Source organism: Lemur catta, chromosome 6 (genome assembly GCF_020740605.2).
Source record: "Lemur catta isolate mLemCat1 chromosome 6, mLemCat1.pri, whole genome shotgun sequence".
Taxonomy (NCBI): Eukaryota; Metazoa; Chordata; class Mammalia; order Primates; family Lemuridae; genus Lemur; species Lemur catta.
In genome coordinates this window covers 86,706,504-87,283,219 of record NC_059133.1, presented here as the reverse complement: position 1 = coordinate 87,283,219, position 576,716 = coordinate 86,706,504, and the positions used below count along the sequence as shown (strand labels likewise).

The window sequence follows — 576,716 nt, the reverse complement described above, 5'->3', positions numbered from 1 at the left end:
TGAAATAAAAATAAATAAGTAAAGTGGTATCTTCCAGGAATAATAGACAATGTTATACACAGAGGTTTAGGAATTAGGAGAGGGGACTTTAGATTTAGGTTGTATGGAGAGGGAAGTACAACTTCAGTTTAGGTGCATAGAGTTCAAGGTAACAGAGGGGCTTCCATTTAGAAATGTGTAGAGGGCAAAGGCAAACCTGGGAAAAGCTCAGAGCAAAGTCCAGGAAGGTGAACAGAGATCTGAGAGCATTTAGTTAAAGTGAGTGAACCCAAAGGAGAAAGTATCAAGAGAGAAGAAACGGAAGCAGAGATCTGAACTGTAGGCTACAATCACATTTACAGTTGGCAAATTAGGTCTCAACTAAGATGGGATAAACACAATCAGAGCAGAGTTGGGACAATGTCTATCACTCAAAGGAAGGAGAGGCTCTAACTATTAAAAATTGAGGGGTTGCTTTGCAGAGGTCAAGGTGGGAAGAATTAAGAAAAGGCCACTGAGGGAGTGTGGTCAGGCAAAGAACCCTCTAGTCCTAGGATTTTTTGACCAAAGACTCGATGACCGTGTTATGGATATCACAGAAGTCTGCCAAACCTGGTGGGAAATTGGGTCAGATAAAGGGTTTTCAACTATGGTGTTTTCAAGAAAAGTATTGTTACTAGTGGTAATAAAGTATAGAAGTTTATAAATGATTTGCCTTTTTTATGCTAGTAAATCAAATAGCATTACATTTATCCAAACAATTTTGTATTTGCTGACTTGCATTTAGATATGGTTCCTTGGGTGAGAAAGGAAAGTAACTTACCTGAAAGGCAACTTACCTGGAAGTCGGACAGAACACCCAGCCCGTGGCGTGCCCACCAACATCTGGGGCTCATATGAATATCGGTAGCACTTGTGTGTATGGTTGAAAAATGCTGATGTGTTAAGCACATTCCAGGTACTTTTGTAACAATATTTCTATAACACTGTGATTTAACAATCAGAGGTCACAGGTTGGGAGCTTCTGGAGGGTAGGGAATGTGTATTGTACACCTGCATTTGTAACTGTCACAAGATCTGATACACTGGTAACTACTTAATAATTTTGTATATAAGTAAACTGATGAAGAACTTCAGGAGGGCAGTATGGTTTTGGTGGTGCAAAAAAAGTTTTTCAGTACCTAGTCATAAAGATGATTAAGAGATTGGAAAATAGAGGTAAAATCTAAGGGTGTGACTTTTGAAATAGCCTTCATATCTGTGGATGGTCATGGCGTTAGCACGTATATCTATCTGTGTTTTGATGAGGGTGACTTAGCCTGATATAAGAAAGTCCTTCTGGCAGTAAAGGCTGATAGATGCTGAACTAAGACTGACAAAAAGATGTGAAAGGTAGATCTCTGAAAATGCTAGAAAAATGAAAGCAATCTGTGTCTGAGATTTTGGTCCTTTTCCTTTCCCTTCACAAATACAGGGATCCAGCCCTCCGTATAAAATGTCTCTCCTTGTAACATGTACTCGAGTGAATCTTCCGTTTCTGGGAGTTTTGATACTGACCACCTATTGACCACTCTTAGGGCCCAGACTCAGTCTGTTGTCTCCTGAATTCCCCATGGCAATGACTCAGTGTATCTTCAGTGAACATTCAACTGTGAATGTCAGGGAGTAAGGTGCCACTAGCAATGAGCAATGGGTGTGAGCGAGAGGAGATGGGGTGCGTGTGTGTTTCCTGGGATTATGTCAGCCCTCTTTCCATTCATAGGGGAAATGTGTTTCCTCTCCCTTCCTTACAAAAGGACCAAGCATCATTGCTTATCGTGTATTGTGAGTTATCCTTTTCATCTAAATGCACCAGGAATGGAAAGCATGGACTTGAGTAATTTATATTTCACTTTGCCAACTCTCTCTTGCCTTACTCTCTACTATTAGTTTTCATCCATTTATAAATAACCTTGCACTGTGGTCAGACATTTACTATAAGCGTTTCCAGAGCCTTTGACAATGGCTGTCTTCACTTGACAGGTGACACTCTGCTGAGAAAATGCCAGAGGAACTTGAACACAAATTCTCTCCCTCCTCCCACTTGGCCTCAATCTGGACTTTCTCCCTCTTCCCTTCTGTCGGCTTCCTGTTCTCTCTTTTCCATTCCATTGCCTTTCCCAATTTCATATTCAAAGATGCTTTGAACACAACAAAAATACTGCCAGAGCTAATTATAATTGCACATGAATTTTGTTATATTACATAGATTTTCTTTTAGCCTGAATATTTCAAATTGACCTCTGAGAGGCAAAAAGAATTAACGTGATCATTTTTCCCTCCTTTCTCCCTCTCTCTTCAGTTTTTATTGAGGGGAACATTGTCCCCCCTCCCTGTGTGTGTGACTATTTTTATTCTCTGTCTCTTGCACCCTTATTTAAACCTAAAATATTGATGAACTCCACTTGAGCTCAGCATTTATTAGCAGGACTGCAGCTCAGTTTGGGTGGATGCAAATTCACAGGATTCCTTAGAGGCCAGAGGCAGTGAGGTGCAGAGGATAACATGGGGAGGACCAATGACACTAAGCACTGATTTAAATGCCCTGTGCACTTGGGGTGGAAGAGGGGATGAATTTTGAGAAATGACCCAGGAGCGTCTCCTAGTCAGCAGGATGCAGTGGTGGTGGGTGTACGGTGTGGGTTCCAAGGAAGGTAGAAGGTTGCAGTGGTCAGAAAGGGAACTTGCTAGCATACAGCTGCTAGCTCCACATCTTATTAACAGCTTGACATGGGCCCACATCCTTAACTGCTGTAAGCAGTTTTCTATAAAATAGGGGTGATAATGGTTCCTATCTCACAGGGCTTGGAGAGAAATTAGATCATGCATATAAGAGCATTTAGCACAGTGCCAGGCATACAGAAAGTAATCAATAAGCAGTAGTGATCATTATGTGTTGTCATTTTAAACTAATGTCTACCTGTAATCAGCAAATTGTAACCATTATTTCTTCAACTATCTCCGTGAGTTCTTAGTTCATGAAAATGATGTTTAAAACCAACCATTAGCCTTAGAAAAAGGAGTAAAGGCAAGGAAAATTTGTCCCATAGATAATGCCAATAATTCTGGGCTGATATCAACTTATTAAGTTTTCTACATCATCTAAGACATTAATTTTCTTGCTGTTGCTTTGTATCAGTGATACCTTAGCTGGGGGATATGCATGTATATGTGTATATATGTGTGTATGTACACACACACACACACACACACACACACACACAGAGGATGGTGAGTGAAATGTTTCCTATTGCTTTGGGATTGGTATCTTGGGCACAAAACCTACCAAGCATTAGGACCTCTGCAGCAGAGGCTGGGGAAGAGGGGGAAGTTCACAGGTCTGCAAACTGAAGGATGGAGGGGTGGGTGAGGTCAAGCTGGAGGTGGACTCTTTCTATCGTAGACAAGGGGTGTGCTGCGGGAGGCTCACAGGAACCCTGAAGAACTCAGGTGCATCCAGGGGGGATAGCCCACGACTGGAAGTCTGCCCCATGCAGGGCTTCCGTGACCAGGCCATAATCAGCTAAGAGAGGACCACGGAGGTGGCCAGCCAGGTGAAGAGACATGTGTCCCCTCCCTCTTCCTTTTCCCCTCCCCAACATCACTGGGGGAGTCAGGATTCACAGGGTCCAGGCATAGGAGTGGCTCAGAGTCAAATCACAGTTCCAGGCCCCAGCTTGTGAGAGGTTGAATACGTCTCTCGAAAAAGACAGATGGAAGTTCCAACCCCCAGGACCTCAGATGTGACCTCATTTGGAAGCAGAGCCTTACAGAAGCAATAAAGTTAAACTGAGCTCATTATGGGGAGCGCCAATCCAATGTGACTGGTGTCCTTATAAAAAGGGAAGTTAGACGGAGTCAAGCACAGAGGGAGGCCGTGTGAACAGGCACAGGGAGAGGGCCACGTGTAGATGGGAGCTTTGCTGCCACAAGCCAAGGGCTGCGTGGGGCCACCAGGAGCTGAAACAGGCAAGGAAGGATCCTTCCCTAGCACTTTCAGAGGGAGCACAGCCCTGCCGACACCTTGATTTTGGAGATTTTGGACTTCTAGCCTGCAGAACTCAGACGATGAATTTATGCTGTTTTAAGGGCTCCAGTTGGTTGCACTTCATTGCAGCAGCCCTGGGAAACCAGCACAGCTCAGAACTGTGCAGGAGGGATGGGGGGAGACGTGATTTAAGTCTACAAGAGATTGAACCTTTAACCTGGGCTTCACGTGAAGAGCCAAACATGACCTGAAAGTTATGGAACCTGTCCAAGATCTTGTCAAGGGATGTGCTATGCGTTAGGAAAGAGACCTTCTACATAGCAGAGAGGGAGGCTGTGACTGGAAAAATACAATGATTTTATGCATACACCTCGCTGAGTTCAGACTGTTCAATAAACTGGTTACATACAGATTCAAACATCCTCTGCCTGGCAGGTGCTTGGAAACTTGGCCAGGACAACTCTTAGGTTGGGTGCTGGTTACCATGACAATATAGGTAAGAAACAATCCTGGCATTTCCCCTGGCTTACAGACTAGGAGCCAATGGTAGTTCTAAATGCTCTAACCATGAATATTTTGTGATTAAATCTGATGTTTGATGAGGAGCCCCGGGGACCATCACTCACTGAAATCTGAGGGAACTCCAAGGGCAAGAAGGAAACCCCTCCAGGAAAGAGCTACTTCGCAGGCAGCTGAGAGAGGAGACCCCCTTGCACTTCTTGCCTTTGCACCTAGTGGCACCAGGAAGCTCCAAACCCAGAGGATCTCTGCCCTAGTCTAACTCCCAGTGGCCTCCTTCAGGTTCTTCTGGGGTAATGGGCTTTGTTCTTCAATCCCAGTACATCCCGCTGAGCTGCCGCATTAAGTTTCTGCACAGTCCCAAGAGGGGGTGGCTGTCAGCGGAGCTTCTGGGGTGGATGGGGAGGATTTCTACCCCGTCCCCCACAGAGATGAGGCCAGGAGAAGAGTCTTGCTCCGCAGGCTGGGAGGTCAGTCCTGTCACCCTGCTGGATCTCAGTGGGGGCTTATGGCTGCAATTAGCACTTCCTGTAGTGCAGGACAGGAGGGCAGCTGAGCCAGGGCTTCCTTGGCACAAACTTGCCTTTGCTTTGCCTTACAGGGGATGGGTTAGAGTATTTTCCTGATTCTTTGATGCGCTAGATGATTGTCATTGGTCTGCCCCGGCTTGCTCTGCATGGGTGATTTTGGAGGCAGTGGCGGCCCTGGAAGAGGAGGTGCTGAGGGGGGAGACTGCAGGGGATCGCAGGGTCCCTGGGGTGGCAGCGGACTCATCCGCCTGGGCTTGCCTTGGTGCCCTGCGTCCTGGGACAGAAAGAAGAGCAGGCACGAGGAGTCTGAGCAGGGGAAGACAGGGACTCTCCTGTTTCTAAATCTGCCTCTTTTTCATGGTTGTCTCCAGCACCCAGGTACTCCTGGTGGAAAGTCAAATATCTCTTCCCTGATACCTAACCTTCCTGCCCGTTGCCCCTGGGGCCTGGATGTTGCGCCTGTGTTGTTTATTCCTGTTCGTTAGTGGGCTCTGCTGGGGAGAAAGGGAAAGATGGGAGGCAGGTTAAGGAGGTCTGCGCCTTGCTGTAAAATAAGCTGCATGGGGACGTGGGGGGACGTTGTAAGCTGCTTATGCGTCTCTGTCACTTTCAGAAAATCCTCCTGGTCCCCCTTTCTTTTCAGCCATTCTCTCTCTCTCTCTCTCTCTCCCCTCCCTTTCCCTCCCCCACCCGCCTTTCTCTCCCCATCTACAAACTGAACCCTATTGAGAAGGGCCCTCTCCTAAAATCCTCTTCCAGTGACTTCTGGGACCTCACACTTGTGTGCTTTTAATCTCATCTCATCTCTCAAGCTGCTCCTTCTCCATTTCCGACTCTCGTTCCTCTCCCTCTACCTGTCCCTTAAATGCCGGTGTCTCTCAGGGCTCATTCTTAGCCCTCTGCCATTCTTTCTTTCTGAGCTCTTTCACTCATTTCCTTACTCGTGACTTTCAAACTTCTATTTCCAGCCCAGGAAGTATCTCTTGGTCGCCAAGCTCAGAAATCGCACTTGTTACTAGAGAGATCACTCCATCTGTATGTCATGTGGACACTTCAAATAGAAAACATCTAAAGTGTTCTATTCATTCCCACTCCCCAAAACAGCTCCCTCTCCTCTCCTTGCCCCATGGTCTACCAGCTGTTAAGAAAGATGCAGAAGTCTTTCTTAACTCCATCCTCCGCCTAACACCACGGCTAGCCAGTCACCGAGTCCTAATAATGCCACCATCTGAATAGACCTTAGCTCCGTCCACTCCTCTTCCCCACTGCCTCTGTCTAGAACACGGTCGCCTGTCATTCAAGGGGCGATGCAAGGTGTGTGGATTCTCCAGGCAGGCTAGTTTTTATCAGCATAGCTTCAAAACAACATTGTTTCAGTGCATATTCATCATTTATTTAGAGGAAAATTGCATTGCAGTAAAGGAAAACCCAGGGAGGAAGTGCTCAAATTATCCTTCTATTGCAGGGGTAGCAAATGAAGCTGACCACCTGGTTTGTAAATGAAGTTTTATTGACATGCAGCCACGCCCATTCGTTTTTGTGTTGTCCTCGGCTACTTTCAGGCAACAACGGCAGAGGTGAGTAGGTGTGACAAACAGGGTCTGGCCTGCAAAACCTATTTACTATCCGGCTCTTTACAGGAAAAGTTTGCCGACCTCTGTTTTATTGCCCTGAACGATTCAGCTCTGGCCTCACACTCGCATACTTCCTTATTAAATTATTCAGAAATCATCTGCTGTAGGTCTGCTATGTCCCTTGGTCGGGTGGGGAGGGGTGGTTGAGGCAGGGAGGTGTCCTCACAACGACAGTGGCTTATGAAAGCATTTTTCCCAATCACATACAATGTTTCTGCTTGGCAGGACATCTGGAACGTACAATTGTCTCCTTCTTGTTGCATTTCCATTGATGTTTTAGAAAGTGAGAATTCATTTCCTCTCGTAGATGGACGCCCGAGGCACCACCCAGCTGGCTGGCCTTAATTTAATTCTGATCGCATGGACCTCCTATCAGGTCTTCCTGCCTCAAGTCTTGCTCCTCTTCAAACCATTCTCTGCAATGCAGGTAGAATCATCTTTCCCAGATGCATATCTAGCCATGCCGCTCACCCGATAAGCCACATTGCTGAGTCTGAGACCTTACAGTGTGTTCTCAGCTCTGCCACGTGGCCTACCTGGCCTTTAGGGCCAGATCTACAGGGCAGCATGGCTCACCTAGTACTTGTCTGGATTCAGCCTTTGTCCCCATAGCCCACCCCTTGCCCTCTTTCTTCATATTCCAGCCGTATTTATCCTCTTTCAATTTCCAGATGTACCATGCTCTTTTCCTCGGGGTCCTCGTGAATTATTTTTCTCTATGCAGAACACTTTGTTCTCCACCCTTGCCTTTACCTGGCTAACTTCAGCCCTTCCTTCACGAATCTGTGCAAACAGCATTCTCTTTGCTTGGCTCTGTCTGTCCCCTAGACAAGATTGATCACCCCTAGTCTCTGTACTTCCCTTATCACAGCACCAATCATTCTTACTGGTATCATTTGTTTAATTACCTGTCAGTTTCATAAAGACAAGGATCATCACTGGCTTGTATTCCTCAAGCCTAACTAGCAATAAGCAAGTACTCACAATATTTATTGAACAGATGGATACATGAGTGACTGAATGTATGAATGAATGATTTAGGAGCCTTCCTCTGCTATTCATTAGCCTTCAGTCTCCACCCACATCAAGTTGGTAACGAAGCTGGGTCCATTCTAACTTTCACCATCTTTCACACGCTTTCCCTTTTCTATCTCACACCTGCACTATGATGATGGTGACCTCCTGTTTGCCTTCAGGGTGGTACTTCACTAGATCTCCATAGGGACATCGGGAATAAATATCGATGTCCTTTCCTTTCTAGCCCACACACAGTGTAAACATCAAACCCTTTTGTTTGTTTGATCAAATTCTGTAGCCCCACCCCTTCCCCTCTGTCTTCATGACCTAGAGATGCTGAACTACCTATAGTTCTTCAGAATGTACTAGGAAGTTTCCTGACTTCCAGCTTTCCCTCAACCTGTCTCCATCCTTAGCATTTCCTAGGCAGTGGTGTGCAGCTGGAGAATGCTGTTCTCTTCTCAAGACTCGGTCCAAGGGTAGGTAGCTCTTCTGTGGAAACAGTCTGAATCCTTTCTTTGTGCTTCAGCTGAATAAATGGATGTCACAGTACCAAGGCCACTTTTTGTGCATGTGCTTATTTGTCCTGGCCTTTCTACTCTTCTGGGCAAAGGCCATCTCTGATTCATATTTATACCCCTGCAATCAGTCCAAGGTTGGCACTTTGGGCTGAAAAGTGGAATGAGTGGAGGTGATCTCTGAAGTCCCTGCTAGCCACAGCATTCCATGCATGAAGGACCTGGTCTGAGATTTTCAGCACATTGAGCCAGCATCCTGGGAGACTTTTCTAGAAAAGTAGCTATGAACTCTCTTTTCCTGGGGATCCTAGGTCTGGGCTCAGCCTGTCATGTGTCATTGCTATTCCTACCACCTATTTGACGGGGCCTTCCTTCCTGGTGAGTCTTGCTGGAGCCTTATCTGGAAGGTAAATGTAATCTTAAGCCCATTTCTACCTTTTAATGATATATTTCTTTTCCTCCTTCCTAATGCCAACCCCCAGGAAGGAGGAAGCTAAGTAGTGGAGGGTTCTGAAAGGGGCCGAGCAGTGGTCTATGGAGAAGGAGCAGAATTCCTGACATTGGCAGTACTGGGTCAGCCATGGCAGAGATGAAGGGTGAGGGCTCGGTGGTGGGCTAGAGGGGGGTGGAAGGAAACAAGATATGGGGGCCAGTTCTAGAGAGAACTGGCCTTGCAAACAGTCAAATTATATCATAAGTACCAGCCCAGTCAAGATGCTGAGATGGCACTGTAAAAGGGTCAGTCCCCAAGGAGAGGGTGCAGGGGAGATTCTCAGAGCTCAGCAATGCAGCACCTTGGGAGCAGGGCCTTCCTCTCCTGCTTATGAAACCCAGGACTGTGGCTAGAAATATGGGGCTAAGATCCAGCAAGCCATCCTTCCAACTTGGAGCAAAATATCAAAACTCCAATCCCAATGGGACACTGGAGGGCAAAGTGGGAACTGTGGCTGGGACTGAGAGAGAATTGTCTTCCCAGAAGGACAGAGGACAGTAGGGCACCCAGGCACTCGCTAAGTGCAGTTAAGGCCTGAAGTCCAAACGCAGGGTCCCCTCAGCAGAGACAGGGCCCCGGTATTGCAATCTTTGCTTCTCGTGGTCAGGGATGCAGTAAATCAGCCTGAGGATTAGCATCCTTTAGGATGTTTATAATTAATGTTTAACTTTTAAGGTTTTGAAATCCTAAATGGCTACAAATGTGTAACAATAATCAAAGAAATAAAAATTTAAATCAGGATGCTATAGTGATAGTTATTTAGGCCTATCAAATCAGAATTGGATAATTAAAAAAATTTTTAAATAAAATAATCAGTGCCAGTGAGGACACAGTTAGACAGGCCTTCTAATACACTGCTGATTTTGCAATTGTATAACCCTTACAGGAAGAAATTTGAACATTCATAGCAAGCTTCCTAAAAAGTTCATTCTTGTAGTGAATAATTGTTGGTGTTTACTCAGCCCTCATTTCTGCCTTTCTCCTTCCCAGCGCTGTTCAGGTTTCTATGTGGACATCCCTCGTTCTCCAAGAGACCAAGGGGAAGCTGTCACCCTCCCTGCTTTTGTGGATGTCTCTGATTGGCTTAAGGCAATTAGAATGTTTGAACTCCCACTCCACAGTGTTTGAGGATGGGCGTAGGATCTATATTCCAATCAGAGTGAATCTTCAGACTCTTGCTTGGAAGGCAGAGACGGAAGTGTACACTGTCCCACTAGACATAACTTAGGACATCTATAGCCCTGACCCTGGCTGGTAGCCACCCTCGTTTGAGTTTGGTTTTCTGCTATTTGCCACTGAAGGCCTGCCAGCTTTCACCTGGGTATTTCACTTCTAGGAATCTACCCTCAGGAAATAATCATAAATTCATACAAAGAATGTAAAAGTATACCATTATTTATAAGAGAGAAAAATATGAAACAGCCTACATAAATGTCCTTAAATGGGTGAAGGTTAAATAAATTATATTGTACTCATAGGAGGAAATTTTATGAAACTATTACAAATCATGCTTCTGAAGAATATTTAATGACCTTGGAAAATGCCCACAGTATAGTATAAAGCATAAAAAGTAAGATGTAAAATTGGATTCACATAATATGATCCCATTATCTTATTTACATATAGAGAGACTGGAAGAAAATACACCAGAATACGAATAGTTATTTATGGGTCATTTTTATTATCTTCTTTATAGGTTTTGAACATTTAACTTTTATAAACATGCACATAGCACGTTCATAATCAGACAAAAATTTCATGAACATTACTGATATTTTTGTATTTTTGACCCTTTGCCCGAGACCCCCAAGGGCGACAATGTGCTCATTTTTTATTTTGCTGAGACGTGTGTTAGCGTCATGCCCAGGGAGGCTGGAGTGAGGAAACACATTTCTAAACTCTGCCACCCTTCCCACAGGCAGGGCCTTTTACGGAGCTCAGCGCTGGAGGGAAATTAGGCTTAGGAGGAGCTGGGTCACCCAACATAGAAGCAGAAACTTCTCACCCAAGGGAGAAAATTGGTGCCTTCCTTCTTCTTCTTGGAGTCAAGCTGCCAAATCTGAAGTTCTGTCTACTCTTCCCAGACTCTTCCTGCCCCTCCCCTCCCCAGGCTCAAGTTTGGGACTGTCACTGCATTTTGCAGATGGGAAAGTGAAATGCTCTGGGAAGTGACTCACCCACAGCCAGATTGTGATAGAGCCACAGAGAGACAGTTTGGAACTGGGGCCATCTGCCTCTCCAATTAGGGGCTTAATTCCCAAGGTCACTTGTCACTTGGAACTATTTTCCTACTGGCTGGTCTTGAGAGCAACATCCTCTATCTAAGAGGCCCAGCCACGGTTGTTCTTCCAGCACAATCCCAGCAGCAAAAGTTCTGGTACCTGAAACCCGAAACAACAGGCCTTATTTCTCTATTCTCATCCAGAAAAGGTCATATGAATAGGCAATATGTCCCCCCTAAGAAATCTGGATGCTGGGGCTGTGTGTAAGAAGCAAGATTTCCTCCTCCTCCTCCTCTTCTTCTTCTTCCCCCTGCCCATCCTCTCCCCCACCCCTCCCCCTTTCCTCCTCTCTCCCTCCCCCCACCAACCTGCTTTCTTCTGCCCCTCTTTATTCCCTTTTCAACCATTCCTTAATAGTTCACACTGCTTGCAACTTGACTAGTGGTTTTCAAGAGCGTTCAATCCCCGGATTGAAACGTCTGCCTTTTCCCTCATCCCCACGACTTAGGCATCTCACTGATGGAGTCCTTCCTCACTGTTGGACTTGTGGCCTGGGCATGGCTCCGTTTCCTTAGCTATCACCCCCTCATCAGGGTGCAGGGCGTTTGGATCCTCCCAGAGCCAGCTCTGTCCAGATGAGGCCAACTTCAGCTAACACCTCCAGTGGGGTTAGGCTGAGGGTGCCCCTCCATTCCGGGCCTTCTTGGGTCTGACTTCTTTGTGCCTTCCTGGTTTCTTTCCCTTTCAGAAATAGTATGTATGAAAATGACCTTCCTGGTTAGTCCATAGCCTGGTCACTGCCAGGGCTTAACCACGTGCTTCGATTTGTGCCGTGGGAGCATCTCACCAACTTCTCCTCCCTGCTCACCTGAAGTTCTCAGTGCTCCTTAATGAGGAGACACGTTAGCCAGGGTGAGATAATGGGGTATTTGCCTTATAGGTTCAGAGGGATTTTATCTCTGAGATTAGACTCTTTCAGGAGGGAGAGGGGCCCTCGGGGCACAAGGAGACCCAGGGCGCTCGCGTGGGGAGGAAACGGGCATGGAGTGATGCCACAGAGGCTGCGGGACAGAGCAGGAGCCAAGGTCCCCAGGAGCCAGGATCAGGTCTTGGTTATCTTGGACTCTGTGGCAGTCAGCACAGAGCTGGCTGTCCTGGAGTTAGCCTAATCCAGCCCCCATCCTTGCCCCACTTCTAAGAAGTTGTTGGCAGAGTAGACAGATAAAGCTGCCTGTGTGCATTTCTGAATCACAACTTAAGACGCTACCTTATAGGTTGAACTCTGCTTGCCCTGTGGACTTTGTAGGCATCTCTCTGACTTCAGCTAAAGCGAACGTCAATGACTTTATCTTTGGGCCCTTGCTGCTTTTTAATCCCTCCTCTCCAGATAAGGCACAACCACATCCATGGCTTTTCTCCTGTGTGTTTGAGGCTCTGGTCTCTTTGTATGGGAGTGATGGGACCCTAGGTTGGGACCAACGGCCAGTGGTATTCCACTCTCCTGCTCAGAGTTCCTGTGGCCACATATGCCATGTGACTTGGCCGCGCTTTGTCAGGATTCTGTGTGGGTAACTGCTGCCCTCAGCCTCGTGATAAACCCCGCTGGACCTGCTGACTAGGCTGCAACCCTTCCTGCTGTCATGTACACCCTGGTGCCTAGACTTCTTCAGGTCTCAAAAACTGAAGAGAACTGCTGAGGCTCTGAAGTCTCCTACTCCCCGGGACTCAACTTGCCAGCATTTCCTGAGTGTCTATTATGTGCCAGGCTCAGTGCAAGATGTTTCCATATCTCAACTGACTCTCAGGTTGTTCAGTAGGTATTATCATTATCCCATTTTATGGATGCAGAAATGAGGATTGGACAAGATAAAGGACTTGCTCAAAAATCACTTGGCTAGTGAGTGTGGATTCCATCGAGATGGACTGGACTTTAGAACAGTACCAGGTGCATCTTTGTAGGGCAGGATTCTGCTCCACTGCCCCATTTGCACAGAACAGCCTCATGCTTGTACTTTTCTTCTTACATGGTAAGAGTTTATACCTCATCTTCCAGCAGGTGGAGTTCCAAGGATGTGTGGGTGAGAAGGGCAGTGGTGGCGGGAGGGGCACACATCTGAGGCTCCTTTCTTCCCAGTCTCTCCTTCCTCTCCTGCGTCCTGCCTCATTTTCAAGGGGGGAAAGGGGAGTCAGTGTTGTGCAGTGATTAAGAACGTTTTCTCTGGATTCAGGCCGATGGATTCAAATGTTGACTCTGTCACTTACTTTGCTGCTTTGGGAAAGATATTTCTCCTAAGTTTCAGTTTTCTCATCTGTAAAATAGGGATAATAATCATACCTCACTCATAAGTTTGGGATAATGAAATACAATAACACGTGTTCAGAGGCCTGGTGCACAATGAATATGTAATGAGTTAGCCATTTATATTACTAATAAACAGCAGCTGGGATGGGTATATAAATTGGTGCAACTACTTTGGAGACCAATTTGGGGATATCTGGTAGAGTTGAAGACTTCTTATGCCATGACACTTTGACTCTTCTCCTAGGTATATGCATAAGAAACGTATATGCAAATGTTCATGTCAGCATCATTTGTATTCACGAGAAGTTGAAAACAGTCTACATATTCATTAACAGGAGAATGAATGAATAATTACATAGTCATGCAATAAAATACATTAGTGAAAATAAATGAACTAAAGCTGCACAGATCAACATAGATAAATCTGTGACTATAATGTTGAGGGGAAAATAGTGAAACAGTTGCAGAAGAACATATACAGGATGAGGGTTTGGAACATGCAAAACAATGACTCTGCATTGGTTAGGGGTACACACATATGTAAGAAAAGCATAAAGAAATGATAAATACCACACTCAGTATGATGGCAAAGGGAGGGTACCTAGGGACAGCAGTTTATTAGAATGTTCTCTATCTCAGGCTGGTGCGTGGAGCAGTAGGCAGAATTCTGAGCGGGTCCTCAGGATCCTCACCAGCTGGTGTGCACACACCACTTCGGCAATCAGTGCTGACGGTGCTCAGCTGGGAAGGGATTCTGCAGATGCAATTAACATCCCAAATCAGTTGACTTTAAGATAGGCCATAAGATTATCCTAGGTGGGTCTAACATAATCAGTTGAGCCCGTTTGAAAGGGAATGGGCTCTTCCTGGTGTGAGAGATTTGAAGCGTGGGAGGGATTTGGCATGAGAGACATTCTTTGTTGCCAGCTTGAGTGGAGGGGCCCATGTGGCCAGGGGCTGGGAGCAGCCTCGATGAGCTGAGGGCATTCCCAGCTGACAGTCAACAAGGAAGCCGGGACCTTGGTCCTACAACAGCAAGGAACTGAATTCTGTTCGCAACCGGAATGAGCTGGAAAATGACACTGGGCCGCCCATGAGATGCATGATGAGTGAGTCTGGCTACTACCTGGATCTCAGCGTTTCCACCGACAGAGAACCCGGCCACGCTGGGGCTGAACTTCTGAGCTGTAAAATCGTGAGCTAGAATCGGGTATTGTTCTAAACTGCTAAGTTTGTGGTACATTGTCAGGAACTAATATAAAACTAACACACAGGAACTCACAGTATCCTTATGATCTTTGCACATCTGAAATACTTCATTATTCATTTTAAAAGCACTAGAATGGGTTGGAACTGGGCTTGTATTGCAGAGTTCTGGGCTTGACCCCAAACTAGAAATCAGTTAGCTGAAAAATAGCCCGTGTGTCCGGCATAGAGTAAAAATCCTCTAAAATTTGAATCAGAGACAGTGTATTTCGGTGTGACACTGTGAAGTCTCATTCAGCAGCTAAGCAGGGCCCACGCTAAGTGAATTCGGTATACGTTGTGGAAGTAGAAGCCTTCATTGAAGTGATGAGTGAGCGGAGCTCTGGGAGGTTTTTTGAAGAACTTCGTGGCATCCAAGCAAATGTTCTATCCCTGTTCAGAATCTCTTGGTCTGACCGAAGGACTTTGTGCTCTTAGGTTAAGTTATTTCTCTGGGGTTGGGGTGGGGGCTCCCAGGAGTGGCTGTGCTGGGAGGAGGTGTATCGGCTCCCTCTGGGGAAAAGAGCCCCCCCCCATGCGTCTGTCCTAAGAACCAGCACCCGCTCCTGCCCCACCACCCATCAAGTCCTCATCTTCCTCAAACTCTTCCTGAGTTCAAAAAGCGATCCCCAGAGCTACAGACCCAGGGCCACAGGAGACTCCCAGGATTGTGGCCTGAATGAACACATCAGGCTTCAGCGAATGGAATAAAATGAGCGTGTGAACTGGGGCTTCTCTGTTCTTCCCACCTCCAGGGGTCACTGAGCAGGCAGAGGGTTACTGCATGGAAGAGCCCCAGGCCAGCCCATCCGCCTGCTGCATGCTCTACCCGGATGGTCCTCTAGCAAACTCAGTCGTGTCCCCGACGAGCTCTTTCTCACACTCCTTCCTCGTCCTCCCCCTGTGGTGGACCCTCTTCCGTTATTACCCCTCATCTAGTTTTCCCCTTAGAAACCTAGGAGTAACCCAATATTTCAGTTATTTTCCATGTTCCATCCACCCTTCTACCTCTCTAGCATTTGTCGTCTCCTTTTTCTTCTCAGTCTTGGATTAGACTTCTTTAGATATAAACTTTACAGAAAAGCTTACATTCAAATGAAAGGTGTAATAATTATATGATTCCCATATGTCCTGCACCCAAACTAACCCTTTATGTTTTACCTCTTTCTTCCCTTTCCAGCTCTCCCTCCTCATTATCTTCATTTCCCTGCGTGTGTGTGGCTTTTTCTCTGAACCATTTGAAAATAAGCGGAGGCATCATGCCCTGTTACAACGTAACACTTTGTATTTCCAAAGAACAAGAACGTTCTCTTACATAACCACAGTACACTAATCAAAATCAGGAAATTTGACACTGATGTAACAGTTGTATTTAATTCACAGACTCAGATCTGTCCCAATTGTTCTTTAGAACATTTTTTTTTCCATGGTTCGAGGTTGAACTCAGGATTACAGGTTGCATTTAGTTGTTATGACCCGTAAGTGTCTTAAATGTGAAATAGTTCTTCTGCTTTTCTTTGACTTTCTTGAGCTTGACATTTCTTCAGAGTGCAGGGTGGTTATTTTGAAGAAAGTCACACAATTTAGGCTTGTCTGATATCTAATATTTCTTTCCATTTTTTTTAATGGGGCAATACCATTTCTTTGAGTAGGGTTTTTGGAAGCCCAGACTGGCTAGGGGCAGAGAAAGGGGAAATCAGGGAAGCCTTCCTAGAAGAAATGAGGTGGGGTGGGAAAGACAAGTGGGAATCAGCCAGGGACAAGGGTCGGGGCCCTGGCACATGCAGTTGCTAGAGGGAGCAGCACAAGTTGGAAAGAGGTGAGTGTTCTTCTTGAGGGCAGAATCCTGGGTCCCTCAGATCTCAGAACAAACAGTGGGGCCTAGTAAATGCTGTTAATATTGAAACCTGAAATCAGGAGGGGTTGTCCTTTGTTCCTTGCCATTGTGCAAATGTACTATGTTTATTTAACCAGTCTGCTAAAATTAGGCATTTTGGTCCTTTTCGTATTTTTAAGAACATAAACCCTGCTGTGCTGTCCCAGTCTTTACTGAGCGCCTGCTGTGTGCCAGGCACCAAACTAGGAGTCTTCTTATCCTCCCAGCCCCCTTTTCGCTTTGCAATCGTTATGTCCTTGAATCTTCCCACCACCCCAGTGGGGAAAGTAGTGTTATTGCTATTTGGCAGATGAACAAAATGAAGTTTGGGGACTTTGCCAAGGTCACTCAGCTAGAAAGATGTCAATGCCAGGATTCTAGTCCTAAATCCTTATGGGTTCTACACAGGCCAGGTGCCATGGAGGACAGGAAAGGGGACCATACACCCAAGCCTACACATGTCCTTTCTAGGGTAGTGGTTGGCAAAGGCATTCCATGTCCTCATCTGTAAAATGGGCAGGAACCTAACAACAGCGGGTGGGAAATGCTGTAATGCCCGTAAGAGGTTCTCGTGCTACCTGGCACACAGAGCGGCTCAATTACCTGTAACTGTAATTAATGCTAATAAGGGAGTCTGCATCTCTCCCCAGGGCAGGTGGGAGCCACTAAAGAGTTTGGAGCAGGGGAGGGGGCAGGAAGACTGTGCTGACTCCCAGCTGTTTTCCTGTTCACAGCTGCCTGGGAGGGGCTGTTGGCTCTGCAGAGTCTGATATTTCCTCATGAATAAATTCAGACTAGGCATTTTTGGCAGAAACATCTTTTGGCAGGCCCAGAATGTCAGTTTGTCCCAATATTAGTGATGTTAACTTTGATTATTTGATTAAGGTAGCATCTGCCAATTTTCACTTCTGTTAAGTCATATTTTCTTCCTTTTTAATTAAAAAGTTACTTATGAAGAAGTAGTTTCAGACTATTTCTTGAATATATATGTAATAGTATCCTGTCTTTCATCAAAGCTTTACCCACTAGTTTTATCATCTATTGATGACTTTCTAACTCCTTTATTCTTTCTATATTTACTTGTTGGGACTCTTTTTAAGGAATATGTATTATATCTGTAAATATGGACTGTTCTTTAAATTTTATTGAGATCTAACCTCTTAAATTTTTAAGTGTGCAATGTATTGTTAACTATAGGTACGATGTTTCAAGCAGCTCTCTAGAGCTTATTCATCCTGGTCAACTGCAACTCTGTGTTCATTGATTAGTAACTCCCTGTTTCACGCCCCCCCCTTCAGCCACCATTCCACTCTTTGACTCCATAAATTAGACTATTTTAGATACCTCATGTAAGTGGAGTCATGCAATATTTGTCTTTCTGTGACTGGCTTATTTCACTTAGCATAATGCCCTCAAGTTTCATCCATATTGTCCATATTGTAGAATCTCTCTTTTTTTTAAGGTTGAGTAGTATTCCATTCACGTAGACAAGACATTTTCTTTATCCGTTCATCTGTGGATGGACATTTAGGTTGTCCCCACATTGTGGCTACTATGAATAGTGCTATAGTGAGGATAGGAGTGCTAATATCTCTTTGGGATCCTGATTTCAATTCTTTTGGATAAACACCCAGAAGTGGGATTGCTGGATCATATGGTAGTTTGATTTTAATTCTTTGAGAAACTGCCATACTGTTTTCCATTGTAACTGCACCATTTTCAATTCCCACCAATGGTGTGTAAGGGTTCTAATTTCTGTACATCCTCACAAACACTTAGTGTCTTTTTTTGGTAATAGCCATCTTGACATGTGTGAGGTGGTATCTCATTGTGGTTTTGATTTATATTTCCCTGATTAGTGATATTGAGCATTTTTTCATATACCTATTGGCCATTGGAGTGTCTTATTTGAAGAAATATCTATTGAAGTCTTTTGCCTATTTAATTGGCTAGTGAGTTTTTATTGAGTTTCTTATATATTTTGGAGATTAAGCCCTTATCAGATTTATGTTTTGCAAATATTTTCTCTCATTCCATAGGTTGCCTTCTCACTGTTAATTGTTTCCTTTGCTGTGCCAGAAGTGTTTTAATTTGTAGTCTCATTTATTTTTATTTTTGTTGTCTGTGCATTTGGGGTCACACCCATGAAATCACTGCCAAGACCCATGTTATGAAGCTTTTCCCCCGTGTTAGATTTTCTTCTAGAACTTTTACAGTTTCAGGTCACATTTAAGTCTAATTTCATTCTTTTGCACGTGGGATCAGTTTTCCTGGCACTACTTGTTGAAGAGACTATCTTTTCCCCATTGTATGTTCTTGCTGCCTTCTCAAAGATCAGTTGACCATATATGCATAGATCTATTTCTGGCCTCTATTCTGTTCTATGGGGCTTTACACAAGTATCATACCATTTTGATTACTGTAGTTTTGTGACGTATTTTGAAACCAAGAAGTATGATGCCTCCAGCTTTGTTCTTCTTTCTCAAGGTTGATTTGGCTACTTGTGGTTTTTTTTGGTTCCGTATAAATTTTAGAATTGTTTTTTCTATTTTTGTAAAAAGTTGAGATTTTGATAGGTTGAATTTGCAGATTGCTTTGGATAGTATGGACATTTTAACATTATTAAGTCTTCCAGTCCATGAATACAGAATGTCTTTCCATTTGCTTGTGTCTTGCTTAATTTCTTTCATTAATATTTTATAGTTTTCAGTAGAAATGTCCATCTAAGTATTTTACCTAAGTATTTTTATGCTTTTTGTTGCTACTGTAAAAGAGATTGCATTCCTAATTTCCTTTTTAAATAGTTCACCATTCGTGCATAAAAATGGAACTGATTTATGTGTGTGGATTTTTATATCCTGCAACTGTACTGAATTTGTTCTAATAGTTTTTTTTTTTTTTCGTAAATGTAGCCTTTAGGGCTTTCTATATATAAGATCATGTTATCTGCAAACAGAGACAATTTACTTCTTCCTTTATGGATGCCTTGGGTGCCTTTTATTTCTTTTTCTTGCCTGATTGCTCTGGCTAGGACTTCTGGTACAATATTGAATAGAAGTGATGAGAGTGAGTATCCTTGTCTTGATCCTTAGAAGAAAAACTTTCAGATTATTACCACTGGGTATGATGTTTTCTGTGGGATTTTCGTATATAGCCTTTATTACGTTGAGGTAATTTCCTTCTATTCCTAGTTTGTCCAGAGTTTTTTAATGGATTCTTATATTATTCAATGGGTTATAATAAATTAGTTATTATTTCTTTGATGTTCAAATTGCCCTGATTTGGTCAGTGGGTGTTCCTTCAAGCTGGCTTTTGTGTCCTTTTGATGTGTTCCTATTATTTTGGGGAAATTTTTACTTTCTTATGCAACAAGATGTTTCAGACTCATCTTATCCTTTCCTTGCCCAAAATTGGCCTTTCCCCAAGGAACCTGGGTTCCTTTTAATAGACAGTGGTATTTAGAAGCTAAGATCTGAGTTCTATGCACACTTAGTGCTACTGGTATATTATTGTTTCTAAGCCTTCTCGGGAGGGAGAGCTAGAATATATACATATATGATAGACTAATATATAAATATTTGGTAAAAATCTTGTGTACAAGAGGACACATTCTGTCCTCTTTTTGTATGTACAAATCTCCAACATTAAGAAACCTGATTCTGATTATCTTCAATATGTTTACTTATTTTCTTAAACCTTGAATTATACAGAAAATGGCTTCAAAATTCTTACTCATACCACTTCTAAAACTAAACCTAAAATTAACCATAGTTCAACATTTATTTATAATGTTTTTAGAGAAAATATAAATACAGTGCAAATACACAGATCTTAAGATATGATTTATTAAGTGTTGACAAATGCATGTATCTAGGTAACTCATATCCTTATTGAGATACAGATTCATCACCCCAGAAAATTCTTTCATGTTCTCTCCCAGTCAATATTGCCACCCTCCAGAGGAAGCCATTTTTATGATATATATATATATATATATAAACAGATTAGTTTTGCCTATTCTAACACTTCATATAAACGGAATATACAGCTAGCCTCTTTAATTCTTTAGCTTAGAATAATGTGAGAATAATCCATGTTATTGTGTCTCAGTAATCCATTTCTTTTTCTTGCTGAGTTTCATTCCATTGTGTGAATATGCCTCAATTTGTTTATCCACTTTCCTCCTGATGAACCTTTGAGTTGAATGCGAATGTTATGAATAATGACGATATGAACATTTGTGTACAAGTCTTTTTGTGGACATCCATTTACCTTCTCTTGGGTGAAAACCTTGGAGTGGGATTGTTAGATCATAAGGTAGGTGTAGCAGGTTGTATTTTCCAAATCTGGACACAAGAATATCTTCAGTCCTGCATGCTTTTTGTGAAACTTCCCTCTTTATCGAGAGATAGTCTGTGTTTTTACTACTTGGACCTGAGCAGACCTGTGTGGCAGCAAAACCAATAGACCAATGTGACTTGTGAGTCCAGATCATAAGACGTGTGTTGTTCCACGTGTATTTCCCTTTGCTCAAGGATCACAGTCCTGTATTTCCTACTTTTCTATGCTTCAAAAAAAGTTGTATTTTCTAGTTTTAAAGTTGTTTACAGTGAGAAGAAAAGTCGGGTACCAGTTACACTGTCATGAATGGAAATCTAAGTACAGCTGCTTAAAACTTATGTTTATTTCTCTGCATATCTGGAGGTGAGCAGGTTGGGAGGGTAGTCGTGCTCCACGTGGTCATTTCAGGAACCCAGTTCCTTCCATCCTGCTGCTCTGCCATCCCCAAGGATATTGTTTCCATTTGCGTGGCAGAAGCTAGACACAGTCTTGTCTGAGAGCCAGTTCACGGCAAGATAAACTCCCTGTCTTTTAACTTGGAGATGACCTAGAAGTGCCACATAACTTCTGTTCACTTCCATCCATTGACCTAACTAAGCCACACTTCACCAAGAGGGAGGCAGAGAACACACTTTCTAACTGGATGGCCATGTCAAGATGAAACTATTAATGTTACTTTGAAGAAGAGAAGAACAGAGTTTGGTGGATAACTAGCAGGCTTTCCACTATCCCTTATCCATTCTGTCTGAAAGATCTGATTATGTAACTCCCAGGCCTAAAAACCTTTTCGTGGCTCCCCACTGTAAAATCTTTAGCTTGGCACACAAGGCCCAACATGATCTGAGCAAAATCTATCCTCCTTTCCAGGCCCAGAACTTCCGTTACCCCTATATACTTCACTACTCTGTATCTCAAGAGTTTATACTTTTCCCATCTCTGTATTTGCACAAGCTGTTCTCTCCAATCATAAAGTCCTTCCTCCTTTTCTTTGCCATCAAATTCCTGCCCATTTATCAAGACCCTTCTTGTCCCCCAAGGAGTGGTATTTTCCCCCCATTACTCTGCCTTTTTATACACTTTGACTATACTCAACTTTTTGCTGGTAAATGTTTAATAGCCATCTGTCTGGGAGACAAAAAATAATGATTGGAATTTGCCAATTCCCATTGTGTAAATTCTTCCACCATGGCTGATTTCAAGCTACCAACATAATGTCATCGAATGCAGAGCTGGGTATAAGCTAGTTTGAGTCAGCTCCAATTCACCACTGACTTATATCTTTTACAGCATTTATCGTATTGCATCACAGCTATTTGTTTATACCTCTTTCCCCCACTAGACTTCAAGTTTTTCAAAGATAAACCCTATATTCTTATTATAGGTTTTCTTCGACATTTACAACCTTAGCACATTTTCTGATACATAGTAGGGATTAAAGAATAAATGCATGTGTGTGTGTTTTGGGAGAGAGGGCTACAGGGGTGGAAGGAATTAAGAAAGGGGGGTATGTATGACCTCAGTGGATATTAATGGATTTTGCAGGGCTAAGCAAGCACTAGCCACCTATAGTCACCTCTCTCAGTAGAACCCCACCTTTGTCCCTGTGTCTGTCTTTCCTTCTATTTTTTTTTTTTTTTTGAGACAGTGTCTCACTCTGTCTCCCTGCGCCCTGGCTAGAGTGCCGTGGTGTCAGCCTAGCTCATAGCAACCACAAACTCCTGGGCTTAAGCAATCCTCCTGCCTCAGTGTCCCCAGTACCTGGGACTAAAGGCATGCACTACCATGCCCAGCTATTTTTTTCTATTTTTAGTAGAGATGAGGTCTCGTTCTTGCTCAAGCTGGTCTTGAACTCTTGACCTAAAGCGATCCTCCTGCTTTGGCCTCCCAGAGTATCAGGACTATAGGTGTGAGCCACCGTTCCTGGCCTGTCTTTCCTTCTTACCCTAACATTTAGACAGTTTAGTCCAGAGACTTATAGTTTGTTTCTTCTTTGTAACACTTTTTCCTTACCCGGTTGCCATCTGGTTTCCTCCTGATCACAGCATACGGTAACAGTTCTGTCACTAGACTTCTTTGTAAGATTTGCATTTTCCCCCCACTCTCTTGATTCTCTCTCTTCCTTGGTGCTTGACTCAGTTTCCTGGTTCTCGGGAACTTACTGTTCTTTCCCAGGCTTCTTCCGTTTCTCCTTCCCATCTCTTTAGGCTATTTCCAGTTCTGTCCTTGAGCCTCTTCTCTTCCTTCTCTTCTTGTTTTTGCTGAGTATGAATCTTAGGAAACCCTGGCTTTTATCCCTGGGCTCTACTGGCTCCCACATGTCCGACAGACACATATCCAGGCACCTACTGGACACGACCCTTGTGTGGCTCCAAATGGGTGTAATTTAGCATTTCCGAATCTGCACTTAAAATCCTTTTTGTCCCAAACTGTTTTTGCTCCTGTATTTTCTTTCTCTCTAGATAGGAACATTGTCCAGGAAGCTAAGATTTTTCCTAGGCTCCTTTTTCTTTAATTAATCAACACGTCCAGTTGATTTTTATCTCCTCAAACCATCCGTTGTTGTTCCTACCTGTCTCCTCCCCCATTTACCATTCATCACCTGGGTGGTGGCACTGCTCCTAGCTGCCGTCCTGGCCCATCTCCCATCCCTCGAAGACATTCTCCACGCAGCCGCCAGGTGACCCACCTGGAGTGCAGATCTGCCTGCCTCATTGGAATCAAAGTCTGCGTCTCTCAGCAGTTGACATATATCACGGCCCTTCACAGTCTGGCCCCTAATTCTCTCTCCTGTTACTCTCCCTCTTTCCCCTCAAACTCACTATCATTGTGTTTGTTTGTTTGTTTTAAAAAAAAATCTCCTATCTTTGTTTAGAATGACCTCCCATCATTGTTCCAAAATCATTCTTCAAATCCCTTGTCAAGTGTCACCTCCTCTGAAGTCTTCCAGATCTCTTCTCCGAAGCTCGAATAAACAGCTCTCAAATCGGTACCATTTCTTATCTGATTACTTTTCTATTACAGTCACCGTGTATGTGTTTATTGTTTTACTTGTTTATCCCCTTGACTAGATTGTGGCCTCCTTGACGGTGGGAACTGTTCCTGTTTTTCCCCTTTCATCCCTATTTTTGCAGTGCCCGGTATGGGACCAGTCCATAGAGAGTGCTTATTTAACACTTTTTTTGGTTATTGTTGAAAGAGTGTCAAAACTATAGTCAAATACTGCTCTTATGTAATATTTAACCACTGGAAATTCTAGCTTTATAAAATGAAAGTGACTGACTGGTGAAGAAGATCTGAAGGATGCTTATGAGCCTTTTATGTGCTTTTTTATTAGGTTTGAGTATCACGTAATTCATTAATAATGAGAAAGAGGAAGAACGCTGCCAGGTTTTTATCTCAAGTCATTATTAAAACAGAACTTTTTTTTCCCAAAAAATATTCTCTGTGTCAAGCATGGTTCGAGTTTGTCTGTAAAATCAGCATTTAGGAAATGGCCTGGGTCTTGACCTAGTCCCTAAAAATGGAGCGGAGCCGCGCTTGGCCTGGGGAGTCCACCCACCTCTCTAATGGATCTTCCTGATAAAGAGGCGATTCATGTTCAGGTAGGAAAGAACACACCCCCACATCTCAGTGTGCAAAACAGACCTGGTGATCTCTCCTCTCAAGCCAGCGCCACCTCCTGTGTCGGTTATTTTTGTTAATGGTATCACCTTCCTCCCCACCGCCCTGGCTTAAAATCTCCCTGTTACCTTGGCTTCTCCCTCTCCCTCCCCCACAGCAACCGGGCTCTGTGTCCCCAACGTGGCCTTCCTGTTATCTCTCTCATCTGTCCCCTCCTCCGTTCCCATTGCTGCTGCCCTAATTCAGGGGCTTATTACCTCTTGCCTGGACTGTGGCAATAACCTCCCAAATGGTCTCTCTGCCTCACTCAAATCAGTCTCGCCAATCAGCCTAACCGGCCCGAAGCGCAGCTCTCGTCGTGTTCTAGCCCTGCTGAAAACCTTTCAGTGGCTCCTCCGTTCCCTGCAGAATAAAGTCCTCGTTCATTCAAGGCGTGGCCTTTGCAACATTATTTCTCATTATTCTTTTCCTGTTCCCTACGCTTCAGCTAAATCAAACTGCTTTTTCTCTATCACTCACTCATTGACTGGCTAGGTGTTTACTGGACCACCGGGCAAGGCATGGACGATGCTGAAATGACAGGCGGCATGTCTGAGCCCCGGCCTCCCCACCTCTGGGCTTTAACCTCTCTGTCCCCACTGCCTGCTCTTCTCACCAGCCTCACCTGCCCCAGTTCCACTGGTGTTTCCATGCCCCCCGTTCCCCCAATTCAAATATCACCTTCTTTCTGAAGCTTCCTTCTGCCCTGCCTCCTTCTCTCTCCAAGCCGGGGGCAATCGATTCCTCCTCTCACAGGTCACAGCGCTTCGCCTGCCTCCTCTAAGGCTGTGTCTCATTTGTATGGAAAACTGCGTCCCTGAGAGGAAGGTCTGTATCTGTTTCACCTCACATCTAAAATAACACTCAGTACTATGCTGTGCAAATATTAATTACTCAAATTTAGTTGAGTGAACAAATCTCCCAGAGATACCATGGAAATGAGGCCTCCCTGAAGCTTAGATTTTAGAAGAACTAAACAACTCTTTTTTTTTTTTTCCTGTTCTTTGCTCCTAATTGCCAAAAAGCCTCTGGCCTTTTTACCACTGCACTCTCTTTGTCCCAAGCCTGAGGCCTGGTGCCACATGGACTGGAGGAGTCAAAGCGAGGGCCAGCTGGGCTCCTTAAGAAGCCTCCTGACTCTACGCTGGTCCAGAGCCGCGGGGTGGTTGGGTCCTGGGTGACCTGGATTATGTAGGTTTATTTTGCCCTGTCGTAGAGGCATGACGGGCTCAGTCATCTGGAGTGCTCTGCTCCAATGCTGGGGTGGCAAAGGCGAGGCTGGGAGCCAGGGGAGGGACGCCCAGCAGAGCTCAGATGGGTGCTCCACGCTCCGGTGCACGGGCAAAGGGCTGTCTGTGTGGCCCCAGCCAGAGGCTGCAGCTGCTCCAAGACATGCTAAGGCCCCAGGAAGGTTCATAGTCTGAGGGCAAATCTGTGGGTAGCAAGGAGCTGGAGGTGAGTCCGAGCTAAGTCCAGGGCTTCCGAGGAGTAAGGAAACTTCATTGACCCTGTTCATAGCTCTCTGTGGATGGAAAGCTCAGTGCGTGTTCCTCGGCATCAAAGGATCCTGCCTGATCCAGCCCCACCCTTTCTTCTCGTCTCAGCATCCACCACGTGTCTGGGCGCTGCCTCTCTGTTCCCCTCTCGACAGAGCACTGGCGGTGACTCAGACACGCTGCTCACTCCCACGCCTGGGCCCCTGCCCAAGCGGGATGTCCTCCATATGGCCTGTCCCATTCTCAGCCCATGGGGATAGATCCTCTGCCTTCAAAGCCCTACTCGAATGCCACATCCACTCAGAATCCTCCCTTGAATGCCCCACTCAAAATGCGCCACACCTTCTCCAGCATCAGCACTGGTTTTATTCTGCACTCTCTTACACCGTAGATAGTTGCTGGTAAGTCTGTCTCCCTCAGTGGATTATAAGATCCTTCAAAACAGACATATTTTATTCAGAGGTGCAGCCCCAAAGCCTAGCACAGCTTGCAAAACACAGTAGCCCTGTAGATATCTAATAAATATTTGCTAAATGGATAGCCCAATGAAATATCATCATAGTGTTCAATGGGATTAATGTGAAGCATTTTCTACTTCCTGAAAGAGTAAGGCAAACATGAATGTCTGGGCCCCTCCGAAGCACCTTGCCTATGCCCTGGCCCCGAGGGAATTTTCTGTCCCGTTCCAAGTGGGCAGCTCCGTCAGGTGCACCTTGTCAGGCCCCTCCCCCAACCTCGGGAGCAAGAGGCACACCTAGGCCTGAGGCCCAGCTCTGTGAGTTGCCTCTGTCTCCTGAGCCCTCATCTCATTCTTCCTGCTGACAGTTTGGGGCTCACCTGTTCCCTGTCACTAATGTCTTTGGTCTTGGTCATCAGCATGTTCATGAAGTGCATTCTCGCCCTGAGAGACAGTGAGGACAGGTACCCCCCACCCCCAGGGAGGCATGATAGGTGACAAAGCAGAAACTGCTTTGTCCTCCATCTTCCAACCACCCCCTTTGACTTGCACATTGTTCAAAGTGCGCAGCGCCTTGGTGTCTGTCTGGAGTGAGGATGCCACACTGTGCTCTCTAGACAGCGTCCAGTGGTCTCATGTGCACTGACCTCATTCCCAGCAAAACCGTACATTTCTTGAAGGAAAGAATTGTCTTATAATATTCTAGTACTCGTAACATAATATTAAACATGTAGGAGCCATATAGTGAACATTGTTGCATTTTACAAGTCAAGCCCCCAATCTGGGCATCCTCATGAGTTGTGGGCACAAAATGAAACTGCTGTGGTCCACAGTTAAAATATCTTCTCTGGGGTGTTATAATAACAAATAACTGAAAATAACACCCAACAATGAGCTGTAAGTTTTGGTAAATGAGGTTGGGTCACTGTGATGGAATATTATGCAGTTATTAAAATGGTAATTATAATGTCTACAGGTCAATACGGAAAATATTTATGATGGATTGGTAACTGAAAGAAGACAAAAGTCTGAAACTATAATTGTAATTACCACCATGCACTATGGCAAGCCCGGGAAGGTGATATGCAAAAATGAGCCTGGTATGAATGCTGTAGGAGTTTGATTTTTTTCCTGTGTCTTTAAGGTTGTGACTATATCGTCTTTTGAATAAAAAAAAATTAGGTATACATATAAAAATACATAAGTCATTTTTGCTTGAAGTCTTAGGGCCGTGAGTAATGAGAAGCTTATCTGGTAAAAGAATGGAAGTGCAAAAAGGTGACTTTAATCAATGCAAATGTCTTGTGTAGCTCGTAGCCTTTCTAAATGAATTTTGACAATGGAGGTGATGATACTGACAATCAAAAGAAAATTTTTCTTTTACTGTTCTACTGAAATCTGCACATTGGTGTGGAGACGAAAATAACCACGGGGACCTATGAAAAATATGCCAACTCCAGTAAGGTTGGGAATTGCAGGGAAGCACACCAATCCCACCTTGTGGGTGGCTGATTCCTGACTCTGGTACATGAAGAGTGAGAACAGTGGGCAGAAACACCGAAAGGCTGCTGTTCCCAGTCTGGTGTTAAAGACCCTTGACATTCTGGGAACGCCACTAGCCTAAATAGGTAATTTCCTTCATCCTACCGGGTGGCAGCATTGAGCTCAGTGTTGGGCCACCCTTGGTTTGTGCCAGAGCTAGTTTGCAGGGATCGTGGGAGGATAAGATGAAATAATATATGGTGGAGGTTGTGGAAAAGCTGCACTAGATAAATACGAGCTATTAGTGAGAAACAGAGAAGCATAGCTGGTCTGGCTAGTTCCACAATGCTGACAGCTGATTCAGATATAACCAAAATTGAGACAATCAACTACTAACAAAGCCAGGGAGAAACAAAGCCCTGATTGAAATGGGCTGCAGCTGACTTTCCCAAGCCTCCCAGCTGGACTCATTCCGGTTTCCACAGAAAACTGTTTGTACCTCCATCAGAGCTCACCACCCTGCCTGGGACACGAATTCTTTGCCGACGCACCTGCCTGCTCTCCTAAGCAGTCACTTTGCCCTCGAGATCTGCTTGATGTTTGTTAAAGCTGAAGGCTTTATCTGTCTACAGTGTGTGCGTGTGCACACGGGAAAGGAAGGCAGGGAATGAGAGGGAAACAGTTTTCAATCTGGGTGACTCATTTCTGACCTAACACAAAGGACTGGCCGTACCCCCTCTCCAAGCTAGCTACGTACCACTTTCTTGAAAGATACAAGATACTTAAGTGATTTTAAATGGATGTTGGGTTATTCCTGAATATGATTCCCCTGCTTATTTGGGCAGAAATGAGATGAGTTAGTTTAAAACCTCACTGAGGGAATGCGGAGAGGATACATAGGGACAGCCAGTCAGTAGAGAAGAAAAAAACTGAAATTGACAAACAGCTGAAAGGCAATCCAGTCCAAGCCAATGCAGAGCCCTGCGTGGTGATGAAGCAGCTCCTCGTCCAGCTTCTGAGGAGTGCTGCCGTGGGGAGGTCAGGGTGTGCCGGGGTCAGATCTTCAGTGCCCCCTGGCCTGGGACAAAGGGCTTAGAAATATTAGTCACAGCTAATGAAGTTTGATTTAATGAATCGATAACAATTTCAGTCCTTTCCTTATTGCTGAGTTACTTATTGGCACGTTGGTCACTTATAAACGTGACGTCTTCGCTGGGAACCCACAGGTGCATTGTGTAGGGGCAGAACAGATGGCATCAAGGGTATTGACTGAGGAGGTACGGTAGTGTCTCCTCCGTTCACCCGCTGCTATGCTGGTGTTTAAAGTGGGCAAAGAGGTTCACGGCCTCTACGATTAGCCTGTTAGAGATGTTAGTTTATTTTTTAAGGAATTCCAAGTGAGGCTACTACCAATAATACTAAGCTCATTAACTGAAGGCTTATTATGTCCAGATACTGTCAAGATTTGTTGCAGTAAATTCTGTAGGCTCAGAGTTGATAAGTTGTAGAGTGAAGATTCAGTTCCTAAGCATGGAACTATGTGCTCCATAGGAAATGATCACATTGAATAATTATTTATCTAATTGACAGATATTGACTTAGCATCTGCTGTAGAAAAAGTCTTGAGCAAGGCGTTGGGAAGGACATAACGCTTCACAGCCAGGTTCCACTTCTCACCAAGCTTCAGGCTTGTGTGACATTTGCTAAGTGTCCACCATCACCATTGTCAACACCAAAAAAATCTGTGAAGCATCTGTTTACATGTGGCCCTGTGGCACTTCTCAGAATTGGCACCTGGGTCACAGCTTGGGCATGCTGAAAGATCAGGTGGTGCCTGAATGAAGATGAGATTGTGACAAACTCTACTCTTAGCCTTGAGCAGACTGCAGATGCCAGTCTCCTGGGAGCTGTCAATCCAGGACAGAACACAGTGCTTGCGGAATGGAAAATGAGCACGGTCTACATAATGATTTAGGAGGAGTTGATGGTCGAGGTGTCAGTCTTACTTTCTGAGAGCCCATCTGTGCTTGCTTCTCTCTTCCTGATCGAAGGTCCTACCAGCCTGTCACAAAAGGCACCCTGTCACATCAGGCAGTGTCTCACCTCTGTGAAACTGGAACGCACCAAGGCAGCATGGTTAAGTGAACTGTAACCTCCTGAAACGTAAAAATGGCAAATCCACAACCAGAGAGGCGGTGAGCCAGAGTCTACACTGGGAATTCATATATAAAAAAATTTCATGTACATGCGTATACTATTCAGATGTATCTACCTTTATTATATTACACTAATCAGAGCCAAGTGAGATCAATCACTTTCAAGCATACAAAGCCTATTCTTCCTGTCTCTATGCCTTAGCTTGTTTCCTACCTATAGCCTGAAGTGCCCTCCCTCTGAATCTGCAGATGTGCAAATATTAATTGTTAAAGGTTCAACTATGTGCCCCAAAAGATGATGATGTTCTAACCCCCAGTACCTGTGAATGTGACCTTATTTGGAAACTAAGTCTTTGCAAATGATTGCATTAAGATGAGGTCATCAGGGTGAACCCTAACACAATGCAACTGGTATCCTTGTTAAAAAAAAAAAGGGGGAATTTAGATGTAGAGACAGCCACGTGCAGAAGGAAGATGACAGGAAGACACAGGGACAATACCCTCTACAAGCCAAGGGGTTCTTGAGGCTACAGCAGCTGGGAGAGAGGCCTGGAACAGATTCTCTCTCACAGCCCTCAGAGGGAACCAACCTTGCTAACATCTTGATTTCTGACTTCTAACCTCCAGAACTGTGAAACCATCAATTTCTGTTGTTCTAAGCTACCTACTGTGTGTTACTTTGTTATGGAAGCCACAGAACACTAATACATGAATTAAATCTCAATATCAAGCTATCATACTTCCCACAGAACATCACCTTTGAGTGTAGCTGAGCATTTAAAAAACATTGAACCATAAGTATTTGCCAACTGATTTACTGTTGGACTCTTGGTTGATGAATGGCGCTGTACCAGACCCTGTGATGAAACAAATGTGACATGATCTCACTGTCAAGACTCTTCTAATCTTTGTGCATGACAACATGAACTATATGAGTAGCTATAAGGCAGGATGACATAGGTGTTAGACAGATTCAAAGTGACAAGTGACAAGAAAGGAGCTACTACAGGGAGGGCTTGGTGGAGCTGTTGGCAGGCTCACAAAGTGGCTCAGGTGGAGGTTGTCTCCTTGACAGCACAGGGGACCTCACTGATCTTGGCTGTACCTGCCTGTGTGGCCTTGGAGATGAGGGCAGGTGCTCACTCTGGGGTCCTGGGATGCTGTGGACAGGCAGGATGATATATTTGAGGGAATGTATCCTAGGCAGGCTCTATGTTTTACTTCTTCTGGAGATTTCTCTGGTGCTTACGTGGGCTTGTGGGAAAGTTGAGTGTCAGAGCAGGCCCAGAGGGTTCTTGCACACAGAATGTGGAAGCCACACAGCATACACACCCTTTTATTGCTTTCTTTGCTGTGGTGAAAACTCCCCCATCAGAGTGTGGGCTGGTAATGGAAAGCGATGTGGGCCACGGCTGGCCCTCACCTGCAGCTGAATCCTGGGGATGGCAGAGCAGCAGAATGGAAGTAACTGGGTTCCTGAAATGACCACGTGGAGCATGGCCACCCTCCCAAACTGCTCACCTCCAGATATGCAGAGAAATAAACATAAGTTTTAAGCAGCTGTACTTAGATTTCCATTCATGACAGTGTAACTGGTACCCGACTTTTCTTCTCACTGTAAACAACTTTAAAACTAGAAAATACAACTTTTTTTTCAGGCATCGAAAAGTAGAAAATACAGGACTATGATCCTTGAGCAAAGGGAAATACACATGGGAGAACACACATCTTATGATCTGCACTCACAAGTCACATCGATCTATTGGTTTTACTACTTGTTGCCTTGACCTCCAGTACTCACAGCTCATGAAGCACAGGTGCAGAATACTGGTGATGTCCCTGTGGCTGTCATTGTAATGAATATGTCCTCTAGTTGGTCTTCCCAACCTCCTCCATGACACCATCCTGATAATCTCAGGTTGAGCAAATAGCTCCATCTTAACTTCTGCTTAGTCCCTAGAGCATGTCTTATATTTTAGTTATGTGTTGATCTCCACCCCTAGATATAAGTGCCTTGAGGTTAGAAAATTTGTCCAATTCGTGTTTTGATTCTAAAGGCTGGCAAATTCCCAGGTGTTCAGTAAAAGTCAGTAGGTAAGTCAACAGCTATTTACTGAGTGCCTATTAAGTGTTAGGCATTGAGCTGTGCTCTGGAGATCGATATTTTGAACAGGAAAGTGTCAACAGTTGGAGTAAGATCTGCTTGTATTCCTGGCCCTTATTTCTCTTCAGCCTCCAGCTCTCTACCATGACCTACCTACCATAAGATGCTCCCTAACTGTGTTAGAGAGGTGCCTCGACTTACAGGTCTTCTGGTTGTGATGCTGCATATCTGTGATCAGGGCAACTTGCTGGGTCCTGTCTTGCCCAAATCCCTGGCTTCCAACTGCTCGCCTAAGATCTGGCTCTTTGCCTTGGCGAGGGCTTCCCTGACTTCTCTCTCTCTGTCCCTCTCTCTCCTGATGTTTGACCCCTGCCCTGCCTTGACCGTCGGCTCTCAGATATCCCCTAAATCTGCTCCATCGCTCCAAGCCACTGATGCTCACTGTAGAGCCTGTCTCACCATCTCTGCCCCATCTCCACTCTTTATGGCACACACCTGCTCACGGGCCAGAAGAAAGAAAGGACCAACCTGTAAATATATATACCAATATAGGTGGACCTGACTGTTGAAACAATGAGAATTATATCTTATCAGACTGAAAAAAAGACCATTCAATAAGAATAATGTAAGTTGATGAGGGAAAATGAAGTTAAGTGGTCTAAAGTCTTTATACCATCTGTAATGAACATAAAGATATTAAGTAGGTTTAAAATTTTAGAAATTATGTTTCAATATTTAGGGTAAATATTTAATAGAAACAGAGTATATAGCTCCCTAATAGAAGGAAAATAGAAATAATAAAAAAGACAAATCCAAAAGAAGTCAATTTAAAACCCGTAAGAGGCAGGAAAATAAAAAACACAAAATAAGATTTTTAATCCCTAAATATTAGAAGTTACAAAAATTTAAATGGATTAAGATCTCCAGAAAAAACAAAGCTTTTCAAGCTATATTAATAAATATGTATTTACATAGCCACAGTATATAAAAATGTGCAAATAACATGTAAGAGTGCTATATATTGTGTATATATATATGTATATATTCTTGTATATATTCTTGTATATATGCTTGTAAATACACATTCCTATATATAACATTTTTAAGAGATATGTATAAAACATAAGGATATAAAAAGGTGAAAGATAAAAGGATGGAAAAAATATAGCAGGCAAATATTAATCAACATATCTTAGAAGGATATGTTAATATGAAACAAAATACACTCGTGACATTATTAGAAATAATATAAATTCACAATGACAAATAATTAAGAAAAATATTACAATTTGATATGTAAGAACATAAACTAAGGCTTTGGGATATATAAAATAAAAATTGACAGAATTATGAGGAAAAAAATCAGAATGGGAGATTTTAATCTACCTCGCTGTCATAGATATATCTTGTAGGAAAAAAAAATCATAATGACATAGATTTAAATAAGATCAAAAATTGACCTAAGGCATGGATATAGGACATTGCATCAAACAATTGCAGAAAACACATTTCTTTCAGGGACATAAATAATATAAGACTCTATCATTCTGGACTTTGAGTCAATCTCAACAAATTTTCCTGGACTGAAATTATATCAAGCATGACCTCCAGTAGAAAGGGCAATTAAGCAAGCAAGAAAAAACAAAAGTAAATTAGGATATTTTCATATTAATATAATTAGAAACTTGGAAACATACTCAGTAAATAAGTATGGATGAAACAAAGTGTAGTGTTAATTAAAATATATCTTGAATTAATAGTGAAAATACTACTTAACATTTGAGAGATGCAGCCAGTGGGTGTGCTAGAGCTGCCTCATATCCACTTACAAGAGGTGACTGCTAACTATTCAGGACAATTTGTAACTGGTTGTTAAACCACTGGTAGCTTGAATTGGTCACAGTGGAGTATTTACGACACAGAAATGTGGAATCAGCATGCTATTTTTTTTTTCCTTTCCCTTTATTTTTTTCAAGCTGGTTACACAAAATCGTGGGATGTGGTTAGAACATTATACTGAGGGAAATTTATAGCCTCAAAAGCATGAACTAGAATAAAAGGCTGGAAGTTCCAACCTCAGGAATTAGGAAAAACAAAGAAATGTAAATCCAAAGAATGTAGATAAATTAATGAAATAGAAAATATTATATGAAATAGAAATAAGGAGATTAAACAAAACCAAAGTTGTTTCTTTAAAAATGTCAATAAAGTTGACAAACCTCTGGTGAAATTGATCAAGAAAATAAATATACAAATAATATCAGGAATGAAAAAGTGAATATTACTACAGAGACTGCACACATTAAAAAGATAATAGACTATATGAAAACTTTAATGCCAGCATGTTTGAGAATAAATATTAAATGTATATACTCCTGGAAAAATGTAACTTACCAAAACCCTTTTTATGAAGAAATAATCCTCAATTATCCTTTAACTATTAAAAAACCAAGTCTCTAGGTCCAGATGGTTTTACCAGTAAGTTCTATAAACATTGAAGGGAGAAATTTCCAATTTATACATATTCCTTCAGACAACAGAATAAAAGGGCACATTGTCCATTATGCTTTAGGAAGCTACCAGAAATTTTAAATTTAACATTCCACACAGGGGAAAATGAGAAAGGAAAATTAGAGCCCAATCTCATTTATGAATGTAAATGCAAAACATAAACTACAATTAGTAAACTGAAATCAGCAACATATAAAAGAATACATCATGACTAATTTGAGTTTTTTCTAGGAATGCAGGATTAGTGGAACTTTGGAAAAGCAATTCATGTAATTCACATTAACAAAAAAATGGGAAAAACAATATGATTATCACAGAGCTGCAGGGAAAATATCTGGTAAAAGTAAACATTCATTTGTGATAAAATTCTTAACAAAATAATAATAGAACAAAATGTTCTTAATATGAAAAAGAATATCTACTACAGTCTTATTGCAAATATTACATTTGATGATGAAACTTTGAGAATTCTTTTTTTGAAATTTGAAAGAAGACAGGAATTCCCGCTGTTGCTGCTTCTGTTCAACTTTGTCCTGGAATTCCTTGCCAGCTCAGTAAAACAATAAAAACAAATAAAAAGTCTATGAATTGAAAAGTAGGAAAAAATAACTGTGACTTTCACAGGTGATGTAATTATGTGTAGACATTCCAAAGGAATTCATAAATTAGAATTAATACAAGAGTTTGACACGGTTGAAGTATTCACATTTAATACTTAATAAATTTAATTCATATAATCAAGCACTAAATTGGAAATGTAAAAGAGCTACCATTTACAATAGCATAAAACAAGATGATATCCTTAGGAATAAAACTAACAAAATATCTTCATCCAAGACCTCTACCAAGAAAATTAAAAGTGTTATTTACAGACATTAAAGAAGAAAATAAAATAAGTGGATTTTATACCAAGTTTATGAATCAGAACAGTTGATTTTTGTAAAGATGTCACTTTTTGTTTTGCAAACCCAAACAAAACCTCATGAATGTGTTCTTTAACTCAACAGGCTGATTTTAAAATTTATATGAACATAAAAAGGGTTAGGAATATCCAAGCCACTCTTGAAGTAGAACTCACTGGCTCTATCTATCCAGACAAGTGGGAAAAGCAGAGGTTTTCAACAAATTACTGGGGCAATTAAGTATCCACATAGAAAAAATAAAGTTGGATCTTTACCTCGTGCTAAAGAGTCCATTTCAGTGGATTAAAGACTGTAAGTACAAGGAAAATCAATAAGAAAAGATACAACATCATAAAAAAGGTAAAAACATAAAGCACAGAGTGGGAGAAAATATTTGTAACACCTATAACAAACAGACTAGTATCCAAAATATGTAAAGAATTCTTCCAAATTCCTAAGAAAAAGACAGACAACTCAATGGAAAAAATGGGTAAAAGGCTTAAACAGATGATTCACAAAAAGGAAATACAAATGCCACTAAATATAAAATTAATAATCAGTCAATCAAATACAATCATAATGGGATTTCCTACATACTCCATGGGCACAATTTAGGAAGGTCTGATGGTGAAGAGGTGGTGAAACATTGGGAACTCTTCCCCGCTGCTGGTGAGAGTGTAAGTTGGTGCAACTACTTGGAAATCAGTTGGGTGTTATTTAGCGTATTATTCCTAAATATACAGACCCAGAAACAAAATCCCTGGGTAAATACTTTAGCAAATTTTGTGCATATGTGTGCCAAATAACATAAGAATGCTCGTGGTAGCACTCTTTGTAATAACTCCTACTTGGATACAACCTAGATACCCACAAACAGTAGAGTAGATGAATTACTTTGTAATACATTCACACGAGATGCTCTACAGCAGTAATAATGCTCCAACTCTAACTACAGTACATGCAAATCACAAACGCAATGTCCAATGGAAGAAATGAGACTCAAAAGAGTACAGACAGAATGATTCCATTTATGTAAACTTCAAAAATGGGAGACAAAACTTTAGAGTTGCATACATGAGTGGGAAAAACCATAAAGAAGCAGCAAAGGAATGATGATGACAAAGGTCAGCATGGCAGTGACCTCTAGGAGGAAAGGGCAAAGTAGTAATCAGGAAGGGACACGCAGTATCTCCTGCAGTGAAGATCCTTTCCTTGGTCTGGCTGGGGGACGTGTGTGGGTGTTCTCTTTATCTGATTAATTTGTTAAACTACGTATCTGTGTTTTATGTACTTTTTTGTGGTGTATTCCCATGCATCACAGTTTTCTTCTTCTTCTTCTTCTTCTTCTTCTTCTTCTTCTTCTCTTCTTCTTCTTCTTCTTCTTCTTTCTTCTTCTTCTTCTTCTTCTTCTTCTCTTCTTCTTCTTCTTCTTCTTCTTCTTCTTCTTCTTCTTCTTCTTCTTCTTCTTCTTCTTCTTCTTCTTCTTCTTCTTCTTCTTCTTCTTCTTCTTCTTCCTTCTTTCTTCTTCTTCTTCTTCTTCTTCTTCTCTTCCTCCTCTTCCTCTTCCTCTTCCTCTTTCTCTTCCTCCTCCTCCTCCTTCTCCTCCTCCTTCTTCTTCTTCTTCATTTCAGCATATTATGGGGGTACAAATGTTTAGGTTACATATATTGCCTTTGCCCCACCTGAGTCAGAGCTTCAAGCTTTTTTTTTTAAGTAAGGGGGGAAAAGATTGAATTATCATCATTAGATGGCAATTGCCATTTGTTGATGGCCATGGAAGATACATGATCCACAGAAGTTTCTGAATAGCCTGCATAAACTTCCTGCTAACAAATACATGGAAAATATCCCAGAGCAGTTCATATAGGAGCTGATGATACCGAGTTTGAGTAAGACTTTTGGAGAGAAGGTCTTGACAAGGACTTTTCTGTTCATTCCAGCTTCTTTTGCAACAGTTCCCAGCATTGTAGTCACTTAACATCAGCTGAGCACCATCAATGTGCCAGCAGCCTGTGCCAGGTGCTTGGGATGCAGAATCGGATAAGACTTAGGCCTTCAGAGAGTTTACTGCCCGTAGAGGAGATGAGGGAGGAAATCAGTGGTTACAGGAGGGTGCAGGCTAGTCTAACGGTGGGGACGTCTTCCTGGGAAAGATGACTCCTGAGCTCTGTTTTAGAGGACACTTGCAAGGCAACGTTGGCGGAGTAGTGAAGGATAGTCCAGGAGAAGGGAACAGCGTGAGCATAAGCAAGAAATGGTGGTGCATTCTAGAAACAGCAGACAGGAATGTCTGGAGTGCTCCTTTGTGCATATTATGCAGGGCTGATCTTTTATTCATGCTTTATTGAAGGTGTGTTGTGTGAAGCCCACCCATCTCCAGCACGCTGCAGTTATGGGTTAATTAGATGGAGTCTAGAAATCTTTTCAGCTTTGAGAGCCCCTGAAAGTATTCCCGGAAAGGATCTCCTTAAGGCGTTCGCATCAATATTAACACCAACACGCTTTTCCCCGAGTGCCCACCGCAGGTGAACGTAGAGGGTGGGTTGTGGGGGAGGCAGATAAAAGGCATTTCTGTAGAGCCCACAAAATACGAAGGTGATAATCGTTTACATTTATATGGCATTTTGCCTGTTTAACACTTTTTTCACAAATATTATCTCATTTCAGGAGAAAGAAGCCCTGAGGAGGAGCGTTGCCCAGGATTGACGCCAGGTCATACGCAGCACTAGCAGGATGTCTGCCCTGCGCTGTTGACCCCGAGTCTGGGATTTATCAGAGGACCACAGGGGAAGACGAGACACTCTGCTCTTCTTGTCGCATTACTACGCGGACTGGAATAAAGTGGTTTAGCCTCTCAGGGCCTGGATTTTCCCTCTGGTAGGGTTGCCTTGACATCCTTAGCAGAGAGGTATTCCTAAGGGCCTGCTCAATAGAGCTGTTACCAATAGAGCAAGAGCAATAATAATAATAATCCTGTAAGTGTAATCCAGGCTGAGACAGCAAGAAAATAAGGCCACACGAGATACTGTGCTGGGTTTACCTGGACACAGGATGAACAGAGCTACACGATGCCTTCTCCTTGTACTGCTTCATGGTGTCCTGAAAATAGCACCGAATTTGAAGTAAAAAGATGTGGTTTTAGCATTGGTTCAACTACTACTTTGCTGTGTGACCTTAGCTAAGCTATTGAACCTCTCTGAGACTCAATTTCCTCACTTGTAAAATGAGTATGATGACTCTGTCTGCCTCAGCAATTATGGGATGGCAATGAGATGAATGTCTGTGAAAGGTATTTCAAATGGAAAAGCTTGTCTCCAATGGTGGAGATTGTTGTTGTTTGTTGTGACTTAGCCCTTTACAAAAGGATCTGCTTGGTAGTTCTATTGTCAGAGAGTTTATTAGAGTTTATTTTTATTTTATTTTATTTTTGTCTCCTGCAAGGTAGCTCCCTATTCTGTCTACCAAATAGAAAATTGCTACATTGCGTTTTTTTTTTTTTAGTGGTTGTTTGACACTTAGGTTCTCAGACTAATAGTCTGTTTACTTAAATATTTCACAGCCTCTTAGCATTTCAAAAGAATGCTTTTAAAAATTAGCTACGAATAAACCAGATGAGTAAATAGAGGCACAATTGCTTAAGTTCCTAGGCTTGGCAGTTGTCTATTGAATTGCACACATACAGGCAGAGAGAACAAACAAAAAATAATAAAACGCATCAGCTTAGGAACAGAAATAGGAATTATCTATAAATTTGCTAATCAGTGCTGGGCCTTGGTGGTTAATTTTATCCCACCTGAAAGCCGAGTATGGAAAGGACAGTTCTGGGGAATGCTTCTGTTATCCTAAGCAGTGGTTCGGAAGACTTCTCGGCTTCAATCTGATAGTGTTGTCGTAAGACATAGAGTGACGCGGTTCCCTACAGCTTTGAAAACCAGAAACCAGGAGATTCTAACTGACTTGGAATTCTAGATCTTGACTTCCGTGTCTTTTCTTTTGTAATGTTACAGCCCCACCGAGGTTTGGTTCTAAAGGACATTTGATTAAAATGTTATTTTTAGCAAATACATAATTTCCTACATTAAAATTAAAAAACCCAAGAGGGCAGCTTAGGCTTGTAACTGTGCGATGCTATTGGCCACTGGTGTCCAACAAAATCCGAACAAGAAGGAAAGAAGAAAAGAATCCAGCCCGTGAAATGTGTCCCAGTCTTGAGAAAATGGTGTCAAAACCCTGATCTCCAAATATTCTACCTTCCCTGGTGCTCACAGGGTTCACGGCCCCTCTACTGGAAACCCATTGTCCAAGTGATGTGTCCTTTTGCAGACTGGGGAACCGCTCTGGAGATGGGCCGCTGCCCAGATGTCAGGCGACAGGCCGCAGAGAAGGAGGAGGTGCTGAGTTTCCTGCCTTGCTCAGCACAGGCCTGAATTTGCTGAGATATGATTCAGTGTGCTGCCCCAGACACCGAATATAGTCGCAGCTCTGAGTCAGCCTCCGGCCCCACCCTCATGGCTCCAGACGCTGTGTGGTGCCAGGTTGTAGACATGGGCACCAGAATCTAAGGAGGACTCGCTTGCCCCTCATGTCAGGTGGAGGTCCCCATGTCAGGTGGAGGTCCCCCTTAGGCCTCACCCCTTGTCACACTAGTGCATGCTTCCAAAGAGATGCTGGCCCAGTTGGCAGAAAACCAAAGTCTTTGTTGTCTGTTAAGTTTGAGTAATGGAGAGTTCTTTCTGGTTAATTTAGATTAATAGAAGTTCAGAGTCATCTGTTAATAGGTGTTTACCATATATAGCATTTGTGTATTTCCAGTTTTGAAGGGATTGAAATTTATTTACAATTTGCTTACTGTGTTTCTGGTGCTTAGGTCCTGTCTTAAGATGTTTAGAACACGAGAAACAATGAAGAAGCCTTGACCAAGAGGGAAGCTGGGATTCAGGGGAGGGAGCTGTGATCAGAGCTGGTTTTCTGGATGAGGTGAGGTGCTGGGGGCCTTGGGGGACCAGCAGGGTTTACCTGGGGACGAGTGAAAACAAACAGGAATGGCAGGGAGGTGAGGATGTGAGCACAGTTCATACCACAGCAAGAGAGGAAGTAAGTTAATTGTTGCCTGGTTGGAAAGCTCATGAGGACGTTACAGAACTCCAGGATCTTCTAGATCATGGCGGGCAATGTGTGCCAGCTGGTCGCCGAGCCTCTGGGAGAAGAGTGTGTCCACAGCCTTCATTTCAGTTCCTGCATCCCCTGTGGAGACATGAGAACTCATGTATTTTTTAAGTTATAAAAAAAAAAAAAAAAAAAAACCCTAGTGGGAAGATGGTGCTTTCTTGTCGGACTAGTGAAAGCCCCAGGGTATCTGCATCCAGGCAGGGCCACCAGCCTCTCCTCCCCACAGCCATCCCTCCCTCCCTTGTCACACAGGAAATAGCTTTATGCCTCGACCTGAAAAATGAAACTAATAATGGGTCCCCTTGTGTGTAAATAAAACCGCATCAGTGATAAGCCCTATGCATACCATCCCTTATGCTCTCTGGAAGAAAAGATTAAAATAGTTTCAAAGAATTATTATGACAATTACATATGCCTGGAGACAAGGGATTGATTTTTAATTCATTGAGAATTTCCTAAGTCATTTGTGTTGTCTTAGGGTTGGGAGGTTGACATTCCAGTTGGAATTAGAATTGGAAGAGGATAATCTACTGCAGAAATCTTGGGCTTTGGGATCAGAAAGGCTTGGCTTTGAATTCTGAATCAATCACTTATGATCCGTACCATCTTTCCTTCCTTCATTAAAGAAATATACATTAGCCTCCTGAGTTATAAATTATCTAAACTCTTGGAGCCTCAGTTTCCTCATCAATAAAATAAAGATTAAAGTATAAATCTCCCAAGGTTGTGATAATGTCTAGTAAGCTAGCAGTGATGTCTAATAGTAGACCTTCAATGAGTATTAGTTCTCCTCCTCCAGTTAATAGATGAGGGAATTAAATAAGCCTATTTAAGAAACTTACAGTGTGTGATAGGATAAAAGACGTGGCAGTGTCTAATTATGAGACAAGGCAGACTTCAGCTAGTGCTAGAGATGGGATATCCATGAGCTGAGGTTGTTTGGATGGGCAGGGGAGGCCTCGTTAAAGGATTAGGGCCATAGAGGTTGAATGGAGAGCATGGCTCCTGGTCTGTGCTGCAGTGGGTGGCCTGGAAGCAAACAGGACGGTACGAAGTGACACAAGGTGCCCCGAGTTAAACCTCACCTTCTTGACCACTTAGTGTAGCATTGGCTTTTGGGGGAAAGCGCATGTGTGCATACACCAATCCTTTCATTTATTCATTTATTAAAGAAATGTTTATTAACCTCCTTCCCTGTGTCAGGCATTTTCCTAGCACTGGGGATGCAATCAAAGAAGTCACAGAGAGTGGAGAAGAGAGACAACAGATCTCATGGATCAGTGTGATAAAAACAAATACAGTGTTCATACGTATGCCTGAGTGCCTCCTGAGGGTTGCAGGAAACTGGTGCCGGTCCCGGGTTTGCTGCTCGCTGGCTGGGGTATCTTGGGGAGGAGGATCCACTCTCTCAGCCTCCATGTCCCCTCTGCTTACTGGTTTGAGGATCAATTAAAATCATGTGCTGAGAAGCTCTTTGGATCTAGATTATGTTATATAAATGTACATTTTAACATAGTAATCATCAAGGAATACATCCTACTTGTATTATCACACCAGGTCTGACCCTCTTTTTAATTTTCCTGTAATCAATCGCATCTGATATTTTGTCATCAGTCTCATCTTTCTTGGTCCAGCTTCTTTTCAATGAGAGCTCTTTAACTCTTACCTTCTAGTTCTTTCTACCAACATGGTTGAATCCATGCCTGTGCATCCTGTGGAATTTTAGGGAAGACTAAGAAGGTTTGAAACTGCCTTTGGAAAGGGGTAAAAGAACTGATCACTAATGAGGAGAAGACTGAGGCATGCAGAGTTAGAGGGGAGGGTAGAAAGAAAGATCACAGCAGGAACATGGAGGGTGGGACAGAGACGGAAATGGAAATAAAACCTAGAAGAATAGAAGGGGCTGAGAGCAAAAGGCGGAGGAAGAGACAGATGCAGGCCTCCAGCTGGCAGAGGAGAGGAAAAGGTGCCTCCCATCTTAAACAGTTTATCTCCTCTATCTGCAATATTTCTGCTGATGTCTGAATAGAGAGAAAAATGTATGTGTGTGAGTGCGTGTGTTTGTTAATAACAGTCATCTATTTATAGGTCTTAAATTATACACCATGAAAGCCTCTCTGAGACAAGATGTGTTATTTGGCTGCCAGAAGGAAAAGTTAAAGAAAAAAAAAAAAGGCTTCTTGATTTCTTTCTTCCTTTTCCTCATCCTCTCTGTCCACCAGATTCTTATGGTTAATGACAACTGTCAACTCTGTGTTTTGAGAGATGAAAAAGAGATTGTTGAAGATGTTTCTCCAAGAGGAGGGGCCTCCATGGTTTTCCTAAAAATGATGTGATCCACAGATCACATCCTTTTCCAGCTGAATTGGAAGGGCGATGAGATGGCATCTCTTCCAACTCGTTGTATTTCAGGCGGAGAGACTGAAGCCTCGAGGCTTGTCCTGCCCAAGGTCACCCAGCACCCTGGCGACAGAACTGTCCACTGATTCAGTCCAGTGCTCTTCTTACCAGGGTGTCCACAAAGCCATTGTTCCTCCCTTCAATACCAGGGACTCCAGTTTTCTCACTCATTTATGAAACCAAGAAGACTCAGTTTACTTTTTTCCACTGATTCCATCTTTCCAGAGCACTACCTCAATCCCCTGATGACCTCAAGATGACCTTCAGGGAAAAGGAATTCCATATATGGTTCTAAGTTCAAGGTCAGGTAGGATAGAGTAGTTAAGAACAGGGGCTTTGGTGTCAGATTGGGGTCTTCCAATTACTAATTGTGACTTCAGGTAAGTTACTCAATCTTTTTTTTTTTTTTTTTGAGACAGAGTCTCGCTCTGTTGCCCAGCTAGAGTGAGTGCGGTGGCGTCATCCTAGCTCACAGCAACCTCAAACTCCTGGGCTTAAGGGATCCTACTGCCTCAGCCTCCCGAGTAGCTGGGACTACAGGCATGCGCCACCATGACCGACTAATTTTTTCTATATATATTTTTAGTTGTCCAGATAATTTCTTTCTATTTTTAGTAGAGACGGGGTCTCGCTCTTGCTCAGGCTGGTCTCAAACTCCTGACCTCAAGCGATCCACCTGCCTTGGCCTCCCAGAGTGCTAGGATTACAGGCATGAGCCACCGCGCCCGGCCAAGTTACTCAATCTTAATGCCTCAGTTTCCTCATCAGTAAAATGAGGGTAATAATAGAACCTCTCATAAAACTGTTGTGGAGAATGAATGAGGTAATATATACATAAAGCGCTTAGCAAAGGGCTGGAATATAGTAGATCCTTAATCATATTTTTTATTGTCACAACATTCTAATGGGTTAGAAAAGCCAGGACTCCAAGGATAAGACCTTGAATGTGAGCCTCAAATGAGTGGCTGCACCTTCTTAAAGGATCTTCATGTATAGGATGATGGGGGAGATGGAGACCAGCAAGTACCCTGCCAGGCCAGTGTACAGATAATCTGATCGAGGGTGTCAGTGTCCAGGGAGAAAGGCCAGGGCAGGGCAGGAGGACTGGGGAGAGGTGACCAGAGGCAGTCGGTGAGCACTGGAGGAGGGCTGGGCCTCTGAACTTGGCGGGAAAGAACCCATGTCTTCTGCCCTTCTCCTCTCTCTGTAAACCTTGGGTGTGTTGGTTTTGAGCTCCTACTTTATGCCGGGAGGAAGGACCACTTGCCAAACTCTGTAGCCTGAAATACCTTCCCTCATCTCACATACAAGTCCTCCAACCTCCATCCATGTGAAATTTGGCTTATGTTCAACTTCCCTAGCACCTTTGGCTAGAGATTTAACATTTCCTTTTATGAAATATTTATGACTATTATTTTATTTCGTTCAATGACTCTTCCGTGATTTGAGAGCAGATTATGATCACCATTTCAGAGAAGTCAAATGTCTTGCCCAAGATTCCGTGTTCAGTAATTGTCCTCTTATGTCCTAAGGAGAGGGTGCTCTTTCCACTCCATCACACGGGCCAATTCAGTAACTTTAACCTCTCCTTCTCTGTTGCATCTACATTCAGAGGCACAGCCACACATACTTTTAAAAATCACCAGAGCATTATGTATTAAGAATATCTGGCTTAGGGTTAAGCTGGACAATACATTCTATTCTTTTTTTTCTTTCTTCACAGGGGACCATAGGCTCTAAAATTCAAGTTCAAGCAGGTCTGTTATGGGAGATCTAAATGAAGCCTGCTATTAAAATCTAGCCTTGAAGCAAAACATCCCATTGTTCATCCTTTGTAAACAATCCAAGGACAGGGTTATTATCTTATATATTTTATCTCCTATAATATTTATGACAGTGCTTAGTTGGGTTTCAACAAGTATAATAGAGGAGGAAACTGATTAAAAACATCTTAGGGTGGGAGCTGGGGTAGGGAGTACTCTTGGGAGGCCCCAAATGTTGATATGGGCAGGAATGTAAATAGTATTAACAGTTATTTACTGACCACATAACTCTATGTAAGGCATATTACAAGCACTAATTCTAATTCTCAAAACAACCCCAAAAGGTAGACATTGTTCCTATTTTACAGTTGGGGAAACTGAGGCTTAAAGAGGCTAAGTAATCTGCCCAATTTGCTGAGTAAGTATGAGGCAGAGCGGGAATCTAGGATTCCCTAATTTTGTGTGATTTCGTGTGGCTCCAACGTCATTAGGCCACTACCTTTCATTACATGGGGTCCAGTGCAGTCCCCTGGCCTCTCGAAATATATTTCCCTCCACTGGCAAAGTCAAGGTCATTCTTGTGCATGTGCACAGCTGTTTGTGTGTGTGGGGGGGGGCGGTGCTCAAATGCCCCTCAGACCTAGCTGAGCGCCCCTTTCCCAGCCTCAGCAGGGCCTGCCACTGGCAGGTTGAGTTGGTGGGGCCTGCGTGGAAGCCATCGTGGGGAGAACTTGAGAAGTGGGAGGGGGGGATCTTCCGTTACTAAACGAGGCTCTCAGAGCTGTTGTCAGGGCAGGATCTGAAGCCTGCCTTTTATGGCAGGCCTACTGGCAGCAAGTGCCGTTGTGAGCAGTGAGCCTGACACTCACAGCCTCCCTAGCCCATTCGCACTTGGGCAGCTTTGGAAAGGAGGCCCCAGGGAGTGGGCCAGGAAGCAGTGACCTGGGACTTCGTAGGTGGAGCCTTCGCTGGAAGGCCCGGCAGAGACTTTATGGAGGCCGTGCACAGCAAAGCCCTGGAGCTGAGCTCACCAGCTGAGCCCTGGGATGGGTGTCCTGCCCTCCAGAGTAGTTTCCACCAATCCCTCCTCCAAGCTCCACCTGGGAGATGGTCCCATTTGCCACAATTCTGCCTAAATGTCCTTCAATGGCTCTGTGTCACCTATTGGATAAAATCCATCTGGTTTTGCCTGGCTGGAGAGGCCTTTGTCCTGATCTGATCTCTGCCTACGGTACCAGTCCTTTATCCCAGTCCCCCTCTGGCCATTCCCAAGTTCTTGTCCGCCCCAGAGCTGAGCAGACCCTGCTGGGCCTCTGTGCCTTTGCACATGCTATTTCCTCTGTCTAGAACACCGCTCTCTCGCAACACCACAAACACTATTGGCCTGGATGTGGCACGCAGAGTTTTAGTGCAAGCATTTCAAATCGAGACAAGGGCATCTCTCCCACCAGCCTGTCAGTCCGAACACCACCTGTGTCCTGTCTGAGCCCCCAGCCCGCCACAACCCCAGGGGAGCTAGACTTCGAAGAAAGAGGTGGAGTGGGTGTTTCCAGTGTAGACTGTGCTGATGAAAAATGCCAGGGCCCAGGGTAGCACCCCTTAATCTCCCTTATCACACCTTACCCTGAACCTCCTGGGGAGAGTGAGGGCTGTGATGTTAAAATCAAGTTTGAGATCTGAGTTTTAAGCTCAAGTGATTGTGAATGATGAAACCCAACCCAAAATGTTATGAAGGAAAGAGAAAAGGAGATTGGAAAGCAGTTTTTTTTTTAACTTTTAAATAAATATTTATTATGGAAACATTCAAACATAGACAAAAGTAGATAGAAAAGTCTAAAGAACCCCATGTACTTATCAACCAACTTCAACAATTATCAATTCATGCCCAATCCTATTTCTTTTTTTTTTTTTTTATTTTATGTGGCAAAATTGAGACTTCCCCCAAACTGGCTACATTTGAATCTCATTCCTGATGTTGACTGATAGTCAGTTTCCTTGTCCCTCTACTCTCTCAAGTATATGTGGAGAGACGTCTTTCAGGGGCTGCATGTACAACCCATACTTCCCCGGCTGACCATTCATTGTAAGCTTTTGAGTAGGTTTCACTTGGTATTACAAACAACTGGTGCATATCTGTGCTGACTGATGTATCTGCCTTGTCCGGTGCAGTTCTTTCAACCACACGAGGGCTGTTTGATTACACCCATTGTCACAGATGAGGCCCTGAGTTACTACCTGCCCAAGGTCAAAAAGCTGGCAAATGCTGAGACATCAGTCAAAGACACCCCTGACTCCCAAGTCCATACTCTTTCCACTAGATCACTGCTGAATTTAGTTTGAAAGAAGCATTTATTAAGTGCCCACTGTATACAAGGTGCTGTGCTCGAGCCAGGAAACCTAAAAGAGGATTCTCAGTTCTGGCCTCCGTGAAGCTCACGTTATACTGGGGGAGGCATATCCTAGGAAGTTAGTTCAGTGGGGTGCGGCAAAGATCCGGAGCGACGGGAGCACAGACCAGGGACACTGAAACCTACCAGCAAGGGGCAACACCTGAAATAGCTGAGTTTGAAGGATGAGTTTACTGAAGTGGGGGGCATGGGGTGGAAGGATGTGCTCCCAAGCAGAGACCACCGAGGAGCCTAGGCACTGTCCCTCCACTGGTGCAGATTAGGCTGCCTGGTTGAAATTTTACCTCCCTCCTTGCTGCTCTGATGAAATTACCATTTGTTCTCTAGCCTCAATCTGGGGCAATGTCATATTTCTCTGTGTGTTTTTATTAAGCTCTGTCTCAAAGTAAGGAACAGAACACATTGTCCAAAAGAAATTTTAAGTGCTCCCTGGGGAGCAAAGGAAGATGGGGGAAGATTATTTTAAGGGGCGGGAGGTCTATTTCCTGGATCCTAGAAATTGCACCACATAGACTGACACCTGTTGCACCTGCCCTAAGGCTGGTCCTGCAAAATGCTGTAGGAGAAACACAGGTGATCACAGTGACGAGGGTGTGTACGAAGCCTGTGCTAAGGCTCATGTGGCTGATGAGAGGAAAAGCAAGGGCATTTCCACTCACAAAAGCTCTGCATAATCAGAAGCTCGATTTTCTCAGTGATGTTTGGGTTTTATAGCTACCACTTATAGCTATAAAAAAGGTTTTACTTTTGAAAGTCCTGTAGGAAAATTAAATTTTTTATTAAGAGGCTGAATTTCTCTGGTCCTGAACTACTAAAACAATTATTACTGTGATGTGCTTTTTGAACTCGAGGTTTCTTCGACACACACAAAAATGTTATAACTGAAGTGATCTTAAATAATAGAGCCCAATCCTGGAATTGCTTGCAAATCCATTGAGAAGACAAAATATACATGAAATAATTAAAATAGTCCAATATTGCTCACTAAGCACTACAGCATGAAACCACTTTTACCCTCAAATCATCTAAGTGCTGGGTTCATACATGTAAATGTTGTATTTTATGAATGTGGGGCACACCTGTAGCCACAGTCTGTCCCCACTGCTGTTGGCCAGGATGCTGTCCCAACACAGCCTGCACAAGATCCTTCCTCTAAATGTTGCTGTAAAAATTGAATTGGAAGGCCAGTAGGCTGAGATGGCTGCAGCACCTTGGGTTCCTATGTAAGCAAACTGAAGCCCAGTGTAAACAGTAAAACAAAACTGTTAAGCTTAACCCATCAGACACCTGCAGCTAACCTCTAGCTAGGGACTTTCCATCAGATCATACCCAAATAAGGCAAACACCTGGCTTTAGCCAATCAAATGATTTCTTTACTTTGCTCCCGAATTCAGCCTACAAAAGCCCACTGCTCACTCTGCCAAAGCGGAACACACTGAACCTCTTCCGGTCTTGAGTGCTGCCTGAGAACACCTCCTTCCGATCCCTCTTCCCTTCCTGTCTTTCCGTCACTTTCCTCGTTCTCTGTATCTGTAAGACGTGTTCCTGGACCAGCTGCCCAAAACCAGTCCTACAGTCCAATCTTCCCCTGCTGAAGTCTCACATCTCCTGGTGACCCTTCCTCAGAAGCGTCAGCCTCACCCACAGAGGCAAAGCCCCTTTGCCTGCTGAAGGTTTTCCAAACATGCCTGATTGCAAGAATCATAGAATGCATGTCTGAAACCCAGGTTCCAAGGCTCTGCCCAGGCCTAAGGAATCCATTGATAATGCCAGAGTGAAACATTCTGGCCTGGCTTAAGGTCACCGGAATATTGGGGGGTGGCAGGATTGGGGAGAAGCATTAGGAGCTGGTCTGTGTGTACCACTTAGAAGTCACATCCTCCCATCTCTGTCCTTTGGGATACCAGGGTAGTGTTGATTCTGGACATAGGGGTGGAGGGGAGGGAGGCCAGAACCCAACCAAAGCCAGCAGAATGGATCATGAGATCTGAATCAGCCGGAAGCAACTGCTCTGAGCCCCAGAACCCATGTCTCAGTTCCACCTGGCATCACCAATTATCTGTGCTTCTGACATAGGGTTTTTTTTTTTATTCCCTCGAAATAGAGCTATAATTAAATCCAAAATTGTACTGGAGACGTTATCGTCATGGCAAAAGCAGAACACAATGTCTGCAGACAAAAAAAAACTCTTTCAATAAAAATTAATCATGTGCAGCTCACGTCCCAGTCCCGGTGGCAGTGTGAGGAATGCATGTGAGGGCGTGGGGAGGAGCCCCTGGCACTGCCCAGGCCAGCTCCCCCGCCATCCTGGGGCTCCCGCTGCACGGCCCCCGCCTCCACCATGCCGACCCCCCTGCACCTCCCTCCCTCGTCCCGGTAGCTGCTTGCTCTCTGCAGTCCCGTGGGTCCTGGCTCCTTTTCCCCCCTTCAGGGTCTGAGAAATTGAAAGCAGCCGTAGACAGGGCTGAGCGATGTAAGAGGAGACAAAGCACAAGGGAGAGGGTGAGCGTGTGATCTGTCGCTCCCATTAAATCTTTTTCTTTCAAGAGGAAAACTTCTCACTGATAGGGCTTGTTTAAGAATTCCGCTGGCAGAATGAGCCTCTGCTTCCCGCCACAGGGAGCGTGTGCAGGGTAACCGCTTCTGTTCTCTGTCTCTGCCGGGAGCCCATGCCACATGATATCCATGTGACAAAGCCCGTTACAGATGTTGCCTTCCTTGTCATCCAGAGCTTGAGCCCAAACGTGCAACAGAGCCAGATAAGGTTCTAACCGTGGACAAGCCTCCGGCGGGGGCAGAAAGTGCAGTAAGTGCAGTGAGACATCAGACAGGTTTTGAAAGGGAAGCCAGGGTGGCAGCCTCCCACCGCGTAAACTAGTCAGCAGATTTGACTGGGAAAAAGGAAAAGGACTTGTAAAGCCTGAAGGCTGTGCAGAGCAGGGTTGGAGACCTTCTGATTCATCTAAGGAAGTAGCAATAGAGGAGTGGAGCCCAGCGTAAGTGGCTCCCTCAGTATCCGGAGTTTCTCCCTGCAGTCAATGGGCTCTTCACCCTCCACCTGCCTGGGGCAGGGTCCCACCAGACCTCACTGAAAACCATGGTCGCGGCTCAGGCCCTCAGGCGCTGCTGTATGGCATGCTCACCTGGGCTCTTTGAGTGTCCCCAGAAGCGGCCAAGGTACCAACAGAGCGTGAGAGCCACCTCCAGCTTGGTAAAGGGTGGGGGGCAGGAAACTCTGCAGGGGCATAAACTGCAGGAAGGGGCCAGCAGGGGGATGTTACTAGAGAAGCTTTTGGGTGTCAGGTGACCAAAGTTGTCCTTCAACTCCAAATTCTTCAAGATATTCCCAGGGACTCATGGCATAGGTAGAAGACTGAATGAAATGCACCCAGAGTGTAAGGTTTGGTGATTCTGTTGAGTCAGCCAGCTTCTCCCCAGCTGGTCTTACGTGGACCAGCACATTTTAATTTTCTGATGGTGAGACTCCATCTCCTCTCCCAGCATCACAAACCTCAGCACACAGACACACAATTCATTCTAGCCTCACTAAGGGAGGCAAACACAGGCATAACTGTTCTGCCATTTATTCCATAATATTTTTTTCCCTCTTCATTTCTGCTGAGAGAGACTCTTCCCCACCCACCCCCAATTGCAAAGCATATGGAAAGCCCAGATTTCTTGGCCTCGGAAGAGTGGAGGCCTTGTTTTAACTCAGGTGATTAAAACTCCACCAAGGCTCCCTGACACTGAGAATTAAACAATGATAGCCACTATCCACACTTACGGTCAATGTTGTGTTGCAGGTCTCAGCCAGGGCAACAAGACAAAAAAAGAAAATATGAAGATTGAAAAGGAGAAGTAAAGCTATCATTATTTGCATATGGCATAACTGTTTATGTAGAAAATACCAGACTATACAGATAATCTATTTGAATTAGTAATTAAAACTAGCAAGAGTGCTGGATTCATGATCAAGATTTGTATTTTATATTTTTGCAACGATTTTTTTTTTACTGAAATCTTTTGAACAGTTGCAATTTAAAAAGAATCACAACCGTGCAATTCCCAGAAATAATTCCTACCAAATTGTGCAATTCCACTATCTGGTAGACTATGAAATGTTACTGAGGCAAATGAGGAGACCTAAACAAGTGAAGGGATATAAAAGGGCTGTCTGGAAAGTATCCAGCCACTGTTAATACAATGAGAAGGGTTATGTGGCTGGGTACTTTCTGGACAGCTCTCGTATACCAGGTTCATGAATCAAAACATTGTAAAGAGTTAAATTCTTCCAAGATTGAGCTATAGATGCAACATTGTCATAATCAAAATTCCATCAAAGGTGTGTGTGCATGTGTGCGTGTGTGCATGTGTGTGTGTGTGTGTGTGTGTGTGTGCGCATAAATGGGCAAACCGATTCTAAAGTTTACATGGCTATGAGAAAGGCAAGAGATTCTTGAAGAACAAAAAGCTGGAGCCCTTGAACCACTGAATGTTATGGCTTATGATAAAGTAATAGTAACTAAGACATGATGGTATTGACACAAGGATAAATAGACAAATAGAATAGAGTCCAGAAATTGATCGCACATATGATATCATTTGATTTATTACAAAAGTGACAACCCAGTGCCACGAGGAGAAGATAACCCTTTTAGTAAATGGTGCTGAGTTAACTGGATATCTAAATGGGAAAAAAAATTTTTACTCTATCTTATACCATACACACAAATCAATCCCATATAGACTATAGATCGAAATATGAAAAGTAAAACTACAAAGCATCTAGAAGAAGACTTAGGGAAATATCAGCATAATCTTGGTACAGGGAACAATTTATTAGATGAAAAAATGTATGATCATAAAATAAAAAATCAGAATTAGTAAAAAACTAAGAGCTTTCGTTTTTCAAAAATACTATTAAGAGAAAGAAAATATAAACCACAGTGTGGGAGAATATATTTATAATATATTTTTATATCTTTTACACTTTCAAGTTACATAAAAAACCCCACAAATCGATTATAATCACAAAATGATAGATAACTCTTTACCCAAAAAATGAGTCAAAGGCTGGAATAGGGACTTCACAAGGATGTTCAAATGGTTTACAATCATTTGAAAAGGTTAGCCCCAGTAGTCATTGGGGAAATGAAACTCAAAACCACAATGAGATTCCACTGTACACCACCAGGATGGCTAAAATTAAAACTTACATGGTATTAAATATCGTGAATATGTGGAACCACTGGATTCTCAAACATTGCAGATGGGAGTGTAAATTGATACAATCACTTGTAAAACTGTTGGGTAGTATCTACTAAGGTGAAACATAATATACTTCATAACCCAGAAACTCACTCCTAGAAATATACCCAACAAAATGCAAATATACGGGCACCAAGGGACACACTTAAAGAGTGTTTGTAGCATCATTATTTGCACTGTCCCCAAACTGGAAACAATCCAAATGTCCATCACCAATAGAATGGATGAATAAAGATTGTTCATACAATGGAATATTATATACACTTTTGCTATTCACAACAAATGGATAAATTTTAGACTTAATATTGGGCAAAAGAAATCACACACAAAAGCATATACACTATTGTGTTTCCATTTATACAGAGTACAAGAAAAGGAAACTTAAACTATGCTATTAGAAGTCAGGATAGTGGCTACTCTCAGAGGGGCAGTAACTAGCTGGGGTTACCACGGGCTTCTGGGGTGCAGGTAGTGTTCTATACATTGTTATAGGTGGTGTTTATTCAGGTGGGGATTCTGTGAAAATTTATTGAGTTAAACTCTTACAATGTATACACTTTTCTGTAAGTATGTTACACTTCAATAGGAAGTTTACTTAAAACAATTAAACTGTAGAGGGTACTCCTCACAAGAACATAATCCCCACATTTAGGGAAAAGAAAACGACTAAGAGACAGAGTCTCAGGTCACAGGTTCAGGTGAGCATTGTAGGAAGGCAGACTGGCGACTACCCCCATGGTGTGATGGATTGCAGGGTCTTACTCATATGGTGATCACGGTGTGGAAGTCCCAGCTCCATAAATATATCCATTCCTTTGACATTCAAGATTCTCCTAGAAGGCTTAGACTTTATGCCTTGTTATCAGTTAACATGTCAAGGAGATTTATGGACTTTCATTGGAGAGATGGCCCAAGCTTCTCAGTTGTAGAAGAGGCCCTGGGAGTTTTAGAGCCAGGAGAGGGGACTGGGTATGAATGGGAGGTGGTAGTGTCCAGGTCACGAGCTATCATCCACTCAGGGAAATCCCTTACTGTGGCCTTCTGGATCAGTCACTTCTTCATTTATTTGCATTCAATCAATATTCAGCAAACATTCATGGAGATGCTATGTGTCAGCCCTGTAGCAAGTTACACATATGAATGAGACAGGTGTTGTCCGTGTGCTCTTGCAGTGCGCAGTGTGGGGGATGGGTACACAAAGCTGGATTTCCAGCAGGCAGACTAGCCAGCTCCCCAGCAGGGCAAAGGCCAGGCTGGGCTTCAGGTTCCCAGTCCCCTGAGCCCGGCACCTGGCAGGGTGATCTTCAGTGGGACCGGCTAGAACTCCTCCCCAGCCATGTTGTTCAAGGGGAGCAGGCTTGATCTTAGGGTGCAACTCGGAACATTAAAGGTTACTTTGATGTGGTTGAGGGGACCGTGGGCATACCTGTGTCTGGAAATGGATTCTAGCCAATACTATGAAATGTTCGTAATCTCACTTTATGCCATAATTATAGTGTACTTGCTCTTTGCTGTCACCAGCCAAAAGGTTGGTGTATTTGTCATTTGACAGTGTATTTGTCATTATAAATGTTATGTGTATAATCATGGAAATTTGTCATAGAAGCAACAGAAGGAAGAGGAATCATACTCAGGAGAGACGTATTACCTATTATGAAACACAGGACTAATTCTGGAAAGAACAGACACAAACTCAGGGCTGGGAGTGCTTTCTCTCACCCAGGCTTTCATGGCCACATCGAGCCTAATTTGTCTTAGTCTTGGAAATTGAAGGAGAGATCAGTTATCAGAGAGAGCAGAGCTTAATCAGAAGAACCAAATACACTGTGCATATGTGGGATTCACGTTTAACCACTGATCAGTATGCGTTTGCTTCTATTTTATTTATAATATATGTTAAGCTCTGGTTTTAATCAATATAATAAAACATAATCATCCTTTTACTTATAAAAAAAATCTATGCCGTTTTCCCGTAAGAAGCCAAGTGGGAGTTTTTTGTCTCAACACATCATGCATGCCAGGACCCTCTACGAGTGGTGGAAGATACTAAGGGGGAAGGATCTTGTAAATTGATTTTGGTACAGCATGAATAAGTCTGCAGTGGCCACCTCATCCCCCAGTCTGACTCTGTCTACAACATCACAGGACAAAGCTGATCACTCGGTAGGCCTCAACACATTCTTTTATCTGAGTTTTAAGACATTTTGTCAACTCTCATTCCTTCAACAAATGCTGAATGAGTTCCTTCTTCCCTGTGTCAGGCATCATGCCTCTGACCACTCCCCTGGGGCCCCATCCTCTCATGCCACCCACCACTGCCATGAGGCTGAGCTGTATACAGTCCCTAACCTAAGTCTATGCTCCCAGACTTGTCCTCACTCCCAGAAAATCTTCTGTGAAATTTGAGATTCCTCCCTCTGATGTTCATTCTGGATTGTGTGAGCATCCAAGTCTAGAGGTAGGACCCTTGCATTTTCCCCCTCCACCTTCTCCTACGCAGTGTGCTGATTCTCACCAGCACGTTGCCCAGCCCGTAGCCCTTCTATTAATATATATGCTTCCCGGTTGGTTCTTTGCCGTAGCCAGATACAGACATAGTTTTGTTCACTGAGAATTCTCTGACCTTAAATAAAATGTGTTCTTGCCTTTTGCAGGCATACTGTCCACAGTGGAACTCCAACTCCTTGTAATTCATGACGAACCTAGCTGAGACCTTGCTTTGGGAGAGCCATACATATGTCACGCATAGTACTAATTAGTACCTTACCAAGTCGCATTGTGTCCTGATAACACACCTGCAGAAAGACTCCACAGTCTGTAATTCAAGGGTCACAGGGAGACCATTTCTATTAACACCACCTGAGAAGTTTAATTGCCAAGCCTCAGGAGGCAGCTGGGTCAGGTGAGGTGCCTGGAGGTTTCCTAAGGTAACTTGTCTTTCTTCTGAGACAAAGAATCCCAGGCTGACTTGCTGATTGGTGCAATGAGGAATGTGAAATGATAGAGCCATGTGCCCACTGATACATGAAAGCAGAAAAATCTCATGGAAGCAGAGGGAACCGTTCTCGGGTTTCTGAGAAGAGTCCTGATACATGGGCACAGAGGCAGCCTTAAATCCTAAGACAGACCTCCAGGGGCCCGGCAGGACTGTTGGGGTCTGGGCTGGATGCCATTCTCAGTCTCCACAAATGCATCTGCTGAAATGCCAGAGAAAAATAAGAATTGGGCTATAGATGGAAGAGATTAGAAAGCATTATATTTTAAATTTAACCAAATTTCCATTATCACTAGAAGCAAAAGCCCACACAAGTTCTCAGAATGGGTGATAGAAATAGCAGGGATAATTTTTTGGAAATGACCAAGGTCGTTCAGGATGCTGGAGTCCACTGCTGCACAGAACTTTTATAGTCATCTAAGACACATACTAGAGACTTAAGAGCTAATAATTTTAAGCTAAACTTACTGAATAGCTAAATAATCTCCAAAGATAAACATTTTCAGTTATGCATGCAGAGAAAAATGTTAGCCGAGAATCATATTGACAAGCAGTGATGAGGATGCTATGAAACAGAGGAGATCTGCTGCCAGCCTCAAGGAGAGAAGGGGAAAAAAGCTTCGCTACTGGACCAGATAGAATAACATTTACCCCCAGCTGTCCTCTAAGATTAAGGATAGGCTGGACGCCAGTTGCCTACCGCAGGGAAATCAAGTGAGCATTAAGAACCCAAAAGAAGATGCCCAAAGCAAGTATCTGGGAGAGGACTGAAAAAAAGACATGTAGCTAGCTGGCAAGATTAGAGCAGAATATACGAATATACTTGAACTCTGGAAGCAGCTCTCGGCAAAGCCCTGGATGGATTGCCAACACAGGAAGACCCCCTGCAGAAGCAGCAGCTCTACTTCTCTTGGCCCAAAGACTTGAATAAGGTTGATGGGAATTTAAAAGACTGAGAGTACCTGGAAGGGTTCTTAGTATGTGTGTGTGTAGATACACACACACACACACACATATACAAGCATATATATGTGTATATATATGATGTGATTTGAGATTGTGTGTATACACACACACACACGCACACATACAAGCATATATATGTGTATATATGATGTGATTTGAGATTGTGTATATACATATTATATACACACAGCATATATATAGCTATTTATGGTTCAAGGCTTTGCTTGGCATTGAGGCAAAACCCACCAGGGAATGGGTCAAATTATTATATTAATATCTGATCAGCCAAAAAGATCCTGCCCTGGGCCTTGTTCTGCATTTCACCATGTACACTCCACAAAACAAAAAAAAATATCACCCAACAAACACCAGAAGGATCCTTAGGGTGAAGTCTAATTCCTAAAATGTCTTCTTTTAACTAGATTATTATACATACATATGCACACATGCACAAATAAATTCATATTTCTTAGTCATGAGTACTTCAGACAAAACACATGCCACAGAAAGGAATCAGGGCACCATGGAAGTCACTGTGGTTGATTTCAGGTCTGGGACTTGAAAAGTTCAAGGCGATCATGGAATTTCTGTACCAGAAAGTAAGGAAGTGCTTAAAAACTGATAGAAATGCACTAAAAAAACAGAGGAGGCAACTTGAAGAGGGTCACAGTGGCCAAAATTTGGTAAAATTTGAGCAGCAAGAAGAATAATAATGGCATGGTTTATAATAATATGCTTAATAAAAAATAATCCCTAAGTATATAATATTACCACACAAAAGGCGTGGGCAGACTCTTCTTATTGGAAGAATGCCAGCTAACTGGTAGAGGAATGATAGAATTATGACGTAACCATTTTATAATCATCCAAATAATTTGGGCAAGTATCATCCCTGGATGCCAAAGCCACTAGGTGAATGTTATTGGAACAGGATAGATACACAGCCTCAGAGAAAATCACCCCATTGATTATATATTAATTACAAAAGAAAGCGTGTGACTCATTGCAGTGGAGAAATCCAGAAGTCACCTCCTTAACCAAGTGAACACACTCAGCGTCACCAATAGTGGGACAAACTGCCATTCTGTGTCTCCTGATTTGGCATATTAAATATCAATACTAGGAAGGTCACATCACCTGTGTAGTATTCTTGGCAAAAATGTTTAACCTGAATCTAATCATGAGCAAACAATCAGACACATCTAAATTATGGGATAATCTACAAAACAACTGGCCTGAGCTCTTTCAAATGTCTGTCTTATGAACGATTAAAAAAGGCAGGTGACTATTCTTGATTAAAAGAGATAATAGAGATCAACTAAATATGATATATGACCTTTGATTGGATTCTGGGTCAGATGAAGGAAAAAAGCCACATGAGACATTATTGGAAGAATTAAGATATGTGAAAATATTCTTGTCTCGATGACAACTTTCTTGACAATTATCATACTGCTCTTAGGAGACACCCGCTGAAGTATTTGAGGTAAATTGTCATCATGACATCTGTAATTTTCTTTCAAATGATTTGGTGGGAGTGAAGAGGGGGTTTGGGGGCTCAGAGAAAGGAAGCACATGTGGAAAGACATTAATTGGTGAATCTGAGTGAGGCGGAAATGAATCTGTATTGTAATATTCTCAATTATTTCAAAGGTTTGAAAATTTTCGAGATAAGAAGTTGGGGGAAATCTGCTTGTGAGGCTGTAGAGGAAATATTGTGACACACCATTTCAGTATACTTTATATTCTCGGGTATACTGAATGAAATATGTTAGCACAGGAGCCAAATATGAGTGTGTGGCCAAAAGGAAAATACTCCTGGTTACTATGGCTAAAACAATAACATCTCATGTTTGCATATTTGTACATGTGCCAGGCATTGTGCTTTAGCCTCATTTGATTCTCTCAAAATCTCACGAGGTAGGCAATATATGCTACAGATGAAGAAACTAAGACTCAGAGAGGTAAGTGACGTGCCAATGTCACACAGTAAGTGGATGAGCCAGAACGGAACCACTGCCTCATGCCAACGCTTGGCGTCCAACCTCTGCCTCACACTGACTCTGTGGCCAGTGCCGGCTGCCCCGACCCTGTGTAGAAATCAAGACTTGACTTTTATATTATGTCTGTGTGTGTGTATGTGTGTGTATATATATTCCCACAAATGTCCATGGATTCGTTAGAAATTGGAAAGACGTTCACATACTTTTACTCTGAACACTATCAATTTTGTAGTCATCAATTATGAAAGAAATTATCAAGTTGTTTAAAACTCTGTTATTCAGTATTATCACTTAACTTTATTATTGTAACTCGATATTCTGGTCAACAGAGTAACCACATAGACCACAGATGGCCAGTTTTGAAACAAAAAAAAAGATCATTTTGAAACTATTATACTTATTTGTAAAACTCTGCCAAATGCGATAAGCCCTTTGTAATAGTAGCAATATAGATAAAAAACCATCATTTACTAAAATGTCCCTTTTAGCTTTTCAAAATGCTCTCACAGTTACCCAACTTTTCATCAGCTTAGTAACATCATTATGAACACGGATGCAGGCAACTGTCAGTGCTGTAGGGATAGAGCTCTGTCTCGACTTATTTTATGATAGCTCTCAAATTTTTCTTTTAAAAATACATTGCTTGACTCGTGTCTTGTTTGCATAACTGTGGAGGGCAGAATGTGTGTCTCTGGCTGTCCTGGTGAGTAGAGAATTTGGTTGTTAGGAAACCAGATCAAATAATCTTGGTAGATCAGGAAGCTGTAACAAATGAAGGCAATGTGGCCTGGGGCTGAAGAACAGTAGGTAGAAAATAATTCCAGCAAAGTATTTCAGAGAGTGCTGGTGCAAATATTTCAGACTGTTAGATGACCTGGAACGATGGGCTTCGACACCAGCAAGGTCAGACCTGGCACGATGAGAGGCAGGGTTGCATGGTACTTAAGCACATCCATTCCAGAGTTAGTTTGCCCAAGTTCAAATTCTGGCTGGGCAGTCTTCTAGCTGCGTGACCTCAGGCAAGTTATTGGACCTCCCTGCTCCACTCTGTTTCCTCATCTGAAAAATGGGAAAAATACAAGTCCCCACCTAAATGCTACCTGACTTTGGTACTCTGGTAACAGAGAGCCCCAGTGATCAAGTAAGAGAAGTCCACCCCAAGAAACAAGAAGCTCAGAAATGTTTTCTTCCACTCAAGGTTAAGAGACACCCTGAGTCCCAACAGTGTAGTACACAATGGCTTGGCACGTCTGGGATTTCATGTGAGCAAGACTAGGAAAGTCTTTGGATGGTCATTTGAAGGCAGCAGACAAAACATTCTAGAGAAAGACTTGGGATATGTTGAGTGACTTCTACCAGAAATGCAGTCACTTAGTTACAGTTATTTGCAAAGTTATCATTCTTTGCTGAGATACGCTATAGCCAGCAGGGCATGGATACCTGAAACAAAAAAAGTGCCCTCTGTGAAGCTTGCGGGAAAAATTCCTATAATGCAAAACCTCTGGCAGCATTTTAAGGGGCAATAGGTACCTCTTCCTGGTAGACCAAACATTATTACCTTTAGGGATTGTAAAACAAACAAACAAATAAAATAAGGGACTATAATACAGAATAAACATTAGAATTTAAATTAGATGAAACTGAGTAGATAGAGTCTGCCTTTTAAGTCCCTTTTCTTCCCTCTGTAACCCAGCATGAGTACCCAGTGCTGTCTTGCTGCTTTGGACATCATAGGTTAATCTACCCAGGCCTGTCCTACTAGGCTAAGCCTGCCAACCCTAATTAAAACTCCTCTTAGCTAGGAGGAAAATAACTAAATTAAAGTTACAGATAAGGAGTTGCAAGTGGTTGACAGGTTTGAATTCAATAATTTGAATTTTAAAGAAGAAGTGTTCCTAATGAAGGAACTATTTAAAGAAATAGACCTCTGGCACTGCTGTAGGCCCCCACAGCTCATGCACACAGATTCTCAATGTAGGAGAATAGGCTTATCTTACTTCTTCAACTTGCCAACCTTAAGCTGGTTTGTGGAGCACAAAACCAGTGCCCAAACATCTGGCTGGTGTCTCCATGGGGACACAGCTCTTCTGCACAGACCCATTAGCAGCTAAGAGTGACTGTACTTACAAGCAAATGTCACCACAAAGAGTTGAAATGACTTGGAACTGGTGAGCCATGGAGCATTGTTTCAGTCCATTTCTTCCATGTCGCTAACTGGGAGGCTAATAAATGTGCAATTAAGATTCTTACTGGAGTGGAGCAAGACCCTGGACACATCACCCTGAATGCTTGTCCCTAGGGCCCAATATTTCCATGTTGATAACTGTAACGTACAAAGGAACACGAAGGATGGGCTGGAAGAGGCTCTGAGGTGACAAAATGGCAGATGAGGTAGAGAGTGGCTGGGAGCAGAGACAGTTCTACCTGCTTTATGTAGGTGACAGCGGGTGCATTTATAAGCTGATGACGTGGGTAGAGCCTTTCCCTTCTTTAATGTGTCCTTGTTCCTTCCCTGCTGCCTCCTTGAGTCCCTGCCCACCTTACTGCTGGGGTTGGAGGAGCTCTGTGCTTGGGTCAGCCTTGGTGACGAAGGCTGAGGGCACTCTGACAGCACTGCCATCTTTGTTGATGTTCTAGAAAGCAGGCTATGGGTTGCAATGAGCTTGGCATTTTCTCAGCTGTGGCACGATGCACTTGGACTTCCTTTGTGATAGGCCCCTCATTGAGCGTGAAAGCTGGTTACCTTTCCCCTGCCAGAAAACCTGGCTCTCTCATTCACCGTATTATCTGGGTCTGCTGGACCCTGCTCAAAAAACGCCTCAGCAGAGTCTGTCGCTAGGGAAAAAGCAGCCCCTGAGAAAAGGCAATTAAAGGTAGTGTTTGTCTCTGATGCTTATTGGCAGCTGTGTTTAGGTGAAGACACAGAAAAGGCCAAGGCCCAGGCCCCCACACAACCTGATTGTGCAGCCAAGCAACTTTCCAGAAGGCCTTCCACCTGGGATAGGAGCACTCAGGAGACTCCCTCGCGGCACGAGCTGGGGATGGAGGGTGTAGCCATTTACCTACACAAGGGGGCAAATCCCACCTGCTGAGCCTGGAGAGGAGGTAGCAGGAGTGGGGGCTCCCATTTTTCTAAGAACACAGTTTGCCTCTTGGGCTCCATTTCCCCCTAGTATCACCATAGATAAGGACATCTTGGAATTAAAGGTCACAACTAAAGCCGTGTGAGTCAGACAAGTGCTCTACGTAAGGTAACCAGTGACTCATTCAGTGAAGTTTTCTTAGAAAATGGTATCGTTGACTTCATCCTCTTTTGTGTAGTACAATGGTCTGAATGTTTGTGTCCCTCCATAGCCACATGTTGAAACCCAATCCCCAGTGTGATAGCATTAAGAGGTGGGGCCTTTGGGAGATGAGTGGGTCACAAGGGCAGGGCCCCTGTGATTGTGATTATTGCCCTCAGGAAAGAGACAGAGAGATGGCCAGCCCTGTCCACCATGTGAGGACGCAGTGAATGGGCCCTCACCAGGCACCAAAGCCACCCCATTAATGGTGTTTGAGTTATAGCAGCCTGAACTAACATACGTAGCCTGGAAATTTGGATTTAATTCTGAAATCCCAGGGAAGCAAAAGGAAGAGGGATCAATCTCATAATGTTATCTATACTTGACTGTTCACTGGGAGGTTACAGGAATTATCATGGAAAAATACTGCCTAGATGGGTTCTTAACTGAATAGGGGATGATATTTTTTCATTATTGCTTTTATTTATCAGACTCTATGTAAGAAAATGAAAATCTTGACTGCCACCACAATTTCACATTCAACTTAGAAAAGGTATATATATATATATATATATATATATATATATATATATATATATATGGAAAAAAAAAACCTCAACACACCAAAACATATGAGTCATTTATGCTAGGATGATACTTAGCATTGGTTGTAGGAGTGACATAATCTCTGGCATGAAAACTAAAGCCAAAGTAAGGATATCAATTAACTTTTTAGCACTTCTTGAGTTGGCCCCTCACAATTGCTTTTATTACTGGGTAGATAGTATGGTTATCCTGTCCCTAAAATATCAGATGCTCTTATTCAAATACAAGTTGAATAATATTAAATCCACATAGTATCTATTACATCCCTCCGTTATAAAGATAACCAGGGGCTGAAAGCGTGTGATTACAGATGGTCCCCACCTTGCGATGGTTCAGCTTGATGTTTGGACTTTATAGTGGTGCAAAAACTATGTGCATTCATTAGAAACTGTACTTTGGATTTTGAAGTTTGCTCTTTTCCTATATTCTCTCACAGTGCTGGGCAGGGGCAGCAAACCATAGCTCCAGTGAGCCTGGCAATCACAAGGGTGAACAGCTGACACTTAGCATTTTCCTGGAGGACACTGTGCCTGCTAACCACCAGCAAGCGCGATGCCCCAGCACCTTCGACCAGCTATTCTCGAACCTCATCAGCAGAGAGAGAAACAGATGACCCTGTCATTGTAGCATCCCCATCATCCAGCAATTAATTTTAGCTCAATGCTGCAAACATTCTTCATGCCCAGTGTGCTTTCAGCCGTGTCAGCTAATGGTGAGTACTCACACAGCCATTCTGTTTTTCACTTTCAGTACAGTATCCAATAAATTACATGAGATATTCAACACTCTATTATAAAATAGGCTTTGTGTCAGATTCTTTTGCCCAACTACAGGCTGATGTAAGTGTTCTGAGCATGTTTAAGGTAGGCGAGGCTAAGCTGTGATGTTCGGGGGGTTAGGGGTGTTAAATGCATTTTCAGTTTGCAATGGGTTTATCGGGACGTAGCCCCATTGTGAAGTCTAGAAGCATCTGTGTTTCCGGGAAGAGCATTCTTTTTTTCCATTTTGTAAACTTATTTGTGATTATGACCTTCAGCACCCCCAAATTAAATTGTTTAACCCCTAAGTGAAGTTGTTGAAAGTTCCATTGCTGTTTGCTGAATACATGAAATAAACACCTTTCCAATGGAAAGGGTCCCTATTCTCATTGGTGAGAAATACAGAGTTTCCTAGGGTGGTTCTGACCCTTCTGTGCTTAGTCTAGAACTCTGCAACCAACACACTGGAACGCTCAGCACCGCTCCAGTGCTCTTCCCCCTCCGCTCTGCACACCCATATCTGCTCAACCTTCTCTACTGTTTCACAAATCCTTCCCTTCCTGTTTGTGCCCTCTGTCACCATTCTAATCCAGGCTCCATTACTTCTGTCCTGGATAGTGGGGTCAGGCTGCTGACCTCCTTCGCCTCTGTGACCATGGAGACATCCATTCTACTCTTCACAGTTTCATGCTTCCCTGCACTCCCTGCCTCCTTGGAGTAAGGCACGGATACGTACGTTGCCCTGGTCAGTGAGATATGAACAGAAATGAACTGTGGACCGCTCTCTCTCTCTCTCTCTCTCTCTCTGTGGTGGAGTTTTATGTCATTCCAGAGAGTGCAGCCTATGCCAGCAGTGCCCCTGACGAGGGTGTGGGAGAGCAGAGCTCCTTGCCAATGTGATGTCACATATGGGGGTGAGAAGTAAACTCTTTGTTTAAGCCACCAAGATATTAATGTTAATTTTGTTTGTTTTGTTATTTAGCTCAACCTGACTAATATACCCAGTCTCTTCCTCCTTCAGTTCTCTTTGTACACTCTTGCCAGGGTAATCATCTTAAATCACAGGCCGGATTAACCCCTACTCAAAAGCCATCAGCGATTCATCATTACCCACAAACATGAAACTCAAATCTCTAGCTTTCAAGAAGGCATGAGCTCTGTTCTCTACCTCCTCTCCCCACTTTCTTGCCATACCTATGTTCCAGCCCTGTGTGCTCATGGTTACCTTCAAATGGTCATGTCTTGACTTGGGATATAACCTTTTCTAGAATGTTTTGCTCTGATTACATCATGCTGAAATTCAACCATCCTTTACAGCACAAGTTCAAGTGGCAAGACTTTTCTGATCCCATAAGTAGACAAGTGCTACCTCTCATCTGGGATCCCTGAGCAAATTGTATCTCATTTATGGTACTTATTACTTTCTATTGCACAATGCAGTTATTTGGGTGTATGTTTCACCTCTCCTATTAGACTATAAGCCATCTTAAGGCAAATAAGAGTATTGTTTATTTTTGCAATTCTCTGCAGCACCAAGCTGTACAGTTGCTCAATAAATAATTCATGAATTAAATATTAATCTTCAGGGGAGGACGATGGAGTTCTATTTTAAATTCCAAATGATCATAGTTCAGTAAATTGCTAGAAATGCCACCTGTAGAGTGGACATGCATTTTCCTGGTGAGCCTTCTCCTTTGGTGGGAGATTCTGCAAGACCACCCCTGGGTGAGGCATCAAAGAGAGCCTGGTTCCCAGGAAGGTCTGATAAGACTTTATGTTCATGGTTGGCTATGTGTCTCTACTCTGAAAATAAGGTAAAAACTAGAGGAAACCCTTATGAAATAAAAGATAAATGTATTTAAAGACCCAAAAATGGTCTTTGAAGCAGGAATGAAACTGGGTTCAGAGTGACCTGCTATACTGAAGGAATTTTCTCAAGGAAAGATAGCACTGGGCATTGATGCCTTGGAGCCAGTTATTGAAGGGGAGAGAAGAGACTCAATGGAAATGGCTGCTTTAGAGTAATCAGTGATGCAAAGGAGAACAGCCTAAGTGATTGGCTGGGGAAATTCTTCAGTCTAGTGGCACAAGTCAGGGAGATCATGTCACAAGCCAGGCTAGAGAGCTGTAGGTGGGAAAAGGCGGTGCTTGTGAGGAAGACATTTGTAAATTTGGTGCTGTTGGGTTGAATCTCGGTGGCTGTGAATTGGAAGGCACATGAGCTCAAGATCCAAGAGGAACAGACAGTGGTGGAGTATGAATGAAGCATGTTGCTGAGATGGTGCAGAGAGGCAGAGAAACGTGAGGGGTCCACCTGATCTGGAAGCTGTGCTGATCTAAATCTCCTTGGGTTGGATTGATTTTACTATCTGGTCCAAAGAAACCTTGTAAAACTGAGAAGCCCACAGGCTATGCCAAGCCAACTCATGTGCGTTTAGATATTAGTTGAAACAAAAAAATTCCATACAATTATAGAAATTAACAAATTTATATTAATTCACAAAGTACCATTTTCTGATTAATGTTCCTCTTAAGGTAGCCAGATCGTGTTCCTCCTGATTTTAGGAAAGAAGTTAAGAAATTTGTCCCTTCCACACACAACATGACAGGTATGTGCGAAGTGGAGTATTAAGACACACCTAGATTTCAGGTGTGGTCGAGGTAAACGTGTTGCACACACTCGATGCCCAGAGAAGACCCTAGAAATGGGAAAGCCACAGAGAACGAGACAGTCGTGAGTCAGAGCCCCTCTCCTGTGGTCTGTGCCTCTACACTGTCTTTCCATTTCCTAGAGCTGCTCATTCTCTCTCCTCTCTGGGGAAAAAATGAGTGCATTTCTTTCATGAAGAAAAAAATCTTTGGCTCTGATTATAAACTTTAAAGTGGCAGGAAGGAGGAGAAATGCAGATATGCTAAGGTACGTGTGAACAGTGATTATGTTGGGGGTCATATTGGACTCAGGGCTAAAAAGACATTGGTGATATGAACGCAGAACATGACTGCCTGAGTCTAATGGATTCAAACAGACTAAAAGACTAAAACACCAGGCCTAAAGTTCTTAGAGTCAACAACCAGGAAGGAAACAGAAATTAAAAAATCAAAAAGCACAGGAACTTCAACAAAGTATGGTATAATGTAGAGGATCAGCTTAACCTGGTCCCGGATTCCAGATCTTCTACCTACCTTGGGCGAGTTGCTTAACCTCTGGCATCCTTTACGGGGGACCTTACTCATGAGGACACAAAAGAAGGTCAGGAATTGATGAGTCTTCATTCAGACATCCACAAACATTTTGAGTTCCCCCCTACCTTAGGTGTTTTAGAAATAATGGTGGGAAAAAAAGTTGTGCACCCTAAAGAAACTCATAATCTGTGGAGAATGATAATTAAGTGCAATGAAATAAGTACCAAGAGAGGTACGTACAAAATAGATAGGATCCCTAAGAGAGTTTAATAGTAGAGATTCTGAGCTTGTTAGAGTGCATCCTGATAGAACAAAGTCACTTTTTAGAGACTATTTTCTAAAGCAATGATGCCCAATAGAAATTTCTGCGATGATGGAAATGTTTTCTAACTGCATTGTCCAATATGGTGGCCACTAGCCACATGTGATCACTAGTACTTGAAATGTGGCTAGTTTGCCTGAAGAATTGAATTTTAAATTTTAATTAATCTAAACTCTAATTTCAACAAGTACAAATTGCTAGTGGCCACCATATTGGATACTGCAGATTCTAAGGATTGTTCATACCCTTATTTAATAAGTATAGACAGTCACTGGGTATGTGACTGCCTTTTTCTAGCTGCCTTGTCTTTGAGCCCTGAAAGGTCACTCTTCTCAGTCCCTGAGGCAATGAGAAACAAACCAAGCTTAGCAATGTATAAAGACCGCCATTCTCACTGGCAGGTGGGTCTGGTCTTTGTGGCAATAAGTCCATTTTGCCTAGATTGTATTTCTAGAAGAGTACTTATCACAGCCTATCATAATAATAATGATATTTATCATTTGTTAGTACATTCTATATGCCCATCACTCATGGGCAGTGATCTACCAATATTACATCAATTAATCTTCCCACCAACTCAGTGAGTATGTTCTACTACTATTACAAGTAGCCAGAAAGCAAATCTGTCTTCTTCTAAAATCCATGTCCTTTTCAGTATCCTACAATGTCTCTCTAAGAACCAAGGGTTGGTGTATAATCCCCTGTAGCCTGAGTAGGGGTGATTTTCATTCATTTATTCAAAAATTATTTACTGACTGCCTGTTAAGTGCCAGGCACTGTGCCAGGCAAAGTACATAGTAAGGGATCAAATAGAATTAGTTACCTCAGCTGACATTGAGCATGTTTTCTAGTAAATGCTGGTTTTCTGAAGAAGAAATTTGGCAGGTTCTGTTAAGTATCAAGGAATTCAGTGCTTATATGCTGCAGACAGCATTTATACTGGAGTTAATTTCTCTGATGTTTCAAATGTGTGGCAATTCTCTCTTATGGCTAGTACATGTGGGTCTTTTTCTTTTTGCCATTAAAACATTATGTTTCATTCACTCAAGGGTTAAAATCCTAGAATTACATCATGAATTCCACATAGAAGCCAATTTCACAGCCATAGAAATGCCCAAGATTAGTACTGAGGTAGTTGACCAATGCTCAATGAAAATTTCACCAGACTATTAATTGTGTTTATAAAATTTAAATGCATGAGCAATCATTATGAATATTGCTTAAGAATCTAAACATTTTATTGAATAAATGAGACAAAATAAGTGTGATGAGAGTACAAAATATGATATACCATATTGCATCAAATTATAAATTTTAAGACATATATCATGATTTTATGTATCAGAAAAATGCTGCCAATTAAATTATGACAATGCATTGTCACGTTGAATTTTTACTGAAGACTTTTTAAAGGAGCTCTTTTAGCTTATTTAAACATAATGTTTTAAATATCACTCATCTGCCTACATTAAAAAGAAAATATAAGTCAATAATTCGGTTAGGGAATTCCTATAACTGCTACATGGGGAATTTGACTTTTTTGAATCGTTTTCAACTCAGAGTTATCAACATCTGTGTTTTTGCACACAATGTCAGCTTTTGTGCTGTCAGGAGCATTGGGATACAGAATTTCTTAAATGCTTTTCTTCTGGGATTTTCTCCTAAACTGTTGAAACCCTTCTGAAAATATTGAAGAGAATAGGCTTTCTTACTTATTGTATGTCATTTTTTGGTGTACATATCAATGAACTGACATAACAAAGCTTCATGTACTACTATTAATATTAGGCATCTTCCTTCCTTTTTGTCTTGTAAAGTTCTTCATTGTTGCTTTGCAAGCCAGTAACGGATTGCGGTCATTCCTCCCACAGATAACATTTGTTTCATTATTATCAATTTTCTGCCCCACTGTTCTGTTTATCTTTCTGTGTATACGCAATAACTTTTTCTTTAAATGCCAAATCACAAATGCTCTTTAAAATATCTTTGTGAAGATATTTTAAAGAATATTTAGACTCAACGGTGTAGCACAAAGAGTAACAAATAAACAATTGAAGTAGCAATGATACAGATAGTCAACAGGAACTTTGCACAAAACAGACAATGATAGCAACGTCATGGGTGCTGCCAGCCTCCCAAGCTTCTAAGATTCCATGTTGGTAAGATGCAACCTGGTTTTATATATTGTAAAATGTGAGCGGGAAAATTCATGTCTTTGAACCAATAAACTATGCATCATTGAATTCCAGAGATGCTGTTGATCAAGTTTATCTATCTGGTTTAACACAAAAAACTTCTCAGTTATGAATGCTGTGAAGCAGAGACAGTGATAGCAATTCCTCATGCTTCTAGAAGCCGTGCTTTGTGAAGTGAAATGACTTCAAATTTCAGAGTAAAGGGTGAATTTAGTACTTAACTTTGGGTACTGAGAAATGAAGTTATAATCTAGATTTCTGGATTCTCTCTCTCTTTTTTTTTAAACAGCTTTTACCCTCATCATTAGATACTAGTGAGTTTATAAAGCAATAAAAGGGTGTGCAGTCCTCCCTATGTTTTGCTAAAAAAAAACGACTTCTGGTGTTTCACAATTATAGACTTTTTTTTAAATTCATTTATGTAGTCATACATTCCAAACATATTTATTGCATATCCACTATGTGCCAGACCCTGGCACAAAATGGACCAAAAAACCTACCCCTGTGGAGTTTCCACTATGGTCAGGAGAGGGGCAGGAAGCTAACAAGCAAACCAGTAAAACACAGACTAGGCTGTATGTGCAGAGTCCATGGCAGAGCTGAGGGAGCGGGTGAGGCCCACAGCCTTCAGCCCGTCCCACCTGCAAGGCCAGCCAGCCTGGCTCATCCTAGCTGTCTGTGGACCCCTGGGCTATGGCTACTCAGGCTCGGGGTCAGAGAGGTTGCCAGCAAGTCTTCCTGAGGGGCAGGTTTGGACTCTGCCCCACTTCCAATTCCCTGTACTATAAAAGGCTTTGAGTCTCTCGTCAGTCCACGAACTGCTGAAGCCTTCGCCTGCCCCTCGGAGCCCACTCGGAGCCCTCAGAGCTGTGGGGAGCCGCCAGTGTCTTTCCTGGCCCCTCCCCGCCCCTTCTGAGCACCCCCAACCCCCCGTGATGGGACTTGCAGCTGGCACAGTCTCCCCAGGTCACACCGAGGGACTGAGGATGAATTTCTGCGACTCAGTCCCCTCTGGCGGAGCCCACTTCCCCCGCAAGTAACCGACTCGGCCTCCACACAGGCCTGCTCTTTCTCCTCTCAGAGGTTTCCTCTTCTTTTACAGAAGGTGAACAAAACTCCCTCCTTCTCGCCTTGCTAGAGAATCCCTTGCCACCTCCAGTTTGGACTGACGGTGCAGGCTGGAGGCGGGGCGCCACAGGCGCACCATCTGGGTGTGTCCCTTACTGAATGGCCTCGTCCCTTCTGCAGCCTGGCCTCAGCCCTTCAGCCTGTGCTGGCTGGAGATGCTCCATCCATGAGGAGGCACACCTTTAGCTTGGTGCTGTCCTCCCACCCTAGCTTTACCTGGAAGGACCAGAGAACAAAATCAAAACCAGAAATCCGGTGGTGCGTGGCCCTCCAGAGGCACGGGCAGCAGCTCTCCCTGCTTCCTTGAGGCTGGAGTTCGGTGCTCTGTTCACAGCTTGTTCTGATGCTCTAATGGCGGTTCGCTGTCAACTGCTTCTCGTGGAGGAGCGTGCTGAAGAAGGCTGCGGGCAAGGGAGTCTCAGCAGTGCGGCGACCACCCCACTCCCACCAGTGGCTGAGCTGAGATGAAGTCCCCTTGAGCCCACGCAGCCCGGGAGGCTCTGCTGGGGTGGACAGCTTTTGTGGGGATGGTGGCAGTGGGGGCTGCCGAGCAGGACAGCGAACAGCTAACAGGACCAGAGGGAGCCGGGAGCTCAGAGCCTGTCAGGAGGAAAGCAGAGGCGATGAGCCAGGGTGTGGAGGAATGGGGACACCTTTCCTGGTCGGATGCTCGCTCAGCACGGAGCGTGTGCCTTTCTAGGTGAGGCCAGACACGCGGGATCAGAGGCTTCACTGTCTCCACATGGAAGGTTGTGGTGGTTATGGGGTCACTGTTCTGCCAGGGACCTGTGCATGCTTACCAAGATCTGGCCAGCTGGAGGAAAGATGCGAAGGAAGGTCTAAGACAGACGCAGTAGATGGATAATACTAGTCTGTTGGCGGGAAGGAAGAGGCGAATACCGAATGACTACTCAGCCAGTTCCCCAATGATACGGTGGTGTTAGAGCTCCAGCGACCATGTGTGGCCAGTACACTGCTTAGTCATCACAGATGTGGCACGGATGGCTGGCCATCTTACAGACAGGAACACTGAAAACCCAGGAAGGTAAAACCCTACTATAGCAACAGAGCCCAGAGAGACACCCTTGGTCTCCCCCGTTCCAGCCCAGTGCTGTCAGCTGGCTGCTCTGCACCTCTGGCTGGGGGACGGAGGTGGGCAGAGGGGGTTTGGAAGCCAGGCTTGCAGAGCTCAAGTGAACGGAAGCGGAATCTGTGGAGGGCAGCCAGGAATCAGTGGGAAGGACACATATTTGGTAACTGAATCTCCCTAGTGTATTGGGTTGAACAGTCTTCCCCAAAATTTACATCCACCTAAAACCTGCAAATGTGACCTTACTTGGCAGTAAAGTCTTCGTAGATATTGTGAAGTTAAGATAAGGTGGACCCTAAATCCCTTATGACTGGTATCCTGTTATAATAAAAGGAGGCAATTTGGACAGAGACACCGACACAGAGATTTCAACACCCTGTGCAGACAGATGCAGGCGCTGGAGTGATGCAACCTGGAGCACAGGAAGGGCCAGGATTGCAGGCAGCTGCCAGAGGCTGGGAGAGGCAAGCGAGGATTCTTCCCTAGGATCTTTGGAGGGAGCACAGCCCTGCCAGCACCTAGATTTTGGATTTGTAGCCTCCAGAGCTGTGAGGGTATAAATTTCTGTTGTTTTAAGCCTTCCAGTTCACGATACTTTGTGATGGCTTCCCCAGAAAACGAATGCACCTGGGATCAGAGCTGCATTTCAGAATCCAGGTCAGTCAGTGGATTCTGACTCACTGCAAGGTGGGCACAGGTGTCAGTGCTTCCTACACGCTTCCTTTGCGGTGGGCTGAGCTCTGAGTGTTCTTCACATGACACTGATTTCTCTGGTGATGGCCCAGAGACTCTTCAGTGGCTCCACGACGTTCTGGAGCTTCTGTTTGGTTGAGCGATTGCAGAAGGCACCCTTCCCCCACGCATCACAAGGACGCCTCCCTGATCACAACTCGGCTGATTCCCGTGGCCTGCAGGGCTCCGTGCCTCAGTACCCAGCGTGGTGCCAATGAGGGAAAACTGAGAGGCACCTGCACACTCACCATGTGCCTTAGCTGCTTCCTTGCGGGGCTCCACACCTCGTCCCACGTGGCAGATTTTATCTCATCCTTTCTCATCAATGCCGATTTGCACAAAGCACCCAGCCCACCTTCATTCTCCATTGCAGTCTCACATAGATACAAACTGCTAAAGAGTGAGGCCAGCTTCTGCAATCAAGTGCCACCTTCTCACCCAGATCACGGTGGTCCTCCTTTCCCCTGGGGCCTGCCCACTGCCACCTGCCAGCCCCTGGAGCACGAGTTCTAATGGGTGCAGCTTCTCCTTCATACCTTATGTATTAGCTATCTACTGCTGAATAACAAAATTATCCCGGAATTTAGCAGCTTAAAACAACAAACATTTATTATCTCGTGGTCAGGAATCTGGGAGTGGCTTAGCTGAGCGCTTCTGGCTGAGCAAGTTGTCAGGCAGGCTGCATTCGCTTCCAGGCTTGACTGGGGCTGGAGAGTCCCTTCCAAGCTCCCTCGCTCGGCTGTTGGCAGGTTCCTTGCTAGCTATTGGCTGCAGACTGCAGTTCCTCCTCACAATGGTAACTCCACAGGCTGCCTGAATGTCCTTGTGACATGGCCACTGGCTCCCCCAGAGCCCATGATCTGAGAAAATGCTACAAGAAAATAACCCGGACAAGCTACAGTCCTTAATAATCTGCCTTGGAGGTGACACACCGTCACTTCTGCCATTTGCTGTTGGTCATGCAGTCCAACCCTGGCACAGAACGGGAGAGACTGCTCAGGAGTACGAATACCAGGAGGCAGGAGCTTGGGGGCCCGTCTTGGAGGCTAGCTACACACCCTAATGGAAAACTTCCTATATCTTCTGAGCATAGGGTGGCAGACAGATCACTTAGGACGCCCAGAATCTGGGAACCTGGCCAGTTCCACCATTCAGTCCTACCTGGAGGATCCAAATCTCTGCATTTTCCTTAGGCCAGCCATGGGAGGTAACACAATGGGGCCAGGAAAACATGGCACTGTTCATTTTCCTTTGGTCAGACTATCTGAATTCAAGTCGCCTCCTTCACTTATTAGCTGTGTGATCTTGGGCAAGTTGCTCAACTTCTTTGTGTCTCAGTTTGTCACATGTAAATGGGGCTAAAACAGTACAGGTGGTCCCTGGGTTACAGACGAGATAGATTCCTGAGAATGTGTTTAGGTCGCATTTGTATGTAACTTGGATCTCTGATGAACAGTGCATAGATGGTTATAATAATAACAATACTGTAATGGCTCATATGTGGTAATAATAACACAATGTAATACTGTGTAATAATAATATCCCTGTACTGTAATAATAAGGTACAGAAACTATTGTGCTCTTTCCTTTAATTAAAAAAAAAAAAAACAGAACATAAAAGCAAACTCATACAAAAAGTTTAGATAGGAGTTAGGAGAAATTTCAAAAAAGAATATTAAAGGTTAACACTCATATAATGTTGCATAGATGTCTTGCTTACTGGAAGTGGCATTTTTGAGGCAGGAAGGCAGCTGACATTAATCAGAAGGTGATGATGGAGCCGGTGCTGGAAAATCAGGATTTGGTTCTGTTGTGGAGGATGGAGCTGACCACTGAAGTCGGCTTTTTGAAAAAGGAGTCTAGGGTTGTTTGCACAGCCTTTTGCTTCTTTTCATCATGAATGGCCTTGCAGCAGCTGGTGTTCTCACTAACTGCATGATAAACCTTTGCAAACCGCTCAGTGTTAGGCTCTTGCTCCTCAACCTTAGCAAATCCCGCTTCAATGAGAAAGGCTGCAGCTCATTCTTTTGTCATCAACTTTCTTGGCTCTGGATCTTCTGATTCTTTGTGTTTCGATCCGCTGCTTCTCTACCCATCTATGAGACGAGCCGCCAGGGTAGAGATGCGCCAATGAACTGCTTATGCCATGTGCGTTTGTTTACATACACGGAAGAAACTAGTACCCGAACTATTAATTTAATTATTAGTTATCCCATGGGGAGCCTTGGGAGCCCGTTTGCAAGTACGGAATGCCGTTAAGTTGGGTCGTCCGTAGCCTGGGGACTGCCTGTATATACCCCGTGGGATTATTGTATATCTTTAAGAGGTTAATCCTTATAAAAATGAGTAGCACAGTACAAGTGCTCTATAAATTATAGCTATTATGATCATTGTTGAGAATACCCTGTTTTAGGATTCAGAAAGGAAAGAGAAGGATTATGGGGAGTGGTGAAACAGTGAAAAGTCACAGATTCTTCCTCGAATGTTCCACTGTGCCCTATGGAGCCTCAGACTTTTTGAAGTCGCTGTTATTCCAAACAAGTGTTCTTATCCTCTTATCCTGCTACTTTCTCTTGTGAATACAATGACCTCAATTCTTGTGCCTCTCATGGTTCAAGCAAGACAGCCTGCCCAATTGCAGCCTGACATGTGTGCCTGTGTTTCGGTCAGGGTGATCTGTCCCAATTCATAGAAAACTATAACTTGGGCCTTTCATGTCAATGGAATTAATTTTAAAACAAAAAAATAAAAAATAACCAATGGAATTAATAAAAAAAATTTGCATTAAGAAAGTAAAACTCCTTTATTGAATTCATTATTTTTTAATATCCCTTTGCTGAGTTTGGCACGGTCACAAATTTCAACTAGGTCAGCTCAAATGTTTTTATTTGTAAAATATTCATTAGTAAAAATAACTATACCCTACTGTTTAAAAACCCTGGCCCGTAGATTGGATGCTGCTGGTTTATGGCCCTTATCATTCACCTCTAGAGGCGCTAGATATTTGGGACAATGGCTCATAAACTAGCTAGTACCAGTTGGATATTTTCTCATTCCTGTGTGCAAACCTAGAATTACAAAGTGAGTGATCACAAACCAAAGTGTACCAGGACTCCAGGCTTGGCATTAGAGAACAAAACTAAGGTTAACTGCAGAGGGGCCAAAAAGAACAATGATCGAGAACCATCCATTCTTCCTTGTGTTGGCTGAGTCCGTGCACCAGGATTCAACTCATGGTTCTGCTGAAAGAGTGCTGGAGAGAGGCTTTGCTCTGAGGCTTAAGCAGGCTGCATGTCACACCTTGAGATGAGTTTTCATCAGCATTTGAAAGCCAGCCAGCACCCACAAACATGCCTCAGTAGCCTGTTAGAACAAAGAACCCAGAGCTTCTCTTGTATCTGATGCCTGTAGATCAAGGCAGTTCTTGCTGGGAAGAATCCTTTTGTGTGGTTACTTGTTCTGCCAACATCTGACAACCTAGTGACTGTTTCTCAGAAATGGACGGTGTGGGACAGGTGGCTCAGGCAACTAATGGCCGAAAGATTCAGCATTCAGGCCAAAGAAACTCTGACATTAAACAAGATTCTTTTCCAATCAGTTGTCTGTATCACTTATCCTTCTCCCAGAGGCCATGCTGCCTCGTATTAATATAAAGGAATTCATAATGCCAATGGAAAATGGCCAAACTCAGCAAATATCTCCAAGCAAATAATGATTCCAGTAAAGAGTGTTAATTTGCAAGAATAATAATGAAAATAATAATATTTTATACACCTAAAGCACTTCTCATCCCCAGCCTACTACTTAATATGTGAGGTTTATACATTTGCATATGCCTATAGGAGAATGTACACAGTGTATATTAAACATGTGAAATAATTCAGTGAAATCATGACATTTGATTAATTTTCAAAACTTATTCATCTTGCCTATTTGAAAAATTTAATCCTAGATATTACATTAGCCTCTACCCAATCTTAACATTTCTCCCATTCACATTTTTAGCATCAAAGTTGTCACCTATTAACACCATATAGATAGCTAAGAAGTTATGGGCTTCTTATTCTGAGCATGAAATTTTCTACCCAGAAAGCTAAAATGAGAAGAATCCAAGGGAAGGGAAGCAAAGGCAACATTTTGTCATTTGGGATTGTGCCTGAGTCAGTTATTCCTGCCCAGTCTCTCTGAGGTCAGAAGCTCACAAACCGGAACGTACCAGCCTAGCCGGGCTTCATTCAAGTTTGAAAATGAAACCCTAGAAATACAGAATTCTGCAGAGCTGAAGGTTCCTGCAGCCACAGTGACTCATAAATACAGCAAAAAAAATGTATTTGATTTGGGTTTTGGCCTTAAATGTGCCACCTTAATCTCTTTGTGGCCTCACCTCACCATGCACGGTTCCACTTAGGGTTTCAGAGCTCGAGCTGTAAAGCTCCCTAGGCTCTTTGAAGAGAAAGGCTGACTTTGTGCAAAGTAGGGCTGTTGTTTTATTAGGGGTACATGAGAGAATGTAACTAGGCTTCACAGAGTGACTAAGAGATGCCACTGATGGGTTGAATCTCAGCCACCACTGGCCCTTCTGAGATCTTTGATCTTCTCTGTGAAGATCAAGAGGGAAGTGGGTGTAGGGGAAGAGCAGGGCCTGGCTCAGTAAAAGGAGAAGGAGAGAAGGAACTTGGGGGAGGAAATTCAGTTTGGCAAGCATTCGTTGAGCTAGGTGCTGGAGATTAAACTCCAATTTTCTGTCACAAGAGGATATGCAAACAGAAAATCTCAATATGATGGGCTCAGAAATAGTGTTGAGATATGCTAGGGGACCCTGGGAGGAGAGCATGAGGTCACTGTGGGGGTCATAAAGGAAGGTTTCTGAACAATGGAAGCTGAGCTGAGAGTCAGGATGTCCAGGCAGGGGAAAAAAGGACAGCATCCAAGAGAACGAGAAACTGCATGATAAATGCTGGGGACTTCTAGCAGTTTGTTAGTATAAGGAGTGTTGGGCAAAGAGAATGGAGAGGTAGCTGGGGCCAGGTCACATGGGCCACACCAAAGAAGCAAAACATTATTCTGTTGGAGCCACTGCAGGGTTGTCACCAGGGATGAATGTGATCTGACCTGAGTTCTAGAGAGATCATTTCATGGCAGTAGACATTGAAGGGGCAAGATTGGAGATAGAGTGGTGTGGCTTGCAGGTGACTGTAACAGTTTAAGAAAGAATGGCAAAGGCTCAAACTAGGACATTGGTGTCAGGGAGAAAGACTCATTTAGAGACATAAATCAACAGAACCTGATTAGCTATTTGTGGTGTGGGAGGAAAGGGGAAAAGATGAGGTTTCTAGGACGGTGGCTTTCAGAGTGTGACAGCTACACCAACAGCAGCAGCACTGCCTGGGAACTGGTGAGAAAAGCAAGTTTGGGGGCCACCCCAGACCTTCTGAACCAGTTACTGAATCAGAAATACCAAGGCTAAAGCCCAGCAATCTGCGTGTTGACACTTGGTCCTGCGAGCTCCAGTTGGAGAACCTCTGGTCTCAGATTAACCTCCAGGGTCAATGATGCTGCCAGTGGCTAAGATGGGGAATGCTCTAAAAGGAGCAGAACATTGTGCTCTCTTTCGTTTGAGGGTGAGGAGAAGTCAGCAAGTTAAAGAACAGAAGAGAAACAGAGTGATACGCAGCCAGGAAAAAAATAAAAAGAAGAATTAGAAAGACAGGAAAAGAGTGAAGGAAGGAAGAGGTGACTCTCGGAGCCCCGCTTTAGGTTAGCAGTTGGCACAGGGAAAATTTGGAAAGCCAGATTGCTGCTCTTGGGCCAGTGGTTGAAGGGATGTTGCAGCCTGAATGGTGAGTCAGAATATTTTTTTCTGAGTCATTAAAACAATCTTGGTTTCCCAAACTATTGATTGGAACGTATCCTGATTTCTACACAATGCACAGTAACCATGAGTTGGCAGCCAGCCCTTGCCTGGCTGAGGAAGAATATGTGTAAACACAGGACCCAGGTTCACACGTACCCGGGCCTGGGTCTCTCCTGTGTGTGAGCATGGCTGACACCACGTTCGGGTAGCAGAGATGATGGAGCTTACAGACCACAGCAAAGCTTGGCCAAGGGGTCAGAAAAGCCCCTCTCACAGGAATAAGATCCCCTGATTTCTGTTACTTCTACACAGTCTCTCTGAGATTAGAAGCTCATGAACCAGAACATCCTAGCCTGGCTTTGTTCAAGTTTAGAAACAAAATATCAGAAATACAGAATTCTGCAGAACTGAAGATCCCTGCAACCACAGTGACTTATAATCACAGCAAAAGAAATGTTTTATTCTTTGATCCTGAAGTTATTTTCCCCTGAAGTCATCTGTCACCATGCCATAGTTGGAGCTCAAAGTACAGCCCAATGTCACTCTAGTGAATGCTAGAGTTGACATGAGAAGGTGTCAGCCATGAAGGAGGATGGGCAGAGAGCAAGAGCATGGTTTCTCCTGCTCTGTGGAGAGCCCTGGATCCGGGACAGAGACAGAGAGAGTGACTAAGGAGAGGGAACAGCCAAAGCATGGGGGAGGTGGCAAAGGAGGGGTCCTCCTGCAAAAGGTTCTGCAGGATCCAAACCTGCATACCATAAAGGGAGATGAAATAGCATCCCCATCCTGATGAAATGGAGTTACTTGCCCAGGACATTCAGGTCTGAAAATAGAAGATTTAATACACCGAGGAGGCCACTAACTCAGTAATGAGAGATGTGTGGAAGCTTTTTCCTAATATGGTATCTGAAGATAAAAGCAGCGCAGTGCAGACATATTTTAAGTGCTGTCCTCCTAATTCAAATCCATCATCAGTTAGATGTGCTCTTTGACCGGCTCTTTAGCAGCGAGAATGGTTTGTGCTGATGAATCCACATGTTCTGTGCCAGCATTTCCAAGCCCTTGGCTTCGCAGCACCATGTTCCAACCAACTGTTCCTTTCTCCGCTCCAATTCATTCTACATATCACTGCCAGATTGATTTTCTAAAGTAGGTCCCATGTCTCTCTTCTGCTCAAAAATGGCAATGGCTCCCTCTTGCCCGTGCAAGAGAATCCAAACTTTTCAACTGGGCCGAGGTACCTGAAATTCCCATCATTAATGTTCATCTTTCCTCTGAAGCCACTCTCATAATGAAACTATTATGACACCTGGGAAGAATAGCACATTCACTCATTAGCATCAGTTGAAAATGCAGCAGTGGGTGCATTTAACAGATGGATACAAAGCAGGCTCCTGGTGGACAGAGGATGGGCACTTTAAAATTAAACCTTCTCCATACATTTGAGCAGTTTTAGAATAGATATTTCAAGATGGTATATATTAATGGAGGGGGTGGGAAGGAGGATTCCAAGAGCTCTGGTGAGCATTATGAACAGCCTTTTCTAAAGTCATATAAGGACTCCGCATCCAGGATGGAGATGGACCAAGAAACCACAGGAGGGGACTTAGTAAGGGCCTGGAATCCTTGCCTGAAGCAAGTGCAGCCTGGCTTCCTGTAGAGAGATCGAGTTCAAAGTTCCCGGTTAGGCAAGTGCCTCTATAAAGGGCTGTGGGCCTCTGCTCCCACAATGCCACCATGTGTCCTTCCAGCCAGCTGTCTGCTGTGGGCTTCCCTCGTGAACAGGCTTTCAGGCTTTTAAACTTTTTTTTTTTAAACTAATAAATATAGTAATGCTGAGACATTGTCAAATATTTTCTTGAGAACAGGCAACCCGTAAATGCACATGCCTTCTCTCCGGAAGAACAGCTGAAACATGGAAGCCTAGGAAGGCAGCAAAGGATGTTCCAATTTCCCATTCCTGGTAGAGTGTTTAGTTGAGTCACTTAACCTGTTTGTGCTTCGATGTCCTCATCTGTAAGTTGGAGGTAACAGTCCACACAAGATTGTTGGGAAGATTAAATGAGATAATATGTGTGAAATACTTAGAACAGTGCCTTGTACTCAATAAGGCTGTTGCTGCCACAGGGATAGATAAAACTGGGTTCTGAAGTCAGATTCTCAGGGTTCAAATCCCAACTTCATCTTGCCCACCTTGGGCAATTACTTAAACTTCTCTCTATACCTCTGATAAAATGCAAAATTGGGATAAGCAATGGTAGTTTTCCCGTAGGGCTGCAGTGAAGGTAAGCTAGTGCACTGTGAGCAGTGGCTGGCATCACATATTAGCTCTCAAATGTTAGCTAGTGTTCCAATTATTTCAGTTCTTTCTCTCTCTATCCCCACTGCCCCCCCCCCCCACCATGTCATTTTTTAAACTTTGGTACTTGATGTCTTAGAAAGGGTTGGAACTCCCTGTGGTCTTCCTTCCTGCAAGTTCATTCTATTTCATGTCTTGATCAGCAGGTCATAGATTTAAAGTGGTTGTAAAACCCTGGTGCTTGGGTCCCAGCCTGGAGACACTGATTCACTTCGGCTGCAGTGAGGCTCCAGCATCAGCATTCTTTTCAAAGCTCCCTATTGTGTTTACCCACATTAATCCTAATGTGCCTTTAGGATTGAGAAACATTGGTCCAGACTGATTTGAATTAAAAGAACGTAAGGAGGAGAATAGACATCCTAGTAAACTCATCAAAAACTGCAGAAGCCTTTTACAAAGGAAGTGATCGTAGAGCTTTGATAAACACTCCAAATTGATTTGGGAAAAACCTTGTGTTTGGGGAACTCCTAAAATCATCTTGACGTGCGCTTGACTTCAGCTCAGATACCTGTTATGATACTTACTGTGGAGCCTTGTTCAGGTGTGCCAGGTTGGGGTCTGGGGACATTTGGCACTGAATTTTTAAGAAATCTTTTAAGAACTCACTTGAGTCACAAAGGAAAGGGAGAAATAACTCATCTCAGAGTGTCTGGCTGCTGCAGCAGAGACATTTAGTATTTCTTTCTGTATCCAGAGGCAGCTTTCATAGTCATTATAAACGGTCCTTTGGTTCAGGCTGAGGAGTCTGAACTTTATTCTGTAGGCTGTGGAAAACCTATGAAGATTTGGAGCAGGAAAGCAATATGATGAGAGCAGAATTTTAAGAGGGCTGATGGTGGAGTGTGGAATGCATTGGATCGGGGAAAGAAAGGGCAGCGAGTGTCCGTAGTAGGTGATTGAAATGTCTAGGTGAGAAGCACTGGAGTGAAGGGAGGCTGTGCCATGCGGACAAGGGGCTGGTGCTCTGTGCGTGCGGCATTTTGAGGGAGTGGGAGAATGACACCTTTCTACCACATCACTGGCCCCTCATGGTCTAAACGATGAAGTCCCAAAAGCCCTCTTAGCTCATCTGTCATTCAGCAGGAAATTTACCTAACCCTTGGAATGTGCCAGTTGTGGGCACAGGTGGTGTAGGGAGCCATAGATGGGCAGAAGAGTTTGCACAGAGCTCACGCTCTAGTGGGGAGGGGAGGATAATCACTGAAAAACGAATACATTAGCATTGAGTGCCATGCAGAGGATTAAAATAAAGTGAAATGATAGAATGACTAATGCCTACTTATATGGTGGCCACCAACTGCGTCACCAGGGACGTGACATTTAAGCTGAGATCTGAAGGAAAAGAAGAAACCAGCCCTGCAATGATTGCTGGAACATCATCCCAGGCAGAGGAGCAGGGAGGACAAAGGAGGCCATGAGCGTGGAGGGTCTGAGAAATGAAGGGAAAGCTGGTGCAGCCAGAGTATGCGAGTGGGGAAGGGTGGTCTCAGGCAAGTGTGGAGGGAAAGGCAGGGGCCAGATCACTTGGGGAATTGTGAGTCCTGCTAAGGACGTAGTATATATGTCATTTCAAGTGTGACAAAGGTGGGAGACAGTTGGAGGAGATTTAAAATGGCAAAAAGAGTAAGACTGACATTGATTTATATATTAGGGTGGGAGCAGTAGAGATGAAGGGGAATGAGTTGAGCTGAATGTATTTTGATGGTGAAACTCTCAGGATTTGATGATGATTTATATATTGTGGTGAAGGATAGACAGACATCAAGGCTATTCTATAAATTTTTGGCATGAGAAACTAGATGCTACTTATTGAGGAGGGAAATTTCAAAAGTAGCAGGATAACAGGGGTGGGTTATCTGCAGTTATCTTCTTACACTATTAGGCTTTAGATAATTATTACACTTCCAGATAGAGAGGTGAAATAAATAAATGTAAATATTTTAGCATAAGCCTCTAGATTTGGAAGAAGTTCAGGATAGCAATACAGATTAAGAATAAAGTAGATATGGAAGGTGGTCAATGCCATGAGGCTGGGTAAAGTCACCTGGGGAGAGTGTGTAGATGGAGCAGAGAAGGGAGCCTGGCACAAGGTCTTTGGTTTATCAGTATTTTGAATTGAACACTCTTGTGGCGTAGTTTTCTGTGCAGGAGTGACCAGTGAGGAAGGGGGAAGACCAGGACAGCGAGATATCACGGAAGCCAGGAAAATAAGTATTTTCAGATGGAGAAAGTGATCAACTGTGTGGAATGCTGAGAGAGGCAGTAGTATGAGAACAGACTATTGGATTCGGCAGCCTGGAAATCGTAAGGCCCACGTAGTGTCAATGGAGTGGTAGGACTGAAAGCCCAACATGGGTGGGTTGAAGAAAGAATGCAAGGACAAGAAATGGAGAAAGTGACCTTAGGAAACTCAAGAAGTTTTGCTGTAAAAGTGAGAATAAAAATTGGAACTAGTTAATGAGGCTTTGGTGGTCGAGAGGAAGTTTTATTTTATTTCAAAGTTAAGTAATACTAGAGCCTGTTTGTATACTGAACAGAATAATTCTGTAGACAGAAGAGGAGTCATTAATGCAGGAGAGGGGGAAAGAGTTGCAGGACTGAAGTCCTTGAAGGTGAGAGCAGAACAGTCTAGAGTACAAGGAAGAGCTGGCTCTGGATAAGAGCAGAGAGGGAGGGTGAAGGGCATGAGTACCAATACTAGAGGGGTGGTAGACGTGGTAGAAGAAAAATGAAGTTTCTGTCCAATTACTTTTTGAAAATTTTCTAAAATTATAGTAAAATACACGTAACATGAAGTTTACCATCTTACCAGTTTTAAAGTGTATATTTCAGTGGCATTAAATACATCTATAATGTTGTGCAACTGTCACCACAATCCATCTCCATAACTCTTTTTATCTTGTAAAACTGAAATTCTATACCCATTAAATAATAGCTCCCCAATCCCCCTTCCTCCAGCCCTGCCATTTTACTGGTAGCACTACTGCCATTCTGCTTTCTGTCCTGTGATTTTGACTACTCTAAGTACCTCATATAAGTGTAATCATAGGGTAGTTGTCTTTTTGTGACAGGCTTATTTGGTTTAGCATAAATGTCTTCAAGGTCCATCTATGTTGTAGCATATTGCAGAATTTCCTTTTAAAGGCTGAATAATATTCCATTGTATGCATAGACCACATCTTGTTTATCTATTCATTAACTGATAGACACTTGGGTTGCTTCTACATTTGTCTATTGTGAACGATGCTGCTGCGAACAGGGGCATGCAAATACCTCTTCAAGACCCTAATTTTAATTATTTTGAGTCTATACTCAGAAGTGGAATTGTTGAATCACATGGTAATTCTATTTTTAATATTTTGAGGAACTGCCATACTATTTCCACAGTGGCTGTACCATTTTACTTTTCCACCAACAGTACACAAGGGTTCAATTTATCCATCTTCATCCACACTTGCTATTGTCTGCTTTTTATTTTTTTGATAGTAGCTATCCAATGGGTGTGAGCTGGTATCTCATTATAGTTTTGCTTTGCATTTCCCTAATGATTAGTGATATTGAGCATCTTTTTCTGTGCTTATTGGCTATTTATATATCTTCTTTAACTAAGTGTCTATTCAAGTTCTTTGCCCATTTTTAAATTTTGCAATTTGGTTGGTTTTTTGTTGTTGTTGAGTTTTAAGAGTTCTTGGTATACTCTGGATATTAATCTCTTATCAGATATATGACTTACAAATATTTTCTCCCATTCTGTAGGTTGCCTTTTTACTCTGTTGACAGTCTTTTTTGTTTACTGTGATGGTTTTTTAGATACTTTCCAGAACAGATTTATGTTCATAGCAAAATCAATAGCAAGGTATAGAGATTTCTCACATGTTCACTGTCTCCACACATGCAAAATCTCCCCATTTTGATAGTGTCTTGATGCACAGATTTTAAAATTTTTCTTGAAGTTCAGTTTGTCTATTTTTTCTTTTGTTGCCTCTGCCTTTGGTTTTATATCCAAGAAATCACTGGTAAATCCAATGTGATGAAGCTTTTGCCTTGTATTTTCTTCTAAGAGTTTTATTGTTTTAGTTCTTACATTTAGGTTTTTGATCCAGTTTGAGTTAATCTTTACATATGGTGTTAGGTAAAGGTCCAGCTTCATTCCTTTGAATGTAATTATCATTTTTCCAATTCCATTTGTTGAAAAGACTATCTTTTCCCCATTGAGTAGTCTTGGTATACTTATCAAAAATTATTTAACCATATATGAGAGTTTATTTCTGGGCTTTCTATTCTGTTCCACTGGTTTATTTGCCTGTCTTCATGCCAGTACCACACTGTTTTCATTACTGTAGCTTTGTAGTAAGTTTAAAAATCAGGAAGTGTGAGTCTTCCAGCTTTGTTCTTTTTTTTTTTTCCCCCCCAAAATTGTTTTGGCTGTTTGGAGTCCCTTGAGATTCCATATGAATTTTAGCATGAGTTTTTCTATTTCTGTAAAAATCATCATTAGAATTTTGGTAGGAACTGAAGATTGCTTTGGGTAGTATTGATATTTTAACAATATTACACCTTCCAATCCATGAACATGGGATGTGTTCCTATTATTTATGTCTTCTTTAATTTCTTTCTGCAATGTTCTGTAGTTTATATTGTACAAGTCTTTTAGGTTCTTGGTTAAGTTACTTCCTAAGTATTTTATTCTTTTTGGTGCTATTGTAAATGGAATTGTTCTCGTGATTATCTTTTCAGATTGTTCATTGTCAGTATATAGAAATGTAGCTGATTTTTATGTTTTGACTTTATATCCTGCTACTTTGCTGAATTCATTCATTAGTTATAGGAGTTTTGTGGGGGAATCCTTTGAGTTTTCTATATAAGATCATATCATCTGCAAACAGAGATAATTTTACTTCTTTTTTGATAATTTGTATGTCTTTTACTCCCCCATTTTTTTTTTTTTGACTAATTGCTCTGGCTAGAACTTCCAGTATTGTGTTAAACAGAAATGTTGAAAGTGAGCATCCTTGCCTTGTTCCTGATCTTAAAAGAAAATCTTTCAGCCTTTTACTATTGAGTATGATATTTGCTGTGGGTTTTTAAATTATAGGGCTTTTACTATGTTGAGGTAGTTTTTTTATTCCTAGTTTGTTGAGTATTTTAATCATGAAAGGGTGTTAAATTTTGTCATATGCTTTTTCTGCACCAATTAAGATGATCATGTGTTTTTTTCCCCCTTTGTTTTGTTAGTGTGGTATATTACATTGATTTTCATATGTTGAACTGTCCTTGCATTTCAGAAATAAATCCCACTTGGTCACAGTGTATAATCCTATCCTTTTAATATGTTGCTGAATTTGCTTTGCACTGTCTAATGTCCTTTCATTTCACCCTGTAGGACTCCTTTAAGCACTTCTTACAAGGCAGGTTTAATGATAACAAACTCTCTCAGCTTTTGTTTATCTGTGGATGTCTTAATTTTTTTCTCACTTTCAAAGGACAGTTTTGCCAGATATGAAATTCTTGGTAACAGGTTTTTTTCTTTTAGCACTTTGAATATATTGGCCCACTGCCTTCTAGCTTCCAAAATTTCTGATGAGAAATCTGCAAATCATCTTATTGAGGATACCTTGTATGTAACAAGTTGCTCTTCTCTTGTTGGTTTTAATATTTTCTCTTTGTTTTTGGATTTTGACAGTTTGATTATAGCATGTATCAGTGTGAATCTCTTTAAATTCATCTTACTTGGAGTTCATTGAGCTTCTTGGATATTTATATTCATGCCTTTAATCAAATCTGGGCACTTTTCAGTCACTATTTCTTCAAATATTCTCTCTTTCCCTTTTTCCTCTCTTCTTCTTGGTCTTCTACAAGGTGTACATTGGTCCACTTGATGATGTTCCACAGGTCCTCTAGGCCCTGTTCAGTTTTCTTCAATCTTTTTTCTCTCTGACTCTCAGACTTGATAATTTCCATTATCCTATCTTCAAGTATGCTGATTCTTTATTCTGCCTGCTCAAATCTGTCTTTGGATCTCTCTAGAAAATTTTTAATTCAAGTTATTTTTCTTTTTGGTTCCAGAACTTTTTTGCAGTTTCTTTTTAGGTTGTCTATTTCTTTATTGATATTTTCATTTTGTTCATAAATTATTTTCTTGACTTTCTCCATGTTGTCTTTTAGTTCTTTTAGTACCCTTAAGATAGTTGTTTTAAATTTTTTGTCAAGTGGATTTGCCATTAGATCTTTTTCAGGCATAGTTTCTGTTGATTTATTTATTCTTTTCTTTGGGCTCTACTTTTCTGTTTCTTTGTATGCCTTGTGATATTTTTTATTGGAAACTGAACATTTAGACCTAATGATATGGTAACTTTGCAAACTAGATTCTCCCTAGTCCCCAGGGTTTTCTGGTTTTTGTTATTTTTCTTTTTATTTTGTTGTTGTAGGTTGTCTGCTGACGATCAGCCTGGGGTATAAACTTAAGATCTTCTCTGGTCTTTTCTGAGCCTGCACCTTTACTGGGTGTGTGTGGTCACTTTCTAATTTTCCCTGTAGTTGTAGTTGTTTTTGAATGTCTGAGAGTTTAACGTCTGGCTCCCAAAAGGAGGAAAAGAGAAAAATTAAGGGAGGATAAGGGTTCTGGCTCTTTAAATTCCCTAAAACTCATTTCAGCCAGATGGAAAAGGACTTGCAACAATAGGGAAAGGTGCAACAAAAATGACCACTTGCCTCTTTGTGTACCTTTGTGATCAGAAGCAGCAATCAATGGTCAGAACATAGATCCCTGATATTTAAAGAACAAGATCCTTTTTGCCCACCCTGGTTGCTGCAGACTGTGTTCAGCTGCTCTAGCAACACGCACAGTTGCTTGCCACGGAGCTGGGGTGGAGTATGGGTAGCTGCTGCTATGCTGAAAGTTGCAATTGACTGGAATTAACTGTAATTTACCATCCAAGCCTTCCCCTGGAAGTTGTAAGCCTTCAAGACTCCCTAGAGTTCCAAAGCAGTTACATCAGAAAGATTCTGCAAGTGAAATTGTTGTCTAGGTAGTAGAAAGACTCTTGGTGCTCCCTACTCTTCCATCTTCCCAGAGTCCTCTCCCAATTCTTTATTTTGTTTAATTAAAAAGAAATTTTTAAAGACAGTGTCTTGCTATGTTGCTGACATCAAACTCCTTGGCTCAAGCAATCTTCCCCCTTCAGCCTCCCAAGCAGCTGGGACTACAGGCATGTGCCACCACACCTAGCTCCAGTTGTTTTTATTTCCAGATGAAGTGTGAGATAAGGTCATTAATTAAGTGAAAAGGAAAGAGAAAAGGGCATAGGGGCTTTAGGGAAAGAGAACAATAATTACAGCAAATATTTCTATAAAGTTTACTATGTTCTAGGCAGCATATAAATGCTTTACATCTAATTAAATCATTTAATTATCATAACAATCCAATATGGTGGTTCCCCATTTTACACTATGTGAGACACCTTGAGATTAAATTCACATAGCTGGTGAGTAAGTGACAAAATAATTGTCTGAACTGACTCCAGGAACTAAGTGTGAAATGGTAATTTTGGAGATTGGGAGAGTAGAGATACTATGGAAGTGTTATAGGATTACCATTTATCAAAGTTGAGTGCCCTTTAATATTCATTCGTGCTCATGAAATTAAGGTGAAACACTGCAGTGTATACTTTTCTTCAGAGTTCACCAGTTAGGGAGCATGCACAGAATAGGCAAAACAATATGATTTAACCAGGCTCAGACTTTGCCTGGCAAGTTCTCTGGAGAGGGAAGAGGGCAAAGGAGTTAATGATGTCTGTGAGGGAAGGAGTACGGTGCTGCTGGCCAACCACAGGTAGGACGGTGAGGCTGTGGGGTGTCGGAGGGAGTGAGAAGAGGCAGGTTCAGTGGAGTGGAAGACGACTCCAAGCCAAAGCATGGTGCAGTGGTAGCAGAAGAAGGGAAAGTGAGCTAAAAGGATGGGAGATGGTGCTTAGATGCAGGAAAACAAAATTCTGGAGAAGATACAGTTATTATCCACAACAACAAAGTCAGCTCATTTTCTGTTTCCATTCTTACCTCCTACAGTACTCACGATAGACTGTGTGCTCCTTCTTTAAGTAAGCATTGCAGCCTCCCATATATCGTGTCCCTATCCCATATGTCCCTATATATCGTGTCCCTATCCCATATATCGTGCCCTTTTCTTGCCCAGGGTACTTTTTCCCTGTCTCCTCTCATTTAAGTAGCACCCATTCTTCAAGTCCTTTCTTTAACGGAACCGCCTCTGTTACCCCTCTTCCCACACTACGATGTCTTTGGCCAGAAGTTATTTTCTTTGTTCTCTAATGGGACTATTTATACCCTTCATATAGTATTTGTTATATGTTGCCTTTTAATGAGATAGCTGTTTTTGTGTCCCAGCTTCTCCACTGGGTTTAAGTGATCAAGGGTAAGGGTTATAACCCCATAACTTGGTATTCTGGTCTAGGCTTGATCTAGTGTCTTCCTGCCAGTAGGAGCAGAAAAAATATAGACTCTAATTTCCTCAGAACAGAAACTGCATAGTAGATGCTCAATAAATGTCTATTGAATTGAGTTAGTAAACTCAACACAGCAGGAGCATCATTTTATATTTATCACGTTGGACTTCTACTCATGTGTCTAACAACCATCATTCCAGCAAATCTGTTCTCTTTTCCTTCTGAAGTTAATAGTTCAAGTCCAGTCCAGTTTTTTTTTATTACAGACCCAAATAATGATATATATGTATATATATATAACTAGTAATAAGGTTATTATATAAAAATAATTATATAAGATTAAACCCCATATAATACTTTGTGACAAGCACTATTCTAAGTACTTTACATGATTTAATGCATTTAATTCTCATAATAATGTTAAGTAGTGAGTGTTGTTATTGTTTCCATTTTATAGAAAAGAAAAGTAAGATTTAGAGAGGTTAAATAATTGCCCAAAGTCACACAGGGAGTTGGCAGCAGAGTTAACAATCAATAAGATTCAATAAATGCTCTTCACCACTGTTTTCCAACTTTTTGACTGTGACACATAGTAAGAAATATTACACTACAGTTCATGACAAATCACACACATACACATCTGAAATGAAAGTTTCACAAATTAATATTTACCTTTACTATATGCATTCTAATTTGGTATTTTCTGTTTAATTTTGTTATATTTTACTTCATTAAAAATACTAGGTAGACCTCCCTGAACTGATTTCACAACTTATTGATGGATTGAGATTCATAGGCTCAAAATGTTGCTCTAACCAATGCATTTTACCGCTTCCCTTTGCTGGAATAAACGAACAATTCACAATCCCCTAATTCTCCCAAACCACTGGTTCAAGTTTTATTTCTTTAAAAAAGAACTATCCTAACTGGTGTTCATGGGAAATAATATGCACAGAAGCTGCTGTTTAATTATACAGAGTTGAGAAAAAGTTAAATGACATATTCCCTTCTGAGTTACAAGTAACCCAGCTACAGAATTGCTGGAAGATTAGTTAAGACAATTCTAATTGAAAAAGAAATATAATTAAGTTCAGAGAAGTCAACTGTCTCTGAAGCAAATTACTCTCTTAGCAAAGGCTCTTCTCTCATTTATATCACACTGATTGGGCAACTCTGGTAGGCAGAACCCTGATTTGAGTTTTTCTCATTCATACTTCCACTTAGTTACTAACTTCCCAGCCCATTTATTTGGAAAAGATTCATTAAAAGTGAAAGCACCCAAAGCACTGTGTTTAGTTTTCATGGCGGGCCCTGCCTTCAGTTTACAATTCATTGTCATCGTGCCAAGAGGGAAAAATGAGCCAACACCATGGGCAGACAAAAGGAGGGGGCTCTTTGTTGTGCCTGAAGACAAAGTGGTCTGGGAAGACATCAGAGAGGTGGCGCTACTTGGACTGCATCCTGATGAGTAAAAGGATGATATATGGAGGGAGCAGTTGGAGAGACCAGGTTGGGAGGACAGACAATGTCCCAAGAAAGAAAATGTGTGCGAAGGGACGATCATGGCATATCCAATAAAATGCAACCATGGGGGAGTGGGCGGTGCTGCGGAAGACTGATGGGACGTAAGGCAGGATAAGTGGACGGGGGTTGATTATGGAGACTTTTATAACATACAAGTAGTTTGGACTTTATTCTGTAGGTGACAGGGAGCTATTAAAGAATGTTTGGCAGTTGAGTGACACAGACAGTGTAGTGTTTCAGAGAGCGCTCACGTGGTGTAGGACAGCCGGTGACACAGGCTGAGAAATCCTGGAAGTGCAGTGAGGATGAGTGGCAGGTTTGAACACGATGTAGGCAGTAGAGAGGACGGGGGTAAGTGTCTATTCAGTGTGGGCAAACGCACCCCGAGTCTCTCTGGGGGAGCCAGGCAGATGGTGGTGCAATTTGGCAAGACTGGAATGCAGGAGGATGAGCAGGTACGGGGGACATACTAGGAAGTTCTATGTTAGAGAGGCTGCATCAGAGGCCAGCAAGAGACCTCCAGGAGTGACACGCCACAGGCAGGCAGGAATACTGCTCTGGAGCTGAAAGACTGGGAAGATATACGATCCAGTTGGTAGTTGAAGCATTAGATGAAAATGAGAGTGTGTGTTCAGCAAAAAATAAGAGAGCTAAATTAGGCAGAACCTACCAATTTGTAAGAGGTGGGCTGAAGAGGAGGAACATTATTACAAAAGAAAAGATATCCCTGAAAGAGTCAGCCCCAGAGGTGGGAAGAGAATTGGGAATGACAGCCATCATGTATACCACAACGGAAAGAGAATTTCAAAAATGAATTTTCAACACTGTCAAACAGCAGAGAAAACAGGGAAAATGTTCACTGGATTGCTCAGAGCAAGTTCAGGGCTGCATCAAAGCTTAGGGAGGTGGGGAGGAAGCACAACTGCAAGAATGGGCAGCTTAAAGTTGCCTCCGTGGGAAACACAGCAGAGGGGGATGGCAATGAGCACAGAGAAATGGGAATGTGCCAGAGGAAAACGGGAATGCAAAAGAGGGGAATGGGAATGCGAAAAAGAAAAATGGGAATGCAGCAGTGCAAAATGAAAATGTAGCAGAGGGGACAGGAATGCAGCAGAGGGAAATGGGAATGCAGAGTGAGGAATGGGAAGTGGGAATATAGCAGAGAGAAACGGGAATGACCAGAAGGAAAAGGGAATGAGAAGATGGGATTAGGAACTCAGCAGTGGGAAATAGGAATGAACAAGGGATGGGAATGCAGCAGGAGGGAATGAGAGTGAGCCTAGGGGATGGGGATGCAGCAGTGGAAAATGGGATTGAGCAAGCAGGAATGGGGATGCAGCAGAGAGAGACAGGAATGCAGCAATGTGAAATGGGAAGGAGCAGAGGAGAGAGAAATGGGAGTGAGCAGTGGAGAATGGGGATGCGGCAGTGGGGAAAGGGATGCAGCAGAGGGAATGGGATGCAGCAGAAGGAATGGGATGCAGCAGAGGAAATGGGATGCAGGAGAGGGAATGGGATGCAGGAGAGGGAATGGGATGCAGCAGAGGGAATGGGGATGCAGCAGAGGGGAATGGGATACAGCAGAGGGAATGGGATGCAGCAGAGGGAATGGATGCAGCAGAGGGAACTAGATGCAGCAGAGGGAATGAGAATGCAGCAGAGGGGAATGGGGATGCAGCAGAGGGAATGGGGATGTAGCAGAGGGGAATGGGTTGCAGCAGAGGGAATGGGATGCAGCAGAGGGAAGGGGGATGCACCAGAGGGGAATGGGATGCAGCAGAGGGAATGGGGATGCAGCAGGGGGAATGGGATGCAGCAGAGGGAATGGGATGCAGCAGAGGGAATGGGATGCAGCAGGGGGAATGGGATGCAGCAGAGGGAATGGGATGCAGCTGAGGGAATGGGATGCAGCTGAGGGAATGGGATGCAGCAGAGGGAATGGGGATGCAGCAGAGGGAATGGGATGCAGCTGAGGGAATGGGGATGAAGCAGGGGGAATGGGATGCAGCAGAGGGAATGGGATGCAGCTGAGGGAATGGGGATGCAGCTGAGGGAATGGGATGCAGCAGAGGGAATGGGATGCAGTAGAGGGGAATGGGATGCAGCTGAGGGAATGGGATGCAGCTGAGGGAATGGGGATGCAGCTGAGGGAATGGGATGCAGCAGGGGGAATGAGATGCAGCAGTGGGGAATGGGGATGTAGCAGGGGGAATGGGATGCAGCAGAGAGAATGGGGATGCAGCAGAGGGAATGGGATGCAGCAGAGGGAATGGGGATGTAGCAGGGGGAATGGGATGCAGCAGAGGGAATGGGATGCAGCAGAGGGAAATCGTAATGTCGCAGCAGAGAGTGAGAATGCAACTGTGGGGACTGGCAGTGAGCAGAGAGCGAGGCAGCAGTGGGAAATAAGACTGTCGCAGAGAGAAATGGCAAGGAGCAATTGGGAAAGCAGCCGTGGGCAGCGTGGCATCATGATTAAGAGGAAACTGGTCACAGGCTCATTTATTCAGGTGATATTGACTGAAAACCTGCTCTGTTCTGAGCATTTGTCTTAAGCCCAGGGATATATCGGTGAACAAGAAAAGATGAAAATCCCTCCGCTTGTAAAACCTACAGTCTCAGATGACCTGGGACTGAGCACTGATTCTGCCACTTCTTGTGTGGCTGTGGTGAGGTATTTACTCTACGTTAGTCTTATTTACTGGTCCATAAAGTGGTGTGATAATAGTAGCTGTGCCACTGGGTAGTTGGGAGAAAGAGAGAAGTCAAGTACACCATTCGGCCCAGTGCACGGCACCTAATTGCATTGGTCAACACATGTTAGCTGTAAAAGTGGGCTGTGGGCTCCTTCTCCCAGAGACTCGCCTGTGACAGTAATTAAAAGAGCTCTGACTGTAGCTAAAGTGGAGCCAGGACTAAGGGAGGGCATTTCGCAGGATGGGAGAGGTCTGGCTCGTTTGTGTCGTGGCAAAATTGAGTCCAGCTGACGGGAAACCTCCTCTGAAGACAGTGTGAGACCCTGGGCGACAGGCGAGGCCCGCGGCTTTCCTCGGGCGGGCAGGTGGGTCTGCCCAGCGCCTGGAGGCTGTTAGGAGAATCAAAATGGCCACGTTCCCCTATTTGTCACTGTTTTCCTACAGTCGGTGTCTGAGTCAAGGCTGCCCTGCCCACCCAGGGAGTGTCGGCACACTTTGGAGGAAGCAGCCTGTCACTAGGGCGACCATTTGCCAAAAAGTTCAAACACTCCCGTTTTCACTGCAACCTGGAACTTCAATGCTTCCCACCCTGCGAAGTCTCTTCCTCCCCCAGGTTCAGGGGCAGCGGGTGGAACGAGCGTGAGCTAGCTGTGGGGTTCAAACAGGCCCGGATGCCAGCTCTGTCACCGACCAGCTGTGTCGCTTTGGTAAAGTTCCTTAACCTCTCTGAGACTTTGTTTCCTTCATGGTGAAATGAGAATAATACTTACTCTGTGGTGTTATTGCGAGATTAAACCCCAAAATGGAAAGTACTGACTCCACCGCCTGGCACGTAAGTGCTCAATAAATACTTGTTTTTCTCATCTCAATTAGTCTCCAAGCGTGCAATCATTTCACACTTACCCGAGAATGACAAACGCAAAGGCTCAGCATATTACATGGTCGTTTACTTAACAATATCTCACCTGTAAAATGGAGTAACAGTGGCTGCCCCAGGCCCCCAGCAAGGTGAGGATCATTTGGTGGAAGTACGCAGCGTCCCATCTCTGTGGTTATTTGGACTATCGCTGTGATGAAGGCTGACAGGAAAATGCTCCAAGTCTGCTTTTTCGTCAGGACTGACGCCCTGGTGAGCTGGGACATCCTGGCACTAGCTGCCGCAGCGGACTAGAAAACCGAGGTGTGGTTCTGTGTGGAAGGCTGGAATCTGGGGGTGTCTGCATGAAAGCAGGGAAGTGTGGGGTGCAACCGAAGCCCAGCAAATGAACCAAATGTGCTTCCTCTCGGGGGGTGTGAGGGAACCTCAGACGAGGAGGCTAGAAGGGGAGACACCCACGATGTCAGGGGAGGTGCTCACACTCACAGGCAGTAGGGAGCCACAGACGGCTTAGGGAGACACAGTGTCAGGGCTGTGTGTGTCCTAAGAAGCCTGTCCTAGCGGATTTGAAGGATGGTTGGATACAAGGGTCTCTGAGGGGAAACGATCCTTCAGGACAGCGTTGCCTTTGTCCCCAAGAGAGATCCAGGGGCCTGACTCAGATGGAGGGAGAACATTTAGACGCATCTCAGAAGTAGGTGTGACAAGACTTGACAATCAGCTCACACTGTGGTGGGGCGAAGGGGAGAGTCGAGGCTGGCCCAGGCTTTGAGGCTGAATGCACAGGAGAAGGGAACCGGCACAGAGGGAGGGAGAATTCTCAGAGGCAGAGGATGTACAGGTTGGTTCACCCTCATTTTAAGGACGAAAGCCCTGGGGCTAAGATATTAAAGTAAACAACTGTTCCCATTTTGTCCATCCTCTCTGCAATCTTGTAGAACACCTGAGACACAGAGCTACACGAAATGGGCTTCTCAGTGACATGTTGGGCAGCAGAGCATTGCTTTAGAAGCAAAAAGACCTCATCACTGCCTTAGCGAGTCCCTGACCCAAAGGGTATGTCCCTCCCTCCTTTCTGTTGGAATTGGGGAATGTGGATTTTCACCAACCCACTCTGTAGCAGGAAAGTCTAATGACAAAGTTTGTTATGTGCATTGAACCCCTGGCCTAAAAGGGACGGCAGTGGGAACAGGGTTGGTCAGTCCACACACAACGCTGACTGTGCCAGGAGTGTTATTAAGGTCCTGTGGAGTTATTCACAAGGCGGGGGGAGGGGGGGTGCGTGTGGGGTTACTTGGATCAGGACAGATTCTGGCTAATGCAATCTCTCCCTGTGAACACGCCCCCCTGCAGCCCTTCTGTTTCTATTACGCACCCCTCCCTTGTGCTGTGGTCTCAGCAGCCCTGTGCTGTCCCTGTGTGCATGGTTCACCCCTGCCAGGCTCCACCAGGGAAGGAGTTGCATTTGTGAGAAGAGACAAAGGGCACTAAATGGGTCCGAGAGACACAGCTGTGACACTCCAGGACACTGGGACACTGCAGGGACCTGAGCAAGGCAAGGTTATTATTTTTCCTTTCTCTACCCTCCAAACATGAAGCTACCTGTGGCATCTAAATTGCAAAGGCTATGCTTTGAGTCTGCGTTGGACCTATTGACTTGGGATAATTGGGAAAAGAACAGAACATTATTATGGGTTGAATGCCGCCTGCAGGGCCCCGGGCCCCATGTGAATGCAGTCTCTGCCGGGAAATGGAAGCTCCCAGTACAGTGCCTATTACTTTCCCACATGGTGCAAGGGAGTAAAGCTTTTCGTTCCTTGCTTATGGAGATGGCAAAACACTGGAAACATTTTACGTACATTACTCTGAAACCTAGTCCTCTAATCTAACTGGCAGAGTAGCTGAAGAAGTTAATACAGATCAAAGGAGAACATGGGTCCAGGATTCGCAGGGGGAGAAGCTGGTGTGAGAGGTGCCTGCGGTCTTTCCTGAAGCATCACCGTATTTGACACAGTCTCTGGGCGCCTGCTATGGCTCACTCTGTTTTTTGAGCAATACTTGGAGGAGGCTGAGAAGTTGGAGAGGAGAGTTGGTTTGGCCTCTGCAAAGGCAGGCACTAACATGGAGCGCATTCCCTTGAGGTCATGGTGTCTGATCCTGCCACTTTAGAGAACTCCTGTTATCTTCCTTCCCAGGGATTCTCCCACCAGGATGAGGACGTCAAGCCTGAAGTAGGTTATAAAAGAAAACTAAGCAGGAAGACAAAGGTTTGAATTAAAAGTGAGACCTGACCATGTCTGACGTTCACCCTCATGTGGAAAAGGAGAGAAAGATTTGGCTTTCTGTTATGGTTTTGTTTTGTTACTCATAGGGAAACGGGTGTGTTCGGGTCTATATTCGGTTTCATTCTACCCTCCCTTCTGCCGATCCCCACAAAATCGTGTAGTGAAGCATTGGATTGTTTTTACAAACTCCCTTGAGGAGGTCTCTCTCCCCAGATGAGTTGTCGTCTTTGCTTTGCCTTTCCCCTCAACTGCTTTTGCCATCTTTCCTTCGAATATCGCTTCTCCGACAGTCATCTTGGAAGGTGAAAGCCACCATAACTCAGAACCCACAGAAGAGACTGCAGGGTGCAAGATCAGTGGTGCTGGGTGAACCCGGGGTGTTTCATCTTCTGATAATAAGGGTCCAAGTGCTTGGCAGTCAGTGTGGCATGAGCGGTTCCCAATGGCCAAACCTGGGTGTGTGTGTGGGGGTGACATGAATTCCTCTAGTGGCAATGTGGCAGACTAGAGGCTCTCTCATTCATTTTGCTTTCCTGCTTAAATAGAATGGTGGTGAGTTGTGGAATGATGTAGGACAGAGGGGATTGCCACCCTACAGACCCTATAGGATGGGGCAGAGTTGGAGCCTGAAAGACCAGGAAGTCATAGCCAGGCAGTACCTCAGCCAAGAATCTGGTACATTTTGCTGCCCCTAGAAAAACATCTGTACTTGTTGACTTAGCAGGAAGGCGGGGGAGGGACACAGTGCAATCAGGAGAGATCAGCTTGCAGATCAGCAGAAACATAACTAAAATACAGCTCTCACTTTGGCATTTCCTCAGGCCTGTCTGTGCAATAAGATATCAGCACCATGACACCATTAGGGTGAGGTAAGGAGAGCCAGAGGAAGTTTTGTGGGCTCGTGCAATTCATTTCTTGCTGGTAAATGTTTAGAAATGATCTGCCACATTGTTTTCTTCATGGGAAGGTTTTGTGATAGTGACTAAATCAAAGTCACAGGAAGAGTGTATCTGTCTCTATGTTTGGTCCCATGTTACCTTCACTTCCACCACATCATCCTCATCACCTTATGTTACATTTTTATTTTCATGAATTCCTGCAATAATCCATGCCAATCATCTTGAAAGCAGTATGGTACAATGGAGAGAGCACTGGGCTTAGAAAAACCAGGGATGCACTTCTCACTCCCTGTGTGATCTCAGACAAGTCATTTCCCCTTAGCTTTTTCATCTGTAACTTGATGATAATGCTGTCTGTTCACCTACCTGTCAGGGATGTTGTGAGACTCAAAAAGACAAGTGTACGGAAACAATTTTTTTTCTCTCTCTCTCCCCCCATGCCCCAATTCCAGAGTTTTGCTATACTCTTATATATGAATGTCTCTATTTTTTATTTTAATTCAAATGTAGTTTTCATAATCTATTGTGGAGGGACTCTTCAAAACGAGTCTGGCTGGAATAGTACCCCCCTCTCTGAAGAGGAATGAATGCTTTTATCCCAGATGCAAAGGCTCCTCCATTAGAGGTGGCACCACCTCATGTACAGGTAGCACTTTCTGGGACAAGGATCCTTGAGGGTGTGTGAGACCAAATGCAGTAGCCACAAGTAGCCTCCCCGCTTTGCGCCAATCCCCAGGTTTGTTGGGGTCATATGTGACTTGCCAAGACTCTGCCCAAGGAAGCGTTAGCATGTATATTCCTGAGGGCAGCACTTTTGGTCTGTTTTGTAAGCTGCTGTGTCTTTAATTACTAGAACAATGTCTGGCACATAGTAGACAGTAAACATTCGGATGAGAGAATGAATGAATGACAATAAGTAGAAGCAGTGGAAGAGCTGCTCTTCCCCCAGCATCCTCATGTAGGCCTTATGCCAGAGTCATCTCCACAGCCCCCCAGAACCTCTGCGATCATTGTTAACTTGGAGCAGAACAGCTTTATCAAAATGGGTGAATAAGTTTACCTTAAGACAAAAGTGACCCAGACAAAGACTTCCTTATCTCTCCTCCACTGCCACCACAATCACCAGAGTAAATATAAAGCATATAGACACATAACCATCTACTTGTATAAATAACATTATTATTCAATAAGTTATATAGAAAATAAATTATAAGTTACATATTATGTAACTAATGTTATGTAAATATAATCATCTCTATAGAGTTGTCAGGAAATAGTCTCCCCAATTATATGCAGGCTGCAAATTAATTAACTTTACTTCTTCCACCATTGCGACAGAGCAGTGGAAGCAAAGCAGAAGCCTAGCATTAACTAGGACAGAATAAATAGACCTGTAGCTCAGGGAGCCTTTTCTTAACCCATATCACCAGCTGGAATGGATCCCTTGCTCCTACCACACCCACGAGATCGATTTTCCAGAAACACGTGGGTTATCAGTGTAAAACGGGCTTGCTAACCCCGGCCGCACAAAGAGACCCTGTGCAAAGTCCTCCTCCATCCTCGCTTTGTGATCGGCTGGCAGCACTGTTACAAAGAGAGGGTTCAATGTCGAAAGCAGGTTTCTCCAGCAACCGATGTGTCTGGTCCAGGGAGGAAAGAGATCACGGAAAGGATTTGAACAGGGAAAATTGAACTAAAAAGAGCTGTTTATTGCTTAACTGCTTCGTGGAAGGGTGAAAGAGGACTTTGAGTTATACACAAAGTAGCAAATGTAGGGAATGACTTCCACCCTGGGACAGAGGGAAAGTGACGAGGAAGGGACTTTGCGCTTAGAGGACAGCCCTGCAAGACTTAGGTTCAAGGCCGCGGCGAGGGCGTGGTGGCTGCGCGAAGAAGGAGCCGGCTGGGGCCGTCCCAGCGCGTGGGAACTGCCCGCCAGAGGGGGAGGCGTCGGGGCCCGGCCGCCCTAGGAGACGCCCGGGACAAACTCTGTCCTTCCGCCACCAGCTCCTGCTCGCCCTCCAGCGCCCTCTATTGGCAGAGCCTGACACGCAGCTGCTGGCAAAGGAGAGAGGTGGCTGGCAGGGACCAGCTCCAGGATCACAGAACAGGGCAAAAAAGGACACATTAGTACTTGGAGACCAAACATTAATAACTGACACTTCCCCGAGGACATACGGCATAACAGTATTTCCGAGTGTTATGAGCCCTCTCTGCATTTCCCAGGCTGTGGACACTCGCACCGGCCTCCCCCCCCCCAACTCTGTCTCTGGCTTTCAGCGACACTGCTTGTTCCCAGCCCCTGGCTCCCTGTTGGCATCACCCATCGAGTTTTTACAGACTCAGGATGTAGCATCTGAAATTTCAAAATCTCCTCAGGTAACTCTAATATGTTGAAAACCTCTAGACAAGACGACAGCAAGAAATAAGGCTGCCACAAAAATAATGTTTTGGGGGCTGCTGTAGGCCTTCAAAGCCCTGTAACAGGAAAGCTCTGGAGCAGAGAGATCTGTTCCACCCATGCGACTCCATGGCTGTTAAGTAACCTCACTTAACAGTATCTTGGTTTCCTTCTCTGTAAAACAAGGAATGGGATGGAAACGTGCTTTGCCCCAGCATTATGCAGAGCAAATGTGATAATGTATGTGAAATGCTCAGAGTGGTGCTGGTAATTGTGGTAATTATTAAGTATTCAACAGATAATTGTTGTGGCAAAAGAGGTGGTGGTTACTTTCACTTGCAGACTGTTTCTTCATGACTTTCTCAGAGTGGCTACCCAATGTGACACTTTGAACAAAGCAGTGGTACAGGGTCTACAGGGACAAGATCTGCCAAGGTTGGTGCCCAAGTAAATATGAGTAACTAATGATTGAGCATCAGAAGGGGCAAGTTAATATTAAAACATTTCAAGACATACTAATAACACATATTTATCCTGAGTACTTTACAGTTTGCAGGGTAGCTGCATGTTTGTTGTCTAATTTACTGCTTATAAGACATCTGTAAGGCTATTTGACTTAATGATAAAAGCTTGGTGCTGCGATCATTCTTGCTGGTCTTGAACTGGTGATCTTTCCCTTAATAGCTGCGTGACTTTGGGCAAGTTGCCAAATCTCTCCAAACCTCAATACTGTAATAATATTTGTGAAATGGGGTTATTAAGAGGATTGCGTGAGATGATGAATGAAAGGGACTGGAAAACAGTCGGTACCCATTAAATGGCAGTTTCTTTTAGATGTAACTTGAAGGAAAAAAAATATCCTTTCCTCTGATTTCTGAAAGATTTCTTGGGTAGGATAAATAATCACACTGCTGTGTGCACTGGGATTAGAGAACAATCTGTACAAATGTTAATCTAATTTTTTAAAAAGGCAAAAGTAAAAGAGAATAATCTTGGCATTTAATGCTTCTGTGGGTATTGTCAAGTGGTGTAGACACCATGTAGGTGGCCATTTTACTAGTCATTGGTGGAACCTCAGCCCCTAGACTGAGAGCAGGAGGAAAGACAAAAATTTGGCACTACTTTGCTCCGAAAGAAGAAATACGCTTCCTGTGGTGTAAACACAGCTTTGCAGAGTGTGCTGCTGCACTTAAGAGAATGGACGTGTGTACGTGTGTGGCGGGCAGGCCGTAGAGAAAGGGGACTTACTGCAGACTCACGTGCCTCCCGAGGTGAGACAGGTGGTGAGAAATGGTGGGCGCTGCGCTAAACTGGAGGGCAGACACTAGCTGGAGGCACTGGAATCTCAACACTCAAAAAACTGTGCCAGTCAAACAAACCAGTGTCCTGGCTAGAATCAGTGCTCAGGGCACAGTTTTGGGCTGTTATACTCCCCTATCTGTGGGATGATACCAGAGATGCCTACTGGGCAACCAGAAAAAATATGCCCCCCCTACTCTAGCAGGGGCATCTTAAGAAAGATTGGATGTGGAGGGCCAAAGCCCACCCTTAGTTGTCCCCATGAAGCCCCCTGTGATGTCAGACACTGATTCAGATTATGGGGCATGTACTTGGGGGAATTACAGTGTCCTAGGGTTTGCCTGGAAGAAGGGAAGGGACTAATTTCTGGGCAAAGAACATGACTGTGGACAGCTTTCCCTACCTGAGGGAGATGGAGACTCAAGACCCAAGCTGTAGAGTGCTGAAAAAGGAGGCACGTCCTTGGAAGATCATAGACTCTAAATTGGGGAGTATGTCCAGGAATTCTAGTATACCCAGTGAACCAACCTCTCATAATAAGTTTATCTTTCTGGTTTTCCTCCCATGATCATGGGAATAGTCATATGCAATGTCCATTTCTAGTTTAAAATTTATGCGTGGAATTTCCTTTAGAGAGACTAACTTTGCAGTGTGCCTGTATCTAGCTGTGTATGGAGGTAATACGCAGAATTACAGAACTGGCCTGTCACGGTCAATGGAGCCTTCTCTAGGTTCATTCTGACACTCCAAATGGAGAGGGAAAGAGGTCCAGGAATTCCGGAGGGTGGCCACCCATGCAGCAACTGGTGGTTCATGGTGATGTTGAGAATGACAATGGACAACAGCTGCAGGATAGGGTGACTTAGAAGTCAATATGAGACCCCTCTCCCCGAGTGCACTGACACAGTGCAGTGGCTCTCATTCTGACTGCATATTAAAATCACCCCGGCAGATTTTCAACCATCCTGTGTCCAAGCTGCACCCCAAAACAATTAGAATCTGTGGGGGATGAGACCCAAGGCATCAGCATTTTGAAAATACCCAGATGACTCTAGAATGCAAAGGTGAGAACCATTGCTGGAGGTAACTTTTGTGGGAGTAGGGCAGGTAGGTTGACATCTGGGTTCAGAGGTAAGACGACTGAAGTCCACCGATGCTAGAGATTTGTTGAAGACCACGAATGATGGCTTTGGCAGGCTCCCAGACTCCATCTCAGAACCACCTTTCTGGTGGTTTTTTCTATCCTCTTAGTCATTCTGGAATTCTACAAGGAATTTCTTCCAGAGGAAAATTTATAGTTTTGAAAGGATTATTTTGGGTTTGTAAAAGGATAGAAGAATAGAAATATTCAAACCACGTGACCAGGGTGGGTGCTACTGTTCAAGGGACCTATGAGGGGTTGAGATGTCAGTCCTGGAGCAGCCGGGGTGGGGGGAGGCCCATCTTCCTGGGACAGCTGGGGATGGAAACACGACTGGGTGCTCCCTCAGCCTTTTGTTACACTGGTCTTGCTGAGAACCCCTGACAGGGCACCTCAGGGTGGCACAGAGGGAGGCAGAACACAGGTGCTCTGAGCTAATCAATTTAAGAGGTCCCAGGTGCGGGTGAGGCAGGCCGCACAAAGACCAGACACCTGCCCCAGTGTCAGGACTTCCTGCACTCAACCTGGTCACTGAGTCTTTGTTTTACTGACAGTGCTGTGATTGCGATCAAAGCACTCACTATGTCCTACTGGGAGTTCCATCGGAATTTGGATATCTACTCTCAAGCTCCCTGATTAAAACCAGAGCCAAGATTTGAGTGGAAGTCTTATCTCCCCGACCCTTTCCCCCACTTTTGAAAAAAACAAATCTCAGATTTTCAGTTCGAACCTACTATGTAACTTTCAGATTCTTGTTAAAGCAATTCTATGTCCCAAGGACTATTTGGGGTTTAAAGAAGTATCTCCAGAAATGAAGAGAATCACTAAATCTGGGAAGAACTCTGGTTTTATGTTGGAGCTTACCGCTTTGGGGAGTGTTCAGGGAAAAAGGAAACGTTTTTGTTTCTGTACAGAGGAAAGTACGAGAGGAGCCCTCACAGAGAATCTCTCTGAGACAGTAGCTCCAAAGAGACAATACGTTGTTCTGCAAGATGCCCTGCAGGGATTAGCAGTGCTGGCTCCTAGTCAGGACAGCTGTACATTAGCTCGGTGAGGCTCCTTGGTCATAAGACGGGGGTTCTACTAACTGGGCTTATTGTGTCCTTTTCAATGCTAGGATTAGAGGAGGAGGCTCTTACTAGAGAGATGTTGGAATGTACTTTATGATTGCCATGGGGTCAGTGTATCTGCGCTATTTTCTTTTATTATCAGAAATAGCTAACGAGGTGATAACTATCATTTAACTTGGATAATTTAGAAATTCAGGCATAGAAAGAGAAATCACCCAGCATCCACATATAAAGCCAGTGACAGAACTGGGACTAGAAGGGGAAAAACCCATTCTGGTTAATGCCACAGCTTGAAGGACAGGTTGGAGAGGCCAGATCAAGACATTGCTTCTTGTCTTGGCTGTGGCAGCAGCTTAGTCACTTTGTAACTAGACTTGCATTACCATTGCTCACCGGAAGATGTGCACGACTAGGTAATTCTTGTATGTGCACTTCACGTTGGTTGAAATGAGGGCCGGTTTGCTTTTCTGATACCTCCAAGCAGTAGAGGTCTGCATTAAAGAGTAAAATAATTGCCAGTTTATAGGCAATAGGACAGAGGCACATGTAAATCATCAACATGGAGGTGCAACCAGCCAAATGCAACTATCGGCTATTATAGGATAAATTGCTCCATTTCTTTAACAAGTAAAATGAAAGGAAAAAGAGTTGAGGAGTGAATCTACAGATGTAAAATAAATTTGAGAAATAGCAACCAATTGTGTGAACCTTATTTGACTTAAGATGAAAATGACTGTAAAACAGTATCACATTTGAGACAATTAGAAATTTGAACACTAATTAGATATTTGTTATCAAGGAATTATTGCTAAAATTTGATGTTACAATGGTATTATAGTTACACTGAAAGAGAGTCCTTAGTTTATAGAGATACATGCTGAAATATTTACAGATGAAATGATACAATTATTTAGTTTGCTTGAAGATAATATAGGAGGGGGAATGAGTAAAATCAAGAAACTACAGCACCAGCAAGCAGAAACAGATCCTAAGCCAACTAGATTCACCAGTCTGGACTGCCACTGACCACTAGAAACCAACTGGGAAAGGGAGTTTTCCCAAACAGCACCTTTAAGAAGTTTTTCGGAACCACAGCAAAGAAAGCACAAAGACCAAGAAAAAACCTCTGATTCTGGATTTTTTTTTACCCTGATAATTTGTGGTAGGTTTCTTTATTTTTTGAATATAAAGTGACAGAAATAATTTGCCATTAGAAAAGAGAAAGAATCTTTGACTATTTACAGCTTTTATACATCACAAAGTTTTTCTTGTTTTTATGTTATCTTTTTTTTTAATTCATTTTAATTTTTGTTCCTGCATCATTTGAACAAGTCCAAACTGGAAATCTATACAGCTCACAAAAAAGCCCTCCACCCAAAAGACCCCCCACCCCCACCCGCCCCAATGAGAAACAAGATAAATCAAAAGAATGAAATCAACTTATTTCTTTTTTTTAAAGGTAAGTCATTTGCTTATATATATACTTGTAATTATTTTTTTTCAAGTTCAAACACCAAAATCCAAGAGAGAAAGGAAAAAATAAAAAGACCCAGTCATCCACCCCTCCCCCCACTCCAGAATCTCAATTGATCCCTGCATGTCCAAAAGGAGAAATATATATTTACAGAAAACAAAAACAAAACAAACAAACGAAAAAGAACTTGGAGGTGAATGGGCTGGGGATCTGAGAGTCGAGAGGAAGGAGAGCCGGCCCCAGGGAGGAGGGTGGGGTTGGGAGGCGAGCCTGAGTCGTCTGTGCTTTCCCCAGGAGGACATCGCTCAGGGACAGCCATGACCATGTCCCCTCCGCCGTGTTGCTTGGGGAGGGGTGTGGCTCTGAGTTTGCAACCCAACCCCACAGTGGATGTGTATTTTGTTTCCATCATCACCCCCTCACACACACACACATACATACACACACGCACATACATACATATGTGCACGTGCACACAGGCACACATACACGTGCATCAGTCATTGTGGCTAAGTAATTATGACACTGTTGGAGCCTTGGCTTCTGTCAAGTGGAGGAAAAGAGATTTGTCCCAGGGGACATGAGCTCATGGCCCCACCCCTTCTCTGATCTCCACTCTAACATGCCGTCCAGCTCCCTTGAAATGTTTCTACCAGCGTCAGGGCTACTCTAACATATCAATGCTGGGATGGTCATTGGGTAGCAAAGCTCCTATGGAGAGTCCCTCCCCCCCATACTTTTGCCTCCCACTTCCTGAAAATTCCTTTAACAAACAGGTGTACCCCATTTGCCCAGTTAACCAGGTATAGGAGACAGCCTGACATAGGGGAAACTGAGGCAGAGTAAACGGAAGCCTTGTTGTTTTCTGCTCACCTTGGACAGATTGGATTCCTGGAGGTCAGAAAGCAAAGAGAAGTCATGATAAAACCATCCCTGGCTTCCTTGGCTTCCCTCTTCCTTCCGAAATAGGGTTCCACTAGTCCTCAGTGCATGAAGCAGAGAATGGCCCCTTGAGTTGGTTGTAATACCTCTCCACCATAGAACTCAAAACATGGCATTAGAGCCAGGATGGACACAATTTAATCTTTTGGGGAAAAGGCCAGGCAGGACGTGACCACATTGAAGGGTTTGCCTTTCCTGGTGGACAGAGAAGCAAACCAGCAGCACAGTGGTTGTGATTTCTTGCATGCCCTGTTCAAGGCTCTGTGGGGTTTGGAAAGCTAGTTCACTAGCAGTGGCCAAGCAGCTTCAGCCTCTTTTCAAATTATGATTTTTTTTTTAAGGACATGGGAAATGAAATGGAATCAGTGCATCATCTGTGTCAGAAGTATGTAGAATGTTCCTGCAGGCAGGCTCTAGGTGGTTCTTATTAAATCTGCAAATGCCTACACAGTGGATTTTTTTTTTTCCTGTCTCCCTTGGTGAAATTTCTTATTTTTTTCAGGCCTCCCCCAAAAGTCCTCACTTGCCCCTTTTTCATGCAGCCCTACTCAAAGTCCTTTTCTTCCTAACCCTCTCCTGATCTTCCAAAACTCTCTCCCAAGGCTTTTAAGGACTTTCAATCATTTCATGGTGCTCCTTTCTCACTGTTTCTCTCTGTCACAAAAGAAAATCCTAAATAAAAATGACCCATCAGAGAAAACTTTTATTTAGCAGAATTGGGCAGAAGCAAAACTGCTTTCCAATTCTTTTACTTTGATTTTTTTTTTTAAAGATGAAAGAGGAGTAAGGTAAGAACAAAGAATTATGATTCCTCCCCAGGAGACTAACTTAGCTGGGAGCCTTTAAAATAGAAAGGACAAGATTTACTGTGAAAATGTGTTCTTTCCAGGGTAAATAGTCCAAATGTGGCCTCAATGCAGGATCCCATTTGTTGACATCTATAAAAATATGCTGTGGCCTACCACAAATCGCAGTGGAGTTTTTAGTGGAAGTTGAAAAACAAATGTCGAGACTGAAGAAGAGGCACCGAGGTCCGTGTGCTGCTGGCGGGTTCCTGCCCAGGAGTGCCTGTGTCCTCGCCACCCCAAGGGCCAACCCAATGCCCACAGCCTTGCTTAGGACAGTCCCTGTGAGAAGCCCAAGAGGCGACCATGTACATCTCCCATCCCTTACTAACTCCCCAAATCCTTCCTGTGAATCCGTGGTTCCTCGTCAGCCACAACCCTGACAACTTCTTCCACCTTCTTGCTCTTACAGGAACTTGGCTCTTCCTCGAGGACCCTGTCGCGCTCCCAAGCGGTGGGCATTTCCTCTCACACATTGCTCATGCCCCGGGGCCTGGAGGTGGAGTAGGTGCCTTCCTTGCTCTTCATTGCCATTTCCACACCATCCTCCCTCCTTCTTCCTTAAAAAAACCACACAACAAAAATAAAATCCAGCTTTAAAGCACATCAGACTAGACTAGCCGCACCCCTTCCTTGCTGCAGTGGTCGAAATATTCTAGAATCACTCTTCCTCTTTCCTGTCATCATATACATTCTTGTCCTATGGATGTCAACCCTTTGGTGACTTCACTATCGACATAGTCATTCCCAAATCCTGACCTCTGCTCCCTCACTAACCTCCCCCTCCACCTCCCCTCAGCCGACCACCTCCACACCAGACTCCAAACCATTTCACTACCAATAACCTCAAGCCCTCTGTAACCCCAGCTTCAAGCATCCAGCTCTGTGACCCAGCTCCTAACTTCTAGTCTACTGCTTCTGGAACCCTGACTCAGTAATTGGGTCATCCCAGCCTGCATCTTAATCCCCTGCCCCTAACACCCTTTATAGTTTGAAAATCCTGAAAATCCTCACTTTTCTCCTCGCCCAGCTTGGATTCCATGGCCAATCACTATAACGACTGCATTGCAGTTGCCCTTAACTCCATCGCGCTTGCTGCTTTTGTTGTGTTCACCTGGTTAAACCCCAACCCTGCTTCAATCCTTCTTGCCACTCTATTTAAGCACCTGAATGGAACTGAAGAAAATATTTTTAATTTCTTTAAACTCATGATCATCAGAACCTCGGATAAGTCCTTTGTGCCTGCCATCTAACACATTTCCTACGTTTTCGTTCTCTCCACTCTTTCTGCTCACTGGTGATGTGCCTAATTCATGCTTTCTTCCTTCCCACACCTCCAGTATTTGTCCCCCAACACTCACTCTTAGCTGATCTCCCCCTATATTTCACTGAAAAATCACCTGCTGGAAAAGGTGTACCCCCACCATCACCTGTACCAACCTGCCTGCGTCAGTGCCCCAGTACCCTCCCGCCCTCCTGCTGCCATGAGCACCCTGGCTGGGCTCCGAAAGCCAGTCCCTCCTCTCACCTCCAGCACTTGCTCCCTCTCCCTAGGTGTCATCGATTTCTCACTCTCTATTGGATCATTCTGGTGAGAATAAAATGGGTGTTATTTCTCCCATCTTAAAGAAAATTGCCTCCTGGACCCCACACCTCTGCTATCTACTGCTGTTTCTATGTCCTCTTTACAGCAAAACTCCTAAGAGCTGCCCAGTCATGCCATCTCCACCTCCTCTCCTCCCATTCTTCCTCGAACACACACTCATCATGCCTTTGTCCTCACTGGTCCACTGAAGCAGCTCTTTTCCAGGTCATCGATGCAATGACATCCACAGTTCCAGATAATCTTATCTACTGAACAGTAGCTCTGGAACTACCCTGGCCCCTCCTCATCTCCTGGGACTCTGAACATTCCCCCAGGGCTCAGTCCACGGAATTTTCTTCTGTCTCCACTCCCTCCCTAGCTCCAGTCTCATGGCTTCAAATTCCATCCAAATGCCTACAGATTCCAAATATATATCTTCAGGCTTGACTTTTTCCCTGAACTTCCCTGAATAACCAATTGCCTAATCACCATTTCCACCTGGACGTCCGATAGACATCTCAGACTTACTGCCAGGCTTTCCTCCCCAGTCTGCTTCCCTGAAGGATTCCTGTCCTACTAATGGCAACCCCAAACTGTCAATAGCTCAGATCATACATTCTGGAGTCATTCTTGATTTTTTTTCATTCTCTGACTCTATATCTAAATCATCATCAAACTGTCAGATCTGTCCTTCAAAATATTTCCAGAATCCAACCATTTCTCACCACCTCCCCTGCAAACACCATGGCCCAAGCCACTATCGTCTCTTACCTGAATTATTACAAGAACGTCCTAACTGGTCTCCCTGCTTCTTGCATTGTCTACCCTTTCACAGTATACTCTCAACACAACAGTTACAAAGCTTCTTTTTAAACCGAAGTCAGATCATGTCACTCTCTGCTCAGAACCTTCTAGTGACGTTTCATTTTTCTCTTGGTACAAACCCAAATCCTGATGATGCCCTACAAGGCCCTACCTGACTTGGGTCACTGCCACCTCTCTGACATCACTTCCCACACTCCTCTTCTTCCTCATGGGTCTCCTGGCTCTTCTTCCAGTATACCAAGCATGTGGTTTGACCGCAGGGCCTTTGCAATTGCTTTCTCTTTGCTGAAACACCCTTCACACAGAAAGCCCCAACCCTCATTGCTTCATCTCCTTTGAGCCTTTACTCAAATGTCACCTTTTCATAGAAGCTTTGCATGTCCACCCCATAAAAGGTAGTAACCCCCACCCATCCTATCATCTTCTATCCCCCTTAATCTGCCTGATTTTTTCCACTGCATTTTGTACTACCCAACAATGACGTGTATTTATTTCCTTTTTTGTGTTTCCTCTCATCAATATATAAGCTTCAAGAGGGTATGGACTTCATGTGGTTCACTCTTATACCCCAGCACCTGGAACAGCCTGGCATGGGCTTTCCACTCAATAAATATCAACGCATGGATGAATCATCTCTTCAAAGCATGCTCTGAAACCACAGGACAAATAGTCCCAAAATAAGAGTTCTAATAAAAAACAAAACCAAAAATCCTGGATATTTATTCTAAATTTTAACCAGTTTCTAAATGGCAAACACAGAGCTCAGTTTCCATGGTTCTTTCTGATTTGTGAATTGTTCTTGATTATTTTTTAATAATTAAGAAAACAATTGCCCCAAATTTCATTAATCAGTGGCTCTCTGTCCCTGTCCTCCTCCATTGTCTGACTCCCACATCCCTTATGGCTACAGTAGAATATACAGAGCCTGGACATGTGGCAAGATTAACATTTTAGCCTTCCTGGCTTGCTCAGAACATATGATCTACTACACTTGAGTGATATTTTATAGCTTAAAAGATCATGTCTGAGTCAGTAAATTCCATGTTAATATGTGTAAGACTCAGGATTAAATCAATCTGGAAAATGCCTATTTGTGATCTAATCTACCAGTTTTCTTCCTGAAGTAAATGATAATCAGATTAGAAACCTAGTGTTTTCACTGGGGATGGGAAGATACAATTTTATTTAAAAGATTTTCTGTCTCAGAGGTGACCTAACTTTGTGATCCAAAATCATTCCAAAATTGAAAAAAAGAAAAAAAGTTCTGCTAACTTCGTTCCCCTGATATATTCTGCTCTCCGCAGCGCCCTTTGGCTTCCCAATTTGAGAAAATGCAATCATAGTGTGTACGAGGCCCTTCTACTCGGAATATTCTTGGCTGGAGCGTGGAAATCATTTGAGAGGAGCTACCCTAAAGGCTGGTAGATGAGTTTTGGAAGAATCAAGGTGCAACGCTCATCAGTGTCTTTCTGGAAACAAGCGTCTGCCTCTTTCTGCAGCCAGCCCGTCACCATTTCTGCAACCCACAGCAGCGCAGCGTCTCCCGCCAGAGCTCACAGGGAATGGCAGGTACAGGGGATAAACCAGAGCATGTGGGTGTGGGGGCCATTGTCTCTTCCCTGCCACAAACATCTACCCCAATCGTCACCTTCTTTGCTTCTAGATTTTTCTCAGCGTGGTAAAGAATATTTTTCAGAACAAAGCTTTGTTCTGCTTATCACTAAATCTGTTTCCCATTCTACTTTCTCTTTTTCATTCCAAGAGACGCACTATCTTAATGGTTAAAAAATAACAAGCAGCAACTCATTGGTATGATATCTAGAAACACTTGCCTCCTATGAGCCTAGGGCCAAGGAGGGCTGAGGATAGGGTCATATCACCAGCACGTGCAAACTAAACATGCATCCTCCATCACACAGGGCTTGTACCTTGAAACAATAAACAAAAAGCAAAACAACAAAAAGCAGAGAACAGGAAAAAAACCACAAAATGACCCCACACACACAACAGGCATCTCGACCACAGCCCCTGTGCACTCTCTCGCAGAGGTTGCTTAACATTCCAGAGCACATCCCTCTCCGCTCACAGAACAGCAGGCTCTCACTGGAGGGCACTCACCTTCCCTGCACTTGACCTTGAGTTAAAGCATCAGGGAACAAGACCTTGTTTGCTGGCTTGTCATGCTCTTTACTTTCTGCATATCTCCAAGTTAAAAAAAATAAGAAAACCTTGAGAAATTATAATACGATCAAGGGTTTCTATTAACAATCAGAGTTTAGATAAGAGGACTGTTTGAGGAATACATTCTTCTTTCACAGGGAAAGAAAGACGGGAGGGGAACAAAAACCACAGAGGGGAAGCAGGAGAGCTGCCAAGAGGCTGGAAGATGAGGAAGAGTTTCTGTGTAAGGAATCCGAAAGGTTGTTCTCAACTATAAAGATCACTGTTCAGTGGCTGGAAACATATGTATTTTGGTCTATGTCCAAATATAGCTATCATTTTTTTTTTTTTTTTGGCAAGCGCCAACCACTTCCAATTCATTTTGGAATCATGGTTGCCCATGAAAGGAAAGAGGAAATCAAGTGCCTCAAAAAAGAGATGGCTCTGGAGAGAAAGAGAGAATGAGAACTCCAAAGACCATTGAAATTAAATATGTCAATTCTACTGATTCTGCACGGATTTCTATACCATATTTTGCCAGTAGGATGTTTGGTAATGACCAGGTAGATTTCCCCACTGTGTGGCAAAGAGAATAGAAAAGGAACAAAGGAAAGGAGAAAACAATCATAACTGGCCCAGAAAATCGGAGTTTTGTTCTTGGTCTAATTTACCTCCCTGGGAAAGCAGCACCTTTAGTCCATCCATGGAGGGGGATCAGAAGATACTGCAGAGAGTAATGTTTCTCCGGCTTTCATTGAAGTAAAGATACTGTAAATCCCCAAACTGCTCCAACCTTCCTGATTAGCTTGGAAGTTATTGGACATGGACATTTTCCTGGGGGACTTCTCTCCTCAGTGGCACAGTGTCGAAACTCTGGAATCAGAATTCCTTGCCCATTTTGTAACTGACCTCCAGTTCTCTAGCTTCTGTTGAACAGGCCTTATCCAAAACAATGTTATGTAGATTATTCTTTTATGAAAGTTGCAGAAGGAAAGAGGTCAGGGAGACGTGTGAGCTGCCCAGCTGTTTAGGATCAAATGGACAAGCCTAGTTTAGGAAGAAATCAAAACCATGACATCAGAGGAATTACCTCCTGTCCCCAGGCTCACTGGGAAAGAGTTTATGCTCATGTGGATGCTGCTGCCCAGGAGAGAGTTCTGGGCTCTAAAATTGAATTTATCCTCTCTGCCTTTCATAGGATACCTACACACTCAAGCCAACTAAAATCTACCTGAAATAGGAAGGTGTCCTTATTTTGCATATGCTCTCGGTTTAGTGGCTTCAGTCTTGTGCAGATACAGATTTTCTATGTGAAACTTCATCCAAAATGCTCCCCTGAGCTGTACCATTGGCAGCTATGCTTGAGGGTTGCCTCTTTCATTTCCACTTTAATATTTAATAACAAGCACAAGCACTTTGTGGTTTCAATCAAATAATTCTCTGTTCATACCCTCAGGGTCCCCGCCCCAATGAAGATAGCTGTAGCACAAGACAGGGAACAGTCATCTCGGGGGGAATAAGATGCTCCAAGCACTCACCCGCTGTCGGCCCTGTCACTCGTCATTAAGGAGCATGATGATCCAGGTATCTGTGACGACACCCACATGAAAGACGAAGTCACCTTGGAGTCAAGGTAGAATAGCTCTGCCCCTCTCTCTTAGCTTCCTATGATACCATCGTGATTTCCTGTGACTTATCGGGAGGCAAAAGGACAGGAGCAAAAGGGTATTTGTAATTGGCTTGATTCTAAACTTTCGGCTTAAGGAGGTTGTCTAGCATCTACCCCTCACCCCATCACCGTGTACGGGGCACGGGCATGAGAGTTCCCTCCTCGCTCTGCTAACATCCTCTCCTGAAACCAGGCTCCCGAACCAGGCTCTGGGGATGACTACACTGTGAAGTTGATGGCATAGAAGACTCCCCACTCATCCACCTAAGGACTTTTATATCTTCCTACTTCCTCTTCTGTCTTCCTCTAGGGACAGGATGTAATGACGAAAGGAAAAAAAAAATACCACGTTAAGCTAGGACACTGGAGCTTCTTTCACTGTTCTTGGTATAAACAAAATACTCTGCACACAAACCAGAATTTATTCTGTGACAACAAACTAAAGACACTAAACTCTTTGGAAAGACGGATTACTTCCTGAGCTTGAACAGTGAACAGATGGATTATAAGAGAAGGTATTGCAGGATGCCCTGGTCCATGGGTGCTCATGGAATCCACCGCTGCAATCTTAGGGCAGAATCGAGATCTCACAAATATTCTCAGGAGACTCTTTATTAGTCTCTGAAATACCCATGCTTCCTTTCCTTCAGGATTTAGGCAGGCATTAATTATTTATTACAAGTCTGGGGGTACAGGTCCTTCGCTCAGGAGTTTGTCATGTATGTGAACTGTCTCATGCCTTAATACTGGAATCAGGCTTTTATGTTTGAACTTGACTAAATTGGATAGAGATTCCTGGAAGAAGAATCTCAGGGGCTGTCCTTGGAGGGTTGCCCTCCTCACTGGGGGCTGATCAAAACTACCAACCCCTGCAGAGCATCGTGAGCCCTTTGCACACACTCCTGGAGGCTCCTTTTCCCATGTAGCACTCTGGAAGAAATTCTCTGTCCCAGTTTTCTCTTGAGATTTTTATTTGTGTGGATTGCATGCTACATAAAAATTTTTTGATAATAAAAAAAGGATTCACAATGTCTTACCCCACAGAATTCAAAAACATTTTTATTTGACCTTTAACGTTTCCTCATTACAAAAGCTTTCCTACTCCTTTCTGGTTTTCAAATCCCTGCTTTGTCCTTGTCCCTGTTAACATGTGGACTCATGTAGCTTGTGTGTGTGTGTGTGTGTGTGTGTGTGTGTGCACATTTGTCTGCAAAGATGACAAATTTCATGGAAAAGATTTGGCTAAATCAGCCGCCTGGTTTTCATGATTTTTCTCCACTGCTAGATGCTGAAAACCTAGCGTGGGGTAAATAATTTGGGCAGCATTACTCATTGGGCTGGACTGAGAGGCATTCAGACAAGGTTTGGTTCTGCCAAGAATTTTCTATATAAACTTAGTTTGGGCCAATTATCCAATTTTGCTGTGCTTCAACTTTTCATCTGTAAAATTAAAAGCTGATCATATTTCTGTGTCAAAGGAGGTTATTTGGAGAAATGGTTATGGTAAATTAGCCCACATCCACATAGCAACTACTCTGATTTACTCAGAATGTAGCATAGGCTAAACGTAGTGGAGGCCAATTGGGTTGCAGAAGATGTAGGAACTGCATCATTCTCCAAGGAGGGGAGGCAAAGGCAGGCTGGAAACTGCCTTTTCACATGGGAAGTAAGCTAAGAATGCTGAAGGAATGATTATTCATATTTCTGTGTGATCTTTTTCTTGTACCTGCTACCAAGAAGTAATCAAAGCAAATGCCCTGATCATTGAAGGTGCCCAAGAGTGCCAGGAGCAACCTCATAACACAGTTGTCTTCTGTGATCTAAGGTGTCCGGTTTTGTTCAGCAGGCTCCATGCTAGTCAGTAAAATACAGTGGGATTGATTATACCTGACTGGCTGGGCTCTGGTTTGGAAATGTTAGATACACGCACGTGCTCCAGTTCTGTGCTCTCTCAGCTCCTTATCCTAACAGTGTGTTCTGAGGGTGGGCTGCTTGGACCTGATGCAGGACATAGAATACCTCAAGATCCAAACACTGAGAAAGAGAAGTAAGAGAATGCAAGAGATGAAAAGTTAATGAAGGGAAACACAGCAGTAAGTGCCCTGCTTGACTTCCAATTGCATTTGTATCAAAGAGAGGTTATTTTTACTATTTATGTTTTTCTCCATAAGAGTTCTACCTGGATGCTTCAGTAGCCTCCTTGTTTCCTGCCTACATCTTGATGTTTTTCCTGCTCCTGACCCTGGGAGACACAGAAACGAGAAATTATTGAATCTGCTAAGGCACTTATGCCTGTTCCTGTCCCCATTGAGAACAGACCTCCCCACCCCTGCTCACTATGTCCAAGAAGAGATATGGGCACACGTGAATATGTCTGTATCTAAGTAACAGGACCGTCTGTTCTCAGGGGGACTGGCTTCTGCTTCTCCATCCTCTTATCACTGATCCATTAACAGGACATCAGAAGACCACATGGATGCTGCAGGGGAAAATAGGACAGTCAGCAGGATATCTATGTGGTTCCATCACAAAGAAAATGCTTCCTTCAGATAAAGCCTGGATATTTCTGTCAAACCTTGAGGTGCCAGTGATCCACAAGCCAGGCGGAGCAAAAGAGAAAACACTGACTACATAAAATATGTCTGTCCATCTAGTTCTAAAGGAAAACTTCCATCTACCATCAAGTGACTGGCAATTCAGATTAGTTAAGATTGTGTGTGTGTGTGTGTGTGTGTGTGTGTGTGTGTATGTTGGGGAAGTACACAGGCTAAGAATACCCATAGCAGAGATCAAATTAGGTGCAGTTGTGCTGTTCGCGTGAATATGTGAAAGCCATTTATAAGTTACTGAGAGCCCAACTCACCAAGAGGTAACACAGTGGTCTCTGGTTTGCAGATGGTTCTTAAAGCTGAAGGGCACATTAAAATAGCCCTTGATATCAAAGGAAAATAATCAATTATAATTAAAATGTGACAGTGACAATGACTGTTAACTACACAGATGGTTCTGAACGGGACTGAGGTTTCAGGCGGGCATGTTTTGTTCTGTTTTGTTTTTTGAAAAAGTTCTCTCTGGAAACAGGTAATATCTTAGAGAAGCAGGTAGCTGAGCACACTTGCATGCCTGTGGCCACATCCCTGAAGCTGTGCTCCTGTCACATCTCAGAGACTGCGAGTCCCTTACTGCAAGGAGGACAGATGGGTCATGGCCTGGTGACTTGGATTCAGTGGGCAGGGGTTGTATGATGGGTCACTCCTTTGCTGCCTAGGGGGATGGTCAAAGGTCCTTTGGGTGCTGCAGTCCAAAGGGCCTGGATGCTGGCTGGGGACTTGTGGCCAGACTCCTTGTCTTTTCCTTCCTCATATCCTCCCTCACTTTTTACAGGTATTTGTAGACAAACAATTGACAGGAACATTTCATGGGTAAACTGCCTAGAATTTTGGTCCATTCATTGGTCCACCAGAGATTGACAAATGCCCTTCCTCATGAGGATGGCCACCTTCCTACCCTCCCACCGGCTGTTACCAGATTATTCACGTCACTGCTTAAAAATAAAGTCTCATAATATAATGAGATGGATGTTGCTCTAAAATGTTAACTGTCCCTATTCCCAGGAGCAGGACCAGCTAGACCCAATAGGATTTTCGAGAAGAAAAATTATCCCTCTAGACCTACATTTTAATTTTCACTAGGTATCTCCCAAGTTATCACAAGTTTTGCCCCATCTTGCCCATAATAATTCCTCTACCCCACTCCTGTCTCAGTGAAAAATGGACTTCATTCACTTTTTTGAAAAAAAGACTTGTCACTGCCTGTAACTTATTTGAGTTCAGTTCTCTATAGTATGCTTTAAATTAGCACACGGTGGCAGAAGATGCCTCCCACAGGAGATTAATTCATGGCCAATGACATAATGAGATTTATAGAGAAGGCTGGCCAGGAGAAGAAAAGGGAACAGTATCGGTTACCAGAGCAGATTAAGGAAAAATTTATACCAGCTCCAAGAGTTATTTCAGAGGGACAGAGACTGGCACCGATGAGAAGGAATGACAGATTGCTAAGTAGGACCACGGCGGGAGAGGGTGGACAGACAGGGCTTGGAGAATATAGAGACAGGAGGGCTGTGAGGTCAGAAGTGATGTCCCTCCTGAGGTAATGAATCCCCTCACATAACAGAGAAAGGAGTAGTTTAGAGACAAGAATTCTCTCTGAGCCAGCTCATTCAGATCCTAACTTACTTTCATTTGAAATACTCAGCTAAGAGGTAATGTGCTCAGTTACCTTAACTCTCATCTTCCCTTTGGGAGCAGTGGCCCTGTAAACAAAGCCTCAGAAAGGGGCGAGAACCCACAGAGCCCAGGAAAGAAATATGATCGAGACAAGGTGGTGAGAAGCACAAACAGTCCCCCCAAGTCTGTCCTAGCACAGATACCAAGGGGAAAGTGCCAGCATGCACTGTAATACATTGTCCCATTGGGCCACCGTTCGGGGTCTGGAAGGCTGTATGACTTAGTGAGACTAAATTGTGACCAGGTCCTTCTGGTACTGCAAGTGTTAACAATTTAGAAAGGCTACATACTGGATCAAAGACAGATCAGTCCCAACATAGGTTCAGGTTGTTAGAGACTCAGTCTGAGTACTGAAGTGTCTGGATACAAGCTCCACTCGAAGCCTCCGAAAAGCTCCTGGTACCTAACATTTGATCAATACCCTTCAAGGTCTCGCCCTCTGTCACTTACTTTGTATACCTGTAGTATTCCAAGTATACTCTACTAACCATGAAACAGTCACAGAATAATTTCAGAGTACAAAGCACAACTTAGAAAAATCTATAAACTTCCATTTGAAATACTAAGTATTACCATGGAAATGCATACACATAGCATATTGCTGTGATCATGTGTGCAGAAATAGAGAGATAAATGGTGGTGGTGATGGGGTGGGGTTCATTCTTAGGTTTTACTGCAGATTCAAGTATCCTGTGGGCAAAATAAAGTGACTCCTTTTCAATTACAATTTATAATAATACCAAATATTTACTAGTGCCTTTCATATACAAGGCACTCTGTTAGGTGCTACAGGAGGTAAAAAGAGGAATAAGTACCTGACCACAGGGAGTTTATGACCTAGCAGGGAAGAGGAGTCCTATAACCAAATAACTGTGAAATAAGACGGCCTGTGATAGTTGCCACTGGGGAGATATAATGAAAGTGTTATGGGAATTCACAAAATACCTAAAGATTTTTTCTAGATGGAAGACAAAGGAAGGTAGATGTGGTAACTATTTGTTCTGGTCTTTGAAGACTTACATAGAGGGAATGGATATCATGCAAGAAGAGAGGGAGATGGGAAGGAGAATGTCTTGGGAAAAGGGGATAGTTTAAGGAAAGACACAAAGTGAGGAAAAAGTTGGCATAGGAAAGTTAAGAGACGGATGTGACTCAGCTTGTCTGGGCTATGAGGCTCACACAAGGGCAAATAACTAGAAGTTATTCTTCCTGCAGATTGTGGCAAGTAAAACCCATTGAAGTTTTTTTTTAGTTAAAGAATGACATGATCTGATTTATATTTAGGAAGTGAGTAGATTCAAATATAAAATATTGGAACCATGCTAAAAGACACTGAAATAATGCAGACTACAGGGATGGGCCAGAATGAAAGGGAAGACTAGAAAACCTTAGGGGTAAGAATTAACAGACTTTCCAAATGATTAGATGTACAGGATGAGGGGATTGGAGGAGGCAAAGGTGCCTAAAAAGCTTGAGTTTGGTGATAGCAGGAATGGTGGTACCATTATGAAAAAGGAGGAACTTGGTGATTATGTTGGTTTGCAGGTCTTGGATATTGGGGTCAATATAAAGTTAGGTGTTCAGGATATGATTGGAAATATGTGCATTAGGCTGAAGAGAAAGGGGTGATGACTTGGAATTCATTCAGAGAGTCATTGAAGTCCTGGAAGGCAGAAAGATCGTTAGAGAATAGTGGAGATGAGGAGAAGAGTCAGGCTGAGAACACCACGGCAAGGCAATGCCGAAGGAGGGACCAAGAGTAGGAGCCAGCAAGGTGACAGAGGACCAGAGAACTAAGAGTAAACCCAAAATGTGCGCCTCCCCCAGCCCCCGGCAATGGTAAATTTAGGTTAAGGTCAATGACGCTGAAGATCAAGGAAAGAAAGAAAAAAGGCTGTTGGATTTTGTAACAAGAGGTTCATTGGAATATTCTGGAGAGTAGTTTCAGAAGAGCAGTAGGGTGTAGCCCAATGATAAAGCCAGGAGTATTAGGTGAGGAAGTTAAGACAAAAGTCTAGCCTTTTGAGAAGTTTGGAAGTGAAAAAGATAAACAGAGATAGGACAGGACTTCAAGAATCTAATTGGATCGAGAGATTTGTCTTTAGAGATGGTGGGGTGGTATGATTTGTCTTTTGGGATGGTTACAGGCAGATATGTAGAAGGGATTAAGAATACACCAGAGTATTATTGGTTGGAGAGCACCGCAGGGAAGGTCAGAGGGTGGGTATTGGAGCACAGGGAAGAGGAGCGCTGAGTTGGGAGGGAAGAAGAAAGAGATGAGTGAAGGACAGACATGAAGGGTAGAGAGGAGAGGGTATGCAGGGATTTTTCAATAATCAGATATCTTTTCTTGGCAACACAGTAGGAAAGAGTGCCTGTTGAAAGGGAGAAAATAAAAATGAAGGGAAAATAAAACTAATTTAACAAACATTTAATGTGACATGGAGTTAACATTAGAGAAATAAAAAAGATGTTTAAGATGAGTAGGGTTCAGGTGAGATTAAATGGACTGAATTTGTGCTCTTCAGCATAGGTTTAGGACCTTCTTTTCTAGCAGGTGGAATGGATGCTGGGAGCATGGGATGCAGAGTTAGATAAGCACGGTAGGTACAGTGAGAAGGCAAGAAGAAGAGATTGCTGGTGAGAGTATTGCTCAGTTGGGTGAACATAGGGTTAGACCAAAGGGGGAAATCAGTGAAACCGGATGGGTTTATGAACCAGAACAACAGAGGGGGCTTCAAGGAAGGCAGATAAGATATAGAAAATGCAAGGTTGTGGTCAGAGGGGGAATTTCAGAATTTTAGCTCTGGGCAGTGTAATAATGCCAAAAGACGTTCAGGCTTGGCCACGATACAGAGAGCTGAATCTCTGCAGTGTTTTTTCAAATAATATAATGGATATCTTTGACTATATACCCTGAAACCAGCAAATATTAAACCTGCATATATAATCACACAGATTTATGCACACCTACTTATATATACATTTAAATATTTTACACATACACATTCATATCTTCTATGTGAGTATCATATATTTCATTTTACAATCTTGTATATTCTTTGCAGAACTAGCCCAGGGGTATAGTGTGTGCTCAGTAGACATTGGTTTAATTGAACTAACATATTTAACCAGAGCTTTTAATTTTTTTTTCTGCACAGTTAACTAGAATCTGCTCCACCCCCTAAATCACAACACTAAAATAATTACAGATAAAAAAAGTTCAGGTTTAAAGTGTGGAAACCAAATCTTTAAAATAACAGTTTGATAATGGGCTTAGTGTTGTGCTTCTTAAATGTACCCTTAATCCTCGAACTGAGTTCCATTTCTTTTACCTTTGCCAAAACACAGATTCTACACCCCAGAGTGCCCAGGCTCTGAGGAATTCTCATCCTCTCTGCTGTCCACCTGCAGTTCTCTCTAGGGGCCCCCACCCTAATAATCACGTCAGCAGTTATGTTTTAAAGCGTGAAACAGAGCCAGAAACTCACTGTGATGAGCTGAGATGGAGAAACGTGGAAGGTTTCTAACTTTCCCCACTTATTCCTGGTACTGCTGTCCTAACCCATTACTCTTTCAGCAAAATTCCTTCTCCAGGGCATGGGAGAATGGCAGCACTGACTTGCACTTAAGGTTTTTGTTGGGGGCTTTGTCATGGGAATAGATAGGGTATTTATTCTAAGTCATAGAACTCATAGGGCCCCTGTGTGATTGTGTCAATGTGGCTGAAATGGGATGAGAGTGGGGTGTATTCAGATATCCTGTGATTTTATATATCACTGGAAACCCCCAACTACAATGGAACCCTATATCTAGGTCAGTATTAGAAGCTGTCAGACTAGTCTGCATTTTAGTGTCAATATCTGATGGATCTCAGAAAGAATTGCCCACAGGTCGACACCTGGGAGTCAAAGGCTTCCTCCACAGTTAGTGTGTGTTCAGATAACGGGGCACCCCCTGTGGAAGTGGGGAAGATAGAATCTAGACCAACCTGGCGAACTGGAAGATTAAGTGAACTGGGACAGACAGCAGAAAATTACAGTAACTTTTTTGGTATCATTAATTCAATTTGATCTTTCTAGCTGCCTCCCCAGTAACTTGTGATGGAGGAGAAGCATCAGCTTCCATCTCCTTTAGCAATAGTCCTAGTCCTGCAAGTACTGAATTTACAAATCCATAAATGACACACTCAGTGACTGTGGATTGAAAATAATTCCTAGCTAGGAGTCCTATTTGGGTATCATGCAAGCCTTAAATAAAAGCAGGTGGAAAATGAAATATGGTTTAAATGTCTTTACCTTCTAGAACCTACTGTATCCTTGTTCCCTACTCTGTCACTCTTAGTGCTCTCTCCCTCTTCTATCACAACTTATTCCCAGGAAAAGGAATGAGAATTCTAGTGTAAATTAGGTGTTTAAATGTATAAATCCCTGATATGGCTTAATATGTCCCCTTTCCTGGGATGACTTTCATTTAAATGACAGATGAGCAGCTCAGTGCTAAAGCAACAAATCTGTGTGGGAACCCAGTGGCTGGAGAGGGGTGGGAAATGAAAAGAAAAAGCCTTTTCAGGACCTCAAAATCACACCATGGACCAAATACCCCGTGTAAGGCCAGACCCACTGCAGGGTGATTGTGCACCTTGAGACGCTTTTCCTCCACAAAGAGTTCCTCAGACAGGACGAAGAGTCTCTGACACCCAAGTGAAGAAGGCAAAGGCTCTGCTAGTGTCTAGTACCCTACTGAGCACACGTTTCCTGTATGGCTTTGGGCTCAAGAGCACAGAAGGTATGGCCACAATCCCTGGAAACGCCAAAGGCATTCATCAATAACACTGCAGTTACATCACTTACGTGCACATCTGAATCATTCCTAACACTCCGAAACAGACATGCACTGGGTGTCAAACAATGACAGGGCTTTTTTAGAGAGATGGTGATTGATTAAAAGAATAAAGTGAGTTCTGGAATAGCTTTTCCAAAGGCTATTGCCCAAACAATCTGGTTATTCGGTCTCTAAATCTTGAACTAGCTAAAAACAAAACAAAAACAAAGAAACCCTCATTCTTAAATGAGATGTGCAGGTGACCAGCACTCTGCAGAGAATTCTCCTTTGGGCAATACCTGATGACTATGGAAGACTGGGTGGATGATATTCACTTAACTGTATAGACGACTCCTATCCTATCACATTACATATACGTTTTGGCGCTACTGACACCAGCAACATTTAATGGAATCATTTGGGATTTGCCCCCCATCACAACATGGGTGTGGCCAGTACAGAGGAATGCACATTAAGGATGTTTCCCATGCTCTGGCTGAGGATACACAGTGATGAATTTTGAAATAACAAGTTGTACTGTACATGCATCACTCTTCAGAGTGTGCACATTCTTGACTCAGGCAAATTCAAGGGTCAGATTACCGAGGTCAGTGGAAATGCTGAGCTTTAAACATTGCCCTTTAAAGGAGTGATACAGGACCACACCCAGCAACCCACTTCTGCAATGGACAGGAATAACAGAGGCACGCACAAGAGAAAAAGCATGGGTTCCAAAGAAAATAGGAACCTTAGAGGCTTCTGGGGATATCTGTGGAATAGCACAGTTTTGGATGGATTGGGTATTGGTTCCCACCTATCTGTGATACAGATTGGGCTGACTTCTGAATTCTTCCTTGTGCATTTCACTGGCTTGTTATTCTGAAATTAAGTAACATCTAGAACTTAACAATGCCCAGCCTTTCCTTTCTCTGAGCAGACCATGAATATCTTACTTGGTCCCAATGCAAACATCCAGTTGAAGAAAAATGACCAACTGGGGCCAAATATGGGTTTAGAAAAATGAAATTATCCAGCTGACAGCCTTCATGATGGGAAGATAGGAAACAATGCAATGTAATATTCTGGGTAAATGGATTTGGAAATTTCATCCTGTGGTAAAGAGAGAGAGGCTGCCACCCTCCACAGAGCCAACAGTCCAGTGAAAGAAATTCTATTTGTCTGGTTAACCCAAGGTCAGGTTTTGAACACCTGGCTTGAGGCCAGTAGCACCTTCCTGTTGGCAGTAATGAGGACAAGGCAAACAGGGAACCACTGCGGGCACCATGCCTCACATACCCACCCTCCTACCTCTAAAACTAACTGCAGCAACTTTCCTGAGGGGATCATCTAGCCACTGAGTTTTGAGCGGATCTGGTTATCTTTTCTAGAAAAGCATGCGAATTTGTAAGACAGGTATCCAGCGCTACCTCTCTGTAACCAGAGATCACATGCTTCAAAAGGTAGAGTTAGTGGAAATTTTCTGAGTGTGCCTGCGGTGCTGATTTCTAAGGGTGGGGGTGGACCAGGGAGAAGGGCAGTGCCCAGTACTGGGAAGAAGAGCCTCAGATGACCGAGCTGGTTGTTAAGTGTCAGAGGAGGTTGCTAGGAGATTTGAACTTCCTGAAACCTCTCAGCCACACCGAGAATGGGAGGTTAATATGACCTCAATTCTGTTTTAAGCCCTTTTGGGAATCTTTCCTGCCCTAGGTACTGACACCGGGAATATGGTGCCACCAGCCTGTCTTCGCATGGAGCACAGGTCCCTCTGGTCTACATAGAAGATAGGAGTCAGACCCGGGGTTTGCTTAGGGCCAGATCGGACCCTCCGTGAAGCCCAGGTAAAAGTGCACTGACATTTCTCACAGACCAGTAAGAAGACTGGTCTGGGGAGGGGGCATGGACACAGATCCCTTTCCCCTGGCTTTTTAGCAAAAGTGGCCTCCATTCACATTCACTTTTCCAGACATCCCAAAGCATGAGCCGTACAAAACAATTTCCCCCGATGGAAAATGAAAACCCATAAGAAAACACTTTCCCCCTCCGTCCCATCCCCACCCCACTCCCTCCAGCCCAACACCCTGAATACTCACAAGAGAACACTTTATCTATACAAAATTAATTAGAAAACAAAATATTTACATATGAAATAAACACCATCTTGATTTCTGTTGCCAGTGGAGACTGAAAAAGCCCCCTTGGTTCTAGATTGCTGTTCGCTAGGTTAGTTGGTTTGGTTTTTTATCTTAAAGGGGTGAGGTAAGAGGAAGATGAGGGGATGAGCCCCTGACCCCCGGACAGAGTCGGGGCAAAGCGGTGTTTAGATGGCCCTTCGCCTTCTTCCTCCTGGAGAAGCCTCACGCCCTCTGTCCTCTCCCAAAGTCTCTCCTTGAATCTAAGGTAAAGCACTCGTGCGTCTCTGCACATCTGTGAGAGGTTCAGCCCCTTGCCCCCACGTTCATTTCAGAAAGAAAACAGAGCTTTACAAGGCCTTCAGTTGGCTTTAAAATGAAAGATACTGAGGTAAAAATCAAGGAGGAGGGCGGGGGCAGCAGTCAAGGGCGGGGATGAGGAAGGGTCTCGAGTCAGGGCAAATGGGAAGGCAAAGAGCAGCCCTGGAGGGTGTGACTTGAAGAGACATGGCAGCTTCCTTCCAGAGGAGGATGAGCACCTTTCTGGTTTGTGTGTCCTGTGTGCAACATGGCGGTCCTGCAGTCAAGCTTCCAAACAGACCCCGGGCTCTTTGGATGCCACCCTATGCAGGGGAGGATGGCAGGACAGTGGAACCGACCCACAGAACAGCCCTACCCCAAGTTTCAGGACCGGCAGTGACAAAGATTCATTTCCTTTCTCCATTTTCCAACTTTAAGTGAAGGGGGCATCATGCCTGCCAGCACCCTCATCCCTGGAGTTTTATACATGTATATATTTTTTTATTCTTGAATGGTACAAACTGAGAGGGAAAGGAGGTGTTGCAGGAAGGTGAAAGGGCCTCTACCAAGAGTGTTCGCTCTGGGCTCAAGTCACATTCCCAGGGAGCCAGGCCCAAAGAGGTGGTGGAGAGTCCCTCCCCACCTCCCTTCCCCCTCTTCCAAGTCTCTTCCCTTCTCTCTGTGCCTCTGAGCTGCACGCACAAAGCCGAGCTCATTTCTCACAGCTGTCTGTTCCGCAGCAGTTGTAACCAGTTCTGGGGGAAGAAGCCTGCTCGTCTAGCTTCAGGTTAAGTAAGAAGGGATCAAAGCATTGAAAACATCCCCCTCTCTCACTTACCCTACCGTAAACGACTCCTCTTCTTCAAAGCCTCACCTAGCTCCTCCCCAAACCTTGGCCGATTGAGGTTCCCAAGTGTGGCAAAATAATTACGGCTAGTTCTGTTTCCCTTTAGCCTTTCTGGAAAATTCTTGGCCCAAACTGGTTGCAACTATTGGCTATCACCGAGGAATCACTGTTGTACCTGCTCTTGCAGGACTGCTCACCACCTTCTTTGTCTAGACCACAGAATCTTCTTCGTCAAGAACTTCCATTCTCCTCATTCAGGAGGGGCGAAGGGGAGACAGCCCAAATTCAGGTAACATGTGACCATCTCTGTTTGTATATAAGCCAAAGCAAGCACATTGCTTAGGGATGTTGAAAGAGTCAAGGTTGCCTCTACATTTAGAAGCACCTGACTACACGTGTGTGCAAGTGTACATGGCTACACACGCACAAATGATCCACCTGCTCTTGCCTCCAATGCACCAGGGGACACTATTATATGTACTTTCCAGTTTGTTCAAGAATCCACCCATCCACCAGTGACCGTTTATTCGAGCTCACCACTAATGAGTCTCATGGAGTACAAGCAAACTTTTTTTTGGCTTATATATAAACACGGCCTGGCACCCTCTGCTTGGCACATGATCCCAAGACTGATATCATCTAAGCAACGAGAGTTGCCAAAGCCTCTTTGCAATCACAAGCAGTACGCTACATGGTCTCACTTGAATGCTTTTGCTTCCTCACCTCAACGAAAAGATCAGTTGGGGAAAAGCTACCTCTGTGCTCACGTGGCCTCCTTTGGTTCTCCTAGCTTCACTCAAAGTGGGCGGCAAGGAGCTCTTGCCTGCTAGAAGGAAGCCCGCATGCAGCACCTCCTTTTCCCACTCCAGCCTCCCCTGCTGGGAGGGCCGATGGCGTGGCATCACGGGAACAGGAATGGCTGACAGATGGGGGAAGGAGGAGAGAACTGGGAGGAGGAGGAGAGACGGTGCTGGTCACCAGGGTTGCCCTCCGTAGGAACCAGAACTCCAGGATCCCATAAATAAATTAAAACAACAAGAAAGGATCAAATGGGAACCAAGTTCACCCCCGTCACCCTCCGTGTCATGCGCGCCACACGACCCAGCCTTACCCTCCCGTACCCACCTTAACCTCTCTCTTCCCTCACTCAGACATCAGACTCAATACTAGAAAGTTTCTCATAAACATGCCCATTGCTGGAGCCATTGAAAGCCCTGGGGTTTTTGTTGTTAGGCACACAGGGGTTGGACTGGTTCCCTATACAGATGTCCTTCTGGAAACGGCCTGGCACAGCCCCATGAAGGGCCGAGACCACCGGCTTGTTGGTGACAAGGGCCCGGAAGTCCGGCCTGGCTTTCGATGCCCCCGCCACCGTGGGCTGCCTGAAGAAGTAGGATTTGCTGCCATGGAGCAAGCACTGGTCGTCCCCAAAAGTGGGGATGAAAGGGTTTTGCGTGACCCGGTCAGGGTAGAGCGACTTGCTGAGCATGTAGCCGCCGCTGCCGCCGCCGCCGGGGTTGTGGTGGTGGTGTCCGGCAGTGGGCACTGAGGGCTTGCTGTTGGCAAAGGTGCTCTCACCGGCTGGCATCTCAAACATGTGCGCGTAGGGGCTCCCATCCATGAACCGGCCCTTGTCTTTCAGGCTCACGCTGCGCGGGGCCAGGGCGGCTTCTTCCTTCTGCAGGTCCACGAAGGTGTCGTACGAGTGCTGCCGCCGCAGCTTGTTCCGGTTCTTCTTCTGGGCCTTGGAATTGGTCGGGCTCTGAGGGTACTTGGCGGTGGAGGCGTTTGACGTCGCCGCCACCGGGGCCGCCGGCTGGTCCAGCTCCTGCAGGGAGTTGTCCTCGCTGATGTCATACAGGTTCCCCGCCTTCTTGCACGCCTCGCAGCGGATGCACGCCTGCCTGCCCGAGTTCTGCCCCGGCGCCGCGGCCGCCGAGTAGTTGTGCAGCTTGGAGGGGCAGCTGCGGCAGAAGTTGCCCCCGGCGCGCTCCTCCCACTCCACGTTGGTCAGGTTCTTCTCCCAGGGCGCCGGGACCCCGCCGACCACTCCGTGCTTGTCGCCCGCCGCGTGCTTGAGGTGGGACCTGTTGGTGCAGGGCCCTCCGCCGCTGACCGAGTCGCGCTTGAAGTCGTCGCTGCGCTCCTTGTAGATGTCGGTCAGGTCCACGTGCTCCCAGTGCGGCGAGTTCTCCTTCGTTCGGAACTGGTCCAGGTAGAAGTCCCGCAGCCCTTCCTTGTCCCTAAAGTAGCGCTTGTGGTCGGGAGAGCGCGGCGGCCGGCGGCGGTAGGCCAGCTCGATCTCGTCGAACTCCCGGCGGGACTTGGCCGAGGCCGGCCGCTTCTTCAGGCTGTCCTTGTACTGCTGCTTGCGCCTCTTGGCGGCGTTGCCCTCGATGTTCCCGTAGGTGACCGTGTGCGTGGAGATGTCGGACACGTCGGAGCGGATCAAGTCGTCGTGGCCGCTGTAGCGGTCGCTCTTGAAGGAGAATTTGCCGTACAGGTCACTTAGCTGGCTGTGTTTGGAGGAGGGCAGGCCGATGTCCAGGGGCTTCTTGCCGATGGACCGCGGCTGGGTGGTGAAGGGTGGGTTGTCACAGTCGTAGAGCCCGTCGATGGAGCTGGCGCTGCCGATGCTGTGGGGCCGGTGGTGATGGTGATAGTGATCCTGGTACACATTACTGTCCTTCAGCTGCAGGTTCCCGAACGTTCGCTCCACCTCGCTGATGTAGTCGCTGAAGAGGTTCTCCTCGCAGGGCGGGTTGTTGTAGGATTTGCAGTCGGAGTGCGTGAAGCTGCGGCGGTGCTCGGATATGTCGTAGACGGACGACTCGCGGCGGATGAAGTCCAGGGCGCTCTGCGGGGAGCCATTCACCCCGGACAGGTTAGCCATGTTCTTGGCCGTGCGCAGCAGGCGCAGGATGTTGGAGTGCGTGTTGTTCATGGTCGCGGTGGGGGAGTTCATCACGGACTGGCGCTCCTCGATCGCCACGCCGTGGATGCAGCTGTAGATGCCCTGAAGCGAGAACAGGATGGGACGGATTAGGTCTACAGAGAGGCTGAGGGTGGCCAGAACGAATATTTTCACCACTGATTGCCCAACTGCATAAGAAAAAGTCAGGGAAAACATGAAGCAGACAGCCTAACATACTCAGAAAGATGTGGCTAGAAGCTCGCCTGCTTTATCCATCTGAATGTAGCGACTTTCACGGTAGGAGCGAAAGTCAGGGATCCGGCCCTGAAAGAGGGGGCGTGGCCTTACCAAGCAGCTTGAGCTAATAGACTGCAATTGCAAGATACTCCACCACTGACTTACCTTCATTTTCCTTTCTATGCCCAGATTTTTACATCTTAAAAATGAGGCCATGATATCAATCCATAGCAAAAAAATACCGTCAGCCTCCCAGAAATAGATGGCAACGCTCTATAGATGCTGAAGCTGTTCTGCCCTGGCTGGCCACTCTTGGCCGGCAGCAAAACACAGGGGAGCTCAGTAGCTTCCAATTGCTACTCTTTCCCAGCTCTGACAAATTTTGAGCAGCTTTTAGAGTTTTGGTCACCAAATAACAGCTGAGCAATTCTCTTCTTGAGCCAAGCGTGAACAAAATTCACAGAGAGAGAGAATTAGGAAGCCCTGGGGTCAAAGAAGGATTTTTCTCCTGCTGTGTTCTACACTGTGGGAGGGAAGAATTGGGACAAATACCCAGTACTAAATAGGAATAAATTACTCCCTTGTTGAATTCTCTCATTTGTTCTTTCTTTGGCTCCTGTTTTCCTTCTTGTACTTTCTCACTCACTTAATATTATCATAAATAATTAATGTCTTAACAAATTAGTATTGATCCAGCACTCCCTGCATATAGCTCCTTGGGCAGGGCTTTGAAGAACACCATCCAGGAGAGGAAATGGGTTGGGTTCCTGGAGGGCTCAGTATGTGCAATTCTAAAGTCAAGCCATCCTACTGCTCACATCTTGCTCCCTGCCTTGGGCAAACTTGGAATTTTCTCCCTGGCAAGGGAAGGTATTTGAAGAGGTGGTTGTTTGAATTGTGCCTTTACAACAAAGGGGATTAGTTTGGAAAGGGAAGTTGTCCCACTGGATGGGGATGAGACAAAACAGGTTTAGAAAGAGAATGGCAGCTATGTGGGAAAGAAGAAAGGTTTAGAGGAGGTGAGCTTCATTGTCCCCCAGGGCATCAGCAAGATAGATCTTTTAGGTGTGATTACTCCAGTTGCTTTCCTAGTCCTTCCTTCTAACCCTTCTGATCAAGGCTAGGAGAAAATGCCAAGCATTTTTCCTCTATAGAGGCATTAATCGTGTCAGAGGGTTAGGAGTGGGATTTCTATTACAGGTCAACAGCTCCCATTGCTTCTGGCATCTATCTGAGACCTTAGGGAAGGGCTACACAGTGGGACAACCTGGCTCAGGGACCATAACTGCCACACTTACACCTTCCTGCCCTGATGCTACTCAGTGGCCTGAATTAACTCACAACCAGAGAGGAAATGGAGAAATTGTTCTCTAGCAGTAAAATGCTATAGGAAAATGATCAAATGATGAAACAATTTAATGAGAAATCCACTTTTCTTACATAACTCCATTTGAGTCGAAGTTGATCACATGCAGATTGTGGATCTCAATTCTTAAAGAATATTGGAGTTCATCTCTCATGAATGAGTCTCACAACTCCATTAACAAAATCAAAAGAAGCCCAGTTTTTTTTTTTTTAAAGAAACTCCTCCCTGTGACCTTCTGTTCATATATAAAACTGTGTTCCTAATGTCTAACTTTGGGCTAGAAATGAAGAAGAGAGACCTGAATAATGAATGACCTAAGCGTTATGCTCTTGCTCCAATTAAAGAAGTTTCTGGAATGTAAATTTCTTATGAGTCAGAACTTATTTCTGTAGGTTCTGTTAAGCTCTTTAACTCCTCATAACCCACACATGGTTAAAACACAGAGTGGAACATTGAAATCACCAATAATAATAAACCTTTGTGTACATTAGAATAAGAGAAATATGTAGCACTTCATTATTTAAATAGAAATGTGATTTTTAAAGGGATTAAATGATTAATGCAACCTATATAGAATTAACTAATGGTGATGAAAGGCAATTGGTAAAAAGCCAAATTTTCCATTTTGATAGATCTGCCAGTTCTTATAGAGAACTGAATGCCCATATCTCACACAGAAAGCTGTTTCTGAAGGAAATATAATGTCACCCATTTTTCTGAGCCACTTGAAATTATATCATACAAATTCCTGGGGAAATGTACGTGCCGTGGTTTCTTGCTTTCACAACGTAAGACTGGAGTTAGTGCCCTCTTGGGTCTCTCTGCCTTCCACAGTGCTAGGCTAAGCTGTCTTTAACAAGCTGTAGGCATTTAAATCAAAGCACTTACTCTGCTGATGGAGAAGACCATGCCAGGCTTGCCAGAACAGACACCCATAAAGCAATGCCGGAACTGCCAGTAGAAAAGGTGTTCGCAGATGAAGGTGATAAGGCTGAGCGCCATGGCTGCCCCCAACATATAGAAGACTCCTGCCATGTTGTCAATGTCCAGCTGGCTGCTCATGACCTCATTCTTCTCATTGTGGCAAATGCCAGTGAGCCAGAGAGCTTCTAGCTCTTCCATCTCCCCTGGAGACAGAACAGAGAAGGAAAACAGATAGAAAGAGACAAGGAGTAGAGAAAAGGGGGAGAGGGGGATGTTGGGGAAGATGGAGAAAAACATGTTGAGAAAGAGACAAAAAGAAAGAAAATGAACAGAGAAAGATAACAGTAATTTTGTTAATACCATTATATATCAATTCATCGATGTACTTGATAAGTATTCGATGAAGACTTCATGTGAGTACTGTAGGTGACACAAAGACATGAGATGTTGCTTCTGGTGTCCAATAAAAGTTGGTACATAAATAACTAATATGACAAGCTATATGCAGGTGACAAGAGTTCCAAGTATTGAGAGTAAATCTGTGGATGGCATGGCTAGTGGGTTTTCATGAATTGTAGACTTGAAGGTGGGCATGGTAGACAGGTGAATTTTAATTTACATTGTGCAAAAAGGCAATCCAGGCAGCAGGAATAGCATGATCAATGGGGAAACACAAGGCTTGTTTAGGGAAAGGCATGCAGAACAGTTCAGACAGAGTAACAGTAGGCAAAAGAGCTGAATAAAAAAGATTGATGCAAGAGTGCTGAGGACCTGAGTATCAGACTCAGTGCTCTGCACTTTATTTTATAGACAGTGGGGAATAACATAATCAAACAAATGATTCCGAAAATTGCTCCTAAAATTGCGCAAAGAAGATTGGGTAGGGAGAGGAGAGACAGGGAGAGATTGATTAATTCCCTAGGGCCCCTCAGATTTGCTGATCTCCAGTGTAGAGGAAAACATAAATATAAAGAGCAAAGAGGAGTAAGTTGGGTAAAATTAGACCACCAAATTCAGACCTGCCTCCTTTTAATATTACTTAAGGATGCTTTGATTACTTCAATTCATGTAAGATTTCAATAACCTTTATTCCCTTTGCTGGATACTCGGAAGTAGAAAGATACAAATCCCAGGCAAAAGGAAAGTAAAAGAAATCATGTGAGCCAGAGTGCATCCCATCATAGACAAACAAAATCCTGAAAATCTCATGAAGAAAATTGCCCATTCCAATGGTTTCAATTTGGTCAAAAATCTGAACTTTGCATAATCTGACTAAAGCTTTGGTAACTTTTGCACATCATCTCTGCTGCTGCTCTTCCTGATAGACATAGGCTCCGTTATTGCCTTTAAGTGACAGCTACACTAAAATTACAGATGCTTTTATACCAAAATGGCTTGTTAACACTCCAGCTAGGATACCCCCCTCCTTTCAATGTTAATCAAATCACTTCTTACTCATTTCTTTGAACAAACTATGATTCTCCTAACTAGTGGAGCAGCCCACTTCTCCTGGAGCCTCAAAATCCACCTGTGGCTGTCTGCTTCTGACCTCATCCCTAGCAGCAGAGCTTCTGCAGACACAATTTAGAGAGCCACTTGGCTGATGGCAGGTGGAGCCAAGTGGAGTCAGGCTGCTCATCCATAACTGGATTAGATTGTGTGAGGCTAACAGAAAGAGTCAGTACTTTGGACAGCAAAGTGAAGAGGGAGGCAGAAGACAGGAGTATAATGAAATAGGAGATGAGATTTTCCCAAATCAAGTTGGCTGCTCAGTCAGCACCAGGGTGACACTAGGGAGTGGCTGAGGGTGTCCGCCTCTGAGGCTGTCCAGTCCTGACTCCTGCCTCTTGCAGCTGAGAGAGCATGACAGAGGGGAGGGAAGAATAAGTAGAGGGTCACAAGCTTATTTCCTTGCCCTTTCTCTGGGCACATAAAGAGCAGAGACCTTCCACAGTTCCATCTACTGTGTCGGCCACATGTGAGATGATTGGTTGGAACAACTTAATACCAGCCTTTCCCCGTTTATCTCTGAAGGTTTGATTATAGCCTGCAACCCAGAAACATACCTCCTTGACAAACTACGTTAATCCTCTTCCCTCATCTTTCACCTTGTTAGGGGTTGAAAGATTTTATACTATCTCCCTTAAACCCACACGTTGAAGTCCTAATCCCCGGGACCGCAAGATGTGACTTTATTTGGCAATAGGATCATTGCAATGCAATTAGTTAAACAGAAGTCATCCTGGGGTAGCATGGGCCTCTAATCCAATATGACTGGTATTATTAAGATACAGGAAAATTCAGACACAGACAGGTACAGAGGGAAAATATGCAAACAGGTAGAACACCAGGTGAACATGAAGGCAGAGATTGGGGTGATGCTTCTACAAGATAAGTAATGGCAAAGATTACAAGCAAACCACCAGATGCTAGGAGAGAGGCATGAAAAGATTCTCTCTCAAAGCCCCCAGAAGGACCCAACCCTGCAGAAACTTTGATTTCAGACCTCTAGCCCCCAGAACTGTGAGATGAGACATTCTGTTGTTTAAGCCTCTTCGTTTGTGGTCCTTTCTTATAACAGCAATAAGAAAACTAATATATACCCCCAAACTTCACAACAGACTGTGAAATGCTTTTCTGAAAATGCACATGTTAAAGATATGAAGGAGAAAATGTCGGTGTTTTGTACTGGGTGTTGGTAGAGGACAAATGGGCACTTTTCCCTTTCTTTAACTTACCATCTCCAAAGAGCTGCAGGATGGCAAGGTCCACCTGGCGCTTCCACCCAGAGTCTTTCTGGATGGCGATGCCATAACCAGTGGAGGCAAAGACCTTCCCGCTGCCAATGGTCACCAGCTTGCAGCCTTCATCTCTGCCTGCCATGTAGTTCAGCACTGCTGCATCATAGATGAAGGCATCCAGTTTCCTGTGCAAGAAAGAGGCAAACAAACAAAATCCAACAGAGGAATTTCAGAACAAAACTACCTATGGGGCCATTAACATGAAGCAATAGGGTTCCAGCAAACTATTGGGAGAACTGGTTCAAAGTAAGGTTTAAGTTGGAACTCTGCCAGAATCTAAAGCCTAGATCCCAGGCTGTTCTTTATGAGATTTCAGGTTGAAAAGAGAAGTTCTTTTCCTCCCACTGGGAATGATGAAAATGTAAGTTGGGCCTGAAGCCAACTCATAAACCGTGTCTGAAAAGGAGAAGGAGTAAAAAGGAATCAATAAAAATAATAACAGAAATAATGAAAAGTAACCACCACAATGATAGCAACAAATAGCATGGGTTAGATTTATATAACATTTTTCATTTTTCAGTTTATTACAGTCCAGAGTGGGAATAAGTGTAGGTGTATGTGTTCCAATAGACGTGCAATACTATTTTTGTGGTCAGAAATGTTCCAATATTCTGTTATGCAGCACAAGGACAGAGGTGAGGGGTTGGGATGGTGGTGGCACAGGCTCATGTGAGAGCAAAAGTTTGACATTACAAGAGAAAGCAACATCTAGAAGAACTCAGATGTCTCAAATTCCTGAACATATGAGAACCTCATTTCATGTATTGCTTTTTGCAAGGAAGGAATACACAGGAAGGGAGGAAGGCCAGGAGTAGGGACAGGAAGGCATGAATCAATATTTAAAACCAACAGTGAAACCCGTCAAAGGTAGAGGAAGTAATTCAGATATAGCCATACAAATAATAGTGAGATCTGTAAGAAGAAAAGCATACATCACCCCCTTCACTTTTATAGGTTAAGTAGTTTTGTTCCTCCTTCAGAATAAAAAACAAACCCTTCTGGCATGATAAGACACAGAGCATTTTATGAAAGGAACCCTATAGAAAGCTCTGATATGATTGAGAACTGTGGGTGCACAAGCGGTCAGACTACCAAAAGTGGTCCTACCCCCAAGCTCAAATCCCGTCTTCTGAAATCTCCTGTGACTATTTATGGTGATAAGATGGAATCTAACAGCATTTTAAGTAACCATGTGTCTAGGTGGCTCTTCTAGGCCTGGAGCTACAGGGGTGTTGAGAGGAGGTCCAAATGCTGCTGGTTACCATACAACAAAGGAAATGCTACGAGACCCTCTAGGCCCCCAAATACCAGCATCTATAATGTGCAATTATCGATCATATTCCACAGCTGTAGTTTCTGGGGCCCAGATGAACGAAGGGACAAGTGTGGCTGGGACTGTGCAAGCCAACATGTTTGCAGTTCACAAACTCCTTTAAATAAACAAATACTCCCCAGAGTACAGAGCTGGATCACAAAGAATGCCAACAAAAGCTGAAATTGGAAATCTGTCGACACATTCTTCTAAACACCTTTTATTTCTCCCTTGTTCCTAAGACACCTGAATCATCATTTTCACCTCTTCTGACTAAAGGTCTTTATTTCATACATAACACATGAACCTCCTCCTGGACTCTTCCCTCCTATTTTTACATCTAGATCATTTCTGTTTTATGGTTACAGTAACACAAATAGAAAATAATTTGTAAAAAAAAATACATAGAAACAAATAATAGCATAGGAATCTTTGTACACTGGCCTGAATTATACCATCAAATTTAACTTGGAAATCCATAAAGAGCAAATGAAGTCTTTGATTTAACCTTTTCCAGCACCAAGCATGGTATACGAGTACTTCTGATTCAATATGTGCATACTAAATGTGAGAGACATATGAGGGACTCTGAGCTTGGAAGCAGTTCTTACCCTGTTTTCAAGGAGAGCAATGCATCATCTACACCCCTCTGGTTGAACTTTCCCATGTAGGCATGCATTTCTGCGTAGTTATTGCGAATGTTCCTCTCTGTGCTGCCATTGGGCACAGTCCCAAAGCGAAAAGGGGGTGAGAAGTCATTAGGTCTCTGGAACTGGAGAGAGAAAGAGAGAGAGAGAGAGAGAGGAAAAAAAAAAAACAGTTTAGAAAATGTGAAGAGACATTAAGTTGGCATTTGTGGATTTATAATGGAAGAGACCCAACTATAATTCACCAAATACATTAGCCCTCACTCAGGAGGAGCAATTGCTATCTGAAAGTAGATTTCAATTCAACTCAATTTAATACATATTGTTGAGAGATTTCTATTTGCCCAGTCCAGACTTTAATCTATAACTCTTTTGTGTTCCTTTTATGAATACTGCACAATGCCAGTAATGATGGGCCGAAAAAGAATGTACTGTTAGCTTAACTGCAGCGGACTAGTCACATATATTTCCACAAATTATGTAAAATATGCATTTGGGTCTCTTAATTTAAGGGCCTAAATACATTGTCATTGTGTTTGTAAGGCCACAGGACCTTAGTGAGGTGAGCTATGTTGCGCTCCTGAAGATGATAAGTTGTTGAGTATCAAATAGGTTTTGCTAAGAAATTTTCTCTTGACCTTCCCTGATATGCTCAGAGCTCATATTTACCCCATATGAGTTATAGGATAAATTGTAAGATCAAAGACAATTTTAATCATATTCCTCCCCTTGCTTAAGAACGGAGAGTGGATCTCCAGTCCGATCGTAATAAAGTGAAACCTCTTGGATGTTCACCCTTATTACATCAGCTTTATTTCTGGCTATTACCCTGCAATGAGTAAGTCTTTATGTTGCTTCCTGAACACATAATTTGTTCATTTGTAGCTTCACAGCAGCACATGGTCCATCTCCTCAACATAAACTCATCTTTCTCTCTAGGCCAATTCGTGTCCTTCACTTCAAAATATAACTTAAAACAATTTCTTCAGGATACCTTCCGCGAATTCTTTCTTCCATCCAGTCTACCCAAAAGTGACCCATCAGTACTTGTTATTCTTGGTGTAGATCTTGTAATTCACAGTGCAAATTCAATTACTCTCGAAATGTGCTGGCTAGGTTATGAAAGCTAGTCTCTGATGTAGTTAGCTAGTTTTAGCTCTAGGTGGAAACAGATAAGGATTTTTGAAGATCAGCCCTGCCACTTACTGCTGTGTGACCTTGGGCAAGTAACATAAACTCTGTGGGCATCATCTCCTCATTTGTAAGAAGGAGACAATTAATGCCTAGCTTTCAAGATTGTTGTGAGAATTAAATGATATAATGTATGAGAAGTGCTTGGTACAGCACCTGGCACACAGTAAGTGCTCAATTAATGTTCCCCTACATTATTTTTCATTCATGTCTATATTCTGCATTTCCTAGTAAACTTCTGGCTCTCTCAGCTTCCCATTCTATTAGTGCAGCAGCGATCGTGTAGAATGTGGCCAGAGCAGCTCTGCTGTGCCCTGGCACAAGAAAGATGATGAAGATATGTAAAGTCCTCTTGTTTTCAATACTGTGCCATTTGCTTCGGAGATATATTTGAAAATCTAACCTGCCAACTCAAGAGATCTCTGAACCTTTGGAATTGCCTGGGCTTAGAAGCAATTCTTTTCCTTCTCAGATATGGGGGTTTCACGGCCCACAAAATACCAGAGCACCAGGAACCATAAACGCCATCTTAATTGCTCAGTGTCAGCCATGGTTAAAAGTAAAGTCACGTGGAGCTGTCAGGCAATCTGCAGTGCTTTAAAAGACTCCCACTTCCTGCCTGAAAGAGCTTCCGCTTTCACTCATCACAGTGCTTTTTGCCATTAATAGTTTTTGTTTTGTTATTTTTAAAGGAGTTATGCTTTTTAAGTAAATAAAGACACTATAAAAGAGGCAAAAAAAATTTAGAACTGAGTGGGCCACTCAAGGTTAACTAGTCCAAATCTCTCATTTTACAAACAGTGAAACTGAAGCCCAAAGAAGGTAAGTAATTTGCTCAGCATCACACAATGACAGTGGTGGCTAACACACTCAGTGCCCCAATGGCCTAATTAATAGTGATCCCTCACCGCCCCCAGCAGACAGCAAGTAAAGTAAACATGGGTATGCTTTACTGAGAGACAGACACCAGAATGCTCTGCATACCAGTGTGAAATAAAACACTTGAGATGTTTGAAGAAAGGTATTCAACACATCAAAAGTAGAGTAAATACTATGGTAGATAATAATTAATTCTCTTTAATCAGTAATTCTCCCACTTTGCTAGCACAATGACTAGTGCTCAGAATAACTAAGATACTCTAGGGCGCTAAGTATTTTCTGAAACATCAATGAAAATTGTAATTATGTCCAATACAATTCTAGTATAAATTATTATACTCTAATTTTTTTTGAAAATTGGCAATCCATGCAAGGTATACGCAGCCATTTTTGATTAACCACATGGGACCAATGCCCAGAGTGCTTCACTTCCTGATGAAGCTACATGACAGGATATTTCCATACAGCTCTATAGAACTTTTTAAGTTTAAATTATTTTTAGATTTCTAGATGTTGTTTTATAACGCATCCCTGAATAACTAAAAACTAAAGAAATGATAAAGGATCTAGCATAGCTAAGACAACTTTGAAAAAAAAAACAAAATTAAAGGACTTATACTACCTGACTTCAAGATTCATTATAAAACTACAGTAATCATGACAGTGTGTTATTAGCATAGAGATAAAGAGATCATCAGAACAGAAGAAAGTGCCCACTAATAGACTCATATATAAACAGTGCAAAGGCAATTCCATGGAGATAGGATAGTCTTCAACAAATGGTGTCGGAACAATTAGATATCCATATGCAAAAAAAAGAACTTCATTTCACACTTCACAAGATACACAGAAATTAACTAAAATTGTATCATATATCTAAAATGTAAATCTTAAATTTATCAAATTTTTAGGAGAAAAAATACTTGTAACCTTGAGACAGACAAAGATTTCTTAGATATAACACCAAAAGAACAATCTAGCAAGATAAATAAATAAATAGATAAATAGAAAAAAGTAACTGGGACTTAGAGACAAGATGGCTGACCAGAGACACCAGCTGCCAATTCATCTCAGAAAGAAGGAAAAGTTTTAGATGAAAAAGAGAAAACAAATAAACAATCATAGATTGGGTGTAATTGCAAATGAAAAGTGCCAGAACCTATAAGAGATTCCTTAGGAAGAAGTTGAGGAGCAGAACAAGAAGGAGCAAAATATCAACAGAGGTCAGCCCCTGAGAGGCTTAGAGTTCAGAGAAAAGGGTAGGTGGAGTGGTTTCTCCCTCCCCCACATCTCTGGCAGTCAGCAAACTCCTGAGCTGTGGGAGAGCCTTTCTACCCTCAAGAGCCCAAAAGCTGCTGCCACCAGTGAACTGGGAGCTTCTTGAGGACAAAACACCAGCTTCCAGCCCCCTTGGGTTGCTTCCTGTCACCACAGACCTGAGCTGGGATGGCAGGTGCCATATTGCTTCTCCACCACCATGCACCTTTGTCCTCCCCATGGGGCTTCAGCGCTTCGTTTTTGTCTTGCTCGTTCCCAAACAAACATTTCCCAATGCAGGCCTGGACTATGGGAGCCATGGGGAGCTGGTAGGTCCTGGGGAATCTGTGTGACTCCAGAGCCTGGACATTCCAGGTGAGCTGCCTTCTGAAGAGAGGGTCAGAGATGACCAGAGGGCCAGCTTTCTTCACTTCAGACTCTTTTCCTTCCTTGCCCCTCACCACCTGCAGCTGCCAAGAGAGACACTTGAGCCAGGGCTCTCAGGAGCTGTTGCTTCCCCTCTGTTGGGGCTTCCACAGAGAGTGGGGCTCAAACCTTTCCTCTTAAAGACCTGCAGAGGACTAAGGGGTGCTTGGACTGTGAGCTCCCTGCTTACCAGCCCTCCCAGGTGCTGCCTACCCAGCTGCTCCATCAGAGCAGGGCATAACCCAAAGCAGAGAGGCGTCAAACCTGCTTGAGCACTGCATAGGCAACTCGGGACCAGCACACTTCTCTCTGGCATGGGAAGAGACTGATCTTTGGGGATTCAGGGACAGGCCTGCAGGCCAGATCCCATACCCCCAGGACTGGATTGTGTTGCTCAGAGGCACAGAGAGGAGGTTTGTGAACTAATCTTGGGAGGTGAGGGAGCCTGCATGGGCAGAACTGAAAAGGAAGTGCAGTGTGGGTCCCAGCCACGGCACACTCATGGAGCACCCTCCCCCCAACAGGAAAGCTGTGCTCTCAGCCCAGGGTGGGATTCTGGATTGGGGAACTCCCAGCCCACAGTGCCATCATGGGGGAGCTCAGCTAGTTTGAGCTCCTTCCTGCTGGCAGACACTGGAGGGAGACTGCAGAGCAGGGGAGGGGGAGAAGAGTGAAACCTGCTCCTGACAGCCAGATTATAGAACTCAGAAAGCCCCCACCTCCACAAGCAGACTTTCTGGCTGAGTGGGGCCACTTCAGCCCCTCCCTGGAAGCTCTCCCCAGAAGCCTGGGGGCCGATCTTTGACCCCCTACTGAAACAGCTATGTTACCAGCTTTTGTGGATCCTGAGGGCAGGCTCACCCAACCCAGCTCCACCCAGCCTCACTCCCCCCCCCACCTCTGCTGTGGTGGAGAATAAAGACTCACCTGGAAATTCCAGGGCCCCACCCCACCATCTAAAGCATTAAAGTGCTTCTCCTGAGGGGCAAGAGCCAGGCACAGATTCCAAAAACAATACTGCAGCTTGTCTTTTCTGGCAAGTGCCACCTACTGACAGGGAGGTCAATTTGCACAGCCCTTTACAGGATTTACGGACTCAATCATACAGGGTATAGTTGATTGTTACTCACAAGCACCACCTACTGTCTCAGAGATTAAAGTGGATGTGCCAATATAATTCACACTGTTAGGAAGACCACAGGGCTGGGGAAAGAGAAAGGATCTCAAAGACCTCCATCCTCCCTCATCGAAGCAAGACAGGGAATCTGCCCACACACATAGCTCACTACTGCTACTGCCTACAAACAACTAGCAACTGAGAAAACCACCACAGTAAGGATATCTATAACCAAGGCATCCATTCAGAACCTAGATCCCCATCAAAGTACCCAAAAGCAAAGCCCAAGGTTGTTACTCAACATATGCCACAGACACTCACTTACAAGTGAGGGGAGAAGGGGAAAAAAGCTCCATCTAGACAAGAGAAAGTCCAAAAATAGAAGTGACATCTGCCCCGGAGGAGAAAGAATTAGCAAAAGAACACCCCCAAAAGGGAACACCAGCTCTCTAGCAATGGATACCAACCAAAATGAAAATGTTGAAATGGCAAATAAAGAATTACAAAGATGGATTGTAAGGAAGCTCAATGAAATCCAACAGAAACTAGGAAACCAATTCAAAGAAACCAGAAAAACAATTCAGGAAATGAATGAAAACTTCACCAAAGAGATTGACATATTAAGAAAAAAATCCAATAGAACTTCTGGAAATGAAAAATTCATTTAAGGAAACATAAAGCACAGTGGAAAGTTTTAGGAATATACTAGACCAGGCAGAAGAAAGAATCTTAGAGCGTGAATACAACTCATTCACATTAACTCAGTCAGTCAAAAATAAAGAACAGAGAATTAAGAGGAATGAACAAAGCCTATAAGAAATATGGGATTATATAAAACAGCCAAATATAAGAATCATAGGCATCCCTGAGGGTGAAGAAGAAAACACACAAGGGCTGGAAAACCTATCTGAGGGAATAATTGAGGAAAACTTCTCTGGTCTTGCTAAAGATTTAGAAATCCAGGTACAAGAAGTTCAATGAACACCTGGGAGATTCATTGCAAAGAGGCAATCACCAAGACACATACTCGTCAGACTGGCCAAAGTCAACAGGAAGGAGGAGCTCCTGTGAGCCATGAGATGAAAACACCAACTAACTTAAAAAGGAAAACCCATCAGTCTAACTGCAGACTTCTCAATGGAGACCTTACAAGCCAGAAGAGATTGTGGCCCCATCTTCAGTCTTAAACAGAACAACTGCCAGCTTAGAATTTGATATCCTGCAAAAACTAAGTTTCATTTTTGAAGGAGAAATAAAAACTTTTCCAGATAAGCAAATACTGAGGGAATTTGTCAAGACCAGACCTGCAATGAAGGAAATATCCAGAACCCTATTGTACATGGATAAGCACAATAGATACCCACTAGTGTAAAACCACCCAAAAGCTAAAGACCAGACCTCATATAAAATAATAGCACAAGAGGTAAAACAAAGACTCCACCAAGAGACTCCTGGACTTGATAAATAAATTCAGCAAAGTCTCAGGTTACAAAATCAACTTACACAAATCAGTAGCATTCCTATACACCAGTAACAGTCAAGCTCAGAGTCAAATCAAAGACTCAGTATTATTCACAATAGCTACAAATAAAATAAAATGCCTAGAATATACTTCACCAAGGAGGTAAAATATCTCTACAAAGAGACTGTGAAATACTGAGGAAAGAAATTGCAGATAACACAAACAAGTGGAAAAACATATCATGCTCATGGATTGGTAGAATCAACATTGTTAAAATGTCCATAATACCCAAAGGGATCTACAGATTCAATACAATCCCCATCAAAATACCAACATCATATTTCACGGATCCAGAAAAAATAATTCTACAGTTTATTTGGAAGCAGGAAAGAGCCTGAATAGCCAAAGCAATCTTAAGCAAAAAGAACAAAGCTGGAGGCATCACATTAGCAGAATTCAAACTATGCTCCAAGGCTATAGTAACCCAAACAGCATGGTACTGGCACAAAAATAGAGACATAGAGCAATGAAAGAGAACAGAGAACCCAGATAGGAAACCATCCACATACAGCCCACTAATCTTTGTCAAAGCAGACAACAAAATACACTGGGGAAAAGATGCCCTATTCAATAAATGGTACTAGGAAATTGGATAGCCACATACAGAAGATTTAAACAGGATCCATATCTCTCATCACTAATTAAAATTAATTCAAGATGGATAAAATATTTAAATGTAAGGCATGAAGCCATAAGAATTCTAGAAGAACATGTTGGAAAAACTCTTCTAGATGTCGGCCTAGGCAAAAGAATTTATGAAGAAGATCCCAATGGTAATCACAGCAACAACAAAAATAAATAAATGAAACTTGATTACATTAAAAAGTTTCTGCACAGCTAAGGAAATAATCAACGGAGCAAATAGACAACGTACAGAATGGGAGAAAATATTTGCAAGCTATATAACTGAGAAAGGGCTTATAGCCAGAATCTATAAGGAAATCAGGCAAATCAGCAAGGAAAAAACAAACAAACATTAAAATTAGGCAAAAGACATGAACAGAAGCTTTTCAAAAGAAGAGAATGCTCGACATCACTAATTATCAGGGAAATGCAAATTAAGACCACAAGGAGATATATCCCCTTACCCCAATTAGGATGGCTTTTATTAAAAAGCCCCCAAATAGATACTGGCATGGATGCAGAGAGAAAGAAATGCCTTTTTTTTTTTTTGAGACAGAGTCTTGCTCTGTTGCCCAGGCTAAAGTGCTGTGGCTTCAGCCTAGCTCACAGCAACCTCAAACTCCTGGGCTCAAGCAATCCTGCCTCAGCCTCCCAAGTAGCTGGTACTACAGACATGCGCCACGCCTGGCTAATTTTTTAGGTATATATTTTTAGTTGTCCAGCTAATTTCTTCCTATTTTTTTTTTAGTAGAGACGGGGTTTCACTCTTGCTCAGCCTGGTCTGGAACTCCTGAGCTCAAACAATCCGATCTGCCCGCCTCGGCCTCCCAGAGTGCTAGGATTACAGGCGTGAGCCACTGTGCCTGGCCAAAAGGAATGCTTATACACTGTTGGTGCAACAGCAAATTAGTACCACCTTTATGGAAAACAATATGGAGATTCCTCAAACAACTAAAAGTAGACCTGCCATTTCATCCAGCAATCCCACTACTGGGTATTTACCAAAATAAGTCATTTTATCAAAAAGACACCTGCATGTGAATATTTATTGCAGCACAATTACAATTGCAAAGATGTGTAATCAACCCAAGTGTCCATCAATTCATGAGTAGATTAACAAAATGTGTTATATGTATACCATGGAATACTACTCGGCCATCAAGAAGGATGAATTAAGGCCTTTTGCAACAGTTTGGATGGAACTGAAGACCATTATCCTAAGTGAAGTATCTAAAGAATGGAAAAACAAACACCACATGTGCTCAATATTAAATTGGAAGTAACGGATGAGCATACATGTGCACAGAGGGAAGTAAAACTCAGTGGAAATCAAGCAGGGGGAATGGGGGTGGGAAGGGACGGGTGAAAACCTACCTAATGGGTACAATGAACACTATCTGGGTGATGGGCATACTTACAACTCTGACTCAAGCATAACAAAAACGATACATGTAACCAAAAACATTTGTTCCCTCCTAATATTTTGGGGAAAACAAGATAAATTGTACTTCATCAAAATTAAGAACTTCTCTTTGAAAGATATAATTAAGATCATAAGAGACAAGCCACTGATGGGGGGGATTATTTGAAAATAAATTAAAGGTATTAAAAGCTAATGGAATTAGATAACAACATAGCAAGACTTATGTAGTTAAAGCATTTTCCATAAGAAAATCATCAGAGAAACCAACCAGTCAGTAATGGGAAGAGTGAGAAGACACTGGTCCTCCAGAAAGCACTGGTCTTGGAGGCAGAAAATTTGGATTTGAATTCCAGCTGTGTCTCAAGCCAGCTGCAAGAACATGGGCAAGTTATTTAAAATCGTGGAACCTTATTTTTCTGGAAGTATTATTTTAATGAATAGGATAATATTTTTTAAAAAGTACTTAACATAGTATCTGGCACATGGTGGATTATCAAAATTCTTAGTTGCTTCTGTGGGGATGAAGTTCTAATATCTAAAATTGTCCTATGTAAGGTGACGGTCTCTAAAATTGAAAACTCTTGTTCTCTAATTTGTTCCTTAAACTAGGCCAGTCTGGGGACCAATAGGGAGAGCACATTGCCCCAGAATTAGCCAGAGCAGTGAGTTTACCTTTTGCTTTGACAATTCTTATCTCAGCTTGGTAAGATCTGTGAGGTTTAAATAAAACATGGGTTTTTAAAAACTTTCATTGAATCTTGAATTTTACTAAAATTCATATCCATGGAAAACAGTATGTTTGGAAAGGCCTGTGGGGGGTGGGGGGAAGAAAAAAAATCTTCTAAATACCTCGATGGTTCCAATAAATGTTCTTGTAATAAAACTTACTTCCAGCTGTAAGGCATTATGGAGCACTTGTTTAACCTTAGTGGCAATCAATGCTCTCTAGGGGTTTTGGGAAGGAATAAAATTTAGCACTGTCAAGAAACAGAATGTTTTAAAATCCATAGAATGAAGAAGACCTTGAAAAACAATTTAAAAAAAATTTGAAAGCCCACTATATCAGGAAGACCAGCAATTGGATTAACACACTCAGTCTGATTTCAAAGTAGGGAAATTTATACAGTACTCCGCATTAGTCACCTTTGGCCATCATAGAACTTCCTTGAATCTGGAGTCTTTTTCTAGGCATCACCCAGATTGTTATTATCAAAATATAGACTTGGATAGGGAAATGCCACTGAAGGGAAGGAATCTGAGAGATCAGTCCCATTTCATAGATGAGGAAATCAAAGCCCTGAAGAGGTTGAGTAAGTTGTTTGAGGCCACATGGTGTAGCAGGAGGACAAGCTGAGACTCGCTCTCTGGGTACCGAGTCTCCCCATTGGCAGCTCAAATGCCAGCAGAATAGTCCCACTGCCTACTGGGGAGTGAAGCCACACACTGTAAGTGGGGACACGCAAGGGCAGCTTTCTTTTTCTGAAAACTCAAATGCCAACTCCCACCCTTCCCACTGGATGCAACATATGGCTTCCAGCAATTATTGTAAGCGCATACTCACACAAGGGCAAAACAATGCCAGAATGTTAAGAGAACTGTAATCTCACTTGATCCTCCTGGAGAGCAGTAGGGAATAAGAATTCAGCCCTCTGAGCTGCTCAGATCCTCATCTCAGACTCCATCTTAATGACCTCAATGTGAATTAGTCTCTGGAGTGCAAGGAGAAAGGTGCCTGAAGGCCAAGAGTCAAGGTCCCTGTTCCTACCAGAGATGTGCAGCCTCTAGGGCCTTGGGCTGCCTCCTGCCCACTAGAGAGCCTCTCACACAGCCTGCCACAGACAGAAAGGGAAAGGGAACAAGTCAGGGAAGTGGGGATCTGCTTTATTTTAAAAATTATTATTAAATAAACATACACGTTGATTTTCCTACATATAGGGTACTATTAATTCATTAACAACAGCCACTCTCATTCAACACCTTCATATGTGCTAGGAATAAGTTACATTATCTCTTTTAACTATAATAATTAAAATGCATCAATTCCTTTGGCAAATATTTACTGAGCATCTATTAGTGTAGAGGACTGCATTAGGAACTGAAGATACAAAGATCAGATACTGTTATCAAGGAGTTTACATACCGGAAAGTCAGAAACGTAAACATTCATTCAGGTTTTTTGTTTTTTGGGTTTTTTTTTAATATTTTGCCGAGATGGTGTCTTACTTTGTTGCTCAGGCTTGTCTCAAACTCTTAGCCTCAAGGGATCCTCCTACCTCAGCCTCCTAAAGTGCTAGGATTACAGGCATGAGCCACCACACCTGGTCCTCATTCAGTTTTTCATTCGTTTATTCTTTCACTTAAACAAACGTTCAGCAAGTATTTATTGGTATCAATGCATATAGACAAGGTTCTGGGTGCTAGGGATGCAATAGTGCAGAATATGATCTTGCCTTCAAGGAGGTCACACAGTAAAGAAGGGAGGCAGATAATAAGCCTGTTTTTTTTTTAATTATTGTAGATTAAAGTTAGCCACAAATTCTTTGCCACTCTATGGCAAAGAGGTCTATGTCCCCCCACCCCGATTATGGGCTGGACTAGGTGACTTGCTCAACCAGTAGAATGTGGCAGAAGTAACATTCTAGAACTTCTGAGGCTAGGGCATAAGAAGCTTTGCAGTTTCCACCTTGGCCTCTCGGAATCTTGCTCCGAGGGAATCAATCCACCATGTGAAAATGTAAGAAGTCCAACCACCCTGACGCCGCCATGCTGAGATACTACCTGTAGGAGCTCCTGTCTGCAGTCCCAGCTGAGCCCTGATTTCCAGCCTTTCCAGCCAGGGCACCAGGCAATAGAGTGAAGCCATTAGGGACCCTCCAGCCCAGCCCAGCCACCAGCTGAACATCAAGTGACCTCCATCGATGCCATGTGAAGTACTAATAGAAGAATCACCTGGCCAACACCTACCCAAATATCTGACCCACAGAATAGTGAAACACAATGAAATAGTTCTTGCTTTAAGCCACTAAGTGTTGGGGCAGTTTGCTGTGCAGCAATAGGTGAATGCAACATAGACGATATCAAGTAGTGACAATGAAGTGCTATGAAGAAATTGAGACAGTATAATAGGATAAAGAGTGACTGGTGGGAGAGTAAGTTTAGACTGGCTGTCCTAAAAAGGCCTCTCTGAGAAGTTGGCATCTGAACTGAAACCTGAATGGTAAGAAGGAACCAGGCATATGACGACCAGGGGAAAATTGTCCCAGGCTCAGGAAACAGCAAATGCAAAGGCCCTGACATAGGGACAAGCTGGGTGTGACTCAGGGGCAACAAACAACATGGTGAGTGCTGTGAGCCGCCGTGCCCACAAGGCAGTGGGAGCACACAGCCAAGCAGGCTGTGCACTGGGGCTGGGACAAGAGGAGCAAAGCACTTCTAGACAGAGACAATAGTCTGTTCAAAGACACAGGATGGTGAGAGAACCTGGGCATGATCAGAGACCACGAGCAGCTTGTCATTGTCACAGCCTAGTAGGTATGGCCATGGTGACAGGAGGCTGACACAGCCGAAGAGGGAGGCAAGGCCTGGATCACAAATAAAGTTGAATTCTGTGCAAAGAAGTTTTGAGTTCATAATCTAAGGGGTGAGAAACAGCAGAACCCCTGGAGCCAGGCTGCCTGAATTAAAATCCCAGCTCTGCCACTTAAGAAGCTATGTGACCTCAATCAACTTACAGAAGCATCACCAGATATGTTTCTGTTTTCCAAGAGTACCAAGACCATAGAGGTGCATATCATTGCTGTAGAAATCCCAAAGGAGCAAGGCTGCAGCCACCCTTGGTTTCCCAGAAGACTTCTTGAAGGACGCTAATTGAAGTGACCAGGGAGGGTGGATTTGGAAGAGTGGAGATGGGAGTTAATACCAGTTCACACTAGGGAAACCCTCTGCTTTAAGACTCCTCCTCCCTGTTTAGTTTCCAGGGTGAGAGGGAGGAAGCATATTTATAGAGAAGTCTTTGAGGCCATGACACCAGAAGAGCAGCTTCTGAAAACAAAACCAAAACCTCCCTAAATACTGGTGGTGTCTAGGTTGTCATTCTGACCACCAGACAAGGCCACCTCCTGCTCAGCCATCACTTGGTCCTAAGGAGGTTAAGCAGAGTTATATCTGGTGAGCGACAGCATGCAAATGAAAGCAGCTCTGCTAAAATGAAGAGGGAGGCAAGGAATTGCCTTCTCAGGTAGCTGGCTACCCGGAAAAGGCTCTTCTTATTCAGTCCGCATCCGATCAGCATATGCAGAGTAGGAGAAACCAGTGCTGTGACCTTGCGGAGATGGATATTGGACAAGCTCTTTGCAGGGATCCATCCGCCTGAGATATGGAATCTGGGGGCTTTTGTCTTCAAAGCTTGAGAATCTTACACATAAATATTCATTCCATTACTTCTGATTTTACATTTGCATCACAAAAAGAATCAATGGCCAAATGTCACTCAGCCCTTCCAGGCACCCAGGAGAAAAGGCGGGAAGGCTTAGGAGACAAGTGCAACTTTTGGCCTGGGCTACTAATTGCGAGGAGGTGGCAGAACAGAATTCAGAGGAGACCACCTTCTTACCTACTGAGCACCCTTCTGTCATCATTATTATCACTGTCAGCACTCTGTTTTATATTTTAATAGTACTTTCTATTGACTTTCACTGTCATCATCATTATTATTATTGATGTACAAGTCTATGCATTTTAACCGTGGATAGAATCTTGTAGTCACCTCCACAGTCAAGATACAGAACACTCCATCACCCACAAAGCGCCCTGTGCTATTCCTTTCAGTCACACCTCCCTTCGCTCTTAACTCCAGCATCCATGATCTGCGCTCTGGCCCTACAGTTTTGCCTTTTCCAGAATGTCATCTAAATGGAATCCTATAGTAAGTATGTAACCCTTTTTTACTTATTGTAACACCTTGGAGATGCATCCACGCTTTTGTATGTATCTGTAGAGCATTCCTTGTTGCTGAGTAGTCTTCTATTGCATAAATGTACCAGCTTGTTTACCCATTTATCCACTGAAGGACTTTTAGGTTCCTTTCAGTTTTGAGAAATTATGACTAGAGCAGCTATAAGAATTCATGTGCAGGTTTTTGTGTGTGTGCAAGCTTTCATTTCTCTAAGGTTAAGTGCCCAGGAGTGAAAGTGATGGGTCCTATGCCTCCTGCTCCCAAAGTCTTTTCACATCTCTTCTTTCTTTTGATCTTCCCAGTTTTTCCAGGAAGTATAAAGCAAGTACAGCCACTATTATTATCTTCATTAGCCCAGGGGCGTCACATCAAACTGTGCTGCCTGCTACTAAATCTTTCCATAATAATTTCCCACAGCCCAACTGGGGTGAAGTGAATGTGTGTGTGACTTCAGACTCTGAACGGCGTCTGAGGAGCAGGGGAAGTGGCTGGAGAGAATGGCCTCCCTCCCTGCCACCGTGATCCTTCGCTGGGCCCAAAGTGGGAGGAAGGTCAGGTGAAACACAGAGTAGACTCTCTAAGAGCACGACCTCCTTCACTATCCCATGGCCTGTAAATGGTTGGGACAGACAAGAAAAGCAGGTAGTCTGTGCTTACGTCGAAAGGACAATTTCATGGTAAAGCACTAAGTGTATACCTGGGTTATGAACTTAAAGATCTAAGTTCAAATCTGAGCTCTACCATTTATTGATGGTGTGGCTCAATGAACAAGCCACTTAGCTGTGGAACTGAATTTTAACACTGTTCCAAGAAGAGAAGTAAGGTCGAGCACCCCATCACAAATCCTCCGTTTCAAAACATGGGCCCGGAGGAGCCATCCAAGACCTGCCCATGGAACAACCTGCCGTGGGTCTCGTGGCAGGTTAGAAAGTCAGACCCCTCACCTGCATGCAAGTTATAATCTGGGATGGAAGTGGGAGGCATAAATAATCATTTTTACATTTCATTATAAATTATTCATTAGAGAGAATATTGTTCTAATTCACTCAAAGGAGGTGACTAAATTATGATAACAATAACATTATAGAATGTAGTTAGAAGATACAGGTACATATTCATAACAAAAGTGCCAAAATTAACTCCGTTCTCTTCCTGGGCCTCTGATGAACGTGATAACATTTTGCTGCCTCAGAAAGTAAGTTAGCATATAATAAGCATTTAATACCTTAGTGGTTTCTGCTCCTTTTTCTCTCAGTATTAACATTAGTATAATTATAATTATGGCATAATTATAATTGTCCACAGTGGCAAACACACTGAAGTTTGCATATGAAGACACCTGTACTTGGATGTGAGCAGGCCAGCAAGTTTGCCCTCCTCCTGCCTCTGACCACGCCATCTTAGAACGTGCCTTCAGGGCTCTGCGTGCGGTGCTGCTGGGGTGGGAGCCCCTTGCCTCTCTGAGTCCCGTGTGGAGCTGGGTTCCCACATAGGCTCTGGACGGAGGAGGGGATGGAGGGACTGCAGCTCCTTCTCCTGTCACCACCCTCCCACTGTGGCTGAAACAATAGCTTGCAGAACATAACGTGCCAGTTCTTCAGATTCCTGGAATTTAGTTAATTATCAGCTTTCCTCCCAATGATGATCTTAATACACAGCAGTGATTTCTTTTGTATTTTATAAAATTTGGATCTATAAGCCTTAATAAATATTTCCTGAAATATTTTGTAAAATCAGATAATAGCACTGTATTGCATGTTAACTAGCTCAGGTTTGGTCCCTGAGCTACTGGAGCCAGGCACCTGGGTTTATTCTTGTATTAACCATATTAACTTTACCACGTCATAATCTGTACCCTGAAGTTTTAGGTGTCTGGCAAAGCTGTGTGTCCAGCCATAAAATATCATCATCAACACACACTCAATGGGCACAAACCAAGCATAAGTCAATGAGCTCCGAAATGAAATGAGGCAACAGATCCGATCCCTACTATTACAGTTCAGCTGGAAATAATAATGATGATAATAACATAATGCTGGTGGCAGCTAACACTTCCACAGCACTTGCCACGTGCTGCACAATTTGCATATAGTAACTCGTTCGTCTTCTCATCAGCCCTATGAGGGAGGCATTATTATCCCCATTTAATGGACAAGGAAAGTAAGCACAGATAGTAAGTAATTTGAACAAGGCCATACAGCTAGAAACTAGCAGAGCAAGGATTCAAAGCCAGGGTCCTCACATTTAACTGTAAAACCTATCACAGCGTTCTGTGCACACAGATACTCATTAAACTTGTGTGGAATAAAGAATGCAGTGACTGAGCCGATCCCAGTGGGAGGTGAGGAAGGCGAGGGCTGTGGAAGTTCAGAGGGAGCAGAGAGTATCGGGACAGGACGGGGCTGGGGGCCTCTCTCCACAGAGGAGGCAGAGATGGAGCTGACGCCTGCAGACTGGCCAAGATTGGGACAGACAAAGAGGTTTGGGGAGGGCGGTCAGGGCAAGTGGAATGGCACGAGCAAGGACGCAGAGGGACATGAGCACAGCGTCTGCACTGAAGTCGGAAGGAAGTTCTTACCTGCAAACGTGGAACACTAAGCTGACGCCTAGATAGCACACTGTGGAGCATGGGGAATGGGGAGGCTGAGGAAGGATGCGACGCAGACCCCACCACCCTGCCCAGGTGTGGTTGCAGCTAAAGCAGCACGACTTGAAGAACAGAGAGGTTGGAGAATGGACGTTTACTGGAAAACTACTAAGAGCCCGGACTATTTTTAGGGGGAAAATAATGGGAGGAATAAATGCAAAGCATATCAGAGCAGAAGCATTGAAAGAATCCAAGTCTACCTGTATGTTTAGAAGAATGGAGGAGAGCAGGTGGCAGAGTTGTCCTCATCCCACTGTCCCCTCTCCCAGTCCTCTCCCTCGCCCCCTCTTCAGTGGCCACACTGGCCTCCTTGCAGGTCCTCGAACTCCCAGGCAAGCTCCTGCCTTAGCATGTCTTCTCCTTGCCCAGAAAGCCCAAGGTGTCCACATGTATTGCTTGCAGACATACTCACCTTTTTATTTTCTACCCTTTTCCCCCTTAGAATGTGATGTAATGGACAAGATTTTTGTTTTGAGCACTTCTGTGTCTCTAGTGCCTAGAACAGTACCTGACACTTAGTAGGCTCTCAATATGAATGAATAAATGACCTCATAGATGAAGTATTGAATAGCACAAATGTGGATACATTTATTTGGTTAGAAACCCCATTCAAAGTGCACTGTTTACTGGCTAATGCATTATCAGGCAACATATAGTTGAGCACTAGCAGTCCTCATATCCAGGGCTAGCCTGGCATCCCTGGTGAACAAGGGGTTAATTTGCCCTAATGCCAGTGGAGGACATCTTTCCTGGCACCTTCTCCATTTTTCCTTCAAAAAATATATCAGATCTGAAATCCCACAAGAGCTTGTCAGATCTGGGACTTGACAGTGCCTATGAATATTTCTTTGGCACCAAAAAATGTGACAAAGTTAGAGATGATTATGATAACATGGAGATGGAATGAAACAAAGTCGTAGGGACAGAGGCATTTGAGTTTTATCCTTAAGTCATCCTGTGTGTGACAGGTGGCCTTGGTTGTGCTCCTTCAACCTCTTTTTAGGCAAGACTATTAGAGAGGCGTTAATACCATCCACTCCACTCTACCTCACAGACCAGCCTAGGAGAGCTCAAGGGATTGTTCCAGATGTTTTATAAAAGCTGAAGTTGCTAGAAGGAGAAATGGCCTTTAAAGAATTTTTCAAGTAAAGGATACAAATGGATTCACCATTGAAACTGGGATTCTGAAGCTGCACCAGAAGCTCCAGCAGCTCATATAATTTTGGAGGAAATACTAATGGTTACTACCAAGATTTCCATGTGCAAGATGCCCCAGTGAATTTAGGGGTGCTCCAGTTATTATCATGATAACCTGAGGTTCTAATGCAATTTCAACATCTCCAGAGTCACGAAGCTGGGGTGGGGGCAGGGCCTAGGGTGAGTAAGCACCCAGGGAGCGCAAGGCAGGGGGACTGGCAAGCCTCTGCTTTCCTGGCAATCGATCAGTCAGTTCCAAATTGAGGAATGGAAATGCCAGCATGTGCACACACTGTCATATTGTGACCCATTTACAGCACAGCAGAACTTCTTGCTTTGGTCAATAAGTCAGCTGTATGCGCGGGACACTCCAGTTTATAGAATGTCAGTGCTGGGAGGTAGCCTAGGGATCCCACCGTGTGTACTGCATCCCCTTCGGGGGTTCACAATGAACTGTCACAGGAGAGGACTCTGACAATCTTTTGGTAAAGAAACTTATTTAACCTTGACACATTTCCCTAAACCTGTTTTGCCATGGATTATTTTTTTAAAGAATATCCGTTATTCTTGTAGACTCATAGACTATGCAACAGGGTTTGAGAAATGCCAACGGAGCAACTTCCTCGCTATACAGAGGAGGAAAGAGAGGCCTGGGAAGTTCATTACCTGTCCAAGACCAAACAGCCATTGCCTATCCCTGTCCTTTTTCATTCAGTCCCCACATACCTATTGGATGCCTTCTCTGCACCAGGAACTGCACTACACTAGAGAGTCAACGGCAAGGTAGGGCAGACACTTCCATCCTCGTCGGTCCCTTAAGACTAAGGGGAGCCCAATGTGCCTTAGTCATCCTTGATGGACCTCCAGTTATAATGCTAACGCAATTATTATAAGGTGACTGCTACAAAAGTAAAAAATCAATAAGCATGTTGGTAGAGGAATGGAATTTAATTTTTCTTGTTGACTAAGAGTTAAGCCAAAAAAACTCTTTTACTTTCAACTCTTTTGTTGAGAATCATTCTAAACTATATTCATTCACATTCCACTTTAAGGTTACTATTCACTAAATATAACAAATGAGCAGCTGCTATGTGACATGACACAGGGATGCGGATGCTATTCAGAAATTTAGATACAAAAGACCATAGATGGTTTCAGAGATAATGTTTAGATTTTAGAAACTATTGTTAGTTTTAATAACAAAGTCACCATATGTTCTCTATACAAGCTTGTTTTGTTATCATTTATCTCTTTTCCCCTATAAAGGTGGAAAATGTTACAGTCATTTTAGGGTTAGCTCCTTTTTTGTTAAATGATCATATCTTTCTATGAAAATAAAAAGTGCTCAGCAAACACTTGGCTGATGGAGAAGCTGAGGTGTCACCATTCGGGACAGTGCTGGCCTCCCACGCGAATGTGTGGAGGGGTCTCCTGTACGTTTCTTACACGTGAGACAAGAACTAATCAGGGACTTCGGAGAAGTCAAATATCTTGCCAAATAGATCTTGAAAGAAATTTATAATTTGAGATTTGACAAGCCACAATAGTAGCATAGTTGGAGACCCCATTTATTCAGTTTTTTGGTTTTCTTCTTAAATACCTGCCTAATTTAGAGGGTTTGACGGGAGTAGAAACCACAAGGTGAGAAAATTCTATCTGGGACTATAAATGTCAAATACTTCTTATCTACATTACCCTCTCTACTTTCTCCCCCAACCATTGGTTATGATACTATCTTCTACTGTTTCTCAACTTCAAATGGCTAATAAAGAGTGAAAAGTATTGCCTCATTCTATGAACGCCATGTGAATTAGAACTGTCTTCTCATTCATTGACTAAATAATTAATTCTTCAATAAATATTTGATCACCTGTATACGCCAGACTCTATTATAGTCACTGCAGACACATCAGTGAACAAACTAGACAAAAATTCTTGCCGGCATTGAGGTTACAGTCCAGTATAGAGAGACAAATGTAAATATGTTGAATATTCATATACCACACCATATAACATATCATTTCTATTAATATGAAAAAAATGGAAGGACAGGGAAGAATAAACTTATTTGTGATCCTTTTCCCAATTTTAGATCCTTTTCCCAATTTTAGATCAGATGCTCGTCTGGTAGCCTGAGCTTAGACTAGCCATTCCCTGGACACTCTTGTCTCTAACAATATACCACTGTAAGTGCCTTCCTCTCTGAATCTAGCCCCACTCGCCTGGTCTGATGTGAATCAGAAGAACAAGTTCAAGTTTGCATCATATGAACATATTAAAGTTTATTTTTCCACTTAAAACCCAAGGTCTATTTCATCCCAGGCTTGGAGAAGAGAAGAGACTTTTTTCTAGAGTAAGGAAATGGGCTGAAGGGATAGGATACTGGCAGAATAGATTGCCTTTGAATTGTAACACATGTTTGGGAAAATAATTCTAGATGACTCAATTTTACACTTGTATTTTTAAAATCCTAATTAGAGGGAAATGCACTCACTAATGGGGATATTTTCTCACTTATCTAGTAGGAAGTTACTCAAAAGTTTTCTTACCAAGCTCTGTGATAATTCTATTAAGACACCAGGCCACTGGATCCTTTTAATGGTTCCAAGTGTGTATATCATGTTCCCTTTGTTAACGGATTACAAAGAAGCTAGCCTGCTTTAAAATTACTCATGAAATTCCAAATTAGAAGCCAATTAATGGAATGGTAAAAAGCCTCTAGCCCACACCAGTGGAAACTATAAAGTAAGATGATTCTCCTTATAAAATAAGAGGCCCCATCACTAGGTGGGGGAGACACTGGTGAAAGAATAGACATGACCAATTAAGTTGGGAGTGTGGGGTAACTTATCACACACACAGGGAAGGGTCTCATTTTCTTTAATAACTTAGATGATGAGATGGAAAACTTGCTCTTTAAATCTGCTGATCATATCAGATTAGATTGAATGGCTAGCTACTTGGGGAATAGAATTAAACATCAAAACAGTAAGACTGGCCTGATGAAAGAGGATATTAAAAGGATCAAGTTCAATGAAGAAGCATATACAGTAACTCTCACAGTTACTTTGTGCTAGAGCAAGAAGGGACAGGAACTGGCTTTGTCAAAAGCACAGTCAAGAAAGATCATGGAGCCCTAGTGGACCACAAGCTGCATGCATCAGCAAAGCAGTGCTTCTTTTTAAATAAGGAGCCTGTAACGGGAAGCTAAAGAGCAATAGGGCATGTGGGAAGGATGTGAGCAGGCTGTGTTATATACATCAGTGGGAGGGCTTTAGGACCACAGGGTGCTCTCTTCTATAACTCACAACTAAGATTGGAGAAGGTCCCGAAAACTATTAAAGGGGAGCAAATCTTATGGTGAAAGTTTAAAAAACTGGGTTTTTTAACCTGCTCACCTAAGGAAATTCCTCTGTTGTTGAACTTGCCATCCTGTGTTAAGATCTAAGTGTCTGCCTCTCTCAGTAGACTACGAGAGTGGGACCGTTTTTGTATGTCTCCAATACCTCACAGATAGGGTTTCCATAATATTTTGGGACATATTTATATTTAAATTGTACTCACTATTTATCTGAAATTCAAATTTAACTGAGTAACTTCTATTATTATTTGCTAAATGTGGCAGCCCTACTCACAGACTAATCAGTAACCATCCTATAATAACTCTTTGTTGAACTAATTAATATTATATCCTAGGTATTATGCTAAATGCAGAGAATATAAAAAGTGAAAAAGCCAGGTAGATGACACAACAAAGACCTTAGTTAACCCAAACAACTGAGGAGAGGGGCAGGATTTTGGCAGGAGGTAGAATCCAAATTGAACAAGGGGCTTCAAAGAGTAGGGGGGTTTTCTGGAAAGACTCTTTGAGATGACAAAGATCAGCTCAGCTTTTGGCTTTCTTATGCCAGGGCGTTTCGGCCTCAGCTATGGGCACGTGGCTCCTACTAAGGGCTCCTGAGATAGACTGTGTGGCTGGATGCTAAGCTCAGTGCCGACAAAAAGATCAGAGATAACGTGTTTATGCAGAGCTGTTCTGATTTTCCTATACCCTGTTCCAGTAAGTGGTATACAGTAGGTATTTAGGATCTATCTGATGAATGAATAAATGAAGAGTGAGACTAAAAACAATGAAACTGATTTCCATCCTTCGTTTAGAGAACATCATTACATTATCGTTGCATCTTATAGATAGATGGGATAAGGCACATTAATAGGTCACACGTGTTAAGTGTGAATTGGCCAGGAGGGACCCTAAGTAGCACAAGGGGATGGGAAGAGAGCTCCCTGGGCTGGGAAATGAGGAAAGGAGTGTCAGGGACTGAAACCATCAGGACTCAGGCTCTCCCAAACCAATGCTTAACTTGGACATTCTGTGAATTTTCCAAATGGCAAGGGGACATTCAGGAGGGTCCGTATTTCCTTCACTGGTGGACAGATTATCACAGAGTCGCAACTATTTATAACAATAAGAACATAACTTTTATTGCTAAATACACTAGTCAAAATGGTATTAATTAAAAATGTATGGATATTATAGGTTCTCTGGCTTCAGCAATAATTTGCAGTGAAGCTAAAGCTATTCTCAAAGTCTCCCAGAGAGCTTGAGGTAGAAAAAATTAGGTTTACTTTCTCCAAGAGTCTGAAAGAACAGACAATTCTTTGGCAATGTAGACCATGCCATCAGGGAAGGCTTGAAGAAAGAGCCAGTTTTGGACTCTGTCCACTCCTGTGAGAGACAGTTTGCTTGGGGTAGGGCCAAGTAGTCAAACGGAATCACATTTGAAGCTCACATCGAAGTCATTGTTTTCTGTCACAGTGATGGGCAACAGGTACAGATTTAGAAACACCCACTGAGCTCTTGCCACATGCCTAGGAGGATGCCGGGAGCTTCCTCTAAAAAGACCGACAAGGTTGGTTATAATGAGGTACCAGGCACTTCTTGCCCAACAAGGCCATGAAGATGCTCTTCATCCAGGCATCTTTGGAGCCAGAGCTATTTTCAGGGAGGTTAAGCACGGCAGAGTGACTCCCCCATTCTCCCTTCCACACCTTTTCCAGAACCGCCCACCCCAGAATCTCACTGAGGCAGGCAAGTGTTGGGGGCAGGGACGGTGGAAGGAGGACCAAGTGATGGGCTCTGGGGGGGATTCCTAACAGTCTGTGGCTTTCGGGGCACACGTTAGTCATCTCTTAGAAGCAGCACGGGCTTTGTGAGATGGATTTAGGAGCAAACCAGGGGTCCGATGTAGGATGCAGGCATGATATTAATTGATGACTTAGTATGCATGAGGCACTGTTCTATGCACTTAACAAATAGTAAGTCCTAAATCAGCACGACAGGTATAAAAGCAGGTAACATTTTTATCCCCATTTTATAAATTAAGAAACTGAGGCACCAGAGAGGTTTAGGAACCTAACCAGATCACACAGGTCTTGTCTTAGTGTTCTCTTCTGTACCGTAGAGGTAGCATCTGCCTAAAAGGTGTGGCTAAGAACTAAATGAGACAAAGAATGTAAAGCACCTAGCCCAGGGAATGCCACCTAGTGGTCACTAATGAGGGGTGTGCTTTCTGATACTGTAACTCATGTGGTTTTGTATGGTGATTACCATGCACAAGGGCAACAGCTGCTAATATTGCAAAAGAATACATAATACAAAGGTTCATTTATTTTTGGCTTTGAAATGCAATTTTCAACAGGCAGGTGCCAACCTACGAACACGTTGTCCTCAACAGTTCATTTATAAATCAGCTGTTCAGAAACAGAAATACACTTTCCCAGAGAAACAATACTGTAAATGGTTAGCTCATTAAAGGCAATTTAATCCATAAGAGAGCAGAACTTTAGTGTTAATATTATTAGCTTATGTTCTGGGAACATTCATTCATTTAACAAACTTCTATAATGTACCAGGCACTGTCCCGGGAGCTGAACAGACAGGGTTATTGAAAGCATGTCTGTTGCATCGAGGAACTTATAATTCAGTGAAGAAAATAAACATTTGATCAATGATTCCAGTGGAGTGTGACAGAGGTGGGTTCAGGCTGTCGGAGGATGGGGTTGGCATCTGGGGGTGCAGGGAGGCCAGAGATGGGTAATGAAACACTGGAGGGAAGAAAATGAATTGCCTTGGCTTGGGTTCCGGGCTAGCGCTCCTGCTTACTTTCCACATCCACACCCCACTTCCCGGGCTCTGGGGCATTCCTAAGCCCCCTCTGGGGCATCCATCCAAGCCTGACAGCTCCTATTTTCCTACATGCTCCACGTCCACAACATCAAAAGCCCTGTTCTTTCAGTCTAAAGGATCACATCTAGGTGTTAAGAGGAAGACAATGTAAAAAAATGTCTTCCTGATGTGTGATTAAACACATGCAACTTCCCCAAGACAAATATCTTTTAAAATGCATTTTAAGAAGCAGACAATTTAAAACTTGTTTTTTTAAATATATAACTGTTTGAACTGGAAGTATAAATACACGAAAGCATTCCAAAAAAGTAGTGGTCGTGCAGACCAATAGGCCCAGCTTATGGATTTGCCTTGGGAATCATTTTCTTTAAATGATTCCTATTTCTTTCCTAACCCACAGATCCTTCAGATGCTGGAAGGATATTGTTCTTTCTATGTTCATGCAGCAGCCCACATACGAATAGAAGTGCTGGCACCACCAAGAGGAGAAGGGCTGTGGAGTGGCCATTTGTCTGGGTCATCTGGAGGGGCTTTTCCTGGGACAGGGATACAGTGGACAGTGTGACTTCACACTTCCAAGTGGAAGCTGGAGTCACATCATAAAGACTCTTCAGGAGGAGCTGGAAAACTGCCCCATTTCCCGGCACCGAATTCCTCCTCGCCCCACTCCAAGTCCCCGAGCCACCGCTGCCTATAGCAGAAGTGCCCATGCCTAGCGTGCAGGCTGTCTGGCTCGCACCACCCCCAGCACAGGGACCAGGGTGACAATTACATAATTGTGCTAAAAGCCTCTTTTCCATGACTTGGGGTTGAGAGGCAAGATTGTAATTCCAATTCAAGAGGAGATTCTGAAATGCTAGGGCAAGTTAACAAGCTGAGGCAGTCAAGAGAGAAACGGGCCCTGACAACTGTGATTACTGGAAGATAAAAGAACTCTCTCCCCATAGAGCAGGTCCTGAACAAACGAATGACCGAATGGCACAGGCCGTTTTCCCATAATCTCACGAGGTGAGATCTGAGTGTTCACTGGTTTCTTCCTGCACGTGCTGATCGCTTTTGTGCATTCTGCAAGGTGGATCACGCTCGCCCTTGGCTGCAGGTATTCTGAGGATCGGTGTGTTTGTGACCACACCTGGCCCCATGCTGATACCCACTACATCCTGCAAAATGTATTTATGGTTGTCAGGCCACAGGGGTATTTAAGAAATCAAGCTATTCTGCCTGCATTGTTCGGACTCTGGAATGTCCCAAATTATGTCAGACCCAGTGGGGAGCTTCCACGTCGGGGCCCAAGCCTCACAGGGTACCTCGCTCTGAGCGCAGCCGGCACTGATTTTGACTCTGCCTCCGTCTCCACTTGAAGCCTTTCTTTGCCTTCCCGCCTCAGCATCAGAGGGTTAAAGCAGCTCCTCTGGCAGCAGCTCCTCCTCATTAGCAACCTGGAATCACTGCTGTGCTGAAGGCTGCATTGTTCTACAGCATTTGAATGCGAATTTGCATAACGGAGCAGGTGAGAGCGCCTCTTGCCTGTTCAGGCAGCTCTGATTGGCAGAGAGAAAGAGATTTGTATGTAATTGGCCGCAATTAATTCGACGCACTTTCATAAGGATAAAAAGAAAAGCAGAAAATTGCTTATTGCTGCAAGTCAGAACCACATCTGCACTCTCCGTGGCGTGTGTTTGCAGCGATGGGTGGGTGTGTGGTGCAAAGGCATGTGAGGGAATAACCTTGTGTGTTCCGTGCATTTTTTTTCCTCGGAGCAAGGAAAGGCTTGCTCCCCGGAGGTGCCTCTGCCCTGGAGGTCCTCAGCTGCAGTGTCCTTCAGAGCGCAATGCTGTTACATCTTGTCCAATTTGTATTTGAGGCCACTAGGAGACATCATTAGAAATCACAGCATTCTGTCTTCAGGACCAGGATAATACTGAGCTCCACATCTCTTCTGTACCCAGTCCAAAAAAGGCTGACTCCTAGCTGTCTCCAGGTTTGTTGGCAATCAGTTCTTGCAAGAAACTTAACTGCCTTATATTTTACTCAGAACACTCTGTGGTGCTAGTGATAAGCTGGGAGACATGGGGGGAACTGTCACAGAATTAAGCATTTAGGAAATTTAATATCAAGGTGGTTTATAACCTTAAGCTATTCATGGTCTCCTTGTCACCGGTACTTCAGAAACAGTTAATACTACTCTTGCTTTATTTCCCTTCTGAGATAAGGATGGAGGGATGAAGTAGAGTGTCTTTCCCTCCTCTCCAATTCTTTCCTCTCTGCCTGTCTTTCTTTTCTCCTGAAGGGAAGGCTCCTGAGAGTGGAATCATTTCCTCTGCAGCTGGATTAAGTCAATGCATGGGTTACTGCCTCGAAGAGAGAAAACATGGCATCCAACAACGTTCAGTGTGTCTTTGATTCATTCATCCTGTTGACTCTCATTTAATTAGTGGCTCGTACATGGGCAAGGGTCTGTGTGTGCACAAACGAAGACTCAGAGCCCTCACTGGAAGTACTTCTAGGTGAGAGTGAACGGAAGTCTCTTCAAGGCTGTGTGCTCACAGCTGGGTGGTGAGTGGTCTCTGGCCTGAGCCCCATAATCACTCCCTTCAGAATCCGAGAGGCCAGGCCACAAAGAATCTCCATAATTATGGTTTTACTAGATTCTTCTGCCTCTAGAAAAATGCCCTTCCTTCCTGTATCCACATGAAGACGACCCTGGGCTATGATAGGGCTATAACGAGGACAAATGTAGGCTTTGGGCCAGCTCTCTTGGAACCAAATCCTGGCACCCTCACTTCCTGGTTGTGTAACTTAGATGTATTTGCTTAACTTTTATATGATTCTCCTCATCTGTAAAGTAGTAGTAATAATATTGATCTCAAAGGGTGGGCACAAAGATTGAAAGTAGCAACATACCTGAAGAGTCTAACAATAGGCCTGGCACGTAGTACATGTTCATTAAATAGTTCAATAATAAAAGCAGAGAGAAATAGGCAGATTTGGCCCCAGGAATCCCAGTGGCTATCACCTAGCCAAGAAATAAAACTCAAAGTGAAGCCGGCTCTTACAGATCCTGCATTCTAGTTGCTCTCTTCCCGATCTTTGGGGAGGGTGGCAGGCAGGTGGTGGTGGCAGGAAAAGGAGGAGCCAGTAGAGGGACGAAAGCACTTCCTCGGCTCACACCGCAATGATCTGGCATTGCCACTTGCTGGGCACGGCAGATGCCCAGGCAAGTTCAATGTTCTCAGGGAGCACGTTGTTCTGCAAGCCCCTCAATGCAGCTGGCCGCTTACACCCCACCCTTCTGCCTCCCCACTGAGGGACACCCCTTCAGGCTCTTTCCATGCGGTTGCCTTATCCTGGCAGAAAGCGCTTTGGGCAGGGGGCCCTGAAAAACACCTCTCGCCTCCCCAGGCCCAGACTGGCCTTTCCACATGGCCGCATCTGGCCTTGACAAACATCTGCCTGGCCGTGGTGGGAGTATGACTTGCACACCAGGTGGCGGGCTCTAGCCAAGACCTGTTATCTTCGACCTTCTCCGGTGTGGGTCACAGGGCAGCCCTTCTCCACCTAACTCGCTAAAGGATCCCCTCAAAGGACTTCAGCGGGGAAAACGCAGAGCAAAGGGTGGAATGCCACCGCGCTCCAATGACTTCTCCCCAGGTAGTTTCTCTCACTATCCTTTCGTTACTTTTGAGTCTCTGGCTACTGGCTACCTCCTCGGCAGGTGCTGCACAGGTGGGAGCTTAAGCACCTGCACTTTTATTTCCAGCTGGGCAGACAGTGTCCTATTTTGTTTGAAAGGTTCCTCCAGGTAATTCTGATATCAACACTCTGCTCTACCTCCCACCTTCCCTGGCAGCCACCCCTTCATGGGCACCCAAAACAGAAACAACTAATCGCACAGACTAACCACAGAGTTTTTAAAGCGAGGACCTGAGACCTTGATCTTGCTCCTGGAATAATGGCTGTTTTCTTCTCTCCACTCTGGCACTCTCAGGATCACATGCACCTAGAACCAATGCCCATGATGCTCTGGATCCAGCCCCCATCTGAATCGGACCGCATTAAAACACCAGCGGAACCATCTAAGGCTACAGTGCTTATAGAGTGTGAGTGGTCTTTGAATGGCTTTCTGTGACCCTCGCTGGAAAGGAAAGCTCAACACTGAATTGCAAACTGAACGGCTGGGATTCCCCAGCCTCAGGAAGCTGTAGGTCCCCACTGGCCCTAGCACATGCCCAGCTATGCAGAAAGGCTCCAAAACTACCACAGGCTGCACACAGTCCACTGAGAACGGTTTCCACTCTTGCCACCATTACAGCTGAGGGCAACAGGGCTGAAACATGAAAGCTCAGAGCCAGCCCAGGCCACAGTTTTCACTGTGAATAGAATACAATTCTGACATCTCTAAAATCTGATTCATTCTAGGCTTGATGCCTTTGGCCACAGATAAATTTTCATGCTATATTAATTTGTTTCAAAGGACTCGAGCTCAGTTTCTCAGAAGTGAAACACTAATGCTTAATAAATTCTCAACCCACAATCCAAGATTTAGTGAGCATATAAAACCTTGGCCCCTTGTAATAAAACACTTATTTATAATTTTTGTTTTTAATCAGAGAGAAAAGAATGTTGGGGAACTCTCTTATTTTCCTTTGATGTAAATAAACTTCAGAAAGAAGAAACTGCCTTCAACATCTGCCTTCAACAGCTAAAAGGAAGAGTTCTTTTCTTCTAGAACCAGAGATTTGCTTGTAAGTAGATTTGAAGTTCAGTGGGCGTCTCCAGAGGTCCTCGCTCTTCCCAGCCTGGGAGAGATGGGCTGACTGGGAGAGGCCCCATGTGGAAGCCATAGATAAATTCAACGATCCCAATAGTTCAAAAAAGTGCTAACTTCTCCCACTTCCAGAACACCCAAAGCTTAATGTATAGCATCCTGTGCTATGTGTTTTTATTTTTATTAATTAAAATTGTTTGTTGCCTATTGCTGGCTTTCATTTTGGGCCCAGGTCAATTCAACTCAGGTAGGAAATTATGAATTCATACTCGTGCTAGTTTGCATAGTTGCACTTTTAAAACTATATAGCTCCAGGAAGCCATTGTCCTCTAATATCTTGCACAGGGACACCTGGGACACCTTTCTAAGAAGAGTGTTACAGAGCAGATCTAGCCAATATTGGGTTATGATGCCTTTTCTTTTTTTCTCCTTCCTCCCTCCCTCCCTCCCTCTCTTTCCTCCTTTCCCTCTCATCCTCTCTCAGTTTCTCTCTCCCTCCTGCTCCTTCCTTTCTTCACTTCACTTCATTTCATTTCACAAAAAGATGGTTCCACCAATGTCAGCAGAATGGGACAAAGCTACCTTCTTTATCCAGGTGAGAAAGACAATCTCTCTGAAATCCACTTGGTAAATGCACATGGGAAACTTGTGTTCCTTACACAGCTATGTGAGTGCTCAGTTCCTAATCACCCAGTTAGCCTGGTATCTTTATGTAGTTTTGGAGGACAGTTGGATGGAGTTGCAGATACACACACACACACACGTGTGTGAGTGTGCATTCCTTTGTAACAAGGAAGATATGTTCATCAATAAGAGAGAGGACACCTGTTTGCCTTTGTTGAGAAAAGAGGTACCTGTGCCTGATGATCAAATACAGTCTATTCCACTTCTGTGATTTAGACAACACAGCACAATCAGAATATGAGAAGCGCGCATTAATATTTTTCCCCACAAAGGAATTGTGAAAATGATGCATCTTACAGAAACATGCCCTCAATCCCCTTTGATAATGATGTCACTACTCAAAGACCCAGCAGAAGGCTGTGGGGAGTGTGTGCACAGCAGCGTGGTACACACTGCGAGATACTAACATTAATCAGCCCAAGGACACAGCAAAAGGGAGCACACAGTAACACTTAGGTGTTTTATCGTCTCCCTACAATTAATCAGCAAGAAGCAGACTCCTCCTGTCTATAAAACATGTCTCTCTGCAGATCTTCAGTGTGAAGTGGATCTGTTCTCCCAAGCACAGGAGAAGAGGAGCTGAATCCAACCCTGCTGTAAGAAATACTCATTTTGGAAGGATGGGCTGGTGCCTGCCAAAGGAGATCGAGACGAGGAGGAGAAGCACGGAAGTCTCAAGCAGGCAACGAGCTCAAAGTGCAGGTCACAGGAGAAGTCACGCAGGCCCTGTATTAGGTCCCTGTGGCTGCCATAACAAGAAACCACAAACAGAAATTTACCCCCATGCTGTTCGCAAGGCCGAAATGCTCTAGGAGAGAACCCACTTCTTGGCTGTTCCAGCTTCCAGCATTCCTTGTCCTGCATCACTCTGATCTCTGCTTTCATTGTCACGTGGCCTTCTCCTCTGTGTGTTTTCTTTTCTGTATCAAATCTCTCTCTACCTTTTTTTTTCTAAAAGCACTTGTCATTGGATTTAATGTCCACTTGGATACTCCAGGGTGATCTCATCCTGAGATCCTTAACTTAATTACATTTGCGAAGACCCTTTTTCCAAACAGGGTCAATGTTTACAGGTTCTGGGGGTTAGGACATAGATATGACTTTTGGGGAACCACCATGAAACCCACCAGAGGCCTCAGCAGGAGAGCAGAGCTTGTGCGAGAGGTCATGGAATGTCAGGAGGCAGGAGGACACTCTGAAGGAGACATAAAAAAGGAGAGAAAGGAGACCCTGGGGCCCCATTGGGAACCCAGCCAGGGACACCTGCATCCTGAGGCTTGGAGGGTGACCACTGCTAAGCCCCGCTGGATGCTGAGCTGAGGTTAGGGACCCCATGTTTCAGTCAAGATGAACTCAGGCATTAGGGTTCCAGGGTACCTGTTGGGGGGCATAAGGAGACTCATTTGGAAATAAAACCAGAGAAGAAGTGGAGGCAGCCAACCCTGATGGACGGACCCGGGGCTGGCCAAACCTCAGAGGTTTGCTCTGGACCTTTCTGGGTGGTGGTCACCCTGGCAGGGATGAGGGAGGCCCAGCACCTGGGGCAGCCATCCACGTGAAGGGTCAGTCTGGCTCTGCTAATTACAAGGAAAAAGGGAGGCTTCCCCTACGCATGTATACCCTGTGCCCCACGCACTGCCACGATCTGGGAAGTGTTACTCTCCTGCCATCGTTTCCAGACCTGCTCTTGATCAGCGATTGCAAGAGGACTGGTTGCCTGACAGCCCCAGAGGACTCCCACGCATGAATCAGACCCTTGCATTCTGCTCAGCTCCCTGGAGGTCCAGCCGAGGTCCTCGTCGCTGGCTCCCTGACTAGTCCCGCCTGCTGCCTTCCCAACTGGGCTATTTTTAGCCCAGTATTTCACGGTCTGACCGAGATGGCCTGGGCCAGGACCAGGGTGTGACAGATCGGGCTTGAGGTTGGCTGTCTCCTGCTGGCTTCCAGCCTAAAGTTAATAGGGCAGGAAAATACATTTGTGCAGTGGAAAGCATGGCCCGATTTCCTCACACATGCTCAAAAACCACCCAGACATTGCAGGGTAGTTGTGGCATAAATATACTCATCACCAGACTGGTTTTCTTCCAGAGTGCATGTTTACTTATTTGTCGGCATGTGGTATTAAAAGTCATACCCTGCCTATGACCCAAAAGGGAATGAAATGACTTCCAGACCCCTGTGGGATTTGCCAGAAACCCAGAATAATTATTATTTGGAAAGCTGTGGAGTCCTCATGTAGGTGTTATATGGCCATCCTGATTGTGCCTACAACGTTGCAGGCAAAGACATCTGCCCTCATTAAATAGATGAGCAACCTATTTGACATTTAAAAGTTAATACATCTCCTCTAATTCCTTGAGGAAAAGAACTGTGACATATAACTTGGGCATGTGTCACATGGTGGCCGGAATGTGTGAAGCAGGACACCGCTGGCTACCCTCGAGAGCCCAATGGTCAGATGTCCCCCTTCTGTGACCTTTGCAGCCTCTGCCTCCCTGTGGGCTTCCTTCAACCCAACCCCAAACCCCACTGACCGCATAGCTGACCCTTGTCTCCTGCCGCCACCACTCTCCACCACCCAGCAGTGGCTTCAGGGTCAGGGTCACTGTATGCCCAGGCTAAAGTCAATTTGAGGGCCATTCACATGCCCGAGGACTGGAAATCACCATTATTCTCTGTTTAAAGTAATGCCTCTAAAAGACTTATTAAATGAAGTGCAAAGGTTAGATTACTATCTAATTATTATAGCTCCATTAATTAGATAGCTAATTTTTAGTAGAGGAAAAGGACCTAACCTGTTAAGCTTTGATAAGGTAGATGGGAGGGTAGGAAGAAAAGTGATTAGCTGGGAAAGGCACCGGGGTCTAAACAGGGTGGCCACTGTTCCGGGACTAGAGGGAGCCAGGACCCTCAGAAGGGCAAATGGCTTAACCTCTCCAGGCTTCGGTTGCCTCCTCTACAAATAAAGATATTAATAGCACCATGACATAAGATAATCTATGTAATGTATTTGGCATTATGCCTGGCTTGTAAGAGCAGAAAAAAATGTTTGCTGAGATATTGATGAAGTTAATAATAACAATAACAATCATTATTATTATTAGTAATAGTAATAACAGTACACTGTGCCCTAAGAAGGGTTGGGTTAAGTGGAATCAAAACAATGATTGCATGAGAGGGCAGGGAATTAAATAGGAAAGCAGGGAAAGCGGCGTCAACACCGATCCTCAGCTATGTCATAACTTTGTCTGGGATTAGCTACGAGGGAAACATCCTGGCACAGTGATTTTAGAGCCAAACACACAGGGACTCAAACCTTGGCTCTGTCGCTTGATAATGTGTGACTTTAGGGAAGTTACCATGTTTCCCAGAGTCTCAGTGTTTTTATTTGTGAAATGAGAATAATAATCATACCTGTATGAAGGTTATACAAATAACATCTATGGAGCACATATAATGTACCCAGTGCCCAGCAAATATGTCCCCTCCTGCACCTGGCCAAGCTCTTTCTCCTTCATACTATGGTTGGCAGACTGCAAAATGAAGACTCCATCTGGATGGGTGAGAAATGTGAGAATTAGCATTGTGGGCTCTTTGTTAAGAGAAGAAAGATGCCACTAGCTCCCTTCCACCCTCCTCCCACTGCGGGAGCTGATGGAACGTACAGTCGGGCTGCTAAATGTTAGAGCTCGCACTCATATTTAGGTACAGCATGTAGTGGAATGATTCCGAATTCACTGTAAGGTGCTACCGCAAAATGGAAATCATCCAGTAAAAAGGAGCACAAAAATAAGTTTTCATGGAAATTTAACTCTGAACATTCTGGTTTTGTACCTTAACATAAATAAAATCTGAGTATATTTTTGCTGCCAAAAAATTTAAGATAATTTTTTAAAAAGCTATAAATCTAATGGCTACAAGTATCTTTCCATTATCACTCCAAGATATTTATTATTTGATCTGAGTTATATGAAAGATAAGTCATCCGTGATAGTCTAAATGTTTAAAGTTTAGGACCTTCTCCATTTTGAATGTTACTTTCCTTGAAGAAAATCTAATTGCATTGAAAAAGAATCTTCAAAATCACCAATTTCTATTCTCAACATTATTGCTTTAATGTTTTTTCTTTTTCTAAATTCACAGAATCTACTTCCTTTCATGTGTTTCCATCTTAGTCCCAAGACTTTGATTTCTTTAGATGTTTTGAAGGAAAGCTAATAAGAATTTTGACATTTTAAGTACACTTTCAAAAAGCTCTCCTTCTGATTTATAAAACTATTCCTGACACTGATATGCAGTCGTATATCATTAGTTACTTAAATGTTTTCTATAATTATGTAAATTATGTTGACAGTTTCTGGTAGGGTGCTTACACTTTACTGTTTTGTCATTTGCAAAGTTCTGAAACGTATCAGATAACCATTTTCAAATCACACAGCTGTTAACAGGGTTCTTTCTGACTTGTTGCTTTCTTTGCCTGCAATGCTGAGTCCACTGTTTGCACCAGAGGCTCTTAAGTAAGTATATCATCTCTTTTCTCTCCCCATAGACTTTTGTTTTCTGTCTTAATGATGACCAACTTATGGTCGCTGACTTTGCGGAGCCCATGGTCAGATGGAAGGAAATGCCGTCAGACACAGATCTATAGATTATTACAATAGGACGTGGAAGATGAGGTCAGAATAAAGGTACGAATAGCAGCCATGGTCGAGGAGAGAACAGATGAGCCAAAAAAGCTCCACAAATGAAGGGATCTCAGATCTGGGTCTTGAAGTTTCAGTACAAGTTTGAAGAGTGAAGAAGTGGGGAGAAAAACTTCCCAGGCAGATGCACAGATGGAGGCATGGCTGGGAAAGATTGAGCTGTGGGTGCCTAGGCTGTAGGATGCAGGAACCTAGGTATTGGCCAACGAGACTAGAGGCCTGGGACACACTGGGAATCATTTCTGAAGGTCTTAAAAGCCACACCAGGGAAGAAAAAACTGTCTTTTTGTCTGTAAAATAAGTGATTCGATCCAAAACTTCAGAACATAACCAACATGGTATGAAGCACAGACAGTGCTTATCCTCTTTGCTTTAAGCAGCCTAGGGAGATAATTCTTTCAAAACCACAGAAGGAAAAATGATCTCCCTCCATCCCAATTATGCTTTGTTCAAACAGAAAAGCATTCAGTTGTCACTGGGTGGCTCACAAGGGTATGAGAAAGCAATTTCCAGAGGCATTTGAAGAAAACATTGTGGTAGATATGGCAGATCCCCCACTTAACAACCCAGAGCCCCAGGGAGGGCTGTGGCCCTCCACCTCTGTACCACACTGATGCACAGTGACGTGTTCCTGCCGTACTCTGCTATATCCATGCACGGGGACCTGATCCCCTACACCTCTGCTGTAGCCTCAGGTGAGGACATGGTCCACTACACCTCTGATGAATCTACACGTGGGGGCGTGGCCCACCAAGCTTCTGCTATGCCCATGTTTTAGGGTGGTGTCAGTCCATTTTGTGTTTCTATAAAGGAATACCTGAGACTAGGTGATTTATAAAGAAAAAAATGCTTATTTGGCTCACGATTCTGATGTCTGAAAAAGTTCAAAATTAAGCATCTTGTGACGGCCTCGGGCTGTTTCTGCTCTCAGTGCAAGGTGAAAGGGCACCAGCTTGTGTAGAGATCTCATGGCAAGAGAGGAAGCAAGGAGGGAGGGGAGCCAGGCTCTTTTCAACAACCAGCCCTGAGGGAACTTTTGTGGGAACTAACAGAGCAAGAACTCACTCAGCCCCCTCCACTCCAGGGAGGGCAGTAATCTATTCATGAGAGATCCACCCCCATGACCCAAACACCTCCCTTGGGCCCCACCACCAACGCTGGGGATCAAATTTCAACATGAGGTTTGGAGGGGTCAACTATCCAAACAACAGCAGGTGGGCATGGCCTACCTGGCCTACACTTCCTGTAAGCACTGAGCCCTGAGCGAGTCGTTGTTCTCAGACCCACAACTGATGATGGGGTTACAGAAATAGTCACAAAAAAGTGGTGGTGGTGATTGTAACGGGGGTGAAGGGAGGTGTCTGACTCAAGTTTTAGTTGAGATCAAGGTGAAAGATGTTGATGAAGGAACAATGAGAGAGAGAAAGCTTTAAAAGTGGATTAAGTCATAAATGGATGAATATGTGAATAAATGTATAATAAATTATGAGTTAAGTGAGAGAAGTAAATAGAAGATTCAAAATAAGAAAGGGAAATACCAGAGAGAGAATATTTTTAAAACTAAGGAAGAAAAATAAAGCAAACAGGAAGACAAATCAGAGAAAGAGATAAAATGAAGCAGTAAACAATGAATGATCCATATATATATTTTTTTCATTCCCTCAAGAAGCTATTTATTTTCCTCACATGCTTTTCAATATTTTTGGCGAGTAGTGTTGGATAGAGGAAGAAGTCAGAACCTGAGCCGCTAAAGAAATTAGCTTCTCCTTTTCAGTCGACTCAAACCACTTGCTTACGTCTTTAGGGTTTTATCTTGGGGAAACCTAACCCAAGTGATAAAGTGCTAACAATTTAGTTTAAAGACACATCTGTCTATGTTTCATGGCTTCATCCTGGGAGTGGGAGTGGGGGTGGGGGTAGAAAAATCACATTTTCTAAATCTTAAGGAAACACAGAGTAGAAAGTTTTTCGTGAATAAAAGTCTCCAAAATTATTCTGGCCATGAACTTTACCAGACCCTCCATGATAGTAGCTCCTGTCACTAGTCTAAGATCGTCCCTGTTACATAGTTCCAGGAGACAGATTTCCCATAGACACTGTGGGGCTTCAGGCAGACCTAGGGAGCCACATGTATTTAGAATGGGGTTTGTACATCCTCATCCAGAAATGAAGGAGCCCAGCAGACACTTTCCTTCCTCTCCCGACTGCACAGGCCTGCGATTAGCACGGGGCAACCTATTCATCAGCAGCACACAGGGGCAATCGAGTTAAACAGCAGTTGCTTCTCAAGACACAATGCGAACAACCCTCCTGCTCAGCCCTAGGAACACACCAGCGCGCAGAGGAACAAAGGGAGAGCCCACAGCCAAGCACCACTGGGAAGAAAATGAGGCCGCAATGCACCAGTCCCCTCAGTGTGGGAACACGGGGGCGGCCCTCTAATCACACACCACGCCGGCGACCCTGTGCTGCCGCGCCACCCAGCCGCATCCAACAAGAGGCACCACAGACTCCGAGAGCTGCTGACACACCAGCCCCCTTATTTGCAGCCCAGGACATACTTATGACAACTTTTCACAAACCAGAAGCCCAACTTGAAATAATATTATTCCAGTAGGGAAGCTGATTTCTGCTCCCATGTCCCAGTACAAAGAAACACAAGAAAGAACTGCCGATTGTAAAGATTTAGAAAATTATCAGGTACGTGAGAACTTTTGAGTATGGCTCAGAACAGGATGGAGAGAAAGATGGGAGATTTCAAACGGGCCTCTTACCTTTTTGTCGCTCAGGCCAGAAACCTGGTCCACGTATTCCTCTTGGATCATGAAGGCAGCTAAGTTGGCAGTGTAGCTGGCCAGGAAGATGACAGCAAAGAAGGCCCACACCGACACCATGATCTTGGAGGTGGTGCCCTTCGGGTTCTGCACAGGAACGGAGTTGTTAAACACCAGACCCCAGAGCAACCAAATAGCTTTGCCGATGGTGAAAGACGGGCCACCTGGCTCTGGCAGGACAAAAAGACAAGGACGGAAGTCAAGTCAGGGTCATTGGCTCTACTGAAACCTACAAACACACAGAGCTGGTTAAATCCCTGCTCAGACCATGAAACCCTTCAACGAAAACCGAGCCTGTTTATAGACAGCTTTTTAATTTAAGAGCTTGTATCTCCCTTCTCCTGGGACTCTAAGGTGGTCAGAAGAGGGTTCCTTAGGAGAAACCAGGATGTGTGCAGGATCCTTCTCCAACTGATGGCCATGATTCAGTCTGGGTCCTGGGGAGCCACCTTCCTGCCCCCATATATAAGACGCTCAAGATCATGTCAAAACTGAATAACAAAGGCCGACTATCACACTGTGGTCACACTTGGGTCATTACTACCATTCTTCCTAAATTTTATATTTATATGTACCAAGCATTTTAACTTCCAAAAATGTCAGCAAGAATTGTGTAAGGCCTTTTTCTACCACCGTCATAAACCTCCTCCAAGTCTATTCACAATGATGCTGGATGGCGTTGAATGTACTTTCTGCTGATTTTTCTTTAACTTCTAGCACTTGGCACTCAATGGTTCATAGACAACCCTGAGTCTACTCCAAAGCCCACACTCCCCAGCTGGTTTCCTACAGCAATAGCTTCTATGTAAAAGAATATCAGGAAGCCCCGAGAGGCAGTCATAGACTCCGGGCCTGGCCACACGTATCTGATGGTGGAAAGGCAGCTGTCTTTGACTCCAACTTCCCTCCAGCCAACCTTTGCACAGACAGTGCAAGAGCTTCTGCCCCTGAATGTATTGTGACCTCACTGCTCTCTCTGCTTGGTGGTAGTCAAATCTTGCCTGTTGTTTGGTTCTCCGTCGAGCCCCTCCACTGCAGAAATGAACATCTGCCTGCACCGTTTTACAATATATTAGCACAGGTCTTATGATGTTATCTGTGAGCCTGATCGCATCTGCTCAGCCAGCTAAATCATCCGGGACTACACACGTCGAACCTGATATCTAACTGTGCACACACATCTGTGCATGTAGACCTTATTTCATGCAACAGATGTGTAACTGAAAAGTTATGTATAAATCAAAGTGTTATAAATTGTAAAAATGCCCTAAAGGACTTGATATTTAAAGTGGCCCCATGTTGAATTCCTTTGTGAAGACAAACATCCTTTGGTAAAGTGAGTAATTGTAAGTCCCTGCTCTGAGCTTTGTAAATCTTGATTTTCACCTCCTGGTTTGTTCAAGGGTCGGGGGGTGGTGGGGGTGGGGTTGTACGCACTAACTTGACATTGTCAACCTATGTATGTCCTCAGGTGATTCCAGGATATTCCACTTCTTCCTGGTATCCCTCGGGCTGGGATAGAGGTTATGGCTTCTGGACGTCCCTTTAGCACAGGGGCTTTGAAAGCCCCTGACTATACCGTACTGTGGAGACATCCAGAGAATTCCACCCCAGAATACACAAACCAAATAAAAAGGTAGATCTACACTTGGAAATACTTCAGTAAAACAGTGGTTCACAGTCTGGACTGTGAATTCAACAGAAGGACGAGGGGAGCTTTTACCAAATACAGGTCCCAGCGTCCCACCCCCGGAGATTCTTACTGAATTGGTGTAGAGTGGGGCTGGTTATTTTCACATGCAACCAAGGCAGAGAATCGCCATTTTGAAGCATACAGTGGTCCAAGATTCAGACTTGGTGAATCAGAAAATGGGGCCCAAGCACCTTTATCTTGTTGGTGGCCCACAGATAATTCTTACGTGCAGCCAGGGTTAAGAAACTTTCCTCTTGGAGGTCAAATGCCAGGATAGAGCTTACATGCTAGAAAGGAGAGGACTCAGAGAAGGTGGAATATTTCTTAATCCTGGAGTTCTCAGGAAATTTTGGAGGTGCTATTTACAAGGATTTCATGGCCCTGTTCAGAAATCTAGTGAACTTCTGAAAAGTGTCATAAATGCCTCAAACACATGGGTATCCTTCACATCTCTGGACCTACCCACCCAGGAAATTGGACCATCTCCAATAGCAGTTATGGGTGAGAGTTGGTCTCCCCTATTTTATTTCAAACACCCAAACTTTTATACTTTCTGGCAAGGGGGCTGGCCTGCGGGCATATGCTTTGGCAGTCTTGTACCTCTGTTGTAATCCTTTGGCCCTGGGAATTCTACCAGCTACAACCACCTGCATAGACCCTGGGGCGACCTATTTTTCCTCACTCTTAACATATGTGTACAACCTGCCTCGTCAGTCACATCTGTTCCAACAGACTGCCCACAGCCTAAGGTTACCGAAATGGTTTCCTGTGACATGTGTATGCCACGCACGTCTACTACCCGTCTTTCCTCTCCCTTACTTAGGGGCGGAAATGGGGTTGGGGCTAGGTGTGAACCGGGGAGGGGACGTACAGATCTAAACTCACATCTTAATATCTTAACTGGGATATTTGTAAAACATCATATCAAGCTGGTGACCTAGAAAGCTGAGGGTTCCTTTTAAGAAATGGAAAAATTAGAGAGGATACACATAACAAATCAGGGATACAGAGATTTGGAATTAAGAACTACAAAAAATACAGAATGCAGCAGTTCCTGCTGGCCTTACCTCTGCCATCAGCGAGGCACCTGTTGTAACCCACAGGGCTGAAGTACTCGAAGACAAAGACGGCCACGGCTGAGACGATGAGCAGCATCACAAACATCATCACCCACACGTCAGCGCTGAACGGCTCTGGGGGAGGAGAGAACACGGCACAGGCAGGGTTAAAACGGGGCAAACAAATTCTAATTAATTCACGTATTTATGTGCTCACGCAGACACATATTTTGGATGAGGGGAACAAATCACAGGTATGTTGCATGCCTTCCGGGCCTGGGTAGGGAGAAGTAAGAGACTGCCTAGGCAGCTGTCTGGCCCTAAGGAGTGAGTCAAGGTGTTTTTTCCTTTTAGATATGTGAGGAGGACAGCCTCACGCCCAGGAACTCTTTAGGTTGTAGAGACAGTTTCTGCCATTATTAGACCAATACTTGGGTCTCTCAGTAAATGGTGTAATTGAAAGAAGTATCAGATATGGAGCCGGTGAGTCGTATTGGACTGATTTGTGTTCCCATCCATGTGGCCACACCACACAGGGGGGCCTGGAAAAGCATTTTCCAGTACTTGTGAGTCTTGCAGACACATTCATTCTCAACAGACTTACCTATTATTTCAGAGCTGAACTGGTTCAGTAATAATTATGTACAATGAATAACTAGCCCCCTTGCCTCTTTGCACCACTTCTCTTATACTTCGCCACCTAGATTGATTCTTTCTAACCCAGTTTGATGTGGTAGATTTTACTAGACATCATTAGGGTATGAGAATATAAGTCAATACTAAAAAATCAGTGTGTTGATATTGAATATCAGTATCTGCAACAGCAGGAAGTTAACCGCTGCCAAGGGAATGTGCATAAGCTGTAATTCACAAAACAATTACAATCTGTCCCCTACTACCAGGTGATATGGTTGATGGGACAAGACCAGGCAAGACAGTAAGAATGTTCTACACATGCTTACTTTAATATCTTTAATCATTTTTGCTAAATCCCTTCCAGTTAAGCTAAATATCTCTCTGGCTTGGAAGTGTCCAGAAATTGGACAATATATTCCAGAAGCCATGATATAATGCTCTCCCAACTGTGTCTCAAAATAGTTCTGGCCTTTTTAGCTGTCACAGCACATTGTAAACTCAAAACTAAGTGAATTAACATGCTGTTTTTGCTGTCTTCCAAATCATTAATAAAGATGAAGTCAAAAAAGGGGAAAAATTGGCTGAAAATTAGAAAATATATTTCTTACTCTGAAACCTACTTTATTATTGAACTCCCAGAGGAATTACAGAAGCCTGGTCACTTAATCTATTTAAAAAAGATCCTGAAAAAGCCCCAGAGCTGAACACACCAATTGTGAAATGCAAAATCTTTCAGTGGCAGCCACAGAAGCGAGGGTAGAAGGTACAAGCCAAAACCTCTGCACAGTGGTGTGGAGAGGTTTTCCTCCACACCCTTGCTACTAATTGCTTACAGTTCTACCCTGATTTCACTTTTGTCTAAGATTGGGGACTGAGTAAAAGCATCAGTTCTATAGTTTCTTTCCCTGCAAGAAACCCAGGGAAAATTTCTGTACACAAAATACAGCAGATATCTGTATTGGTTTTTACAATTTAGAAAGTACTTTCATCACATACTATATACAGTCCTTCTAATGGCCCTTTCCTTATGGGATTACCATAACTATTTTACAGAAGTGTAGACTGGGACTGAGAGGTCAAGTTCCTTTCCAAATTCATACTCAGCAAGTGGCAGGGTCAGGTTATGAACCGAGATCCTCTGAGGCAAAACAATCTGTGCTTCTGTCATTGTATTATGTTGTATCTTTGTCTCTGCCCACTACGATGGCTCCTGGGTTAGGGGGTGAAGCCTGAAGTGGCCTCATGTGTACTGAACACAGTCTCTGAAGGCCACCATAGCTGGAGTTTAAGCCTAGAGCTTCCAGTTACCATGGAAAATGGCTTAACATGGCTAATATTCAGTTTCCTGAGCTATAAAATGTGTATAATAATAGTATCAATGAGTTAATATAACCAAAAGATATATAATAATGCCTGGCAATTCACACAGTAGGTGTTCAATAAATGTTGACTTCTATCATCCCTATAACTAACTAACTGCTCCTCCTTTGAACATGCACACAAACATACCCTGCCTGGCATTTCTATGCCATTCCACGACTATACCCATGTACCACTGGCTCTTCTAGCTCAGAAATCAAGGTTAGTGCTATACTGACAGGATTAGAATTAGAATGTAGTTTTCTTTGTGTCTCCTCATCTTCTAATTATCCTTATAAGGAAAAAAAGTAAATAAATTACATACAGCAGCTATGAAGATTAATGCATATAGTGTGTGCTAGCTAATAACATTTTGCCTAAAATCAACAAGGCTAGAATTTGCTTCACTGTGAGTAAAAAGATTAGCTAAGAAACTTGAGAAATTTATAGAAAAAGTCTATGGAACCTATAACTCTACTTTGTAGTGCATTAATTGAATTAGTCCCCTATGGATAAAGCTTAAAGAGATGTTAGTCAAGGTCTACTCCAATATCCTCATTTAAAAAATGCTGATGTCCCTTAGTGAGATCGTGACTTGTCTAAGGGCTTACAGCTTGTTTGTGACCAAAGCAGGCTTCTTGTCTCCTAGCCCAGTGTTCTATTTTCAAGGTGACATTTTATTTTCCAACCCTTGCTCTGTGGCCCCTGCAAAAATTATGGGATATGAGCTCACAAAAGACCTCATCTAATTGAAATCTTGGCCTCATCTCACCTGGTCTTATATCACATCTGAGGCTTTTGACATTTAAGTGATGCTGGAGAGTGGGGAAGGGGAGAAGGGCAGGGGCAGGGGAGGGGTGTGGTAGGGTGGGAGAAAGAATCAGATCAGCGCAATCTGGCAAAGCCTCTGAAAATTCATGTGACAACAGGAACCTTTTTTGGTAGCATCGAGCTCAATTCTTGAAGACAATTAAAAATAAATAGATATTTCAATGATATCCAGAATTAGAAATTATTACAGCAGGAAGCAGCCTCGGAGATCAGCCAGTTGAAATGCCTTCTCCTGTGGATGAGGAAACTGAGCCCCACGATGGAGCGAATTCGCTCAAGGTCAAGTGCTGACAAACGGGACTGTGGTAGGCTCTCTGATTACCACCCAGAACTGTTTCCTTCCTATGTTTCTGGGTGTTCTCCAGTTTGCACATTGGGAGTAATCAATTTTGAAGTCCCCCTACCCCAAGTGAAGTCCCTGGCTGAGTTAAGATCCTAGCAAACCTCCTTCTGGCTGACAGAGCCTGGCCATGTGCTCCTACAGCTGTTCCTCATTCCCTCTCCCTGATGGCCATTCCTTTCCACCAGCAAACACCACACTTACCTAAGAAGGCAGAAGGTGAGACAGTCCCATTGCTGCGTGACACCATGACACTGATGCCAGTCTCTATGAAGGGCACAGAGAAGTCGACCACCTCCGATCGCTCCTCGTTGATGGTGAGCGACCCCACCGCCATGTAGGCCCTCTTCATGACCACCTGGAGAGAAGGGTGCAAGGCTCCAGTCAGAACATTCAGGAAGGCAGCAGGAGGAAAGCACTCATGGCCCAGCAGTGGTTTCCTTTGTATAGTGGGAACAGTATGTCCTATTTGCTATTTTATGCTTTCTGAAATTCATATAATGAGCATGTTCTAAAAAATATTTAGATGAAACAAAAGCAATGAAAAGTGGAGATGGCCCTTAGTTCCTGACACTCACCTCTCCGATCATGCCATTCCAGGTCCCATTGATTTTCTTCCCATGCTTGCCATTGGTAACCAGGTAAAGGTCGTAGGTGAACTTCACAGATTTAGAAATTTTCTTAAGGATGTCGATACAGAACCCCTTGCAGCATTTTTTGATGTAACCTGGCTCCTCATCTGTTTTATTCCTAGCCAGTTAAAGAAACAAACAAACAACAACAAAAAAAAAAAACAAGAAAAAAAGGCTTTGTACAAGAGGTAAAATATTACCCTTTGTCAGTAAAACTCTAACCCCAAAGCAGGTTTCCTCCACAGCTCAGCACCATTTATACCAGACCTGAGTGGAGAAATAAATCAGACTACAGAACTGCACTATGCTCCTTATCTCATCACATTGAGCCATGTTTTCTTACAATTTTTAATGCTCCTTTGAAGTACAATACACATCAGGAAAGGGTATATATCCTAAGGGTTCAGTTGGATGAATTTGCACCCACTCAACTCACCCTTTTAACCAGCACCCAAATCCAGATACAGAAAAGTCACCACCACCCAAGAGGCCTCTCAGTCCCCTTTTTAGGCACTTCTCACCAAGGGGAACCATTATCCTGACCTTTAACAGCATAAATTAGTTTTATCTATTTCCAAAAATGGTTCCAAATCTAAAAATTTCAGGACATGCTAGCCCAAGAAAACACACTTCAATAACAAAAATTAAATTATCTGCATAAACTTGAGGTCTTGGTCATTGAGGCCAGGCAAGGCCAAAGGAACTTTAGCATAGGAAGTTAGCAGTCATTTTCCCAGGTCATGATCTGGACAGAGCCAGACATCAGACCACAGGGCTGCCAGTAATTCCAGAGCTCAATAGCAACTGGAAATCAGACATGGTGCCCAATTCATCCTATGCCTCAGGTCCCAGGCCAGCCAGGTGCATCAAATCTGACTCTCTCATGCCACCCAGAGCCAATGGGGAGGATGCCATACTCAGTGACTATGCGTTTTTGGCAGGGGACTGTGTTCCTCATGCAGGTTCCACTCAGAGGGTCCACACTTTCCACAATGACAAACGGCGCCTCCTCCAGGGTCACAATGCTTAGGTGGTCATCCTCCTGCTCTTCGGTCTCAGGACACATTCGGGGCCATACGTAGTATTTCATCTGCAGGGATTTGTCTTTCCACTTTCCCACCTGCACAAGGATGAACACACGACTCAGAAACCATGGCCACAACATAACAGCCTGTCCCAGTGTCACCTGAATCTGACCAGAAAGCTGTTAAACAAAGGCCAACGGTGTAGGCATTGCACGTAAGTGAGAGAGGAATACTTTTAAGAACATATGGCCAAAACGAGACTACTGTGTCCAAATCTAAGAAACGAGACACATTCATTTGCTCACCCACTTACCAAATGTCACATGAGGACCCACTGTGCGTGCACCCGGCTAAGCCCCAGGCCACAAAAAAGCATCATTCTGCCCTTCATCAAGCTCGCATCGAGTGACGGAGTCAGAAATGTCAACTAACGTTTGCAGTGCTGTGTGGTAAGTGCGAAACTGAAGCTGTACCAAGTGCTGTGAGGATGCCCAAATTTTCCCTGTGTTATGTGAGGCTGTCGGTTTTTTCTACTTAACTGTAACAAGGAGCATGATGGTGAGAGCAGCAAATAGCTTTGGAAAGGTCAACAGAATGATGCGAGCAAATGAGCCAGAAGGATGTGTTTGGGCTGTAACAGAGGTCCGGCGGGGAGCCGTGGGGAGAGCTAGGTGCATCTGAATCAGAATAAAATAGCATGTCCGGATTAAGCGATACCGACACGGTTTGTCTGGGAAGGGAGCATGGTCGTGCTGGAGATGAAGCCATGGGTCAATGCAGATGTGCACCTGCTAGGCTGGGTGGAAGCCCGGGAATGGAATCAGACAGATCTCTCTGTGAGCTGCCACATATGGCCACACAGGCTGAGCACCCTGACATCAGGGAGCACCATCCACACAGACTCCAATGTGGAAAGGTGGGTGCCCCGAGCCACACACGTGGTGGCTTGCTGCCAACCACCAGGAGAAATATGTGGATCCCATTAGCTTTCAGAAGAGCCACCATTCATTCCTATTTTTGTAACGGAACTGACATGACTGTGTTGGTGGGTTCTTGTTCTCTCTCTGCCACTGAGTTTAACTGAGGAAGAGAGAATACTTTTTAATTTTCTGTAACTGAGCATCTTCAATTATCCCAAGGCATTATGCATTGCAAGCTCCTGCATTTTCTTAACGTACAATTGCCTCCGTGCAGCAATGCAAATTAGTAAAACAGGTGAGGCGCCAGGACTACAAAACTACTTAATTTAGTAACTGCAGAAATCAATAAGAAGCAACAAGTTGACAGCACTTCATAAATTTTCAAGCAAATAAGCTTGGATTTCCACATTAATGCAAAACCCCGATTCCCTCCTTTCTTTGGCTCTTTGTCCAGTGACTTGTTCGGACACTGCCATTGTGTTACTGCATCACTCATCATTATAGCATGGGCAGGGGTTTCGTGTCCTGGGCTATTCTCTTTCGCATCTATGTAGTCCTTCCTTGGCTAATGGTGGTTGGTTTTCTTCCAAGTGTATAAATGATATTTTGCTTCTTTATTAGAATTATGCACTGAACCAAACACTTGCTTTCAATTATAGATATAGTTTTCTTTGTACAGATTTTGGTGCAAGTTTTTCCTCTTATTGCTAAGATTACTTATCTGTAAAGCATAAATTTCCAAATGGCTTCCCAGCCATGTGGAGCTATGAATGTCCTCTGCCAGTGGCTGGGGGCAGGTCGGGCTTTGAAGATGGAGGCCCAGCCCTGGGGCCCAGGCTGCTGGCTCACCTCCATCCCCAACCAGGCGATTTACCCCAGTGGCCAAACTGATAATATTTTCTGCATGTTCAGTAATTGAACAAGGTTGGGAAGCCCTAAAATACCTATTTTTATTTATTTTTTTTCACTCCTATCATCTTCCCTCAACAGTCTCTTCTGATTTTTTTTTTCTTTTAACTCCAAACTTATTCTGTTCTGTCTTTATTGCTACTAGCCTAGCCTAACATAGTCTAGTAGCTCATTCTGAGATTACTACAGGAAACTTCAAACCTCACAGGAGATCCCTCCAGAATTCATCATGGACACTGTTGCCAGATAGCATTCTCAAAACACAATTTTGCCATATAATCCCAATTCAAAAATTTCAACAATCTCTCACTGCCCTCAGGATTGTGCCCAAACTTCTCTAACTGCTCAAAGTCTGTACGTTAAGCCTAGCCTACCCTGACACAGTTAATGTCACTATTTTGAATCATGAATTCTTTGTTCAACTTGGAAGAGGAAATTGTTAGTATTAGGAACTAACATAGGTTAATCAGGAACAGACTGCAACAAGCTAGCTGCCTTTTCTTTTCTATTTTATCTACACAACAAATGCTGCAGACATAGCATTTTGGCAGAGTTTCTCATGACACTCTTGCAAATGAGAAGAAATATGATATGGATTATTATATACTTTGATAGATTTGAAAGGAGTTTAAAATCTGTGTCTAAAAAGAAAAAATAAAGATTGTTTAATGAATCAATGCCAACATAGAAAGAGATGTCTCTCTAGTGACATGCCAGAGGACTCTGTTTTTAGAACAAAGTAGCCTATGTAATGTTTTAGAAAACAAAATAGAAGTCATGCTCACACAATTGCAGATAACACAAAACGAAACAGGACAGAAGATACATTGCATTTCAGAATCAAGTTTAGAAGAGATATGAATTAGTTGGAATGATGGACCAAACCAAATGGAATGAAATTTAATAGTATTTATACTTAAAGTCCAGCATTCAGATGTTTAAAAAGCAACTGCACAGTATTTAAAGGGAGATATTTCAATCAACAGCAGTCTACTAAATCTATTGCAATAACAAATGGTATATTTATAAACTTACAGCATCAGCACATGGCATGAAGGGAGGTCACCGATGATCCTACCCTGCACTGTGTCATTATACCACAGCTGGAAAACTGGGTTCTGACCCTATAAGTCTATAGTCTACAGATTTTTATTATTATATCATTCTGCATTTCCCCAACAATAGTTTTTCTATGCAGTTTCCCTCTGGCGTACCCTTTCCCAACTTCCTACCAAACTAGCTGGATCATATCTTTGCTTCACGTTAATTCCATTCACCCAACAATTGCACACCAATTCTGTGCCAGGCACTGGGCTATGTGCTAGAGATGAGAGTACCAGGTACATTTATCGAGGGCTTAGGTGTGCTAGGTACCAACCATATCTAGGAATCTCATTAATCTTCCCAGCAAGCCTGTGAGATAGAGACTCACATTTAATGTCTCATTTTACAGATGCCTACAGAGGGGTTTGATGGCTTTTCCAAGATCCCCTGTAAGTGAGCGCCATGTCAGGACTGAAGCCGAGTAGCCTGACTCCAGAGCGTGGGCTCCTACCCACCACCCTGCAGTGCTGCTCTGACAGCAGAGGGCTAAGACATAGTTCCTGTCCTCCAAGAATAGTCTAGAGGGGAAAGACACCATCTTTTGACAATAATACCAAATTCGGCTTTGGTAATTACACTAATAAAGGGCATAAATAAAGTACTCTGGCATTCAGAGTAGAAGTGATTATTCCCGAAAGAGTCAGGGAAAAGCCTCGCAGAGACCCTTATCTTTGAGCTGGGCCTGGAAATGTAAGTGATAGCTCATTAAATGAAGAGTCCTTTATCCGCCAAGGCAAGAGCAAGAGCAAAGAAGCAAGCAGAGGCACAGCTGCTGGGTGGCAAAGCCACGGCCAGTGCTGCACAGCTGCAAGGTCCGAAGTGTGGGGAGAAAGGGCCCAGCTCAGTCCTCCTCCTTCCAGCCCCGCTCACTCCACTCAGATGATCTCTATCGCTCTCGAGGGCCAACTGCACTGTGCTCATCTCTTCCCAGCTCCTGGTCCAAGGGCGTCAGGTTGGTATGGGCACCATGAATTGACAAACACTACAAACTGGGGCTTCCTCTGCCCACCCCTCCCCACCACAGTTGTTAACACTGACCAGCTCACCACTGTCCAGAGTAACCAAATCATTACTTCATGCTTTGCTATGTTCTTCAGTGATTTTTTTTTTTTAACTTTCCAAGTGACTTATACTCTAAACTAAATTCTAAACCTGTCTCAGAGACAGAAATACTCAGGTGTGTCTGAGGCCATGGACAAATTTCTAAAACTCTCTGAGTCTCAGTTTCCACATCTGTAAAAACAAGTGAATGGGTTTCTAAGGTGCCTCCCCCATAACTTCATGATCCCATGGTCTCCTCAGGACAGGGCTGTCTACTACACGTCCTGCAGAGCAGAGCCCGAGTGAAGTCGAGTCCTTGCTGGTTCTTTCCTGGAGGAAGGGCAGGCAGTATATTATCTGTTTCTACAAAAGATTAGCTCGTCTTTAAGTCATGATTCTTTTTTTCTACTTTTTCTTGTTTCTTCAGGATGATTGCAGTGAGAAGGAAAGTTAACAAATCCCTTGGGGACTGAAGGGAGGAACTTTTTTGAAAAGAAAATCTACCATGTATATCAGATTCCCAATGCCAATAAGCAGGGTTCATGCTTAAGAAAAAAAAAAACCATGCTTAGGTAGTTTCCTCAAATTCTTCATGGAGCAAGGCAGGTTAAAAATGAGTTAAAAAACAAAACTAAACTAAAATTAAATAAATAAGAAAAATATTTATGTAGAAGAACAAGATATATTCCAGGTAATCCATCTTTCACATGACAGGAAGTATGGTGAAAATATTATAAAGGGACAAGTTTGAAAGAGCAATGAAAAATAGTAAATAAAGAAAGAGAAACCTGAGATACTGACAGGAAAAATCTCCAGTGCTTGTCTAGGATGTCTCAAATGGTGTAAGTCTATAATCCTGGAAATGCAGAGAGCAGTAGGAAATGAGGTTAGCAGGAGAAATTACAGAGAAAATCCAGTGAGAAAAACTGAATGAAGAATTTATAGTCAAGATTAACATATGATCAGGAAAAGATCTTAAGAAATAACAGAGAAAATGACTGCAAAGCATTCTGAATTCCTACGAGAGAAACGCTAAACAAACACCATTACCACAAGCACATTTAATAATAACAACATCTGTCTATAAAAAATTCAGTTATCTGCCACACTAACATTTAAAAACGTCTCCTGAGGATTGAAATCATCTTTCTCAAGAGAAAAAAAGAATCTTTGCCTAGTTTTCTCAGAAAACTAGGGAGTCATGTTTTAGGATATCCGGTTTGGTTCTCTTGGTACAAACTGAACATCCGTAGAGCCAGGAATTTCTCCTCAGAAGGAATTAATTATACCTCACAAACCTATGTCAGGTTACAGTGGAATTGGCCCATAAGGCTTCCCTCATGAAAATTCTAGGGAACTAATCTGTGGTGACTTTTGACTTCAAAGTCTTCTTTCTGCTAACAGATTTCCTCCATTAACACCAGTGAAACTGGCACCAATTAGCACCTTGATGGGGCCACACATAAAAAAGGACCACAGAGACTGGATTCCTCTCTGAAAGGCCCTGAGTCTGTCCCTTTGCCATCAACAGCTGATGTGCGAAGCAGGGTGAATGTGTCATTGTGAAGAAGGGAGAGGGGACCCCGGGCAGGGCACTGCTGCTGCAGCAGTCCTTGCACAGATAAGCAAAGGACATCGGTCTCCTCGGGCTGCCGCTCTCATCTGCACAGAAAGCCATTTTTTAAGATCCTGGAACAAAAGCACTTATTAGAGCCTCTTTAGGCGTCAAAGGTTATTTTTCAAAAACCAAAGCATTTTTGTTTCTTGCTTGAGATGACATCTGGATCTAACACGAAACACTTGCTGCTTATTTTAAGCCTTCATCTGACTTTTTAAATGCAAAATTTAAAGCTACACGTATTTCCCTGAGCAAACGGAAGGAACAGGCAGAGTCTCTGCAAGGCAGCCCAAATTCTGCATGCCACTGAGTCCCACGGCCGCCTCAAATCCCGTCGCTCTCCCCAGCCACGTGTCGGTGCTGCCCCTGGGCAGGCCTAAGACCCCTAACAGACCAGAAATCTGAGAACAGGAGGACACTCCTGTTTGTCTATCCCCCAAAGCTACACATCTTAACTATGAAGATGTTTAAAAAGTTTGATAATACTTCCTTTTGCTCAATCTTTATTTTTTTGTGTTCACCTGTCAGTCTCTTTTGCGCTGCTATAATAGAATACTACAGACTGAGTAATTTATTTTGAAGAAAAGAAATTTATTTCTCACACTTCTGGAGGCTGGAAAGTCCACTATAAAGAGCCGGCATCTGACGAGGCCCTTCTTGCTGCATCGTCCATGGCAGAAGGCAGCAGGGCGAGAGAGCACGCTCCGGAGGGACAGGAGAGGGCCGAGCTGGCTGTGATTATAACACATCCTCTCTGGCGATAACCAGCCCACTACCGTGAAAGCGAGCACTCATCCATTGACGACCTACTCGCTTCTTAAAGGTGTTACTTCCTACCGCTGTTGCATTGCGGATTAAGTTTCCAACACATGAACACATTCGAACCATGGCACCACCCCTCCCACCGTCCCTTGTCACCAAGTGAATGCTGCGGCGCACGGCCATCCATTCTCAGTATCCATTCAAAATACATACACATGTGTATGACGAAAGGGAGAGTACAGATGTGTGTGCGCGTGTGTTTCCTGAATTGCATCAGAATATACACATCTCTCTGCCACTTACATTTCCTATTTCGATGTGGGTTTTCTTCCAACTCAACAGAGTAGATCTAACTCCTTTTAATAGCTGCATAGTAGCCCATAATAATCAACGTGCCTCAATTTATTCAACCATACCCTTATTAGATAAATATTTAGGCTATTGTTTTAAAAATTAACCAAAATATATGGTACATATCTTGGTATTTCTAAAATATCAATTTCCAGCAATGAAAAAGCAGAATAAAAGGGTATGTAAGTTTTTAAACGTGCTCAGTGGTGCCGGAATACAACCGTTTGCAGCAATTGAAATTCCGATCCGCAGAGCCTGAGTGCACTTTGCTCACACTCTCTCCAGCACTGAGTCTTTAACCCTATTAAACGTCTGCCAATCTGACGAGTGAAAAATGGTATCTCACTGCTCTAACTTCCATCTCCTTGACTCACAGCGAGCGCAAGCTCCTTTCCACATCTGGCAGCCAGTTAGATTTCCCTCTTTTACCCTCTAGTCACATCTCTTACCCATTTTCTATGGAGTTGTTTGTCTTTCTTATCTATTCACAGGGAAGAGCTCCTGGTGTGGTATGATAGTAACCCTTTATCTGTCAGATGTGCTTGAAATATTGTTCTCATTCTGTGCTTTGTCTTCTGTTCTTGGTCTTTTTTCTATGCACAAAATAGTTCAGTTCTGTTTTTCTTTGGAAGTAAAATATGTCTTTTTAAATAAAACATTTGGTTTCCTATCTCACTTTTTAAAAAAATCTACCCCACTCTCAAAGTGTTCTTAGCATACTTTTGCTCGTAGGTTTTTCTGTCGTTTGTGTGACAATGATGCAGCTTTGCTTTCTGCTGTTGTACGTGGTCTTCCCCTGCCCAGAAGACCACGCACCTTCCCTGTTTCGGGAATGCTCTGCATCCTTCTTGGTTTTCCTGAGGCCTCTCCACTTCCACGATGCTGTCTTTGACCACCGCAGCCCAGCAAAAAGCTTCATTATTTGATCTTCTGTAATAATTTTGTGGAGCAACCTCTGCCTTTGGCTATCATACTAAAATGTTAGCCACATTTCAAAACTCATGTCTCTAAATAGGTATTTAAGCACTCAAGGGCGGGGGCTATATTATTTTACCTCTTTTTGTCCCTTGTGCTGGCTTGAACAAGCGTGTTCTCAGTAAATTATTGACTGATGTCATTGTGAAAAAAATACACGCTACCCTCCACGACGCCTCCACTAGATACCACTGCAGCGCTCTGTGAAAGGGACACAGGAGGTGACGCTGCCTGCATTCATCTCTTCATTCTCTCTCTCTTCAGCCTCCCTGACTATGAAGTTCCCCTGGCCAGACTCAGTCCCCCGTGAATTGCTCTAAGTACAATGGTACAATCTGCTGCAGTGAGCAGCTAACAAGGCCACTGGCACAGCCTGATGCTCCTTCTAATGATTTGCATATTCAGTGACGTCTAGGTTTGAAAAATCCAGCATTTGAAAAATGCATCTGAAAATAATTTCCATATTTAAATCTGATCCATGACTGCCTTTGGCCTATTACTGCGCTGTCACTGACTGAGCTGGGGACTGGTGGCTCTGGGCACATGGGCTGAAGGGAGGGCCATCCAGCAATCTTGCCTGGCGCCCATGTAGCTTTCCCAGTGATTCCGAGACATCAGTTGTCCTCTCAGGCCTCAGATGCTGCCCCTGGCTGACACCTGCCTCTCCCTGGGAGCCCGGGACCCCTGGGATCGGCACATACCCCGTGGCTGTGCTGGCCATTGACCTCTGAGTGATCCCTGTCCCCCACTTGTCCCTCCCTCCGCATCTCCTGGTATGGAGAGAGAAGGAAGGGCTAGGTGGCCGCTGTGGGATAGAATCTGGCACCACTGGGTCCCTTGGCACCCGAGAGCAGTTGTAGCCATTTCAGGTAACACCATGGACAGAACTGTGATAATATCAGAGCCAGCGCAGCCATGATGGACCAGGCCTACTGACAGGCACTTCTCATAGAGTTGTGTCATTTCAGTGCCACTAACGTGCAAAAAGGTAAATTTTATTTAGTTGCCTACTATATATACTAAGAAACCTGAGGTTCATTGAGGGACCAAAATTTTATCCCTGATCTGTTTGACTATAAAAACTCATATTTCTTTTACCATACAATGTTGCAAAGAGAATATTCCTGACCTCTTCATTCCTCACTTTACTGTGATCTGAGACAGAAGAGTCTGTTTCAGTTTACTCCATCCCCCAGGATCCCTTTGTTTCTAAAGGGTTCATGGCAAGTAGCACCTGAAGTTCATAATGGGGGCCAGATAGGCAGAATGGTAGCAGGTAGCAGCAGGAGACAGGGTACTGACAAGCTGTGTGACCTTGGGTGAGTTGTTTAACCTCTCTGTGCCTGGCTCATATTAGTTTTATGCAAGTATTTGCTACTTTTCCTCCTCCTCCTCCTCTCTTCCCCCTCCTCCTTATTACTATTAATGCTACAATTGAAAACATCAGTGCAGCTCCTTCATGTGCCTAACTTCCTCCCGGAAACATATTTTTTTGGTAAGCGGCTTGCAAGTGGCAAGGGGGGCGTACTGAACAAACCAACTTCTCAAACATTTAACTCAATTTCTTTCAAAATGTCAGGGTAAACACCACGCCATTCTCTTGGTTTTCAAACGAGCGCAAATAAAAACAAATCACAGGAATAAAAATGTTACTACCCGTCTGGATTTACCAACAGCCTTGAATCCAAAGAGTCCCATTTGACCCAGGTGCTGCCTCTTCATAAACCCCTTCCTGGGACAAGGCAGATATTTTAGAAAGTGCATTCATTCTTTCAGGTTGAGCATTTTATAAATGGTTTGCTAAACAGGCTCAAATAAGCTGAGAGAGTCAACAAGTTTTCTGGAAGTATCTGATGCCTTCCTGGTTGAAGGGCTCAAAACCTCCAAATCCCAAATCTGCATTCTCAGACAGCCAGTCCTCAGAATCGCGTTCAGGGACCTGAGAGAGCTCCACCTTCTCCACTGACGTGCCTTTTTCCAAAGAAGGCCCCTCTTCTGGAACACCAAAAGTGAGTCCCAACACATCCTCTGGGACAGGCAGAACCAAGTGAGGGACCTCCCAACCTTAGACAGCACCAGGGCCAGTCCCACTTCCTCTGAATCAACTTCCTCCCATAGCATGTGGCTTTGGACATGTGTGCACCACGCCCAAGGCCTTGGTTGCTCGAGAACACAGCTCAGGAGGGATGCTGGCTGTCTGACTGTTGGATGGTGGGTAGATTCCAGGGGTGCCGTGGTATCTGCCTTGGGAGACTGGGCCACAGGCTGCAGCCATGGACATTGCTTGTCATCAGGTTACCTTGTCATTATTCTCTACCTTTACCTTCAAATGACAGTTGCGAGGGTAGAGGAAAAGTGGGTAATGTCTGAACTGTGACTCCCAGATTATAGCATCGGCTTGGCAAGGTCTTCACGAGTGTTTATGGAGATATGTATGTATGTATGCATGTATGTATGTGTGTGTTCATTCATTCATTCATTCCACTTGCTTTAATTTGTCATATTAGTTGATAGCATAGGCATTGAAGTCAGAAAGGCCTAATTTGAATCCTGGTTTTGCCATTGTTGGTTGTGTGCGACTCTGGACACAACCAGAGTTAAAAGTTACTTAACCTTTTAAATCCTGTGTTGTCGATGCCTATGGTTTTGTCTACCCACCAGCCATCCCTACCTCTCTCCTCTGACTCCCCCCAACCCCTCTCTTTGGTTCATTATCTCCCTCTTGTGATGTGCCCCCTCCTCAAATCCAACCACATGGTCCTGTGGAAGTGACCATGTTATTCCCTTTCCTGGTCCCCTGCTGACCCAGCCACAGCTGAGTGGATGTGGGGTGGGGCACCGGACTGGGTCAAATCCTCGAGATTTTTGGCTTTAGGACCAAGAATGGTGTTAAGTCAGTGTCTCTCAGTAGCATAATCTGTGATACATAAAACTCATAAGCTCTGGGCAGCCACGTTTTGCAGCCTCTGGAGCAAGAGAGAAGCCTGAACCAGTGGCCATTAGAAAGTAAATACAAGTGAGAGTGTGAGCAAGACGTGGGATAGCATTAGAGTCCTGGTTTACTGCTGCTGCGGAGGCCTAACCACATTCCCATTGTGGGTTCTGTTGAGGGAATCCAGTATGCTCATAACAAATTTGTCTTTTGCTTAAGCCAGTTCAAGTTGCGTGTCTATTCTTTATAATCAAAACAGTCCTCATAATGCACTGCGTATCTCATTTATAAATGGCAATAGATGATAAATATAACTATCTTCGTGGAGTTTTGATGAGAGTTAAATGAAATAATGTACATAAAGTGCTTTGCGAAACGCCTGGAACATGGTGAGCGGAGTAAACAGCAGTGGCTGTGGTGGCAGTGGCGATATTTATCATCACCAACGTGCTGTGAACCTCCCAGGAGCCAAGAAGTGGGCTGGGTGGCCAGCGCCGGGCAGGTCCCACAGCCATTCCTAACAAGGGCCTCCCCGCCTGGGGCCACAGGAAGGAGAAGCAGGAGGCTTCCACTCAAGCTCTCTGAGTCTTGGGCTTAGAGTTCCTGTTGTCCCAATAGTGACTCGTGGCTGCCTCCCCTTCCCAGCCCCCAGGCCTCATGGGTGTTGCTTGGACAGCCCCAGGGCCTGCAGTGACAGCCAACCTCTCTCAGCAGGTCATTTGGCATCTCTTACTCCCTGGCCCACGTGCCAGACCCTGCTGCCAGGTGCAGTCATTTGCATGCCTTCCCTCTCCCCTCCTACTCTCCCTGCACCCCGTCCATAAATGCTTTCCTGGGATTAGGAGCTCACACCCAGAACATTCCTCTAAGACCCCTTCCTAGGGGTTTCCCAAGCCAAGCAAGTGGCAGAAACGGGATTTGAGCCCAGGCAGCCTTTGCTTTTTGCTGCCTCAAACATTAGATAAGGCACATAAAATGCTGTGAACAGTGTCAGACATGTAGTAATCATGCCCCCAAAATGGTACTGGTCCAGAATAGCCCACCTGTGCTGCTCTCCCTGGCAGCTCTGTGTGCCTGGGAGCCGTCCTGCCTTAGCACTAGAGGGTCTGCAGGTCCAGAGCAGCAGAGAGCGAAAGGCACCAAGTGGAAGCAGTGTCCCCATCCAGAAGGCACTGAGTTGTCATGGACGGCCCCTGGGAGCCAGATGTGAGTGTAGTGCTCCTCAGATGATGCGTCCTTGCCTGGTCCCAGCTTGCCCTGCCCCTTGCCTCCTCCTCAGCATCATCACACCCTCTTTCATGATCCTCCTCTGAATTGCAAACGTTTTCAGTGTGCTTAAATAAAACGTTACTTGGAAATGTACAGGAATCTGTGCATAGATCCTAGGCGTGATGGACCAGCACCCCTCTCAAGTATATCGCAGGATCCTAATGAAGAGTGATGCAAATTATCTCACGTTTAGTAAACCAACCAAACAAGCAAGGATTGGATTCTCATGCAAATTTTTAGGAGCTAGAAAAGTAGCTGGACTAGAGCAGGACCTCGTCAGATGAGACTGCAGAGAGCTGCTTTTATCACTGCAGGGTGCTCATGCCTAAGTGTCAAGAAGAAAATAATGAGAAGCATTCTGGAAAAGGGACGTGTTGCGTAAGTATAACGACCAAGTTTTCCAGACCACAAATCTGAACGTAAACACTGATAATTGTGAATGTGCTTTCTGGGACAACGAAGCAGCATAGTTGCAAGTGTGATCGTCCAGGAAATCCGAGACAGAAGGCTGTGAATATATATGGACAGAAACAAGACAGAAACACTGAAGAGACACATAAAATTTACTGCGGCGATAAGGGAGCACAAATGCAAGAGGTCAACGTCATTTAAAATACATTATGATTTTAGAAGACTAGACCACAAAGATAAGAAAAAAAATGTTGAAAGATCTGTGTCTTAGAACATAGTCACTGTTCTCTCTACGGTGCCTTGTAAAATTCACAGGCATGTCCTCACACCTCACTAAGGCCACGCAACACAGGACTGGGTTCCTAACAACACCACCCACTCTGAGAACGTCCAGGTTCACCGCTTGTCCTTGATCAGTAAAGGTCAATTTTGTGGGTAAACATGTCTGGCAAGCAGGTATCAATAGAAAATAGTTTTTCCCAGACACTCCAGAACATAGTATCCCAAACTAGCATATCCATGGCCATTCCGTGTCTCACTGGAGGGCCCCAGCTCAGCACTGGACGGTGGATACAGCGGGAAAGGCCCCACCCTGACTTCCATTCGCAGACACCCTGCCTCGTGCCTGGATTTCTGCATCTCTCCTGTCCCCACCTCCAGGCCGTCCCCCACTTGGTGCCCAGAGCAATCTCTCTCAAGTGCAGATCTGACCTCACCCTTCCCCTTCTCAAAGCCTGTCAGTGTCTCCTCACTCACCTACAGAATAACCTCTGACCTTGGAAAAGTACGCATTTATTCTCCCCCTCTCCCCTTTCTCTTTCCCTTCCTCTTTCCCTCCTTACCTCCCCTCGTCCTACTCTTCCTCCTCCTCTTCCTCCTCCTCCTCCTCTCTCTCTCACCTTCCCTCTTTTGTTTCTTTTTGGCTTATGTCCTCAGGATTCCTAGCCTTTTACTTTTATTTGATAATAACATGCTATGCTTTTTCTTACCTGAATGCCTTTACTCATGCCGAAATTCTCTCTTTAACCCCCTGGCCTTCTGAATAACACCCACTCACCCTTAGGTTCAGCTCAGGCACTCCCTACGCCAATAAGCCTTTCCTCACCACACCCCTTGGCTGGGCTGAGGGTTAGGGACACTTCCTCTGCACTAGCAAAGTCCCTCATGCCTGTCACCACCACTGCACTTGCCGTGGTCTGTTATGTTTAACTGCTACATGTCTGGTCTTCTCCGGCAGACTATGTGTTCCTCAACAGCAAGGATTGAATAGTATTTTCTTGTATCCCTGATGCCTAACGTAGGGAATATTACCACAGTAAGCACTAAGTAAATGTTAGTTGAACAAATGAGTGAACAGGATTTCAAAAGGGTAACCTGCTCCTGGCAGCTAATAATAGATAATGATTCTATTAATAATATTAGCTAATATTTATTGAGCATTCACTGTGTGTCAGGAACTATGCTGAGAAAACATATGAATTGTAAAACTGAATCCTCAGAATAGTCTTACAAGGTAGAGAGATGCTACTTTTGTATCCATGTATGGTAGACGATTATACTGGTGGTACCCACCGAATCATATGTCCCAGGATGCATGCCCTTGTGTGACCCCTTCTCGTGTGGACTTTGGGTTTGGCTTTGTGGCTTGCTTTGGCCAATAGGATATCCAAAAATGTGACACATGCAGAAACCTGATGAGTGACAGTGCAATGGGATTTATCCTCTTGAAATGTTGCTGACAACATTGAAAAACCTTGGACCAGCCTCCTTGACATGGAGCAAACATGCAGAATGAGGCCCAGCTGACAGCCAGAACCAAAAGCTAGACTCATACATGAGTGGGGTCACTTTGGACTATCCAGCCTCAGTTGAGCCACCAGATGACTGCAGCTGGATGAGGGACCCCTGTAAGACCAACCCAAGAACCACCCAGCTTATCCCAGCTCGAACAGCTGACCCCAAGGTGGCTGAGAAATAAAATTGGGGTTGTTTCAAGCCACTAAGTTGGGATGGTTGTTACACAACCGAGGTTAACAAATATATTCACTTTGGGAAAAGGCTAAAAAACCAGGCAAAACCAAGGGAGAAGAAAAGAAGCAGGAAGAAAGACAAATAGAGATAGAATTAAAAGACAAAATAGAATGGGGTTCTTTAGAGCGCTTTGATATAAACAACCACAGAGCTGATGTAAGTGCTTCTTGATTGTGGAACTGTTGAAATACTGCTAAACAAACAGTTGGAAGTCCTAGACGTCAGGCCCAAGTCCTAGCACTGACAAGCCCTGCGGATGTGACAAGTCATTTAACCTCTTAGAATCTGAATTTCTTTATCAGCAAACTTGACAGAGATGTATATATGTATATTCTACTTTTACTAATCTCACAGGGCTGGTAGGAGCATTGAACATATGACAAACTGTCCAGATGTAAGTATTAATGGTATTGAAATTAGTTAATAACTTTGGGTCACAACAGTTACTAACAACTTACCACAACTGTACAAAAGCTGGTGGGATGGTGAGGGAGGGTGCCAGAGAATGGGAAATCCAGCAGCTAGACTGTCAGTGTGTCCCATGTATCAGATAACGTTTCTCTGCTAGGCGCATCAGCACCCTCCGTATCGGTGGCATCTCATTCTCTTTGATAAGGTGCTCTCTGGATATATTGTGCAAGCCTTTCCCCCCAGTGTTTATAATCTAGTTTCACATCATCCACTGAAAGTCAGGGGGCAGGGGACACCTGATCTCAGATCAAGAGCTAAAGGCCAGGAGTATGAACACTTGGCCCGGCCCTGTCTCTGCCTGGCCATGGGAACTTGTCCCTTAACCTCACAGAGGCTGATTCCCTATCTGTGAAATATGAGGATAACAATATTTGCCAAAATGCCCCTGGTGGGGTTTGAGAGAGACAAATGTGAGAATGCACGTGCAAGTGGCTTAAACCCAGCTACCCCCTGCACAAAGGCGAGGCAGTATGAGTGCTCCCATTCAGCAGAGAACACCCAATATTTAGAAGGTACCAATGATGTGCCAGACACCAGACTAAGTGGTAGCTTTTGCAGGGGAAAAATGGGGAAACCAATGCGTTGCGATATGCGGTAATTTGCCTGTGGTCACGTGATTAATAAATGGCTCAACTGGATTTAAATCCTTATGGGCCGCATCCCAAAGCCCGGGCTTCTGGCACAGTGCTGAGCAGCTTCCAAAAGGAGCCTCCTCAGCCTGTAGGAGAACAGAATTATTGGCCGGGTGCTTTACCATTAAATGGGGTCACCAGCTTGTGGCTGAAGAGACAGATGATGAAAAAAGTGCTGAGGGAGAAAACACCTGTTTACAAACACAGCTTAATTAATTAGTCAACTCAGACGAGGCAGAAGAGGCTGCTTTCCAGATGTCTGACATGGAGAATTAATTAGCAGAAAGGCACCAATCCTCAGGCCTTGGGTTCACGTCCAGACCACATCGCGGAATTAAATTACTACATTGCCTCGGTGCCCCTCACCTGAGCTAAACTGCCCTTCAACTTCACTAAAGCCATTTGATTGGGGAAAAAAGACCTCATTGGCAATGACAACTGAATTGAAAAACTCCATCAACTGAAGCTTCACATGAAGTTCAGAAAAGGTGAAGAAGGTTCCAGTCCTTCTAGTTCAAGTTACAAAGAGTCAGGATAAAATTAAAATGAAGTTAGGTTATACCCCACTAACACTCGGAAAGTCCGAATCTGTACAATGATAAATAAACAAATGGGAAACTAAAGTAACACTTAAATTCCCACCAGGCAAAAGCCACCACTTTTGCTTCAACTCTCTTTAGGGTTTCGATGAAAGTGTGCTTGGGGACGCCAAAGCTCCCAGGTCACCGGCTCACTCTTCTACTTCATTTTCTCATTTAAAGTATTATCAAGGAAAGAGAGAGACAGCCTCTTGACTCAGTGTTGTAACTAGAAAGTACATATGAATCTGTAGGAATCACAGTAGCTCAGGAGAATAAATAATGTGGAGCCAAATGTTAAATGAAAGGTGTGCTCTTCTGGCCCTTGTGTGACTTGATGAGTAAAAGTCACTTTCCAGGAATGGGTCCTTTCTCTGCTTGCACAGTTAACTTTTCATGGGGGTTCTAGAAGTGCTCCTACTTTGTTGTTGATATTTTTATCAGTGAATTTCCATGGATTCTGCAGTTATTTGGGACTCATCCTCTGGCTAATTAAGCAGAGGAAGTTAATGAGGAATGAAGCAACTTTGTGCCCAACGCATGGGTAAATAGACACAGGTGAGCATAGACAGAGGTAAGGGAGGCTTCAGAGCCCAGGGCCAGGCCAGGCTGGAGGGCTGGGCGCTGGGCAGAGGTGGGATTCCGTGGGGAGGGAGGGCGTGAACGTAGACTGGGAGACATGGAAGTGACCTAGAGAAAAATCAGTGGTTTTCACCCAGGCTGTACATTAGAACCACCTGTAACGCTATTAAAATGCTCATTCCTGGGTCCTATCCCAGACCCATTCTATTGGAATCTCTAAGCAGGGTATTGTCTAAACAATGATGTGATCTGAAGTCGCCCCAGGTGATTCTAACAGGGCACCCGCATTGAGAAGCACTCTTCTACGGCAACCTCTTCATTTTACTAGTGAGTAAATGAGGGAACACCTGTGGAGAAGCAAAAGGGAAAGACAGTGTGGGTCCCCGGTATTAGGGGACATCTCACGGAGCTGCCCTGAGCCCCTTCACTCCTCACTCACGCCTTTCGTCCGGCTTTATGGGAAAGGGAGCTCTCATGCCTTGTAGGGCTCGGTGGAGGGATGCCCTTGTGCACGTTGCAGATTCCTTCACTAGCACAGACTGAGGCTGCAAGGCTCAGAGCAGCGGTGCTCGGTGTGGCCCCCAGACTAGCAGCCCAGCATCATCATCATCACCACTCGGGTACTTGTTAGCTTCACTCCAGTCCAACTGAATCAGCAACTGTGTGTGGGGGCAGGGTGGGGGGAGACCCAGAAATCTGGGTTTTAACAAGCCTCATGCACGCTCTTGTTTGAGAACCATTGGTTTACACAATCCTTTTTTTTTCCAAAAATGGGTGTTTAAAGGCAGGGAGAAAGGGGGAGGTAGCAGTGGTGGGGGTTGCATGAGGACACGGGCCCCTGCACCTGAGAGGGAAAGCTGGTGGCGTTCAGCCTGGAGTAATCAAGGGCTGCAGGTGAAAGGCACCCCCCTCTGCAGTGAGCATTCTGCTATTTCCCATGCATCCTCACCTGACCTGCAGTGAGCTGGCGGAAGTAAAATGCCTTTTGTTCCCTCAGAAAGATCTGACCTTACACCAGTAAATTCCTGCCTTGGAAAAGTTTCCTTTGCTCCTAGAATGGGGTTTATTCGGCACCCTACCTGGTCTTAATTTAAATATTCCTATTGTCAATTCTTGATTAGGTATCATAATAGATAATGAGAAAGATACACAGAATAGTGAAAACATAAGCAGCATTTGACTCGCAGATGTATTCACAACTCACACCCCGTCAGTAACACAAGCACCCACCCCCAAAGCCACCCCCACCTGTTTCTGACTCTCCCTGGGCTCAGGGCCCTTCTCGGTGCCTACGACACAGCTGTTGAAAGGAGGAATGTGCCGAAGTGATGGAAGAGCTGGGTCACAGCAGATAATCCATTTACGGATAATAAAAAATGTGTGTCACACTTCACTGACCATGTCAGTTCTGAGCTGCTATACATACATAAAAGATTCTTCACACCCGAGATGGATTTCAAAGCAAAATGAAAAACTCATATGATTTGGCTACATTCCTACTCATGTGTTAACTCATCTTAAAATAAAACCTGGAAATAAACTCTTTGATCAACAAATATTTACTGATCGCAAGTCCCGTGTCAGTGTCGGGGTGAGGCCCTACAGGGGATGCAGAAGGGGACATGCAGATTCTGCTCTCAGGGAGCTTATAACAAAATAGAGAAGAAAAAAATAAACGTACTGAAAAACAAGCTGTAACATCCAGTGTGTTAGCTATAGTAGGTGAACTGCTGTAACAAATAGTCTGTGAAATGTATTACAATTCTAACACAATAGAATTCATTTCCAGTTCATTTACCCATATTGAAGTTGGCAGGGCAGCCTCCTCTATGCAGTGATTTGGGGACCCAAGCCAATGGAGACCCTGCCATCTTCAACAGGAGGCTTCCAAGGTCCCTGGGAGGTGTCTGCATTCCAACTAGCAAGAGATAAGAGGGACACAGTTGGTTTGAGTGGGAGGATTTCGTGGACCAGGCCTTGAAGTGACACCCATCACTTCTGCCCACATTGCACTAGCTAGGTGTCAGTCATGTGGCCCCACTTAACTGTAAGAAAGGCTGGGAAATAGAGTCCATTTGTGTACCCAGGAAGAAGCACAAACAACTTCTGGTAAACAGCTGGGCATGGTTAGGGAAGGCGTGTGATGGTGGCCGGGGGCAGTTTTTTTAATATATACTTGTCTTGTTTCATTGTTTCTCATTAATCATGTATTGCTTTTGTGGCTTCTAAAGATCCCGTGATCTGAACTCATTGCTGCTTCCTTGATTTTTCCTAGAGTTCTATGGAACCCTGGGCAGTACAGTCCACTTCACGGATGACTGTTCTTGGGAGGCTATAATAAAAATTCAACAAGAGAGGGGCAATAAACCCCAAATGATGCTACTTTGATCTCTCTTTCCTCCTTCTTTTAGCCAACAACTCATCGCTTAATGCCAATACATGGAAACCACTTTGGCGTCGGCAACTGCTCAGGATACAACGGGCTTTGTTCAGGTGCCTGGGCCAAGCGAGGGGGCAGTGAGGCAGGACCCAGCTGGTTTACCCAGCATGGATGTGTGTTCTGGGGTCCGATGGAAGGTTCATGCTGAGAGGAGGCTTAAAAATATAGAATGTGGAGGAATATGGAGGAAAAAACCTCTTCACACTGGGAAGAGAGGATGGTGAAAGAAAGTCATTTGGAAATGGGGAGAGGACGAGAGATCGATAGACCTTCTTTAAGAGCTCCTCTGCGTGAAGAATGGATACTTATCCCATTCTCCCCCTCGCTACCCTGCCACCATCACGTTGCCAGCCACCACTTTACTCAGGCAGAGTCCTGGGAGGAGCAGAGGAAGATGGAAATGCAGCACACATCTGGACTTACCACCCCCTGCTGCTTTGCTGCAAAGATAATTTTCTAATTGGAATCAACAGACACCCAGCGTCTGCAGTGTCTGTTAGAAACAGCAGATGTATGTAGTAATCAAAAGGTGGAATATGAGCACACAAGGATATGTGAACCCAGGCTTTCTAAGCTGGTGCCCCAAATCCAGCTTTTTACTTACTTTAAGCAAGACATGCTGCTTCATTTATGCAGTTGGCAGCAGTGAGGAAATGACTGTTTGTTGGAATTCCTTCATGTTATGCTGGGAAAGGCATTTTATGGTAGAGACATAAGCTCAGACAGAACTTGCACATACTGATGCCTGTCATTAGAATACATGTTCTTTTTCTTTCATTCATTCAACAAATACTGTTACACAACAATCAGAAGACAGGGACTTTCTAGGTGCTGGGGATGGTGGTGACAAACTAGCTCCTGCCCTCTAGAAGTTTACATTCTAGTGAGAAAGAAAGGCAGTAAGGAAATATAAGTAAAACGGCAGCTAGAGAACTGCTATTAAGATAATTACAGGTGTGAAGAGAATGTTGCGTGATGGGAGTTAGAATGGTCAGCAAAGTCCTCTCTGAAAGGTGACATAAAGTAAAAGTCGCGTGAGCATCTGAAGGAAGAGGATTCCAGGCAGAAGACTCTGCCAGGGCAAAGACGTTGGGATAGGACCTTGCTTGGAGTGTCTAAGGAATGGCGAGTTGGTTAGCATGGCTGGAGCTGGAGGCCCCAGGGGCGTAGTGGCAGGAAGTGAGTTTGGAGAGGCTGGAAGGAGACAGATGACACTGGCCTGGGGGCCACAGGAAGGCGTTGGCTATTCTGTGTGTGGTGGGAAGCTGCTTCAGGGTTTTGAGCAAATAACAGAAATGAGCTGCTATGTGTTAGAAGGATCACTTTGGCTGCTACGTAGAGAACTGACCATGGAGAGCAAGAGTGGATGCAGCAGACAGGGAGCAGATGACGGGGAAATGGGCGGTCACGATGGCAGCAGATGGGGTGTGAACTGGCCAGTTTTGGGATATGTTTGGAAGGTAGAGATGACAGGATTTGCTGATGAACTTGATATTGGGTGGAGAGAAAATGAGGAATCAAAGATAACGCTGAGGGTTTGGGCCTGAGCACCTGGGTGAATGCTGGTGTTGTTTACTGAGGCAGATTCTGGGCCGAACCATGACTAGGCTGAGGCCGGTGCAGGTATTCATGCCAGACGGCCTCGGGTGGAAGCCCAGATCTGCTACTGACGAACTGCATAACCACTGTCTCTCTCTGTATCTCAGTTTCATCCTCTGTGAAATGGGGAAATGGATAATAGCTAACAATCCTGTTATGAAGGTTAAATAAGTGCATATCTGTAAAGCATTTAGCATAGTACATGGAGAGCATGAAACAGACTTGCAGAGAAAATCAAGAGTTTGTTTTTGGACAAAGTAAGTTTGAGATTCCTGTCATACATCAATGAGCAAGTGACCATCAGAGTATGGGATTCAGGTGAGAGTCCCAGACTGGAGACAACAACTTAGGAGACATTGCCATGCAGATGATTTTGTAAGTTGAAGGACTGGACAGCACAATCCTGTGCACAGTGACCAAATTCAGCCCATAGACAAGAAATTGAATGGGTTATGAAAGCTAAAAAGAAAACAGGCAAGGTTGCAGGGCAGTGTGCAAGAAGAGGAATTCGTCTTGATTTGTGTAACTGATGTTTAAGGTGAAACCTGAAGGATGAACTTCCATTAACAATTATGCTCACTGCCCGCCTTTGTATAGTTTTAGTTATCACATTTATGGGCCGTATTGAGCAGGTTAAAAAATATAAGTATAGAAAAGGACAATGAGAAAATTAAGTACGCACCTGGGTAGATTTCCTTAAGAAAAATATCAGTTGATCTTCCTAAGTGAGATGCTCCGTCACCAGTAAAGTTTTGGCATCAACCGGTGACTGGAAAGGTCACAATTTCCATGCAGTTTGCATTTGTAGCAAAATGATAACAATAATCATGACACAGGGCCTTGCCTAAACTAACAGATTATTATCCTTCATAATCTAGGAGTAAACGGGGCCCCAGTGAAAAGATTTACTAGTTTTGTTCCCTATTGGGGACATTATACCCTTGGTATATACAGAGAAGCCGTGTACATTAAGAAGCCTATTTGAATAGTCCCCCAACGTTTCAACGCTCTTCTCCCTTTGCCTCCTACTTTACGTACCCAATAAGGAAAGCCCATTTATTTACTAACAATCAGTAAATTATTTCACCAGCTCAAACGGAGCTTGGTTAAGAGTCTAGGCCCAAACGATGCTACTGACCTGTAAATAAGCATGTGTCTGAGCGGCAAAGGGATTTAAAAGAAGCAAGATTAGGTTTCTCACTGAAGTGGAAAGGAAGGTTTTTACTCTTCAGAGAGACCTGCTGTCATCTTCCTGCTGTCCCAGATGGTGAGAGTTATGCACTCCCCGACCTGAGCCAAAGACGATGTAAGAGAAAACAAAGAGACAAACAAGGTCTGCCCAAAGAAACTGGGCAAAAGCTCATTTCCAGTGGCTTCGAGCACACAAGAGACAACTTCTCATACAAGGACACCTCCCTGACCCTGTTTTCCACACCGTGGCTCATAAGGTAACTAGACAAAAAGTCTGGTAAAAGACTAGTCCAAGGCATCTCACAATACCTAGAAATGACAATAATATGTTGAAAGTATTTTGAGCTCAATGACTTTCTTTTTTTCTGCAAGAAGTAAACCAAGGCCAAGCTATGTCCACATGGATGCATAAGTACCTTCTGAACGAATGTGAATGGACACATACATGCACACAGAAGGAGGTTATTGGCAGAGGCAACCACTGAGCACTGACTACCGACGGTAGGAAGTATGACTGGGGGAAACCAGGCCTTCCAGAGAGAGGCAGCCCTGGGCTGCACAGGTTTCAATCTGGCCCTCAGTCAAAAACGCAAAAAAGGGTCTTTTTAACTTGCACAGTAAGTGCATCTCCAGGGTTCTGTTTGAACTTGCATTGCAAAATGGTTCTACCTTACAAGAAAATGCAAGTATCAGAGCACAGATGTCTGTCTTTAACATTGAAGAACCACTTTGCAAACGAGAGTGGAGGAAGATTTCGGTAAGTCATATCACCCAGAGAACTGTGTGCTCCTGGGGACCTCAGTTGGCAAGGCCTGTCATACCCCTGCCTAAGGAAATGGAATAGGTCTGAATTTTCTCGACACTCCCCTACTTCGTACCCCAATTATCCCTTTCCTGGCTCCCCTACATATGACAACCCATGGTAAAGATGAGGAGGCCCTCTCTGCATTTGTGTTGCATCCCATAGGAAGGAAAAAGAAAATGAAAGATAACATTCATGGAATGCCCCCATCTCTCAAGCCTGCAGGAAGGCCTACATACTCAGTGAGGTAAGTCATAGTTTCTCCATTTCACTGAGGAGGGAACTGACGTTCACAAAAGTTGCGTCATTTGCCCAAGTTCATGGAGCTAATAAGTTGCAGTGTCAAAAATCAAACCCAGTTGTTTCCCCCAAAGCCACGTTCTTTCCAGGGAAGGTAGTCTGGTTCAAATCATGCCCAGCCCACTGAAGATCTCAGCTGAATTTCAGGAATGGTGAGTCTTGATTCATAGACTGTGGCAACCAGGTGGCAGCAGACCCCAGTGTCAGATAGCACCTTGGACGGATCGTAAAAATAAAAAGACTGCAGTGGTAGAGGCAGTAAAAGCAGTCGCCGCGTTCACAGACATTGAGGAGGTCGGCTCCGGCACAGATAAATCCTGCAGTTTTCAGCAGTCACTGTGTTAATAGCTTTTTCATACCTGAAAACCATTAATAGGTCACTTCTCAATGTTCAATGTCCCACTCCCTTTTAAGTTCCCATACGTGTTCCATTTACTGCCCTTTTAATGATTCTCTTGATTTCCAGTAGACATTCACAAGGTTCTTTTTAACTCCTGTAAATTCTGCAGTTCTCAATAGGGCCCGGTGCTCGAGAAAGATTGGAAAAGTACAGCACGCCACGGAAGAAGGATGCCCTGATCAGCTCTCAGAGCGTTCTTATCAGGAGCCCACGGGGTCCTCTCTGCTGGGCTGTCACACTCCTGTCCTCGTCACTGCAGCTTTTATTTCCTCGTTTCTTACCTGTTTCTCCTTGTCATTGCTCCTTTCTTTTTTCTTGCCTTTTCTCCTTCCTATACTCATTTTCTTTTTTTCCTCTCTTCCTTTCTCCATCCCTTCCACGGATTAAATACCCCATGTTCTATTCCTTCACTTCTGCCAACTCTTAATTCTTTGCCATCTCTTCCTCTTTTATGCTTTTAGAGACAAATTTTTAGTTGACAAAACAGATGTTGAAGTCACACAGACCTGGTTCAAAGGCCACTCCATCCACGTACTGTGCCCTTAGACAAGTGACCATTGTGCCCCTGCCTCAGTTTTCTCACCTGTAAAATGTAGACAGCAACCGTATTTATAAGCAGATCTGCATATTAAATGAGGTAACCTATGTAAATTCCATCTGGAACTTTGTACAGAAAGGAAGACATTAATAAGCAATAGGCAATTGCTATTTCGGTCCTGTCTCTTGTCCTGCTATCATTAATCCTACCTTCTCTCAAACATTACTCACACCTTCTCTCTGTTCCTCCCCAGAGATGGTGTCACTGGCCCTGGCTCAGCACCCAGCTCATTCCCCCTCTCGTGATGTTATAGTTTCTCTTTGGCTGGATTCTTCCCAGGGTCTATGCTCCTCTATTCTGAGTCTACCTTTAAGTGCAAATAACTAGACATTACATAATATTGCATGTAGAAAAACATTCAAGCATCACAGTGACATGCAGATTTTAAAGGATGGTAATAACAACAATGTTAAATACTTCTACACTATTCTGAATGATCTAATAAGAATGAGGATGTTAGGGCCAAAGAATGGCCAGGTTTCCCTGTACCTCCAGGAACCAAATGTGTGATCGAGAAAGAGCCTGCCTAGTGGGTAGGTTGAGCAGGTAATGACCACACTCATTACCTACCCAGGTAGTTAGAAGACACTAAAGATTTTTTAATTGGAAACTTCTTTTAAAATTTGTGAGCAATACTAACCATTAGCTCTTATATGTTTTGGTGGACACAACTCTGCTATAAGAACCATTTGGGGGTAAACCTTCCACAACAACTTCAGAACCATAGTTCTCCTTTCAATAAAACACAGGAGCCCAAATATATACACCAACTTGCACTGTGCCAAATGCCAACCCCTGCTACATAAAGCGTCATGTCAATTTGAGGTTCACTGTAACCCACATGACTTTTGGTAGCTCTCAGCCAGACCTGCCATTTCTATGTCTTAGACTTTTCTGTCTTTATTTTCTCTCAGTTCTTGACTTTTTTTGCCCTCGTCTTTACTAAACTTCATCCTGTTAGTTTCTGATTACTTGTCCAATTTGTTGAGGCCATTTTCAATGCTAATTGCATCCCCCAAGGCTTTAGCCTCCACTTTAAATTCTGTCTCATCTATGAACTTAATGAGCATGCTGTGGCAGCATGGAAGTCATGCATGGCCATCTTCACTAGGAGTGAATCCAGGACTGAACCCTGTCAAAAGAAATGTATGCACAGGCGCTTTAAGGAAGTTCAGTTTAGAAAATATAAGCTTCCCCTCTCTTCAGCATCTGGGATTATTCTGGCAGAATCTGTGACTTTTATTTTTTTATTTTTTTTGCAATTTAAGGCTATATCTCCATACAAGTGAAATTAAATAATCAAAGCAATTGATCAAAACAGAACTTTGTTAACAACAACAACAGCAACAACAACAACAAAAAATACCCACATTATTTTGAATGTGAAAGTCCTACTGTTTTTACCATTCTTCCCTGGGAATCACTCCTGCACTCACTCTGCCCACTGAAGGACCCACCAGGTGGGGCAAGGTGCTGGCTTCTAGCTCCATCTCTGCCATTCAGCGCATGACCTCAGGGGAGTCACCAAACCTTTCTCAGCCTAGACCTTATCCTCGCCAGTAAACGAGGGGCTCGTATCAGATGACTACAAATGTGCCTTCCAGAGCCAAGAAGCTGTGATTCTCTCTTGATTAAGGGCCTAATTATTCTCAGTTGCAAATTACTACACACATTCTTTGATTATAAGCTTTCCCATGACACTTATATATAATATGATAACTTTGAACACATTTAAGAAGTAAAGGTTAGACTAGCTTTGCATATTATCTAGAATTTATTTGCCAAAAATGCATGTTTATTTACTTATGTGTTCCTTCTCCATGTTTTCTCAAATATTTTAATGCTGGTTGTGTTTGAGGCATTCTGATGATTATCATTTCCTTGTGATATCACCATCTATCAATAGTCAGAATTCTCAGGTGAAAAGTGAAGAAACTGAAGCTCAGACCAGTTTAGTGACTGCCAGGGTCACAGGGCTGGCTTGTAGTACAGGTGGGACTCGAACCGGGGTTTAGGGACATAGGAGTTCTGGACTGTTTTTACTATGGCATGATCCCCTGGCTACTTAAGTTATTGTTCAAACTCAGTATATGTTACAAAAGAATATACCATCCATTATAGCCATGATCAAGTAAAATGCCTCACCACACAATGGAGGACTGTCTCTTTTTCAATGGCAAATGACTGTCAACTCAGGCCCTGAAGAGAAGAGTTATTCTAAATTTTCTTATACTAAAGATATGTAAATAATTTTCTTTAGGAAATATATAAAGTCTGTTTTCTAAAAGCCATTTGGCTCTAAGTGTGAAAAATAATAATTTTTAAAAAGTCAAATTTTGAACACCAGGCATACCTTAGAGATATTTCAGGTTTAATTCCAAATTACTATAATGAAGCAAATATCACAATAATGACACGCAAATTTTTTGGTTTCCAAGTGTATATATAAGTTATATTTACACTATTAAGTGTGCAGCAGCGTTAATGTCTAAAAAAACAATGTCCATACTTTAATTTAAAAATACTTCATTGCTAAAAAATGCTAAGGATCGCCTGAGCCTCCAGTGAGTCGTAATCTTTTTGCTGGTACAGGGTCTGACCTTGATGCTGATGGCTGTCGACTGACCAGGGTGGTGGTAGCTAAAGATTGAGGGGGTTGTGGCAATTTCTTAAAATAAGACAACAACAAAGTTTGCTGCATCCATTGATTCCTCTTTTCATGAAAGATTCCTCTGTAGCATGTGATGCTATTTGATAGCGTTTTACCCATAGTAGAACTTCTTTCAAAATTGGAGTCAAGCCTCTCAAACCCTGATGCTGGTTTATCAACTAAGTTTATGTAATATTCTAAATTCTTTATTTCAACAATGCTCACGGCATCTTCACCAGGAGTAGATTACACCTCAAGGAACCACTTTCTTCGCTCATTCATAAGAAACAACTCCTCACTTGTTAAAGTTTTATCAGGAGATTGCAGCAATTCAGTCACATCTTCCGGCTTCACTTCTAATTCTACTTCTCTTGCTATTTCCACTAAATCTGTAGTTACTTCCTCCACTGAAGTCTTGAACACCTCGGAGTCATCCACGAGTGCTGGAATCAACTTCTTCCAAACTCCTATTATTATTGATATTTTGACCCTCTCCTATGAATCATGAATGTTCTTAGTGGCATCTAGAATGGTGAACCCTTTCCAGAGGTTTTCAATTTATTTTGCCCAGATCCATCAGAGGAATCAGTAGCTATGGCAGCTACAGCCTTTTTATAAAATATATTTCTCAAATAATAAGACTTGAAAGTTGAAATTACTCTTTGATCCATGGGCTGCAGAATGGATGTTGTGTTTGCTGGCATCAAAAAATATTAATCATCTTGTACATCTCCATCAGAGCCCTAGGGTGACTAGGTACATTGTCAATGAGCAGTGATATTTTAGAAGAAACCTTTTCTGAACAGTAGGTCTTAATAGTGGGCTTAAAATATTCGGTAAGCCATGCTGTAAACAGATGTGCTGTCATCCAGGCTTTGCTATTCCATTTCTAGAGCACAGGCTGAATAGATTTAGCATAATTCTGAAAGGCTTTGGGATTTTCTGAATGGTCAGTGAGCACTGGCTTCAACTTGCAGTCACCAGCTGCATTAGCCCCTAATGAGAGAGTCAGCCTGTCCTTTGAAGCTTTGAAGCAGGGCATTGGCTTCTCCTCTCTAGCTATGGAAGTCCTAGATGGCATCTTGTTCCAATAAAAGCCTATTTTGTCTACATTGAAAATATGTTGTTAGTGTAGAGACCTTCATGAATTTTCTTAGCTGGATCATGTGGAGAACTTGCTGTAGCTTCTACATTAACCTTTGTTACTTCACCTTGCACTTTTATGTTGTAGAGATGGCTTCTTTCCTTAAACCCCATGAACCTACCTCTGCTGGCTTCCAATTTTCATTCTGTAGGTTACTCACCTCTCTCAGCCTTCATAGAGTTGAAGAGAATTAGGGCCTTGCTTTGGAGTAGGCTTTAGCTTAAGGGACTATTGTAGCTGGTTTGATCTTCTATCCAGACCACTCAAACTTTCTTTGTATCACCAAGTAGGCTGTTTCCCTATCTTATGATCTGTACATTCACTAGACTGGCACTTTTAATTTCCTTCAAGAACTTTTCCTTTTAATGCACAACATGGCTAACTGTTTGGCACAAAAGGCCTAGCTTTTAGACTATCTAAAGTTTTGACATGCCTTCCTCACTAAGTTTAATCATTTCTAGCTTTTGATTTAGAACGATAGATGTGCAAATATTCCTTGTACTTGAACACTTAGAAGCCATTATAGGGTTGTTAATTGGCCTAATTTCAATATTGCTGTGTTTCAGGGAATAGGGAGGCCCAAAGAGAGGGAGAAAGACAGGCATCGGCTGGTTGGTGGAGCAGTCAGATTACAGACAACATTTATTGATTAAGTATGACATCTTCTATGGTGCAAATCCATGGGGTCCCAAAACAATTATAATAGTAACATCAAAGATCACTGTTCATCATAATAGATATAACAGTAATGAAAAAGTTAGAAACATAATATCATGAGAATTACCAAAATGTGACACAGAGACACCAGGTGAGCCCATGCTACCGGAGAAATGGCACCAATAGATTTGCTTGACCCAAGATTGTCACAAACCTTCCATCTGTGAAAATCACAAAATCTGCGAAGTGCAATAAAGCAAAGCACAATAAAACGAGGTATGCCTGTACTCATTTCTTCAGAGAAATGAACAATTTCTTCCTCTTCCTCTTTTCCTTTTTATCTCTCAAATCCTAATCTTTCATTTTCTTCTCATTTGACACTGGATTAGGCCTCCACGTAGGAGGAATGATGTCAACAGCTCCCTTAACATTTCTCCCATCCAAGTCCCGATTTCTCTGATTCATTTGAATTTTCCTGCAAGGCAAGTTCTACATAAATAAATGTTTAAATGGCAGAAAGAAAGGGGGAAAATTTAAAGACATGGTTGTAGAATCTGGGAAAGAGTAAAGGGAAAGAGATATGGTTGAAAGGAATGAATAGGAGAAACTCAAAGGCATCATTGCATCTCTGAAGTTTATATTCTTTTAGTCAGTCACCTTAGGACACTGAAAGATTTTCTTCTTAACTCCCAGACAGTGCTCACTGATTAGGAAAAAAAAAAAAAAAAAAAGGCAGAGGGGAGTAGTCTGCAATAGCTGCCACTTGGAACAAACACCAAGAACCTGATACAGTAGCACATCATGAGAGGTTAATGACGGGAAGCATCTCTCCTGAAATTATAAAAAGTAATGTAAATGTAACGCTTCTCATGACAGGTGGAAGCAGCTGCCCTCTCCTTGGTGGGCTTCCTTTATTACCCACTTTCCTTCCTCCAACTCTGTCTACTGTTTTTCACTCTTCTTTAAGGTTCTCAGAATATCTGCCTCAGGGCGTCTCCCATACAGGAAGAAAGGAACTGAGGTCCCTTTCATACGTTTGACACACATCAGCTCACTGACTCCTCCCTACAACCAACAGTGACAGGTCATTTGCAGTGAATATCGCCAAGGTGAGTCCTCTGAGCTACTGCCTTGTGTAAATCCCCCCACTGCCCGTGACTTGCTTCTAAACAATAGAATATGGCAAAGGTGATATGATGCCCCTCCCGTGACTGTCATATAAGATTTCTTCCTGGCAGACTCAAGGGAGAGATTCTTCTGCTGGCCTTGAAGAAGCAAACAGCCGTGTTGTCAACTGCCTACAGGGAGGGCCACGTGGGCTGAGAGCTGTGTGTAGTCCCTGAAAGTCGAGTGTTACCTCCAGCCAACACCCACTGAGAACCTCAGTCAAGTAGCCACAAGCAAATGAATTCTGCTAATAAGCAGCACAAGCTCGGAGTAGTTTCTTCCTCGATCAAGCCCCCGGATGAGAACACAGCATGACCGACACCGTGACTGCAGCCTTGTATGACCCAGAGCAGAAGTCCCAGCTAAAGACATTTCTGGGGTCCTGACATCCAGAAACTGTGAGACAGTCAGTGTGTGCTGCTTAAGCCACTAGGTTTGTGGGAATTTGTTATGCAGCAATAGAAAACTAATACAATTGTTATCTCTATTTAATGGAAGAGGAAAGCAAGCTTTAGAGAACTTAAGTGAATGAGCTTTGGACAATTAAGTACTCTGCTCAAGGTCGCATAAGCAGTAAGCAACAGAACTCATATTTAAACTTAGGTTTCCCTAAAGCCCAAGGGTCAAATGTTCTCCAATATACCACGTTGCCTTTCCATGCTTCTCTTCTCATTAGTTGTCATTATTGGCTGAATATGACCACGTATGGATTATGATGTGACTTCTAGCAGTTATGAACACATAGTGCATAGGGTCTTGAAGTTACAAATTAAAGAAGTGGCCTCTCCCCATGGCCTCCCCTGGGCCATCAGGCCAAGGAATGCTGCCCACCCCTCACCTTGGAAGGAGGGGAGGGAGGAGGCAAGGGGCAGAGCAGAGTGGAGGGGCTGCCTGACTCCCACTCAAAAGGGGAATTAAGTGAATGTCCTCCAAAAGAGAACTGTTCCACCTAGGACAAAGCTCTGAGGACCACAATAATGAGCCTCTCACCAGGAATACTCCAGAGGCAAAAGCCTGGTGCTCACGAATAAGGTTCCATGCTCTGGGTTAATGAATCCCGCAGCTTCACTTTAGTACTATTGGTTCGGGTTCCATGAAAGGACACCAGCAGTGGTCTGACTTTGAGCTTGACAAGTCAGGGTGCACTGGTTCAGACATCGTAGGGACGGTTTGTTTGATGTGGATTATAAAGGCTGAAATTTCATTGGTGAGGCTTGGCTGGGTCTGTCTGCTGTTGGACCAAATTGGACTGTATTTTATATGTGCCTCAGTTAAATTACTGGAACAGTAATAAACTAGGTGTATCAGAATTTTGACATGCCAAATTATATCAGAGCATATAGGGAGTAGTATAAATGCCAGCTCTATGTAGTCCACCATAATGCCCAATTTCTGAAGCATGGTCTCAGAAAGCACTCGACAAACCGTTGAGAGCCTATTCCCATGCCAGGCCCTGGGCTGAACGCTGCAAGGGAAACAGGTGAGTTAGACATAGCCCTCACCCTCCCAGAGTCTAGAATCCAGCAGGACAGAGACGTATGTACATCAGTCACTACACAACCTTCCAGACATTTGGAATTCACCTCTTTGGAGCAAGCAACAGTGGAAGGCACAGCCAGCACCAGCTTTAATGTGGGCTGGTAGGTAATATTAAGTCACTTGGAACTCCAGGCAGCAGGTGTGAAAGGCCCAAGGGGCAGGCTGTCATTTGCTGTAAGAATTCCTAGAATTTCAAATTCCCTCCCACTGCCACAGAGAAAGCAGTTTCTTTTTGGATGAAAGACCTTATTGCAGTTACCTCCTATGATAGTAGGCAGGGTCCGGCTGAAAGGAGTATGCAGTCAAGGAGCACGTCTGGACTTTAACATCTTCACCTTCCATGTCAAAGGCATTTATAGGGAGTGTGGAATGAGGGCTTGAGAATATGGGTAACAAATCCCTGCCCGGGGGGATCTTGGGATCTAGTTAAGGAAAACTCAATTAAATGCTAAATTAAATACCTAAGAGGCAAAGGAGCCCTAGGAACTTTATTGTTCTATCTCCTTGAGAGTCCGAGATCTCCTTTAACTTATTAGGATATTGGTTTTAACATATATGCTATGTGTGGTTGATATCACAAGGAGGGAAGGAAGAGAGAGAGGGATAAGAAGAAATAGCCTGGAAAAATACAGCACAATGGACAAAAACACTGGCTTTAATAACACACTGGTTGGAATCTGGGCTCTGCTGCTAATTTAGTTGTGTGACCTTGGGCAAGTTACTTACTATCTCTCAGCTCAGTTTCCTCCTTTGGAGGGGATGATATGGCTGACCTTGCTAGGGGGTGGTTAAGAATAAGCAAGATAACGGATGTGAAGCCTGTAGCACAATGATTGGCATCTAGTGGATGCTCATGAAATTAGGAACCAAGGCAGGGAGACAGGTTGAAAAGGTGGAAGTTGGGAAGAGGAGGGTTGGATTTTCCTAGACTGCCTTACTTTCCCTGATTTTGGGCTTTCCTCTGAAACTTCGCCGATTCATCCACCTTCCTCTTTCCTTTTAATAAGAGGCCAACTGGTGCTGAGGACTGACTGCTTATGGTTCCTATAAGCAGTTCCACAAGACTATAGGTGTTTAGAAAAAAAAGAAAAAAATTAAATCATGGTGAAATGGTGAAATATGATGTTTGGAGAAATGCACAGCAAAATTAAACTGTTTGTTACAGGAATTTTATTTATTTATTATTAACTATAGGAATTTTAGAGCCTATATTTTTTCTAATGTGCATTTAAACTCTTTAAGATGATAATATAGTAGATAGCTTTTCCCAAGTTCACTTGACAGGAACCAGCTTTTCATAGTAAATCACATGAGGCTAGGGTTCTACAGAATACCAGTTTGAGAAACACTTATTTATATCAAGGTAGCATATCAGCGGACACCAGACTATCTGTTTGGAGAAAAATGTCCGCAGAAGAGGTGATTTCAGAAAATAATTTGGGAGCGGAGGTCTGTCTTCTCCATAACTAAGTGGCATGACCTTGCACTAATCATTTTGGTTTTCTCATTTGTAAAATAAGGGGTTGGAGATGTGTATTCTAAGAATCCTTCCAGCTCTGAGAGTTTAACATTTCTATGTGGACATGAACTACATGATTAAGAATTCAAAAAATATACATGTTCCCATGTCCCTTCTAGAGAATCAGCAATTACTTCAACAAAACTTCCAGTGGCCATCGCTGAGCACCCACTATGTGCCCTGCTCTGTGACAGATGCTCTGCACTCGTCCCAGCCTTTCGAGTGATTGCTCCTGGAAGGGCTCTCCTTACGAACACAGCAGAAATCAAAGCAGTCACTTTGGCTCGGCAGTCAAGGCCCTCCAGAGTCCAGCCATTGCATACTCTTCATCTCCCAATAACCCCGTGCCAACCTTGGCTTCTCACGCCTCCCACTCCTCCATGTGCCAGGTCCCCTCCTGGTAAACTACCCCGAGTGCCTTCTCGTTACACCCTGCCACGCACCTCCCCTTCTCTCACAGCATCATCTTGCCCGCGACCACTCTCCTTCCTCCACCTCTGTCAACAAACCCCCCTTCTTCCTTCAGGACTGACGTCCAGTCGAATCACGAGAAGTCTTTCCCAACCCCACCGCAGGGACCCTCTCTCCTTCACTTAAAAGTCAACAGACCATAATATGTGCTCTCTCACTAAGGTAGCAGAAAATTCTCTTTACTTGTGTGCTGATTTACCTTTCTCATGAAATCAAAGAGGTAGAGATTCGGTTCTACCAGCCACCCCTTCTTTCCCCTGGAGTTTGGAACCAGGAATTACATCCCACAAGCATTAGTTGGCAATTGGGGAAAAAAAGTGCCACTTAGTTCAGTTCAGTAACTCCTAATCCACCTCCTCAATGAGGTCTTTCTTGGTTATCTTCTTTAAAATTTCAACACCCTCCCCCAACATTTCAGACCTCTTTCCTCACTTTATCAGATCTCTTTGGCATTTACCTCTATCTAACATACTATATAACATACTTCATACCAATGTTTTCTGTCTCCCCAACTAGAATACATACTCCATGAGGGCAAGATTTTTGTCTTTTTAGTTGCTGAACCTTAGTGCTAGGGTACTAGATTAGTACCTGGTGCATAGTAGGTGCTGAACAAATATTTTTTAAGTGAATAAATGAATGTAGAACTCTCTGGTCAAAGCTGAGTCAGAGAATGCCACTTAACCTAAAGGCCTTAATATGGCCTCTTCCTCTCTGCTCTTTTACTTGCAGATCTGTGGGTGGGATCTTTCCACTAGATAAGAGGAAAATCCAGTTCGAAGCCCACCCACCAGCATCACAGAAACGGGGGTGAGAAGATGGCAAGAACATATTTGTTTGTCTCAAAAGCTGAAACTTAAGCTGTCCTTGACTTCCTAACCCAAGGTAAGGGTAGTGCCTCAGGTAGGGCTGACCTGTGGTAGGAAAGTGAAGGAATGACAGGACGTGACTTCCTTATGGAAGGAGAAAGGACCATGTGGTCCCCAAAATGTGCAAAGGGAACAACACAGTCTTTAGGCAGAGGCATTGGTCTTTGACACAGGTTCTGTCCTCCATTAAAACCAGGAATGTGATCAATAAAATTCATCATCAACTATGTGTACACAGGGGGCCTCCAACATCTTCCCCCAACCCAGTTGGGGAGAGAAACCTAGGAGGAAGTTTAATTCCTTCTTGGGGAGAAACAGAAATGAGAAGAGAGGGGGAAGAAAGATATCCCAGTACAAACTTCATCCAAAAATGTCAATACTAGCTTATAATCTCCAATGAGCCAAGCATAAAACAGTGGCCCACTGAAAGTTAATGACCACTGGCTAGTGTTGCTTTTACAGGCATCCGTAGAAATTTTGGGGCTAAAACAGAGATCAGCATAAGTCCATCCATTTCACTGGGCTTTGGAATCTGTGTTGATTTTCCCCACTTGGCATAGCTCAGACCCTAAGCTCCTTACTATGGACTCTTTCCTGCCCCTTTAGAACCCAGCTAGAAACAGCCCACATCAGAAGTTGTTCTGGAGAGTCAGTAGATAGAAAATTAGTCCAGTGGCCCACGCAAAATCTCCATGAGGTGTGGACCACCAACCCACATTGCTCCATGACTCGATATTTGTGCAATCCTGGGCAAGTTATTTAACCTGTCCAGATCTTGGTTTCCTCATCTGTAAAACTGGGATACCATCACTCAGTGGGATCCTGTGAGAATTAAATGAGATAGTTCAGGATTTTATTCATTCATTGAGCATTTACTATGTTCCAGGCTGCACTATGCACTAGGGATCTGGAGCCTGAAGACTCAGTTCCTGCTCTTCAGGAACTCACAGTCTGGAGAGGAGAAACATATAAAACTGAGCAAGTATAACTCCGTGATAAATGCACGGATGACGTGTGTGTCGGTTTGTTTGAGAACACACATAATCGGTTTCTAATGGAGCCTGCAGAGAGGTCAGGAAGAGCATGCCAGAGAAGGCAGCATTTGAACGGAGGCTTGAGGAGTCGTTATGAGTTAGCCAAGCAGAAAAGGTCTGAGGTAGGAGAAGGAAAAGTGACCCCTCTAGACAAAGGGAATATCACAGTGATATGCAAGGAGGTGAGAGGATGGTAGATTCAGAGAACCGTAACCAATTTCTTATGGGTAGAACTTTGGGTACAAGTTGAGAAATGACAGAAAAGGAGAATGAAGAGGCAAGCAGGCATCTGGATCCAGAAAGTGAAAATCAAACTCCTTAGTGTGGCTTTGATTGTTTATCCTGATGTCACTGGAGCACTATTGCAGAGCTTCCGCCAAGGAACTGACATGAGAAATTCTGTTTTAGGAGGATCCATCTGACACTGTATGATAGCTAGATTAGAACAGGGCTGGACCAGAGTCAGGGGAAGGAGGAAGTTGCAGCAATTCATGCAATCAATGACAAGGGTAATGAGGGAGGAAATAGAGAGAAGGAAGTAGATACAAGAGACAGATGGATGAGAAAGAGGAATCACCTAACGACTGCCAGGTTTCCACCCTGGATAACTGGGGAGATCGTGGAGCCGAGGTTAACAGAAGAGGAGAAGCATGCTGGAAAGAGTGGGGAGAAGATGGGGAGTTTGCTTTTGAGTTTGGCAGGTTTGGGGTGTCCACGAGACATAAAAGGAAAGTCTGAAAAGGAGGTGGTTGGGCATCTAGGTTCAGAGCTCAGGAGAAAAATCTGGATATACAGATTTGAAAGCCATCACTTTTAGGCATGCACTGTTCCTGAAGTCTATGTAGATGTCTCTTTGTGAGAAGATGAGAATCAGGAATGCCATCCTGGGGTGCATGGTAAGTAAGGGGAGGCAGAGCGGGAGTAAGGATGAAAGGTAAGGGGGTAGAAGGAAAGCCAGCAGAGGGAGGAGACTTAACAAAGGAGAGGGAGTTGAAAGGAGGAAAGGCGTGACAGGTGTCACATAGCAAAGAGAGGTCAGTGAGTTAATAGGTCCACTTCCAGGAGCTCAGGGATCGCCTTAGGAAGGGAGATTGCAATGCAAGTGCATAGCACAATGTTAACTCAGCAGACCACTTTCCACTCTGCCCATCAAATATATATGGTGGGAACTCACATCACACTGTGACTTCATATCAACCATTTCAAGTAACTATTCGTATGTCTCCATCCACTTTCAGTAGGCAAATTTTGTCTGTAACCATTAATTGGTAACATTAATTATCCATCTCTTCTGCAGTACATGCCTGTGGTTCCTTCACATTAGATTTTCCAGTTGTTGAGCCAGACATAGGACTAAGGATCTGATTTTTGTTAAAAATGACAAAAATATGGTTCTACAATTCTGCTACCTCCTTTCTGCACTCCCCTTGACTCTCAAAAAACAAAAGGCTGTACCTGGTCTTCCAGCATTTTGTGTCTGTGACCCAAAAGCAGAGGAACGCTGTGCCAGAGGTGGCTGCCGCAGCCCTCGCTGCGGAGTGGCTCGATGGGAATCCTCAGATAAAAGGCGGGATAGAAAAGGTAGATGTTATTTCTGGAATTATCATGATAAGAGGTGCAATGAGAAGCTCACTGCAGGGCTGGATAGAAAGAAAGAGGAGGAGGCGACAAGGGGAAAAAAAGCTTCCCTGGGTTCTCTGCAGAGAAGCTCTAAGAAAATATTTGACAATGTGTAAATGTTGAGATGTAAGCGGGAAACAGAAAAATGAAAGACCCTGACAGTGGTTAACTAATCCCGCTTGCTTGTTTATACATGAAAGACCAAAGTAAGCATCTTGACATGAAGCTCGTCTTTTACGAAATCCGCTGCTGACTCTTCAGGTCTCATGGTGTCTGCTTAACGCTGGGACAATAGCCTTGGTGGGTGAGGCCAGTGCAAAGACACAAAGAGCGTTCTCACCATGGGCTCCCCCAGCTGCCAGCTGCCAACGAGCCAACTGGTTCTGTTTCTGACAGTGTACTTTGACCAAGTTCTTGCGAACAAGTGCTGACTCTGTTCTCTCTCAGAGCTGAAACTGCTAAAAGCTCTGGCGTCCAGTTCTGGCCATGCTGCTGGTATGTTTTGCTCTTCTGGGCTGGTATTGTCCAGATAACTAAGGTCCTGGGGTCCCTGCCTGCCCGTCACAGTGGCAATTATAATGAAAAAAAGCCTGATTGGCCTCTAGTTCTGCAAAGCCACATCTAAGGTTTGATTCAGAACAGCTTTCGGGCTGAGGATGATGTTCTGTCCCAGGCTCTGGTGACTTTCTTAAAGGTTTTACAAATGGTAGAAACAGAGGCTTACAAGTGTCACAGTGGACAGGAATCCAGGACAACAAGATAAAATATGTTAACTGAAGAAATGGGATTGAAAAATGCATCTCCCACAGCCTCCTCCCTGTGAGTAAAGAAATAAATTCGTAATCCCCTGGGCTGGGCCAGTTGTTTTTGCACGTTTAGTTGGGCTACACTTTTGAGATAGCCAGAGAGGTTAGAATTTAGGAGGTGGTAGGTGCACATCATTTTGAATCACCATTCAGATGAGAAAAACCACCAGGCACAGTATACCCAAAGGTATTCAAAAGCCACATAATTCTTATACATCTTTCTAAATACCGGCAAACCAACGGGTCAAACAAGATGTCTTTTCTCAGGATCCTTCTCCTAGCCTGCCTGGGCCCAGAATAGAGCCACCCAGTCCAACCAGTAACAATGATACATAAGCCATGCCCGAGGCGAAAGCACGAATGCTGGCCACATTCCTACATCTGTCAAACGTTGAGCAGGAGGCTTGAATTTTAGAGCAGCAAGAAATGACCGAGAAGGGAAACAGGCATTAGGAAGTTTGGCCGCGGTTGAGTGTTAATGCACACCGTGTCCCTGGCAGGACATGAACGGGACCAGACCTTTCTCTGTGTCATTGATACGTTCAGTGGTGTGTGTGTGTGTGGGGGGGGTCAGTATGGTCTCTGGCATTTGACTGCATGGTTCAAACCCTGGTTCCTCCACCTACTAGCTGTGTCCTTTGCAAAGTCACTAAACCTCTCTGGGCCTCATGTTTTTGGCTTGTGTTTGTTTTTTTCATCTTAAAAACTGACTCCACAGGGATGTTGTGAGGATTAATATGAGTTGATGTAAGTGATCTGCTTTGAACAGTGCCTGACACATAAACACTGACAAACTGCGGGCATACTCAAGTGTTAGCTATTACTAACACTGTTATCTGTCAGTCAGGCTCCTACTGCCTTAGAGAATCTTCTTTACAAGAAGAATTGGCACAAGCCAGGGTGTTGCCTCCCTAAATCTTCTGATTCCTCTCCTTTCCTGTCCTCTGCCTTCTGCCCCAGGCGGAGCCTATACTGCTGCTTACCCCTTCCGAGAAAACCCCACCTCCACCCCTCCTAGCTTCTCCCGCGGTGCCCTCCTGCACCTGCTCTCTTCCTCTCTTCACCTGCCAGTTTTCTCTGCTCATCTTCCTCGTACTCCTTTCTTGGAGAATAGAATCTAATGCATTATAGGAACGCATTAAACGTTTGTTGAATGGATGGTTAACAGAGTGTGAACATAGGATTTAGTTCTAGAATACAATAATGATTTCAAAATATATAAAAAGGAAAAAAATTACCACTGGGCCTCCCTTATAAATTAGATTTCTAATTTTGAAGAAAGAGATCCCAGGGAAAGAGACAAATGATCAGTTGTAAAACAAATACCCAGAACCACAGAATAAAACAAACAAAAAGCGAGACTGTTCCTCAGTGGGGTAGGACACACCAATGACACACCAATTGCAGGTGGCAACACCTGACTCCAGTCACCACTATCTGTTTCACGAAGGGGATGCAAAGGGTCTGAGTATACAAGTCAAAGGTTACCAAAGGTTTTTCTCTGATTGCTCAGTAGCAACGTATGAAGACGAATGCTCTAGATTGTTATTACTGTAAATTACTAAAAAGGCAGAAGGAACAGGATAGTGGAAAAATTCTACCTCCCTTCTAAGCATCCTTCCCAGAAGGTAGTTATTAGCAAAGTCCATGGAACCAAATGCCTGAGCTGCCCCCTCAAAGAAATCAAGTTCTAAAATTAAGCAATTCTTATAACTAATTAATGAATAAATAGATGTCACTAAAAATATGCCATAGTTAGAACGCTGTGGAAAATCTAAACTTGTACCTCAAACCACAGATTGTTTGCACTGTAAGGGACCTTAAGGATTTAATGCAAACATCTTATTTTATAGACATGGACACTGAAGCCTGGGGACATTTTGTGACTTGCCCAAGGTCACCCAATAGATTGATGGCACAGCCAAGACATGATAAGCCAAGGGAAAGCAACTCACCTATTACTAGGACACTGGGACTCAGAAAAAGGAATCAATCACACCACATCAAGTGTAGACATCTTGCTTGAGTCACACGGCACTGAGGAGAGCCAGAGCAGGGCGAGAAGGCAGAGGAGGGGACTGGGGACATCTGTGTCAGATGACTGGCTGCAAGGATCCAGGGAAAGTTGAGACCAGAATTGAAAAAGTGAGGTGAAGAGGAAACGGAGCCAAACAAAATTCACCAGGAAAACCACTCACCACTGTCTTGGAGCGAGTGGTGACTAAATGGCATCCTGGGGAATTGGGGATGTTCCAAGAATCAGCTCTTAAGGGCCAAATAGCTTTTTCATGTTCCAAAGGCTGCTTGAGCTCTCCTTCAAGAAGAAGTACCCAGGTGCCCATCTATTATTAAACATGTTTAAAAAGGCATTTAGGGAGAGCACCAGGAGACATATTTGCAACTATAATGCCAGTCCCAGGAGGGCTTTGCTTGCTTGGAGAAGGAGCAGAGTTCAGGTTAGCAATGTGGGGACAGCCAGCACTGGCCGGTGTCCTGGCGCTCTCTGAGACACCTGTTGGTGTTTCAGGGGCAGGGATTGATGTCTCATCTGATAAGTACATAAATATAAAGAGATTAATGGAGAGATATTTGATATATTTTAATAATAGATAAATGGATAGTCTATATATTTTAATGATATATTTATGACACACTATTCAAACATACCGTTAAAGGAAAATGTAGATTATAAAACAGGATGTATAATACTATCCCAATTTTATAAAAATATGCCCATATAGTTTTATAAAACACATTTATAATATATAAGGACATAAAAGAAAAAAGATTGAAGTGATAGAAATCAAAACATAAACTATCTCCGGGTGGTAGAATTTAGGGTGAATTTTGTTTTCTTCTTCATCCTTTCTCTGTTTTATTAACTTTTCCTTAATAAGTGATTACTATAGTTTTGGCATCAGACACAAATAACAAATATTATTACATAAAAGAGAGGTTTATTATTCCAAATGGAACAGGAGTCCTCAGGCTCTGAGAAAGATCCTCATGACAGTACAGAATACATTTCAAACCACAGCTTAAGGTGTTTTACTCCTTTATGGTCTTACAATTACGCAGTCTTTTAAGTGGCCAATAATTCACCCAGAGAATAAAAATACAGATTTGCAGCACAGAGGTCCATTATGGAAGAAAAACAAGGACTCATATTTGGATAAAAATATCTCTGTGTCTACCCACTCCTCAAATTTTCAAGAAAAACCCTAATGCCTGAGTTTCAACCAAGGAGTGAAAGAACAAGACCACATTGCTCTGTGACTGCCTGGCTCTGTCTATTTCTGAGGGGGCGGGGCCTGGCAAGGCAATCCATCCGGATAACTGTGAATGAGAACCTTCATTAAGGCATATGTCATCCCCTCCTCTCCTCCTCAAAGTTGCCTGCCCTTCCCTTGCTGCGATGCTCTCCTGGCCCTCCTCTCACCTCCTGGGTGAGACTACTTCTCCCTTCCTTTGCTGATTCTCCTCCCTTCTCCACCCTGTACCCAGCTAGAGGGGTGTCCCCTAGCTCAAGTCCTTGGTCCTCTTCCCTCATCCTCTGCTCTCCTCAGAAACTCATCGTATCCCTGGCCTTCAGTTATCACCTCCATGGAGAACATCCCTCTGTCTTGCACTGTTAGTGGTATCTTCCCACCAGAACCACAGATTGACATTCCCACTCCCCTCCTGATCCAACAACTCAGAATTAACCCATGAAATCCCTTCCCCCATCACAAATTGGTTCCTCATTTTGATGTCGCAATGTCCTATAAACATCCCATTCCCTGCGGTTCAGCTCTCCGATGGTCTGTGTCTCGGCTCCCCGGTAGGTTGCAGATCATGCCAGCTCTGCCAGCATCCTTGTGCCCCCTCTGCTCCCTGTGCCCACCAGCACCATGTCTGTCCAGGTTCACGTGAGCATTAGGTGACTGTGGTCGTCCTGCCGGTACCTGAGTCTGCACAGCCCAGCACAGCGGCCAGATGGAATTTTCTGAAGAGTCATCACAATCACATCACTCTCCCTCTCACAAACGTTTCATGGTTTCCTATTATCTTTGCTTCTAATGGCCTTTAGGCCCAATCTTCCTTTAAAGATGTCTCTCTAGCTCCTTATTTGTACCTATCATCTAGACAAATTTAAAAACCTGTTATTCTATGAGCAGACATTATACTTCACTTGTTCCTCCCTCTTCTTGAAATAGCATTCTCAATTTCAGTATCCACCTCTAAAAATTTCCCGTTATCTAATGCCCATCAGTAAAATCATGTTCTCAAAACTCTTCCTGATTCCCTTAACCTAATATGTAATTTCCTTTTATAAGCCCTTTGCCCTATCATTTATTAGTTATTTACTGCTGTGTAAAAAGTTACCATAAGACTTAGTGGCCTAAAGCATAAATATTTATCATCCCACAGTTTCTGTGGGTTGGGGATCCAGACACACCGTAGCTGGGTCTCTGGTTCATGGTTTTATATGCAGCTACATGGCAGTTGGCAGGGCTCAGGAGGTTCTCGCTGGTTTTTGGTCGGAGACATTAGTTCCTTGCCACCTGGGCAAGGTTGCTCACAACAAGGCGTCTAGCTTCCTTTGGAGCAAGGGATCCGTGAGAAAGGGAGGGAGGGTCCCCATGCAGAAGCTGGGTTTTTTATATGCTCATTTCAAAAGTGACATCTCATCACTTCTGTCCTAGTCTATTCCTAATAATCGAGTTGCTAACTGCAGCCCACACTCGGAGGGAAGGGGATGACACACAGGCGTGGCCACCAGGAGGTGCAGATCTTTGGGGGTCACCTTAGTGGCTATATAGCACATCACGTTACTTCCTGCATCATACCTGTGCAATTTTCTTATCCCCTCTGTTAAGAGGGTATATTTCTTATTTACCTTGACTTCCCTCTTAGCACCTAGCCCAGGGCCCTTCCTAGCGAAGCCCTTCAGTTTGTTTGTTGAATTGAACTGAAGCTAACTGATAAAAGAAGTGATAACTCTGGATACAGCCTCCTCCTTACGTAATTTGAGATTCTCCTTTCACATGGGAAGCGGAAATGCCAATGGGGATCAAAGAAGAAGAGGTTTATCTGACCTTTGCAGAGCAGAAAAATGCTATACAGCCATTGTCGTTCTCTGATTAGGAAATTCCATTCTGAGATTGAGTGTTTCTAACTTCTGGGGTGGAGTGGGGGGAAATCTAAACTACCATGTGCCCAGGGCAGAAAGAGACTGAGCACTCCCCTTACTTCCTTATTTAGCACTTGCACAAATATAAAGACACATGTATAATTACCGCCATTATTAACTTTGCTTTCCTTCTACCCCGAATGCTCAAAGTCTCATCCGAGTTTAGCTCTTTTGCCTGGACAACGTCAACCTCTTTTCTTGACTCTGCCTTTCTTCTCTCTCTTAGCAAGAATAGCACGAGTGGAAATCATCTTGCTCTCTCTCTGCATTTAACCTATGTTGTTCTCTCTTTAATCCCTGTCAGTTTCCTGTTCTTCCATTCAAGACATTTTGCCCCTGTCTTCATTTCTAATTCCAGCTTCTCCTATTCCACGTCCGTTTCCTCTCATTTCCCCCTCCTTTCCTTCATCCTCCTGGTCCTCTGGCTGCGCTTTTCCCCTGCTGAACCCTTCCCGGTTCTTTGCTGGGTAAATGCCCTTGGATCACTCAAATTCCCCTTAAAGCTCACGACCAGGAAGCCTTTCCAGGCATTCCTCCCAGCAGGATTATTTGTTACTCTGCCAAGAAAAAAAAAAAAAAAATTCCCACTCTTCGTACGCCTAAAACTTTTTAAGGCATTAAAAGTTGATATTTGTGTATTTCATTGTTTGACAAATAGAAAACCCTTCAGACAAGTAGTGTCTTTTGCCTTCTGCAAGTGTAAGGTGAACGCGGGGATCCAGCACAACACAGGACCGCTCGGTGGATCGCGCCCCTCAAGGCCGTGCTCAAAATTCTCAGCTGCCCCCTAGAGACCCCAGGGTGAACTGCACCAAGCATTCAAAAGGCTGTGTCTGCCCCAGAAATATCCAATGCCTTAATCCTGAATCTACCTATTTCTAATACATTTTATATTTTAGGCAGGAACTAAATCTTTTCTGAGCTCATCCCTGTTGTGGGAGTTGCAAACTCCAATGCCTGAAGGTGTTAGGTACATAGTTAATGAAAGGGGAGGAACCCTTGGGGGGCTGTGTTGAACTTGAGAGCCTGTATTCCATCTAAAGCAGGCTGTTGCCCTCAGCCCCAGAGCAATGAGAGCCCAGTGTTGCTAATCTTCTGATTTTTTTTCAGGAAATCCACAAATCTGGAGTTCTATGGGAATCTGAATTTTTTTAAGTGCTTGAAACCAATTTAATCTTTAAATACCTCCTTTAGGCCATATAGGACATTTCCATGATCCAAAAGTAGTCTGTGGACTGTCATAAAAGCCTTATGATAGCCAGGCACAGTGGCTTACACCTGTAATCCTAGCACTCTGGGAGGCCAAGGCGGGAGGATCACTTGAGCTCAGGAGTTTGAGACCAGCCTGAGCAAGAGCGAGACCCTGTCTCTACTAAAAATAAAAAAATTAGCTGGGCGTGGTGGCATGCCCCTGTAGTCCCAGCTACTCAGGAGGCTGAGGCAGGAGGATCACTTGAGCCCAGGAATTTGAGGTTTCTATGAACTATGCTGACACCACGATGCTCTAGCCTGGACAACAGAACAAGACTCTGTCTCAAAAAAAAAAAAAAAATGTCTTATGACCTTTGCTATACATCCTTACCAGGTCCTTGTGTAGCATCACATTGTGATGCATTGTGATGCTACAGGGTCAAATGAACATAATTAAACAAATGACATCATTTCCACAATAGCTATGAAAGAAGGCTAAAAGATGTCATGCTCACATAGAACAGCAGGTTAGGGTAGGTAACTTATTAAATACAGTTCTTATTAAACAATGAGGGTTAATGCTTCCTGATTCTTTGGAAAAATCAAGCATAAATGTTGAAATGTTCATAGTCTGATGTGTCAGATGATAAAAATTCATACCCATTCTCTAAAACCTATCAGCAATGAAAAAAAAAAAAAGAAAGAAAGAAATAAAAAACAGAGGATCAAATACTATCCATATTCCCCCTGTGGCTTGGAAGTGGGTCTGTAGTCTTGACACAGTACCTGTATAAACTTTAAGCAGAGAATCTATGGGTACAATTTGGAAAGTTTTTCCCTTTAAGGAAGTTGCCAGTTAAATCTTACAACAGCCTTTGGACACACTCTGTAGAAATTTAACTAGCAACTTACTTAAAATAATAAATCCATTTCCAAAAGCCCCTTTAAGGCTGGCATCGAGTGGCTGAGAGCCACCACCCTGTCTTCCCACCTCAGTAGTACTTGGCACCATCTGAAAGGATATTTATTGATTTGTTTATGTGTTTGTTTTCTGACTCCACTTATCAAAACATAAGCTCTTGAGGAAGGGAACTTGTGGGTCCCATTCCATCCTGTTTCCCCAGTGCCTATAATGGTGGCTGGTACTTAGCAGGGGATGAGGAAATATTTGCCGAATGAATAAACCTAGACAATCAGCCTAATATCAGGGTGTTTCTTTGGCAGTAACAGGAAGGTGCCAGGCAAGTGAGAGTCTCCAGGAGGGAGCAGGACGAGCCTTGACTCTTTCTTACTGGGCTTCAGGCTCTGTCCTCCACTTTATGAAGGGATACAGATTCAGTTTTATTTTTAAGTTAATGACTGGAAAATAAAATGAGAACAGAGAACAATGATAGCGTGGACGTTTTAAATATCCGTTAAACAGATACTTCTCTTCTCCCTGTGAAAAGGAAATGTCCCCATGCTTTATAGGTCAAAACTCAGATAAGGGAGCCTCATCCCCAGAGCTTTGGAGCTGGGGCTGAGAATTTGCACTTCTGAGTTTCCAGGTGATGCCAGTGATCTTGATCCAGGGGCCATACTTTGAGAACCACTGATGTAAACTGCAAAACACTATTCAGGTGTCAAATGTTAAGGTCATTCACACACACACACACACACACACACACACACACACACACACACACAGAGTTTACCACCATCCCCTTTATAGTCAACCTTAACTATGGCCTCGTCTTTTGACATTAAACCATTTTCCCTCATGGGAGAATTTCTTTAATGGTTATGAGGCAATCTATCTGCTGCAGAATACAGGAGACATGAAGAGGAGACTGGCAATTCTTTATTATTAACCACAAAGTAGTGGCTTATTACAATGAAACCAAAACAAAGGAGTTAATATAATAGCACAAGGACATACTACAAGGTTTCATAAACTGTTATCACTATTTAATGTGTTTGGGTTGGCATTTAATAGTTACTAAGAACCCACAATGTGCAAAAACTAAGCTCGGGGAGGGGGTGTTAATCCCTTGATTTCTTGGTGAGGGACTGGTGTGCTGTGTTGTAGATTTTGTCAGTATTTTATTATAAATTAAGACTCAATATTTTAAAATCCCTGTGCAAAAAGTCATTTTAGAATAAAGAAAGCTTGCTCATTGTCAATTTATCATCACACTCATCAAGGAATCTATATGCTGTGTTCTAGTTTCTTCCTTTTAGTGACTGAGGCCAAAATCCAACCTAGTTTTTATGTGTGTGTTTGCGTGTATAAGTATGGTCATTTTCTCTATTTTCTTATTTTCTGGAATCTAATTTCGATTGTATCATCATCTGTTTAAAATATGTTCAAGTAAAAGAATAGTGAGTATGTTCATAGGACTAGCTACACGTCAGATATCGTGCTAAGAATTTTACATGAATTATAGATACCGGCCTTATAGACATTGGTCTAGGCAAAGAATTTATGAAGAAGACCCCAAAGGCAATGACATCAACAACTAAAATAAATAAATGAGACCTGATCAAGTTAAAAAGCTTCTGCACAGCCAAGGAAATAATCAATATAGAGAAAAGACAACCTACAGAATGGGAGAAAATATTTGCATGCTATACATCCAATAAAGGACTGATAACCAGAATCTACAAACAACTGAAGCAAATTAGCAAGAAAAAAAATCAAATAACCCCTTAAAAAGTGGGCAAAAGACATGAACAGAAGCTTTTCAAAAGAAGATAAACTAATGGCCAATAAACATATGAAAAAATGCTCAACATCTCTAATCATCAGGGAAATGCAAACCAAAACCACAATGAGATATCACCTAACTCCAGTTAGAATGCCTTTTATCAAAAAATCCCAAAACAACTGATGCTGGCATGGATGTGGAGAGAGGCGGAACACTTATACACTGTTGGTGGGACTGCAAACTAGTACAACCTCTATGGAAAGTAGTATGGAGATCTCAAAGAACTAAAAGTAGAATTACCATTTGATCCAGCAGTCCCACTACTGGGCATCTACCCAAAGGAAAAAGAGTCATTGTATCAAAAAGACACTTGCACTCAAATGTTCATAGCAGCACAATTCACAATCACAAAGATGTGGAATCTACCCAAGTGCTCATCAATACATGAGTGGATTAATAAAATGTGGTATATGTATACCATGCAGTACTACTGAGCCATAAAAACATGGTGAACTATACCTTTCATAACAACCTGGATGGAGCTGGAGACCATTCTTCTAAGTGAAGTATTGCAAGAATGGAAAAACAAATACCACATATACTCACTATTAAATTGGAACTAATCAATCAACACTCATGCACATATGGTAGTAAAACTCAACAGAAATCAAGCAGGTGGGAAGGGGAAGGAGCGGATGGGTAAATTCACACCTAGGGTACAATGCACACAAACTGGGTGATGGACACACTTATAACTTTGACTCAAACTGTATAAAAGCAATTCATGTAACCAAAACATTTGTACCCCTGTAATATTGTGAAATTAAAAAATAAAAATAATAATTTTACATGAATAAAACTTTGATTCTTATAGCAACAGTTTGAGGAGGATACTATCATTATCCCCATTTTATAGATGAAGAAACTGACGAATAGAAAGGTGGAGCAGCATCTATTTTCACTTCTTTGGATCAATCACTCTGCTAGGCAGAGGTGAGTAAGATATCGTGCCTCCTTCCTTTTAAACTATGCCTCAAGGGACAAACAAGTTCAAGAATCCAAGGTTAAGGGGAGAGCATGAGGCAAGGCATACAGACATAAAAGCGCAAGAGGTACTGGAGAATGGCTAGTCGTAGTTATGCCAGCGTGCAAGTTAAATGCAGAGAGGTAAGAGGAAAAGAAGAAGGGGAAGGTAGGTCAGCCCTGGATGCTATGACTTGGGGGCCAGGGTGGAGTGGGAAGCACACTTTGCCCTATGGAAATATCTCCTAAATTTCAGTCATTCAAGTACTACTGTAACAATTTTCGTCACATCAGTGTACCATCTACACTACTTTTAATTTAATATTTAAAATAACTTTCCTTTAAAAAATAAATGTATTAAAAATTCATATCATTACTACAAATATGAGACAAGTGTCCCTTGCCAAAAATAGAAGATAACTATAAAAATCAATACATGATTATTTAAATTAAAAACTGCTCCTCCCTCTTAACCTAACTCTTGTGCCAGAGCAGAAACCCACAGCCACACTTGGGGGAGCACTGAAGTGGCAATGATGAGGCAAAGGTCAATGTTCTTATTTGTTGAGTTTTGCTCCTACTTCTTTCACATGCATATATTTTTAACTTACTGAGCCTAGTTTAATTTGTCTTTTTCTATATGAGATCTCAAAACTCCTCTACCTTAGTTGAATTCATAAAATATTTGGTTGCTTGTGTTTTTTCATAAAAAGCAAAGTTAAATTTTCATGTCACTGTCCTACTAAGATTTAAAAGCTCTTTTGTAGGTCAGTTATTTTAAATTCCCCTTGGTGTTTCGACATTTCCCTGCACCTCCAGCAGATGTCTGATCAATGGGGCTGCAGGGCCACGGTGCCACTGCCATGGTGGCTGCCATTTAAAAGAGCTTTTAATGCAGAAAATGACTGTTTCCTAGAAAAAACCCCTCTATGCAATGAGGACCTAGACAGCTATTTCTGTAGGTAGCTGTGGCCTTTGTTATTCAAAGAAACATGTTTTAGCCTCATAGATTAGGGTGATAGGTTCTTTGTTCTCAATGGAAAAGAGAAGATGTGTGTGTGTGTGTGTGTGTGTGTGTGTGTGTGTGCGTGTGTTTCATGACAGGTAGTTAGGAAGTATAGCTATGTGGGGATACAAGAAAGTTTTCTCCCCTTATATTTCTTTCCCTTCCTCTCTCCTTTCCTTCCTTTCTTCCTTCCGTTTTTGTTAATCTCAGGAAAATGACCAGCCTCCACACCCCCACCTCCACCCCTAGTGCTGCACCATTTCTTAACACACAGTTTAAAAATTCTTAAGTGACAGGGCCTGCATGTTTCCACAGCATGAATTGCCCTCTAGTCTACAAAATGATCCGCACTGATATCTGATCCTATTAGTATAGTTTTACTCTTTTTTTTTTCTTTCTTTTTTGTAGAGATGAGGTCTCGCTATGTTGCCCAGACTGGTCTTGAACTTCTGGCCTCAAGTGATCCTCCTGCCTCAGCCTCCCAAAGTACTAGGATTTTTCTTTCCTTTCCTTTCCTTTCCTTACCTCCTTCCTTCTTCTCTCCCTTCCTTCCTTCCTCCCTCCTGTGCCTTTCTTTTCTTCCTTCCTTTGCTTCCTTCCAAGACAAGGTCTTGCTATCACCCAGACTGGAGTGCCATGGGATGATCATAGTTCACTGTAACCTCAAATTCCTGGCCTCAAGCCATCTTCCTGTCTCAGCTTCTGGAGTTGCTAGGACTACAGGTGCACACCACCATGGCTGGCTAATTTTTTGCATTGTATTTTTTTTTTTTTTTTTTGCAGAGATGGGGTCTTACTATGATGTTGCCTAGGCTGGTCTTGAGCTCCTGGCCTCAAGTGATCCTCCTACATTGGCCTCCCAAAGTGCTGGGATTGCAGGTGTGAGCCACCATGACTGGCCTAGTTTTACTCTTTTACTGTGTATGTTGAGGCAAAAAGTATACTGGACAGGAATGGAGCTGGAAGTAAACGTCTACATCCAGCTCTGCCACTCTTTAGCTGTGTGACTTTGGGTAAATCTTGTGACATCTGTGAGCCTCAATTTACTTACATGTGCAAGTATTTCTCAAAGTCTTAATAGGAATCAAAATGGGATCATATATGTTAAAGTTCTCCATGAACAGCATTGCTAATAAAGTGTTATATAAAAGCAAGACGTGTCAGTAGCCAAATCTTCCTAACATCCGTTACTCTCAGGCTAGACTGTTCTAACATTTATAAATCTTTCCAAGCTCCTATAGAAAAAATATAATTTTTTTTTGGAGAACACTGAGGTAGCTTAAATAGCCACCAGATATTCTACCTACGAGAGAATATTCTGTCCTTTTGCCAGCAAATTCTCTTTCCTGTGGGATGGATGAAGAAAAACTAGTACATATTGTTTTAGGAATAGCCAAAGACAATGACTTCAGAAGATACCCTACACCAAATCCTTGCACTAGAAAATGTGACAGGCCATCCAGGGAAGTCTGGTGTGATGGGGACAAGTTGTGCACCTGGAAACCAGGGCAGTGGAGAGTGGGCTTCTTTCCTCTTGAGGTCTCTCATTTTCTCTCCAATGAGTGCCTTCTATGTGCACTCCTTTTATCTTCCTTCAGGGTCACACTTTCCTTTTCACTGTTCCCCTGGAAGAGATTTAAGTTTAAAACTTCAGAACATTTATCTGTCAGAACCAAGACCTGCAATACCTGTAAAACCAGCAGTGCGCCACCTTTAGGAGCAGCGGACAACACCTAGACACAGGACAGAGAGGGAAGGATAAAGGAAAGTAGGAGTACTTCCAAGCAAGCCTCCTGAGATATCTCTCTTTATCACGATAAACTAAAATATTTGCCAAATTATGAACAGAAATAACTCTAATAGAAAACAATATAAAATCACCCCAAATGAGCTGAGTTCTATAGCTGTTGTAGGAGATTTATGTCCATGTTTTTAATTAATGGCTTTCATTCTTAAAGACAATGTGTTTTTTCTTTATTGGCCAATATTTCCTTTCAAATCTTTGTACTGTGGGCTGTTTAGCAGAGTTAATGTGCCTGGGTCAGAGCTTTTCTCCCCGTACACGTGTTACTTTTACCCTGTTCCTAGCCAGTCTCATAAACAGGCACTGAGGAAAGAGAGACTCTGAATGGACTAGTAAAAATTCATCATCACTGCAGAAAAAACTCAAAGCATAAGATATTCTGGTGCTGGATCAATAGAAGCATGTTTGTATATGAAGGACAATCAAGTATTATAGCTTTAACGTCAAACTTCATATCTCAGCTAAAGCCAATATGCTATTAATGTATGCATGAAGTAGCTTGCTTGGTGGAAAATACTTAAAGGTAGGAAAAGAATAACACAGAGCTATAATAGCCTGTAATAGCCCAGCAGTCTTGAGGTGCATCAGCCTGTGTGTGAGTCAGCCAGGTGCTGCCCCCACTGGTGGAAGAAGGGCATTGTTCTCTCCCTCCTGGGCTTACTTGTAGACCAGAGAATAGAAATAGCACAACAAAGGATAAGGATGCAATACCAAACGTGAGTCTTGCTAGTTCCCTGGAAACATGAGCCTGAATTTCATAAGCCTTCGACTCTCAAGAAAAGGAAACCAGGATGATGAAAAATGCAGATAGACCCAGAACACAGGGCCAACCCCATTCTCTGTGTGAACCTGCCAAAGATAAGAAATATATTTCTCAGCAAAGTTAGATGGCAGCACACTCGATCAGCAGATCAAAAAGAGAAAATACTCCGAGACTCCTAGCAGACCAGAAATAACAAAGGGATCCTTTCACACCAACTGCACACGTGTCCACTGGTTGTTCCTAAATTAATAAAAGCCAAGCAATTCCCAAATGAAGGGTTTTCATTTTGAACATTGAGGGACATTGGATAACAAAAAAAGTGGCTAAATTTTTTCACCTTGAAAAGCAATGGCATCAAAGTTGGACCAACAACTCTGAAATTATTTTCATGTGAGAACTAGAGTCTCTATTTAACACACATATGAATTTCTAATCCTAAGGGACCAGTCTGAAGAAGTTTGATACATCCTTACAATGGAATATTAGGCATTAAGTTTCATGATTTTGAATAATATTTAATAAAATAGTAACATGTCCACTATATCCTAGTAAGAGAAAAAGGTAGATTGTAAACTATTTGTGTATTAATGTTCCCAATTTTATTATATCACACGGTTATACACACATACACACAACATACACAGAAATAGCACTGGTAAGAAATAGAAAAAATGTAACTAATTCTTCTTAAGTGTGGATATGGGTGAACTTTATTTTATCCTACCCTCAAATGTCTTTAATAAATATTAATTACCTTTATATTAAGAAAGTCATAAACATTGTTTTTAACCTGTATATAAACAGAGTCTTCTAACTTCTCTACCATGCGTTCTTCTTCAATACCACTACTGGAAAAAACATTATAACCTATAAATTAGAAAAATAGTTCAGAGGATTCGGGGGCCAACCACAGATAACTGTCATGAAATAAAAATCTCAATAAAATTTAAACAAGATGGATGAAAACCATCTTTTGGCTTTGGGGACACTTTTCTTTTAACTGTATTTCCTTAAGCTAAAGTTAAGCCAGCACTTTAATCTATGAGCTCAGTTCTGCTTTTTTCTCCCCATCAGCATGCACAGGTTTCAAAAGTAAGTCAACCAAGGTTATCTTGTTCTTTTATCCTTTTCATTCAGTGGCTGACGACAAGCACCTGAGGACAACCAGCCTTTCTGAAATGATGTTTGGAAAGTCTAGTTTCCCAGTACATCTTGCTCTTTGAGTTATTTCACAACCGTGCATGTGGGTAGCAGCTTGACACTGTGGACTGAGCCTACAGCAGTGTTTAGACTTGAGGGGTTAATAGCACACCTCCCTCCAACCCTGGGGCTGCCCCCAATAGTATCTTTCCAGAACCCTGGAAAGGGGTGTAGGTAGGCAAACAGGGTGCCCAAGGCTCTCCGAGCTCAGGGAACAAGAGAACACTTTCTTGTGAGGGTCTGTGATAATCACAACTTGGGAAAACATCCCAAAATATGTAACTCAGTGGCCCTGTGTGTAAGACATTGGCATAAGTAAAACATATGTTAGTAGTGTCTTTACTTACCAAGGAACACAAAGTATCAACCCAATGTTAGACCATATCAAATAGTAAGATGGAAAAATCATCTTAGTTGATAGAAATGTTAAATGTCACAGTAAGCACCTTTCTTTTTGCAATGTACTTGGTGTTTTTTTTCCCTAGCCACTAGGAAAACTACAATACTAATTTGGTGGGGGCAGTCCTTGGCTCATGGTAGGTGCTTAATAATTATGTGTAGGAGAGAAGAAAGGAAGGAAAAAAAAGAAGGAGAAGAGGACGGAGGAAAGGGAGGGGAAGAGAGGGGAGAAAGTCATAGAGCTCACTCATTGTCATTTGGACAGGACTGCACATTACAGAGAGACAAGGACATGTTCAATTTTGAGGGCTTTCAATGTCATCCCCTGGTGTTGTTGACAGTTCTAGTACTCAACACTCCTCTCTATTAAGAAATTCTCCCTGTGGCTAATACAAACCCTCTCTGCTTCATCTTAAGCCCACTCACTCTGGCTCTGTCTCAGAGGAGAAAGTGAACAGCTGATTTCCACACTCGGTGCAATGATTCTTCATACATTTAAAGAGAGTAAGTCATCACCTCATTGCCTTTTTCTTCTTCCCCTTAACAACCCCAATTCCCACAGCTTTTCTCCATGGATCCTGTTTTCTAATCCCTTAATCCAACGGTGCATATTACTACTCAGTTCAAAGTCGGTAAAAATAGCATGTTGTCAGATGGTGGTATCAGGAGATCCTGCACAAACACCCCGACATGTGGAGCTTCTGTTTCACCCCCTGAGATCCCCCCTGCGGAGCCTGGAGAGAGCATGGATATTCCCTGGCCTCTCCCCTGAGGTTGGGAGGTGGAACACGGTTTGCACAGGTGTGTTCGGGCAGTCACCAGGTACTGTATTTACTGGGCTCCTCAGTGATGCCTCACACCATGCCGGGCACCGAGGCATCGTGGAGGGGCAGACAGGTGTGTTCCTGTCTTCATGAGCAGTCCGTCAGTTTGTTCGTGCGTGAATGTACGTGCAGGTGAGGGGATGGAGAGGCTGTTTTGTCAGTCGAAAAGGTTCAAGTGATATCTTCCATGACAGTGATCAACATCTATTATATCATTAATATCTCCAAATTGATCATTGTGGAATATGATCGTATAATCCTTAGGTGCTAGGATCGCAGAGCCTCCACATCCTGGAGTTGGTGCTACCCTGGACGAGAGGTCACCAGAGACATAGAGTGTCCCTTACTCTGTCCTACCGAGCCCAGGTTGCAGGTACTGGCAGAGCACTCTGTCTTACTATATTGTTGCTGCCACAGCTCTTGCGGGGGCCTCCACTGTCCCAGTTTGGTCACCCTCCTCCCCCTCCCACTGATCCACCCATTAATTCGTAAGTGGATCGTGGGTCCCGAACGGTGCACGGCAGCTCTCATTCGTAGCCTTTCACATCTGGGTGGATGTCGCTATGGTGTCTCAGTGTCGCAAGCCATAGACAGTACCAAGTTCAGGAAGCCCAGGGAACGACCCAGACAAATTAAAAATGTTTTAATCTACACGAGGAAGGACATTTTCTGGTAGGTGGAGGCAGGGAAGAGGGAGTGGGCTTATAAAACACACTTCTTATCTTTTGGGGGAAAAGACAAGCAGAGATGCAAATCTTATGTATTCTCCTTTAATTCTGACCCAGACAGTCCCTTTAAGGTCTGTTTACATCTTACAGCCTGAAAATGCGCCATCATCATTTCTTGAAGTCATTACTCAGAACACACCCCCACTGCATTTCATTTTTATTATCCCCATTTTAGAAACGATTAAATGGAAGCAGAGAGCAGTAGCAATGAAGCAAATCATGAGAGGCTCCGATAGAGACAGAAGCCTTAAAGCTTATTGGAACAGCATCTCTGTGCCAGACTATTTTTAATGCAAGTTTATGCAGCTGTCCTCCACTTAGAGAGTCTAGCAGATGAGCCCACTCCGCACTCTGTGGTTTTTTCACCATTCCTAACGCTTTCCAACTCACCATGCTATGCCTGCATGTGTGTGTGTGTGTATGTGTGTGCATGTGTACAGTATTCCTTCTTAAATGTCTTTCTCCACAGTCCTACACACCAGAGAGATGTTCTTGGCTTCCTGTGAATATAATTCCAGCCCAGAGATCTCTTTGCTCTTCCAGCTGCCTGTGCCTTCTAGAGGTTACTTTTGTAGGATCTCATTAAAGGTTCACAAGTGAAGGTACTATTTGTCTTTTTTTAAAAAAAAAAGATTGGGTAAATATACCAAATTTGTATATGCTTGCAGTCTTTTTAGAAGAATACGTAAGAAATTGGCAACAAGGATTGCTCTGGGGAGGGTTCCAGAAACTGGGAACAGCATTGCTGTGGAGAGGGGAGCTCAGGATCCCAGAGGAGGAGAGGACTCTCTTTTTCCTGGATACCCTTTTGTACCATTTGACTTTGTATCATGTGCAAATATTACCTTAAAAAATTACAAAAGAAGGGTGGTGGCTAGCAATTGACATTTGTTGAATACTGACTATGTTTCAGTCACTCCTAACTGGTGCTTGACTATAAAATCTCATGTAATCTTTACAGCAGCCTTATGTAAAAGCCCACTTTACAAAAGGGACATAGGGTCAGGTAATAACGGGTCACTAGCTCAGGTCTGTACAGCTGATCATTGGCAGCAGGGGAAGTGAACTCAGTTCTTCCTGATTCCCAGAACCATAGACTATGTTGTGTTGACTTCAGTTCTTTCCAAAGGAACCACGTGGATAAGACAGTAACTTTGGGACCACTTTTAAGAACCTGAAAGGACATTGTGAAATCCCATCACATGGTTTGCACCAACAACTTAATGACTCTTCCCCAACCCAAGGCTCCGTGTTAAAAGCTGTTCACGCGCGTAGGCCTCCACTGCATAGTGGAACTTCCCTCCAGTCTGTGCTGGCACTGGGGCTGTCACGCCAGAGCAGGGAGGGTACCTGCTTTCATGCTCTCTCCAGGAAACCTCTCTGCCTAAATGGGGAATTTTAGGGTAGAAGTGACTTTGCTGGTCAATATTCTGACTCTCCTAAGCACACGGGTTCATCATTTCTTTAACAATGATCTTCTGAGTGGTCCCTCTGAGCCAGGCACTCTCTGAAGGGTTAGAATTATGGAGGCGAACAAGGTCCTTGCTCCCAGGAAGCATCCATGCCGGTGTGAAGACTCAGGCAATGAATGAACAAGCACGCAAGTAAGACGGACACCAGATAATAAGTGTATGGGAGAAAATGAAAATAAACTGTTAGCTGGAGTGGCTGGGTGCCGACCTCAGTGTGGGTCATCAAGGAGGGCCTTTCCAGGGAGACGATATGTACCTAAATGACAAGAATGACAACTATGCCCTGGGAGCTACTGCCCTTCAAAACAAACTAAGCTTCCTCTGTACGCTTCAGCCCCCACCCCAATTTCCACTCCAAGCTTCTATTTATTTATAACGTGAATTTGCAATCCCAGATGTTAGCATTAGCAAGGGCACTAGAAGTCTTAGTCTCATGCCATCATTTTAGAAATGAGGACAGAAAGATGCAGAAAAGTGAAAAGAGCCAGTCCCATGGATAGACAGTGGGCCTGACTGGTAGCTGAGAGTCCTGCCTTTAGCCCAGGTTTTTCCCACAAATCCAGATTCCTTCCCTGCACATATTTCCAGTGTTCAACTCCTCTCTGTAGAATCTTCACCAGCCTCTCTGGAGTTCACAAACACTAAATCCTCCCTGGACCACAGGGACCCACTGGAGCAGCATTAATCACCTGGAGAATGTATCTGCGAGCCAAGGTGACAGTGGAAGGGAAGGCACACCTCTCCATGGGGCAATTTCACCACATCCCAGCCATGCACTAGAGCCATGCCTGCCCCCTGCCACTCCTTGCCCACAGGTGAGCCGGAAGAAGGGCTTCCAAGTTGGGGGTCGGGGTGTTGCATGGCTTTATGAACTCAACAAACACTAAACATCTGTCTTGCAATGTTCCCTGGTTTAACCAAGTCGACATGAAAATGTTCTACTCTATGATTTCAACCCCTCCCAAAATGCTTTACAAAAAGATTAACCACAGAATTCCTTTAAATAGCAAGTTTCTTTAGTACATTTGAAGTATGATCTATAAAAATTCAATCTACATAGATTTTATCCCCCCTCCCCCAGATAACAGCTATTACATCAAGAGCAATAGCATACACTTGGGCTCTTAATGATAGCTTTTGGACTCTTTTATTATGTAATGATTCTCATTCATGCCACAGATACTTATGGAACTGCTCTATGCAATACACTCTTCCAGGTTGGAAGAGGACACAGTGAGACAAAGCACAGCCTCTGCCCCTTGGAAGCATGCATATGCACGACTCTAACACGAGGCAGATGTGATGAGGGCTGCCATAGACACATGGACAAAAGCTACAGGAAACAAGGGAGTGAGAGATTGTATCTCTGTCAAAGATCAGGGAAGGAGGCAGCAACATTTTAACTAGGTTCCAGAGGATGGTTACGACTTTTACAATTGGACAGTTCATTCCAGGAAAATAGACATCATGACATGTACAAAGGTAGGACATACAAGGACACATCCTTGGAACAGAAAGGAGCCCAGTGTAGCCTGAGGGTGAGACAGGAAACCATGAGTTAGAGAAGACAAGTGTAGAAGGTAGGTGAGAGCCTTGAACGCAAGAACGGATTATGTCCAGACCCATCCATAAACCGTAGAAGACTTGAGTCAATTTGGGGCAGAAAAAGAACATTACAATGACAGTTGTGTATTAGGAAGCTCATTCTAGCAGCCTTATTTACGTAGGGATACTCTGAATGGATAAAGGCAGGCATCAGAGACGAGGAGGCCCATTTAAAAAATTATCACATGGTTCCTGAATCATATACAAAGTAAAGAATAAATTCAAGAGCTAGCGTACAAGCAGAATTGAGGAGGGAAGAGATCCAAACCCCAGGAGGAAGTGTCTAGCTCTGGAAAGGGGCGGGGGTCATAGACCTTAGATTCTGGCCGAAGCAAGAGAAGTCAGCATGAGGGCAAGTGGTGTCTCTTTAAGAAAGGACGGTGGTGAGACGCCTCCTGCTTGAGACAGTAATCACGAGTCTACGGCATAAAAGCTGCCCCAGCTTGATGTTTCCGAGCCACCTATGAAGCCTCAGTTATTAATAACTCCTCTTCTGGAGACAGAAAGAAGTACCTGTTCCACACGAGGGGCCCAGAACACATCCCAAATGATGATGTCTCCACCACCGCAGTGAAAGCCGCCTGATTAGGGTGGAGAGCAGGAGCCCAGGGAACAAGCGTTTCTGCACAAATGGTAGCTCAGTGGAGGGAGGGCCACTTGAATCAAGAACATCAGGCATAATTTAAGCCTCATGGTTGTGCCCTGATAAGAGGAAACACATGACAGATTGAGGTCTTCCAGTTCGAAGAATTAGGTCCTGGGTTGCACTGCCTGAGCCACACATGCCTAGTCTCCCAGGTGAGCATTCGCCTAACTAGCTGTCCGGGGCTCTCTGTGACAAGACTAAGAATTTCTGGCCTCTGGCATCTTTTCCTGGCTACTCTCCCCAGAAACATACAGCTTGGTTTCCATTATAGTCAGAACCACGCTGACGTCCTGAAGCCTGTTCTCAGCCACTGGGCCCGTGGAGTCTGTGGAACTTGTCTTAAACCAGTTTCCCAACATGTTTGCATAGAACAGAAATATTGCCATGAACAAAGAGGTGAAGTCTGTTGGGGAAATGCCATATTAAGTAAAATTAAAGATGTTTTTTGCTATGAGACATCTCTGAACTTTCAAATGTTAAAATGACCCGAGACTCCCCTAAAGTGAGAAACAGTATGTAGCATCTTCCAACAGTATTTATCTGCAGAACTACTTTCCAGCAGAGTGTCTCAGGGGACAAGTGTCCTGTAGAACATACTTACTGAAACAACGGTAATGACATTACTCTCAAGAACACTTGCATTTAACTAGGAATCTGGAATAATAATGAAAGCTAATACTTACTGAGTGCTAACTACATGCTAAGCACCTTTCTAAATACATATATTAATATATTATTCCCATTTTACAGATGACAAAACCGAGGCACAGAGTAATTAAGAGATTTGTCCTAGGTCCTAAATAGACAAGTTAGTGAGTAACAGAGCTGGAAATTTAACCTAGGCAGTCTGGCACCCACAGAAATTAATTTGTAGTGGTGGAACTTCAAACACTGTGACCAGCTGGCAGTGGGAGGGATTAGGAGCAAAACCTTGGATGGCAGCCCTTCAATCACAAGAAATCTAAACCTGCTTGCTCATAAATTAGTCTTTATAAGGCTCCCCAGATACTATGTAGAACATGACTTCTGAATTGTACCACGGATGTGGTTTCTTCATCAAATTATATTATAATGTACATACATACTCTTCCCCGAAAACAAAGTCATAATTCAGATAGCAATGCAATTAGCAATAATAAATAATCTGTACCTTATCAATACAAAAATCAATAATCAATAATAAATGGTAGTACATAAAGAAAACAACCTCTTGATTAACCAAATCAAGAAAATGCAAGAAAATGAAGAAGCAAGTTTGAGAAATGGCTTCTGTTGGGTTCTCAAAGTATTGATCTCTTGCCCCATAGGACTAGCGACAAAAACTAAAGAACTATTTTCCACTAAAACGTTGCAAAATTTTATATCCCTACGCTTCTACTTTACTCGAATATTGCCAAAGACATGTCTTACCCTCTCCCATTTCCTCTCCTTATTCAGAAGGATTATCACCAGTTTTGGGTGCATCTGGTAGCCATCTTCACTGAAGGACAGATTTCTCCCCTCAAAAGTGACGTTGATCAGATACCTACAAAGATAAAATAAAAGGAAGATTAAAAGTGTGGAGAAGGTACACCAAGAACAAGATAGTTAGGTAGATAGAAAGATGGCAGGAGTCTCTAGATATACAGATACCATTATCAAACTTGGTACTCCTTGAACTCCCATTTGATGATGCAATAGAGTCATCCAAGTTTTCACATAATAGGAATCATATGAAAAAATAATATAATAATTTAAAATAAGGGCACTTGGTTTGAGTTCAGTCTATAGCCATGACTTTGAGCAAATTACTTAGCCTGTTGAACCTCAGTGTTTTTCCCTATCTGCAAGTAGTGGAGTAATAAAGAGACCTACCTCATTAGGTTTGTAAGTGTTACATGAGATAACTTAGGTTAAGCACTTACCATGGAGCCTGGTGCACAGTAAACCCTTATTATGTGTTAACAGTTATTATTCAGAAAAAGAGGTAGATTAAAGGGTGGAGGTGGTAGAGACAAGAAAAGAAAGTGGGAGTGTGCCAAGACAACTTTCTGCTAAGAATGGCGGCATGTAGGAGCTTAGGGTCCCTCTCCATCTCAGAGATATGCACATACTCCTTAACTCTTGCTGAGGTCTTGCCCAGCCCATACTTCTAAGAGTTGTGCGAAGAGTTCAGTAGGTAGGAATCTAGTACTGCAAGATGTATCTGGAAACCAGAGCTATTGCACGGTATATAGGGAACAGAAATTACCAGGGAGTGGAAAAAGGAGGGAGAGGCATTTCACAGAGTGCTCTGGGTACCTGTGCATAAGTTAGCAGAAACTCTGGAGGTAACTAGAGTCAAACCAATGAAACTGCCTTCTTCCCGGACACCTGTACCCCAGCCCACCCCACTCCCCTGCTGGCAGCTATGATCTGGTGAGCAGTTCCTTCACTGGGAATTCCCACAGGTGTGCTTATTACAACTGCATTAGTGCAAATGTGCTGATGGTAATTAATGTCCCTTTACCTTAATGGCCCAAGAAATCAATAATGATTAGCTCTGTGTTCACACGACATGCTACTCTGGAGCCTTAGGCCTGATACTGGCTTGTGAGACATGTCCCTGCTAAGAAGCAAAAGGAATTCTTATAATTACAGTGAAGGTGTTAAAGGAAGCAGATGAAAGATGCCTCTTAACTCTTCTCATTCAGTGAAACTGGGAGACCCTTCTTTGATTCTTTCAGGTAGCATTAGAGTAAACAAGGGTGCTAGCAGGTAGATCCTTCCAGAAATTATAAAAATGCCTATGCAGCATGAACCAAACCCTCATGGAACACTTCTCACTGCTAGAACTGCCTGGGATGTTTGAGCCTGTCCTTCCCTGGTCTTGTGTAGCTGCAAGAGTAGAGATTCCTAGAATCTGAGAAATGAAAGAGACACCATAATCGACTAGCCCTCCACTTTCTGCAGTTTACGCTTCCCTTCTACAACATCATAGAATTGTTCTTCTCAGCTCTTCTTGAATTCTTCCACTGATGGGGGACTTACTACAGTACCGTCTACACCCCAAGGCAGCTGTCTCAGTGTTGGCTGGGCAGTTCTTTCTCACTTACAGCTGAATCTTCTCCCCTGTAGCCTTTCAATCCTTGTTCTCCCCTTGAGAGTCTACAATCTTAGTCTATTCCTTCTTCTACATGAGAGTTTTTCAAATCTTTGAAGACATTTATCATATATCCCTTATAAAATCAATTGCCATCTTTAAAGAAGGCTTAAGCTCATTTAGTTCTAAAATTAAACATGATGGATTAAGAAACAAGCACAGAGAGGTTAAGTTATTTGCCCAGTGTTACACAGCTAACTGGGAGGAGAGGTAACATTTTAAGCAACAATTCCAGTCCCACATCCTTCCCAGCACACCACCCTGATTCTCACATCAGCATCAGGCTCAAACATCCCCTGGTCCTTTACATGGTCATCATGTGCCATGGCTTCAAGTTCCTGCCATACCACCTTGGCCACTCTCTCTGGTCACCTCCAATCAGTGATGTGTAGCACCTCTAACCCAACTCTGGGCTCCCTGCAGCAGCTGCTCCTTTCTCTGCCCTGGCCCCCAGCAACCAGCACAAAACTGTTCACCCAAGCCCATCACTGATGTGAAGACAATATTCAGGCCTCCTGTAGTTTGCAATGACTCCAACACTCCCACCAAAGCCCTGTAGAAATCATCCTAGGGGATGTAATTACAAAACCATAAGACAGAGTATTTTAAACTAACAAACTAGAATTTAAGCACCAACATAATTAACTCAGAGAATGTGTTCTTACTACAACAACCCTGCATTACTTAGAATAATTTCTAGAGTCTTCAGAGGAAGTTCATGAGACACAAAAAGTAATTTGGTATCATCTCTTTGTTGGAAGGAAGGAAGGAAGAAAGGAAGAAGGAAACAGATGGAGAAAGGGAGAAAGAGAGGGCGAGAAAGAGAGACAGAGAAAAGGAAGAGAGAAAGAGAGGGAAGGAGGGAAGGAAAGAAGAGACAGAGGGACAATAAATTACCTTGCTTATGTATGCCCCTTTTCACCAGACATGGCTCTGAATAATTCTAACTTCATCTAAAACACCATTAAGAATATTTGAAAGAAAGTGTCTATTTCAGAAGGCAATTATAAAAGAGAAGGTTCCAAAAATAATTCAATTAATAAGCAGCATGAATGGAATAAGTATATAGCCTCTCAAGATGACTTCTTTGAAGGGGACAGCATTGAATTGGGTGTATAAGTTGAGAAAATTAAACTTTCAGAAAATAAATCATACTCATGGGCAATGTAATTGGTTGGTAAATTTCTCTCTGGTCCTTCCTGCTCCAGCCCCTTCTGATTTTCCTTAGGAATTGTTCTCTTTCTTGAGTGTTCACCGGCTTTGAGCTCTGCAAGTTTATTTTATCTACCTAAGCACTTTTCATATATCTTACACTTATCAAAAACATTAATAAAATTTTATGACAATATACAAAATATTCCTCTTCAAAGTATCCTCTAATCATTCATATCCATCAGTAGCAAGTAGATGAATCATTCACATTGTGTTTTTCTGAGTAATTCCCTGTGATGTGACAACACTCAGTTATTAGTGAGGAGCTTGCAAATATGTACCAGCCTTGAGCAGATGCCCTTTGAATAGTGGAACAAACCCATCCATTCGTTGGTAATGAAAAATGTGAAAAAATAATTGGGAGTGTGGTCACTCTTAGGCATGTGACCTTGGCACCTGAACCTCTCAGCTTTTCTGAAGGCCAGAAACTTGCTTAATTTTGAACCTCAGTGACTGAAGTGTGATCACTACATTTTAACAAGACTCAGTTATCAAAGAAACACATCTGAGGAATGGAGACTGGGTTCCACATATGTAGTATAAACTAGTTCAAATGGTCATATTAATCAATTTAACTTTCTATAAGACTCGAAAATATCCAACTACCCTCGGATCTGGCTGTAGTTTGTCAATTTTGAATATAATTAAAACCTCAAAGCTCCCTTGTGTAAATTCTAGGTAAAGGATTAAACTATAATTAAGATTAAGTGGTGCCACAGCTATTCTGTTTTTCTCTAAACGTGTCACCCTCAAGTATACAGTCAAAAAGCCTAGCTTCAAGTGGCAGCCAGACTCAGAAATTCTGCCATCAGACCCTAATCCTCTGGGATCTCCATTAAGGTTTGGTATATTTAAAAAATTGCTTGATTTGTCTCTGGGATATAGTTTGACCCCTAAGAACCTGGATGGCCTGTCTCCTAAAGTTCTAATATTACACAGAATCCCAGGTTGCTAGAACTAGGGGGAAACTTAGAAATTATCCATTGAGAACCCTCATTTTAGAGAGGAAAAAAACAGGTCCCAAGATGCTAAGTGACTTTCCCAAGGTGACACACCTGTTCAGGACTGGAGCTCAAGGCTTCTGATCCTCGGTCCACTGTCTTTTTATGACATCACCCACCGAAGTGAAGCCAGTTTCCCAGGGCTCCAGAGGTGCATTTCAGCATTCTCGCATCACACGCCACACCCTGGACTACATAGATCCCTAATACAGACTGCATAAAATAAAATCTATCTCATTTCCTGCTTGCCTCCTCGTTGAGAAAGAGCCTCAGAATCCTGATGGGCTCAGAGCCAATACATTTGCTCTGTATGGCCACAGTCACGCTCTGCTTGAGTTTAATGGGGTTGAGCTGAGGTTAAAAAGCCCTTGTGCCTCCTTGACTTTGGACATGCCACTCAGAGCTCATTCACTGCACCACATTGGTACCCAAAGCAGTGATTTAGCAGCATGCCCTGTGTGGGAGGCACCTCCCAGAGCTCTGCCAGAACTGTCCCAGCCCACCAAGAGCTCTGGCACTACAGTATGGGCTTTGCCCTCCATATTTTTATGAAGCACCAGATTTTTAAAAATTAATGTCTGCTACTGTGGTGATGAGAGAGAGAACATCCCATTGCACCCAATCCTTTCATTTTCAGATGATACAACGTCCAGAAGGATTTCTGTGATCAGATGATGGCGGGACGGGGTGGGTGGGGAATAGGATTCAGATGTCCCCACTGCCATCCCAGTGTCCTCTTCCGTCACCACCAGCCCTGAAAAGGTGGCAGTTTTTCACAGCTCTCATTTCCATTCTTCAGAAAAAAAGGAATACAGTTCCGGCAGGAGACTTGAATTCTTGGCCCCTTGTTTCTAATTTTCTGACTCTGAAAATCTATAGCTCTAACTTTGTGTCAGTGATGTGCCCCTTACCTTCTAGAGCCTTCGGATTCCTCATCTATGAACAGACAAGCCCATACCATCTTCCTCACCTCCTTTGACATGTTCTCTATCTTTGCATTTCTTTTTTAAAATAATTTTTATTGTGTGTATTGAAAGTATACAACATGACACCATGGGTACATATAGATAGTAAAAAAACAGTAGTGAAGCACATTATATGCATCACCTCACATTCCGTCTGATTAATACCATGGCGGTTATGTCACTGGACTTTGTCATCTGAATGGCAAAACCACAAATCTTTCAGAAAGTCTTTCAAAAGACTAGAGATTCTTTTTAGAAATTACTATAATTTATAGATATTTTCTCTAGAAATAGTACAAACAATTTCCCATAGGATTAGAAATAGTGGTCTTTAAAACTTTTAAAAGCTACCTAATTAAAGACCAGTCAGTGTTGGAGGAAAGAGGCAAAGATGTTAAAAAATTAGATTTTCAGTGTTACGATTTGGATGGACTAAACAGAAATTTCTGACTTTTCCCAACTAAGAAATTCATAATTATCAAAATGAATGCAAAATGATCAATCAGTATATTGTGGTCAATGTGGGAGGCAAGATTATTTTAGCCTTGTCTCCAATGTTCTCTTTTTAAATAAAGGGATTTGAAAAAGTTTTGAAAGTTTTCTTTGAAATATGCCATATATGAAAATATTAAACCATGCCATTGGACAAAGCAATTAGAAATACCGGTTTCCTAAGCTGTCCTTTTCTCTTGTTTAGGCAAAATGATACCTTGTAGAGAAACTCAGGAAAAACTAATTTAAAGAGCAGACTGTAATATTAATTTATAATTACTTGAGACAGGTTAAAAATAGTTTGTCTTCCAGTAGATTAAACATTTTCTCTGAAATTATATTTATACCATTAATTTATTTTGCAAACCATTCTTCACAAATCATATTACAAAAGGTTCAAGTTTGGGCTAGTCTGTATCTCAGTTATTTAAATTCTAAATTAGTGGGGTTAAGTTAATGAGATATTAAAGTATATTGAATTCTAAATTAGTATTGTTAAGTTAATGAGATATTACAGTATCTTGAAGACTGGCTGATATAAATTTAATATACTTCTCCTACTGGTGGTGAAAAATGTGCTTCAGTTCCTTAGTAGTTTGTGCTGAACTGAATTCACGTCGGGGTAAGTGGTGATGTGTCAACTCACCATTGATTACAAAGAAAAAGTCTTTTCAGCCCCCTTGGCCTAACAATGAAAAATTTCTGAGAGCTATTTCCTGGATTATGTTTCACAACTGAATACCATGAATTAGTTTAATCTGAAATGAAAGAAAATAGAAGAGGATTGTTGGGAGTCACCCAACAACCTCTCTTTGGCTATAGGAAGGTGAAAAACATTAACTTTCCTCCAGAAAGATGCTATTTCTGACCAACATCAAGTCAAGGAGAATTCTGAGGGGCTCTGTCACCAGCTGTGATGACCTCCTATTTACCCATCTGTACCCTTTCACCAAGTGGGGCCAAGGTGATGGGCCATGGCCAGGAAACAATTCTCTCTGGACTCACCCATGGGTCCATCTGGGATCAGACCCAGGAACTTGATCTCATTAGTAAGATTTCCTACACTCAAATGAATGAAAAAGCCTGGACAGCACCCCCAAATGCTTATGATGAGAGGTGAGTAGAAAGAAAATAAAAGGGAGAAACAGAGTAAGTAAAGAAGGAAAGAATATAGCATGTGTAACACACACACACACGCACACACACGCACACACACACACACACACACACACACATCCCCATACTGCAACAAGCAGTGTAGCAAGGTGTTTAAGAGCAAGGATGCTGTAGTCACATGCCCTCTGTTCAAATCCTGGACCTACCAGTTCTGAATTTGAGTGATCTCGCAAGTTATTTAACCTTTCTCTCAGTTTCTTCACCATGAAAATTGTGAATAATAACAGTACCTATCTTACAGGGTTGTTGTGAGGATTCAGTGTTTCAATATACATAAAGAACTTCAAACTGTCCCTAACACAGAGTGAGCATTGGGTGTCAGTGGCTGTTATTGTTGTGATGATTATTATTTTTATTACCTTTTTAAAAATATTGCCTGGGTGTCAGAGGACCTTAGGATTTGCAGGGACTTTTGGATCACAGGGTAACTTTTCACATTTAGGGCAGAACACAGCGAGGCCTGGGGAGGTGCTGCCACGCTTTGGCCTGATTCGCTGTATCTGGATCTCCTAATTCCTGTATCTCTGCTTTTCCATAATTCCACCATCCAGTACACTGCCTCTCATTCCTGCACTATCCCCAACTATTAAGGCTTGGGAACATTAGTTTTGTTCCTACCATGATTAGTTACCCCTGTGAGGTTTTTTGCTAGCGGACAATCACTTAATCATACTACTTCAATATAAAGTTCACTTTCCAAGAAAGGCGAAAGATGAGCTCTTATCTCTATGATTTTAATCTGGAATAAATGACTTCTCAAAAGGCCCCCATTCTGACCTCCCAGAGCCCTGCTGTGAACACTATGTAATTCTCTTTAAAATCCCTTCGGAGAGGGCATACTCCCGCTTGTGTGTGAAGGTGGCACACTTCCTCAGGGAACTGGCGAGGCTGCCTTTTGATGCCAATTAATCAAATGTGCAGAACACCGAAGCTGTTTCTCATTTAGTTCTGTGCACAGAGCTCAGCAGTGGAAAAGAAAATTCCTCCTTGTCCTCATGCTCACGACCCTTAGTCACCTTTGCTGTGGGCAAGACTGGTAAGGTGCTACGGGAAAGCCAGGCTTACCAGACACAGCTGGAAAGGTGGGAAGGAATTGAGTAACTCTTCTGGGTGATGTCACTGGATTTTTTTTTTCCCCTTTTAGTTCATATTTCCCTGAGGTACATATGTTAAAATCACTTTCTTTCTCAAAACACTGAATAAAATTCTTCCCTTCTTCCACAGATTAAGTGCTCAATATGTTGGAATGTAGCCCAGCGTAGGCTATTAAAACCAAACGGTGGGACCTGACCAGAGAAAATGCCAAGACAGGTCAAAGGCTGGCTGATCACAGAGTATACTGTTGCTACTTCTTTATGCCCACTAATGATTTTAAGGTAAAGGCCTGCCTTCCAGACATCCACTTTAGCTCACAGCTGGCAGTACTACTCAGGGGTTATGCCAACACTAACCGAACAATGACTGGCAAAGATTTCTCTAGAACATTCAACATCCAAGTTCCTTCCTGTGAACTTTCAGACATACTGAAAGAAACCCCAGGTGTATGTGCCCAATAAGCCCTGGTCAAGGACCCAAAGTGACCTGGGCATAACATCAAGGGGAAAGAACATGGAGGCTTTTCTCTTCCTTTTGACATTTCTCCACTTCCTCAATTTGTTCTTCATTCTTCTGCAACTTCTCTATGCTCTCTCTTATACCTTGGGTGATCAGCAAAATCAATGCATGGGAAATATCTTCATATACAGAGTTCCTGCCCTCTCTATAGCTACCATATGCTTAACTTCACAATTGCCACTAACATCTCTACTGAAGGGGGTAAAAGAGGGGGATAAATATGTGCTGAATTAGTGATGGCTTCAGTTATGGAGACTGGGAGTGAAGGTTTTGAGAACTGTCACCCATGGAAAAACAGGGTTATAATTTAATTTTCCAGTGATAGTTGGCAGAGTTCTTTAAGCAGAGATTTCTAGAAGCCATTATGTTGAATGGGGAGGTGAGGAGGGTCAAAGGGGGGAGGATATTCCAGGGGCAGGGGGAAGTTTTCCAACAGACAGAGATCTCAAGATTCCTGGGTAAAGATTGAGTCTTTAGAGGAGATGGGCAGTTATGATATGGATACAAGGCAGAGAGAGTGCTGGAGGCTGTAGACTCGTTCAAGAACGCATCTCTGACTTCAGAAAACCCAGGCATGAACCACACTTGCCATGCAGATAAAGCCCTTTCACATAGGGAACAAAATGATTTCTCCCAAGGGAAGACCAGGGTAAGGAAAGAGGTGCAAAGCGGGACATAATATGGGAGTGGAGAAAGTGAACTCTCAGAAAGGTGAGTTAGCAACAAGGAATTTGTTCATGTGGTCCCTGAAGCAAAGTCTGGAGAACAGCTTTGTGGGCTACAATTCAGTGACAGGACCAATCCCTAAGAGTAGCGCTGGTTTTAAGGGTGCAGGAAATTTATATCAGTTGGCAGTGAAGGGGATATCATGCATCTGAAAACTATGTGCCAAATGTGTGTATTCAAGGAGAATACACCAAGATGAAAACCATCATGCAATGGTGCTGGTCAAAGGTGACCAGACAAACTCACATCTTAAGTTCTAAAGTTTTTGTAAGTTTGGCTCTAACTCACAGTGCAGTACAGCACTCTTTCTAGATCAGGTTGGAATAGAGAGGTCAGAGAAAAATCAAACTTATTTATTTATTTTGGTAAAGACACCCACTGATCGTTCCCAATATTCTAAGATGGGATTGATCCTGCGGTCATAGTTTCAAGCAAGGTGAGGTCAAGAGTTTGTTTAAGCCAAAATCTTGTTTCCCTCTTTCCTTATCCTCAGGAGGACAGCACCATGAACCCCAAATGCATCTTCATGGGGAAGCTGAAAGAAACATGTAATCATCTCTCCCTGCTGTACTGTGTGGGGGCTAGAACTCGGCTGTTCCTTCTTTGTCAGGGGATCCTAGCTCTTTCTCTCCCTCTGTAGGTTGATGTTTCCATGGAAACATGCTCTTTAATGCTTCTGAAATTACTGTGCATTTATACCATTAACTCTTTGTTGACCAGGGCAGATAACAAAGAGATTTTCCAACCCCTCTGAGAAGTAATTATATTTTCTATCTCTTCTTACTGCAAACTTTATAAAAAAAAAGTAATTGATACCAGATGGTCCTATTTCCTCACTAGGCATCACTCCTTAACCCTGGTAATATTGGCTTTTGCCTCTATCTTCTGCTGCAATGGCTCTTCCCAAGTCATCAGTAACCAAAGTGAAGTTGCTATGGTTTGGATGTTTGTGCCCTCCAAATCTCATGTTAAAATTTGATCCTCAATATTGAAGGTAGGGCCTAATGGGAGGTGTTTGGGTCATGAAAGATTAATGCCCTCCCTTAGGGGTGAGTGAGTTCCCACTCTATTAGTTTCCATAAGGGCTGATTGTTAAGAAGATTCTAGCACCTCCCCCTCTCCTGCTTCCTCTCTCCACATGTGATCTCTGCTCTTCTTCACCTTCCGCCATGAGCAGATGCTCCTGGGGCCCTCAGCAGATGCAGATGCCCAATCTTGAACTTCCCAGACATCAGAATCATAAGCCAAATAAACCTTTTTTCTTTATAAATTACCCAGCCTCAGGTATTCCTTTAGAACAACACAAAATGGACTAAGCCAAAAGTCAATGAAAATACAATCAGTAGTGTTTTCTCCATCCTCACCCCCCAGACATTACAGGGCTTCTAACAGTTGACACTCCCAAATTTTTGGCAAGTCCCTTTTCCTTTGTTTATCTGTTGTTTAAAGTAGGATAACATATCAGTCCTCCATATACATCTCAGGCCAGTCCTCTCTCCTTTTCTGTCCAGTTTCACTTGAAACTCCCTAATTTGGGGTACTCCAAGACTCAGCTGTGAGCCCAGGCTCTCTCCCTCTGAGACGCTTTCACAGCTATAGCATCGACAATCATGCCACAGCCCCCCAAATCTCCAACACAGGTCCCACCTCTTGTCTGACATTCAGTTCAGTATTTCTGACTGGACTGTTTACCTGAATGCTCTGATATCTGGCAAGATTTAACATGACCAAGTCCCAGCCAGGTTTCCTATGTCTTTAAACAAAGAGACCAACCACCACCCTTATAGCTTTAAAATTCTGACACAGATTTGACTTCTCTCTTTCTGTTATAATTTCCTCTTTACCACATGAATAAAAAGGAGAATGTGCTGGCAAAATGCATGGCCTTCCCAGAACCAATCAAACGAGTTAACAAGTCAACTGTAGTTTAGAATTTTGTGTAAAAATATGCTGATTAACATTTTTTCCCCTTTTCAACACACAGTTTTAGAGTTTTATCTCCCCAAGGTAAATGAATCTCACAGCTTTATAATCTTTAAGTGAAAGTGCTTGGAAGTCATACTTTTGCTCTGGCTACTCAATAAAGAAAAAATCCAACAATGCTACCATTTATAGAGCATATGCCAGGCACTGGTCTGGATGCTTTATGTTATTTTAAATTCTCACATCCATGCTATAAAATAATGGTCAAATATTATAACCAGAGCCCAGGGTTGGTGGCCCTGGGAGTTGCATCCACCTGCTTTTTAGTGATTCTAAAGCCTGTGTTCCTTCCACTGCCTCACAGTAAGAATAAAGTTGCCAAGAGAAGCAATCGTCAGAAGAGAAGGAAACAAAGAAGCCACAAACTTCTAGCATGGTAGTGTTAAAATCCAAATCCAGATGCGAATGGTTCCAAGGCTGGGCTCTCAGTGCCATTGTTTACCCCCCTGACCAGCTGCCCATCAGTGGCTTTCGATTGTCCCTGGTGCCAGCGTCATAAACACAGACTACAGGGAAGAGGATGGAACACACAGGTTCTCCATAGTCTCCCTAAGAAAGACTAGAGGCACATTGCTGGTCAGGGGAGATGTTCACAGGATAATAAGAGAACTCTGGTCTCCAGAGGCTGCCAATCTGTCATATTTCACAAGCACTAACCCCCCAAAAAGGTGAAGAAATGGAATTAATTTACCTCATAAGAAAACAGGAGACAAACCACAAAGCAGTAAGCTTGACTCGACTTAGAGAGGAATTAATTCTCAGATCACGCTCTGGGAGGAAGTCAGTTATGAAAGTCTAGGGCTATATTCGTGGAGCTCTTGTCAGAGGCTGACGACAAGAGCTAGAATATTTATTTTGCTCAGTTAAGACTGGAAAAAGTTTATCCTGGTTTGGCACAGAATATCCAAGTTCTCTCTGGACTTAAAAATACAATATTAAAGTATTTCTTTGGAGCTATAATCAACCCTCAATAAGAGGGGCGTAACTACACTCACGACCTGGGCGATCAAATACATAGATTACTCTCAGCATTTAACCTCGCGGGATAATACTCCCTTCCCTTGTGAAGGCTCTCTTTCTAGGTCCCATCATGCTGTGTTATCTTGGTTCTTCTTCGTTTCTGATTGTTTCTTCTGTAGCTTCTTTGATGGCTACTTTTATTTATCTTTTCCTTTATTTGGCTTTTTTTTTTTTTTTTAAGGAACTTCAGGACAGGCTCTCTGTTCATTTCCCTTTTCATGCAGGTGTCAGCCATTCCCATGGCCTCAGTTCTTCTAACTGCATCAGCTCCCACTCTACAACTGCAGTCCTGACCTCTTCTCATCCCCCACTTCCACTCCTTGCTGGCCATTTCCACCTGCATCCCCCTGTTACGAACTCTCAGTGCCTGAAATGGATTCGCTTTATCTTCTCCCTCGAAATAGCTGACTTTGTAACTCCTCCTTGCCAAGGTGCCTGGCATATAGCAGGCACCCAATAAATATATATTAGCCTTATTCCTGTAGTCTTGAAACCTCTCTGGTGTCTCTGACATCTTAATTTCCCAGGCCCAATCAGTCGCCCCAAACTTTCCTCTCTTTACAAAATAGTTCTTGCATTTGTCCCTTCCTTTCTGCTCCTACAGCTTTTATTCTAGACCAGTCCTGTACCAGCTCATAACCAGATTCCTGCAACAGCCCCCTCCTGGGACCTTATATCACTGCCCCCCCATACCTTTCCAACTTAATTTTACTATAAGACTTCACAGTTCTGTCTCATTACTTGCTCACAAATCTCCAGTGGCTCCCTACTCCCTGGAATCAAAGTCTGACCTCAGTCAAGGCCCTCTACCTCCTGTCCCCACCTACCTGTTTGGAATTCTCTCATTTTCTCTACATGAGTCTTTGCTGAAGCCAAATGGTGTCTCCACTGTACCCTGAACAAACGTTACTTATGCTTCCCTATATAATCCAAGTCTTGTTCATGCTTCTGAACTCTGATCAAATCTTACTTTCTCTCTAGACTTTCCTAACTATCCAAGGCCCTTCTCTCCTCCTGTGTCCTCTAGATCCAGCCCACATTTCAGCATTCCGCTTATCGATCACCTGATCTACTTTGTTCCTTTTTGTTAACTTTTTGTTTGTCAGTGTCTTGTCTTCCACGACACACAATACACTGTTCAAAGGTAAAAATCAAATCTTGTCCTTTTGTCATTCCTTGCAGGATCCATATTAGTTCTTTGCTTGCAGTAACTATTCAATAGATGCTTAGTGATTTGTTTTTAGCTAGTCTTGAAATCCTCCCTTGCTGCTTTCTCATTGCCCCACCTCTATGTCTTACATACAACACATTATCTATCTATCTATCCACCCATCTATGTATCTATCTGTCTCACAGTCTCTTCTGTCTCATACACACACACACACACACACACACAAACACACACACACACACACACGCATGGTATTAGGTACTGATTCCCTGTGGAAGTGACTCCTCCAATTATTGATTTTATAAAAGAATAGATTCTAAAGAATATATACTTGCAAGCTTCCTTTTCTAAACTCAATGTGATGAAAAGTGGGACTTCATTCTTACACAGGCCCTTTTGAAACTTCTCCCTTTTAGTGTTTTCCTCATTAAATTGTCCATAAAAACATAGATCTGTGTGTGAGACTCATGTCACCTAACCAAAGCCTGATCCTTTCCTCACGGTTTGGGACCCGAAGAGAAAGCTGACATAGAAATGAACATAATTAATGATCACTGGATACATCAAAAGTGATTTCTGTTTGTTTCTGAAATATCATATTCCACACAAGAAAGGAAAAGAAATAGGCCGGGCGCGGTGGCTCACGCCTGTAATCCTAGCCCTTTGGGAGGCCGAGGCGGGTGGATCGCTCGAGGTCAGGAGTTCGAGACCAGCCTGAGTGAGACCCCGTCTCTACTAAAAAAAAAAAAAAAAAAAAAAATAGAAATAAATTATCTGGACAACTAAAAATATATATAGCAAAAATTAGCTGGGCATGGTGGTGCATGCCTGTAGTCCCAGCTACTCAGGAGGCTGAGGCAGTAGGATCGCTTAAGCCCAGGAGTTTGAGGTTGCTGTGAGCTAGGCTGACGCCACAGCACTCACTCTAGCCTGGGGAACAAAGTGAGACTCTGTCTCAAAAAAAAAACCAAAAAAAACTTCTTAATATTGGGGTTGCTGGCAATACTTTTATTTTTTTAGTGTAGAAGATCAAAGCAATGAGGGAAACCTGAAACCTATGTAAAAATTAATATTTGAATGTTCTTTATCAATGTAAGTTCACTTTGTTAGTTTGAGAAGAGGAAGAAATAGAATTCATTTTACTTATAACATTGAGAAGGTCTTTAAAATGAATTCAGAGAAACAGAAGGGAAATTTATTTGTTATTTGTTTCCTAGTATTTTTCAATTTTTGAGAAAAATTTAAAATATCCTTGGGGAGAGGGCAGATAGCTTTTTCCAAATCTTCACATGGTTGGGTGCACATAACTACAAAGTCCCTCTTCCACTCCCCAGCCTCTACACGCACTGCAGCAATACCAGAGCAAATTGTTGCTATTTACATGATCTTCGCTACATTTGGCCCAACTCTTTTTTTTTTTTTTGAGACAAAGTCTCTGTTGCCCAGGCTAGAGTGCCATGGCGTCACAGCAGCCTCAGACTCCTGGGTTCAAGCAATCCTTCTGCCTCAGCCTCCCGAGTAGCTGGGCACCACCATGGGCACGCACCACCTTGCCCGGCTAATTTTCTCTATGTATTTTTAGTTGTCCATCTAATTTCTTTCTATTTTTAGTAGAGATGGGGTCTCACTGTTGCTCAGGCTGATCTCAAACTCCTGAGCTCAAAAGATCCGCCCACCTCTGCCTTCCAGAGTGCTAGGATTACAGGCATGAGCCACCGCACCTGGCCTGGCCCAACTCTTGATAACCCAGGATGTCAATATCTTCAGGGAGGCCCATGGGTCAATGCAAATAATGCACAGAGTAAATATTTCACAGATGGGAATTAAGAGTTGAGGATAGTTCAGACCTTCTCCTTTGCAGATAACACCAGGACCTGAAGCAGTAGTCCATGTGGAAATCAGAAAGGTACTGTTAATAAGTCTCTCTGAACCTCAGTAAAGATTTAATCCCTGTGAAAGCAGAGGGAAGTTAATTTGATTAACATTTGCCTGAATTCCCTTGAATTCTTGGGCATCCTAGCATAACCTGGAGGAATCGAGCATTTAAGTCCATGTTTTTTTTCCTCTCTTTCCCAGTCACTATCAGGTTGCTGTGATTATATAAAGTTAAAAACACACTCAATATGATTGGGGGAAAGGTAGTAAAACAGCTGGAAGAAATGCAGCGTGTGGTGTCTTCAATTGCAAAGAGGGTGGGGGTGGGGGTGCAAGAGATAGAAATGTGAGAGAACAAGCACACGCCAGAGAGAAATGAAGAGATGGGGAGAAGATGAAACAGCGTGCAGCATGCCGGATAACATCTCCATGGCAACCACATTACATGTACAGAGAACTGCCAAAATAAGTCAAGATCCAAGTAAGTAGGTGTTGGTGGAGAGAGAAGATAAGAGCTTAGCGATGGACAAAAACCACCTAGAGGAGATGAATTATTTTTGTGAATTTAACTCTTCTTCCCATTTCTTTTTCTAACCACAACCAAAGCTCCAGTTTAAGTGAGAATGCATCTAAAGTGCTGCTGCTGCCAATTCCAAATCTCATCAAGGAAGGTCTCAGGACTGTATGAATGGGGCTTAAAGAGCCCCTGATTGAAGTCAAAAGAGAAAAATTGAGTGAGGCACATAATTTCCCTGCACCCATTAGCTTGCTTTCCCAAATTTTTTCAGCAATTTGTATAGAAGGAATATACTTGTTTTCATTTTCCAGGTGGTTTCAGTGGGGAAGCAACATTGATGAAAACGCCATTGGGCGTGCAAAGAAGGGTACAGTAATGACAGGTGCAAAGTTCATGCATTAGTGGCCTAGGGGGCTCATTGGTGACATCTATCCCTGAAACACGGGGAGAATCCTATTAAAAATACAGTCCAGATGTCCTTGGAGAATGTAGGTGCTCAGAAAGACAGCAGGTCCTCGAATAATGTCATTTTGTTTAACTCATTTTCTTACACTGACAAGCAAAAAAATGGATTTCCAGCCAGGTGGGGCCCCTGACCGTGTGGCGTCTGCGTGTTCTCCCCACGTCTGTGTGGGTTTCCTCTGGTTACTCTGGTTTCCTCCCACATCGTAAAGCTGCGCACATTAGGGGAACTGGCGTGTCTACATGGTCCCCGTGTGAGCGAGCGTGGGGGGGTGTGAGTGTGACCTGAGACGGGCTGGCGTCCTGCCCAGGGCTGGTTCCCAGCTTGGCCCTGAGCTGCCGGCACAGGCTCCAGCCACCCAAGACCCTGAACTGGAATAAGCCGATAAATAATCATCTTACTTGCATTTATGAATCTTTCTTAAATGCCTGTATAACTCACATTTATGTCAATATTTAATATTAGAAATTTCTTGGCTTTTATTTATAAGTTTGGTGATGTTTTTGTGATCAGAAATACTCCTTAGGAACTTCACTCTTTCTTTTTTTTTTTTTTTTTGAGACAGAGTCTCACTTTGTTGCCTGGGCTAGAGTGAGTGCCGTGGCGTCAGCCTAGCTCACAGCAACCTCAAACTCCTGGGCTCAAGTGATCCTCCTGCCTCAGCCTCCCAAGTAGCTGGGACTACAGGCATGTGCCACCATGCCCGGCTTATTTTTTCTATATATATTTTTAGTTGTCCAGATAATTTCTATTTTTAGTAGAGACGGGGTCTCGCTCTTGCTCAGGCTGGTCTCAAACTCCTGAGCTCAGACGATCCGCCAGCCTCAGCCTCCCAGAGTGTTAGGATTACAGGTGTGAGCCACCACGCCCGGCCCAGAACTTTACTCTTGTTTATATCAGTTAGTCCATGGTCAAAGCAGTTTCCTTCTGTATTGTGTCACTTAAAGTCACAGTTTCCAACAACCTATCGATGATGCTAAATGAGGACTTACTGTATGTTTCCTGGGACATTTCATATCACCCAGCAAATATAAACTAAAGAAAATGTAAGTAAATATAAATCTTAAATATATATATAAAGAAAAAACCATAAAGCATGGTATACACTTTGTAGTCATTCTTTTACATGTGATTTTTAGATTATCACATATAAGAATCACAAGATCTCCAGGATTTCTGTGCCGTCAGCAGCAGTCACAGAGAGCCCGTGACAGCAGGCTACATGGGCTTCTCCTCGCAGGTTGACATCCAGAGGCTGAGTGTCACTGACACTCACCTGGGGAGCCTGTTAAAAATATGGGTTCCTGGGCCACACCCCAGAGACAGGGATTCAATCTGCCCAGCATAGAGCCCAAGAATATGCATTTACAGCTCCCTGGGTGGTCTGTTGTGTAGACAGCATGTGCCCCTCTTTCCCCTCCTCTCCTGAACCCCCTGCTCTCTGCCTTGCAGTGTGGGGAGGAGACGCTTTCTTCACCCTCAGACCCATCACAGGGTTGTCCCTATGGCACTCACCAGGCCAGAAAAATGTCATTCTGCACTGAAAACTGAGTCTGAGACCAGCTAAGGTCACCAACTCCTCCCGCCAGGAGAGACTGCTGCTCTCAGAGCTGTTCTCCTGTAAATGCTGGGGGGGAGGGCAGAGAGGCGAACCCGGGGCAAAGAACGTAGTTTCCACCAGAGGCCTAGACAGCAAGTGAGAGTAGTCAGGTCTCAAGGTGAAATAAACAGCCACATGTTGAATGAGAAATAAACACTCTCTGTTCTCCTATCCCCCCACAGGGGTATCCCCTGCATCATACCTTTGCCATAAAAATCACAGAAAAGCCAAAGGAGTCCTTGGTATCACATATCTCAAAACTCAGTTCTCTTACCATTCAAGAGCACCATCTTCCTTCTGATTTAGATTTATACAGCTGAACATTTGGAGATGCTCTTCCCAAACTAACTAATGTCTATAAGAAGCGGAATTCACTGGGTGAAGCATCTGACAGAAGCAGTGTCAAGCCTACATAACAGGTGCCCATTGTGCCTGGTGTTGTGCCAGGCACCGTGAACACAGAGATACGTAAGAAAAGCTATTGAGTCGCCCAAGCACTGACTCTGTCACGGGTGTTCTGTGTATGTGACCTTATGTAAGCCCATGTTACAGATGAGGAAGCTGAGGCTCAGAAAGGTGACTCACTTTGGCAAAGTCATGCCACTAATAAATGACAGTTTGGAATTAAAATTGAGGTTTAATCTGACCCCCAAATCATACTTTTTTAACCCTACTTCATTGGCTCCTCCCCACAGTCTGGTGGGCAAACAGAAATGTACTGTACATGCAAAAATTAATAATTCTGACCACATGTCCACTTCCCCTCTCTATTTCAGTCCCCAAACGGGTACAAAGAACATATGGAATTATTATGGGAAAAAAAAACTGAATGCCTTCTGCTGAGAAGAGATGAGAAACTTCTCATATTTCTTTTTCCAGGGCTGGGGAAAGGGAAGAAAGTATTTCCATGAGTGGAGAAAAGGACTGCAATTTTTTTTTTTTTTGGTCTCTCTTTGCCTTTTCTTTCATTCTTACCCTTTCGTAGGACTTGAGGCTCTGTGTGCCTCCTACTTCAGAAGTGACTGACCCTGGAGAATGAAGAGGATTGAAAGTGGTGTCAATGACAAGGAACTTGCTGTTTTATGGAAAGCTGCAAAGGAATCCCCAGGGTGTCCATAATACACTGACCCACTCAATTCACCAAGGAGGGAAAACAAATGTGAAAAAAACCTTTATCAAGGAAATAAAAGAATCTGTATTTTCTGGGTGTATCCCAGCAGTTACATAGGGAACAGTCAGGACAGGAAACCACTGCATGAAGCCTGCATCATTTTGACTCACCTGTCCCCTTCCCTCCTTTCTGCCTTTCCAAATACTGGCCTGCCACTGTCACATCTCTCAGGAACACAGCCTAGCAATAAATGACCCAAGGTGGCACAGCTGGGGAAAAGGAAACCCCATCAGTGCAATGGTTTAGGGACCACAGCAGTGTCATAAGGAAGTGGGGACACAGAGAACACAGGAAGCTGGTGAGGAAGGACCTTCAGGCTTCCCAGGGGGAGCTATTTTAGCTGGGTCTTAAAGAACGAGCAGTTTAGCTGGCAAAGAAGAGAGGGATGGAGAGTCTGCAGAATGTAGCAGGTGCAAGAGCAAGTGTGCGTGGGAATGACAAGATGCAGCTGCAGGACACGACAGAGGAAAGGGAAGGAGGGCGCCGGGGTAGGGAGAGGCAGTGGCAGGTGTAAGGCTGAAAAGAGAGACGCCGCCGATTGTGAAGGTCTTGGACAGGATGCTGTATTCCTATAAATAAATACCCAAGAAAAGTTTTCAAACAGGGCAGATAAGTGATCCAATTAACTTTCCTAATTAATTTTTTTTGTTGCTAAGAAAAATAATATTTGGCATAAAGACAAGTTAAGGAGCTCGTAGTTGAGATAAGAGAAACAATTCAAATCTGAACTGCAGTCTTGGGAGTGGTGATTGAATGCTGGAGGATAATCTAAGAAACTATTGTGAAGAGTGGATGGCTGTGGACTGTGAAATGTGGATTTAAACACACCCACTGCTCCCTGTCATTGCAGGGAGAAGTATAGCTCTGGCCTCCGCGGGCCACTGTCAAGATGCACCACCTTGCAGCTCTGACCTTTCGTATTATTAATATAACTACAACCTCCTTAGGACTTCAAGGTCAGTGGTAAACTGATGGTTCTTATTAAAATAAGAAGAGGAAGGAGAAGGGAGTCTGAGGTGTCAAGAAGGAAAGGGAGCTTGGAGCATTGACAAAGTCCGAGTAGGGTACAGCATGCTCATTCTGCATGTCGGAAGATCACGCTGGCAGGAGTGTGGAGAACGATCTGAGGAAACCAGCATCCCACAAGTAACCTTTTATACATGTAACAAAAATTATTTAAGCACTTGGGGAGCCCTCTGCTCTTCAGGCCTGTGAATACTGGTTTGGAGTCAGTCCCTCTAACTATTTTCATTGTCCTTGCTCAGCCTTCTGGAAACCACTGACATCTCTTTCTCACAGTGGGATATAAGATGATTACCTTAGTCATGTTTCCAAAGTTCCCCCCACCCCGTCCTCCTCTCAAATCTCAGAGATGTTAGTGCATATTATTGCAAAAAGTTGCCCAGGGTAATTCTAGAATCTACTGCCACCACACAGTCTCACCGCCACCGAAAACTTCTAATGTGTGCCTGCCCAGTGCTGAATGAGAAGAGAGGTTGCACACCAATTTGATACTTCAGTGGACTCATATGGACTCTGACTCCTTCTCATTACAGCGTCATATTACGGGACCATGTTTAAGTCATGGCTCACTGCGAATCTTGGCTATATTTTGCAACCCCCTTCCATCCTGTTTTCCTGCAAGTGAGCCCTTCATTATCAGTACTAAAGGGGGACAGGGAGGGCATACGCAACCAAAATCAACAGATAGCTCCAAACCTTACCGTAGGCAAATGGTTCAAATTCTCCCCCACCGAGCCCTTTGCAGAACTCCTATCATGAAGCAAAAATTAATAATGCTCTAGCTGCTCCCTGTGCTCCTCCACATCTGCCAGTGGAAGCCCTAACAAGCAGCAAAATGACCAAAACCCAGCAGGAGGGGAAAGGGTGAAAAGCGAAAGGCCTAGAAACTTCACAAAGTAGACAATAAGTGCCTGAATGATGGGCTCTTGGAAAACCAGGCCCTGGCTGATGAGGTTTATTTTTCCCCCAAATGCAATGAAGACAAATCGTCAAGCAAGTTTGCTCTGAGATATAAATTCTGAGTTGCCATGAATTACTCCCACAACTCAGGAGAGAGGCAAAGAATGGGAAAAGCCTCAATTTTCACTTTTTAAATGTGCAACCATAACCTTAAAATTCATCCAATTCAGGAAGCAGCTTGTCTCTAAATGTGATTTTTTAAAAAAAATAGAACAGTCTATTGAGTCTATCAGGGCTTCTGACACACTCACAGATGGTGCAATTAGCATCTAGCTGAGCCCATATTCCCAGCCCATTTTCCCCTCATCACCCTACCAGCTTTGGGCAACACCCGATTTCATCTCCCCTTGTGTTCCTATCCCTTGTTCTCTCTTTGGTAGGTGCTGTAGTCACTAGAAAGGTTCTTCATCTCATTTGACAATGACTTTCTGACAGCAGGAACTAGAGAAAACAGGCTGGAAAGATGGCCCGGCCTCCGCAGAGGGAGGCCCTACCCCATCCTGCCTACCCCAAAACCTTTTCCCCAGATCCCATGAAATACAGTAGTTTAAGGAACTCAGAAGCCCAGTGTTAACATCTGTTAAATCCGTGCAGTGGAAACATTACCATGAGTTAGTATTTTCTGTAATTTCCTGTGCATTCAAAGAAATTTTACATGTTAAAAATGTTTCACTGTATGGAACAAAAAAGACAGTTGACCTGCTCCAAATCCACCATTTCATCATTTAAGCAGAGAATGCTGATCCTAAGAATGCACTTTGCTATAATCTATAGCATTGAATTCTACTGAAAACTAAGCTTTCACACCCGATTCAACATATGACTCTGCAAGACGCACCAAAGGAACAGACGAGATCTGCTTTTGCATCTCACATGTGGGAGGATAAATAGACCCTACCCACTCTTCCCCATTAGGTAGGTTGCATTCCTAAATGAGAAGCGGGGACGTTATTCAGATGTAACCACTGTTGCACAGAACAGCACTATTTCTTCCAGCTTAATGTTCAGCTGGAGGTCACCTCCCCGCATCATTATCAGGCCTTGTTCCGTGGTTTATGAGGCAATGAGAGCGTGACACACGCCGCTGAGGGATGCACGTGCATGTTGTTCTGTGCTGAGGCAACGCCATGGGGCTGGGGAGTCATTTTACATTCAGGAATATTTCCAAATCCCAACAAATCCCTGCCCTGTCGAAACAATGAAACCCTCCAAAAGGACAGTCCCTGCAGAAAAGCAAGACAACATGGAATTTCTCAAAATTTTCCTTTTGTTGAGATAAGCAAATATTATTTGAAGCTGTTTCAACGGTGTGATCTCTATTTTGTATTCAATAAAACCACCCATGTGTCTGTATAAGCAAAATATATTTATATTTTTAAAGCCTGGGAGGAAACAGTCCAAAATATACCAGTATAATATCTCTGTATATGATAAAAATCTGTATATTCTTCTTATATAATTTTCCAAATATTTCTACAATGTATATGTGTTACTTTTATATGCAGAAAAACATTTTGAAAGCCAAAGCAGATCTACTTTGATCATCTGCATAGAGTATTACATAGTATTATAAATAAGAATCATTATTACAGTATGTAAAAACTTGGGAAAATGTCCATCCATCAAAACACATTGTCTAAACAGGCAGAATGAAAAATTGGGTGCATCTCATGATAGCAACTGTATATAAATAAGTATGCATAAGGTCAAAAGCCACAATAAAATTAAAATACTTGTGTTAGGGCAGTGGGAATGTAAGTGAATTTTCTTATGTTCCAGTTTTCCCACTGCTGCTGTCTGTGTATCAGAGGTCTTGGGAAAGTTGGCCTCTCTGAATTCCCATCTTCCCAGATACCCATGGTGCAGTGTTATGCTACCAACAAAGTAACACACATCCACTGCCTGGCACTGATCGGTAACTAATGAATGGTTGCTGTCAGGGTCTCCTAGACGGAAGTAGAGTGAGCAGAGCCTGGAACTCTCTCTTAATGAAGGTAGCTCTAATGGTATAAGAAATATGCAAAATAATCATAAGAATTAACATACACAACTTATTTAACAGATACCTCTGAAGAAAGATTGGGTCGACAAAGGAAACTTTTTTGTTTAAAAGCTATGAAAGAAGAACCGATAATTTTTTTTCCTCTTTAATTGTAGAGACGGGTTCTCGCTACGTTGCTCAGGCTGGTCTTGAACTCCTGGCCTCAAGTGATCCTCCCACCTGAGCCTCCCAAATTACTGGGATTACCGGTGTGAACGACCACAGCTAGCCCCAGAACCAATGTATTAAAAAGTGACTTTTCTAGCACTATGGAGAGGAGAAATTCATCTGGAAGGACAGAGAAAACAATTGTTTTACCAAATACATACATTTGGCAGATAACACTATAGTTGAGATGGATACATCATAACTTTAGTGACACCAGCCCCTCAGACCACGTAATTCACTCCTTTTTCTGTTTCTAAACTTGCCAGGGGATCTTCTTACGAATGAGAAGTGGCAGCGCCAGCATTTCGACAGAAGAGGAGCAAAGGGCAGCAACGTGCTATCCGTGTGCTGGGAGGACAGGGGGGGAGATGCCAGCACACTGGGACTTTTCTTAAAACCTATCTGCATAGCTGGTGTACTGGTTTTACCGATTTTATGCCGGTTCGCAATGATCTGGAAGGGGAGCTGACAGAAATATTAAGGAGGCCAAATGCCACCCCTTTCCTCTTGGTCTATGTAATGTAGCTAATTGTGGAATTTTTCTACCCGAATGAAAATATAACGAACAATCAATTTGAGTTGATTGATAAACCTTTTTAATAGATATTTTTCAGTGAACATTTAGAGTTCATTAAAAATGACTGCAGTGACTGAGGAGAGAGGATTGCTTGAGGCCAGGAGTTCAAGACCAGCCTAGGCAACATAGCAAGACCATGTTTTAAAACAACAACAACAAAAAATTACCCAGTTCTGGTGACCCAGGCTTGTAGCCCCAGCTACTCAGGAGGCTGAGGCAGGAGGATGCCTTGAGCCCAGGCTGCAGTAAGCTATGATTGTGCCACTGCACTCCAGCCTGGGTGACAGAGCGAAACTTCATCTCTAAAACAACAAAAATAAATAAATAAATAATTTTTCTGGTTTTTTTTTTTTTACAAAAAGGCTGCAAATTCTTTATCACTTTCTCCACCAAGAGGTAGTCTATTTTCATCTGCCCCCATACTTCCCGCCACCATTAAATCTGGGCTGGGCTGTGGCTGCTTTGACCAAGAGAACAAATATAGCAGAATGACACTGTGCCAGGTAGAACCAGCCACCATGTCTGAGGAAGCCCAAGTAGCCAAGTGAAGAGACCCCCGTGGATGAGAATGGAGTCCCACTTCCTCCCAGCTGCCCGCCAGCACCGGTTTGCCAGTCATGCCAGCTCAGAAGTGGACCCTTCAGCTTTGGTCAAACACTCGGTTGCCAGTTGGAGTTAAAATGAGCTGTCCCTGAGAAGTCCTTCCCTAACTACAAAGCTCTTGGCAAATAAATAGTTGTTGTTATTTTAAACCAGTAAGTTTGGAGGTGATTTTTATGGAACAATTAATAACAGAAACTAGGTTACTAACTGGCATCTGGTTTAGATTTCAGCCTCTAATGAGTGTGGTTAGGATAGTTATTGCCTTGATTCTGACCAACTCTGAGGGAACTAATGAAATTGAGATTGGGAGCCTAAAAATTCACAGAGATATCACCAACCTATCAAAGTCATCATTTTTGCTCAATTTCTGCCTTAAGTAGCCCACTGGCCTCCCTCTGTAACATTTTTTAAAAAATTGTGGGAACTCAGTGGCAAACAAAATACAGTTTCTGCCATCGCAGAGCTCTTGGTCTAATAGATGTTACGCTCATATCTCCAACTGCAGGAGCAGTGTCTGTTCTAACTGAGTTAACTACAGTGGCACTTCCAGGTCGGCTCGGCTCACAATGGAAGGTTCTATTTTGATGGTGAAGGCTGCACTGGCACAAGAAGTCCAGGACTACACAGCTGGAATGAGTGTTGAACGGCTGTCAGTTCAGCGTGGTTTGCCTCAAGCTCACAGCACTCAAAGATCCAGGCACGTACTCTGCCCTTACCCTGAACATAACCCTAGTTCAGTGTCCTCTGGATGAAAGACAAATGCGAGGGAAACCAGAGGTACAGAGGAGCTGTAAGACAAATCCATCAAGGCCTGCTGGAAAATTCATTTGCCACTCCTCTCCCAAATAACTTGAGCCTTTGCTACGCAAATCAGTACTGGTCAATTCAAACTCCAAGAAGACATTTTTGTTTATAATTTGAATAATCTCAGCAATAAGAAACTTCAGCAATTTGCCAACAAATAATCACATTAATTAAGATTTGTATAATGAATGTTTTATAATTCATGGGTCTCTTTCATGTCCATAATTGTTCTTCATTATCATTCTCAGGAAGTATTTCCCAGAGGACCTTAGCTTGATCCCTTCTCAGCTACTACCATTGCACCCACAGTAACAGTATTAGAACTGTCAAAATATCTGTCATTTTACTAGTTTAAAATGGGTTCACCAGGATCTCTCCCTTGAAGAGGGAATCTCAAGGCATTCAAGTTTTATTGGATAACTTTATGTACTGCCTAGATGCACGGAGCACTTTATAACAGAACAAAACAGCCAGAGCTTGCACATGGCATCTGTCAGCTCAGAGATCTATTGGTTTCCCGCTCTGCCCTTATGCTCTTGACTTCAGTAGATCAGCAAATGTCTCTGTATCAATGATAGAGGATCAGATCTAGGATTGAAACTGTCATAAGTGGCTCTAAACTAAATCAACAAACACAGCTGTCAAATAAGCATTAGGATATGAACACAGGAATAGATCCCATAATATGCCCTCCATGGGGGCTCATACATGATTAGCACAAGCCCATCCGTCCCTGGGAGGCAGCTCCATTGTAAACAGGATTCAGCTCACTTCCAAAGGCCCCACGGGGAGGGGCCCCACAAGAATTAAAGGATGGCTTCCCAGGGTTCTCACGCATACAGCATACGGGAGACCACAGGCCCGCATTAAGAATTTGAAGTACTCCTTTTGGAGCTCTTTCCCTTCTATCCTGTCACACCCTGGCCTCTTCTGTCTCTCTTTTTCCTCAGTTTGATGCCCTCATATTGTTTCAGGCTGTCCAAAGCTTCCAGATTCAGAGCTCTAGCAGACATCTTCTGCATGGTGTTCCAAATTTATCGTTTGCTCTCCCTTCCTGGCATACCATGTGTTTATGTGCTCATCAAAACTCCCATTCCTTAGAGCTAAAGTCTCAGCCAGACTAGGAGAAAAGAAATCTATGCATTCCTAATTCACTCATTGCTTGCAAGTGTGCAGGAGGGGCACTACACAAATTTAAAAGTCATCACAACATGGGTATTGTCCACAGCGTTTTTATTATGTCAATTTCCCAGCACATGGCAGTAAAGCGTTTTGAGAAATGGTCACTTTTTCTAATTCGTGCAAAGATGCTAAAATATTTTGTGAATCGCTGATAAATGTTTGTGCTCCCCGGAATATTTGTTTATAACTTCAAATACATTCCTAATTGGGCAGAACTTTTGGGAAGAGATTTTGTGCAAGGGGTGGACTTTTAAGTGATCCCACTTCTCTAAAACCAGTTGGAGAAGGAGGGAAAGAAGGGATAATGGGCCTTTAGCCCCTCCCTTATCTGGTTACAATGGGAAACTTCTCCTTGCATGCCTACTCCACATATTTGTGTTCTCCTGAAATACTGTTGTCATGTCACAACTTTATACTTTTTATTATTCACATACTACATGTTCATTGTGGCAAATCAGAAAATGTAGTTAGGAAATATAATTTCACTTTCCAGACATAATCACATGATTATTTTAGCAACTTCCCAGATATTTTCCAATCATCAATATGTAAATGCAACAAAAATATATATCACATTATACACAACTGCCCTGAGGTTCTCTTTTCACTTAACACTTTAATCTCTGTCTCTACACACACACACACACACACACACACACACACACACGCACACACACACACACTCATATGAATTTGTAATGCATTTTTAAAAACTCATAATATTTCATTGAGTGATTAACCAAAATTTAATCAATCCCCCTTTTCGTGGAAATTTAGTATGTTTTCAATTTACAAAAACTGGATAATTACCCTCATGTGCACATCTTTGTGCAGTTAATTTTTTCTTTATTTTAAGTAAGGTTGGCCACTACGGGATCCTTTTAATCTCAATCCATTTACTCCCAACTGTCTCTTTCCACCGAGGGAACATAAATATACATATACAAATGTGATCTCACATAGTCACTTTCACTCACAACACACTCAGGTTCAAACTCAAAGCCATACAGAAATCCACCCAGTACACAGATCCTGCGTCTGTCCACTTGTGCCTGTCACCAAAGGAGAGAGAGGGGCTGAGATGAGGCGAGGGGTGAGTGCAGATGGGGCAGGGTGGGAGAGGGGTTCTGGAGGAGGGATGAAATGAAACTCAGGGATTTGTCAGAAAAGTAAGAAAGTAGTAATGGGGCCATGCAGGTGGCATCTCCAGCTGTGGGAAGAGAAGAAGGTACCGGAGCCATCAGGTTGGAAAAGTCTGATGCAGAGCCTGGGGGGTTGACAGTGATGTTGACACGGCAAGGGTGGGATGCATGGGGGTCTGAGCCAGGGAGGGGCCCACACCACAGCCCCTCAGAGCTAATGGTAGGGCAGGAGAAATGCCTCAGAGGGGTCTTGGAGGAGAACAGAGCCCTAGGTGAGAAAGAGAAAGGATGACAGAGAAGGGTACAGGCTGATGAGAGGAAGGAGGACTTGACCCTTGTGAAATATGTTGCTTGAAAGGCCAATCCTTGCGTGCAGTTTACCCAGCATCTTTCAACAACTCAAACCAAATCCTGACATACCTAGATTTTTCTAACTCTGCATTCATCTGTTTTGAGAATACACTGCAATGACACCTGCAGCATTGCAGCCCGCCTTGCTCATCAAGCCATCCCCAGTGCCACCCCAATGCCTGGGAGGCACCCACATACCTTGGGCTCCCACCCAATCCAGTGCCTTCCTTCTAAACCCTATTGGCACCATTGCCAAGTGAATTCCTTCCCTGCCACTCAGGCTGACCACTCCACGTATTCCCATGAGATTTCTTCTCCCTCGTCATTTCCATGGCTGTGTCTCCATTAAATGGAGATAAAACAGTATGTGCCTCACAGCATTGTTGTGAGGTTAAAGGAATTAATACATGCAAAAGGACTTGTAAGTCCTTTTCCTGGGAGATTGTGAAAGCTCAAAAAATTTAACCATTATTAAAATAATTTTCTCATTTATAAATAAAATGCATGTCATGAACACTTTCATTCCTCATCTCATACTTAGACCCTAATTCATTTGGAGGAGCCAGTTTTCTTCTGCCTGAAACATCAGTGCCAAATGCCTGATGTTAATGGAATGCTGCATACCTGATACCTCCTCGAGCAGCCCCTTCTCCAATTCCCAGGTTCCGTATGGTGTCATCACACGAGCATCCTTGATTTGACAGTCCTGTCCATTATTTTTCCTTTTCCTTGACAGTAATTTGCGGTGTCTACTCATCTTTGTATATCCACAGTACCTAGCATGTGCTTTACACACAAAAGGTAGTTAATGAATGCTGAATGTTATTTCCCTGCTCTCTCACCTTAGCTTATGTTCATTACCTGTTAATCTCCTCAACCTCTCCATGAACCACAGAGCCATGTGACAAGGACATAAATGCCATACATTCTTAAAGTTATTTGTAGTAATCATCATGTCTACGATCTCAGATTCTTTGGACAAGGTACTCTAAAAGGCATCGGAGGAAATAATCCCAAATTGATCAGACAAGAATGGAATAGACAATATCGTGTCTTGTCTTCTTTAAAATTTAAAAGTAATTTCATGTCAGGAAGGCACATGACTATGTCTATAAGGATTCCCAAGATATGTAGGTCTAACACAGTGAGATTATGTCTGTTAACATATTAATAAACAATAAAAATGCATCATATCACCAATGGCCCTATCTAATAACTTACTCCTAACACCAATCATTTTTATTTTCACCAAAAATGATCCATGAGCTTTTTCACATTGAAAATCACCAACGAAAGCTCCAAAACAGTTACTTTTCACTTAGTCTAAATTTCTGTACACTATAATAATGTTAAAATAATGTAGAGAGCCTCAAGAATTCAGCGAACTTGAATAAAGATGGCTAAAGACATGGAAATAAACCCTTTGATGAACAGTGCAAGAAACTGGAGTTGCTATGTCTAGATAGGAGGGGCAGAAAGGTGATGAGAGTTGTCTTTAAATTCACAAAGCACTGTTATTAATGATGTAGTAATCATTTGCTATTCATGCTCACAGTAGATAACACAGGAACAAATAAATTAAATTACATCAGGAAAGATTTCAATTAGACTCAAGGAAGAACCTCCCAGCTGATTAATTACTAGGAGAAACTCCTTGAGGGAGGCTGTCTTTCTCCATCTCTGGAGTGTTTCAAGGAGACAATAAACAACTCTCTACCTTGGTGGGCTTTGGTCATCACCTAGCTACAGGCACAATGATCTCTAGAGGTCACTTCCAACTATTTGATTTGAAGACTCTCTCACAGTGTTTACTGGTATCTCATTGATCACAGAAATACATTGGAACTGGCAAAAGGCTGAGGATCAATAGGGCTGAGGAGGGCAGGGGATTAGTGGTAGAATTAAGTACTAAAGAGACATTAGAGGTGCTACTCTTCAATCCGATCATATTCTATCTCTGTTGAGATCAAAAGAAAATGCATAAACTCATACTTTCCCAGTGGGAGACTAAATGGTTAGAAATGAGATAAAGTATCTTCCAGCAACCTAAGCAGAACTTAATCAGCACAGAAAATAAAAAGGTCAAAGTAGACTCACTATTTAATCATATTTTGCAGTACACCAACTTGCCTCTCACAGATGTGAGGCCCTGGCTTTGTGCTATATTGCTCTGTGGACAGCACCAGTGCCCACGGAAGTCTCACATATTTCCTCCTCTGGCCCGAGCTTGCAATTCCCAGCCTCCCCATGTCTTGCCATCAAAGTCCTTACCACCTTCAAAGCCCTAGCTCAGGTGCCACTTTCTCTATGAAGATTCCCCAAATCTACTAGGCTGGACTGTCATAACGCCATGATGCCTGCTTGCCTCAGCTCCATGGCTATGGAGACAAAAGACTAGCAAAGTCAACTTCCCTAGGGGACATTGTGGCCTGCCTTGTCCCAGGGCCTCTTCCAGGCCCAGAGTGTTCCCTGGGCTCCCTTCTCTCCATTTGATGCAATCTCCCAGACACACCCTCCTTTCCCTCCAGCCCCCTCAGGAACTGCCACCCCATCTATTATCTCCTGTAAAACCTCTTCCCCCACCCTGGCTATGGAGTGGAAATCAGTCCCTCCAACCCTTCACTTCCTGCTTCCTGTGGAGGGCCGGCATACAGATTCCTTTGTGTTTGAAGGTCTTACATTAATCTCTTAATCTATGGGCATACAGGTAAGTGAGAATGAATTTTAAAAACACAAGATTATCATAAAAATGAAAATGTTTTTACAGCTTTGGGTTGGCTCCTCAGCCTTAATTCCCTTCTGAGATGGTAAATAAAAGTGTTACTTTGCTTTCATTCCTGAAGGGAGAACCTACTAAATGTCAATTTTGTCACCTCTCCCCCCATTAAGAAGGCTGTGTAGTCCCTTTTCATCCCAGGGATTCATTCGGGGGAGAACAGCAGATCTACCCTAGCATATCTCACAGAGGATAACACCCAAGTCAGTAGGTCTCCCACACTTCCTAAAGGATATATGGTGGAAGATAGCCTGCAACTGTGGCTCTAATCCCCTTTCCATATTTCATCACTACGTCTTCTCCCTGAATTCAACAGCTAACTGCCAACACAGAGCTGAAGATACACATAGAGATTTGCCCATTGGCTATACATTTATATAGTTTCTGACACATTATTTTCCCACAGTCTATGGAATGCTGTGGATAGCTAAAGAAAAGTCAAATGGTGTTGTATCAATGAGCAATTAAATCAAGGGCGTCCAGGCATATTTTTGGAACACTTACCAAATCTCTCGCATCCGTGCACAGCAGTCACAAAGTCTGAAATTTTCTTCTAGCACCTATTCAGTGTAGGACTTGAGATGAGTGGGGAAGGTGAGGATGTATAGAACATGCATTGTGGACAAGATTGAAAAAAATGTAACCTGTTTAGATTTTTGGAAATGCTACTGGGATATTTCTGTTCAATGCCTGAAAAGAAGACACAAAAGGGATAAAGCCCTCTGGTTGAGAGGAGATGCGCTGAGAGCCTGTAACAGGTAAATTATTCAGCAAGGTCACTGGGCAACAGTGGGTGAGAGAAACGGGCTTCTAGGTCTCCCACCAAGCTCTGGTAGGGAGTTGCTGTGATGTGTGGACCAAAACCGAAGTTCCAAGCCGGGCCGGAAGCCTGATGGGCGTGGTGTTTTGGTCTTCAGGGCCCACGGGAGTCCCAAGCAGTGAGGCAAAGGAGGCTGTGACTCAGCAGGCATGGAGCGTGTCGAGCTCAGCCCAGCTGTACTGGACCAAAAGGTCAACAGCAGTAAAACTCATGACGTTGGCAATTCACCACTGCCCATCAGCACTGGTTTTGGAATTGAGCTGGCAATTATAAGATTCTTTTTGACAGGCTGGGGAATGAGAAGAGTCTATGTCCTCCCCTTCACCCAGAATAAAGCCCTCCCATAGTTTGCATTCTGTCACACTTAAAACAGCTCTGTGGGAACAGGCACTATTATTTCCATTTTACAGGGAGAACTGGGTTTCACCTGAGAGAGATTAAGGAAAGTCAGCTAGAAAGCCCACCTCACTTCAAAGCCTATGATCTTCTCCCTTTTCCATTTGAAGATCATTTTCCTTAATAGAGAAGATGGAATGAAAATAGGAGTGGACTATTTCTGCTTTCGTTTGTCATCTGTTTACATAAAACCAACTGCCCATGAAATAAGCCTGTCCTTTGGTTATTCTTCTTGCTCCCCATTTTAAAAGTTATCTTTATTATGTCTGCATTTGAAGAGAAGTGGGGAGGAAATACTGAATTTGTGTTTGAGAGCTTACTATGTGCTAAATACTTTACATATTTTATTTCTCCCAATAAAACATTAATAAATATTATTTTCCTATTACATAAAAGAAAACAACTGATAAAAATACAGAGAGATATGCTCAGTGTACAGTAATGTATTTCTCTTTGTTTATTGGCTTCTTTTTCATTCATTCAAAAATATTTATTGACTGCTTCTAATACTCTTTTAGTTTCAGACTCTGAGTACTTTGGATGCACAGAACAAAGACTCTTACCCCTGTGAAGCTTAACTTCTAATAATGGTAACCAGACAATGAATGATAAACCCAAGTACATAAATAAATAAGTAGGTTTTCTTTCATCTTGTGAATGTGTGCCATCAAAATCCAAACTTACTGGTTCTGGTTCTAGATAAGATGCAGTGAACATATGCCAACTTTTCTCTCACACTGAATGCAACTCTAAAACCCTGACAGAATGCATGACACACCTATTTGAGGTATCTGAAAATCAAATATCAATAGACAGATTGGGAAGAACACCAGAATTCAAAGTAGCAACAAACTAGTAGCTTTAAACAAGGATCAGGATCTCATAATATTTAAAATATCCAGAATACAATCAAAAATTACTCAGCACACAAAGCACCATGAAAATCTCAACTTATAGGAGAAAAAACAATCAACAGACACCAACAATGAAATGACACAGATGCTAGAATTATCTGACAAAGATTTTAAAGCAGCTATTATAAAAATACTCAAGAAATCATGGGCATGCTTAAAACAAAAGTTAAAAAAATCAAACAACCCCATTAAAAAGCGGGCAAAGGACATGAACAGAAACTTTCCAAAAGAAGACAGACTAATGGCCAATAAACATATGAAAAATGTTCAACATCTCTAATCAGCAGGGAAATGCAAATCAAAACCACAATCATGTATCACTTAACTCCAGTGAGATTGGCTTTTATCAGAAAGTCCAAAAACAACAAATGTTGACTTCTGGTGGGATGGCAAACTAGTACAACCTCTGTGGAAAGTAATATGGAAAGACCTCAAAGAGCTACAAGTAGAACTACCATTTGATCCAGCAATCCCACTACTGGGTTTCTACCCAAAGGAAAAAAAAGAGATTCTATAAAAAAGACATCTTCACTCGAATATTTATAGCAGCACAATTCACAATTGCAAAGATGTGGAAACAACCTAGGTGCTCATCAATACATGAGCGGATTAATAAAATGTGGTATATGTATACCACAGAATACTACTCAGCCACAAAAACAGTGGTGATCTAGCACCTCTTGTATTATCCTGGATGGAGCTGGAACCCATTCTACTAAGTGAAGTATCGTAAGAATAGAAAAACAAGCACCACACGTACTCACCATCAGACTGGTATTAATTGGTCAACACTTAAGTGCACATATGGTAGTAGCATTCATCGGGTGTCAGGCAGGTGAGGGAGGAGGAGGGGATGGGTATATTCACATCTAATGGGTGTGGTGCGCACTGTCTGGGGGATGGATACACTTGTAGCTCTGATTCAGGTGGGGCAAAGGCAATATACATAACCTAAACATTGATACCCCCATAATATTCTGAAATAAAAAAATAAATAAATAAAAAAGAAAGCATCAGCAAAAACATAGAAGACATAAAGAAGGACAAAATGGAAATTTTAGAACTGAAAATATATAATAGTCAAAATAAAAAACACCTACTGGATAGACTCAGTGAGCAGAATGTTGATGACAGAGGACAGAGTCAGTGACCTTACGGCAGCAGTTGAACAGTACTTCCCTTTGGAGCACTAAGTACCACCCCAGATTCATGGGGCACCACCTCTCATCTTCTAAGTTCTGACAATCACAACCCTCGCTCTAGAAATATTAGCTGTTCCTGCAGGCACTATTTCTCAATAGTCCCTTTTTTGTTCTTTCAATTTTCTAATTTCCTATATTATACTCCCTCTGTTGACAAATATTCATACATTTCTGGTGGGAATGTAAAATGCTATCACCACTTTGAAAAATGGTTTGGCCATATATTATAAGGTTAAACATATACTAGCCTATAACCAACAATTTTACTCTTGGGTATTTACCCAACGGAAATAAAAACATGTCCACAAAAGGATATAAACAAAAATGTTCAGACCATTTTTATTCATAATAGCTAAAAACTGGAAACAACCCAAATGTCCATCAAAGGAAAAAAAATCCTGAGTGGTATATTACTCAGTTTAAAAAAGGAACATACTATTGGCAAATTTAACAACATGAATGAGTCTCAAAATATTATGTTGAATGAAGGAAGCCAGACACACAAGAATTCATATTTTATAGTTGCATTTATATGAAGTTCAAAAACAGGCGAATTTAATCTATAGTGAAAGAAATTAGAGTAGCAGTTGCCTTTTTGTGTATGTGTGTGTTGGGTGTGTGTGTGCATGAAAGGGATTGACTGGGAACTGGCACAGGACACATTTGGTGATGAAAATGCTCTATCTATCGATAGGGGCGTGGATTACACCCATGAAGGCATTTGTCAAAACTCACTGAACAGGCACCTAAGATAGATTTTGAAATACCTAGGCCGGGCGCGGTGGCTCACGCCTGTAATCCTAGCCCTCTGGGAGGCCGAGGGGGGTGGATCGCTCGAGGTCAGGAGTTCGCGACCAGCCTGAGCAAGAGCGAGACCCCTTCTCTACTAAAAATAGAAAGAAATTATCTGGCCAACTAAAAAAAAATATATATACACAAAAAAAAAAAATTAGCCGGGCATGGTGGCGCATGTCTGTAGTCCCAGCTACTCGGGAGGCTGAGGCAGGAGGATCGCTTAAGCCCAGGAGTTTGAGGTTGCTGTGAGCTAGGCTGACGCCACGGCACTCACTCTAGCCCGGGCAACAGAGCCGAGACTCTGTCTCAATTAAAAAAAAAAAAAAAAAGAAATACCTAGTGTGATTTGTTTTCATTAGAATTTTATCTTTAGAGAATATTTTAGAGTCTCTGACCATCAGGGTAAGCCAATCTTTTCTATCAACTTTTGAAATATCTTAGCATAAATTTTAGGGCATATGTTTTCTAACTTCAAAATTTTAAGCCCTAAGTTAATATGGTCAATATCTACTAAATTTACAGTCACGTCCACATCTTCAAATAGTTCTTGGAGATAGCTTCTCTTGGTGTTTAATTCATATTCAGAATAGATTATAGTGAAAATATTTCTTCATTTAAATTTAGTTCACTTCAATAAATATTACTGAGCATAACTGTGTACAAGGCAAGGTGCTACAGAAAATCCAAGATAGATAGTATATAGTTCCTCCCTTCAATGTGCTTACCACTGAGCATAAGATGAGATTCCAAACAATTAAAACACAGGAAAAATGTACCTAATTTTTTAAAGAGTATAACAGAGTCAACAAGATGGGAAATATTTACAATAAATTTAAGAAATGTTGGGTATTTGTGTCTTTTAACATCCTTGGTCAAAGTCATTCTAGGTTAATAACATGACTTTTTTTCCTCCCACTTCCAGTCCATTCCATGTGCTACTTTTGTAGTCCTGGCAAACATAATTAGCAGACACTGATGATTTCATTCCACTAACTCTGCATTCCCACTAGTCCTAATAATTTTAGCAAGTAGTCTTGAAAGAACGTCATAGTGGCTTCAACCTCCCATATCCAAGAGAACCCCATCTTACATAAGATAGGCAGTGTGTCTCCCTCTAACAAGGCAACAACTTCTTTCCAAAAGAATCATAAAATCTAATTATCCTGAAAATTATCTAAGCAGAAATCAGAATCTACATTCAACCAACAAAAGAGCAGCCATGAAATATTTATTTCCTAGGAATGAGCGATGCATCAGTGTTTGTAAGACATTCTTAACAGAACAAGAAGTCACAAGGATCATTACTTCATTCCACATGTAAACAAAAATTCTTTAAATGAGCAACTCAGAATCTGGTTGTAGTTTTTGCTTTTCTTTTTCTATCAGTGTCACAAATGCCTTAAAAAAGAAGCAGGGAAGATGGGGCAAAAGTTGGGACAATAAAGCTTACATATTTGGAAATCTAGGTTTATAAAATATTTTATTCTCCAAACAAAAGCTTGCCATTATTACCAATCACAATGAGCTGTTAGGCTGCCTGGCTGGAAAACGACGCATAGTGTTTGAAATGATCTATCACCAGGGTTTTGTAAGGATTTTTTTTTTCCTTCCTAAGGACTCATTCTTTTGCTCCTTTGTGACCTTAAGAGTAGGTAATTTTCAGTTTCTGTTTAGCATTGGCAAGCTGGGTATCGTGTCTAGCCCTGTATCCCAAAAGCGAAATCCCTAAAACTCCAACTGGGAAATTAAATCGATTTCTAAAAATGGACCCTATGTCACTCCACCAAAGTCTGTCTCTCAGGAAGTGGGCGGGAATAAGATTCTTTCCTTCCTGTCCTCCTCCCCGACCCACCACTGCTGATGGATTGGAGATGTCAGCCTGTCAAGTCTTATTGGGTGCTACCTGATGTAAGTCCACACTGAGGCAGTAAAAATCTGTTTGCAGTCAGCTCTTTTAATAAGTCTCAGCAAACAGGAGGAAAGCAGATCTATTCAGTAAGATACTTCCTCTGATGCAGTGGGGAAAAAATAGTCCATGACAGAGACTTGATATGGAGGAGATTTTTAAACAAAGAACAGTTCTTTCTTTAGAGAAACTGGAGAGAAATAGTTTCCTTAGGGACTCGGGGATTCTAGGAAATATTATATTTCTATGCTTATGATTTAAAGTTGACCCAGACTCTAAGCTCTTTTAAAAGGAGATCATATCTCCTTTGTAAAATGCCCCCATCCCACAGAGTCATGCTGTGTCCTAAGCATTTTGTGGGTTCTGAACTCTGATGAATAATATTGATGCTGCCTCTTAATCTCAAGTCCAAAGGGGAAGGTCTGGGAGGTTCCTCAGCCTTCCACCTACCCCAAAAAGGATAAGAAAGACTGAGAAGATCAAATATTCTGAGAATATATTTTATAACACAAAGCACCTAATTCTCCAGAGAACCAAAGTAAAGAGTTTCCCAAGGGATTTCAGAATTCTCAGAAATATGTTTTTATGCACGATCACATTATTAAAATCAAATTACTTGCCAATCTCCTGAAGACAGTAGTCCACCTTCTCAGTAAAATATTCCTGGGTGCATTGCTGGAGTACTATGCATGTTATGGTGCTAAATATTGATGGATGATGGTGGTGATGGTAGTTATGATGATGAAGTAATGAAGAAGACAATAATGTTCATAACAAGATGAAGCCAAATTTTTAAAAAATGATCTGACAGGGTGAATTATGCTGGGAATAATTCTTATGTATGTATTCACTCATTCACTTTTCTGAAGCCTCTCACTTGTCATCCTCCATGTCATACTCACTTCTCCTAGCACAATGCAGACATGGCAGAAAGTAAATTCTAGGGGTCTGGCTAGCAACACTCAAGTTAAACTTATTGCACCATTAGACTGAGAAATATTTTTTTTCTGTTGGGAATTACTAAAATAATAAGTACCAAAGTTCTTAATAATATAAGGCTTTCCAGAAATAGTCTTGCATAGCAGGTTAAACATTTGTCTTTTTCCTAACTCTTAAGACAAGTAACATTCACTAAACACTTAGTAAATGTTTTGAATGAATGCATGATTGTACAAATGAATGAATATAAGAATGAATGAGCAAGTGAATGAATGGCTCCTTGAACTATATTTCTCTGCTCGTTAGAATAGTTACTGATTGTGCAAGTAAAAATTATATCTTAAGAAATCTGGGGCTTATGCTCAGAAAGAATCATCTCAGGGAATCTGGACCCTGATCTTTCAAACGAACAATTTAAGATTACTGTACACTAGCTGCAGAAGCATATTGCAAAAATATGGTCCCTGGTGATAAAACAAAATAAAACTACTCATGGTGACATCATAAGAGCAAGTCCTTTTCTAGGTCATTATAATTCATCATGTCAATTTCCACAGAATTTTAACCAGAAGATCTGTGGAAGCAGAATTTATACAATGTGGTGATGGAGGTATGTTTGTCCCAGCATTTGCTTACTTCTCCCACAATATATATTTAAAAATCATTACCTGTCCCTAATGATCTGAGTCCAAGATCACTGAGTTAACAGCCACAAAATCCTTTCTGTAGGTTTTTTTTTTCAATCTACAACTAAAGTCTCCGCAGATAATTGTGACCTAAACCATCACCAAGTTGAAAACTCCTGAGTTATAAAAATATATCTAATTTACCTCTTTATCTACAAACTTAATGCAAAGCTCTGCATGAAACAGCCTCTTAATTAATGTCCATTGATTAAATGCAGGGATTGGACTAGGGTGATGCAACAGGAAATAAATACTGTGCAAGTTTAGAGACATGAGAGCACAGTGTAGGGAGGTGAAGTCAGAATAGACTTCATGGAGGACAAGAGACTTGAATAATGTATTGAAATAAATGGCTGTGCAACGAGCCAGTACTAATCTAAGCAGCTAATATGGAAAAGCACTAAGCTCTCAGGGTCCACAGCAATCGGGCAGTGGCACCTTATGTAAGATTTTTCTAAATATCTTTCTCTTTGGGAAGGATCCTGGCTGAATGGGCCACACATTTCATTGTCACAATGGACCACGGCAGGTGAAATATGAAATTGATGCTGAATTTTTCAAGACAGATGAAAGATAAGGGTATGGGATGAAGGTAAAAAGGAAAAGTAGAAGGAAATAAATGCTTTCAATGAAAGAAATTCTCCTTTCTCACATTTCTGTTCTCCAAAAGTGAATGTCATATGATGTTCTTTAGGAAAACACAAAATAGAAGGGACTTGAAATGGCCAAATGGTCCTATTTTTCTATTCCTGCCTGTTCACACATGGTGGTGTCAGTTCTACAATCTTTGGTCTTTGTGACTGAGAAAGTCCTTCCCATTCATCACCTCTGCATACTGTGCCTACCCTCATATGACTAAATATGCCAGGGCTTGATTCTTCAACCACAGGAATAAGAGTTAGAGATATCTGCTAAATTTTGTGCAACCACAGAAAATGAGAAGAGTAAGTTCTCATCAGAAGGGGAAATGAGGGAAAGGACACTAGCATTTGCTATGTAATAAGTATGTTTGCATTATATTAGGCTATGTGTGTGTATGCACTCAATCATTGCAGAAATCCTTAAATTTAGGAATGAATATCTCCTTTTTATAAATGGTAAATCTGAATCTGAGGCATGGACAGTTTTATACAAGTTAAATAAAGTACATGGTTATGAATCCCAGTAGACTTGGGATTCATAACCAGGTCTGGCTGATTCTAAAATATACTGCAGCTTGGAAAACAGGCAGAGCATGGCAATTCCAGGTAATAAAAAATTTCTGACTCGAAATAAAAGCAAGGCAGTGCAGAATAATGAAAAGATCACTAGAATTAAACTTAGCCCTGCTTGGAATACCATCTCCATCACCAACTCTTAGGGAAATTATTCTCCATTAGCCTCAGTTTCCTCCTCTGTAAAATGGCTCTTCAAGAACTACCTGACAGTATAGCAATACGAACCAAACAGGATAATCTTTGTGAAAGTGCCCAACTCTGCAGCTGGTACAGTAGGGCTCCTGGCATAGGATCTGTACCCAGCAGACCTTTAGTAAATATGTGCTGAATGATAATGCAGTAGAAGTGACAGAACCCATAAGAACCAGCTTCTTTGTTCCAAACCACATAGATGGTCACCTCCTTTTTAAGGATTTCCTATCCTTCCACCACCTCTGAAAGCCACCCGACCTTTGCCTTGGCCGTCATAAATCAAAAGTGGAAAATACACAAACCCTGCAGGAGGAGGTGGAGGCACAGCCTGGGGGTGGAGGTGGGGGTGGGGGAAGAGGAAAACAGACTCATTCTCTTGCTTCAAATCACAGTCTCTTTTTCTCTCTGTCTCCTGAAGTTACTTCTTTTGTGGCCACCCTTAGAAGAAGAAAAGGAAAACAAATCCCAAAGGGAACATGGGAGCTTGGGGTCAGGCACCATGTGCAGCCCTCAACCAGGAAGGATGATGTTTCTTTGGGCACTTTCTCTCTTTTCCTCTTTGACATCTCTCATCTTCTCTCTCCTCCATGACCTCCTTTGTCTCTTGAATCTACAGTGATGACTCATTCCTCTTTCTCCTTATGAAAGGAAAGCCTTTGCCTCTCATGGACAACCATTATGCTTTGACATGGTGACCCCGGCCTCCTATTCTGGGACACCCTGTCCCCGACCCCAGTCCCCATGCCACACACCCCCACTTCCCTCTAGCGCGGAGCTGGGCTTCAGCTGCTATGGCTCCCGTGGAGTTCTTCAGGAGAACATGTGAGATTCAGTTCCCAGAGCAGCACCTCAGCTACCTGCATGTCGCATCCACACAGCTCTTCTTCCTCCTCCGCCCTCTTCTAAGGGGAGGAGCAAGGCCTCTCAGGCAGGTCACTCAAGAAACTTAATGAACAGTATTTAAGGAGAGAACCATAGCTGTGAAAGTCCACACAGGCTCTCAAGTACTAGGACCCGGGCAGCTCCACAGCTGCATGGGGGGTGGGGAGAAGCCAGGAGGGAGTTGTCACTGGCTTATCCCCAAGTGTGAAGTGCTTGCTTTGCCCTACAGCGTTTTATGGTGTTGAGAAGCTTCTCTAGGAAACTCCTGTGGGACTGGAGATGATAAAAATGTAAATAAGAGACACTATAACTCCGCCTTGCACAGCAGCTTCTGAGGAGATCCTGGAAGCCTCTCTAGTCAATCACGTGACATTCCTGGTAGGCAAACTGTGTCAGAGGAGGTTAAGCTTAGTAGCAATGACAAAGTTCACACACCATGGGGCTCTCACTGGTTCTGTGGCTTTGGTGTTTCAGTTTAAACAGGGCTACAATCGCTGGCCCCCTTCATGCCGTAAGTGGAAACACAGAAGACTTGTGCCAATGAGCACCTCTTTCCACTTCAGCCACGTGCGTAAGGACTAAAGATGCCCTTGTGTCCCAACACTCCCTCTCTAAAATAGACAAAAGCCACCTACTTGGCTCAAACACATGCTAAGTCTCAAACACTCACAGTACAGGTCAGAGGCCACCACCCGCCCACCTGCCTGCTCTCCCGGGAATTCTCCCGTACAGCCCCTCGTATGCGGGAACCACTTACACACACTCCCTCTCACCCATCACTCTCACACCTTCCGTTTCCAGGGCCTGGGAGCTGACCTACAGCAGCGTCCCCCAGAGCTGTCTGCCGCTCCTGCATGCAGCCCACCACTGCCGCTCTCCCTCCGCCATGCTGACCCACCAGCACGTTCCTGAATCAATCCCCTCCATCAGTACATGTGCAGCGCCTTCGGTCACTCAGTTTTGTTGAATGAACATTCAAGAATAAACCTACTCCTTAATTCACTCATCCACAGTAATCAGATAGATATTAATAAATCACCTCTTGTACTCTGTTATAAATTCCCAAGCATAAACATACCTCCTTTTCAGAAACTGCTTAAAATCTCCAATACATTTAAATATATGTTTGTTTTGGTATGGAACTCCAACCAAGAAAAGCCCTTCCTAACAACTGAAATGGTGACAAGGTTTACCACCACATCACCAAGCGCCACACAGTGGCACATGAGCAGGCGACCAACACAGTAAGATGTGCTGTGACTCTAGCAAAGCCATGCCAACATTTCTGTTCATTGACTGAAGGGCTATTCTCCATGCATACCACTTAGGATAAGCCCCAAACAGAGATATCAATTCACATAGCCACTTTTTGCATCTTTACATTGTATCTGTTTCAGAAATCCATTCTTAGGCTCACTTGTCCCTTTAGAAGTAGAGCTGCCTTAGAGCCACAAGGTCAGGAGACAATTGTTTTGTTATTTCACAGAAATGGAAGGCAATTTTCTAAGGTAATAGCTTTCATTAATTAATTAAGGTTCTGTAGCCTCTGCTTGCAAGTACCAAACTGGTTAATTACAACGCTACTGCACGATTGTGGAAGATTTCCAGTTCAACAACCTCGTGCACCTCTAAACAGAGAGAAATGACAACTTACCCAAACCATGGGTTCCCGGGTGAGGCTGGGGAAGAGCTGGCCCCGGGGAAGGCAGGGCTCACTTACAGCACAGGGGAAGCACGGACAAAGACACAAAGGCAAACCTGAGTCTCAACACCTCTAATGGAGACATAGGTAATGTTGAGTCAGCCTGTTTTTGTCTAATTAAAAAATAACTTTCTCATGTGGATAATCCCCTGGCTTGTGTCATTTCCCAGGCACCTGTGGGCTGGCATCTGTCACAGGGCGTCTGGCTCCTCAGTTCTGGCATATTCAACCAAGCAATCTCTCTTTTCTTACATCCCCAATAAAAAGTGACATGCCCTTTCTAGCGCTGTGTCAGACTGTCTACACCAGTGAGCAGGACTTACCGTGATGGAAAGGGAACGGCACTGGCGTACTTGAGAAGCAAAATTGGCTAGGGTCAAAAGTCATTTTGAAGGTTTTTAAGGAAAGCATTAAATTCCGTGGCAGATTTATGTCCTTGCGACTATTCACCAACAGTGCATTAAGGTGAAATTGACACTGTTGTTAGAAAGCAAATCTAGTCTATTAAAAAAGCATAAACTAAAATCCCTGATTAGCTTCCTTCCACCAGCAGGTTTCTGAAAGGTTAGAAAAGCCCTGGACAAGCCTCAGGCTTATGGCAATTCTATCATTGCTCTTCAAATTGCCCCCAAACCCTGAAGTTTAGTAAAGTACTAAACAAACAAACACCTTATTTGTAGAAGGAGCTTCCAGAATTTCCACATAGGAAGAGCCTGGGGTAGAAGTGAAAGGCAGAAATCTGGTTGTAAGGAAAGAGCAAGACCAAAAGTATTGTCTTAAAGCTGCTCTTGCAGAGTAAGTGCACAATATTTACTGACTTGTTCCTTTAACACATAGTGTCTGTGCTATGCTGGGATAAGTGCTTCAGACACAGATAGGAACAAGCTAGACACAGCCCTTGGACTCGTGACTCTGAAGTCTAAAGGGAGAGGGAGATACTAAGCAAACCATAACCACAACATGGAGATAATAAAAATATTAACTAATGGTAGCAGCCATTCGAGAATTAAATAAGGCTATAAAATAGATAGTGACCAGGCAGCTACTTGGTACTGCACAGGCACGAAAGGTCGCTCTGAGCAAATAATAGTTAAGCTGGGATCTAAATGGCAAGAGTGAGCTGGCTGTATGAAGAACATGCCAAGAAGAGGGGGCAGCACGTTCCAGAATCCCAAGGCAGGAAGGAGCTTGGCACATTTGAGGAAAGGAAAGGAAGCGATGGATCTGGAACACAACAACCAAGGAAAGAGGGTAATAGGGAAAGGAAGGCGGGGAAGGTGTTGGATTCGATCCTAAATGTAACAGGAGGCCATTTGAAGATTTTGAAGTGATATCATCTGATTTCCTTTTTTAAAAAAAAAATGTATTCTGTTTGCTGGGTGGGGAGGACAACTAGGAGACTTTTGCGGGAGTCCTGGAAAGGGATGCTGGCACCTCGGATGGGGGTGATTGCTGGAAAGGAGACTAGATGACATGACACAAAGACAGGCTCACTAGCCTCAGCTTACACTTTGCCTATGGCAGTGAGAAAAAGAGATAATTTAAGGGAAACTTGAGCAACTAGGTGATTTTGGTTTACCATTTACTGAGCTGGGGAAAACTAAAACAGGAACAATTTGAAAAGGGAGAGAAATTACTATGGGGGGCATGTTACATTTTAGGTGCCTGGCAACACTGTATGGAAATGTTTAGGAGGTAACTAGATAGTCCACTCTAGAGTTCTGAGGGCTGGCCCGAGTTGGAGGTGTACGTTTGAGAGTCACTGCACATAAAGGATACGTAAAGCCACATCTTCACTAGATGAAGTCACCTAGGAAACTTATGTAAATTAAGCAAATAAATAAATAAATAAAAGAGCTCAAGACAGAGCCCTTTGGGCAGCCAACATTTAGAAGTGGGGAGAAAAAAACGGAGCCAGCAAAAAAGACTGAAAGAAACCAGCCAATAAGAGGGGAGTAAAATCGTAAGAGTATGGCTTCACAAAAACCAAGAAAAGAAAGTACTTCAATGAGGGAGTTGTCAACTGAATCAAATGCTGCAGAGAGGACAAGAGACAAGATGACAATGGACTGCATATTGGATTTGGCAGCATCATGATCATTGGTGACTTTGGCGACAGCCACAAGAGCCATTCCATTAATATGATCTGAATAGAAATCCAAATGGAATGGACTGGGGAGAGCGTGAGAGGTAAGGAAGTAGAGAAAGCAATTATAGACAACTCTTTCAAGAAATTTTTCTATTAAAGGGAAGAGAAAAATAAGGAGGTAGGCAAAGGCAGATAGATGTGTGGTCAAGGGTTTTTGTTTTTGTTTTTAATATAGGAGATACTAGAATTTATTGGTGGCTGCTGGAAATAGTATAGTGGAGAGGGAGAAATAGCAAAGTCCTTGAAAAGGAAGAAGGCTAGGATCCAAAATGTAAGAGTTCAGAAGAGCTAGATACAAGACCTTTTGCTTTGTCAAGGACTTTGCTATTTGTAAAGAGCTGGTCTCTAATGGAAGCAGGAGCCCTGGGAGTGAAGGCGGAAGGCATGAGCACTGCTGCAGGGAGATTTGGTACTATGAAAATGAGGAAGTTCCTGGCAGAAAAACTCCATTTACTCAATGAATTATAAGGCAGATTTACCAGAAGAGAGTGCAAGTTAGAGAGAGAGGAGATGTAAAAGGCTCAAAGTGACAAGAGAGAGTGCAGTTATTCTGGAGTGGGAGAAAGTTAACACAGTAGGAAATGTAGCAGAAGTGCTGGGCAGGGCAGAGTGGCAATTTGAGATCCATGGCTTCATCATCATGGTTGTGTTTCTCCAACTTGGAGGAGAAACTGGATTTATCCAGTTGCTTTGAGGCAGGCATGAAATGGGCAGTTTGTTTAACTAGGGCTCTGCATGAGACACCACTGTGCACCACTTCGAACCCTCTTGCCACACCTGTTCTTCCAGGTATGGACTTGGTGACCATTGCTGCTTGGCTTCAGCCGACTCACATAGCACCTCATCCCACGTGCAGACTGTAGCTTCTTGCCCTTGGGGCTTCTCTGCCACAGGACATGCGACGCTAGTGAAGGCAGGTGCACATGTGCAACCTGGAAGTGCAGGAGAGTAATTGGGAGTCTATGAATGAGTATTCCCCCTTCCACCTTTCACTATGCAGTCTTAAGACACATATCTTTTTTTCAATTTTTTTACGTTTAAATTTCAGAATATTATGAGAGTATAAACATTTTGGTTACATATATTGCCTTTGCTAAGACACATTTCTTAAGAGTCCTTAGAGCATTCTGGCAAAATGAATGACCACTTGCCATCAGCAATGCTCAACCAGATAATGTATCCTCCTATCAACTTTCTCGCCTCCGGGTCTCACTTTTCTGGCCCCAAACTCCTGCTCTCTAGAATGGCTTTCAAAGAAATAAAAATCACACACAAGCCTTTGCCTCACTCTCTGCCTTCATGGGAACTCAGGTAAGATAGTGTCAGGAGCGGCTCTAGAAATCAGCCCCTCAAGATGGGATTATGGAGTTCAGGGGAGACCCCACTGCTGGGGGTAAGTGGGGTGGTAACTCCTGGCAGGTGCTAGAATCACAAATTGGAAGGCACTCACCCTTGGTGGATCGGGAGGAGGAGGAGGTAGAGGGTGACGTATTGGGTTACGTGGTAGATCTGGTATTTGAACAACAGGTGGCCAGTTGGCTGGCTTTGTCTCAATACATTTGATAGTCTTAAAGAAAGACACTGGAGGGGTCAAGTCCACTAACTCAGCGAAGACTGCTGGAAAGCAGACCCAGGAACGTGCTATAATAGTGACAACACTACCAAAGAGACTAAATGTACAACTCTGGCACATTTCCTATGTGAACCTCCTAATAGGAAAAGAATGGGACCCTGAGACCCACATGGGAACATGTAAGTGGACAGTGAGGAAAGATTCTCCTGAAACCTCCTAGGAGACAAGAGAAGCTCCTCTCCTCTTGCCAGAGGAAAGAAACCTGCCCTCACTTACAGGCACTGCCAAGAACTCATCTGAGGCAGGTCCCTCTCAATCAGACTTCTGTCCTCCTCAGTAAGTTCCCTGTCTCCCTGTAGTCCCCCCAGGCCAATAACTAGAGTCAGGTCATAGCACAACTACAGTTGCAAAATATGGTCCCTAGAAGGGCATGGATAGCCGGGAGGAAATGTTTCCATACTGAAGGAATTGCAATGGAAAGACCTGGCTAATTACAGATCCACAGAAATCAGGGAGCACATGCAGGAGAGAATTTTGAGGGAATTAGACTTGGGGTAGAGTGTGACATAGGATTTATTGGCATGGGAGCACTTTCTTGTGAATTGAGGTTCAAGCTCCTTGCAAAGACTCCCAGAGGCACTTCTAATGTGCCCCTGAGTTGACGGCCTAGTGATTGAGGTGACAAACAATGGAATGACTTTGGCAAAATATTGCAAATGGTATCAGAATATTAGAGATGGGAATGTTAGACTGGAAGTATTATGTAAGATCGAGAGTCGATTACACGACTATTCTGACATGCACTTCACAAGGCTCTCCCTAGAAAGTCCTGGTGGCATCAAACCCCGTCACCCACAGTGGTTACCAGCTCGGTAAAGCTCCTGTCACTGGCTTTCCCCCCTCACCAGTCTCACTCTCCTAGTCCCTACTTTCTGCTTCCTAACCTAATATTGCTTCCCACATAAACTCCTTGCACAAAGGCTAAGACAGGCTGCTTCTGAGAAGCAGACATTACAGGCAAGCTAAAGAATCCAGAGACTTCTCAGAGCCCTACCACTAACTTCAAAAATTACTGCCTGACGCATTCTAGTGTAGGACACAGTGAGTCCTCAAGAGATGATAATTTCCTCCTTCTCTTCTTCCTCCTTCACCTAAATCAGTCAATTCAGGCAGCAGTGAAAGGCAAACAACCCCTTGAGACAGAACAATAATGCACAGAGTTGCACACGCTCTTTTGCTCTGTGCCAACCCGAAGCCCATTCTGAACACTCTTCCTTGGGCAACGCTTTGCTCCTATGTCCCAGTACACTCTGTTTTCCTCCATGTCGCTATCTAGCCTCAGGACAACAGTGTCCCCTGGAGGGATCAGATCCTCTTCTAGGGAAATCAAAGAGCAGATCAGGAATTAGTCACCAGATTGTGTCATTCTGAATGCAAGGAAGGAGGGAAGAGTGAGAGGAGAGAAGGAAGGAGGGGAGGGGTGCAGGAGGACGTGCAGGTGAGAGGAAGAGGAGCAGTCAGGTGGTGGGGTGGCAGGACTGTATTTGATGAGTTCATGAGCTTTATTGTATTTAAACATCACAACACATTTGCAAGGTGTTCTCCTAGTCATATAGAAGGGGAAACCAACGCTGATGGCCCCTACTTTAAACAACTGATTCTTCAGCTAAACTGGCAGTGTTGGACCACAGCATGAGTAAGGCGCAGGACTTGATCCAGAATGAGGGAAACCAAGCAGATCCGATACACAGACCTCTTTAGGCTTCTGGCTTCTTACAGCTTAAATGTATTTGTTTATACCAATTTATGGGATGATGTCACAGAACTACAAGGCAGACAACCAGAATATTCGCACTTTCCCTCTGCTTCACAAGTGATGGTAACCGGATAAGTATTACATGGAGCAATTTCCAGGGAAAAGGGCCCAAAGTTTTGTGAGGAGAAGCACCAACTTCACTGGCAGAGGAAACAGCTGGGTTCGCTACAAAATGCACGTAGCAATGACTCCTCAGGGAATTTTACCAGACTGGAGTTTGAGTATCTTCAACTGCTGTGCTTTGTTTCTGGAAGGTCCAGAGCATTACACCACCTCCCTCTGCTTCCCTACTAAGATTCTTGCCCATGAATTTCCACCTATACCCATGAAATTGTTAATGTCTTATTATACTATATCCCTCCTTAGGTTTCCTGCTGAAGTTGTCACACCTCTTTGCCATTTCAGCATTCTTCTTTTAAACCAGTTCCTTTGTAAATTTTACATTCTTTCTCCACTTCCAATAATAACAAAGCTTCAAAGACTCACGATACCCTAGAGCTGAGGGGGCCAAATATTTTTTTTTTTAATTTAAGAAACAATTATATAGCATTTAGTCAAGCCTCATACTATTTAATCACTTTAAACTATTAACTTATTTTAGTTAGTTCCCATAGCAATCCTATAAGGTAGGTCCAGTTATTATCCTCATTTTGATGAGGAAACTGAGGCTCAAAGAGATTAAATAATTAGTGATTTAATCTAGCTGTGTAAAAAGTAAAAGGAAGAAGAACAACCAAAAAGTGCAGAGCCCGGATTTCAGTACAGGCAATCAGACTCCAAAGTCTGTGCTCCTAACCTTAGAGATTGTCTAATTCATTCCCTTCATTTTACAGATATGGACAGTAAGGCACAAAGAAGCTAAATGACTTGATGCAAGGCCAAGGTAGTGTATAGACTGCCATGCAAGTCTTCAGGTTTCAATGTTTTTCTTGCTATATCACATGGCCTTGGTTCCAGACAGCCATCCTCACCTCTAATCTATGTCTCAATGGTGGTTCCCCATAAGTTCTTCAATTGATCCACAGATTTACAATGTCACAGTGCATCTTCACTTTATCGAGGTTGTGTAGACAAAGCAAGATTTGCACCTGGTCATTTGGGCTTCAACATCAGCAATCCAGGTTCTAGCTCTTCCCTTACTGGCTGCACAACTGCAGCTTGTCCCTTTAACTCTCTAGAAAGTCCAGTTGTTATGTCTGAGGGTGACAAACTGTGAGAAGTATATAAATCCTGTTATTACAACAATGATGATGATTAGTCCTGTTAAAAGCAAAACGTTTTAGCCATGATTTCTGCAGAGTTTGTGAAATGATGACAAGGATAGAGACTCCGATGGTCATTGTTTCTTACGTTCGGAGGACCTGGTGCTGTGGTCACTGCTGGGGATGGGGAGGCTGTGAGTAAAAGGCCAGGAAATGCAACCCACGTCCCTGTTTATTAACAGCTCTGGATGATAGTTGTGCTGGGCAAAATATAAAGATGTCAATAACAGAGAAGCTGGATGTCAATAACACCTCTGCAAGCTCCCCTTCTCCTGGGCACGAGCAGCACACCCTCCTCAACCCTTTCGTATCAGCTCTTCCTGCAGCACTGTGAGCAAACCCTCATGTAAAACTGATCACACTGGGTATTTGGGCTGTCTTCTCAGCCTCCATTATTGGAAGTTCTGAGTCTCTCGAGGGCAGGAACCCTTATTTTTTATCTCTGTATTTACAAAGCCAGTAGCATGGTTGGCACACAGGAAATGGTGGCTAAATAGTGAATGAATGAACGATTTTTTTGCCTCCTTGAATTGCAATCACGTTGCTTCCATTCAGCAGCCCATGACTCAGGTTGTCTAAGGACGATACTCCAAGTAGCCCTCCCAGGATTGTGTGTCGGCTAGCACTAATTATTGGGGTGTGGAAGTCAATGAATTTTCAAGATGAATGGAAAAGGATGTTGAATGCCAGATTGTTTTTTACAATCAGGTTTTTGAGAACCACTGTTTAGTAGTTCTCCAATTTTCATCACCCAACCACCAATGGGTACCCACAACTCCCTACACAACAGAATATTTTCCATATACATATTAAAAACTAAAAACCAAATTAAATTTTTAGAAATTCCAAGCTAGCATTTTGTCTTGTAGGCACTTCAATTCCTAAGGAGATACTCAGAGACCTGTAGTTTTGGCTTCAAAGATGATTTTCAGGCCTGGAAGGGAGGAAGTATGGAAAAAAGGCCCAGAGAGGGGCGATGTCAATTTGTACATTCTTTGCGCTTCAATGTTGAGAATTCTTTAATGGCAGGAACCAGGTGTAAGTTTGGTTGATCTCCCACAGCACTTAGCACTGGCTATGCATGTAGACAATCCTCAATAAAAATTAGATGGATGGATGGATGGACAGATGGACTACAATTTGCTATTGCCAGTATAACCAACAGTCACCTGTAAGCTTATGTAACTTTGGTCAGAATGCCCAAATAACCTGCCAATTTGAGAATCATTTTCTTACGCATTAATTTCCTCTCCTAACTTTGCTTTACACAGAACTGATATCCACTTATTTTCTGTTCCTTATTCAATCATTCAAAAGAAACCCCTGCCTCCCTCATCACCCAACAGTAAAACCCTCTACATAGACAAGCATCTTCCCACACAAATACATACAACATAACACAATGGTACTCTCATTCAGGGCATTGTGTCTCCATTTGAGTAAGAGATGAAGTCAAAGACAGAGTTAAAGTCTAAGACAGATGTTTTGTTTTTTCCATTTTTTTATTTGGCACTAGCTACCCTGTAGTTTAAAACAAAACAAAACAAAAAAGCCAAAACATGCTGACAATAATGATATTCATCTCCTGCTTGGGGGGAGGGGAGGGAGAGGGCGAGTATAGACTAGTCCTATGTGTTGCACTACCTATCATAACTCCTTATCCCAAATAATCCACTGCCATTCCCACAGCTGTGCCTGGCTGTGCTTTAGCCATGTCCAACTCATTCTCGGAGTCCTTTCTTACTTTTGTCCCTCCCATTTTTGTGTAGTTCTCTGTCTGTCCTAGCTTTTGTATGATGAAGATTTCCAAGGCCAGGTAATCCTTGGGCTGAGAGTGGCCTACTCACGGAGATGGTCTTGAAGGAGGAGGGAAGAGCCATTAAGGAGGAAGCTTGGGGAAGACGGCGGGAGAGATCGGGGCCAGATGAATTACCAGAGGGAAGAGAAACCCAGAGACATTCAATGGAATATGTACAAAAGATTATTTCCCAGATCTCCTGCTCATTCAAGAACTTCCACTTAAGAAGAGATGGAGAATGGGTTTGAGGAAAGCAATACTGCGTTCTGTGAAAAGATTCATTTTGCTGCTAAAGGGAAATAACCACGAGAGAAGAGAGAGACAGAAAGGAACCAGGAGCAGGGTGGGCGAGACAAAGAGGAAGCCATATGGGGAGGGGGGTGGGAAGAGAGAACATGGCATGCAGTGGGAACACTGTTGGAAACATAAGAACCGCCCCCGGAAACAAAATGCCAGCCTCTCTGGGCAGAAATCTAAATTGTCAGCACATGCATCTTTGCTCTGAGAAACAGACACCTTTTTTTTCTTTCTTTCAGGATGAGTCCCCATCACAGCATCAGCGAAACACTTCAAACTGAGACAGACAGAGTTTCATTCCTCCTGTCGTGCGGCAACCCAGGGCCCTTTGCTCAGGGTTCCTCGTAAATGTGCCACCCCCAGGCTGGAGTCCCAGGGCAGGGGAAATTCAGGAACAAGTCATTGCCTAGATTTCATATAGATTTACGCCCTACAAAACTATAACGAAAGAAACCCATCCGTTCTTGGTAAAAAATGAGAACAAGTAAATACAATCTTTAATTATTACACTTTTGAAATACAATTTTCCATTCCATGTTCAGTTATTAATGTCAATGTGAGCAGGGACAGTTCCAATAAAATAGGTAATATTAAATAATAATAACCAAAAAAAATGATTACATGTTTTTGAGCTCTCCTCTCTTCGTACCAAGCTTCCTGCTAAGCACTTTGTGTACGTTCTCATTTAACTGGCACAGAAACAGTAAGAAGCCGTTAGTGATAGGTGCAGAGGTAAACTCAGAGAGGTTAGGTAACTGGCCATGGCCACTTGGCTGACAAGTACAGGAGCCGTGATGCTGAGAGACTCCTCTGGCTCCTAATCATCTGCAAAGGCCCCCAATCTCATTTGAGCCAACAGTGTTAAGTCCCTTCACCACCAATTTTCTCCTACACCTGGTAATAGGGGGAAAATGGTTTGAATCCTTCACTTCCCTTTAATTTCTTTCTTAATGCTGTTTGGAAAATAACACAATGATCAAACATTAGACAACCAACCTGAATAATCAAAAAAAAATTCAATAATCACCCCCTGATTAAGGGTAGTTAACTAGATAAAAGAGAAGAAATAAAAACATGGATGGCCCACAAATGCCTGCCCTCTCTCCCACATTTGACACTACTGACCTTTTTCCTTTCTTAAAATAGTCATTTCTTTTGGCTTTGACGACACGCACCCCTGTGTGGCTGATCACCGCAATCCTCCCTCTGTCTCCATGAGGCCTGTGACCTTTGGTGAGTACTGTGCCTCCCCCCCTCCCACTATAGCGGATGGGCACGGCTCAGTCCAAACCACATTTTTCTTTTCTCTATATACTCTTCTCCTGAGAGAACTCAACTTGTCTCAACTAGGCCACTGACAGCCGAATCAACTCTATGCTGGTGCATTTCAAATCTGCAATTCCACCTTGCAGACTGTGGCTCTAGGCACTACAAGACATCCTCACTGACATGTCCAGCCCTCAGCTCAGAATTTGATGCATCTTCTGTAAAAAACAGGTTCTCACTTCAAGTTCTCCATTTCCCTTGATCCATTGTCTCTTCAATCTTAAAATCTAAAAGCCAGCTTTGACTATTTTCTCCCATGTGTTATTTCTATATAGGATATTACCGGATCCTAAAGAAGTGTCCTTCAAAATTCTCTTGCAATCCTTGTGGCCACCAAAATTCTAGCTCTTGTCATCTCACATTTGGAATATTTACAAATGGGCTGACTTCTCTCCCCACCTTGGTTCACTCTTGTCCCATTCTCTCATACAGTGGTAACAAGATTAATCTTACAATAACCATTTCATAAAGTCTTTCCTATGATTACCTCCTAGAATAAAGTTAAATGACATTGATCTAGTATTCAGTGTTCTCTATGACACTCATTCGCCCAAGCCAGGAAATCAAAAACTAAACAGGCTTTTTCATAGACTAAACTCAACTGCTGAGGTGAATCGGATCATGCCTTTTCTATCGTGTTATGAGATGCACTCATGTTCCAACTGAGTGCAGCTCTGTGCAGAGTGGGTGCTGCACTATTTGTTGAAAATATACAGAAGACTAGAACCTGAAACAGAGTCTCAATAGATAATCCAAAAGCCCAAAGGAAATCAAGGCCACAGATATTTCAAAGCTTAATTTCACAATTAGCTTAAGTCAATTCACTCATTCAACACGTACATAGTGAGGGCCTGCTCTGAGCAAATTCGAGTGCTAAGCATTCAAATGAAACGGTGAGTGGAACAGACCCATCCCTGCCCACATGGAGCTCACGGTCTAGTCAGAGGAAGGTGCACATAAAAAACACGGAATGAGGACTGCAGGGAAAGTGGGAAGAAGCGAACAGATTTGAGATATATTTTGCTACAGAACCAGTAAGATTAGAAAATTGGTTAAATGAAAAGAGTGAGGGAGAGGAAAGAATAAAAGATGACTTGTGTATTCATGACACATGCAACAGAAAGGATGACCATGCTGTTCCCCTGAGATGGAGAAAAGTAAGGGAGACCAGGTTTATGGGGGTTTATCATAACAATCCACCCTTGGGCATGCTCAGCAATTCCATTAGCAGAACCCTATCAGATAAAAGAGGTCGATCTGAAATGGTTTGAAGTTCATTTCCTGACCTTTACCCTATTTATCTTCTCACATACCCTATACCCCTGAGAAAGGAAGAGCCCTACCAGAAAGTAGGCCTGTGACGAGGACAGCAGCATCAAGGACTCAGACAGCCTAGAACTGGGTACCTAGACTGTGAATAACTGCAGGTTAGTGTTCGCTGAGGCAGGGAGAATATAAAATAAATCTTTTCAATCCAAGAAAATCAGATTTGGCCTATTTATTTTTCTTTATCAAGTGACTCAAAAGCTTGGCTAAATGAAAAACTAAAGCCAATCCAAAAAGGGATTGCTCCTGGTGTTGTATATATCCATGCAAGAGGCAGGTTTACCCAGGACCCTTCCTCTCCCTTCCCCTTCTGGGACATTGTCGGCTGCTGTATAATATAGCGTGTGATACATGAGGCCAAGGTTCCGAGTTCAAACCTATTCACTTATCATAGGGTTAGTAGAGAACATGGAAGTTCAATCCTTCATATAATCAAAGAACCAAAACCCTTTAGAATCAGGAGAAACACAGGGCTCACCGCTTCTAAATTCTTTCTTTCCAAGTAAGCATCTCTCCTAAGACATTATTTTACAGGTGAAAAAACTAAAGTCTGAAAAGGTGAAATGCCGTGCCTGCCCATGGCAACACAACTAACAAGGAACAGAGCTGGAAACAGAACCACGCTCTCCTGCCTCTTCCCACAATCCCACATGGTCAGGATGGAAATGAGAGGGTTGTGCCTAGAAAACAGTCCCATTTGGAAAGCAATTTGAGATCGGGTTGATGATATCTAAGTTTCAATTTGCTAAATGAAGCCCTCAGGGGTACTGAGTCACATGAGTAAAATGATCCAAATGATACTTGAAAAATATAAAATTGATAATGGGTAAGATGATTTCTGTGATTGTAAAGATAGGGGAAACAGAGCCACTTGCTGTAGCAATCTAGGCACAAGCTAATGAAGATAGTGACTATGGAACTGGAGGGAAAGGATGATTTAACTTAGGGGCCCTTAACTTAGGGAAATGTGGGCGGCTGACCCACTGCATGTGTGAAAGGGACGACAGACAATTACATGTTTCTGATTGTAAGGCATAAGACCATGGGAACACTCTGTGCACACAAAGTCAATGCTGAAAACCAGTTCTACCAATGAGTCCGAAAAGTCATCTTCACACATGAAGGATTGCACATTTAATTTTTAAAAAGAATAATCAGTTTTTTACTCTGCATGCACAAACTCCACCTTTCATTTCTTTAGTGATTCATTCACATCTGTATTCCATAAAAAATGCTATGTCTACTGTGCTACGAATCCTAGGGTGGCTACCAAAATGAGTGTGATGTCCCCAGCCCTAGACACTCCCAGATATATTTTTAATTTGAGCTGCTTGCACATCTAAGTGCTATGATAGAGGTATGAACAAAGGGCTATGGGAGCACAAAAAGAGGAATGACTAATTCTGCCTGGAATTGTCCAAGAAAGCTTCACAGAGAAGGTGACACCTTAGTCACCTTAAAGGGCTTAAAGGATATCCATGTCCTTCCAGGGAAACTGAAAGGCAGGTACACTAGGTCGGTCACCCCTTTGATTCAAGATGTGAGCACAGCAGCCAGTGCAGCAAGGTGCTCTGGGTAGATTCACTATTGCGCCTCTTCTCTTTCCTGCCTGATTCCAAGACAACACCAAACAGCCAGGATGAAACGAGGTTGATCTTGTTTCAGGCAAGATGAAAGCAAGAGAAGAGCCTGTGCAAATGCATGAAATAGTCATGAAGTAGTAAAAGACTGTCATATTTAGAGAATGGTCGGCCATGTCATTCGATGTTGCTAGATCACAAACTGTGTACATTGGGGTAAGGTGGGAAGTTGGAAGAGAGGGCAGTTAAATAAGATAAGCCCAATCATGAAGGTTGGGCCCAGATACTCAAGGGTCTTTTCCAGCTTGCTAAGGAGTGTGGACTTCATCCACCAGATAAAAGGAGCCATCAGAGATTTGTGGGAAAATTAGACGTCCACTCTAAGTATATAATGCTTCATTATTTACAACATGCTTAAATCTTACTTGATTCAATAAAGCATGGGTTACCACTTCTTCCTCATCTCCAGCTTGATTTGGGAAAGACTACTTTAGCCACTTTGAGGTCTTCAATGACAAAGTCTCTGTCTAAAAAAGTACAGATGCCAAAGCAGTGGGTTTTTCATCATCCAATTCAACTACTAGACATAAGCTTCCTGGGAGATACTTGTTGAGGTCATGGTCATACTTTTGGAATTGATATCTGATTAGGCCTTTGTTCTTATTCCTTTGTGAAGGAAAGCAGAATATATTGGAGGAATTTTGAACATACACCCCTTTTAGGGAGATAACCTCCTTACCCCTGAATTCATAAAAGCAGGGTTCAAAAATTCATAGAAGCAGGGTTTTCGCTTTCTCATGGCCTAATGCCACTATGCTAAGGCAGACTGCTCTCCTGCCCTCATGCTGCTCCTTCCCTCAGCAGAATCTCAGTTGTATCAGGACGGGCAGTGCAATGGGCCGAATCTAATACAGCAGATCTCAGTTGTATCAGGACGGGCAATGCAACGCAGGCTGGACCAATGACATGTTCTGGGACTCTGTTCATAGGGGCTCAGCGCCTAATGCTGATCTTCTTTATCTCTGAAATGTCTCTTTCTCCTCAGATATGTCCTGTTCCTTTATGTCTCCTGTCAATTTCTTTTTTTATAGACATATTTTCCTGCTGCTTACTAATAACCAGAATGACTGATTTGACAGCTGGTACAACCAAATGTAGAGAAGTAGGATCTTTTCCCAAGGCTCGGAAGCAATAGAAGACACAGGATTTTTTTTTTTTTCCAAAAAAAAATAATAACCTCAGTCTGAAGCATGTGTCCCTGCCAGGGCTGACAGACTTAGCGTGTGTGTCCTTTACACGGGACCCAAATGATTTCAAAAGCTGAATCAAATGCTGTACTTGCTCTCTTTTCCCACTTCTCAATTTTACCTTTGCAATAGAAATAGAGAAACAAACATTTCTCAGTTTTCCTAACACTGAGACAGAGGAACTATCATCTTTCACAGAAAAGGAGAAAATGAAATACCAGATGACCATTCAACTTGTGGATGTACCCCTGTTTCTCCAGGACAGCACGTGGAGCCCCTAGGTCACCCCTTTGATTCAATACCTAAGTATGGTGGTCAGTGCAGTGAGACACTCTGGGCAGAGTAACTATAATATTGTGCCTTTTCTCCTCCCTGCCTGGTTCTCAAGATACCAAACAGGCAGGATGAAATAAGGTTGACCTCACTTCAGGCAAGATGAAAACAATGACAGCAAAGGAAAGGAAACTTCTGTAAAATTCAGAGAACATTAATCACAGCCACAGGCTCTTGGCCACTGAAGTTCACAGGTCCATAACAATGTAGTAGCTACACCATACACCCTTTCATCCATCCTTAACCTCAAATGCAGAACTCGATATTGCCTTGTCTATTCCTGATATGAAACCCAGACGAACCTCTCTATGCTTAAAAACAAACAACTAAACACATAACCCTACTTATGACCAATCATTGGTCATATGGAAAAGAAGGATTTGATAGCCTGCATAAGATATTTGCAATCAAACCTTGAGAAGCCAGCTCAGTCTTAAAACATGCTATACGATAAATGCCTTGTCGAGCCCAAAAGAGGATCATGCATTGTGTAGCAATCAATAATGCTTCTGAATGGTGATCAGTTCCTCCCTCGTGTTATGCTTTTGGTGAAGAGATTCTGGAAGGCTTACAAAACAGCCCAGATGTGAAATCTGGAGTCTGGGGAAGAACAAGCATTCTAGATTCCTTCCTTCCTCCTCTTTCAGCAAAGCCCAAATCTGATGGCCTTCAGCGGCCTGATAAGCTGGGCACCTTTGTGAGAAACGTGAAGGAGATGGCTGGGTGAGGGGAAGACAGAGGATGAAGCCAACGATTAACGTCACCTAATAACCACCTACTTGGTAAGTGTGCCTGGAGGTTCTGCCACGGTTCTATCTTACAGATCACAAAGAGCTTTACCAACAACAATGTAGCATTTCTTTCTCTTCATCTTTTTATGCCTTTGGACATACATAAAGTTTCCTAAGTCTTTAATTATTTAATAGACAGATGGCAATGCCCTGTTCTGAAAAATTATGTCATTCCTTAATACAAATTCCAAAGCTATGCCTTGGCCTCGCTTGCCCACAGCAGACATTTGCCAGGACTGGGCCCAGTCAAAACCAGAAAATCACTACACATGATGAAACCACCTACAAACTCCTGCCAGAACATTATCAGGCCCAACTCAACTGGTTTGCCTGGAGGAGGAGTCTCTCAGCCTCCAGGGGAAGAGAGATAGGAGACAGACACCCCACCATTCCTTCTCTTACCTGGCCCTCACCCTGTGTCTTCCTCATTCTAAACACTGTTTTCCCTTTTATCCTGCAGTACTTTAGAAAGCAGTGCCATTAGGTATAATAACAGTGTAGTAATACAAAGAACAGCATTTTCTAGTGCTAATAACTTTCATTTTAAAACCATTTGTGTGCTCCAGAATTCAGCAAAGCATCAATTTCTCACCAAGGCCAGCAGACACATCAAATTTGAAACTTGTAAAATTCTGTTTCTTTTGGATTTACAATCCATGTACAGGGGAATTGAAATATCGTTTAAAGTCAAATTTGTTTTGATGCTCATGCTGCCAGCTTCACTGATGGAAACTCATCTGTCTGCATAAAATAGACACATGGAGCATCAGCAAAAAGAGCAGAAACCTTATTAGGAAATCACGACCACCTGCAAGGGGATCACCACTGCTGACGTGTTCGTGTCCTATACCCTTTCCAGGATTTTACGTTCACAGCATTAATAGGGATTGCAAGTTTTAGACTGTTCAGGAGAGAATCAAAGGATGGAATTCTTTCCTGAGCACCAAGTTCAAATTTATGTGAATGCCTTCAGTGCCTTTGACCCTATTCTGGTTATTGGGGCCAAAAAAAAAAAAAAATGACAGCAGAGTTGATAACAATGATTCACAACCCCTGGCTGCTCTTTAGAATAGACGTGGGCACTTTAATCCACATCAGTTCCCAGACCTTTCCCCTTTCCAGTCCAACTAGACCAGAATTTGTGTTGGGGGGGACCTTGGAATCTGTATATAGTTTCTTAAAGCTGCCCAGGAAATTCTAACATGTAGCGGGACTGAGAAGCACTGCCACAAGGGACTCAAATCAGGGAGAACTAAAAACACGACCAAGACAGCACGGGAGAAGTCAGACGTCAACATGCCTGGGGCTGTCGAATCAGTATCAGGTGCTCAATTTTAGAAGACTCCTGAATCTGAAGAAGAAAAATGCTAACTTTTGATGATCCGAACAAGCCTATTTTACTGGGATTACTCCGTTCGCCGTCACCACCTCTACCCCCCAGCTTCCCTGTCACTGCTGTACACTGTTCTCCAAATGCTTGGGGGGACGGGGTGCAAGCACCGTCTGGGCAGTGAGATGGTGAGCACGTGGGCTGTTTCCATAGTTTCGAGCACACAGTAGGTACCAGTCAGTTGGTCACTCGTGGCTGATGAGAAAGGCAGATTCTGCAAAAAGCTGATCACACGGAGGATGGTTCAGAACACACAAGTGCCTGACTTGGCTGAGAAGGTTAATTTTGGAACTGGGCTGAACGTTCAGGGAAGGAAGCGCTTCCCTAAGGATTGAGCCGCTAGAGGCCGCTCTGAGCCAGATTCTCGCTAAATCGTGTTCCGAAGTGAAATCACATCCAAGGGGAAAGGAAGGCTTCTGAGTAGCACGGGGAGTCATGGCAACACCACGGTTCCTATTTTTAAACTTGTTGGTGAGTGAGCACAAAGTGCGGGTGTGTGCACGTGGGGGAGGGGATTCTGATATGTTTCAAAAGAATATTCTTTCATGAAGTGTTGAGTTGACAGGAGGCTAATAATCTGTGACAGTGAGATCAAAGGATTGAACGAGAATCAGCGATATTAGAATGGTTCTTTTCTCCTCCCTAACTCCACTGTCTTAGTCTCTATCAGAAAGGATCCTCCATGGCCTGGTGTCAGAGGTACCAGGAAATTCCCGAGTTAGCTAACATATTCTGAAATTCTGATCTTTGTTCCTTAAGCTCATTCTGCTAGCCTCTCAGATACTTCACTTTGTGAATTATCTGTGAAGTCCAAACAGCAAATTAAAAGAACCTCTCTGTGGACACTTCACTTTTTGTGAGGCCAACCACGTGGATGCCTCTGTACCCCCAGGATCTAGCACAGGGCTCAGTACGGAATAGGGAGTCCATATACCTACAGAGTATGTCACCTACCTGTCCCTTACATGTCCCGTTTCTTTCCCAGAAACATGTCCCATTTCTTTCCCAGTAGCTTTTTTGTAAAAAAAAAAAAAAAAAAAAAAAAAAAACAACTTTCCTCCAATCTTTGGCTGAGTATAATCCTTAAATAAATCCAAACTTATCTGACCTGGCAAAATGAATAGTGGCCCTGGAGGATTTGTAAATAATGATTTGTAAATCATGACAAAGGCCAAGGTCTTGTTTTGTTTTATTACATGCCCCTGATGATATTTTCAATGTGCCTATAACCTCCCTTGGCCTTGGCATGTTTTAGAACAGAAAGTCTGCAACCACTTCAGTTCCAAGGACTCTCAGGTAGATTTCAAAAGGTATGCAAAGATTACAAGTTGTTGTTTTGTTTTTGTATATATGGGTTAAAACACTTTGGAATATACAGGAATAGGATAAGAAAAATAATTATCCTTCCCAATCAGAAAAGGAAGGTATCAGCAAGACGAGAGCAGGCTGGGAAACAGAGGTGGATACACTTCGGGAAGGAGAGTGAGCAGGCTCACTGAGCAGGCTCAGTGTGGGACATCCTTACCACGTGTGCACTGGACACTGCTCCGGGCTGATTCTGGATCTGTCATGGTCTATCCATCATGGTTCTCCAAGGATGAGGAACCTATGGCCTCAAGGCCACATGTGGCCCTCCAGATCCCCAAGTGTGGCCCCTCAACCGAATCCAAACTTTACAGAACAAACCCCTTTATTAAAAGGACTCAGTCGTTAGGGCAAGAATTCAGCAGAGAATTCAAGAAAGGAAATTCTTTATTACCAAACCACCCTGTCCTGCAGGTTAATGATATGTTCATATACATCAGAGTCATGCCTAAGTGACTCAGCCTCTTCAGCAAAGGAGAGAGTCCTCGGAAGGACAGACAACGTGGGGCAAAGTGCAACTGGAATTCATAAAAATTTAAGTTTGAAACCCAAAGTAGGCAAGTGACTTAATATTCTGGATCTGAGTTTATCTGAAAAATGGAGGGAATATCACCCTGTACAGTACTTTTAAGATTAAATGATGCTACGTAAAGCACTTGGCACATAGTATTCCCTCAATAATCTTTTTTAAAAGTAAATTTTCTAAATTGCTGAAGCTTAGTTTTCTTAAGTACAAGCTTTTTCTTGATTATAGGAAGCATTTTAATGGAAAATTTCAGAAAGATATTATAGAGTTCTCTGACTTCTTATACCAAGGATAATCAATATAATTTAAGCTCTTATTGATGACTTAACAGTGACTATGCTATTTTGCTGTATGGGGATCCTTTATACATGCTTTCTGGCGAGTGTATGACAGCTTTCCCCAAATTGTCTTAGACAACTGTGCTTTCCACGGTCTTCTACGGGATTTTTCTAATATCTTCCCCCTCGTTCCATTTTGTTTGCTTTTTATTAACGCTGTCAGCTTGTCTACCTCATCCCCATCATCATGCTTGTTATTTCTAAGCTGTTGCTACCTGGGAAATCATATAAACAAGTATCTCAGACTACTAGCTGTCTACTAAAGACATGGCCTGGATTCTTCCTCTAGTTAACAGAACTTTGATTTTTTTTCTCTGGGCATATTACTTCCCAGGTTAAAACTAAACTAAATTTGCAAGTTGTCCTTGCTGCTAGTTGTGGCCATGAGCTGATTTCTGGCCAATGGGCTATAACCAAAGTGTTGGGGCGTGGGGATCTCCTTAAAGGAGAAAGGACCTGCGCTTTTTCCTTTCTAACTTCAACTTGCTGCTTGGAACTGGAGCTCTAGCAGCATCTCAGGCATGGGGATGATGGCCAAACCCAAGGAATAAAAGAGTCGAGGCAAGCAGGACTCTGGGTCCCAGCATCATGCAGCCACCATACCAGCTCTAGACAGACCACCTAACTATGCTCATGTCTCTTATTTCAACTGGATTACTGGGACTCTACCAGAGCTAACCCAACTGCCCCACATGCTTCTTAGAAGCATGGATTACATATGTTTTTGAGAAGTCCATAAATAGTAAATATAGTAAATGGGAAACCACATTCATTTTAGGGCAAAAATTTTGTGTCAGTGATTGCAGCTCAGAGCCCTTTTCTGCTTTCTCCATGGTTGTTGGTTATGTTCTAGACACATCAGGTTGTTGAACATGTGACCTCCTCTCCTTCAGGTAAAAGAGCTAAGTGTCCTTGTGAGCACATGTGGGATGTGGTAACAAAGTGGTGAGGACAATGACCCTCGGGAACCTGTGGAATCACTATTTGAAGTCATAGTCTCTAATACACACACACACACACACACACACATACACTCTCACCCCTAACTTTTTCTCTAGTTGATAATGAGGAAGATTTGACATATTATTAAAATCTGTGTAATAATGAGTTATAATATAATAATGTTCTATTCTGTTGTTTTTGCCTAAACAAAAGTTCACGGCAGATTTTTCAAGCAGGGCAAAATAAGGTGAGTGGGAGTGTCTGGAAATGCCACTGGGAAAATACAAAGAATGCAAGCCTGTGAGTTCGCTCTGTTATACCCACAGTCAATCCAGGCAGGGAAGAAAAGAAGCCCGCACAGGTTTGTTGTAATGACTTAGTGATAATATATATGAAGATTATCTGTATGAAAATCCTCACTTTTATTATTATTAGCCATAATGATGAACAACTACAAGTTTTTGGGCATCAAGTTTTATGTCCAACACTAAATGTATTTCAATACATCTCCCCATCTGGACCCCATCTATAATCTCTCTCAGGGAACTGTGAAAAAGACCACTTAGAATGAATATGATATCATCACAGGGTGGTTTCCATGGCTATTTCTGTTGCTTTGTCAGGAAAGAACTTTCCTTTAGAAAAAGAAGATATTTATGGATATCTCAAAATATATATAACCACTTGACTACAAAGTCCTTTGCCCAAACAATAAATGTGCTAGGGTTATTTAGCAACCATCCTTATAGCCATCAAGACTTTAAAAATGGAATCAGATCGGAAGGAAATACCCCAGTGATATTTATCAGAGCTAATTCCAGGCAAGGCATTTTTAAAGAATTCCTCCCAACTTCTATCGCACACTCACCCCTTCTCATGTAATCCCCTAAATAGTCTCAGAGTAGGAAGAATTAGGGAAATGTAACATGCAAGTGTTTTATCCAGTTCTCTGAAGAATGCTCCGCGTTGTTTGACATGAGCACCCATAAACAGGTGCTGCCTGGATGTGTAATACCTGCTCAGTGAGTGTGAGTGTGAGTGTGAGTGTGAGTGTGTGCATGCAAGAATTCCAGACGGTCACTTAGGAACACAGAGAGCTAAAGGCGAGAAAGGCTTTAAAGCCTTTAAATGAAAGCTAAAGAAGAGAGGGACGGCAAAAGATCAATGAATCCCCTCAGAGCAAGGGATGGGAAAGAATGAAGGAAGGAAGAAGGTGGGGTGTGGAGCGGCCGTGAATGAGGGAAAGAAAAGGCCTGAGCAGCGAGGCTGTAGCAGACCCCGGCCGGCTGCTGCTGCTGGAAGCCGGACAAGAGGGAACAGATTTCAGCAGCAGGGGACTCTAATCTGTCAGCGGCAGTTCCTTCATGTGTGACCAGCCGGCCCAGCTTGGGGACTGGTGCCAGTCTGGGCGAGCTAACCCCGCCAGGCCATCCATAAAGCCTTGAAAGCCCAGGGAAGGCCTTCCTTCCCATCTCCTGCCTCGCGCCTGCCTTGGCCTCTCCCACGCCCCCTCTGCAGTGCTGCTTCAGACGCCTCAGCAGTCACCCTGAACGCCCCGCTTCTTCTAAATCCTTACCAGCCACATCGGGTCCTGGAGAATTTTTTTCCAGGATGTGACCACTTATGCATCCCCAGTAGGGCTATCAGAGAAGAAACAAAAAGAAAGCCTCAAACCATCATCTGTTTAAAACGTGCGAGATCTCATGTAGATGCAAAAGCCACGCAAGTATCTCTGTGCTCAGGGAGATCATGTTAGCTAAGCTGACCTTGACCAGCTGTGGTTCAGCTTTCACTCAGGCGTCCAGCCTGTATCTGTAACCAGAAATGACAGCACTCCAGCTTTCTGGCAACTCGCCCCCATCCTTCCCCCCACCCAGCCAGCCAGCCTTCATCCTCTGGTGGGAAGAGAAAGCAGATGGAGAAAGGACTCCCACTCGATTCCTAAATAATACCAGCTTCAATTCCCATTAACTGTGAATTTGCACCCTTGTCTGGGTAAGAACCGAGGAAGCAGGAGTTGTGGGGACATTTCCAGCCCAGGGCAAAGGCCAGCAGCAAAGCCCTGGCTGCCTGTGGCCCTTCTGAGGACATGGCCAAGCAGTCAGGGGCAGCGTGCTCCGGTGTGGAGTGCGACTCCTGCAACAGGACCTCCTGGGTTCTGCACCTGCCTGGCCTCTCCCGGAGGAGGGGCCACGCTGAGATTGCGTTTTCACATTTGTAAAATCCATTCTATGCAATACCGTGTATTCACTGAGAGGATATGCATTGAAAGGGTTGAATCAGGTGAGCACTGAAGACTCTCCCAGCTCTAATGTTCTGATTCTAAGGGAAGCCGAGCTTTCTTTAAAGCTTCCTGAATGTGCTGCATTACGAGGGGCTGAAATGCAGGTCCCCGAGGCAGACCAGGCTAGACCCTGGCATCACACAGTCTAAGTTGGGGATCCCCGGGCCTAGGGTTCCTTAAAAACACATAAAATGAGAATCGGGAGTCTTGTCTTTTCATTCATGCTTTTCTATCTGATAGATATTTATCAAGTGCCTACTTATCAGGCATGGTGCTGGGAATACAATTAAAACACAAAACCTGCTCTTGCAGAGCTTAAATTCAACTGGGAGGAGGGAGGTCACAACATATTTAAACATATAATATATAAAGTATGTCAGCTAAGTGCCACAGATAAACACAAAGCAGGATAAAGAGACAGAGAGTGCTTAGGAGGGTGGGGAATACAAGTTGCCCTTTTAAGTAGGGTGATCAGAGAATGTCTCTCGAGGACATTTGCCTCAGGATTTTTGCAAGGTGCTGGGGATGCAATAAGGAAACTTTTGCAGCCTGGCTGACAACAGGGGCTGACTTAAATATATACCTCCTGACCCTCTTTTTAACCCATGCCATTGTCACCAGCCCACATCCCTTCTGAGGCAGAATCTGTTCTTCAGAACGAGGCTTGTCTGCTTTCTCCATCGAGAGCTGTTGCCCCTCTCTGAGACCATCCTAGTCCTTCCTGTAGACGACGCACCACCTGTGTCACCCTTGCCAGCACAGATGTGTAGTCTCCACCCCCTAATTGTCCTGGGTGAGACGTGACTCTTCCCCACTCACTCATCCACTTTTATCCCCTACCTTCTCCTCCAAATCTTAACGAGTGTTTGAAAGGAGGAGGAAGGAGAAGAGGAAGATAAAAGAGTGGGGAGAAAGAGGAAGAAGAGGAAAAACAAAGAAAAGAAGAAAAAGAAAAAAACGCCCCTGACGTCGTGGGTAAGTTTTAAATCTTACAAGTCAGCCACAAAATTAAATAGTGATTAAGGAAGGAATCGTGTGGGGGTCTAGTGTTAAACACTTGAGAATACCCTCCCCCGGTTTGCGTTTAAGGGAAACCAGCAAAGATCACTTACTGAAATGACCCGTCAATTTATCCGACAGGAAGAATGTGAAGGACTAGAGGAAAACAGAAGATGAATGATCCTCATATTCCATTCTTCTTCCATAAACAGGTAAGGCCTCCTTTGTTATGCCTGAATTACAGTAAGCATTGGATATGCCTTTAAGGACAGTTATTAGGTTCAGTTCTTTTTCCCAATTTATATGTCCTTGTAACTACTGAGAAGATAAAGTCTCTCCCTCCCTCTGTATACAGACATATCTCAGTTTACTAAATATTTTCTATGAAAATGTAGCTTTCCTTAGATTCCAGTATATTTCTTTAGCAAGATGAAGACCCACTATGCCAGCTATTCCACTTATAACTGTGCATCCATATAAACTTTTCACTGGTTGGTTCACGTGCAAATTAGATTAATTTAAGTGAACCTATAACACATATTTGCCTTACCATAAATTTGCCTATGCCTGGCACTCAGTGAACATTTAATAACAGCTAAGAAATGGGTAATGACCAAGCAGCTCTTGCCCATAAAGTCTAAAAACTAACTCACTCAATTTCTCATTTATTCCTTAACCTCTCATCACCTTCCAGGTCAAGAAAGCCAACTAGGCATCCCAGGGGAACAGTCCAGCTAATACAGTGGTTCCAAAGATGGGGACCCTGCCTCAAGGTTGCAGGAAGACTATGATCATCCCAGCTCTTCCATCAAGTACCTAACAAAGCACCTTTCTTCACATCAGTTATTCAAAGCCATTGTTCACCATCCCTCAAGTGCTGGACCAGGAGGATCCAGCCTTTTGAGATGGTAACTTTCCTGGGAAGGAAGAATTTGAGGAAGGAGGGAACAAATGTTGAGTCAAAAAACCGAGGACACTAGGGAAAAATAATTAGGCAAGATTCATAAGAGTTTTGCTACATTAAGATCCAGGTATCTCAAATAGCATCTGCTCTTTCTCTAGGTTCCCCAAGTAGCTTTGTATGAAGGGAAGCAGCAGTGGGTTGTCAGGACAGAGAGTGCAGAGGTACGTACATGGCAGGTGTATAAGCACGTGCGTGACAGAAACAGACTATCAGAGTACAGAGAGCACGTTGAGAAGAAAAATAACCATTAACTGCTCCTTGGGGGAGTGAGGAATGAAAAATGCAGACATGTGCCAACTAATGGCTAACAATTCCTCCCTAGCTCAGGGGGATAAAGATGGGTTGGGACAGCAGACCTAATCACTTCCTCGATATTTTCAGATCATCTGGTATCAAAGGTTTTCAGACTTTTCTCAGGAACTAAGAAAATCCTTCACTTCGAGAAAATATGGCGTAAGAAATTCTCCAGCTCTGTCAGTTGAATAAAGTTTCTAACTGGAATCAAACTCTCTCAGCATGTCTTGGGCTATGGTGTAGGCAGGGCATTGCTCTGTGTTTACTAATAAGGCATAAATGAATGCTACAAAGTTTCAAGAGAAAATTAACTTTTATCAGCGTACAAAGAAGGGTTGCCAGATTTAGCAATTAAAAATACAGGAGCCCTGTTAAATTTGAATTTCAGATCAACAAAAACTATTCTTTTGATATAAGTATGTCCCATGTAATATTTAGGATGGACTTACAGTACAAAAATATTCATTGTTTATCTGAAATTCAAATTTAAATGAGCTTATATATTTTCTTGCAACCCTGGTAAAATGCCTCTCTAGGCAACCCAGAGCCTAGGAGTAATCATCAAGTCTGTAGCAGCCCACGCTTCAAGGAATTAAGTAGTTATCAGAAAGGAATTTGGATTAACACCTGATAAATAATGTTTATTTGATAGTGAACAGAAATAGTGCATTTTAAGGATTATATGTCATTTTAAAAATTCTTCCTTTGGCAACAGCAAGTGAATCACTTCAAATATGTGTCTGTCTTTGGGATTCAGGGATATCATATAACCCCTTGTCTCTGTTCCCTAAATCTGGATTTAGAAACTTCCCCCACATGGAGAGAAAGCGACAATCTCGACAGCCAGAAAGGAGAGCTTTGCCTCCTCCTGCAAGGGCCTGCTAATGCTACTTACCGAGTGTTCAGAAGGTGAGAGGAGAAGCCACTTTCCTAACTACATCCCCAGTGTGGCCCTGGGGCTGGGGCTCTCCCAGAAGTCTCCCCAGGAGCCTTCTTCCTCCCTACTGCTCTTGCTGAGAAGTGAGCCAGTGGCCAAAGGAAAAGTCATCCTCATAAAACCACCAGCCATTTGCAGCAATTTTATTTGCAAAGATTTCCTGCTGTGGCTAAATGGTGCGGCTGCTTGGTTCCTTATTTAAAAGAGTGACCCCAGTGAGACCAGAGCTTTGGGGGGTGGATGGGGAGAGTCTAGAGGAGCTTGGACTGAGTGTGCCTAATTGAATTCCACTGATGTTTTCGAGAGTGCTGAGCCTGGTGATGATGCCCCAGACTTGAGGATGACTCTTTATCATTTCCATGAGCCCCGATCCATTCTAGGTCTTAATAAAAAAAAAAACTTAAGATATTCTCAAGAGAGGCAGAGACTGGAGTCAAGAACCATAAGCTGCATTTAGGAGAAGAAGGAGAAGACACTAGGGGTGAATGAGGGATGCAGGTATGTGGACAGGAGAGACACCCAAGAGAAGATGTCCAGTGGCAGGTAGATGCAGAACCCTAGAAAAGTCGGGGAACTGAGGCAGGAGAGAAAGTCCACAGAGGAAATGTCTTAGGGCAGAAGCAGGTAGGTAAGTCTGAAGACACTTCCCAAGCAGCACACTTGGGCAATCCGGTGAAGCAGGACTCTCTCTCCTTGCTTCACTCTGGGGCCTGGGGACTCGATGAGAACCCTGCGCCGTGTGAGCCTGTTCCCTTGAGGACTGCCACACTGGAGAAGACGGAGGTGGCCTCTGTGGCCATCTCGACCATAACCTCTAGAAGCTCGAGGAGGGCTACCTTCCTGAGCGACCCCATGAGAGCCTCTCAGGCCTTGGGGAGATGGCAGCAAGCGTGGTCCCAGAGCCGCCTGGTTGGAGACCGGGCTTCCGAGCTAACATTTACACTGCAAGGTAAAATAAGCCAGGAAGGAAATGATAACATCTGCACATCACTGTTTACCCAGTGGAAGTTTTAAGATAAAAGCAGGCATTCCTGGACCGTATTTGCGGACTTCAAGGTAACATTCGCTTGATTTCTTTGTGTTGTGTGGCAGATGTTTTAGACTCAATAATCCTTCATTGTTCGCTTTGGTTTTAATGAACAAACATGTCGAAAAATTATCTGAGTCAGATTTGAATTGAACACTAAAGACAGCGGGAGTACAAACAAACCTACAGAACTGAATCAACAGTAAGTGTTTAAGGAGGATCTGTATTATCCTGCAAAGAGGCGCAGAACAAGGTGGCTCCTGAAGCACAACTGTGCGCGGAGCCTGGGAGGACATCGTCCATCACTTCCTAGACCACACATGGTGCTAGAAATGGGGACGGAGAAGTGAAGACGGTAGGACGGTCACTGCTGTCATGGAACTTACAGGGAAGGGAGAGAGGAAAGCATGAAATTGCTGTGGTTTAAAGAGTGGATTGATTGGAAAAGTACAAGATGCGGTGAAGGCACACAAGGCGGTGGTGTTAGTCCAAGGCTCAGAAGACTTCCCAGTGAAGTGCTGCCAGGCCTGAAACCTGAAGGAAGAGCACAGGGCGGGAAAAGGAGCCCGAGCGCGTGTGTCTAGAAGGGAGCGGCATGCTCTGCTGCGTGCTCTAGGCAGAGAGAGGAAAGAACTAGAAGTGAGAGAGGGCGTGGTGTCTTCCAGGAACCAAAGGAGGCTCTCAGTGTTGCAGGAAGGCAGAGAATAGCATGAGACAGTTTTGGAAAGACAGGCATGGCCCATGCTGTGGAAGGCTCTATAAACCACATTAAGGAAATTGGTCCTTATTATAGGAGCAATGAAAAGCCACTGAAAGGTATTAAGCAGGAGAGTGATGAAATCACATTTTCATTTTAGATCACTCCGGCTGCAATGTAGATTGAAAAGAAGCAGAACTGAAAGCAGGAAGATCATGTAAGAGGCCCTACAGTAATGCAGGTAAGAGATGGCCTGGGAGGCGGGAGGGGAGATGAAAATAAGCACAGCATCCTAGACGAATGGGGGGCTAAACCCAGAGAAAATGGTTTGATTGGCATGAGGTGTCAGGGATACAGAATCAAGGGCATCTTGGAAATTTTTTATTTTCTGCACCTTGGTAATAGGACATATCCCTTATGGGCAGTGCAGGTCTGACTGGGAAAGGGCGGGAAGGTGATGGGAGAGAAGACACGAGTTCAGCTTTGGCTATGGTGAGTTCTGAGGGCCCACAGCATCCACAGGAACACATCTGGTCACAGTTGAAGCTACAAATCTGGGGCTCAAGGAAAAGGGTCTGGCCAGAGATGTCAGTTTGGGGATAGTACAGACATTAATTGTATCCTTGGCAATGGATGAGAATAGAAGAGGGTCTAGGACAGAACCCTGAGAAATACCAACATTTAAGGGATGTATAAAGAAACAGGAGTCTGCTAAGGAGCCCAAGATGGAACTACCAGAGAGGCAGAAGGAAAATCAAGACCATCTGTACCCAACAGGGGTAATATCTAGGGATGAGGGAAAGGGTAGAAAGTTCAAGGTGGGAGAATATTAGGACTGGATCACAAATACAGCTACTTTAAAGCTGGTTTGCATTTCAACCCTGAATTAGGAGATTAGTCTAGAGACTGCAGTCCAGCTGCCTTCCAGAAGTGACTCACTTTCAACCTTCACTAAATGTATTTTAACATTCCCAGAGTACATTTTCTAATATTTTATTTCTTAAGCTGGATGGTGGTAACATAAGTATGTATTAAGTTTTTCTGAATACATTTCTGTATATCTGATAGGATTCAAAATCAACTTAAAATGGGTGGCCAAAACATTGTTGAGTGAAAGAAAGGTTATCGAACAGCAAGTACAGTCACATATTCGTATGTGTAAAATTATAGATTTATACCCACATAGATATATGCACACAGATGTCAAGAAGGATGTTTAATTATTTCAATGATGATTATCTTTGGGTTAATTGAGTTTAAGGTCATTTTTGTCTTCTCTTTTGTGTTCTTCTATTTTGTTTGAATTTTTACAATGTGCTTACATAGCAGTTTTATACAAATAACAAAACCACAAAAATACAGCATAGAATCTTCTACCCTACAGTCACCAAATACCCTTAGGAGGCTGCACTGCCATCATGGCCGGGTTACATGAGGTGAGGTCTTGCTAAACAAACCAGACTAAGAACAACCATAAACACTTCCTCTGTGGGAGCATTCTCACTCTTGAAGGGAGGGAGAGGGAAAGCAAAGGAGACAAAAATCAAGCCTGTTCCTATAAGGGAAGAATACTCTTCATATGCCTGCAGACCCATGTAACCTACTCTCCATTCCTTCTACATACAGCAACATTCCAAAGGAAACTGGACTGGTCCTTCCTTATTTCTAAGCCTACTGCTTCTTTCCTAGTGATTAAGTGGTCCTTCGGGATCAGAGAGGCCTGGATTCAACTGCAAATTGACCACTCACTTGCAGCATGACTTTGGCTGATTTATGCCCCCAAGCCTGTTCTCTTGTATTGTAAAACAAACAATTTTCAGAGCCTGCCAAATAGAGTTGTTTTGAGGATGAAATGAAGTCAAACACATAGAGTAACATCTAGCACATAGTAAGTGCTCAGTAAGTCAGAATAGTTTTCTATTTCTTAGAAAGAGCACACAGTGTAGCAAGGTTTGGATCCAAAACACTGCTCCAGTCATGACCAATGGCCACCCCTGAGGCCAGCCTCAACCTGCTGCCAACTTGAACTGCTTTGCCCACAGTTTCTCAACCTCCAACTCCAGCCTTTGGAGATCTCCTCTGATCTCCACCATCAGTGTGCCCTTTGCTCCACACTCACCTATTCAGCATATTGGACTGGTAGATTCTCTTCTCATGGGTATTGTAACAACTGCTTTTGGGCTCAGGGATGAAACTGTGTTCAGACAGCATGTCGGAAGCAGCTGTGGTGATTATGGCGATTCCATCTCTCACTCTGGCAGGGAGGCCATAGTCCCACTCGTCATAGGATACAGAGATGAGCCCAGTGGGGAACTCCGAGGGCACTGTGTCTGTATCCCCTGCCACCAGACTGGGCACAATCCACGTGTAGCCATAGCCAGTCAGCCCTACTGAGTTAGCCACTTCGAAGATGTAGGTGGCTTCTTCCTTAGTACAGTAAAGAAGAATGATGGGGCTTTGGAGTTTCTTGAGCTGATTCTGGATCTTAGAATCTCCATCATCCAGGGACATGTCTAGTAGGAGGACTTCCTCCAGCTCCCAGCCCACGAAGCTATTCTCGATGGTGCTGCGGATCTTGTTTACAAAGTCCTGGTAGCCAGGGAAGTAGGTGGTGACAATAGAAAAGATGTACCAGTCGTATTCTTCCATGATGTTGAGCATTACGGAAGCTTGCTGTTCAATTGATGGACCAAACTGGAAGAACATGGAGGATTCATCCTAGAATAGTAAAAGTGCAAAAAAAAAAAAAAAAAAAAAAAAAAAGAGAGAGAGAGAGAAAGAGAGAAAAGAAATCAAACCAAAGATGGTAATGGAGATTTTGAACCAACTGGATACAAAGCTTTGTGTTAATTATTTTTTCATATAATGCCTTTAATATTTTTTACTTTCAATAAAATACTTTTTAAATATTTGAATTGCAGACATTTGTAATATCTTTCTTCCTAAAACTATCTCCCAGACTTTGTAAAAAATCAACATAGGTCTATACTTCCCTTGTCTAAAATCCTTGGTGTCACGGCCAGTGCCTACGGCAGCTCCCCAAAATTAAATATGTTAATATTCCTATAGCAAAACACATAAAGAATCACATAAAGTGGAATAAAGACTTTCAATGGACTCATGTCAGTTCATATCAAGTATTGCTGTCAATGAGTTACACAAACACATACACACATGTTCATACAGACAGACACACTTTCCATTTTTTGAGGATTTTGGATTTCTTGATTGTGGATGTGTATCACTAAGTCACAGAGTGAATAATCCAAAATGTTCCCAATCTACACTTAAACCCACCTCTGGAGGTAGTATAGTCTCACTGGCCCAGAAAGTGGATGGTACTCATGTACGGATTTGAGGGAGATGCCCAGGTAGTGCAATACATACCGACTGGATCAGTATATAGTCTGTAAACAAATACCTATTAAATTAATGGCACATTTAGTTTGCTCTCCAGCTTCCGCTCTGATATTAAGATACGCAGGTTGGAGGAAAGCTCAAACAGCATATCTAAGCTACAAGTTAAAATGACTGGTATTCAACCAACTCATATATGATTAGGCTTTATTTTAGAGCAACATATAGAAAATGGCTCTTTCTCTTGCCTACGGAAGACCACAGGGTCTGAACTGTCTGTTACACACATGCCTCTGTCAATCCTGAACATCTTCTGTTTTCTCCTTCCTTTCCAGGGAGTAGCCATTTTAAATTTCTCCCATTTTAAGCTATATTTCACCTGCTGTTCTGAGATGTCGAGCCCTGCATTTTATCTCTACCCTATAGCTGGAAGAATCTGAAATCGCAAAATGAACACCCTCTCAGCCTTGTGCTTCTCTCAGTCCATTTTCCCCTGATTTCCTCCTGGGTAATGGTACCTCTTCTCTTGGTCTGTGCCCCCTATCTTCCATCCCATGGTTCATCTCCATTTTATAACAAATCAGGCTAACAAAATTGTGTCTTTCTCCAAGGGTCAGTTCTCTCTTATCCCCCAACAAGAGCTTTACAGTACAGTTACAAGAGACCTGGGCTTTTAAACAAAATTATAGAGTGATTTCTTAGCTCAGGAACATATTGTTGTACAGCTGAGAAATTGCTGAGTATTTTCTGGGCACCCACTATTGAAAAAAATACAGGTTGGGAAATAATCCAGCTGGTGTCCAAAAATCCTGACTCGGCAATGAGAGCTGCCAGCCCTTCAGCTCTGCCAGAGCTACGTTTGCTTCCCATGGCTTCAACTCCCCCCTTCCCCACAGGCTATAGAGAAGGAAAGAGTGGGTGCTTGGTCATTTGGGAGGGATTCTTCCAGCCTAGGGTGAAATGGTGCTTATCGTGGCTCCCTTCTCTGGCCTTAAACATACTATTGAAAAGAAGCATCATAGAATCATGGAATTCAGAAAAGTCGGGAGGGTGAGGCACCAAGAATGGGTAGGTAAGAGAAAGGGAATTAATTCAGAATAGAATAATTATACCAGGTGTGTCCATTCTAAACCCTGGCCAGCCCCTGTTCCTAGACTTCTCCCATAACACATGTAGTACTCTTCAGGCAAAGCCGACCTTGTCCTTAGGTTATAAGACACAGTGGCACTGTGGTCTGAATGTTTATGTCACCTCAAATTCATATGTTGAAATCGTAATGCCCAAGGTGATGATGGTGTCAGGAGATGGGGCCTTTGGGGAGGTGATTGGATCATGAGGGTGGAGCCCTCATGAATGGGATTAATGCCCTTAAAAGAGAGGCCCCCAAGAGCTGCCTTGTCCCTTCTCCCAGGTGAGGACTCAGGAAGAAGGTCCCCCCAGAGAGTGGGCCCTCATTGGACACCAGATCTGCTGGTACCTTGATCTTAGACTTCTCAGCCTCCAGACCTGTGAGAAATAAATTTCTGTTGTTTATAAGCTTCCTAGCTTATATTATTTTATTATAGCAGCCTGAATGGACTAAGACAAGTGTGAATCCGGGACAACAGAACTTAATTATATCAAGACTTGTCAGGCGTCTACAGAGAACCCCAACAGGAGCGGAAGACCAGTGACAGAGCAACTCACCTAGAACAGCTAGCACTTTAAAGAAACATCCGCTTGTTTTTCTTGTTACACTTCCAGCTAAAGGGAATTTTCAGGATTCCCAAATGAGAAATATTATCACATGAGCTTCCGCAAGCCCAGTGGTTATAGCAAAGTGAAAACACTTTCAAATACACCTTAAGATGTACAGGCTTGGGATGAAAGAGATCCCGATTGCAAACAAAGTCAATCCACTTATTCTGTGATAAATGAACAGACCAGATCTTGTCACAGAAGGTTCTTGAATACATGCAAAGTTCCACGTATGGTGAAACCACAGCTGGCTGAAATCCATAGCAAGCTCACAAGAGAGCTTTGAGAGAAAACCCATGGGGGTCCATGGTAAATGAGCTCATGTTAATGAGATTGAATTTAAAGGAAAATAGTCTATTAAATACCCATCTTACCTTCCTCTCTTTTGGACTTCTCTTAATACTCTCCCACAATTATAAATGGCTTATAAAGATACTGCCAGCAATAACATGAAGGGAGCCCACTAATGGTGAAAGTAAGAGAAAAATTAATATGGCTCCATTCTACCCCTACCACATCCTTATCTTACCTCTAATTTCCTTGTCCTCCACAATCTCACCCATCTTCTAACTCCTCTGGCCCCATCAATGCCCAGCTCAACCATTTTATTTTGCCAATCCTTCATTAAATAAGGATGCCTTATGTGACCATGTTATCTGGCACCAAAAAGAAGTTAACGAAGCCAAACAGAAATCAAAAAACAGAGTTACAACTTGAGCCAATGTTTCCCGGCATAATGAGTAGTCCAGTATTATTAATTTAGTTGACACATCACTTTGGTGTACAGTGATCAAGAATGGAACAGCTCTTTTTCAACAAAGCTTTGAGCTAACTATAAGTTGCAAACAGTGACAGGCTTTGCAAATTATGGCCATAGCCACAAATCAAAGGGCAATCTTCATGTGTGCATGGAGTGGAAAGGACTGGTGGCCACGTATCTATCTTTGCAGGCACCCAGCATACACTGTGATTACCACAAGTGATGGAGGATGAAGGACGGAGATATAATTCTGTTTGCAGCTCACTATGCTTCCCCACTTACATTTCTATCTCCTAATGCCATTACAAAATGTTGACCGACAGGAGTCCTTGGAGCAGTCTCCTCCACTAGAGAAGATTCCCAAATTTATGGCATGGATGTACTTCTGCAACTTGTCTTGCAAGCATCTTTAATGCATCCCTGTATAAAGGGCCACCTTAGCTGAGATGAGCAGTTAGCACAAGGCAGGCAGAATTATAAATTAGACTCCAACAGTCTGGAATGTTTATGTTGAGTTTATCACTCAGACGTTCATGGTGTTTATTTGCTAACAAGAAGAAACAAAAAGTACTTTTTCATCTTATTATCTGTCTCAGAAAATAATTGCCTAAAGAATTAGCAGTAAATGAAATTCCTCTTCTGCGTCATCTAGATCCCCTACTGATCCACTTCAGAAATATTAAATGTCCCAGCTGCCGACAGTTCCCCGGGCAACAGGCTTCTGCTCAGCCCCCCTTTGGGGACTGCCTCACCGGAATAGAGCTGCTCGCCCAGAGTCATGCTCCCTTCCTGGGTAAATGGTGCTGAATGGCTGGTTGTCAAGGGTATAAAGACTCAATCTTCTTGCCCTGACTCTGAACACCTCTGAAGGGTCAGGCTAGTTCGAGAATTCCCCAGAGGGTTGGCTGGAGCTTCCATTAAAACTGCATCACACCCGCACCTCTTCTTCTGCCCAGTCCTGCCTGATCTTTCCTTCCCTTTCATGGTGCTGATCTCAAGAGCACATCCTAATAAACCTCCTATACAGTGACTTCAGGCTCAGAGTCTATTTCCCAGGGAAACTGACTCTACCCATTTCCCCTTTTTCAACATAGAAAAGAGACGGCTTAAAAGACAACATATGTATTTTCAAATACTGAATGGCACACAGTAGAAAGACAGTTTTGGCTCATCAGCTACAGAGGAGAGAACTGGAAATAATGCATAGAAATATTAAAAGGCATTATTTGGCTCAATATAAGAAATAAATGTACAACAATTATAGCTTTTTTAAATGGAATGGGCTTCATACGGTAGTGAGCTCTTGGTTGCTGTAAGTATTCACACGGGAGCTAGATGATTAGCAGATAAAGGGTTTCTCCCCAGTACACGATCTGGAAAACTTCATGCTCTTCCTTGAGACCTAGTTCAAATGTCAGGTCTTTCATGTATGTCATCTTTTCTAACTTCCCCTGGTCAGGTTAGTTCTAGCTCCACTGTACTTTTACAACATTTAGCACATGCTTTTATCATAATGCTTACCACACAGTATACATACAGCTTTGCCTTCTCCCAGTAAAAATGTGTGTTTCTCAAAAACAGAAACTGTGCCTTGTTCATTTCTAGATCCCTTGGTGGCACATGAAAAATTTTCCTAATGCTCATTGTATTAATATTATAAAGAAGTTTCCTTTACTTGGTGGGAAATTAGGTGTCATGACCTTGATGGTCTTATCTAGTTCCAAATTTCTAAGCTGATGGTACCTATCTGCCACATGGAAACATGGTATGCCTGAAAAGCTATATACTCGCTGCACTTTTATGAAATGTGAGGGAATCCCTGTTGTAACCACACAGAGTGGCAGAAAATGCTACTGATCACTTATTTACTCTCCTTTGCAGCAAACTCCTTGAAAGCATCATCTATACTCGTTTCCTCCAATTCCCCTTCTCCCATTCTCATAATCCGACTCCAAACAGACGTTCAACCCCACTGCTTCATGGACACTCCTCTTGTAAGAAGCAGTGGTGGCCCTGATATTGCCGGTGCCTACATCAATTTGCAGTCATCCTTACCCTCTCACAGCACTTGACGTCCTTTGCCCAGTCACTGCAACAGCCTGCTCAATGGTCCCCTGCCTCTTACGCCCAACAAAGAAGCAGGATGAGCCTTTTGAAATTTAAATCATAAGATGTTATTCTCTGCCCCAAACCCTCAATGACTTCCCAATGCACTAAAAAGAAACAGCCAATGCCCTCGATTTGGACACCCCATCAATCATCAACCCCAGGTCCTCATACTGCTCCGTGCGCTCTGGCTCCTCTTGAACACACTCGCGAATTCCTGCTCCAGACCTTGGCTCTAGCTACCTCCTCTGCCTGAAACTCTCTTCCTCCAGCTAGCCAGACATCCACAGGGTTAACACATGCACCTCTCCCAAGTCTTTGCTCAAATCTTACCTTCTCAACAAAGCCCTCTCAAGCCTGACCATGCAATGGAATGCTGACGCCTGTCCTCCCATGTCATGGGCTCATCTGATTCCCTTATCTTCCTCCACTTTTTATTTTTGCCATAGCATTTATCACCATCTGCTGACTACATGATTACATATTTGATATATTTATTATGAACATACTGCCTCTTCCCAGCTAAATGTGAACACCAGGAGGGCAGGGATAGGAATTTGTTTGTTCACTGCTGTAACCCAGCACCTAGAATGCGGCGTGGCCCACGGTGGGCTCTCGGTAAATATTCGCTGAATTTTTTAAAAATGGGGTAATTGATGCTGCAATCAGATAAGTCTCAAATCTAGCTTATCTTTGTTGGCTCTCCAATTGCCATTATATTTTTCTAGCATCTTAAAGTCTTTCACATTAATCAGATCTTAGTACTTTACAACATCATAGGGATCGTGATCCCGTTAGGACATTAGTGTGGTTTCAGATTAAATAAATCTGATTTTCCTCCTAGTCCCTTTCCTATGATATGAATAAAGAAAATCCTCCTTCTGCTCTTCTAAATCCAGTTCTTGAGCAGGATCTGTGTCTGATAAAAGGCTAGAACTCTTAGGCTTTCACCGAAGACTCTCTCCTCTACCAGCAGGTTAGGAGGGCACGTGTAGAAAGGGTAAGAGGTCAGGGTCACCAGGCTGCCCTGAGAAGTCCTGGGTGTTCCTTCTTCACTCCTTCCACCTTTAGCGCAGAGCTGAAGCAGAATGTAGGAGACAAGATCTCTTTCTTCTTCCTCAATAAGGAGAAAGGTTTTTCTCTCCTCATCCAATCCCAAGAGATCATCTCCTTTGATGACTAGACATTCTGATACCACATCCTCATCTTTTTCAGGTGACTAAGGCTGGAGTTGGAGTTGGCTCCTTGGGACGGGTTTGAATAGTGCCAGACTTTTGTGAGCAATGCCTTGCAAGAGAGAGAAAACGTCTGATGTTCTCCAGCCTCACCATTAATCAGAAATATCACGAACGAAACACACAATGGGAGCGTACTGATGGAGAATCAGGATCTTTTCTGCCTGTTAAATGCCAGACCTATTCTTTTCCTTAAACCCTTGCACAGAAAGGAGAACACTCTGGGTTTTCAAAAGCCCATGAACAGAAATTGAAGCAGATGGGGCTAGTTTAAGAACCACTCTGGATAACTAAACAGCACCCACAGAAGCCAGCATTCTTTTCATTATTTGTTCCTGCAGAAGATCATTGTGCTTTCTCCTTGAGTTTTGCCCCATTTTCCTCCCCTACTGAGTCTCTCCTTTGCATGAACTTTAATCACCAAATTTAAGCCACAGCTGGGAAACAAACTAAAGGTATTCACTTTGAGAATGTCTGCAAGGTTCTTCATATTCTCAGTCTCAGAGACGATTTTTTAGCAAGAGGAAAGCTTATTACATGTGACAGAAAGGGCAACAGGAGGGAAAGAATGAAAAGGCAGACTCCCTCCCACTAGGGTACCCACATGAATTACAGAATTACAGTCGGGGAGCAAAGGGCCTGCAGAACACTAAGAGCACTTCTAGAATGTGTCTGTGCGCCTCTGTAAAGTACCAGGACTGCCAAAATCGTAACAAGCCTATTTCATTTCATCTTAAATTAAAATTCCTTGCTATGGCTTGCTCCATTATGCAAATCAAAACAGCTCTCAGATGGATTGACTTGTATTTTTATTAAGAGGTTCTTTTCTATAAAAGAGCAAGCTGACAAGTTCAGCAACAATCAAGCTCTGTGACTGAATAAATGTACTTTTAAATAAACGCAAGAGAAGAAAACAGAGAAATAGGAAAGGCTGGAAAAAATGAAATGGATAGAAAAAAATTGTATAAATATTAAACTGACAGTATTAATTAGGTAGTAGGGTTGTCAATATTGGACTAAATTTATTTAGACAAATTTATAAGATCAAATGTGTTCAACACCAATAGAGATCTGGGCATTTATAGAATAAAAAGAGAGGCATCATAAAACTAAACCTAATAACCAAAGGGAAGACAGATCACTTCTTCTTAGGTATGAAATACTAAATCCAAAATTGCCATATGCCATGAAAATCTTTCCATTTAACTTAAGCCGAAAGGGTAGAGTCGACACAAGAACTGTGATTATTATTAAAGAGCAGGGTTGAGCACAAGCCAGTGACGGTACTTGACGTACTAGCAGCATTTTTCAGAGTAAAGATGTTGACATTTGTCTCAAATAAATTAACATTTCCATCTCTTCAAATGCACTTGATCAGAACATCACGTTCATATACCAAGGGGAGCAGAGAAGGGGGCAGATGCCCTAAAGAGCGGAAGGATAGAAATGGCATTTTATATTTGATTAAGCTATGAGTGCCAGTATGTTGCCAAAAATAACCCCAGTGCTGGTTCTAGACACAGTGCTTATGTTTATACACGTGGGTCTCTTCAAGGGATCCCTGGAAAACAACGAGCTCTTTGCCCTTCAGTTGCAGGTCCATGTGGAGGGGAAGACTAAGCACGGCTGAATTTAAAATTTGGATCAGTTGTGTTCGTTTGGCAGCAGATTAACAAGTTCTTGTCTCCAATGGCTAAATCCAGAAAGAAGTTTAGTGAGAAAGTTTTTTTTTTTCATCAAGCATCCAGTGATGTGTTTTCCTAGGTCTCTAGATTGGAAAACTGATCGTTACTTCCTCACATACAGCAAAGGACGGCTGTTCACAATCAAAGCAGCTTTGAATTTATTCACATCTCCCAAACCAATTTGGTCCTCTGTCTAAAAGAGGCAATGCATTTTGAAGGGCTCCAGAAATGAAAATAAAATTGCATACAGGCAGATTAAAAAAAAAAGAAAAAGTCTTCAACAACTTGTCAGCACTTGCCTATCTCAGCCTCATTCAACTGCAGGACTTTGAACGTGAGCCATCAAGCTCTGCTCCTGATCTTTAGACCAGGACTGGCCAAGTGCCGTCCTCACCAACACCATCTTCTAAAGCTGGCTGGGCTGCTCCAAGCCCAGTATCTGAGCCTGTCTGGGTGCAGCCCTGGCCACCCAGATGGACCCTTCCTTTCTATGTGCCTCCTTCCAAAGCATTAAATTCTTCTTCATGTCCTGATTTTTATTCCAGTCTCCACTGCTTGCGAAACCCTACTCAGAACCTCCAAGAACTTTGCACAGTCCCTGAGAAACTGCCTACACCCTTGACGCTGGCCCCTCTCCCTATATTTGCAGGTTCCAGCTGAGGTCTGATACCACCTTCCCTTTCCTATACTATACGGTGAGATGATGAGTGCATTATTAGTGCCAACACATTTCTGTTGCATTTTTCACTACTGTATCAAATTCCTGAATATTCATACCAGTCTGAATCACACTAAGAAGTTTATTTGGTCTTAAATAGGGTACTCAGAGCTTGCTGGCCTCCACCCTGAGGCAGGCAATCCCATGCCAAGGTTAAGTACAATCTTTTTCAGCTCTCTGATTCTCCCTGGACCCATTCATTATTCAAATCCTAGTTTGCCTGGCCTGTAATGGAATGAAAGTGGTGTCCAGTATTTGATTGGTTGCACTCAAGTTTGATATTTTTTTAATGTTCTCTTTTTCCAGAATTATTCAACTCCTGCTTTACTATGGCACCTTATTGCTACCGGCAATTAGCACTAAAAATGGACCTCTAAGAGTTCAGAGTTCCTAATTGCTCACACTTCATTTTCTCTCCCTCTAGCTCTGGACATATGAAGCCCCACTAAGAGTACAACACCATCTACTAGAACACATGCCTAGCCCCTAACCTGATGTAGGGGAGAACCACACTCAAACTATTTTTCTAACTATACAATTTTGTCTGTAGTCCTAGAAAACAGCCTATCAATTTCTCTATCCATACAAACAAGGAGTAGTTGGTTTAAAAGATACAGAATGCTACAGATCCAACTCCCAACACAGTCAAGGGTCACTCTCTCTGACCCAGTCTGGCCTCTCTGAGGTACCAATACTAACCTTACCAGCATCCCTGGAACACATCTTGTCCCTGCTGTCATCAGCACTGCACCCCAGCCTGAGACTTCTTCCTCTTTGCCTTCCTTTTCCCACGGTCCTAATTCTCTAATTCCACATATGAAGACCCCATTGAAATGTCCTACACTCTTAGTGCAGCCATTGTTTCCATTCTTCCCTTTGGGGCCTTGAGTAGCTGACATGCTGTCAGTATCTCAACTTGACTCTGGGAGACTGGCCCAGCAGGGAAGGGCAGCAGCAATCACTTGAGGGAGGTACAAAAGCTGGCAGAGATAAGAATAAATCTTTCCCAGAAATAAGAACTTGACAAGTAAAAGAATGGCCCATGTACTCATGCTTATTTTTAAATTTATTTACTTGTTTGTTTTCAAACCACCTTCAGTGGTCTCCAGCATTTCTGAAGTTCACGGCATTTCTCCTGGATACTTTGCCTCTGGTGGAAGGAAGCAAGCAGGGAAAGAGGTCTTCAAGAGAAAATGCCTATTTATTCCAAACAGAAAGCAGCTCAGGGCTTATTCTTTCACCCACCCTCATCAGACTCTCTGGAGCGCAGAGCCATTGTTCCAATCAGATCCTAGGCTGTATTAATTGCTAGGGCCTCTGCCTATAGATGAATCATCCCAGAAAAGTGTGAGTGTTACGTGCAATCTCATTATCTTTAGAACTGGCAGTAAAGAAACTCACCTGAAGCTATCAGGCTCACATCGACTGACTATGAATTCTGATCCACGCTAATAAAACAAAACGGGGGCATCCTTGTGGCTCAGCAATGACATTTTGATGTTAATTTGGTACTGCTGAAAGGTACCAATGCGTTCGTTTTTTATAAGCACAGCTGAATCTCTCTGTTAAATAATGCCAGCCCAAGATCTCCAAGAACAGACATTCACCAGAGTGGCTTGGGAAGACACTAGCCCAGCTCAGAGCAGGACCCCCATGAAAGCAGTTTAGGAGAATGTGAGGTGGAACTAGATTATTTTCCAAGTCTTCAAAGAAAATTCCACAGTTTTCTTCAGTTACATAAGCCAGCGAGTCCAGCAATCCTGACTTTCAGAAATTCATCCCTGTGTGGATCTTGATGCTGCTATGCTGCACATTAAGCCCTTGGCTCTCTCGCTCTCCTTGATGAAAGGCACATAACAGGCCCTCAAAAATGCTATCAAACCGAGCCAAATCATGATGGCTCATCATTACCTTGTGTGTAAAGATTGTTATTAAACCCACTCTCAGCCTTTTCTTTCTGAGCCTGAACACCTCCCCACCCCTCTCTCTCATTTATTTTAGCTCTTATGACAATATTCATTGAGTTGCTTACAGAGCACTCTATTCTGCACATGCAATATGTAAATTAATTCTCATAGCCCATTGAAGTAAGCTCTGTTACCTTCTCCATTTGAACAATAGAGAAGAGTTCTGAGAAGTGAAGGGACTTGCCCAAGGTAACTGCTTGTAAGAAAACTAAGACGGGTCTGACTCAGAGCCTAACACACTCACCCACGGCAACACACACCCTCAAGTTTACTTTATTCATCTCTGTAGCTTCCATCTGACCCATCTACACATCCTCATTTAATTGTGAAGCACAGAAAGATCACAGTCATCCTGTTAAGTCTAACTCCTGTCTAGTGGAGTACAGAGATTATTTTCATGAGTTCCCTAAGCTGCAGTTCCAAGCGTCACCCCCTGGCACTGCTAACTGGTGGTGCACATGGTGCATGCTATTGCCCTACAGTATTCTTCTATTGGACATGCAAACAACTGGCTCCTTATAATCGTACTGTGTGCTAATCAATCACGTATTTATCAAGTGCTTATCAGGTGCTGTGGGAGGTAAAAATGAAGTATAAGTCATCATACTCATTCTCAGGTGAGCTAACTGGAAGACCAGATCAAAATATACAAAATAATTGATGATGTTTTTAACTTAAGTGATAACATGTGGTTTAGAATACGTGTCATAGGAATGATAAGAAGAGAGGGCAGCATGTCTGGACAGCTATATTTTCTAAGCTTCTTTCTACTTACCCCTCCCTTTGCCAGTTTTCCCACCAGTTCTGTGCAGTGAGCAAACTAAATTCCCATGTGCATTTCAATCCAAATGCTGCCAGAGGATAGAAACATAAGCAGCACTTGGCCTTGAACTTAGCCTTAGATTTGTCCTCAGGTGGACAATGAGCCTCTGATATTTACTATCTCAGACAGCGAGGTAGGGCTGATGGGCATACCATATGGTATCATATCCAAATCATAGCCACAGTCCCAATGAATTATATAAAGGCTTTTTCCATGATCTATCCAACCTTTCATTTTCATCTCAGAAGATTAGATTAGTATGACAAGACTTGTCCTTTATAAAGTCAGGCTACCCAGTTAAAAAACCTTCTTCTCTTGAAATGACTGCAAATTGACTTTGTTAAGATTTTTATTCCTTCAGAAAAGCTAGGGGAATGATAATTCCTAGTCTCTTCTCTTCCCTCAATATATTTGATTTCTTCACACTGGCCTTTTTCCTCGAGCCCTCCAATAGTTTTCAATAATTATACACACTGGTCAGGAGATCAATCAATTATTTTAGTGCTCCTTGCATAGAGATGACCTGGGCTTTCAAATTTAAATCCAAGCAACTCATAAAAGTAGCCTAACACCAATTTTTCCTTCTCCAGTTCAAATGATTAGTTTCCAAGCTCCATTCATTTAAAAATACATAGATGACTACCTAAATACTATCAGTTCTCAAAACTGCCTCCATATCTATTAAAAAATATATAATGAGGTTTTTTTTCTTATTTTCTTACTGATAAGAGTATACTTTAAGAGCCGCGTTTATTCTTGGCCCCCTGAAATTAAATGAATATACAGTAGCAATGGCATCCCTGTGTATTAACAGTATAAACAGCAACAGTTTCTCACCTTTTGCCAAAAAATAGGGCACAATCTGAAGTAGGGGCACTTCCAGTTACAAATGGTGAGGGGCACAATGTCTTTGTGTGTTGATTTGTATATTAGCTACATATGTAACAACTTACCAACAGAATTCCCAGAAATCATGGGTTCAGTGTGCAAGTTATGCTTCCCAGGAAGAGGAAGGCTATCTTGGCACACAGGGAAATGTCCCCTTTTATTTATATTTCTGAGTTCCATAATGGTGCAAAGATTATCAAAATTACCTAAATAAGAGTCACCAAAAGACCTGCCATTAAAGAACTCCATTGTGTCAGTAACTTAGTTATACTAAGTTCTTAATATAGATATCTTTGGTGAGCAAGGATAAATTCATCTCTCCTTAGTTCTATCAACTTCTTAATCCTTTCCTGTTGTAAGGCAGAACAACTCACAGATCTCCCTCACTGTTCCTTCACATAAAGGCAAAGATTCTCTCACTTTGTCCACAATAAAACTCTTTCAAAACCTAATTAGCTGTATCTATTAAACATGTACTAAAAGAGGATTTCCACTTTGCTCAGTGAAGACTTCTAAAGTCAGAATTAGTTAGGCCTCCTTCTTTGATCAAGTGCTCATACCCACCTATGCCCGATTTTCCTTTCAGACTAACTTCCCGAGCTCACAGCCTCGGCTGTTCTCTGCACAGCATAGGTACTGTGGATCAGAGGTGTGTGGGCTAACGCGGCCCATGTTTAAGCTGCCCGGTGCCTGCAGTCTGGGCCTGGCTAGGAAAATGAGCTAGACTATCAGACCCTCTGTCTCTCTCAGGAATCTGAACCCCAAAACCTTGGAAGAATGGCAGGGTTTTCACCTACAATACGAAATAGAGTGGGGGCCATGACCACCAAGGTCATGGGCACTGTGAAATAACGAGAAGCAGAAGCTATGGGACCACAGGGAAAGCAGAAAGGAATGTGGACCAAACATTTGAAAAACAGACATACTTTAAAATACAGGCCATATGTCCTCAAGAGGGACCCAGTAGGCAACCAGCCCAGCTGGTTGTATATCCTCATAGTATGCAACCCGCTCCATGTATATCCTCATAATAAATTGCCTGGTATTTTGTTTTTACTTTGTCGTTGTTTTGCAACAACTTAGTTGGTCTTTGCTCTTGCTAATTAAAAGAGCCTAACTAGAAAGAAAAATGCTACCACGAGTTACTATTTCCTGGCTTTATGGTCTCATCCTTGGAATTTATTCTACAGCTTCTGATTTTCACGAGGCAGACATCTGCCTCGATGACTGTCACCTTGCTCAGAATTCCACAGAGCAGAGATGTGGCGAGAGCCAGGCTTCGTCCCCTGGTGGGGCTGGAGTGAGTTCCCTCGGTGACATAAGGCCACTCACACCAGAACCTCCCACACCCACCCAAGGCCCTTTTCTTATTCCCCATTCTGTTTTCATCCACTGTCTCGCTGTAATAGTCATTCAACTGTGGCTTTTTTGTCACACGGTTCTCAAGATGGATGGCGAGCTCGCTGCCTGCATGCCCAGAGCTGTGCGTACATGCTCCAAGTTCTCAGGCACGTCTCTGAAGGCGCAGGAATAGACATTGGCAGCATTCCTCCATCTGTTCTTCTATCCATCCAGCCGTTGGTGCTTATTCGGTATGCAGCTCATGGCTAACAGAGAACTGGGCACAGCGAGCAGGTACAATTCACTTGCAGATAAAGTCAAATCATATATTTGAAGATTTACGGTGTACTTGGAGATAAAGACTGCTTGTTTCAGCAAGCTAAGTGACAGACACTAACACGACCACATCCCTTTCACAGGCATTGCAAGGGTTAATGAAAAGTTGTTTACAGACATGTCCCCCAAAATAAATACATAAAGCAGGTGGATGGTGGCAGGTACCCCAGATTGGTTGGGGATAACGAAAGATGAGGAGCAGAGTTCCAGGACACCCTGGGACGAAGTGGTTCCTCCGCGTTGTCCGAAGCCACTGGGACCCACACAACCTCTGTCAGTCCTTGAGGAAGCTTTTTGTGCAACATCAGGCAGATGTTAAACAGTTCAGAAAGTGAGCTATTTATTTTATCTGAACTCCTATTTTATTTGAATTTCTGCTAATGTGTATATGGCTCTCAGTTTCTAACATCTTAACTGTATCCTGTTCTTCTCGGCTGTAAGAAATGGAATTTCTCCCATCTTGCCCTGCTCTCTCAAATACCTTATCAATAGGCCCTGGACAAAGCCAAATTCACCAGTCTTTAGCTTTTCCTCATTGCACACAAAGCTGGTCTGCACTCTGTCCAAATTGTGTCCTTCTCCACATCCTTTTGAATTTAGGATGGCAGAACTGGCTCTGACCATCAAAGCAGAGCTCTGTTTCTCCTGAATTAGCGGGCATTTCACACCGACTTATGCAGTTTCCATGATCACTTCAAAACAACTTAATATTCAGGGATGTTGACCAAATTTGGCTTACTGTGATGATATCAGGATATAACAAGGTAAAATATTAAGTTTACCCTCTGTGAAATGATGGCTAAGTAGTTGTCAAAAAGATGGGTTTCTGAAATAGTTAATAGATTTCACCAAAATTTGGCATGTGAGAGGAGGTTATAGAGTTATTTGTTAGCATTGAGATTTAAAAGTCAAATAAATGCCAATTTAGTCCTTGGAAATAGCATCTCAATACGAGCTGTAAACTCCCTCCATTTGACCACACAGGGCAGAAGATCTGTGCTATTTATTCCTGAGAATAAATGGTCTAAAGATTTTCTGTAATGGATTCTGCCTGACAAGAACAAGGGGCACCGACCTGCAGAAATCCCTACAAACTTTTCCTCCCTGTGTGTCGTCCCCAGGTGCCTCAGCCTTCAAGATGACTTTGATAACTGGTTCCTGAAGCCACCACTCCACAAAGGCACCCAAGTAAAAATCTAAAATTTAGATTTTCCTCTTTATAAACCTACATTCTTTTATTTTTTTTTTATTTATTTATTTTTTTTTATTTCAGCTCATCATGGGGGTACATAAGTTCAGGTCATATACATTGTCCTTGTCCTGCCCATCCCCCCGAGTCAGAGTCCCAAGCGCGTCTGTTCTCATTCTCCAGACAGTGCGCCTGGCACTCATTATGTATTCATACCTCCATCCCCTCCCCCCCCCACCTCCCCGGGTCTGCACCTTCAAGCATGACCATTCCCCAGAGGGTGTGCAATGCACTCGTCATGTAGGCATACACCCATCCCCTCCCCCCACCCCCCATCCCAGTCTGATATCCAATTGGTATCCTTCCCCGATGTACATTTAGGTGATGATCAGGGAAACCAGTTTTCTGGTGAGTACATGTGATGCTTGTTTTTCCATTCTTTGGATACTTCACTTAGTATAATTGGTTCCAGCTCTCTCCAGGAGAACCAAAGAGATGTCGTATCATCGTTATTTCTTATAGCTGAGTAGTACTCCATGGTATACATATACCACAGTTTACTAATCCATTCGTGGATTGATGGGCACTTGGGTTGTTTCCACATCTTTGCGATTGTGAATTGTGCTGCTATAAACATTCGGGTACAGGTGTCTTTGTTAAAGAATGACTTTTGTTCTTCTGGGTATATGCCCAATAATGGGATTGCTGGATCAAATGGTAGGTCTACTTGAATCTGTTTAAGGTATCTCCATATTGCTTTCCATAGGGGTTGCACTAGTTTGCATTCCCACCAGTAGTGTATGAGTGTTCCTGTCTCTCCGCATCCACGCCAACATGTGTTGTTTTGGGATTTTTTGATAAAGGCCATTCTCACCGGAGTTAAGTGGTATCTCATTAAACCTACATTCTTTTAAAAAGAAAGATTTACCGAGAAGCCAAGGTAACAAAGAAGTACAAAAAAGGGAAGAAGCATACTGCTGCTGTTGAAAAAGAACTGGATTTGGAATCAGAAATCCGGATGCAAATCTGAATACTTCTTAGCTGTGTGATCTTAGACAAGTTATTGAACTTATCCAAGCCTTGTTTTCCTCTAGAAAATAAAAGTGCTAATTTGTAAGTTACAGAGCTATACACATAATTAAATGAGGCAATACATAAGGAAGTGTTTAGAACACTGCCTGGCACACAGTAAGCTCTCTGATTCACTAAGTGTGAATCGAGTGACCACACAGGACAGCCATGACCATCAGCAAGGAAGAGTTTTATTTCATACAGGTTTACAAACTGGTTAAGCTGCTAGATTCATCATCATTTTTATTGTCATTACCTAAGCATCAGTTGTATCTAATGAAACACAGCTTTCGAGTTTGACTAGCCCTTCAACGTAACCCCAAACAGCAAGTGCTCTCTTCTGAACATGTGAGAACATTCTACCTTCCCAGGGCTTGACATGGGTCCCACTGATTCCCCCCATGATTTTAGGTCATTCACTCAACTGGATGATTGCTATGGTTTCTGGCCCAGGAGACCTATTCTTAGCCTGTTTCCTGCTTCTTATTGCCTTGTCAGATGTCTGGAGAACATTCAACAACCCATTGATGACACCGGTTCTACTGTTTCATAAAAGCCATCTTCTTCAGCTACTGTTCCCAGATGCCATCTGCTCTGAGATGGGACAGCACCCATTGGGTAGGTCTGGAAGGTGCCATTTGCAGGGTTGTTTATCATCCAGCTACTTGACTCTGCCAGACACAATTCCTCTTCACTATCTTAAGGAAAACTACCCTTTCTTTCCATGTGAAAGTCACAGATGTTCTCTGGGCTTGTCCCAATCTGAGAAATACCATCAGTCTTTGGCTCATTTGCAGAATAGTTTGCTTTGAGCATAAAGAAAGGCTAACACCACCCACTCCTCACGCCCATTCATGCCCCCTGCTGAGGCCACGCGTACCACCTACTTCCCCTGATTCTCCAGGGTGACTCATCAGCCGGCGTGTGCTCGAAGAAGTATCCATCCAATATCAGCCAATCAAAATTTTACCATATAAAATTCTGTAAGCACATCCACAAAGTAATGCAAAATAATTCCTACTGACAAAGATGAAGGATTTAAATCATGCCTGCACAGTGTAAATACCTGAATTAAGAGCAAGAAGAGATAAGGCAGGAATAAAACATGAAATTCTAAATGCCTGAATCAATTAAGACACAATTCTATCACAGACAACATAGCAGCCTTGTAAAAGATGTTTTTTTCTTTTACAAATCAACTAATTTCTAAATATCTTCATAGGTCTATAAAATAATCACACTTTCCATTGCTATTCCTTGTGGCCTTCTCTATATCAAATGTATTCTCATTTAGCAAAGGCTCAACCCCTACGCTTACCTACACCTTCAAAGGTGAAATAAATGCTCTACAGGTCATTCTCTGGGAAGACCCAAAGATATCATGGATTATAGCCATGGGTGACTCTCACATTCCAACACTGGTATAGGAGGAACTCCTGCATGGTCCCTTTCCAACAGGGGTGAGGGTTACAGGGGATGGTTAGAACTGCAGAAGTGACCAGTGCTTCCCTGTGCCCACCTAGTGACTCATAGACACATACTTGGTAAGTTCCTTCCCATCCAGCCATGAAGAAACTTGAGTATCTATGAGAAACAAAGTTTTCTCTATTTAGAGGACTACATTTTCCTTGATTTTTCCCAAATTCAATTTTTACATTGTCTAAGATAGCTAGTTTGTTCTTAGTTGAGTTTGTGCATGCACCATACACCTGCACAATATTAGTTGTTCATGTGCAAAAAAAGGCAGACAGGAGTCATCATAGAAAGATCTTTGCACAGAGTATGTAAAGAGTTATGCATGTGTCAAATACACGTGAGGTGGGCTGGGTGCAATGGGACTTAACATTGCTTAGTAAAAGAAGCTGTTGGCTGCTTCTTCATTAAGATGGACACAGAGGATCACCTTGGAACAGAAGTCTACATTATCTCAGAGTGCTCATGGGCAAACAAATGCCTCTGTTCCTGGAGGAGAAGTAACAGAAGACTTTTGAAGCATGATACAAGTATTCTTCTTGGTACAGACACACCGATCGCTAGAGAAGAGGTGGGGAAAAGTAATGAGGAGCCAAGGAGTCTGCTGGGAAAGGAGAGATTGCTACTCCAAACCCCTTCAAAACTATTATAAATTCCTCTGTAGACTGATCCACTTGAGACTGAGAGCCCTGACAGGGAAGGAAAATGGAGGAGCACTCCGTACGGCAGTGGGAAATCTGAGAGTGATGCCAGCTCAACACAAGGGACCAGAGATTCAGGGGAGGAAAGAGTTCAGCACAGCACAAAGCTGACTCTGGAAGTCCCTGCAGACACAGATGCCCCAGAACAACGGTCCTGCTCGGGCACACCGAGTGAGCAAATGAATTAACCTGAAGCATTGCAAGCCTAAGACGAAGCAGAAAGGTGAGTAAAACAGGGTCTACCAGGAGACTGCTAGACCGGGCAGTTCTCTGTCCATGTGAGGTCTGGAATCAGGCTGACCACAGCCTGAGTAAACTCCTAGCATTCTTGAATAATCTAGTGTGGCAATTAGAACTGCAGAAGGTGAAATTGCTCTCCCTGCTATCAATAATATGGGCAAGCAGGAGTTTTAGTAGCAAATTTAAAAAGAAGAGATGTGACCCCTCTTCATATCCCAAACTGATAACCAGTATAAATGGGTACAAAAGCAGTTACACAGAAGATAAAGATAGAACTACTTTGGGTCCAATTTAGATCATTTTTCTAGTGGGCTTTTATCAAAAAGTAGAAAAATGGAAGTGCAATGTGGTTAAAGGTGAACATCCAGATGGTCAACCATGGCGTATTTTCCCAATAACCAGAAACCAAGGTGGCTCCAGCCAACCTCATCAGAGAAAGCCCATCTCTGGGATGGAAACTAGGAGTATTATGAATGGGAACAGTTAATAATTGGGTCTGGAATAGGCATTTGATCTGATCTTACAGGCCTTAATTGGGGTACAGGAGAATGGCAGAAGGGATTAATACACACTGGGTTACTAATCTTGCAAAGTCAAATGTACTAAGTAGGAGTAAATATCATTTTAAAAAATGGTACCACAATATGTGCACTGCTTTGGTAAACTCATTTTATCATGAGCTATCATTGAGGGATATGTTTTGTAAACAGTTTAGCCTTTTATGTTTACTTCTAAAGACATATCACACATTCAATCTTTGCTGAGCATACACTATAGAAAAGACCTTGTCCTCAGCACAAAGCAGGATGCAAGAAGCAATGGGAAATTATCCTTGGTCAAAAAGAGTTTGCACTTTCAACATCTGGAATATGCAAGTGACAATAATGCAAAGCGACATGGAATTATAAAAAAACAAAAGCAAATGTTATGGGGCTCAGAAAAAGAAGGGATCACATGTGATCATGAATCAGGAAAATTTTCATGGAGGAAAAGTAAGATGGCAACAATGATGATGGTGGTGGTGGTAATGATCAGGTACTAATAGGCTGAGAGGCCAATTCTAGTGGTGGGAGAAATTTAAACAAAAGTGAGGAGTTGGTTCTAAGGACAATAAAGGCTCGGTTGGGCTGTCCCTTTAGCAAAAATTAATCAAGTGCCTAATAACCAACAGACACTGGGTTAGAGGCTGATGACAGAGACAGGAGCTTCCCGCCTAAGCTTTCATGGTCAAGTGGAGGAGCAAAAGGTAAATAGAAAAATAACATAATAGATAAGTATATACTACACTACAGGGTGGGGGTTACGAGCAGGTGCTCTGTGGTGAAATTGTCTAGGTTGGAAAGAGAATCCATCATCTACAGGCTGTTCATTACCTTAGGCAAGTTACTTAGCCTCTCTTGCCAGGGTTTCCTTATCTGTGAAATGTGTTAGTAAGGCACCCACCTCACAGAGTAAATAAGATGGTGCTCGGGAAGCACTTAACATAGTGCTGGGCAGCCATATGTGCTAAGTATATAGTATTGTGAAGTATATATTTATTTGTCCCTCGCTGTTTGCATATCTGATGTCATGAAGATAGTTTCTTAGAAGTAGAATTAGGGAAGAATCAGCCAAGGATAAAAACTTTTCAAAAGTCATTAATACATTTTTACACATTGTTTTCCCAAAATGTAGTCTCATTTCTCACCTCCATACTCAGTGTATGAAAGTGCTGATCTTACCATGCCCCACAGTTCATATGTTCTTTAACATTTTTGCTAGGTAAAAATTTTGGCAAGTAAAAAATGGTCTATCATTGTTGTTTAAATATCCATATGTTTGATTAGAGTGAGGCTATTTTTCATGTGCATCAGCCACATATATTTTTCTTCACATAAAATGGCACTCTCATTTTACAAATGGGGAAATTCTGAATTTTGAGAGTTTTGGAAATTCTGGTTGCAGAGTTTGGACTTAAAGAGTCAGGAAAGGTAGAGTCCTTGAAAATTACTGAGGAGGAGAACAAATTAATATGATCTTATACTACAGTACACATGGACTAGTTCGTTTCTTATCATATTCTAGGGAAAGAACAGAAATAAACCAGAGTGATACTGATGAAAGTGAGTAGGGTTTTTGGAGCAGGAATTAATATGGATTAGAGCAGAGACAAGAGAATAAACAGAAAGCTTTAAGGTTAAAAAGATAAATATAAGGAAAAAAATAAATAAAGGACAGTGAAACATGACTGTCAAAGCAAGATAAGGAAAGGGAGGAGAGGAGACACAAACCCCAAAACTTCTTAAAATGAACATGTTTATAGTTTTATATCCTTTCAGTTCCCACCTGTGTGTTTAAACCAATATGGCTCTCATCATGCTGCTCGTGCTGCACAATGTGCAAAGATGTGGGCAGGAGGAGGTGACAACAGAGCTAGGAGAGCAAGGGGAATCCAATGGGAGTCCCAAAGGTGACTTGTTCCCAAAGCCAAGAGAATCTGATCCCGATTCTGAGAACCCAGTGGCTCCATCTCTTTCTTGACCTGGAGGCAAGAAAGAAGACTCCAACTAAAAATATTTCAGAATATGGATGTTGCAGCCCACATTACCTTTGGAATGCCCCCTCCTGGTTCTAAGAACAGAAGGGCAACCCAGTAAATAGAGAGTTAAAAATGAAGCCAAGAATAGGAGTGAATTGGCACTTTGTCCTCTCACCAACTTCTTTGAGGTCTCTTTTTTTTTTTCTCAAGAGCGATCATCTGGCCAAACTTGTCTATATCCTCTGACCAATCAATAGTTTCCAGCCTCCTCCACACCTCTTCTTTTCCATATCAATTTCAGTCCACCTCACCTGTGCCAGGAATCTGCAGGAAAGGCAAGTCAAGTTGGGAAAATAAAAAGAGGCCAAAGGAAGAGTTAAAGGAAGTCACTCTCCACACTGCATTGGAGTATTCTGCAAGACCCATCTGCCAAATGAGAACCTGGGAAGAGGCAGGCCCATGGTAGAGGCTGCAAGATACACAACAGCTGGGAAGAACAGCCCTAAACAAGAGAAAGTGCCACAACATTTGGTGCCTTTCCATCACTGGCACCTGAAGAGCATGGACGATTTCTCCTCCAAAAGTCTTAGGATTCGTTAGCTTTTCTCCTTTGTTCCCCTTTCCCAAACAACACTGATACTCTTTTTTTTTTTTATTTCAGCATATTATGGGGGTACAAAAGTTTAGGTTACGTATATTGCCCTTGCCCCTCCTCCCCCACCGAATCAGAGCTTCAAGCGTGTTCATCCCCTAGACGGTGCGCATCGCACTCATTATGTATGTATACACCCATCCCCTCCCCTCCCCCACATCTGCCCGACACCCGATTAATGTTATTCCTAAATGTGCTCTTAGGTGATTATCAGTGAAGCCAATTTGATGGTGAGTATACATGGTTGCTTATTTTCCCATTCTTGGGATACTTCACTTGGTAGAACGGGTTCCAGCTCTATCCAGGAAAATACAAGAGGTGCTATATCACCATTGTTTCTTATAGCTGAATAGTATTCCATGGTATACATATATCACATTTTATTAATCTACTCATGTATTGATGTCCTTGGGTTGTTTCCACATCTTTGCAATTGTGAATTGTGCTGCTATAAACATTCGAGTGCAGATGAGAACACCGATATTCTCAACATATGCAGCAGATATTTAAGGTACTAAGTATTTGCTTGTAGCTCCCATGTCAGGTGATGCTCCCTATTCTTGGGCAGTCTTATTGATTTTGGTCCAAACATCAATTCTGAGGCAGGCACAGTCAATAATGTTTCCTAAATTTTTTTACAACTCCTGTGTCTCTTTCTCTCAGTCTCTGAGTATCTATGTCTGCCTTGATTGCTACTGTTCTATCCAGATCCATTGAGATTTGAAATCAAGTTTTAACTGGTTTCTACATAAAGGGGGAAAATCCACCTGTTTCACCCATTCTGTGGGCTTAATAATGTTGCAGATGTGGGTAGACCCAGGGAAGGGCCTCATCGTTGCAGAGTGGATGTTCACTATCTCCATGGAGATTCCACAACTCTGGCTTTCCCACCTCCCTTTTCCTCAGTTGTCCTCCTAGTCCTGGACATTAGATATGTGTTCTGTATTTTCATCTTATTCAAGGAATTCTTTTCTATATCATGCAGAACAGACTCTCCCACTCTGAATCCCCTCAAACACTCAGCTTTTACCCTAGATGTATTTTTCAAGTTGTTTCTGCTGGAGAACATAGTATTCTCCCTGAAAGGTATTTTGGAGAATACAACTTTCTTTGATCATATTATGTGACAGTGAAAATTATATAAAATTGGAGAAGTTGCAGGTTATAGCTTCTCATAAATAAAGGCAATATTCAAAATATTTAACAACTGGCATGGAACTTTCAACAGCCCACCAGAACTGAAGCCAGCCTTAGGGGTGGCACAGGGTCTCCCAGCCCCTGCTCTGTCAGGTATTAGCCCGTTAAGTGCTGACATGTGAGAAAGGTTGGGGGACGAATTGGGGGCACTCACAGGCTTCAGGGAAGCTGCCATTTCCCAACTGGTATAGAAGTAGATCCATATTTTATCAACTGCACAACCACACGGGTGCTTATCAGCTAAACTGCAGTCCAGTGGCTCATCAGGAATGATCTCACTTGATCCCATGTTATTTGGCTGAAAATATTGCTCCATCTCTCCTCAATCTGCCCTGTTGTAAAATCACCTGAAACCCATTATTTTACGTAATCCCACCCTTAACTTGAGCATTCACTCTTGGTTTTATATTTTAGTCTAAGACCACTGCTCTGAGATGTTTTGGTCTCTAGGAAATCAATTCATTCTCGACCAAATATTTCCCTTTAATTTCAGGGAGAAATTAACCCCTTCAAGGTTGCCCAAAATTGACTCTGTGGCCTTTCCAGGTTGCAGACATAATATATCCCATAAGCAGCCTCCTTTCCTTACAGGACCCCACTCAACTCACCATGCTGCCCTGCTCTGTAACTTTCATCATTCCTCTTTTTCTCTAAGGATGCTACCCAAACCCAAGTTTGATCTTCTTTTTGTTCTGCAAAACTGCAGTCCTTAAGAGTTAAACTCTAGAGTGGCACTATCCAACAGATGCAAGCCACATACATAATTTTAAATTGCCTAGTAGACATATTAAAATAAATAAAAAAGAAAGAGGTGAGCTTAAATTTTAATATTTTATTTAACTTAATATAGCTAAAATATTATTTCAATGTATAATAAATATAAAAATTATTAATGGGATAATTTATGTGCCTTTGTTCATACAGTCTTCAATTCTCAATGTGTATTTTGCAACTTACAGCACATCTCAATTCAGACTAGCCACATTTCAAGTGCTCGATTGCCGCATCTGGCTAGTGGCTACCACACCGGGCAGTGCAGCTAGAGCCAGTCTGCCTGGCCCAGCTTCTTATAGCTCTGCCACTTCTTAGCTGCTCGAACTTGAGTAAATAACCTTCCTGAACCTCAGTTTCCCTGTCTGTCAAAGGATGGTAATGATAGAAAACACCTCATAAGACTGTTACAAGAATTCAAAAAAGGCACAATTCCTGGAACAGAATAAAATTATAATAAATGTTAGCCATTATCATCATTATCATTATTTTGCTAGTTCTTCTCCCAACATTACTCTCCATTTCTCCAACTTATTATTCCAAAAGAACTACTACGACCATATCAAGAAAATTCTCTCAAGAATCTCATTTCCCAGCCACTGCTTTTTCTCAATTGAAGAAATGATGACCTAGAACACTGCTGTATCTTTACTAATTAGATGATGTTTATCCTAGCCTAGACAGACCAAAGGTAACACAGAGTAAATTCCGCCAAGCACAGGGAAGGGGAGAAGGTATTTACCTGGGATCTGAATCCTTATTTACCACAGAACTATTTTTTTTTAAACCACTGTCCTCATTTATGCAAGCAACTTCCATCTCTATGCCTGAATTCTAGCCAGTATTTCATGAAGGTTCAGCCAGAGAATAGCATTCATCATGATTTACCCTCCCAAGTATTACAGAATGTTATTTATGTGGCCTTTAAGCAGGTGTCATATCCATCCCCAGCCATGGCTTCATTTCAACCACAAGGAATAGCAGATGCACCATGTTTCCCAAAATTCCTTTAAAAACAACCTTGCAGATGCCAGGAACACCAGGAACATTAATAACTGGAGAGTTGGAAATTAAGTGGTGGATGTGGAATGGTGGCAAGGGAACCTAAAGAATCCAGTTCTATCAAGTGCCAAATTGTTAACTTAGAGCGAGGGTTTACAGAGCTACACGGAAGGAGAATTTATAGAGAAGAAAGTCAAAAGTCAAGAGTCAGAAATAACCTAAGAACAAAAATATTTGCAGAGCTAGGTTGCATGATATTATTTGTAGAGAAAAATGGATTCTTTCTAGGGCTCAGAAAAGATGTCATAAGTTGCAGGTTTTGCCAAGAAATATGAGAGATGCTTGCATAGGGAAGTGGCATGGCTCATGAAATTTAAGGAGGAGAAAAAAACACGGAAGCAATTTTGTGCAAATAGTATGAACTTATATTGTATTTTTCTTAAGGAATATTTTCTGATCACAAATGTGGCCAAATATTTCAGCAGGAGACTCATCAAAGACTCTCGTGAAATTCTGGTGGAAAAGATGGAGAAATAATATAGAGGGAGCTCCCTGGTAGATAACCAAAAGATCCTTACTGAGTCCTGATTTATTCAGCATTTTAATCAACAACTTAGATAAGAATATCTTGACTAATTTACAAAATATGCACATGACAAGATGATGGGCAAAATAATGGAGGTGTCAGATGGCAGAATCAAACTTCAAAAATATATGGGCAGGTGAGAAAGATGAGATCAATCTAATAAAATGATATTTAATTTAGTTAAATTTAAAACCAACCCCATAAAGAGTGCATGGGAAGGCCTGGCTTACTTGGGATCTTAGATAATTGTAAACTTGGGAAACCAGCCTGTCAAAATGGCTAATGTGATCTTAAATTACTTTAATAGAAGGATAGCATATCAAACAAGGGAGATGATAATTCTATTGTATTCCACTGTAAACAGAACACACTGATAAATTGATCACTTGTACCTTGATCAAGCTGCCAGCATGAAATATCTGAAAATCATTTAATTTGAGAACCAGCTGAAGAAATATAGGCTGCTCAGTTTGAAGAAGAGAAAACCCAGGGACACCCTGAGAGTTACATTGTACCTGGAGGTAATCACATGGAAAAATGGTTAAAAACAACTCCAGAGAGTAGAATGTAACGTCCAAAATGGCAATTAGAGCACAGCTGATTTTTGTCTCAATGTAAGGAAAACTTCTCACAATCTGAAAGGAATAAATGCTCCTGATCATCCATATAAGTCGCCTGCTACAAGGAATGTTCTCAGAAAAAGAGTTGTGGGGTTACTTGTCAGGGATTCCTTCTCTGAGTGAGATGTTTAACTAAATAACCATTTTTTTTTTAACTTTTTAAAAACCAGTAAAGTTTTATTATGTAGTTATTTCCAAAGTAGAGAAATAGATCAAATATCCCAGTTAGTTATACTGATTGTAGAAAATGTTCATAACCACTTCATAGAAATGGGACTATTTTCCCTAAATTAACAGAATATTTTGGATAGATACCTCATGCTTAAATATTTTAATCCATAATCATTAAAGATTAATCAGAGGAAAATTAAGTTTTAGCTGTCAGTCTGGGATAGTTTATTGAAATGGGACACCCTCTGCTTGCCTGTCACCAGCCCAGCACCTCTCCCCTGAGACCAGCACAAAAGTCAAGGTCATGGTCACGTCACCTTCACAGACACGTTGCCCGTCACTGTCTGAGTTCACCTGTGTAGCTGGTAAGTCCTTGTGCCCTGGAAGCCCTAATAAAGTAGGTGATCAGACCCAGCAGCATTGGGGATCTGTAACTTTGGAGTGAAAAATTGGTTTTTGAAGCTAGAACCCAGATGAGGAAAATCTTTAATTGATAAACACTTAAGTGACAAAGGGTTTTAAGAATGAAACGAATGTATGAAGTGAAAGAGTTGTGAACAGATCCTCAGCTGCCCTCCTCTCTGACAGGTTCCTGACAGGAGCCTGGGGTCCCCCCAAAGAGAGGGCCTAGGTCAGGCCTCACTCAGTCCCCCAACCAGGCCTGCCTTCTATCTGATAAGGTTTTCCACCTTAAACCCCACAGAGTCGTCCTAGCAGATCACAACAAGGTAGAAAACCTTGCAAAGAAGTCAGACTATCTGATCCAAATTCTTCCCTTTTCAGCGTGGGACAGAAATAAGTACCCAAATGCAGCATTTTAGATATTTCTACTCTTCCTCAGAAACAACCTATAACTGCAACGCAGTATGTACAGGGAAGACAGAGGGAAGGAACGGCCACAGCCAGGTCTTGAGCTGAGGAAGAAGGCGGGGTCTCAAGGACGGTCCTCGGGACAGGGTGATCTTGTCAGACGGTATGACTCCCGTGTCCCCAAGGGTGCTGAGCACCACTTGGCCATTGGGGTGGATCGCCATGTGGGTGATGCTGCCATTGTTGGGGGAGAGATGGAGCCAACCTTCAGGAGGAAACTGCAGCACTTTGCACGTGATGTATCAGATGATGGGGTGACATAAGATGGTCTGGTACCTGTCTTCTGCTTGGCATCTGCCTGGTAGGTGCAGTTCTAAATGGTGGCCTCAGTCTGGGCTCCATCTTCATAACACACAGCTTCTGGCTTCCAGTGGCACGGGGCAGGTCGCTGGCTGAGGGCACCCTCCCGCAGCAGGCCTGTGCTGACCGTGCACACTCGGGCTGCTGCCTGTCCAAGATATTGGTGGTTTCCACTGTGCAGGTCACAGGAGTAGATGATTTTGTTACACTTCAACCCCAAGCTTGCAAATCGAAGCCCAGTTAGTTCTGCCTGTTCGGAAAGCGGTCCTTTCCTAAGGAGCTGTCCACTTGGTACTGGGAATGTCTGATAAGGAAGATGTGCCATGTGGCCTTGGCCTCACAGTGGTCCAGCCTGGATTCCAGCTCTTGTACTCCAGCTTCCATGTTCCTCTTCCACAGGTTGATCAGACAGCGGTTCTCGCCTGTCCCACTTGAGGTCCAGGATGCTGGGCCTTGACTATGCCGCCCGCTCCCCTTGCCCCGACGCTGGTGGCTCCTTGTCCCCACTCAAGCACCTAAATGGCCTAAATGCTCCTTCTAATACTCTACACATATGGAATTTTTGTAGTAAAATACAAACGAGTTGAGTCGGTTCTGACACCGTAACACAAATGTGGGGTAATTCCACGTATACAGCCTCATCACAAAGTACATGTGTTTATTACTAGAGACAAACCGTAGCTCTTCTGTGTCTGTAGATCAATTATGTCAACAGAGTTATGTGCTAGACTTTGAGTTAGGGAGGTTGAACATAAAACTGGATCAGAATTTATTTGAGTTGATGAAATAGGCTTCACTTTTTCCATAATTGGAAAGCATAGGTCAGCCAGCAGGTAGGCTGCAGAGAAAAATGAATAGTTTTCAGTTCTCCTGCCTATGTGGGTCACACAGGAGAAAGAAGGGGAGGGGGAGGAGGCTGCTGAGGACACATACACACCCCTGGTGACAGCCAGAGACCAGGCTTCTGTGACTGTCAACATTTCGAAGCAGCTTGTGAACAAACCTCCTTCTTCTATATCCAGATGATCTTTGCCGCTGAGGTTAAGAACAATATTATACTTTTGCTCCTCTCATGGGATACATTTGTCAGATTGTAAGATACCACTTTTGTCTTTGGGTTGAAGCTACAATGAAGTACAGAAAGAATTCTAGATTATCTCTCAGCTCTTCTTGTTTTAAGATCGATGATTCAACATGGTCCCCTTCCAAAAGACTCGTTTCTTGCAGATATGAGAAAAGAACTCTCACTGCTTTGTTTTCTGCTACGCACATCATTCTTGAGCTGTCTTTCGCTTTGGGAAATTAAACTTTGGTAGATTCTTTGCTCTAGACCCGGGTCACCCATATACTTTTATCTCCCCATCACACTCCTTGCCTCACCTACCTCTGCACCTAGTCTATGGAGATGGGAAGAATGGACCTGTCCAGTCTTTGTGTGAATGGGCATATGCTGTGTGAGCACCTGGAGCTCTGTCACACTTACAGGATGCCAGTGGTTTGACTTACGGCCACTTTTCTGCCCAGAAGAAACAAGACTTTTCAAGGACTGACTGGGAAATTTAAAGAATATTATTATTATAGAAAACTATAATTTGTATACATGATATCAAGTTTAAATAATATAAAGATCAAACAATTTTACAATATACTACCCCCCAAAATAGCAAAAGCTCCACTGTAGTTTATGCCTTTACTGAAAATTCATTTGAATCTCTTCCGGGTGAATTCTTCCCTCTCCCACCCCAATAATCAAGGGGCAGGATACTGAAAAGACTCCTACACCAGAGATAAAGAAAAGCACAAATTAGTATTTCTATGTGCAACATCTACTTTCTGCTTATAGGCAACAGGATTCCCTATGTAATGAGCTACATTCTATTGATCTCCAAAATATAGGACAAGAGGATTACTAACAGGAAAGGACTTTTAGAAAACCACAGATAGGCAGTAGGGTAAAATGCAGCCCTTTGTTCCAAGCAATAGGCAAAGTTAGGTGGGTGTTAACAGAGAAATATTTCAAAAGCTAAAACACCACAGTCATAAGGACACCATGATCTTGGCATAAGAATCTGGGGCACCTGGACAAAGGTGGATGACCGAGATCTGTGACACCCAGAGAAACTGATGAAGGTCTCTGGGCTCTTTCATGAGACAAAAGTATGTTTCATTATAATGAAGCAAATGATCACAAGAGTGAAATGAAATTATTTTAAATAAACAAAGAAGCCCACTCCAAACAGTAAAAGTCTAGAATATACCTGCTGGCCAAACTTGGTTAGATTAACTCAGGAACTAGGAGAGCCTGAGCCTGAGGGTTCAATGTTTTCAGAATTTGCATCTTAGCAGGTCACAGGAAGGCAGGAATGAACGTATACCTAACACAGAACACATCCCTCTGTGTCAGAGCTAGCTGTGTAGGTAGGTGTCTGTCTGTCTGCTAAATAGGAAGCTTTTCCCAAAGGCAGGAAAGGCCTGGAGTAGTGACTAAAATATAGGCAGTGTTCAATAAATGTTTTCTATGTCAGTGCGATAGCTCAATCGGAGCTGACCCCATATGACACACTGAATGTCCTAATGGCCTCATTGATGGTCTCCCTGTACCCACCCCTTGGAATGTGACTTTGCAGCTCCTCCCATTGAGAGGCTTAGTGTACTTCCTCTCCCCTTGAAATGAGCTGGCCTAATCACTCATTTTGGCCAGTGGGATGTGCTGGCCCCAAGCTTAGGCCTCAAGAGCCTTTGCATGCTTCTGCTTTCTCTGTTAGAAACCTGCCATGATAGAACACGATATGAGAATAAGCCCCGCTAGCCTGCTGGAGAATGAGAGACTCCACGGCTAAATGCACAGCTGTCACAACTGAGGTTTTGCTGGACGAGCCTGTAACCAGCCAACCCTCAAACATGAGAGAAGCAGAAGAGAAGCCTACCCAACCCAAAGCTGACCACAGATGCATGAGTGAGCCCATCTGAGACAAGAGCTATCTAGATAATGCCCAACCTTATGAGAAATAATACTGTTGTTTTAAGCCACTAAGATTTGTGTAGTTTATTCTACAATAGCAAACTGACACACTCCACTAAATGCTGCTTTTATGTTATTACTGACCTTGTTTTTAAATATTTATGATCTATTTTAGCCTCTAATAATTTGATTCAAAAGAAAAAGCAAAAAGAATCCTTATCATTGACTCAGTAATAACTATGTTTACACATATACTTTCTCTCTTTTCTCTACTTGCCACTACCTGGAAAAATACTTGCCCCTGCCTCATAAAGTCCTCATTTATTTCTCGATTTTCCTGTTAAAATCAGTCCCTAGCTGGTCTCCTGGTACCCATCCTAGTTTTAACCTCATCTGCAGAACACGTATGAGTTATCATCATAAAATATATGTGTGATCATGTCACTCCCCTCCTCAAAAGTTTAGACCTTTCACATCACGTGCAGAATAAAGTGTGAACTACTCACACGGCCAATCCCCTCTGTGACATTTTTGCCCAGACACCCCTTTCCAGTCTGGTCTCACACGCCAGCTCCCACGTGCCTCATGTCCCAGCCACACCAGTCTGCCTCCATCATCATCAAACGTGTCTTCTACTTTCCCACCTTCATATTTGTGTCCTCCTTGTTTCATGTGCTTGCAACCTCTCGCCAATCAAAATTCCATTCAAAGCCATCCACCGCAAGAAGTTTTCCTAATCATCCACTGTATCTTTATGTGTTAAAAGGATATAATAACACCAATGATATTTATTAAGCCTGTACTATGAGCTAGCGATGTTAAACCCTCTATGTGCCTTATCTTTTGATCATCACATGAGTCCTATGACATAGTTATTATTACAATTTTCCACATTATAAATGAGCAATCTGAGACCCAAAAGGTCAACCAGTCCAATGTCAAATATCTACTAAGTGGCACAGCTAAAATTTGAATCTTGGACTCTAGGAGCTAATCTGCTATGCTACATGTTTTCATTTGAACATCTCATATTTTTTTATTGTAATACGTTACACTAAAGCACAAAGTAGTTAAACAACTTACCCAAGGTCACAGAGTCACCAGTAGTACCAGATTATGAAATCAAAATGTTTTGATTCCTTCAATCTTTTGCTAATTTTCTGCTGCCTAGGAAAACATAATTGCTGACTGATCTCTCCAGCAGAGCTTGAGAATATTTGCCTTTTTTCATTTTTTTTCAGTAAAGAATGCCTAAACTGAGCTAAGCAGGTAAATTTCATTCTCTCCTAACACTGTAATCATCCACAGCTATTCAGCCAGGGGTTCCAAAGCTAGAGGGAGAAATTAAGTTTAAAATCAAATTAAAATAATTTGGGGCTTAATTTTATTCAAATTTCAGAAAAATTCCAGGCAGTAACCCTGTTAATATACAATCGAACTAAATGTCTCATGTACCCAATTATGTTCTGTTCTGTTGGGACCACATACGTAGCACTGATGCCTTAAACATGCTAATCTCATTCTATCCTACTTTATGCACCGGCTCTCAAAGAGCACCGCAGAGCTGAACGGGCTTGCTTTTTAAGAACCACACTCCATTTTACTTACATAAAATGTCAACCAGGGTAGTGCCCATTCCTGGCGGACACACTTAGGAAAGCGGGTCTGCAACTGGTCATGGTGATTAGTCTCCAGATGTTGGGGCCAAAAAAGGCCCGGTGAAACCAGGGATGGACCTGATTTTGCCCACAAGTATCAGGGCTGGAGCAAAAAAAAAAGAAAAAGAAAAAGAATCCCTGGTTGAATAGAAACGCAGGTGAAGCATGTAAGCTTGGAAATAGTTCTTTTACTAAACTCAAAGGGGAAGAAAGGGAAGCTGACACGGCTTGTTTGGCTGCTGTGCACGTTGTCCATGTCCTTTCTTTGTCGGGGCTGGCTGTGCAGCGGGTGGGCGCAGCCACTGGGAGCAGCAGGTGCGGGGAGGGAGCGGGAGAAAGGGCCTATTCAAGAGCGCTTAGTCCGCCCAGTTTGAGACTCACTGCAAAAGAGAGACGACAAATGCAGACCTCACAGGAGACAAGGCATATGCAGCCGCTCCACCTCCTCCAAGGAACCTTTGATAGACAGTTCTTACTTGCTGCTCTATGTTCAGCCTCTACCTCCCAAAACTCCAATTCCTCTGAGAAGCTGTCTTTTTTGCTATTTTTTCTTTAGACCTATTAAAATAGGCAAAACAGGTAACTGGATGAAACTCAGGGTCAGGCCTAACCTGAGCCAGGAAAAGTATCCACTGACTATCATTTGAAAACCTTTCTTAAGTTTACGGGAAGCATAAAGAAAGAAGATACGTTGCTAAGAATAAAGATCTCACCTTCTTTATCTCACTGATTAGGTTGGTCAATCCCCACTCTACAAATGTTATCACATTCCAAAAATTAATTCTTAAGTTAGTCACTTAGAAATCCAAAAGCATTCTCCCACGGTCCAATGTAGTAAATGGTGATAGCTACCTCAGGCCAGCCTGCAAATGCAACTCATCTCAGCGACACCAGAAAGAGCCTTCATGGGATCCCCAGACCCCTCAGAGTTATTAAATAAGCCAGTGGAGCCCCCTTGAATCTGAAGTCCCTTTGGGACTAGGATCCTGACATCTCAGAGCCAACGGAGGGGCAGAGAAGGAAAACATCAGGTTCCATCTGGGTAGTTTCTGTGGCAGGTAGAGGGAGGCTTAACTGGGACGGGTGAAAAGATGCAATATTTCTCCCAAAGTCAGGCAGATATAGGAGGAAGAGAGATGGTGTGTGAGGAAGCTTTCTGCTGTGTTCATAAGAAAAGATGCTGAATTTAGGGGGCAGAACCTGACTTTTGGAACATTAGATAGGCCACTATAGTGTCCAACAGAATGGACTAAGTTTTCAGAAAATATAACCATTAAAACAATAACATAGTCCTCTCATTTCTACTGATTATAGCCATGATAATACTAATACTAATCACAGAAAAACACAACCTAAAAATCTAGGCATAAAGACCTTATCAATATACTCAATTCTTACCAAATATTTGCTAGAACCACAGAATTTTTGCACGTTAGGAAGCCTTGAAAGTCATCTACCCCAACATCTTCATTTTAAAAGTGAGGTCACCAAGGGAAGGAAAAGTTAAACAATTTCCAGTTACTAGAAGACAGAAATCACCTGGTGCCCATTGGGAAAACCATTTCATGTTCCTCTTACGTAAACTTTGGTTTCCCTTCTTCAAGGGACCTTAATTTCTCTGTATTGATGTTTCACATGAGAGTTGAACCCTGCTCGCAGCTGGAATGGTTGTTTTTCTGAGGGAAGGTATTAATAATTACAGCCCAAGCATCTCCCTTTAACTCTGAGGACTCTGCTGGAACTATCTTAACTGCCAGGAGAGAATATTTCCCTTTTTCTCTAAGGAAGGCCATCGATGGCCCTGAGCATCAGGCCTTTGGTAGCTGATTGCAAGCAAGTGGAAGATGACACTGGCAATATAGAGATGAACCTCCTGCAATGTCGAACTCGGTCCGTTTGCTGACCATCTGAGCAGCGGCTGATCTCCACATTTCAAGTCAGCCCCAGCTAAACCTCTGGAGCTTGTTGCCAAAGCCTTCTTAAAGAGTCCTGATTATTTTTTTCCTATATACACTTAAGAACCTCATTAAACATGAGAGAATGTTTTTAAAACAGTCAAATGCCGTTGTATCCATAGCCTTGCATGTTGGAGGTTATAAACTCTTAATATTCAACAACAGCCTCTGTAGGACCCATGCCAGAGTACTAGAATGAAACGAAAAACCACCGGCAACGGTGCAGTAATGGTATCCCATTACCAATGACGATCTGAAGTGGCAATCACTGCAAAAGGATGTTACCATTAAAATAAGTACGTGTGCCTTCCATATGCCAACAAAGAGGTTTCAGAACATGGCTAAAGCTTAAAGTAGCTGGATGAGGAAGCGGGTGCTACAGCTTAGGATGCCCTGCCTCCTTGCATCCCCTGGGCTCGTCCTCAAATTGCAAGAGACCCTAAAATGAAGATTATTTCGGTGGCAAACACCATAGTGTTAGACATGAGTATCAATCCGAAATCAGTTACTGTAGTCTCTGAATATTTGGAGAAACTATCTAACCACTATTAGCCTTAGTTTCTTCAACTGTAAACTGTTGATAATAATTGTGCCCTTGTACAAGGATTGCTCAGAGGATTAAATGATTCAAGGCTATGCATTAGAATTTGGCAAAGCAACAAGTACAAGTAAGTGCTCAATGTACGTTAGCTATTATTATTTATTTATTTTTTTAGAAAATCTGATTAAATAGGATGTCTTGCAGAGTTCCCCATCACCACTGGTATCAACTGAAATGATAATAACTTGCTGTCCCTACCACCCAGAACTAAAATTGGGAGGGAATATGGTGGCGGTTGGAGGAGACTGGGAGTGGGAGAAGCAATCTTTTGCTTCTCCAGCATCTTCTTTCCTTCTTCAGGCCACAGAGCTTTGGATGCAATGCGCTCACGTTCATGACTGGTCCTTATTAAAATGCGTGACGGCCCTAGAACACCCATGCCCACAGAGATGTGGCAACTCGGAAGTAGCATTTCACATTGCTTAGCTTGGTATGAGTTTAAAGCATGAACACGCCACCATCGGTCTCCCCCTCAGAGCCCCTGGCACTTGAGTTATCTGCTGGGGACTCTTCCTCCTTTGAGACATCTGCCCAGACCTCCCATGGAACTAGGGGATACAAAGCACCTTCCAGCCCAGGGTGGAACCTGTCCTTACCGCTCCTGGCCTCCGCCTGCCCGCCCGTCAGAGCAGAGTCCCTCTGTGTAAGTCTCTCTAAGCTTCAGCCTGCAGGGCCCTTGGTCCCTCTCACACTATCCCTGCAGGGACCCGCCTCCTTCACAGCCCCCCACCTGTCTGCAATGACCTTTGATCCTCCTGTGCGCTCTCCTCCCTCCTGTCCTGGCCCCGCAGGCCTCCTGTCCAACCCATCCCCAAGCCCTTGCGATCTGAGTCATCTCTGAGCTCATTATCTCTGCTTCCCTCGAATACATTGATACATTTAATAAAAACAAACAAGCAAAAGGCCTTAATTTTTTATGCACTATTCCCTAATTATAAATTCACCTGACCCAGATGAATCTGTTTCTGTTTCCCCTTTTGACAGACCCAAACAGACACGTGCAAGTTAAAGACAGCGCCCAGAGGCCTGCAGAGGCCCCTCATTACATTTGCTGGTAACTTTGGGGCTAATTTCATTCTATAACAGTCACCTCCCATGAACCCTCTGTGGAGAATCATTTCTTTTCTTTCCATTTGTTTTGGAGGGGCAGGGTCACTGCCCACTAGTGCTGAATAGTGATTTTATAAAATACACAGTGGGAACTTCAGACCTAGAGATGCTGCTGCTCTTGTTGGTGAAGCTGTTCAAGTGAAATTAGGGCCATTATTAGGACCCAGGCAAGGGCTGAAAGGAGGACGCGAGGTAGGCCATTTGCTTTGGGGAAGACTGAGGTTGAAACAAGGACCCAGAGGGGGCCACGAGTGAGAAGCAGACAAAGGCCACAGGCAGGTGTCCCAGCGGGAGTGACGAGGCTGGAGGCCTGCCCTGCAGACACAGCACCAGGTCCAGCAGGACCCGGGTGTGGAGCCCGCACTCGGCAGCAGGGAGGTGACAAGGTGGCCGGGCACCCTCTAGGTGGCCATGGCTTGATTCAGCACAGGTCACGACATGTTAGTAACAGGAAAGAAATGAAGGTGCAGAGAGAATTAGGGGCTTAAAGGGGGTCTATCCATGAGACAGGTTAGCAACCCCTCTCTTGTGAAAGGTTCCCAGAATTTTTAACGACAGAAAGCCACAGACTACACATGGACAGCACACTGCACTCTGTTTCTTCTTGGGGTGCCTCCAATTTTCTCAGAATCTTCTGAGTTAGACATAAGCATAACATTCTCTGTTAGCTTTTTCATTTTCTCAATAACCTTATGAGGTAGGTATTTTTAATTAATTAATTTTCTTTTTTATTGATACATATTACATGGAAATATTTTGAGGGTACATAGGACAATCTGGTACAGTTATATAATCACATCAGGGTAACTGAGATATCCATCACCTTAAATATTTATCTTTTCTTTATGCTACGAACATTCACAGTACTGTCTTCTAGCCATTTTGAAATGCATAATCAATTAATGTTAACTATAGTCATCCTACTGATCTATCAAACACCAGGTTTTATTTCTTCTATCTAAGTGTATATTTGTATCCATTAATCAACCTCTCCTTTTCCCCTCCCCTCTGCCTTCCTGGCCACTGGTAACCACCAATGTACTCTCTCTCTCTCTCTTGCTTTTTCAGCTCCCACATGTGAGTGAACACATGTGATATTTGTCTTTCTGTGCTTGGCTTGTTTCACTTCACATCATGATGAGGTAGGAATTTTTAACCCCTTTACATTTGAGGTAGGAATGTTAATATAAAGATGAGAAAATTGAAGCTCAGAGACACTAAAGGACTTGCCCAAAGCTGTCTAGAGCTAGTGGGTTTGAGAGTCAGGATTGATCCGAGCATTCTGACTCCACAGCCAGAGCTCTTTTCGCTAAGTCCCAGCTGCCTACCACAGCGGATACACGGTCTCTAACGTTTTCAAGGGCAGCCACTGACCTCGGAGCCGTGACGGTCATGCCACCACACAAACCAGCACTGTTGCTTTGAATGTTTGGGTGTGTCTTGGAAACTGGAAGGGTGGGCTCTGCAGAAGTCTATTTTCATGAGAAATGGAGGAGCTCCCTGGAGGAGAACTACCCTTCAGGAAAGAAGGAATCAAACAAGTTCCATCAATTAACAGAGCTATAGTTATAGAATAGGAGAAGCAGCTGAGAAGCCACCATGATGGCTCTCACTTGAACCTCTCCCCAGCCTGGCCTGGGGTCCTCAGGGGATAAGAAACGGGGAGATATACATAAAAACTGAAGGAGCTTCTTCATTAAAACCTTTAGAAGATATTATATCATGAGCATCCAGCTTTGGTCACAGTGTACAACATAATTGGGGATAAGAATCTTTCTCTCAGACACTTCACTGCAGACCACATGGAAACTCTGGCATCCATCTTGAAGGACCCAGTGTACTTGAAGAAGGTGATTAGTGGTACACTGTCATCTCCACAGGGGGGCTGTGGTCTCAACGGCAGAGGACAGCAGGGTCTGAAAGAGGCCACCATGCAAGGCAGATGCCATGTCAGTTGAAGGAAGCAGCAGCCATGCCTAACACAGAGCGGTGCCGAGTGCAATCACAACAACAGGAAATGATACTCACACCCAGGAAAAACCAGGAAACCCACAGAAACCGGCAGCCATTCTTAGCGAATATTGCACCGCAACTGATTGTGAGCCTGCAATAGACCCTCCTGAGAACACCCCAAAGTGCACCAGGGAATGATGATCTTCCAGGGGATTTTGGTCTTACGTGAGTAGGAAGAAGCAAGACTCGATGAGATCTGGACTATTACTGATATTTCACATTCGCACGGTGGCAAGGCCCAGGGAAATCAGTGCTACACATAATATTCCTACTAACTGCATTTGTGACGTCTATAATTCAGACAAATCCCAAAGCAGATCTGAATATACTGGATCAAAAATTATGCAGCTCACGAATCCTTAGCCCTCAAGAGAATTTCAGGCTGTACTTATCCTTCAACCAAAAATGTGTTCGGCACCCTCCCTCCTTTCTGAACAAAATGAAGTGGGCACTAGTGACCGTGCCAAATGTGCTTGTTTTTCTCACACTCGTCTTTGGCCTGTGCTTCCTAATTTGAAGCCACTCCTCACCAGTTCCCAAAGGGCTCCAGGAACTTACCCTCCGCACCTCTCCCCCCGACAAGCACAGGTTAGATAAGCCCTCCTGGTTACCGCTCTTCCGGCTGCCCTGTCTATGGTTTGGCCTCTTATCCGAATGGTGTGTTCCACTGGGGACTCTTCACGCTCTGTCTTCGCACCTGAGTACAATCAGTAAGTGATCTCTCCGCAATCAGACTTTTTAGGAGGAGGAAATGGGAGAAGGGCAGCAATTTTAATTCCTTTGAAATCTATGTCTTAACTCCTTCATGAAAGTGGAAAAGAGTTAATGCTTTTATTAACTCTATGCTCCTGAGTAAAGACCACCTCTGTTTCTATGGCAACAGGCCAGCAGATGCCTCTACAGAAGCGGATCCACCTCTATGCATTTGCAAAAGCGCCTCTCCACTAAATTAAATGCACAACTAGAATGAGCTACCACCGGAACACACTATCATCCCTCAGCTAATTCCATTACTGAGATCCCCCTCGCCTCCCCCTCCTCCCCCCCAAAACCCAAGAGGTCACAAAGATTCAGGGGCATCCAGGAAAATGAAATATTTTTATACCCATACATTTCCATCAAGAAATCCCTCTATAATTGTCTCATAGAGATATCATTTTTCTCACCAAGTTGTTCAAGACAATTGAGTAATCAGAAGAAATGAGGCTAAAAATAAATAATCTTAGCCACGGATGGGGAGATTTAACTCCGCAAAATGCTGGCAAGTGCTTCTCTACTCGCCAAGCCTCAGAATACACAATGCCCCTTTCTGTTCAGCCATGACAATCTAATTCAGGTTTTGTCCTCCCAGGAGGTGATCACTGAGTCCAGATGGACACCAAGCTACCTCGTTGTCCTGGGCATCGAAGCCAGACTGCACTGCAGGTGTGTGCTGAAATTCAGCTCCATTTTTCTACTGCCAGCAAGCCTCACTGTGGGGGGAGCTGCCACACACCTAAAGCCAGCTCCTGAGATAGCTGGGTAAGGCCAGAGCCCTAAGATTCGTTGGGTCATGCTGATGTTTCAGGACTTAAAAGAGCAATTAGAGCCCAGCTCTGCTAACTCATCAGAATTCAGATTATGTACTGGAGTACATAATTATGATCGGAACAAAACAAAAAAAGTTTAACAGGAACGAGTGCACTTAGTAAAAAGAAGCTGTGCCCATCCACACTGAGCAGAGGGAAAAAAATCTAACAACATTTAGCGGATAAGCTGAGTTAGTGCTGTAACAAGATAGGGAAAAATTATCACATCAGGATATGTAAACTTTAGACAGCACAGTAGATATAAGAAAGTGGTTATCATCATCAACATCATCAAAATATGAGCTAGATTTTTTTCTAGAGAAAGAAGTCAGGTTGGGCCAGGGGGGGAAAAATAGTTTTAACCTTTGGAAGAACTGGATTTGACTTTCTTGTGTGCTTCCACAAGTACTTAGTATTAAACTCTCTGAATCTTTGTTTTCTAACTTGTAAGGTGGGAATAATAATAACACATAATTGTATTGTTGTGAGAATGCAATGAGATAATGCATAGAGAGAACTTTCTGGTGCATGGTAAGCAGTAAGAGTTCAATATGTGTTGGCTACAAATGAAACATCTATTTCTGATATCTCCAAAGAAAGATAAATGAAAACGTAGAAGGTTCTTGTAGAATGATATAAGCTTTAAATGTTGTAAAAAATGTCCACCCCTGAAAACCTGACCAAGTTCAGACCCATAAAGCTGAGGACCCCAGTCTCTGAGGCTCAGCCTGAGTCATCGGACTCCTTGGATATCTTTCTCTTTAACCTCACTTTGTGAGTGGAGGGAGGAGGACCCTAGGGCAGCATAATTGTGACCACAGGGCACAGGCATGATCAACTGTAGCTGGGCTTGCAAATCGCCAGACAAGCCTCTCCCCAATTTGGGGAAAGCTTTTAGGACCATTTGAAATTGAAATGTCCATTAACCTTGAAAGCAGGCAATTAGTAATGCAAATATTAAGCCACCTCATAAAGGAAAAAGAAAAAGATCAACTCATTTACAAAACCTTTGAGATAAACAGACTTTTTGCAGCACATCTCATCTTTTCTATCTGGTCAGCCAAAGCTCCCATGCATCACTCCGCCACTTGATTGTCCATTTCCCTGCAGGCTTGGGAGCATGAACTGAAAGACCCTAAAGTCCATCCAATCCAAGCTTCTCATTTTAACAGATGGGGAATTGAGACATGAAGGGATTAAGATAGTTTCCAAGAACACAAATTTAGTAGCAAACTGGTACAAGATCCCAGTCTTCCTAATTACCTGTCATGCCTGCCTTTTTCATTCCCACCTCAAGGATTTTATTTTGACAAGGAATATGATTCCTCTACTTCTATCCATTTAGACTATGAGCTCCTTAAAGGAGGATAAAGCATCCAGCTTTTGTTTTTCTCACTCACAGCAATAAATAGATGATTAAAAATACAGCTTTAGTCCATTTGGGCTGCTATAACAATGTACCATAGACTGGGTAGCTTATAAGCAACAGAAATTTATTTCTCACAGTTCTGGAGGCTGGGAAGTCCAAGATCAAGGTATTGGCAGGTTTGGTGTCTGCTAAGGGTCCATTTCCTGGCTCATAGATGGCACCTTCCTCTCTTGGTAGAAGGGGCAAGGGGTCTCCCTTGGGCATGTTTTATAAAGATCCCACTTATGAAAATCTGCCCCCATGACATAATTACCTCCCAAAAGCCCTAACTCCTAACACCATCACCTTGGGGGTTAGGATTTCAACATTAAATTGCTGGGGGACACAAACATTCAGACCATAGCAAATACTATAATTGTACTTTTATTAAAATGATAGCAGAAAGTAGAGAAACAAGTTTCCATTTGGGCAGGGATTGGTTTTTTTCTGTTTTGCTCACATTAGACATAACTGTGCTTATAATTTTGAAAAATCCCTAATGGTTCTCAGAATACATATAGAACCTGTCTAGCCTTTTCCAAATAGGTCCAATTTCATGCAAGTGGGTAGAAAACTACATACTATTTTGAGTAAAGTGACAACCAATTGGTCTCCATTTCCATAAGGGATTAAAAGCTATTAAATAAACAAAATTCAGCAAGCATTTCCTGATCCATGAGATAGAGGTAATGTTCTTATTTAATGGGTTTAATTGCTCTATAAACAGCCTTTACATGACCTTTATGCTTAGAAATCTTACAAAATAATGTTTTCCACTCTGAGTGGCTCAGTTTTCTAGATAGACACCTTCCTGTGATGCTTTCTGCCCTTTCTTACTTTCTGCTATTTCATTACAGTGATATTCTGATAATATTTAATTCTTTTCCATCATTACGTCACCTACCTCTAATCACTTGCAGATTCCAATTTGTAAGAAGCCTCCCAACCTACTCAATCAAAGTCAACCCTGAAGTCACAAGGGTGATTCAGAAGGTCTGGGGTGGAGCCCAAGATTCTGTGTTCCTAGCATGGTCCCAGACAACACTGGAGGTGCTGGTCCTCAGACCATACTTTGAACAGCAAAACTCTAGAAGGTACCCCATGACCCACTATCCCATCAGAACCATTCCTGACTCACTGCCCTTCCTCAGCAACCTCTTTACCAAACTGTTTTAAATGGCTTTTGTGTGTTTATTTCTAAATGAATATATGATTGTAGTGTTGTGAAAAACAGCAAATGGTGTCATTCATTCACTCACTAAAAATAAAAGGTGTCAATTTTGCAACGCATTATACCAACCCCTAGGGATACAAAGATGAATAACACACACTTTTATTTGGAGTTAGATGTCTTGGTCCACAAGTCACTAGCTGATTGACTATGGGAACCCACCTAATCAGTTTACGTTTCTTCTGTAAAATAACAATGTTCACCTCATCAGATAGTGTGAGCATAAAACAGAACTATGTACATAAACTCACAACATACTCCAAAATATGCTATAAGAATGTTTGACTTGCTTATTATTATAATGTAGATACTATTATTATTATCTGTTTAGGCTCCTCTCTTATACTGTAAATATCCTTAAGATAACAAATGATATCACCTGTATCCTCTTCCACCAAAACTAAGTCTTTAGCGTAGTTCTTTACACTCTACAGGATTTAAATTCTTTTTCCTTAAATGTCTGATCTCTTTTATTCCCATCGTTGGATAAGCAGTACATCCTAGAACACTTCCACAGGAAAAAAATCAACCAGATGGATGTTATAACATATCCTCCTGAAAATCTCTGTTCTGGATGGTGTATCCCTCTAAAGGCTTCCTTGAACTTAACAAGTTCCTCGAACTTCCATTGATCTTGGAACATTTGCCACAATCACTGGTGCTCAATATGAATTCATTGAATGAGTGAATTAATATTAGGATTTGACATTTGTTAAATCCAAGATAATATTGACAAGTTTGGGAACTGGGGCTACAATCTGTAGCCTTTTTTCCGTTCATGAACAATTGCCCGGAGTCAGGGCAACCACCCATCACAGCCCCTGGAAGCTGTTCTGAGGCCTTTATACCATGCATTGGATGCATTTATGATTTGTACACCTGTTCCTTAAGAATCGTGGCCACCAACGTAATTGACACTAATTAGCCCTTCCCACTCCAGGCCCCCACACAGGGCCAAAGGCTAAATAAGACCAAATGTATTCCACCTCTGAGAGTGGCAGAGGTGAGTGACATGATTTGGCAGAAGGTGGAGAGGAATTTCAAGCTTTCGCCATTGTTCCCTGTGTCTCTTTTGCTCTGGTATTACACTGTCCTTACATTTCTAGGGACTGTCACTCTAGCACCAAATCCACTCAGGCTGAGGCACAGCCACCCTTGAGGCTTTCAGATCACAGGACACCTGAAAGATTGCTAAACTGTGATCTCAGGGTGGGACCCTTGGGCAGCTCTTGCCCACTGCCTTCTTCTCCAGGTGCTGTTCCTGCTGCCACTACAGACAAGATTAACAAGAAGGTTATATTTAAACTTCCAAGAGGCACTGCTGTGCCATTATGGGTCTATTTAAAATCCTCTGGGCAGCTGCAGTACATAATAACAAATCAGCAGGAGGGAGGGAGGGGAGGGAGGGGAGGGGAAGGAGGCGGGTGGTGGTCAGGAGCATCTTGGATTGTTTCTGTGAAAAATGTTCTGTCAAAAGATGGCAGGGGGTACACATAAGTTAAAGATGCCACCCAGGGTGAGAGTGAGGGAGAGAATGAATCAGGAGAATGTGCCAAATGTTGCTAGGGAGGGAACTTAGGATCCTAAGATGAAGATCTGCCAAACCTAAAACCTCGTTGACTGCCTGGAAGATGTCACAACTCCACATTACTCTATTTCTCCCAGGGGGCCCTACCGAACAGTACCAGCCATCCCTTCAGCATTGATGCCAGATCAGCACCAGAATATAAAGAGCTCTGATAACGGGAATACAGAGCAGCTCCCCCCACACCCAGTGGATGTATGCCATCTTCCTCCTTGGTCCAGCATCCAATGATTCACCCAGTGGGAGGTCCACCGTGTTCCCTTAAAGAACATTTTCTATTGAAACAGCCTTAGAGCCAGATGACTTACCTACAGCTGGCACACCCACCCCAATTTCTGCTGTCCTTGTTGGGTCTGAGCACAAGTCTTTTTTAGCTTCTCCTGGCCTTCTCCTATCAAAGTCCTGTGGGTACTATAGAATATTTACAATGTTCCTTCAGCTGTAGAGCACAATCACATTCATTATCATCTCCTAGCCTCACCATCACTGACAGTGTTTGTTAACCTCAGTTTGATTGACACTATCCAAACTCCAGACCGTTTTTATAACTCTTTGCTTAAGTTACTTCAGTTATTAATGTTCTTCCTGATTTTTTTCCTCATGTATATGTTTACGTCAGCTTAGTTATTAACCACTATTTAAATCTCCACTAATTGTCTAAACTATCATCCCTTGGTGTTTCTGTATAGTATTAACAGCTCCGAGCTCACAAGTGCAGAAGTGACAAGATGCAACAAACAGGGCGTCCCTGTGCAGCATGCTGTTAAAATGAAAACAATAGTTATTTATTGCTGGATCAATGTTGCTTCTATGGATGACCAAAGTGGATGTCACAGGTTAACATATTTGCTATGAACATAAGTCATAAGACTTGGATGTCCACAATGATCCAATAAATGAAATAAATATCAAAAACTCACTTTCTATTGCCTAGACATATCTTAAATGTCATGCCATCTTCTGATGTAAATATGTAAGTAAATGATATAAGGGATATAAGGGGCAAGGTCTATGTTATTTACCTCAAAAAGAATATTCTGTTAGATCAGCAAGTGTTAACAGTTTATGTAAATTAAGAATAATTTCCTCAAGGGGCTTTATCTTCATTTTCTAGTTTCTGGTCGAATGCCTAATTAAGTGGGAGATTTATAAAATTATCTGCCCCTACCAAAGGAAGAGTAGGCAAACAATACACATGATTTGTAGTAAAATACAATCTGCCATAGCAACATACATTTATTGATTATAAACATTGATTTAGTATTAAGTTCTATATAACCACAGTCAATGTCCATTAAGCACATTATGTGAAACATGTTGTGCAAACGTTACCAACATACATTGGCTACATAAGACACCATGCCACATGTTCAGATCACAATCTGTGATCCCTATATCAAAAATTGATAATTGATTTATTATCTGGTGTCAGTATCCTTCCTTCTTTTCATTCCTATATCTTTCTTTATAAACATTAGGAGCTCAAAAGATAAGATTGCCAAAAAAAGAGAGCTAGTAAGAAGTTAGAGCAACTCCAGGATGTGCTATACCAACAGGCCCAGCCTCCCAAATGACCAAGGGGACAGAGATATTGTCCCAGTCTGGCCTATAGAAATAGCTTTGCCATCCAATATGAAGACCACCTTGGCCAAATGAGAATGGCCTTCTCAATAAGAAATACAGCAAGGACCCTTCATACTCTGAAGAATTGCTTCTGGTGAAGTGATCAATGAAGAAATCATACACAACAATTCCAAGGTGTCAGACAGGAAAAACGTGACAAAAGAAATGCAGCCCTGAGCTGTCCCTTATTCAGCCTCCACCTGAACTTTTGCTGACCGCTCAGCTCATTATCAGAATTCCTAGCTTCCTTTACTATCTTACATGTCACCCATCTTCTGTTGGGTTAATCATTTTAGTCTGGTCCCTGGGAACTGCTTTGAGCTCTGTACACATGGCTTAGACAAGATGTGTCACCTATACTCTACTGACTGCACTAAGTCTGGGTGAGCAGACAGGGAACACTTACCTTGGTTCACCCGTCTTTCTATTTGTTTTGTTCCCATCTATTCACACACCCGCCAGATGCTTACTGAATCCCTCCTTTGCGCTGGGTGCTCAGGATACGAAAAAGAATAAGATATGATCCTGCCTTGAAGGAGTTTGAAGTCTAGCCAAAAAAACAAATGTAAACAAAGAATAATACTTTACTAAATGAAATCATGAAGACAGACACAAGGGAAAGAAAGGAAAAAAAAAAAAAGCTTCCATTTGAAAGTACCACCAGAATAAAAAAAAATTCACAAAAGCAAAAAATAAAATGGCCAGTAAGTATATTTTAAAAGTTCAACTTCACTAATAAATGAACTAAATAGAAATCTAAACCATAACGTTTTACCTTCTCAAATATGCAAAGATTTTTTTTTATTATTGCAAAGGTATGTTACGTGATACTCCCACACAGACTAGTGATAAACACTATTGATAAACACACAGACTAGTTTAAAATGTCTGAAGATCAATTTGGTAATAAATATTCAAAACCACAAAATATTGATATTATTTGACCAAACGAGTTCAGTTCTGCAAATTTATGCTGAAGAAACAATTTAGGATAGACTAAAAGATTTATCTGCAAAGATGTCTATCATTATATTATTTGTAAAATCTCTCAATTTAAAAATAATATAAAATACTGAACAGTAGGGAATTGGTTATATTGCAGAATTCTATGGGGTCATTAGAAATGATGTAGAAAGATGTTTTTGATGGGAAAGGATAATCACGTATATGAATACATACAAAAGAATTTATACTTATATCTCCATATAAATAGAAAACGATGGATACAAAACAATATGTATACTATGACTTCATTTTTATTTTATATAACACACTGAAAAATGTTCAGAGTGCTAACTACTGTCTGGTGAGATGATGTGCCGGTTTTTTCCTGATCTTCTAGTTTTTCTCCAGTATGTATGTATTGCTTTTGTAACAAGAAAACTGATTAAAGTGATACAGCTGACCCTCAAACAACATGAGTTTGAACTGTACAGGTCCAGTTACATGTACTTGTTCTTCTGCCTCTGCTGTCCCTGAGACAGCACGACCAACCCCTCCACTTCCTCAGCCTACTCAACTGGAAGATGGTAAGCATGAAGACCTTTATGATGATCCACATCCACTTTATGAATAGTAAATATATTTTCTCTTCCTTAGGATTTTATTGATAATGTATCCTTTTTTCTAGCTTACTTTATTGTAAGAATACAGTATATGATACATACAGCATACAAACTATATGTTAATCAACTGTTTATGTTATGGGTAGGGCTTCTGGTCAACAGTAGGCTATTAGTAGTTAAGTTTTTGGAGAGTCAAAAATTATATGTGAATTTTCAACTGTGCAGGATGTCAGTACCCCTAAATCCCACCTTGTTCAAGGGTCAACTGTACTTTTAACTTCAAAAGAAAATGAAGTCCCTGTTACGTGCCAGGCACTGGGCTGGGCTCTGTGTATACAAGCTCTCTAATATTCACAGCACTACCAAGGATCACTGAGATGAAGTGACTCACCTAGTCCACACAGTTAGTAACTAGTAGAGTAGAGATTAGAAGTTATGTTCCAAAATTCCTGCTCCCCTCCCCATCTGGTTAGTCCATTACACTTGTTCTTTGGAATTACATTTTTAAAAAACTCTGTTTAAGAAAAGTTTTCCATATGAACCAAACAAAAACACCTTTTCAACCAACGTAAAAACTATAATAAAATTCAGGAGATTGTGAATAGGCATAAAAATACTTTTAAAAGGCTTCTTTCACTTTTTATCTGAGCACATGGCAAATCACCCTAAACCCTGTGATGAGAGGGGACAGAGGTAGGGAATGGAGAGTCAAAAATGAAGACAGACTCGTGCGGGAACAAATGCACATGGACAACCCACAACCAAGTGCAAACTGATGTCAAAAGCCAACCCAAATGGGCATTTGTCCTTCTGCTTGAGAACCTGAAGTTTTGTGTGTCCCCATCAGCCATTTTGTGCCTCTGTGCTCCTATTTAAAGTACAGTACATGGAACTATATTGTGAAAAATATGAACTGCCCCTTCACTAAGTGCTTTATTCATTATTTACCCATCTTTGTCTTTCTCACAACTTGCCAAATTATATCTTCTCACTAGAATATGCATTCCTGGGTGGTCAAGTATAAACCTGTCAACTTTCGCCTCTCCTTTCTGATCTCACTGTGACTTGTGGTTTCTGCAGATCTCTTTTCTTTTTGTTAGTGAGATATTATTTTTAGATAAGAAATATTTTAAATGCTGCTTTAATCCTCTATGGCCTGGGTTTTTTTTCACCCTACACTGGATTACTTACATTTTATTAAATTGATTTTTACTCTCTGCTCTTCTCACATTGCTGGAAGATAAATGCTTTGTTAGCATTTGAGACTGTTATCCTAACATTTTTGCTTTCATGTATTCTTATGCCTTTTAGGTTTTCCACAATCATTTAGGGTTCACTACAATCTACACCCACCTATTTTTAATCCCTTTCTCCTATATCTCTTCAACACAAATCCAAAAGCAAGACACCTGAACTTCTCATTCTTGAAAATTATAACATTTCCATATCTGGTCATGCTGGCACCTCCACCTAAAGCCCTCCTCTTTGTCCTTGTCCTTGCCCACGGAAATCCATGGGATTCAAATACCATCTCCTCCAGTGTGCTTTCTCTGGTCACACTAATTAAAACTTCCCTGGGAATTCACATACAACAGTTTTACAGCTCCTGCAGTGTTTCTCGTAGAGATTTACATTATATGCACTTGATTACATCTTATCTCCTCCAATAAATTCTAAACTCCATGAAGTCTAGAAGAGTGTCTTGTAGCAATAATGCCTTGCCTATAATAGGTACTTAATAAAGGTTTTTAAATGATTGAGCAAATGGACCAAGCAGATTTCTCTAAGATCCTGGTCATGAGGCCTGGGGAGAATGTGCAGAGTGGTGTCTCAATTCACATACACCTCGCTGTGCTAACCCAGAGTTCATGGATTTACTGGTCATTAAGTTACTCTCTGTCTTATTTCCAACACACATACACACACAGCCTTGCTGCTTGACTATTAATTTCAGTCTGATCTGGCCTTGATTTAATTTTCCCTATATACATTTATTTAGGAGTCAATTTATTTCATCTTTTAGCAATTATTTAGTACTTTATGTTTTGAAAGAGCTTTGTAACCACTGATTATTCTTTTATGAGGCAGATTGGTATTGTCATCTCTATTTCACAATTAGTGTTACAGCTCTTTTAAAGTTCGTCTAGTAGACTGTCTGGTTTGCACCGGGAACCTGAAAGAAAGGCCAGAAAGGTTCAATGACTTACTGAGGGTTAAAGCCAAAGCCAATATTAAAACCTACACCTACTCAGCCTCTTGTCCACAGATTAACCCACCTCACCGTATTTCCTACCAAAAGCCAGGGACCAGCATAATGTAACCTAAACAAGGTTGGATCTAGAAAAACCTGAAGGTCAAAATTTCAAATAGTTATCCAAAACTACAAAACTGCTATTGTTTTTTTCTTTGAAAGTAATGTTCTTCAATTCTAACGGCAAGCACAACAAAAATGGAGATGTCTGAATTCCCATTGTGAGGTGTTTGCTTTTCTAAGAAACAAGAAGCCTGCAGGGTCTTCTCATTTATGTTATTAAAAATCTAAAAAAATATTCACTTGAAATTCTTTGTATTTATTTTTAATTGACAAATAAAAATTGTACATATTTATGGTATGCAACATAACGTTTTGATATATGTTTACATCGTGGAATGTCTAAATCAAGCCAATTAATATAAATATTACCTCACATACATATTCATTTCCTTTGTGTGATGAAAACATTTAAAATCTACTCTCTTAGCAATTTTCAAGTATACAATATCTCGTTATTAGTTATAGCCCCCATATTGTACATTAGATCTCCTGAGCTTATTCCCCCAAGTCTAAATGAAATTTTGTATCCTGAGATCAACATACCCCAATTCCTCCACCCTCAGCCCCTGGTAACCACCATTCTACTGTCTGCTTCTATGAGTTCAACTGTTTTATAATAGATTTCACATATAAGTGAGATCACGGAATGTTTTTTTGTGCACGGCTTATGTCACTTAGCATAATGTCCTCCAGATCGATCCATGCTATGGTAAATGACAGGATTTCTTTCCTTTTTAAGGCTGAATAGTATTCTGTTGTATACATACACCACATTTCCTGTATCTATTCATCCACTGATAGACCTTAGGTTGACTCTGTATCTTGGCTATTGTAAATAATGCTGCCATAAACATGGGGGTGCAGCTATCTCTTTGACGTATTGTTTACAATTCCTTTGGGTATATGCCCAGTAGTGGGATTGCTGGGTCATGTGGTAATTCTATTTTTGGTGTGTTAAGGAACTTTTATTCTGTTTTCCATAGTACTAATTTACATTTCTAATCAACGGTGTGCAAGGATTCCCTTTCTCCACACCCTCACCAACACTTGTCTTCTCTTGTCTTTTTGATATAATAGCCATCCTAACAGGTGTGAAGTGCTATCTCACTGTGGTTTTAATTTGCATCTCCCTGATGATTAGTGATGTTGAGCATTTTTCCATATACCTGTTGGCCATTTGTATGTCTTCTTTTGAGAAATGTCTTTTCAGGTCTTTTGCCCATTTTTAAATCAGGTTATTTGTTTTCCTACTTTTGAGTTTTCTGAGTTCCTTAAAAATTCTATATATTAACTCCTTATCAGATGTATGCTTTTCAAATATTTTCTCCCATTCTATAGGTTTGTCTCTTTTCCCTGTGGGTTGTTTCCTTTGCTGTGCAGCAGCTTTTTAGTTTGATACAATCCCATTTGTCTATTTCTACTTTTGTTTCCTATACTTTTGGATTCATATTAAAAAATATTTGCCCAAACCAATGTTATGAAACTCTATCCCTATGTTTTCTTCTAGTGGTTTTATAGTTTCTGGTTTTACGTTTAAATCTTTAATCCATTTGACTTGATTTTTATAAATGGGGTGAGATAAGGGTTAAAATATTCAGTTCAAATTCTAATTTGAGCAATCCCATCTGCCACTTAAAAGTCCTGAAAGTACCTTGTAAATTATAATACTTTATACAAATGTAAGGTGCAGCATAATGTTACAGTTTATTTTCCTGCAAATCCCATTAGATTGCTTAAACTTCTTGACTTTCTGTCTTGAAATTTTGCTTGGTATTATTGAACAGAGTACAAGTTCCTTAACGTTTCTGGGAATGTTTTATGAAAAAAGGCCTTTGGATTAGAAGATTTCTACAGTGACCTTCTGTCCAAACATGCCACAGCTGTATGAGTGTAAGTGACTACCGTGCTCTCATTCCCCTGATGGAAACATTTCGGGACCATGAGTAGCTGTTGTGTGAGAATTTCATAAAGTCCTTCACACCACTTCATATAAGAGGCCCTAGAAAAATTCCTGTGACTTTCTGCATTAGCTCACTGTTCACATTTCACTTCACGTGATGCCCTTCTCCTCTCGCCTCCCCTCGTCTCGCTGACCACATTCGCCTTGCCTTCCCTCTTCTACTGCCAGTAAGTAAGCCTTCCTAGGCGAGGACAGAATCTCACCACAGCGAAATTTGCCTCAATTTCAATCAGCAACAGAGAGGGAAAAAATGTCCAAATTAAGCTGCTTGATTACGGAAATTAATCTTGTCATTTAGCGTCCCTGTTCTGCAGAACAGGGCCTTTGATTAGCCTCCTTGTTTCAGAATATTACAAGCAGACATTTATTAAGCAGAAAGCACTTTTTTTTGTAGTCAGGCAAGTCAGAGGGAAAGTAAAGGTGCCAAGAGGCTTCTGAAAGAAGGGCACAAGTCGAGGACTATCTGCCTGCTCCCACGTCCAAGTCCCCCCGAGCAAGGCTATCATGGAATCAGGACCTTAACCAACCCACCCCGCTATAGATGGCTCCTCTGATGAGAAATTTAAGAAGCAGAAAGGGAATCCATAATCTGTTATCCTTTTGGTAAAGGAAGGAGCCCCTTGACCTAGAGACAAATGATGGCTATGGATGGCACGATACACTGTAAAGTTAATTGCGAATGTGTGCAGAACCTGCTACCTTTATAAGGCCACATGCTCTGGCAGTTCTGAATTATGTTAGTGTCTAGGCAGAGAAGCCTTAAAGATTGTATAAAGACTGCATGGGTGCTTTTGTTGGGGGAGGGAGGGGATATTCTCTCTCTTCCATCAGTGTGCACTGACATTTTAAGATTTTGAAGGAGTGCTACCTGGTAGGGGGTGATTTGCTACATAGCACGTGTTCTAAATCTCAGAGCTTCTGGGGCCACCTTGAGTTTGGCGGTAAAAAGGGAGTTAGGTATGACCTGCTCCCAATTCACGCAACTGTCTGATAGAAGGGTTTTTCCAGCGCCAATAGCCTGACCTCAACCACTCCAGAGGAAGCCCAGCACGGAGCAATGGAGTAATTCAGTGCAGAAGCCCCAGTACTTGACTGGAATTGCTCAAGCTACCCTCAACTGATAGATAACAGAATGCTAGGAGAAAACCAGTCATTAACAAAAATAAAATAAAACAGAACAAAAACAACTTGACAACAGAGTCTGTGTTCTTTAGTTAGACCTAACTTCTCCTTAGGACAAGAGCAAAGAAACAATCAGCTCTTGAGTAATACCAGACTCAGAAAAACTAACTTCCTAACTTCCCAAATAAGCTCACCATTCATTTCAACTCTCTAAGATGCAACATGCAGCATGGCAGGAAGACCATAAGGTTTAGGGGCCAAGAGGCCTATGATCAAGTCTTGGCCACTATGCACTAAACATGTAGCCATGACTGAGGCACTTCATTTCTCTGAGCTTTGGGGTCCTCATTTGTAAAATGAAAATAATAATAACCTCATTGCAAAGGTTTTTATGAGGGTTAAAAAAGATTATAAATTATGCCTGGTAACTAATTCTATAAGAGATATTAAATAAATAATAGTAGTTATCATTACTCAAAACCCTAAAATCCTAATCTAAGACAGAGAACCACTTGCCAGAGAGATAAAGAACTCAAAGTGAAATATTAGCCCCAGAGGTGGTTGCCAAGAAGGTTCGTTTTAAAAGGGCTCAGGGTGGGGGGAGAGGAACTAAGTAAGCAAAGCCCACTGGAAGATGAGTTCTTCAAAGGCAAGAATAAGTTGTGACCAGTAGTACCCAATGAATACTCAATAAATAAACAAACCTATCTACATTGGCCTCTTGTTCCACTTTGTGCCCTCACCCCTACCACCTAAACTTCATCCAGCACTCAGCGTACTCTTTTGTAAACATGAAGCCCTCCAGGTCCTTTTCTACACACTTAAGATATGATCCAGACGTCTTAGCCTGCTCTGTGGGCCCAGTTTCCCTCCCTGACCTCATCTCCCGCCCCTCTCCCTCCTTTCTCCGCATTAGCCAGAAGCCCTTCTCACTCTTTCTAGAACTGCCAGACTCATTTCTGCTTCAGAGCTTCTCTGCTTGCTGTTCTCTAAACCTAGAAAGCTCCTTGTTCCTCCCCACCCTTCAGGCCTTAGCTCAAACACCATCTCTTCCCTACCCATCCTGTTTAAATGAACTTCCTTCATTATTCATTATCCTTTTTCCCTACTTACTTCCTTCATAATACTTAACTCTGTCTCAAATCATATTTTTTGTGTGTCTGTTTTCTGTCTCCCCCACTATAAAGTTCCATAAAAGCAGGGATTTTGTCTTGTCCATTCAGTAGCCCCAAGGTCTCTAGCCTGTAATGGAACGCAGTAAAAATTTGAATAAATGTAGTTGAGTGAATCCATGGTCATTCTAAAGGGTTTTATTATTGTGCATGGAGCCTGCATATTTTTCCAGCAGCCTGCCTCCCTGAGAAGCGGAATAATCCCCATCACTACAGAATGAGCAATCAGTTTGTATGCCTATATCCCAATCCACCCTGAACCTGAAGACAGATTCTGTGTCCTCTTCCTTAATAGTTTCTGCACTCCTAATGTCTACACAGTGTCTGACCAAAGTGTTGATTTCTCTTAACTGTCAGATGAATCAGGGAAACAAGAAATAAGACTCACTCTGCTACTATCAACATATCCAAATCCTAGGCGAGTTGCTCATATTGTATCACAAAAAACCTGTCTGCTCCTCCTTCCCTACGCCCCTAGTACAACTCCACAAGCAACAGTCTACCTCCTGGTGGGAAAGTCTGACTCTATGAACTGAATTAAGGTGCCAGTGAGCAATAAAACATTAGCTACATGTCACACTGAGGAGGATTCATTTATTTGGTGCAGTAGTGAGATTCACTCCTCTGATCAAAAGCCATTGCCACCTATGGTAAATGGCCAATAACAGAGCCCTAACTTCAGCAAAATGGACATTGGACATGTGTAAGTATTTGGGAAGGGGATAGTAAGAAAGATACCAAAATAGAGTTATTAGTATGAAAAGTAAACTCTGTTGCCCTATTCCCATTCTGCAAGGGATAGGCCCTATTTCCAGATGACAAAGGTCCTCCCTATGCCAGTACAATGATGTTCTGTACAATATTACTTATCTGAGTGTCACAACGTGCACTTTCCTTCACAAAGCAGAACACTCTGGGCTTAATATATGAAGCTGCAGGATCTGGCAACTAACACAATAGCTTGAGAGAGTGGAGAATGACACTAAAGCTTCTGGTTTGGGGTTGGGCACAGAGGTCATCTTTTAAGGAATATAAGAAATAGAGTCGACATCAAGAGAAATATATAAATGTGGAGTAGGCACCCTTAGCCTGGGGTTTATGAATGGACCTCAAGTGATCCATGAATCCCCTAAAACTGCATGCAGAATTTAGTAAGTGGATACTTATCTGGAAAAGGGGTCTATAGCTTCTGTCAGGTTCTCAAAGGGCTCCGTGACTCATGGCCACTGTTTTATAGAAGTCTCAAAGAAAAAAAAGTACATATGTCCTGTGACTCTTAAGATATACTGGTGTTCACAGGCAGGGTCAAATTTTTCAGTCAATCAACCAATCAAATCTCCATAGAAATCGATTCAACGACTATTTACTAAGCCCCAGACCATATACAAGACACTATGGAGCACCACTACTAGGTGTATGTCCAACAGCAGAAACTGCAAGAAAATGTTAGGAAGCTTTTTCTTCTATGTGGGAACAAAATTCTTAGCAATATGTTGACTAAAATAACTTCTGGGATCAAACATTTGGACTGAATTTTATTTGCCTATTATATTAGCATTTCTCTCTACATATTCTACTTAATCTCTATTTTCACCTGTATGTATCATTTTAAACCTATTTCAACTTTGAACATTTTCCATGAGCAAAATTCTGCTATAGTTCTTTGCATTCAATAAAGGAAGGCTAGTATAAAATCCAACAAATAAAAAGTACAAATGAAATAAAAAATTCAGGGCTTTTTATTCCATTAAATCTGAGGAAGCTGCAAGAGATTAAATCATAATGTCTGAAAGAAATGGAAAAGAGGAAGAGAACTAAGAAAAGGAATGGTAAGATCAGATATGTTGATCAGGGTGTCTATTATAGACACAAGATATTTAAAACCATGAAACCATTTGCATTGGGAATGGAAAAATAATGGACTTGTCCTTAAAGTGACAACTGTAGAGATCAGTAAAGGCATTTCAAGAAGCTCAGCATGATGGTATCCAGACATTATTAGTACTTACAATTTGGTAAGTCATTGGAAAGTTTGGGAAAATTTTATGCAAAACTGGAAATCAAAAAAAAGTATAGACCAAGCAATAAAGCTATTTAGAGTCATCCATTTGAATACTGAGTATCAGAATTATGATATAAGGGCAGAATAAGAGTGAGGCAAAAATGGGAACCAGATGGCAAAGGAAGCACGTGAGAATGTTGTAAATCCCAAACATTGCGACACTTCTGGGACTCTGGGCACCAAGAACTGGAAGCAGGATAAGGATAAAATGTTTGGTGGCAGCAATAACAACAAGAGCAGCAGCAGCAGCAGCAAAATAATAGTAACAAGGATAGCTAATATTCATGAGCACTTACTATGTGCCAGCACTTTATACAGATTCTCATTGCGTCCTAATGACCGCTCTACAAGCTTCTGTAGCAAATGAGGAAGCTGAAGGTTAGAAAGATGAAGGCACTTATTTCCACAGGACTAGATCCAAGCCTGCCTAATTCCAAAGTGCTAATTCATTCAATAAGGTGCAAAAGTAAAAGGCAAAAGATTTACTCTACAATCTGAAGAGACATCAGAGTATTAATAAGATGCAAAAGTAGTGAACAATTTAGAATTCACTCCTTTTTGGAGTACACACACATCGATAAAGGTGTGTCCAATCTCACAAAACAGGTAATAAAATTACCCCTTTCGAGTTGTTTCCTTTTTATCCTGGCCTTGCTTTAATAAAGCTGAACAGCCTCACTTTTGGAGAAATTTGAAAATCACAAGACTGGCCGTGTGTGTGCCTCTGTGCACACAGCTCCTCAAGCACCATCAGTCGAGTCTTCAGAGAGACCTGGGCAATGACTCAGAGGTGGAAATGATGAACGTGACACAACTTGAGGATTCCCCAAAATGGCTCCTTTTGGAGGAAATAGGAAAGTTACCATAGACAAGGAGTCATAAAGAAGGAAACAGCAGACATTTAAAGTTGAGCTTAAACATTTGGGTTTCCAGGGAACCTGGACAGTTTTTAGATTTAGGAACTTAATACCTAACGTGCAAAACTCTTTCAAAAGAAGTGAAGGCAGGCAAATGCTAGCTTTCCTTGTCAGAGCGCTCCTCAGTGTGCATGAATCCTCAGCGAGAGAACTGCACAGACAGCGAAGGGCCAGGTCAGGTCGCAAGTGTTACGTTTAGCCACTGGGGTTGGCAGGACAGCCGGCAAAGAAAAGAGTCTGCTACCAGGTGTGTGTGTGTGTGTGTGTGTGTGTGTGTGTGTGTGTGTGTGTGTGTGTGTGTGTGTGTGTGTGTGTGTCTGTGTTGCTTATTTTATATATTCTGAGATTTGTAACAAATTTCACTGGGCCCCTGACAGTTACAAAACAGCCACAAGGATCAGTACCTAAGAAGAGAACCAATGAATTTCAGTAAATAATCGGAGGTGCCTCCAAGTCACTAAACCCTCCCTCTATCATTACAGATTCTCATAAGGAAGTTTTAGTTGCCTTGACCTACATTTCCTTCCACGGTCAAGTCCTTCTGTGCCTGGCAGTACCATCCAGTAGAACTTCCAGTGATGACGGGAATGTTTTCTATCTGTGCTGTCTGATGTGATAGCCAATAGCCACACGTGGCTAGAATTTAACTTTTAACTTGATTTAATTTTAAGTAATTTAAATCGAAATTTCAATAGCCACATGTGGTTAGTGGCTACTGTAACGGTCACTATCGTCACTTTAGAGCACTGAGAGGGCCTGGATCATGATTTTCTAGTTCCTCCTGTCTGTGAATGTTATTTTCAACTCTTCTCTTAACTTTCACCTCTTTGATTTTTTTTTTAAATCTATCTTTAAGTGTCAATCTCATTATTCTAGATTTTGTTTACACTGTACCTATATCTTAGGTTAAAACATATAAAATTGCCCTTGTATAGGTCAAAAACAGCACAATATCAGCATCTTATATGGTTCAACTTTATGTAATGTAACGTGGGCTTCTTTTGCAGCACAGTGCTCTGCACATAGGAGCCGTCTGCAGTTGAATGAATAAAAGAATAGATGACTAAATATTGGTTGAATAAGTGAGTGACAAAGTCAGTCAACAGCCCGTGTCAGGAGACCCAGTACTCAGGAACGTTTCCTCAGATCAACTCAATATGTTGGTAGTGAGCTTAAGCCATGAGGCCAAAACCTCTCAAATAAAAAACCTCCTACAGGAATATGTTTCAGCCCTGAATTTAGTGAAGGCACCATTCAAAACAGACAATAAAGAAACACATAGGAACTTCTGACCCCATAACAATAAAACAATCACTGAGTATCCAGGGATTCACAAATTCCTTGAGCAGAAACTGATTCAAAATAATTAAGGGTGGGTTGTTTATTGAGGAGGGAAATGGAGTCCATTAGAGAAAGGAGATTCAGGGATATGTACTAGAGAAACTTGAAGAGACTATAGAAAAGATATATTCACATGCTAACAAAGGGCCTTGGGGAATGTTTCTGTGTATAATGAGAACTGGAGAAGTAAAAAAAAAAAAAAAAAAAAAAAAAAGATTGCCAGTTTTTAAAGTCTAACAAAACAAGCTCTCTCACTACAAACACCCTTGCCTGGTGGTGTTTATGAAAGCCCATTGTGCCGGTCTTTGAAGTGGAAAGGTAGGGTTAAAACACTCTGTATTTTCTTTCTCTCATTCTAAAAATGTGCCTGTAGACTTTAGCATTTTTTTCTTCTGGTACTTATATTCATGGGCTTCATCTGACGTCATTCCTTACACAACAATCTTTCCATTAAAAGAATACAAGTAGGTGATAATTGCAAGTGTAAATCAACAGCCCGTGTCAGGAGACCCAACACAAATGCACACATGCATGCATGCGCGCGTGCGCGCGCACACACACACACACACACACACACACACACACACACCTGCAGCTCCCCATGTATGAAATGATGCCACAGACCCAATGCCAGCAGGGCATATACTTGAGAGGCATTTGCCCAGTGAAAAAGAATTTACAGTGACTCATCCATGAACTTTCATCTGGCCCCTGGATGAAAAATAGCACACATGTAACCAGTCATATGAAGGGTGCGACCGCCATATGTGGCTAGATATGAGAGATGACAGGTTCCTAAAGGGATATTTCCTACGCCTCTAGTTCAGCAGATTAAAAAATATATATATATATGTATAAGAACTGACATCCACAATACTAAGGGATTTAACAATGCTATAAAATGGAACCCAGAAAAGTGAATACTTATGGAAATGACAACTGATATACAATAAAACTATTCTCTTCATCCTGTGGGAAAATGCACAGAAAATTTAAGGTTCAGAGTTTCTACTAGTGTTTTGAACTAGGTTCCTTTTTTTTTTTCCCATTCCTCCCTTCTCTCCCACTTATAAGAAGCCTGACTAATAGGTTACAATGAGGTCACAATGATAAAGTCACAGTTTGTATAAGATGCCAGCAGGCTTTTTGGGGCCCATGCTATATGAAGCATGGAAATCCCACTCTGGGAAGGAGTGAGCGGCAGAACCTGGTTTCCATAGCACTGCCATGGAAACAGCGCTCCGTGACTCTGTGCCTCCAGGCCCTCTGAAGCTGAAGCACTGCTCCAACACCCACCTCTGTATCACACGCCCCCAAGCCCCTCGCAAGTGATTAAGGAGTGTGCTGAGAAAGTGGGGCCCTCACCAGACATTTACCTGGTTATCTTAATAGGAGTTAATGTCCTAGAAAGAAGTGAAAGAAAATTCAGATGTTTCCTCCTCTTTCATTGCAGGGTGGGGGTGGGTGGGTGGGAGAGGGCTGGTGGGAGAGAAGGGAAAAGTAAAAATCTGAAGGCCAAAAACCCTACACTTGAAATTGCAAAAATACAAATCATGCCAAGTAGTTTATTAAAAAGATGGGCCTACTAATCCCATGCACTGGATTCTTTTATCTTCTTTTGTCTGCTTGGAATGCCAGCGTGTAAGAACAAAGGGTTTAATTAACTATTAGAGTTTTCAAGAGGCTCTCCCCTAATCTTTACCACTGGTGGCCAATGGACGGCTTGATAGGAATTTTTTTTTTCTCAATTCCGATCCCTTTGTCATGATTTTGAAAGAAGAATAAAAGTTTGGAAATGGCAGAAAATTCCAACAGAAGGAAGCATGGGCTCTTTCGCTAGCTTTGCATCCCTCATGCCTCTTTCTCTGATGGCTCTGAGCGGGTGAGTGACAGCCAGCCAGCGGTGCACTGGCTCAGAATCTGCCTCTGCAACGTGTGCTATAGCCGAGCTGGAGCAATGCCCACTGACCAGGAGCAAACGAAAGGTCAGGAAGCCTGTTAGTCAGCAGATGCTCAGGAACCTGACAGGGCATGTCAGAAAGGCTCCCAGCCCAGCAGCATGGCCCACACACCGGCCAGGGCATTGCAGCTGGGACCCTTGGAATCCCATTCCTGTTTTCAGCTCTTTCCTTACCTGATAAAATGAACTTGGGACAGTGACCCTGGCACATGTGTAATGCACACATGCACAAAAGCCTTACGCCTCAGAAGAACCTGAAGCTACCTTTTGCTGGTAAAATCATTGAGAAGAAACATAATAAAGGAGAGCTTCAAAATTTGCTGATTGGAAAAAGTTGATTGTTTTTAGCCTCTTGACAATAACCCAATGGTGAGTAGAGAGGAGGGAGAGTCCACACAACAGTAATATAAGCAAAGAGGATAAAAGTGAGGCCGTGGGTTTCCAGCCGCTCAGGAATGGTTCTGCTGGGGCAAACAACTAAAACGCTCTGTCTTTATTTCTATACCTGGAAATTCTCGTCTGCCTACCTTGCTGAGTGCTGTGAAATAGAAAGCAAAGCCAGGATCAGTCAGAATTAGACAAAGGAGAGTAAAATAAGACTGGAGTTCTGAATTATTCATTTTTATTTATGTATTATATTGGCAATTGTCACAGTTTTTTGTTTCTCCTAGATGTCGAAATTGTAAAAACAGGGCTGAATAATTCAGCGTGACTCAAGAAATCATAAATGGAGAACTGTCTGGGCAGTGACAGCCTACGAAATAGGCTCATTTTTTGTTGTTATTCTTAACATTTGCATGATACATTGATTTATAATTTAATTAACAACCTATGATGGCTCTAATGAATGTGATAATATTTGCAAGGCGTTTCAACTTTCTAAACGTGAGAGGGACTGAATTGTCCCACTCCCTTCATTTTTACCAAAGGCAAGGAGGAACAAGTGACCCAGTGGGAAAGAAAAGGGGTATGCTGGGACCAAAGGCCATGCCAGGAAGAAGTCGGAGCCCACACATGCCAGAGGCACATTTCTGGGTACTAAGTCATGCCCTGGTTGTTTGAGCACTTGTGCTAAGCTCTGCATGCAATTTTATTTCATACCACTGCAAGCCTGCAGGCAAGGCAGGATTTACTTTTTTAGAAGGGTGTTATTTCAGTCTAAGAGTCACAGGTGAGTCGAGGAAACACAGAAAAGTACAAATTTCTCATTATTCTTAGAGATTGAGGAGCCAAAACTCCAATCCAAACATTATATAGCTAAATCCATTTCTTCAATATGCCTGCTTCACAAAGTCTAGGAATGCAGTTTGAGGGAACCAACTAAACAGTAAGTAAAGAGGAGAGAAGAGAAAGGAGTTTTAAAAAGAGAACATTCATTGCCTTAAGATGACCAGCCCTCAACTTTCCGTCAAAAACAGCACCGCCATGACAGATCCCACCCTAGGGACTGGTCCAAGCCCTTCTTTGCATCTCCCATCAGTGTTTCACACCAGAGTCACCGATGGCCTTTGGGACAGACAAGTCTTCACCACATAGGGCTCTCTCTTATACTACAGGCTGTTTAGCAGCCCTGGCCCTGTCCATTAAGTGAAAGTAACACTCCACAGTTACTGTACCCTCTAAAGAATGCATTCACACATTGCCCAGTGCCCCATGGGAGCTTCAAGGGGTGAACTGTGTCCCTCAAAAATTCACATATTGAAGCCTTAATCCCTAGGACCTCAGAATGTGACTGTATTTGGAGACAGGCCCTTTAAAGAGGTGATCAAGTTAAAGGGAAACTGTTAGGGTGGGTCCTAGTCCAATATGACTGTTGTCTTTATAAGAGGAAGAATTTAGGACACACAAAGAAACACCAGGACACACCCACATTGAGAAAGACCACGGTGGCCACAGTGAGAGGGTGGCCCTCTGCAAGCCAAGGAGGGAGCCTCAGGAGAAACCGAACCTGCCTGACACCTAACACCATCCTAGGTGTCTCTGGGGCAAGACCCTGGAATCAAACACATACATGTTTCTACCAAAAACATGAAAACATGAGCACTTTAAAGATGAAATTAAGATTATTAAATAGTTTCATATCATTTTGCATCTGCTTTTGTTGCCAAATGGACTCATATTAGGTCAGGTTTTAACACTAAACAAAAAGAAAATGTTTTGGTTTTCAGAGCTTGTTGGCTTTCAGAGTTGCAAGTAAAAGATGGCAGACTGGGTCAACTTCCCTTAATAAAATGAAACCCAGAACTTCCAGGATCATCATTTAAATGGAGACTCCGCTGGTGGAGCCGGAGCAACCAGCAGACAGCAGACCACGCGGAGGGCTCGCTCCCTCGCAGGGTTCTCCCACTCGGCTCCTGGCCCCGGGGGGATACTCCTCACCTTGAATCCCTGACCCAAGTCTGAACCAGGCTTTTCCCTTCATTTCCCTTATCTCTGATAGAATAAACTGGGACTTTCCAAAAGACATCAGGAAATTCCAAGGGATACCAAAGGGAAAACAAACAGAGCTCCTCCCACCCTCTGCTTGCTGGATATCAGAGGCTGACAGCCCCGATGCAGTCCGCATGAGCCACCAAGAGAAAAGAGATTGGATCCATAGCCAACTACTCAGTGCCCCTACCCCTATCACCTAGGAACACAACCCCATATATTTGGGCCTTTCCGTCTTCAAAACCAAAAGAAAAGGCCCTTCTCTGGCCTACAATACAGTGGGGAAGAAACTGCTATTCCCTTGCCCATATACCCATTCACCCAAGCTCACCTCTTGTTCAATAAATACTTTTTAAGCACCTAGTGACTTCTGCAACTCAAGTGAGTGTGAGGGATACAAACAACAGTGAGTAAAACACTGAATTTATCCTCACGGAGCTTTTAGAAATATTTCTTCTCTGCGTTCTGACAGCACACATCGCTTATCCCTGTTAGAGTACTCATTGTCTTGCATTTTAATTGCTAAATGTCAACCTCCCTTCCTAAACTTTGGGCTTATTAAGGGAAGAAGCTATGTCCTATTTATTTTTCAAGCATTTAGCACAATGCTCAGCCTACATTAAGGGGCCAGGTAAATGTTGATTGAATTAATGAATAAGTGAACAGGGATGAGGGGGAACTTGGTCACTGAATGCTACCTACCCATTCTCTCTTTTAACTACATGAAAGACAGTCTTTTCTCTTTATCCCCACTGCTGTGCCTTCACTATCTCCTGGCTGGATTGCTAGAACAGTCTAGTAACTAGTCTTCCTGACCACAAAATCCACCCTCCACACTGCTACCAAGGAGAGCTTTCTACAATAGGAATTGGATTATTCTCCCTTTTAAATTCCACTGCCTACAGGATGAGGCTCAAACTCCTTTAAATAACATACATGGCCCTTTGCAATACGCCCCAACTTGCTTTCTTCTTTTTCTTTCCAGTTTTCTTCCACTTCCTACCAGTCAACGTTTGTCCCATTTACCCAGAACTACTCAATGCCCCTAAAATAGCCCCTGCTCCTCCAACTCTGTACCTCTGCCTGTGGTGCTGTTCTACTTTTCTCTAATGCTTTCTTACTGTTCCTCTTTAGCCTCTGTGTCTCTACCCCAAATTAGCTCCCAACTGGAAAAACTCATTTATTGTTTAGGGCCCAATTCAAATGTCTTACATGGAACTTCTCAACTCCTCAGGCAAAGTCATGCTTATCCTCTGAAACCAAGAAATATAGTCAAAGTGGGTCCCAGAAGGGAGGGCTGTGTTCATCCCACACACACACACACACACACACACACACACACACACACACACACACTGTACACTTCACACACACCATGTGCTTGGAGGAGGTAATTCCTAGCCCCAAACTGGAATTGGGAAATGCGTCCCTCTGCCTCTAAGTGGCTGCTGTTAAATTGCAAATATCTGAAAGATGCATCATATGCAAAAGTTCCTTGTTACCAGGGATTGGTTAAAGTCCAGCTGAGCTACAGAAAGGGACTGGTGCCAGGAAAGAAGACAGAATGCAGAAAAGAAGAAAGGTGCTACATAAAAAGAGGCAGGAAGGAACATAAAATTCTTTATTTCACCATTTGCCTGGGATCAATCCTGGCCCTATGTAGTAAACCTTGACCATTTTTGGTCATTTAGGAAAAATTTAGTACCAGGTGCTGTGAAAATGTTCCTTTGGAGCCAGGTATGATTAAGATATGGCCGCTATCCGCAAACAGCTAATAATCTAATCAACTATTACATTCACAAGAATTTCAAGCCTACCATTCTATACAGGGCCAGAATTTTTTCTAACAACCAAACTTAAAATGAAGGAAATACATTCCTTGGAGTTTTCTAGACTTTTGAACATAACCAACTACACAGAATAAATGTGGGAAGCAAGTAAGCAGCAGGAGTTGACCATAAATATTCTCAATCCCAGCTATGAAATATGTCCTTATTCTAACATATATACGGTAATGAGCTAAATAAAAATCAGAGAATGAGATTCAAAACAATTTAATTTGCTTTGCCTGCTTATTCTGCTTTCTGTATTCTATAGACTTCCTAAAGGACTGGGCTTAAAGTCTCATGAATTTTTAACATAGGAGCTTCAAAGGGAATTTGGATGTGGAAAAACAGAGGGAGACAACTCTATGAAGAAATAATGGAATCATACTTGTAACATATTTGGTGAAAGATAATGACACCACCCTTCTAATGTATTGGGTCAAAAGGAAAGGAACAATCTAGCAGATTCTAAGAGGTATCTGCAAGGTAGTTCTCCTCTCTCAAGTAAGCAGTAATCAAAAATCAATGGAACACATAAAATACAGGTCCATTTCTGAGCCTCATTCAGATTTATGGATGTATATGTCTAGCCTCATGCCAATACCACACTGTCTTTATCACTGTAGCTTTATAGCAAGTTTTAAATCAAGTTATGTAAGTCCTCCAACTTTGTTCCTTTTCTGAATTGCATTGACTATTCTAGGTCCTTTGTATTTTTATAAAATTTTTATAATGACTTCAATTTCTATTAAAAAAAACTACTGGGATTTGTACTGTGATTGAGAGAAATCTAAAGATAAAGGTGAAGAGAACTGAAATCTTAAAATACTCTTTTGATCCATGAGAACAGTATAACTTTCCATTTATTAAGTCTTTAGTTTTTCTCATCAGTGCTTCACAGTCTCTGGTGTAGAAGTCTTGAATATATTTTGTTATACTTATCCCTAGATAGTTCATGGTTTTGATGCTATTATAAATAGTCTTTTATTTAAGTTTTTAAAATGTACACTAATTCTCTTCTAGTATATAAAAATACAATTGATTTTTGTATATTGACTTTGTATACTGTGACCTTCCTAATTTCATGTAAGTTCTAGCGATATTATGTAAATAAATTTTCTTCATAGATCATGTCTTATGTGAAGGAAGATAGAATTACTTTTTCCTTTCTCATCAGTATGCTTTCTATTCCTTTTTCATACCTTATTCCATATGCTACACCCCTAGTATAATGCTGAGTAGAAGTAGTAAAGGTAGACATCCTTGCCTTGTTCCCAGTCTTAGGGGAAAAGTATTCAGTCTTTTGCCAATAAGTATGATGTCAGCTGTAGTTTTCTCATAAATATCTTTGTCAGGTTGAGGACGTTACCTTCTATTTTTAGTTTGTTGAGAGTTCTTACCATGAGAGAGTGTTGAATTTTTTTCAAATTGTTTTCCTGCATCTATTGAAATGGTCTCTCTCTTTTTTCCTGTTAATGTGATGAACTACATTGATTGATTTTCAAACATTAAACCAACATACAATTACTGAGATAAACACCTCTTGGACATGATGTATTATCCTTTTTATAGTTTGCTGGATTTTCTATTCACTAATATTTTGCTGAAGGTTTTTGCTTCTATATTCATGAGGAATATAGTGACATAGTTTCCTTGTAATATCTTGTCGCATAATGATACCACAAGAATACTGATTAGGAGTAAGAAAATGTTCCCTCCTCTCCTATTACCTGAAAGAGTTTACATAGAATTGGTATTATTCTTTCTTTATACATTTGGTAGAATTAACCAGTGAAGCCATCTGGGCCTGTTATTATCTTTGCAAAAAAGATTTTACCTAAAAATTCAGTCTCTCTGATAGATATACAATTATTCATTCATGTTATTTTTTCTTCTTAGGTGGGCTTTAGTAATTTTGTGTCTTTCAAGGAATTTGTCCATTTACCTAATTTGTCAAATTTATTGGCATAAAGGTAGTCATAGTATTCTTTCATTGGCCTTTTAATTTCTGTACAATCTATAGTGATATCTTTCTTTCATGCTTGATATTGGTAATTTATGTTTTATGTCTTCAATTCCTTAGCCGGTCTTACAAGAGGTTTATCAATTCTATTGATCTTTTCAAAGATTCTGGGCTTCATTGATTTTTCTCTTTCATTTGTCTATATTCTATTTCATTGATGTCCCCTCTTTATCTTTTTCTTCTGTTTATTCTGGATTTATATTGCTCTTCTTTTTCCAGATTCCTAAGGTAGAAGCTTAGGCCATTGATTGCAGACCTTTCTTCTTTTCTAATATAACCTTTCATTTCTATAAATGGCCCTCTAAGCACTGCATTAGTGGTAATGCACAAATTTTAGTATGCTGTTTTTCATTTCAATTCAGTCCAAAATATTTGGAAAGACCCTTGTGATTTCTTTTCTGACCCATGTATTACTTAGAAGTGTATTGTTTAATTTCCCAAATTTGGGTATTTTTCAAATATAGTTCTGTTTAATTCTGATGTGGTCACAGAACACATTGTGTATGATTTCAGTCAACTTAAATTTATAACATTTGTTTTGTGGCCCAGAATATTGTCTTATCTTGGTAAATATAGCATATGAACTAGAAAAGAATGTATGTTCTCTCTTCTGTTGTTAGATGTAATATTGTATAAAAGTCCATTAGGTCAAGTTGGTGGATAATGTTTAAGTCACCTATATTGTTAATATGTTTTGGCATACTTGTTCTGTAAATAACTGAAATTGTTGAAATCAACCATAAATGTAGTTAGTTTTGTTTTCTTTTTCATCAGTATTGTATTAGTTCCATCAGAGTTTGCTTGCATCTTTGTAATTAGGTGCACATGCATTTAGGATTGTTACTTCTTCTTGAAAAAGTAGCACATTTTTCATTACAAAATGTTCCTCTTTATACCTAGTAATAATCCTTGTCCTGAAGTCTATTTTGTCTGATATTAATATAGCCTACCCAACTTTCTTTTGATTAACACTTATATAGTATATCTTGATTAATATCTTTACTTTTAACCTATCTATGTCTTTATATTTAAGGTAAATTTCTCACAGATAGCATATAATTAGGTCTTGGTTTTTATTTAATCTGACAACATGTGCCTTTCAGTGGAGTATTTAGGCCATTTACATTTAATGTTATTATTAATATGTCTGGTTCTAAATCTATCATTTACAAATTGTTTTCTATTTTTTACATCTATTATTTATTTCTTTTCTGTGTTTCTTGCCTTTTCTTGGGTTCACTGTTTTTGGTAGTTCTGTGTTATTTCCGCGATTATTAGCTCTACTCCTTGTCACTGTCTGATGGTTTCTTTAGGACTTATAATGTACATCTTGAAATTATTACATTCTTTCTTCAAATAATGTTATAACACTACTCAGATAGTATAAGAAACTTACAACAGTAATTTTCATCCTTCCCCTCATTTCTAGGGCTGATGTTATCATATGTTTTATTTCAATATATATTATAAACCCCACAGTATATTGCTGTTATTTTTGCTTTAAACAATCATTTTTTTGGAAGACACTTAACAATGTTTCTAAATTCTAAATTCCCACCAATTTACTATGTCACACAGTTTTAATTCCATTGTCTAGATCCACATTTCCATCTGCTAGCATATTCTTTTTGACTGAAAAACTTTAATATTTCTTAAGTACAATGTACCACTAAATAATTAACTCAGCTTTCATTCTCCTGAAAATCTTTATTTTGCCTTCATATTTAAAAGATATTTTTGCTGGGTGTGGAATGCTTTGTTGAGGAGTGCTTTGTTTTGTTTTGTTTTCAGTATTTTAAAGACATTGGTCCATTTCTGCTCACTTGCTACTTTGTGGTGCAAAGTCTGCTATGATTCTTACGTTTTCTAGTCTGAATATAATTTGTCTTTTTTTCTCTAGATGTTTTTGAGATTTTTCTCTTTATCACTGCTTTTCAGTAATTTTATTATAATGCGCCTTACTGTCATTTTCTTCATTTTTTGTTTGTTTGGGATTTGCTGATTTCTTAAATGTGTGGATTTTTAGTTTTCACAATTTTTTTATCAAATAGCTTCATACAGTTATCATCAAACATAGAATTCTATTTTAGGAATTAATTCTTCTAATATTTTTTCTTTGCTTTTCCCTTCTGGGTCTCCAGTGATATACAAGTTGGACTGATTGATATCATCCTATGAATCTCTGAAACTGTTCTTATTGTTCTGCCTTTTTTTTCTCTCAGTACTCTATTTTGGGTATTTTCCATTGCTGTCTTCTAATTCCTTCATATTTTATTACAATGTCTAATCTACTGTTAATCTTATCCTGTTTATTTTTTAATTTGAATATTATTCCCCCCCTTTAAGTTCCATTGGTTCTTTTTAAAAAGTCTTCTATTTTTTCTTCCTCATCATGTTCATGTCCTCCTTTACATCATTTGAACATATTTATAATAACTCTTTTAGTCTTTTACTAATATTGTATATTAGCAAAGGATACTAACACATATCCTCTACTGACAATATGAACATCTTTGTTATTTCTGCATTTGTTCCTGCTGGGTTTTTTTTTCCTATTTATAGATCAAATTTCCTGAGCTATATGTGTTTACATGCACATGTGTAATAATTTTTCAAATTCCTTTTAAAAAGTGGGCCTTTTTGGCAGGATGTTCCTTGCAGATTAGTTTGTTCCTTTTTATGGCATTTTCAACCTTTATTTTATCACTGTTAACCCTGCCTCTGAGACATGGCTCTTCTGAGATCTCTATTAAATGCCCCATGTATTCAATGATTTCTTTCTACTCTGGCTTAAGGGAACTAGAATGGTCCCCCAGGCTTTGTGGGAATCCTCCTTGCTAATTATTATTTTTCCAGAAAGTGTTCTTGTCCAGCCATGGAGTTTCATTTAAAATATGCACAGATTTGGGCAAAGACTCAAGAGGAACCCAGTGCATATTTCTAGAGCTCTTTCTCACTTTATGAATTCTGTCTCACAAAAATCTTACTGCCTTAGTCTCCCCAAACCTCTGATCTCTGTTTCCTCAACTCAGTGAAACTACTGAAATCTGCTTGGGTTATCCCTCTTAGTAGCTGGCCCTGGAATTATGTCCAGGTAAACAGCCTAGAAAAACCTTATTTCTCTTTCTCAGGAATATTAGTCCTATGCTGCCTATTTTCCAACATCTAAAGGTATCCATTTCCTTGTTTCCCCTTACAAGTTTCTAGGTATTTATGGCGGGAGGATAATTCCAGATTGCCTTACTTCCTCATGACTGGAAGTAAAAATCTCACGGTTTTTATTTATAATGTTGAAATCAGATTACTTAGTCCCTGCTTGTAAACGTTCAATGGCTTCATATTACAAATGGAATTAAATCCTAAGTCTTTACCATGGCCTCCAAAGATACACATGATCCGGTGCCTGTCTTTTCTTCTGACCTTGATTCCTACCAATCACCCCTTGCTTACTATATTCTGGCCATATTTGCCTTTTTTCTGCCCCACAGTTCCACATCAGAGCCCTTCCCCTTGCCATTAACCCTTCCTAGGGTGCTTCTACCATAGAAAAGGCCATCACATAGGTGGCCTCTTCTTGTCATTTAACCTCAGTTCAAATTTTGCCTTCTCAGTAACAGCTTCACTGAACACACAATATAAACTAGCTACTCTCCCAGTCACCTTTCATTAAAATATCCCACTTTAGTTTCTTAATAGAAATTACCACTATCTTAGATTATTGTGTTTATTATCTGATCACCCCCAAGAGTAGAAGATAAAAACTCCATTAGACCTGTGAGATGGCTGTTTGCCCCTAAATATCCTCCACCTACAAGAGTGCCTGCATATACTAGGTACTCAATTAATATTTGTTCAATTAAATTTGTTCATTTTAATAATAATTCAGAATACAGAGATAGGCTCATGGTCTAGATTGATGACAAAAGATGGTGAGGGAACTGAGCCCTAAAGTTTGCTGCTACCCTTTCTTTCTAATTCTTCTTGTTTTGCTCCCACTCCTGCTTTAGCATCTGCAATCCTAGCCTAACAGCTAAATTTGAGAAGACCCAATGACAATGTGGATTTACTAAGCCTTGGTGGAATATTTGGGATTTATCTTTATCCAAATTAAAACTGGAATCCTCTGAGATGCCCATTTCTAAGAGAGATGTGGGAGGCAAAAAAAAAAAAAAAAAAAAAAACACCAGCCCCAGTAAGTCCATCTGTTCAAATTTCAGAAAACCTTTCTCTTTCTTTCTCAGGTGAGGATATCCCTGAATTCAGAGGGAAGGAGGGGAAGATTAGTTTTACCAAAGCAGTTGTTGCATGTTCGTACTATGGAGTCTCTGGATGGCTCTCTGTCTCGAAGAAAGGAGCCACCCCTCAAAAAGAGTTCTCTCCTCCCTGTCCCTAATATGTTGCAAGAAGTTAAAGGAGTGAGGTGGTGCAGGGAGTCGATGGGGGAGGCGAGGGTGGGGGATGAGACCAGAGTCTGTGCGGCAGTTCTAATCCTCTCTACAGAGCACCTGAGACCCACTATCTGGCAGGCAGAGATGGCGAGTCTGTCACTGTGTCATCAGAAAATGTCTGAGTTCTGTCAACAAGTGGAATCCTTTTAGACTCCCACATATAAGATATTTGACAAAAGCCGGGGACTTCACAGAAGGAAGTATTTAAGGTCAAGAATCATAACTCAGGGAGCAGTCCAAAACAAAAGCAGGATGAAGTTAGTAAATTCGTTCTTATACCTTGTGTTATGACTGAAGCATACTCTTTTTGTGACTTGTATTATAAATCATTAGCACATAGACTCTTTCAGATCAGAAAACTATCCGTTTTATTATAAAAGCTAAAACAAATAAGGTTAACTTATTTATGCTGCTATGTCAAGGAATAAGTTTTTTTTTTTTTTTTTGACATATGACTTCTAGCTTTATAGCCCTGCACAAACCCAGAGATATCTTTTCTTTCAATTCTTTATGAAAATGAGAGTAATAGAGAAACTACCAGGAATACTGTGGGAGAAAAAAACAAATGCCCTAATCTTCTCTGAAGCAAAGAAGCATTAGTTTTTCTTTCATAAGCATTAGTTTATCTTTAAAACACCTTATCAGAGGAGGAAGGCCAAAAAGGAATATATATATGGATGTATGTATATTTTATATATATAACTTTCCCTCCCCAGCTAAGAAAGTAAGCCACAAAACAGAATCAGGCATACAGATCAAAAACCATGTTCCCTAACAAAGCAGGCTTAAATCACAGGCAACATTTGTACCGAAATGTCTCACCTTAAAGGATCGTTATCTGCAAGAGGAGAGATGAGGCCCAGCGGGGAAGGCCCTATGCATATAAAATCGTGGTCATCCCCAGCCTCCCATTACAGCTACAGAGTGAAAAACGCAGGTGCTATAGTTTGGCTACTGGACTCTCTAAACTTCATGTTGAAATCTGATCCCTAATGTTGAAGGTAAGGCCTAATGGGAGGTGTTTGGGTCATGGGGGTGAGTCCTTCCAGAATGGCTTGAGGTAATGAGTGAGTTCTTGCTTTATTAGTTCCCCTGAGAGTTCCCCAAGAGCTGCATGTTAAAAATAGCCTGGCACCTTCCTCTCCTCTCTTGCTCTCCTCCACTCTCTCGCTTCCCTTCCCTTCCCACCATGCAGCTCCCCTCCCTTCCCACCATGCAGCTCCCTTCCCTTCCCACCAGAAGCAGACACTGGTGCCCTGTTTCTTATACACAGCCTGCAGAACTGTGAGCCAAATAAACTTCTTTTCTTTATAAATCACCCAGCCTCAGGTATTCCTTTATAGCAACACAAATGAACTAAGATAACAGGTAAGTTGATTTTCTGATTCTCTGTCGAACCAATAGGAGTAAATTCTAAGTTGCCCCAAATGACAATGACAAAGCTAGGAGAATTCTCAGTGTTTACTAATTGCTGGTGGCCCTCTCTTCTAGGGCAGGAGCCAACAGCGCCCCTTCTGTCCACTGGAGATGCCAGCGCAGGCCCCACAGGCATGAATGCACAGGAGGGGTTACTAAAACCAAAGGATGTGGAGACCGGCACGATGCTGACGCACAGCAACACTCAATAAATGTGAGGCATTGAAAGGGACTGAGACTGAGTAGGGGAAGGGAACTAGGGACAGGCGAGGACAGGAGAAAGGAGAAAAAGAGGCTCATGTGGGGGAACCCAGCGACTGCAGACACAGTTCCCTCCAGATCCTCTCAGCTGACCCATGTCACAAGCCCCTGGTCTCTGCAGCACGCCAGGTCAGGCTGGGCTGCCTCCATGGTGAAATGCTTTCAGTTTCTTTTCTTATTCAGCCTTATAAAGACTGTGTGCAGACATAGCCAGAAACAAAAGTTAATCTGACTGGACTTAAGAGAAACAAATCAGCAGGCCCCAAATTCATGCAACAAGGAGTATTCTGCATTTCATTAGTCATCCATAACCTTTTCAGGGGAATGAATGTGCCTTTAGAAGAGGAACTTGCATCTATCCTTTCCAAAATATATGCTTCTACATACGTAGAGATTTTTTTTCCTCTTGTGGTGGAGGGTCAGAGTGGGACATGTTTTGTTAGTTTATTTTTATTTATTGATGCTGTCCAGTAGAAGTAGAGGGACAAATTTAAAGAAAGGTGGTGTTCATAAATGAAAATAAAGTCTGTGAAGATTTAGCAACTTTCCTAAGACTTATATGTTTCTTTTTTTATACCTATTTATTCTTATTATAATACATACTAATTGTAAAAATTAAAGAACTATAAAATGCACCCAGAAGAATTTTTAAGTCACCTGTGCTACTTTCATTCAGGAATAACAACATTTTTTTTTTTTGGTATGTATACGGTATCTATATGCCAATCGTTTTGAATGGCCGTATCTTCGTAGTGTATTTATTTTTACAAACACGTGGTCCTCCTGATCTCATTCCTATGCTCTGAAATACACCACACTGAACACAGTCTTCCAGGGTGTTCATCCCCAACACCTCGACTGGATAAAACCTCCCAGCGCATGCACCTCCCAACCCCACAAGATGTAACCTTCTAGAGTCGAGGGTGAGTGAGGGTCTGTCTGATTTAACACTTTATTCTTGGTGTCCAGTACACTGTTCCAAACACAGTAGGTCACTCAATAAATATTTGTTGGCTATAATTAATATTACAATATACCATTTTTCATGTATTTACAGAAACGACATCTTCCCATTTCACTCAATATTCTTTTCTTCTATAATGTAATTTTTAATGGTCATTTATCATCCGTACCATAATTTCGTTTAACCAGCCCTTCATCACGGAACATGTAAATTGTTTCAAATTAGTCACTATGATAAATAGTGCTCTGATGGCTGTTTCTCAAATATATATGTGTGCATTGCCACGGGATCGGTTTCTATAAGTTGAACAGCTGTAATGGGTAAACATATTTCTGAGGCTTTTATTGCCAAACTGCCTTCTACAAAGATCATTCTAATTGATATTTTTACCACTAATTTATGAAAGCATCTATTTCCCCACACTCCATCCATGTTAAGTATTTCAATTTTTTCAAAAAAGTTGTCACTCTGATGATGACAATACATCATAAATAAATAGCATGGGGAAACAAAGGGAATAACGTGAAAATGGATTTGTATCCTGCATGGTACACAAATGGCCGTAGTTAAGTTACAGCTATTTCTGTGGTTGTGTCTTGAGAACAATGCCTAGCACATTAGGTGGCACATGGTTTGGTATTAAAAATTACAGTCTCTTGAATTCAAAGTAGATAGAGGATGCAGATCAGTATTAACCCATGGGCATGTCGTCAGTCTGAACTTGGAAGAGGCCTGACTGCTAACACACCTCGCAAGGTCAACCCATCTATTCAGAGAGCTGGGGGCCCTCGGACATTAGCATTGCTAGGTCCATTGTTTGGGCCTGGTCCTCACAAGGAGAGAGACACCTAGAACCTGCCTTGGGACAGTCACAAGGGGCCTTGGAACCTCCTTCCTCTCCGTCTCCTCAGAACCTTGGCCTTTTATTTTATTCTATTTTTACTGACAATTCTTTTGAAAAAAATTAAAATACTTAATGTTGATGGAGTGTGGGGAAATAGACACTTTCATAAACTAATGGTAAAAATGTAAATTCGAATGACCTTTGTAGAAGGCAGTTTGGCTGCCTTCCCTAGCTTTTCCCTGATTCCCAAGTCTGTGGCTCCTTAAGCTAACTGAGAATATGTTTTGTTACAAATTCAGTTGTGTTCTGATTAGCTTTCCTGAATAACCCCTGAGCCTAAGATACTCCAGATCTGGAATTCCTCTCATCTGACTTTTCTACCACCCTGGTCTAAGACGAGGCTGTCACCGTGTTGCCACCTGATGGGTAACTTTCAACAAACGGCAGGTGCGAACACGACGCTGCTGGAAACACACAACACCCTTCCAACCAAGGAGGCCCTGACAGCCGCCACCTCACTCCCATTCCCACCTCATTCTGCAAATGCAGAAATGAGGTCCCCAGTGGACAAGGGACTTCACAGCAGCATGAGTCGCTAATGGCAAAATAGGTATCAGGATGCCTCCCTAATGGAAATCTCAGAAAGGGAAAAAAGGATGTTTTCTGAATTACAGATTCAGAAGTCTGTAATTTGACAGCTCACTACCTCTTGCTGCACTTAAGCCCACTGCTTACAGGCAACTGCAAGAAAACCAGAAGGTGAAAACACAGGTGTCTGTTTGCTAACTTCTAGAACTAAAAGACACCCTCCACAGGGAGTTCCATCAGCAGCCTTAGGTCAAGCCCCGGAAGCAAATCAAAATGCCAAGTCATGTTTCCCTCAGGATCACAACTAAGTGTCCTCTTTCGACCTAAGCGTTATTTCCCACTCTTTGCCCACCCTCGCGTTAGCAACCCCTGACACCGCCTGGGTTCCCGTCCTGTTATCGCCTGCCTGCAGTGGCCCTTGGCCCTGTGTCTTGTTTCCCTAGCTAATTGCGCTGGTGTTTTCCCTTCACCCCTTTCACAGGTCAAAAAATGGGCATTTTCATGAGGTCCAGGCAGGGACCTTGCATTTTCTAAAAGGGATATGCAGGGAAGAGAGGAGAAGGTTTGAATTAACTAAATCTGAGAATAGATGTCTTTTGTCCAAGGATTTCAGAGATGGCTACTTTACAGCTATATGTTTAGAAGCTATGACTACTGCCTTCTAAAAACAATTACCATCTAAGCCAGTAAATCTCAACTTCTGTTGTGCATTAGAATCAACTGGAGAGCATTTTCTAAAAAAAATTCTGGTGCCCATGCTACACCCCAAAACAATTACATCAAACTCTCTACGGGAGGGACCCAGGCATCGGTATTTTTTTTTAACTCCCAGGTAATTCCAAAGTGCCAAGTGCCAAAGTGCCAAGTTTGTGCATCCCTGCTCTGAGCATGGGCCAGGGGAACCTTTTCTAATTGGCCTTCACACGCTGAGGACGGAGCACGGCACCAGCGACGAAAATGAGAGAGATGAGTTAAATCTGTTGTGCTTTTCTCACTCTCGTTCTTCCCCCATTTTTATCACAGACTGTAACTCAAGTGGCTCAAAGAGCTATCTACAATCTACAGAGCAGAAATAATCCCAAAGGAAAGAAACACCTCCATCCCACGGCCTTTTCTTTTTCTTTTTTTAAAACATTGACCAGTTTTTGTCCTTACCCTCAGGATTTCAGAGCTTTCTGGATTTGAAGTTCCTGTTTTCCTGGGATCCTAAAATGAATTGTATGGAAAAGGCTGAGAAGCACACACCTGAGTCTACCCTGAGTCTTGTTCATCGTGTGAGCGTCCCCTAAAGGGATCATGCGCCTAGGGAGAAGTTTCTGAGAAATAATATTTAAAATCCAAGCTGCAGCCTTCTCTTCCTTACCTCTTTCCATTCACAAAAGGTTTTTATGTAAAACAGAAATTCATTTGCTATGAGTCCAGCCCAGAGAAAACAGGTGTCAGGAGTGAACCTTGCAGAAAGGACTCTCTGAAGGCCTGTGGACTGGCAGCCCCACAGACAGACCCTGCGCCGTGGGCTGGGGGGTGGGCAGGACATCAGAAAAGCACCTCCTGAGCCTGCAGACCTACCCAGTTCTGGGGACAGGTACTTAAATTAGCATTCTGGAGGAGAACAGCAGGGAAGGATATGAAGAAGCAAAGGAGTTGTATGAGAGAGAAAACATAGCACATTAAAAAAGAAAAAGGCAGCAGGAATATGTCCTAATTTGGAGAAACAGGCCACGTTGCCATGGCAACGCTGAATCTCCACAAGGCAGCCAGGCATGCCTTTAAACATCATGTTAAATAGTTCAACTATGAGGAAGAAGAAAGAAAAGAGCGTAGGGGGGTGTTGAGAGAGAAAGAGGAGGCCCGAAGCCTGCCGAGGGCCAGAGAGAGACGCAGCCCAAGGCCCAGCCACTCATCAAGGGAAATTTCACACGGTGAGGCTGCAGGTTCTGAACCTGATCTTGTCCCTGTGATCTGGGCAGGTTGGGGACTGCATGTGTGTACAGTTAACCCGTACCTTAAGAAAGATTCTCCCAAAGGCACATAGGTGCTAACTCAGTACTTGTCAATCTTTTTACCAGGACGGTCCACAGAACGCCATCCTGACAGCAAACCCACCTGCTGTACTCAGGCCTTTTCCCAGGAGCCCCGAGGGGGTTGTGGTCTTGTGCCAAGGGGGAAGGAAACCTGGCCACCCTGAGGGCTGACCAGAGCACTAATTTGGCCACACCTGAAACCCATTCATGGCACCTTTCGTTGGGAATTCTGGCCTAAGGGGGGAAAAAAACATTTTATTTATTAAAAGAATGTAAAAGCCACCTGGAAAACACACCTAAATAAAGTTATGCCATGTGCAGTTCTTTGAGATCAAACCTGTGATGAGAGCGATTCAGGAAATAGTTTACTGAGTGGCTCTGAACCTTTGGAAAATATGAACAAGAATATAAAACTGCTCTCCCATCTGGAACATTAATTACTCAAATTATGCATGTAATGTTCAGCATTTATTTTACTTTGCAACTAGTTCTCAGCCACGTTGCCTTCTGCATTACTTTGCATCCTTCCTTTGCACAAGTCTCTCTCCTTGTCCCTTCTGGCCTGCTTGCCTACCCTGCCTTCCCTGTTTCTCCTCTGTTAGGGCCACAGGATCCCCTGAGCAGCTCCAGCAGGCGACAGCCAAGCCAGGGATGGAGGAGAGAAGGGACCTGTGCCTTATGGCCCAATCAGCGCCACAGCGGGGAGTGGTGTGTGTCATAGGCGGCCAGGCAACCTGATGAACTCCCACAAGACATGGGGAACGGAGAGCGCATTCTCCTTTTAGCTTAACGACATAATAATAGAAGCAGATGGGGGCACTGCCATCCCCAGGCACACACATTCTCTCCCTTTTCTTATTCATCGGCTTACATCAAATCAGTTTCTGTATAGATTTATTCTTAGCATGTGAAACTGGATTTTCTACTTGCTCCACTATGCTCTATCACAAAGTTTCCATGGCATAAACATCCCACGGCTCAGAATGGGGCTGTCTGGTCTCATCTCCCGTGGCCTTGTCTCAAGGCCCCTAGGAGGCTTTGCTAGATCCCAAGCTAAAGGAAATCACATCTCTCCCACTATGAACACCCTCTCCCAGCCGCATCTCCTCCAACTGAGAACACCTGAGAACACATCTTTCTCTGAGGCGTGTCCTCCCCTACCCCTTCGCACCTGCATGGCCTAGCTCAAACCACAGTCCCCCTGAGCCCTGGATTTCTTCCCTTGCACAATAATCTCCACCTGACAGGAGTGCTGGAAGGACTGAATGAAATACCTGCCGAGGCATGAGTCATGGGGCCTGGCCCATTTGCAAGCCCACAATGAGAAGGGCTCCCTTCCCCGGCCAGTGTTGCAGTGAGCCTTTGGGTGAGGCGTTTCCTTCTCTGCTAACCCCACAAGGTTAGTATTATTGCCCTGTTTTACCAGTGAGGAGCCTGTAGTTCGAAAAGGTTGAGTAATTGCCTAAGTTCAAACGTGTAGGAGCCAGCAAAATCTGATTTTGACTTTCAAATTCACTGCCCTTAACCCTTCCCCACCCCAATGGCGGCTCAGGACTTCCGCGTAGAGGGGGTTGGCAATCTGTCTGGGAGGCAGGGCTTCAGCAGCTGTGCTGAGGCTGCAAGGCATAGCAAGCACAACATCTGCATTTAGCATGCATATTTATCTGGGATAGCTCCCGGGCAGGGGAGGGAGGGTAGCTGACGGAAATCTGTGAACAACAAAAGCCTCCTACTTCCCCCACCCCCACCTCTTCTGGAGCTGCCCTGAGCACCCTTCCTTTCTAATAAATGCAAATAAATATTTGTTTAATAGAAAATATCATGCCATGCATTCCTTGATTGCATCTCTGCTTTTTCTCTTGCTGGATCTCCATGAATTACCAAGGGATTTAAAGACTTAGGAGGGAGTTACAAGAGGAAAGTGAAACCATTCATTTTTACCAAAATTAAATGAGCAAGAGACTACATCTCAGAGGGGTGAAAAAAGGGAAGAATAAGAAATAAATGGCAGATGGAGTAAAATGAAAGAGGAAAACAGGAAACATTTAACAAACTCACTACTTAAAATTCTCCTCAGGACCAAACCTGCAGCACAGCCAGATGTGGGCAAGGCACCTGTGTGGTCCCTTTGCTACCCTTCAAGCCCCTGATAGTCCCTTGGATGCTTCATTCTCTGAGAAAAAAAACTCCTAGCCTAGGTCAATCGATTCTGAAAAAACAAACGTCCATATCTGAAGCACCCCAGCCCCTCGGTACAACCTTTCTTCCCTTCCTAGCTCTCTCTGCTCCTCAGTGGAATTAACCCACATTGTAACAATAATTGAATTGTCCGATTATCCGTGCATTGTTTCATCCCCTTCCTTCAACAGCCTCTCCTGATTACAGTGCCAGCCTTCTGGCCTCCACCTCCTGTGATGTCTGTCTCTGCTCACCCTGATCTTACCTAGTCCCTCTCCTGTCACCTCTTCCAGGATTAGCAGGGTCAAAACACTCACTCCACACTCCACCCATACTCACTGATGCTCAGGTGTGGCCCAGGAAAATGTCCACCATGGCCTGGAAGCAATCTAATGGGAAAGGAATAGGGAAGGAGGGTGGATGGAGAAGCCAGATATCTCGTTCAAGAGACAAGTGCATTTCAGGGTGGCTGTGTAGGGGGAACTGCCAGCTTGCTCCTGGTGCCCTGCTGATGCAGACTGGCATAAATCTGCCTCTCTGCCCCTTTGATGTTATTTCGGGCACTCCTGCATTCCCATCCCCGCTCTTACTGACAACCTGCCCCTCTCGGACACACTCCACCGGGGGGCTCTCATCATCAAATCAGCAGTCCTTTAGCAAGTCCCCCAATGCCTGAACCACTTTTTTGCCAGCATTTTTAGCCATTCAGTCTGCCAACACATGGCAAAGGAGATGCCACCGTGGACTCTTCTGTTGATAACACTTACTGATCACACTCTGAGGTGGAGTCAGCTCTGGCACTGTGAAGCATGCATGTGCAGAAAGGTGAATGAAGCTACAAGAGAAATAGCAAAGAATCAGTGATCTCTAGAGCAGCCTGGCAGGCTGATGTTCTCTCATCTAAAATTAATTATATGGCATAACGTGCACAGACATCCACAGAACAAGGTAGGCAGGCTGGATAAGGGGTAAGAAGTAAAAGAATGAGGCTGATGGACCCAGAAGCGGCTTTGCTGTGATTTCCTTACACAGAGGTGTTTGAGCTAGAATCTTTTCCAGACGTGGAAATTTGAAAGTGATTCGATCAGTGAAATGTAACCACACATATAATCGTCAGGGTAAAAATCCCTGAGATTGTTTTCAATTCCTTCTCATCAGAATACGAAGAGTACCTACTGCTTGTACAGTGCTTGTAGCTTAATGAAGCACTCTCGCGTATCTCATTTCAGTCATTACATCATCCATCATCATTATATGGGCAAAGGAACTTTGGCTCAGAGAGGTCCAGTGATCTGCCCAAGGTCACGCAGCTGGCAAGAGACAGAGCCAAATGGAAGACCCAGGTATTAGACAAAGGGCTCGTGACTACAAACCTTAGATTTATGCCACTGTAGTCCACAGTGCTCAGAGAAACAAGGACAGGCACAAGGTAAGCCCAAAGAACCAAGAAAAATGTGCATGTTAAAAGCCATCCAACAGCATCAATTGCCTATTAAAAATTCAGCTTCTAATAACCAGGTCAAAGCTTTGACTTTACTGAATGGACCAATACAGCTCATTCAATGAACACAGAAATTCTCCATAATAGAAAATCTGCATATGTGATGTATTTATGTTACATAGAAACCACAGGATATTTTTATACTTGACTCTTTCAGAATTAAATGTAATGTTTCTTCCCACCTAGCTAGAGGAAGAATAAGTGAGCTTATCCTCAAATGCAGGACCGAACCACTTGAAACACAAATGGCGAGGCGTGTTTCTCTCCACCTCTAAGAGGACATTCTGTATGCTACCACCGTGCACAGCGCTCTGCCCTGTCTCATTCCGCGCCTCCCAGTTCTGCCCCCCTGCATCCTCCGTATCACTGGGGCCAGCTCTGCTCCCTCTGCAACCTGTTCATTCAGTAAGAATCCAAGCATTCTAGAAACATACAGCTGGAAAGGAATTCAAGGTCACCCTGTTGGAAATGAAAAGCAGTAGAATAAGATAGGTCAAAATCACAGGGCTGGGAGCAGTGCCTTGGATGTTTATTCTACGTTAGGAAGTGGCAATGAATAAACGTATCAGTGCAGGGGGTATCTTGTGATTTGGAATCAAAGATACTTAGTTTAAATCCTGGCTACGCCTCTTACCTGATGTGCAACCTTGACAGCTACTCAGTGTCTCTGGGCCCCTGTTTTCTCCTATGTAAAATGGAAGTCACAATATTTACCTCACAGGATTATAGGAAAATCAAAACAATATCATTTAGGTAATACATTAATTAATATAATGCAATTAAATAATATAACCAGTGTAATAAAATAAAATATAGAGCATGCAACAAAGTATCTATTCAGTTCAAGTTTGGTTACTTCCTGCCTTTTAGATGTCTAAAAATCACTGGATGTTTCTTTATTGATTTATTTTAAAAATAATACTCCATAGCTGATTTGTATCTTTGATATTCTACATCTTCTGGTGTTTTTTTTTTTTTTTTTTTTGTATGTGTGTGTGTGTCTTCTCTAAGCCTTGAATTGTTTATCCTATCATTTTTTACACATTTCTACAAAGTAAATATCTGAAGAACTCCTTCTGTCTCCAGGGGACAGAAGCAAGAAGAAGTAAAGAAAAATTGTTCTCCACTATGGGAATAAATAATCCCCCATATCTAGGCATTTCTTAAGTAACCCTAGTTTTCTTCTTTTTACAAATAGATACAGCATGAGATAACTGCACATCAATGAGCAAAGAAACATATTTTTCTTAGCTAGTTGTGAGCAAATGTAAAGTTCCCATTGGGTTTTTTAACACTGAAGATAAGTCAAGGAGCCCCAAGGGCAACAATTCTCATCTTGCAGATGAGAAAACTGAGACCCAGTGAAGGAAGTGCTGTGTCCAGACCACACAGCTAGCCATGCCAGAGCCTGGATGCCAACACGGCATTCCCACCTCTCGGGTGAGCCCTCCCTCCTCTACACTGCAGTTTTGAAATCACCTTCCAACCATAAAGTTGCATCTGGATTCTATCTTCTCAGATTATTGATGATTATGTCACACACAAGCAGAAATAAAAGGTTTGCTGAAGTTAAGACAGAGTACATCGATCACTGCCCCCAAATCCCCAGCCCTCGTCCGTCTGTCACTGAAGGAGATTATGATATCCCATAGAATCTCCGTGCAAAACTGCTCATTGTGCTGCAATTTCTGTCAGAGAAACAGGATACCAGCAGAGCCCTCGACCTGTCAAGCTCCAGACCAACAGTCCAGAAGACGCATCTGAACCCAGAGCTCTTAGAAATAATTTCCTTGGAAACGCCGCCTCTAGCAATAATATCCACACTAGTGCCTCCCAAACACGGGCCCATGGATCAATGACAATCCATGGTAAAGTTATCAGTGGCCCACAGAGAAACGAGAAAAATAAGAACAATGTAGCAAGTTGTTGATACAGCTAAACGTATTCAATTTCAAGGATTGTCCTTTATTCTGAGATTATGTATTTCCTTAGTTTTGTTCTGTTTGTAGTTTCCATGTCCTTTCTTTTTCTAAGAAAAATGTGGTACGGGGTTATAAAAAAAATCTCTAATTGGGAAAATAAAGATTCACCATGTTACATCATGCCACCACTGCCACCATTATGAAATAATTAGTCTGCAAATGGAGAAACCAGGAAACCCCTCCTCTAAGCAACTAGCAACAGAGCCTGTGCGCCTGGAAGCACCAAGCTCCCCACTGAGACTGGAGCCCTCCAGCAGAAGAGGAGGCTCAGGGAAAGGACTGTCACTGCCAATGGTCAAGGGACTGTAGGATGCTTCGTAAAACCATATTCCAACAGGACACTCCCCAGGCAGGTATCTTCTGCATTCAGTCACGTGGGGTTTTCATTGTGTTATAGCTGGGATTTTTGTTTTCATTTTCTTGCTTCCATTTTTCACATTTTATTAACATTGGTGGGTAACCATCTATTAAGTGTCAACATCACCAGCAGTCTTAACATACATTATTTTTCTTAGCCCTACGAGATAAGCCTTTAAAGTGTCCAGGATTACCATGCCTGCCTTTTGTAACTCACTGCTGCAAACTTTCCATGATGGCTTTCTAGATCTCGGTGGCTCAAATTCAGCCTTCCACATCTGATTTCTGCACCATTTTCTCCTTTAGAGAAGCATTCTACACGTCACTATTGATTAAGACACTTTGCATGTCCATGTATTTCTCCGACTTTACCACTGCACCCTCAGTGATTTGCACTATGTCTGACACACAACAGACGTTCTGAATGGACGCATTAATCCTGGACCACTTTCCAAGGAGCTAATCATAAGACAATTTGAGGAAATTACCAAAATGCTGACTTTTTTGTGAAATTGGGCCTTAAAAAGATGCTAACTTCTACAGTTCATTATGGAAAAAGGGTGAAAGGGAGGTCTGGGGAAGTGATGGGTTTTCACCAGCAAAATTAATTAAGAGAGTTATAATGAGATAACAGGTATAAAGCTCTTACACAAAGCAGATATTCTATACACCATAATCTTCCCTTTCCAACTCCCGATTAGTTACTCATTGGAATGTTGGGGTGATTAGTTTTTCCTTTTTTAGAAAATCTACTTTATTGTTATCGAAACACTGCTTTTTAAAAAATTATGACATCAACACTGGGCCCAGAAAAGTCACCTTGAAAACATCATTTTGCCATTTATTATGTTCTCCAGAATCCCCACACACACTAAACACATATGTGTGCATACATGTGCTCACACATACTTTTCCAAAATTTTGATTGACATCAGATTGCTGATTACTATGACTATGATCCTCCAGACAACTGTGTCCACAGCAAATGCTTCTAGGAGCCATTCATATTTGACTTTGTTTTAATATTTTTCCAATTTTTCATGGGTGATCAAATCAAAATCTTCTTCAAACTAAAGATTAAATATGCTTTGTTTTTTTCTTAAAAATGTCTGCACTTTCAGGCTTTCACAGGATATTAAATCAGTGTGACAGCACTCTAGGTAAGCTACTAGAAAGTGAGTACTATTTAATTCTAAGAACACCTGGTAGTTGACAAATATTAAATAGCCAAAAGACATTGATTAGGGCACCAGCATTCTAAGAGTCACAAAGATTGTTCTGTTTTTGAAAGAAGCATTTTTTAAAATAATAGGTACAAGTTGCAAATCTATCAAGATCCCATCATTTGTGAAATCCAACACAACTCAGATTGTTCTCATTTATTTGCAGCAAATCACCACATCTCTCTGAAACGCGTCATGTTATATTGGCGTGCATGCCTCTTTCTGTTTGTGCCTATGTATTCTATTTATGCTGCCCAGTGTAAAGTGATGTTTAATATCCATTTTAAAGCCAATGTTATCAAAATATGTTTTCACCTACATTCAACAACTCTAGAGTAGGCCAAAAACCTAGTACATTTTCTCCTCATTATCACCTCAGTAAGAGTCCCTTGCCAGGATCTGGCTAGGAGGCTGATATCTGACAAAGCTTAATGAAGTGTTAATGAAGGGAAAATGTCCCAACCCATGTTGGGCTTTGTTCAGAACAGGTTTCAGTGTACCCTGGTAAAGACCTTTAATAGTGGCTCTTTTTATCCCCATGAGAGGACAAACAAAGTGAGAGGTTGTAGACAAGGAATGGTCATCTTTCCCTTGAATGATATTGCCTTTTGTTCACTAAACTGAGGCTTAATTCTTGTTACCCTGATTTTAAAAGTCCTCTGCATGGGCCTTTCTCCATGAGTTCCCCACCTTAGATCCTGCCCAACCTTTGCAATATGTCTAGGTTCTTAAGCATGTGCCCACAGCTTCTCTTTCTTCCCTGTAACTTCTGGATCCTCTCCAGTCCTGTCTAAGCTCTTCATTGAACTTAAAGTTCACCAGCCAAGGTCTACAAAGAATTCTGGGGGCCAAACCCTCTGCATTCCGTTTCACTCCGCTGTGCTAGCCGGACACTGCCCTCACTCGTCGGCACCCAACACACTTCAGTGTGGCTTACACGCTTCTCTTCTCCTGCAGGCGGGAAATTAAGGGCTAGAAGATCTAGATTCTAGTCCCAGCTCTGCCACTCAGAACTTCCCCATCTCTGATAGATCATTTAACTTCTCAGAGTCTTATGGGGACAATGGGCATGACAATAATAGTGATCTCCACTTTTCAGAGAGGCAATCTGAGACTCGGTTTCCCATCTCACGCAATTGTTATGGGTATCAAATTAAGACAAAGTATATAAATTTATTCTGAAAACTACAGAACATTACAAAATGTGAGATTTGGTTATTTATCTCCCACCTCCAGCCATATATACTATGGGGTTTCTTCCTGATCTCTGACTTCCCTTTCCTTTCTTTCTGGAACCCTCCCTGTGGTTCCCCGTGAATCCCCTGCTGCACACACATTTCCCTGATTATCTGGGCCCTTCTTTCCTAAGTGTCTCAGTTAGGGCAATGCTGCAAGCTGAGAAGTGAAAGGGATAACCTCAGGGTACCGTTTTTGGAGAACAGGGAAGAGCTATCTCTGGCCCATGAGTAGTTGGGACACACCAGTTTCTGAAGTTGTCTTTGATCATTGAGGACTCTCACCCCCACAGAATTCACTTTATTTGGATTTGCTTTCCATCTGCCTGCCTATGGTTATCAAAAGTTTATACAACCAACAATATATAGGTTTTCTACCATATATACTTCAAAAATTCTTTAACTGGTATTTACTTTTATCAATGTCTGAGATATTTGTGAGTATACTTTTAATCAACTATCTCAAGCGACATTAAAATGTCATATCCTTCCCCCACCCCAGACCTAATTTTAATTTGCCCTTGTCTTTACCTCTAGTCAGGAGAGAGGAGAGACAGCAATTCATTATGTCGTATTTTCTGCTCGGCTATGAACTAGTAGAGAGAACTGGTATTTTGTTGAGGTTAAAGTCCTACCAGAGACAGCCGTGGTAATCTAGAAAAGTAGGCCAACTCTGGGAGAGAATTGAGGTGTGGCCTCAGGCAAGTCACTTAATCATCTTGGCCTCAGTGTCTTCTACTGTGAAAGAAGGGTGTTAGACTCGGCTCTGAGGTCCCTTCCAGGCTGAATGGCCTTGACAAAGTGTAGCAAGATAACGTGTCCGGCCCCATTTCTGTGGAGGGGTGAGTGGGGATGAAAATCGGGTGCTCCTTCTCGTAATTCCCTTTCCTTTCCCCACTGCATGTAAACAGCTACAGCCTTCTCTTTGCAACCCTCTGTGTGCCAAATCTTAGAATTTCTCAGCAGGGATGCAGTTTAAAAACTCATAATTTGACCACATATCTTCATATTTTGCCATAGTTCCTCATTGCCTTTGTTTACTTTTAATCTACTCACCCTGACTCCTGTACATTTTGGTGGCTTCCCTCCTATTCATTTGCTTACCTTTCCTTCAATCAACATCTTCTTCTCATAGATACTGTATCAGAAACTTTTTGAATGGATTATAAATCCCAACCCCTTTATTTTCAGATGGAAAAAAAAAGAGGCCAAGAGAGAGAAGGAACATGCCCAGATCAAATAGCTACAGTGTAAAGCAAAGTCCTTCTGACTTGGCAGTTGAGTCTAGGCTCTTGCCATTGTAATGCCCATTCCAATGAATGAAAATTTCCATTCAACTCAGTGGAGTAACCCAAAGGAGAATAAAGTTCCTAAAAAGTGAGTAGCAGCACTCCATCCACTACATTGTCCATAAGACCAAATTTATTTTAAAATAATAATAATTAGTCCCACTCCCTTTCCCTCCAATTCAAATATTGGTGACATAAACGGCCCATTTTATATAATGCTACTTGTATATAATTGCCTGTTGGGTATTTTTTTCCATTTTCTTTGACAAATGTGATTAAAGCTTCAATAGACTCTTTACAGCTGCATCCTCAGCTCACATCCACCCAAGCCAACCCTCTTTCTCATATCCAGTGTGCCTGCTGACATGCTCTGACTCCACCACCATCTAGCCCAGAGATGCTGTTAGAATCTATGTGAAAAAAGTAATTAAATCATTTCTGTAATTATTCTCCCATGCTTATAAATAATTAAGAGCTGCACATTGTCCCAGAAGCCACGAAGGGCCCAGAAACAGTGAATGATGGAGGTAATGGATCAGGAAATGTATTATACAAAAAGTGAAAATTCAGGGTTGGGGGGGTGACGAAGGAGAAAGCAAGAAACCAAGAATGAGGAATAGGCCAAGCGTCAGGAAAATGGAAAGAGAAGCACAGAACTGGGATAAGAGAAGGGGGGATTCCTAGAAACATTGGCCAAAATCAAAGGATGATGAGGAGGGAAAACAGTGTAACAATATAGGCCCAGGAATGAGAGAGGAAGAGAATGAGTGCAGGCAGAGGGACAGAGGGAGGCTGAAACACGTTTTGCAGTTTCTATTGTTTTCTTTATTGCACAGCTGAGGAAACTGAGGCACAGAAGAGGTAAGTAGGCCAAGATCACGGAACTAATAAAGAAGAGCCAGAATCCGAATCCAGGTCTGTCTGGGCCTGAATTCTATCTGTTACGTTGAGCTCAAATTCTCCTTAGACTTATAACATTACAAAATGTGAACCTACAATGATCTCGAAATAAAAAGTTTAATTAAAAAATTTATATTATTATTAGTGATATCCCTTATCAATAAATTAGCACTAACGCAGCCACAGCTCCAGGCTGTGAACATGGAGGGCATCTCTTCTCTGCAAGGGAAAAGTGCAAACGGGGTCTCACGGAGAGAGGACATGTGTCCTTGGGTGGCCTCGTTAAATGCTGAGTTCTGACCAACAGACCACAAAGCTAACGTCTGACATCTCCGAAGGCCAAGAGCAGACCACCTGGGAACTTTTAACTATGCCAGGTCCAAAGGTAGGCCACGGAGGGGCCCCGGCGCTGACAGGATGAAGCATGACAAGGGAGCACGTGCCACAGAAAGTACAAGTCACGTGGAAGACCCGGTCACAGGAGACGGGGAGGGGCCAAGGTGGGCGAAGGGCAGGGAAACGCGGACCAGACAGGAGACGACGGGGAGCGGGCAGCAGGGCGAGGAGGGAGAGGACGGGGAGGAGAGGACCTGAGGAGCCAAGACAGGAAGAGACGGAGAAGGACCCACGCACAGGCGACCGGCCAAGGGGCAGTAGAAGGCAGCCAAGGGCTCTGCGTGCAGAAAGTAGGGTTCAAGCCCTCTCTCCGGCGTGGAAGATGAAAGCAGTCTAGAAATCGTCAGAGGTCACCAATTAATGCAGGCTTCCCTCTTCCATCTCATTCCCGTGACTCCCCCGCAGGAGGTCCTGAAGTCCCCTCCGCCTTAACGAACAAAACGTTCTCCAAGGCTCCAAGCAGGTTCCGACCGTCCCCTGCGCAGCTGAGCACGGCCGACCCCTCCCCCAGCCAGTGGCGCCCTTCAGTGTCCGCGCGCTGCAAGGTCTGTGGCCCCGCGGGGCCTCGTGCCAGGACCGGCGGCTCCCCGCAAAAGGCGTGACGTGCGGCAGTGGGGACAGCACCTTCTGTCGGAAACACACATTCCCCTTAGGGCCCAGCGTGGAATCCGAAATTCCAGCATTACACAGTTCCTCCCCCGAGTTAAAATACCCGTGTCCACGGACAGGGGAACACATTAGTTGCTCTTGTCTATTTGGACCCTGGCAAGGACTTAGTTTTACAGACAGTGTCCTGAGTTTGAAATGAAACAGGGACTTGTAAGGAGGAAGTACTGGGGGGCCACGTGGGGGACAGACCCAGAACTGATTCGTGCAGTGCTGCTTGGAGAAGCCCCTGCACTGGGAGGGAAAGGGAGTCTTCTAGGCAGCTGCAGGGTAGGAAAGGGGTCGGGGCCACTCAAGGAGGTAGGAGTTGTCAAAGGGGAGATACGAATGTGGGAGACGGGAGTAAAACACAAAAGATTAAATGTACATTCTTTTCCAATTGCATAACTTTCCCCAGGGCTGACCATCAACATCAGGATGGCAAAGGCGGCCTGGTTGCTGCTTGCAAGTTACAGAAACATAGGGAAGAACCCTGTTGGAGCCCTAATGCTGCCTCCCACGGACAAAACCCAGTTCCAGATACCTGCAACTTTTAGAAGCATCAGAGGCCCCCATTATAAGGACTAGGTGGCCTTTCTCTTGGATCAAAGCGTGCTGAAGAGTAGAATTCTCCAAGTGGAGAGAAAATGCCCTTCTGCCAGAGCACCTGGACAGCTAAACTGTGCTCTTATCCCCCTCTCTGCTCAACAGACTAGTTTCTACAGTAATCACTGGACTGGTCTTCCTTCAGGAAGAACTGAAATGACACTCACAGGGTGACCAATTCTTCCCTTTCATTGACCAATGAGACTTCCCCTTGGGCACAGAAACTGCAGGACCCAAAGGGCACATGACTTTCCTCAGTAAAATTAGCTACCAATTTAATCTCAGAGAGCAACAGTGATCAGAGACCAGGACATTCACAAGAATAGTATTATTGTCTCTGAGCTTCTCCTGACACAGACAAACTAGAGGTCTAGGAAAATGACAAAATGACACGGCAGGCAGGCAAACAGGATGAGAACTGAGACTGGCCACTGCCCTCTCTCTCTACCCTGCAGAGCAGCCCGGCCTTGGGTCCAGTGCCCCTATGGGGCCTGAAAAAAGCTTCCATGGACTAAACGAGTGCAGCGGGACCTGTCGCTGTCATCGTCATTGGACAACTTCAGCTATGTTGGTCTGAGCCCTCAGTTCCCCACTCCTCTCCTGCCTGGTTCTGGGAATTGTTGCACTCACACCTCCTGCCCAAATTCCTCTATCCCTGGGCTCTGACTCCAGAATTCAGACCTTCTTTCCTGCTTTCAGTATCAACTCTGGCTTCCAGAGCCATCCGTCCAAAATGGGAGACCCTCTGTGATCCCCATGCAGAGGGGTGGTGGGGAGAAGGCTCTGGCAGAGACTCCAGGCAAGCAGCCAGCCGGGGCCAAGGGGAAGAGAATTATTCACAGGATCACAGATGTTAGAGATAAAAAGAACTTGCAAAAACACATCTCACTCATCCATCCCACCTTGTAATGTAGGCCCTCTTCCAAGAGCATATGGCCTGTTCCCATCTGATTTCAAAGGATCTATCATTACAGACAAAGACGCACTGAGTGCGCCCGTACACTCTGTGTTGTCTCGATCATAAAGGGAGGAAATGAAGGGGCTCCCTCCCTCTGGAAAGAGCCTGCACACTGTGTGATCAATTTACTTCTCACGTGCACTGCCTGAGCCCACCAAGATATCTGTCCCATCACCCTGACACAGATATTCACACACCTGAACACCACTCTTGCACATAAACAGGCCTCTGATCATCCCAGGAAAATAACAGGGAGAGTGGGTGCTGGAAGCCCAGCCAAAAGAGAGGTGCAGCAGGAGGGTGCTGAGGAGCGGGCCAGGGGAAGCTCTTTGGGTACCACCTCCAGTAACTGGTAAGGATTTTGGTCCAGGGCAACAGTAGTTATAGCCGATTCTCTAAGATTATTCAAGAAGTAGGAAGAAAAAGTTGCTCCAAGACCTACAGCCAACCAGGACAGTGAGGCAAAAACATTATTCCTTCTTTGTCAATTTCTCATCTACTGAAATGGAATCCTAGACCTTAGACAGATATAAATTTAATCCTGCTACACACCAAGGTAGAAAAAAAAAATCCCTCAATCCCAGAAACGTCAGTGAAGACTTTGATCTGACCCAGGAGTCAAATCCTGGAATATCCACTTGAAAGTGTTCTGAGCTTGAGGGTCCAGGTCTACTTGTGACCAGAGTCCAGAGTTTGGAGGGAATTGGAGTTCGTGTGCAGCTGCAGGCCCAGGCCCCACCAGACTGGAAATGGACCTGACAGTTTTCCCTCCTCTACGTGCCGTCTCCTCTAATTCTCTTTCCCTTTCTGCTTCCTGTCTCTCATCCCACTCTCCTCTCATTCACCTGTTCTGTTGTTCTGAATGTTTAGATCTTAGTCGAGATTTACTGGGAAAGGGAGGAATCAACTCTGCCCAAGCTCCAGTTGGCCCCTGTTTGGACGGTTGGGATATCCTATTCCCAGGCTAAATGCTAGATGCCCCAAGAAGACTGAACAAATAAAAGTGCTCAAGAGAAAGGGGAGTGACGCTGGTGAAATCCATGGACTTCACTGTCACTCAGACAAGGGTTCCAGTTTCCACACTGCCACTACTGGTGTGAGACAGTGGGCAGCTACTCTCCTTTCTGATCCTGTTTCTTCACCTCTAAGGAGGGAGAACGGTACTACTGCCTAAACCCTAGGTCTCCTTTGAGCATTAAATTGGCTCAAGGCAGGCAAAGCACCGCCTCCTACGGAGAGCAGCAAGGACACGTAGTGGGTACTGCACAGAGTGAAGCTGACCTCTTCTGAAACTCCAGATCCAGGCCCGCCCCAGACTCCCACCAACCAGAGCAAATCTAGGATTCAGAACATATCCAAAAGAGCACGCTAATCAATTCTAGGCCAAGACCCTTAAGAGCCTGCACTTGCACTGAAAATGAGACATGAGAAAGTCACAGAACCGGCACCTGGTGGTCGACTGTCACCACCCCCAATACAGTGCCTCTCCTCCTGTTCACAGTGCCCTCCCTTCTGTTTCCCTTTCCGCTCCTTTAGCTTCTTCCCATCTCTCTCCAACTCTTCCTCCTCCTCCTTAATCTTCATTAAGCAGCCACACAAATACATTACACTGGGAACCATAAAAAGAAAGCTCAACAAATAGATCTGAACCCATCACAAACTTTACAGCCTAAACAACATGACACGTCCTACCCATTGGTGGTTCCCAAACCTGGCTGTCTCTCAGGTCCCTTGGGGGGAGTTTATAAAAACAGCAATTAGTGGGGCATTGCCCCAAACCCATTAAATCAGAATCTTTGGGAATGGGGCCAGAGAATATGTATTAAAATAATGATAATAATAAAGTGAAAAGCTCCCCAGTTGATTCTGAGGTCCAGCCAGTTTAAGAACCACTACCATACACTAAAATAAAGTATAAATCCTATCAAGCTTCTTTCCCTCTTTCTTGCTGTTTCTTTTAACTCCTTCATTTCCACCATCCACTCAACTGATTATGTCAAGCAGTTTTATTTTCTGAGAATTTATAATATTTGCTTTCATAGGAGCAATGAGGGTGGTGAGAGAATAAAAGGCATAGGGCCGGGGGCAGCTGGAAGAAGTACGTAGACAGTGGGTCTATGAAGGCCAAAGAAGTGGAGTGATGCAGATGGAAGGCAGCAGGAATGAGAGTAGGCCGCGGGAGGAGGAGGGAGGCGTGGGCAGCAGCAGCATGCAGAAACCACCGTGCAGCCTGTTGTCCTAGCAACGTGATGCTGAAAGGTTAAAGGCTGTTGCTCTCTACAACTCTGGACAACATGTTTCCAAGGCAACAGAATGCATCCAAAACACATGTGGCAGGACTTGGGGGCGTGCCAGGAGTCCTCGCTTCAAGGCAGGCCACCCTGGCTGGCTGTGCCCATCACACTACCTTCAACTCTCAACACCCAAAACCCTCACCTCAAAATCTCACCCCTGCTGCTCCATGCCCTGTGCCATCACCTCCCTTTGGGAAGAAGGGAAGTAATATCCAGCTGCAGCTATGTAGACACAAATCCAGGACATTGGTGCATGGGAACTCTAAGAACTCAAAAGGAGAGGCAGCTATGTGGTTAGAGGAAAGCCAACCATAATGTTTCTAACTTCCTACATTGCTTTGCTAATTTGTTTGCAAGTTTATAAACAAATTTTATAAAAACAGCAAAACAAAACCAAACCTGCGTAATCAATAGAGCTATCAAAAAAAAAGGATGCCTGAATCAAGAGGAATTTGTATTTCAATACCAGTAGCAATGATAATAGCAGCCATTTATGCAAAACCAGGTGTGTACCTGGCAGAGTAATGAGTGACTTAAAAGGTTATTTCATTTAATGCTCATAATAGCACTTTAAGGTTGATGAGTATTAACCACAATCATAGGGATAAAAAAAAAAGAGATCACAGAAGTCACACATGGCAAGAGGTCATGCAGCTTCTGAAAGGTAGAGTCAAAACTCAGAATGGCGGCAAGGTAAGTGCTCCATCCCCCATATCACACCGCCTCCACCTGAAAAGACATTAAGTCAGGTTACATCACTCCCTTCTTACACCCAGAATGAATCCAGAAATATCCAACTCCACACCAAGACTCTTGGGCCCGATATGATCTGGTCCCAGAGCACTTCTTCACCCTCCACTATGCTGACCTTCCTACCACTCATCAACAAAGAACAGCAGCAAGAACATGTTCCCCCTTCAAGGACTTCACACCTGCTGTTCTCTCTGCCAAAATGCTGCCCCTCAGATCTTCACATGTCTTGATCCCTCTCACCATACAAATCCCAAGTGCTACCTCTGAGACCTTTCCTAACAACCCTAACTCATATAGCTCACAATACCCCTTCCCGCTATTTTCATTAAAGCATTTACCACTACCTAAAATAATATCGTTTAATTGATGTGTCTGTTTATTGTCACTCAATGCTCCATGAGGACATGTCCTTCTAATTGACTATACCTCCAGGACCCTGAACAGTTCCTGATACCTAGTAGATAACAGATATTTCTTGAATGAATAAATAAATAAAGAAGAAAGGATGTTGTTAGCTAAAGGAAGTTTCAAAATCTCCTGCTACTACCGTTGGAAACTTAATTGCATTGATTAAATATAGTTGGGTGATATCTTGCTGATTAGCATGTCATATGAATTGCATATCTTTATTTTTCAAAAATTTTAAAAATGTTTACTTCTTTCTGCTTCCTCTTTTGAAGGAACACTAATAAAGTCAAGATTATCACTGGTGCCTAAATGTTTTACATGATAAAAGATTTGCTCTGCTCCCTCCTAACCTGAGACGGTCCTTTTGCCATGTCTGTCTGCTAGAAATAAAGTGGACATGACTGTTGTAACTCCAGATGGGAATGCCAGGCTGTCGATTGCTGGTATCTGGCCCTTATATCTGCAAGGAAGGGAAGAGTGATAGACACAGCCTCCCAGAGAGACATAAGGAATGTGTTTGCCAGGAACCAGAGGGATTATCCTATCAGCCATTTTCATGTGGGTTTAAAATACTTTTCTCTTAATTGCAACTGACATCTACTGCTCCCAAATAATTAATTCATCCATACACTTAATGAATGTGTATTAAGGGCTTACTATGTGCCAAGCTATATGTTAGGTTCTGGAGATACAAAAACAAAAAAGACACAGTCCATGCCCTTGTAAAACTTATGGTCTAGCGGCACAGATAGCTAATAAAAAAAATTATGATTACTTATAGCTGTGGTGTGGACTATCAAAAGTATTAAGTGAAAGGAAAAAGAAAAAAACAGTTTTGATTTTAGGGTAGAGAAGAAAAAAAAACTGAAGGACATTGGGTCAGGAAGGGAGCTCTAGGTGAGATGTGCCATCTGGAAAGCGTACAGATATCAGCAACCACATTTGAAAACACACACACACACACACACACACAGACATGCGCACGCACATAAAACAGAGAAGCAGAAATAAACACAAGGAGAGAGGAGAGCGAAAAGAGAAGTACCAGGGCTGAAAGGCAGACTTCGCTGCCCCCCAGTCCCACCAAGGGCTTCAGTAGTGGAATAGCTAAGAGAGCACCCACACTTCACCTCTCAGCATTGTCTCAGGCCTGGGAGGCCCAGAAAGTCAGAGAGCCGCCTTTGGACAGAGCGCCCGAAGTGCATGCCAATTACCACGCAGCTAGGTTAGTTCAAGATCATGCTGCTGAGGGCTGATGCTTCTGTTTACCTCGTTCATTTATTCCACGGTGAGTTACTCAACACCTCTCGTAGACCCACACTTACTGATTCCTACTATTGCCAGGCCTTCTCTAAGCACTTTCCATAACCTTACTTAATATCTTAAGAAATAGGGTCTAGTTTTTTAATCACTATTTTATTGATAGAACTAAGGCTCAGAGAAGTTAAGTAATTTACCAAAGGTCACACAGTTAATGGTGAGTGGAGCGCTGAGATTCCAGAACTCTGCCTTTTAACTGTGGTGTGCATATTAGTTTTCTAGGGCTGCTGTAACAAATTGCTATACACTCAGTGGCTTAAAACAACACAAATATATTCTCTTCTCAGTTCTGGGGTGTCAGTAGCCTGAAATCAAGGTGTCGGCAGGGTCGTGCTCTCCCGGAAGGCTCTAGGGGAGATTTCTCCCTTGTTTCTTCCAGCTTCCGGTGGCTCTCTCGGCTTCTGGCTCAGTAACTCCAACCTCTGCCTCTCTTAACACAACCTTTTCCTCTGTGTCTGTGTCTTGTCCTCTTCTCCTTCTTCTAAGGACATTTGTCATTGAATTTAGAGCCCACTCAAGTGAATCTTATCATGAGATCCTTAACTTAATTACATCTGCAAGGATCCTTATTTAGAAAAAGGTCACATTTACAGATTAGCACATGGACACATCGTTTTGGGGATCACCATGCGACCCACTACTGTGTGTCCATAAAGTGCACAGTTTAACGTGTATGAATTGCTTAATATAAGTTAACTGTTACTATATACCAGACACAATGGTGTGTTCTAGGAAGTCAAAAATTAGTAAAACATAGGCCTGGCCCACAAGGATCCCTTGTATAGCAAGGGAGAAAGATATGTAAACAAGACAGGTTAAAGTAAAAGCAAAAATAGGGCACAGACAAAACGAAAAAGAAATGCTAAATTCTGTGAAGATGGGTTCACCGCAGAAGTGCCACAACTTCTCTTGAAAAGTGAATAGGTATTTCTGGGTGGACAAGAAAGAGGACATTCTAAGGAGAGGAGGTGGCACAAACAAAGGCACAGAGATATAGAACAGCCAGGACCATTTGGGGAGCTGTAAATAATTTAGTGTGGCTTGACATCACTGCTCAAGGGCGGGGAGGTTAAGAGAAATCCTGGAGAGGTGGCCTGGGACCAGATCAAAAAGGATGCTGTACTCCAAGCTGTGGGAGGCCACTGCAGAGTTTTAAAGGAAAATGTAACAATCAGATTTGAGTTCCTGAAGAAATCAGAGGTGAGCCTCCATGGGGCAGTGCAGGCAAGAGAGAATGAGCGTGAGACACATGGCAGCGTGCACAGGGTGGAGGGGACCGATGGGAGAAGGGGGGAAGGGAGTGGTCTGGGTTGATTCCCAGACTTAGTGACTACTCCCGTCTTAAAAATCTCCCTCACTTTCTGTAACTCCTCTCTTTCCTTATTCTTCTTGTTCTCTTCTCTCTCCAGTAACTCTGGCTTAGCTCCTCTGTCATCTGTTCCTCCTCTGGCCATCCCTCAAACGGTGGCACATCCCAAGGTTCTGCTCTGACCCACTTCTCTCCCCATCCCGATGTCCACTCCGAGCCATCCCATCCCCCCTCATGGTTCAGCACCTTCTCCTCGCTAGTGAGGCTCATATCTATATGCCCAGACCAAGTCACTCTCTAAACCTCAAGGCCCAAATCCAAATTCTGCCTAGACTTTTCCACTGATGTGACCCACCCATGTTCTAAATTCCACTCCATCTCATTCCTACTGTCACCAAGACTGTCACAAATCCAATTACTCTTGTCATCGTAATTTTTGTGACTAGCACTAAAAGGGTCAGCGGTGTTCAGTGTCGCAGAAGGTCAAGAACAGCTTGCAAAGTCCACTGGATTTGGCACTTTGGAGAAAGTGAGAGATGAGGGAGTGAAAAAGGCAAGTTCAAACTACCCTTTCAGGATCTTAACTGTGAAAAGGAGCGAAAGAGGGAGGAAGAATGAGAATTGAGGAAAGCTTTCATGTTTGCTAATTAATGCGGGAGTGATCTGAACACACTTATTGGCCTCAGCGATGTTTTACAAGGGGGGCACAATTGATAACGTGGGTGAGGCTATTCTTGACAATGGGGCACTAACATGTATATTGCAGCACATTTAACATGCCTGGCCTCTAGGTTCTAAGTGCCCATAGCACACAGACACACACACACCAGTCATTCTGATATCTAAAAAAACACCCCATACATTTCCAAACATCTCCTAAGAATCCTTAAGAGGGAAGACACCATTTCGGCTCATGAGATCAAGGATGGGGGGAAGATGTTTCCTGGTCCAATATCCACCCACCCCTTTTTCCTCCTTTGAGTAGGGGCATGATGCCTAGCGCTGGGGCAGGCACCTCCCAACCCTGCCCAAAATGCCAACAGAGCCCCAGCTGTCAACTCTGACGTCACTGAGCCACTGAACCACCCTAGGAGGTTCTGTCTCCAGACTCTTTGTTCTGAGACACCAACAAACATCTACTTGTTTAAGCTGCTATGAACAAATCACTACCTAAAGGTCTTGGGCAACACAGTCAACCTCTCTGACCTATAATCTCCTTGTCTGTAAATGGAGACCAAATACGTGCCTCATAAATGCAATGACAACATTAAATGAAATAACATATTAAGGTGACTAGCTCATATAAGTGACTAACTCAGAGCTTAGTCTTTAAATGATCAATGTTAGTCCTTTTCATTATAACCTCCTAACAACTTATGATAATTAGGTCTTCTTTGTCCATGTAAAATATAATTATAGCAATAAACTTCTTGTCCTCAGAGAAGTGGAATAAAAATAGCCTTTATTGCTACTCTTCTGCATGCTGGACCCTTAAACTACAAAATCAAAATATAATTTTGAATACAACATAGATCTACCATCTAAGAATAAAGCAAAAAGAATCACAGAAGTCTCAAATAGGGAAATAAAAATATACTCTTGATGTAAAAGTCATAATTCAAGGAATTTTTCAGCAGTATCAGTGTAATCTATTAAAAATGGCTGGGGACATATAGTAAATTAACTGTCCTCCTGTATCTATAACATTTTACTCCTTCTTACCTAGCACCTTTAATATTTCCCTCATCTAAGAATTCATTACACACACACACACACACACACACACACACACATATATGTCAACACTTCCAAATCTATGACCCTGGATTCAAACACTCTTTTATTATGGATTTTTTTTTAAATGTTCTTGACTTGTCTTCATTGATTATATCCTATGTATATCAGCTTGTTGAAATCACTGTATGTCTCTGCTTTGAAAATCTTGACAAGTTCTGATCCAGTCACAGTCAGTAACTGCATCACCATAGAGGTGGAACCCACTGAGCTCCTGCTTACCCGCCAGGTCTAAATGGAAGCATGTTAACATCCCAAGCTCTTCTCTTTCAATTAATAGGAAAAATTAGAACCCCACTTTCTTGAAATTACTTAGGTAAGGTCTGTTACATGAAAATACTGAAGGCCTGCTGTTTACCAAGCACTGGGCATATTGCTTCATAAGGTTCATTACCCACTCTGAGCTATTTTTGTTTCCATTTTATAGGTGGAGATTTTGAGGCTCAGAGAGTTTGAAAAGTACAGCCTAGGTCACATGGCTGGGAATGAGCAGAGCTCAAGCCCACTGGCTCCAAAGCCTGCATTGTCTCCTGGTTGTGCCGCTGCCTTCTTATGGACACGCCGTCACTTTCCTGGAGGATGTATGAGAAGTGATGGCTCATGTGTCACTTTCTAGCACCCAGCACCTTTACGTCTATGAATGTCTAAGCAATTTCTGGGCCTTCAGTTTTTACAAGCATTAAAACTGTACCTGGATTTCAAGTGGCCAATCTCATTAAAGAAAATCCTATCCCAATTTTAAAAGAGAGCGTGTTCTGGCCAACAAGAAACGCAGTGCACAGAAATAGGTGGAAAGACCTGAAATCCAGGCAGACTTGAGGGCTGCATCACTGCAAGCTTACCATGTTTTAGAACGAACTGCCTACCCTTTCCCACAAAATATAGTTCAAGGAAGTAGGGAAAACTGGGGAGCAGAAACTGAACTCCAGGCAGGCAATTCGATCCTGGCTTTTTTTCTTACTTCCTCAGTGTGGGAAAAAGTTTTAAAGTCAAGTACACCTGGACTCAGATCCAGTCCCGCTATTGTTCTAGCTGTGTGACTTTGGCCAAGGGGCATAAACTCTGATTTAGTCCCCCCTTCCCTCACAGGACTGCAAAAGAATTAAAATGCTCATTAACATCATGCCAGGTTCAAAGGCGGCATACTATATTAGCTTTTCCCTCTCGCTTTTCCCACCTCTGTATCTTAACTCTTCTCATCCAAGAAATGCTATAACAGCAAGGTTTGTTCCTGAATTCTGTCCCAAGGAATACCACATCACAGACAACTGACGGCAAGGTCAACTAAGAGACACCAGAAATTAGCAGAGAAGCATAGGGTGAGGTATGAGCAACACAGCCATCTTGGTTTCAAAATTATGTTGGATATGGAAACCCCACATGAGCAAGGGGAGGCAATAGTCTATTCATAGTGTCACACACCACAGCTGGCTCATCTAGTTTCCATCTACTCCTCCCAATTAGGCAAGGGGGGTAGTGTAGGAGATGGGGAAGAAAGGGAGAAGAACTGTAGGGCCATCTTCCTAGCCCCAGTTAGATTCCGAAATGTGGCTCCCTGCACAGAAAATGAGAGTGCTTCCATGTTTATTGCAGCACTATCACAATAGCCAAGATTTGGAATCAACCTAAGTGTCCATCAACTGATGAATGGATAAAGAAATGGTGGTATCTAAAGACAATGGAATATTTTATGGCCATAAAAAAGAACAAAATCCTGCCATTTGCAACACCATGGATGGAACTGGAGAACATTATGTTAAGTGAAATAAGCCAAGCACAGAAAGACAAATCTTGCACGTTCTCACTCACATGTAGGAGCTGAATATTGAAAACAATTGATCTTATAGAGACAGAGAGTAGAATGGTTACTAGAGGCTGGGAAGGGCAGCAGGGAGGAGGGGATAAAGTAGGAATGGTTAATGGGCACAAAATTATAGTTAGATAGAGTGAACAATATTTGATAGCACAACAAAGTGACTATAATCAACAATAAGTTAGGATATACTTTAAAATAACTGAAAGAGTGGAATTGGAATGTTCCTAACACAAAGAAATGATACATGCCTGAGATGATGGATACCCCAATTACCCTGATTTGATTAATTCACATTGTATGCCTGATCAAAATGCTGCATGTATCCTATAAATATATATAACTATTATGTACCCATAATGATTAAAAATAAAGAATTTTTTAAAAAAGAAAATGAGAGTGCTATTCAAAGCTTCAACTCCCAAACAAGCAATGTACAAAGGAAGGAATCATAGCAACGGACTCCCACAATATTTTTGCATATCCTCTAATGAGGAATCAGATACAGAGTATGATGCATGTGTGAGCTGCTGTACTTCACCCTGGTCAACCCACCTATTTCCAGACCCTGACCCTTTACTCACACACCCTTTCTCTCCCATTCTTGCAGCATTAATGGATCTGGCATCCTCTTCCCGGTCCTACTAAACCTTCCAGCTTTCTGTTTGCCTTTCCACCTCCTGACCAAGCCATTTTTATTGGTCCTAATGCTGGTGACAAAGCAGTTGTCATTGACTCTGTTACTTCCTATCAACACTTCTCATCTTCCTCCCATGAAGTGTCTATCTGCACTCTTCCAAAATTTTCCACATATATTCCATTGTATCTTCAAAATGCTGGGTAGAGCAGAAAACAAAAAATATATATCGTATGAGATATACACTGAGTATCATGTAGCTATACACTGAGTATCATGCCCAAATTTCCCAGACTCGTCAGAATGGAGGCTGAAACTCAGGACTTACAATTCTCAGTTCAGTGTTTGGTGAAGCAGAATTGTATACTAGAAAGCACAAGCTTCAAAATAGGTATTCCTGGGGTTTGACTCCTAGGCCCCTTGCTAATTGTGAGCTGTGATAGCCTGGATTAGTTACTTAACCTTTCTAAGCTAAAATCCAAAAACCCAAGAAAGATTTCAGACAATCAGTAGAGAAACCTCCTAGACAGAAATGGAAATACATCTAGCTTTAGTTCATTATTCGGATTCAGATGGGCATCTTAAATCCAGGATCTCAGGGAGAATAAAAGCAATTATAACAAGGCAAAATAAAATAGGTTCTTTATACTCAGGTGGGGAACTGCCAAGAAGCACCTCGTACATTTTTAAACATTCTCCATTACTATTCTAAACAGCGTTCTGTTATGAGCGCCTAGCAATTCTTTCCTGGTTAGAGCTTTCCTTTAATCGAGCATGCCCTTCTTGGCTATTGCAGGCTTCCGTAACACTCACGAGCCTTGGCTTCCCCGGTGGGGCGAGACCAAGACTTGTCCCCTGCACCCCCCATAGCAGAGCCTCCCCTAGACTTTCCCCTGAGCTCCCTTCTTGGTTAGTCTCCAAGTCAGAACTGTCTCCACAATTCCATGATGCTTTTCAATTCCCATTCTTTTCCTGTATCGTGAAACTTTCTCACTTTCTTCGAAGTACTCCACACAACCTTCAGCCTAACCTACAGAATCTGTGCTGGACACTTAGTGAGGTGCTTGCTACAAATCATTTCATTTAATCTTCACCAACCCTATAATGGATATAATGGGTATGTTATTGTACCCGCTATACAGGAAACCAAGGTTGAGAGTCAAGGGTTGGTGACTAGTCCAGATTCCCAACGTCTGGGAAAGAATGCCTGAACCCAGCTCAGACCCTGAACACTGAGCTTTTAACAGCTCTTCTCTGCTAGCTCCCAGGCTTCTTTCTGCCATCCTACAAAGTGTATTTCCTCTTTCAGAAAGCAGAGCACTGATTAACGTGTTTACTCACTAACTAGCATGTGCAAAAAGTGAGCATGTACTGTTTGACCAGATGCTGAGCTGCCGAACTGTGTCTCTGCTTTGGTCCAAAGTCTTAACAATGCTGTCTTTCCTATGTCAAAAACTGCTTGAAGACAGAGAGGCTTTATCCCTGTAACACAATCTTCCACAAGAGCACTTAACAAGTGGATTTTATTCAAAACAAACTAACAACAAAAACCTCAGTTCAAACAGACCGGCAATTACTGCTCTCCTGGAAGGGGGAGGCAAGATGGAAGGCTTCTCTGTGGTGGCTCAGACAGTTACGATATGCCTGAAACTCGGCCAAGCTACATGTCTTAACTCTCGGCATCCGTTCCACTTTCAGCTGTTTCGTCCCATTGCCCCATTGTCGTTTCACAGTTGTCAAACTGTGCGTCCTCATTCCATGTTTGTAAAATATGCACATGGTACCTAAAAATAAACTTCTATTTAAGACAAACAAACAAACCTGGCCTTAGTTTTGAGGTGTTCTATTTTTGAAACTTGTCCCCAAGGCTTATTTCTCTGAGATCTAAGGGATTCTTTTTCTTTGCCTCCATGCAAATCCTTTAAGCCTGCGAACACTCCTCTGGACGGCTCCTGGGAGTCTGGGTGCTGCCACCCATGAGGCTCCTGCTCCAGGGTCACTACCATTCAGCATCCAACTGTGACTGAGCCTCCAACTTTCCAGTGTATCCATTATTAGGATCTCCCTCTCTCTTATTTTTCCTCCTGCTGCCTACCCTTTAAAAACTCTTCTTTTCAGGTCAAAAGTCAGTTCGATATTTTGGCTATTTTAGAAAATTGTCTGAAAATCATTGCCCACCTCCTTTTCTTAATGGAGAGAAGAGAAAAGATGGAATATTTGAGTGTGGTAGCAATGGGGAGAGTAGGAATGGGGGAGGGACCAGTGGGGATCGTATGACATTGATCTGGAAGAATCCACCTTACTGGCTTCAATTCTCCCTTTTACCCAAAGGACAGTAGCCATGGGCCCTCTCTGGAACTGTACTACACCTAAGAGCTCCACCATTTCATATCTTTGTTAATGCTCTCTTGTTGTTAGATTCCAGTACTGACTGATTATGAATCAAGTGATGGATCCACTTGCATCAGATGACATGCCCCACAATGCTACATAATGGAGGAGAAAGTTAGGATAGAAAGGTGTATGAGACCTTAACAATCCCCATCATTTTCTTAAGAGCCCATAGAGCACTTGGCCTTTGGAGCCAGCAACCAGTGTTAAAGTCCTGGCTGCCACTTACTAGCTACAGCACTTTGGATACGTTATTTAAGCTCCCCGAGCCTCAGTTTCCCCATCTGTAAGATAGAGATTAAAAAATACCACTTAGCTCACTGGGTAGTTAAGAGTATTAAATAAGATACTGCATGCACAGCACTAAGTGCCTAACACATGGTACACACGCTCAAAGCACCTAGGATACACCAGTGAACAAAAGTGAGAAAGTGAGAACAAAAGAGTTCAGTCTCTCCACATGGTCTGCATCTTACCCTCATATTTTTTTCTTGATGTTGTGGATTTGTAAGAGGTACCAGAGAGAGAAGCAACCAACCAGTTTAGGCATAACATTTCTACTGGGAGAAATAATATGGGCTGCATAATAGCCCACATGAGCAAATAAACAAAAAAAAAATTATTTTACCTGTTGTGCTCTCAAAATAACTTACTTTGATTTAAAATAAGTGTACTCTCAAAATAGTTATTTATGATTTTAAAATATGGCTCTTATCCATATTGTCAGTCTTTCATAACAATATTGTGGCCTCAAAATACCACTGTTAAAATAAAATATAATTTGCTAAGGATAAGAATGTCTAAAAAAAAAAAAATCTACCTGAAGCAAACCTCAATGGGTTTTGCCATGGTCAGTCTACATTTTCCATTTTGCTGAAGTTTATGCCACTTCCCTTAGCATGAGCTGTTCATGCCAGCATTTGTTTTCTAACATCTGTACCTGCACCCATGTAAACGGACACTGAAATTTCCCCACTTAACACTTTCAACTTGACCTTTCACAGACTGAAGACAAAGGGAAGCTCTTAAACAGAAATTAGTCATCTCTGCCTGCAGCCGACAGATGGCGACGGTGGTCACGCCAGGTTATTTTAGGCTCTGCTAAGCCAGCTCCACTGTGGTGGTTCTCAACTGGTCAAGTACACGCCTGTGGTGTCTGTGCCAGGTTTTAAAGTATATACAAACACCACTAAATCCACAGTACGTCTTTTAGTAAAAAGCTAAAGGCTGTTTTGGAAGTGGTGATAAGTGTAAGATTCACAACGACAATCATAAAAATCCAAAATGATGAAAAATAATACAGGTTGCACTTGTGATGAAATGAACCATTCTAAGATATGAATGACTGCAAAGGACGATGCATATGTGAGAAGGGCTGTATCTAAGCAATGAGCAATAATCAATAAAGCAAAGAAAATAACTGAATAACTGAAAACACATAAAAACGCCATATAACCAGACATAAAGTATTTAATAAAACACCACTTCTGCAGTCAGAGAATAAGCATCAATGTCAGACGCTAATCAGTCATACGACAATGGATCTAACATTAATGCAGGAGAGGCTGGGATTTATTGGAGACTTTAAAGCAGTGTTGTCAATCTTAACTGCACACTGGAGTCTCCTGGGGAGCTTATAAGAACCCTGAAGGCGAGGCCAGGCCAGTGATGAGAATTCCAGTGTGTGACCAAGCTCAAGGACCAATGCCTTCACATCCAAGCATGAGGAAAACGAGGCGGCTACTGGTTCCATGGGTTAAAATCTATCTGAACATGCAGATCAGTATGTGTGACAAGCATGGGTATCTCAGCAAGAATTACTTCCCTTTGACACTTGTCTCTGTCTTCAGGAGAGGAATCCCCGACCTCAGGGAATTTTTCTTTTCATATTCTTGAAACCAGTTTGGGGGAGAACATGTATTACCAAGGAATAATGGAGTATGTCTTATTTTGAATGTGTTATTCATGTACCTATTTGAAGAAAATGTGCCACACAGCTACAAGCACCAACATCTATCTCTTAGTCACGTCAGTGAGTCTATTTATAAACAAACGGACACACAAAGCTATTGAAATCTGTAGGAGCTTCTAGACACCAGCAGCTTTCCCTCACTTTCATCTTCACATGATTAGACTAATTCCTGGTCTATCTACTCTCCCAATGCATGCTGGTCCCTTCATTAACAACCAAGACTGGCATTAAAACAAACATATCGTTTAATCCTCAGCACAAGCCCCCAGCTCTTGTCACTGAAGCCCCTGTTACCTTATCTGCCATTATCATAGAGGAGCCCCCGTGGATTCCCAGGATGGGGGTGAGAGTCTGGGCTGAAATAAAATCGAGGATCTGGGCGATGGCTTCCTGGTCTGTGTCGTCAGCAAACACCACCCCCTGGATCTTCCGGTCAGACATGAGGTCACAGATGCGGGTGATGATGCTCTTTGGGTCAGTCTCATTCATGGCTACCAGCTCCACCCGGGGCACCACGGAGAGATGGTGGAAATCATCTTTCTCGTGGGCATCCTTGATGGCCACCTCGTCTGAAGTGCCCACGAGGATGACGGCAATGCCAATGCTGGGGGGGCTCTTCTGAGAACGAGCTCTGCTGCCTGACACGGCCAGGACGGCCAACACCAACCAGAACTTGGGAGAACAGCACTCTGCTCTGGGCTTCATCTTCAACTCGTTGACTCCCTGAAAACACAAAGAGAGAGAACGGTTAAAATAGGACCCACGCCACATAACCTGTCTCTGAAGAGCCTGGGTACTGCAAGTCAAGGACTTTATCTCCTTTCACGGACCATCGCATCCAACCTCTATCTACTGAGCTAGTCTCTCAACTCTGGTGTTTGCTCAGTAGAATGAGAGAAAAGGAAACTTTCAAAGGCCTCAGAAATCCTTGAGCAAGACAATAAAGGATGCTACTGCTATAGCCATCAGCAGCTACAGAGACAAAAGAGGGAAAGTGGACGCAAGTGGTCCAGGTGGCCATGCCAAGAACACACACTCAGAAGTCTCTGGGAGGGGGTCTGCTATTGCTACATGACCCCTGGCACACCTGTCATAACCCACCCCTGAACTGCTCTCGGGCCGAAGGAAAGCAGCAGCTAGCAACAGAACATGGCCCGGACACGCCGGAGACAGGGAACTGCAGATACATAAGCCCCACCTTCCTGCTGCCCGCACCTCATGTTTGCCTCAAAGAGGACGACAGCCAGAAAATTCTTCAGTGGCCGTTTTAGTATCTGGCTCTTAATATTAAATCACAAGAACAACCAATACTTGGGCAGTACTTTTAAAAACATCATCTCAATTGATCTTTACAATAATTGAGTAGGAAAAAAAATAAGAAAAATATTAGTATCCCCATTTTATAGATGTCGAAGCCAAGGCTCAAAGAAGCTAAGTGATCTGTCCAAGATCACAAACCAATTAAGTGAACCTGAACCTAGATCTTCTGATTTTTGTAATCTAATTTTTATTCCATTGCATTATACTACACTGCCTCTCCTATCATCAATTATTATAAGGAACACTATCATTCTGATCTGTTTATACATCAAAATATGGGAACAGAAAAATAATTATTAACAGCTACAGTAATAAAGCCACATTTGAAACATTTTCCATTTTTTTTTCTGATGGCATCTTATAGCAGTGACTTCCCTCAAATGACTGACTCTATATTTGCATATGATTCACCACTTTTTACCTACAAAGAACTCCTGCCTTTTTAACTTCCACATATGCCCCTAAATCTTGCACTTTGCACCAGACTAAGGACACAGTGCTCTACAGAGTATATGCCTTGGTCATTTCTCTTTATGTTTCCCATCATTCTCCAAGAGCTCCTCTTATTTTAACAGAACTATTTCTGCTTGTGTTGCTTTGATTTGTTTTAAATAATCCTTTATTGTACATCTGTTATATGCTGTGCACTGTGTTAGGCATTTTCTTATATTCAATATCTTTGGTCCTCATGGAAACTCTATAAATTAGACATTTTATTCCCCTTTCTCAAATGGAGAAACTGAAGCTCAAAACAGTTATGTAATTGCCCACGGTCAATGGCATTATAACACCAGAATGCCAATACATAAATGTAGCATTTTTATATTCCAAGAAAATATTCTACGAACTGCACCCAGAACCCAAACCAGGGACTCTCTTTCTTCTACAAAGAGAGAGAGATGCAATCAAGGATGAAAATGCTGCTTAAGTTCTCCTGCTTGTTTGAAAAAAAAAAAGGTGAGAGGTTAGAAATCTAAAAACTTTGAGAGTTTAGCTAACAGAAAGAAAACAATTATTATGAAGTCATTGAATAAAGAAACATAAAGCAGCCTTCAGGCTAAGCAGTCAGTCTTGACGGCAAAGGGCATTAATGATTTGAGAGTAAGATGCTGGGGACATTTTTTGGCTGAGGAAGCACAAAATCCAATCCAGTTCTTGGCAGAAAACATTTTGGAACTCTTACTGTTGTAGTCATCCTTCACCACTGCCAAGAAGGAGACCTATATCGATCGCCTTGTCTCTCTCCTGTGAATAAGGCGAGTAGCTCAGTAGTTCACACCTGAGCAAAGTTTACTCCTGACAGTTTTCTGGTCTCAGTGTCTCTGTGAAAACAGGAATGACTACACCAGCCCTAAAAACCCAGGCTGACCGCTGTAGCCAATCTAGCAGGTGAAGCAGGGCCTGAATTCCTCCTCCCAGAACTGAAAGAAAAGCAACACTGTATAGAGAGTTGAGCAGCAGTGACTATTCAGAGGAAGACAGATGAGTTTAGCATCACAAAGAGCTATGGCCAAAAAAATTTATGTATACATATATATAATCTGTTCAATTCCAAGAACTGGTTCTCAAGAAGAACCAAAAGATTTGGAATTTGGCAAAACTCATGGCTAACATCATTCCAATGGAATTCTGATCCTACAGTCGTAAGTCACTAAATTAGTTTCTTTCACTTTTTTTTTTTTTTTTTTTTGAGACAGAGTCTCACTCTGTTGCCCGGGCTAGAGTGAGTGCCGTGGCATCAGCCTAGCTCACAGCAACCTCAAACTCCTGGGCTTAAGTGATCCTCCTGCCTCAGCCTCCCGAGTAGCTGGGACTACAGGCATCCACCACCATGCCCGGCTAATTTTTTCTATATATATTTTTAGTTGTCCAGATAATTTCTTTCTATTTTTAGTAGAGACAGGGTCTCGCTCTTGCTCAGGCTGGTCTCGAACTCCTGACCTCAAGCGATCTACCCACCTCGGCCTCCCAGAGGGCTAGGATTACAGGCGTGAGCCACTGCGCCCGGCAGTTTCTTTCACATTTAAAAGTGGTCCACTCTGCCATGACAGTTTATTAACTTTAATGCACTCTACTACACTCTCCCACTTTGATGTTTTATTTGCCCTCTTTAAAACATCTCGTGTTCCTCTATCTCTTCTTACACAATATATATTATGCTTTGTTATGCAATAGCTAGTTGTGACACTCAAAGAATAGGATCTGGTTTTACCGAGCATCTCTTTTATACTCAGAATAGAGCGAAGCACTTTACAGAGCAATACATTATGGGAAATACCAGGAACAGAGGGACTGTGAGACAAACAAAGAGGCTGCTTTGAATGCAAACTCAATTTCAAATGTTAGAAGGGGGTGAGCTGGGAGAAAGCATGTAGTCTAAGATAAGCAAAGTGGTTTTGCTCCCCTGCTCATACAGGCCCTGACGAGTGTTGACGCACCTGCTCTGTGAAGTTTTGCCCCCTGCTGTCCCCTGCACTTCACCCTCCCCCAGTATCACTGAGCACTGCTTCCTTCTGACTCTCACCACAGCCTGTGTGTGTCTAACTACATGTGACGCTCTATTATAACTACACGATTATGTGTCTGCCTACCTTAACTAGTTGATAACCTCCTTGTGAGCAGGGACCTTTTCAGTTTAGCAAGCACTTACTGAGCACCTCCTCCCTAGCAAACGTTGTTTTCGATGCTGAGGATGCAACAGACACAGGCTCTACCCCTCAGGACCATGGTCTAGCAGAAGATATAGACACATAAAGAACATGTTCTCTCATTTCTACTTACATTCTCGGGGTCTAACAGAGCCTCATGTACAATAGGAAAGAACTCAGTAAATGGTAGCCAATATTGTGTTTCTACCATTAGGTTAAATCATATAAAATTGCTGATATTGGACCATTTTTGACTTCTAAGAGTTCAACTTACTATGTGCCACTCACTATGATTGCCAGGCAATTTTCATGCATTAGTAGATCCTCATAAAAACATCATAAGTCATAATTTTTCCCTACATTACACATGTAGGGAAACTGATCTTCTGAAGGGTTTAAGGACATGGCCAAGATTACACAGCTAATAAGGAATGGCCTCAAGTTTGAGACCCAAGCTCGTCTGGTTCAAAAGCCCTGGCTCTTTCCATTCTGGGGCCTCTCCGTATAACATGAGTGGATGGATGAATTAATGAATGAGTGAATGAAACCACCCAGCAAAACCAACTGGGGTTTTAGTACCAGTTCCACATTAACAAAGTGCCTGAGGATAGGCAAGTCACCTAATTACCATCTTTATTTCATCATCGGTGCAGTCAGGATAATATGCCTAACCTACATACCTGAAAGGTTTTTGTGAAGATCAAACAATAATATGTACACTGAAGTGCTTTGAAGAATATAAAATACTCTACCGATGCAAAAGATGTTACCTTTAAGCTTCTACAGAAGCTGTTCAAGGAGCCTGGCTATTTATGACAGCACAAAGAAAGCACGGGGGAGGTGAGGGTGAGGGAATGGCAGACAGAGGCTGAGAGGAATGTTAAGAGGAACCGCACAGGGGGCAAGAGATATTAGTTCCCTGAGTAATATAACTCCCTGAAAAAGATGTCACACAGTGGCCTCAGGGAAGAAGCAAACTCCACCAACATTTTACCAGTCATGCAGTATAATTCAAGAGTCATTCAGGCCAGGGCCAACATTGGGAATCAGTGAAGCTCAACATATCCAAATCACGCTAAGAATTCAGGCACCAGGGTGCACAAGCAGAACCAACAGCCAAGCAGCAGGATTACAGAGTCTACTGTTCACCTGTTTGGCCTCAGCCTCCTTGAAGCTTGGGCTGAGTGAGCACCAGATCAACAATAAGCACAAGGCCACAGTAGCCCGTCTTTGTGCATGGAACTGATGCAGGGTAACTACGATAGGAAACCGTCTACACTCTGCTCACAGCACAGGGAAAGACACATCTGGGTGAGAAGCTGGGCCAACCCCATCCTCAGAGAAAACTGAGTCCTCGGGCAACCCCAACAGGAAGGATAAAATGTGATTTAATACATAATTAAGTCAGATTTTCCAAGCACCATCGTTTAATGCAGTCAGGACACTGTTTTGAGTGAACCAATTAAGAAGATTGTGATTGGAATATGATAGGCAGTAAGTAAAATTAAAAGTGCCACAACTATGTGTCAGGTCCAGTTTCCTAAGCTACAATAAAGAGAGCTAGCCTTAAACTGCATCACTTAGAGAGTGTGGGGAAACAAGGAGTCTCATACAGTGTAAGTCAAGTGAAGTATAAATGAGCATAACCTTTTTATCAGTCAAAGTGGGAATATCTATCAAAATTTTAATATCAAGACAAAATAAAATTCAAAGGCAAAAGCATCCAAAGGGACAATGAGAGATGTCACTGGTACCAAGAAGATACAATAATCATGAACATATATGAAGCTAAAAATATATGCTTGACATAACAAAACAACTAAAATTTCCATGGGGAGAAACAGATAAATTCAACAGACAAAAGGTCTTATCAACTAAGACATAAAAGATCAATAAAAAAAAAGCATGAGTTAGAGGTTTGAACTAGTTCAGATACCTAGAAATACATATAGAACGGAGAATACACGTTCTTTTTAATATTAAATCAACAATAATGCATCAGTAAATTCTAAAGGATCAATATGAAATAATTGTCATTTTTCCATTGTGTGATTAAATTACAAGTAAATTTTTAAAAGGTAGCTAAAAAATATCACATATCCAAAAACTTTTTCTAAAAACTTATGGTTAAATAACTCTAAGGTTAAAGAGGAAATCATAAGGGAAACTAAAAATTCCTTTGAAAAGAATAACAATGAAAATACTAAATGTTAAAATTTCTAGAGCATAACTGAAGCAGTTTAGAAAGAAAACTATACCTTTAAATACATTTATAAGAAAACAAGAAAATAAAATATGATTAATTATAATTAAATTTTCACTTATTGAATTGGACATATTACAGAGTCAATCCTAAGGAAAATATAAGTAAGAAATGAATGAAATAAGACAAAGAAAAAACAAAACTGATCTATTAAAAGACACAAAGCTCTGACAAGATGAATCAAGGAAAAAAATAGAAAAAATTCAAATGAAATTCATAATTAAAAAGAGAAAATAACAAATAGAAATTTTAAAATAATAAAATATGAAAACTACTTGCTTTTAAACTTAATGTATAATATCTAATAAAAATAGCAAATAGGGAAGGGCCTAAAAGAATGTACAAAATTTGAATATAATAATAACCATTAAAGAAAGCAAAATGGTTATCAAAGCCCCCAACCCTAATCCACCAAGACTAGCCCTACCCCTGCTCCTCCCACTTGACCTCTGCCAAAATAAAAGGAAGTAAAACAGGTACAGATGATTTTATAGATTAAGTATACCAAACTTATAAGGAAGAAATGAGCCTTGCTCATGCAAGTTGAACAAAATAGAAAAAGAAGGAAAGCTTAATTCTAAATTAAGTATAGAACAAGATAAGTATAGAACAAGAAAAGATTTTTTATATGTCTCTTTCACTTATGAACATAAATGCAAAAAAAAAACCCTAAAACTATTAGCTAACCCAAACACAGTATATTTTCAAAATCATCATCATCATCATCATCATCATCATAATCAAATGTAGTTTATACCAAGAATGCAAGGATGGCTTAACTTCAGAATATATCAAAATAATTCACCACATTAAAGGGCTAAAGGAGATATTTACATGAATATCTCAAAAAATGAAAACACATTTGATTAAGGAAAACACCTATATATGAGAGAAATGTTAAATTATGTTTAAACAAACAAACAATAAATAACTCTTTGATAATAGGAAATGAAGATCATCCCCTTTTACCTGGTAAGTGTACATACCCAAAACTTTTGATCCCATTCCCTTTGACACTGAGAAAAAGGCAATCTTAACGCTATCAGTGCTACTGGAAATCCTGGTAAAGTAGTCAAGAAAGCAAAAGTTTTAAGGATAAGAAGGAAAGAGAAAGAACTGGCATTATATGAAGACAATATGATCACCTACATAGAAAACCTGATAGAATTTTAAAACTATTCAAATTAATATGAGTACAGCAATCTTGCTAGATAAATTATCTTCTTATAAAACATCAATATTTTTCTTCCAACCAACTAGAAAATACACATAATAGCAAAAACAACTGTAAATTATTTAGGAATTAACAAAAAAGATCTTAAAAAGACCTCTACAAAGAAAATTTGAAAACTCTATTAATAGAGTAGAAAGAAAACCCGAACAATATAACCACACATCACATTCATGAATGTGATAACATACTTTAAGGAGTTCTATTTTCTCCTGAATTAATCTATAAATTCAAGGCAATTCCTATCAATATAACAACAGGATTTTTAAGGAATTTTATAAACTCATTCTAAAATGTATAGGAAAGAATAAGGTACATAAAGAACTCATAATAGTTAAACATGATGTCCTTATCTGAACCAATAATGAAAATGTGCCATGAACCAATAAGTATGATTGACTCAACTCCACAGAACAGATACAAAAGAATTTTTTAATTTTACATATTTTAAAAAATTTCGAGTTTCAAGTCAGTTTGGAATTGTACATTATACACTCTAAATTCAAATTTATAGGAGCACGGTAAATGTTGAACCAAAGTGGTGCTCTTGAGTCAGAATGCTTAGCTTAAGCAATAAATGTGTCTATCAACAATCTGAAGTGGGAGCTGTGAGTATCACAAATGTCAAACATCCACTATCTAATGCCATTATGAAGTACAAGACCAATATCTGCTTCCATCAAATAAAATACAACAGTGTCTATAAATTCAGGTCATTTGGAAATCCAGTTTCAATCCTCTAAATGCACTTGAGGTCTGATATACTATTAAATATTATCTAAATCTGTAGACATAACATAAAAGGAATCAACCTTTGACTTCAGTTAACTTAGAACCTAACACACCTGAGTTCTGCTATTCTCCCCCTCCTCACACTGTTATCCTTACCCATTACTCTTTTAGAGCTTTTAAGTTCCCTTTTCCCTGATCCTTCTTCAGAAAGGAACAAGGTATGAAATCCTGATAGTCTGGGGTGTATGGGAAGGTGCTGAGACTGTGCCCCAATAAAACCAGTGAAGAAAAATGTCTACCTGGACATGCTACCAACATGCCAAATCCATTTGTAACTCAGTGTCCTACATGGCAATAAACAGGGCTCCTTGATCCTGTTTAGGTATTTACTTACCTAAATATACTTCTGTGGGGAGTCAACCCCAAATCCATTTCAACATATCATAGCCACAACAAATAATGTAAATAGAAAATCAAAGAAAACACAGTCTCAGTTAAGTCTCTTTTGGGAAAGTGTTTGATTAGAGAAGAGCAGGATAGATGGATACAGATAGACATCATCCAAACCCCTGGCCCAGCAGATGGATCACCAACACAGGTAAGGATGTCCTTCCTAAGACCACAGCTCCCCGAGACCTCTAGGAGAAGGTGGCCTCATCACCGCCAGGGGCAAAGGCAAGACCGGATTCCTTGGCAGAGATGTTCCCGCCAAGTCTTTCCTGGGACAGCTCCTGAGTAAGAGTCTTCTTGTTCTTCCTTGGTCCAACCACACCTACTGCCTGAGCTCCTTCCTTGTTCTACACTTCCAGTGGCTGGATCCAGATTTTTCCATCTGAGCTGTTCTTTCCTGCTGTATGCACAAAGCAGGTGTATCTCTTCTACTGTCACCCAATTTCTTGACACAAGGATTGTACAGATAACTAATATAGGATTATAAATCACTTGTGTGCATTTTAATAGAAATTTGTAATACCAATGTAGATGATTATCTGAACTCTCACTAGCAGCAACCACTCCTGGGCTTTTTTTCCTTAATATTCTGCCTGAGCAGACATCAAAATTGTTCAAAGTTTCTCTTTTAACATCTGCACACGGTTCTTAATTATAATTAATTTATATGCCTCCAAGGACAGTGTGGGCAGCCCTGCTGAAATCCGAACCTTTGGAAACCTGATTCTGATGATTACCATTTGGCAGCAGATTAAGGCAATTGTGTATATTGGTTTAACAGCAAAATAGCATTTTCAAGTGTTAATAAAAATTATTGGCTTGTCACTGACTATTAAGAGGGGGATGAGCAGTGAAAATAGGTGGGATAGCACAGGGGCAGGGCAGCAGGAAAATCTCCACTGGGAAGGAAGTCAAAGGAAGAAACTGGAAGGATGAGAGAGAGAGAATGGGGGGGTGGACCACCAAACCTAGGGGCATCTACCCAGAAAACACTGGTGTTCTGAGCTGCAGATACTCTGTGCTAGAATAGATTTAAAATGTAGGTGTTGAAGAAGATTATTTCCGACCCCTTCCCCAAAACGATCTGCTCCATAGCCTAAGTGTGTTCCAAGCAACTGCACCACTCAACAAAGCCTCTTCTGCAAACTCCAGCCCCAAACAGCATAACCGTGTTAGGTTGTAGTGGAGAGAGCAAAGCTTTAGAATTAATGGACTCGTGTTGAACATTTACTCTTAACTTGCTGTGTGATCTGGGATCAGTTTCTTTACCTCCCTGACCCTCAGCTCTTCATCTGTAAAATGTAAGATAATAACTGCCTTCACAGAATTACTGTGAGAACCGATTCATTTGACAGATGTGTACTGAACATTTTCCATGTGCCCGGGAATGTGCTAGGAGATGGGATCCAACACTGAATGGGATCCAAGCTACGGGGAGCCTTTAGACTAGCAGCCAAGACAGACGAACAAACAGGAAATTACAGCATCATGCGGTAAGAGTCAGGACAGAGCGTGCCCGGTGCTACCTGGGAGATGATCGGGAGAGTAACAAGCCACGGACTCACAGATGAGTGGGAAATAGTCATGAAAATCAGAGATTGAAATTACAAAAATAATACCATGTTATCTAGAGGGGCCTTATGGTACAGTGAAGAAAGCAAACACCTGAAGTCAAAAGATTTAGAATTGAAACTTGGCTTTGACACAGACTTATCTCGAGGGTAAGGGAAAGAGGAACGTAAATTACCTGGACTTCATTTTCCTCTTTGTAAGTTGAGGATCATCATCGTCATCTCACAGAGTTGTTGTGAATGTTAAACAATTTACTTGAAAGCATCTAGCAAAATGCAAGCCCCTGATATTTATTCTTTGAATGTTAATATACCCTGCTCAGACTCAGATAAGGAGCTTCTTTTACTCAAATTACTTAGAAAGGAGTCAAAGAGCTCCTTACCTCCCTGCTTTGGTACAATTTCTACTGATTTCTGAAACAGGTTGTTTTAAAAAGTCTGTAAGGAACAACCCGATATGTAATATAGACAATATTTAAAATAGATTTTAAATACCATGGCCAGCCAGCACTCACTCCTTCCCTCCCCCCACCAGCCACCAAATAGCCACCAAATTTTACGTAAAGTAACATGATAGCTTCAACTACATCAAACTAGCCATCTATTATATTTGGAATCCATATCTTCACTCACTAAGAATATGGGAAGGGAGTATAGGAAAGGGAGAATCCAACTCTCACTATTTCCCTTAGTAAAATGGCTTTTCTTGCAAACCCTAATGAAGTCAGGCAGGGACTGCATCATTATCTATCTCCAGTACTTAGCAAAGTGTCTGGCATATGGTAGGTGCTCAATGAACATTTGTTAATGGTATTAATGAATGAATAAGACCAACGATGAGTTGCCACTCTCCAACTCCACCGTGCTAGGTCCTTCATTTCCCAAAGGTTATGACAACATAAGAGGAAACACCATAAACACCAATATCATTTCCAGCTTCTTGATATTACACAGGCATCATTCCCAGGTCCATGTTGTGAGCTGGTAATTGCCTATGCAACTGGGCGTTTATCTTCATGTGTCTGTGTGTGTAAATCAATGTCTATACGAGTGATGTGTGTGTGTTCAAATTAGCCCTCTTTCACTTGGTCTCTGAGCTCTAAGACAGTTCTGCTAATTAAACATGGCACTCAAACATGACTCAGCCTTCAACCTCGGAGCCTCAGTTTAAAACAAGTCTAAGACCATACCTCACAGAGAGCCCCGTAGCCTGGCTGGAATCAGTAGGGAATGAAAGCTGCCCTGTTTGAATTGGTGGTTATCTGGCCACCTGTGGGTGCAATCATACATTCCCTAATATAAAATGCTGTCTTTATTATTCTCACCACTAGACGTATTTGTTAACCACACGACTAAGCATAACTGAATTCTGAACTCGCTTAAATCCCTCTAACATCACATATGGAACTGAACACATACTCAGAGCATTAATCATAAGTCAAAACTTAACTCCCTAATTGTACTTGCCCTTCCTGCCCTCTCTCCTCCCTCCAAAATGACTTTATGAGCAGAATAGTGTGCTAGAAGGTACTCAGAACTGATGATTAGGAAATTTTAGGCCCTGTTACAATTCGGCCACTAACAAGCCTGTGGCTCTAATTCCTTATCTGTGAAGTAAGAGAAATGGACTGGTTCTCCACGTCTCTTCCAGCTTTAAAATTCTGTGAGCTCCTCTCCTCCATTCACCACACAAGAACCACTCTCTACTCCACTCTGAGCCCTGGGGGCAGGCCTGTCTGGACCACAGCAGTGCACTTCCTAGTCCCCTGGCTTTCCGCTGGGTCTGACCAATAGAGCACAAGCAGGAGAGGCCAAGCCCGGCTCTCTACTCCCCACACCTCTCTTTCTGTGGTCCGCTGTGGGCTGGCTGTGTCACTTGCCTGAAAGTCACAGCTTCCACTAAGTGACCCTCTTCCCATTGCTTTCTCCACACAGTCTCCCTCCAGATTCCAGAAATTGTTCCCACTTTCCTCCTTTGGGACTGCAGGTGATGGTAGCTACACCAGCCTGCTACTATGCCAGGATGCTGGATGACTTCTTGTGGTTTCTGGGTACTATCCACACCTTAACAATACTTTTATTAAACTGTCTTCAAATTAAACAAATTGGGTGTACCATCTGTTTGCTGCTCTGACCGTAAACGGTACAGATTTCTCCTGAGTGCCAAAACAGTGCCTACCAGTCTCTCTTCGGTTCAAAATGGCAAAAGCAAGACCTCAATTCCGCCACCAGCCCACCACTGAACAGGGCACGGCCCCTCCTGATAATGCTCCCTGTTCGCCCTCAGGCCCCGGCCAGCAGCAGCGTAAGCAGCAGTGGTCTCCAGGTGCCCAGCCCTCTGCAAAAAGTGGATAAACATCTGTAGAATACTTTAAGAGAACAGCCTTCAGGAGCCAGCATTTTGAGAATGAGAAATGTAAAAGCATTGGGAGTTAGAAAAATACACCCAGCAATTATCAAAATGACTACGAGATAAAATTCAGAGAGAGGCAGAGCATTTTCACTAAGGAAAATGTGGTCATTAAATGGGACTTCACATTGCTGAAGAAACAAACTGGTTAATGAAAGCCCGAACTTCCTTTTCTTCTTCTGTTTCATTTTGTTGGAATGTGGTTCATGAAAAAAAAAAATTGAGCTATAGAATCAATTTTTACTGAATATACAAATTAGAAGCCAAAGTATAATGAAAGACAGCCACGCATCCCTTAACGACTGGGATATGTTCTGAGAAACGCAGCATTAGGTAATTTTGTTACTGTGTGACCATCATAGAGTGCACTTATAGAGACCGGGATGGTGTAGCCCACTACACACGTGGGCTATACAAGACAGCCTGTTGCTCCAAGGCTACAAAGCTGTGCAACATGCTACTGTACTGGAAGTATCTATATGTCTAAACATATCTAAACATAAAAAGGTACAGTAAAAATACCGTTGTATGTCATAGGGTGCATGATTGCATAGCAACACAAGAAGATAAAAAGGTAATATTTCAAGGAAATATATGTCAGTTAACTTTGTATTTTTTTCTTATCATGCAGAAAAGAAATTAAATGAATTAATGAAAAAAATGAGAAAATTTTTGTGAATCTTTTCTTGTAATAGTAGTCATATGTTACAGTTGTGATTTGGTCACCCTGCACATTTTGTATTGTTTTTTAAAGCAAGTAGCTGCTCTGAATCCAGTATTTGGACACAGTGAGAACAGCATGTACATTAGGCCTAAATTACCATGTCCACCGTCACCATAGAAATTGTTGGGGGAGGGTGGGAACAGGCTGGCATGGCCGGTGCCTCCTTCTCATGCCCTGCTGAGGCCAAATGATGCTCCTCCCTGACTTGCTGGACCCAGCTGCAGGCCCGGCCAGAGGCCATGGGCAGAATCTCCAAAACCAGAGACAGGGAGTACAATTGGAGCACCTATAGCCTTCCCATTTTTAATTAAAATTGGAAAACAGAAAACTTGACTAACAACTCTCTACACCGGCTCCCACCCCTTAGTCCTTAAACATCCAATGAATCAACAAGTCTTTATTGTGTGCCCATCTTGCGAGTCACTGTGAAGTGTGTCAGTGAGTCAGGGCTCAGCCTCTGCCCACAAGGACCAGCCACCCCCACACAGGACAGCACACACATGGTCCCAGCACAGGACTGTCAGAAGGGTGGAGAGGGCGGAGGGAGGATAAAGATAAGGGCAGACAGACTGCCCTGGGCTTGGGTCCTGGCGGCCCCTCTATCGGGATGCGGCTTTTGAGCCGGGCTAAAGCGTGCGGAGGCACAAACGTGAGGCTGCGCTAAGTGGGAAAATCAGCCAGGCACGAAGCATATCAGGGGATGGTGAGTAGCCCGGCCCGGCCAGGAGCGAGAGCTCACAGAGAGAGGAGTGGGAGACAAAGCTTAAGGCACGTGCAGGAATAGTGGTGCCCAGCTAAGGCACCCAGGCTTAATGCTAGAGATGTGACAAGAAGCCAAGAAAGAGGGGAGGGAAAAGGACAGAGCTCCGATCACCAAATCCAAGTTACTCTCAACCTCCAAGGAGCACGAAGCTGGGGCTGCCTCTGAGAAGGCTGCCTCTGAGAGCCGTCTGGGAGATCAAGTAGGCTGTTCATGACAGCGTGGAAACCCCTGCCCTGGCTCCCGGTAACAGCAAATGAACAGCCACTGTTGAGAAGTTAAGACCCTAGTTTTACAATGATTAAGCAACCGAAGTGGTTACTAAATAACATTCACTGAAGTGCTTGTGATTGAAATAATATTCATGGAAACAGTGTTCTTCCCAGCATGAACATTCCCTTGTGGTGATGAGAACCTAAGCACAATGACCCTGGGCTGCTGCCTGACGTTGTCTTTGAGTTCAGAGATTTCTCTTCTCTTATCTCTGAGCTAAGTCTGCTGTTTCCGCTCTTTCCTCCCTGTTTCCTGCTTTCCCTCGCTCATGCAAAGGTTGTTCCACAGCCTCTCTGAGACCCTCTAGCCACAGGCAGCTTTTTTCAGTTTTCCAATTCTCTCTTGCCTGACTTTGGCTGATGAAGGGCTGTAAGGCCGTGTGTGTGTACGTGTGTGCAGGTGTATGTGCGCACGCACGTGTGCGTGTATGCATGAAAAAGAGGCAGAATTTCACATCCATTCATCTGCTTCTCCTACCCCATCTTCTTTGCTCTAGTTCTCACCTTACATCTTACATGTCTTCTCTATTTCTTAAAATGTCCTTTTCTAGAGTTCTTTTTTGAGTGTCTTCACATTTTCATCCATTCCATTTCACCAAAAACACCTCGACACAAGTCACTAACAATATGTTTGTGAACAACTCCAGTTGCCTCTTTTTTCCTGCTGTTCTAATTGTTCCTTGCTGTGCTTGACAAGATTTATCACATGTTTCTTCCCCATTAAACCATCTCTCTCAACACTTAACCTCTGCATTTCCTTGGTTGGCTTGTACCTGGAGGTCTCTTTGGGCACCTCTTCCTCTACTCTCCTCCCTTCTCTGAGACACTCTCTTCTTTCTTCCTCCTGTCTCTCCAGGGGGCTTCATTCCCACCCAAGATGTAACCATGACCCCCTTCCCCAACTGAGCTAGTGACTCAGACCTTACTCTTCCTTAACCTGTGAGAAAGGTCCAGTTTGACACTTTTATCCATCTGTCTAGCTTCCTGGCTTCTCTTCAATGTCAACACATCTGAAACGTTTTCACAAGCTCTTCACGTGCCCTTATCATTTTCCTTTGTCTCATTTATATTCGGGTCAATCCCTGACACTTTCTCTACTTTAGCACCAAATTCTTTCTTCATCACCTGATGCAATGTCCTAATGGTTTCCTACAACCGTCTTTCCTCTGGCCTCTTCTCTTACCCCACGTCAAAATATCTCCATCAGAATCATTTTCTCCTACTTGCCGTATTACATTTTTCTTTCTTGAAAACCTGATATTTTCTCTCCTAGTCTCCTCTTCCCTTAAGAATCCACATGGAGATGTAATGATGCAGCTAGACCGGAAAAAACTGATTCACGGAGCTCCACACAGTTTAATGAAAGGAGCTGCTAAGCCTTTAACTCTGCATCTAATTAACCTTCCATGTCTTGAAATTTACCTATTCTTCGTCCTTCCTGTGCATTTGTTCATGCACATAGCAACTCTTCAAACTGGCTTCTGTCTCCTCCTCCCAACGGTAACGTAGCTCTTTCTTACACAAACCTCCAGGAGATAGATGAGGAAATAATGTAGAGATTAACAAGTTACATACAACACAAACTATAGTACGTGTCATATTTGCCAAGAGGAAGGGAACGCAGTGTCTGCCCTGGCACCGCAGTGTCTGCCCTGGCACCCTCTTTGAGGGCTGGGTGATTCTGGGCTTATCAGGGGAGTGTTCCCAGGAGATCTGTACTTTAGGGAGAATGGAAGGGCTCTGGCACAGGGCTGAGTGGAGGTACCAGGAAGCTCTCTGGAACTGGTGTGGACCAGAGAACAGTGCAAGGCTCCAAAGCAGGAATTCCCAGCTGACCAAGGGGAGGAAACAGCAGCCAAGTAAGCCATAACACAAAAACAGAATTTTCTTTCAAAATTGGCAAATGTGATCTATTTTCTAAAGAAACACTGAGAAATAGTGGAAAAACCCTGGATTGGAAAAAAAAATGTGTGACCTTAAGCACATCCCTTAACCTCTCTGAACCTCAGAGAAGTGGCTCATCTCTAAAATGTGAGCAATTTTACCTGTTTCACAGGGTTGTGAGATTTTCATGAGAAAATAGGTATAGTTGAAAGGTACTATCCGAATATGGAGGCTTGTTATTACTAAATGGAACTGACAAATTATCTATTCATGCATACATCAGTATGTAGACTTAAAAAATGCAAATATCTTGTTTTTACGTCTAGTTTACTAAAGCATAATTCACATGCATTAAAATTTACTCTTTTAGGTTTGCAGTTCTATAAGTTTTTGAAGAATGTATACAGTATGTAACCACCATCATAATCAAGATATAGAATATTTCCATCACCTCCAAAAGTTCCCTGTGCTCCTTTATAATCAATCTCTTAGCCCTCTCTTGCCCCTGACAATCACTGATCTGATTTCTTTCTCTATAATTTTGCCTTTTCCAGAACATTCTATACATGGAATAATAATGCATGCAGCCTTTTGTGTCTGACTTCCTTTGCTTGACACCATAGCTTTTGACATTCCTCAATACTGTTGTATGTATCAGAACTTCATCCTTTTCATTGCTGAGTAATATTTTTTTGTATGGATGTATCGCAATGTGTTTATTGATTCACTGTTGATGGACATTTAGGGTGTTTCTACTTTTGGTGATCACAAATAAAGCTGCTATAATATTCACATACAATTCTTAGTATGGATATATGTTTTTTAATTTTTTTAAGTAGGCACCTGGCACTGAGACTGCTGGGTTACTGGTTAGAATATTCTTAACTTTATATGAAATTGGCAAACTCTTCCAAAAAGTGGTGACACCATCTTGTATCCCTATCAGCAGTTTCTCTACATTCTTATCAGCATTCTTACCAATGTTCTCCAAGGTCCTGTGAGTTTTCCTTTCTTCCTTCATTCCTACCTGCCTCCCTTCTAAATTTTATCCATTTTACTGGGTGCTTAGTGGTATCTCATTGTGGGTTTGAGTTGAATTTTCTGCCAACTAATAACACTGAGGATTTTTTCAAGTGTTTATTTACCATCTTATTTCTACTTTAGTTAAATGTCTGTTCATGTCTGCTGTCTCCTTTTTAATTGGATTTTTTATCTTACTATTGAGTTGTGAGGGTTCTTCATATATTCTAGACATAAGTCATTTATATAAGATATATGTTTTATAAATATTTTCTCCCATTCTGTGGCTTATCATTTTCTTAACAGTGTCTTTTAAAAAAAGAGAAGACTTTTTAGAAAGTGTAATTTATCATTTTTTTCTTTTGTGGTTCATGCTTTGTATATTTAGGAAATCTCTGCCTAAACCAAGGACATACAGATTTTCTCCTGTTTTCTTCTACAAGGTTTTTGGTTTCAGAATTTTATGGTTATGGTGCTGTGATACATTTTAAATAAGTTAATTTTTTACATGGTACAAGAGTATGAGTCAAGGTTCGTTTGTGTTTGTGTGTGTTTTGCATATGGATTTTCAATTATTGAAGCACCATTTATTGAAAAGACTATCCTTCCTCTACTACCTTTGTGAAAAAATCAATTGACCATATGTATGTAGGTTTACTTGTAGACTCTTATGCTATCACCACATTGTCTTCATTACTGTTGCCTTATAGTCTTACAATCAGGCAGTGCATGTCCTGCAACTTTTTTTAATTCTGGAATTGCTTTGGCTTTTTTGCTTTTCCATATAAATTTTAGAATCAGCCATCAATGTCTACAAAAAAGCCTAAAGGGATTTTGATTGAGTTTCTGTACAAAAAATTAAGAAGAATGGACATCATAACAATATTGAGTCAGATATTTTATCAAATCTATCCCTAAGAATATCATGTTTTTGATGTTATAAATTTATTTCTTAAATTTCAATTTCTATTTGCTCATTACAGTATATAAAAATACACTTCATTTTTATCTTGACCTGATATCCTATAAGCTTATTAAACTAACAGTCATTTTAGCAGTTCTTTTTGTATATTCTTTGCTGCTTTCTACATAAACAATCATGTTGCCTATAAATAATGACTTTTTTTTCCACTCCTTTCACTCCTTTTTCTAGTCCAATAACACTGGGTAGAACCTCCAATACATTTTTTTTTATAGAACTTGTAATAAGGAACATCCTTGTCTTGTTTTTTATCTTAAGGGTAGAGCATTCAGTCTTTCAGTGTTAAGTAGGATATTGCCTATAGGGTTTTCATACCTTTCTCAGGTTGAGGAAGTTCATTTCTATTTCTAGTTTGATAAAATTGTAAAAATCATGAATGTGTGTATGTGTATATATAATTTTTTCATCTGTTTCCTTTATATGAAATATTTTTTACACCCTTACTTCAAGATTCCTTCTATGAGCTTAGCTCCTCATAAAATAGAGACCAGAGAAGAAGGGAGGATTGCATTTAAATTAGCCTATGTAGTGGGTTACTTTAGTTAGAGTTTGCGAGGTTGACTGAAGGATCACAGAAAGTAAGAAGCCGCCCAAGGAGGTTATACCTATTTATGTAGAAGATAATCAGTCATAAAAAGGTTGCTAGAGAGGAGATAATAGATCTGAAATTGACAAGGAGTAAAACGCAGTAAGACGTGGAGAAGGTAAGAGACTAGAATTGTATTAAAATTGTTGTCTACACCAAAACTCAGGGAAGGAGAATCCAGTGATGGGAAACAATTTAGGAAATAAGTTCTTTTATCAATTTCCACGCATCAGCAATACATAACATTGTAGAAACTTCTGTAGACAACGAAAGACAAATACTAAACCACAGAAAAAGAGCAGTCAGGGCCAAAAAACTGACTTAAGTGTCAACTAAATGAATGAAATCTCTCTCTAGATTGAGAGCACAAGTACAGTACATATTCTTAAGAGATCTTCCTGTCTGGCTGGGTGTAGTTAGAAAACCCCCAGAACTAACCTTTTCTCCCCATAATGTGAGAATTTTTCCTTTTTCTTCCTTCATGGCTACTTCGCCCTTCATGTAGGCGTTCTTCCCCTGGAGTGGGGCCCCCATCTCTGCCCCTTGTCCTGATCTCACCTCACCCCGCCCAGTGCTGCCAGCGTAGGGTGTGGGGAGCACTGGTCATGAGACCCACAGGAAAGCTTAACTAGGCTTCTATGTGTTGGTTTAAGACCTCCCAACCTTCCTAGAAGAAGTGGTATCCTGAAGGTTTAAATAAAAGTCTCAGAAACTGACTTTCGGAATACAACTTGCTCATAAGACGGAGCATTCACACATAGAGGGAAATAAAGGAGGTAAAGGTATACAGCTTAGTATAGATCACATATCTAATGTAGTGTTTCTCAAAATAAGATCTGCAAGCAACCTGCATCAGAAACACCTGAGCACTGGGCAAAATTGGCCAATACCCAGGCCTGACCCAGACCAGGGGATGCAGAATCTCTGGAGATGAAATTTGGGAATCTGCATTTTTCACAAGTGCTACTATTGTGCACTACAGATAGAGAAGCCCTGATTCGAACAGTGCGGTAAAGCCAGCTGTTCCCCTAGCCCAACCCACCAGTACAGGTCTCAGAGCAGTGTTTTTCACACTAGGGTCACAACTAGCTTTTTTTAACAGAATGGAAGAGAACAGATCAGTCTATGTCATGCTGTAAGGGTAAACAGGTTGTTTTCAGTTTTATATTTATAGGTATATGTGCTTGTTTTATGTTAAATGAATTTCATACTGTATATATCACTAAAAAAAAATTGAAAAGCCCTGGCTCATATAGGTCACACGGAGGCTGCCTCAGAAGAAGCACCCTATTATCACCTGCCCCCACAGCTCCACATCACCCCACTTGCTCTAGCTTCAGACTAGGACTAGGTGCTTGACCCAGCTCAGCCTGTCAGGAGACTGGAATGCGAATGCAGAGAAGCTAAATAAGTTAGCTGGGGGCAAGGGACTGTCCAGGCTGGAGAGACGGGCAGACTGAGGCTATCATTTGGGGTGGTGGATTTTGAGCAGAGGAGTACTGCTGAGCAAGCAGGAAGGGCCATGTGCAAAGAGAAACAGAGATGGGCACAGTCTGAGAAGCGGAGACAAGGCATCGAGAGATCCCACAGCCAGTGGGGAAAGAAGACAGCTGCCTGGACCCTACAGGCTTTCCAATACTCCTCCACCACCCCTGCCCAACTTCCTCTTGCAGGCCACACTACTTACTCTATAATAACCTCCTAACCCAAGCCAGTTCCAGGGGCTTCGGTGTTTCTCAACCCAATGTCTAGAGTCTGCAAGTTCCACAGTCGAGGTCCACAGAATAAATCCTCACTCATAAACACTCATATACTACTCATTACATGATATACACACTCCAAGAGCTATATATACATACATACATATATATATATATATATATATATATAGTAATTCACTTAATCTTCACACAACCCTACAGGACAGATGCTATCATTAGCCCCATTTAACAGATGAACACACTGAGGTACAGAAAGGTTAAGTAACTAACCCAAGGTCACACAGCTACTGACTGAAGGAGTTGGGATAAAAACCCAGGCAGTTATCTCTAGTATCCATGCTCTTAATCACTACCCTATATATCCTCTCTGATGCCAGCACAGGAAAACAAATTAAATTTCAAGCCAGAATATAATTAGAAAAATAAGCCAAAATGCTTTAGAAAAAAATTCAATGATACAGAAGAAACAAAACACAAATTTTAAAAAATATGAAAATATGAATAATGTAAATGACTTTTTAAAAAATTTTTATTAATGTGTAATATGTACATAAAGTACATTTTAAATGTAAATGCAACTCAATTAATTTTTATAAAATAAAACACTGATGTTTTTCAATACCTTAATAATTAAATATAGAAAAATCCTTATAGGGAAAAAAATGTTTTCTCTATCCTCGCAACTGAAAAAAAAAAAAACCAAAACACTAACATGTAGGGGTGGTAGAGCAAGGCAAAGTACTCAAGAGAACACGTACAAAAAGATCAGCAAAAGAAAGTATAAATGGAAGTAGGAAAATAAAATAAAAAGAAATCTAAACTCCTAAAAGAATGAATCAATTCTTAGTCAAAGTGACCTGCTTTCAGAGTACTTTGGGGATTTATTTGAGTCTTACTTACACTTACCCACTCATCCAAGACAAGTAATAATTATGGAAAGTGAGTAATGAAGGCTGGGGGTTTGTGGATCTCATATATTTTATTTCTTTGGAGCAATCTCAAAGAGAAGAGAGGCCCAATAAGTGCTTCTATGGGCCAGGAGCTCTTAGCATTTACTTACAAAGCTTGATTTGTGGCCAGTTATTACATTTATGTAGCACCTTCCCTCTGAAATATGAGGAAAACTATGTCATGTCCTCAAATGTATGGTGACAATGGCTCTGTCTCAGTGGCCATGGACTTAGCCCCAGGACTGATGCAGTACACAGTCCATCTTCGTCTACTTCTACAAGCCTGTTGGCTCCTTTGTCCCAATTCCAAGTCAGTTGAGCAAACAATGAATTGGTATTGGAAAGAGAAGGCAGAGAAAGGAGAGAGGAAAAAGGAATTGGTGGAATAGATGGAATGTAAAAAGAGACAAAGAGACAGTCACGTTAAACCCAAAAATCGATATACAGTTGCGCATTGCTTGACGGGGATACATCTTGAGAAACGAGTTAGGCGATTTCGTCATCGTGCAAACATCAGCGTGTACTTACACAAACCTACATGGTATAGCTGACTACACACCTGGGCTATATGGTATGGCCTCTTATTACCAGGCTGCAAATCTCAACAGCCCTGTACTGAATACTGCAGGCAACTGAAGCTCATTGGTAAGTATTTGTGTATCTAAACATAGAAAAGGTGCAGTAAAAATACAGTATAAAAGATAAAAATGGTATATCTGCATAGGGTACTCACTCTAAATGGAGCTGGAAGGACTGGAAGTTGCTCTGGGTGAGTCAGTGACTGAGTGAATGTGAAGGCTGAGGATATTACTGTACGCTACTGTAGACTTTATAAACACGGTACACTTTGGCGATACTAAATTTATAAAAAAATTTCCTTCAATAATAAATTAACCTTAGCTTACTGTAACATTTTTACTTTAGAAATTTGTTTTTCTTAACTCTTTCATAATACTGCTGCACACACACAAAAATATTTTCTTAATTTATAACCTTATTCCATAAGCTTTTTTCCATTTTAAAACAATTTTTTGCTTTTTAAACTTTTTTGTTAAAAACTAAGCCACAAACACACACAACAGCCTGGTTCTACCCAGGGGCAGGATCATCAAGATGTGACTAGACAATAGGAATTTTTCTGCTCCATTATCATCTTATGGGCCCACCGTCAAGTACGTTGTCTGTTGTTGACCAAAATGTCATTATGCAGTTGCACGTGACTGTACATTACACATCTAGGCACAGAAAAAAAAATTGCTATCTACCTATTAAGCTTGCAATAGGACATAAAAAATGCTTTTATATCTGAGTCTGCTGAGAGAATTTTAGGTAAGCACGGTATAATTACCCAACTTAATAACATTTAGTGCTTCATCTTCCAACTACTTTATAACCTTTACCTAATTAATTTTCACAAAATCTCTGCAAGGTATGCATGTATTAAACACCCATTTTGTAAATGGACAAACCAAGAGCAAGAGGTTAAGTGACTTACCTAAAAATGAAGAGAGTGGCTGGCATGTGAGCGCAGAATACAAACAGTAGTGACGTATTTCTGCTCCCCAAGACCATGCCAAACCCATTTTTTTCCCAGATTATTGTGTCCTCAACCTCCTAGCTCTTATGGAATGGCACCAAGGATGGATTTTTGCACTGGTAAAATTAGCATACACCTGTCTTTCCTTCAAATGACAGAAAGAAGTGTACTTCCCACAAGTAGATCTGAGCCCAGTAGGCTACAGTGCCCAGTGGAAACAGGTACAGGGATATACAACCAGGGAACAAACCTCCCCATCAGTTACTGTCATCCTTCAGTCACACTGCTCAGAAGACATGATCATTTCTAGGCTTGTAAGCAAATCCTGATCAAGGATATAAGCTGGGACCCTCCAGTTCAGGGGGACTGAAAAGGGTCTTCCTGCCCCAATTCTGTCCTCCCTGTGCTGGGAGGATCTGAGACCTGCTGCCCACCAGGCGGCAGCGTCCCCTTCAGCCCTGCTGGGCTGGCCCACCTTGCTTCATGGCCTGTGGACTTTAAACGTTCAGGACATTGTTTCAACACAGTTGAAGAATGTGTGTCCTTCTTCCCTGGACGTCTTGCCACTCCTACAACCAGTGCATCACTGCCCCCTCCAGGAAGTTTCTCCTGATCTCACCTGTCTGTTCCTTCCCGTTTTAACATCCAGTGAAGTTTGCCCACCTACCTAGCCCCTCTAGAAAGCAAACTACATCAGGGACTCCTAAACTCTGAATCTCCTACTAATGGCTCTATGGCTTCTGAAAGCCTTACGGGGGATTTGTAAACTACAAAGCCTAAAGTGGGTCTCGAAATCTGACAGTCTGCTTCTGACTGGCCCACATGCCTGTGGCAACACTATAATTTCTACTTAGGAGAGATTCAGAGGCAGCAACCTGGTTGGAGGAGGAAACCAGGGGACTTATTATAAAGTAGCACTTTACACTTTTACTCACTGTAAAATACTATTTTTACTTAGTATAAACACTATTTTTACCTAGTGTATATGTTTATTGAGCAAAAGGGGTGCTTTACGAAGGCTTGTCAATATTATGGGATTGTATATTTATCCCACATCATCCCTCATCTCTTTGCTGTCCCTCGCACAAGCATAGGTGTTTAGGTCTCAAGGATCAAACATGGAAGAGCCCATAAACCGTGTGACTCCTGCCCAGTCTTGTTAGGATTTCAGAGAAGGCAGTGTCATTTGGGCACCGCACAGAGTTTCCACCTTGGGAGAGAGACAGCGCCCTGGGCACCATGACTCTGAAGCTGAACACTCCAGTGGGTCAGATGGGTCAGACGGGTGTCTGAGCAGCCTTGCTCTGCAGGTGAGGACACTGGAGGCAGTGGCTTTTCTCATCTTACACCCTAGCCAAGCCAGACAATCTCTGCTCTCTCGGCATTACTGACGCACAGCCACCTTCAGCCGATTGCCGTCATTCGTCTTCTAGAATGTGATTTTTAAATACGTTATGTATTTCATTTGTGCAGTGCCCTGGATACTGGATTGGAACACAATTGCAGCAGATTACACTATTTATTTTACATACTTGAAGATAGAGCCTCTTGAACTCAATATGCAAATGCATGTCAATAATATGCAAATCTGTGTTTTCTGCCAAGACTCTGGCGTTTTTCTTTTAACGCGACTGTGATTCCTTTTCAAGAAGAAAGAGCATCTTTCGCGCATCCCCCTGCATCAGTGCTCCCCCCCTCCTCCCTCCAAGGTCCTGACCAGCTTGTAACTTCACTAAGCTTCAAAGCCGGGAGAAAATTACAGGCTCCACTGAATTTGACTTAAACCTATACTGGTCATTCTAAGGCATTATTTGGTGCCTTTCGATAGGTGTGCTATAAACGCAAGGAGGTTCACGCTACTTCACTGCCAATTTGGAATTTTATTCTTAACCTCATGGAATCTGACAGTCTCCTTATTAATTCTAAATTTAAATGTTCTCACCTACTATACAGATGTGGCCACATAATCTTTCTAAAGAAAAAAAAATGCAGTTTACAAAGCTTTTTAAAGTGAAATTTACAACGGTGCTGGTAAAAGGTGTCAGACTGGCAACTGCAAAACTGAATCTTCTGTTTAGCCTCAGCATAGTGAGCTACATGTGTCTTACAAATGCTGCCTGAACCACCATCATCATCATCACCATCACCACCACTAAAGCTGTAAGGAGCCCAGGAGGTGCTCAGATCCAAGAGAAGCTACTGAAGAAACTAAATTCAACAATTACTTACCTACTATTAACAGGGCACTCTTCTAAGTCATCAGAAATATAAACATAAGGCAAACCTTGCCCTTTAGAAGCATACAATCTAATAAAAATAATGACAGCAACTGATATTCGCTTAGCACTGATTTTGCATCAGCCACCACACTCAGCACTCAACCCATAGCATGTCATTTGATCCTCATGACAATCATACTTCCCCAAGATTTTATAGTTAATAAATGATAGAGGCTAGATTCAGAGAAACCATCCTAGTGAATCATGAATAAATAATTGCTGAAGTGAAATGAATTGAAATTTCATAGGTTAAACACAACCGTCCCGAAGAACCAAGGTGAGATCCTTAAATTAACTCTCAGAGAAGGTTTTAATTCAGTACTATAATGGCAGAAGTGAAGAAAGAAATCAGAAGTTCCATCTCCCAATGGCCCATTTCTAATTTGTATTTTATGCTTATACATCAAATTCAATATAACGTCCTCCCAGTTTTCTAGCCCTCGTCCCTTTATAAAGAATATTATTTTTAAAAACTATTTCAAATTCTCATACTAAAATATTACACAGGCTAGGTTTATCCTCCTGGTGCTGGGAATGGAATAAATGAGATCTCCTAAGTGATCCAGGGAGCTGGCAGCACCCAAGATCCCTGCACTGTGAGCAGAAACAGTGCACAGGCCAGAATGAAGCTAATCTCCCATTCTCTCTAACCTCCAACAAATCACTTACCACTCTTAGCTTTGTAGAAGTGGCAGGGGAAGGCAGAGACTGCCACCTTGGACAAACATACTTCTCCCTGTAAATACAAAACACTCTCAAAAGCCTTGCGTTATATGACAATATGGTAAGGGCCTAAGCTCCCAGCAAGAATCCCAAGGGCCAGCTGTGGCCTACATAAATCATATCGTTCTTTCGAGGATTCTGGGAGATTAGAGGTTATCGAGTTAGCACCCCAGGAAAATATAATACTGCTGAAACTCCAGAGATTGAATCCTAAACTTGTTCTATAGGCTAATTCACTTGACTCCCTTGAAAGTGCTTTCTCTTTCATGGAACTAGTAGATTCGAAGCTCAGAATAGCAGTTATCAGGGTCGAGAACCTGGAGTCAGAGTTGAGTTATGACCTTATCAAAAACATCCCCCCCATCCCTTGAGAATCATTCATTTGGTTCTAGATGTTCAATATTCAAACTGACTTGATCAATGTTGATCAATGACTAGCACTTGGCCCATATCTAAGTGCTTTTGTACAAATACATTAGATTGTTTTGAACAGCTTTTGAATTACATCTAAACAGCCATATTTTAAAATAGCAAATATACTCTATTTCATCACTGTTATCAATAAAATATTCATAGGGCTCGTACACACATTGATTTCCAATCATATGGCTAACTACTGAAGAAGCATGTGTTCCTGTTTTTCCTGTGCTGGTGAAGAATGATGCAGAAGACAGATGGTGGAGGAAAGAGGGTAGGAGAAACCATTAAGAGTGATATTCACTTAATAACATAGAGTAATCCTTAAATTGGGATGTCAAATGAAAAGAACAACATGAAAAAACTGTGATTCCAAATCAATCCATAGAAAACAAGGTAGGAAGAAATATATCAAAATACTGGATAATAACCATTCATTAAATTCTTTGTTTAATCATTATCAACTAATGTCAACCTACAGAAATTTAAGAAGATTATAGACTCCACTACATCAGCTACCTGGAAATCTGTGAAAAGATATGTGTGACTGTCTCTCACTGTATTTAATAGATATGTGCCTGAAAATCTACACATGCAATTCAATTCTATAAATTTATTCCACGGATATTTGAAATATCTACTCAGAAGCACATAGCTTACTACTTAAAGCTATGATTTTGAGGAATTAATGACCAATAGAAAAAAAATCAGCCAAGAACACACACAAAAAAGGCAACTTAACATGACATTCTTAAAAGAAGGTGCCTGCATTTATCTGATTTATAAACTGATAACAGAGAATTTAATTTAAATTTAAAATATATTGTAGATACGAACAGCAAATTCAGAAAAGAAAGACTACAGACACTTAATAAACATGGGAAATTGTTCAATATCACTTGTAATTAAAGAAATAAAAATTGGCCGGGCACGGTGGCTCACGCCTGTAATCCTAGCACTCTGGGAGGCCTAGGCGGGTGGATCACTCGAGGTCAGGAATTCGAGACCAGGCTGAGCAACAGCAAGGCTCCGTCTCTACTAAAAATAGAAAGAAATTATCTGGCCAACTCAAATATATATAGAAAAAAAATTAGCCGGCCATGGTGGCGCATGCCTGTAGTCCCAGCTACTCGGGAGGCTGAGGCAGTAGGATCGCTTAAGTCCAGGAGTTTGAGGTTGCTGTGAGCTAGGCTGACGCCACAGCACTCACTCTAGCCAGGGCAACAAAGCAACACTCTGTCTCCAAAAAAAAAAAAAGAAATAAAAATTAACACAGCAGAATATAATTTTTACCTGCCAAATCCTAAAGATTTTTTATTTAGGTTTTAGAGGAGAGTAGCCAAAGACGCAAAGAAAACACTGCACACTCACATATTGCTACAGGGAATATAAATGGACACAAACAATTTTGGAAAAGCCACTTGGCATTATGGATCAAGAGCCTTAAAAATGTTCAGACCTTTGACCCTGTAATTCAATTTCTGGGAATCTTTCCTACAGAAATAATATAAAATACAGACAGAAAAGCTTTATACACCAAAATGCTCACTGCAGCATCATTTATAACAGTGAAAAATTGAAAGTAATTAAATGGCCGACAGTAAGAAGGTGGTTAAGTAAATTATGCTGTAGCTTTATGACAGAATGCTAAATAGCCTAAAAAATTATGTTTACCAAGAGTTTTCAATAACATAGAAAAATTCTTATGCTGTGATGTTAAATCAAAATAACAGCACAAAAAAATAATGTGATTCCATCTATTTAAAAATGCATAGAAAAATGCTGGAAGGAAATAACCTAATGTTAACAGCAATTATCTTCGTTGGAATTTGAGTGACTCTTTGTCTTTCTGCCAACCTTTCCACTTTTTTTCCAAATATTCCACAATAAGCATGTTACTTTCATAACAGAAAAAAAATTATTAAAGTTATATGTTATATATAGCTCAAGTATTTATACCAGTCATTTAACTAAAACAAGATAGAAAATGGAGGAAGAATCAAACTGAAATGAGGAAGAGAAACACATTAATGGACTATCAGCCTCTTCCTCTTCCCTTTGAGGTAATGTCACTAGATTTTTTTAAGGCTATGTTGTGATTTAGCAATTGCAAGCATATGAAATATTTACCCCATTCGCTGGATAAAATTAAGTTAAGTGCATAAATCTGTCTAGGGTCACACACTTCCTAGTCCTGACTTAAAGGAATCACATAACAAATCATTTTGGGAAGAATCATTTCTGTAAAGTGAGAGTCATGATCTAATTTTGAGTTATCAAGTTTATTTAAAGTGCTGCACTCTCTTGTGCGTGCATAGAAAGGCACGTGTACTCGGTGTAATGTTTGTGGATGTGCATGCCTTGTGTAAACACATACTCAACAATATTAAAGCAACTAAGAGTTGGATGGTTTGATCCAGGGTAAACCCCTCCCTCACTGGGTGAAGAAACTGAGGCCCAAAGAAATTATGAGGCTCAAGAACTCATTCAGGATCATTTGGCTGGCCAGTGGCAAAGCCGGTTTGGAGGTTTTCTGCTAATTTATATTGTCACGTTTACACCCCAGAGCTACGACTGTAACAAACTGGAAAGTTGAAATAAAGTTGTAGTAACACCCAACTCTTATCCTACCAAGGAAATGATCACTTTCACTTTAACTATTTTTGTATGTTCTTTCATTAAAGAGACTTGAATTTTTTTAGTTGGAAGTGTGTGGCTGAGCTTTTATATGCGTGTGTCACTGTCCTGGATGGTCACTAATATCTCAGTTAGAATAATAAACTGAAAGCAGAGGCTAAAGCAGTGTCAGTTTTTTTGGTGTTCTTAGATCAAAACAGCTCTTTCCAAAGTTTTTGAAAGGCCAAGAATTTCAGAAGTTCTTGAGAAATGACAGAAAAACAAGTTAATAATGCAAATTGAACTCTCCAGATAATAAATATTTTACTGTTCTTGCACAACATTAGGCTAGCTATCTCCTGCTTTGTGACTCCTGCTTGCTGTGATTAGCATATGCAAAGTTTTTCAAGGTGACTTATTAAGCTTATTATCTGAGGGCTTTAGAAAAAGGTTTGAATGTAGATCTTCAGATCTTTTCATGCTATGTCAGTTCCTCTAACTTTGAGGTCTAAGGAGGTGTCTATTGCCTTAAGAGTGCTTGTGCCTGTTAATCAGGGTATGTAGCAGAGGTTGACTAAGTCATAACTTAAACCACTCTGCAAAACAACCAAAATCCCTTTATATCCAATGGGCTTTTACCAAATGTATGTGTGCGTATTATAGCATCCTACATATATTTTATATTACATCTATTTACTGCATACTATTTAGGCAAATTCACTGTGCAAATATTGCCTACATATAGGAACTCAATGTTGATAATAAAACAGAAAAAGTATGCAAACAGAGGACCACGGTATGATTTCAGAGGAGAGGTGAAGTATGACAGAAGGCCCTTCCACTGAGGAGGTTCCTTTAACTGGCAATAAACTTGGAGCTGAGAACAGCAGGATCGTGCCAGGGGAAATGAGTAATAGTGAGGAAGATGGGGACAGGAGTGCAGAGCTGACAAAAGCTAAGGTGCAGGATGAGCTCGCTATGACAAGTCCATGGGGGATTGTAATTAAAGATCAAGGCAGACATTTGGAATAGAATCAAGAAGAGGATAGTGTGTCCGATGAAAACAGCAAAGCAATGGGGTTAGTCCTTCAGAAGCTCTGCAGTATCACCACTGGCCAGCGATGGCATGCAAAGAATCCAAACAAAATTATGAAAATATGGACAATTTAAGAGAGTGATCATTAAGGCTACAGTGTTTGTAAAATTTGAAGCACATCTCCAAAATGAATATAACGTACAACTACATGGCAATGATCTCTGTAAGTCATTCTAAAAAACTCCATTCCCTTATTTTATTATTTTTACATGGTGATCTCACGGCTCTGTGGACAAGTAAAGTCCTTGAAAAAGAAAAGGCCAGAATACAAAATGTGTTAGGGGACTTGGGGGACATTTAGATCTCTAAATATAAAGATTGTTATCACTTTATGAGCAAGTTAATTACATACCACGTAGTTTGCTACCCAGCAAGGACTGTAAACAGAGCTAGACTGGCTTTGACAAATACTAGCTGGGTTACCTTGAGTAAGCTGTTGAAACTTTCTGAGCCACTGTTTTCTCATCTGTAAAATGGAGATAATAATCCCTACCTTGCAGAACTCTTGTAAGAATTAAATGAGATAATGCATGTAAAGTACCCAGAAAAATGCCTGGAACATCTGCCCCTATAACAGATACTAGTTATGATAATGATTATGAAGATGAGGATGTTACTTAAAATATTGCGAACATTTAAATTTCTCCTTCCTTCCTTCTCCCTTTCAGTTACCCTAAAAGGAAACATCATTCCGATGTCTCCCCTCCTCCTCCCAAATCTCTGAGAAATGGAAAGAACTAGGGAAAAGCCTCACATTTCTCACTGACTGAGCATATTTCCTTAGAGCTTCTCACTTCTGTCAGCCTCACTGGTGCCTCTTCTCTCATGCAGGGAGACCAGGGCCCCAGCAGGGCTAGAGCCGCACTGCCTGACCAGTCCAAATCACTCCATCACCTACTCCTTCAGCACACACTAAATAAGGCTCCCCGGCCCTGCCCCCACTGCACTAGCAAAGCCAAAAGCTACCAAGGAGCACGCAACCAGGAGAGAAACACTCCCGTGTGGTACAGAGCACAAAAGAGCAACAGCTGAGAGACTCCCAAATCTTTCCTATTTGACAAGAGTGCAGATTAAAACATTAACCTCCTTACCTATCATCTCCCAAGAAAGGGCTTCTGAAGTCTTTTGCATTCTAATTCTATTTTCAATCTATATAAAATCTGGACTCTCCCACCGAGTCTAGAGCCTTTGGATCCTTGGAAGTAACCAGCTATGAGACTTCAGGCAAAACACTTATTTCTCTGGGCCTTGGATACCCCCTCTAGAAAATAAGGATGTTGTACTCAGTAAGTAAACCTCAAGGTTCTTTTCAGAAATAACAACCTATAGGTCTTCAAACACCAGTTTTAATATTAAATCAATAAAGCAGAAAGAGATGGATGGATGGATAGATGTTTAGATAATGATCAATAGATAACAGATATACAATGAGAGCATGTTTTTATTGGGAAAGTCATAATAATTGAGTATGACTCAATGAATTAGTCCTACTGGGGAATTACATCCTGGGCCTGAATTATCTTAATAACTTGATCCTTATTTTTTAAGCCTCCCCTGCCCCCCGCCCCCCCCCCCCCGCCAAGTTTCACCAACTACTACTATCTTCATAATAAAGAAAGAGCTTCCGTAAACCAGCACAGGCTCTACCAACAAGGTTTGTTGTTAATGAACAGAAAGAGAGAGAAGGAAAAGAAACAATGACAATGAGTCTACACGGGGGTCGAGTGCATTACTCTGTCTCTCTCCTTTCTGAGCTAACCAAATCCACAGGCTGCAAATGGGAGCCACTAGGGTCTGATATGGACACGGAGGGTTTTTCCAAGTCATTATTTCTATCTGGCTTCTTATATTCTCGATCAACAGAACTAGGGGAAATAATAATGCCGTTTATTGAACACTTAACTATGTGCCAGCCACTATGCATTGCTATTTGTACATATAATTGCATTTGATAATCAAAACTTTACAGAGATAAGTTAAGTTACTAGTCAAAGACCACAGCTAATAAATGGCAGAGTAAGGATTCGAACCCAGGCTTGCCTGATTCCCAGACTGGTGCTTTTAACCACAGGGAGGAAGCCTTTCTTTTTGTTCCCATCGTGTGGCCACTATGTGGCTAGACAGATCATCCCGCTTACTGGATGTGGTAGAAGCAAGAGGCAGAACACACATGTGGCCCTTGCCTGCCTGACATATTTCCCAGCACATTTCCATAGTGCAAATAATAATGGTAACTACTGCAAGGACTACTACTGTTACAGCTACTACCACTACCACTTAATGAGACTTATGTTTTGTCACATACTGTGCTCAGTTTATGTAAGAATTATCTTCCTCATCTTACAGATGAGAAAACTTAAAATTCAGAGAAGCCAATAATTCAGATCACTCTAACTTATAAAGTAGAGACCCCAAAACACATTATGGAAGATTTGGATGCTGGAATCAAGACCACGTTAATTAAATTAACATATGAGACTAACTCACTTGTGCACGGCCCCTACTCTTTTAAAGCCAAAAAACAAAACAAAACAAAACAAAAGAACAAAAAAAACGTAGCTTCTTTAACAGCCCTTTCAAAAAAAAAAAAGACTAGATAATGTTCAGCAGCAATGAGATAAGACACTATGATCTGGCAAAAGGAAGTGGGTCAGTGCCAAGGTGAAGAGTGTTTAATCGCAGGGCAGTTGTGGAGGTGCCTTACATAAGCCATGTTCAATCCACACGAAAATGCAAATAGGCAGGAATGTCAAAAGGAGTCAAAAGGAGAAAAGTCAAAAGGAGAAATTGCCAACAATCTGCTTCCTGTTAGGTTGTATCAACAAAGAAGAGCATGTTAAGATGTTGAAAACTTTTTCTTATTTTGTCTGATGCTAAAATCTAGGGAGACTTAACTGTGGCCATACTTTCTTTCAAGAAATCCACAGATGTGCTTTATAGAAGACAATGTATATACAAAAAAAATTTTTTTAATTAAAGAATAATTTCACAACAGTCTTCAAAGTCTATGAGGATCTCACAAAATATATCCTTTGCCTATGTAATATCCTTATTTCCCACCATGTCCTCTAAATGGTACCCATATATGATTCATAGAACCCAAACAGGCATATTTTACCACCTCCATGCTGTTTTCAAGATGTTCCCATTCTAGGATGATCTTTCTCTTTCCCGATTTGTTGAATCTGTGCATACTTCAAGAACACTCTCAAATACCCCTCCTCTATAACTTCTTTTCAGACATACTCAAGAAAATATGAGCAGCTTAGAGCTTCCTTTATTATTGTGGAACCTACATACAAAAAGTTAACAAAGCATTTATGTACATTCTTCCAAATACTTTGAAAGCAAAGACTTCTGTAACTATCACCCAGATCAAAAAATAGCATAACTGCCCCAAAATGCCCCTGTGTGCCCTTCCCTTGTTCTAATCTTCTCCTTCACCAATGGAGGAAACCACCAGCCTGTGAGAGTTATAATAATCATTTCTTTCTTTTTCCTTGTAATTTTCACATGACACATCCATAAATAGTATGTTTAGTTGTTTGTTTTATAACATTACATGAATAGAATCGTACTGTATGTATTATTTCACCTCTTGCTTCTTTTACTCTATAACACACTTCTGAGATTTGGCCATGTTGTTGGGTGTACCTGTAGTTCATTTACCTTAATTGCTATACACTGTTCCATTCTATGATTATACTCCAACTCCTTTATCTATATTACAATGTAGATAAGGCCTTTGGGTTGACTCCAATTTGAGGCTATTCTGCCATGTCAATTCTTGTAAAGAACCCTGGTACAATAATGCATGAAGTTCTCTACCATTCAAATTTAATAGATAATGCCAAACCATTTTTCCAAATTGGGCCAATTATACTTCCACGAGCAGTGCAGAAGTATTGTTCTTATTCTACATTCTCAGGAACATTCAGTATTGTCAAGTTTAAACAATGTTTTAACCAATCAATTGAGTAAATAGTGATAACTTACAGTGCTTTTAATTTGTATTCCTTTGCTTCATAATGAGATCGAACATCTTTTCATATGTTTATTGGCCATTTAGATATCCTTTTCCAGGAAAGGCCTACTTGTCCATTTTACTATTGAATTATCTTTTTTCTTATTTATATAAGAATGTCAATTTCTATATAAATTATGGATACTTTATATGGATGTAAATGGATATAAGTTAGGGACACTATCCTGTATATATTCTGGATGTATATTTCCTTATAAAATCTAATATGGTAGCCAGTAGCCACATTTGGCTATTGAGCCTTTGAAATGTGGCTAGTGAAAGTAAAGAATTGCTTTTTAAATTAAATTTAATTTAATTAAAGTAGCCACATGGGGCTACTGACTACCATATTGGACAGTACAATACTAAATATGAGTTTTTGTCAGTTATTATAACTTATAAATTGTTTTCCCACTCTGTGATCTGTCTTTTCATTACCTTTATGGGGTAATTTGATAAACAAAAGATTTTAAATTTAATATAGTTGAATGTATCAAACTTGTCCTCTATTATTCAAAATATTTTTCTTCACATAAAAAATATTTTCCTGCTCCAAGTTCATGAAGTATTCCTCTAGCTTCTATGAGTGTTCTTACCTTTCACATTTGTATCTCAAATCCACCTATAGTTGATTTTTATATATGCTGTGAAGTGAGACATGTATTTCTTTTTTTATACAGATACTTAATTTTTTTGGTACTAATTAGTAAAAAGTCTATCTTTTCCCAACCAATCTGCCATGCAATTATATCATTTATCAAGTGTCTATGAAAGCAAGCCACTGTTTCAGAAACTTTTTATTCCATTCCATTGATATATTTGTATATTCTTGCAAATATATTACACTATTAAGCTTTAAAACAAGTCTTGACAGCTAGTAGAGAGTTTATCCCACCTTGATCTTTCTTTTCAAGAGTGTCTTGACTATCTCTAGCTGTTTGCAATTTCAAGTTAATTTTAGAATCTGTTTGTTAAATTCTCCAAAAATAAAATGTACTGCATTTTGATTTGGATTAAATTAAATCTTATATCATTTGGGGCTGAGTTAATAGTTTTAAAATGCTGTCTTCTAATATGTAAATATAATATTTCTTTTCCTCTGTTTATAATGTTTCATAAAAAAAAACACAAACCAAAAAACTAAACAAAATCTAAGAATTATCATCCTTTTTTCTTTTTATTCTCTGGAAGAGTTTGTATGAAAGTAAAACTTTTCCTCATTTAATGGTTGACAACACTTGCCACTGAAGGCAACTAAGCCTGGCACCTATCTTTAGCAAGATTTCCTTTACTGTCAATCAAATATTTTAATGATCATAATCTGTGAGTTTTCTATTTATCTGTGAATTAGTATCAGTGAGTTATACCTTCTCTAATAATTTTTCTACTTCAATTAAATTTTCAAATTCATCAGCATAAAATTTTTATAATTTCTTACCTTTTTCTTTCATGTAGCATTTCTAGTGCTACCCTTTTTATCTCTTAGATCATTTGTACCTTATATCAGTTTTTGTTGACCAGCCTTGCCAGAGGTTTATAAATGTATAAATTTTTTTCAAAAAAACTTTATGTTTTATGAATACTTTATAACATATATCATCAATTTCTTTCATTTCTACACTTGTCTTATTTCCTTCTTTTTGGACTTTTTTAGATTATTTTATTCCTCTTCTAACTTCATGAGACAGATGTCCAGTTTATTTTTCAGTCTGTCTTTTTTAAATATAAGCTATAAAGACCATAAATTTCCCTGTAAGGATTGTTTTATCTGCATCCTACATATAATGATATGTAGCATTTTAGTTATTGCTCAATTACAGTAGTTTCTAGAAACTACTAGTAGTTATAATAGTTTCTAAACTCCTATTATGATTTGTTTTTTAACACGAGTTATTTATCCCAAACATGAGATTTTCTAATTGTTCTTTTGTTTTTTATTTCTAGCTAAACTTCACCATGATAAGAACAAGGTCTTTCTGACCTTGATTCCAGTCCTCTGAAATTCACTGAGATGTGATTTAAGTTCTGATAAATAGTCAATTTTACAAATGTTTCATATATGCTTGAAAAAAATATATTTGGTAGCTTTTAACTATAATGTTCTGTACATATCTGTTATGTCAAGTTTGTTGATCATATGAGTTACATCTTCTATATCCACAGTGATATTTTGTCAGCCTGTTCTATCATCAAGAGAAATATTTTTAAAAATCACCTATCATAACTGTGAATATTTTTATTTCTCCTTATGCAACTGTTAATTTAGATATTATATATTTTGAAGTTTGCTACTAGGTTCATATAATCTAAAATGTTTATAATCTAAAATATTTAATCAATTGAAGTGACCCATCTATTTTAAGTCTATTTTCAATACTAATATAGTTACATAGGCCTTATTTTATCAAATGTTTACACGGTATATGTTTTTCCAACTTTTTATATTCACTCTTTCAATATCCTTATATTTTAGCTATGTCACTTATAAACAGCATATCATTAGATTTTTTTAATCCAATCTGATAATTATTTTTTTAATTAGAGCATTTTTAGTTACTGTAATTATTGGGCTTAAATGTATCATCTTATTTTGTGTTTTCTATTTGTTCTACCTCTCCTCTGTTTCTTTCTTTTTCACTCACTTTCCTTCTTTGCCTACTTTTGGATGATTGAATTTTTTTCATTTTTATTTCCAATCTGGTAATTGTAAATTATATACTTGGTTTCTATTGTTTTAGTAATTATCTTAAAAATTAAAATATGTCTACTTAATTTACCAACATTTAAAGTCAATATCACTACCCTTGTTTCAAAAACACAAGTGTATTAGGATATTTTAGACCCATAACCTCTCTGCTTAATTTATGCATATATTTTTATTGTCATATACTTTTCCCATTTTTAATTTTATCACTTTTAGTCATTTTTGTTACTGCTGTAATGGCTAATAATCATTTAGGGTCACTCACATATTCACGACTTCACTTGCTCTTCACTCCACTTCCATCTCAGACATTCATCTTTAGCTTACGCTCATTCTGCCTACAGGGTAACCATTAGAGTATCCTGTAGTGAAGCTTTGCTAGTGATGACAATTCTAGTTTTTATTTTTCTTAATTTTTTAAACTTTTACTTCATTCTTTTTTTTTATTCTTATTTCGGCATATTGTGGGGGTACAAAAGTTTAGGTTACATATATTGCCCTTGCCCCCCGCACCCCCCCACCCTACCCCCCGAGTCAGAGCTTCAAATGTGTCCATTCTTAAAAGACATTTTCACTGGTATAGAATTCTAAAGTGCCAGTTATTTTCTTTCAGAACATAAAGTTGCTACTATTTTCTAGCTTCTATTCTTGCTACTGAGAAGTCAGGAGTTAGTCTGCCTGTCATTTCTTTACAATAATCATTCATTATTCTATAACTTCTTTTAGGATATTCTCCATTTAGTTGATTCTCTGCTGTAATATTATGATATAATTTTAAGGCAGAATCAATCCTGAGGTATAGATTTAAAATACATTTATTTGTGTTTCTGAGTAGTTATTAGGCCTTTTTGAATCTATAGATTTGATTTTTTCTTCTTATAGATCTGTTCATTTATAAATATATAGGTATGTAGAGGTCATGTTTTTAAGTTTCTACAAATTCAAAATTGTTACATATTTCTGACAAATTAAACTTTTTATTATTAAGATGTGATCATGGAAAATTCTATGGCATTATTTCTTCAAATATATTGTTTCTGCCTATTTTCTCTTACCACTCTTAAAACTCTGATTATATGCATGGAAGACAGTGGGGAACGTCTCTCTCTGCCGCCTTCTAAGTAATTCTTCAGACCCATCTTCCAGTCTACTAAATCTCTCTTCAGCTATATACAAATCAGCTGCTAAATCAGTCATATGAGCTTTTACTTTATTTTATTTTTTATCCCTAGAAGTTCTACTTGGTTCTTTTATAAGTTTCCTAAAATACTTTTTATACTTTCCTGTTTCCTGGAGATATTTTTAAGCTTCCCTTTTATTTCTTTAAATGTGCTAAATATAGTTGTTTCATAATATATGCCCAATAATTCCAAAGTCTGAAGAATTTGCTGATGTTTCTGCACTCTGTTGTTTCTTCAGGTTCTTGCTGGTTTTGTTATGTTATCTAATTATCTTTGACTACACTGCTCACCATGCTTGAAAATGAAGGGATGGGGAGGTGGTTCCCAGCAGTCTAGGATGAAGGTCTTTTCCACTAAAGAAGTTTTGCATTTGCTTCTGCCAGGTGCTTAAAAGTACTACTAACTCAGAACCATCTCAAACTAAATTCGTTGCTGGAGCATGCTTGGCCAGTCACTTATGCCAATACAGGTTGCAAGTATTCTGAGGCTCTGAGAGCCAGTGTGGTTGCAACTTCTCAGGGATAGGTTCTCTTTCATTTCCCCAGCCCCATTCCCCTTCTGCTCAGTCTCAAGGCAGCTCTCCATAGAACTGCCTGAGGATGTGATCACAGGTTATTTCTGGTTCAGATATTCCAACTTAACATACGAGAGTTTCCCTAGGCTCCCCACTTGAGTTGAGTTCCAAGCTTTGTCTCTGCCCTCTTCTGCCAGGTCATCAAAACTGCAGCTTAATTTCCAGTACCAGCAAATACCATTGGGCAAATGGAGCACCCAGTGCCTTTCTTGGATTTCACCCTCACAATTCCTCATCTTCTTACAGCAATTTGATGCTTTTAGACAATATCCCTTTATCCAGCATGTTTTTAGTACAGGGTTGTGCTAAATAGGCACAGTGCCATATTCTCAGAAATGAATATTTTATACTTCTGTCACTTAACATATTCCATCCTGTACCTGGGACCCTGACTACAAACAAATCCACAGGCATTTAGGGACTCACCTCCTGTCCTCCAGTGTCCAAGCTTAAAGTACACTGACCACTAAAAAGCAATTCTTGTACCACTCTCCTCCCATCTCCTTATTTTTCAATTGATTGCTATATTCAATCAATTCTAAGGACAACTTTTTGAGTCTCAGGAACCACAAGGTTGTGAAGAGACAATTACTCACTTGACATAGAGATGGATGGTTATATCCTAGGAAATGTGTAGTTTTCACATGGCCTGTTGTAGGTAGTGTATGTGTGCTTATATGTTTGTGTGTGTGTGAGAGAGAGAGAATATGTGTGTTTAAAATTTAGTCTGGATAGACGACGTATCAGATATTAAACTGATAAAAACAGATACTACACTTGATCTTAGCCAAAAGGCCGAGAAATGATTCCATTTTGTTGTACACGGGGCTTCATGTCTTGATGTCTTATGTGAATGAGCATGATAATAATGACTTTCTTATCTGGACAATCAGAATAAACTGTTCTAAAAATGTCATTGTCAAAATGTGTATACAGCCCAAGAAGCCAGTACAATAGTGAATAGGATTAATTTGTATCATGGTAATTTGTAATTTTAAATAATGCACATTTTCTATGTATAATTCAGACACTACGTGCATTACTCTTATTGAGAATAATGTTTGCAATAGATCTATCTCTGTGAAGATATAGCATACCATGTTACTTGGCCATTAGTTAACTATGCAAGTTACTTAATATCTTCTGGTGTCAGATACTTCTTTTGTAAAACAAATGACATACACATGAAACTGTGTTAAGATTCTTCCCAGCCTCACATTTCTTCCAAGGATTTATCTATAACAACCATGCACTCTAAATGGAAAACCGTTTAGATATAAGAAGCTTTTTGCATAAACTAGTTATGTGCAACAATACAAAAGAATCTCAAAGACAAGACGCTAAGCAAAAGCTTTCAGACACAAGACTACTACTGCTTGGTTCACTTTATATGAAGTTCAAGAACAGGTAAAACTTCTCTAAGGTTGATAGAAGTCTGAATAATGGTTATATCATAACAGGCGGTGTTACTGACTGGAAAGGGGCATGAGAGAACTCTCTGGATTGTTGGAAGTGTTCTATATCTTTATCTGTGTGGTAGTTATGTAAGTGTATACATACATAAAAATTCATCCAGCTGTACACTTCAGATGTGTGCACTTTGCTATGTGTATGTTGGTACCTCATTTGAAAAAATAAAAGGGTATAAGCAAGGACTAAACAAATGGAAAACTGTAGATTTAATTATTTCAATGTTCCTTAAAATTCAGGATGAAACACTTCACCCTTTTCTTAAAAAGAGTGCACATGAATGGCATTTTACTTATTACTGCCTATGAATTCGTTAGTGGAAAATGTGTATAACATTTTAAAATAATAAAACTGCATTTTTTATTATTAAAAAATACTAATTTAGCTTTTCTCCAGGTCAGAATGACATCCTCACCCATCCTACCCCTCATGCTCTAGTTATTTTGAACTCATGACATTCTACACTGTATAAATTTTCCTAAACATCACAGGAATATCTATACTGTTTAAATTATTCTGGAAGCTAAGCCTTCTAGTTCTCCAGCAATCTCTCTCATCTAAGAAAAAAATGAGAAAACCACGCATAAATATTCCAAAGAATTCCATATTTGAAAAAAAACTTATAGTGCTCAGCTATAATAGGAAATCCTGGAAGCTGTTGTTAGACATGCATACCATCTTGAGACAGTTTAGACTGGTGACAACTGCCAGCATTGTCACTGCGTGCATCATGCTAAGAGGATGTAATTAGTTTTATGTCACCAGATAACCATAACAATTAATGAGTAGATACTAACATTATCCCCACTTTACAGATGAGAAAACTAAAGATTAGAAGAGTTTTAAAAAAAATCCACCCAAGTTGATAGAGCTAGCAAATTGAGATAGCAGATTTAAGCTCAATAAGCTTGACCCCAAAGCAACAATTCTTAACTATCACACTCTAAAGTTCTTCCTTATAATGAATTGAACTCTGTCCCCCTCTACTTTGCACCTAGTTCTGATCCTTGAAGAAACAAAGAACAATGCTAATCCCCTTCCTTGTGACAGTATTTCAAGTATCTTATCCTGCCCTGAATTTCTCTACTACAAGTTAAATTACACTACTTCCTTCATCAGTTTTTCCTAGTACTTATTTCAAGTCATCTCCACTTGCTCAAGACTTCTCACAAGATGCACACCAGTGTGTTCAGTGATTGCCTAGAACTGAAGAAGGTACATTCCCAAGTAGTCTGATAAGTGCACAACACAAAGCACACTGTTAAACTGCTCCAGAAGAGAAGGACCACTTTACTGGAATCTAGAAATCTTGGTAAGTCATGCAAGTGGCAAGAAGGAGCCCTGCAATTGCGTGGACACACCACACCTAGCATAAATGGCTACTGGCTCATACGCCATAGCTCGGGCAGGCTCCCCCAAAATAACACAATATACTTCCTTCTCTCCTCTGCCTTCCTAAGGCTCATCAAACCCAGTCATCCTCGGACAGCACAAAGGGCAAAATTTTGGAGCTCCAAATTCCATAGCCCAGAAAGGCTGTGTGTGTTACAGAGGGCTTCATTTAAACTTGACTTGTTGACTTACTACTTCTTACGTGTGTAGAAGTCTGTATGAGAACCCAGGACTGTCTGTGAGAACAACAGAAGTCAATGAAGATGAAGACTATCATTCATGAGACCTTGTCTTTGATAAGGACTGCCTGGATTCAACACAGGGCGGTCAAAATCTATTGTTCATGTTGAAATGGTTGGCGATAACAGCATCCTCAGGTTAGCGCCACCAGATATGTGCCACATGTCCTTATGATATAGAGCCCAAATGTAGGGAGAGGGTGGAAAATAATGGGCTTTGTTCTTAAGTCCAGTAAAACTTTCTGATCAGGCTTATCAAAGTGTAAAGGAGAGATATCAACTGGACATATCATAACAGACAGGGGCACCGTGTGGTCTGGTGGACTGGGAAAGCACATTGCATTCAGCAGCCTGACACCTGACACGTTACTTGTCCTTAAATTGGGACGGACACTAGAAAGACTCAGGAAGAGGAGAAGAAACGGCCTTAAGGTACGGAGGAATACCAATGAGTAATAACAATAAATGTGACAAGGAAGCAAATGGGAGAGAGAAAAGGATGCGGCACATAAGAGACCAACTGATGGCAGCTGTTCCAATTTATATAAATATCAGAAAAGAGAAAAAGTACTTGAATTAGAAAATATCGACCATCATTGTAAAAAGCTCTGGTTTCTAAAGACAGATTGATCATCAGAGATTATTGAACAACAAAGAAGTGCTACTCCCATATTTTTAGAAACAATCTCCAATTAAGCCAACAAAAACTTTTCCTCCTAAGAAAATCAAGAGCAGAAGCCACTTGTACTATATTGCAGGAATAGGTTTGACTGTTCAAAAGTTCAAATAACTGAGATTTTCTTATAAAATTTACACTTAGCCAAACAGCTTCTAAACCTGGTGATTCCATTACTGACAAATATAATAATGCTCCTGGGGCTCAGATCCTATTACTATTAAACATTTATTAAGTGTCCCTGGCGTGCTGAACGCTGCACATTATAGATGGATGAATATGTGCTATGCCCTCCCTTGAGGAGCTTAGAGTCTTATAAACTGACAGGACACAAACATAAACTCCCCCAAATTCCTTCCAGAGTATATTTTACAAGAATCAGCATCTTCATAATGCTTTGGCATGAGGTGCAGTGATGAAAATTGAACTGGGCTTATTTGAAGAATATGGAAAACACACAGGCATGATTACCCCAGCCATATGCAGCCTTCTTGCCCCTTTCTCTCTGGTCCCAGAGAACGTGTGGCCCCTCCTGTCCATCGCTAATCCCCTGACCAAAGTCCTCCCTCTTCTCTTCTCTCTACCACTGCTCTAGCTCAGGGCTTTTTGCCTTTTCTGGCCACGATTATTGCAAGGGCCTCTGAATGAGCTCTGCCACCAGTTCGCGCTGCTCTGAGCAACACTTCTGCACACTGTTTCCCAGGAAATTTTTTTTGTATAAAATGTAAATCTCACAGTGTCACTCCTCTGTTTAAAGATTCTTTAGCAGATTCCTGCAGCTCTGAGGATATAGTTGAAATTAATCCCCTTCAGCATGACATAAAATGATCTTTGTGGTTTGCATCTTTCATAGATTTTTACTTTCCTCTCATATTCCTCAGATACCCGTTTACACCGAACCTATTGCCCTTTACTTGCAGGTTTCCAAATTTGTCACACTTGCTCACGTCTCCATGCATTAACTCTCATGTTGAAGGGTGCCTGGGACACCCTTCCCTTCTCTCCTTATGTAGCCATCAAACCCAGTTTAAGCATCACCTTCAATTAAAAGACATTTCCTAGACCTTCCCGAGTTTCCCTGGACCACCCGCTCCCCGGGCCTTTTCTGTTCTCCTGCGAGACCCTACAGATACGTCTACTGTGACACTTGGAACCCTGTTGGCTCTTGTCCGTCTCCTTCGCTAGAAACATGAACTCCTCTGGAAAGTGACTGTATCCTATTCATTTTTGTGTCTCTAGCATTCAGCACAGAACTTGAGGAAAAAAGTAATGGATAATTAGCATAAAGCAGAATAAGGCAATATGTTTGAATACAGGAATGAATGAATGAAGGAATGGCCACATAGGTGGTTCAGCCTGAGGGGACTGCACTATAGGATTGGATATCAGAGTCTGGACATCGATGCCTTGCTAGAAGTCGGGGTGACGCAGGGCAGAAAGCGCTGGCCAGGGACAGCAAGCGAGCCTCAGAAGTGTGCTCTGATCTCAGGACCTGGCAAGCGGGAACCAACCCCCACCACCTTGCAGTTTGTGTCAATATTTATTATTCTTTACACAGTTCTTCTGGCTACCTGCTCACCCAAGGCAATAAATCAAAATCATATCTTCTGTCTTTCTGGTGGGTCCCTTGTCTCCCACGGCTTTGAAAGAAGATGATTTCTTCTCCCTCCCTTTGTCACGAATCCTAATCGAGACCTCAGGCCCTCCCTCCACCCCAACACACACGCAGCCACCCTCAACATGACAGGGTGGCATGAGAGGTTTCACACGGGGCGCCATGGTCTGGCCCTTGCAGGAGGAGGGGCTGAGGCCCAGACACACGGACGAAGGTGGTCAAGTACCTGTTCACTTCAGGGCTCTTTGATTCTCCGCCTTCTCTCTCTTTTTCCATCCCTCACACTATTTCTTCCAGGAAGAAAGCTTTTAGCTGGGAAGTGGCAGGCTTGACTGCCCATGTCACCAGTACAGTGAAGCTCGGCCGCGCAGGGCGGGGAGGCAGGGACGAAAGCAGAGGCCGACCCTCGGGGCCAGGGAGTGAATGACTAGCCAGCAGGAATTAACCAAGCCCCCCGGAACCCCACACAGGGAGGGGCCGCCACCCCGAAAGGGGGCTCTGCTGTGGACGGCTCCTCCGTGCCTCCCGCCCCAGGAAGCAAGGGCTGCTCATTAAGATGGAGCTGATGCCGCAGCTCTTCCATCATGGGCTGACATTCACTCTGCGTGCAATTTACCAACTGTATGCAGTGAATAATAACCAACTGGGGTCTCTTGCCACTCACAGAGAAACAGGAGAAAGAGAAAAGCAAAGGAGAGGGGAAACACAGAGGTCAAGGAAGAAGAAAGGAGGAAATGAGTGATACGCCAAGTGAGAGGGGAAAGTGAATTACTTTTCGAATGTTTAGCATTTAAAGGAAATGATGCATGAACAATTCTGAGAGGAATGAACACTCCTATAGAAGCTCTATATTTCAGATGATTGGCATGAAACCACCATTAAGGGTTCAGAGAGCATATCAGGTCTAAAGGAGCAACAGGCTGGCCTGGGCCTCCTGCTCAGATCTCCATACTTGTGGGAATGGGATGAGGACGGGGCCTAGATCCGAATGAATCAGAACTGACCTCCCCTCAAGAGTCAAGGCAACTGCAGTGCAGAAGGAGTGCAGCCTTAGGATTTGGGGGTGCTGGGGTCAAATGACTTTTTTGAGTATGACTTGGTCTCTAAGAGTCTCAGTTTCTGCATCTGTAAAATGGGGATGCATTCAATATCCTTCACAGATTTGTCAGAGAGGAGTGAATGCACATGCATTTTGTGAAACGCAACCTCAGGGTCAGCTTTTGGTGCTTCCCAACAGGGGAAGACAAGAGGCAGAAGAGTAGGAGGGGTGGGGGTGTGCCTTACACATCCCTGGGCCCTGCTCGAGGTCTCTGCTCAGAAGGGCCTGACAGCTAGAATTGTAGCTGCGGGCCCCAGTGAGTTTGATAACACATTGCCTCACTCCTCAATTCTCCTGCCAGAGAAAAATGACTGAGTTCTCCAAACATGCCCTCGGCCTTCCACCTGAGCAGAGAGTAACAGTGGCCGTGGAGAGCTTAAATCCCGGGTGAAAAGGACGCACATTCAATACGCAGGGTCCACACAGCCTGAGGGAGGATCCCACATAGATCTTTAGTGCTGCGGGAGCCACGTTTACCACGTCTCCTTTTCTATTCTGAAGCAAAAGTCCCACGAAAGCACAGGAAGAAATCAGCACAAAAACTTGCTTTTAAAGGCTAGAATTTTCTATTCAATACCCCGATGCCCTCCCTATGTCAGCCCTGCCCACACACAACCCAAGACACACACGGAACGGCTGAGGTGAAACGGGTGACAGAGGGGGTTTGTAGGTGCTGACTGACACAACAGGGCCTCCGGAAACTTCGGAACAGTGTCCCCCCTTTGAGAACCAGCTATCCCAGGAAGGGGTTAAAACGGTGGCACTGGTGGGGGGGAAGGTATTTTAAAGGGCACTGGGCTGCTGTCTGTGAGGCACTGGTGAGTCACTTCATTCCTGTGGGCCTCTGGTTCAACATCTGAAAACTGAACAGTTAGAAACTCTCTGCCGGTCTGCAATACGTCACAGGCAGGTGAGTGCTGTCTGGCCTTCACTGAGGTGCTGCTGTTGTGATTTAATGTGAGTATGAAATGCCAGGCTGGGCACACACTCCAACTGTCCACTATCGCCTAGTGCCTGACACTCAGGGACCTCAGGGACTTCAGGCATTTCGATCACCTGCTTGTCCCAGGGCCATTGGTGATGGCCACTTCCTCACTGTGTGATCTGAAACAAGTCACTTTATCTCTGCAAAGATCAGGCTCCTCATCTATAAAATAGAGGTAATGATAGTATCTACCTCAAAGGGTAGTTATGAGGATTAAATGAGTTAACTCATGCAAATGCTTAGAACAGTGCCTGGCACATAGAACAGCACCTGCTACTTAATAATAATTCATCTTGGATTGTAGATGCAGAGGATCCTCCTTCCATTCATTTAGCTTCCCACGGAAGAAAAACCCACTTCAGTGCAGCTCTTGACCACAGACCCTGAGCAAGTGGTTGGGCTCTCACCAGACTCTATGGGACTAATGAATGGAGCAGCCACGTCGATTTCCTCAAATCAATGTCTCCGCTTTTAACTATTGGTTCTCTGCCCACCTGCTCCCCACTCCCTCTTCCCACCTCCAAAGCCAGAAAAGTGCTGAACTTATGAGTTAGAAACACCAGGTTCCAACTTGGACCCTGCACTTAATGCCTGTGAGCTCGGCCTTCTCATCTGCAAAAAGCAAGCAACACCGCAATGAGGCATCATCTCACCCCAGTAAACGTGGCTTCTATCAAGAAGACTGGGAATAACAGATCCTGGTGAGGACGTGGAGAAAAGGGAACCCTTGTACACTGTTGATAGACATGTAAAGTAGTGCAGCCACCGTGGAAAACAGCATGGAGGTTCCTCTGAAAACTAAAAATAGATCTACTATTTGATCCAGCAACCCCACTACTAGGTATTTATTTAAAAGCAAGGAAATCAATACATCAAAGAGTTATCTACACTCTCATGTTTATTGCAGTACTATTTGCAGTAGCCAAAAAGTGGAATCAACCTAAGTACCCATTAATGGATGAGTGGCTGAAGAAAATGTGGTATATGTACACAATGGAATATTATTCAGCCATAAAAAAGACTGAAATCCTGTCATTTGCAGCAACATGGATAGAACTGGAGGTCATTAGGTTAACTGAAATAAGCCAAGCACAGAAAGACAAATATCAAATGTTCTCACTCATATGTGGGAGCTAAAAAAGTGTTTCTCATGAAGGTATCTCCATGGTGGTTACCTCCACTACTGGCAAGGTCATGGAGGATGAATATAGGGTGATTAATGGGTACAATAATACAGTTGGATAGAAGCAATAATAGCTAGTGCTCAATAATTCATCAAGGTGACTACAGTTAACAATAATCCATTGTATGTTTCAAAATAAGTAGAAGAGAATTCAAATGTTCCCAGCATAAAGAAAAGAAAAATGTTTGAGGTGATGGATATCCCAATTACCCTGATTTGATCATTACCCATCGTATGCATGTATCAAATATCACATATACCCTGAAAATATGTACATCTGTTATTATGTGTCAATTTAAAAAGCAGGCCACTATCTCATCTTAGAAGCTGAATTAAGGTAACAAAGTCAAAAGCAACCAAGGTAGCTCCTGGCAGGTGTTAGTCACATAATAGATTCCAATTTGAGTATAAACCACTCGATTTCCTACCTCTCCACGAGCCAGGTTTCAAACCTGCTAGTTGTACCCATCATCCTACCCCTGGCCACAGGCAGGCCAAAACTGTTTGCTGACTTCCCTTTCTATTTTAAGCTGTGCCTCCCAGGACTTCTCCTGGCCATTCTGGGAAAGTCAGGTGTCTTGCAGAAGATGCATTATAGGCTCCCAGCACCTTAGAACAGCACTGTCCAGACAGGTCTTCCCGCAATGATGGAAATTTATATCTGCAGTGTCCAATACAGCAGCTACATGTGGCCACCACCCACTTGAAGTGTGGCTCAGTGACTGAGAGACTGAATTTTTAATTCATTTAATTTTAATTAATTTAAATGTAAATGGCCACACATGACCAGTGGCTAATACATTGGACAGCACAGCCTTAGAGCCACCTGAAGTTGTTGCCAACGTCCAACTCCAGCCATGCTTCCAGGCAAATGGCCACATATGACCAGTGGCTAATGCATTGGACAGCACAGCCTTAGAGCCACCTGAAGTTGTTGCCAACGTCCAACTCCAGCCATGTTTCCAGGCAAGACATCTGAACCTACAAACCACCTGGCTGGCATGTCTATCTGGGCTTTGCTACTCCCATCAAGGCTGTCTTAGCGAAGCAGGAAAATGAGATCCCACAATGGCTACCTCCAATGCCCTTTCAATCACTAAGCAACTAGATTTGCTTTTTAAAATACAGGTAAAGTCAACATGTCCCCTCGGTTCACTGTATTTGGGGAATATAGATAATTTGGACCTATCCTTTTAACAGTCCCCGAGGGGTCCTCCTACAGGGTAGGCTGTGGGGTGCCTTGGCAAAGGGCAGAGCTTTGGGGCCAGTAATTAAAAGCCTGTGCAAGAGAAGATGAGGGACGAGAGGCTCGAGGGCCTTTCTGAAAATGAGATCCCTGGCACTTCCGTTCCACTCAGTCAAAAATTCCACAAGAATACCTTACTTCACAATATCTTCTGCATTAATCTTGCCAAGATCAGATTCCAAGAAGCAATAAAGAATATTAAGTTAACTTTCATTTTAAATCAGGAAGTTTGATAGGTTTGAAATCATAAACAAATTATCACACTTTGTCAAACTGAGATTGGCCCTGAGAGAGAAGACTCATCTCCCGGTCAGGAAGGTGGGGGCCTTGCGTAGTCTCGTGGCTTTCATTCCCGGTGTTAAACGTGTTGTGTGAATTGTTCTCAGCCAATTGTCCTAGACAAAAACAAGACAACATGGAACACCTTGGCGCAAGTAAGAAAAATTTGGGGGGATGGAAGGGAAAACTCATCTACTCATTTCATAAATATTTATTGAATCTTTACTACGTCCCAGATGACAATGGGGCTCAACATTCAGCTAGAGACAAAACTATAACAAATAATCTTCACGTGTAAGGTGCATGGTACCCACTAGAAGTCTGGGAACACAGAATAGAGCAATACCTGGCACCAGGAAATGTCGAGAAGGCTTTACCAAGAGGTATCATTTGAGCTGGGACTTGGAGAACAAATAGAAATATGCCAGGCAAAGGTGGGAAAGAGAAAGCTACATTTCAGGAAAAGAACATGGGAAGAGGGCAAAGCACAGAGGAAGAAATGAGCATTGTACGCTAGAGGGCAAGTCCAAACACTGGCCCCGTTTTCATCTGCGTCTCTCAGCCCTGCCAGTCTTTGTTGGCTCCTGAGGGCCTCTTCCAAATTCATGCAGCCAGTCCAAGCACATCATGTTCCTCTGGGTCCCATCCCATTACGAGAAGGCTCTGAATAGTGTCCCACTAACCAAATGCCACAACCCTGCTAGTCAAAACTTCTCTTACAAAGCCCCAGCAACCCACCACGTATGTGAACTATGTTTGCTGTTTCCTAGGAAAGACCATACGCTGCTGCAGCAGGTAGCCAGCTGTCTGCACCATGGCGATCCCAAGATTTCAGAGGGAGCTGGAGCTCCTCAGGGTGGGCTGGCTGTATCGTGCTGGGCTACAGTACTTAACAGAGAGAAGAGACACTAAATGACAGTTAATTTAATGAGAGGAATGTCAGGAGGCTAAAAGCGGCCATAAAGTACAGTCCAACAGAGTGACGCACAAGAATAAAAAGGGAACAGCAATGATCAAGGTAAATGTGGACTAGCTGGAAATTTTTCTGGCATGCCATTAGATTCCTAAGATTGAGCTTCTAACCCATGCTTTGGAGACCAAGTTTTAAGAAGGTACATTTACTGCAAAGTACAGAGAGAAGCCAGGACGTTCACAGGATGCTATATAACATCACTGGTAGGTGTATATTCAAACCAGCCTATAATTTTGAGATGAAAAACATTTGTTCCACTATTGTGAGAATATCTCATTTTAAGTGACAATTTCAGAATATGCAAAAGTACCCTTTTCTGCTTTCTTATTATTCTCCCTGCTAGAAAAGTATCAGATTTTTGGTAGAGTTTAGTTTTTTTTTTTTTTCTCCCTATCCTCTGATAAATTAGGTCACCTCACCAGGCTTTTTGGACATGCTGGGTGGATTTTCCCAAATAAAGACATCACAGTGGTCAGCTGGCAATATCAATGAGAGAATTCAGGTCCCTAGAAACTGGAACCAAGTAGGGCAGCATTGTGAAAAAAGCACTGGACTTGCCATCAGACATCCGTCAGATTTAGCTTCCAGCACCAGCTCCAGCCTCTCTCCTTGTGTGAATTTAAAAAGACAAGTCTCTCACCTCCTCTGGACCTTAGTTTTCTAATCTGTAAAAGGGGCCTAGTAATACCCCACAAGTTTCTGTGAAGATTAATAAAATGATATAAGAATTTTAATACAGAACTTGTATTTCCAAAATGAATGACTTCATCAAAATAAGGAAGAGAATTTCTGGAAAAGAATTTCTTAGTCCCTCCCTTCTGTGATCTTTTTTTGGAACAATCAGCTTGAAAGTCAGTTTTCTTTCTCCAGGATCTTTCTCAACCTTTCTACCCACTCAAAACTATCAGCCATCCAACTAACTTACTTTTATCTATTAATATTTCACTTATTTAATACCTCTCTTGTTCTCAAAAGGAATAAAGACTTCTAACCCCAGCGAAGGACAGAGATGCATATGCTTCCAGATCTGTACTCTGGGCAACCCTGAGTTTCCTTTCCTCCACATGCAGATCCCAAAAGCTCTACATTTACCTGCCTAATTTCAATCATTCCATTATATAACCAAACTGCCCCATAAATATGCACATGGACCTGGCCTTCCTTACCTCCAGTCTTCTGAGTTAGAGCATCTATGTTCAGAGTTTGATGTTTAGGGACTTTCTGAATACAGTTAATACTTCACAGTTCTAGGAGTCCCAATCTATGATCCATATAGACAGCAAACAAAGCCAAGTTCAGGATTAAAAACTCCTTCAAATATCCTATTCTGATTATCCCAATGCAACACTCATCCGCATATATTGAATTGTTTGTTTCTCTCACAATATCTCTAAAATTCAGTCTTTTCTAAACTAACATTCCCTAATAAGCACTTTTGGAATGACCCCAACATTTTGGAAACAATGGCCCTATCTGACATGATAGATAGGTAGAGGCCATACAGGGTTTTTTCCCTTAAAGGCTTAATGACAACTCTAAAAACAACAAATACTATGTGATACAGTCTTTTAAGACAGTCTGTCAGTTTAAATTAATTCCCTTGGTTTACAAGTGAAAAATAGCAGTATCCATTTACAAGAAGGTAGGAAGCACCAAAATGAACTCTGTAAAGCTGTTGGCCAAGATCTTGCTTGAAAATTAGGAGCTGATGAAGGGGAAGGTCTGGGAGAGAGTCCATGGCCCCCTATTCTGAGGATTGATGGGAGCTCAGAGACTGAAACACCCAGACCCTCTTCTTGGGGCTACATGAGAATCACCTTGAAGGAGAGCAGCCACGGTGCAGGTGAACTGGCTGGAGCATTTAACTTCCTTTGCCCCGGGAGGAAGAGCACATTCCCACAGAGGAATACACCACAAATCCTTTCAGTCAGTTCAGATTTTCTTCCCTGTGTCTTCCCTAAAGAGCTTATCTCTGAAGAGGCCTCACATGATAAAAAGCCCCCAGAGGAATTTAGTCACAATCCTGAGACTAACAGCCCTTCTCCTCACTGAAAGCAGCGACTGGGAGAACCAGGAAGGTGACGAGTAAGAGGGTGAAGTTAGAAAGAAGGAGAATTGGCGGAACTAAATCTTCCCACTCTGTTGTGCTTCTCACCGAAACATCATTCACTGGTACTTCAGTGTCTCAAGGAGAAGGTTTAAAAGGATAGGATTGAGTTGGGGAAACAAAGGAATGGGATGACATCGCCTTATCCTAGGCCACAACATCAGTCTGTAGGATGTTGTCTGTTGGTCTTCAGCACCAGTCCCACCTCTCTGAGCTCTCTCCTGCACTCCAGGTCTATGACATCTAGATACTACCTTTCCTAGATGCCCTTGCTAGCAAATTTCTGATTAGATCCCAGCTTGAGAGGCACTAGAGTAAGATGGAAAGGCAGAAGAAAAGAGAAGCCATTTTTCCCCAGGCTCACCTGGAGGATGGTACCTGGGTGCTGGCACACGGCAAAGGTGAAGTTTCGCCAGTGACATCAGGCATCTCTTGAGAATTACCTGCTTGCTGCACTGTAGTCCCTCACTTACATTTGTCCTGAACAAAGCTTTCCTATCCTTTACTCCCCTAGCCTTCCAAATGTTTTGTAAGCCTCAAATTCCCTGTATTAAACCACTTCCTATTCAAAATTCCTAAGATGGCTTGTGTGAACCCTGACTAATACATTAATCTGTTCCATACCTCTCAAATTGGAGTATATGTACCAACCCCTGAGGGCACCGGGGATATGTAAAACCATAAGGAACTATGGCACATATTCTTGAGCCATTTTATGCAATATTATCTAATTTTAGGAATTTATTTTTATATTAAAAATAATCATTGAAATATTATGGGGTAAAAGGCACTTTAAAATAAAGTTTTAGGACAAAATACAAAACTTAAGAGAAAATAACTCTTGCAGAAGGACACTTTACATTGCAACCTAAAGGGCATGCTTCCACCCTCCTCTGCAATTGTGAGTATCTAGATGGAAGAGTTAGAGACACATTGCACATCTTTCTGTCTGTTTATCTAAGTTTCTCCTGCATTCCTATTCCTGTAGGGATTGTAGGCGGTACAGCAGTATTGGGTAGACTGAAGCCTGTACATTCTCTGTGAACAGCAAGTCAGGCTTCAGTTAAGCTATTAGAGTGCTGGATCCTTCATGGCAGGGAAGATACCATGTCTAAGCAGCTATGTGCTCAGCACTGTGTGTCTCCAACAGATAGCAGGCACTCAATACATACCTTATTCCCTGAATTGAAGTATCAGTGGATACATTGATAGGTGGATAAGTATTTACCAAGGACAAGTGGTAACATGGAGGTTAAAGTATATGAAACATATATTATTAAATGTGTAACCTTGTCTAAGTTATTTTGGCTCTAAGCCTCACGTTCTGCACTGGAAAAATGAGGATAACAATTGTACTTATTTCGTAGGGTTGTTGGGGTTAGCGTGAAGGTTCGAGAGAGACGGTACAGGTGAAACACCTAGCAAGGTGTTTATCACATAGTAAGCTCCCCTATAAATATTAGCTATTATCATTATTAACTTTCACTGGATTTGAGTAGCCTTAAATATGCTTAGGTTATACACCCATACTGAGTCTAATTCAATCTTTCCTCAGTGGTTCAGAGATCACTAAAGTGCTGCAGCCGGTCATTTTAGACACTGTCTCCAGGTCATTAGCCAGAATGGCAGATCTCAGGGTACCCTGTTGCCTGAGCCCAGGCCCTCATTTACACCAGAAGCTGGCTGGAAAAGCTAGCTGATGTTTTGACCACATGGCAGTATTCCCAACTGAATTGTTATTTGGGTTCAGATTACAAGATTAGCAGAGAGGAGCACATAGTCAATGAAATAATACATTTTGACTCTAAAAAAAGAAACTGATACAGCAGCTCATGAAATTTTACTCCTCATATGAAATCCAAAGTGGCAAGAGTGTGAAGCTCATCACAGAGGCTAAAAACTGACTAAAGGCAAATGAACAATTATCAATGATAATGTACATGGGCAGAGGAACGCCTGGTGGGGAGCCTCTGGCACCCATGGTAAGTCCAGTTTTATTTAACATCTTAGTTAATGATCTGGAAGAGAGATAAACAGAAGACTAAAGAGATGCCGACGTGGACATCTGTTGGCTTTGCCTGCCGGGCACCTCATCTCCCACTGGTGGCAACAGCACCCACATTGTGCTTTACAAACAACCCCTCCCCCAGTGGCTAAAATCTCCAGAGGATTATCAGACAAGGCACCCAATCTCCCTTGCAAAGGATGGGCAAGTGATCCACGCTGGGCCAAAATGACACTCTTACCCTGGAATTATAATCTTAAGCAGAGTATCACAAAGATTTTTTTCAATACAAAGACATTGAACCATGAAACATCACTGATTCCAGTAGTGTATCTCTGAGATTCTCCCTGCTACCTAGATCCTTGGAAGCACACTAGCTTTTTCCCTTTCCTTTCCCTTTAAATCTAATATATACCTTTTTTTCCTCCCTGAAATTAGCCAATGTTATTTTCTGTGGGCTGGAAAAAAGAAAAAGCCCAAATAATAGAAATGTAGCTTCTACTTAATCTAGAGTATGCATTCTGTTTATCTGATCCTTCAGCAATTCTCAAAATATTTTTCAGACATTCATGTGAGAAACACCAATATAGATAAAGCAAGCTATTTAAAAATCAGTGTTTAGACTCAACTTGAAAACAATTCATCTTGACTTTTTTTCTGGAAAAAAGAAATGTATTCCGATATTCACACAAGAGAAGAAAAATTACCTAACCTTGGAACTAAGGTGAAGGCAGAGAATCGGACAAGAGATTGCAATAAGATGAGGTACTTTTAAATGCCATTAAAGTTCCATATTGCATGAAGTACAACACATCAGACATTAGCAAAGTACAACCATGGTAAGTGACCTCTATGGTACATTGTCTGAATTATTAGGTACATATTTTCTTTAAAGAGAGAGAGTAGGCAGAGAATAAATCCAAGGGATTTTAAAGAAGCATAATAAAAATGCATCAGGTTACCCAGGAATAAAAGCTTAAGAGACACTGGCTGTGTTTTGTAACAGCTCTGCTCTCCTGGCTGGACAGCATGGAAGGAGGCCGCCATCTTTGCTCGAGGCTAAGAGCAGCTCCATGCTTAAGGGCCACGTTTGTTAATCACAGAAAACTCAGCCACCTAGGCCCCAAAAAGAAAGTGAAGACTAAGGGTGAGGCCAGACTACCCTCAGCCCATCGGGATGTTTCTGACATTCTACCAACACCCTACCCTGTCTCCATGGCAACTCACCTACCTGCTTTGGGACCAGGAGAAGAAAGCTGTCCTGCCAACAACTAAAAAGGCCACACTTGTGGAGAGAATTTAGAAAGGAAGGAAGAATTTTCTTCTCTATATTAGAAGAATCAAGGTCCACTTCCTAATCTACAAAGAACAGGGACTACTACCCTATTTTCTCTCCTCCCAGAATTTATAAGCAATGCCTCTGCGGAATTATTCAGTACCGTGAGGAGCTCAGGGAATTTTACCCCAAAATATGATGCCTTGGTATAAAGAGTATTTTGAATTAGAGGCCCTCATAGATCAACAGGCATTGGAAGGGGCTTTCTCTCTACCCCTATAAAGACCAGATGGACCCCTCAAGAAGAACAGTTGTCATTCCTTCCCCTCCCTGTTATCTCAATATATTACAGGAAAGAAGATCAAGAAAAAGAACATCAAGAATGCAACCACACCTGGCCCAACCCATTTTTAAATTAATACCTGTCTCTCAGGTTCATCTAATTTCCAAAGAGAATCATTTACAAGTTTATCTATTTCCCCCACCCATTCTTTCTCCCAAGTATCTATTCATCATCCCTAGTAATCATTTACTGCCCCTCAACAGAATTACCTAAATTGCTCTAAAATGAGGGTATATAAACTTCCGGACCCCATCAGGATATTGGATAATCACTCTGTGATTCTCCCCATGCTCATGGTAAATACATTTGTAATCTTTCTCTTATTAATCTGCCTTACTGTGAGTTGATCTTTCAGCGAACTTTCCAGGGACAAAGGGGACATTTTTTTCTCCCCACCCCCAGCCCCATCCTGATTGGTGCTTTAAGAAAACTTAAGGTATATGCTGTACACAGCATATGAAATGGGTACACGGTGGTAGGTATGTTATATATGGATAAGATGTCTAATATAATATCATTTTAGAAAACAGCTGGCCACTCCAAATGGGGAGATTGAGGAGAGTTTGATGAAGTGACTGTGTATAAAGGTGTGATGGAAGTCAAGGGAAACCAACAAGGGCTGGTGAAGCACTCTGGCTCTGACAACTGAGAGAGCTGTGACCACCCCTGGTCCCCAAAGAGGAAAGGTGAGGGAGCTTGGAATGGGACCCAGCAGGAGCTGGGTCTGTGAGAGGGGCCACCCTAAAAGGTCTGTGGCCTTTGGGGGAGGAAGGCAGCCTTTCTCAACCCACAGCACTGCAGGGATGGAGGGAGCTGGGGAAACGGGCGTCCATCCTCCCCCTGCTGATGGCTCCTTTCTGCCCACTGATCTGGTCTGCTGGCTTCAGACTCACGGAGGTCAGTGGAGAGTGAGAGGAATGGGAGGGTTTGGAGGGGCAGAGAGAGGAATATCCCCTTGTATCTTTATTGATATCTATATCCATGTCTCTCACACCATGGAAACTCTTCACATATTCCTCCAAAGTATGTGATTTTTTTTAACCCTTCCATTTCTGTGTGAGATTTTTCTTACCCTTTCTAAATGTGAATCTACATATTCCTTAATTTTCACATAGGGTGCCAAAGTAATATTTTTCTATTTGCCCCAATCCACACCCAGGTATTGACACAGACAAAGCCTTCCTTAAGACTACGATCATGAAAAAAAATGAAGGTAATGACAGAACTGCTAACAGTAGCCTAATACCTCAAAGCACACAAAGGATATGTGTGCTTTAATAACATATGAAGAACAGAACCCAGGTATCATTTAATGCACACCTGAAACAAAAACCACCCCTACACTAAGAAAACAATTAAAAAAAAAAAAAAGGACTGAAGTAGTAGTGTTGCCTTTGACTGTGATACTGACCTTTGATTTGCCTAGCTCCACCTTGGGAACAGCTCTCGGCAGCTCCCGGTCTGACTACAGACAAGCCCAAGACCTCCTATGGAAACTTGACCCAGGACTCCAGTTTCTGCAAAATTCTATTACACAGAGAATGACAGAGCAGGAATAACAGGAAGAAATTAAGGAGTAATTTAGGAATATGGTGTTAGAAGAGGCTCTGACAAAACGAGAGCTGTTATGTCATGAAAGGACTGCAAAGGAAAGTAGGACAGCTGTCATTCCTGAGATGTTTGCTGACAGAATCTTCAAAGCACAGCTTCTTTCTCTGATTTCCACCATTTTTAAAAGAAACATGTGTTATGGCTCGGCAGGTCAAGCCAGTATTTCTTCCACTCTATCTCTGCCTTGACAATGGCACCGGGAGATGTTTTAGGAGCAAACTCAATTCGCCACCATCTACCACATGAGCCTCACCCTTAAGGAAAGACCCCCCAAACATCCTGCACCTGCATTGGAGCCTTAAAAACAACAGTCATCTCGCTCCACCTTTAATTCCCAACTGTTAAAATTCAAACATTCTGAAACAGTTTTCAAAGCTATTGAAGCTATTAATAGTGCAATTTTGATGAGCTAGTTCAAAGTCAGCACTAATGACCTGTTGATGAATTTAATGGTTCTTGCAATAAGTACTGTGAATGACCTATTGTTAGAGTACAGATTGACTGGCTTTTACATTAATCCATTAACTCTTCTTTTCTCCATCATTTTTCAGGACTAAAATATTTTCTTCCTTTCAATTTGATGAGTTCACAGATAATGAAAACTGAGGTACACAAAAGGAATACATTTTAGTGACTGACAATCAAAGAGGCAAAAATAAGCAAGATTCTAAGGTCCTGTTTGTATAAAGCTGTGGTCCAGAGAAAACAAAAATCCAGAGGGGCATGCTCAGACCAAGGAGAGGGAAGAGACTGGGCAAATTCAGAAGGAAGAAAATGAGAAAATGATGGATAGAGTGACCAGCCCCAGGCACTGCTAGGGTCCAAATCTTTAAGGAGTCGCTCCAGCTTCAGCAACATCCACTCAATTGCAAAAAGCAACAGTCCGCCCTGGTCTGCAAGTGCTACTTCCTGGTTGTCTCTCTTGCTCTGTACCTTGCTGAATCCCCCCAGCTACTGCATTTGCCTGTTGTGTACCCTTAAGCTACCATTCACACCTGAACAATGCATATTCTTTTCCTCCCCAGAACAGAAGCAGCTATTCTTTTGGCTAGCTTTATCCTTCTCCAGTTAACAGCAGGTACTCAAAGACCACCTTCTACGATGACACTCCTGCTCCAGCTCCTCCTCAGCTCCAGCCTGCCCCATGGGTAGAACACGGATGAGAGCAGGGAAGGAGATCCAACAATCACAGAAGGAGCAGAAGGAGCAGGAGGAGCAGAGTGAGTCTACGCAAATGAGCAAAGTCAAGGACTTTACCACCTACCTGGCTCTGCCTGCATTTTTAAAAACACAAACTTGTATAGAAGGCATTTAAGGAGGTGTAAATATAATTTGGAAATTCAAGAACCAGGATACATGGCTGAGAGCATCTGGTGAAAGATAAAATAAGACAGCTAATGATATCACTGTAAAAGTAAAGACCACTAAGCATCATAGCCTGATAGAGGATATTGAAAATATTTCCTGAAAGAAATCATAAAACTGGCAGAAAGGCAAGATATGTTAGTGATAACGAGATTTCAATTATTTAGACCTGCTAGAAGTTTAATTCTTTTAAAACAGGGCATCTGATTTTTTCTTCTAACAGCAATATTTCTCAGGAGGCTAGGAAATTTTTGAGGAGAACTGCTATTAGGGGTTTAATTTTCCACCTCAAGGAAGCCCTAGGCTGGCAATGTTTTTTCTATAAAGTGGCAGATAGTAAATATTTTACACTTTGTGGGTCATATGGTCTATACCTCTGTCCAGCTATTCAACTTTGCCCTTGTAATGCAAAAGCAGTCATGGACAATACATAAAACAAATGGATGTGACTGTGTTCCAATAAAACTTTATTTATAAAAACAAACAGCAGACCGGATTTGGTTTGCAGGCTGTAGTTTGCCAACCCCTGCAATGACATTCCTGTGAGACAAGGACCATATCCTACTGGTGTTTATACTAGCTAAGAAAGGGCATGCTGTGGAAAGTGAGATGTGTCATTCAGTGAGGTGACCTCTGAAAGAAAATAAAAAGCTGGAAATAATGAATTTGGGTCTATGGACATGTCTAAAAAGGCAACGTGATTCAAAAGAGATGCATTGCTTAAGTGATTTTATTCTGGCTGTATAATAGTTAACAATCCTAATACAGAAGATATTTAAAGGAGATAATACGGTTACCTGGAAAGTTCTGTAATGAAATCAGATTACATAACAAACTATACAGAAGATAAGGAAGGATACACTCATAATGTATAAAAACAGGACAGTTATAAAAATGTAAGGATAAACTTGTAAGAAAAGCGGCTAAAGCTTAGGAAAAAATGGTAAAAGACTTGTTAGAGCTATGTTCAAAAGAAAATGATCCAGGAAGTGATAGAAACAGCTTTGTGTGATGACGGAAAGTTAAAAGATGACAGAGAGAAGGCAGAAGTATTCAACTTTCATCTTGCTTTTCATCTCTTCTACAAAGGAAGATGGTGTTCATACTGAAGGGAGTAAGGCAAACATGGCTAAGATGAAGCTGAAACCCTATATGGGAAAATAAATAGTAAAGCAACAATCAATCACTTAAACAAATATATGGGGTACTGTCCCAGACCAATGACAATAACCTAACAACAATGGCTAGTATTTACTGAGTTCTTAAGGTGTGCATGCATTAACTAATTTAGTCCCCACAACAACACTGTATATATTATTATTCCCATTTTATGGATGAATTAACTAAAAGAGTAAGAAATCTGTCCAAGGCCAAGTCCTATAATCCCAGCACTTTGGGTGGGTGGGGGGGGGGAATCACTTGAGGCCAGGAGTTTGGGACCAACCTGGGCAACATATAGCAAGGCTCCATCTCTACAAAAAATTTTTTTAAATAGCCAGGCTGGGTGTGGTGATGCACACCTATAGTCCTAGCTACTGAGAGGCTGAAGTGAGAGGATTGCTTGAGCCCAGGAGTTTGAGGCTGAAGCTATGTATTGCACTCCAGCCTGGCCAACAGAGCGAGACTCTGTCTCTAAAAAGGAAAAAAAAAAAAGAAAGAAAGAAATTTGTTCAAATTCCAGATTAGTAAGTATAAAGCTAGGTCTTAAACTCAAGTCCGTCTAGCACATAAGTCTTGCTTTTAAAGATGCTTAAATAATCTGAAGATTTGTTCAAGAATCACTATGGATAATTCTTAAGAAGTGATACAGAATTAAAAGATACCCTAAATAGGAGGCTGGAATATGTTGTCATTTTTAAAACAAACAAAAAATTGTGATGTCCACAAAATTTGACCAAGTTCTAATTTGCACAGATTCACAGAAAAGCTCCAAAACAGATTGTTAAACAAATGGTACAGTTGCTTTAAAAACAGAATGATGTGATCACCAGGAATCAGGATAGGTTCACCAATGGTCCATTCTGCCCGACACCTGCCCAACTGCCAGTAATAATAGTGTCCTAACAACCAGTCTCAGTCCAGCTCCAACCTGAGTCTGGGAAAGCCAGGCTTTATGTTATGCTAAAGAAGAGTGTTCCCATTAGTGATGGGCATCTGGAAATGGTCTTCTTCCATCTCCCTGGTGTTACTGTGCTAGGCCTGAACAGAGTTCTGAGTGTTAAATGGAGCACCAAGCTTCAGCTTTCCTTTATATCCTATTACCTGGTGAACAGGCTGCCTCAGTGACCTGCATACATCCCACTTCCAAACTCCCGTGTCAGTGGTTTGAATCCAACAGTCATGAAACCTAGGGTAAGCTACTTAACTTCTTTGATAATGAGTTTCTTCAACTTAAAGTAAAGTAAAATAAAGTACTCTGGATAACATTGAGTTATTGTGATGTTTTGGTGAGAAAACACACATTAAAACACTCTGAACATCATAATATACTGAACAAATATTAATTATGACAAGTTATTATTAACTTTATTTTAATGAACCTTCTCATCACCTTTGTTGGTGATCAGAGAAATGTAAATATATGGGATCTTGAATTTAATAGGGCATTTGGCCCACTTTCCCGTAAGATCTTTGACACAGAGAATGATGGGCAGAACAATGGTGCAATCAAGGAGGATCACAGCTAGACGCAGCTCAGAAGGAGCCTTTGGCAAACTGGTCCAGACACATCCCGGCAACTGCAGCATCGCCTTGCCCCGATCTTGAGCCAGTAAGAACCAGACCCTTTGACTCTGTGGGGCTTTCTCACTGCTGAATAGTATTTAAAAACAGCCTTTGGCTTGACTACATTTGTATATATGTATCAGTAATTTATAATTTATACCCACCCACTTCCACAAATACATGAAACAGCTAATGTGTATTAAAGACTTGGATGAAGGCAAAAGGACCTGCTTATAAAAGGATGACATCAATTCCTGAGTGACAGAATTTGGACCTAAAATAGACCTTGGCAAGCCAAATCAAACAAGATGAAGTGCAACAGTGACAACTACCAGTCCAGCACTTCTGTCCAAAAAAAAAAAAAAAAGCCTGTCTATATAATAACAGGACAGAAAGGTCGCTCTGAAGTAGCATGTGTGTTAAAGATTTACAGCTCTTAGATGATAACTGAATATCAATCAAAAGTTCAGTGTGGTTGTCAAAAAAATAAACACAGTCTATCTTAGACTACAAAAATACAGAATATTTATATTCTACATGGGACAGACCACCACACGTGGAATACTATGTACTATGATCAGTTCTGGGCATTACCTGGACACATTTTAAGGTTATTTAGAGGTGGTTTAACCAAGACAAAAAAAAATATTTAAATCTAAAAATTTAAAATTATACTACGTTAGGAACAGTTGAAAAAAAAAAAGTATGTATAATGTGTACAACAGAAAATGAAGACAATGGCATTCCTCTCCTAACACTTGCAGAACACTATTTACTCACATTCCATTCTGTCTTTAACTGGCTACCTAAACTGCTTATACGGAGGTCACTAACGATCCCCATATTGCCAAATGCAATGGTCAACTCACCATCTTGTCTTCCTCTATCATCTGCATTCAACAGCGTTGACTACCCCCTTATTTATGAAATGGTTTCCCTGCTAGCTTCAAGAACATTGCAGTATCCTGGTTTCTTCTATTTCAGCAGTCAGTCTTTTCTGTCTCCCTCGGTCCCTCCTCCTTTTCACAGCTTCAAAAGTGGTGTGCTACAGGGCTCACTACCTGACAGTTTTCCCCCAGTTCCCTAGGCTCATGCCCTAAGTGATTGCATCAAAATCCATGGCTGTAAATACCTTCTCTATGCTGATGGTTCCCAAATTGCTATCTTCAGTCCCAACCTCTTCCAAACCTCAAGACTTGAATAGACTTCTAAATTGGAAATTCAGACAAAAACACTTCCTGTTTTCCTGCACCAAATTTACCCCTTCCCAAGTCTTCCCCATCTCTGTTGATAGCACCACCATTTACCCAACTGCAGAGAAGTCCGTGATTCCTCTCTTCCCTTCACCCCCTCCATACGCAATCATCCACACGTCAGCTCTGCAATGAGTGTATATCCATAATCCAGCACTACCCACCCCCTCCACCACAACCACCTAACCCCACCATTTCCCACCTGACCTACGAAACTGCCACTTCAGTGTCTCTCACTCCTCACAGACCATTCACACTCTAGCTAGATTCAAACATTAAAAAGACCACATCCTCCAATGCTCTTTCCATCACACTTAGAATAAAATGACTTTCCAACCCACTTAAAATAAAAATCCAGACCTCTTACTATCAGAATCCCCAGTTTTGGCATCAGAGATGTCAGGGTGGGAGTCTGCCCTTGGTTCTTGGTGTGCTCTTGGCTGAAGAATGACCAGACACACCTAAGTGTCAAGTCCAAACTATTATCCTCGTTCTCTGACTCCTTTCTTAGAAAAATCACCAGCAAGGCCAATATGAGAGAGTAGCCTCAGGCAAGAAGCAGTTGCACAAGAGCCGCTCTTTACTGTTGAATAAAACGGGTCTGTCTCCATGAGTGGAGACAGACCAACTCACTCACTGAGCCACTCACTTCCTTTCTGACTTCTTGGATTGTTTCTTTTTATTAGCCCAGTCTGGAGGGGGGCTCTTGGGGAGCATAGGATGTTATCAAATGATCAACAGGTGTCCTCTAAATTCCATCTGCTTATACCAGCTCCGTCTAAGAAAGCCCGGGCTGGGGGGAGTGAACCACAATGCAGATTCCAGCTAATGGCACATTAATTACCCTTAGGTTACTCTAGGTCACTGTAGAAATCTGATGCCTGGGCTGGGGAATCCCTAGATTGATAAAGCATTCCCTCCTTCCCCAGGTGTAGCAGTTGCTCGGAATAGGATTAACGGTGGGGCAGCACAAAAATGGAGTGTCCCTCCTTATCCTTCTTCCTAGGTGGAGCAACCACTCGAAACAGCACCAAAACTGGAAACCCTTGTCCCGAGAAGAGCCAGAGATCTTCACTATCTACCTAACATTACCATAGCCTAGAAGACCGCACATGACTGGTCCCTATCTATCGCTCGAATTTCTTTTCATATATTTATGATCATTACACTCCAATCATATTGACCTTCTTGCTACTACTCAAACATGCCAAACCTGTCTAGGGGTATTTGTCCTGCTGTTGGTTTCCTCATGGCCCATGCCCTTTGGTCTATCAGGTATCTACACAAATGACACTTTCTCTGAGAGGTCTTCCGTGACTATATTATCCAAAACAGCCTCTTCATATTATTTGAGGAACTTAACATTATCTAAAATTATACTGTTTCTATGTTATTAATATCTATGTCCTCCACTAACAAGTCAGTTCTGTACAACAGGGGGGCTTCTGTTTCCTTTATCACTATACCCCCAAGGCCTAGAAAAATACCTACCACTAAGGAGTTAAGAATAAATGTCTGTTTCATGAAGTGCTGCCATATAAAAGTGGAATCAGACTAGCTCACAAATTCAAGGGCCAAATTCATTTATCAGGTAACTTTCTACATCTTACCCAAACTTTAAGCCAATTGCTTCCTTATTTATCTTTCCCCTTATAGTCTAAAAAGTCCTTTTTTAAATTAGCCAGGCACAGTAGCGTGTGCTTGTAGCCCCAGCTACTCAGGAGGCTAAGGCAGGAGGATCACTTGAGCCCAGGAGTTTGAGGCTGCAGTGAGCTGTGCTGATGCCACTGAACTTTAGCTTGGGCAACAGCGTGAGACCTTGTCTCAAAAAAAAAATCCTTTTTGAAATCTTAGTCTTTATATTTATCCTAGCACATAGCATATTATATACAGCAGGCACTCAATGCTTGTTAAAGTGAACTGAATTGATCGCAAAGAGTAACTTATTCAATGTATAGGAAGAGTGCAGAACCAGAATTAATGAATAGAAGTTGGGAGGAAGCATATTTGGGCTTCATATAAGGAAAACTGTTCAAATAATTATTACTATGCCGTCAAGTAGTGCTCTTGCTATCCCTGGAAGTATTCAAGTGTAAGCTGAATGACCATTTGTGAGAGGTGCACACAACAGGCTCTTGCACTGGAAGGAAGGTGGGACTCGATGATGTCTAACATTCAAGCAGATGCTTCTTAATTCTCTACAGGATGTAGACAGGTGAAAGAGAATAAGGACTAAGCAGGTGTCACTGAGATTTGAAGGAGAGGACGCCAGTGACAGAGAGTTTGGTTTCAGTAACTGATAGGAGCAGTGGCTGGCTGGTAAGTGATTAACAGATGAGTGGGCCCTGAGGTGAGAAGGGACAGCCCGAAGGTGCATGGAAGGAGCATGAGCTCAACTGTGGAGCAGTAGTGACCCCCAGCAGCAGAATTAGCCCAGAGATGCCTGGACTCTGAGACCAAGATGTCCTGAGAAGGTGTATGCTAAACTAGAAAGGAAATAGAAAGCTCCAGCCCTGATTCTCTGCAAAAGTTTTGTTTGTTTTTATTTTGTGTTAACTAAAATCCCTGTTTTAGATGTATAATGCATTCAAAAAATGGATGAGAACGTGCAGGACCAGTCCTGAGGGAGGGAAGGCAGAGAAGCCTTTCTAGGAGTCCTGTCCTAAGCTTCTACCAGAAAGAGTAAGACTAGTTCAGGAAGACTTCCAGACCTGGGAAGGATAGAGAGAAATGCTGAGTCAAGAATCAAAAGTTGGGGAGAACTTTGGTTTTAGACTTAGCAGAAATCAGGATGAGGTAGGAAGCAATCAACCCTTACACTGTGAAAGCCTAATTTCTGTGCTATCCTCTTCCTGAATAGAGTAAGTAGAAAGATTGCATTTAAAATGATTGACCTTTCATTATTGATACTCCAAGATGATAGTAAAGTATTGTTTGTACTCTAAAGGGCTTTGTGTGTGTGTGTGTGTGTGTGTGTGTGTGTGTGTGAGTGTGTGTGTAGCCACAGTTCCTGGTGGACAGCTCCTCTCCCACAGCTACTGAGACATGTTTCCTTCCCCTTGTCCCTTCAGCCAGGGTGATGACAGCTTCCTGCGGCTGCTAACCACTGGCCTGTTAGTCATCAGTTCATGAGTCCCTGATTTCTTCCCATACCTCCGTAAATAGTCCCTGTATCAAACTCTCCTGAATGAACCATTTCTGTATGTCATTTTCTTCCTGCCAGGACACTGACTGAAGCACTAAGTAAAACCCGAAAGATGGAGCCCTTGCCTTTTATCCAACCAATTTAATGTGACTGCCATATATCTCCTTTATTAGTCACTGTTTGAACTCCAAGACTCACAAATTAACTTAACAACAAGCTGTTTTTTGTTTCTAGATAGTTACCCATTGAATCACCATTCCCCCAGACATCTACCTGATACAGCCCCACCTGAACACCCTTACACTTAGAATTCTGACCTAATTTTACTCTCCACTCACCTTGCCTTCCCAAATGCAGCCACTGTCCATTCCCTGGGATAGCTCAGATGTTGTGGTACCTCTGAAGAAAGGGTACTAGATACTAGCCAAAGCAGCTAAGGCTCAAAGATGAGCTCCCAGCCCTGCAGAGGGATTGGAAAGTAAATCAAGAAAGGAAAGGAGAGGCCCCATGGTGGAACTGCACAGTAAGGACAGGAGGGATGGCTGGAGGTGCACGGCCAAGTCCACACAGCTTGACAGACCCCAAGCATGGAGCAGCCTAAGGTGTGCCAGGTCCTACAGGCTGGGGTAGAGCTACTGCCTGGGTAAAGCCTGGCTCGGGAGGGGGACTGATCTAAGGTGGCAGAAGAGGTCTGCCCTGCCTGAAGGTGAGCAGGGCTGGGGATGGTACAGGGGGCACCTGCCTCCTCCTCAAGCCTTCCGCTTACCCCTCAGTATCTGCTGCTTGCCAGCCTACTCACATTGCTGATTCTCCTCAAATACCTGTCACCAGGGTCCAGCCTAACCTCCCAAGGAGACTACATTCCCAAAGAGGCATGAACTCTGCCTTCTACTTCTGCTATGTTCTCCATAGCATTTTTCACAGTGCTAAGTGCCAGGAGGACATCAGAAAATGTTTATTAACTCACTAGCTCATCTTGGCAGCCGGGTTTGCAGTCACTCTCACAGACTCAAATCCTAATACTCCTTGATAACCCATGCCTACCATGCCCTTCCTGTGTCTGCACCTCCACAGCCAACTGTTTCCACTTATATTTTTCCCCAAAATCAGAAATCACACTAAATTTCCAGAAGTTGCATACTATTGACTCTCTTACTCTTAGGAAACTATTTGGATACTGAGTTAGATAATATAGTTTTCATATACATTATTTCATTTTCTCACAAAAAGCCTTAAGGTGGGATATGACAGGCATTCTGACTCCCATTTTAGAATGAATGAAACCAAGGCCCAGAAAGGTTAAGTAATTTACCCAAAACTGCAGGGCGTGTAAGTGTAACTCAGATTACAACCTAGGTCTGTGTCTGCTACCCCACCCTGTTTCTCTATTGGCACATCTCTCCTGTCACCCCAGGTTCACACCCCCTTTCCTTCACAGGCTACCAAATGGGTGTAATATGATGGAGACATAACAGGACATCTGGTCACAACTAACAGCTTCATCCAGGGTAGGGAGCCCAGACTCGAATACCCACGCTGAGTCCTGAATATTGGTGTCCACTTGCTGCTGCACACACTCCTCAGTGGTAATGCCCACCAACGGTCTACACGGAAAGCAAGCTTGTGTGCTTACACATTCTCATCCCCTGGTCATCTGTCAGGGCAGCTATGAACAGCAGCCAGAAGACAGTGTATGCTCTGGCACTCTCCTATGTCTCCAGCTAAAAACCCAACCACAAGCAGCAGCTTGATGTCTTATTTCTCCTATCCTTACCCCACCTGAATGAATGACATGCTAGCTCCCATTCACCCTCTAAAGGAAAATCCACAGTGTCTACAAATGGATAACCAGGAACTCTTCGGACTTTAAGATAGAGATGGCAGAAGGAACAGGTGGTGCAGAGGTGAGAAAAGCATATGGAAAAACATAAGATTAAAGTTTGGGGTTTTTAAGAGCCATACCTGAGTGAGGTTAGCTCTGCTGCAGCTATTTAACGGACTAGCATGTGTGACCAGTAAGAAATCGTGAGCCCTCTGTATCATACCAATCTTGAATGTAAGCAATAGGTACTAATTGTTATACTAACACAGGACTCACTAAAATACTTGACTTCACACCAACCTCACAACATGACATGGCCACACCTTCTTTTGGAGTTCCCACATCAATGGTCATACTTGCATTTATGAAGCACTACATCTCATTCTTAGAGAAGGATAGCATTTTCCCCATGGTAACAATGGTACTGAATGATATTCCTAGAGCACTGGCTAGTGTCAAGTTAGGAAGTATATAATTTAAAAGCATGAACTCTTGAGTCAGACTGCCTGGGTTTAAATTCAGACTCTGATACTTGCTAATTGGATTTCCTGCCATGAGTTACTTAACACCCTGCACATCGATCTCCTCAATTATAAAATTATGGTAACAATAGTACCTATTGCATGGCTTTATTGTGGGAATTAAAAGAAACACTCTTAAATAAATAGAAGAGTACTCTGCACAAGGTAATTTTTCAATACGTGCTAGCTATTACTAAAGGCAAAGGTAAGTTGAGGGCTTCTGCTTTTTGCCATGATGGAACACCTGGTTTCAGATTAGTCCTCCTATTGGAAACAACTATCAGACTGAATAGAAAATATGATGCAATTATTTCCAGGCAGTAGACAACAAGCAGCATAAGACTTTGATTACTGAGAAAATGAAAACTCATGAGATGAGCCTGTGATCACCCTGGCTCTGTGCCTAGAGACAATTCTCTGAGTGGGATTACTGACAGCTAGAGTCCAAACACAACCCAGTGGTCACACTGTGCTGGGGAAGCAGAGGTAGAGTTCATGACAGCTACAGAAACTAGAATCTGCATGATAGAGTATCAGAGAGACATGCCCAAGATGAGGTCCCCTGTGAATCCATGGCTCCTGGCTAGGTTGTACATGCTTGGAGAAAGACAACCAAGATTTTCTAGACAGCAGTTGTTACAGAGTTAGAAGTAAAATACAGATACTAGAGGTTGAACACTGGTGGGAAAAGAGAAGTGCTGGAACTCCAACAAGTGCTGGAACTCCATTCCCTGCCAGAATGGAGCAATCTTCTTTAAATCTTATTAACATCTCTGACATCAATCTGAGATGCCAGAAATGCCACCTCTTAGGAATAAGAACTATCTTCAAACTACAAGATCCACAAGGAGAGAGTTTAGAGATTGAGTCCCAATGACTGAGAGGGGCTTGTGAAATGCCCTGGCTTTTCCACAGACATACAATAACAAAGAATAAAACCAAGCCTGTACAAGTTTAAGGTGATAAGCAAGTATTTAAACCACAAGATAAAACAAGAATTAACACTTTCTTAAGGAAAACAACAGAATCTAGAGTTTTTACAACATATTATCCAAAATACCCAATATTTGCCCAAAAAATTGCTTACACATACAAACAAAACAGAAAATATGATCCAGATTTTGGACATGGCATGTGAAAACTTTAAAGCAGCTATTAGCAGCTATTATAAATATATTAAAAGAAAAAAGTGTTCAAATAATTCAAGGAAAATAAGGTCTTAATGAGTGAACAGATAGGAAATCTCAGTAGAATAACAAATTACAAAAAAAGATGGAAATGAAAGTTCTAAAACAAAAAAGAACAATAATTGAAAATTTAAAAAATCTCTGTATGGGTTTAACAGCAAATTGGAGATGGCAGCGAGTTAGTGAACTTTAAGACAGATTAATAATGTCATTGATCTATTCTTATTCTTTTCTTTTTTCACCCTGGCTCTCTTCCTAGAGAAAATTTCCTGACTGCAGTATAAAAAAGAGCTAAAGTTCAAATGCAATATAGAAATAAAGAAAGGGGGGGAAAGATTAAAGAAAAATGACAGAGCTGTATATTGTTATTTGGCACTATATCAAATGACCTAATATACATACAATTGGAGTCTCAAAAGATAAAAAGAGTGAGATTGAAGCAGAAAAAAACATGTGAAGATATTAAAAGCCAAAAATTTCATTAGTGGCAATGAAAAATACTGACAGGTTCAAGAAGCTCAGCAAACCCCAAGAAAGATTAATATAAAGACAATCACACCTAGTTACATTATAAATTTCTGAAGACCTAAGCTAAAGAAAAATCTTGAAAGCAGCCAGAAAGGAAAAAAAAGATACATTAGCTATAGGAAAACAAGGATAAAAATGCTGACCAGAAGACAATGGAACAATATCTCTACAGTGCTAAAGGAAAGAAAAAAAAACTGTCAACCCAGAATTCTATTCTTCAAGAATGAGAGTAAAATAAAGATATTTTAAGATAAATAAATCTGAGTGAAAGGATTGCCTTCAGGCTGAAGGGAAATGAACTAGATGAAAACCCAGATCTACAAGAAGAAACAAGGAGCATTGGAAATGGAAAATAAATGAGCTATGTTTTCATTCTTCTCATAATTTACACAAAATAGCACTGTTGGTTAAAGCAAAATGATTTAGTGTAAAGTGAGGTTTATACTATACATGGAAGTAAAAGAAAAAAAACCAATCATACCAAGGGCAAGGTGGGCATTTAACTGAAATTATACTGCTGTGAGGGTATTACACTAGAGAAGTGGGAAGTGGGAATCGAGAAACAGGAAGTGGGAATTGGGAAATGATGAGTTGGAAGTGGGAAGTGGGAAACAGGAAGCATGCAATGTCATATGTGAAGTGTGAATAGATACCAATACTGACACTAAATAGACTACCATAATTAAAAATGCATATTGTTAACCCCAGAGCAACCACTAAAAATATATATATACATATATATATATATATATATAAGCAGAGGTATAAATAACAGAGGAAATAAAATAGAAAATACTAAACAATATTTTATTACCCTAAAAGAAGGCAGGAAAGAAAAAACAGAGAAACAATGAAAATTAGAAGAGATAATCCAAATAGCAAGACATGGACATAAACACAACCACATCAATAATTACATTACTATAAATATGCCAACGCTCCAATCAAAGGGCAGAGATTGTCATGCTGAATTAAAAAGCAAGACTCAACTATATGCTGTTTATAAGAAATGCATTTTAAATATAAAGAAATACATGGGTTGAAAGTAAAGGATGGAAAAATCTATACCATGCAAATATATGACCCAACAATTTTTTTCCTATACACATGTCCATAAAAATATCTGGATGTTAATATTCTTCACAGATTTATTAATAACCAAAAACTGTAAACAATCCATATGTCCATAAATAAGTGACAAATTGTGGTATATTCATAAATGCAATACTCAATAAAAAGGAACAAACTACTGATATGTGCAACAACATGAACAAATCTCAGACATTTGGCTAAGCAAAATAAAAAAGCTGCACTCAAAGGATTACATAGCGTGTATTTCCATTTACATGAAACTCTAAAGCAGACAAAGTTAATCTGTAGGAATAGAGATCAGCCTGACAGTTGCCTTGGGTATGGAGACTGGGAGTAAATGTTTTTTCTCAAATAGAGTGGTGGTTCCACAGTTGCATACATTTGCCAAAAGTCATTGACTGGTACATTTAAAATATGTGAATTTTATTTTGTGTAAATTTTACTTCAACAATGTTGATTTTTTTAAAAAAAATAAAGGTAGTTAAATACTTCTTCCCTCTTTTTGTCATCACCATCAAGCTTGACCAACTCACCCTCATTCAGGAAAGGAAGAAGAGAGGAAAGAGTTAAATGCTTTTGATTTCTATTTCATTTTAACTATCTCCTACCCCTTGTCTGTTCTGAATGTAGTCTTTGAATTATCATCCAATATTATTATTGTTGTTACTGACCACTTTATTGATCTTCAATGGATTTTAGTTGTCTAAAAATCTAGTTTCTCAAATTCTCTTGTGGATCCAGGGAAATTCAAAAACACAAAACGTGTTCCTTAATCCAAGAAGCAATCTCGCCCCACAGGAGATGCACAGAACACAAAACTAGAAAGCGCTGAGTATGTTTTTGCATTAGGTACGGTGTCAAGGCAGGAGCTGGGAAGCAGCCACAGTGACCTGCAAACCTGTGAGCTCAGGTTCATGGTCTAGCAGAATTTTCACTGCAAGCTTATGAATTTGTGGAGGCAAGAGTTTGAAATCCATAGATTCTATTACTAAATTTTGCCAGTACACTGAGATATTTATAAATGAAACCAAGACTTAAATATTTTGCAATAGGAGCTGGTCCACTCCGTTCACCTCTCACTCCCTGGTGCCACTTGCACCTGCTGCGTCTGCTGGGAAAGCCATACCGTCACTTAGATCCACCGCGAGGAGGTTTGCCTCAGACTGCTATGTGATTTATGGAAGAACAGCATAAGGAAACCTCCTCTCCTTCAAAGAACTCCACATAGCTGAGCCAGAAGGCATTGTTTCCCAGTGATTTTCATTTCTTCCCTTCCCATTCATCCTCCAAGTTAGCCCCTTGCCACACACATGTGCGTGTGCTCTCTCTCTCACACACACACACACACACACACACACACACACACACACACACACACACGCACATGCGCGCATGGAAACAGATAAGGCTCCAAACTACCAAAATGATGAAGTGGGAGAAGAGATTGATTTATGAGGGTGATACAAGGGATATAACTAGGTGAAATTGAGCAAAGAGAAGTGTAGGCTGACTATCGAGAAACATTTCAACTCGGAGTGTGAAGCCAGCTCCCAGGAGAAGCCAGGGAAGCCCGATGGCTGGAAGTCATTACACACTCAACAATGGGAAATAACAGGTTGTGGCCTGGCTAGACGGGAAGAAGAGAGCAGAGGCAAAATTTACATTTCACTAAAATCCTAGAACCACTTTGCTAAATACGTCATTCTGCGAAGAGTGAGAGTTCCATTTCTGTATTCATTCTCTCTCTCTCTCACGCACACACACCCCTCACAGACATCCATCGCTCCACACCTTCCAACGTGATGGCTGGAACTAGATGACTTTCCCTGTGCCTTGTTTGGGGCGTCAATTCCCATTAAGCCTTTCTCTCCTAACCATCCACCACCTCGTCAACCTCCTCTCTTCCCACCACTCATCCTGCCCATGCCCCTCTTCCTCACCATTTCCCACATTTCTTTCATTAACCATTGTATTTATGCTGCTGCCCCTCTAGGGTAGCACTGGCCCCAGGGAAAGCAGACACACATGTACAGGGTTAGAAAGAGGGTAGGCAGGGGATTCACACTCTTTATGGTTCTTGGATAAAGCCAGACCAATCACCAAGAATGATCAAAGTAGCACTGCTAGACATGAAGGATTATCTCATATTTCAGTGCCTCCTAGTTTTAGTACTTTGAAATTCTATTATGTTCCTACATTGAACTTGGTTAAAAGCTACAAATGCCTACAACTAACACACAACTCCTCACAAACCTTGTGGCCAAAAAGTTCTCCAAAAGAAAAGCTGACAGCCCGAGTCATGTGTGCAGTAAGGCTGGGGCAGGCTGCCAGCCGTCCTGCTGTGAAGATGGACAAAGGGACAAGAAAAAGGCATAATGCTGCTTTCATTTCAAACCCGTGTAAGGCACGGGACCAGGTATGACCTTTTGTTTCTAAGTCTAGGGTATAAAGCTCTACGGTACGATGGAGGACATAACCTCTGGGGAGCATGATCTGCTAGTCCAGAAAAGTTGGGGATAGGGTTGCCACCTCCATGGCTAAGATAGATTGGCATAATCTGCCCTCGAACTTGACCCACTGAAAGTGGTGGCCAAGGCATGCAGCCATCGCGGCATCAAACCTAGGGGAGCATCACTGCAGATTTCTAGTCTGTTCGTATCCTGTGGATGGGTGAAAAGTGTCACTTCTAGATCTATGTGTGTGCAGACCCTGGTAGCCGAAGGTTTAAAACAACTAAACATAAGATTGATCATTGATCAAGTGAGAATGAAAATGAGGTCCAACCGTGACTAATTCTATACAGGCTCCTGCAGTGCAGTGTCTATTAAGGACAGCTGGAAAAGCTTCAACGTTAGCATGTTACTGCCCTCTCCTGGGCAAAAGGTCAAAGTTGGTACAGATGTGTGAGTCATAACTTGCTCAAGTTTGTGTGTCCCATGGCAGTCAATCTTTAATCCACTCTCATAAGCCTTTGAAAAAAGGTCTGCCTTTACCATCTTCCACGTGCAAACCTCTCTCCACAACCATCACCATGTTACCTTTCCCACCAGATGACAGACGTCATCAGCAGGTCACACGTGATTGTGGGGAAGGGACTGGAATTGTTCACCGGAATAGCGTCGGGAGGACAGCCCAGAACTCCAGAATGTCCTACTGATGTGCTTTTTAAGCAGCTACCCCTTTCGCTTGTTTATTGCCCTGGAATTGTTCTGGGCCATTCTGGGTCTGAGAAAAATTCCTCTTCCACTTTGCCCCAGCACATATTCTGCCTCCAGCCATCGGCCCAAGCACTTACTGTTTGGAACCTAACTTGTACAAGTGAATAATGTAATTAACTCTAATTCATTTATAATCCTAAAGGCTAGAATAGCTTCTCAAAATTAATAAAAACTCAAATCTTTTGGAAGTAATTATTTTATGGCTTTTAGTTGCTGTACAAATAACATTTTAAAAGACAATACACATGAAGAATAAGTAAAATCAAATGAGGCAAATTAATTAACAATGTCCTGATAGGCCTAAGTTAGGCAAAATCTACTTTTTATAAAGTTCCCAAGTAATTTACCTATTTCTGACTTTCCATTTCATACGAAGCACAAAGAGCAGTTCCGAATTTATACAAATTAAAGGAATCCAAATTAATGGAAATTTAGAATACAGTATCTTCCAATAGATATGATAATCACTTTAAAGGATTCTTATCCTCAACAAATATTTATCCAGAGCCTGTTGCTTACACAGCCCCAAACTTGGGGATAGAGAAAAATCTTATTATCATGTCTCCCCATGAGGATAAAGCACAGAAAATCCTGAAAGCTGCTGTTGGAGTCATCTTGCTTGGCTGGCACTTTGATCACATCCCTGACCTCTCTGGCCCCTACAGAGACCCTCCCTATCACGGTTCACAAGAAAAGCATCTCCTCAGTGGCAGGTGGCACGGGGTGGGAGTGGAGCACGGGACCACAGGGAATGAGGGGACCTGACTTCTAGCCTGAGAGCAGCCACTTCTCTCTGATAAGAAGAGCAGTGGCCTCTAAGCCCTTCTCAGTGGGCGTGTCTGCTAATGCCCCAGCTCTTCAGGAATATTACTTCATTCAATCCTCAAAACAGCCCTGTAGGTAGATCTTATTACTACTCCACCATTTTAAGGGTGAGAAAAGAGACATGTATAAGATTTAAGCATTTTGCCCAAAGTTACAAAACCTTAAGAAGTAGAGTCACTATTCAAATGTGAGTCCATCGGCGTCATTAACTCCTATCCTATACCACTCTCTTCATGTCTGAAATGGAATCGACCCACCAGGCTTGCTATGCAGATCAACTGACAGCTTATAAGAAGGCACTTTCAAGAAGATAATTAGTCTATGTCAAGGATCATGAAGTCAGATGGTGCCACAGTCCTACTCAAAATCCTCCAATGGTTCCCCATTGAATTTAGAATAAAGTCCAAGTTCCTGCCATGGCCTACAAAGCCCTGCATGAAATGGCTCTGACTGCCTCTGTGACTGCATCTCCCCTACTTCTGTTCCATTCACAACTCTCTGAGCACGGCCTCCTTGCTTTTTCTTGACAAAAATGCAGCTTCTCCCAAATGGTCTTGGTATTGGCTGTTCCCTCTGCCTGATGTGCTCTCAGCCCAGATGCCTGCATGGCCCACCTCCTCACTTCACTCGTGCCTCTGTCATTGAGCCAAAGGCCTTTTCTGACCAACCTATCTAAAATAGAAACTTCCAGCACTATCTATCCCCTCACCTGTCTTCAATTTTACTCAGAGCACCTGTCACTCTCTCCTTTCGTTATATTCACATCTGTTGGTTTTCTCTCCCATTCCAATGAAAGCTTCAGGAGGACAGGAACCTGTCTCGTCTGCTCACTGCTGTGTCCCTGGCCCTGTGACAGTTCGTGGCACATAGTAGACAATAAATATCTGCTGAATTAGTGAATAAATGAGCATAAATTCCTTTATCGATGTATTCATATTTGCCTACTTTAATTTTCATTTGTAAAACAAATCTAGAAAAGGACAACTTCAACTTTATCTAGATGAGCCTATTCATGATCCAAATTATCTAATTTTCTCCATTCCCATCTCAGTCTTATATTATTCCTCAAATCTGAAATGCCATGTTCTGAACTGCCACACATCCCCTTCCTGTGTTTCCTGTGATTTCCTAAAACCCTTCTCTCAACACATACTGCTGAGAAGAGGTGACTATTTCAAGGCCACCATCTCAGCCACACAATCCAACATTTCACAACCTAAATAATCAAATGATGCCTATGTGCAGCTACAGGTAGCATCTCCATTCCTGCCCCAAGAGAGCTTCCCAATAGAAATAGAACTGTGTGGGTTTGCTTGAGAGCCTTCTCCCAGCAGGCTGGCCTACGGTCTACCCAGAGCCGAGTTCTAGCACAGCTCCACGCACAGGGCAACACTCAGTAAGATGCCTTTGCGGAAGATGGTAATAACAGCTCCAGTTATTAAGCACCTACTTTGCATCTTATATCCACTTCCTCTAGTCCTTCCAACTTTACAAGGAAGGCTTTGTACTCCCCATTTTATAAGTTCACTGATAAAAGTGAGTATCAGAAAACTTAAATAACTTGCCCAAGGTCACAGAGTTAATTAGGGGCAGTGATATGAACCCAGATCTGACTTGAGTCCAAAAAAGAAATATTTCTTATAATTTTGAGGGATAAATAGAAAGGTTTTCACCTAATTAATCAAGTATTTTTCATGAATTGATTGTATGTCTCAGACCACAGCAGGTGATCTAGAATACAAAAGAAATGCACAAGTTCCCAGCCGAGAGGGAGGGCTGTGGACCAACTATTTTCTTACATGCTCATAGCTTTAATTTGTCTAAGCCCTGGACTATGTTAATTTGTATGTTCCTATAAACCGACCATGAGTTGTTTATCATAAACCACTTCTCAGATGACTACAGCTAGGAAAAAAACTGCTTTTCTAATATTATGTGCTTTTTAAGAATAGAGTGGTTCAATACAAGATCCTAAGTTTACACCAATAATAGAGGCTAAAGGTTCAGGGCATGAAACAAATCGGGGCAGGCCAGAAAACAAAAACACAAACACAAAACAAACCTACAGGCCCACAAAGCAAAATGCAACTAAGCACCTGCTACTCTTCTTGTTCCAGCTCCTTAATCCACTGAATGCAACATCATTATGACATTAGAAAGAGTGAGAAGCAGCAGGGTGGTAAGCATTTTTATGAGGTGTTACGACGTTTTAACTAACGTACACTTCCTTCTGAAGGCTGTGTTTTCCTTATCACTACAGATTCCTGTTACGTTGCTGGGTGTTATGCTGGAGTCTGGCTCTGCCTGTGCCATCCTGCAGAACGCTCCTTTAGGAACTAGCGACAGCTGCTAACACCAGAACCTTTGTCTTAACCTCGTGGAACATTGATAAGTTCCTGGGAAAACAATGGCAGCAGATTTTCTGTAGACCACTTCCACTTTTCCCTCTCCAGAGCTAGCCTTCTCATAGGGCACTGTAGGCAGCACCCGTACCTCCCTGTGTGGGGGGATCCTACAGTGAGGTGGGCTGTATGCCAGCCCGTGATGGGTGATGTCCCTGCTTCAGAAGCAACAGCATGAAGGCAGTGGCAAAAACAGGCCAGTTCAACCCCAGCCGAAGTCTATGAGGTATCAGGAAACATAAGCAACTAGTTCTTCACCTGATTGATTAGTCTGATGCAGTCACACTTGGAAGTAAACCACCTATCGCTACATTTAATTCCAAGGAATGACTGCAGAGGCCAAACAAGGCAGGCTAGGACGCCAAACCACTGCCCATATTATAACAAGGCAGCAGCGCATGCAGGTGGATGAACAGGCTAATTTGGGAGTGGGGGTAGCAGTTCTCTGGGATATTCCAGAGGATAATGCAGACCACTCCATTGAGGTATTGTGTAAAAATACTGGTGGGTCAAAAGAGGACACAAGGAAAGTCAGGTGTTGAAGTTAGCATAAATATGTAAAACCTGTGGGGTAGGGGACATGAATGATGTCTTCAACCTTTTTCTCAGTTACCCACTAAAAGGATTCTTAAAAACTTGTTTTGTTTAAGCTGACATCCAAACTTTTTTCATCATAACCTAAATGGTTACAAAAGATATAAACATATAGAATATATTAACAATTCAAAATAAAATTGTTTCATCACGCTTTCAAATTATGCCATGGAATATAAAGACCATAATAGCCTGATTTCTACCACCATCCACTTTTAAAATGTCAGATTGAGCTCCTTTTTTTTAATTCATAAATTTGATGTCATTCCTCTTGTTCCCCAACATTGTATTTCTCTCCCATCTCCCCCACAAAATTTTAGCACAATGTAATATATACATTACATTATATACATGATGCTTGAAAGTATTTTACTTCCTATTATACTTCCTTGCAACCAAAATATGTGTATAGATCAAAGTTTATGATTATTTTGCACTTCCTATAATCGTAAGACTCTTAAGTGTTTATTCTTTTCTGGATTGAGATCATACCACAATTATTTAAAACATTTGATAAAAATAACAAATACATTATACATTTTGATGGCTAAGTATTAAACATAAATAGCAAAATCTTACTAGATTTTATGTTATGTGTATTTTACCACAGTTAAAAAAATAAATATAAAGATATTATTAGAAATAAGTCTCTTAATAAGCTAGATACAGGGGTAATTATGGTGTCTTGATGAAAGGATGGGTCCCCTAACACCAGTGTTTCTAATTATCCCTTTATGTGGCCCCACTGAAGTGTTTTCACCTTAGGGCAATGCATATTGTAAAATCCTGGGTAAATGAGAGGTATGATTTTCTTTTGTAAAAAGAGAAAAATGTAACTGTGATAGGGGAGATAGCACTGTTTCTGGCAGATAGAATTTAGGAAAGAACACACAGGGAAACTGAAGATCTGGAAATCAAGTCCCTTAAAAATATCCATGCCTTCATACTCCTTGGAAGGTCTTCATGTCCTCACAAAGGTATCTGTTCTCCAGTTCATTGCTGTGTGGGAGGCCTTCTGGAACACTGTAGACCTGTTGCTTTTCCCACTGACTGTGGTCTGGTCGGTGTAGCTAATAAATCATGAAGTTGTATGTACATAGCCCCTAACTGTCTATGTCACCATTGGCAGGAAAAGGCTGAGGCTCACTGTGTGAATTGTCCTGGGATTATACCAATCTAGGCTGCACATTGCTTTCTTCTCCTCATTATCTCCCAATGGGGGAGAGTCAACAGCTTGGCGCAGCAAGCAGCAAAGCCCATGAACCAGCCTTTGCCAGAGCAATTGTAGCACAGCTCCAAAAACCATGCCTCCCCTCACTGAGGAAACGTGGTCCATGAGGGAACAAAGACAACCACGAGCCCTCACACGTGGTTTCCCCATACCTCCAACAGCAATCCTATCCATCCTGCAACGAAATATTTCAGCATCCCCATGGACACTCTCCATCCTGTACCTTATATTTTCAATCATCCATCCCATCTTCTCCTTTTCAATTTGAAGCCCTAGCTTAAAAAGTGGCTGTTGAAGCACCTTTGGCTGTGATCCATTTCCCAGCTACGTCCCAGATCTTCCACTGATGACACCAAAAATATCACCATGGCAACCATCATTGACATACAGCGCAAAGCTGAGGATGAAGCATGAATTCTTCTCCACATCGCTTCCATAATGTTAAACTCATGTCATCTATCACCCTCTAGGCTTACTGGCCTATCTCGGAACCAGGGAAGCAGCACCTTTTTAAATTGAAACGGTTGCTCCGCTCTCCTCAGGACCTCTCCACAAGGGAACCAAAAGAAAGGTGATCACAGTGCCACCTAGGCCCTGAAAGTATGACGTCTATTCATTCAAAAGCCAAGTGTATTTTCTGTTAATTATAGAAAAGGTGCTATTGGGAGAGGAGAAGACGGTATCTAAAACTAGCACATGGATATATACGACACAAAACGTCAAATTGTTGTTGAACGGAGATAAAAAAAAAAAAAAAAAAGCTTCTGGGGCAAATATAGCCACATGGCTTCATAGAAAAAGCCTAAAGAAGGTCTCTGCCAGGGGGGATCCTTGGGGTAAATGCTTTCTTTTCATAAGCAACAATTCAACCCTGCCCCATATGTTTAAATGCTGAATTCAAAAATGGGCTGTGATGAAAGAACAACAAACCCTTCTTAGCCCTCTGGGGGGACCAAAGATGGGGCCGTGTGTGCCTTGCTGAGAGAGCACTGTAAATAGCAAGGAAGTCCTATTTTTCTCTGCTCCAGACAAAGCACAGTCCTATAGATTTGGGTCTTAGATTTTTTTATGTATCTTCTTAAATTCATTTTTGCCAGAGTCATCCGGTTCTGCTCTGATGCCAAAGATTTTAACACAGTTGGTGGTGGCAAAGCCAACACTGGTGACTTAACAAAGACTATTCATTCAAAAGCCACACTTCTGAAGGGAAGAGACCTGGATTCTGAAGGAGCAACTGTACCTCTGATTGCAAAATTTCTGAAATTCCCCTAAATGTGGGTTCCATCAATCCCATCAGCCTATCAAGGAGGGTGCGTCTTGATTTACTTTTAAGTAAAGACTCAAAAGTTGTGGGACCCAGATAGGCATGTAAGGAAGGCCACTGGTGACTAATGGGAATTCTGTGCACAGATGGGCCATTTAGACCCACCAGCACTTTGGTCCCTCTAAACTGATGGGCAGCCACTCTGGAAACCCAGGGACCACAGACTCACCAGACTACTGCAGACAGCTTTGTCTTTAAAAAAACTAAGAGCTTGGTTGGGAAAGGAGGGTTTGGCTAAAGAGTTCTACTACTCTCCCTGTATCTCCACTCCCCAGCAGAGGCAAACCATTAGTCCCTGCAGCGGACGATGGCAGAAATATCTGTGTGGTTACTGGACCTTGGAGGATCCTTGCTTCAACCCTGAGAGTCCTCAGTGATACAAATCAGGGCTGAATCCACCGGCTAAAGAACCCCAGAGTTTCTGGAGAAAAATTAGGGGAGAAGGGAAATGCTGATTTGCACTTCAGCCTGGACAGCAAGCAAACCTCAGCTAGGCAAAAGAGTTATTACAGACCTCTCAGAAGCTTCTGGCTACTGTAGAGAAATCTCAGCGTTCCCAATTGTTCCAACTCCTAGGCTCCCCAATACCCTCCAGACCCTCTGAAATCAGTGGCAGAAACTCTTCCTCTTCCTTTTCCTGCCTCTTTTTTCCAGGGCTGCTACAGACTTCTAAGACCTCCGATCTGAACATTCAACCAGAGGGATGACAGGGCCTCGTGACGTCCTTTAAGTGTGAAAGCTGCAGGAGTCAGTCAAAGCCTCTGACATGGGGTGCTTTAACTATAAGGGCTCCGTGATCTTACGATCTATATGACGTCTACACGGCCACTGGCCTCTCTGCTAGGGTGCCAGGCACTCCACAGTGGACACAGGATTATTGATAAACTATTTCATTCATGGACATATTCTGGTATTATAGATAAGATCACAAACCACAATACCAAGAAGTTGCATTCAATATAGTGCGTGTTGATGGGCAAAGAGATAAACAAGAGACCGACACAGCTGGAAGAGAATCAGCAAAACAATCCCCACTTTTGATACGTGCCAGGCTATGCTGTGTTTGCAGTACGGAAGCTGGCAAGGACCAAACCAATCAAATTTATACTTATTATGAATTTACTACATGTAAGGTACTATGAATCTCCAATATATACTGTATTAATTAAGGAGGAATTTAAAAGAGAGCAACAAAGAGTACTAAGCATTAGGAAATAGGCACCCGAATTATCTTTGATCATGATGTTGATTACAGAACCTGAAAGGAAAAATTGAGAGATGGCTGGAGGAAAAAAAAAAGTCACCACTTTAAATAGAAGACACTGATCAATTTGCTATTTCCACTGAAGCTGAGGAATGGTTTTATATCAAAGAAGAAAAACATTATATTAATATATGGAAGAGTAGCCAGCCAAAATGGAACATCACACACTAGAAATTATTAAAGAGCTTGCAAAATATCCCTCCTTGTTAGAAATCATTAAAACAGTAGGTAAATCAACCCAAGAGTGTTTACAGGGACCCCAGCACAAGCTCAACCCCATGCAGCACAGCATTCTGGTTGAAAGTGGGGGCTCTGCTGCCAAACTTACTTGGGTTCAAATCCCAGCGTGGCCACTTACGGGCCACCCAACTTCGGGCAAGTTATTTAATCTCTTTAAGCTTGTTTCCTCCTTTGGAAAATGAGGATGATAAGAGGACTTACCTCATTAAAATATTGTGAGGATTAAGTGAGAACATGCAATGTAAAACCATTTAGCTCAGCACTGGCATGGGGAACATGCTCAATAAATTGCTGTTGCTTACATTGGACCTCTTGCCGATCTAGAAATTACTTGCCCAGGGATCTAGCTTACTAGATCACAGTCAATAACGAAGATATAAACAAAAAGGATTGCTGGGATGTCTCAGATCCCCGCACGACTGTGAATGCCCTCTGCTCCCTGAGCCTACACTCATGCCTCTGACTCATGCTTTGGGCACAATTCCTCATAAACAGTTTCCACTTCAAATTTACGAAGCCAAATAAGTTTTAGGGACAGTATCACTTTGGTAGAAGCACTTCAACCAAAGGCCATATTTTTAATATCACCAGAACCCGTATCAGAAATGAACTCAACACATTTACTCGGATTGACAGGCCTAGCCATGTGCAACATAGAAAAAAGCTAAGCTTGACCAGAAAAGAGAAATATGAAGGACAAAAATCTCCACTCCAGAAGTGGTGCTTTTAGGGATAAAAATTTCAAACACTTCCTACTCCCTCGTGAACATTCCAAGAAGAACAAGGCCGAGAGAAAGCAGTGGTATGGCTTGCCAGATAAAATACAGGACACCCAGCTGAATTTGAATTTCAATGATAAATAATAAATATTTTTAGTATAAGTATGCAAATATTACAATATCTGGAACACATTTACACTAAAAAATTATTGTTGTTTATTTGAAATTCAGATTTAACTGAGCATTTTAATTTGCTAAATCTGACAACCCTAGACATGGTACCTGTTATGTGCAGACTGACTAAGGCCAGAAATGAATCAGAAATATTGAAAAAACCAGAGAGATCCCTGAACAGTCTCTGCTTGGTAGACAGCCTAGAGAGGACTCATTCCAGGGAACGATGGGAACCCTGCAGCCTGAATAAGAAAATCCAATGTAAAAAGCATTTAGCCTAAATGTAAAGGGTGAAAAGGTCCCACTGGGCAAATTAGCTTGTCTTGTTAACAGGATATTCAAGTCAAATAATCCAGTTTGTTTGTAGAAAGCTCACCACATCCAAAAGCCAAGTACATGTGATTCACCGTTGGTAGAGCTATATAATTGCCCCCATTTGTCAAAACTCTAGAAGACTTCATGGAAACTAAGTGTCCATACCACATGCTCCCAAGCACACTACACCTACTTCCATCACAGCATTCACCATTCACCGCACAAAGCATCATTACTTATTCATCTGTCCATCTCTCTCCAGGCTGTGAGCTTCTTCTCAAGAGCAGGGACAGAATCTAATTTGTCTGTGAAACCACAGCCTTAAGAGTGTCTGGCCACACAATACAGCTGGTTAACCCTCGTGGCTTCTATAAAGAAATTCATAGTAAGAAGGTGCTAAATAGACTTTATTGGGAATAAGTCAGAAAAGAGAAAAAAAGGGAACAAAAGCCATTTTTATTAGTTTCTCTCAAAAGATATGTTTATCTGCATAGGTTTTATACATAAGCATGCTTTATATCAATAGTAGACCTGTGTATATATTAATATGTAGCAATAAGAAAGAAAAACACCAATCTTTGTTGAGTTTATTTTGGATTTTTTGGCAGGGGGTGGGAGTTGAAGAAGAGGTCTACATGTATACAATGGTATAAAAATAAAAATGTATATAAGGTAAGGACTTTAAGGATGTGTCTACATGTGCATGTCAGATGCTCGTATACACTAGCTTCCGCAAAGGAAGTGAGAAATATTAGGAAAAAGACTCAACCCGATCTCTTCCTAAAAATATCCGGATCTCCGAGGCACTTGATTCTAGAATCAGCTCTCAGTGACAGTCCCCGTTGTGTTAATGAAACTGCAACTCACCCTATGCACTCACCTTTATACGGTGCCCACAGGAAGCCACAAATTGGGATGTAGTGATGGCCCTCATGAATGGCATCACAGAAATGAAACTGAAATACTCTCAAAGCCTAATATAGCTTCAGGAAACTCTCCACCCTGTCCAGGAGCCCCGCGTTCCAACTCGTGGACCCCCCTCCACCATCACTGCCCTGTCCCTCTCCCTGCTGCACTCCTTCCCTGAGCACCTCACCTCTCTACCATTGCCACCCCAACCTTCCTCCTCACAGATGTTGAAATAGTCATTGACTACCTAAAAGGCCATGAATATCATAGTTTGTCCTCTTCTGGCTATGTGTTTAATGTATATAATAGTGTGTGGTCTCCAATACCCCAGGAGCTGGGCATGGGAAGAAAATGTTAGAACTTCCACTTACATTTAATTTTATCTCACCCCTTTTTAATTTCTGGTTTTGCATGTGCTTTATAATGGACACAATATATTAGACAGCATACACATATAATTATGTACTAAACAAACATCCCAGTTATTGGCATACCACTTCTATATAGCTGCACAACAAACCACCCCAAAACTTACTGGCATAAAATAACCACCAGTTTATTAAGCTCACAGATTCTGAGGGTTAGGAGTTTAGGTGGGGCACAGCTTGGATTGCTTGATTAAGTTCCACAACTTTTGGAGCCTCAATGGGGAAGACTCAAACATCTGAAAAATAACTCCAAGGGCTGGGTGCTAGAATCATCTGAAACTTCTTAATTTACATGGCTGCCACCTGGGCTCAGCTGGGACCATTGACCAGAGCACCTACACATGACTTCTCCCTGTGGCTTCTACCAGCATGGCAGCCGGGATGTAGAGGGGCAAGTGAACCAAGGGAACCAGGTAGAAGCCACATGGCCTTTGCTAACCTAGCCTCAGAAGTCGCCTAGGGTTAATTTCTCCATACTTGATTGGTCAAAGCAATGATAAGGCTGCCCAGATACAAGGAGAGGGGACTAGACTGTCCACCCCATCATGGGGAGTGGCCAGGTCACACTGCAGAAAGAATTGTTGCAGTCACCTTCAGAAAACAATCTGCCCTAATTTGCCGGTTTGCTCTGAGATCTGCCCCCAACCCTTTCTCTTCACTCCTCTGTATTGTGGGGAGCAAAAGTTTTGCAGACCACATTTCCAGCCTCCCTTGCCAAATAGATTCTGGCTAGGGCTAAACAATGGAGATACTGTCAGGAGAGTGAGGGGGTGCTTCTCTCTGCCTTGGTGGGCATCTTCCTAGGGGCTGTGTCTCCTCTATGGTTTCCATTCTCTGCTAGGCAGCCGCCACGTGCTCCATTTCCCAGCGGACGTCTACCTTTTCCCTGTGACCCAAAGGTTCCTACTGGCTTCCTGCTTTGCTGATCTGGGGTTGCATAAGGGGTGGCCATGCCCCATATAGCTTTTCAGCTCTTCTGATCCCTTTGTAACAAATTCCCTTTTGAACTATCTATTATGGGCTGTATTCCTGGCTGTATAATAAATATACACAGATGGGGATAAATATGCTCGAATATTTTACCGATCAAAATATAGGATTCAAAAAGCATGTAGACCCTGATATAGCTTAAAAAGCCTTGGAACGGGAGTCAGGTTGCCTGAGCTCAGGCCTGGACCAGGCACCAGCTACACACTTTGATACTTTGCTCAGACCACGGGCCTTAGTGATACTGATGTCTCACCTCAGCACTGAAAAATAGTCAGCACAAACAAACAAACGTAATTTGCTACATGATTCAACAAGGAATGCTGGCCAGGCTACAGAGTATTGGGGCCAGGTCCACTGGCCCCTGACGTGTCATCTGAGGTTGCGACAGAGGGGATGGGGCCTGCACGTCAGGTTAGTGTAAGAGCTCCATTTTCCACGGTCAGAGCAGTTCTGCCTCCTCAGCTCTAGACAAAACCATGACAGCATTTGTCACCGGACCCTTACAAGTAAGTCTGGCTATCTACAGACTGAGCCCCATCCAAGTTCAGGGTACCCACTGGGGGACATTCACAAACATATGAAAAAGAATTTTTTCTTCTTTGAAGGGGAAAAAAAAAAACCTTACGGCATAAAAGGAGAATGAGTTGCCACAAAAGGGAAGACAAATTGTGCTACTGAGCCTGCCAATTACACTGTCACAGGGGACAGCTTCCACTTTAGAGAAATGCCTTCATGGTGGCACTGATAGAAAGAGGAACAAATGCATGTGGGCGCCTGTTTTTCTTCCAGGTGCATTTAAATGATCCTTCCCCCCACATACCCGTCCCTTTGTCTCTTTCCTATTCCAGGAGAAGAAGATTTAACAAAACTGATTGTGGATTTAACAAAACATCTTCAAGATATTTGAAGGAAATAAAATATGACAACAAACCATAAACAACTTGACTGTACATTTTTAAATCCAGTAATTCTATTTGATTGAATATTATTTGAGACAAATAGGTTACACGTTTAGACCTAGCATTCTTTGGTAGTAGAGATATTTTCAAGCTATTTCTTGAAGCAGGATCTGACCTGTAAATAAACCTAAGTACTACTCAGAAACACAAGTTGGGAAAATGCTAATTCAAAACTGACACCTTGAAAGTAACGTCAAAGATGCTAAAAGGTTAACAAAAAGAACCAGTCTCACCACACATCTGCAGCAGGCAGACAGGCCTGAATCATTACACTGGCTTTACGTGAACAGCGTGGAACCTGTGGGACATCCAAATTCAAAACTTTGATGATTTGAAAGAGTGAAAAACAAGCTGAACCTGTTCTAACTAAAGCAAAATGTCCTTATTCTACTTAGCTAAAATTAGTTATATATCTGAATAGTTTTGAGACGAAGTGAGCAGAATTCATCATGTCCACTGGAACAGGTGTCTTCACCGAACTCACTCCACATTTGGACCTGTCCATCATAGACAATACTTGGAAACTACAAAACAGGTATAAAAGGCAGAGGAAGAGATAAACACAAGCAGCCAGCGGGTCAGTTAAGTAACAAAAAAGAATCCCATTTAACGTGCCTGCTAAATGCAGTGCACTTTTCTAGACTCCGTGCAGGCCATGAAGATAAACAAGATGCACGACGCAACCTGACCCTCCAGGGACCTGCATTAGTGTGGTGGAGTCAGACACAAACATCAGTACCCTGGGAATAAGACAATGGTGACAAGGGCCATTGAGAACACTGAGAGATACCTGAGAATGCGGGAGGGAGACGTGTTTGGGAGAAAGAAGGGACTGGAAGGGCGAAGCCTTCTCTGTTTGAAGGCCATGGGAAGGCTTTGCAGAGCAGGGGCATTCAACAAGCCCTGGAAGAACTTACCTGCAGAACTTTCACAAAGCTGGGATGGGTGGTGGGAGGATATACCTGCCTGCAGGAAGGAACAGCCCGCGCAAAGCCAAGGAGGTGTGTCAAGGGCGTGTGCCAAGTGCACACATGAGCCCGAGCAGAGACGAGGAAGCAGAGCAGGGGGCAGGGGGCAGCAGAGGCCACCAAAGAGCCAACCCGCGATGCCTGGCACTCTACAGGCAACAGTGAGCCACTCAAGGCTTCTGAGAAGGCAGATGTGATCAGATCTCTGATTGAAAAGACAATTCTTAGCAACTGGAGTTATGTTCTTAAAATCCATATTCCTCAGAGAAAATTTTGCAAAAATCTCTTATGGGGGCAAATAACTCTTTCTCTCGGTCCTAGCTGCCCTGAATGCTCTGATCCTCATTCTGTTTTAAAAGTCTCAGTGTGCAAATGAGCGCCTTATTCTCCAAGTCGCTGCCTCCAACCGTGCGCCCTGTGTGGGCTCTGCCCGCCCCCTGCGCCATCACATCCATCTGCCCGGCAATGAGCCCGATGTCACGAGCAAGCCTGGAGGGTCTCCCGGGGGCACCAGTGTGCCCAAGAGCCGTGGGACCAAACTTCTACTTCCCTGCAAATGTACATGGCAAGGAAGAGCAAAAGGGTACATTTTCCATGGGTGAACAGCATCTGTGCCCCTGAAACAGTTAATTTCGAGGGTATCTTCTTCCACAATTTCTCTAGACTTGCAGACTCAGAGTTCAGAATCCTCCCTCTAGTCCTGTAATTAAAGACTGGAAAGTTCTTTCTCCCTCTACCCGCAATTTCCATGTATAAACAGACTCAATTTATCTAGGGTGAGAACTCCAATGCCTTATGTCCCACAGGTTAAAGAGAGTTTAGCATTTTTTTTCCTTATAGGCATAAAAAAAAAGAATGAGATTAAAATTCAAGGTGAGCAGAATATGTGAACGAGAAAGGGTAAAGACACTAGCAAAGCCAGGGTCAGGCCACTCTGTGCCATACCATCAACCTGTTGCTTGCATTAGCTGTTTCTCTGGGCATCTGTCTTTTTCTGTTACTTTCACTGACCCAGTAGCAAGAAGTCTGACGTTAGGAATCTCTCCTGGGAGGTCACTGCTAGGAAATATAGTAACTTGTGCTTTTTTATTTTTCTGAGACAGGGTCTTGCTCTGTCACCCCCGGCAGAGTGCAGTGGTATCATCAGAGCTCACTGCAACTTCAAACTCCTGGGCTCAAGCGATTCTCCTTCCTCAGCCTCCCGAGTATATGGGACTGTAGGTATGCACCGCCACGCCCCGGCTAATTTTTCTATTTTTTTGTAATGACCAGGATAACATGTGTGAGGCCCTGTGCCCAGCCCATAACAAGAATTTTGACATTATGCAAGATCTGGGAAGAAAGGCACCCAGGGCATTTGGAGTACATACCATGGGCGTGTTTATAGTCATGCATACGCTGACACACACAAACACACAAGAAAGAGAGAGAGAGATGTAAGGAGAGGTTTCAACCACAAAGTTCTGCTAAGGGATCTCTCAGTGGAAATCAAAGACAGAAGCTCCAAATGAACCCCTCTGTATCTCACTGATAACCTTCCCGGGCCATGTGGAGAAGGCTGGCTCATGCTACACCACCACATCAGGGCCTCCTCCGTGCCAACCTCTGAGAAGCAGTTCAGCTCCCTCCCACGGCCCGTCTCCTGTGGGAAGAGGTGAGACCCCCAAAGGAATGAGTACTGAGCGCCTACGGGGGTGCCAGGAGGGAAGAGATCCACCCACGCACTAGCAATTTCTTGTCCACAAATGCTTCCCACCCTGTGCCGACTCCCCGGGACAGCAGTTGGCTCTCATCTCTCTTGGTGACAATCCGGGCTGTGCAGACACCCACCTTCAGCCAGCTCCCACATTCTGACTCTTCATGGTTTACTGTAACTTCCCAGAGGGTGAAAAGGACAGGAGATGTGAAAACCCAGATTAGGCAAATTACTAACTCTGACGAGTGTAAAAATATAATGAGTCTGTAACTGCCCTGTCCAATGTGGAAACCACCGGCAACATGTGACTATTTAAATTTCAATTACATTCTCTGGTCTCACTAGTCACAGGCGGCTGGTGGCAATTGCATTGGACAGCAAAGACACAGAACCGTTCCATCATGGTAGAAAGTTTTATTGGACAGTGCTGGTCTCAGGGTTCTTCAGAAGAGGTTTATTTGCACCTTGGATTAGGAATAAAATGTAGTGTTTGTGATAAAGTGAAAGGAGCACTAATTAGGATTAATTCTTAGGCCCAGTTTTACTAATAATGGCAACCCAATCTGTAAAATAATGGCATTGAAGTGGACAGGCGATCCCTAAAGCCTTATTTTACAGAGTTAGAAGAGGAAACAGGATGCAATGGAGAGAGCCTAAACCCAAACATCAGCACCGTCCTGAGGCCCCAGGGCAAGGCACCTCATCTGTCCCAGCCTTCACTGCCTCAGCTGCACGACGGTGTTCCATGATCTACCACTATACATCTATCTCCTACATCCACCTCATGCATATCCTCTACCTCATACATCAGTGAGATCATGTATTTAAAATATACTTGAAATTGTCCAGTTTGCTGCAAAATGCTAAACAAAAGCTAGGTGTTACCTTCAGAGGTTAAAACATTCAGAGTACACAGTATTTCAATCTCACCTTTATGCCTATGAAGGGTCTCCATAAGCAAATGCCCGGGACATGGCACTAATGTGTTTTTCTCCTACCGCATTTCTACTCCTGCTGGTAACCTCCAGCAGAGTCATTTTGTTGCCTATGTTTGGCAAACCCAGATTTACTTTCTCCTCCCCGCTCTCCTCCTCTTCCTCCCACCCGCTACCAACACAACCACAAGGAGGAGAGAAGCTTATTTTAAAGTCACCCATAAAATATACCCTTGAAGTTCCTCCTTGGCTTTGAGCGGGGAGAAAAGACAATTACAGAGACGTCATTTACTGAAGTCCTGCTATATCCAGAGAACTTTATTTGGGCCCTGGGAATTAGCCTTTAAAAAAAAAAAGAGGGGAGGAGGAATGAAACATACACGTTTGGAGAAGCTTTAAAAAAAAACGTAAAGGATTCTTCATACACATCAGCAAGTATAAATGAATGTAGGCCAAGTCCAATAAAGACTTGAGACCAAAATGAGATACTGAGTGATAGGACAAGGAGAGTCTGGTGGGTTATTCTTCAGGAAGGTTTCCTAGGGAAGTTCAAAAGTAAGCCAGATTTTAAAAGAGGTGACAAACATGGTTTGCCAAAAAGGAGAGAATGGGGCATTCTGGGAAGGAAAATTATGACAATCCAAGGTGTAGACACAGGGAGAAGAGTTCAGACCAGCGGCCACCGAGGGAGCAACACAAAGGCAGGCGGGTGCGGGTGGACCCACGGGGAGAGCGGGGTCAGGCAACGCAGGGCTTCCCGGGGAATTTCCTCTTGCTAATAAGCAGTCATGGAGAGCCACTGTGGGTTCTTGAGCAGAGGAAAACAGTGTTTAATGAAGACAATTTGAGCAGCTGTGTGGAGGATGAGGCAGGGAGGCGAGGTCCAGGTGGGGAAGCCACTAGAGTCCTGCACTTAGCAGTAGCCATGGACATGGAAATGAGGACACAGGGAAAGGGGCAGAAAGTGGTGTGGACTGTACATGGGAGCTTTCGGAGCGAGGGCTCGTGAGAACTGGTGCCAGGACAGTGTGCTGCCGGCAACAGAAGTGTCGGGAAAGGGTGGCTGCTTGAATAAACGGAGAAGGGGGAGGAACACTGGGTCTTTTTTTTTTTTTTTTTTTTTGCCTTCAACATTTTCCAATATTGGGAAAACGTGCCAGGGGAGATTTTGCTATAAACCCACTGGAGACATAATCAGGATGCTGGAACTGTAGCTTTCAGAAACATTAAAACCAGTTTGTAGCTGAAACCATGCGAGCAAATGAGCCTTCAAATGAATGGAGGACTGAGAAGAACCAAAACCAGGCACGCAATGATGCCTTGAGAAAATGGTGCCAGAAATGCTCAGGGACCAGGAAGGGGAGCAGAGTTTCTTAGCCCCAGCACCACCAGCATTTCGGGCTGGATAATGCTATTTTTGGGGGGCTGTCCTGTGCGTGGTAGGATGCTTAGCAGCATCCCTGGCCTCCACCCGCTAGACTACAGGAGTCCCCTCCCCCAGTAAGGACTGGAAACTGTCTCCAGACATTGCCCAATGTCCCCAGGAGGCACAGTGGCCCCCAGGGGAGAGCCACAGATGCAGAGGTAATAACAATGACGTTCATTCGATAGACATTTACAACGTGCCTGGCACTGTTCTAAGTACTCCACAGGTATTGATTTATTTAATTCACAAAACAACATGGTAGAGCTCTGTATTATTATTATTCCTCATTATTCCCAAATAAGGAAATCAAGACTCAGAGGTTATGTAATTTTTCAAAGTTCCCACCACTAGGAACTGACAACTTCAGGCAATTTGGCTCCAAGGCCCATGCTTTTTATCAACAGGCTCTACTGCCTTTCCGTGGAACAGAGGAGGGATCATATGTGAAGACAGAGTCCATGGAACCCATTGGGGATAAGAGAGGGAGTTGGGGGACACAGGCGATCCCCGGAGCATCAGGCCCGAGGCACTGGGAGAATGCAGGTACCACCCAAGACACAGGGACCTCAGAAAGAGGGGCTAGGAGAAGAAAACGGATCTCCTTTTGGATCACTTTTTAAAAGGTTTCAGGGAGACCATGCCGAATCAGCAGCAAAGACACAGGGAAGACAGAACTTCACGATGTCCGGAAAGGCAGGAACCATTGAGTGTGACAGCAAAGCCCCTAATGAGGATACCGGGTCAGGACAAAGGCTGTCGCAGCTGGAAGGATGGAACAAAGGCCCCTCTGAAGCATACAGCAAACAAAAGATAGACATGAGTGTTTATGTTGTAAAGAGAATAATTATGAACATTTACATCAGCGAGTGTTGATTTTCTCAGCAAAGTGTGATGAGACCATCCACTGAGAGCAGGACTTCGGGGGAGCGAATGCTCAGGGAGGTGATGTCGTAAGAGCCGGGCAAGAATGTGACCCTGGGGCACACAAGCCAAGGCTGGTCACCCCATCGTTCAATGACAAGCTCTGCAAGAAAGGACTCTGAGCAGGCCAGGTGCGCTCACTTCTGGAACTTTCTTCATCTTCCCTGAGTAGCATGAGTGACAGAACAGAAAAAGCAGATATGACTTCTCAGTAACGGGGAAGTTGAATTAGAGTGTGAGGAAACACACAGCGGCTGAGGAGGAAGGGAGGGAGGCAGCTAGAGGATTCCACACTGACAAGTCAAAGCTCGGTGACCTAAGTGCAGTCGAGGAAGCAAAGCCTGAAGTCACAAGGAGGAAGAAGCCAGATCTCAGGGGAGAAACGAAGACACACTTTAGGGAAGGAACACTGTTGAGCAACCGGTCGGGAGTGTGGATGAAGTGGAGAGTGCATCCTTGCTGGTGAGTGGTGGGTACGCAATGGAAATGTGTAAGACTCCATCAATCCAACATATTAAAAAGTTTCTTCAGTGTACATTTGGAAATATGTAGCAGAAAATGGAACAAAGAGCAAAACTGTTGACCATTTTCACTGAATAACTAAATAAACACTTGTTTTATTAAAATTAGACAAAGTTCTTTCCCTCCAGGCAATCTGGGCAATCCACTTACAATGAAAAATCTAAGAACAGTTATTTCCACAGCATGAGGAGCTTTATGCATAAAATTAGAGGGTTAAGAGCATTTATTTAATCAACCCACCACGTCCTCCAGAAACACAGGTCCCGTGGGACGGCTGACGAGAATGGCCAGGAGTTCCAAGAAGGCGGAGGCTGTCTTCCTCCCTTGGGGGGAGGTGGCAGGTAGCTCGGCTCAGGCATGCAGGAGACAAAGGGGCCGGTATGGGAGAGGGGCCTGGGGGTCTGGAAGAGCAATTCTCAAACCTGGCCGTATGCTAGAGCCACCTGGGCAGCATTGCAAATACGCTGGTGTGCAAGCAGGAAATCAGAATCAGTGCCCTTACGAACATGCCCTGAAGTTTCTTGTACCCGGTGAGGCAATGCTTTCTCATTCATATTCCCAGATTCTCTCTCTCTCTCACAGACACACACGCACACACACACACACACGCACACACACGCACACTCACACACACACGCACACACACGCACACTCACACACGCACACGTGCACGGAGCTGGCCCTTCCACACGGCGAGCGGCAGGGTGCGCGGCTTCGCTTGGCAGCAGCTTCGTCCTCCAGCTGCATCTGGGCTTGAGCCCAACTGCACCGAGGAACCAGGCGGGAGCAGAGGGAGGCTCTTGCCTCCACGTTCACCCCGTGCCCACCCCTGACTGCGACACCAAAGGGAGATCAAGACCCGATGCCTCACATTTATGCCACCCTTCTCCCCGACGACCAGGACTTCCACCAGCCTGCAGTTCTTCACCTCGGATTTTGCAAACTGCACTCCTTTTGCGTGAGATTAACCCTGAATTGCCTACGCTACAAGTAGGCACCGTGCTGCAAATAACCAGGAAAAATTCAAAATTGATTTACAGTTGCCACTTGAATGCTTGACATTCTGTGAACTCACAATGCTTAATTCCTTCTCCAAATGTCTGTTTGCCACCATTTACAGGCAGGAGCGAGACAAAGAGATGTACACAGAGCAAATGTCTGCTGGGCAGAGAACCGGATTAGCACAGTGACTGTGACGCCCCAGCAAGCCCGGGAGGGGTTGGCAGGCAGGCGGGCTGGCTGACCTCCACGAGGAGGTCGCAAAAACTCCCCGGAGTCCAGACAGAACTTCCCAGGGTGGCAGAGCAGCTGTCGCTTTCTGACTGTCCCCCAGAACTGTGCCAAAACCGCTGCTGCCTCCACGTCAGCCAGGAGGAAGGGGGAAGGAGGCGGTGGGCCCTCCCTCCCTGGGGAACGCAGCTAAACGGGCATTCCGTCTGCGCCGTGTCCTCCCGGTTGTTCTGGGAAGGCGAGAAGTCCTTTCGGCCCCCTCATTCTCCACCTTTTCCCTAATCTTTCCTCTTCCTTTTTTCCCTCTCTCCCTGGTGTTTTCCTCCTTAACACACAAAGTGGAGAAAAAGCCAGAGAACGCGATCAAAGTTAATGTCCTGGATACGGCATTTTCGTCACTTTCCTTTTGTTAATCTCAATCTCTCTCTCTCTCTTTTTTTTAGTTTTCCTCTTTCCTTGCTCCTGCCATTCTCTCTAACTCAAGGCCCCCAACGCGCCATCTCTCTGGATCGTACCGAATTTCAGGACTTATTCCAACACTCCCTGGTTCCTGAGCTCATCCTGGGCTCTGGGCTTCACACACTGCACTGTCTCCCTCATCAGCAGACACGAACAGACCCAACCTCTGTGCTTCTCCTCTGCACGAGAGCCGAAGTGGAGACTGCCGAGGAAGAGGCCGTGGGAGGCATTTACGTAGGAGAGAGAGAAGACGGACGAGGCCAGCAAGGACCATCCCGTTTTCTGTTCCTGCCCTACTGAGAAATCGCCAGCATTACTCATAGGATGTGGACAAGAGAGGTAGGGAGCTCAGTTCCAGGCGCTTTGCATACTTCACCTCATCTCACCCTCACATAATCCACATTGTACAGAAGAGGAAAAGCCCATGGCCAAAAAGTAAAGTGCCTTTCCCAAGGTCACTTGGTGGCAAGCCGCAAATCCAGGATCCTGAACTCAAGTTCCTTTAATGTCAAAGGCCTGACTGCCCCTTTGGGGAGTGGTAGCGGGGCTTCAGGCTTTACTTCCAGGCTTATTCAAAATCCAGGCTTGCCTCGGTGGACAAGCCACCCCAGTGGCAGCCTAGAAACCCTGAGGCCGCTGGGACTGGGCCGTCCTAGAAAGGCACTGCCTGGCACCCAGCAGAAGAAAGAGACAAATCTCCCACTGCGAGGAGGGCACGGAGGGAATTCAGAATGGCATCTCCACTGAATATCAACTTTGTGGAGAGGGGAAGAGGATCTTACAAGAAATCTTAAGAAGTCCTCACTCTGAGGTCCCCATGGAGAATTAATCTCTGGCTGTGGCTAGAATTTGTTCTCAGGGCCTCAAACAAGAGTCGAAGTCTGCTAGGGTGCACTGGGAGGTGGCTGACACAGCAGAGAGCATCAGTGAAGCCAGGATTCCTTTATTCCAGTATTGTCTGAATTACATTCATCCTCCCAAAGTGCTTGCACCCCTCACCCTCGAGTGGCCGCGCCGGCTTGCCCACGTCTGGACTAGATGGGCCGAGCTCCTGCATCACTCGGTTTATAGCACCTTAAAAGCACCTTTAACTCTGCTTTTTTCTCCAGCCATTTTTCCCCAAGTCTCACCCCCTGGTCTGTTGGCTCCTGGAGGACAGGCTTTAAGCCTGATTCCACAGCAAAGAGGCCCTGTCCTCGCCACAGACCTTCATAAACATTCTGTAAATGACTCCATGAGGCTGGTTAATCCTGGAGGAACAAAGGAGTCAGGATCTCAAGGAAAAGCTGTTCTCCAAAGTCACCACCTTCTAGAGACAAGTGACTGGAGGAATAGTTATCTGCCAGGGTGTGCCCAAGACACGAGGCCTAGGGCAAGGCTTCTTAACCTGGCATCCACGGTGGGCTTCAGGGAGCCGAAGTCCACTGATACTTTGTGTGGAATTTGAGGAGTTTGTACAAAATGGATTTTTCTGGGACAAGGATCAGAGCATACATTTTAGGAATCGCTGACCAAATCAATGTGTGGATTGGGGGTGAGGGTAGCAGTGGGAAGGTGGTGAACACAAAGCGGGTAGTGGGTCCAGGGGGGCAGCCTGGCAGGCACAGGCTGTAAATGTGGCTTTTCCTGCGGTCACAGGTGCAAAGCCGACCCTGGCAGGACACCCCACCCCTCCCTCTGCAGGAGCCCAGCCATCTCTGTTCAGACAGGAGGAGCAGGCCACTGTCTCCACCCTTGCTGAGAGTGTCAACAGAGGCTGGGTCCAAGTCCCCCCAGGGAAGAACCACGCAGGCTGCTGCCACCATCCCACGTTGAGCACCATCTATTTAACTTGCCCTGTTTTCCCTGTTTAACAGGTACAACCTCAGGGTAAGCCGGATCCAAAACTTTCCTCACTTGTCCTTAATTACATATATCAGTTTCCTGCAGCCTGCCAAGCCTGTACGTCTCACAGAACCCCAGATCTAATAGGATTTGTGCTTTAAAAACCCATTTTGGTGTCTCCTGGCCCTGGTCTCTTCAAGGTGTTGGTAACTGACTGTTAGGTTCAATATTTTCCAATCTAACATTTATGCTCATGACTTTGTAATTTCCAGACACCATCTCCTTTTTTATAAAAGGTTATAAGCTGGCCCTCAGCGATCTTTCCAGTCCTCTGTGATTTTCCCAAATGGCAGCCTTTGGCCCTGCGGTGACCACTTCTTTGTTACAGACATTTTAGAATCTGTCATTAAGACCAGAGGCTGTTTATCATATTCTCCTTAACTAATGTTTTGAAATCCTCTCCAATCTTAAACTGGTTTTGTGTTCCCTAAGTCATGCTAGAATCCAGATTACACACACACATACACACACCCCCCACACATGTGTCATGTTATCACAGTTCCCAGTGATATTTCTAAGAAATTAAAGATAAACCTCTTGCTCTTACGGAAATGGCTTTTACTGCTTTACCTTTAATTCCTGATGTCAGTAAAGGTTTTATTTTTTATTTCCTAATTATCTTTTCTGAATATAAAAATGATGTGCTCAATTGTGGAAATTTTAGAAGGTAAAGAAAAAGATAGAGAGGTAAAACAATAATTCCATTGTTCCTAAACCCTTAGATCTTTTGCATGATGTCAACCTTTCCTTTTCAGATTTCACAACCTTCACCCTTCCTGAATATACCCACCTGCCCACCTGCCCTGGAGGTCACTTTCTTTTTAGAGTAAGCTCTTTGTTTATCCAAGCAGGTTTCCTCCAAAGGTTCTCCAGCAACCTACTTTCCTACACTATCTCAAGGCAGAGGCAGAGCAAAAAGAGCCCTGGACTTGAGATTCGGAAAGGCTGGGCTTGAGCTCTAGCTCTTTCTTCTTCTTGATGGTATAATTTTGGGCAATCAGAGCACTTTGTACCTCAATTTCCTCATCTTTAAAATGGGGATGATAGTTCATGCCCAGAATTCCTCCTGGCAGGTTCTTGGGAACATCACATAATGGGTAGGGAAGAAAATATATGAGAAAGCCCTTGATAAACTATCAACAAAAAGCACTCCAGAAATGTGACTGTCATTATCACATCCGGTTTGCCTTGTCTTTGCCTCTGTTGCCTTCTTTCATTGAAAAACCTTCTGTTCTTTCTTAAATTTTGTTTGCTTGTTTAGTTTCCCTTACAGCTTTCCATTTTATTCTACACTTGATCAGTTCATTCTGACTTTGCTCAAGGCTCACGTCAACTTTTAAATCCTCAATGAATTGGTTCCTATTTGTATCTTCTGCATTGTTTCGTACTAAGAATTCATGTTCTCTAAGTATTCTAGAAACCTGTCACCTCTTGGCCATATTTTCTTCTCTGGGCAGGCATGATTTGATGAAATGCTCAAAGAAGTCAATGCCAGTCTTGATGTGGAAACCTCTAATTTGGAAACGGCTGCAGGCTCCATACATGGGACAAGTAAGCATCACACCTCACCACCCAGGTGGCTCTGGGTAGAGCACCTAGTGGGTTGGGGGCGGGGGCATCACAGTGATTAATACTCATGGAATGCTTGCTCTGTGACAAGTACTGATCAAAGTGAAATAACTCACTCAATGCTCATGATAACTCTAAAAAGCCAGAATTATTAATACCCCATGTTATAGCTAAGGACTCTGGCAGCACAGAGAGTTGAAAACATTTGCCCAATAAATGAATCGGGGTCAGAACATAAACCCTGGTGGTCCGGCTCCTCAGTTCTTACTCGTAACCACTGTTTTCTGCACCTGGCACCAGGTTACACTGCAGTAAGAAAGGATGGAGAAGACGGTAGCTAGGAAAAGTTAAGAAATCCGAAGACAACAGCAAGCAGCTGAGAAGTACAAGTGCTGAAAACACAACCCACTTCACCCTCTGCATAACTCAACAATAATTACATTAATTACATTCCTATGCATGTCTGAAAGACTTCCTGAGTGTCTCCTATAGCTAATGAGCACATGGGAAGAACGAGGTCCGCAAATATTTGTACAAATCCAGGTCCTAATCGCTCTTCAAATTCTGCTGTGCACCCCCTTCTCTTTCTCCACTATCCTCATTATGTAGAATCGGACACACAATATGTTTCTTCTACGTCTCTGACCATCAAATCAACCATAAGCATGTACTGCAAAGCTGTAGAGCAAAGAGCCTAACTAAGCGTGTGAGGTCAAGTGAAAGTGCTGGGTTCAAATCCTGATTCTGCCGCTTAAGCTGAGCAAGTTTTTTAATGTGTTTGCATCTTGGTATCCCCCGTAAGATGCAGGTAATAATTTGACATACCTCTTAAGGTGGTTGGCGGGGTTACGATAGTCGATGCACGCAAAGCACTAAGCACAGAGCCTGTAGGTGCTCACAGCAAGGTAGTGGCCATTAATTTCATATCCACCACGTGCCAGCACTCTGCTAGGCACACACAGGGACACCAGGGGGGATGCTGCTTCTGCCCTTGAGAAATTCACATTGTGGGGTGGGCAGGAAAGAAACACAGTAGCAGTCCCTCTACACCAGGGTACGGCTGTGGGAGCAGGAAAAGGGCAGTGGCTCCAGCCTGTGGGGACCGGGAAGACCCAGAGCAGAGGATCCCTGAGCCGAGCCTTGAAGGTGGGTGAGGCAGGAACTGCACAAGGTAAGGTGGGCAGAGTGAGAGGCAGGAGGCAGGCCTGGAGTGCAGAGGAGACTTGCACAGTTTCCTTCCCTTGGCTTGTGTCACCGTCTCTCCATCTCTACTCTTTTTGGATCACGTAAAGATAAAAGATAAGCCTGGAAAAAAATAGTTCCATACATAAAGCTGGAAAGATTAGTCTTGCTGTCCTTTCTGACAAGTCTTTATCTAGTTTTTTCTCAATAAATACCGTCAAAGAGAACCTGGGAAAGAGACATAGACCAAAGATTAAAACCTGCAGGTCACCTGCCTAGGTGCCGCTCTGCGTTCAGGATGCTGAGTACGTCGCCACGCTCCGCCTGTCTTCCCCATTAGATATTCTCTGCTCGCTCATCACCGGGAGCGGACGTGCTGCACTGAAGGCCACACAATCCATTGCAAACCAGTTATTTGGAGCAGGATGGAGCTATTAATTATCATTGCATATTGCAGGTGTGTGCATTAAACTTGTGGTTTGAGAAGATTTTTTTACATTTCCTCATTTGATCCACAACACAGTAACTGTCTCCCCTAAAGACCGGATTTTACAGAGGAGGAAGCAAGTTCAGCGAGGTTGTATAACTTGCCTGAATCACACAGCGTGGGCCAGGCTGGGGCTGAGATGGGACCTGACAGCCAGGGCCCAAGGTCAGTGCTCCTTCCTCAAGCCCACCTGGCTTCAAACCACGGAAAAGTGGTGTAAAGGTATGCATGCAGTAAGGCTAAGGCATCAGAACTCTGGGTGGCACCAATAGATACGCTCTTTCTTTCCCCTGCCCCCAACCATCCCTCTCACACCGAGTCTCACTCTATCGCCCTGGGTAGAGTGCACAAGTGTCATCACAGCTCATAGCAACCTCAAACTCCTGGGCTCAAGTGATCCTCCTGCCTCAGCCTCCCGAGTAACTGGGACTACAGGCACGTGCCACCAAGCCCTGCTAAGTTTTCTATTTTCTGTAGAGATAGGGTCTTGCTCTCACTTAGGCTGGTCTCAAACTCCTGACCTCAAGCAATCCTCCCGTCTCGTCCTCCCAGAGCAGTAGGATTATAGGTGTGAGTCACTGCGCCCAGCTTTATCCTCTTTCTTAATAGAAAAATAAGGACTTAGGGAATTTAACTTTTGTTTTATAAGTTTACTTTATATAAAACCACTTTCCAAGACAATAGTTGATACAGACATTTGAAACAAAACTAGCTCTCTTATATCTTTTTTTGAATGTCCCTTTTAACAATAATGATGATTCCTGTTAATGATAACAATCCAACAACAAAGCAATATTTCTGACTGCCATTCTCTTGCACTAACTATAAGTCTCCACTCAAAGTAGTAGTCCATGAATGGGTTTGAGAAAGAAATAGATACAAGAAAATGGGTAATCTTCAAAATGTCCAAGATTAAATGAGCAGTGGGAAGTAGATGGCTCCCTCTTAGAAGAACTAGAATCTTCAAGCTCAGAGCCAAAATGTGTTTATAGAGTGGTAGGAGTAGGGCAAGAAAACGATGTCCAAGACTTTGCTACATGAGAAACCAAGAAGATGCTGATGGCCAGTGCCATGAATTTCTCACCCTTTGTCCTCACTAAATTAAATCCAGAAATTGGCTGCTTTATAGGGATCCATTTTTCCATTTTAAAACAACTTTGCCTTTAACCAAGAACAAAGCCCAAAGAGAAGCGATCTAGAAAAAAGTCACATTAGCTGAAGTTTCAAAGTACATGCTGTTTACGAGTTCTTCCACATGCAACATAAACCTTTATCTTTTTTTATAGGGAGGCAGCTCTATATAATTTAAGGAGCCGGGGTTAAATCAGAAGATATGAGTTGGAATCCTGGCTTGCTACTTACAGTGGTATAACCTTGACCTCTCTAATCCTCACTCTGTTCATCTGAGAAGATCAGCCTTGTGGTGAGGATTAAATGAGATAACATATGTTAACATAACCTAAAATATAACGGGCACAACACAAATATCTACTGCCAGCTCACAGCTCAATTCCAACAAAAAGTTGTCTCAAGCAAAGGTGAGGCCATTCCTCATACATAACTATTACATTTGGACTGACAGTAATAATTCTTAGCATTTTCATTCCACCAATTATCTTTAAAATGATCTACAAATTCTGATTACCTAATTCCAGGATCTTCTCACTCCTTTTTAATAACCTCTGTCTCAGTGGCCTAAATGCAGATTCATCAATAAACTAGGCTGCCTGCTACGGTCACTGCAATTGTTTACGAGTTTCAGTGCCAACCCTGAATTTCATGTTGCAATCAAGGCATCTTTGTAAATGGGTACAGGATAAAAAGGAGAGGTTGAGGAGGTGAGTAAGCACTATCCCATTTATTCCAGAAAGCCCTGCATGGTGAAGGCTATTGGGGATACTCGATGAAAGAGCCTTCAAGGGATTTGTCCCAAAAGGCAGCATAGGAAGAGGTTATTTCTGGTTGAGGAGGTCAGGCAAGACTTTGTGGTGGAGACTGCCATCAAGATGAACCTTGAGAAACGGGTAGTATTTACACAGAACTTGAAGGGAAGAGGAAAAGCGTCTTCAGTGGTGAGACAGCTTTGTGAAGAAATGCACATATTGAACACAACGTGAAAGGAAGCTCAGGCAAAGAAGCGAGGCAGCAAGGAATGGGTATATTTTCACTCCATCAGCCTACAGCTGGCACTAAAGATACTTTCCTCTACTCAACCCTAGCAAATCTCACCCAGAGCATTAAGAGTTGCTTGGATGGCAAGGAAATAGAAACAGAAAAGGCATAAACATGTCAACTTTATCCTCAATGCACATTCACTTCCATCATTATGTCTACCGACAATCAGTATTTTCTGAGCACTGACCATGTGCAGAAAGCACTCCGCTAGGCACTGAGGACATAAAATGACATATTGCACAAATCTTGTCATCAAGGAAAAAATGAAAAATTAATCAAATACGATTACTTTTAACAAATATGATCACTTTTAAACAAAAGTGATTTCTTTTCTACATGCAGACTCTTAAGAAACCTATCCAGTACTTCTTTCATCAAAAACCCAAAGGGTCACCATTCTCCTACCCAAGAGAGATCTTCCAGATCTGAGCACCTGTATTGGTCAGGGTAGGTTTTTTTTTTCTGCAGTCCTTCTTCCTATGTAAGCTACAGGAAAAACCAGAATACAGCTGTAAACAAAATCAGAAAAGGACTGAAATTTTCTCCATTCCCCCTCAAGCTCAGAAGCAATTCTGGAGTGGCTAACAAGGTGATAAGAGGGACAGCCGCAAACCCAAAAGACATCAGCTGTGGCTCCGCAGAACTCATGGGTAAAGCTGATCTGCATGACAACAAATCCAAGGGTAAGGGCTGCAGTATCTCCACGAGTTGGATGTTTTGCCTGCATAGGGCCGGCCAATAGATATTTGGAAATGCAGATCAATGAATACATGTCTTAGTTTTCTCCTAAATATTCAGTGCCTCACACCACTGTGTAGCCCACCAAACACCACGGGAGAGTCCAAACCACACTCATAAATTTTCTCTCTCATCTCCAATGGCTATTAGCAGATGTCCAAAAGAGAACTAGTGTTTTCACTCTTTTGTGGTTTATCTTTTTAAAGGAACACAGATCCATAAATCTAGGGTTTTTTTTTTTTTTCTTGCCTGTGTTACATTTAGGTTCACATTTATTTTAAAACAGGGAAGGGGGGAAGCCAAAAAGGAAGGATGTGAGAAAACTATTAACCCAGCCAGCCTAATAATCAGTGATTAAAGTTACAGTCGGAGAAGAGCAACATCTTAATGCCTCCCACCTTCTTGCTTTTCTTCGTGCCTTTAATATTCTACTTCAGGCACTGAGAGGGAGGGTAACGGGGCTAGTGAGTTCTAACCAGCACTAAGATAATTGCACCATTCACACCCCTCACCACTCAATCAGGGTCTGCTTATCCAGCCCCATTTATTAATAGTTTTCCTACATTTCCAGTGTTACAAAGGAGTGAAATGAGGCTTTCTCTCCAAAACAAGAAATGGGGCACCCTCAATAAAGACTAAGTGGATCAGAGGATGATTGCAGAACTGAGGGCCACTTGCCCTATTTCACAGCCACACCTGTGTCTAAGGGTGTCAGGGAAAGCATTCTCCTTCAGTTTCCTAACTTTCAACACCAGGTCTGCATCGGTGTTGGGAGAACTCAGGAACGGGGTACACACAGCTCTGCCCTGCATTCAGCCACCATTTCTACCCCTTGTGTGCACCCCATAGACTGGATCCCCTCATATCCCAACCACTTTGTTTGACCTCTGGCCCAGGGACCCTCTACTAGTCGTATAGCCATTTAAAAGTGAGAGAGTCTCACTGTACATGTTAAAATCCTCAGATAACATAACGCTTACAGCAACAGGTGCCTTGTCAATCATCCTGCCGAGTGGTTCTCAAATATGGCTGCACCTTAGAATCCTGGGGAAGATTTCTAAATGACCACTTCCTGGATCCTTCCCCAACAGATTTTAATTTAACTATTTGGGTTGTTGTTGTTGTTTAGTTTTTTGTATTTGTTTTTGTTTGGACTTAGTGGATGATTCTGTTATTGAAGTGGGGTTAAGAATCACCGGTTTAGACTATTGTCACTGTTACACAAATGAGAAATTCGAGCCCCAGAGTCCATGGTTTGCACGTGGCCCACAAAGTAAAGTAGCACAAGCAGAACCCAATATAAGCCTCTGATGCCCAAGATTACCATCTCTTTCATTATCATGTAGGCGTCCGCTGAAAAACCTGACATTTTTAAAGACCTGTTACATATGAAGGGATCACTCTGGGCTCTGAGATATGTGGATGGGCCCAAATGCACACCACTGGCTGACTTAAGGGACACTCATTCCAAGATGACTTGTGGGGCATGGCAATGGAGGAGAAAACACTGAAATGAGATTCAGTGGATGAGGCCCTGCCACATGCAGGTAGGTTTACACCATGTAGCTAACCTTAGGACTGTTTTCATAGTTTTAATTGGCAGTTGTTGGGGAGGACAGGTAATCCCCAAGAGGACTGTCAGCATTAATGCTATATCACCCCATGCCATGCACCCACCCCACATGCATATACCTAAGTTGCACACGCACCTTTCATGCATTTACGATCATTTTGGCTAATGTATTTGGTAGGTAAGTGACTGCACGAACATATCCACACATACATAAGTCCAGTGTGTGTCTTGGGACACACATGCAAGACACCGATCTCTAATCCAAAGGCATAAACTACTGGGACATGTGTGTAACCAGACTATGGCCCCTATAAGGTGGCAGGATTGCTTCAGTATGTCTGGCTATTTTCACAGAGTATGATTTGCTACGGGGGAAAGAATGAAAGACGTCACCTAAGCTTCAGATTTCTTCTAAGACTTCTCTTCTCCCATCCCCGGACAATGCAGTGCTTTTATCCAGCCATTGTTTTTAAGTCCCTCCTCTCAGAAAGAAACAATATTTGATTTTCTAAGAAATTCTAACCAGCTGAAGCCCTGAGAGAGTCTACTCTCTATAAAGATTGATGAGAACTTTAAGCTTGACGTTTCTTCCTAAAGAAAGAAATTCACAGTCCAAGTGAGGCAGTGAGCAAAGACATGGAGGATGGCGTGACGATAACATAGTTTGCCTTTTGGGAGTTGGGTGAGCAGGCCAGTGGGTTAACTAATCGAAACCTTAAATTGTCCTAATCTAGGAAGCTCTCTGCTACAGACATCGTCCCTGCTACCAAGCTGGACTCTAAGGAGAGTCAAAGCCTGTAGCTTCCCTCTCTTTCCAGGCCTGGCATTCCCACAGGACTGCATGGCTTCTCCTCCTGTCTCCTCTCCCGGGGCTCCTAGACACAACCTCGTCACTATGCCTCCACTGCCCTGCCCCTCTAGTCACCTGGAATGCCAGCCCATGGTGGGCATTCACTCACCCACATATCTTCAGGATATTCCCTTTATATGTAATGGATTTTTAAAAAGTCTTCAGGCTGGTCTTAGGTTCCTTTTGCTAATAAAATAAATACGAACCACAATATACAGAGAAATGGTGAAAGTGTAGATAAAGGGTACAAGGATGGGGAGCAGAAGAAGATGCAAATAAAATATAGGGAAACATCAATTTTGAAGGCATCTTTCCTTAGGCACCAACACTGCAGTTTAATCAGGTGGTGACTGACGGCGTCTCCCCAGCATCTCGACACCTGGGCATCCCCAGGAGTAAAAACTTCTAAAATATCAGGCTACCAAAAAGCACTGTGTGAACCCCCTAGGAATAACTGAAGCCCTCTTCACCCAGCACTCCCCATTGCCATCTCAGAAAGCAGCTGGTGTCTGAAGGGTACGGCAGCTTTCTACCTCCCCACTCCAGAAACACATGGGCCAGGCTGGTCCTCCATTCTGAGTAGCTTGGCCTGGGCTAGCATCCAGGTCTCTCCTTGGACACAAACCAACTAACAGCTGTCCCTTTCTTTGTAATGGCCATCACCAAAGTTAGTTGCAATCCAGTGGTCTAAGATTGAAAACTGAATCATTTGCTCATTCTACAGGCAAGTCTAATAAACAGGCCTAGGAATCATTAGCTGTAGAATCACTAAAGCAGAAATTACAGCTTCTTTCTTCTCCTTTTAAGAAGACCCTGGCTTTATTCTCTGGCCTCGTTGTTTGGAATCTGAAATTCCTAATCAAAGAGCCAGCCGTTCCTGTGCTGCTCTTCTCCCTGAATTAGGGGATGTGAGAAAGAGCAGGAGGCTTGCCCTTTACACCACCTTTCCTCTCCATTCGCTCTCCGTCCCCTGCTCTCCTTCTCCTACAAAATTCCTATTTATTCTTCAAGACATGATTTAAATGCCAACCCCTCCAGGAAGCCCTCCTCACTCTCCCAGGTGTCTCTCCTTTATAGATCTTCCCTAAGTATATGATTATCTCCTTACACATATCTACCCTACTAGATCATGAGCTACTGGAAAGTACAGACCAAAGCCAATTCTTTTTCACAACACAATGTTTGACAAATACTGGTTATTAACAAATGTTTGTTGAATAATTGAGTAGAGCAAAAGACATAAAAATGAATAAAAGAAGAGGAGAGTGTGAAAGAGAAGAGTTATTAAAAAGAGACAAAACAAAAGGAAAGGGACATAAAAAATAAGACAGAGAAGTATCAGTTCTGAGAAGGACCAGAGTAAGAGAGCACAGAGGATGAAAAGGGAAGAGGCAAAAGATGGACATGGGTGGAAGAGTGAAAGAAAGGAAAAGGGTGAAGGTTCTGATTTTTTTTTTTTTTAAAGACAAAGCAGAACTGCTGGAAGTCCCAAGTAGAATACATGCAAGTACCAATGTTAGCTATGGTCTATAATTACGTGCAGGGAGGGTGCAGACCCGAGATGTCCAGCAACTTTGGCGCCACCTAGGAGCTTGTTAGACATACAGAATGCTGTGCCCCACCTCAGATCTACTAAATCAGAATGTGCATTTTAACAAGATCCCCAGATGATTCCAACATACAATAAAGTTTGAGAAGCACTAATGTAGACATTTGAGACCCACAGATAACCTCCGCATTTCACTCTCATCAATGGTGCGGTGTACAAAGCACTGGCACTAAGGGGCTACACAACCTTAGGCAGATCACTTAATGTCCCTGGATCTCAGTTTCTTCATCTTTATTAAATGAGGTCAGAGCAGATGCTTTCTAAAGTGTCACAGAGCTCTGACATTCTTGATCTCATCTAACAGCGTAACTCCAACACTTCCCATACCCACAGGGACAAACAATAACATCGTTGACTAATTAATATTTCACTTCTTCTCTCCCTTCATCCATTTAATATTTTCTGAGTGTCTATTATGCGCCAGTCGCTATGCTAGGTATAAATGATTCCGAGATGAATAAAACATCTCTCCCTCCCTTGAGGAGCTCACGAACTTCTTAGGGAAACAGAGCATATGAACAAAATTTGGATAAAGTGTGCTAAGAAGCATGAACAAGTACTGGTGAGCACAGAAAGCAAAGCCATCACACGGCCTGGGGCAGTCGTGGAGAGTTTCAACAAAGGGACAGCACATGCACTCGGTCCCTTTTCTGCCAACCTAACCCGAAAGTGCTAGGAAGTGAAAAGAAAAAAAAAAAAGGTGGTTGGAGAACATCAAGGACACAGCCAAAGGTTCCTGAACACACCTCTCTGGGTTCACAATCCCCCAAAAGTCCACCACACGATGGATTTTGTGTCATGGCCACAGACACAGCATTAGCAGCCACAGGTGAGCCTCAGACACCCGCCCCCTCTGAGTATGCCTGCCCCCTCATTCTGCCTACATTCTGCTCTTCTATCTTCGGCCTCCTTCTGGAAGATAATATCAATTCAACCACTAATCTACTCTCCCTGGAGACTTCTTCTTGTGGTTGCAAAGAGGAGATGCACTTTAATAAATGTGAACAATTCATTAGACCAGTAACTCTTTTGATCTATATTTATTTACAGAGAGAGACAATACCAGCAGCTATCGTATGCACAGCAGCAGACACCAAAAATGTAGTTTACTAAAAGGAAGAAATTTCTAGAATTCTTAAGGATGGTGTAAAATGGCACTGAGGAAAAGGAGGAGCTTAATTTTTCCAGCTCATCCACTCCTGACCCCGACAAGATACACAAGATGAGTGGTTTTGTCGGCCCCAGTCTTCATTATTAAGGAGAGAAGGCTATCACTCAGAACAATACTTTTCCAAACCTTTAGAATGGTGAGTTCAACCCTAGCTTCCTTCTCTTCCCTGGCTTCTAGATGCGTATTTATGGCTATGATTTCTTCACATGCAACTTGTCTGTTCTCCTGCCTCCTTTTGCATTTCATGGTCCATAAATATTAACAACATTTTTGCTTTAACCTGTTAATAGTAGTGGATATGTCACCTTCATTTTCAGATTCTTGAACAAGAAAATGGAAAAAAAAATCCTGCCCCCTGGGTTTGTGATATTCATGGAGGAACTGGAAGAATGTTTTACAAGGTAATATGTGGCCAAAGGCTGGATCGGCTCAGTCCTGCTTTTCCCTGTCAAACACTACTCATTCCACCAACCAATTTCATTCCATGTGTCCAACTCCCAGGTGCCCACTGCCCCTCCCCACACAAGCTGGGTGCTTGTACATAAAGGTCAAGGAAGATCATCAAGGTTCTGAAGCCATCTTTCTGGAGGTAAAGCAAGAACACAAAATTGAGGTTCCTGCTGTTCATCCCTTCCCCAGAGGAAGTCGCTCTTCTCAATCAGCCTAAAGGAAAGGCACTTGGCGTGCAAAGTAGTGAACAGAGAGGTTTTTCTCTTTCCCCTTTTTCCTGTAATTTTGCCTCCTTATTTATTCTCTCTGCATCCACCCTAGCAAAAACTACATACATACAGCAGCAAAGCAAGGTTCTTCAGGCAGACAGGCTTGCTAAGGCTAGGACCAATGGGAGAGAAAAAATTAGATAATCCAACAGCACACCCTGCTCCTCTCCTTGCATGTTAACATCCATACCTAAACTGCCATATCGTTCTGTGTTCACAGATGCATCATGCTTTTCCACACCTGAGACACACATATAGAAGATAGCCATGATGTTCTGCTTCCCTTGAAATCACCAATCTAACATCCTTAACTGTGTTTTCCTGGGAAGTCTTTATTTCCTTTTTTTTTTTTTTTTTCTCAATTGCACATCATGGAGGCTCCTCAATTGAAATTAAATTTGCTCTTCCTCCCACCAGCAGCTACATTTCTTTCCCATGTAACCCACACTGTGTGGGGGGTGGGGGGGTGGCAGAAGGAGAAAAGACAAAATAGAACCCCGTCAGGTCTTTGTGCTGTGTGAGGGAAAAAAGAAGACAGAACAATGGCCCCGAGACAGCCCAGAATGCCACTGAGTCACACAGCCTTGTGGAGAATGTCCACGAGGATGGGCAACACGTGCCTCCTACCAGGGTCTCCAAAATGGCTCTAGATGCCAAAAAGGTACAGACCACCTGTGGTGATTCCTCCTTGGGTCCTAACAAGCCCATTCCAGTTGGACTGCCTCTCCTTTCACTTTATAGCTTTCCCACCCACTTTTTCTTCTCTTCCTCGACACCCTCCCCTTTTAACCTATTCTCCTTTGTCTAGTCTTGGGGCCAAGTAATGACAGCCTGAAACTCAGCTTAATCCATTGGTATTCAAAACAAATGAGGTGGCTGAGACCCTTTAAAAAGGCCTCCTTGTCAACCTCATCACCAACAAACATTCCGAAGGACCTACTGGATGTAGAGTACCAGTGTCATAGGCACTAGGGATGCAAAAGGGGCCATGTGCCCTGTGGATACCCTCCTCTCCTTGCCTATCTGTACATATGAAATCATTGCACATGGAGCTGCCTTTCTCACCCATACCTCTGTTCTATTTTGAAGTAAAATTAAGAGTTCATCCTCCTACTTGAAGGAGCAGAAGCAGATGGAGAACCAGCTCAGGTGTCTCTAAGGTGAGCACACACCAGATAACCTCAGCTATTTGTAGACATGGTGAAAACATGGTTCAAAGTGGGGCCCCACCCGCTCACTCTGATTACACCAAGGTTACGGATTAGCATTTCAGCAATAAAAGCTCAAAAGAATGGAAGCTAGGAGAGGAGGATAGTGAATTTGGATTACATCCATCCTTTCTGGGCAATAAAGAACTACCATCTACTGTCATGTTGAGTGACAAGGACCATCCACCACTTCTCCCACATCCCTTTAGTATTTTGGATTGTTATAAAAAAATGCCAGAAAAAAGATTGGGGTGGGGGATACTTTTAGAAAGACTATTGATGCTAATGATTCTGCTACACATTTTTGAAGATCTTCATCCCAACCTGATTGCTGCATTTGGACACCTTCGGAGTTTGGGGATGCATGGTCAGTGGAGTAAAGAGAAGAGCCCTGCACTCACCATCATGGCCCTCCAACCCATGGATGATCTGATTTTCTCAGGAGTTGTCTTGGATTGCATGAGTGACTAGCTGAAGAGTCATTAGCTAAGTCTTTTCCATTTCTCCTGCTATTTCTCTTTCCAAGTACATTAAAATATTGCCTAACCACATTTCACATATTGTAAAAATTGATGAAAGGGAAAAAATTAAAGTCTTAATTCTATTTTTGAGGATACAAGACTAACACATGCAAACAGCACATCTCTTTGTTTAACACAAAGACTCACGTGTCGAATTCTGCACCCCTTCCACATGCACAGCATTTTAGAACTCTGCAAGATAGCCATTTTGCAAGAGTGTGGAAGTAACAGTTTGCTTGGAGGATGTGTGGGTATAAATAGATGTGTAGACAGAAGGAGAAATTTACAGCTCAAAAATAATAGCACTCAAAAAATACAAATTAAAAGCAGAATATTGACAGAATTCCTTCTTTCTGAGCTTAACAATTAAGTCCTCTTAACCTGCAGCATCCTTCAATTCCAGGTGTTCTTAGAGCAGCCCGATTCCCCACCTAGACCTGCCCCTCTGCAATAGGCCTCCCGGGATCACTGGGCCCAGTGTAAACCCTTTAGCCTAGCAAGTGGATTTCAGGACAACCACCACAATGATCTCAATCATTATTTTTAATTTTTTTAAGGGCATAGAAAGGATGCTTAGGAAGGTAAAGATAGGAGACAGGGAGAGAGGCATGAAGGTGACAAGGGGAAAAGGCAGCCTGGGGGGAAAAAAAAAGATTTCTAGATTCCCATAAAAATCAGAGCCTTGTCTCTGGGTGGATAAAATGCTATTTAAATCGAAAATCACACAGGTCTCCTGGCTGGCTGTGTCTGCATGCATATATATATATACACACACATATATATACCTACATATATATATATACCCCTTATGCCATCCAACATCTTTCATGCCTACATATCCCCACCCCCACTGCACCCCCCAAAACCCAAAACCTGTTAGATGAGAGAAGGAAAAGAAATAACATGGGAGATTTCCCTCCTTGCAATAAGCCTTTTCCCCCAAAACAGCATTATTTTAATATCTTGTGACCTTTTCTTCCCAAAAGATCCACTTGAGGGACTCCAAGAGAATGATAAAACAAGGAATCCCTACCCCAGGTGAGGAAAAAATAAAATAGAATTTGCCCTACCTTGGTTTGTAGAAGCCAAACCTCTAGACGGACAGATTAAGGGAGTGAGCATGTTGGGAATGTCCAGTCTCTTCTCGCTTGCATATCCACATAAGAAAGACGAAGGATAAATGAACGGAAGATAATTTAAAATCCAATTTAGCGTAAATTTTGTTTTAATCTTGTGTCTCGAAGAGATGCAGATTCAAAGAAAAAAGATTTAATTCAAAGGTAATTCAGGGTGTGGAGAGCAGCTCACAATGCAGAATCCAGAGTAATTATTCCGTGTGCATGTGAGGTTAGTGGCTGGAATATATTTTGAATGATTCTTCTGGCAATTATGGTTTTTGATTTTTGGAGCTTTAGTGGAGGAGGCTCTGTGTAGAGAAGCTGGGGGCCGGCTCCGTCCCTCCGTGGAGCATGGTCATTCCCAAAGCGTCCCCTTCCTAAGGGGGAAAAACAGGCGGTCAGGGTTTGGTTCGAGTGTCCCCCGGAGGGTGAGAAAAATGCATTCCGAAAAAGATATCAATTCGTTTTAAGGAAAAGGGGGAGGAAACCCCGCATTTCCCACAGAGTGCACACGAGAGGAATTGAAAACAGCTGGTACCGGTCTATAAATAATTCAGAAAAGGTCTGGCTATACCATTCCTGGGACAGGCATGGATGAGAGGTGGGAAAGCCAACCTGAATGGAAGAGGAGAAAGGGAGGGAGGGAGCGAAGGAGGGAAGTGGGAAGGAAGGAGGAAAGGAGGGAGAAGAGGCACCATAGAGCAACACACACTCACACACAAGCAGAAACACAATCCCCACTTAACTCGCCAGCAAGTGCGGCCCCCAGCCCCATCTGCATTGCTGCTGACATGTCTGTCTCGCTCTCCCCATCGCCTCCAGCAGCAGCGCCTCCTCCCACCCCGGGCTCGTGCTGAATGGGTTCTGATTGTGCCCGGGATGCACACTGGGCATTTCTTGGAAGGGGCACACTGACACGCGCGCACACACGCCCCCGACGCGCACGCGCCCCGCGCGCGCACTCACACTCACCCCCGCGCACACTCACCCCCGCGCACACTCACGCTGCCGCCGCGCTGATGTGCAGCGCACGGGGCTTCACCTGCAACGTGTCGATTGGACGGATGGTCGCGCGCGTGGCTCCGGCCCGGGGCACCGCTGCCCAGCCTCTGCTAGGTGAGGGGCTTAACCCCCCAAAAAGACCAGAGACAACCCTACCCCCTCATTCTCCACCCCTCCCCCCCAAAAGCCACGTCCAAATTAGCAAGTGCCGGTGCCACTGGATTTAAGAGCTTTACCTAACGCCAGGTTGGTTAACGGTTTCGCTGCTTCGACCCTCTATCTGCCTGACACCCCCAGACCCCCAAATCCAAAGGAGAGACTCCAGAGCGAATATTCACGTACCGGCTCTGAGCGCCTCCGCGATTGCAGTCTCGGGAGAGGGGTGGCCGCCGGCGGGGGATTGAGGGGTTTCCTTTCCTGCAGAGCAGGATTAATGATCCGTCTCGGGGGTTCTGAAGTTCACGACTCTTCTTTGCAAAGCCAAAATATGCATTCGGACGCCAGCACTTCGGGATCGTGGTGATCAGGAATCACCCTGACGAGCACTTTCGATAGAGCGAAGCCCCGAGATTTCCTAGAGGTGAAGAAGCCGGAGGAAGTGGTTTTTGAAAGGGGGTGGGGGGACCTTCCTTTAAAAAAAAAAAAAAAAAAAAAGCTGGGGGGTGGAGAGGCAGGAGCCCAGATTGCAGTTGGTGATGCTCAGAGCCGGAGGAAGGGAAGCGGGCGGGGGCCGCTGTGCAAGTCAACCGCGCGGCAGCGGGAGAGGAAGAGGAGGAGGGGAGGAGGGGGAGAGTAAAAAATGGTATTAATCACCGGGGACGGGGGCAGGGCGGGGAGAGCACAGGTTGCCTGGTCTGGATTTGGGTCTCACACTCGAAAACGTGCCCCCCTCCCCGCACACACCTACCTACCTCTCACACACTGGTTCTGGTGGGAGGAGAAACCCACGAAGCTGGGGGGGGATGTTTCTGCTCCCGGGGGGGCGTGTGCGCGCCTGTCCTCTCGCTCCACACCCCCCACCCCACCCCACCCCCAAACCCCTTCACCCCCTCACTCCTATTGCTAAGACTCTGGCGGAGGCAGCTTCCCCACGTCATGTGCTGGGGGAAGCGGGGTAGGAAGGGGGAAGGCAGGGGGGAAAGGCTTAACCCGAGTCCGTGGCGCCTCCTCCCGGCCGCTGCGGGGAACAGCGGCGAGGGAGGGCTGCTCCGGGGGCGGGGGCGGGGGCGAGACAGTGCCCCGGCGGGCGGCCGCGCTCGGCGGCGGAACGAGTCTCAGAGGCGGAGCTGCAGTTTGCAACTGAAGACCCTGGCTTTAGTTTTCATAAATCTGCCTTTGCTTCGTACGTGCTTTCTGTGTGCTGGGCGCAGTTTAAGGCCAGGTTCTTGCCTTCAAGGAGCTTAAGATCTATTTTGGGCACACAAAGCGGAGGCGTAAAACGACATAAAATAAAGTGAGGCAAGTGGAATTAATGGTTAAACTGTATAGTACAGGCTATACACGTGCTTTTCTGACTGCTAGTGAAGGTTTGAGGAGTTTGTTTCTTTTTCCTTAAAGTTGATCCTGTTATTTAAAGACCTTGAGAAGATAATGAGACAGGTGAATAATCCCTAAATGAAACTGGATTTCCTAACATTTACAAATCCACCCTCTTTTAAAAGGCAAACATCCATTCATTTCTCTTCCTCTTAAACTGTTTTCTATTTTCATAGCATTTATCACCACCAGTAGTATTATTTATTTTTGATATTAATATTATTGTGTATGCATCATTTTTATTCTCATCCATTGTCTTTTCAAAGATCTAGATTATTACAGCGGTGGTGCATTTTCAGAATGGTTATATTATGGGCTTCCCACCAACATTCCTGAGGTGTGCCGTGCAAACACATAAGAAACCAGGCTGTGTGAAGTGGATACACCTAGTAGCTTGGAACTCTGGTTGATGTAGAAGACATCAGATGTGTTTTGCCGTTCTATAGGCCAGACAGTAGTCATAATACTTCTGAACTACAGTAATTCTTTTATGTTTCCTGGTTTTTCTTAGGCTTAATATTTGAATCTAAGATTTTGAAGACACACACAAGCACATAAGCATTGCATGAAAGCACAAATGCAGTGTGTTCACATGCAAATGATTCTTCCTAAGCAATGGTTATTGCTGTTTTTCTAAGGGAGGGTTAGAGCTGATCTTTCACCCTGTTGGAGAACTGCAGAACCACCCCAGATATGCTGTGCTCTATTGGTATACAACAGCCATCCCAACCCCCTCTGTGTGCAGATTTCCAATTGTTGGAATGTGGATTCTAGGGGGAATATAGAATGCAGAAAGCAAGGGCCCATTGGAGCTTTCCTGAAACATTCTTCACTGAGTCTTCCAGGAATGGCCATTATCTTCAGAGTAACTTCTAAGCTCACTCAAGGACCTTCATGGGTTGACCTTTAATCTACTTTTTTTTTTAACCTCATAGCTCACTTTCTCTCTCCAATCCCCTTCACCAAAATTATACTATTCTTTTCTGTTTTCTTTTCATCCCTACCTGAACTCAGCAATCACATTCCATACTGTTCACTTTTGCAAGTATAAAGGGAAGAATTAACTAGCATACTCCCTCTACCTAAGTCAGTCCACCCTCCTCTTCAGTTTCTAGCTCAAGTCCCACCTCCTCTGGGGATATCTTTTAGTCAGCCAAGTCTGAATTTATTTCTGTAACAATTTCAAGGATTTTAAAATGAGAGATGCCATCTCACCACCATCTCCTCTGACTTTCACCCCCTGCATTTGGAAATGTATGGAAGAGTTTGCTTGATCACTTACCACAATGACTGGGTGATACTTCTGGCATGTATCATCCAGTTGCCAGAAATACTAAATATACCAAATTCGATGTGTGGTCTTGCATTATGAAGAACTGGCCCACCAAAAGGAAAAATAATACTTTTCTAGCTATTCATGTTGAACCATATGAAACTATTGATATTCAATCATATGAAATTACCAATTACATGAAATAGCTATGATCAACCTATAATAAAAAGACAATTTCATAAGGTTAATCCTAAAATTGTATTCTTATGCATATTTCCTGTCTTCCTGATTAGTTGCTTAGCTCCTTAAGGCGCTAGACCACCATCTAGGTTATCCATATATTCACAGTACCTGACTCAATTCCAGACATGCGGTAGGGGTCCAATAAATATTGTTGTTTTAATGACTATTTCAAACCACTTTCCAAAGAAGTTTTTCTGACTCTGGAATAGCTAATTCTAGGGACTATGTAGATGGTGAAGTGAAAGGTGGTATCCCTTGTGCATGGTATTCACTTCCCACTGCCCATGCAATGGGACTAAGACCTCTCTTCTTATTTCTCAGACTCCTTGTTACACATTTGCTGTTCTCACAAAAAACCTTTGCCTCCATGGACCAAAATCTTTCAATAAAAAGATTTTAAGGACCACCCAGATGCATGGAATTTGAAACACCATTTCTTAATGTTGCAAACACACATTTCCTGACTCTTAGTCAAGTCAGGCAGCACACAAAGCAATTCTAACTATACAAAACGTGGGATTACATTTCACAGCATTGTATATTGAGGAAAAGCTCTTACCCAGGGCTGCAAATGACACTATTGGAGGTATTCTGCCAGTTCACTTGACCCGAAGAGAGACTCCCAGGAGATGCAAACACTCTTGTCCATGGCCCAATCAGCAGATGCAAAGCCCATGCTTTGTCTGGCAAAAAAAAAAAAAGGTACATTTGTCTGGCAACTTTTTTTCAGATCAAACACTAGTACCAAAGGGTGAGGCCTGAAGCTTATACAATTTGAGGTCCCTCTTTAAGAGAAAGAATACAAAATTTGGTGTGAAAGTGAGTATTTACTTAAAATGAAAAAATAAATCGCAATGATTTAAAAATTCTTTGATACCTATAAATGCAACAAAAATAAAAAAATTAAATAATTACATTTATTAGTTAACTGGCTGACACTTCTGTAATACTTGTTTTTGTACGTGTTTTGACTACATACTCTTTTGGCACCTCTTCATATTATGATTTAAAGTATCATTTTCTATGAAGATAATAGAATTTTAAAAATCCAGTTTTTTCTCCAAAATGACCATTTGAAAATTGTTTTTTATTATAGATAATTTGTAAAAATATCCTACTTATGAGTAGTAAAGCAATGTATATTTTTTTAGGATTGTAGTCAAATTTGGAAAAACCTTTATTTCTTTTTTATATAATATGTAAGGTTACAAGGATTCAAGTTTTCTTGTACAGTGACTAATCTTAAGTATCCGTTGAATTGATGACTCTCATTAACTAGTTAGTAATGTAGTATAAGTTTTACATTATCTTCATTAATGTCAGTATTGTGTCTTAAGCAGGCCAGAAATTTATATTTTTTCCCAATATGTTCATATGATTCACTCCTTTTCATTAATTGGATTATCAAATAATCCAGGAGCATACTCATTACTTCTATTCAAAATTACTCTTTTTTTCTTAAAGAATTTTACTTTTGGACTGATTTGGGGGAAAAAGTTGCAATTTGCTCCTAGATGTCAGATTAATTTCTACTGATGTCAGCGCCCATCTTTATCTCTTCTGTTTCATATTACATTAAATTTTATCTGAGTTTTCTCTTAATTCTTTAATAATTAAGTATAGATAATAAAAGAAGAAACTCTTTGAATATATCCAAACAGGTCTGTAATTTCTCACTTGTTTTAGTAAAATGTCCCAAAATGTCTTTCCAAATTGCAATTAAAATAGCACAGTCAAGCTTTATCAACTCTTTGAATAAGATTTTTTACATCCCTATGTTTGAGTTTCTCTTCTAGCCTATGAAAAATTTCAGAACCTGAATGTTGAGGTACTCATGTTACATGACTTGAGCAGCTATCTAATGGGAAATGTTACACTTAGATTCTTTAAAGAACTAGAACTCTTTAAAGAAATTTGAACTCATCATGTGTGTTTAAAATACTCCATTTGTGAGACACAACTGAAAGAGAAAAAAAAAGTGGTACAAAATACCAAAGTGGCCAACAAACTGAGGTATGAGAGAGACGGCATTTTCTCCAACTAGAATATGGAGACGACCCACAGAGCATATGTCCTGTGACACCTTCATATCACACCTGGAAGCCTTTCCTTCATGGGGACAGCTAGCAGTAACCTAACTACAGGGAACTGATTGCAAGCCTCATAGGTATGGCTCACTAAACCCAAATTAAAGTATTCCCCATTCAACTTCCTCTTAGCTTCATCTCAAAAATGCTCACCACCAGAGTGAAGGGAAATTTGCCAGGGAGTTAGATTGGAAAGAGACAGGAATCTTAAATGGTTACAATTAAAATATGCAACTTTTGCAAATTTTACTAAAACATTCGGACGCATAATTAGAACCTCCCCCACAGCCTTAAAAGGGGCCCCAAGTGAGGCGCTGTGAATCCGAAGCTGTATTAGCTTCAAAGTCAGTCTGCCTCAGTTCCTTACCTCATGTAAAACAAGCTTCCTGGTTTCCACACAAAATATTCGAATGATTTTTGTCTTTGAAAAAATAATTTGTTAAACGCTCAGTTGACAACATGCATATTAATGCCTTCTGCTAAATCCAATCCATCTTCTTTTGCTTGCAATTTTTGGAGTGTACAGGAAACATAGGGAGAGCATTCAATTTTAATCACTCTCACAGCATACTAAAATCCTACCCTCATTACTCTTTTAAAAGAATCTCTATTTTGTTCTTATCATAATAATATTAATTATTCAACTTGGGCAGTCCTTTTTCAAAGGGAGCGTTAAACAACCTTCACTCCTTTGTCTGAAGACCTGTCCATTTTCCAACAATGAGAAAATTATTCATTATCCAGTGCATTTTATTGAGCCCGTTGTGTACATTGTAACCATACACTTATAGACATTTACCTATTTCTTTCATACCTCTCTCAATCTGCCCTTTTCATTTTGAACTTATACAAGGGGCCAGAAGGGAGGCAGGAAAGAAGGAATAGATAATGCTGTTTCAGAGAGAAGAATGATTGACTCTAGAAAGAAGAAATATCAGATGCAATGTGATAGTGAGTGTTCTCTGTCCTAGAGAAAGGGGAGTGTTTGCATAGTATTATTTCCAGCATTGCTCAACTCCTGCAGGAACACACCCTCAATGGAAATAACCCCCTATTAAGCACAGTTAGCGTTGGCACTGCCTTATTAATTGTGTTTTTCCCCTCCAACATAGTGAAGATACAACAATGGTGTATCTGACCCAGCTGGGTTTTTTTAAAGAAATCCTTTAGAATCTTAACTTTATCTATCTGGGTAAGTTATCCTTTTTTTTTTTTTTTTTTTTTTTTTGCTCATCAAAACACTTTGGAAAAAGCTGTCTCTAGTCTCAACATTATTATATAGGGAAGACACATTCTTCTGGTGTTTTACTTTCAGATTATTCAAGTTTCTTGAGAAATATACCCTAATTTCTTTTCTTTTCTTTTTCTTTTTTTTTTTTTTTGAGACAGTCTCAATTTGTTACCCTGGCTAGAGTGAGTGCCATGGCATCAGCCTAACTCACAGCAACCTCAAACTCCTGGGCTTAAGCGATCCTCCTGCCTCAGCCTCCCGAGTAGCTGGGACTACAGGCATGTGCCACCATGCCCAGCTAATTTTTTTTCTATACATATTTTTAGTTGGCCAGATAATTTCTTTCTATTTTTAGTAGAGATGGGGTCTCACTCTTGCTCAGGCTAGTCTTGAACTCCTGACCTCAAGCGATCCACCCACCTCAGCCTCCCAGAGTGCTAGGATTACAGGCGTGAGCCACCACACCCGGCCTTAATTTCTTTTACTACAGTATGGATGAGAGACTCTATCTCTATGTGAAGGCATTTTGAAACATCTTATTACCAGAGGCAGTCAGATAATGATGTAAATGATAAAACAAAATGAAGATCAATTTTATACCTCTCCTTTCACTAATGTTCTTCTCCCTCGCCGCTTCATTCCCTTCTCTGAATTTTTTAAGGCTGTTCTTTGTGAGCCATGTATCAGTGCCCCGATATTCTTTTTCCATTTAATACCTGTCTCCTTCCATGTGGGCCTTTCCTCCTGGAACAGACCCTGTCATCACCCTCCAGGGAGATACCACCTCCTTCTCACAACCCTTCAGAGAGCCCTTTTGTGTTCTAGAATAGCTTTTACTGATAGTGACCACTTCTGGAAAACATATATGGCCCCTCCACACCCATCACCCTGCACTCTTCCCCACTGGCAGCAAAGAGAACTCTGTGGATCCCAGTTAAAAGAAATAAGGACAAAACATCTCAGGGGTCTCCTACCTGAGTGGAGGGAAAAGAAGAGAGAGACCTTGACAGGCAGTTGAGAGGACATGGAGTAACAGGGGTGTGTGACATTCTTGTGTGGTAACTGAGGTGCCACAAAATAAATGTGAAATAAATGTGAAATTGTGTGAATTACGCTAGATTTCATTAGGGCACACGTGCATGCACCCACACATGCACACTCAGCCCTAGTGCCTGAGGAGAATTCTGAGGTGGTGGGGGGTTGTTCCTCCCCTGTCTCTAGCCCACACTATTACCACAGGCCTCGTACCAGAGGGGTTGGAATGTAAGCTCCACAGGTTCACTGTTACATTCCTACACCTAGAGCAGCGTCCGAGTGAATAAATGAATGAACGACTTGTAAGAGAACCTGAAGAATGAGATATATAAATATTTAAGGAAGGATTTTCTATGCCTTTATAATAGCTGCAGTATAATGACCCTACTTGAACTTCCCAACAGTGATGGAATTTAGTTCAAACTGTCCCTTGACACGCTGGTTCCTTCACTGTCTGGTCCCAACTTACCTCTCTTCTGTAGCTCTTCATAAAATGCATTTGTTTTAAATTTTGTTTTCAAATTGAGGTTTATTTTATTTTTAAATTTGGATTTTAGCTTTCTCAAAATTATGGAAGCAAAAGGTTTAAAATAATCAAGGAGTTCAACAGCAGCTCTCTGACCCCCTCTCCACCGCCATTTCTCACTCCTGTTTCAGCCCTTTGAATTGAAATTTTTAGCATTTACCCTCACAACTCAAAATGGCACTTACATTGCTATTTTTTCATTTTTCAATTCATTCATTACCATTTGACATCCCACTGGGGAAGATAAGAGTTTGCCTCTCTTTCACCAAAAAACAAAAAACAAAAAAAGCAATTCTCATGTCCCACACACATGCACTCTTCCTATCCCCATATCCTCAGATATACTTATATCATAATTATTCTTAAATCAATATCCAAAGTTTACAGCTGTCCCATAAATGGCATTAATGTCCTTTATCATGCATCGTATTTAGTTATTCATCTCTTTAGTCTCCTTTAATCCAAAATAGTTTCTTCATCTCATTTTGTCTTTCATGACATTAGCATTTATGAATAGTTTGGGCTGGTTATCTTATAGAATATTTAATATTCTGGATTTGTCTGAGGTTTTTTCCCTCATGACTAGATTAAAGGCAAACATTTTTGGCAAGGTGATATTGCAAACTTCTCTGACTCATCATATCAGAAGTCATGAAATGCCAGTTTGTCCCATTATTGATGGCACCAAAATTGATCATTGATTTGGAGATAGCCACCAGATCTCTCAATAAAAAGGTAATTTTTTCTATTTGCAATTAATAAGTAATCTGTGGATGATAATATGAGACTATGCTCCCATATTCCTGTTTCCTAATAACTTAAGGACAAAGAGTATTAAAAAGAAATCTTAAACTTCAGATAGTATTTCTGTTGCTGGTAGTGGTATTAGTATAGTAGTATTAGTACAGTTATAATCAGAGCTAGGAAATTTTGTATATATTTAAGTTCTGTCCACTAAAAGGGGCTAAAAACAATGACATTCCAGTAACAATGAACATGCCTAGCAACCAGATCCTGGTTTCTAAATACTATTTCCACTAAAAAAAAAAAAAAAATAGGGATTCTTGGGGAAGTGGCAGACTCCAGTGCTGGGTCAGGGAGGTGAAAGTTGGGCCTCAAACACCTTATTTGGCCCAAATGCAAGGAAGTGCTCTAAGACTAGTGGGAACATATCAAAAGAACATGGGATCCAGCATAAAACATCTCCCACTGGCCAAATTTGGTACTATTTTAGCTTAAAAGAATAATTACCATTATTGATGTGACATATTGAATAAAAAAGCAATCCATTAGTCCATAGGGATACTCAAAGGATGGTGGGTGAAGGGAAGAAAAGTCCTTCTTTATAAATGCTCCAGTTAATAAATGCTGAAGGAATGACAGAATTAGGAAACCACCATTTTACAACCTCTAGTGCAATAATTGATATCAATGAATCCTAACAAGTGCTTTTTTTGATGACTTTTGGCAAAACACAATCATACACAGCACTTATTTTTGTTTTTGTTTTTGTTTGTTTTTTTTTTTTTTTTTTTGAGACAGGGTCTCACTCTGTCTCCCAGGCTAGAGTACAATGGCATGATCGTAGCTCACTGCAACCTCCAATTTCTGGGCTCAAGCGATCCTCCTGCCTCAGCCTCCCAAGTAGTTGGGACTACAGGCATGCACCACCATGCCTGTCTAATTTTTCTATTTTTTATAGAGACAGGGTCTGGCTCTTGCTCAGGCTGGTCTTGAACTCCTGGACTCAAATGATCCTCCTGCCTTGGCCTCCCAAAATAGTGGGATTACAGGTGTGAGCCACCATTAGCTGACCGGCATTTATTCTTAACTTGTCAAAATTATTATGCCCTTTTTAAAAACTTCAAATTGAATATTCTCTCACATCTTACTAATACAAATACCCCTTCTACTTCATTCATTTTTACTAATATATTTCATGAACCCTTTCAAATTTTCTGCTTTGCAAATTTTTTCTTCCACCCATTGGTGGGTTGCTGTGAGCACTGATTCATATATAAATTAGTAACTCTGTAGAGAAAAGTCCTTTCACCTCTATTTAGGAGAAATTTATGAATCTCTTCTTTGAACAAAAATATTTTCTAAATTTCTTTTTACAAAATGCTGAAACACATCTCTAAGTTAGCTGGTTTACTCTGAATTCAAAATTACTAATTCAAGAAATGTTAACTGAGTACTAAATGTGTGTGAGGCAGAGTGCTAAGTATTGTTAGAAAAATAAAAATAAGTAAATCACATCCCTGTCTTAGTCCATTCAGACTGCTATAACAAAATACCATAGACTAGGTAGCTTGTAAACAACAGAAATTTATTTGGAGGCTGGGAAGTCCAAGTTCAAGGCACCAGCAGATTCAGTGTCTGGTGAGGGCCGGCTTTCTGGTTCACAGATGACATCCTCTAGCTGTGTCCTAGCATGGTGGAAAGAGTGAGGGGTCTTTCTTGGGACTCTTTTATCACAGTATGAATCCCATTCATGAGGGCTGTGCTCCATGACCTAATCACTTGCAAAAAGCCCCACCTCCTGATACCATCACCTTGGGGATTAGAATTTCAACATATGAAGTTTGGGGTGGGGGGCACAAACATTCAGACCATAGCATAAAGAAAAGAAGCCAATATGTAAACAAGGAGACAATAAAATGCAGAGCTATTTAATGCCTGTCACGGGGGGTGGGGGGAGGGGATGGGTGTATGCCTACATGATGAGTGCGTTGCTCACCGTCTGGGGAATGGTCATGCTTGAAGGTGCTGACTCGCGGAGGTGGGGGGTGGGGGGAGGGGGTGGAGGTATGACTACATGGTGAGTGCCAGGCGCACTGTCTGGAGAATGGACACGCTTGAGGCTCTGACTCAGGGGGATGGGCAGGACACAGACAATGTATATAACCTGAGCTTTTGTACCCCCATGAAGAGCTGAAATAAAAAAAAAAAAAAAAAAGACAGAAGTAAAATTCTAAGACCCCAGACAGAAGGAAGACACATTCATTCCAACTAGAGTGTGAAAGATTGCTTTATTGGCCTCAATTCTTCATCTCTTCATATAATCACACCCTTTCCCATACAACTCTGCAGTGACTCCATTATGGGAGGGGCATACTTCCCTACATGTTGACTTTGGGTTGGGCAATTTGGTTTAACCAACAGAATGAGGCAGAATTGATGGAGTGCCACTTCCACATCCAGGCCTCAAGGAACCTGCATATTTCTGCTTGAGCTCCCACACTTTGCCTCTGCCATGAGGAGAGCATGTCTAGACTAGCCTGCTTGTCCTAGGGGGGAGGAAGGCCATGCAGAGCAAAGCTGAGTCACCCCCTCTAAGCCTAGCTTACTTATGACGATGTCCAGCCAACCTATAGATCTGCAAGAGTAAATACTGGTATTTTAAGGCACTGAGTCTTAGGGTGGTTTATTGTGGAGTAATTTATGGCAATAGCTAACTAATACACAGAGTGATGAAGGAAATCTTGCATTTCAGAGAATGTGATACTATTTCTAAACTTAGAAGGAGTAAGACTTTTGATAGAAGGAGCAGGGGTTAGACCATTCCAAGCTGAAGGAGAAGCATGGGTAGAAATTTAGAGGCACTCTCAAGTAACAAGAGATGGGATAATGTAGGAAGAGCATCGGGGCAGGTTCTGGAAGCTACTGAATTTTATGCTATGAAATCTGTGTTTTATTTTATAACCTATGGTTCTGGAGGAGGGGAGGAATTTGATCTGGCTTAAACTTTTGTAAAATAATATTGGCAATAATTTTGGGCCAAATTCAATGGAGGAAGAAGGAATCAAATTAAGAATGATTGAGTCCCTACTATGTGCTGTGTGGCTTACCTTCGTTACCTCATATAGCCTATCAACAATCCTATAAAGTAAGTATTAGTATCCCCTTGTACAGATAAAGAAAAGAACATGGGGAGATTAAGTTACTTTCCCCAAATCCCACAGCTGGCAAGAGACAGAGCCAGGGTTCAAGGTCAGTCTGCACGACAAAAATATGTGCTCTTTCTACTATCATTATTGGTGCCTTCCAAATATTGGATGCAGGCAGAAAAATTAGGAGGCTAGTGCTATAGGAAAGTGGTAATTAATTATGGCAGTGGCAATGAGAAAAGAGAAGAGGGAATATATTTTAGAGAAATTACAAATAGTTGTGTTTATTTATTTATATTGTCAGAGTAAAATTGCCAGAATACATCAACTAGCTAAATATGTGTGGTGATGGAGCATGATAAAAAGATTCCACATTTTTTTAATCATGACAAACCAAAGTGTTTCAATGCCACTAAGATGGAGGACACAGAAAGAGCAGGTTTGTTGATAAGAACATTAATACAGTAAGTTTAATTATCATCACAGGAAGATTTCTGACTAATAATAATGTAAAAATAGCTGTCTTTCACTGAGCACTATTCTAAGGCACTGTTCTTTGCGCTTTCCATGAATTAATTTATCCGTCCACACAATAACACTGTGAGGTAAGTGCCATTATTATCCCGTTGTATTGATAAGGAAACTGAAGAACAGAGTAGTTAAGGAACTTGCCCAAGTGGCAATGCTGTTTGGATATGGACACAGGCAATCTGGCTCTAGGATCACACTCTTAACAACCATACTGTGGAATCCATCAGCAAATCCATCAGCGCTCCTCCAGCATGGACAGGTGCTAGTACCAATAGCTGGGTTAGTCAGGAGAGTCAAGGTTATGCTGCAGTAAAGAGCCCCCAAACCACCGTGGCTTAACAGAACGAAAGATTACAACTTGCTCTCTCAAAATCCACTGCAGATGCAAGTAACCCTTTGAGACATAGTTCTCCATGTGCTGACAAAACAGATTCTGTTATATCTTATGTCACTTTCACAGCAACATGTGGTACCAAGACAGCAGCAGTAAGGAAGGAGAGGATGACATTTCTTGAACTGGTAATTAAATTTGGGGGCCTGAAAGTGATACATCTCACTCCTGCCCACAACCCATCCATCAGAACTAGTCCCACAGCCAACCCCAGTGTCGTGGAGGCAGGGAAGTGCAATCCTTTCGAGACAGAGTAGAGCCCCGTATTGTTGGGCAGCAGTGGTATCTACGTCCTCAGTTATACTGCGTCTCATAACACACCAGTAATTAGAAATTTGGGTCTTAAAACTCAAGATCAAGGTGAAAGCACAAATTGTGAAATATACGTTTTACTAATGGTGAAATGTACTTGAATAAGCATATGTATATTTATCTATTCTGATTTCTACCTCTCTGCTCAAAACCCAGGGGGTTAGTGCTCTGTTCCCTGCTCCCACTGCCCTTCCAGTTGGGGGTCCAGAGGGGAGAACTGAAATATCAAATGACATGATCCATACCCTTTGCAAACTTTAAAGCACAATATGAATAGTAACATTCTATCTGATGGTAGGATCTTTATTTACCCTCAGTTACATATTAGCCAGTCATTTAGAAGGCATGGAGAACCTAGACCAAAAGCATTCTACCAGGCACTGTGGAAGATATAAAATTATTTACGACCTCTTCCTGCCCTCAGAGAGTTACAGTTTAATTAAGAAACCAGGCTGTGTCCCTGAAATGTTAATAGACACAAGCAAAGCAGCAGAAAATATGTGACACTGAGCACTTCTAATAGGAAATACTACTCCACAAATCGCTGAAGGAAAAAATGTGAAATGTTTTGAAATGGTTTTGTAAGAGTATCTTAACAAAGAAGTGGTGAACTCAAATGTATGAAGTATCCAGGTATAAGAATGGTGCAGACTATGGTGAACTGAAAAGTATATGCTCAGCCTAAAGGCTTTCAAATTCTGGCCAGGGGTGTGTGTGTGTGTGTGTGTGTGTGTGTGTGTGTGTGTGTGTGTGTGTGTGTGTGTTTGTGTGTGAGAGAGAGAGAGAGAGAAAGAAGAGATTGGGGGAGAGAAAGAGAGAGAAAGAGTGTGCACATACAATTAAATACTGTATGGATCAAACAAAACACAACTTCTTGACAAGACTGTAACCTCTGGTTGAGAGAGTTTCCCTAAGGATGTTTCCGTGTTGATTGATAGCAAATCCTTACATTACAAAGGTAAATTTCTGACCGTGGCAGTTCACGTGGAAAGGCAGGAGGTAAGGGAGACCTGAGAGTGGGGCTTCAGGCTCTCTCTGTACTCTCCAAGAAATCTTGCCAGGGATCAGGAAGAGTTTGCCTGATCTAGTAAGACTAGTCAGTATGATGAAATATGTAGGTAACTGAAACACATCTTGCCTAAATTATCACAAATTTCAATTTATGGAGGTTAAAATTAATGAGGTTTTCCTGTACTTTGAAGTCATAATTGATGGCATGATAAATGTTAGAACTAAAAACTTAACAAGTGGCTAATAATGTCAACAGCTAATGGAGAAACAAGGAGGGGAGAACAATTAACTAACATAATTGCAGAAGGAACAATAGATTGGCTTAATTAAGACTTTCCAAAGAAATATGCCATCGTGTTATAGATTTTCTAGGGTTTTTAAAGAGTGTACATTTACCTTTGACACCGGGTCTCTCAGAATTTGGTTAAGCAGAACATTCACTTTTATGTCTTATCTTACCCTCTAACCCCTTAAAGATGATTGACCATCCAATTTCATTTGAAAAGAATTTAAATTTAAAACTATTAATAAAGATTCAAAAATCTTTTCTTCTGCATGCATTTTAATTACTTTTTTATTTAAAGAACACTTTAGCCTGTACTTTAATTTTAAAACAGCTCTATATGTCATTTGCTTCAATCTTTATAGATACATATGTATATATTTAAATATATGTCAAGTAAGGTTGAACCTGATATACTGCCAGAGTTTATGCTTTCATAAAGCTGGTGAATATGGTGTAGAAAGGCATTTCTGAGGTAGCTTTCCATGGAGTAGAGAGCATATAACTTGTGGTACAACATGGCAGCCTAAAGCCACATTATTATTTCAAGAATATATTAGTGGGAAACACTTTTCAGAAGTCATTCCAGAAGCATTCTGGCCAAGATGTCACTGGAAATAGAAATAAATAAAAATTCTCAGTGACTGAGCACTGCTGAGGAAAGGGCCGTGCTCTTGTGGCAATGTTAACTCTCTTTTCTCAGACAGCGATGGTCATCCACCACTTTAAAGGAAAAACAGTCTCATGTCTTGAGAAATTCTGTGTGCTTTCTGATGCTTCATCCTCATATGGAAAAAAATACTGCACTAAGAAGTTCACTGAAACAATACTAACACTTTGTGGAATTCATTTGATTTCCAAATTGGTCTCATTTGCTCCCATGGTTTCAAACACCAACTGTACAATAATGACTTCCAAAAATCCTTTTTGTTGTAGGAGTTCTTTGTATGTTTTAGAGATTAACAATAGCAATAGTCTCTTAATTGTTCTTGCAACTTCTAGACTCAACTCCCTCGCAGATAGCAAAATACAGCAGAAATTTCTTTTAAAAATATGCATTGATCATGGCACCTCCCACTTTGTTTATTTAGTTAGTTAGTTTTGCAACAACCCCTTCTAAATGAAACCTCTCACTTTAAAATCTTTTAACTCTCTCTCATCACTTACAGGATTAATTTTAAAGTGCTTAGCATGGCACCAATTTATGTAGGATGTTTGTTATTTGCAAAATGCCACCAAGAGGCAGATAAAGACTTGGATTGTTGATTCTACAATAGTGAATTATACTGTATCTCTCACATCCTCATGTGGGTTTTCTTATGGTTTATGACACAGATCTTATATGGCTAAGTGGAAATAGGAATGCAGTTTATGACTGTATCTCAAGTTTCTCTGTGCTTGCACCATAGGAATACAGGCATGTGCCCCATGACGTTTTGGTCAATGACAGATTGCATATATGACAGAGCACATATACAATGGTGATCCCATAAGATTATAATGCCATATTTCTATTGTACCTTTTCCACAGTTGGATATGTTTAGATACAGAAATACCTACCATTGTGTTACAACTGCTTACAGTACTCAGTACAGTAACGTGCTGTACAGGTTTGTGGCCTAGGAGCAATAGGCTATACCGTATAGCCTAGGTGTGTAGTAGGCTGTACACCTATTTTGTGTAAGTACACTCCATGATGTTCACGCAATGACAAAATCACCTAATGACACATTTCTCATACTGTATTCCTGCTATTAAGCAATACATGACTGTAGATAGTTGTGTTCTCTAATCGAATTTCTATAATTTTTTTAGAGGGCAGCTTGCAAAATGCTATATAAATTATAATGATTCTTATTAACTCAATAGTGGATTGGTGTTTGTCAACACATTGGGATTTAATGGTTTTAATGCTGTGGCCATTTAATATGTTATAGATGCTAATAAATGCATTAAATCTATCTCATGTTGACATGGGTTATATCAGAATCACGCAATACAACAATTACACTAACTGTGGTGACAAAACAAAATCAATGCCTCCTTAGATCACAGTTTAAGCTCAGGAAGAATGGGACAGAATCTAATACAATTGGTGAATTTGAGTGTTTTGTTGACTTCTTTGTACTTGAATAATCAGTCCTCCAAAATGTATTGCTAGTTACATATGTAAAAATTTTCTTTTAAAATATTACTAATCACTGGACAGCAAAACTACTTGCACTCTCATCAAATTATATTCAAAGATCACTTCCAAGATTTAATCTCTTCCTTTCCCAGTTGGATGATTTTCCACTTTAGTCTTTTTTTTTTTTTCCTAAATAAAACATTGGCAAAGAACCATCCCATTCAGAGAACAGAATATGACAAAACTTCTTATGCTTCAAATTTTGGGTTATTCAAAGGCATCTTTAAGATGACTAGTCCTTGAATATGTGCCATAGAAAGACATATATTGGAGGTTTATTCTATATTTCGTAGGGTCTTCTTTATTCTTGCCACTTTGCCTTTCTTCCCTGGGCTCACTTTAACAAGTCGGGTGGCAGAGGAGCTGCGAGAGATGGCATTGCTGAGAGAGACGCTGGCCAGGAGAGGGACGTTCTCCCTGTTCCCTCTCCCTCTGGATTCTGCTGTCCCGACTGTACCTGAGGATTGTTTCTCTGTTTACATTTCCCTGTTTATGAGGCCCTCCTCCCTCCTTCTTCATGGGTCTTGTTTCCAGAGAATTTTAAGAATTTGCAGCAAAATTTTTCTAAAATATTTTCTCTAAACTTCAACTCTTATTTTACTCTCCAAAGGGTGATTTGGGGCTCAATTTTTTATAAGGATATAACTACAAATTGTATCCAGAGCTGGAACTATCTTTGAGGCTGAAGGTCATATTTTCATTAAAAAGATGTAAATGTGCGCTTAGAGTGCTGGAAATATTTCTTGGTCCTGAACATTACTCTCTGTCACATTTTAAAATTATTGTTTCAAGTCTGAGGATGTTATATTCCTAGTCATTCCTACTCACTACACAGATGTGATGTGAACAATAACTAATAAGGAACGTTATAAAGTCTTCTATAATCATTGCATGCTCTATAGATGATCAATAATTTTAGCATTGATAATTCCTGAATAAAACTTCACAGACAGAAATGAAACCCACAAGCGTTAGCGCCATCCCACAGTTTGAAAGCCAATTGTAACTTAAATATAGTCAAATACCATCAAAAATTTTGATTCACACGATATATTTTATAAATCTCATTATAGTGTTTCTTTTTCATTTCTACATTTAATAATAAATGTTGGTTTGATATATTTTTTAAAATGAATGAAAAACACACATGACAAAAATGAAGCAGTCAGCAAAAAGGAAAGCTCTGGGCTTGTAAACTAAATTATAAGGTTTCAGCATGGTGTTCAAAAAGGCCACACACTATGATTGTTACCCATGTTCAATTATTAAGGCCATATTTGCATAAGAAACAAAAAAATCACTTTTAGTAACAGAACAAGGTATGCAATTATTCTAAAAGAGTTGGTAGAAAATCTGGTTCCGGCACTTAGTTAACGGTTTGCTAAAAGTCATTTTTCTTACTTGTAGTATATTTTTGAAAGAGGCACTGGACAGAGCCACATGAGTACAATGCTGGCGAATTTTTTCCTCCATTTTCTTATGCTATGTTTTGAGCCCCAAAGTCATTAAAGACTCCAGAGAAGGAAACAAGGTAAAAGAGAGAGGCTTTCTTCACACCAGCCTGGGAGTCTTCCTCCCTTCATGAGCTAACTTCACATTCATTCACCCTTCTAGGTCCTCTCATGCACTTTTCTTTTCTCCTTCCACCTTCAAAAAAGTCCTGGGTGTAAGAAAATCATACAGTTCCCAAGAGAAACACCAGGAAGAAGAGAATTCCACAGTCCCACGTTCATTATTTTACTTAGCTCACTGGAAGCACTAGACTCTTGCTGTACTCCTTGCTCTATTGAGAAAAGTACAAAAACTGTTGCCAGGTTATCAGTTCCAACTTCAAACCAGGAGCTTCAAATTTCTGCCCAATGGGGGAAGTGCCTTGCTAGTTCATTAATTCTATTGGTATTCCTAATTGGGACCTAAGTACACTGGACTGGCTAGGCTCAGAGTGTCAGTGAGTTCCAGATGAAAAGATGAATTGCTTTTAGCCAAAGGAAAGGTTCTCTGATTCTGTATGCTTCAGCCTAACCCTCCAAGGCATTCATCCTACCTAGAAAACCTATCTCTAAGTTGCTTCCTCCCTATTTCTTAGAGAAGTGGGATGAATAACAGTTTTTAAAAGAACTCCCAGGCTAAAAACGCATAAAACTCAATGTTATCTCTTCTAAAATAGTCTTTTCGTATATCTGATATCCTCTTTTAGCAGAAGAAACAAAGATTTTTAATGATGTTTTATTCTGAACGTTGTAAGGCAGGCTGAATTTTTTTCCCTTCTGATTTATTTTTCCATGTCTTACTCACATCAGTCAGGTCACATTAGTTTAGGGGACGAAAAAGGAGACATAGAATAAGGTAAATCAGGCACATTCCTTGACATGATTGACTGCTTTAAATATTATGTTTATCAAAAAAAACCCACATCCATTATGATCGGATATAAATAAAATTCTGATCTATAACATTTTAGAAAAATACTAATTGGATTTTTTTCCTTTTAACTGGAGGAGCAACACGCTTGCTTAGTAGCATGGTTGAAAATCTATTATAGTTTAAGAAATTGGGAAATTAGCTGGGCTGTTACCACGCTTCAGCATGTGTCAGTCATTCCTGAGCCAGTGAACTAATGCTCACTGAGAAGAAACTCATCAGCAATAGCACCAAGCTATTACCTAAGAGTGGGCAGTACAAAAGTGGAGGCAAGAGAGAAGTCATTTTCGTTTTAATCTCATTTTATATGAGCAAAAAGGAAGTCTCAATAGCTTTATGCTACTAAATAGTTGTGAAGATCTTTTTGAACCAAAAAAAAAAGCTTGCAGAATATTCAAATGTGATAGAAAGGTAAAGATTGCTTTAATCAGAAGGAGTTTGAGAATAGGGCATCTGTTGGTCATGGAAAGTAGATTTGGACCGCCAGTTTCCCTTGGCTAATGTTCATGTCAACTTCCTCACATATTCTTTTTGGAAGAAAAGTGAATGCATTGGTGTACTTACAGCTGTTCATTAAACAGTGTCCTTACATTACCTCTTCTATACACAGCCCTTCTCTTCAGCAAAGTCCCCATACTATAGGTATGGGGAAAAATAAGTCGCTTATTGTGGACAGGTACCATATGGCCGGAAGCTGTGTTGATCCAGAAGTGTGCAAACACACAATTGTCCCTTTCTCTCTTCCTCTTCCCCTGCTCTTCGGTCCACATCCAAGGACATCTCAGTCTTCTAATGGGTGTGAGTAAAAGAAGATGATGCCTTCTCCACCTCCCAGTTGGGATCTAGGACCCAGGGTATATGACCAATGTGATAGGACAGTCTTTCTCTTTTACGCTACTTCGCCCTTGTTGCATATCCACAGAGAAAAAGTCAGATGTATAAACTGTGGACTAATTCTTGACAAGTCACACAGGTATATCTGATTTTTTTTCCACTTTCTGGTATGCAGTAATTGGGCAGAACTGAAGTTGCAGTCTGTTCATTTTGACACAGATTTAAAGGGACCTTCTTGTCATTTAGAATATACTCCCCCTTTTTTTTGAGAAAGTACTTCTGAAACTAAAATCTTTTGGGTAAAGTATTCCTAATATTAAAACTAGTCAAAGATATAAAGCCACACAGTACATTTGTATAATAAAAAATGTGCTTTAGCAGCAACTGGAATGTAATCTTATAGGATAATAGGTCCTTCACTCTGGCTTGCTTATCAGTGAATGCCACATCCCATATACTGTTGAAACTAGAGGCCACTTTCCACTTCAGAAAAAAATGGCAAGATTTGAAGAATTTTTAGGTTTGCAGTTTTCTGAACTGCAAAGCAACCAGATTCCATTGTACTGTTCAAAAAAATTTGTGTTTTAAAATTCTTCAAAAGACACCTGACATGAAAAATGGTGTTATTATTGCTGCAATCATTTTAATATTTAGCTAAATACAAGCATCTCCTAGAAAACCCTGGGGAAAAATAATCCTCCTACTCTATTCTAACTTTCTGTGCTATTTCCTGAAATGGGGAACCCCATTTTGATATCCACAAAGCCTGCTATGAATTTGACAGCATTCCCTGGAATAGAATGATTTTACATTTGGGAAATAGAATGAAGACAAATAAAAAGAACTATATAATTCTTTCACTGTGAATAGGCTAAGAGATGGTTTGGTAACAGTATTCAAGGGTATAAATGGTTAGTCTAAGAAAGATGATGACAAGCTTAACTTCATTCCACTCAGGACAAAAGAAAATGGACTTAAACTGTACAAGGAAAAATGTATTGTGTATGAACAGATAATTACATGCACAGATACATATTGGACATGCACATATACACACATAAATACATGCAGAATCTTCATAAAGCTTTTGTGTATGTTAATTTCTTTTCCCAGTGCATCTTAAAGTTAATAACCTAGTTTGGGATTACGATAGAAATAACTTATACAGAAGTTCAGAAGTGAATTTATTAAACTCCAGGACAACCATATTATGCAGTCATAACAATGGATACTCATTGCAGGTCTTGTGACAAATTACACAAATGGCTGCCACAGACAAGAAGATAATAACTTTGGCTATAGAATTAAAGTCTATATCACTTTTTGGAAAAAAATTTCTTTTTTTTTTTTTTTAAGTCTGGTCAAGTGAAGCAGTGGGAGTGGAGAAGAAACAAAGGAATCTGTAACTGGTTGTGATCAATTAGTTGTAAATACCACTGTACTCGGACCAATCTGGAAGAAAACTTCCTTTGAATTTATATGATGTATATACATTGCTTCTGTCATACCTACAAACCCAAGTTATTAAACTTTAAAAAATTATAGCAGGGCATTATGAAATACCTGTATATCTTTGTGGAGGAGAATATCCTAATATAAAGGTCAAGTCTAGGCCAGGCGCAGTGGCTCACGCCTGTAATCCTAGCACTCTGGGAGGCCGAGGCAGGTGGATCGCTCGAGGTCAGGAGTTCAAGACCAGCCTGAGCAAGAGCGAGACCCCCGTCTCTACTAAAAATAGAAAGAAGTTATCTGGCCAACTAAAAATATATATAGAAAAAATTAGCTGGGCATGGCGGCACATGCCTGTAGTCCCAGCTACTAGAGAGGCTGAGGCAGGAGGATTGCTTAAGCCCAGGAGTTTGAGGTTGCTGTGAGCTAGGCTGACGCTACGGCACTCACTCTAGCCCAGGCAACAAAGCAAGACTCTGTCTCAAAAATAAATAAATTAATAAATAAAGGTCAAGTCTAAAAGCAAATAAAAGTCTGAAAACTTTTATGTGTCCCAAGGGAATATTTTGTTTTGATGTTTTTAATTTCAATCCTTTTTTTAGTAATCATGTCATTTCCTAAAACCATTTAGGACTTGGTACCATTTCTTAAATCTTCTTAAATGTATAATTCTTCCTCAACCTCCTTGGAAGCCTCCTCCTTCCCTCCATTCCCTTTAGGTATTTACCACTGAAAGATAATTAGGTTTTCCCCTATGTGGATGGAGGTTAAACCCAGTGGAAGGGGAGGACATCCAAAAAGATGGAAGAGCCAGAGCAAAAATACAGAAATATGGAACAATGTTAAATATTTAGGGAAATGCAGGTAACTGGGTGTGGCTGAAACACTGAGGCTTGTTTGGAGAACAGGTGGTGAAGATGGGGACGTGACGCTGAATGATAGATAGAGCTGCAGGTATTCAGGCTACGAAGGCTTTGTTTGTCACACTCTGAGGTTTGGAGCTTCTTCTCTAGGCAATGGGTAGCTAACGATGGATTTTAACCAGAGCAATTGGGTCATCAGATTAGGATTTAGAAAAATCACTCTGCTAATAGTGTGGAGGATTCACTGGAGGATAAACATGACCATAGGTAGAAAAGATTATTTGGAGACTGACTTAAAGATGTAATGAAAGGAATGGAAAAGGAGGTAGTTAGTCCAAAAGGAATTGTGAGGAAAGAATCCATAGGATTTAGTATTAATTGAATGAGAAGTTAAGTGAGAGGGTGGAATCTAGGATGACTCTAAAGGTTCTGAATTAAGAGACCAGGTATTTCATGGTACCATGCATTGAGACATGGTACCCAAAGTAGGAAAATTTGTAGAGACATAAAGGAAATTAGTGGTTCTGTAGGGCTGGGTGGAGGGACACAGGGAATGGGGAGATGGGAGTGATAAATAAAGAATATAGAGTTTCTTCTTGTGGTGATAAAAATATTCTAAAATTGACTATAGTGATAGTAGCACATATTTGTGATTATATCCAAAACCATTACACTGTATTCTTCAAGTGGAAAAATGTCATGGCATATGAATTATATCTTAATAGAACTGCTATGTCAATGGAAAAGAAGACAAACTCTGTAAATAATTTAAGGAGGTTTATTCTGAGCCAAATAATAAGGACCATGGCCCAGAGCCATGTCCAAGAATCCTCTAGCAAGTGGACTCACTGTGGTTGGGTTACAGTTTGGTTTTATACATGTTAGGGAGACAGGGATTATAGGCTAAGTCATAAATCAATACATGAAAGGCATATATTAGTTTGGCCCAAAAAGGTGGAACATCTCAAAGTGGGGGCTTACAGGTTATAGGTGGGTTTAGGGATTAAGGCAGGACATCTTGAAGTGAGGGTTTACAAGTCATAGGTGGATTTAGGGATTCTTTAGTTGACAATTGGCTGAAAGAGTTAGGCTTTGTCCCAAAGACCAGGAATCAGCAGAAAGGAATGCTTGAGTTAAGATAAGGATCTTCTATCTTTTCCGTGATGCTATACCAGAATCAGGTTGGGAATAAACCACATCATAAAAACCTGTTTACTGAGATTTTATCATTTGTAGGCATGATTCACCAAGCCCCCTTAGAAAGGAATTTTTTGGGCAAAGAAAAAGATCAGAGTTCAGTCCTCAGTTACTAACAACTAAAAAAGAGCAAAACCAAGATTTCTCTGAAGAAGAAAAAAATATGCCTGTGGACATATGTGCTTTCCTCTCCTGCAAAAGAGCTGGCAACCTGCTGACATTCCCTCTAGATGTGGGACTTGCCGGCCCCCATGTAGGCTGATTCCTCGAAAAAAATCAATAGGTAGATAGTGTGAAAAGGAAAAATACAAATCTCAGGAACTCCCAAAATTCATTATGCCAAAAGGGAGAACTGAGTCACACAAGCACTGCCATTCTCTCCCCAATGAGGCACAGGAGTCCTCTTTTAAGAAATGAAGAAGCTTAGAAAATGATTAAACAGAGTTGTTTTGGTGGACAGGGTAAGAGAGGGAGAAAGAAAACCTTTTGGGCAAGGTGGTCTTGTTATGCAGCCCCATGATAATAGCCCTCAGGGAAATGTTCTTATTCAGACCTTTGAGGGTGTCAGATTCCCAGCAAACCTGTCCCAGATCAAATAGGCAGGGACTTGTTTGCCTTTAGCAACCTGAGAGATTCTCTACAGATGTAAATCTCTCCCCCAACTTCCCCACCTGGACAGTCTTACAGTATTTTTCCTGTTTGCCCACAGCCATCTCAAAATATGTCAAGGAAATGTATGTCGAGTAAAATATTTCTTATTTCCTTCAGCCCTAGAAAACCTTTCAAAATATACAGGCCCTATAAAATGAGGGCATGTAAATTATAATCTAAGGACCATAGCCTAAATAAACTCTTAAATGTCAATTACAAATTTATCTCCACATATGCACATCAAGGAAGAGATACCCACCCTGGGAAGATCAGGACTTGACTATTTCCATTACTCTCTTTTTTGAATGTTCATCTTATCCTATATAGATTTACTGAGCACCCAATAGAACTTCACAAGAATACCCGCCTCCCCATTTTGCTGTGTATTCTTTTTGCTTTAAATGCAAAATTCTCTAACCCTTCTGTGAGAGCCCAGTGCACAAACAGATGCTCTGTAGGCTATACTTTTCCAGGGTGAATCCTTAAAATCTTGGTTTTAATAAACTTCAGTTGAGTGAGACTCTCATTTTCTGACACTTATTATTTAAGTTAACAGTAGAGATTTCTCTATCTCTTACTGATTGTGATTTCTCTCTTACTGGTAGAACCCTGACAAATATAGATTTTGCAATTGATTGAGAGGAGGAATGCTGCTGTAATAAATACCTAACACTGTGGCAGAGGCTTTGGAATTGATATATGGGTAAAGGCTGAAGGAACTTTGAGGTGCTTGATAGAAAATCCTAGATTGCCTAGCAGAGATAGCTAGTAGAAATATGGATGCTAAAGGTGCTTCTGGTAAGGTTTCAGAAGAAAATAAGGAACATGTTATTGGAAACTTGAGGAAAAGTAAACCTTCTTAAAAGAGGCAGAAATTGGCTACACTTGTGTTCTACTTTGGAAAAGCAGAACTTGTAAGAGATGAACTTGAAAATTTAGCTGAAGACATTTCCAAGCAAAATGTTGAGAGTGCTGCCTAGTTTCTTCTTGTTGCTTATACTGAAATGCAAAGGAAAAGAGATAAATTGAGGAAGCCAAAAGTTAAGCAAAGATGAACCAGAACTTGATGACTTTGGAGGTTCTTAGCCTCTCTATATTGCAAAAGATGCTAAAATTAGGAAATTCACTATCAATAAAGCCTATTCTAAAGAGAAAGCCAAGGTTGTATCTGGACAACCTTTTGCTACAGAAACTGGGTGTGTGATTCCTGGATCCAATCAACCATCTTAGCAGAATCCAAGAATAGTGGTTAGGGTATCCAGGAAGGTCTGTAGAGAACCCTCTTGTCTGATGGTGTAAATCCCCTTGACATGCACTGGAGGCTCACAGGCTATCTGAGAATGTTATACCAGCAAAAACATGATGAGCTTGGACTGAAAGGAACCAAGACTGGACAAAAGAAGGCTGTCAGACTCCTAAAATTCTATAGGCAGGAAATGAGTTTATAGAACCATTCAGCTACAAATGTGTGCTATTCAAGAATAAAGAACACAGAGGGCAAAACTGCTGTTGGCCCAGAGGCAGAGGGCAATGGAGCCACTGCCAAGAGCACAAGGGTGACAGAACCACAGCACAGAGTGCAGAGCCACGAGCCACAGATTATTCTCAGGCATTGAAATCTAATGAAACTGGCCCTGCCATATTTCAAACTTGCTTGGTACTTATGACCCCCTAATTTCTTCCAATTTTTCTCTTTTGTAATAGAGATATCTATATTATATCCATCCCACCACTGTATTTGGAAAGCAACTATTTGTTTTCTAGGTTCATAGGTGTACATATGGAGAGGAATTTTGCCCCAGCATAGATCACACCTGTTAGGTCCCCAGCTGAGAGAGACTCACGAAGCCTTACGTGTAGCAAAATGCTGTTTATTCTGAGCATATCATCTGCATCTGGGTGCAGACGATGGAGGTGAAAAGCGTCCATCCTGAGGGAGGGGAAAGCCTTGGGTTTTATAGAGGGTTTCTCAGGAGTGAGTACCTGGGCCAGAACAGCCGCTGCAATAAAAAAAAATTTTAATCCCAATTTCTGGGATCCCTCGGTCAGTCCATCCTGTAGAGATAAGGGAGGGGGTAGCTTTGTCCTTATCAGGGGGGATAGGAATGCTGGCTGCAGCTGCCTGTTAGATTTACAATGTCTGCGGACTCTCCAGATTCCTGCAGCTATTGTTTTACAAACCTTAGTTTTCTATCAACCATGTTCCATCCTATACCTTCTTTTCGAGTTCCCACCTGGAATAAACCTAGCAATACCCAAAGTCTCATCTATGCCTCATCTAAATGATGAGATTTTGGACTAATAGTTGATGCTGAATGGGTTGAGACTTTTGGGAATGTTGGGATGGGGTGAAAGTATCTTGCATGTGAGACAAACATGAATTTTGTGGGGCTAGAAGGTGAATTGTGATGGTTTGAATACTGGCCTCCCAAAAGACACATCTACTCAGAACGTGTAAATGTGACTTTATTTGAAAAAAGTGTTTTTGCGTCTTGAGACAAGATCGTCCTGGATTAGAGTGGTCCCTAAATCCAATCACAAGTTCTTAGAAGAGAAGGAGAAACAGGCACAGAGATACTAGGAAAAAGACCATGTGAAGGTAGAGGCAGAGATTGGAGTCATGCTGTCACAAGCCGTAGAATGCCAGGAGCCACCAAAACTGTAGGAGGCAAGGGAAGATTCTCTTCCACTTCCTTCAGAAGGAGCGTGGCCCTACAATACAGGCACACGTTAGAGATATTACAGGTTCAGTTCCAGACCAGCCCAATAACGTGAAGATCACAATGAAGCAATTCGCATGAATATTTTTGTTTCTGGTGCATATAAACATCATGTTCACACAATACTGTAGTACAGTGCAAACATAACTATTAAGTGTGAATTAGCATTACATCTAAAAAAATGTACATACCTAAGTTAAAAACAACTTTATTGCCAAAAGATGCTAACAATTATCTGAGCCTTCAGTGAGTTGTAATTTTATTTATTTATTTATTTATTTTTTTACTGGTGGAGGGTCTTGCCTCAACATTGATGGCTACTGACTGGTCAGGATGGTGAATGCTGAAAGTTGGGGTGGCTCTGGCAATTTCTTCAAATAAGACAACAATGAAGTTTGCTTCATAGATTGACTCTTCCTTTCACAAAAGATTTCTCTGTAGTACATAATGATGTTTGATAGCATTTTACCTACAGTAGAACTTCTTCCAAAATTGAAGTCAATCCTTTTAATCACTGCCACTGCTTTATCAAGTACTTAATTGATAATATTCTAAATCCTTTGTTGTCATTTCACTAATGTTTGCAGCATCTTCACCAGAAGTAGATTCCATCTCAAGAAACCACTTTCTTTGCTCCTCCATAAGAAACAACTTCTCATTCATTAAAGTGTTATCATGAGATTGCAGCAATTCAGCCACATCTTCAGGCTCCACTTCTAATTCCAGTTCTCTTGCTATTTTCACCACATCTGCAGTTGATCTCTCCACTGAAGTCTTGAACCTCTCAAAGTCATCCATGAGGGTTGGAATCAAATCCTTCCAAATTCCTGTTACTCTTGATATTGAAGAAGCTCAGGAAATTTCACCCCAAAATATGAGTCCTTGGTATAAAGAGTGTTTTGAATAATTACAGGCCCTTCAAGATCAAAAAGCATTGGAAGGGACTTTCCCTCTATCTGCATAAACTGGACTGACAGGTCAAAAGATGGAAAAGAACAATGGACTTCCCTTCCTCTCCCTTTATTCAATATATTGCAGGAAAAAAGATCAAGAATGCAACCAAACCTGGACCAAATAATTTAAAACATAATACCTGTCTCTGAGGTTAATTTACAAGTCAATCTGTTTCCCCCATCCATTCATCCCCCCTAGTAATCATACTGCTCATCTCCCCCTTCCCTCTAAAAGTTATGTATAAAAATATCTGAACTTCATTGGGATATTGGGTGATCATTCTGTGATTCTTCCCATGTATATGGTAAATAAATCTTTCTCTTATTAATCTGCCTTAATTGTAAGTTGATCTTTCAGTGAAATTTCAGGGGAAAAGGCAAGTTTTCCCTCACCCCTACAATATTTTTGATCACCTCCCATGAATCACAAATGTTCTTAATGGCACCCAGAATGACAAATGATTTCCAGAAGGTTTTCAATTGACTTTGCCCAGATCCATCTGAGGAATCACTATCCACAGCAGCTATAGCCCTATGGAATGTATTTTCTTGAATAATACTTGAAAGTCAAAAGTACTCCTTGGTCCATGGGTTGCAGAATGGATGTTGTGTTAGCAGACATTAAAGCGCACACACACACACACACACACACACACACGCACACACACACACACAAATTAATCTCCTTGGATATCTCCATCAGAGCTTTTGGGTGGCTAGGTACATTGTTAGTGAGCAGTAATATTTTGAAAGAAATCTATTTTTCTGAGCAGTATATCTTAATGGTGAGCTTAAAATAGTGAACCATGATGTAAACAGGTGTGCTGCCATCTAGACTTTGTTGTTCCATTTATACAGCACAGGCAGAGTAGATTTAACATAATTCTTCAGGACCCTAGTATGTTCAGAATGGTAAATGAGCACTGGCTTTAACTTAAGTCACCAGCTGCATTAGCCCCTAACAAGAGAGTCAGCCTGTCCTTTGAAGCCAGGCATTGACTTTTCCTCTTTAGCTATGAAAGTCCTAGATAAGACGGCATTTTCTTCCAATATGAGACTGTTTCATCTACATTGAAAATCTGCTGTTTAGTGTAGCTATCTTCATCAGTGATCTTACCTAGATCTTCTGGATAACTTGCTGCAGCTTCTCCATCAGCCCTTGCTGCTTCACCTTGCATTTTTATGTTATGGAAAAGCCTTCTTCTTTAAATCTCATGAACCAACCTCTGCTAGCTTCCAACTTTTCTCCTGCAGCTTTCTTACCTCTCTCAGCTTTCACAGAATTGAAGAGAGGTAGGGCCTTGCTCTGGATTCAACTTTGGCTAAAGACAATGTTGCAGCTGGTTTGATCTTCTATCCAGACCACTCGAACTTTCTGCATATCAGCAATAAGGCTGTTCCACTTTCTTGTCATTTGTGTGTTCGCTGGAGTGGTACTTTTTATTACCTTCAAGAATGTTTCCTTTGCATTCACAACTTGGCTACCTGTTTGGCACAAGAGGCGTAGCTTTAAGTCTATCTCAGGGTCCAACATAGCTTCCTCACTAAGCTTAATTATTTCTGGCTTTTGATTTAAAGTGAGAAACGTGTGACTCTTCCTTTAACTTGAACATTTAGAGGCCATTGTAGAGTTATTAACTGGCTTAATTTCAGTATTGTTGTGTCTCAAGAAATATGGAGGCCTGAGGAAAGGGAGAGAAATGGGAGAATGGCTGGTCGGTGGAGCAGTCAGAACACAAACATTTATCTATTAAGTTCAGTCTTCTATGTGCACTGTTTGTGGTGGCCCAAACAGTTACAATAGTCACATGAAGATCTCTGATCACAGATCACCATAACAGATAAAACAATAATGAAAAAGTTTGAAATATTGTCAGAATTACCAAAATATGACACAGAGACACAAAGTGCACACATGCTATTGAAAAAATGGCACTGATAAACTCACTCAAAGCTGGGTTGCCCTTAACCTTCAATTTGTAAAAGATACAATATCTGCAAAGTGCAATAAAGAGAAGCACAATAAAACAAGGTGTGCTCGTACCTTGCTTGATTTCAGACCGCTGGACTCCAGAACTGTGACAGAATAAATTTCTGCTAAGCCACCAAGTTTGTGGCAATTTGTTATGGCAGCCCTAGGAAACTAATGTCCTTGGCAAGAGTGAACTCTATTGCCAGGTGACATTCTTTACCCAGCCCATCACGCCCCTCTAATAACCTACACCTAGATGCTAGATCCAAAGCTTTGCCACAGACTCACCTCTGCACTGCGGAAATTTTATTCTCAAGGGTCCCGTGGTGCTTTCCAGCAACCAGCCTTAGTTGGACCATCCGATAGAGCAGATATGATTTTGTATATTAGAACATCAGTAGGAAGATGCAGTGGTCAGGGTACCAGCCAACTTCCTCCCAAGAGAATCCTCCACTCCTATGTAAATTTGTGGATGCAAAAGAGACCCATCGGGAAGAGTGCACCCAGTTCCAGGTGCCAGAGCACGAAACCCAAATAAACGGATGCAACACTCCAACCCCTACAATACCCGAATTCCAAAACATTCTGTTATATCACTATGAGGGCATTTAATTCTAACTGTACTTTACTTTTGACATATTATGATTATGATTATTATAGGCTAGCGGCTTGCACTGTAAACTTAAGACATAGCTCTTGTCTTCTGGGAATTAATAACCTAGGTGGCATAATACTTATTATCATAATAATCATTTGTAAATAAATAAATAGATGATAGGGTAAAATATACTAGCTACTTTGTTAGGCACACACACATAAAAGCCTCTCTTGGTTAGAATCTATTAGAACAGAAGAGATGGAGATTTCAGTAGTTTAAAGGATATCTCCTCATCCTATTGACTGTTTAAATTTCTTATTTTATGTATGTGTTACTTTTTGATAATTAACAGTTCTTTAGAGGCAAAAGAATTAAGGCAATTATTATACTTGACATATGGCAATATGGGATCTATTTCATGGATCAAAATTGGGGTTTATTTCGCATAGTCTTTAACAAAGCTCTCAGGAGATACAGCATGGGAAACGGAATCGTCCTCTGTGACTTCAGTCTCAGAGGTTTGGTATTTAGCCCAGCTTCATTGCAGAGCCATTTATGATTCTGTGACTCATAAACATAAACATTTATTTTTAACTAATATTCGAAATGCCTCAGATTAACTGGATGCTGTAACAGCTGCTCTTTTGAATGTCATTCCATAATGAGGAGAACCATTCCTGAATCAATAGATAATCATCACATGCTTTATTCTTCTGATACTAGGAACATTTCATCTTCCTCTTGTGCTTAGCAGGTATATTCTATAGAAATAAGACCTGGCTGTGGGCCAGGAGCGGTGGCTCATGCCTGTAATAATCTAGCTCTCTGGGAGGCCAGGGCAGGAGGATTGCTTCAGCTCAGGAGTTTGAGACAAGTCTGAGCAAGAGCGAGACCCCCATCTCTACTATAAATAGAAAAATTAGCTGGGTGTGGTGGCACACACCCGTAGTCCTAGCTACTCAGGAGGCTGAGGCAGAAGGATCACTTGAGTCCAAGAGTTTGAGGTTGCTGTGAGCTATGATGATGCCACTGCACTCTAGGCCAGGTGACAGAGCAAGACTCTGTCTCAAAAAAAAAAAAAAAAAAAAGACTTAGCTGGGTATTGCAGGAAAAAAAAAGAACTTTTTAAACAACAGAACTTCATTTCCCCCTTAAATCTAAAAAAGAAGGCTTATGCAGACAGAGCAGAACCACCATGGAGACTCTTCAAGTCTTTAGAGGCCCAGCTCATAGTATCTTTCTTCTCAACCCTCCTAAAGCCATGGCTTCCATCCCCAAGGTTTATTCGCAGTTCCAACATGACTGGTTAATTCCAGTAGTCCAGTGGTCACATCCCCATGAAGAAGGAAGGGAAGAAAGAACACTCATCCCTTCACTTTTAAGGAGCCTCCCTAAAAGTCCTCCAAACACTTCCACTTACATCTCATTTGCCACACCAATTTGCAAGGAAGGCCGGAAAATGCAGTTTTCAGCTGGGCCCATTTTGAGAATTTGGTTACTAAGGAACAAAAGGATAATAGATTTGAGGAAACAATGAGCAGCCTGTGACACAGCAGAGTATCTACATTCGCCATAAGTCAACTTCTGAAGGTCAGACTTGGAGTCACAAAGATTGTACAAAATACACTTCTCACTGTGACACTTAGCAATTTATGTTCCACCCATCATCTTGCTTAAGCAACTATAATCCAAAAAAGTGAAGAAGTCTTCACTTTTATTTGCTACAATATAATTTTATATATTAAATTTCCGATATTTAAATAAAGATAATGCTAACAAGGTAAAAAAAATAAAAAAAGTAAGTCCAAGAGTTTTCTAAAAAGTCCTTTGGACAAGCTGCTCTGTTAGGGCCTTCTTGATAACATAGTGAAGATCAATATTGAGTCATCATCCTTCACTGTGTTTTCAGGCATGTCTGGATGTGTTTGTCAAGTTGATGGAGTAGCCTGATAAAAGTCTGTTTTCAGGGGGGTCTGAAGTACTTAGTGACAGGAAGGGAGACAAGCACGACAGGGCTGACCTCTGAAGTCAGAGAATAGGGATACTGAGAACAGCGTGGTTGGGACTGAGAAAATCCGTTCCCAACACTGTTCCCTTGATGCAAGTCTGGATCCCAAGGAGAAAGAAAACTGTGAGTAAAAACTGAAAAATTTCTCTCTAACACTTTGGGGCCCAAGCAGTACTGCCTCGGGACACATCAAACACTAAGCAACCCTAAAGGAAGGATGGCATCTTCTCCAGTTCCACAGATGGCCACCTCACAGCTTTGTCATGCTGAGAGCCTGGTGAGGTTGCCAGTGTACAACTGGTATGTCCAACACCCAAGGGTGGAAAAGCACGGGCTGACACAGAACCTCCTTGCTGCCACTCTGCCAGGCCCAGTTGTTTGATAAAGCAGATGTGTGGCACTTCTCAGCGTGGCAGAGGGCCATTTGAGAAGCACCGTCTGCCCTAAATAGAAAAGTGAAAAGAGTCACAAACAGGGAAACTGCTCTGTCCACAAGAGCAGTGAGGATATCAGGAGACAAACTGAACTTGAGCCCACGTGAGGTGTCCCCTGGGCTGCTGGAATGTAATAGAGGGTGAGAGACTGCTGGCAGGATTTTATAGGGGTCTAAATACTTGTCTGGTTAGTGGTTTGTAGCTAGGGTAATTTGAATTACATATGTGTTTTTCCTGGCAAGAATACTCGTACATCAAAACTGAAAAAAAAAATTAAAAGAATATTATAAGATTATGATATGACTACATCAAGCTTTCAGCAAAGGAAAGCTTTGAGGTAGCCTATTGTGGAGTAGGGGAACTACTCAGGAATAGGGTTATAGGTTTTGCTGTATAGTAAATACCAAATACAGAGTTTAAAGACATCTTTATTTCATGTCATCCAAAAGATATTTATTATACATCTATTATATGCACTATGCTAATTGCTAGGGATACAGTGATGAATCACAGAGATGTGACTAGTAGAGTCTAGGTGAAGCCAGTATCAGATATGGGCCCCAAGAGATTCACCAACATATTACACTTACTCCAAAGTAAAAGTATATTTGGTTACACAGGCAGATTGAGTTATTGTTCCTATTTTTTCACTTCCTTCCTACTTATATAATTGTATGTCATATAACCTTTTTCATGACTTTTTAAAACATGTTTGAATTTAATATACCATAAAATTCAACTATTGTAAGTACATAGTTCAACAATTTGGGGGAAATTTATACAATAATGGAACTATCACTCTAGTGCAGTTTTAGAACACTTCTCTTACCCCCCCAAAATTCTCTCATGCTGTCTGTAATCAATCCCTTCTCCCACCTGCAGCCCCAAGTAATCATATCTCTATTGTTTTTCTTTTTAAAAATTTTTATATAAGTGGAATCATATAATATAAAGTGTTCTGCGTCTGGTTTCTTTCATAATGATTAATTATGGTTTTGAGATTTGTTCCTGCTGTTGCCTATACTAGACTTCATTCCTTTTCATTGTTGAATAGTATTTCATTGTATAGATACATCACATTTTACTTATCCATTTCTTAGCTGGTTAACATTTGGATTGTTTCCAATTTTTGGCCATTAAAAATAATGGTGCTATGATTGTTTATACGCAAGAATTTGTATGTCTTCATTTCTCCTGAGTAGATAATGAGGAGTGGAAATGCTGGGTAGTATGGTAAGTACAGTATATGTGTAACTTGCCAAGAAACTACTGCACTATTTTCCTAAAGTGGATGTAACATTTTCCATTTCATGAGCATTATATACGGATTTCAGTTCATCCAACACACATTGTCAGACTTTTTTTTTTTTGAGACAGAGTCTCGCTCTGTTGCCCGGGCTAGAGTGAGTGCCGTAGCGTCAGCCTAGCTCACAGCAACCTCAAACTCCTGGGCTTAAGCGATCCTCCTGCCTCAGCCTCCCGAGTAGCTGGGACTACAGGCATGAGCCACCATGCCCGGCTAATTTTTTCTATATATATTTTTAGTTGGCCAGCTAATTTGTTTCTATTTTTAGTAGAGATGGGGTCTCACTCTTGCTCAGGCTGGTCTCGAACACCTGATCTCGAGCGATCCACCTGCCTCGGCCTCCCAGAGTGCTAGGATTACAGGCATGAGCCACCGTGCCCGGCCCTACCTTGTCAGACTTTGATATCAGCCATTCTAGTGGGTTCTAGTGGTATTTCATCATGGTTTTAATTTGCCCTTCCCAAATTTTTTCATCTTTTTATGTGCTTACTGGTCATTTGCATGTCTCCTTTGACGACACACCTACTGAAATTTTCTGCGTATTTTTAAATTGGGTTTTTTGTCTTTCTATTATTGAGTTGTAAGAGTTATTTATACATTCTGAGTGTCTTTTATCAGATATGTGAATTAAAAATATTTTTTCCTAGTCTGTGGATTGTGTTTTTATTTTATTGATAGTGTCTTTAAAGAATAGGATATCTAAATTTTGATAAGATCTAATTTATCTATTTTGTCATATGTTTTTGTCAGATCTAAGAAATCTTTGCATAACCTAAGTTTATGCAAACTTTCTCTTATGTTCTAGAAATTTTATAGTTTGTGCTCTTACATTCAGCTCTCTTATCCATTTTGAATTATTTTTTGTGTATGTACATTGTAAAGTAAGGGTCAAAGTGTATTTTTTTATTTGCATGTCAAAATCCAATTATCCCAATACAACTTGTTGAGAAGACTATTTTTTCCAATTGAATTATGTTTGCACCTTTTTTGAAAATCAATTCACCATAAATGTTAGAGATTATTTCTAGTTCTATTGATCAATGTTTATCCTTACACCAATACCACATTCTCTGATGACTGTAGCTATATAGCAAATTTGAAATAAGCTAGTGTAAATCTTTCAATTTAATTTTTCTTTTTAAAAATTGTTTTTGCTCTTTGTATTTCCATATAAACTTTAGAATCAACTTGCCAAATTCTACAAGAAAAAGCCTGCTGGAATTTTGATAGGGATGATGTTAAATCTATACATCATTTTAGGAAGAATTGCCATCTTAACAATATTGAGTCTTCACAATCCAAGAACATGCTGTATTTTTCCATTAATTTGGATCTTCTGTAATCGCTTTCAGCAATGCTTTGGAATATTTTAATGCATAGGTCCTGCACTTCTTTTGTTATATCGATTCCTAAGAATTTTTTCTTTTTGACACTTTTGTGTATGGAATTAATTTCTTAAATTTATTTTCAAATGTTTCATTGCTAGGATAAAGAAATAAAATTGATTGTTGCATATTGATTTGATATCCTATAGCCTCACTAAAGTCACTTCTTAGTTGTAACAGGTACATGTCTACATATAATCTTAGGGTTTTCTACATACAGAATCATAAAGGCCTTTAATTTCTTTTCTTTGCTTTGGCACACCGGCTAGAACATTCAGTAAAATGTCAAACAGAAGTAGTAAGAGTGTACAACCTGGCTTATTCCCAAACTCAGTGGGAAAGCTTTTAAAACTGTCATTTACAATTAAATATAATGTTAGCTGAAGGTTTTTCATACATACCCTTTATCAGGTAGAGGAAGTTCATTTCTATTCCTAATTTGTTGAGAGTTTTTAATCATAAATGGATATTATATTTTGTCAAAAGCTTTTTCTATCTGCTGAGAAAATTGTAGAGCTTCTGTCCTTCATTCTATTAATATAATGTATTATATTAATTGATTTTCAGATGTAAAACTATTCTTGTAGAATAAATTCTACTTGGAATTGGTATATAATGCTTTGTTTATGTTTCTGGTTTCAATATGCCAATATTTTATTAAGCATTTCTGCATCTATGTCCATTAGAAATAATTCCTTGTAGTTTTCTTTTCTTGTGATACAGTTGTCTGTCTTTGCTATCACACTAATACTGAAAAGTTAGGAAGGGTTCTCCTTTTTTTTCCTGAAAACTTTTGTATAGGATTGGTATTATTTCTTCTCTAAATGTTTGATAAAGTTTACTAGTGATGTCATCTGGGTCTGAGTTTTTCTTTGTAGGAAGATTTTAAATTACTAATTCAATCTCTGTGTATTTCAGGTCTATTCAGATTTCTATTTCTTCTTGAGACAGCTTGGCAATTTGTATCTTTCCAGAATATGAACCATTTCATCTACATTGTCTAACTTGTTGGCATAATATTTCCTTATAATCCATTTAATTTCTATAGGGTCTCTGGTGATGTTCTCCCTTTCATTCTTTTTAAATTTTTTATTTAAATAGATTTAGGGGCTACAAGTGGTCTTTCTGTCACAGCTGAATACTTCAAATCTGGCTGAAAAAGTTACTAGAGAAAGGGTATATGACATATGTAAGCAGGAAGTGAAAAAAAAAAGGGAACGATAATTCAATCTGCCTGGGTGACCAAATATACTTTGTTTTGGAATAAATGTAATATGTTGGTGAATCTCTTAGGGCAAACGTGAATTGCTAGCTTCTATGGCGCACGTGGCATAGTGGAGAAGTCTAGGCTTTTAATATACCTATCACATGAATAGTGTACATTTTACCCAAGAGGTAACTTTTCATCCTGCACCTCCCCCCACTCTCCCCTTTCAAAGTCTCCAATGTCATTAAGTCATTCTGTATGACCGTGCATACACATTGCTTAGCTCCCACTTATAAGTGAGAACATGCATAATTTGGGTTTTTCCCTGGGTTACATCACTTAAAATAATGGTCTCCAGTTACATCCAAGTTACTGCAAAATGCATTGCACTCTTTTTGATGACTGAGTAGTATTCCATAGCATGTATGTGCGCACACACAAACACATACATGCATTTTCTTTATCCACTCATCTGTTGGTGGGCACTGAGGTTGATTTCATATCTTTGCAATGGTGAATTATACTGTGATAAACATGTAGGCACAATTATTGTTTTATAAAATGACATCTTTTCCTTTGGGTAGATCCCCAGTAGTGGGATTGCTGGATCAAATAGTAGATCTCCTATTAGTTCTTTGAGAAATCTCCATACTGTTTTCTATAGAGGTTCTACTAATTTACATTCCCCCCAAAAGTGTACAAGTATTGTCTTTTCACCACATCCATGCTACCTAGCATCTACTGTTTTTTGATTTTTTTATGATGGCCATTACAACAGGTGTAAGGTGATATCTCATTGTAGTTTTAATTTGCATTTCCCTGATGATTAGTGATGTTGATAATTCTTTCATTGTTTATTGGCCATTTGTCTATCTTCTTTTGAAAAATGTCTGTTCATGTGTTTAGCCCATTTTTTAATGGTGCTATTTGTTTTTTCCTTGCTGATTTGTTTGAGTTTCTTATAGATTCTGGACATTAGGCCTCTGTCAGATGTATAGTTTGCAAATGTTTTCTCCCATTCCATAGATTGTCTATTTACTCAGTTGATTATATCTTTTGCTGTGAAGGAACTTTTTAGTTTAATTAAGTCCCATTTATTTATTTTTGTTTTTGTTGTATTTGCTTTTGGGATCTTAGTCATAAATTCTTTATCTCCTAGGCCAATGTTAAGGATACTTTTTCATAGGTTTTCTTCTAATATTTTAATGGTTTCAGGTCTTACATTTAAGGCTTTAATCTATCTTGATCTAATTTTTGTATATGGTGGGAGATAGGGATCCAGTTTCATTTTTCTGCATGAGGCTATCCAATTTTCTGAGCACCGTTTATTGAATAGGGTGTCCTTTCCCCAGTGTATGCTTTTGTCTGCTTTGTTGAAGATCAGTTGGTTACAGGTATTTGGCTTTATTTCTAGGTTCTCTATTCTGTTCCATTGGTCTACGTGTCCAACTTTATACCAGTACAATGCTGTTTTGGTTACTATTGACTCATAGTATAATTCAGTCAGGTAATGTGATATCTCCAGATTTGTGCTTTTTTGCTTAATACTGCTTTGGCTAGATTACTTGATGCTTTCATCTCATAGCTTGTAAGATTTTCTCTTTCACTTTGACTTTGGCCAGACTCATGACTATGTGCCTTGGTGATGTTGTATTTGGAATGAATCTTGCAGTAATTTGTTGAACTTCTTATATCTGGATGTCTAAATCACTGGCAAGACCAGAGAAGTTTTCCTACATTATTCGCTCAAATAGGTTTTCTATGCTTTTTGCTTTTTCTTCTTCTCCCTCTGGGATACCTACGATTCTTATTTTGGGGCATTTTACATAATCTATATATCTTAGAGATTTTGTTCATTTCTCTTTATTCTTTTTTCTTTATTTTTGACTGGGTTAATTTGAAAGCCTTGTCTTCAAGCTCTGAAATTCTTTATTCTGCTTGTTTTAATCTGTTGTTAAATTTTCCACTATATTTTGAAATTTCCTAAATGACTCTTTCATTTCCAGTTGTTCAGTTTTTTTTAATTATATATCTCTTTAGTGAATTTTTCATTCATGTCCTGAATTATTTTTTCATTTCTTTGTGTTTGTTTTCAACTTTCGTATCAATTCCATTAAGCTTATTCAGGATCCATATTTTGAATTCCATATCTGACATTTCAAACATTTCCTTTTGGTTGGATTCCATTGCTGGAGAGTTAGTGTGATCCTTTGGGGATTTTGAGAGAGCCTGTTTTTTCATATTGCCAGAGTTCTTATGCTGGTTGCTTCTCATCTGGAACCTCTTCCCTCAGCTTAAAACAGATAGCTTTGCAGTGCACCTGTTCTCCCCTGCTGGGAACTCTGCTGCTCAGTGTAGAGAGGGAGAGGTGCACTGCCTTTCAGTTTGTCCAGGCAGGTACTCACTGTGGTATTGCTGGCAATTTGGGTCACCTGTACCTCAGACCCCTGGAAGAGTGTTCAGGTACCGGTGGTGGTAGACCAGGTTAGGTAGTTCCCAGAACCCAAGCCCCTGGATGGTGTGCTTGAGTCCCGTGGGGATCATACGAAGATCAGGACGACAAACTTGCTGTCAAGCCTCCCTGAGTTCAGGTGCTGGCTGTGATCGTGAGGGGTGGGGTGATCTCCTGTTCTAGGACAATGCTCAGGTAGGAGTAAGGTGGATGAGGAGTGGGTCCCTCTTATCAAGATTAGTAGAAGGAGGCAGCTGTGGGACACACATGCCAGTCACACCTTCCTCTCTTGGCAGTGACAGTGGTCTCTGTCCTTCCTGTACACAAAAGCCCCCAGATTTCCAGCTACCTCCCTGACCTAGCTGCAGCAGAGGTGGTGGGGGTAGCTCAACCCACTGTGTGCAGGGCTATCAGACTGGCTGTGGGCTAAGACTGAAATGTTCCAGGGACTTGACTCCAGGGAGGGCAGGCTCTTCCCAGAATAGACAGGCAGCTCAGAGAGAAAACAACTAGCCTCACTCTCCCTCAGCCGAGGTGATAGCTTTAGTCCTTGCGGAGCATGAAAGCACTTGCTGTGGCTTTTTAGAAGGAGTGTGCCCCAAGCTCTGTGGAATCCTGGGTGTAATAGGTACTCTGTCAGAGGTGAAGCAGACACTCCCAAGTGCCTTGGCTTAATCTTCGCCTGTGGAACCCTCACCAGTACCAAGCAGAAACACCTATGGCTGCCTTGGCAGCAGTGGGTGGAGGAAGAGAGAAGGAGGAGAATGGGCCCTCTGGCATGCTGCACTCTCCTCTCAGCTGGAAGTGGCCCACCCTGACTGCCCAAGGCCCAGGAGACCCACAATTCCCCTGGAACCCACCAGTCTCCCAAGGTTACTTCCGTCTGAGTGGGTGCTGGGGACTATTGTTTGTGGATCCAGTCATGTAGAGACCCAGGGGCTGAGATTCCTGGGTTGGAACAGCTGCAAAAACAGTCTGTGAAGAAAGGGAAATGAGCCACATCCTCCCTGCAGAACCCAGGCATGGTGAGCAGAGTACTATTTGGGGAGTATTCCCCCCTTGCAAGTCTAGATCTGGCTGTCCTGCAGCTCACCTGCTCCAAAAGCTCATGCATGGGAGCAGAGGCAGCCATGGGAGCTTTGGGTGGTTGGAGGAGGGGACATCCCTATCTCCATGTCCCTTCCTTGGCTGCCTAGCTTTAAACTCCCCAAATGGTGCTTTGGGCCTGTGACCAGAGAAGATGGATCTTTTTCCAGGCAAACAGTGCAGGCAAGAAGATGCTGGTGAGTGCCATCCACTCGTGTCTCAGTCTCACTTCAGCTTGTAGCAGGGCAGTGGGAATTGTCCTAGGAGTAGGTAGGAGAGCTTGGGCTCCCTGCCCCTCCTCAGCTAGGCAGGGGTGTGTGAGCCTGAAATCAGCCCAAGGGTGGGGAACTGCCTAGCTTTAAACTCCCAAACTAGCACTTTGGGCCAGGGATCAAAGATTGAGGGCCCCTTCCAGACAGTGTGGGCAAAATGCTGGGGCAGTGCCATCTGTTTGCATCTCAGTCTCACTCCAGTCTGCAGCAGGGCACTGGAGACCTTCCCAGTGGTGCATGGGATCGCCTGGACTCCTCTATCCCTCCTTGGAGCTGCACAATGGCTTCAGGTGTGCCTGTGGTTCGCTGGTATATAGGCACTCAGAATGACACCCAGCTCAAGCTATTCTAGGCTTGGATGCCTGTGAGATTCCATATGATCCCTTTCTGGAACACTGTCTCTGTGCAATCCTAAGCAGCTCCCTATGTGAGGCTCAAGACCTGTGTGCATTGGGGATTCTCTTGTAGACAAGATCATGAAAACTCATGGAGAGTGGAGACCTTCGGGCTTCTCTCTGAATATTACACCAGGAGTTTATCCCAGCTGTTAGCCAGCCCCTGGCTGGGCAAGTTACCTTGAATGCTCTCCTTATGTGCTCAGTGCTGTCACTTTCCTGGTGAATCCTAGATGATCTGTTAAAAATGTGAGAATCTGCTTATTATTCTGCTTCTTCTCCATGAAGGAGGTACATACTACCTATGTCTAGTCAGCCATCTCGATCTGATCTCCCATTCTTGATTTCATTAATTTGTCTTTTTTCTCTTTGTTAGTGTAGCTAAGTGTTTATCAATCTTGTCAATCTTTTAAATAAACCAACTTTTGATTTTTGTAAATTTTCTCTAATGTTTTTCTGATTTTTAATTCTTTGTTTCTTCTCTGGTCTTTATTATGTTCTTCCTTCTACTTGAGGTTTAATTTGCTGTTCTTTGTCTAGCTTCTTGAGGCAGAAGCTTAGATAATTGATTTTTAAAATATTTTTCTATTCTTATAGGGAAGAAAATAGATCTGTTTTCTTTCTAATATAAGCACTTAATAAGTTCCTCTCTAAGCACTGCTTTAGTTATATTCCATAAATTTTGCTAAGTTAGGTTTTAATTTTTATTCAATTAAGCATACTTTCTAACTTACCTTGTTATTTTATCTTTGACTTATTGTTCTTCCAAAAGTATATTGTTAAAATTCCAAGTATTTATGAAATCTTAAATGCTGGTCTCTTAATTTTTTTTGTAGTTAGAAAACATACTTTAAGATTTATTTTATGGTCTATAATATGACTTATCATGGGACATGTTCCAGGTACTCTTGAAAAAAAATGCATATTGTGTCATTATTGGATGGAAAGTTCTTTATCTTATTTATGTCTAGTTGGTTGATAGTGTTTTTCAACTCTTGAATATCCTTACTGATATTCTGTTTAGTTCTTCTATCAATTACTGAGACAAGAATATTGAAATTTCCAACTATTACAATATTGAATTGTCTATTCTTTAATTCTGTCAGTCTTTGCTACATGTATTTTGGGACTCTGGTGTTAGGTGTTTATACATTTATAAATTGCTATTTCCTCCTGAAATACTAAAAATTTTATCATTATGAAATTTTTCTCCTTGTCTCAAGTAATATTTCTTGTCTTAAAGTCTATTTTTGTATATTAATAAAGCCACTCCAGTTCTTTAATGGTTAATGTTTGCCTTTTCTATCCTTTTACTTTCAACCTATTTGTGTCTCTAAATAGTGTCTGTTATACACGGCATATAGTTAGCTTTTGCTTTTTCTTCTGTTAATGTTTTAACTATATGTTAAAAATTATTTTCTTAATAGTTTGTCTAAATATTACAATATACAACTTCAATTTATCACAATCTGCTTCAGTTTAAGAATAATAACAACATATGGAAGCTTTGCTCCAATATAATTCCACTTTTCCTATCATTTTAGTGCTAGTATTTTCATACATATTACAACCATACATATAGCAAACCCCCCAAAATATAGCATCATAATTATTGTTTCAAATAGTCTTTTTTTTAAAGAAATTAAGAGAAAACAGAAAATGATGCACAGTCTTTTATATTTACCCATATATTTAACTTTTTCATTGCTTCTTTTTCCTTCCAGTGGAGTTGAGTCACCATCTGCTATCATTTCCTTTTGGCCCAAAGGACTGCCTTCAGATTTCTTGTGGGGTAGCTCTGTTTTTGTTTACCTGGGAAGGTTTTATTCTGCCTTCATTTTTGAAAGATAGTTTTACTACATAGAATATTCCTGGTTAACAGGCTTTTTTTCTCCTGTGAGCACTTTGACTATTTTTTCTGCTGCCTTCTAGACTCCACAGTTTCATGAAAAGTCAGTTGTTCACTATATTGTTATCTCCACATATCATGAGTCATTTTTCTCTTACTGCTTCAAGACTTTGTCTTTGTCTTTGCTTTTAAAAGTTTTTATTATCATAGATCTAGATGTGAATATCTTCATTTTTATTTTACTTGGTGTTCATTGAGTTTTTTAAGCATACATATTAAGATTTTCATCAAATTTGGGAAGTTTATAGCCATTAATTCTTCAAAGAAATTTGCTCCCCCCCATCACTACTCATGAACTTCCATTACAATATGCTGATAGGCTCTATAGGACTTTGAGTCTCCCTTTTCCCTCCATCTTATTTTCTTTTTTGTTCTTTATATTGGATAATTTCTACTGATTTATTCTCAAGTATAATGATTGTCTCTCCTGCCTTCTCAAATCTGTGGAGCCCATCTAGTGAACTTTTCATTGAAGTTATTGTATTTTCCAAATCTGGAATTTCTATTTGGCTCTTTTTATGGTTTCTATTCTCTATTTAGATTTCCTATTTGTTGAATCATGGTCACTATATTTTCCTTAACTTCTTTGAAAATGATTTCTTTTACTTCTTCAAACATATTTATAATAGCTGCTTTGACATCTTTGTCTGCTAAACTGAAAATCTTGGCTCACTCAGATTCAGTTTCTATTGACTACTTGTTTTCCTGAATATGGATTTTACTTTCTTGTTTCCATGCAGGTCTCATATTTTTGTTGAAAATTGACATTTAAATAATATATTGTAACAATTTAGAAATTGCTTTATTTATTGATTTATTTTTCTGAAAGTTTTGTTTTTAGTAACTTGAATGAACTTATACTGCAGAATCTGCCTGCCAGACTGAGTACAGCTGCTGATGTTTCTGCTCAGATTTTGAAATAGTGTTTATTAAATTATTTTTTAATTTGCCTTATTAAGGCTCACTCATGTGTCAGTAATAATTTAGTGGTCAGCTAATGATCTAGGCAAAGATTTTACTTAAACACTTGAAGCCCCAAAGCACTTCCACCCTCTGCCAGTCAATATGTATGTTGTATTGGGAAACACATTCAAAGTCCAGCCAATTCTCAAGTATGCCTTGGCTTTTACTTTCCACTAAATTCTTTTTGGTCTCTTTCGTGCATGTGCAGTTGATAGTTTTCCAGTCCTCCAGAAATGTGTGGAAAGCTTATCAAGCCCTTCTATAGCTCTCTCACTTCCAAGATCTCCCATTAAACTAGTAGTTAGTCCACCACTTTTCCCAAATAGAACCAGAGCCTCAGGCTAGAAAAGTTTTTTCATTTGTTTCCTACTGAGTTTTTCGCTTTAAGATGACCAAGCCATGGGTTTTTGCCTCAAGTTGAGTCTGCCCATTCAGAAAGCAAACCTGCTGGTGTTCATGACCAGTGCTACCTTGGTAAAACTATAGCTTTCACCAGTTATCCTGGGTGAGAGGAGGTGTGGGAGCAGCCCCAGCCAAAAAATATATATATATATTTATTTTTCCCTACAATTCTTACCCAAAATTTTTGCAATTTTTTCAAGGATAAACATTTTTCAATTATTATTTGCCATTGGGCAATTCCCATAACCCTGAAATGGTTGCTATTGAAATTTTTTCCAGTTCTATATTTAATTTTTTTTCCACAGAGTGAATTCACTGACCTCTTTACACTATCATAACTGGAAACACCTCTGTTGTATGGCTTTGTAGTACCTCTCCCTAGAATAGTGAAAATATATTCCTTTGTTCCATTGATATTGGGCTTGGCTATACAATAATTATATATTAGCAGAGGCTTTGTATATAGTCTCATGATTTGCCTTGGCTCTTGCACTCCTGTGATCCATAATCAGAAGAGCATACCTTGGATAGTCACTGGTCCTAAAATAAAGAAACATAAAAGCAGAACCATATCCAATCTTCAGCCTGGAGCCAAGCCCAGCTGGACTCAGCCAAGTTCAGCAAACTCCATCTGAAACTGTACTGACCTACAGATGTAAGAATAAGAAAATAATATTTATTATTATAAACAACTGAGATTTTTGGTATTGTTGGTTATGCAGCAATGTTGACTTATGCAGTCACCTAATAAAAGATGGTGTCCTATTGAACCTATTGTACATCAGCAAACTAACAAAGTAGTACCATGCCCTGCTTTGTACAGCCTTTTCAATGAATCCAGGCTGTTGGGTAATGTCTAGGGTATAAGCATCAAATGCCATGAAGAGGTAACAAAACAGTTGCCATGGATTTATCACAAAATTCTTTATTAAGAGACAGCAATGGACTAGTATAAGCCTAAAAGGGCCATTTGCTTCTGAGAGTTATTGACAAAGAAGTAGAGAAGTACATGAAAAATGTAATTGTGCTTTTTGTGAGCCTCATAGATCAACTTTAGATCTAACTCAGCATTACTCAATTACTCTAGCATTATAAACTGATGGTCCATAAGCAAGAATGCATTCTAAATTTCCATTTTGTTACAAGCCCTGTTATCTTTTGCATGTCCCAAACAGAGCCTACTGAGCAGTCTCATCAGTTTAGTTCAATTCACAACATCTAAAACAAAATACCTACAACCTTACAGAGAAGCTGAAGACATTCTAGAATCTCTCACTCAAGTGATAAAACTTGCCAATAAATAGCTGTTTATAACCCAATGTGATATAGGTTATAATAGATATCTCTGTATTGGGAGCAATACCACCTCACAGATCTATTAATAAGAATGTTAACTTAAAAATCAGATCCCTTACCAGCATCATAAGGCATATTGTCAGTTTGGGCATTGAGAGAGTCTTCATATTGATGTGCCACTAGAATGTGTGTATGCAGAGAATGGAAGACAGCAGGACACTCAAGGAGCTATTGTATAAGAAAGCTGATGTCAAATAAGTCACAAGCAAGGAGAGCAGGATAAATGCTATAAGAACATATCAAAGCACAGCATCAAGCAAGGCAATAGAGCTTCGGACTGCTGGGAAATAGCAGCAGTACACAATGCAGCCCTAGCTGCAACTATAAAGAATGTGAAGAAAGCCCTCAGGTGAATAGCTAAACAACAATAGGCTACACCTGCTAGCCCAGGATCAAATTTCATATATAAAACAGTCCATTCTGTATTTGCCTACTTAGCTACATTTGAATATTTAAGTTGTGGCTTGAACCCACAGCATCATCTTAAAAAACAGAAGCCAAAAGAATAATTCTAGCTATAGCTTATCAATCCCTTATATTTTCACATGGTTTTCTCAACTATTGTATACATAAAGTCAAATATTATTTGAAAATGCCAAACACTACAGGTAATAAATTAGTAGAAAGATTTTCTGGCAACTATCTAAACAGATATCTAATTCATAACCATTAATTCAGAAGCCAGAAATATCCCTGCTGCACCAATCAGCTATGATGAAGCCCATGGACTGCATCTACAGAAAGAGCAGAACTTGTCATGGGTCCAGGACCAACAATTCTGTAAAAGCTTACAGACTTCATAGGCTGTTTGCTTTCTCTAGAAAGTGGTCAGGTTTTCTTAATTTATAAGGAACATCCAGGTTATATTGGAAAGGGCATAAAAGTATGCCTAAGAAGCAATTATAAACATTGAGGAAAATACAACCAAATTATCAACTATAATCACATATATAAAAAGAGCCATATTATGAGAGGTCAATAGTCCTACACATGATCTTAGCCAAAAGGCTAAGAAGCAATGAGAGCAGTAGTCTTATAAGATTCATTAACTCATAGGGTACCAATAAAACACATTAAGAAAAATAATTCTTCATAATGATAACACTGGTTTATCAAGAAAATGTGCCAGGCATGGTGGCTCATACCTGTAATCCCAGATATGAGCCACCCAGGTATGAGCCATCTGGGAGGCTGAGGCATGAGGATTTCTTGAGGCCAAGAGTTCTAAATCAGCCTACACAATATAGTAAGACCCTATTTCTACAAAAAAAAAAAAAAAAAAATTTAAATAGCTGGGCATGGTGGCATGTGCCCATTGTCCTAGCTACTCCAGGAAGCTGAGATGGGAAGATCACCTGAGCTTAGGAGCTGGACGTTACAGTGAGCTATGATCACGCCCCTGCACTCCAGCCCGGGCAACACAGTGAGACGCTATCTCAAAAAACAAAAAAATGAAAAGGAAAGGAAAAAAAGAAAGTACTACATTAAATTGCTTTCTCTGATTAAGAAGACATAGAAGTACATTTAAGGAGACTTTCCCCAAATTAATTTACGCAGTGAACATTTTAATGTTTAATTGTATCTGGAAAATATAAACATGTAAAATACTTCAGTGCACAATGGCTCTAGATCATTACTGTTTAACAGAAACATACATGCAAGCCACAAAGGGAAATGACATGTTTAATCTTAAGTTTTCTTATAGTCACTTTAAAAGAGATTTTTAAAGAGTGAAATTAATTGTTTTTCTTCCTTCTTTCACTACATATGGGCAGGTCTGAAAATTTCAATAATAAATGTATTTAACCCAATGTAGTCAAAATGTTATCATTTTGACATGTAATCAACATACAAATGATTGATAAGATTTTCCTACATTATTTTATTTAGACTAAGTCTATGAAATCTGGTATGTCTTTTGCATTACAGCACATCTCCATTTGTACTAGATACATTTCAAGTGTTCAATAAACACATTTGGCTAATGACCACCATATTGGACAGGGAAGCTGTCAATAAAACTTTACTGAAGAACAGAAATTAATGCAATATTGACTTGTAAGTGAAAAAATAAATAAACAAAGAAGAAAAAAATGAAATTAATGCAATATACAATCACAATATTCCAATCCAATATTCCAGACCACTAGAAGAAATGCAGACATCAAGCCACATGCGTTTCCTGAGTTTCCCCATAAACTCTGTAGGCAAGGATGAAAGAATTTAATATGTATGTCTGAAAACCATTACTAAGTCAAAAAAGGTTAGTACTAATTCCTAGTGAGTAGTAGTAGTGAGTTCCACATTCTTAGAATTTTAGATTTACAAAGAAACTTTCTCTGTAATTTTTTTTGAGCATTCAGAAATTAAGTATAGCCTTTGATACTGTAGTCCTTTCATAATTGGAGAGAAGGAAGGAGAATTGTGAGCCCTTAGTACCATTTATATAGTCACTTTTGAGTTTTATAAAAGTTCAATCTTCAAAGCTATAATTCTAAAATAACTGAATGTTAGAAGCTTTAAGTTTCAATCTATGCCTAGTTCACAGAAAGAGCCTACTAAAATAAATCTACCAAAAATAGTTCAAAATACAGCTTTTCTCCATTTTTTTGCACTAAACATCTACTGGTTTAGGGTCATTTGATGTTTACCTGATTTTAAAATTTTGCAAAAACTCAATATTTAATAAATTTGTTGTAATTTGGGACTATGAGACTAACGTCACATGTAAATTTCCTTGAGTTTAATTGGATATTTTAAAAAATGGAAATAAATGAAAAAGCTTATTAATGAAACATTAAAATGAAAATTTTATGCACAAAAGATAGGAAATGCAAAGAAAATATTTCTTAAGGAAGTATGCTTTCTCTTTGATCTAATTCAGATCATGTGTCATCATATTATTTTCTACAAGTTCTGGTCTTATTGAGACCTGAGCTTTGTGAAATTCTCTGCTCAACCTCCTCTCCTATGCCAAAAAAGGGGGAAGGGATTCTTTGTTTTCTCATTGGATGAGAGCTAGTACAAAGCTTAGCAAAGCATTGAACCAAAAGGAATTGTAAGCTTAGGCCGGTGTGGTCTGGTGAGAAGGGAAGTTCTTAAATGTCAGATCCTATAGAAGCAGGTAGAGAACAAATCTGAGATCTTAACCCATGGGTTGGTAATTAAGAACCACTGGAAGCTGGAAAGGGTTCAGAAGGTAGAAATGGGAGGCATAGTACTTTGGAGAGGGAAACTCACTGCTTGAGTAAGTAGAGGACTCAAAGGAGGAAGGATGACAGGACTGAAGTGTGCAAAGCTATTACATGGTTTTATTTACCATGAATTTAGTTTGCTTAAATATACTAATTTTTAATGAATTATGGAAGGTTATTATATATTTCTATGATAACGATTTTATTATTTTCTAAAGGCTAAATTATCCTAAATCTTTTCATCTTTTTCCATGACTCTCATAATCTAATACTTGATCACTCTTATGTGAACTATGTCTAAGCTTTCTTTCTATTCTGAGTTGTTGAGGATTTTAGTACAAACTTCAGTACACATTAGAGTTTAGCTACAGCTGAGTGCAGTAAGAGGAAAGCCCAATGGTTCAAACTTTAACTTGCTGTTATAAAAGATCTTTGTGTTACAGGTTGGTTTTTAAAACAAAACTGCATGCTGGTCCTGATCTGGTCTGGACCTTCCTTCACCCAGCTTTGGAGGACATTCTCATGATCAGTAGTAAGAATACACTCTATAGTAACCACGTACAATAGATTGATACTATTATCCATCAGTTAGTTGATAGGAAAAACGTTGAAGTGATTCCCTAAGGGCAAAGACATATGGCAATCATAGGCCTTCATTTTGATGTTTAGATTCAAGATCCAGGCAATTCCCACTATGTCAAGACACCAGGATGCGTTTTCAGTCATTACTATTTTTCACCCATCACTCTGGTGGTACACAGAGCTCTGGCTACCCTTCCTTGTGTAGGTATTGGTGAGTAGACAAGCATTGGAAAGTACATGGAAGGTGGGTGACAGAGATTGACTCACATCTAACTAACTAAGAGGCACATGAGACAAAAGTAAACATCAAAAGGCTGTTGCATTAATTTACAGTGAGAAAGATAACACCATATGTACAAGAAATATCACATCAGCCTGATCAAAACATTTTCTTTTACTTGTGGTCCAATCACATGGACATCAAAAGATGGTTTTGTGAGAATGGACTCAAAACAAGATGTAGATAAGTCAAATCTTTAATGCATTGCAGCCCAAAATGTGTTATCTTCTGTGACATGTTTTAATAGATCTTTCAACAACATCAAAAGGTTCAGTAAGCAAATAAATTTGAGAAATGCTAGATTAAACTGAGTTAAATGGCTTTCATAACTGCATTATTTCCTTTGGTCTTCAGGTGTACACTGTGAATCTTCAAGGGCTCAGATAGGCAGCTTTTCTAAAATGGTTTTGACTCCCACCTTTATAGAATACTTATCAATATCTCATGAAACAA

At 42.3% G+C, this 576,716-nt stretch overlaps 1 protein-coding gene, 1 non-coding gene and 1 pseudogene across 2 annotated transcripts; 1 reads left to right on the top strand and 2 right to left on the bottom strand.

Annotated features, from left to right (window-relative positions):
* Positions 1–124,157: 124,157 nt before the first annotated feature.
* Positions 124,158–525,974, bottom strand: GRIN2B (glutamate ionotropic receptor NMDA type subunit 2B). Its single transcript, XM_045554290.1, has 13 exons — positions 525,787–525,974; positions 414,765–415,193; positions 309,364–309,962; positions 238,009–238,123; positions 178,578–178,780; positions 177,607–177,778; positions 177,233–177,386; positions 173,872–173,997; positions 171,052–171,281; positions 134,660–134,820; positions 132,674–132,861; positions 129,900–130,138; positions 124,158–127,510 (listed from the first exon to the last, which is right to left on the bottom strand). Exons 2-13 carry the CDS (start codon positions 415,173–415,175, stop codon positions 125,642–125,644), a joined length of 4,467 nt encoding a protein of 1,488 aa, XP_045410246.1. The 5' UTR covers positions 415,176–415,193; positions 525,787–525,974; the 3' UTR covers positions 124,158–125,641.
* Positions 358,954–359,013, top strand: LOC123640907. Its single transcript, XR_006736136.1, has one exon. It is a non-coding gene; the product is annotated as a U7 small nuclear RNA (small nuclear RNA).
* On the bottom strand, positions 453,840–453,952 carry LOC123640967 (annotated as a pseudogene).
* Positions 525,975–576,716: the final 50,742 nt, after the last annotated feature.

Coding starts and splice junctions, on each gene's coding strand:
- GRIN2B (XM_045554290.1), bottom strand. CDS start 415,175: ATGAAGCCCAGAGCAGAGTGCTGTTCTCCCAAGTTCTGGTTGGTGTTG. Junction 178,781..238,008: donor AGGAGAGGAAATGGGAGAGG/GTAAGACATGTC, acceptor ATCCTTGTGCAG/GTGGGAAAGTGGAAAGACAA. Junction 132,862..134,659: donor TTGCTCTCCTTGAAAACAGG/GTAAGAACTGCT, acceptor TTTCTTGCACAG/GAAACTGGATGCCTTCATCT.